Raw genomic sequence first — 576,716 nt, 5'->3', positions numbered from 1 at the left:
ACAATAATAAGTATCCTCAAAGAGAAAATAGTTACAGGTAAGGACGATCTCCAATAAGGAAAGAACAAATCTCGCAATCTCCGGTTTGATCTCATCCCTAGAGATGGTCCATTCAACTGAATCCAACCCCTTGGTGTGGTCAATACTCGTATAGAGACTGACCACATCAAAGGAAACAAGGTACTGCCCTTCTTCAACCTGTAGTGTTTGTAATTTATTAAGGAAGTCCGTTGTATCTTTCACATAAGACCTTGCTGACATCGCATAGTCCCTAAGATATTTGTCAAGAAAGGTGGCTGCAGGTGAGAGAACAGAGTCAATCCCAGAGACTATGGGACGCCCTGGTGAATCAATCAAGCTTTTGTGAATTTTAGGCAGTATGTACAGTAATGGTGTTACTGGCTTTTCTACTAATAGGTATTCATGTAGCTCATGGGTGTCAAACATGCGGCCCGCAATGAATAACTTTGCGGCCCGGCAAAGATGCAGCATCGCAGACTGCTATGTATGAGCCGGGAGAGAGGAGGGGCTGGAGTCCGTAACTAGGGGCGGGGCCCGGTGCAGTCACTGTACTCTTACACCGGGCCCCGCCGCTCACCAAAGTATTTATAAACGTGAATCCTTATCCTGTTATTAAGTTGAACTAACGCTGCGCTCTCCCATGTTCCCCTGTATCCCCATAGCACTTACTTAAGCTTCAATAGCAGGCAGAGCGGACGGCAGCAGTAACGTCACTCACTGACATCGAGCGCCTGCTCCGCCCACTTCATGAATGAAGCAGGCGGAGCAGACGCGCGACGTCAGTGAGTGACGTTACTGGTGCCGTCCGCTCTGCCTGCTATGGAAGCGTGTTCGTAAGTGCTGTGGGGATACAGGGGAACATGGGAGAGCGCAGCGTTAGTTCAACTTAATAACAGGATAAGGATTCACGTTTATAAATACTTCGGTGAGCAGAGGGCCGGTGTATTGGGGGACACTGTTATGAGGGGGATCTGTGGATGACATATAGCAGTGTCATCCACAGATCCCCCCCATAACAGTTCCATCCACAGATCCCCCCCACCTCATAACAATGCCTTCCACAGATAGCCCACCCCATAACAGTTCCATCCACAGATCCCCCACCTCATAACAATGCCATCCACAGATCCCCCATAACAGCACCATCCACAGATCCCCCCACCCCATAACAATGCCATCCACAGATCCCCCCACCCCATAACAATGCCATCCACAGATATCCCACCCCATAGCAGTACCATCCACAGATCCCCATAACAGTGCCATCCACAGATCCCCCATAACAGTGCCATCCACAGATCCCCCATAACAGTGCCATCCACAGATCCCCATAACAGTGCCATCCACAGATCCCCCATAACAGCACCATCCACAGATCCCCCATAACAGCGCCATCCACAGATCCCCCATAACAGTGCCATCCACAGATCCCCCATAACAGTGCCATCCACAGATCCCCCACATGACAGTGCGTCATCCACAGATCCCCCATAATAGTGTCATGCACAGACCACCATTAATTCAAAGCCCACCAAAAGCACAACTTTTGGTTAAAAATATTTTTTTCTTATTTTCCTCCTCAAAAACCTAGGTGCGTCTTATAGTGAAGTTTAATATTTGTATATATATATATATATAGGTCTCACTTGTGTTATTGGGCAACGGGATGTTGGGGGTCAGCAGTCATGAAACAACAATGTTGTTCTATGAAAATGTACGATTTTTTATTTTTTTTTGATGCGGCCCACATAAACTTAAATTTAGTTTTTTTGGCCCATGTTAGCCTTTGAGTTTGACATGCTTGATGTAGCTTATCATCAATTAAATCGGAGGCATAGGCATCATCTATTAGCAATTTCAATCTCCTCTTAATAGCGAATTTGGGGTCTGCATCTAATGGTCGGTATATTTCTCTATCACCCAGTTGTCGTTGTATCTCCGCTATATATTTGTCTGTATCCATTATTACCGTAGCCCCTCCTTTATCGGCTTTTTTTATTGCAATCTCTTTTCTACTGCTTAGCTCTTTCAACGCTCTTTTTTTTCTTCCTGACTCATGTTGTTTTTACTATCATGTCTATTGGTATTAGTTTTAATTTTTTCTATGCCCTTCTTGACTAGGTCTATGTACGTGTTTACTGCATCATTGGTAACAGGAGGTTGGAAGTCACTACGTAAGTGTAAACCCATTTCCTTCAATCTCAACAATTCGGTGTTCACAATACCCTGCTTTTCTGTGGAGGAGATCGCCCTTGGGGTATCTTTAAAGAAAACCTGTAATTTAATGCGTCTAAAAAACTTCTGCAGATCAATCTTGCAATTAAACCACTCTACATCCGAAATGGGACAAAAAGATAACCCTTTTTCTAACAGAGAGATTTCATCGTTAGACAGAACAACAGATGATATATTTATCACTTAACTTTTTTCTTTTTCTAGTTCCATTGTCCTTATTACGCTTGTTGTTGCTTGTGAGTTGTCTGTCCATGTTTGTAATCCAATGGTGGCTTCCTTGAGCGGGTCACCCTCGGCATCTCGCTTCCTCCGCCATGTCTAGTAATCTAACTGTTAATCTATGTAACAATGTTTGACTAACAGAATAATACTAAATGTAAGATATTAAAGATGTAACTTACTTTTGGAAAAGCATGAAGCATGGTTGGTCTTGTTTGCAGCCATGGTGATTAAAGCATGTGGTCAGTTGATTGACAAGAACACATGATGACATTTGTGTTGTCTAAGAATAGGTTAATGGTATGGAAATACCAAAATTCTAGAAATTCAAAGATCTTAAGTTTATGCAAAATACCAAAGGATTGTTTATTTGTGGTCCACAAATGAAGTATTTCAGGTTCATAACTGAAATTTCTTTTATAATTCACATTACAAAATATACATGCGTATGGGTTCTATTACATCATTTTATTAATTTAAGTTAATTGGCTATATGAGCATGTGATGATGTAAGAGTGATGTGAGCAGCTGCTGTGCCATGTGAGTATGTATGAATGCTATTCTAAGACTGAGCATAAAATATGAGTTAGAAATAAACCATAATATATCTAACATTTATACTGGAAATGAGATGAAGGAAATTTGTCTAAATTGTGTTAAGAATAAGGATAATTTTGAGGCCTTATAATAGTAATGCGACACACATATGTTCAAGAAGACATTTGATCTTAGTGTTAAAGGTTCTATAACATTATAAGTTATATTAAGTTAAATATTTGATGATCCAGTATATACACTCACCTAAAGAATTATTAGGAACACCTGTTCTATTTCTCATTAATGCAATTATCTAGTCAACCAATCACATGGCAGTTGCCTCAATGCATTTAGGGGTGTGGTCCTGGTCAAGACAATCTCCTGAACTCCAAACTGAATGTCAGAATGGGAAAGAAAGGTGATTTAAGCAATTTTGAGCGTGGCATGGTTGTTGGTGCCAGACGGGACGGTCTGAGTATTTCACAATCTGCTCAGTTACTGGGATTTTCACGCACAACCATTGCTAGGGTTTACAAAGAATGGTGTGAAAAGGGAAAAACATCCAGTATGCGGCAGTCCTGTGGGCAAAAATGCCTTGTGGATGCTAGAGGTCAGAGGAGAATGGGTCGACTGATTCAAGCTGATAGAAGAGCAACGTTGACTGAAATAACCACTCGTTACAACCGAGGTATGCAGCAAAGCATTTGTGAAGCCACAACACACACAACCTTGAGGCGGATGGGCTACAACAGCAGAAGACCCCACCGGGTACCACTTATCTCCACTACAAATAGGAAAAAGAGACTACAATTTGCACAAGCTCACCAAAATTGGACTGTTGAAGACTGGAAAAATGTTGCCTGGTCTGATGAGTCTCGATTTCTGTTGAGACATTCAAATGGTAGAGTCCGAATTTGGCGTAAACAGAATGAGAACATGTATCCATCATGCCTTGTTACCACTGTGCAGGCTGGTGGTGGTTGTGTAATGGTGTGGGGGATGTTTTCTGGGCACACTTTAGGCCCCTTAGTGCCAATTGGGCATCGTTTAAATGCCACGGGCTACCTGAGCATTGTTTCTGACCATGTCCATCCCTTCATGACCACCATGTACCCATCCTCTGATGGCTACTTCCAGCAGGATAATGCACCATGTCACAAAGCTCGAATCATTTCAAATTGGTTTCTTGAACATGACAATGAGTTCACTGTACTAAAATGGCCCCCACAGTCACCAGATCTCAACCCAATAGAGCATCTTTGGGATGTGGTGGAACGGGAGCTTCGTGCTCTGGATGTGCATCCCTCAAATCTCCATCAACTGCAAGATGCTATCCTATCAATATGGGCCAACATTTCTAAAGAATGCTATCAGCACCTTGTTGAATCAATGCCACGTAGAATTAAGGCAGTTCTGAAGGCAAAAGGGGGTCCAACACCGTATTAGTATGGTGTTCCTAATAATTCTTTAGGTGAGTGTAGAATGATAATGATTCATAGGTACATTTTCAATTTAATGTACAAATCTTTCATGGTAATATTTTTATGGGATTTACTTTCTATAAGATTGTTTGTTTTATTTTGGGTTTGAAAAGGGGTTTTATTTAGAGGTGGATCCACGAATCCCTCGAATCTTGCTGGATTCGAAAGATTCGTGGCCTCGAATACCAAACTCGAACCCACGACCTTCTATATCAGAGGCAAGGCACTTAACCACACAGCTATTAGAGCTGCATAGCTACTGACTGAAAAAATGAGACTTCTACTGTAGACTCTGTTAGCTGTTCTAGCCAGTGTACATCTATACACATGACAGCTGCCCCAACACACCCAGCACTGCTATATCTCTGACAGCTGCCCCAACACACCCAGCTCGATCTCTCTATATGACAGCTGCCCCAGGACACTCAGCTCTGCTATATCTCTATATGACAGCTGCCCGAGCACACTCAGCTCTGCTATATCTCTATATATGATAGCTTCCCCAGCACACCCAGCCCTGCTACCTCTATACACATGACATCATATATAGCGATATAGCAGAGCTGAGTGTGCTGGGGCAGCTGTCATGTGTATAGATGTAGCAGAGCTGGGTGTGCTGGGGCAGCTGTTATGTGTATAAATGTAGCAGTGCTGGGGCAGCTGTCATGTGTATGGATGTACACTAGCTATCAAAGCTATAACAGAGTCTACAGTAGAAGTCTCATATTTTTTTAGGCTATGCAGCTCTTGTAGCTGTGTGGTTAGGTGCTTTGCCTCTAATGCAGAAGGTCGCGGGTTCAATTCCCAGTAGATACTTTTCTGAAATAAATAAGGGGTTGGGTCAGCACAACCTACCTGCAGGTGCACATCACTATGGCGAAATACATATACAAACGGAAAATGCAAATGTGATCGCACACTACATCCAGCACTCTGCCCTCCATGCTGGATGAGACATTGGTTTATATTTTGGCCAAAGCATAGTAAGCCACTCACCGCGTCAAGGCTGTCTCATGAGTGGTCCCTAACTCTTGTTCCTACCTGTTCATGGGCCATGACAGCCACATAAAATCCAGGGAATGCAGGTCAGCATGCAAGCCAAGTACACTTTGCTTGTAACCCCGTCCGGTGCCATTACAGCTTTCATCGGATCCAGGGATGCAAATACCAACATGCATGCTGAACCCACCATATACTTCTCCTGGAGCCAAATGGCTAATGGTAGGTTCTATATAAGCAGACTCAGTTTTATACTGACTTTAAAACCAGCCTCAAGGACAGATTAACTGGTCAGGTGTGCAATGACTCCAAGGAGATCGCCACGCCTCCAATATATACTACAAAGAAAAAAATAAGGGGTTGGGTCAGCACAACCTACCTGCAGGTGCACATCACTATGGCGAAATACATATACAAACGGAAAATGCAAATGTGATCGCACACTACATGCCAAAATATTTGGCCAAAATATAAACCAATGTCTCATCCAGCATGGAGGGCAGAGTGCTGGATGTAGTGTGCGATCACATTTGCATTTTCCGTTTGTATATGTATTTCGCCATAGTGATGTGCACCTGCAGGTAGGTTGTGCTGACCCAACCCCTTATTTTTTTCTTTGTAGTATGTATTGGAGGCGTGGCGATCTCCTTGGAGTCATTGCACACCTGACCAGTTAATCTGTCCTTGAGGCTGGTTTTAAAGTCAGTATAAAACTGAGTCTGCTTATATAGAACCTACCATTAGCCATTTGGCTCCAGGAGAAGTATATGGTGGGTTCAGCATGCATGTTGGTATTTGCATCCCTGGATCCGATGAAAGCTGTAATGGCACCGGACGGGGTTACAAGCAAAGTGTACTTGGCTTGCATGCTGACCTGCATTCCCTGGATTTTATGTGGCTGTCATGGCCCATGAACAGGTAGGAACAAGAGTTAGGGACCACTCATGAGACAGCCTTGACGCGGTGAGTGGCTTACTATGCTTTGGCCAAAATATAAACCAATGTCTCATCCAGCATGGAGGGCAGAGTGCTGGATGTAGTGTGCGATCACATTTGCATTTTCCGTTTGTATATGTATTTCGCCATAGTGATGTGCACCTGCAGGTAGGTTGTGCTGACCCAACCCCTTATTTTTTTCTTTGTAGTATATATTGGAGGCGTGGCGATCTCCTTGGAGTCATTGCACACCTGACCAGTTAATCTGTCCTTGAGGCTGGTTTTAAAGTCAGTATAAAACTGAGTCTGCTTATATAGAACCTACCATTAGCCATTTGGCTCCAGGAGAAGTATATGGTGGGTTCAGCATGCATGTTGGTATTTGCATCCCTGGATCCGATGAAAGCTGTAATGGCACCGGACGGGGTTACAAGCAAAGTGTACTTGGCTTGCATGCTGACCTGCATTCCCTGGATTTTATGTGGCTGTCATGGCCCATGAACAGGTACTGTAAGAACAAGAGTTAGGGACCACTCATGAGACAGCCTTGACGCGGTGAGTGGCTTACTATGCTTTGGCCAAAATATAAACCAATGTCTCATCCAGCATGGAGGGCAGAGTGCTGGATGTAGTGTGCGATCACATTTGCATTTTCCGTTTGTATATGTATTTCGCCATAGTGATGTGCACCTGCAGGTAGGTTGTGCTGACCCAACCCCTTATTTTTTTCTTTGTAGTATATATTGGAGGCGTGGCGATCTCCTTGGAGTCATTGCACACCTGACCAGTTAATCTGTCCTTGAGGCTGGTTTTAAAGTCAGTATAAAACTGAGTCTGCTTATATAGAACCTACCATTAGCCATTTGGCTCCAGGAGAAGTATATGGTGGGTTCAGCATGCATGTTGGTATTTGCATCCCTGGATCCGATGAAAGCTGTAATGGCACCGGACGGGGTTACAAGCAAAGTGTACTTGGCTTGCATGCTGACCTGCATTCCCTGGATTTTATGTGGCTGTCATGGCCCATGAACAGGTAAGAACAAGAGTTAGGGACCACTCATGAGACAGCCTTGACGCGGTGAGTGGCTTACTATGCTTTGGCCAAAATATAAACCAATGTCTCATCCAGCATGGAGGGCAGAGTGCTGGATGTAGTGTGCGATCACATTTGCATTTTCCGTTTGTATATGTATTTCGCCATAGTGATGTGCACCTGCAGGTAGGTTGTGCTGACCCAACCCCTTATTTTTTTCTTTGTAGTATATATTGGAGGCGTGGCGATCTCCTTGGAGTCATTGCACACCTGACCAGTTAATCTGTCCTTGAGGCTGGTTTTAAAGTCAGTATAAAACTGAGTCTGCTTATATAGAACCTACCATTAGCCATTTGGCTCCAGGAGAAGTATATGGTGGGTTCAGCATGCATGTTGGTATTTGCATCCCTGGATCCGATGAAAGCTGTAATGGCACCGGACGGGGTTACAAGCAAAGTGTACTTGGCTTGCATGCTGACCTGCATTCCCTGGATTTTATGTGGCTGTCATGGCCCATGAACAGGTAGGAACAAGAGTTAGGGACCACTCATGAGACAGCCTTGACGCGGTGAGTGGCTTACTATGCTTTGGCCAAAATATAAACCAATGTCTCATCCAGCATGGAGGGCAGAGTGCTGGATGTAGTGTGCGATCACATTTGCATTCTACTTTTCTGAAATACACAAGCACTGACTCCATATATGGACATACAGAGCGGGACACAGGTCGGAAGAGGCTGCATCGCATCGCTGACATAGAGGTAAGTAGAAGTTTTTTTTTTTTTAAATACCGGACTGTTACTGGCACATGGGGGGGGGGGGGGGGGGGGGTTAGCACCTGATACTGGCACATGGGAGGGTTGGCACTTGATACAGGCGCATGGGGGTTTGGGAAGGGGGTGGGAAGGAGAGAGGCACTTGATATTGGCACATTGGGAGGGGGGGAGATGGCACTATGATACTGGCACATTGGAGGGGTGGCACTATGATACTGGCACATTGGGGAGATGGCACTATGATACTGGCACATGGGGGGATTTGGCACTATGATACTGGCACATGTGGGGGCGGGGGGAAGGAGAGAGGCACTTGATACTGGCTGGCACATTGGGAGGGGGGAGATGGCACTATGATACTGGTACATTGGGGGGAGATGGCACTATGATACTGGCACATGGGGGCAAGGAGAGAGGCACTTGATACTGGCACATTGGGGGGGATGGCACTATGATACTGGCACATTGGGGGGGGAGATGGCATTATGATACTGACACATGGGAGGTGGGTGGGAAGGAGAGAGGCACTTAATACTGGCACATTGTGGGGAAATGGCACTATGATACTGGGACATAGGGGGGAGGAGAGAGGCAGTTGATACTGGCACATGGGGGGGGTTTAGCACTTGATACTGGCACATGGGGGGGCATCTATTAGGACACTTACTGGCACATTATTGGGGGGCACTATGGTGGCATCTACTGAGGCCACAAAGAAGGGGTATTTTATATGGGGGGGGCTCTGTGTGGTACTAGTATTATAAGGGGGTTTATCTGTTTCTGCAGTATTGTATTGGGGAGCACAGCGGCACAGTATTGTGGTAGGATGATTTGTCCAGAAGATGCGAGGATGATGGAAAAGTAGTAAACTAAGATTATAATTTTTTTGTCAAACTGCAGAGATGAAAAATGGCTGAAAACTGGAGGTCTGATCTGAAGGTCTGAAAGGAGAAGATGAGGAAAGAACATCTACGTCAAAGAGACATCACTGGATGTAAGAGGTATGTGCGCTGTATTACCCTGTGTTTCCAATTTTTTTTTAATACAAATCCGAATACTTTGTTAAAAAAGTAAGGACTCTTTATTTTTTCATATTAAAAGAATATCGAGTTTGGAACACTTTGTTTCTTACACCGTTCACACAATTCTTATGTACAGGATTCGTAGGATTCGAGATTCGAAAGATTTGAGAGATTCGAGAACCTTTTCGGACAAAGGCCAGGACAAAGGCTCCATTGAGAGAGCTGAAATGCCGCATTGCTTTTGGGTGTAATAAATTCCACCTTATTTTCATCACAAGACCGGAGTGCTGCCCTCTTTTCATCATATATATACAGTGTGTGTGTGTGTGTGTGTATATATATATATATATATATATATATATATATACTCAAATTGAACATTTGTAAGATTTTCAGGATTCTTAGTTTACTTTATGGTAAAGCACTCATGTTTTGTTTATACAGGAGTGATGGTAACAGATGGTCAAGACATACTTACGGTATGTCTCTCAAGAGTTAAAGTCTAAGAATAATTGTCAAATTTAGTTAATTTGAGTCAATAAGTGTTGGTATATGGAAGAAAGTATGCAAATACAAGTGCATAATTAAATATTATGTAGTTATCTATTGTGCAATTGTATGAATCATCTAATCAGGATATGTGAGTATGACATACATGAACTACATGGTGATCATGGAGTTATTGTAATTGTTATTTGGGATATTGTATTCTAGAGAGGTTCCAAATATGGAAGGAGTTCATCCTGAATCAGTGAGCGTAATTGAAAATCATAAATGGTTATTTAAATATAAGGGTCAACTATATTGGAAAGCATTTCAGCTATTGGGATTATGTTAATACATATTTGTTGCTTTTCTAAACAAAGGTTTATATTTACAGTTATATTTTATATATAAGAAGAATACAATAATATTTAATAGAGTAATATATCATATCTCATGAAGACTATTACTTTATTAAAAAAGGCAAAGATTTGGTTTTATTGTAGAAAGAAATATTTTGTGTGGTCAATTAAATTAATCAATATAAATTTTATTTATAAAAATTCCGCAAACATACACAAAGATATATGACTGAAGGAATAAAGATAAAAAAGGCTACACTTACATAAAGGTTTTTGTATTAGGATAATATTTTTAATAATACATAAACATCTATATTATGTTGAAATATAATATGGTAGTAAATAAATGGTATAGTACACTGTGATAATATAAGTTAGCTATAATCACCAACTTTGGTGTAGTAATAGGAAAGAAGAACATATCTTCAATCAAGACTAAAGTCAACAGGAAATGTAATGTTTTCTACGTACTGTGATATTTATGAAGACTGATGTGCACAAAGACGCAGGAAAAGACTTGAAGGTAAACAAATCTGTGTTATATTCTGGGAAAGGTGTGAAGATAAGGGGCACTGGAGAGTGACCCAAGACAAGGGTGAAGTGTATCTGAAGCACACCTATCAATAGACAACTTTCATAGCAAGAAAGTTCTGTCCACACAGAAAGGAGGTCTATGACAGAAGGACTGGCATCCAAAATAGAGAATTGAGCTCAAGAAGAGTGAGTGCTGAAGAGCTTCAGTAAGTGATTTAGAGTTATAATAGTTAGGGTTCAAGAAGTGAGTTATTTTAGCGCCTATGTAAGGCCTAGTGTGTTATTCCATTGGATTGCCATAAACACCTCTGTGAAGTTCAGGAATCTGCTACTTGTGATACTATCGCTAAAAGCTTTGTTAAAGGACTACATTCATTTTACTTGATTGTCAACAATCATGCTAAGAGCGTTAAATTCTTCATATGAGGCTGAATGTACAGTTACTTAAAATTCCTTATAAAGTTCTACTATGTTAAACCTGGTAAGAAAGAAGGGGAATGACAAAGAAGTCACAGCTGTTCACAGATGCTTCTGAAGACCAAGGAATTCCTGGTATGCAAGTTAAAATCTGTGTCCAGGAAAGCTGTGTCACCAAAAATAGTAAAAGGTGATAAATCTTGTACATGAACATCATTGGAAAATATCATATGATTCAATTTAAGGACTGCAAATCATCCACATACAGTTCTATTAATCCAAATATAGACTTTGTGATTCAAATTTAAGATGAATAAGTGAAATTACAGTATCATAGAAACATAGAATGTGTCGGCAGATAAGAACCATTTGGCCCATCTAGTCTGCCCAATATACTGAATACTATAAATAGCCCCTGGCCCTATCTTATATGAAGGATGGCCTTATGCCTATCCCATGCATGCTTAAACTCCTTCACTGTATTTGCAGCTACCACTTCTGCAGGAAGGCTATTCCATGCATCCACTACTCTCTCGCTAAAGTAATACTTCCTGATATTACTTTGAACCTTTGCCCCTCTAATTTAAAACTATGTCCTCTTGTAGCAGTTTTTATTCTTTTAAATATTCTCTACTCTTTTACCTTGTTGATTCCCTTTATGTATTTAAAAGTTTCTATCATATCCCTCTGTCTCGTCTTTCTCCCAAGCTATACATGTTAAGGTCCTTTAACCTTTCCTGGTAAGTTTTTTCCTGCAATCCATGTACTAGTTTAGTAGGTCTTCTCTTAACTCTCTCCAAAGACGAGACCAGAGGAAGATGATGAAGAGAAAAAGATGCCTAATAGATATTAGATTAGTTCCTAAATTTATTTGTTGGGGGTTGTTGGTTGCTGGAGAAGATGAAGGGAAGACATATGGTGCCTTGAGAAGAGGATTCCTGACCTTCAACATTGATACCTCAAGGACTACTAACATTCACTCATGGACAATTAGACTAAGACTTTTCCTAACCTATTTCTGTAAGTAATCAACTCTTATGAAGACTGAAAATAAATTGCATTTTTTCATTTTTTTATATAACTCTTGTTGAATCCTGGTAAGTCCTCCATGTGTTCTTTACTCCAAATAAGCACACACTAGATTTGGAGAGGATTACCAAATCAGGTTGATACATTTTTCATACATAAATATTTTATATTTGGAGACATATTACAAACTCTCACCCTATAATTTTGGTGTTGGGTTTGTTATCTCACGTCCTGGTAGTAATTTGAAAAAGCACTGGGGTGTGTAAGGGGAAGGGCCCTTTTAACCCTCTGTGTTTCCTGTCCATAGAGCGACAAGGGGAGCAACCTCCATTTTGATGGCGTCATGAAGGATTAGTGGAAACCAAATTAACGATAGGAATAATTCCTTTTTCTCCTCAAAGTCAAAATCGGGACCATGGTGACAGACAACGGGAAGAACATGGTGTTGAGGTTGCGTAAAGGAGGGCTGAGCCATGCGCCCTGCATGGCACATGTGTTCAATCTGATTGTAAAGCGGTACCTGAAGTCTTCCGGCCATCTGAAAGACATCCTGAAAATGGCCAGGAAACGTTGCATGCACTTCAGCCACTCGTGCACTGCAAAGCACACCCTCCTTAAGCTGCAGCGGCAGAATGGCATCTCCCAACATATGCTGATATGCGACGTTTCCACCCATTGAAATTCCACCCTCCATATGTAGGACCGATTATATAACAGAGAAAGTCCTTAAACGATTTCTTGATGATACAGGCGGACAGAGGTATTCCCCTGTGTAACTTCGATGTTAGCCAGTGGCAGCTCATGGGTGACACCTGCCGTTTGCTTGGGCCCTTTAAAGAGGCCGCTTTATTTGTCAGTCTCCAGGACTACAGAATGAACAGAGTCATTCCACTGATTTATTTCCTGAAACAGATGCTGCTAAATCTGGCTGGCCAGGGGATGGGAAACGTGGCGACTTAATTTCATGGCCACATGAGCCCTGTGGGGGCTGAACTAGAGGAAGAGGGCGGACATTCGAGCACAAGCAATGTGTAGAGAAATGGGTGGTTTTTCTACACAGGTGACAGGAGAGGAGGAGCTACAGGGCGATGAGGAAGAGAAGGCAGAGGACCCAGACACACCATGGCAGTATGCAGTGGAGATGGAGGCGGGGAGTCCCTCCGAGTCACTTGCGCAAATGGCCCGATGCATGCCACATGCTTGCATAGTAACAGCCGAATTGTTACCATTCGCTAGAGGTATGACTACTGGCTCTCCACTATATTAGACCCTTGCTACCGCTCCAAAATGGGGGCTTTTACACCTGCTGCAAGGGGGAAAAAACTGAACCACTATCGAGACATCGTATGTAATAAGCTGGCCGCTGCCTATGTGCGCCATCGCCCATCCTCACGCAGGCCCTCTGTGCTCACGTTCCACTGCCATGGCTGCTGGGGGGTGGGGAAGCAGGAGCAGTACCAGCTCCATCAACTGCTACTTAAGTCTAGAGTCGCTCATGATCAGTTTTCTTCACCCACCTACTGAAGAAACTACTCACCAGCAGCAGGTAGACATAGAGCAGAACCTGAACCAGCAGGTTGTGGCATACTTGGAGTGCACCCTGCCACCCCACATCGAAGATCCCCTGGACTACTGGGCAGCCAAGCTCGATTTATGGCCGCAACTGGCCGAGTTTGCCCTGGATAAGCTCATCTGCCGGCCAGCAGTGTGGCATCAGAGCAGGTCTTTAGTGCGGCGGGGGCCATAGTTACCCCAAGGAGAAATCGCCTGTCCACCCAAAATGTGGAGAAACTGACCTTTGTGAAGATGAATCAGGCGTGTATCAGCCAGGATTTTCAAACACCAGTGCCTGATGCATCAGACTAGATCATCCATGGTGCCACACCTACACTTTGACAAAAGAGGCCTGTTTCTTCTGGCTACCTTCTTCAGCTACTATTATGATGCTGCTACCCGCCTGATGCCAAGTGCACCTATTGCCAGCCACCATCTTCAGCTGATACTGGTATTGCCCCCAACCTTCCCACTCTGTCACTCTGTGGTCTTTTCATGCTGCTGCTACCTCAACACTATGTCAACAGGCCACTCTGTGGTCTCCTCATGCTGCTGCCACCTCACCACTTTGTGGTCTCCTCGTGCTGCTGCCACCTCAACACTATGTCACTGGGCCACTTTGTGGTCTCCTCATGCTGCTGCCACTTCATCACTCTGTGGTCTCCTCAGGCTGCTGCCACATCACTACTCTGTGGTCTCCTCATGCTGCTGCCACCTCACCACTTTGTGGTCTCCTCATGCTGCTGCCACCTCAACACTATGTCACTGGGCCACTTTGTGGTCTCCTCATGCTGCTGCCACTTCACCACTCTGTGGTCTCCTCAGGCTGCTGCCACATCACTACTCTGTGGTCTCCTCATGCTGCTGCCACCTCAATACTATATCACTGGGCCACTCTGTGGTCTCCTCATGCTGCTGCCACCTCAACACTTTGTCACTGGGCCACTCTGTGGTCTCATTCTGCTGCCACATCACCACTCTGTGGTCTCCTCATTCTGCTGCCACATCACCACTCTGTGGTCTCCTCATGCTGCTGCCACATCACCACTCTGTGGTCTCCTCATGCTGCTGCCACCTCACTACTCTGTGGTCTCCTCATGCTGCTTCCACCTCAACACTATGTCACTGGGCCACTCTGGGGTCTCCTTATGCTGCTGCCGCCACATCACCACTCTATGGTCTCCTCATGCTGCTGCCACCTCAACACTATGTCACTGGGCCACTCTGGGGTCTCCTTATGCTGCTGCCACATCACCACTCTATGGTCTCCTCATGCTGCTGCCACCTCAACGCTATGTCACTGGGCCACTCTGTGGTCTCCTCATGCTGCTGCCACCTCACCACTTTGTGGTCTCTTCATGCTGCTGCCACCTCAACACTATGTCACTGGGCCACTTTGTGGTCTCCTCATGCTGCTGCCACTTCACCACTCTGTGGTCTCCTCATGCTGCTGCCACCTAAATACTCTGTGGTCTCCTCATGCTGCTGCCACCTCAACACTATGTCACTGGGCCACTCTGGGGTCTACTTATGCTCCTGCCACATCACCACTCTATGGTCTCCTCATGCTGCTGCCACCTCACTTCTCTGTGGTCTCTTTATGCTGCTGCCACCTCACTACTCTGTGGTCTCCTCAAGCTGGTGCCACATCATTACTCTGTGGTCTCATGCTGCTGCCACCTCAATACTATGTCACTGCGCCACTCTGGGGTCTCCTCATGCTACTGCCACTTCACCACTCTGTGGTCTCCTCATGCTGCTGCCACCTCAACGCTATGTCACTGGGCCACTCTGGGGTCTACTTATGCTGCTGCCACATCACCACTCTATGGTCTCCTCATGCTGCTGCCACCTCAACACTATGTCACTGGGCCACTCTGGGGTCTCCTTATGCTGCTGCCACCTCAACACTATGTCACTGGGCCACTTTGTGGTCTCCTCATGCTGCTGCCACTTCACCACTCTGTGGTCTCCTCATGCTGCTGCCACATCACTACTCTGTGGTCTCCTCATGGTGCTGCCACCTCAATACTATATCACTGGGCCACTCTGTGGTCTCCTCATGCTGCTGCCACCTCAACACTTTGTCACTGGGCCACTCTGGGGTCTCCTTATGCTGCTGCCACATCACCACTCTATGGTCTCCTCATGCTGCTGCCACATCACTTCTCTGTGGTCTCTTTATGCTGCTGCCATCTCACTACTCTGTGGTCTCCTCATGCTGGTGCCACATCATTACTCTGTGGTCTCATGCTGCTGCCACCTCAATACTATGTCACTGCGCCACTCTGGGGTCTCCTCATGCTACTGCCACTTCACCACTCTGTGGTCTCCTCATGCTGCTGCCCCCTCAACGCTATGTCACTGGGCCACTCTGGGGTCTACTTATGCTGCTGCCACATCACCACTCTGTGGTCTCCTCATGCTGCTGCCACCTCAACACTATGTCACTGGGCCACTCTGGGGTCTCCTTATGCTGCTGCCACCTCAACACTATGTCACTGGGCCACTTTGTGGTCTCCTCATGCTGCTGCCACTTCACCACTCTGTGGTCTCCTCATGCTGCTGCCACATCACTACTCTGTGGTCTCCTCATGCTGCTGCCACCTCAATACTATATCACTGGGCCACTCTGTGGTCTCCTCATGCTGCTGCCACCTCAACACTATGTCACTGGGCCACTCTGGGGTCTCCTTATGCTGCTGCCACCTCAACACTATGTCACTGGGCCACTTTGTGGTCTCCTCATGCTGCTGCCACTTCACCACTCTGTGGTCTCCTCATGCTGCTGCCACATCACTACTCTGGGGTCTCCTCATGCTACTGCCACTTCACCACTCTGTGGTCTCCTCATGCTGCTGCCACCTCAACGCTATGTCACTGGGCCACTCTGGGGTCTACTTATGCTGCTGCCACATCACCACTCTGTGGTCTCCTCATGCTGCTGCCACCTCAACACTATGTCACTGGGCCACTCTGGGGTCTCCTTATGCTGCTGCCACATCACCACTCTATGGTCTCTTCATGCTGCTGCCACCTCACTACTCTGTGGTCTCCTCATGCTGATGATAGCTCACCACTATGTCACTGGGTCATTCTGTGGTCTCCTCATGCTGCTGGCACCTCACCACTCTGTGGTCTTCTCATGCTGCTACCTTAACACTGTCAATGGGCCACTCTGTGGTCCCCTCATGCTGCTGCCACCTCCCCACTCTGTGGTCTCCTCATGCTGCTGCCAACGCAACACTATGTCACTGGGTCATTCTGTTGTCTCCTCATGCTGCTGCCACTTCACCACTCTGTGGTCTCCTCATGCTGCTGCCAACTCAATACTATGTCACTGGGTCACTCTGTGGTCTCCTCATGCTGCTGCCACATCACTACTGTGTGGTTTCCTTAAGCTGTTGTCACCTCACCACTATGTCACTGGACCACTCTGTAGTCTCTTCATGCTGCTGCCACCTCACCACTATGTCATTGGGCCACTCTGTAGACTTCTCATGCTGTTCCCACCCTCCCCACTTCTTGACTGGGCCACTATTTTGCCTTTTTGGCCTGGTTTACATCATCATTTATTTGACCCATCTTCTGATCTGTCAAAAGAAGGAAAAATGAGACGCACAATGGATCCTGTCTATGTAGCAGCTGTAAGGCCTGTATGACATGGTTCCTATTTTGCATCAGAATTGGCTTATGATTTGGTAGCCAAACGCAGGAGTGGGTACAAAACACAGAAGACATGAAAATATTCCATTCACGTGTCATCTCTGTTTTGGATCCACTCCTGTTTTTTTTTGGGCTTAGCCAATGATGGATTACTGACCAAAAGCTGACCGAGTAAAGGTGGATGCTCAACAGACAGGTTCCGTTTTTTGGGGGGTTATTGTTCTGACGGATCAGAGGAAGGGCAAAATAATTAGTGACGTCAACACAAACTTACTGCTGACAACCTCACCACTCTATAAGATAAATGAATGGGCGGCACTGCGCATCAGTCGCGGTCCAGGTGCGCGGTCAAGAGGTAGATACCTGAATATTTGCAGTATAAAGACCAGCACTCCGTAATTCCAATGATGAAAAGAAGTTTTCCTTTTAACATGGGTGACGAATAAAAGGAAAACTTCTTTTCATCATTGGAATTACGGAGTGCTGGTCTTTATACCCTCTCCACTCTGTCAGGGGGGGCTCTACTTGTATAAGTGTTTAATAGAACAGATTCTCTAGACATCTATGTGGAATCAGCTGACAACTGTGTAAAAGGGATGCACTTGAGTTAGTTGGTCAGTTTTGGCCCTGTAACTGCAGTGATTCTAAGAGCATCGCCTGTCTTTTATGTGTCAGGCTGACTCACAGTATTGTTTCATTACCACAGCAGACTCCCTATGCATGTTACTGCAAGGCACAGTGTTCTACACCACTATACAGGCTCTCTGCAGCCAGGAAATAGCTGTTTTTTAACTCAATACGCCACAAATAAATTCGGATCTAATCGAATCTTTTCAGAAAATTCGGCGAACCGACCGAATTGATTTTTTGAGAAATTTGCTCATCTATATTAGTAATTTAAAGACATCTTTATTGGTATAATTGACACCTAACATGATTAAGAATTTACATAAAATGTAGCAGACATCCATCCAGGAGGACACAAGAGTGTGTCACATAACTAAGGGGTAGAATATTAAGACAGTTCAGAACTACATGGAAAATAGAATATGTGTTAAGAATGGTCACAATCAAGATAGCAATGCTCAAACTGAATGGAAAACCAAATGAAACAAGCATAAAGCCACAATGTCAATTGGTAGCAATACCAACCCAGTATGGAACACCCTCAACCCGACGCCGTTTGCCCAGAGTCGTCTTTATTTTAAATAACAATGAGCCAAATCTGGTTGGTGTTGCTAATCCTCCCTCAATATTGTGGACACATTCATACTGAATTACATAATTTTTATTCATTCCAGTCACCTTTCTGTTGAAGTACGGTTATTTAAAGGAAATATATCACCAAAAATGTTTTCTGCGAATGAAAACCAGATAGCAACACATATACCTTTTTCTAATCTGTTTTTATTTTCTGATTGCAGATTTTTCATTCTATTTTCTGAACATGAATATAAGGGCGGCCATTTTACCTGAGCTGTACTTAACAGCATTTACACAGCATTAAGAAATTTGCTTTACGGCAACCCCATTGGCTATAGACACAATGGTCAGGAGGGGACCTCATTGACTTCTATGGGAGAGTAATGATATCACCTCTGTGTATAGATAAGCAGGGAACTACAGTAAAGTGATCTGTACAGACCAAGAAGTGGCGGCTATTAGGTTGGCCAGTGCAAAAACTGCAGGATTTTATGTTTTTTGTTTAAATATAGATATTGGCATGGAAAATTAAAAATAACATCATCAGAAATTCATTAAAAATGTTAAACAATTTAAACAATACGTCATTTTCTGATTACACATTTCCTTTAATGTTTTTCAGCAACAGACAACAGTCTCACAACAGTCCTAATGACAATGGTGTTCAATAGCAGGCAACAATTCCTTTAATATTGGTGCCCAAAGGCCATGAGACTTGTGACAAAAATGGCCACTCCGACGATCAGGGCAATGATCAGGAGCAAACCGTTTGTTTCCCAACATTGCCCAATCTTTCAAATGTAGTAGTCATTCCCCATGTATGGAGATGAATGATCACTACTGCGAATCGTTCATCCCCATATAGATTTATTTGTCAGCAGCACCTCTGTTTATATTGGGTGTTGTGTTATGGGAAAACTATTTTAGGTGCTGCTTGTAAAAGGCAGTCACCCAACGAACAACCTATTGCTTGTTCAGTGGAATCTTTACACGTGAGAACATATGAACTTTGGCCCCTGATAATTGTCCCGATCCTCAGCCTCTGTAAAAGGGGCCTAATACTGAGCGCTTGTGGAGAACAGTTCCTGTGGTCTGTGCATGGCCATCTAAGGGCACTCGCATTTTTACATCTCTCACTCCAGTTTTGTAATGTGGGTGGAAAAGTGCGTGCGGTTAGCTATGTTAATGAGTTCCACTCTAGATTTATCATTGGGAGTTTTTTTTTTTTTTTTAAGTCGCAATCTCACTCCAGAGGGAGGGTAGAGTAGGAAAACTGGAGTAGATTCTCTTATCAAAACTGTTAGGTCTAAGGATAAGACAAATTTAGCAAGTAACATGTGACATTTGATAAATGTGGCATAAAGTACTCCAATGCAGACTCAAGCAAAACTTAATTTAATACATTTTCACCTCATGATAAATTTCAGCACTAGAGAAGTGCAGCAAACCGGACCATAAGACACACCTAGGATATAGAGGAGGAACAGGTTAGACCCCAGCTCCACCAGACCTGAGTTCAGACCCCCAAGCTACATCAGTTACTAAGATCAAACCCCCAAGCTCCATCAGACAAAAAAAAATGCAGAAGAACTGTAGAATGTAGTCTAATCGTCCTGAACTGGAATACCTGTTGAGAGGTGCCAGAAGTTGGTCAACTCCATGTAAACATGTCAATCAGTTCTCAGAAACGATGGTTATTTCACTAAATATTAGTAGTCATTCAAAGTAAAGTGAAATCTCAAATATTTTTTCAGTTTATACATTACACTTTTGAGTTTTTTAATAGCCTGATATTCCCTTTTCTTTACTTTCTGTAAAAAATTAACATAAACTGGATAAATTTATTTTTTGTTTGAAATTGAATTTGTTGTATTTCCAATGCATTTGCATTTAGGGGAATAAAGATTATAATGTTTTTGTGATTTATTAGCTTTTTTAAACTTATGATATTTTTTTAACATTACTGTAAAGGTTAAGAACTTTTATTGAAAAACAATCAGAAATGACAGTGTGAGGAATATGAATTATTGTTTATTGTCAGCCAAGTTCCAACACCAGCCATCAACTTTCAGATTGCAGAGGTAGTGAACTCTACAGGGGAGCCCTGCTTCAAAGCCCAGCCATATGGCAGAGAACTTCTAGCAGGCCACCGTTTACAATTTCTCACCTCCATTCAGCCAGCCAGGAACCCAGCTAATTGAACAGGAAAAACCTCTCTGCAGGGGGTCTAGGCCATTCCCCAGTTCAATGATCATTATCGGACATCATGGAATCGCCCGTCCTTCACAGACATAAACCAGATGCATATTTGTGTCCCTGTGGCCACGATGAACAGGCCCGTGGTCATAGTCATTGGTGGTGGGATGTCAGAGATGGGAGATATCTCCCCACAGAAACCAAATAACGGTACCATGCTTGGACTCTACTGGTAGCCGGAACCCCGGCGGACCCATTGGTCCCAGAACCACCTCTCTGTGACATTCTGCTCTGGAGCCATGAGCCCTAATCGGTTTTGTGGCTCAATTGCTACCAATCAATAAGAGGGGGAGTGGACCCCTCCCAGAGGCCAGGAGGGGAGGGGCCGGCTACAGGTTAAAAGGCTTGTGCCAGCAAGCGGGTGTGTCTTTTTCTGAAGGGAGATCACAATCTGGCCATGTGTTTAGAGGGACCTGCAACCAGCTGACATCACTGCTTCCCATATGACCACAGCTAAGAACTCATCACAACTCAAAGGACTCCTATACCTGGTAAACTGACTTTTGTTCTGCTTAACCCTGTTTGTACCACGCCATCTGTACTTGTAACCTCAGACCAATGTATATATTCTTTGTGTGTATAGTGTTATTTCTAGTGAGCCCTTAAGGCGATTAAATATATAATATAATCTTGTGCTGTCTTGTATCTCGATCATGAATCCCCACGTCCGTGTTTCGGCCTAGTTATACACTACTGTGGGTTCGTTTCTCACCCTATATAATCCTGTTAGCGGACCGGGCTTATATTAAACGAGAAGCTGTAGCAGTATACCCGGGCTGAGAAAGCGCTGTTTCACTGGGGCAGTAAAAAAGTTCTCTCAGCTTGTTGCCTCTCTGTGCTCGCGTTGACAGGAGGTGTCTATGTAAACTGTATCAAGCTGACCTTACCTGCTCCTCCAGGGGGGCGTAATGTCACGCCTTGGTAACCAGTGACCATACCGTATCTCACTGGCTCTACGTAGTTGACGTCCGATGTCAGTCAGGGTACGGTATTCGTCACAGACAGTATAAAACAGCAATTGAGCAATGTATACAGCAACTAACAAGAACTTATTCAATACAGTTATAACTTGCATGGGTAAAATCTGTATACAAACGAATTTCTAAAATAATATTAGTCATAAATTCAGCAAACACCAAACAGGACAAGACACACAGATGGACTGGGAGTGATTGTTGAGGAAGGAAAAGGAGAGAAAGAAAAAAAAAAGAGAGAGAGGGAAGAATGCCTGACACTAGACCAACTCCCCAAGGAGTGTGTAGTGAGTACTATTAAGCTGGGTCATCCACTGATGTCAACCAGTCCTGCAAAAGCTTGAGAGCCCTTGAATACAATCCAGGGTGTCCATATTTTAAGATATTTATCTACCTCCCCCTGGTCCTCAGCTGTCAGTTCCCCCATCTGTCTGATCAACACAAAACTGTCTAACCATTCTTGATAGGTGGGGTGCGAGGAGACTTTCAATAGCTGGGCACAATCAGGCGGGCAGCTTGCAAAAAGAATCTCAGAAGACCCTTTTTCAAGACAGAGATGGAACACAAATATAGATAAAATAGATTCCTCTAGGATCTGATCAAGGAAGAGCTGCACATTCTGTTGTAAAAGACATTTAAAGCCTTCCAAAAGGGTACAATGCAGTTGCATTGCCACCAAATGGGAGACATATTACCACTGCTCCACCACATCGCCAGCAGAGTTCAGAGCAAGAGGGATAGAAAGAATGCAGAAAGGCAGGAGTCTGGTACCATCTCAACACAATCTTGAAATTCTTCTTATGGATAACATGTACCTTATCCCATTGATCCGAAGTAAAAGACTTCCCCAATTTTCTTTCCCAAGCAGCAACATAAGGCAAATCGGGGTTGAAGCATCCCATAGACCAGACTCACCATGTGAATAGGAGAAGAGGACTGCAAGCATGTAGATTCAAATAGGGTAAGTTCCATAGAAAGGGCTGAGATCGGACCTAATGATTAAATAAAACTACACAATCAGGCATACTGAAGCCAAGCACCCCCTCCAGGAAACGACTCAATAGGTAAGACAGCTGAGTAAGGATGTTATCCGCCTAAATGGAAATCTTAAATTCAATCCCACCCACATAAGTACCTTAATAGATTAATTGACTCTGAAGGCTCTGGCTAGGCATTCCATGACCAGTATATACAGGGGGGGGGGAGACAATAGGTATTCCTGCCTGGTTCCATTGTTTATCTCAAAAGGAGAAGATAGGGACCCGTTAACTCCAAGCTGAGCCCTAGGGTTAGTGTCGAGGGCCATAATACGAGCCAACATACAAAATCCCAGGCTAATAGATCTAAGAGTTTCTCCCAGGAAATCCCAGTCTACACGGTCGAAAACCTTTTGGGCATTGATCGAAAGAAGACAGGGTGGCGACTTAGTCCTATCTGTTTGCGCAATCAGAAATAGTGATGGCCAAACATCTGCCGGGACGGTTCGCGAACGCGATCAAATGTTCACGAACCGCAAGTTCACTGCGGTCCCATTTATTTTAATGGCAGATGAACCTGAAAAACCTTCAGCTCATATTTGCAGCCAAGAAATAATTACTAGAAGTGCACAAATAGTCCCACAACATGGACAGTGACATACCAGATGTATTATTCGAATTTGCGATCTCATAGTAACATAGTACATAAGGCCAAAAAAAGACATTTGTCCATCCAGTTCGGCCTGTCATCCTGCAAGTTGATCCAGAGGAAGGCAAAAAAAAAACCTGTGAGGTAGAAGCCAATTTTCCTCACTTTAGGGGAATAAGGGCAATCAGAATAACTCCCTGGATCAACGACCCCTCTCTAGTAGCTATAGCCTGTAATATTATTACATTCCAGAAATACATCCAGGCCCCTCTTGAATTCCTGTATTGTACTCACCATCACCACCTCCTCAGGCAGAGAGTTCCATAGTCTCACTGCTCTTACCGTAAAGAATCCTTTTCTATGTTTGTGTACAAACCTTCTTTCCTCCAGACGCAGAGGATGTCCCCTCGTCACAGTCACAGTCCTGGGGATAAATAGATGATGGGATAGATCTCTGTACTGACCCCTGATATATTTATACATAGTAATTAGATCTCCCCTCGTCTTGTTTCTAATGTGAATAACCCTAATTTTGATCATCTTTCAGGGTACTGTAGTTGCCCCATTCCAGTTATTACTTTAGTTGCCCTCCTCTGGACCCTCTCCAGCTCTGCTATGTCTGCCTTGGTTACTGGAGCCCAGAATTGTACACAGTACTCCATGTGTGGTCTGACTAATGATTTGTAAAGTAGTAGGAATATGTTCTCATCACGGGCATCTATGCCCCTTTTGATGCAACCCATTATCTTATTGGCCTTGGCAGCAGCTGCCTGACACTGTTTTTTGCAGCTTAGTTTGCTGTTTATTAAAATTCCTAGATCCTTTTCCATGTCAGTGTTACCAAGTGTTTTACCATTTAGTATGTACGGGTGACTTGCATTATTCCTTCCCATGTGCATAACTTTACATTTGTCAGTGTTAAACCTCATCTGCCACTTATCTGCCCAAGCCTGCAATCTATCCAGATCCCTCTGTAGTAGTATATTGTCCTCTTCAGTGTTAATTACTTTACACAGTTTAGTGTCATCTGCGAAAATTGATATTTTACTATGCAAGCCTTCTACGAGATCATTAATAAATATATTGAAGAGAATAGGGCCCAATACTGAGGTACTCCACTAGTGACAGTGACCCAATCTGAGTATGTACCGTTAATAACCACCCTCTGTTTTCTATCATTGAGCCAGTTACTTACCCACTTACAGATGTTTTCTCTCAGTCCGAGCATTCTCATTTAATATACTAACCTTTTATGTGGTACAGTGTCAAATGCTTTGGAGAAGTCCAGATACACGACATCCCTCACGAAGCCATGCTGATATGGCGTTATTTGCTTATTTCCGTTAAGATGCTCTAACATAGCATCTCTCAGAAAACCTTCGAACAGTTTACCCACAACAGATGTTAAACTTACCGGCCTATAGTTTCCAGGCTCTGTTTTTGGATCCTTTTTGAATATTGGAACCACATTTGCCATGCGCCAATCCTGTGGGACATTCCCTGTCAGTATAGAATCTGCAAATATCAGAAATAAGGGTCTGGCTATGACATTATTTAATTCCCTTAGGATACGGGGGTGTATGCCATCCGGTCCTGGCGATTTGTCTATTTTATTCTTTTTAAGTCGCTGATGTAATTCTTCCTGGGTCAGACAGGACACTTTTAATGGGGAATTTATTTTTACATTCTGCATGTCATCTGACAGTTATTTTCCTCAGTGAATACATTGGAGAAAAAAATATTTAACAGTTTTGCTCTCTCCTCGTCGCTCTCTGCGACTCCCCCCTCATTACTCTTTAACCGCCTCCGGACCGCCTAACGCAGGATCGCGTTCCGGAGGCGGCAGCCCTGTGCAGAGTCACGCATATACACGTCATCTCGCGAGATTTCGCTCAAAGCCGGCCCGCGCATGCGCATCGCGGGCCGGCAAAAAATAGAGGGGGGTCACGTCATCAGCTTGCCAGCCAATGATCGTGGCTGGCAAGCTGATGATTTTTAAAAAATCAAATCAAAAGCCAGATAACATTATATTTGTAAATATGATGTGTTAAATGGCTTCTCTGCTCCTCTGCTGGTCCTTTTCGTCGGTTGGTTCCAGCAGAGGAGCAGACATCATAGTGAGTAGCACCAAACACTTCACTTAGCCCCAGATCACCCCCCATCACCCGAATTAACCCCTTGATCGCCCCTGTCAATCACCTAGTGAAAGGAAAAAAGTGATCAGTGTAAACTGTCACTTTTTTTTTCCACTGGTATTGACTGATAGGTTTTAAGATAGTTTAGGTCCCTTGGTTAGGTTGTTTAGCGCCCAGCCCACCGCACCGCAGTCACTGATTCGCTGATTAGCGTATCGCTAATCAGCATTTGTACTTTTATAGTATCTGTAAGTAATCAAAACTGATCACAGTCAGATCTATAATTGTATTAGTGTCACCTTAGTTCGCCCTCCACCCAAAACGCAGTGTTTGCCCGATCAGGCCTGATCGGTCGCCCACACGTGCGTTCACCCACGCCCGCCCGCCGCAGTGACAAAAAAAAAAATCTTTTTGGATCACTGCACAATCACTTTACAAGCGCTGCGGCGATAAAAAAAATCAGTTTTGATATTTTTTATCAATCGCAGCGGCCTCCGGTACTTCGCTAGCCTCCTATTTGTAAGACAGGCTTGCTTTTTTTCTTGGGTAGTCTCAGGGAATACCCCTAAATTTAGTAGTCCAAATGTCAAACAGGGGGTATTCTTCTGAAGAGGCCTACAGGATTCTGACCCAGTCGGATGAGGAATGGGAACCCTCATCTGACGAATCTAGCGGGTCAGAATATGAACCTGTAGAAAGCAGTGGCAGTCTGACCCAAAGTTCGGACGAGGAGGTTGAGGTCTCTGATAGCACCAGGCGTACCCGGCCCCGTGTCGCTAGACCACAGGTTGTGCAGGATCCGTTTCAAGGGCAGCAGAGTGGGGCTGGCGCTGTCTGATCACGTGGTGAGGCATACACCAGCAGCGCAGCCCTCCCTGGACCTAGTACCAGCACTGCCGTACAACATGGTGAAGTGGCGAGCACCAGAAGGGCAGTTGAAGCTGGTACGGTGGCACGTGCAGTAGTCACCCCGTCGCAGCCACCGCACAGACAGGCCCGTAGAGCCCCTAGAGTCCCTGAGGTGCTGGCAAACCCTGATTGTCAGTCACCAACTTCAGCCGCACCTGTAGTTCCCCCTTTCACCGCCCAGTCTGGAGTTCGGGTTAAGACAGCTCAGATCGGTTCGGCCCTGGGATTTTTTGAGCTGTTCTTGACTGCGGAGCTCTTGGACTTAGTCGTGGCAGAAACAAATTGGTATACCACTCAATTTATAGCCGCCAACCCGGGAAGCTATTATGCCCAGCCTTTCCGGTGGAAACCAGTCCAAGTTTCCGAAATTAAAATTTTTCTGGGCCTTCTCCTGAACATGGGTCTAACCAAAAAGCATGAATTGCGGTCATATTGGTCCACGAACCCGATTCTTCACATTCCCATGTTCTCTGCTGCTATGTCCAGGGCACGTTTTGAGACCATCCTGCGTTTCCTGCACTTTAGCGACAACAGCACCTCCCGTCCCAGATGCCACCCAGCTTTTGACTGGCTCCACAAAATTCGGCCCCTCATAGACCACTTCAACCAGAAATTTGCAGATTTGTATACCCCTGAGCAAAACATCTGCGTAGACGAGTCCCTTATACATTTTACCGGGCGCCTTGGCTTCAAACAATACATCCCAAGCAAGCGCGCCCGGTATGGGGTCCAATTGTATAAGCTCTGTGAAAGGGCCACAGGCTATACCCACAAATTTCGGATCTATGAGGGAAAAGATCAGACCCTGGAGCCGGTCGGTTGCCCTGACTACCTGGGGAGCAGTGGGAAGACAGTCTGGGACTTGGTGTCACCCTTATTTGGCAAGGGGTACCATCTTTATGTGGACAATTTTTACACAAGTGTGCCCCTCTTCAGGCATTTGTTCCTAGAACAGATTGGCTGCTGTGGCACCGTGCGACCTAGTCGCCGGGGCTTCCCCCAACGGCTCGTTACCACCCGTCTTGCAAGGGGGGAGAGGGCTGCCTTGTGTAACCAAGAACTGCTCACGGTGAAATGGAGAGACAAGCGTGAAGTTTACATGCTCTCCTCCATTCACGCAGACACGACAATACAAATTGAAAGGGCAACCCGTGTCATTGAAAAGCCCCTCTCAGTCCACGACTATAATGCGCTCATGGGAGGGGTGGACTTCAATGACCAGATGTTGGCTCCCTATTTAGTTTCCCGACGCACCAGACGCTGGTATAAGAAGGTGTCTGTATATTTGATTCAATTGGCGATGTACAATAGTTTTGTTCTCTACAGTAAGGCTGGGAGAACGGGATCCTTCCTCAAATTTCAAGAAGAGATCATCGCGAACCATCCAGGAGGTTCCGTGGCCCCAACCACCAGTGTAGTGAGCCGTCTACACGAGCGACATTTCCCCAATGTCGTTCCTGGTACCTCAACCCAACCGTCACCCCGAAAAAGATGTTGTGTCTGTAGCAGGAGTGAAATAAGGTGTGACACCCGCTATTTCTGTCCTGACTGCCCTGACCACCCTGCCCTATGCTTTGGAGAGTGTTTCCGGAAGTACCACACACAGGTACACTTAGCATAGGGATTGCATCTCACAGGACAGGCACACAGGGCTATTAGGGCCCTTACACTCACAGCTACTGCAAACCTCTCCTTTCACCTGGGATAAAGTGCATAATGTACTTCGCCACATCTTTGGGCGATTTGAACTTTGCACATTGTCCCATGGGGAAGGAGAGGTTTGTCCTATAAAGGTAAAAAAAAAAAAATCACCGGTAAGCAAAAAAGTTAACGTTCAGTTCAAAAGTTTATATGTTCTGTTCAAAAGTTATTATAAAGTTAATAAATTTATTGCGTTGCGGCCTGGTTTTTTCTTTTTTGTTTTTTGTTTTTTTTACCTTCCAGGTGGACCAACCGATCGACTAGCTGCAGCACTGATGTGCATTCTGACAGAAGCATTGCGCTGCTGTCAGATTACACAAAAGTCGGTGTATGCGGCGCTGCAAGACGAGATTTCTCCTCTGCAGTAAAAGATACATTTGCCGAGGCATATGAGCTGAGGAGGCGGCGGTGTTCATATACTTTGGCAAACACTTTGTATATAAAACAAAAAAAATCCCGGCAATGATTTATTCATCCACTTCGATTGATGTGAATGGAGAAATCGGGTTTGCCAGGGCATACGAGCTAAGTGGGTATGGATGTTGGGCGGAGCTCCTATGTTTTGGCAGACGCCTTTCCCCTCCTTTTTCAGATTTTTTCATCCACATTGATCGATGCGAATGAAGAAATCTGTACCGTTCATTTTTTCTTTCAGCCCAGAGGCTGAACGAAAAAAAAAAATCTCATTACCCGTATGCTCAATATAAGGAGAACAGCAGAAACTCCTAATGCTGGCCATACATGTAATGATTGCGGAGACCCTCAAATGCCAGGGCAGTACAAACACCCCACAAATGACCCCATTTTGGAAAGAAGACACCCCAAGGTATTCCGTGAGGGGCATATTGAGTCCATGAAAGATTGAAATTTTTGTCCCAAGTTAGCGGAAAGGGAGACTTTGTGAGAAAAAAACAAAAAAAAAAACTATTTCCGCTAACTTGTGGCAAAAAAAAAAAATTTCTATGAACTCGCCATGCCCCTCATTGAATACCTTGGGGTGTCTTCTTTCCAAAATGGGGTCACATGTGGGGTATTTATACTGCCCTGGCATTTTAGGGGCCCTAAAGAGTGAGAAGAAGTCTGGGATCCAAATGTCTAAAAATGCCCCCCGTAAAAGGAATGTGGGCCCCTTTGCACATCTAGGCTGCAAAAAAGTGTCACACATGTGGTATCGCCGTACTCAGGAGAAGTTGGGGAATGTGTTTTTGGGGGTCATTTTACATATACCCATGCTGGGTGAGAGAAATATCTCGGTCAAATGCCAACTTTGTATAAAAAAATGGGTAAAGTTGTCTTTTGCCGAGATATTTATCTCACCCAGCATGGGTATATGTAAAATGACACCCCAAAACACATTGCCCAACTTCTCCTGAGTACGGCAATACCACATGTGTGACACTTTTTTGCAGCCTAGGTGGGCAAAGGGGCCCACATTCCAAAGAGCACCTTTCGGATTTTACCGGCCATTTTTTATAGATTTTGATTTCAAACTACTTACCACACATTAGGGGCCCTAGAATGCCAGGGCAGTATAACTACCCCACAAGTGACCCCATTTTGGAAAGAAGACACCCCAAGGTATTCGCTGATGGGCATGGCGAGTTCCTAGAATTTTTTATTTTTTGTCACAAGTTAGTGGAATATGAGACTTTGTAAGAAAAAAAAAAAAATTTTCATCTTCCGCTAACTTGTGACAAAAAATAAAAAGTTCTATGAACTCACTATGCCCATCAGCGAATACCTTAGGGTGTCTACTTTCCGAAATGGGGTCATTTGTGGGGTGTTTGTACTGTCTGGCCATTGTAGAACCTCAGGAAACATAACAGGTGCTCAGAAAGTCAGAGCTGCTTCAAAAAGCGGAAATTCACATTTTTATACCATAGTTTGTAAAGGCTATAACTTTTACCCAAACCATTTTTTTTTACCCAAACATTTTTTTTATCAAAGACATGTAGAACAATAGATTTAGAGAAAAATTTATATATGGATGTCGTTTTTTTTGCAAAATTTTACAACTGAAAGTGAAAAATGTCATTTTTTTGCAGAAAAATCATTAAATTTCGATTAATAACAAAAAAAGTAAAAATGTCAGCAGCACTGAAATACCACCAAATGAAAGCTCTATTAGTGAGAAGAAAAGGAGGTAAAATTCATTTGGGTGGTAAGTTGCATGACCGAGCAATAAACTGTGAAATTAGTGTAGTGCAGAAGTGTAAAAAGTGGCCTGGTCATTAACCCCTTCACGCAACATCACGTACATGTACGTGGGGGAATGTGGTGCCTCACCGCATTCCCACGTGCATGTACGTGATCGGCTTTCACTGTCAGCGCAGGGAGCGAAGCGCTGAAGCTTCAGTGAAGCCGGCGTGCTGGGGTTGCTAGGCAACCAGAGAAGCCGGCAGGAGCTGTATTGGAGCTCTGACCCGCCCGCGATCGCTGTGATTGGTCCATTACTGCAGAGGGACCAATCACAGCGCATCGGGGCAGGTAAGGGGGGTTAGGGAGGGACTATGTGCTTCTCCTTCTCTGATCGCCCCAATTCCTGTCAGGGAAGCGATCAGAGAAGGAGAAAGTATGAAAATATTCCTGACCTATGACGAGTATACTCGTCATGGAGCACTGCTACTTAGCGCGCCATGATGAGTATACACGTCATGGCATAAACTGTCACCATGTCTGCAGACATGGTGACAGCGCTGAGATCCCGGCTGTCACACACAGCCGGGCACCTTTGGTCAATGCCGAGGGGGGTCCTGTGACCTCCCCATGTCGGCGATCGCTGCAAACCGCAGGTCAATTCAGACCTGCGGTTTCTGATCGCCGCGGTCCCTGACCGCGGGGATCAGAAACTTTAGTATGCCCAAAATAAAGATGTTTCACCCCCCCTGCACCCCTGAATGATGTTATGTGGGCGGGTGGTGCAGGGGGGGTGTCGCAGGTGGTGCGGAGGTGCGGTAAAAGCCGGTAAGGTGCGGGAGGCGGGCGGTGCGGCAGGCGGGATCGCGATCCCCCGCCCGCCTCCCTTTCAATGATCGTTGGTGTCTAGTGGGGATACCAGGGTGCCAGCACATTGCTGGCACCCTGGTATAAACGGCTGACATCTGCGATGCAATGTCAGCCGTTTAACCCTTTCCATACAGCGGTCCGTACGGACCGCTGTATGGAAAAGGTTAACAGCGCAGGGAGCTCCCTCCCTCTCCCATCTGGGGGCTGCTGTGCCTTTGCAGCCCCCCGATGGGAGAGGGAGAGAGCCCCCAGAGAGCCCCCCTCAGCCCTGTACTTACCCTTCCCCGTCTGCGCAGTTCTGACCAGTACTGAGCAGACGGGGAAGGTTCCCATGGCAACAGGACGCCTCTCAGGCGTCCTGCTGTCCATGGTGCTGAACAGATCTATGCTGAAAGGCATAGATCTGTTCAGACAAGTGTAAAATACAGTACAGAACAATATATATTGTTCTGTACTGTATTATACAGACATCAGACCCACTGGATCTTCAAGAACCAAGTGGGTCTTAGGTATCGCCGCGTCCATAACGACCTGATCTATAAAACGGTCATGTTACTTTCCCCGCACGGTGAACGCCATAAAAATAAAAAAATAAAAACTATGAGGAAATTGAAATTTTGCCCACCTTACTTCCCAAAAAAGGTAATAAAAGTGATCAAAAAAGTCGCATGTACGCCAAAAAAGTACCAATCAAACCGTCACCTCATCCCGCAAAAAATGAGCCCTTACATGAGACAATGGCCCAAAAAATAAAAAAACTATGGGTCTCAGACTATGGAGATACTAAAACATGATTTTTTTTTTGTTTCAAAAATATTATTGTGTAAAACCCTGATAAATTATAAAAAGGTAGACATATTAGGTATTGCCATGTCCGTAAGAACCTGATCTATAAAAATACCACATGACCTAACCCCTCAGGTGAACACTGTAAAAAAAATTAAATAAAAACGGTGTCAAAAAAGCTATTTTTTTGTTACCTTACATCACAAAAAGTGTAATAGCAAGCGATCAAAAAGTCATGTGCACCCCAAAATAGTACCAATCTAACCGTCATCTCATCCCGCAAAAATGATACCCAACCTGAGACAATCGCCAAAAAACTGAAAAAACTATGGCTCTCAGACTATGGAGACACTAAAACATGTTTTTTTTTTGTGTCAAAAATGATATTATTGTGTAAAACCTAAATAAATAAAAAAGTATACATATTAGGTATCGTCACGTCCGTAAGAACCTGCTCTATAAAAATAGCACATGATCTAACCTGTCAGATGAACGTTGTAATAATAAAAAATAAAAACAGTGCCAAAACAGCTATTTTTTGGCAAATTTTCCATTTTAATTCATTTTTTCCCATAACAAAGCAAGGGTTAACAGCCAAACAAAACTCAATATTTATTGCCCTGATTCTTTAGTTTATAGAAATGCCCCATATGTGGTCTTAAACTGCTGTATGGCCACACGGCAGGGCGCAGAAGGAAAGGAGCGCCATATGGTTTTTGGAAGGCAGTTTTTGCTGGACTGGTTTTTTGACACCATGTCCCATTTGAAGCCCCCCTGATCCACCCCTAGAGTATAAACTCCAAAAAATGACCCCATTTTGAAAACTACACCCCTCAAGGTATGCAAAACTGATTTTACAAACTTTGTTAACCCTTTAAGTGTTCCACAAGAGTTAATGGCAAATGGAGATGACATTTCTGAATTTCTATTTTTTGTTACTTTGCCTCACAAAAAAGTGTAATATAGAGCAACCAAAAATCATATGTACCCTAAAATAGTACCAACAAAACTGCCACCTTATCCCGTAGTTTCCAAAATGGGGCCACTTTTTTGGAGTTTCTAACCTAGGGGTGCATCAGGGGGGCTTTAAATGGGACATGGTGTCTAAAAACAATCCAGCAAAATCTGCCTTCCAGAAACCATATGGTGTTCCTTTCCTTCTGCGCCCTGCCGTGTGGCCATACAGCAGTTTACGACCACATATGGGGTGTTTCTGTAAACTACAGAATCAGGGCCATAAATAAAGAGTTTTGTTTGGCTGTTAACCCTTGCTTTGTTACTGGAAAAAAAATATTAAAATGGAAAATCTGCCGAAAAAGTGAAATTTTGAAATTTAATCTCTATTTTCCATTTATTCTTGTGGAACACCTAAAGGGTTAACAACGTTTGTAAAATCAGTTTTGAATACCTTGAGGGGTGTGGTTTCTTAGATGGCGTCACTTTTATGGAGTTTCTACTCTAGGGGTGCATCAGGGGGGCTTCAAATGGGACATGGTGTCAAAAAAAACAGTCCAGCAAAACCTGCCTTCCAAAAACCGTATGGCATTCCTTTCCTTCTGCGCCCTGCCGTGTGCCCGTACAGCGGTTTACGACCACATATGGGGTGCTTCTGTAAACTACAGAATCAGGGCCATAAATAATGAGTTTTGTTTGGCTGTTAACCCTTGCTTTGTAACTGGAAAAAAAATGTGAAATTTTGAAATTGTGTCTCTATTTTCCATTAAATCTTGTGCAACACCTAAAGGGTTAACAAAGTTTGTAAAATCAGTTTTGAATACCTTGAGGGGTGTAGTTTCTTAGATGGGGTCACTTTTATGGAGTTTCTACTCTAGGGGTGCATCAGGGGGGCTTCAAATGGGACATGGTGTAAAAAAAACAGTCCAGCAAAATTAGCCCTCCAGAAACCAAGCGGCGCACCTTTCACTCTACGCCCCGCTGTGTGGCCATACAGTAGTTTACGGCCACATATGGGGTGTTTCTGTGAACATCAGAGTCAGGGCAATAAAGATACAGTCTTGTTTGGCTGTTAACCCTTGCTTTGTTAGTGGAAAAAATGGTTTAAAATTGAAAATTAGGCAAAAAAATGAAATTCTCAAATTTCATCTCCATTTGCCAATAACTTTTGTGCAACACCTAAAGGGTTAATGACGTATGTAAAATCAGTTTTGAATACCTTGAGGGGTGTAGTTTCTTAGATGGGGTCACTTTTAGGGAGTTTCTACTCTAGGGGTGCATCAGGGGGCTTCAAATGGGACATGGTGTAAATAAACAAGTCCATAAAAATCAGCCTTCCAAAAACCAAACGGCGCACCTTTCACTCTACGCCCCGCTGTGTGGCCATACAGCAGTTTACGGCAACATATTGGGTGTTTCTGTAAACGGCAGAGTCAGGGCAATAAAGATACAGTCTTGTTTGGCTGTTAACCCTTGCTTTGTTAGTGGAAAAAATGGGTTAAAATGAAAAATTAGACAAAAAAATGAAATTCTCAAATTTCCTCCCCATTTGCCAATAACTCTTGTGCAACACCTAAAGGGTTAACAATGTATGCAAAATCAGTTTTGAATACCTTGAGGGGTGTAGTTTTTTAGATGGGGTCATTTTTGGGTGGTTTCTATTATGTAAGCCTCGCAAAGTGACTTCAGACCTGAACTGGTCCCTAAAAATTGAGTTTTTGTAAATTTCGGAAAAATTTCAAGATTTGCTTCTAAACTTCTAAGCCTTATAACATCCCCAAAAAATAAAATATCATTCCCAAAACAATTCAAGCATGAAGTAGACATATGGGGAATGTAAAGTCATCACAATTTTTTGGGGTATTACTATGTATTACAGAAGTAGAGAAACTGAAACTTTGAAATTTGCAAATTTTTCCAAATTTTTGGTAAATTAGGTATTTTTTTGTGCAAAAAAAAAAATTTTTTTGACTTCATTTTACCAGTGTCATGAAGTACAATATGTGACGAAAAAACAATCTCAGAATGGCCTGGATAAGTCAAAGCGTTTTAAAGTTATTAGCACTTAAAGTGACACTGGTCAGATTTCCAAAAAATGGCCTGGTCCTTAAGGTGAAAATGAGCCCGGTCCTGAAGGGGTTAAGGGTGTTTAAGCTAGGGGGGCTGAAGTGGTTAAAGGGCCGACACCTTCAGATTTATACTTTTTAACATTTAGGGTTAGTTTTACTCTCTTTGGCAATTAATCTCTCGGTCTCTAGTTCGGCCGCTTTTATTTGTTTTTTACATGTTCTATTTTTTTCCTTATAGTTTTTCAGTGCTTCCGTGCTACCCTCCTGCTTTAGTGTTTTTATATGCTTTCTTTTTGTCATTTATTGCTTTCTTTACAGTTCTGTTTATCCACATTGGTTTCTTTTTGTTCCTTAACCTTTTATTCCCATACGGTATGTACCTCTCACAATGAGATTTTAGGATGCTTTTAAAGATATCCCATTTTGTGGCTGTATTTTTATTTGTGAGGACTTTATCCCATTTAGTTAGGCCTATGGCCTCTCTTAGTTGGCTAAATTTAGCTTTTTTGAAGTTTGGAATTTTTGTTCCTCCCTGTAGAAACGCTCTTTTGAATGATAATTGGAAGGTTATTACTTTATGGTCACTATTACTTTATGGTCACTATTTCCCAGGTGTCCCCCAACCTGCACGTCTGTAGTATGGCCGTCCCTCTAGTCGGGTCCTGAACCAGTTGGGAGAGGTAATTGTCTTTTGTTATTGCCAAGAACCTGTTTCCTTTATGAGATATACAAGTTTCAGTTTCCCAGTCTATATCTGGGTAGTTGAAGTCCCCCATAATAACCACCTCATTATGATTTGCCGCCTTGTCTATCTCGTTTAGTAGTAGATTTTCTGTGGACTCTGGTATATTAGGTGGTTTATAGTAAACTCCTATTAGTAATTTATTGTTGTTTTTAGCTCCATGTATCTCTACCCACAGCGACTCCACATGTTCATGTCCCTCACTTATATCTTCACGGAGTGTGGGCTTTATACAGGACTTTACATAAAGGCAGACCCCTCCCCCTCTCCGGTTTTGACGATCCTTTCTAAACAGACTGTAACCTTGTACATTAACTGTCCAGTCATAGCTATCATCCAGCCATGTCTCAGTTATTCCCACTATGTCATAGTCCTCCTCACACATGACTAATTCCAGTTCACCAGTTTTATTAGTCAGGCTTCTGGCATTAGTATACATACATTTGAGAGGTTTATGTATATTTTTTACCCTACACCTTTCCTTCTGAACTGTTCTAGTCCCTCCTTTTATTCCTCCCCCAGTCCCACTACCTTGCCCCCGGTCTCTATCTGCACTATCTTCCCATCCTGTAACGTAATTACCCTCCCCCCCAGTCCCTAGTTTAAACACTCCTCCAACCTTCTAGCCATCTTCTTCCCCAACACAGCTGCCCCTTCCCCATTGAGGTGCAGTCCGTCCCTACGATAGAGCCTGTTGCCGATAGAGAAGTCGGCCCAGTTCTCCAGGAACCCAAACCCCTCCTTCCTACACCAGTTCTTGAGCCACTTGTTAATTTCTCTAATCTCCCGCTGCCTTTCTTGTGTGGCCCGTGCTACAGGTAGTATTTCGGAAAATACTACCTTTGAGGTCCTTGCCCTAAGCTTTTGACCTAAATCCCTGAAATCATTTTTAAGGACTCTCCACCTACCCCTAACTTTGTCATTGGTTCCGATATGGACCATGACTGCTGGATCTTCTCCAGCCCCTCCCAGTAATCTGTCAACCCGATCCGCGATGTGTCGAACTCTAGCGCCAGGAAGACAGCACACTGTTCGGCGATCCCGGTCTTTGTGACAGATTTCCCTATCTGTTCCCCTAATAATTGAGTCTCCCACTACCAGCACCTGTCTGGCCTGCCCTGCTCTCCTGGTCCCCTGCTTACCGGAGCTGACATTCCCCTGACTGGCAGAGGAAGTGTCTGACTGCGGCAGTGCCGTCCCTGGACTGATATCCCCCTCATCTGCCAAACATGCAAACTTGTTGGGGTGTGTCAGATCAGGGCTAGCCTCCCTAGCACTCTTCCCTCTACCCCGCTTTCTAACTGTTACCCAGCTAGCTACCTCACTTTCCTCAGCCTCCTCTCTGTCACCCTCCCCCTCATCTAACCCAAAGAGTGCTTGCTCAGTGAGAAGCAAACTCTTTTGCAAATTGTCAATGCCTCTCAGTGTTGCAACTTGCCCATTTAGAGACTCGATTTGCGATTCCAAACGGGTAATTTGCTCACATCTTGAACAAAGATATACACCCTTGAACGGCTGTTCCAGGACTGCATACATCATGCAAGATGTGCACTGGACTGCGTTGTCAATTGTGCAACACATACTAAATGGGTAGAGTGTAATGGGATGGCTCATCCTCCAAATTGCAAGGAAAAGGGTGCTCCCCCTAAAAAGGTTACCCCAAACCTTTGAGGGAAAACAGATATACAAATGGATAAGAGGGGCACACCTACATCTAATTCACACCGAACACTGGCCAATAATTTAAATTTTTTTATTAAATATAATACAAATATGGTACCTAATTAATCACTCTAAAATACATAAAATATAGATTTAAAATATAATTATGCCAAGGGGTAATGTGTACACAGACTGGATCTCAGTAGTGAATATAATGTCTCTTTCAATAGTACTGAGTCTTAGCCTATAAAATAGAAGGTACAGTCTCTGTATTAGTTTGCGGTTTGTCTGCGATTCTTCCAATATGAGTGATTTCACTATGCTTGATGTAAGAAAGAGATAGATGTAATTGTCCTTTGCGTTTATATTACATATATTTTTCCACAGTTATAGCTTTATCTCACAATTGTGGCTTTGCTAGTACACTGTGATGAAGTATAGCGGGTTACTCACTGTTTGGAATCGGTGGTTTATTCGGATTTTTGCGCTTAACGTGGCGTCCCACGTGTTATCAGCACAGATGATCGTACCTCCGGTCAGCTTTAGAGTGAGTAATGAACCTGCAGAAAAAGAAACAGTCCATTTAGGTATCGGGGTCAATAGAGGATTAGACCCACTTGAAATTTGCCGTAGTTTGATGTCTTTTTGCAGGGCAAGGCAGGACTTTCGTTTCCTTACGAAATATATTCGGATGTTTTTTGCAAATTCAATAGAGATGCGCAGATGATATGCCGCCCTGCAGATAAAGGCGGAGCTATTGTAATTTTAAATGCAGATAAATATAATAAAGAATGTAGGAGGCAACTGTCGGACGTTAATACATATAAGAAATTAAAGTCAGATCCTACAAAGGATTACTATGCAAAATTAATTAATCTATGCAATGAAGGACTGCAACAAAATATTGGACAATTCAGACGTATCAAGAGGAACTGTTCAAAACAAGAAAAATTTGAAGAAGAAGCAATAAATTTAAAGGACCAATTTTTAGAGAAAAAATATCCACTAGAACTATTGGAATCTTCATTAGAAATAGTACGAAAACTTGATCGAAATACCTTCTTTTCAGAGAAATCAGAAGCACCAAAATTTAATACACAAGAAATTGTCAGAATAATATTGCCATTCAACTCACAATACAAAAAGATCAAATACATAATTAATAAACATTGGCATCACATTACCAAAGATAGGACAATAGGACACATATTGCCTAATAAACCCCACATTACCTTCACCAAGGCACCAAATTTGGGTTTATTGGTTGCCCCTACAATTAATAATAAATCTTCTAAAACACCAACTATCCAAAAGTGGATGGGGATGTCAGGCTTTTACAGATGTGGGTCCTGTATGGGATGTAAATTTACTACATTCCCTAAAAAAAACATCGAAGTTAAATCAACTAGTAATAATTATATACATAAAATTAGAGAATTCTTGACGTGCAACACAGAAAGCGTAATATACATTATACAATGCCCGTGTAGAAAGCAATACGTGGGCAGAACTAAAAGAACCTTGAAAAAACGCATAGCTGAGCATATTGCAAATATCAAAAAGGGATATGATAAACATGCCCTGTCACTTCACTTCAAGACATCACATAATCAGGACCCAAGAGGAATGAGTTTTGCAGCCTTGGAAAAAGCAAATGTACATTGGAGAGGAGGGGACCATATAGGCAAAATGTCTAGGATGGAATCCAGAAAGATTTTTGAATTTAATTCCCTCCTCCCACAGGGACTAAACGCAGAAATGGAGGTATTTGGGTTTTTGTAAAAAGAAGACGACTAATAATAAGCCCCGCTTACTATTTCTATAAATTCAAAATGATCGATTGGATCCTATATAGAAACTCACCAAAAATACATTTTGACCTCTTGTAAATGAATTATACCCTGAAAAAGAAAGAAAAATTAAAAATGTGTTGACATATAGTTTTTATCTAGTTTTTAATAATAAAAACATTTTTAAATAAAAATTATTATATTTATATACCCATATTTTTTAAAAGGTCTCCCATATATAAAACTTCTCTAATATATTAGACTGAATAATAAAATTAACGAGCAAATATAAAAACCGCAGAAGCATGTGCATACCTGCCGGTATTCTAAAAAATACATATCAAGACACGATCCAAGCAAACCTGTTTGAGTGGTTGGAACATGCAACATATTAACGCAGTATTAGACATATATGGGTCTGATAAGAACATACACACAAATAAAGAGGTCTATGTGTTTATACTTTGTAGAAATAACCAATTACCAACAAGTAAAATCATAGTTTGTTCAAATAGATCGAAACCAACCACCAACACTATGTTTTAACTAGATGAGTTCAGTTCTCAACTATAAGCTCCCATATATACATATAATCATAATATATGAATACTACCAATTTTTTTCACACATATGGGAGCCTATGGGAATATTTTATAAATATTTTATAAATATTTTATAAACATTTTATGAGTTTTTATTTTAGAAAATTATTTTAGAAAACTGTTTAATCAATTTCTTTAAAATCCTGATATAGTTAAAGAAAACGCATTAAAAACCGCTACAAAATAGAAATGAATAAACAAAAACCGCAACAAAATAAAAATGAATAAACAAATAGTATTTTAATATTTGGATATATAGTTTGATTTTAAGCACATACATTGAAGATATCATCTAACAGCAAAAACTGCATGATTAGACTGCATTTAAAATATAAGTTGTTCAAAAATATAAGATGTTTAAAAATATAAGATGCATATCTCATAATATTTGTTAAAAAGCTGCATATTTAGGCTACTTTCACACTAGCGTTCGGGTGTCCGCTCGTGCGCACCGTTTGAAGGGGCTCACGAGCGCCCCCGAACGCATCCGTCTGGCCCCAATGCATTCTCAGTGGAGGCGGATCCACTGAGAATGCATCCGCCTGCCAGCGTTCAGCCTCCGCTCCGCTCAGTGAGCGGACACCTGAACGCTGCTTGCAGCGTTCGGGTGTCCGCCTGGCCGTGCGGAGGCGAGCGGATCCGTCCAGACTTACAATGTAAGTCAATGGGGACGGATCCGCTTGAAGATGACACTATATGGCTCAATCTTCAAGCGGATCCGTTCCCCATTGACTTTCAATGTAAAGTCTGAACGGATCCGCTCAGACAACTTTCACACTTAGAAAATTTTCTAAGTTTTAATGCAGACGCATCCGTTCTGAACGGATGCGAACGTCTGCATTATCGGAGCGGATCCGTCTGATGAAACATCAGACGGATCCGCTCCGAACGCTAGTGTGAAAGTAGCCTTAAGAATTATTGTTATCATTGTCATTATTCCCAATTATATATATTTATGTTATACCATAGAAGATTTTTAAGCAATTTTATATGTAAAAATGTCACAACTAAGGGGTTAAATGATCGGCCAAGCCAGTTTTTAGCCTTCAGGTGTTTCATTAAATGACGTAATAGCCCCAAATGGATAAATGGATTCTGCCCTATATAAACAGCCAGACAACAGATGAGACTTGACCACTGAGGAAGTTGAGCCTGTCACAAAGTGCATTTAACCATCAATAGTGTGGTTATTTTTTGGCCATATACTACATCAGGGGCAAGCTGAGCCTGTCACCCAAGTGCATTTAACCATCAATAGTGTGGTTATTTTTTGGCTATATCCTACATCAGGGTCAAGCTGTCATCAAGTGCATTTAACCATCAATAGTGTGGTTATTTTTGGCCATATACTACATCAGGGGCAAGTTGAGCCTGTCACCCAGCGCCTAAAAAATAGGCCTCACATTTATATTCATCCAAATCTGTCATTACTGCTTTAGCTGGTCAAGTTATTTAGTGTCCGTCAAAGCACAGTTTTTGTTCTGGGTTGAAATACAATTCCCAATTTTGCAATTCTCAAAATTAGTGGTTTCTGCTGTATCAGGCCTACTTTAAATCTATCCCTAAAAGGGATTATTAGATTCAAGGTGCTGATAGGGTAATTCTCAAGAACTTCACACACACGCTACAGTGCAGATCCAAGTCTAATTCTGTGATTAAACGTATACCTGTCACCCAGCGCCTAAAGAATAGGCCTCACATTTATATTCATCCAAATCTGTCATACTGTTTTAGCTGGTCAAGTTATTTAGTGTCCGTCAAAGCACAGTTTTTGTTCTGGGTTGAAATACAATTCCCAATTTTGCAATTCTCAAAATTAGTGGTTTCTGCTGTATCAGGCCTACTTTAAATCTATCCCTAAAAGGGATTATTAGATTCAAGGTGCTGATAGGGTAATTCTCAAGAACTTCACACACACGTTACAGTGCAGATCCAAGTCTAATTCTGTGATTAAACGTATACCTGTCACCCAGCGCCTAAAAAATAGGCCTCAAATTTATATTCATCCAAATCTGTCATTACTGTTTTAGCTGGTCAAGTTATTTAGTGTCCGTCAAAGCACAGTTTTTGTTCTGGGTTGAAATACAATTCCCAATTTTGCAATTCTCAAAATTAGTGGTTTCTGCTGTATCAGGCCTACTTTAAATCTATCCCTAAAAGGGTATATTAGATTCAAGGTGCTGATAGGTAATTCTCAAGAACTTCACACACACGCTACAGTGCAGATCCAAGTCTAATTCTGTGATTAAACGTATACCTGTCACCCAGCGCCTAAAAAATAGGCCTCACATTTATATTCATCCAAATCTGTCATTAGTGCTTTAGCTGGTCAAGTTATTTAGTGTCCGCCAAAGCACAGTTTTTGTTCTGGGTTGAAATACAATTCCCAATTTTGCAATTCTCAAAATTAGTGGTTTCTGCTGTATCAGGCCTACTTTAAATCTATCCCTAAAAGGGTATATTAGATTCAAGGTGCTGATAGGGTAATTCTCAAGAACTTCACACACACGCTACAGTGCAGATCCAAGTCTAATTCTGTCCATAAACGTATACCTGTCACCCAGCGCCTAAATAATAGGCCTCAAATTTATATTCAGCTAAATCTGTCATTACTGGTGTGCCTGTATTAGTGTAATACAGTACCTAAATAGATAGCCAGATAGTGTTAGGTGTCTGTAAAAAAAAGGCCTGAATTTGAATTCAATACATTGGCCCGAATAATATTTTTCTTATTGTGGTGAACGGTAACAATGAGGAAAACATCTAGTAAGGGACGCAGACATGGTCGTGGTGGTGTTAGTGGACCCTCTGGTGCTGGGAGAGGACGTGGCCGTTCTGCCACAGCCACACGTCCTAGTGTACCAACTACCTCAGGTCCCAGTAGCCGCCAGAATTTACAGCCATATTTGGTGGGGCCCAATGCCGTTCTAAGGATGGTAAGGCCTGAGCAGGTACAGGCATTAGTCAGTTGGGTGGCCGACAGTGGATCCAGCACGTTCACATTATCTCCCACCCAGTCTTCTGCAGAAAGCGCACAGATGGCGCATGAAAACCAAGCCACTCAATCTGTCACATCACCCCCATGCATATCAGGGAAACTGTCTGAGCCTCAAGTTATGCAGCAGTCTCTTATGCTGTTTGAAGACTCTGCTGGCAGGGTTTCCCAAGGACATCCACCTAGCCCTTCCCCAGCGGTGGAAGACATAGAATGCACTAACGCACAACCACTTATGTTTCCTGATGATGAGGACATGGGAATACCACCTCAGCACGTCTCTGATGATGACGAAACACAGGTGCCAACTGCTGCGTCTTTCTGCAGTGTGCAGACTGAACAGGAGGTCAGGGATCAAGACTGGGTGGAAGACGATTCAGGGGACGATGAGGTCCTAGACCCCACATGGAATGAAGGTCGTGCCACTGACTTTCACAGTTCGGAGGAAGAGGCAGTGATGAGACCGAGCCAACAGCGTAGCAAAAGACAAAGAGGGAGCAGTGGACAAAAGCAGAACACCCGCCGCCAAGAGACTCCGCCTGCTACTGACCGCCGCCATCTGAGACCGAGCACCCCAAAGGCAGCTTTAAGGAGTTCCCTGGCATGGCACTTCTTCAAACAATGTGCTGACGACAAGACCCGAGTGGTTTGCACTCTGTGCCATCAGAGCCTGAAGCGAGGCATTAACGTTCTGAACCTTAGCACAACCTGCATGACCAGGCACCTGCATGCAAAGCATGAACTGCAGTGGAGTAAACACCTTAAAAACAAGGAAGTCACTCAGGCTCCCCCTGCTACCTCTTCTGCTGCTGCCGCCTCTGCCTCTTCTGCTGCTGCCGCCGCCTCGGCCTCTTCCTCCGCCTCTGGAGGAACGTTGGCACCTGCCGCCCAGCAAACATGGGATGTACCACCAACACCACCACCACCTGCGTCACCAAGCATCTCAACCATGTCACACGGCAGCGTTCAGCTCTCCATCTCACAAACATTTGAGAGAAAGCGTAAATTCCCACCTAGCCACCCTCGATCCCTGGCCCTGAATGCCAGCATTTCTAAACTACTGGCCTATGAAATGCTGTCATTTAGGCTGGTGAACACAGACAGCTTCAAACAGCTCATGTCAATTGCTGTCCCACAGTATGTTGTTCCCAGCCGGCACTACTTCTCCAAGAGAGCCATGCCTTCCCTGCACAACCAAGTATCCGATAAAATCAAGTGTGCACTGCGCAACGCCATCTGTGGCAAGGTCCACCTAACCACAGATACGTGGACCAGTAAGCACGGCCAGGGACGCTATATCTCCCTAACTGCACACTGGGTAAATGTAGTGGCGGCTGGGCCCCAGGCGGAGAGCTGTTTGGCGCACGTCCTTCCGTTGCCAAGGATCGCAGGGCAACATTCTTTGCCTCCTGTCTCCTCCTCCTCCTACTCAGCTTCCTCCTCCTCTTCTTCCACCTGCTCATCCAGTCAGCCACACACCTTCACCACCAACTTCAGCACAGCCCGGGGTAAACGTCAGCAGGCCGTTCTGAAACTCATATGTTTGGGGGACAGGCCCCACACCGCACAGGAGTTGTGGGGGGGTATAGAACAACAGACCGACAAATGATTGCTGCCGGTGAGTCTCAAGCCCGGCCTGGTGGTGTGCGATAATGGGCGAAATCTCGTTGCAGCTCTGGGACTAGCCGGTTTGACGCACATCCCTTGCCTGGCGCATGTGCTGAATTTGGTGGTGCAGAAGTTCATTCACAACTACCCCGACATGTCAGAGCTGCTGCATAAAGTGCGGGCCGTCTGTTCGCGCTTCCGGCGTTCACATCCTGTCGCTGCTCGCCTGTCTGCGCTACAGCGTAACTTCCGCCTCAGCTCACCGCCTCATATGCGACGTGCCCACCAGGTGGAACTCCACCTTGCACATGCTGGACAGATTGTGCGAGCAGCAGCAGGCCATAGTGGAGTTTCAGCTGCACCACGCACGGGTCAGTCACACTGCGGAACAGCACCACTTCACCACCAATGACTGGGCCTCCATACGAGACCTGTGTGCCCTGTTGCGCTGTTTCGAGTACTCCACCAACATGGCCAGTGGCGATGATGCCGTTATCAGCGTTACAATACCACTTATATGTCTCCTTGAGAAAACACGATGATGGAAGAGGAGGTGGCCCAGGAGGAGGAGGAGGAAAAGGGGTCATTTTTAGCACTTTCAGGCCAGTCTCTTTGAAGTGACTCAGAGGGAGGTTTTTTGCAACAGCAGAGGCCAGGTACAAATGTGGCCAGACAGGGCCCACTACTGGAGGACGAGGATGAGGAGGAGGAGGATGAGGCCTGGCACACATGAGCGACTACATGCTGCAGTGCCTGCGCAACGACAGCAGAGTTGCCCACATTTTAACGTGTGCGGACTACTGGGTTGCCACCCTGCTGGATCCACGGTACAAAGACAATGTGCCCACCTTACTTCATGCACTGGAGCGTGATAGTTAGATGTGGAGTACAAGCGCACGTTGGTAGACGCGCTACTGAGAGCATTCCCAAATGTCACAGGGGAACAAGTGGAAGCCCAAGGGGAAGGCAGAGGAGGAGCAAGAGGTCGCCAACGCAGCTGTGTCACGGCCATCTCCTCTGAGGGCAGGGTTAGCATGGCAGAGATGTGGAAAAGTTTTGTCACCCCGCCACAGCTAACTGCACCACCACCTGATACGGAACGTGTTAGCAGGAGGCAACATTTCAATAACATGGTGGAACAGTACCTGTGCACACCCCTCCACGTACTGACTGATGGTTCGGCCCCATTCAACTTCTGGGTCTCCAAATTGTCCACGTGGCCAGAGCTAGCCTTTTATGCCTTGGAGGTGCTGGCCTGCCCGGCGGCCAGCGTTTTGTCTGAACGTGTATTCAGCACGGCAGGGGGCGTCATTACAGACAAACGCAGCCGCCTGTCTACAGCCAATGTGGACAAGCTGACGTTCATAAAAATGAACCAGGCATGGATCCCACAGGACCTGTCCATCCCTTGTGCAGATTAGACATTAACTACCTCCCCTTAACAATATATTATTGTACTCCAGGGCAGGGGCGTAGCGTGGGGGGGGGGGCGGGGGGGCCGTTGCCCCGGGCGCCACACTGCAGGGGGGCGCTGTCCGCTGCAACAACAAAATCTTAAATGGCTGATGCTGTGTTTTTTTCTTCACACAGCACAGCAGAGCAGAGTGAGTAGGCGGGGCGCAGTACGATCACACTGATAGGCTCCGCCCACCTTCCAGGCAGGAAAGACAGTGCGGAGCCAGGAGCCAGAGCAAGAAGATAGAAGCAGAAGATGGTTGCCGCACTGTTCCTGCTTCAGTACTTGTAGCGGTCAGGTCAGAGAGTCTATCCAGCCTGAAAGCGACCCTGACAGAGTACGTGACACTGCAGTCAGTGTCATTCCCAGTCCCACCGTGAGTGAATTAGGTCAGTCACAGTGTGTATGTTGGCATGGGCTGAGGGGTAATATATGAGTGAACTAGTGAAGTGCCACTGTGCCAGTGCCATGAGAGCCATTCCAAGGCTGCCAAGTAGATGGTATCATGGCAGTCAGGGTGCTGGTGAAGGATGACCAGCCCAGGGACACTGACTGAGAGACAGTATGCCTCTCTGGGATGCCATCTGCAGTTTCTGCCCATATACCAGGCCTACCCTGGTATATGGAGTGGACAGCAGAGATCCAGAGACAGTACTTCACCAGCACCGCCTGACTGCCATGGTCCTGCTTGGACTGGCTCTCATGGCACTTCAGCTTCCTCTTGGTCTTTTATATCCTGCTTTGGAATCAGGTTTTGAGCTGGGTCCCTGTAAGCTTCAGGGCTGCAGCCAGGTCTGCCCTCCTCTCAGTCTCAGGTCCAGACAAGTATCTCTGCAGAGTCCAGACAGTCACTGACCAAGTTTACCTAAGGGTCCATTCACACGTCCGCAACGCGTTTTGCGGATCCACGGATCTGCAAAACATGGACAGCGGCAATGTGCGTTCCGCATTTTGCGGACCGCACATTGCCGGCACTAATAGAATATGCCGGTTCTTGTCCGCAATTGCGGACAAGAATAGGACATGTTCTTAACGGAATTGCGGACCCGGAAGTATGGGTCCGCAATTCCGTATCTGGGCAGCACATTGTGCTGCCTCATAGAAGTTAATGGGTCCGCAATTCCGTTCCCGCAAAATGCGGAACGAAATTGCGGACGTGTGAATGGACCCTAAGGCTACTTTCACACTAGCGGCAGGACGGATCCGACAGGCTGTTCACCCTGTCGGATCTGTCCTGCCGCTATTTCGCCGGACCGCCGCTCCGTCCCCATTGAGCTCCGGCACAGCACGGCGAAAGGCCGCCAGACTGAAAGTACTGCATGTCTGACCTTTTAGTGCCGCGCCGGCGCTCCGCCCCCGTCCCCATTATAGTCAATGGTATCGGAGCGGCGGCACTGCGAAATAGTGGCAGGATGGATCCGACAGGGTGAACAGCCTGTTGGATCCGTCCTGCCACTAGTGTGAAAGTAGCCTTAGACACTGAGCTGAGGCACAATTTTATAAAGTAAACAGTGCCTGGCCTGCTGCACCACTCAGACCAGTCAGTAGAGGGCAGCAGTAGTTGTATTTCTTCAGTTTAACGATTGCTTGCTGCCCAGAGAGGTCATTTTTGTGGGGAAAATGTGTCTCAGCCCAGGCTCAGGAGGAGTCATACTGGACCAGTATTAATAATGGAGGATTATTATTGTGGGGGCCTAGGTGGAATATGCACAGTGAGTAGTACTAGTAATATTCTTTCCCATAGGCCTATTGTGCAGCAGATTCCACAGTAATAATCCTTTGTATTAATCTATTGTTAGTCCTCATTAGGCCCCATGCCCCAGCCAGGCCTCAATGAGAATCTCAGAGGGCAATTTACTTTAATAATACATTAACAACAAAGAGGGGGCAAATACATTAATAATACATTAATAATAAAGACGGGGGCCATTATATTAATAAAAAAAAGAGGGGGCCATTATATTAATAAAAAAAAGAGGGCCTTTATATACAGGGGGAATCATATTATGGGGAATGGGGGACTATCTGTCTGGTTCTAGCCCAGTATTGGGGGGCAGCAGGAGGAGTTGTTGAGACACCAGGAAGGAGAGGATGATAGTAAAGTGAGGAACCTAAAAAAATTCTGTGAAACTCTGCAGAGACGAGAAGCGGCTGAAAGAAGGTATCATGGAGGTCTTATCTCTGAATGAAGACGTTGAGGAAAGTCTACATCACAGGAGAGGTCACTGGATGTAACAGGTATGGGGCGGTATTCTACTGTAATAATAATGTCCATCCACATATCTGTTTTACAGTAGGGTTGGGGGAGCAGATTGAGAATATGGCCCACCCTGCCACATTCTGAACCCAGACTTCAGGTCACACTGTGCGTGGTCTGAATTCTGGGGCCTCACACCCCTCTACTACATTATCTGTACACGGAGAGTTATCACTGTGTTATCTGAGGTGTTACATAGGACTGCAGTTGAATCTACCACATTATCTGTACACGGAGAGTTATCACTGTTATCTGTGGTGTTACATAGGACTGCAAGTGATCTACTACATTATATGTTAAAAGGGGTGTGGCCACGGGGTGGGGGGGGGGCGCAATTTTTGGCTTGCCCCGGGTGCTGGCAACCCACGCTACGCCACTGCTCCAGGGCACTTCCTCATTCAATCCTATTTTTATTTTCATTTTACCATTATATTGCGGGGCAACCCAAAGTTGAATGAACCTCTCCTCTGTCTGGGTGCCGGGGCCTAAAAATATCTGACAGTGGCCTGTTCCAGTGGTGGGTGACATGAAGCCTGATTCTCTGCTATGATATGAAGACATTCTCTGCTGACATGAAGCCTGAATCTCTGTTATGGGACCTCTCTCCTCTGTCTGGGTGCCGGGGCCTAAAAATATCTGACAGTGGCCTGTTCCAGTGGTGGGTGACATGAAGCCTGATTCTCTGCTATGACATGAAGACTGATTCTCTGCTGACATGAAGCCTGAATCTCTGTTATGGGACCTCTCTCATCTGTCTGGGTGCCGGGGCCTAAAAATATCTGACAGTGGCCTGTTCCAGTGGTGGGTGACATGAAGCCTGATTCTCTGCTATGACATGAAGACTGATTCTCTGCTGACATGAAGCCTGAATCTCTGTTATGGGACCTCTCTCCTCTGTCTGGGTGCCGGGGACTAAAAATATCTGACAGTGGCCTGTTCCAGTGGTGGGTGACATGAAGCCTGATTCTCTGCTATGACATGAAGACTGATTCTCTGCTGACATGAAGCCTTAATCTCTGTTATGGGACCTCTCTCCTCTGCCTGGGCCTAAATATGTGACAATGGACTGTTCCAGTGGTGGGTGACGTGAAGCCTGATTCTCTGCTATGACATGAAGACTGATTCTCTGCTGACATGAAGCCTGAATCTCTGTTATGGGACCTCTCTCCTCTGCCTGGGTGCCTGGGCCTAAATATGTGACAATGGACTGTTCCAGTGGTGGGTGACGTGAAGCCTGATTCTCTGCTATGACATGAAGACTGATTCTCTGCTGACATGAAGCCTGAATCTCTGTTATGGGACCTCTCTCCTCTGTCTGGGTGCCGGGGCCTAAAAATATCTGACAGTGGCCTGTTCCAGTGGTGGGTGACATGAAGCCTGATTCTCTGCTATGACATGAAGACTGATTCTCTGCTGACATGAAGCCTGAATATCTGTTATGGGACCTCTCTCCTCTGCCTGGGTGCCTGGGCCTAAATATGTGACAATGGACTGTTCCAGTGGTGGGTGACGTGAAGCCTGATTCTCTGCTATGACATGAAGACTGATTCTCTGCTGACATGAAGCCTGAATCTCTGTTATGGGACCTCTCTCCTCTGTCTGGGTGCCGGGGCCTAAAAATATCTGACAGTGGCCTGTTCCAGTGGTGGGTGACATGAAGCCTGATTCTCTGCTATGACATGAAGACTGATTCTCTGCTGACATGAAGCCTGAATCTCTGTTATGGGACCACTCTCCTCTGTCTGGGTGCCGGGGCCTAAAAATATCTGACAGTGGCCTGTTCCAGTGGTGGGTGACATGAAGCCTGATTCTCTGCTATGACATGAAGACTGATTCTCTGCTGACATGAAGCCTGAATCTCTGTTATGGGACCTCTCTCCTCTGCCTGGGTGCCTGGGCCTAAATATGTGACAATGGACTGTTCCAGTGGTGGGTGACGTGAAGCCTGATTCTCTGCTATGACATGAAGACTGATTCTCTGCTGACATGAAGCCTGAATCTCTGTTATGGGACCTCTCTCCTCTGTCTGGGTGACGGGGCCTAAAAATATCTGACAGTGGCCTGTTCCAGTGGTGGGTGACATGAAGCCTGATTCTCTGCTATGACATGAAGACTGATTCTCTGCTGACATGAAGCCTGAATCTCTGTTATGGGACCTCTCTCCTCTGCCTGGGTGCCTGGGCCTAAATATGTGACAATGGACTGTTCCAGTGGTGGGTGACGTGAAGCCTGATTCTCTGCTATGACATGAAGACTGATTCTCTGCTGACATGAAGCCTGAATCTCTGTTATGGGACCACTCTCCTCTGTCTGGGTGCCGGGGCCTAAAAATATCTGACAGTGGCCTGTTCCAGTGGTGGGTGACATGAAGCCTGATTCTCTGCTATGACATGAAGACTGATTCTCTGCTGACATGAAGCCTGAATCTCTGTTATGGGACCTCTCTCCTCTGCCTGGGTGCCTGGGCCTAAATATGTGACAATGGACTGTTCCAGTGGTGGGTGACGTGAAGCCTGATTCTCTGCTATGACATGAAGACTGATTCTCTGCTGACATGAAGCCTGAATCTCTGTTATGGGACCTCTCTCCTCTGTCTGGGTGCCGGGGCCTAAAAATATCTGACAGTGGCCTGTTCCAGTGGTGGGTGACATGAAGCCTGATTCTCTGCTATGACATGAAGACTGATTCTCTGCTGACATGAAGCCTGAATCTCTGTTATGGGACCTCTCTCCTCTGCCTGGGTGCCTGGGCCTAAATATGTGACAATAGACTGTTCCAGTGGTGGGTGACGTGAAGCCTGATTCTCTGCTATGACATGAAGACTGATTCTCTGCTGACATGAAGCCTAAATCTCTGTTATGGGACCTCTCTCCTCTGTCTGGGTGCCGGGGCCTAAAAATATCTGACAGTGGCCTTTTCCAGTGGTGGGTGACATGAAGCCTGATTCTCTGCTATGACATGAAGACTGATTCTCTGCTGACATGAAGCCTGAATCTCTGTTATGGGACCTCTCTCCTCTGCCTGGGTGCCTGGGCCTAAATATGTGACAATGGACTGTTCCACTGGTGGGTGACGTGAAGCCTGATTCTCTGCTATGACATGAAGACTGATTCTCTGCTGACATGAAGCCTGAATCTCTGTTATGGGACCTCTCTCCTCTGTCTGGGTGCCGGGGCCTAAAAATATCTGACAGTGGCCTGTTCCAGTGGTGGGTGACATGAAGCCTGATTCTCTGCTATGACATGAAGACTGATTCTCTGCTGACATGAAGCCTGAATCTCTGTTATGGGACCTCTCTCCTCTGCCTGGGTGCCTGGGCCTAAATATGTGACAATGGACTGTTCCAGTGGTGGGTGACGTGAAGCCTGATTCTCTGCTATGACATGAAGACTGATTCTCTGCTGACATGAAGCCTGAATCTCTGTTATGGGACCTCTCTCCTCTGTCTGGGTGCCGGGGCCTAAAAATATCTGACAGTGGCCTGTTCCAGTGGTGGGTGACAAGAAGCCTGATTCTCTGCTATGATATGAAGACTGATTCTCTGCTGACATGAAGCCTGAATCTCTGTTATGGGACCTCTCTCCTCTGTCTGGGTGCCGGGGCCTAAAAATATCTGACAGTGGCCTGTTCCAGTGGTGGGTGACATGAAGCCTGATTCTCTGCTATGACATGAAGACTGATTCTCTGCTGACATGAAGCCTGAATCTCTGTTATGGAACCTCTCTCATCTGTCTGGGTGCCGGGGCCTAAAAATATCTGACAGTGGCCTGTTCCAGTGGTGGGTGACATGAAGCCTGATTCTCTGCTATGACATGAAGACTGATTCTCTGCTGACATGAAGCCTGAATCTCTGTTATGGGACCTCTCTCCTCTGTCTGGGTGCCGGGCCTAAAAATATCGGACAGTGGCCTGTTCCAGTGGTGGGTGACATGAAGCCTGATTCTCTGCTATGACATGAAGACTGATTCTCTGCTGACATGAAGCCTGAATCTCTGTTATGGGACCTCTCTCCTCTGCCTGGGTGCCGGGGCCTAAATATGTGACAATGGACTGTTCCAGTGGTGGGTGACGTGAAGCCTGATTCTCTGCTATGACATGAAGACTGATTCTCTGCTGACATGAAGCCTGAATCTCTGTTATGGGACCTCTCTCCTCTGTCTGGGTGCCAGGGCCTAAATATGTGACAATGGACTGTTCCAGTGGTGGGTGACGTGAAGCCTGATTCTCTGCTATGACATGAAGACTGATTCTCTGCTGACATGAAGCCTGAATCTCTGTTATGGGACCTCTCTCCTCTGTCTGGGTGCCGGGGCCTAAAAATATCTGACAGTGGCCTGTTCCAGTGGTGGGTGACATGAAGCCTGATTCTCTGCTATGACATGAAGACTGATTCTCTGCTGACATGAAGCCTGAATCTCTGTTATGGGACCTCTCTCCTCTGTCTGGGTGCCGGGGCCTAAAAATATCTGACAGTGGCCTGTTCCAGTGGTGGGTGACATGAAGCCTGATTCTCTGCTATTACATGAAGACTGATTCTCTGCTGACATGAAGCCTGAATCTCTGTTATGGGACCTCTCTCCTCTGCCTGGGTGCCTGGGCCTAAATATGTGACAATGGACTGTTCCAGTGGTGGGTGACGTGAAGCCTGATTCTCTGCTATGACATGAAGACTGATTCTCTGCTGACATGAAGCCTGAATCTCTGTTATGGGACCTCTCTCCTCTGTCTGGGTGCCAGGGCCTAAATATGTGACAATGGACTGTTCCAGTGGTGGGTGACGTGAAGCCTGATTCTCTGCTATGACATGAAGACTGATTCTCTGCTGACATGAAGCCTGAATCTCTGTTATGGGACCTCTCTCCTCTGTCTGGGTGCCGGGGCCTAAAAATATCTGACAGTGGCCTGTTCCAGTGGTGGGTGACATGAAGCCTGATTCTCTGCTATGACATGAAGACTGATTCTCTGCTGACATGAAGCCTGAATCTCTGTTATGGGACCTCTCTCCTCTGTCTGGGTGCCGGGGCCTAAAAATATCTGACAGTGGCCTGTTCCAGTGGTGGGTGACATGAAGCCTGATTCTCTGCTATTACATGAAGACTGATTCTCTGCTGACATGAAGCCTGAATCTCTGTTATGGGACCTCTCTCCTCTGCCTGGGTGCCTGGGCCTAAATATGTGACAATGGACTGTTCCAGTGGTGGGTGACGTGAAGCCTGATTCTCTGCTATGACATGAAGACTGATTCTCTGCTGACATGAAGCCTGAATCTCTGTTATGGGACCTCTCTCCTCTGTCTGGGTGCCGGGGCCTAAAAATATCTGACAGTGGCCTGTTCCAGTGGTGGGTGACAAGAAGCCTGATTCTCTGCTATGATATGAAGACTGATTCTCTGCTGACATGAAGCCTGAATCTCTGTTATGGGACCTCTCTCCTCTGTCTGGGTGCCGGGGCCTAAAAATATCTGACAGTGGCCTGTTCCAGTGGTGGGTGACATGAAGCCTGATTCTCTGCTATGACATGAAGACTGATTCTCTGCTGACATGAAGCCTGAATCTCTGTTATGGAACCTCTCTCATCTGTCTGGGTGCCGGGGCCTAAAAATATCTGACAGTGGCCTGTTCCAGTGGTGGGTGACATGAAGCCTGATTCTCTGCTATGACATGAAGACTGATTCTCTGCTGACATGAAGCCTGAATCTCTGTTATGGGACCTCTCTCCTCTGTCTGGGTGCCGGGCCTAAAAATATCGGACAGTGGCCTGTTCCAGTGGTGGGTGACATGAAGCCTGATTCTCTGCTATGACATGAAGACTGATTCTCTGCTGACATGAAGCCTGAATCTCTGTTATGGGACCTCTCTCCTCTGCCTGGGTGTCGGGGCCTAAATATGTGACAATGGACTGTTCCAGTGGTGGGTGACGTGAAGCCTGATTCTCTGCTATGACATGAAGACTGATTCTCTGCTGACATGAAGCCTGAATCTCTGTTATGGGACCTCTCTCCTCTGTCTGGGTGCCAGGGCCTAAATATGTGACAATGGACTGTTCCAGTGGTGGGTGACGTGAAGCCTGATTCTCTGCTATGACATGAAGACTGATTCTCTGCTGACATGAAGCCTGAATCTCTGTTATGGGACCTCTCTCCTCTGTCTGGGTGCCGGGGCCTAAAAATATCTGACAGTGGCCTGTTCCAGTGGTGGGTGACATGAAGCCTGATTCTCTGCTATGACATGAAGACTGATTCTCTGCTGACATGAAGCCTGAATCTCTGTTATGGGACCTCTCTCCTCTGTCTGGGTGCCGGGGCCTAAAAATATCTGACAGTGGCCTGTTCCAGTGGTGGGTGACATGAAGCCTGATTCTCTGCTATTACATGAAGACTGATTCTCTGCTGACATGAAGCCTGAATCTCTGTTATGGGACCTCTCTCCTCTGCCTGGGTGCCTGGGCCTAAATATGTGACAATGGACTGTTCCAGTGGTGGGTGACGTGAAGCCTGATTCTCTGCTATGACATGAAGACTGATTCTCTGCTGACATGAAGCCTGAATCTCTGTTATGGGACCTCTCTCCTCTGTCTGGGTGCCGGGGCCTAAATATGTGACAATGGACTGTTCCAGTGGTGGGTGACGTGAAGCCTGATTCTCTGCTATGACATGAAGACTGATTCTCTGCTGACATGAAGCCTTAATCTCTGTTATGGGACCTCTCTCCTCTGTCTGGGTGACGGGGCCTAAAAATATCTGACAGTGGCCTGTTCCAGTGGTGGGTGACATGAAGCCTGATTCTCTGCTATGACATGAAGACTGATTCTCTGCTGACATGAAGCCTGAATCTCTGTTATGGGACCTCTCTCCTCTGTCTGGGTGCCGGGGCCTAAAAATATCTGACAGTGGCCTGTTCCAGTGGTGGGTGACATGAAGCCTGATTCTCTGCTATGACATGAAGACTGATTCTCTGCTGACATGAAGCCTGAATCTCTGTTATGGGACCTCTCTTCTCTGCCTGGGTGCCTGGGCCTAAATATGTGACAATGGACTGTTCCAGTGGTGGGTGACATGAAGCCTGATTCTCTGCTATGACATGAAGACTGATTCTCTGCTGACATGAAGCCTGAATCTCTGTTATGGGACCTCTCTCCTCTGTCTGGGTGCCGGGGCCTAAAAATATCTGACAGTGGCCTGTTCCAGTGGTGGGTGACATGAAGCCTGATTCTCTGCTAGGACATGAAGACTGATTCTCTGCTGACATGAAGCCTGAATCTCTGTTATGGGACCTCTCTCCTCTGCCTGGGTGCCTGGGCCTAAATATGTGACAATGGACTGTTCAAGTGGTGGGTGACGTGAAGCCTGATTCTCTGCTATGACATGAAGACTGGCTCTCTGCTGACATGAAGCCTGAATCTCTGTTATGGGACCTCTCTCCTCTGTCTGGGTGCCGGGGCCTAAAAATATCTGACAGTGGCCTGTTCCAGTGGTGGGTGACATGAAGCCTGATTCTCTGCTATGACATGAAGACTGATTCTCTGCTGACATGAAGCCTGAATCTCTGTTATGGGACCTCTCTCCTCTGTCTGGGTGCCGGGGCCTAAAAATATCTGACAGTGGCCTGTTCCAATGGTGGGTGACATGAAGCCTGATTCTCTGCTATGACATGAAGACTGATTCTCTGCTGACATGAAGCCTGAATCTCTGTTATGGGACCTCTCTTCTCTGCCTGGGTGCCTGGGCCTAAATACGTGACAATGGACTGTTCCAGTGGTGGGTGACGTGAAGCCTGATTCTCTGCTATGACATGAAGACTGATTCTCTGCTGACATGAAGCCTGAATCTCTGTTATGGGACCTCTCTCCTCTGTCTGGGTGCCGAGGCCTAAAAATATCTGACAGTGGCCTGTTCCAGTGGTGGGTGACATGAAGCCTGATTCTCTGCTATGACATGAAGACTGATTCTCTGCTGACATGAAGCCTGAATCTCTGTTATGGGACCTCTCTCCTCTGCCTGGGTGCCTGGGCCTAAATATGTGACAATGGACTGTTCCAGTGGTGGGTGACGTGAAGCCTGATTCTCTGCTATGACATGAAGACTGATTATTTGCTGACATGAAGCCTAAATCTCTTTTATGGGACCTCTCTCCTCTGTCTGGGTGCCGGGGCCTAAAAATATCTGACAGTGGCCTGTTCCAGTGGTGGGTGACATGAAGCCTGATTCTCTGTTATGACATGAAGACTGATTCTCTGCTGACATGAAGCCTGAATCTCTGTTATGGGACCTCTCTCCTCTGTCTGGGTGCCGAGGCCTAAAAATATCTGACAGTGGCCTGTTCCAGTGGTGGGTGACATGAAGCCTGATTCTCTGCTATGACATGAATACTGATTCTCTGCTGACATGAAGCCTGAATCTCTGTTATGGGACCTCTCTCCTCTGCCTGGGTGCCTGGGCCTAAATATGTGACAATGGACTGTTCCAGTGGTGGGTGACGTGAAGCCTGATTCTCTGCTATGACATGAAGACTGATTCTCTGCTGACATGAAGCCTGAATCTCTGTTATGGGACCTCTCTCCTCTGCCTGGGTGCCTGGGCCTAAATATGTGACAATGGACTGTTCAAGTGGTGGGTGACGTGAAGCCTGATTCTCTGCTATGACATGAAGACTGGCTCTCTGCTGACATGAAGCCTGAATCTCTGTTATGGGACCTCTCTCCTCTGTCTGGGTGCCGGGGCCTAAAAATATCTGACAGTGGCCTGTTCCAGTGGTGGGTGACATGAAGCCTGATTCTCTGCTATGACATGAAGACTGATTCTCTGCTGACATGAAGCCTGAATCTCTGTTATGGGACCTCTCTCCTCTGTCTGGGTGCCGGGGCCTAAAAATATCTGACAGTGGCCTGTTCCAATGGTGGGTGACATGAAGCCTGATTCTCTGCTATGACATGAAGACTGATTCTCTGCTGACATGAAGCCTGAATCTCTGTTATGGGACCTCTCTTCTCTGCCTGGGTGCCTGGGCCTAAATACGTGACAATGGACTGTTCCAGTGGTGGGTGACGTGAAGCCTGATTCTCTGCTATGACATGAAGACTGATTCTCTGCTGACATGAAGCCTGAATCTCTGTTATGGGACCTCTCTCCTCTGTCTGGGTGCCGAGGCCTAAAAATATCTGACAGTGGCCTGTTCCAGTGGTGGGTGACATGAAGCCTGATTCTCTGCTATGACATGAAGACTGATTCTCTGCTGACATGAAGCCTGAATCTCTGTTATGGGACCTCTCTCCTCTGCCTGGGTGCCTGGGCCTAAATATGTGACAATGGACTGTTCCAGTGGTGGGTGACGTGAAGCCTGATTCTCTGCTATGACATGAAGACTGATTATTTGCTGACATGAAGCCTAAATCTCTTTTATGGGACCTCTCTCCTCTGTCTGGGTGCCGGGGCCTAAAAATATCTGACAGTGGCCTGTTCCAGTGGTGGGTGACATGAAGCCTGATTCTCTGTTATGACATGAAGACTGATTCTCTGCTGACATGAAGCCTGAATCTCTGTTATGGGACCTCTCTCCTCTGTCTGGGTGCCGAGGCCTAAAAATATCTGACAGTGGCCTGTTCCAGTGGTGGGTGACATGAAGCCTGATTCTCTGCTATGACATGAATACTGATTCTCTGCTGACATGAAGCCTGAATCTCTGTTATGGGACCTCTCTCCTCTGCCTGGGTGCCTGGGCCTAAATATGTGACAATGGACTGTTCCAGTGGTGGGTGACGTGAAGCCTGATTCTCTGCTATGACATGAAGACTGATTCTCTGCTGACATGAAACCTGAATCTCTGTTATGGGACCTCTCTCCTCTGTCTGGGTGCCGGGGCCTAAAAATATCTGACAGTGGCCTGTTCCAGTGGTGGGTGACATGAAGCCTGATTCTCTGCTATGACATGAAGACTGATTCTCTGCTGACATGAAGCCTGAATCTCTGTTATGGGACCTCTCTCCTCTGCCTGGGTGCCTGGGCCTAAATATGTGACAATGGACTGTTCCAGTGGTGGGTGACGTGAAGCCTGATTCTCTGCTATGACATGAAGACTGATTCCCTGCTGACATGAAACCTGAATCTCTGTTATGGGACCTCTCTCCTCTGTCTGGGTGCCGGGGCCTAAAAATATCTGACAGTGGCCTGTTCCAGTGGTGGGTGACATGAAGCCTGATTCTCTGCTATGACATGAAGACTGATTCTCTGCTGACATGAAGCCTGAATCTCTGTTATGGGACCTCTCTCCTCTGCCTGGGTGCCTGGGCCTAAATATGTGACAATGGACTGTTCCAGTGGTGGGTGACGTGAAGCCTGATTCTCTGCTATGACATGAAGACTGATTCTCTGCTGACATGAAGCCTGAATCTCTGTTATGGGACCTCTCTCCTCTGTCTGGGTGCCGGGGCCTAAAAATATCTGACAGTGGCCTGTTCCAGTGGTGGGTGACATGAAGCCTGATTCTCTGCTATGACATGAAGACTGATTCTCTCCTGACATGAAGCCTGAATCTCTGTTATGGGACCTCTCTTCTCTGCCTGGGTGCCTGGGCCTAAATATGTGACAATGGACTGTTCCAGTGGTGGGTGACATGAAGCCTGATTCTCTGCTATGACATGAAGACTGATTCTCTGCTGACATGAAGCCTGAATCTCTGTTATGGGACCTCACTCCTCTGTCTGGGTGCCGGGGCCTAAAAATATCTGACAGTGGCCTGTTCCAGTGGTGGGTGACATGAAGCCTGATTCTCTGCTATGGGATCTATCTCCTCTATCTGGGTATCGGGGCCTAAATAAGTAAAAGTGGCCTTCTCCATCGGTGTGTGACATGAAGCTTGATTCTCTGCTATACGACCTCTCTCCTCTGTCTGGGTGCCGGGGCCTAAATATCTGAAAGTGGCCTGTTCCAGTGGTGGGTGACATGAAGCCTGATTCTCTGCTATGGGACCTCTGTCTGGGTGCCGGGGCCTAAATATCTGAAAGTGGCCTGTTCCAGTGGTGGGTGACATGAAGCCTGATTCTCTGCTATGGGACCTCTCTCCAATTGATATTGGTTAATTTTTATTTATTTTATTTTATTTTAATTCATTTCCCTATCCACATTTGTTTGCAGGGAATTTACCTACATTTTGCTGCCTTTTTCATCCCTCTAGCCCTTTCCTGGGCTATTTTACAGCCTTTTTAGTGCCGCTCAACTCTACTTATAAATGAACGGATATCAGAAAAGACAATTTTTATATTATTTTTATTTACATATTTTTTTATTTAGTAAAAAAATGTTAACCTTTTTTTTTTACACTTTTTTTTATTTATCAGGACCGATTTGAATCTTGAAGATCCAGTGGGCAATACACTGGGCACCGGCTGTGTGCACCCCGCATAAGGGATACGGACCAATTCACTTGAATGGGTCCACAAACCCAGAGATGCGGTGCGGAAGCACCGATCGGAACCCCACGAAAGCACTACTGAGTGCTTCTGTGGTGTTTCTGGCCGTGCCTCCGCACCGCAAAAAAGTAGTGCATGCACTACTTTTTTGCGGTGCGGTCCGTTAGATGCGAATCGCGGACACTATTCAAGTGAATGGGTCCGCGATCCGCATGCGGCTGCCCCATGATCGGTGCCTGTGCATTGCCGACCGCAATTTGTGATCCGCAGCAAGGTTTCTCAAGTAGCTCGGGACCTAACACTAACCTACCTGTGCCATGTGGTCGGCCTCATGCTCCTGTAATTTGCCCACTGGCCCCTGGTATTGCCCACATGGCACAGGTAGGTGAGTGTTAGGTCACGAGCTACTTGAGAAACCTTGGCGCGGTGCTCGGGCTCAGACATGTGGGAAATGAGCGCTTCCATTGTGGAAGCACTATTCGCTCTATATCCAACTGTATTGCGTCCTCAGGACGGCAATAAAGTTTAAGACTGCAGCTGGACATGGAAGCTACGTCTCCCAGCCCCGTTCCTTCGGCTAGGCTTCAGGCCTAGTGCCTGTAGCCTATCAGATGACGGCTCAGTGGGTGCGATGACGTTATCATCATCTGGCCGCCAGAGTCGGGAAGCATACAGCGTAGCACACAGGATAGAAGAGGCCTGCACCTCTTCGCTGAGAGATGCATGGAGATAAGTATTTTAGCTAAGAGGTGGTATTTTTGGTACTGAAACACACAAGGGTGCATTGGCACACATTATGAGGTGACTATAGGGACATTGGCTCTACTGGGGGTACTAAGAGGATTTTTTATTTGTACTGGTACACAGAAAGGGGGCATGTTTGTGCAGGCACACATTATGGGGGCACAATGGTGACATTGGCTCTACTAGGGACACTAAGAGGAGGTATATTTTGTACTGGCACACAGAACAGGGGCATTTTTGTACTGGCACACATTATAAGGGGTCTTTTTTTTACAGACACACATTATAAGGGGGCATCTTTTGCACTGGCACACGTTATAAGAGAATATTTTATGCACTGGCATGCATTATAAGGGGACATTTTCTGTACTTGCGCACATTATGAGGGGGCACTTTTTGTACTGGTGCACATGATAATGGAAATTTTTTGTACTGGCTCACCTTATAAGGGAAAAATGAAAAAAATAAACATCTGTATTTTGCCATTACCAAATTGGGTGCTGCCTCTTTTTCTTCCCTTGAATAGCATTATATGGGGGCATTTATTGTACTGGCACACATTAGGGGGGAATTTCTGTCACACATTATAAGGAGAATTATTACTGCTGGGGGGCATTATAGTGAGCAGGGATGTAGCTAAAGGGTAATGGGCCCTGGTGCAAGAGTTCAGCTTGGGCCCCCTTCCCTCAGTGTTTTGTGGCCAAGGGCAGGGAAACACATAGCCTTCATGCTGCCTGAGGCAAAAATTTAAACCGCACAACCCAATGCAAAATTCTCGATCTAACCCCTTCCCTCCAGCCAGAGGTGTAACTTGACTAGCATGCACTGATGTCTTTTTATGCTCCATAAGGGTCTTTGTGCCCCCTCAGCGACTGTTATCTCTGCACCCCCTATAGCTAAACCCCTGATGGTGAGCTTTATTACTACTGTGGGACTAAGGGGAACATGGGTACTAGTATGGGCACTATTGGGACATTATTACTTCTGGGGCACAGTGGGGACATTATTACTGTTAGGGACACTGTAAGGGCACTATTACTACTACGTGAACGCTGGCAGAGAATTATTACTATTTGTGGGACGTTTGGGGTAACTATTACTGTGGGGGGCACTGCCACAGTATCAGCTTAGCACAATTATTTTTGGGGGACATTATGTTTGCGACACTGTTAGTGTCAGGGCACTATTTCCTTGGCGCGGTTATTTTTTAGGGCACTGTGTGCCAATAATAATTGAAGGGGCACTATTTGTTTGGTACTAGAATCAGGTGGACTGTTTCTGCAATATAGTATTAGAGAGCACAGCAGGCACAGTATTGGAGGTGGCAGGGTGGGATGATCAGAAGGTGGTAGGATGATGGAAAAGTAGGAAACTAAGATGTTGTTTTGCTAAACTTTGCATATACAAGAGATGGCTGAAAGAAATCATCATGGCGGTCTGGTTCAAATGGAGAAGATGAGGAAAGAGAACATCTACATCAGAGGAGACATCACTGGATGTAAAAGGTATGTAGCACTGTATTACCCTATACAGGGAGTGCAGAATTATTAGGCAAGTTGTATTTTTGAGGATTAATTTTATTATTGAACAACAACCATGTTCTCAATGAACCCAAAAAACTCATTAATATCAAAGCTGAATATTTTTGGAAGTAGTTTTTAGTTTGTTTTCAGTTTTAGCTATTTTAGGGGGATATCTGTGTGTGCAGGTGACTATTACTGTGCATAATTATTAGGCAACTTAACAAAAAACAAATATATACCCATTTCAATTATTTATTTTTACCAGTGAAACCAATATAACATCTCAACATTCCTAAATATACATTTCTGACATTCAAAAACAAAACAAAAACAAATCAGTGACCAATATAGCCACCTTTCTTTGCAAGGACACTGTCACGAGGGTATCAAGAGCCACGTCTGACTCCGTTATACCCGGGGTCAGGAGGTCGCAGCGGGTGGCTGCGCGCTTTATATCTAAAGATCACGTTGTTTCTTAGTGATTGTTTTCTGTGTTTGCCTTGCTATCCTTTTTGTCTCAATCAGGGATCCGTAGCTTCTCCTCCTCAGCTGTTTCTTGTCTGCCACTCCCAACCTCCTTATATTCTCCCCTCACTCTTCTCTAGTTGCCAGTTATAGAGCTTCCTGCCAGGACATCTATACTGACCCACTGGAGTTGTGAATCCTGGTTGTCGTTCCAGAGTGCTACCCTCCGGATGCCTGTTGGGCTTCTTGTTGTCTCCTGTTGTCGCCCACCTAGGATGTAATGGATTTCGTGTCTACTTGCTCTACTTGTGCACACGCGAAAGTGTCTCATACACGTCCAGCAGGGTCTTTATTGCCTCTTTTTATCCCCAATAGGCCATGGACACATCTGTCAATGGATTTCATCACTGACTTACCGTTGTCTGCGGGTAAAACAGTTATTTTGGTAGTAGTAGACAGGTTTAGCAAAATGGTACACTTTATTGCGCTACCCGCACTTCCTAATGCTAAAACTCTTGCTCAGGTGTTTATCAGTGAAATCGTGAAGCTTCACGGGGTCCCTTCCGATGTGGTTTCGGATCGGGGAACCCAGTTTATTTCTAAGTTTTGGAAAGCTTTTTGTTCCCGTTTGGGGGTACACTTGTCCTTTTCCTCAGCTTTCCATCCTCAGTCGAATGGACAGACTGAGCGTACCAACCAAAACCTAGAAACATATTTAAGGTGTTTTGTGTCTGAAAACCAAGAGTTGTGGTCATCATATTTACCGTTAGCTGAGTTTGCCATAAATAATCATTATCAGGAGTCCACTGGCAAGTCACCATTCCTTGGTGCATACGGTTTTCATCCCCAATTTTGTACTTTCAAAGAGGGGGGGTCTTCTGGGGTTCCCGAAGATGAAAGGTTTTCTTCATCTCTTTCTTCGGTATGGCAGAAGGTGCAAGTTAACTTGAAAAAGATGAGTGGTAAATATAAATGCATGGCCGATAAGAAACGGTCGCCAGGTCCGGACCTAGGGGTGAATGACTATGTGTGGTTGTCTACTAGGAATATTAAGTTGAAGGTTCCCTCTTGGAAACTGGGCCCTAGGTTCATTGGTCCTTATAAAATAGTAGCCGTCATTAACCCTGTGGCTTTTCGCCTGGAGCTACCTCAGACTTTTAAGATCCATAACGTCTTCCATAAATCGTTACTCAAGAAGTATGTTCCACCTCTAGAACCATCACCGCTGCCACCTCCTCCTGTTATTGTGGATGGTAATCTGGAGTTTCAAATAGCCAGAATTGTTGATTCTCGTCGGGTCCGCCGCTCTCTTCAGTATCTGGTGCATTGGAGGGGTTACGGTCCCGAGGAAAGAATGTGGGTTCCAGCGTCAGAGGTCAACGCCAACAGGTTAATTCAGGCTTTCCATGCCTCTCATCCGGAGAGACCTGGTCCTGAGTGTCCGGAGGCCCCTCGTGAAAGGGGGGGTACTGTCACGAGGGTATCAAGAGCCACGTCTAAGTCCGTTATACCCGGGGTCAGGAGGTCGCAGCGGGTGGCTGCGCGCTTTATATCTAAAGATCACGTTGTTTCTTAGTGATTGTTTTCTGTGTTTGCCTTGCTATCCTTTTTGTCTCAATCAGGGATCCGTAGCTTCTCCTCCTCAGCTGTTTCTTGTCTGCCACTCCCAACCTCCTTATATTCTCCCCTCACTCTTCTCTAGTTGCCAGTTATAGAGCTTCCTGCCTGGACATCTATACTGACCCACTGGAGTTGTGAATCCTGGTTGTCGTTCCAGAGTGCTACCCTCCGGATCCCTGTTGGGCTTCTTGTTGTCTCCTGTTGTCGCCCACCTGGGATTATATGTTGAGTTTGTATTGTCTGTCCTTCCCTTGGTGTTTTCCTTTAGAGCTAGTGATGCGGACTAGTGTTCCCACCGCCCTGTTCACTATCTAGGGCTCAGCTTAGGGAAAGCCAGGGCTTTAGGCACGTGATCGGCGTACGGGTGAGGAACCCGTCTAGGGACGTCAGGGCAGCCAGGTGCCAGCCGCTAGGTGAGTCAGGGGTCACCACCTTCCCTCTCACTTGGGCAGGGCCTTCCTTGTTCCCTCCCTCTGTGTCACGTATGTGATAGTCACGCCGACCGTGATAGACACTCAAAAGCCTGCCATCCATGGATTCTGTCAGTGTTTTGATCTGTTCACCATCAACATTGCGTGCAGCAGCAACCACAGCCTCCCAGACACTGTTCAGAGAGGTGTACTGTTTTCCCTCCTTGTAAATCTCACATTTGATGATGGACCACAGGTTCTCAATGGGGTTCAGATCAGGTGAACAAGGAGGCCATGTCATTAGATTTTCTTCTTTTATACCCTTTCTTGCCAGCCACGCTGTGGAGTACTTGGACGCGTGTGATGGAGCATTGTCCTGCATGAAAATCATGTTTTTCTTGAAGGATGCAGACTTCTTCCTGTACCACTGCTTGAAGAAGGTGTCTTCCAGAAACTGTCAGTAGGACTGGGAGTTGAGCTTAACTCCATCCTCAACCCGAAAAGGCCCCACAAGCTCATCTTTGATGATACCAGCCCAAACCAGTACTCCACCTCCACCTTGCTGGCGTCTGAGTCGGACTGGAGCTCTCTGCCCTTTACCAATCCAGCCACGGGCCCATCCATCTGGCCCATCAAGACTCACTCTCATTTCATCAGTCCATAAAACCTTAGAAAAATCAGTCTTGAGATATTTCTTGGCCCAGTCTTGACGTTTCAGCTTGTGTGTCTTGTTCAGTGGTGGTCGTCTTTCAGCCTTTCTTACCTTGGCCATGTCTCTGAGTATTGCACACCTTGTGCTTTTGGGCACTCCAGTGATGTTGCAGCTCTGAAATATGGCCAAACTGGTGGCAAGTGGCATCTTGGCAGCTGCACGCTTGACTTTTCTCAGTTCATGGGCAGTTATTTTGCGCCTTGGTTTTTCCACACGCTTCTTGCGACCCTGTTGACTATTTTGAATGAAACGCTTGATTGTTCGATGATCACGCTTCAGAAGCTTTGCAATTTTAAGAGTGCTGCATCCCTCTGCAAGATATCTCACTATTTTTGACTTTTCTGAGCCTGTCAAGTCCTTCTTTTGACCCATTTTGCCAAAGGAAAGTAAGTTGCCTAATAATTATGCACACCTGATATAGGGTGTTGATGTCATTAGACCACACCCCTTCTCATTACAGAGATGCACATCACCTAATATGCTTAATTGGTAGTAGGCTTTCGAGCCTATACAGCTTGGAGTAAGACAACATGCATAAAGAGGATGATGTGGTCAAAATACTCATTTGCCTAATAATTCTGCACGCAGTGTATGTTTTGTAGTACTGTATGTAATGTTAGGAGGGAAGGGGTTAGGTTGAGAATTTGGCATAGAAGCAGGTCACCGTTTCAATTTTTGCCTCAGGCAGCTGAAAGGCTAGGTGCACCCCTGTTGATGACTTATCCTAGGGATAAATAAAATGTGCTAATACTGGAGATACCCTTTCTTCTAGCATGTTACTGAAACATGTTGAAACAGTGGACCCCAACCTTTTTGCACTGGGGACCGGTTTCATGCAAGACAAATTTCCTGTGGGGATTATGGGGTAATTACACACATAACATATAAAGACCAAATAATACCGTGCCGCCATGACCATACCCATGTTAGGTCCCAGTCATTAATAATCGCACTTAAGCCCCATCTTAGTGACTTATAGGTGATGTTTCCTCTGACAGGAGTAGATCTATTTAGTTTTTTTCTCACTCCTGCACTGATCACTCTGATGATGTCTCCTGACCACAACTTGTTTCTTCATAATTGAACATGTCTATTTAGTATTAATGCCTCCTTTTATGTCCCTACTTAGTAATCATCCACATTTAGGCCCCAGTAGATATAACGCCCCCCAGTAGTGGTCTCTTTAAACACAGTCACACCTCCAGTAGTGCCTCTTTACATATCGTGCCCCCTAAATGCACCAACCACTCCCCTGTAGTGACCCCAGTGGTGTTCACACAAAAAAAAAATTGCTATCTCCGATGCAGGCCTCTTTCAGCCTGCTGGCCCAACTGCCTGCATCACGGAACAGGCAGTCGCAAATGTCATCGCGACTGCCTGTTTCTGGGTCTCTGGTGGACTGATGACATCATCATAACACCTATGACCCCGTGCCTGAGGTCGCGATGATGTCATCGCAACCATCCTGCACCTTAGTCTGGGAGGCTAAACATCAGGGCACAGGAGCCAATAGTTACTGTCCCCACTGTTCAACTCCGGTGCTCCCCACAGACCAGTACCAGATAACCCACAGCTCAGTTCTGTCAGTGGCTTGGTGGTTGGGGAACTCTGTCTTCTTTGCCTGTTTTCTTCAGTGATTTAATCTAAGGAGCTTCTCAGCTTTTCAAGGACAACAATATAGTAGAGTTATTGAATATTTTCAAACTTCATTTACAGAAAGTTCAGTTGGTTAAAAAAAGGATTATGTTTTACATCTGGAATTGCTTAGAAATAAATGACAGAAATAGCAGTCTGTAAAATTAAATTCTTTTTCTTATATAACTTCTGCAATTTTTCTTATTGCATAATAGACAGAGCGACGTCTTTAAGTAACAATAAAGTAACATTTGGTTACAGACAGATGGGTTTAAATAAAAAGAATAGCAGAGGCAGATGCTGAATTTAGCTTCTGCATCTTGCGACATACTATGCAGAATTATGTGGGAACAGATGTTAAACTGCTTTTTTAAATCACATGAAGAAAACACAACACATTGACTATAATGATCCTGCCAATTGTAAAGCTATTATTTTACTAATACTGCAGTAATAATACAAAAATATTTACTGAAATTTCTTTCTGATAATAAAGCTAAAGGACATAACTCATAATGTTCCATTAATTGTTTAATCCCTTCAGGACCCTGCCATTTTTCACTTTCAGAACCAGGCAATTTTTTGCAAATCTGACACATGCAATTTTATATGGTGATAACCTCAAAAAGCCATTCTGAGATTGTTTTCTCGTCACATATTGTACTTCATGACAGTTGTAAATTTGAGTCAAAATATTTCATTTTTATTTATAAAAAAATACAAAATTTACCCAAAATTTGGAAAAATTTCCAATTTTCTAAATTTCTATTTCTCTGCTTTTAAAACAGATAGTGATACCTCCTAAAATAGTTATTACTTCACATTTCCCATATGTCTACTTTGTAAATGACATTTTCTTTTTGGGACGTTAGAAGGCTTTGTGGGGCTTACATAATAGAAACCACCTGTAAATGTTTAAAAAAATTTTTTTTACGGTGCTCACCTGAGGGGTTAGGTCATGTGATATTTTTATACAGCAGGTTCTTACGGATGCGGCGATACCTAATGTATAATTTATTTATTTATTTAAGTTTTACACAAAAGCAGCATATGTGAAACAAAAAAAAATCATGCTTTAGTGTCTCCATATTCTGAGAGACATAGTTTTTTTTATTTTTTGGGCAATTATCTTAGGTAGGGTCTCAGTTTTTGCAGGATGAGATGACAGTTTGATTAATATGATTTTGCGGTGCGTATGACTTTTTGATCGCTTGGTACTACACTTTTTGTGATGTAAGGTGACAAAAAATGGCTTTTTTTTACCCCGTTTTTATTTTTTTATTTTTACAATGTTCACCTGAAGGGTTAGTTCATGTGATATTTTTATACAGCAGGTCCTTACGGATTCGGCGATACCTATGTATACTTTTTTTTATTTATAGAGAAAAAGAGGTTTTGTCCTGCTTATGGTTGTGGTAATCCAAAGGCTTCTTTATTGAATATTCAGTATAAAATCCAGGTACAGAAAGCAGAGTCTACATGTTTCGGGCACAATGCAATCTTAGCCCTTACTCATGACTGTTTCAAATACACTGTGAGTTACTTTTGTAGAGAGGAGGGGGAGGATCCCTCACCTGAAATAATCAGGCTGAAATTCAACCCCTTCCTTCCACAAATGTGTACATAGGTAAAAACATGCCAAAAGACAATTCATATGGTCCATAAAACAATAGATTGAAGGAAATGGGAAATAAAGGAAGAAAAGAAGAGAAATAAACCGTTGGATAATACTGCAAAATTAGATCCAGTTTCTTATTTAAACCTTGAGGCTGGCGACTTTCAAGTCGGAAAATCCAATATGATTCTCTGTTTAAGAGTTTCCTTTTTCTGTCGCCACCTCTTATTGGTTTTTTAACCTTTTCAATGCCTTGTACTGACAGTAGTAAGAGGGTATATGTTTCGTCAAACTAAAAGTGACAGGTACCACGCCCCCTTTTATACAGATAACCCCGCCCCTTTTATATTGATTGATATTGTTTGATATAAAGTTTATATCGCTTGATATAAAGTTTATATCACTTGATATTATTTTTATATCGCTTGATATTAATTTTATATCGCTTGATATTGCTTGATATTAATTTTATATCGCTTGATATAAATTTTATTTCGCTTGATATTGCTTGATATATATATAGTATTCGTCCATTAAGGTCTTACCACTTCTGACAGCTTCTTACTACAGATGGCAACATCCTCCAAGACATTCTTCTCAGATTACTGTTAGGGCTAAAACAAGAAGTTGAACTTTCTTAGAGAAGCAGGACAGCTTACTACAGATGTTGAAATCTAATGTCCGGCAGTTACAAATTAAAAATAAATAAATTTGCTGTTAAATTTATATTGATTCTTACTACATTTGTATTTGGCCATTAAGGTCTTATCACGTCTTCCAGATTCTTACTACAGATGGCAACATCCTCCAAGACATTCTTCTCAGATTACTGTTAGGGCTAAAACAGGAAGTTGAACTTTCTTAGAGAAGCAGGACAGCTTACTACATATGTTGAAATCTAATGTCCGGCAGTTACAAATTAAAAATAAATAAATTTGCTGTTAAATTTATATTGATTCTTACTACATTTGTATTTGACCATTAACCCCTTAAGGACCGGGCTCATTTTCACCTTAAGGACCAGGCCATTTTTTGGAAATCTGACCAGTGTCACTTTAAGTGCTAATAACTTTAAAACGCTTTGACTTATCCAGGCCATTCTGAGATTGTTTTTTCGTCACATATTGTACTTCATGACACTGGTAAAATGAAGTCAAAAAAATTATTTTTTTTGCACAAAAAAATACCTAATTTACCAAAAATTTGGAAAAATTTGCAAATTTCAAAGTTTCAGTTTCTCTACTTCTGTAATACATAGTAATACCCCAAAAAATTGTGATGACTTTACATTCCCCATATGTCTACTTCATGTGTGAATTGTTTTGGGAATGATATTTTATTTTTTGGGGATGTTATAAGGCTTAGAAGTTTAGAAGCAAATCTTGAAATTTTTCAGAAATTTACAAAAACTAAATTTTTAGGGACCAGTTCAGGTCTGAAGTCGATTTGCGAGGCTTACATAATAGAAACCACCCAAAAATGACCCCATCTAAGAAACTACACCCCTCAAGGTATTCAAAACTGATTTTGCATACATTATTAACCCTTTAGGTGTTGCACAAGAGTTATTGGCAAATGGGGAGGAAATTTGAGAATTTCATTTTTTTGTCTAATTTTTCATTTTAACCCATTTTTTCCACTAACAAAGCAAGGGTTAACAGCCAAACAAGATTGTATCTTTATTGCCCTGACTCTGCCGTTTACAGAAACACCCAATATGTGGCCGTAAACTACTGTACGGCCACACAGCGGGGCGTAGAGGGAAAGGTGCGCCGTATGGTTTTTGGAAGGCTGATTTTTATGGACTGGTTTTTTGACACCATGTCCCATTTGAAGCCCCCTGATGCACCCCTAGAGGAGAAACTCCCTAAAAGTGACCCCATCTAAGAAACTACACCCCTCAAGGTATTCAAAACTGATTTTACAAACGTTGTTAACCCTTTAGGTGTTGCACAAGATTTAATGGAAAATAGAGACACAATTTCAAAATTTCAAATTTTTGGCAGATTTTCCATTTTAATATTTTTTTCCAGTTACAAAGCAAGGGTTAACAGCCAAACAAAACTCATTATTTATGGCCCTGATTCTGTAGTTTACAGAAACACCCCATATGTGGTCGTAAACAGCTGTACAGGCAAACGGCAGGGCGCAGAAGGAAAGGAATGCCATACGGTTTTTGGAAGGCAGATTTTGCTGGACTGGTTTTTTTGACACCATGTCCCATTTGAAGCCCCCCTGATGCACCCCTAGAGTGGAAACTCCAAAAAAGTGACTCCATTTTAGAAACTACGGGATAGGGTGGCAGTTTTGTTGGTACTAGTTTAGGGTACATATGATTTTTGGTTGCTCTATATTACACTTTTTGTGCAGCAAGGTAACAAGAAATAGCTTTTTTGGCACGTTTTTTTTTTTTGTTATTTACAACATTCATCTGACAGGTTAGATCATGGGGTAATTTTATAGAGCAGGTTGTCACGGACGCGGCGATACCTAATATGTATACATTTTTTTTTATTTATGTAAGTTTTATACAATACCTTTATTTTTAAAACCAAAAAAATGTTTTAGTGTCTCCATAGTCTAAGAGCCATAGTTTTTTCAGTTTTTGGGCGATTATCTTGAGTAGGGTCTCATTTTTTGCGGGATGAGATGACGGTTTGATTGGCACTATTTTGGGGTGCATATGACTTTTTGATCGCTTGCTATTACACTTTTTGTGACGTAAGATGGCAAAAAATGGCTTTTTTTACACTGTTTTTATTTTTATTTTTTTACGGTGGTCATCTGAGGGGTTAGGTCATGTGATATTTTTATAGAGCCGGTCGATACGGACGCGGCGATACCTAATATGTATACTTTTTTTTTATTTATGTAAGTTTTACACAATGATTTTATTTTTGAAACAAAAAAAATCATGTTTTAGTGTTTCCATAGTCTAAGAGCCATAGTTTTTTCAGCTTTTGGGCGATTATCTTGAGTAGGGTCTCATTTTTTGCGGGATGAGATGACGGTTTGATTGGTACTATTTTGGCGTACATGCGACTTTTTTGATCACTTTTATTACCTTTTTTGGGAAGTAAGGTGGGCAAAATTTCAATTTTCTCATAGTTTTTATTTTTTTATTTTTATGGCGTTCACCGTGCGGGGAAAGTAACATGACCATTTTATAGATCAGGTCGTTACGGACGCGGCGATACCTAATATGTGTAGTTTATTTAATTTTTTTAATTTTTATTCAGTGATAAATGTTTTTTTTTATCTTAACTTTTTTCACTTTTTTTTTACATTTTTTTGACCCAGACCCGCTTGGTTCTTGAAGATCCAGTGGGTCTGATATCTGTATAATACAGTACAGTACAATATATATTGTTCTGTACTGTATTTTACTTACACTGAACAGATCTATGCTTTCAGCATAGATCTGTTCAGCACCATGGACAGCAGGACGCCTGAGCAGGCGTCCTGTTGCCATGGGAACCCTCCCCGTCTGCTCAGAACTTCGCAGACGGGGAAGGGTAAGCACGGGGCTAAGGGGGGCTAAGGGGGGCTCTCTTCCTCTCCATCGGGGGGCTGCAAAGGCACAGCAGCCCCCCGATGGGAGAGGGAGGGAGCTCCCTGACCGATGACAGATAACTTTTTCCATACAGCGGTCCGTACGGACCGCGGTATGGAAAGGGTTAAACTGCTGACATCTGCACAGATGTCAGCCGTTTATACCAGGGTGCCAGCAATGTGCTGGCACCCTGGTATAACCACTAGAAGCCAACGATCGTTCATGGGGAGGCGGGCGGGGGATCGCGATCCCGCCTGCCGCACCGCCCGCCTCCCGCAACGCCCCCACCGCCTGCGACACCCCCCCCGCACCACCCGCCGGCATCAAATCATGCAGGGGTGCAGGGGGGGGGGTGAAAAATATAGATTATAGGCACTCAAAAGTTTCTGATCCCCGCGGTCAGGGACCGCGGGCATCAGAAACTGCAAAAAGCGCAGCAAACCGCAGGTCTGAATTGACCTGCGGTTTGCTGCGATCGCCGACACGGGGGGGTCACATCACCCCCCCTGGCGTTGTCACAGGATGCCGGCTGAAGGATTTCAGCCGAAATCCCGTTCCGTTTAACCCCTCGGGCGCCGGAATCCCGATTTAAAAGTTAGGACGTACCGGTACGTCCTTGGTCCTTAAGGACTCGGGAAATAGGGCGTACCGGTACGTCCTATGTCCTTAAGGGGTTAAGGGCTTATCACGTCTTCCAGATTCTTACTACAGATGGCAACATCCTCCAGACATTCTTTTCAGATTACTGTTAGGGCTAAAACAGGACGTAGTGGTTTTTTGAAAGCCTCCTGGCAGCTTACTACAAATGGTGAAATCTAATGTCATAATCTAATGTCAGGCAGTTTCCAAATGAATACAAAAAGCACAAGGTTTTTTTTTTATATAAAAGCCAACCATTTTCAAATGAATACAAAAGCACAAGTTTTTTTTTTATATAAAAGCCAACCACTTTGATATGCATATATATCAAATTATACAGTTTGTTAAGTTTCATTTGATAAAAATCTTTTTGGATATGCCCATTTCTAACACTTTGATACATTTTTTAATATAAAATTAAGATTTGGACATAAAAAGGCCTATAATAAACATATAAATTCTTATAAAACATAATCTAACTTTTTGAAAGACCGCAACTACTTAATGTGTAAACACAAGGTTTTGGTATAAAAGCCAACCTCTTTGATATGCAGTTATATCAAATTATACAGCTTGATAAGTTTCATTTTGTTAAAAAATCTTTTTGGCTATGCCCATTTATAACAGTTGATAAGTTTTTTATATAAAATTAAGATTTGGGCATAAAAAGGCCTATAATAAACATATAAATTCTTATAAAACATAATCTAACTATTTGTGAAACAGCAACTAATGAATGTGCTAATAGTTGCAACATTTTGTGGTTTACAACAGGACCCCCAGCCTATATAAACATGACACATTCTGGGCATGGTTAGCACAGAGATACTCAGGCACATACAGGCATAGGTCCCTAAGGCATTAAACACATCAAAAGGTAAGCACCATTTGGCTGTTGTGCTTTTAAATCTTTTACTATTTATTGAATATGAATTATGTTAGCTGTATCTATGTAACTGATGATTTATAGGGGCGTAATGCGTCACTAACTAAATGTCTTTTTCTTTTACAGCCGACAAATGTTGCTATATTTTAACTAACAATATACATTTTGTTTAGATGGATTCTTACCAAAATTTATGGGGAGATGACAGTATACCCGATGCGCAGCTGCTTATCGCGGGCGATGATTTCTATGATTCGTACATTAGCGGTGGTGGGGGACAAATGTTTTCAGACGATTCGCCCCGTATGGCGCTAGCTCATACTGATATTTCAAACGAACCCGATTACAATCCGACGTCTCCTTGCCTGGCCGGTAAGTATAACCATCTTATGCTTTTATTACGTATATAGTTTTAGAGCTCGTTATATTTCATGAACGTTTTATTACAGACACACAAATCCGCGACATTTTAAGAATTGTGAACAGAGACGTTGAGACTGAAAATACAGAACATTCAAACATTGAAGTTACAAGCAAAAACTATTCTGACACGCTAAAGGAGAATGAGCCGTCGCAAGTTATCGATCTCACAACCGCAGGGCGCCCTGAAATGAAACAGACGATAAGGCTAGACAGAACCCGTAAGGCTCGATCGGCTTCTTTGATGTTGGCTGTTTTAAACATTATCGATATTTCTAATACACTTTTTTAAAATGCAGCGATGGAAAGAAAAGTGTATACAATTGAAGACATCGCGACACGCTCCGATGAGGCCCTACAAAAGCGTAGCAAGCGGGGCAAAGAGCGTAAGTCCCAAAACGCAGAAAAATGGCCACGGCCGGTATCTCCAAAGCGGCGTCAAAGAAATCTAGCACAACAGGTAAAGCTGCCTCTACAGCAGCTCAAACAGCAATGTGTATAACTTTTAAGCGTGTATAAACAATGGTGTCTAATCAGACCTTGTAATTTAAAGTTTTTCAGATGCCTGGTAGTGGCGCAAGTGTGAACAGAACTGTTTCATTCCCAGAACCACCAGAGTTGGGCACCAACGCCAGTGACAGTTGGCTGACGGAAAATCCTGCACTGCCGACTATCCGCTGCCCTGATGCCCGTAAGTTAATATTACACCGTGCTCTGTTTTAATTAGGCCCGCTTCAAGTTCTTAACACATACATCTTGCTGCTGGTCTTTAAATTTTTAATAAAAGTCATAATGACATATATCCATCTATCTAACTAGCTATCTATATCTATCCATTTATCTATCTATGTCTCCATACATCCAAATATCCCAACTATCTAAATTCTATAAAATTATCTATCTATCTATCTATCTATCTATCTATGTCTCTAGGCATCCAAATACCCCCACAACTATCTAAATTCGATCAATTTAGCTATTTATCTATCTATATTTCTAGCTACATATCTATGGATCAATTACCTATCTATATTTCGCGGGTGGTGGGGTTGTTTTAATTAGCGAGCTTGAACTTCTTAATACTTATATCTTAATGTTTGTCTTTCAATTTCAGCCAAAAGAAAAGAAAGCAACAAAGCCAGAGTCATTAAAGAGAGACGGCGAGCAACCACAAAACAGCAGCAGGAACAGTTTACACCGATAGCTGGAGTTCTAACAAAGCCTCGGCCGGTTCTACAGAGGGGTGAGCCAACTAGCGTAATAAATGATATTACAGATTTATGCGACATAACAACGGTAACCAATACGCAAGATGTAATACCTTGTAAAAAGCGCATCACGTTTGATACACCAGACACAAGCAGTAACGGACAACAGATAAGCGAACCCCAGGAGCGATACGCGCCTCTTGTCCATTCCTGTTATTGCCGGGGTGGAGAGACGTACGACGCATTGCGGGATATCGCGAAATGTAATGACAAAATGGCACGCGTAGCGTTGCATTTAAAATGTTACGTTAAAGACTCTACGTCTCTAGCGTTTAACAGCCCCAACAAAAATACTGAGGGGCAAATACACGCTACGCGTGACAAATGCATACGACTGATTACGCATCTTGACGCTCTTGAAAAAGAGCTGCTAGGCAGCGAATGACTAGTGATGACTGGTGGAGGTGGATGCCCTTTTAAAAGCTCAAAAACAACTGTAAGTGCTAGGATTCGAAAGTTAAAACAGGCTATAAAAATCTGTTTTTCAGTTAAACGTTCTAAAATAGCTAGAGAAAAAAGGCGTCGCCGGCGTAACAATACGCCGCCGACGCGTCCGAACAAAATAGATAGCAAAAAAAGACAGGAATGTCGTAACAAGACTGTTGCGGCGGCTCGTCTGAATGCTGGACAAACACATCAGCAATCGCAGACAGCGCAAGCGGGGCCCAGCCGTCCAAACAGTTTGCACACTAACAGGCATTCAAATACGCAATCAGCGCGTATTCAGTCCGGTGGCCCACAAAATGGCGACTTGCCCTATAACACGGCTATTACAGACGATCCCCCAGAACCACAAAACGTTAGATCCGTTTATCTAGAACGTGTATATCATCAACAGCGTGATTTAGCGAATTTTAATAGTACCATGTACACGGAACACTTCAGATTCGCTAACCTCGAAGCCATTCGCTCATTTGTTGACGCTCTTGAGGCAATACACGCTGCTATACATACATTGTTAGATAGGATTTTACGGGCCGTCGAACCGGGTGATTTCATACAATTGCGTTTAGACAGCGGCGAAACGTTTGATTCGATTTTTTTCTAATAGGTATTCTAGAGATGGTTTTAGAGTCGAAACATTTTTGGACAATATCGCTAACGCATTACAGAGTAACGCGGAGTGCATAGCTGGAAATACACTTAAACTAGTTGTAATCATTGTCAGGTGTCGCCGTGGTGGGTCCCGAAGACGTTTGGGCGTTGTCGCGTATAGTCGTATTATTGATCGTAAAAAACAACATTTATACGATTTTAATAATTACGATAATAACATCTGTCTGGCCGCTAGTGTTTACGCTATTTTGGAGGGTGCTTCTTTGAGCGACGTCGCCTTGTTAGAGAAAGCTCGACAACTGCATAGAGACTTACAAATACCCAAGGGGCATTTGTTGTCTTTTACGGACATTGCTGAATTTGAAAAAAAATTAAACATCACAATTAAAATTTTGTACCATAATAGGGGGCAGTGGCGTTATTATCACACAGCCCACACAGCTAAAGAAAAGACCGTCTATATATTGCACCATGATAAGCATTATTATGGCCTAAAAAATCTAAAAGCCTTTATCGGTTTCGACTATTTTTGCGACGTTTGTTGCACTGTATACAAACATAAATATCGACACGGTTGTATGCAGTTTTGTAAAGCGTGCCAGAGCCCGAATTGTGTTGAACAGTCTAATAACACACGTTGCCCGATATGTAGGACGTATTGCCGCTCAGAGGCTTGTTTTGAAACACATAGAAACCTGGCACTTAGTGATAAAGCTCTTTGTAAGAAAAAAACTTTTTGCGGATTTTGTTACAAATATATAGACTGCGGCGATGAGCACAAATGTAACGGTTTAAAATGCACCATCTGCGGCGGGCAGGTTGACAAATTTGACGACCATGTTTGTTACATGCAGCCATACAACCCCAAAAAAATGACTGACAAGAATATCTTTTACGATTTTGAATGCATGCAAGAAACAGGCGTGCACATACCCAATTTCATTTACGCAACCACACTATACGCCCCAAACTCCTGGCAATTTAGCGGAAAATCTTGTACGCGGGACTTTGTGCGATTTTTTTGCAGACGGTAAGTTTTCGGGTTACACGTTTATAGCGCACAATGCAGGACGCTACGACGCTTATTTTGTTTTACAGGAGTTGATTAATGAAAAATTTAAAATTGATATTTTAAATCAAGGAGGCCGGTTAATGTGCGTTACCCTGAAGGACTTAAAAATTAGATTCATAGACTCGCTGAATTTCATGCCTATGAAGCTCAGCAAGATGCCCGAGGCTATGGGTTTTTCAGGCGCCAAGGGTCACTTCCCGCTAGGTGTTACGGCGTCGAATACATGATGCCCGGGGAGCAAAAAGAATTCACAGATTGGTACGAGAAACATAAAAATGACACCTTTAATTTTCAGGAGGAGTTAAAAGCTTACTGTAAGCAGGATGTGGAGGTTTTGAGAAGGGCTTGTGAGTGTTACAGGGACACGATTATTGCTATGACGGAACAAAAAGTTCTCCAATACATTAAACGTGAAAAGAAATACAGAACGGTCACTAAATGTATTGATCCGCTCCAACTTATCACATTGGCATCCGTGTGCATGGCTATGTATCGGTTTAAATTTCTACCCAAAAATACCATAGAGATTGTCCCGGCAGATAATTACCACAAGACCCAGAAACGCTTTTCAACACCCGCTATACAGTGGCTCATGTACCTTGAACATGCTGAAGGCATTTCTATACAACACGCGTTAAAGGGAGGTGAAAAAAAGGTCGGTAAATATTTTTTGGACGGGTATGCTTTTGTTAACGGTAAACACACCGCTTTTGAATTTCAGGGCTGTTTTTATCACGGGTGTCCTGTGTGCTATAACGATCAGGACAGCAGCGAACTTACTAAAACGTCCTACGGGCAGCTATACCAATCTTTCCTAGTCAGGAAAAGCCGACTACAGAGACAAGGCTTTACGGTCCGTGTCCTGTGGGAACACGAGTGGCGGGAAATGATTGCAAACGATTCGGGGGTCAAAGACTTTCTGTTTAAAATGAAATTCCCGACTCCTTTGGATCCTCGTGACGCGCTTTACGGCGGGCGCACTAACGCCATTAAATTTTATCACAAGGTGCAGGCCGATAAAACAGTGCATTATTACGATTTCACCAGTCTGTATCCTTTTGTTAAAAAACTAAGACGTACCCTGTAGGACACCCAAAAATAATTTATGATCATCAAAAAATACTTTGGCATTGCCCGAGTTAAAGTGTACCCGCCCAGAGATTTATTTTTTCCGGTCCTGCCTGTAAAGCTAAATAAAAAACTAATGTTTCCTCTATGTTACACATGTGCCTTGAACTGTCTGAAAGACATTTGCACCCACACAGACGATGAGCGTTCCCTAACCGGTACATGGTGCACCATAGAACTAGTTTTAGCTGTTGAAAAAGGTTACAGGATTGCCGAGATCTACGAGATCTGGCATTTTCCGAACACAACAGACGAGCTGTTCGCCCCGTACATCAAATTACATCTCAGAGATAAACAGGAGGCTTCCGGTTATCCCAGTTGGTGTAAAACGGATTCTGAAAAAACGGCTTACATAGCGGCATTTAAAAAAAAAGAAGATGTCTGCTTGCGTTCTGATAAGATAGCTGTAAACCCAGCAAAAAGACAAATTTCAAAACTGTTCCTAAACTCTTTGTGGGGTAAGTTTGGACAGCGTTCTAACTTGTCACGTACCAGCATAGTCACGGACCCTGACGAACTTTTCAAACTAGCTTTTGTGCCGTACTACGACCTCTCCGAGGTTAATTTCATCTATGACGATACGGCATTAGTCAATTGGCGCTATGTAAAAGAGCGCTACACCCACAACAAAAACACAAACATTTTTATAGCCTGTTTTACAACCGCCTATGCCAGACTCGAATTATACAAGCTCCTAGACAGGCTGCAGGAACGTTGCTTTTATCACGACACAGACTCCGTCATATTCGTGAGTAAGGGGGCTGCATGGTCGCCACCCTTGGGTGACTTTCTCGGTGAACTAACTAGTGAAATACCCGACGACGCCCACATTACCGAGTTTGTATCCGCTGGCCCAAAGACTTATGGCTACAAACTTAACAACGGTAAAACCGTATTGAAGGTTAAGGGTATAACACTCAATGTAGCTAACACACGGCTTGTTAATTTTGACAGTTTAAAAGACCTTGTGTTGGATTACTCACACAACACCGACCCCGAGATGCAGAAAACAATAGGTATCGAACAAGACGGCATTTTCAGAAATAGGAAGCGTTTGACCACAGAGACAAGACCGTTACGTAAAACGCAAAAGTGCATCTACACAAAGACAGCTGACGGCTGACTTTACAACGCTGCCTTTTGGCTATTAAACATGCCTGCGCAATTTCAACATCCTTTTTCGTGTATTCTAGCAGGACCCTCAAATTCCGGAAAGTGTTTTTTTGTTAAAAATGTATTAATGCACCAGGATACGTTAATGTCGCACAAACCTGATAATGTCATTTGGTTTTACGCATGTTGGCAGAAATTGTATGATGAACTAACCCGTTTGTTTACAAATATCAGGTTTATCGAGGGGGTCCCACAAAATTTTACAGACGCTGAGCTATTTCCAATGGATAAGGCAAATTTGGCGGTTGTTGATGATCTTATGGAGGCGGCTTGTGAAAATCTTGAAATACAAAACGCATTCACCAAATACGTACACCACAGAAATTTGAGCATTATGTATCTCGTTCAAAACGTTTTTTGTCAGGGTAAGAAAAGCCGAACCATAAATTTAAACACTAAATACATGGTCCTTTTTAAGAACCCTCGTGATAAATTACAGGTTATTACGTTGGCTCGGCAGATGTACCCCGGTAAAACACGTTTCTTTTTAGAAGCTTTTGAAGATGCTACACACAAGCCTTACGGCTATTTACTTGTAGATTTAAGATCTGACAAGCCTGAGGACCTGCGACTCAGAACCGGTCTGTTCCCACCAGCTCTGCCGGTGGCTTATGTGTGCAAACAGAAGCTCTAAATGAGGTATCTCACATCTTTACGGTTATTTTTGTTAGCTGCGCTGGTGCTGTAAGGATGTCGAACAGGATCCGGCGTAATTGGGGTCTTTTAAAAGCATTAGTCAAAACAAATCTGAAGGCCCGAAAATAAATATTACGTAATGCCAGTAATGATTTGATATCGGCTATTGGCGAGATAGCGCTCAACATCCTTAAAGGAAAGATACCTCTTAAAGAGCGCCAAAAAAATATATTGAAAAAATGGCGTCGGGCTATAAAGAAATTAAGCGATAAAAAGTACTCCATTAAAGGAAAGAAGCGCATTGTGAACCAGAGCGGCGGTTTTATAGGAGCTTTGCTCGGTTTTGCAATACCTTTAATCACTAGCCTGATAGCTAATACAGCGGGTGGCTCATAATGCAGTATGCAGAGAAAATGTTCCTGGTTTCCAAAAATGAAATAGACAGGCTTAAAAATTTGTCCGTAGATGCAACAGATATACGCCAAACAGCCATACGGCGATTAGATGATGAGATTAGCGAAATACTACACAGAAATGACCTTTCAGATGATGAAAAAATTAAGAGATACACAGTCGTGTTACAGAGGTACTTAATGCTCAACAAACAGTCCGGTAAAGAAATGCCTGGTATAACCCTGATTACGCAGCCGCAAACCGATCAACAACAATTGTCAAATGCAACCTCAATCAGCACAGATACTAACGAGATACTTGACAGTATTAACAAACGTTATAGAAAAAATGCAGAACTATTGTTAAGTAAACTGTACCGCGCTGGTAATAAGCCATACTGGAACGCTATGGGTGAGTTCATTTACAAGAACAAACTGTAACCGGGTCCAACATTATTGACCTGATTCGAACAGCTACCCAGAGTCATGGGCTGCCTAAGATTAAACCTCACGGTTGGGACTATTTTATGGAAACTATCGCACAGCTGAACACCCCGTCAACTGTTATCGGTAATACAAGAAGAAGAGAACTTTTCGATAATTTGTAAAAGCGGGCGCTGAGTGAGCCCTTTGACGAGGCTCTAAGCCCTTTTACCCCTCCGGTGTTATTAACATCGCCTACTGTGTCGACCCGGGGCTCATTATTACCTAAAAAGAGGCTCCCGCCCTTGTTGCAAGCTGCTTGGTTAACGTTGTAAATTTTCTTACTTTGGCGATTGTATATAAACTTTCTTTGTATTAAACAGCTTATAATGTTTTTATTTGTTTTACATAAATTTTTACTTTGCATGTATATAAAATTTCTTTGTGTGTAATGTCTTATAATGTTTTATTTACGCTACATAAACTGTTTTAAATAAAAATGTAGTCTGTTTTTCTTTTTACAATAAATATAATAGCTTGATTATTTAAAATTGTATAAACAGTTAGGACGTGTTGTTGAGTAGACGGTGTTTAAAACACAGCGGCCGAACCCCCCGAAAGCTCCAGACTGATCGGGGCCGTGAGTTTATAAACAAACCTATGAGGCGTCTTTGTGAAACCTATAAAATACATCATTTTTTAACTACAAACGCTGTTAAAGCTGCGTTGGTCGAGCGTTTTAATAGAACGCTGAAAACTAAAATGTGGCGCTATCTTAGAGAACAAAACACATACAGGTACTTTGACAAGTTACAAGACTTGGTGTATAGTTATAACCACACATACCACAGAACTATAAGGCGTCGCCCCGTCGATGTGACAAAAGAGAACTCTTTAACCGTTTGGAAAAATATCTACGGGCGTTACGATACTATTAAAAAAGTTAAACTGTTATTAAAAATAGGTGACCCCGTCAGAATTGTGCGTTATAAGGTTTTTTTTTACAAAGGGGTATGAACAAACCTATACGGACGAGATAAAATTAAAATTCACGCTGTAAACACTCGGGGCCTCCGACCCCTTTATAAGTTGAAAGACCTGTCCGATGAGCTCATTGAAGGCTCATTCTACCCGGAGGAAGTCCAAAAAGTAACTCTCGACAAGCTACGAGGTTACAGGATAGAAAAAATACTGAAAAAGAAGAAAGTTCGTGGTAAAACGCTGTGTTTTGTAAAGTGGATAGGTTACCCCGACAAGTTTAACTCTTGGGTACCTGAAAAACAGTTGATGCGTCTGTAAACTATGGAGGACGGATTGTTTTTTATCACGCTGCCCTGCAACGCCTCTGCCAAACTTTATCCCGAAAACAGCATCACCGATTACACCACTAAGTTAGTGGCTTTAGTGGAGATTCAGTATCCACATACATGGGAAACCTTTGGCCCCGGAGATGGTGTATTCTACGTAGCACAGCGCTCCGAGTCGATCAGTGAGCTTTTTGTTAAATCGGGTTATTACGCCAATATGCACGATCTCATCAAAGCCATTAATAGCAAACTTGAATCTATAAAAATACCTCCCGATCAACTGCGTCTAAGATACGACGATATTGACAGAACCGTTTATGTACTGAATTCACCAGCCTACAAGTTCATGCCTTGTGTGAAGTTGGGGAATATTTTGGGGCTGACGGGGTATTCGCAAGCTCCGTCGCTCAAGAATGTAGACACCGAGCACATCACTCTCCGCTACAAAGGACCCGGCTTACCTGTTTTAGAACATCATGTTGGCGGTATAAAGGGGCTTGCTCTAGTTTCATCAAAAGAGAAAAAAATTAATTCCGATATTAAAGCTGGTTTTTATACATTATTTGTTTGTACCGATATCGTCCAACATCAACTTGTTGGCGATAGTTACGTACAACTTTTAAGAACTGTCGAGTTAGGCGGTAAAAATGGTGATATAGTCACGCAAAAGTATCACCGGCCTGACTATATACCTGTTTGTAAACATCATTTTGACACGGTCACAATATCGATACTCACGGATCAGGCTAAACCTGTTAAATTCAAATACGGTAAGACTATTGTGCGATTACACTTTAGACCGCGCGCTGTGACGACGCATTAAAATGTTGTCCCAGAGAGTGTACGGTGACCCAGACGCATATACGCATTATTACATAACGCAAGCCGGTCATGGCTTGGACGGGATTCATGGTACTGAATTCATGCATGGTTCTGGACTCGCCGGGTTATTTAGGGGTCTGTTCCGACGTGTCGTTCCCCTATTTAAGAAAGGTGTGGAGCTTGTAAAACCGCACGGGAAAACAGCCGCCCGTAACATTGCTAAAGACGTTGTCACTACGGCTTCGACCGCCTTTATGGATCGTATAAATAGGTCGGCACAGCGCCAGGAGGGCTCTGGTGTCGTACAAATACGTAAAAAAAGCGTAAAAGAAAACGGAAACGCGCTGCCATTGTCTTACCAACTTTTATGAATAAAGTAGCAAAACCTAAGAGACGTCGCCGCCAGAAAACAAGAAGTCGTTCACCGAGTGACATCTTCTAGTCACCCGCTATGGCTTTCGTGCATGACGCCTCCGCTGAGTACGCCAAATCAGAGTTGGATATCTTTCAAATACCGCCTACTCAAACAAGCATTGAAAAATCGCTTTATGTAGAGGTTCAGCCAATCGCAGCAATCATTGACAATGCCCCTTTGGAATTCTACATCACGGGCAGTGGTGAATATTATTACGATCTTAATAACACCTTGTTACACGTCGTTTGCAAAATCGTTAGTCCTGATAACACACCCATACCCGAAGACTCCCGCGTTGCACTTATTAACTACCCTATAGCGAGTCTTTTTAATCAACTGGATATAACGCTCGGCGACACGTTGATTTCAAGAAGCGACAACCTTTATACGTATAGAGCGTATATAGAGTCCCTAATAAATTATAATTCACTAACTTTAGCTTCCCAATTTACAGCCGGTTTATTCTATTAAGACACAGCGGGGCATCATGATGACCGGATTATCGATGGGCGTAATGACGGCTTCAGCAGGAGAGCAAAGTATTCAGCCCGATCTAAGAGTGTTGAATTAATGGGCCCCATTTACGCCGATATATTTAATCAACCGAAGTTAAAACTGAACGGTTTAGACCTAAAGATAAAATTGACCAGAAACAAAGACACTTTCTGCCTTATGTCGGCCGAGGCGGCCCATTTTAAAGTCCAAATACAGCACGCTTCCCTGTTTGTCAAAAGAGTACAAGTATCGCCCGCTGTAAGAATCGGTCACAGTCGCTCTCTGTTAACAGCTAACGCTAAGTACTCGATCGATCGGGCATCGCTTAAAGTGTATAGCGTACCCGCCGGTACTCGCATTTGCAACCACGAGAATCTTTTCCTCGGAAACCTACCAAAACAGTAATACTAGCGTTTGTGGATAACAAATCATTTTCCGGCAGTTACCAAAGAAATCCTTTCACTATAATGTGAATTTTGCAGCCTTATATTTGGATGGTCAACAGATACCAGCAAAACCTTTTCAACCTAACTTCCAAGACGAATCAGCTGTTCAGGAATATATGTCCCTAGTACATATTTCGGGGAAACACAAGGCCGACAACGCTTTATCCGTCGATCGACACGAGTTCTTGAACGGTTACACTTTGTTCGCTTTTGATTTATCGCCGGATCAAGAGCCCGGCGGTCATTTCTCTCTAGTAAAAACTGGCAATCTGAGAGCTAAAATTAGATTTGCCGAGCCGATTGCGAACACAATTAATATGATTGTATATTCAGTTCATGAAAATATTATTGAAATAAATAATCGTCGGGAGGTATTATATGATTTTCAATAAACATGAATAATTATGAAATTGCCTGTGTTATTAAAGCTGATATTAACGCCAGGCGCATATTTAAAGGTGTATTCCCATGTGATTTATTACCTGGGGGTAAAATCATCGACAGGCCCGTGGCCTACATTGTAAATACGGATAATTCGTCTCAGCGGGGGAAGCATTGGATTTTAATTATATTATACCCGAATGATATATCTTATTTTTTTGATAGTTATGGTTTATCCCCCGCAAATGAAATATTTCCTGGCGACTTTATGCAGTTTTTATATAAAAATTCTAAGACTATAAGATATCAAAACAGACAAATACAAGACGCCGTTAGTTCAGTCTGCGGCTATTACTGTATCTATATCTTACAATGTCTCGCTAAAGGAATATCTTTTGAAAATGTTTTAAAAATGTTCACTAACGATTTTAGAAAAAATGACCGTATTGTGCGATCATTTGTAACAAAACGCATGAAACGCTTATGTATACGATGCTGTAATTACAATCAAACGTGTCTGTCCCTACGTGAATGTTGCAAATAAGGAAATGAATAAAGCTTTTTAACCGAATTATATTCGTCATCGTTTTATTTCAATACTATTATATTAAATTAATATCAGGTGCTATAAATTTTAATATCAAACACGATAAATTTTTATATCAAACACGATAAATTTTAATAGCTAACACTATAAATTTTTAATAGCAACCACTATAAATTTTAATAGCACACACTATAAATTTTAATAGCTAGCGCTATAAATTTAATATCAAACACTATAAATTTTAATAGCAGACACTATAAATTTTAATAGCTAGCGCTATAAATGTAATATCAAACACTATACATTTTAATAGCAAACACTATCAATTTAATATCAAACACTATAAATTTTAATAGCAAACACTATAAATTTAATATCAAGCGATATAAACTTAATATCAAGCGATATAAAATTAATATCAAGCGATATAAAAATAATATCAAGCGATATAAACTTTATATCAAACAATATCAATCAATATAAAAGGGGCGGGGTTATCTGTATAAAAGGGGGCGTGGTACCTGTCACTTTTAGTTTGACGAAACATATACCCTCTTACTACTACTACTGACATATAGGAGACATCACCACCATGTACCATGGCAAAATGGAGACTTGCCGCAGATATGTGTCACAGCCAGACAGCTGAGAAGCGCTCATAGGAGCTTTTCAGATCCTCCTCCTTGAATTTCTTTGTTTTGGTTTAGTTTCTCATCTCGTTAGTCTATCTCAGCTGTCATGCAGTCGGACTGATTGCTGCCCTTTAAATTCCTCCCCATAATGCAGTAGTGTGCGGCTGATACAACTTCCTGGAGTGTGTGTGCATGCTGTTCCCAGTTCCCAGTCCTCAGTCCTCAGTCGTCAGTCGTCTGCAAGTTAAGTGCTGTTTATGTATTTATGATTATCTCTTTTCTGGATCCAGGTGACCCTGACTCCCTCCGTGTCAGTGTAGGGAGCCGGTGGTCGTCTCCCCTCACTATTGTAGGGTCTTCAGGTAATAGATAGCCGAGGAACGTGGATATGCGCCCATCCACCTTTGGGGTGTTCGCATAGGCTGAGCAGTGAGGGAGAGCGGCAGGTCTATTGCAGGGGTCTCCCTTTGTTCCTTAGTTGTGGATCCAGAGAGACATTGTTTATATGGTTTTGTCTTGTTTCCTGTACACCATCGTGACATTATCAGCCGCCAAAACCGTCTCAAGCATGGATCCGGTTTCACTTTTGGCTGAACGCTTTCAGGGTCTTGCTTTGGAGGTAGCTGATCTCCGTAAGACTTTTTCTCAGTTTCAAGTGACCGGTTCAGCTTGCGTTCATGGAGTTTGTGCTGAGCCTAAGATCTCGCTCCCGGATACGTTCTCCGGGGGTAGTGAGAATTTTGTGCGTTTTAGAGAGGCTTGCAAACTCCATTTTCGCCTTCTTCCCCATTCTTCTGGTGATGAAGAACAGAGGGTGGGGATCATTATATCGCTGCTCAGGGGTAACGCTCAGTCCTGGGCCTTTTCGCTGCCGGAGGGGGCACGGCACCTCCGTTCAGTGGATGAATTCTTTTTAGCCCTGGGTCAGATATATGATGATCCGGATCGTATTGCTCTGGCTGAGTCTAGACTACGTCTGTTATGCCAGGGTAAACAATCCGCAGAGATATACTGCTCAGAATTTCGGAGATGGGCAGCAGATACGGGTTGGAATGATGCTGCACTCCGAAGTCAATTTTGCTATGGTCTTTCAGAGGGATTGAGAGATGCATTTGCCTTTCATGAGAGACCTACCTCCTTGGATTCTGCTATGTCTCAGGCCGTTCGTATTGACAGGCGTCTTAGAGAGAGAGGAGAGATCTCTCCTTCCTGTCATACTCAGTCCCGGGACAGTGCAGCGGTCTCATTCTGTGCACAGGGGTCTCAGTCGCTGTCAGCCCCTTCTGAGCAGGAGCCCATGCAGCTGGGGTTGATTGCCTCTGACAATAGAAGATTCAGCCCGCAGGGGAGGGTTTGTTTTTGTTGTGGAGGTATAAATCATCTGGCAAATGTTTGTCCCTCTAGGAGATTCAGGCAGTTTTCTGGGAGCAATAAAGAGACAAAAAGGAAAAAATCTTTTAAAAATGTTCCATCTGTTACTATTGGCAGGGTTGAGGCGGAAATTGAAGGTTTCCCGTTTGCTTGTAGTTCCCGTTTTGTCCTGCCTGCTAGGGTGGCGCTAGAGAGCAAGAGCATTTTTTGTGAGATTTTTGTGGATAGTGGAGCAGCTGTCAACCTAATTGATAATCAATTTGCAATAACTCATGGTTTCCAGGTATGCACTTTGGGAAAAGATATTCCTGTTTTTGCTATTGATTCAGCTCCACTTTCTCAGAAATCATTAAAGGGCATAGTTCACAATATCCGTTTAATTGTGAGTGATGCTCATGTTGAGGATGTGTCATGTTTTGTCCTTAGCGGTTTGCCTACTCCTCTAGTGTTGGGGCTACCCTGGCTCACTAAACATAACCCCACCATTGATTGGCAAGCGAGGCAAATAAATGGTTGGAGTAACTTTTGCAGAGAGAATTGCCTCATAACATCTGTTTCTGAGGTTTCTACTAAGACTGTACCACCTTTCCTCTCTGAATTTTTGGATGTCTTCTCTGAGAGTGGAGTTCAGGGTTTGCCTCCGCACAGGGAGTATGATTGCCCTATTAATCTCATCCCAGGCGCCAAGCTGCCTAAATCTCGTTTATACAATCTCTCCCAACCTGAGAGGGTCGCTATGCGTGCTTATATCTCTGAGAGTCTGAGAAAAGGACACATACGACCCTCGAAGTCACCTGTTGCCGCTGGTTTTTTCTTTGTTAAGAAAAAAGATGGTTCTTTAAGACCTTGTCTGGATTTCAGGGAGCTGAACAGTATCACTATTCGTGATCCTTATCCACTTCCTCTGATCCCGGACCTGTTTAACCAGGTTGTTGGGGCTAAAGTATTTTCCAAATTAGACCTAAGAGGGGCATACAACCTGGTTAGGGTCAGAGAAGGAGACGAATGGAAGACGGCTTTTAATACCCCTGAGGGCCATTTTGAGAATTTGGTTATGCCTTTTGGTTTGATGAATGCCCCAGCCGTTTTTCAGCATTTCGTCAACAGCATTTTTTATCATTTAATGGGAAAATTAGTATTAGTGTATTTGGATGACATTTTGATTTTTTCTCCTGATTTCAAGACTCATAAGGAACACTTACGTCAGGTCTTGCTCATCCTGCGGGAGAATAAATTATACGCGAAACTGGAAAAATGTGTGTTTGCGGTTCCAGAGATCCAATTTCTGGGGTTTCTTGTCTCCGCTTCTGGTTTTCGCATGGACCCCGAGAAGGTCCTCGCTGTGCTTGAGTGGGAGCTTCCTGAGAATCAGAAGGCGCTGATGCGTTTTTTGGGCTTTGCTAATTATTACAGGAAATTTATTTTGAATTATTCCTCTGTTGTTAAACCACTCACTGATATGACCAGAAAGGGGGTAGATTTTTCTTCCTGGTCGGTAGAGGCGCGTAAGGCCTTTTCTAATATCAAGGAGAGTTTTGCTTCCGCTCCCATCCTAGTACAACCTGATATTTCGTTACCCTTCATAGTTGAGGTTGATGCTTCTGAGGTAGGGGTGGGTGCGGTCTTGTCTCAGGGTTCCTCTCCTGCCAAATGGCAACCGTGTGCCTTTTTCTCAAAGAAACTCTCCTCCGCAGAGAGAAATTATGATGTGGGAGATAGGGAATTGTTGGCCATCAAGTTGGCTTTTGAGGAATGGCGCCATTGGCTAGAGGGAGCCAGACACCCTATTACCGTGTTTACTGACCATAAAAATCTGGCCTACTTGGAGTCAGCCAAGCGTCTGAACCCGAGACAGGCCAGATGGTCTTTGTTCTTTTCAAGGTTTAATTTTGTTGTTACGTTCCGCCCTGGGGTTAAGAATGTGAAGGCAGATGCCCTGTCACGTTGTTTTCCGGGAGGTGGGAATTTTGAAGACCCGGGTCCCATTTTGGCTGAAGGTGTGGTGGTCTCTGCTCTTTTTCCTGAATTGAAGGCAGAGGTGCAGGCAGCCCAGTCAGAAGCTCCTGATCTTTGTCCTCCTGGGAGGTTGTTTGTGCCTCTCGCTTTGAGACACAAGATTTTTAAAGAACACCACGATACGGTCCTTGCTGGGCACCCGGGGGCAAGAGCCACACTGGATCTCATTGCTCGGAGATTCTGGTGGCCTGCGCTTCGTAAGTCGGTTGAGGGTTTTGTGGCAGCTTGCGAGACTTGCGCTCGTGCCAAGGTCCCTCATTCACGGCCATCAGGTCCTCTCCTTCCTTTGCCCATTCCTTCCCGTCCTTGGACACATCTGTCCATGGACTTCATAACGGAATTGCCTCATTCCTCGGGGAAGTCTGTGATTCTGGTGGTGGTGGACCGTTTTAGCAAAATGGTGCATTTTATCCCTTTTCCTGGTTTGCCCAATGCTAAGACGCTGGCGCAGGCATTTATTGACCACATTGTCAAATTGCATGGGATTCCTTCAGACATAGTCTCTGATAGGGGCACGCAGTTTGTTTCCAGATTCTGGAAGGCTTTCTGTTCTCGCTTGGGGGTTCGGTTGTCATTCTTTCTGCTTTCCATCCGCAGTCGAATGGCCAGACAGAGCGCGTCAATCAGAATCTGGAGACATATCTGCGCTGTTTTGTGGCGGAGAATCAGGAGGATTGGTGTTCTTTTTTGTCCCTTGCTGAGTTTGCTTTAAATAACCGTCGTCAGGAGTCCTCTCATAAGTCACCATTTTTTGGTGCATATGGGTTTCATCCGCAGTTTGGGACTTTCTCGGGAGAGGGATCTTCTGGTTTGCCTGATGAGGACAGATTCTCCTCGTCTTTGTCATCTATTTGGCAAAAGATTCAGGATAATCTAAAGAGCATGAGTGAGAGATATAAGCGTGTGGCGGATAAGAGACGTGTGCCTGGTCCGGACCTGAATGTTGGTGATCTGGTGTGGTTGTCTACCAAGAATATCAAATTGAAGGTTCCCTCCTGGAAGTTGGGTCCTAGGTTTATTGGGCCTTACAAGATCCTGTCTGTCATCAATCCTGTTGCCTACCGTCTTGATCTTCCTCAGACTTGGAAGATCCATAATGTTTTTCATAAGTCCTTATTGAAACCTTATGTTCAACCTATTGTACCCTCGCCTTTGCCTCCTCCTCCGATTATGGTTGATGGAAATCTTGAATTTCAGGTCTCTAGGATTGTGGATTCTCGTCTTGTCCGCGGTTCCCTTCCAGTACCTCGTTCATTGGGAGGGTTATGGTCCTGAGGAGAGGATGTGGGTCCCAGTGACGGACATTAAGGCCTCTCGTCTCATCAGGGCTTTCCATAGGTCCCATCCTGAGAAGGTGGGTTCTGAGTGTCCGGAGTCCACTCCTAGAGGGAGGGGTACTGTCACAGCCAGACAGCTGAGAAGCGCTCATAGGAGCTTTTCAGATCCTCCTCCTTGAATTTCTTTGTTTTGGTTTAGTTTCTCATCTCGTTAGTCTATCTCAGCTGTCATGCAGTCGGACTGATTGCTGCCCTTTAAATTCCTCCCCATAATGCAATAGTGTGCGGCTGATACAACTTCCTGGAGTGTGTGTGCATGCTGTTCCCAGTTCCCAGTTCCCAGTCCTCAGTCCTCAGTCGTCAGTCGTCAGTCGTCTGCAAGTTAAGTGCTGTTTATGTATTTATGATTATCTCTTTTCTGGATCCAGGTGACCCTGACTCCCTCCGTGTCAGTGTAGGGAGCCGGTGGTCGTGTCCCCTCACTATTGTAGGGTCTTCAGGTAATAGATAGCCGAGGAACGTGGATATGCGCCCATCCACCTTTGGGGTGTTCGCATAGGCTGAGCAGTGAGGGAGAGCGGCAGGTCTATTGCAGGGGTCTCCCTTTGTTCCTTAGTTGTGGATCCAGAGAGACATTGTTTATATGGTTTTGTCTTGTTTCCTGTACACCATCCGTGACAATATGTTGCGGTTCTCATGGTGCGGTATGTCTGATATATGTTTTCTGATACGCATTTTTATTGCATTTGTGGTGCATCCCACATATTGTAACTTGAAACTTGTGCATCTTATGCAATAAATCGCATAGGTAGTATTGCAATTTATAAAGGATTTTATTTTGAAAACCTGGCCGTTAATACTGGATTCAAAATTTTGACAGATCTCCATATATTTACAGCAAATGCAAATGGAGTGACCGCATTTATAATTTCCTGTTGTTGACAACCATGTATTTTGTGTTGTTCGGGATTTGTCATTTTTAAAGAGAGATGGGCTCACGGAACTGGCTATGGTGGGTGCCTTTTGGGCTGTGCATTTAATGCCATTGTGTACCATGGATGCCCATATTTTGTCACACGCTAGCACTGGGAAATGCTTTCTGACGATGTTACAAATTTGAGTGTATTCCTTACTATATTGTGTGACAAAAATATTTTTTCTTTCCTGGTTAGATATCTCTCTGATTTTTTGTCTCTTTGTTTCTACAGGTGTGTTCAATAGTATATTCCTATTCATATGTCGAATATCTCTGCTGCATTTCTTCATCTTTTTTTCGGAATATGCTCTATGTGTTAATCTACTTATGATGTTTTGCGCCTCTGTTTCATAGGTCGACTCATCACTGCAATTTCTTCTAGCCCTAATTAGTTCTCCTTTTGGTATATTTCTGATGGTATGCATGGGATGGCATGACTGTGCATGTAATATTGTATTGCCTGATGTTGGTTTTCTGTAGGTGCTGGTGTATATGGAGGCCGTGGCGGAGTCTCCCCTGAGGCGGAGATTCAGGAACTCAATGTTCCTGGCGCTATGTTGAACGGTAAATTGGATACCGTTCACACATGCGTTCAGATAGTCTGCAAAATATGGTATGGTCGCCACATCACCAGACCAGATAAAGATCAGGTCATCGATGTAACGGCCATACCATCTTATGCTATCCGAAAATGGGTTGGTGTCGATGAGGAGGAAGCCCCTCTCCCACCATGCCATAAAAATATTGGCTATGGAGGGAGAGAAATTAGCCCCCATCGACACACCCGATGTCTGCAGGAAAAACTTTCCATCAAACATAAAATAATTCTGCCTCAGGAGGAAGTCCACCACGGCCACCACATACTCCATTAGCACCACAGAAAAATTTCCAAAATTCTCCAAAAACCATACCAGGGAAATATTCACCAGTTTATGAGGAATACTAGGGTAAAGTGCGACTACATCCGCTGTCACCCATGAGTATTCTTGGGACCATTCCAGGCTTTGTACAGCCTGCAAAACCGATTTAGTATCTCTCAAAAAACCGGGGATATTTGGAATCAATGGTTGCAGTAGTGAGTCGACCCACTGGCATAGGCGTTCAGAATACGACCCTATGCCTGAGACAATTTGTCTCAGCGGAGGGGGAAAGATTGATTTATGCACTTTTGGTAGAGCATGTAGGATCGGAATAACTGGGAATGCAACAAAGATATAATCACATTCTTTTTGGTTAAGAACACCTATATTGGATCCATGTAATAACAGGTCTTTCAATTCTTTCTGAAAAGAGGGGAGCGGGTCACCAGGTAAAACATCATAGATCTTGTCATTATGTAACATCTGATGGATAAGGGATCTATAGAGTTCACTATCAAGGATGACCACTGCTCCCCTCTTGTCAGCCTGCTTCACAACAATATCATCTCTATTAATAAGATTACGCAGTGCTTGGGATTCTTTTTTGGATAAATTAATGGTATTTAAATCCTTTTGTTGTGAAACAACAGAATTGTTCAAAGAGACTAAATCTTTTTCAACTAATTCCTGAAATCTATCCAGTGCATGAGATCTGGATTGCACGGGATAGAAATCACGATTAGAAGGATTGAAGTCTGGCGAACAATAAACAGGATTAGACGGTGGGCAAGTGTTTCCCAATTCCAATAGATCATACACATGTAGCATTTCATTAAAGGACATACTGGCTGAATCACATGTATGGTCTGGAATCAAAATTGTATTCATAGCTGGATCAGGATCCACATTGGAGGTGAACACACAAGCTGCAGCATCTCCTCGACTACACACCTGTGAGTCTGTTGATTGGAAATGCTGCTGCAGAGTTAGACTGCGGGCTAGTCTGTTCACGTCCAATATGGTCTTGTACAAATCAAAATGACATGACGGCGCAAAAGTTAAACCTCGACCTAGAACTTTAAGTTCATGGTCTGACAATAAACAGGCTGACAGGTTAATTATTTGTAGGTCCTTTTCCCCTTCCTGAATCTTGCGATGTCGTCGCTCGGCGACTTGCGATGTCGTCGCTCTCCTCTGCGTTTTTTGCCGCCTGTCTGTGTGGATTGGTTCCTAATATAGGGCGATTGTTGGATGTCTCTGTCTGTGTCTGATTGATATCACATTCCGATTCAGGCGAGTCAGCCTCCGTAGAGCTAAATGAGACTCTGCGACGCTGAGCCCTTTTGGATCGCAGGCCTCTTAGTATAGATCTTGGTGTATGTGCTCGCATTTCCGGCCAAGTTTACACTTCTTTGCGACTGTAATCAAGTAAGTCTCTATTGAACTTGGACTGCTTCATTTGCATAAGTGCTTCTTCCGTTGAGGTGAGATCCTCCTTTAGTTTATCATCAAACTTGAGAAAAGCTGGGTTGTTGGTATATTCAAGTAGTGAATCTTGCGTGATTTTAATTTCTTTTCTTAGCTCTTCTAAGGTCTGTTTTTCATTCTGAACAATTAAGTCCATCAATTTTAGGGAGCAACTAGACAAAATAGATTCCCATTCCTTTAAAAATAAATCTGAGTAAATAATAGACGGTTTCTTTTTTAGGCGTAAGCCCCTTGGGATCTTTTTTTTTCTCAATGTATTTTTGTAATGAGGTATAGTCCCACCAGGTGCGAAGCTCTTTTAATAGCAGTTGTTCTAATGTAGACATCAGTGTACTTGATAGCAAACTGTCCTGGATATCCTGCTGTGGCTTTTCAAAAATGGCATTAATTTTCAGGAATCTTTCCTGTTCGTCCTCAATCGGACGTAATGAAGCATGTGCCATGATATCACCAATTGCGCAGGAAAAATATACTGAAGGCCTGGGTAGGGAGTGCACGCTCTCGGGTAATGGTTATTTTAAAGAAAACAGAGATTTTGAGCAGCTCTCACCTGCCAGGGATTCCACTGTTATAGCACGGAACAACTCCTTCACCCGAATCAGGAGAAATACGGAAGTATAGAGAAAAAGAGGTTTTGTCCAGCTTATGGTTGTGGTAATCCAAAGGCTTCTTTATTGAATATTCAGTATAAAATCCAGGTACAGAAAGCAGAGTCTACATGTTTCAGGCACAATGCAATCTTAGCCCTTACTCATGACTGTTTCAAATACACTGTGAGTTACTTTTGTAGAGAGGAGGGGGAGGATCCCTCACCTGAAATAATCAGGCTGAAATTCAACCCCTCCCTTCCACAAATGTGTACATAGGTAAAAATGGTGTGTGGTGGCCGTGGTGTACTTCCTCCTGAGGCGGAATTATTTTATGTTTGATGGAAAGTTTTTCCTGCAGACATCGGGTGTGTCGATGGGGGCTAAGTTCTCTCCCTCCATAGCCAATATTTTTATGGCATGGTGGGAAAGGGGCTTCCTCCTCATCGACACCAACCCATTTTCGGATAGCATAAGATGGTATGGCCGTTACATCGATGACCTGATCTTTATCTGGTCTGGTGATGTGGCGACCATACCATCTTTTGCAGACTATCTGAATGCATGTGTGAACGGTATCCAATTTACCGTTCAACATAGCGCCAGGAACATTGAGTTCCTGGATCTCCGCCTCAGGGGAGACTCCGCCACGGCCTCCATATACACCAGCACCTACAGAAAACCAACATCAGGCAATACAATATTACATGCACAGTCATGCCATCCCATGCATACCATCAGAAATATACCAAAAGGAGAACTAATTAGGGCTAGAAGAAATTGCAGTGATGAGTCGACCTATGAAACAGAGGCGCAAAACATCATAAGTAGATTAACACATAGAGCATATTCCGAAAAAAAGATGAAGAAATGCAGCAGAGATATTCGACATATGAATAGGAATATACTATTGAACACACCTGTAGAAACAAAGAGACAAAAAATCTGAGAGATATCTAACCAGGAAAGAAAAAATATTTTTGTCACACAATATAGTAAGGAATACACTCAAATTTGTAACATCGTCAGAAAGCACTTCCCGGTGCTAGCGTGTGACAAAATATGGGCATCCATGGTACACAATGGCATTAAATGCGCAGCCCGAAAGGCACCCACCATAGCCAGTTCCATGAGCCCATCTCTCTTTAAAAATGCCAAATCCTGAACAACACAAAATACATGGTTGTCAACAACAGAAAATTATAAATGCGGTCACTCCATTTGCATTTACTGTAAATATATGAAGATCTGTCAAAATTTTGAATCCAGTATTAACGGCCAGGTTTTAAAAAAAAAATCCTTTTTAAATTGCAATACTACCTATGCGATTTATTGCATAACATGCACAAGTTGCAAGTTACAATATGTGGGATGCACCACAAATGCAATAAAAACACGCATCAGAAAACATATATCAGACATACCGCACCATGAGAACCGCAACATATCTGCGGCAAGTCTCCATTTGGCCATGGTACATGGTGGTGATGTCTCCTATATGTCAGTACAAGGCATTGTACTTCCCTTCATCGCGTATGGGCCGGAACTCCCCTTCCCGAAACGCGTATGGGCCGGATCGCATACCTGTAATCAAAGCACCTCCACTAGCATGGCCATGCTGTAAATTAAATTGAAGGATTCCAATAACCAAGAACATATCGGAGACTCACTGTGCCCTCCCTGTCGTGCCGGACGAAATCCCGTTTAGAAATCTCGTGAGACTTCGGGTAAGTCAGCTGCAGCTGAACGAAACCAGACGCCGGTAATATCCCGCGTCGCCCGACTCACGCTGGAAACAACCTGTCCACCACGAGGGAGGTAAGAAGCACTGTATTTACAAGTTGCTATACCCACAGTGACTACGGGACTTTGCAACATTATACAGCCAATTGGTGCACAAATATCAACACCTAAGGTTTTATATAGGAGTTTATTCTAAGCAGTCGGCCAGAGACTGTAAGAGGACACTCTCTTCATATCGGAGCTACAACACCAGTACATATCTCTGGTGTACTGTTTATGCAATAGACTTGTGACTAAGATCTCCTGGCTAGGAGAATTAGAGATATCTATTCTAATGAACTTTCTTATGTCACTTTGTTCCATATACCATTAATTGGACTTTACCTATTGTGTAAACCATCCCATCTATCTGCGGTATTTATTCAAGTGTATTTATCCAAGCCTATTGTTTTTAGTATTTTATTGTATTTTATTTTATTGTGTGACTGATTTTAACTATACCACGTGTTCATCTATTGGATTTAATTAAATTTTATGTACTGGATGATACAAATGCAGTGTGCTCGCCCATTATTCTAGTTTATCTACCTTACCTTTTGAGGGTGGGTGTCCCTCACATTTGGGCTAGCAGCACCTGTTCCACATTTCCGCCTTGAGTGAGCCACCATTTTACTGTCGGTTTATTATGTTTTTACCTATGTACACATTTGTGGAAGGGAGGGGTTGAATTTCAGCCTGATTATTTCAGGTGAGGGATCCTCCCCCTCCTCTCTACAAAAGTAACTCACAGTGTATTTGAAACAGTCATGAGTAAGGGCTAAGATTGCATTGTGCCCGAAACATGTAGACTCTGCTTTCTGTACCTGGATTTTATACTGAATATTCAATAAAGAAGCCTTTGGATTACCACAACCATAAGCTGGACAAAACCTCTTTTTCTCTATACTTCCGTATTTCTCCTGATTCGGGTGAAGGAGTTGTTCCGTGCTATAACAGTGGAATCCCTGGCAGGTGAGAGCTGCTCAAAATCTCTGCTTTCTTTAAAATAACTTTTTTTTTATTTAATACATTTTTCACAACAGCATTTTTAAAAAAAAAAAAAAATCATGTTTTACTGTCTCCATATTCTGAGAGCCATAGTTTTTTTTTGCACAATTGTTTTATGTAGGGGCTCAATTTTTGTGGGATGAGGTTACAGTTTGATTGGTAATATTTTGGGGGACCCACGCCTTTTTGATCGCTTGGTGTTGCACTTTTTGCGATGTAAGATGACAAAAAAATTATTGTTTTAGCACCGTTTTTATTTAATATTTTCTACGGTGTTCAGGTGAGGGGGTGGATCATGTGATATTTTTGTATATCCGGTCGTTACGGAGGCGGCAATATCCAATATGTCTGGTTTTCTTTTTTTTCAATTTTATGTGTTTTATTTTGTGAATTTTTTATTTTTTACTTGAAACATTTATTTTTTATTATAAAAAACACACTTTTTTTTTTTACATTTTATTTTTGTCCCACTCTGGGACTTCAACTTCTGGGGTCTCATCCCCTCTGCAATGCATTACAATACAACCTGCATTGTAATGCATTGGCTGTCATCTTTTATGCTGACAGCCTGCCTGTGAGACCCAGCCTAAGGGCTGGTTCTCACAGGCTTCCGTAGATGGCAAGCTCCGATGCATATGGAAGTCATCGGGCTTGCCTTCTCTGCCATCGGGTCCCTGCCACTGCAGCGCGGGGACCAGATGGGGAAGCGGAGGGCCCCCTACTCTCTGCGAACCCTCTGCATGCCGCTGTCAGCTTTGCCTGCGGCATACAAAGGATTAACACGCCGGCATCTGTGTATGCAGCAGGGGCCCAGCTGTCAGCTCCTGCACCTGCCCGATCAGCCTACCGTACATGTATGGTGCTGGTCCTTAAGTCACGTCCACCAGTGCCGTACATGTACGGCGTGGGTCCTTAAAGGGTTAAAGGGAATCTGTCACCACAATTTTGGACTATTATTTGCTTTAATACTGCAGTTAAGGGAAAATATAGCTATGTTTAATTTTCCTACTGCCCCGTTCCTCTGCTGCCAGAATTGAAAGCTGCACTGACATACATTGTAAGGACTGCTGTACATCCGCACTGAAAAAATTTGTAAGGACTGCTGTACATCTGCACTGAAATACATTGTCAGGAATGCTATACATCAGCACCAGGGTCGTACTGGGGTCTCTAGTTGCAGTTTACTGTCTCCAAGTGTTTTTTCTCCTTGACCTTTGGGGCCCACTACGGTATCAGAACCTGGGCCCAGCAGAGAATCCTCTGGTGGGCCAGTCTGGTGCTGATCTGCACTGAAATACATTGTAAGCACTGCTGTACATGCACAATATGCTGGAATAGCACAGTAGTCCAGTAGACACAGTAGACTATGTTTTTAAGTGCATCTTTGAGCACTGACAGCGGTGGAATATGGGCAGTAGGAAAATAAAAAATTATCTGGGCTCCTTATATACAGTACTACTCATGTATTACTGCAGTTAAATGAATCCCATGAAAATTGTAAAAAATGAAAATCATCATATAGTACATGACAACCTCTTTCTAACAAAGCTAGAACCAGCCATGTACATCACATGGATCCAGAGATCTCCCCATTCATTGCTCTGCTAGATTTATTACAAGCCGACAGCTCAAGGGGAGTGTCTTTTCTGCTGCAGCTAAAGTGGTGTGTCTCACCTCTACCTATCACAGCTCAGGAGGCAGTTGGCAGATGAAACTGAGCATGTGCGGCCTTATCAGTGAGAAGGTCAAAGAAATAAGAAAAGAAAAAAACAGCAGGTGGCGCTATACAGATACATTGTGTTGAATAACTCAGTGGCTATGCTACATTTTTTATTACATGCAAATACAAAAGTATTCAGATCCAGGTGCTGGATTGAAAACTGTAGAATATTTTTTGTGGGACAACCTCTTTAATATTTTGTGGCAATGGTTCAGGAGGTTCTACATATCTCTTAAGCAGAGATCTGTGGAAGACATTATGGATCCTTAGAGTCTGAGGTAGCTCCAGACGAAAAGCCACCGGGTTAATGATCTTAATTACCCTATAAGGACCAATAAATCTCGGACCTAATTTCCACGAGGGAACCTTCAACTTGATATTTCTGGTAGACAACCACACCAAGTCATTCACCCCAAGGTCCGGACCTTCAGAGCGCTTCCTATCAGCCGCACGTTTGTATCTACCACCAATTCTCTTCAAACTTTCTTGCACACTCTGCCACACTGAAGAAAGTGAAGACGCAAATCGTTCCTCCTCGGGAATCCCAGACGGCCCCCCCTCACTAAACGTACAAAACTGAGGATGGAAACCATACGCACCAAAAAATGGTGACTTATCGGTGGATTCTTGACGACGATTATTAATGGCAAACTCGGCTAACGGTAAATAAGATGACCATTCCTCCTGATTTTCGGAAACAAAGCATCTCAAATATGTCTCTAGGTTTTGATTGGTACGTTCAGTCTGACCGTTGGACTGTGGATGGAAAGATGAAGAAAACAACAGATGAACCCCTAAACGAGAACGAAAGCTTTCCAAAATTTAGAAACGAATTGGGTACCACGATCCGAAACAATATCGGAAGGGACCCCGTGAAGCTTCACGATGTGGTCAATAAAAACCTGAGCCAGTGTGTTAGCATTAGGCAATGCGGCAAGAGCAATAAAGTGCACCATTTTACTGAATCTGTCAACAACTACAAGAATAACAGTCTTCCCCGCTGATACTGGTAGATCCGTATTGAAATCCATTGACAGGTGTGTCCAAGGCCTGTTGGGGATGGCCAGAGGTAAAAGACGCCCTGCCGGACGAGTATGATCTACCTTAGAACGAGCACAGGTAGCACATGCAGGCACAAAATTCAACACCTCCTGGCGCCATTTAGGCCACCAGAACCGACGAGACACTAACTCAGAGGTTGCCCTACTACCTGGGTGTCCTGCCAGTGTGGAGATATGGTGTTCTTTTAGTATCTCCAGTCGTAAATTTTCTGGCACAAACAGTTTACCCGAGGGGCAGGAGGCTGGGGCGTCCCCCTGAGCTTCCAACACCCTCCCCTCCAAACCTGAGTGTAATGCAGAGACCACCACCCCCTTTTGCAAAATGGGCTCTGGTACCTCAACATCAGTCAGGAGAAGGGTACAAAAGAAACTGAAATCTTTTAGATAGAAGGAAGAAAAAATATAAAAATAAAATATGGTTGCATAAGTGTGGACCTTAAACTAATACTTTGTTGAAGCACCTTTTGATTTTTTTACAGCACTCAGTCTTTTTGGGTATGAGTCTATCAGCATGGCACATTTTGACTTTTCAAGATTTGTCCACTCTTCTTTGCAAAAACACTCCAAATCAATCAGATTGCGAGGGCATCTCCTGTGCACAGCCCTCTTCAGATCACGCCACAGATTTTCAATCGGATTCAGCTCTGGGCTCTGGCTGGGCCATTCCAAAACTTTAATCTTCTTCTGGTGAAGCCATTCCTTTGTTAATTTGGATGTATGCTTTGGGTCGTTGTCATGCTGAAAGATGAAGTTCCTCTTCATGTTCAGCTTTCTAGCAGAAGCCTGAAGGTTTGTGCCAATATTAACTGGTATTTGGAACTGTTCATAATTCCCTCTAGCTTAACTAAGGCCCAATTTCCAGCTAAAGAAAAACTGCTCCAAAGCATGATGCTGCCACCACCATGCTTCACTGTAGGTATGGTGTTCTTTTGGTGATGTGCAGTGTTGTTTTTGCTCCAAACATATCTTTTGGAATTATGGCCAAAAAGTTCAACCTTGGTTTCATCAGACCATAACACCTTTTCCCACATGCTTTTGGGAGACTTCAGATGTGTTTTTGCAAAATGTAGCCTGGCTTGGATCTTTTTCCTCATAAGAAAAGGCTTTTGTCTTGCCACTCTACCCCATAGCTCAGACATATGAAGAATATGGGAGATTGTTGTCACATGTACCACACAGCCCGTACTTGCCAGATATTTCTGCAGCTTCTTTAATGTTGCTGTAGGCCTCTTGGTAGCCTCCCAGTCCAGTTTTCTTCTCGTCTTCATCAATTTTGGAGGGACGTCCAGTTCTTGGTAATGTCACTGTTGTGCCATATTTTCTCCACTTGATGATGACTGTCTTCACTGTGTTCCATGGTATATCTAATGCCTTGGAAATTCTTTTGTACCCTTCTCCTGACTGATACCTTTTAACAATGAGATCCCTCTGATGCTTTGGAAGCTCTCTGTGGACCATGGCTTTTGCTGTGGGATGTGACTAAGAAAGTTTCAGGAAAGACCAACTAGAGCAGCTGAACTTTATTTGGGGTTAGGGTGCATTCACATGACCAGAAGTGTTTTGCGGTCCGCAAATTGCAGATCCGCAAAACACGGATAGCGGCTGTGTGCGTTCTGCAATTTGTGGACCGCACATGGCCAGCGCTGTATAGAGAATGCCTAAGCTTGTCTGCGGTTGCAGACAAGAATAGGACATGCTCTATCTTTTTTGCGGGGCCACGGAACAACGGATGCGGACAGCACACGGTGTGCTGTCTGCATCTTTTGCGGCCCCATTGAAATGAAGGATCCGCACCTATTCTGAAAATTTGCGGAACAGATGCGGATCCATTTATACGGTCGTGTGAATGCACCCTAAATCAGAGGCACTTTAAATGATGGCAGGTGTATGCTGACTCGTATTTAACATGAATAAATGAAATGTGAAGGGGCACTAGCTAGATGGGAATGGATAATCAGACACTTACATAAATATCCACATAAAATAGTTATTTAATACTCTATATAGTAGTACATAAGGCTAAAATGACATAAAACCAGCAATATTAAAATATCTAACATAAAATGGTGTGACTAATTGGAGTAAATCTTGCAGACCCTGGATTCACAGTCACCACATAAACCAAAATACTGCTTGATGGTAGGATAATATCATATATATTGCACAAGTCCGCTATATCCCATGGGTATTATGGTAGATAGAATCCGGATAAATGACAATAAGTAAATAGCAGCAGGATCCTATTGAAGTAAAATCGCAAATCACCACATAACCACAAAATGCTGCTTGATGGTATATTGCACAAGTCCGCTATGTCCCATTGACAGAATCCGGATAAATAACAGTTAGTAGATAGCAGCAAGAGCGTACTGGAGTATTTGGTAGAGGATATACTCCTCTTCAATTACACGGTATCTAATAGTATCAAAGAAAAAAGGAAAGAAGCTCAGAGTACCAGAAGTAACAATTAAATAATTCGTCAGGCACGCCGAAACGCGTGTTGGGGTAGCGCCATCCTGGTTCTCGGGTCCACACTTGGTTCACCTTTGGTAAGCTCTTGATCATAGTCTCCCTCCCATGGCTCTGTGCTGCCGATGTTGAGATTTCTCACTTGGCTTCTATTCATTGCTCTGCTGACTTTATATTATTATTTCTGTATTTTGGTCGGCATACCATGCACTATAGCCATGGTTGGTTCTTTTACTGATCTATACTTACCTTATACCACTTAATATATACTCTGCTATACTGGATTCATGAGTTGGTCATTGTACCTTATATATTTATTTTTCTCATGACCCCAATACTATTTTTACATGTACTGTGTGACCAGTGTGTTCATCCAGGGTGGCGCTTGTTTTCTCCTCCCCTGTTCCCCCTACCCTGTCCTTGGCATCAATTGTATGTGTGTTTTTAATCATGTCTTTGATTTAATAAAATATTTATTTAATTGTTACTTCTGGAGCTTCTTTCCTTTTTTCTTTGATACTGTACTCAGAGCTTGTACCGAGTACTGTGTAGACACTGTTCTCCTTGTGCTTCTGGGATATCCGGGGTCTCTTCTCCTTTTTTTACGGTATCTAATAGGCAGTACTATGATGGTACATTACCGCTCCAGCGCTCCGGTTGTCAGTTGTGGAGGCTCCTTAGTTCGGCTTACCCAGCACGGTGTCCCGCGTGGTTTCTGAGTCAAACGTAGTGTCCCACGTGACTCTGCAGCCGCTTCCTGAAGTAAATCTTCAGTCTCCTGGGTCCTAGATTCCCTCCGTCTCCGCTATCATTAACTTGGAGGTACGAATATCAATGGGAAAGTAGCTTCAAATGTCCATAGATAAATTCATAAGCAAAAATATCTAATGTCCAGCACCAAACGCATTTCAGGGTCTACACCCCTTCATCAGTGGCTATATCATATCATATAGCCACTGATGAAGGGGTGTAGACCCTGAAACGCGTTTGGTACTGGACATTCGTTCCAGCCTGACTGGAGTCAAATAGACACTTCACCTGTATCAACTGATCCCTAGCACTTATGACTGTACTCCTCCAGTTATACTTGAGCTCTCTTTCATGCCTGTCTTCGTGTCTAGGGATATCCTTCTGCCACTTTGCCAATGCTTTGGTCAGCGGAGAGGCCAATTGGGACATGAGTACTGAGTAGAAGGAGGATACTGGTTTACATAGATTTGTGTGTCTAGCAATTTTTTCAATCTCTCCATATTCTATCTTAATCCTACCACTACCAAATTGCTCTGCACAGGCATGTCTTAATTTAAAATATCTAAACAGGCTTTTCCTGGGTAGGCCGAACTCCTCTTTTAACCCAGGAAAGGTTTTAAAAGCTCCTTCGGAGAACAACTGAGTCAAATATTTAATTCTATGTTTTGGCCAAAACTCAAAATCAGGAAGTGAATCTAGTTCTGGTAATTTTACATTCCTCCACAATGGCAACACAGGGGACCATCCCTCTCTACCTCCCCTATTACCCCAAACCCACACATGTTCTTTCCATATTTTTATTATCGCAGTCATGTTAAAGGTGAGGTGTTTAACTGGATATTTTCCCATTCTGTACAGAAAATTTGTCAGAGCCTCATATGATCCAAGGAGTGCCGCTTCCAGCACCACTGCCGGATTGTTAGCATCCGCCTTTACACACCAGCTTGCATACGTCAACTGAACAACACAGTAATATCTATACATGTCCGGTAGAATAGATTATATTTTTATTTTGAACTCATCCTGAGATATTAAAAAATATGTATTTCCCCAGAACAACCCCTTTAATACTTCATCCTTTCTTCTTTCCACAATAATATAGAGATAGCATAATATATGTGTGTGTACCGTATTTTTCGCCCTATAAGACGCACCGGCCCATAAGACGCACCTAGGTTTTTGGGGAGGAAAATAAGAAAAATATATTTTTAACCAAAAGGTGTGCTTTTGGTGGGTTTGGAACTAATGGTGGTCTGTGGGTGGCACTATTACTGGGGATCTGTGAAGGACACTGTTATGGGGGGATCTCTGGATGACGGACACTGTTATGGGGGGATCTGTGGATGATGGACACTGTTATGGGGGGATCTGTGGATGACGGACACTGTTATGGGGGGGATCTGTGGATGACGGACACTGTTATGGGGGGATCTGTTAATGACGGACACTGTTACAGGGGAGATCTGTGGATGACGGACACTGTTACAGGGGAGATCTGTGGATGGCACTGTTACAGGGGAGATCTGTGGATGGCAATGTTACAGGGGAGATCTGTGGATGGCACTGTTACAGGGGGGATCTGTGGATGGCACTGTTACAGGGGGGATCTGTGGATGGCACTGTTATATATGTGCCATCCAAAGACCCCCCCACCCCATAACAGTGCCATCCACAGACCCCCACCCCTTAACTGTGCTATCCACGGATCATAACCCCCCCCCCCCCCCGCCGCGGCCCCCGCCCCCCCCCCCCCCCCAGTATACAAATATAAGATGTCTTATTCAATTAAAATTTACTACATATGCCCCCTCACTCCTAAATTCCTAATAGTACCTTACATCCTATTCCTAATAGGTTCTGCACAATGCCGGCAGGCACTTGCCTGCGCCGCCCGCTTCATTCATAAAGTAGGCGGAGCAGGCACGTGACATCAGGGAGTTACGCTCCCGGCTGCCGGCATTATGCAGAACCTATTAGGAATAGGATGTAAGGTACTATTAGGAATTTAGGAGTGAGGGGGCATATGTAATACATTTTAATTGAATAAGACATTTAATATTACTATACCGGAGTGGCGGGGCAGGGCTATAGTACACTGACTGCACCGCCCCGCCGCTATTCCGGCCCCAAGCTCCACCTCCCAGTCCCATTTTTGGGGGGGAAAAAGTGCGTCTTATGGGGCGAAAAATACGGTATATATATACAGTTGCAAGAAAAAGTATGTGAACCCTTTGGAATGATATGGAATTCTGCACAAATTGGTCATAAAATGTGATCTGATCTTCATCTAAGTCACAACAATAGACAATCACAGTCTGCTTAAACTAATAACACACAAATAATTATATGTTATCATGTTTTTATTGAACACACCATGTAAACATTCAAAGTGTAGGTGGAAAAAGTATGTGAACCCCTAGACTAATGACCTCTCCAAGAGCTAACTGGAGTGAGGTGCCAGCCAACTGGAGTCCAATCAATAAGATGAGATTTGAGGTGTTGGTTACAGCTGCCCTGCCCTATGAAAAGCACACACCAGTTCTGGGTTTGCTTTTCACAAGAAGCATTGCCTGATGTGAATGATGCCTCACACAAAAAAGCTCTCAGAAGACCTACGATTAAGAATTGTTGACTTGCATAAAGTTGGAAAGGGTTATAAAAGTATCTCCAAAAGCCTTGCTGTTCATCAGCCCACGGTAAGACAAATTGTCTATAAATGGAGAAAGTTCAGCACTGCTGCTACTCTCCCTAGGAGGGGCCGTCCTGTAAAGATGACTGCAAGAGCACAGCGCAGACTGCTTAATGAGGTGAAGAAGAATCCTAGAGTGTCAGCTAAAGACTTACAAAAGTCTCTGGCATATGCTAACATCCCTGTTAGCGAATCTACGATACGTAAAACTCTAAACAAGAATGGATTTCATGGAAGGATACCACAGAAGAAGCCTCTGCTGTCCAAAAATAGCATTGCTACACTTTTACAGTTTGCACAAGAGCACCTGGATGTTCCATAGCAGTACTGGCAAAATATTCTGTGGACAGATGAAACCGAAGTTGAGTTGTTTGGAAGAAACAGACATATTATGTGTGGAGAAAAAGAGGCACAGCACACCAACATCAAAACCTAATCCCAACTGTGAATTATGGTGGTGGGGGCATCATGGTTTGGGGCTGCTTTACTGCGTCAGGTCCTGGACGGATTGCTATCATCGAAGGAAAAATGAATTCTCAAGTTTATCAAGACATTTTGCAGGGGAACTTAAGGCCATCTGTCCACCAGCTGAAGCTCAACAGAAGATGGGTGTTGCAACAGTACAAGGACCCAAAGCATAGAAGTAAATCAACAACAGAATGGCTTAAAGAGAAGAAAATACGCCTTCTGGAGTGGCCCAGTCAGAGTCCTGACCTCAACCCGATTGAGATGCTGTGGCATGACCTCAAGAAAGCGATTCACACCAGACATGCCAAGAATATTGCTGAACTGAAACAGTTCTGTAAAGATGAATGGTCAAGAATTACTCCTGACCGTTGTGCACGTCTGATCTGCAACTACAAGAAACGTTTGGTTGAAGTTATTGCTGCCAAAGGAGGTTCAACCAGTTATTAAATCCAAGAGTTCACATACTTTTTCCACCTGCACTGTCAATGTTTACATGGTGTGTTCAATAAAAACATGGTAACATTTAATTCTTTGTGTGTTATTAGTTTAAGCAGACTGTGATTGTCTATTGTTGTGACTTAGATGAAGATCAGATCACATTTTATGACCAATTTGTGCAGAAATCCATATTATTCCAAAGGGTTCACATACTTTTTCTTGCAACTGTATATATATTTATATATATATATATATATATATATATATATATATACACACACACAGTCATACCGTATTTCTTGCCCTATAAGAGTTTTAGCTTGTGGGCGAATATGTAGACGATAGTATAGTCTACATATTCGCCCACAAGCTAAAAGTAGGGATGGATCAGTGTCCCGCGCTATATTACTATATATTCGTTTTTTAGAATATTCGGAATATTAAAAAAATATATATATATATACCAATATAGCGAATATTCAAAAAAAATAATAATATAGAGCAATATAGCTAATATAGTGCTATATTAGTTTTTTAGAATAGTCGTCATTTTTTTCCCCATCTGAACATGAATGATTCCTCCCAGCTTCTTGCTTGTGGGCCAATGAGTCATTGGCCCACAAGCAAGAAGCAGGGAGGAATCATGTTCATATAGAAAAAATAGACGAATAATTGTCATTACGAATATACAGCAGTATATTCTAAATATTCACGATTTCTCGAAGTGCTGATATTCGAGATTAAAATTCGTAATTCGTATTTCGAATATTCGCACTCAAGACTAGCGGTCACATACTCCCCGCGATATGTCACTTTGTTGACTCTAATATGATGCACTTTAACTAAGCAATGCCTACAGTTTCCTTGTACCTGATAATGTTTGGTCAATTATGTCACGTTATTATAATAATATAATAATAATCTATTTATTATTGTATTTATATAGTGCCAACATATTCCACAGCGCTTTACAGTTCAGGGGTTCAGGTAAAGTCAGACATAACATAGCAATAAACAAGTCAATAATTACAAGAGGAATGAGGACCCTGCTCGCAAGAGCTTACAATCGATGAGGAGATAGGGGTGACACAGGAGGTGCTTTTTTTGTACAATGATCGGGCCATTTTAGTAAAATAGGGGAGTAGATATTAAGCTGCATGAGCCAGTCACCAGCGGATATATGAAGTGCTTCTGGGTGCATGGGTGTGGTGGAGAGTTTGAGGATGAGCAGTTTTAATTGAATTCTATATTGTATGGGCGACCAGTTGTCACTACCAGAGCTTTGAGACGTTCTCACAGCTCTGTTTCTCCACCCCTGTGATGATGTCACTACTAGAGCTAGGAGGAGTTCTCACTGCTCTGTTTCTCCGCCCCTGTGATGAGGTTTTTACTTTCTGTTTCCTTCCTCCCAGCTGTTCCTCCTGCGTTTGATTTCCCTGCCTTTAAATCACCCCTCCTCCTTTGTAGTGTGTGGATTATATTTCTCATTTGAGTTGTAGCTCTTGCTTGAGTATCTTCCCTTGTAAGCTATCATTTCACTGGACCTGTGTTCTGCTGCAGCAAGTACTCCGGATATTGCCAGCTGTCTTTGGATCCGTCTTCTCTGCTGCTGCAGCTCCTTCAGCTAAGTGTGCAGACATTGTAGTGTTTCTGTTTATTTTCTGACTGGATCTGAGGCGACCACGGTTCCCTCTATATACTGAGCAGGGCACCGGTGGCCATGCCCCTTCCACTATTGTAGGGGTTACAGTGGTCATCAGTCTTAGGTACGCGGGCATGCCTCGTTCCACCATTTGGATCCGGGCATGTGCTTTAGCAGCATAGGGAGAGCTTTGAGGGTCTGACAGGGGTCACCCTTTATCCTCCCTAGTTTGGGTCCGGTCAGTAGCTCTATTTACTGTGTATGCCCTTGTTGCTCACATACAGCCGTGACATTATAATCCACCAAAACCGTCCTTTTTGACATGGATCCGCTCTCTGGCCTGGTTGACCGCATGCAGGGTCTTTCTTTGGAGGTAGCGGATCTCCGTCAATCTATGACTCAGCTTCAAGCATTGGGCTCTGCTCCGGTCCATGGAGTCTGTTGCGAGCCAAAGGTCTCACTTCCAGAAACGTTCTCCGGGGGCAGTGAGAATTTTGTTCGCTTCAGAGAGGCATGCAAACTCCATTTTTGCTTGTGTCCCCACTCCTCTGATAATGAGGAGCAGAGGGTGAGGATTGTCATCTCCCTGCTCAGGGGTAATGCTCAGACTTGGGCTTTTTCGCTGCCATCAGGGGATCCCTCCCTTCGATCCGTGGAAAGATTTTTTGTGGCCCTGGGGCAGATATATGATGACCCGGATCGTGTTGCTCTGGCCGAATCTAACTTACGTTTTTTATGCCAGAACAAACTGTCTGCGGAGCTTTATTGTTCTGAATTTCGGAGATGGGCAGCTGATTCAGGTTGGAATGATGCTGCACTCCGGAGTCAGTTCTGTCATGGTCTCTCAGAGAGATTGAAAGATGCGTTTGCTTTCCATGAGAGACCAACGTCCTTAGAGTCTGCCATGTCATTGGCGGTACGCCTTGACAGGCGTCTAAGAGAAAGAAACGAGACCTCTCTGTCCAGCCATTGTCAGTCTAGGGGCAGTGGTGCGGACTCATTCAGTGTGCAGGGGCCTCATCCTGTCTCGCTCCCCTCTGAGGAGGAGCCCATGCAGCTAGGTCGACTTGCCCCTGATAAAAGAGGATTTAGTCCTCAGAGTATGGTGTGTTTTTGTTGTGGGGGCATAGGTCATTTGGCAAATGTTTGTCCGTCTAGGAGATTCTTGAACTGTACTAAGAGCGATAATAAGAGAAAAACCTCAAAAGGTAAATCATCAAATTCTGCTTCATCTGCTACTTTGGGCAAAGTTGATATAGGAATTGATGCTTTTCCTCTGACCTGCAGTTCCTGTTTTCTCCTGTCTGCCAGGGTGGCGCTAGAGAGCAAAGTCATTTCTTGTGAGATTTTTGTCGATAGTGGAGCGGCCGTCAATCTTATTGACACTCAATTTGTAGCCATGCATGGTTTTCAGGTTTGCACATTAGAAAAGGATATACCTGTTTTTGCTATTGACTCTGCTCCACTCTCACAGAGATCTCTGAAGGGCATTGTTCACAATATCCGGCTAGCTGTAGGTGACACTCATGTGGAGGATATATCTTGTTTTGTCCTTAACGGATTGCCTTCTCCTCTAGTTTTGGGGTTACCCTGGCTCACTAGACATAGCCCCACTATTGATTGGCAAGGAAGGCAAATAAATGAGTGGAGTGACTTTTGTAGAGAGAATTGTCTCACAGCGACTTTTGCAGAGGTGTCTACTAAAACTGTGCCATCATTTCTCTCTGATTTCTCGGACGTGTTTTCCGAGAGCGGTGTCCAGGAGCTACCTCCTCACCGGGAGTTTGACTGTCCCATTAACATCATTCCCGGCGCCAAGCTGCCAAAAGCACGCCTCTACAATCTCTCACAACGGGAAAGAATCGCAATGCGAACCTATATCTCCGAGAGTCTCGATAAGGGGCATATTCGTCCCTCAAAATCACCTGTTGCCGCGGGTTTTTTTTTTTTGTTAAAAAAAAAGATGGCTCTCTGAGACCTTGCCTAGATTTTAGGGAGCTGAACCGTATCACGATTCGCGATCCCTATCCCCTTCCTCTGATCCCGGACCTCTTCAACCAAATTGTTGGGGCCAAGGTTTTTTCCAAATTGGATTTGAGAGGCGCGTACAACCTGGTCAGGGTCAGAGAGGGGGATGAATGGAAAACAGCCTTTAATACCCCTAACGGGCATTTCGAGAATCTCGTTATGCCTTTCGGCCTGATGAATGCTCCGGCCGTCTTTCAGCATTTTGTTAATAGTATTTTCTACCATTTAATGGGGAAATTTTGTATTGGTGTATCTTGATGATATTTTGATTTTTTCCCCTGATGTTCAGACCCATCAGGATCATCTTTTTCAGGTTCTGCAGATTCTGCGGGAAAATAAATTGTATGCCAAGCTGGAGAAATGTCTTTTTATGGTATCGGAGATTCAATTTCTGGGTTTTCTCCTCTCTGCTTCTGGTTTTCGCATGGATCCGGAGAAGGTCCGTGCTGTACTTGAGTGGGAGCTTCCTGAGAATCAGAAGGCATTGATGCGCTTTCTGGGTTTTGCGAACTATTACAGAAAGTTCATTTTGAATTATTCCTCTGTTGTCAAACCCCTCACTGACATGACAAAAAAGGGGGCGGATTTTTCCTCTTGGTCGGAGGAGGCGCTTGCAGCTTTTTCTAAGATTAAAGAGAGTTTTGCGTCTGCTCCCGTCTTGGTGCATCCCGATGTTTCCTTACCTTTTATTGTTGAGGTGGATGCTTCCGAGATGGGTGTGGGTGCGGTTTTGTCCCAGGGCCCTTCTCCTGCCAAATGGCGACCCTATGCCTTTTTCTCTAAAAAACTCTCCCCGGCAGAGAAAAACTATGATGTGGGAGATAGGGAGTTGTTGGCCATCAAGTTGGCTTTCGAGGAATGGCGCCATTGGTTGGAGGGGGCCAGGCACCCTATCACCGTTTTTACCGACCATAAGAATCTGGCATACTTGGAGTCGGCCAGGCGTATGAATCCGAGACAGGCCAGATGGTCTCTGTTCTTCTCCAGATTCATTTTTGTTGTTACATTCCGCCCTGGGATCAAAAATGTGAAGGCTGATGCTCTCTCTCGCTGTTTTCCGGGAGGAGGAAACTCTGAGGACCCGGGTCCCATTTTGGCGGAGGGGGTAGTTGTTTCTGCTATATATTCTGATTTGGAGGCCGAGGTCCAGGCTGCCCAGACTGAGGCACCTGCCCGTTGTCCTTCTGGGAAGTTGTGCCTCCTGAGCTATGTCACAAACTCTTCAAGGAGCATCATGATACTTGTCACAGTCGTTACCTCTGACTGTGACCTTCCGTCCTTGCTCGTTCAGCGCTCCTCGCTGAGGTTTCCTCAGTTCTGGGTCAGCTCTCCTGGTGTGTGTTGTCTTGTCCTGCTCCTGGTTTGTACTCTCTCTCCCATGCTGCTGACCCATGGGATCTGTGTCTGTCTGCCTGTGTTCTGTGGGTTTCCCTACTTGTTCATTTGCGTCCTCTTTCCCGTCCATTTTGATGTCTTCCTTCCTGTCTTTCTGTTATCTGTTCTGTCAGTTATGTTTTAGTTACTTTGTGTTTATTCTGATGTCTGTGTTCAGCAGAGTGGCATGACAAGGCCATGCAGTTTACTACTGGTGGAGCAAGTCCTTCTCTGCTCATTGCCACTCCTGCTCCCTTGCGTGAACTCCTGCTTGTATCATTAGTTGCTCTGTTTTGTATTTGCCTGTATGTTATGTATGCCTATTTGCCGTCGGTACCTTCTGGTACCTGTTGTCCATTCGCTCCTGCTGTCACTGTCTAGTTCATGCTCGAGAGTGGACCCTGGCAACTTCCTGCGGCTAAGTCTAACCCTACCATCTAGGGCTCTAGTGAAAACCAGGAGTTGCTTAGTTACGCCCCTCTGGAGTATTACTAGACAGTGGCGCAGTGGGGGTTTTCTCCCACTGTGCTGACGGTACATAGAGCTCTTGTTTTGTCTGTGCTGCCTTCCCTGTTTTGTTTGTGCAATAAACTCTTATGTGTCTGTACCTGATTTCCGTTTGTTTATTGCATGACGACGCGGTGGTCTCTCCTGGGACCTCAACTCGTGACAATACTGTTCTTGCTGGTCACCCCGGGAGTAGAGCCACGGTAGATCTCATTGCTCGGAGATTTTGGTGGCGTGCTCTTCGTAAGTTGGTGGAGGGTTTTGTGGCTGCTTGTGAGACGTGCGCTCGCGCTAAGGTCCCTCGTTCACGGCCTTCAGGTTCCCTTCTCCCGTTACCCATACCTTCCCGTCCTTGGACACACCTGTCCATGGACTTTATCACGGATCTTCCTCGTTCCTCAGGGAAGTCGGTGATCCTGGTGGTGGTGGACCGTTTTAGCAAGATGGCTCATTTCGTACCTTTCCCTGGTTTACCCAATGCTAAAACGTTGGCGCAAGCTTTTGTCGACCATATTGTTAAATTGCATGGCATTCCCTCTGATATTGTTTCCGATAGAGGCACGCAGTTTGTGTCCAGGTTCTGGAAGGCTTTCTGTTCTCGTCTGGGGGTTCAGCTGTCCTTCTCTTCTGCTTTTCACCCGCAGTCGAATGGTCAGACTGAGCGCCTCAATCAGAATCTGGAGACATATTTGCGCTGTTTTGTGGCAGAGAACCAGGAGGATTGGTGTTCATTTCTCCCTCTTGCTGAGTTTGCTCTGAACAACCGTCGTCAGGAATCTTATGATAAGTCACCATTCTTTGGTGCATATGGGTTCCATCCGCAGTTTGGGACATTCTCGGGAGGGGCTCTTTCTGGTTTACCTGAGGAGGAGAGATTTTCCTCGTCTTTGTCTACCATTTGGCAAAAGATTCAGAGTAATCTTAGAAAGATGAGTGAGAAGTATAAGCGTGTGGCTGATAAGAGACGTGTGCCTGGTCTGGACCTGAATGTGGGTGATCTGGTGTGGTTGTCTACAAGAAATATTAAACTGAAGGTTCCCTCCTGGAAATTGGGTCCCAAGTTTATTGGGCCTTATAAAATCTTGTCAGTCATCAATCCTGTTGCCTTCCGTCTTGATCTTCCACGGGTTTGGAAGATACATAATGTATTTCACAGATCTCTCTTAAAACCATATGTCCAGCCCACGGTACCCTCCTCTTTGCCTCCTCCTCCGATTTTGGTTGATGGCAATCTGGAGTTTGAGGTTTCCAGAATTGTGGACTCTCGCATTGTCCGCGGTTCTCTTCAGTACCTCGTTCATTGGAAGGGTTATGGTTCTGAGGAGAGGATGTGGGTTCCGGTGTCGGACATTAAAGCCACTCGCCTCATCAGGGCATTTCATAGGGCTCATCCTGAGAAGGTGGGTCCTGGGTGTCTGGAGTCCACCCGTAGAGGGGGGGGTACTGTCACTACCAGAGCTTTGAGACGTTCTCACAGCTCTGTTTCTCCACCCCTGTGATGATGTCACTGCTAGAGCTTGGAGGAGTTCTCACTGCTCTGTTTCTCCGCCCCTGTGATGAGGTTTTTACTTTCTGCTTCCTTCCTCCCAGCTGTTCCTCCTGCGTTTGATTTCCCTGCCTTTAAATCACCCCTCCTCCTTTGTAGTGTGTGGATTATATTTCTCATTTGAGTTGTAGCTCTTGCTTGAGTATCTTTACTTGTAAGCTATCATTTCACTGGACCTGTGTTCTGCTGCAGCAAGTACTCCGGATATTGCCAGCTGTCTTTGGATCCGTCTTCTCTGTGTGCAGACATTGTAGTGTTTCTGTTTATTTTCTGACTGGATCTGAGGCGACCACGGTTCCCTCCATATACTGAGCAGGGCACCGGTGGCCGTGCCCCTTCCACTATTGTAGGGGTTACAATGGTCATCAGTCTTAGGTACGCGGGCATGCCTCGTTCCACAATATGGATCCGGGCATGTGCTTTAGCAGCATAGGGAGAGCTTTGAGGGTCTGACAGGGGTCACCCTTTATCCTCCCTAGTTTGGGTCCGGTCAGTAGCTCTATTTACTGTGTATGCCCTTGTTGCTCACATACAGCCGTGACACCAGTGCAATGACTGGCAGCGGATTATGTAAAGCAATTTTTTATACATAATTACTGCCCAGCAGATCAAGAATGTACTTTAAAAAAAACTAGAGTGGGCTTGTACTAAGTGGCAAATTAGCAGGTCATGCCTAACAATAAAATTTTCAATTGATAGCGGTCAACAAAAACAATATGACCGATGACATTCTTACCAGACAGCAGTTTGACGTCAGCCATCGCTAATGATTGTATATAGAGATGAACGAATCGAAGCTGACGAAGTGGAATTAAATCCGAATTTCAGGAAAAATTTGATTGGCACCGAAGCCGAATTTCCTCGTGCTTCGTGGTAACCAATGGCGTAGGGAACGCCATAGCAACCATAGCAGTGGCTATGGGGCCCGTCCGTGCCGACTTCTGTTGATTTAAAAAAAAATTAAAAAAAATTTACACACAGGCAGCCAGGCCCGAGCCGCGGACCGCCCGCCCACTACACTAGACTAGTGTAGTGGGCGGGGCGCGGGCAGTCCGCGGCTCGGGCCTGGCTGGGGAGGAGTCAGGACTGGAGCAGTGTACACGCAGGGCCGGGCCGACACAGTGGCTGGGGATGCTCCAGCCAGGCCACTGAGTAACTCAGAAGATCTGATGGTATATTCTAACCCCCAGGCGTTCCCATGGTGACGGGGACGCTTGCCTGGGGGTTAGAATATACCATCGGATCTGAGTTTTCACGAGCTCAGTGAGATCGTAAAAACTCAAATCCGATGGTATATTCTAACCCCCAGGCGTTCCCATGGTGACAGGGACCCTTGCCTGGGGGTTAGAATATACAGGGCCACGCCACTCACAGCAATATATTTATAAACTAATCAGTAACTACTTTAACTTTAATCATTGCTCATTGCTGAGCTCTTTACTTGGATTATTTGGATATCTTACTCTGTCTTAGCTCCGGTAATAGCAGGCAGTGCGGGGGGCGGCGCTCACTCACTGACGTCACGCGCCTGCTCCTCCCACTAGGCGGCGCAGGCGTGTGACGTCAGTGAGTGAGCGCCGCCCCCCGCACTGCCTGCTGTTACCGGAGCTAAGACAGAGTAAGATATCCAAATAATCCAAGTAAAGAGCTCAGCAATGAGCAATGATTAAAGTTAAAGTAGTTACTGATTAGTTTATAACTATACTGCTGTGAGCGGCGTGGAGGGGGATCTGTGGATGGCACTGTTTAGGGGGGATCTGTGGATGGCACTGTTTAGGGGGGAGATCTGTGGATGGCACTGTTTAGGGGGGAGATCTGTGGATGGCACTGTTATGGGAGGGGGATCTGTGGATGGCACTGTTTAGGGGAGGGGGGATCTGTGGATGGCACGGCGGGGGGGGGGGGAACCCATATATTTTTTTGCTATGGGGCCCATGCATTTCTAACTACGCCCCTGGTGGTAACGAATCACATTTTTTCCTAAAATGGCTGTTGCACGTGTGAGGACATGGAGAAAGCAACTCTGGGAAGGCAGGATCAACTATAATGCCATGCATGCAGCCATTCAGCAACTAGCCAGCCCTGTGATGTCACAGCCCTATAAATAGCGTCAGCCATCTTAGATTCTGCCATTTACCAGTGTACTTAGTGCAGGGAGAGACGTCTGCAGGCGCTAGAGACAGTGCTAGAAAAAAACGTATTTGCCGCTCAGCTGTGCAGTTATCTGTTCTAAAGCCTTTTGTAGCGTGTATTAGCGGAAAAAGAAAAAATATACACTCACCTAAAGAATTATTAGGAACACCTATTTCTCATTAATGCAATTATCTAGTCAACCAATCACATGGCAGTTTCTTCAATGCATTTAGGGGTGTGGTCCTGGTCAAGACAATCTCCTGAACTCCAAACTGAATGTCAGAATGGGAAAGAAAGGTGATTTAAGCAATTTTGAGTGTGGCATGGTTGTTGGTGCCAGACGGGCCGGTCTGAGTATTTCACAATCTGCTCAGTTACTGGGATTTTCACGCACAACCATTTCTAGGGTTTACAAAGAATGGTGTGAAAAGGGAAAAACATCCAGTATGCGGCAGTCCTGTGGGCAAAAATGCCTTGTGGATGCTAGAGGCCAGAGGAGAATGGGCCGACTGATTCAAGCTGATAGAATAGCAACGTTGACTGAAATAACCACTCGTTAAAACCGAGGTATGCAGCAAAGCATTTGTGAAGCCACAACACGCACAACCTTGAGGCGGATGGGCTACAACAGCAGAAGACCCCACCGGGTACCACTCATCTCCACTACAAATAGGAAAAAGAGGCTACAATTTGCACGAGCTCACCAAAATTGGACTGTTGAAGACTGGAATGTTGCCTGGTCTGATGAGTCTCGATTTCTGTTGAGACATTCAAATGGTAGAGTCCGAATTTGGCGTAGACAGAATGAGAACATGTATCCATCCTCTGATGGCTACTTCCAGCAGGATAATGCACCATGTCACAGAGCTCGAATCATTTCAAATTGGTTTCTTGAACATGACAATGAGTTCACTGTACTAAAATGGCCCCCACAGTCACCAGATCTTAAACCAATAGAGCATCTTTGGGATGTGGTGGAACGGGAGCTTCGTGACCTGGATGTGCATCCCTCAAATCTCCATCAACTGCAAGATGCTATCCTATCAATATGGGCCAACATTTCTAAAGAATGCTATCAGCACCTTGTTGAATCAATGCCACGTAGAATTAAGGCAGTTCTGAAGGCAAAAGGGGGTCCAACACCGTATTAGTATGGTGTTCCTAATAATTCTTTAGGTGAGTGTATTTGCCGCTCAGCAGTGCAGTTATCTGTTCTAAAGCCTTTTGTGACGTGTATTAGCGGAAAAAGAATATATTTACCGCACAGCAGTGCAGTTATCTGTTCTAAAGCCTTTTGTGACGTGTATTAGTGGAAAAAGAAAAAATATATTTTTGCCGCTCAGCAGTGCATTTATTTCTTGTAAAGCCTTTTCTGACTTGTGTTAGCAGAAAAAGAAAAAATATATTTGCCGCTCAGCGGTGCAGTTATTTGTTGTAAAGCCTTTTGTTACGTGTATTAGTGGAAAAAATATATATATATTTGCCGCTCAGTAGTGCAGTTATCTGTTGTGAAGCCTTTTGTGGCGTGTATAAGTTGAAAACAATAAGGGCCTATTTGCAGTTTAGCGGTGCAGTTATATGTTCTAAAGCCCTTTTTGGCGTGTATTACTGGCAAAAAAAAGGATTTGCCGTTGTGTGGTGAAGTGAGAAAATTACAGCCCTTTTTAGCGTGTAATATTGGTAAATAGAAAAGGGCTTATTAGCCGTTGTGTGCTGAAGTGAGGTGTTTTAATTTCCTTTTTATTTATTTATAGGATCTTACAGTATGTCAGAAAGAGAAGTGCCAGGCCCTGCACAGGGGAGTGGCAGAGGCCTAAATGTTTCTGGCGCAGGCAGAGGTCGCAGCAGAGTAAGGGGGCGTGGCAGCAGGGGTCGCAGCGAGAGGCCTAAGCTCCCTTTGTCATCTAGAGGTCGTGTCTTGAATGGTTGACTCGGTCATCCACTTCGTCCCAAGTGACCTCAGACACCCCCAGCCAAGAGTCGGTGGGTTCCTCTGACACGACACTTAGTTGGCATGGCCCAGGAGCAGGCCTTGTGCCCCCACCTTTCCTGAGCCTTCCTCTGTCATTTTCAGTTCCATCACCGCGAGAAGTATTATATGCCATTGGCTCGGCTCCACTTTTTAGCGAGGACAAGCTACTAGAGGGCAGTCAGCAGCTACTGCCCAGCCAAGATCTGGAGGAGAAATCTGCCGCTTCCTCCGCTAGACGGGCAAGTAGTGATGAGGAGAATAGCGTGGGAGCTGGTGTTGCGAGCGGTCAGGCTCCTGACCCAGAGACGGTTGAGGAGGACCGTGAGGCAGCAGCGGAGCCAGCAAGTCGCTAGCGTGGCCGGGAGTCAGCAGCGTGGCAGCAGTGGGAGGTTGGTAGCCAAACGTGCCCAGGGTAGACCACCCACTTTGCCCGGGATGTAGCAATGCAGGGGTTCATGGAGGCAGCGGCGGTAACAGTCAGTCAGTGCATAGTGTTGGGAGTAAAATCGCCTACTCGGCAGTGTGGCAGTTTTTTGCTAAGCCACTGGAGGAGGTGAATGTGGCCAGATGTAGAATCTGTGGGCAGAAGGGGACACGTGGGCAGGGTTCCAATGTTGGCACTACAGCCCTGCATCAACATATGCAGCATCGCCATAAAGTGGCCTGGGAGAACCGTGGCTCCGATGTGGTTGTCCAGCCTGCCGCAGCTACCGGTGCATCTCCCAGTGGCACGCACCCGTTTTCAGGCAGTCAAGGCTCCACCACCTCAGCCGAAGGGAGCTGTCTGTCCTTCCCATCATTTGCTGGTCCTGATGCTCCTCCTCCTACTCCTCATCAGTCATTCTGTCAGCAACTGATCACTGAAGCGATTTCCAAGAGACAACAGTATGCGTGCACTCATCTAACGGCGCAGAAGCTGAATGTGCTCCTGTCCAAGTTGCTGGTGCTTAACCACCTCCGGACCGCCTAACGCAGATTCGCGTTCCGGAGGTGGCAGCGCTGCGCACAGTCACGCATATACGCGTCATCTCGCGAGACGCGAGATTTCGCTCCAAGCCGGCCCGCGCATGCGCATCGCGGGCCGGCAAAAGTTAAAGAACAAGTTCGTCACCAGCCTGCCAGCAACGATCATTGGCTGGCAGGCTGGCGATTTTTAAAAAATCCAATCACAAGCCATATAACAGATCATATTAGTAAATATGATCTGTTATATGGCTTCTCTGCTCCTGTGCTGGTCCTTTTCGTCGGTTGGATCCAGCACAGGAGCAGACTGAACTGTGAGTAGCACCAACACTACACCTTAGCCCCAGATCACCCCCCTGCACCCCAATTAACCCTTTGATCACCCCTTTGATCGCCCCTGTCAATCACCAGTGAAAGGAAAAAAAGTGATCAGTGTAAACTGTCACTTTTTTTTTTTCACTAGTATTGGCTGTTAGGTTTTAGGGATAGTTTAGGCCCCTTGGTTAGGTAGTTAGCGTCAGTTAGCGCCCACCCCACCGCACCGCAGTCACTTTTATTCGCTGAATAGCGTATCGCTAATCAGCATTTGTACTTTTATAGTATCTGTAAGTGATCAAAACTGATCACGGTCAGATCTATAATAGTATTAGTGTCACTTTAGTTCGCCCTCCACCCAAAACGCAGTGTTTGCCCGATCAGGCCTGATCGGTCGCCCACACGTGCGTTCACCCACGCCCGCCCCACCGCAGTGACAAAAAATATATATTTTTTGATCACTGCACATTCATTTTACACGCACTGCGGCGATAAAAAAATCTGTTTTGATATTTTTTATCAACCGCAGCGGCCTCCGGTACTTCGCTAGCCTCCCCTTTGTAAGACAGGCTTGCTTTTTTTCTTGGGTAGTCTCAGGGAATACCCCTAAATTTAGTAGTCCAAAATGTCAAACAGGGGGTATTCTTCTGAAGAGGCCTACAGGATTCTGACCCAGTCGGATGAGGAGTAGGAACCCTCATCTGACGAATCTAGCGGGTCAGAATATGAACCTGTAGAAAGCAGTGGCTCTCTGACCCAAAGTTCGGACGAGGAGGTGGAGGTCCCTGGCAGCACCAGGCGTACCCGGCCCCATGTCGCTAGACCACAGGTTATGCAGGATCCGCTTCAAGAGCAGCAGAGTGGGGCTGTCGCTGCCGGATCACGTGGTGAGGCATACACCAGCAGCGCAGCCCTCCCTGGACCTAGTACCAGCACTGCCGTACAACATGGTGACGTGGCGAGCACCAGAAGGGCAGTTGAAGCTGGTACGGTGGCACGTGCACTAGTTACCCCGTCGCAGCCACCGCAAAGACAGGCCCGTAGAGCCCCTAGAATCCCTGAGGTGCTGGCAAACCCTGATTGGCAGTCACCAACTTCAGCCGCACCTGTAGTTCCCCCTTTCACCGCCCAGTCTGGAGTTCGGGTTGAGACGGCTCAAATCGGTTCGGCCCTGGGATTTTTTGAGCTGTTCTTGACTGCGGAGCTCTTGGACTTAGTCGTGGCAGAGACCAACCAGTATGCCACACAATTTATATCCGCCAACCCGGGAAGCTTTTATGCCCAGCCTTTCCGGTGGAAACCAGTCCAAGTTTCCGAAATTAAAATTTTTTTGGGCCTTCTCCTCAACATGGGCCTGACATAAAAGCATGAATTGCGGTCATATTGGTCAACGCACCCGATTCATCACATGCCCATGTTCTCTGCTGCTATGTCCAGGGCACGATTTGAGGCCATCCTCCGTTTCCTGCATTTTAGCGACAACACCACCTCCCGTCCCAGAGGCCACCCAGCTTTTGACCGGCTCCACAAAATTCGGCCCCTCATAGACCATTTCAACCAGAAATTTGCAGATTTGTATACCCCCGAGCAAAACATCTGCGTAGACGAGTCCCTAATACATTTTACCGGGCGCCTTGGCTTCAAACAGTACATCCCAAGCAAGCGTGCCCGGTATGGGGTCAAATTGTATAAGCTCTGTGAAAGGGCCACAGGCTATACCCACAAATTTTGTGTCTATGAGGGAAAAGATCAGACCCTGGAGCCGGTCGGTTGCCCTGACTACCTGGGGAGCAGTGGGAAGACAGTCTGGGACTTGGTGTCACCCTTATTCGGCAAGGGGTACCATCTTTATGTGGACAATTTTTACACAAGTGTGGCCCTCTTTAGGCATTTGTTTCTAGAACGGATTTGCGCCTGTGGCACCGCGCGAACTAGTCGCGTGGGCTTCCCCCAACGGCTTGTAACCACCCGTCTTGCAAGGGGGGAGAGGGCTGCCTTGTGTAACGAAGAACTGCTCGCGGTGAAATGGAGAGACAAGCGTGACGTTTACATGCTCTCCTCCATTCACGCAGACACGACAATCCAAATTGAGCGAGCAACCCGTGTCATTGAAAAGCCCCTCTGTGTCCACGACTATAATGCGCTCATGGGAGGGGTGGACTTCAATGACTTGTGACAAAAAATAAAAAATTCTAGGAACTCGCCATGCCCCTCACGGAATAGCTTGGGGTGTCTTCTTTCCAAAATGGGGTCACTTGTGGGGTAGTTATACTGCCCTGGCATTCTAGGGGCCCAAATGTGTGGTAAGGAGTTAGAAATCAAATTCTGTAAAAAATGATGAGTGAAATCCGAAAGGTGCTCTTTGGAATATGGGCCCCTTTGCCCACCTAGGCTGCAAAAAAGTGTCACACATCTGGTATCCCCGTACTCAGGAGAAGTTGAGGAATGTGTTTTGGGGTGTCATTTTATATATACCCATGCTGGGTGAGAGAAATATCTTGGCAAAAGACAACTTTTCCCATTTTTTTATACAAAGTTGTCATTTGACCAAGATATTTATCTCACCCAGCATGGGTATATGTAAAAAGACACCCCAAAACACATTCCTCAACTTCTCCTGAGTACGGGGATACCAGATGTGTGACACTTTTTTGCAGCCTAGGTGGGCAAAGGGGCCCATATTCCAAAGAGCACCTTTCGGATTTCACAGGTCATTTTTTACTGAATTTGATTTCAAACTCTTTACCACACATTTGGGCCCCTAGAATGCCAGGGCAGTATAACTACCCCACAAGTGACCCCATTTTGGAAAGAAGAGACCCCAAGGTATTCGCTGATGGGCATAGTGAGTTCATAGAACTTTTTATTTTTTGTCACAAGTTAGTGGAATATGAGACTTTGTAAGAAAAAAAAAAAAAAAAAAAAAATCATCATTTTCCGCTAACTTGTGACAAAAAATAAAAAGTTCTATGAACTCACTATGCCCATCAGCGAATACCTTAGGGTGTGTACTTTCAGAAATGGGGTCATTTGTGGGGTGTTTGTACTGTCTGGGCATTGTAGAACCTCAGGAAACATGACAGGTGCTCAGAAAGTCAGAGCTGCTTCAAAAAGCGGAAATTCACATTTTTGTACCATAGTTTGTAAACGCTATAACTTTTACCCAAACCATTTTTTTTTTTACCCAAACATTTTTTTTTTTATCAAAGACATGTAGAACTATAAATTTAGAGCAAAATTTCTATATGGATGTCGTTTTTTTTGCAAAATTTTACAACTGAAAGTGAAAAATGTTATTTTTTTGCAAAAAAATCGTTAAATTTCGATTAATAACAAAAAAAGTAAAAATGTCAGCAGCAATGAAATACCACCAAATGAAAGCTCTATTAGTGAGAAGAAAAGGAGGTAAAATTCATTTGGGTGGTAAGTTGCATGACCGAGCAATAAACGGTGAAAGTAGTGTAGGTCAGAAGTGTAAAAAGTGGCCTGGTCTTTCAGGGTGTTTAAGCACTGGGGGCTGAGGTGGTTAAAGGGAGTCTGTCACCTCCATATGGCCATATACAGTGCTTACATTGCCCTATAGCACACCTATACATGAATGTAATGGTACCTTTGTCTTTTTCTTTACACTTGCAGAAGCTGGAAAAACAAACTTTGATTGATATGCAAATGAGCACTCGCAAGTGCCCAGGGGCGGCGTTCACTGTGTTGGTGCCCAGGCTGCCCTGCCTTTTTTCATTGTTCCCCCGCCCCAGCCTCTGCATATGCCTGCCCTCCTATTCCCCTGCGTCATCCTAAGGTCCGGCCGAGATCTCCGGCGAACGGCTGGTTTTGCACCATTCTCCGGAGCATGCGCAGTAGTTAAAGCGATGCCGTGCCAACAATGGGCATCGCAGTGTCCATGCGCCGGCCCGGCGAGGCAGTGCACAGTCGCGGGATCTCGGCCGGACCTTAGGATGACGCAAGGGAATAGGAGGGCGGGCTTATGCAGAGGCTGGGGCGGGGGAACAATGAAAAAAGGCAGGGCAGCCTGGGCACCAACACAGTGAACGCCGCCCCTGGGCACTTTCCAGTGCTAATTTGCATATCAATCAAAGTTAGTTTTTCCAGCTTCTGCAAGTGTAAATAAAAAGACAAAAGGTACCATTACATTCATGTATAGGTGTGCTATAGGGCAATGTAAGCACTGTATATGGCCATATGGAGGTGACAGACTCCCTTTCCAAGTGGTGGACTCTGCACCTTTCAGAGAACTGATGGCTTGTGCCAAGCTGAGGTGGAGAGTCCCAAGCCGTCATTTCTTTGCCAAAAAAGCAGTACCAGCCCTGCACACACATGTAGAACAGAAGGTGGGCCAGTCCTTGAGCCTGTCGGTGTCTGCCAAAGTGCACGGCAGCGCCGACGTGTGGAGCTGTAACTACGGTCAGGGACAATACATGTCCTTTACTGCACACTGGGTCAATGAGGTTCCTGCACAGCCACACCAGCAACTTGGCCAGGTGACGCCGCTTCTGCCTCCACGTTGTCACTCTGTTGGTCCAGCGACAATGTCCGCCTCTGCCTCCTCATCCTCAACCGTGTTCTCAGCCTCCACTGCAGGGACAATTCGCAGTGGCCCTCCAGCATACCACATGTGCAGGGCACGGCGGTGTCACGCTGTTCTGCACCTCGTTTGCCTGGGTGAATGGAGTCACACTGGGGAGGAATTGCTCCATGTCCTTTAGCAAGAAATCGAATCCTGGCTTTCTCCACAACAACTGAAAATCAGAACCATGGTGACCGACAACAAGAAGAACATTGTGTTGGCATAGCGTCAAGGAGGGCTGAGCCATGCGCACTGCATGGCACACGTGTTCAATCTGGTTGTCAAGCGGTTCCTGAAGTCTTTCACCCATCTGCAAGACATCCTAAAAATGGCCGGGAAACTTTGCATGCACTTCAGCCACTCGTACACCGCAAAGCACACCCTCCTTGAGCTGCAGCAGCAGAACGGCATCCCCCAACATAAGCTGATATGCAACGTTTCCACCCTCCATATGTTGGACTGACTGTACGAACAGAGAAAGGCCATAAACAATTTCCTGATGATGCAAGCGGACAGGAGTACTCCGCTGTGTAACTTCGATGTCAGCCAGTGGCAGCTCATGCGTGACATCTGCCGTTTGCTCAGGCCCTTTGAGGAGGCCACGTTATTTGTCAGTCACCAAGACTACGGGATGAACAACGTCATTTCACTGCTTCATGTCCTGGAACAGATGCTGGTAAATCTGGCTGGTCAGGTGACTGGAGATGTGGCACCTAGATCTCACAGCCACATGAGCCCTGTGGGGGCTGAACTGGAGGAGGAGGAGGACATTGGAGCACAAGCAATGTTTAGCGAAATGGATAGTTTTTCTACAAAGGTGACAGGAGAGGAGGAGCAGGATCAGCCAGAGGAGCTACAGGGCAATAAGGAAGATGAGCAGAGGACCCACACTGTGGCATTATTCAGTGGAGATGGAGGCAGGGAGTCCCTCCGAGTCACTTGTGCAAATAGCCCGCTGCATGCTCACTTGCTTGGGTAGTGACATCCGAATTGTCACCATTCGGCAGAGGGATGACTTCTGGCTCTCCATCTTGTTGGATCCTCACTAACTGTCCAAAATGCAGGGCTGGCTCTATAATAAGGCAGACCAAGCGCCTGCCTTAGGGTGCAGAGACGGGGGGGAGGAAAAATGAAACTTTTTTTTAAATACCTCATATTTTTCGCCCCTGGGTCTTATAGGGTGAATACTAATGAAGCGCTTCCAGTTTGGGAAGTACCGTTGAAGGATCTGTACTCACCTCTTCCTGATCCTCCGCTCGGCTGTCTGCTGTAAAGGGCTGCGCACCATGTGACCTCACTGTGCGCAGCCTTCACAGCTGACAGCCGAGAACCAGAAAGAAGAGAGAGGGCGCTGGTGGTGAGGAGCGGCGGCGTCCAGGAGAGGGGAGAGGTAAGTAATTTAATTTTATTTTATTTGAGCTGATGGCTGACATGGGGGGGGGGCATGATGACTGACATGGGGGGGGAATAATGACTGACATGGAGGGGCATGATGACTTACATGGGGGGGCATGATGGCTGACATGGTGGGGCATGAGGGCTTACATGGGGGGCATGATGGCTGACATGGGGGGCATGATGGCTGACATGGGGGGGCATGATGGCTGACATGGGGGGCATGATGGCTGACATGGGGGGCATGATGGCTGACATGGGGGGCATGATGGCTGACATGGGGGGCATGATGGCTGACATGGGGGGCATGATGGCTGATATGGGGGGCATGATGGCTGATATGGGGGGCATGATGGCTCACATGGTGGGCTAATGGCTGACATAGGGGGCTGATCTGAGGCATTGGGGGTCTGATCTGAGGTCTGATTAACATTGTGGGTCTGATTGCTGGTCTGAACTGAGGTGCAATGGAAAATATTTTTTTCTTATTATCCTCCTCTAAATCCTAGAGGGCGTCTTAGAGGGCGAAAAATACGGTCCTTAAATCAGCGATTGTCTAAAGCAAAGCGAAGATACTAGGACCACACAGGGCAGAAGCCAGCTGCTGCAGACGGGACCAGGGCCAGGTGAGCTGCGAGGGGGCGGTGGGGGGGGCGCCAAAATGTAGCTTCGCTTGTGTTGAACAAAAAATCCTTGCACCGGCTCTGCCAAAATGGGGTCTTTTTTTACACCCCCTGAGAGGGAGGACAAACTGAACTACTATAGAAACATCCTATGCCCCTTCGCTGTGACTGACAGTTGGCAGTTCGCCAAAGCCAGCCACTTTCGGCAAAGCTGTACCCACTTTCATTTCTGATTTTTCTGATGTATTTTCTGAGAGTGGTTTCCAGGATTTACCCCCACATCTGGAATATGATTGTCCTATCAATCTTATTCCCGGAGCGAAGTTGCCCAAATCTGTCGTGCATAAGGGCTGTCAGTCACAGCGAAGGGGCAGGGAAGGGGGCATGGTTAACGTGACTTGAAGCAAGGAGGCCGCTGCCTCAGTGACTTCAAGCCTGACTAGAGAAGCGCGCCAGCAGGGGATTAAAGATCGTATTCACAGCTTTTGCTTCATCTGCCTGCAGGAAGAAAATGATCGTTACAAACATGCTGCTGGCTACTCTTAGGTACTGCTGCCGGCTTGGGATGTTTGTTCGAGGTGATAAGTTACGTCCGCTCTAATCTGGGGATGACAGTCAAAGAGTTGGTATTATCATTTTGTTGCTTAAAGGGGATGCTCAGTCTTGGGCTTTTTCTCTACCGACCGGATCACAGTCCTTCGGTCGGCAGATGAATTTTTCAGAACTCTAGGTCTTATCTACGATGATCCAGATCAGATATCCCTGGTCCCTAAGTTACGTGGTTTACAGCAGGAAGAGTGTTCTGTGGAGATCTATTGCTCTGAATTCAGGAGATCGGATACGGAGTGGAATGATCCAGCTCTCCGTAGCCAATTCTGTCAGGGATTATTCGAGAGGCTAAAGGACGCATTGGCCTTTAACGAAAATCCTGAGTCATTGGAAGCGGCTATGTCCCTTGCCATACGTATTGATAGACGCCTGAGAGAGAGATCTAAGGTCCATCCCTCTCAGGACGAATCATCATATAACATGGCGGCTCCCTCTGACACTTTTGATGGAGAGACTCCTGAGTTTATATCTGGTGACGAACCTATGCAGTTAGGGGGAGCTACCCCTGGTCCTGCTTGCAAGAGTTTGTCATAAGAAGATAGTATGTTTTTCCTGTGGAAACGGGGGGCATTTTGTTAATATTTGTCCTTACATTCAGCGTCAAGGTGAAAACAAGAAAAAACATTTATTCCCCATCTTACTCTTGGTGGTGTGGATGGGGAGTCAGAGAAATTACTTTTGTCATTTACTGGTAGTACCCAATTTCTCCTGTCTGCCGAGGTAGTTCTAGAGTCCAAAACTGTGGGAATTGAGGTGTTTATAGACAGTGGGGCAGGGGTTAACCTATTTGATTGTCAGTTCGTCCGTATGCATGGGTTAACAAGTGAATTAGAAAAAAAAAAATTGGTGTTTGCAATTGACTGTGCACCACTTACTCAGAATTGTTTGTCACAGATGGTGCAGGACATCCGTTCAAGAGTAGGTTATTTTCATCAGGAATCCATTTCGTGTTTTGTGCAGGAGGGTCTGCCTGCTCCGTTGGTTCTGAGTTTACCTTGGTTAAGCAAACATAATCCTACCATTGACTGGCAAGCTAGACAGATTCTCGATTGGAGTTATTGTTGCATGGACAACTGTCTTAATACATCTCTTTCTGTGTTAACCACTAAAGCTGTACCCACTTTCATTTCTGATTTTTCTGATGTATTTTCTGAGAGTGGTTTCCAGGATTTACCCCCACATCTGGAATATGATTGTCCTATCAATCTTATTCCCGGAGCGAAGTTGCCCAAATCTAGGTTATATAACCTTTCTGAACCCAAAAGAGCGGCCATGCGAGAATATATTGCCAAAATTTTAACAAAGGGGCATACAGTATTAGACCTTCCAAATCCCCACTGGTAGCAGGGTTTTTCTTTGTAAAGAAGAAAGACGAAACTCTTAGGCCATGTCTGGACTTCCAGGAGCTCAATCGGATTATGGTCCGTGATCCGTACCCCCTTCCTTTGATTCCTGACTTGTTTAATCAGATTGTTGGTGCCAAGGTGTTCTCCAAGTTGGAATTAAGGGGAGCATCTAATCTGGTCAGGATCAAGGAAGGGGATGAATGGAAGACGGTGTTTAATACCCCAGAGGGTCATTTTGAGAATCTGGTCATGCCGTTTGGGTTAACTAATGCTCCTGCTGTTTACCAGCATTTTGTTAATGATATCTTTCATCATCTGGTGGGGAGGTTTGTTGTTGTGTATCTGGATGACATACTAATTTTTTCTTCAGACATGGAGACTCATCAGGATCACGTGAGATGTTACAGATTAGGTGTTACAGATCCTAAGAGAGAATAAATTGTATGCTAAGTTGGAGAAGTGTGTATTTGCATTTCAGGAAGTGCAATTCCTGGGTTACTTACTCTCATCTTCAGGTTTTCGTTTGAATCCAGAGAAGGTCCGTGCTGTGTTGGACTGGGATCGACCCGAAAATCTGAAATCGCTTATGCGGTTTGTGGGGTTCACCAACTACTACCGTAAATTCATTTTGAACTACTCGACTGTGGTTAGACCTTTAACGGACATGACTAGGAAAGGTTTGTACGTCTCAGTCTGGTCTGATGAGGCATTGCAAGCTTTTTCAGCGGTGAAGGAATGTTTTGCTTCTGCTCCTATACTGGTGCAACCGGATGTGTCACAGCCATTCATTGTGAAAGTTGACACATCCGAGGTAGGGGTAGAAGTAGTCTTGTCGCAGGGTCCTTCACCTAGTAAATGGCAGCCATGTGCATTTTTCTCTAAGAAACTCTCGGCTGCAGAAAGGAATTATGACGTGGTTAATAGAGAATTGCTGGCCATTAAGTTGGCTTTTAAGGAATGGCGTCATTGGTTGGAAGGAGCAATTCATCCTATTACTGTGCTTACTGATCATAAAATCTGGCTTACCTGGAGTCGGCTAAGTGACTGAACCCAAGGTAGGCCAGATAGTTGTTGTTTTTTACCAGATTTAATTTATTGTCACCTATCACCCTAGGGTTAAGAACGTCAAGGCTGATGCTTTGTCGCGTAGCTTTCCTGGGGGGTAATTCGGAAGACCCTGGTCGGATATTGTCTGAAGGGGTAGTAATATCCGCCCTATATCCTGACCTTGAGGCAAAGGTGTTGAAGGCCCAGGGAGATGCACCGGATTCTTGCCCTCCTGGAAAGTTGTTTGTTCCTTCTAAATTACATCACAAGGTGTTCGAGGAACATCACTGTACAGTTCTCACAGGACATCCTGGGAGCAGATCCACTGTCGATCTCATCTCTCGTAGATTCTGGTGGCCCGGGTTGCATAAGTGTGTTGAGGACTATGTGTCAGCCTGTAGTACTTGTGCACATGCTAAGGTGACACATTCTCGGCCTTTCGGATCTTTACATCCGTTGCCCATCCCGACCTTGGACTCATTTATCCATGGATTTTATCACAGATTTACCGAATTCTTCAGGAAAAACTGTGATTTTGGTGGTTGCTGATCGCTTTAGTAAAATGGCGCACTTTAGAGCATTGCCAGGTCTACCTAATGCTAAAACTCATGCACAAGTGTTTGTTGATAACATTGTGAAATTACATGGTATTCCTTCTGATGTGGTGTCCGATAGGGGGACTCAGTTTGTTTCCAAATTCTGGAAGGCGTCCTGTCTGGGGGTACAATTGTCCTTCTCTTCGGCCTTTCACCCTCAGTCGAACGGACAGACTGAACGAACGAATAAGAATCTGCAGACTTACTTGAGATGTTTTGTCTCAGAGGATCAGGAGGAGTGGTCTTCATTTTTGTCTTTAGCAGAGTTTGCCATAAATAACCGTAGACAGGAGTCCACTGATAAGTTGCCGTTTTTGGGGCATATGGGTTCCAACCGCAATTTGGCACATTTTCTGGTACTGAGACTTCTGGTATACCTGAAGAAAAACGATTTTCCTCTTCTTTGTCATCTATTTGGCGGAAAATTCTAAATAATCTGAAAAAGATGGGCAACAAGTATAAACATATGGCTGACAAGAGACGTATGAATGGTCCGGACCTGAGAGTGGGTAATTCTGTCTGGCTGTCCACAAGAAACATTAAGTTGAAAGTACCTTCTTGGAAGTTGGGTCCAAGGTTTATTGGTCTATATAAGATCACTGCCATTATTAACCCGATAGCCTTTCGTCTTGAACTTTCTCGGGCTTTGAAGATTCATAATGTGTTCCGTAAGTCGTTGTTGAAGAGATATGTCGAACCTGTTGAACCATCCTCCCGCTCCTGTCATGGTGGACAGTAATCTGGAATTTCAGATCGCCAGGATAGTGGATTCCCGAATTCTCTGTATATCCCTCCCGTATCTCGTTCAATGGAAGGGTTGCAGACCAGAGGAGAGGATGTGGGTTCCAGTGGCCGACGTTAATGCTAGTTGGCTGGTGAAAGCCTTTCACAGAGCTCATCCAGATAAAGTCGGACACCCGTCAAGGTCTCTCCTGTGACAGGTGTCCGAAGATCTAAGAGACTAGCTGCACGTGATGTGATCTGACAGCCTCTTTGGTTTCACTTGTTTTCAGTGTTGTTGCTGGTAATGACCACACCTCTTGTCTCAGGTGTAGCTGTCATTCCAACTCCTCTATTTAGTCTGGCTTCACCCATCATGCTAAGCGGTTGTTAGCTTCAGTTTGGTATTGGAAGTGCTGCTGTGTGGTCCTTTTCTGAGTTTCTGCTCGTCCATTTACTTCAGACGTTAAGTGTTACTTCCCTTTTATATTTTGTTGTTTCCCCTCTGTCTTATGTTACTAGGCCTCAGAGAGACGCTGGTTCTTTCATATGGGAAGGAACAGGTCGTCTCTAGCCCAGACACTACTCCAGGGCAATTTAGGGTTTCCAGGGTCTTAGGTTCCAGTGTATGAACATTCCTACCCTCAAGGTCCGTTCATACAGATAGGAGTCAGGGCTAGGATTAGGGTTTCCATAGGGTGTGTCCGTTTTCCTAGCTTTGAGGCCTAGGTCCTTTTCCCTTCCCTCCTGTTGTTGGTGTGGTGTTCCCTCCCACGTGACACCTGCCAGTTGTCATTGAAGATCCGCTGGACTATTAGGCTGCCAAACTGGATTTGTGGCCGCAATTGGCCGAGTTTGCCCTGGGAAAGCTGTCGTACCCGGCTAGTAGTGTGGCATCAGAGTGGGTGTTTAGTGCGGCAGGGACCATAGTTATCGCAAGAAGAACTCGCCTGTCCACCCAAAATGTGAAGAGACTGACCTTTATCAAGATGAATCAGGCGTGGATCAGCCAGGATTTCCACCCACCAATTCCTGATGCATCAGACTAGATCATCCACGGTGCCACTGCAGCGGACCAGACCGCAGGAGCAACAAGTGAGGCTATGGTGGGCCGATGAGGGAAGTAGTTCATTTACTCATAGTTAGCAGAGCCTCCCTGGGCCAGAGTGCAGTGATGGGGAAGATAGCACTAAATCCCCAGGGGCACTCTCTATTGCAGGGAACACCAGCCAGATGGAAGTTTAGGTGCCCTTGTAGGTAATGGGTATGCTTAGGGTGCTTTGGTGGCTGGGCCCCTGTGTTCGTTGTGTCAGCATCATAAGGTGCAAATGTTGAGAGTAGTAGAAAGGATAAGGAGTCAGTTGTAGTAGAAAACAGTTGAACATTTACTGAATCAATCGTATCAGGGCAGTTGTTACAGTTCATCAATACAGCAAAAGCAATAATCCAGATGTTGGTTTCACTGGAATTCCTTAATAACAGGTCTGGCAATTGTCAGTTGAGGAGTTTCCTAATGCTGTTACTTTGCAGGCAAAGAATGGGTAAATTTGTCCACTTTCTAGCACTCAGGTACTGAATATAATGATTTCCTATTTATCTTGAGCAATCCAATAAGGGCGTTCTCCCTCGTGGCAGGCAAACTCTCTGCTACATTATTTCTTGCAGGATGCTCTCCTGAAATATTCAGGTCCAGAAGGCATTTAGTCGAAAACTGATAATTTTGCACACTAATCATCCACTTGTGTCCAGGTACCTTTAAGTTACTCCTCGTCACTGGTGCTTGTGAAGTCCCTTAGCTAGACTCAGCTCTAATCTTCACTAGACTTTCTTTATATTAGTACATAGACTCACTTGTCTATGCTGGGCTGCTGTGACTACTTGGTCTGTCCTCTCCAGGCTTGATCTGGGCCCAGAGGAAAGAAAGGCAGCTACATCTTGGACTGAGCCTGCTCTGCTCCTCCATACACTTCCTTCCTTCTCCTCTGTTTCCTACATTACTCAACTTGAACTAACTTTATTAACAAACCCCTGGCTATATATAATATGTTGTGCCAGCCCCACCTAGAGGCGAATAGATGTAATGACAATGCCAGCCTGATATTAGGAAATACAATACATTAAATATGACCGTTAGCAGCAAAAGTTTAAAGTGCCCACATATAGCACATAGTGGGACACTGCACCACACCAACACTTTGACAAAAGAGACCGGTTTCTTCTGGCTACCTGCCTCAGCTACTATTCTGATGCTGCCACCCGCCTGATGCCAAGTGCTCCTTCTTTCACCCACCATCTTCAGGGGGTATTTGTATTGCCACCCACCTCCACACTATGTCACCTTGCCACTCTGTGGCCTCCTGATGCTGCTGCCACCTCCATACTATGTCACCTTGCCACTCTGTGGTCTGGTCTCCTCATGCTGCTGCCACCTCCACGCTGTCACCTTGCCACTCTGTTGTCTCCTGATGCTGCTGCCACCTCCACAATATGTCACCTTGCCACTCTGTGGCCTCCTGATGCTGCTGCCACCTCCACTATGTCACCTTGCCACTCTGTGGTCTCCTGATGCCGCTGCCACCTCCACACTATGTCACCTTGCCACTCTGTGGCCTCCTGATGCTGCTGACACCTCCACACTATGTCACCTTGCCACTCTGTGGTCTCCTGATGCTGCTGCCACCTCCACACTATGTCACCTTGCCACTCTGTGGTCTCTCCTCATGCTTCTGCCACCTCCACACTATGTCACTTTGCCACTCTGTGGTCTTCTGATGCTGCCACCACCTCCACACTCTGTCATTGTGTCAGTCTGCGGCACCTGATGCTCCCGCCACCTCCAGACTCTGTTATTGGGCCACTCTGTGGTCTCCTCATGCTGCTTCCACCTCCCTACTATGTCATAGAGCACTATTTAGCCTTTTTGGCTTGGCTTACATCATCATTTATTTGACCCTTCTTCTAATCTGTCAGAAGGAAGGTAAAATGAGATGCAGAACAGATCCTCTCTGTGTAGCAGTTGTAAGGCCTGTATGGTCCCATCAGAATTGGCTTATGATTTGGTAGCCAAAAGCAGGAGTGGGTACAAAACACAGAAGACTTGCAACTATTCCGTTCACGCGTCATCTCTGTTCTGGATCCACTCCTGTTTTTTTGGCATTAGCAATACTGATAGATTACTGACCAAATGCTGACAAATGCTGAAGGCGGATGCTCCAAAGACAGGATCCGTTTTTTGGGGGTTATTAGTTCTGACAGATCAGAGGAAGAGCAAAATAATCACTGACGTCAACACAATCTTACTGCTGACACCCTCTCCACTCTGTCGGGGGGGGGGCCTCTACTTTTATAAGTGTTTAATACAACAGGTTCTGTTGACATCTATGTGGAATCAGCTAACGACGGTGTAAAAGGAGTGCGCTTCTTCTTGGCACTAACATCGATCTGTAAGGCTGAGTTCATACTTGAGTTATTTGGTCAGTTTTGGCCCCGTGACTGCCCAAATAAGTGAAGTGTGCAGTGATTCTAAGAGCGACGCCTGTCATCTGCATGTCATATGGGCTCACAGTATTATTACACTACCAAAGCAGACTCCCTATGCGTGTTAGTGCAAGGCACAGTGTTCTACACCACTATAAAGGCTATCTGCATTCAGTAAATAGCAGTTTTTTTAACGAAATTCGCCGCAAATATATTTGGATCGAACCAAATTTTTCCCCAAAAATTCGGCTAACCCGCGAATCGAATTGTTGAAAAATTCGCTCATCTCTAATTGTATATCACTTCTAAATAATTGGTGGCTGAAAAGATCAAAATCTTCCATTTCAGCTTATATTCTTCTTATGGGTATAAGCAGCTTACACATTAGATAGCTATAAGCCAGTTGCTTTTTCCCCATTATTAGGCATGCTTGGTATCACCAAGCTTGCATGTTTATTTCCTTAAAGGGGTTGTCTCACTTCAGCAAATTGCATTTATCATGTAGACACAGTAAATAAAAGCCACTTACTAATGTATTGTGATTGTCCATATTGCCTCCTTTGCTGGCTAGATACATTTTTCCATCACATTATACACTGTTTTCTTCGATGGTTACAACCCCCCTGCAATCCAGCGGCGGTGGCCGTGCTTGCACACTATAGAAAAAAGTGCTGGACTATGCGCACTCCCACGATCCCAGCCACCAGAGAGGCCAGTGCTTTTTCCTATATTGTGAAAGCACGACCACCACAGTTGGATTGCAGGGTGGTCATAACCATGTAAATGAGCAGTGTATAATGTGATGGAAAAATGAATCCATACAGCAAAGGAGGCAATATGGATAATAACAATACATTGGTAAGTGCCTTGTATTGACTTTCTCTACATGATAAATGCCATTTTCTGAAGTGAGACAACTCTTTTAAGGAAAGTGGAATAAACCTGACAGGCACCTTTTAAGTCCTGAGGAATAAGTGATGCCATGGTACAATGCAACATGCCCATTTTTAATTTTCCTGAAGGCAGACTGCTAGGATACCTCCATATGATCATCAGACGAACCCCACAGATCTGTGATACATCAAGAAAATAGTACGTTGTATTAACAAGTGTTGTTGGTGCTCAGTTATTAATCAAGGCCTCATTCCCACCTCAGTAAGTGTGTCAAAAACACCAAAAAATCCAAACTTACTACAAAGCAATAGTTAGCTGTAGTCACAAATCAGCAGTTCAAAATGGATCATAAAACAATGATTATTCATTATTCACTAACTTAATTCATAACTTTTTTCATAAATTTCTTATGATTTCCCATTGAATTTCAGTCATCGACTTCAGTAGACAGAATCTTCTACAAACTTACAAATTATGTTTGAGATATTATTAACCATAAATATCCATCAAAAGTTAAAGGGCTTCTGTCAGCATTTTTAATCATGCTGATTAAAACAATATATTTATTTTCTCTGTCACATTCAGCGTTGCTGAGTTATGTGGACTTTTTATCTTTATTCAAGTTAGGCAGTTGGAGCACTGAGGGGTGGTCTGTAGTGCTGCGAGCCAGTGGTGTAGCTTGGGGGGGCATTGCCCCAGGCGCAAAAGTTAAGGGGGTGCCAGCAGGCCCGCACCACCAATTAGGCAAAGTGAGGCGATCGCCCCAGGCAGCGCGGCCCTGCTCACAGATGGCTATGTTGCGGCTAGGCAGGGGAGTGAGAGGCATCTCCCTTCCCCTTTCCTCTGATAGGCTGCAGGCCGGTGCAGGCGGCGCAATGACGTCATCGTGCCGCCTGAGCCGTACAGCGCAGGACACAGGCCGGAAGAGGCCTGCATCACATCGCTGCCATGGAGCCAAGTATAAGTGTTTATTTTTTTTATATGGTGCAATACTGGCTACTGGCACATGATAGGGGGGCCATCTATGGGGGCACTTGTTACTGGCACACGATTGGGGAGCACTTGTTACTGGCACATGATTGGGGGGCCATCTATGTGGGGCACTTCTCGCTGGCACATGATTGGGGGGCACTTCTTACTGGCACATGATTGGGGGGCCATCTATGGGAGGCACTTCTCACTGGCACATGATTAGGGGGCATCTATGGGGGCACTTCTTACTGGCACATTATTGGGGGCAATTTTTACTGGCACATTATTGGGTGACACTATAGGGGCACTTCTTACTGGCACATTATTGGGGGCATCTACTGAGGCCACAAAGAAGGAGTATTTTATATGGGGGCCTCTGTATAGGGGCATTTTATACTGGGGCCCATTATGGTGGGTACTAGGGAGAAGGGGAGAGAGGAGTACTTTGGGGTCATCTACGGGGGCACTAAGGAGGGTTATTTTATACTTGCAAATTATGGGGGAAACTGAGGGCATCTACTGGGACATTTTATACTGGTACATTATGGGGGCACTAGGAGGAAGGGGGGAGAGGAGCACTATGGGGGAATTTACTGGGGGCACTATATAGGGGTATTTTATACTGGCACATTATGGGGGCACTATGGGGACATTATCTCAACTGGGGGCATTAAAAGGGGGTATTTTAAAGAGAATTATTACTACTGGGGGGCATTTTGGTGGGCTTTATTACTACTGGGTGTCTAGGGGGAACATGATTACTAGTATGGGCATTATGGTAGCATTATTACTTCTGGGGCATAGTGGGGACATGTTGGGGGCACTGTGGTGGCACTATTACTACCATGTGTGCTCTAGCAGAGAATTATTCCTATCGGTGGGACTTTTGGGAGCACTATTACTGTGGGGGCACCCTGGCACAGTCTCAGCTCACAATTATTTTTGGGGGATGTTATGTTTACAATATTAGTGTCAGGGGCACTATTTGCTGGGCACAGGTATTTTAGGGCACAGTGTGCCAATAATTATTAAAGGGCACTATCTGCATAGTACTACTATTATCAGGGGATTTATCTGTTTCTGCAGTATAATATTGGGGAGCACAGCGGCACAGTATTGGGGATGGTAGGATAATTCGTCCAGAAGATGGGAGGATGATTGAAAAGTAGTAAACTAATATTTTTTTTGTCAAACTGCAGAGACGAGAAATGGCTGAAAAATGGTGGTCTGGTCTGAAGGTCTGAAAGGAGAAGATGAGGAAAGAGGAAAGGAACATCTACATCAAAGAAACGTCACTGGATGTAAGAGGTATGTGGCGCTGTATTACCCTGTATGTTCTGTAGTGATGGGAGGGTGGATATAGAATTTGGCCCACACTGTAGCAGCCTGGCCCCAGACTTCAGGTCACACTGTGCGTGTTCTGAAATCTGAGGTGTCACACCCATTATCTGTACACAGAGAGTTATCACCATGTTATCTGTGGTGTTACATAGGACTGCATGTGATATCCACTACATTATCTGTAAAAAGGGGCGTGGTCACAGGTTGGGGGTCGCAATACTTGGCTTGCCCCGGGTGCTGGCAAACCACGCTACGCCACTGCTTCGAGCACTGCTACAGCTATCCCCTAGTGCTCACTAAACTCTCCTTTTATGGAAAGCACTAGATAACACCTCTAAAGCTGCTTTCTGGTGTCTGCACTTTTGTGCACAAACTCGCTGCTGACAACGTTATTCCACCCGAAAGTGGAGGTGTTCACTATTTCATTGACAAAGGAGGAACTCTTTCGTGTGACATGATGTTGCCAAATTTATGCACAACAGCATAGGTGCCAGAAGACAGCACTAGGCATGATATCTAGAGGTCAATCAAAGGGGAGGGGTGTAGTGAGCACTAGCTGTACCTCAACATAGAAGGGGTTTGCTGTGGGTGAGGGAGCCCATCGGGTCCCTGCGCTGCTGTGGCGGGGACCCGATGAGTGAGAAGGCACCCGATGCAGTGCAGAGGTTGCCTTCTATGGGTGCCCTGGAGATCCAGCCTCAGGCTGGGTCTCCTAGGCAATCTGTTAGTGTATTACTCTGTGTAATACACTAACAAGCAATGCCTTACAATACAGATGTATTGTAATGCATTGCAGAGGGGATCATACCCGCAAAAGTTAAAGTCAGAAATAAAAGTAAAAAAAAATAAAAAACTGTTTTTAACCCCTTAAGGACACAGCCTTTTTACACCTTAGGACCAGGCCATTTTTTGCAAATCTGACCAGAGTCACTTTAAGTGCTGATAACTTTAAAACGCTTTGACTTATCCAGGACGTTCTGAGATTGTTTTTTCGTCACATATTGTACTTCATGACACTGGTAAAATGAAGTCAAAAAAATTATTTTTTTTGCACCAAAAAATACCTAATTTAACAAAAATTTTGAAAAATTTGCAAATTTCAAAGTTTCAGTTTCTCTACTTCTGTAATACCCCCAAAAATTGTGATGACTTTACATTCCCCATATGTCTACTTTATGTTTGAATTATTTTGGGAATGATATTTTATTTTTTGGGGATGTTATAAGGCTTAGAAGTTTAGAAGCAAATCTTGAAAATTTTCAGCAATTTACAAAAACAAAATTTTTAGGGACCAGTTCAGGTCTGAAGTCACTTTGCGAGGCTTACATAATAGAAACCACCCAAAAATGACCCCATCTAAGAAACTACACCCCTCAAGGTATTCAAAACTGATTTTACATACGTTGTTAACCCTGTTGCACAAGAGTTATTGGCAAATGGGGATGAAATTTGAGAATTTCATTTTTTTGTCTAATTTTTCATTTTAACCCATTTTTTCCACTAACAAAGCAACGGTTAACAGCCAAACAAGACTGTATCTTTATTGCCCTGACTCTGCCGTTTACAGAAACACCCAATATGTGGCCGTAAACTACTGTACGGCCACACAGCAGGGCGTAGAGTGAAAGGTGCGCCGTTTGGTTTTTGGAGACCCGAACAACCCGGAAACGCAGAAAACCGCAGGTCTGAATTGACCTGCGGTTTTCTGCGATCGCATACATGTGGGGGTCACCGGACCCCCCGGCGCATTTGCCCCAAGTGCCTGCTCAATGATTTGAGCAGGCACGGGGTTCCGATCACCGCCCGCCGCGTGGCGGTGATCGAAAACACACAGGGCGTACATGTACGCCTTGTGTCCTTAAGTACCAGGGCACAAGAGCGTACCTGTACGCCCTATGTCCTTAAGAGGTTAATAAAAAAAATAAAGTTTCAAGTAAAAAAATAAAAAACGCCCCTTTTCCCTTGATTTTATAATAAAAAATAGAAAAAAAGAAAAAACACACATATTAGGTATCGCCGCGTCCGTAACGACCAGCTCTATAAATATATCACATGATCCACCACATCCGATAAACACCATAAAAACCATAAGAACTGTGTAAAAAAAAAGCCATTTTTGTCACCTTACATCACAAAAATTGCAACACCAAGCAATGAAAAAGGCATATGTCCCCCAAAATAATACCAATCAAACTGTCATCTCATCCCCAAAAAAAGAGACCCTACCTAAGACAATCGGTCAAAAAATAAAAAAGCTATGGCTCTCAAACTATGGAGACACTAAAACATCATTTTTTTGTTTCAAAAATGCTATTATTGTGTAAAACTTAAATAAATAAGAAAAAGTATACATATTAGGTATTGCCACGTCCGTAACGATCTGCTCTATAAAAATATCACATGACCCTCCGGTGAATGCTGGAAAAATAAATAAATAAAACCTGTGCCAAAAGTACAAATTTTTTGGTCACCTTGTCCCATAAAGTGTAATAATGAATGATTAATAAATAGGTAACAACCTGCGATATCAAAATAGCACAAAATCTACCCTGTCAGATGAATGTTGCAAAAAATTAAAACGGTGCCAAAACAGCCATTTTTTGGTTACCTTGCCTCAGAAAAAACTTAATATAGAGCAATTAAGAATCAAATATACCCCCAAATAGTACCAATAAGCTGTCACCTTATCCCCTAGTTTCCAAAATGGGGTCACTTTGGGAATTTCTACTGTAAGGGTGCATCAGGGGGGCTTAAAATGGGACATGGCATCTAAAAACCATTTTCCTTTAATTGTTGTGGAACACCTAAAGGGTTAACAAAGTTTGTAAAATCCGTTTTGAGTAGCTTGAGGGGTGTCATTTCTAAAATGGGGTCATTTATAGGTGGTTTCCACTATGAAAGCCCCACAAAGTGACTTCAAACCTGAACTGGTCCTTAAAAAGTGGGTTTCGTAAATTTGGAAAAGTGGTTTCGGTCACCAGAGTTAACCCTATTAAGCTAGCTGACATTAGCGATGTGCTAATGTCAGCTAAACCTAACTAGCCTATTCCTACTTTTATCTATGCCCCCATTACGCCAGAAATCGAACTTTTATTATATGCTAATTAGCCTCTAGGAGCAGGGGGGGCGTTGTTCCTGCTCCTAGAGGCTCCGTTCTCCCACCTTTGTCGCCTCCCTCTAAGTCCTGATTGACAGGGCCAGGCAGCAATCACATCTGTCTTCCAGCCCTGTGCTCTAATGAAATCTCGCGCCGTTCAGCAGGCGGGGTGAGTAAGCTGGCAGCCTGCGAGCGTCTTTCCCTCAACGCGCCTTTGCCGAATGCTGAACGGCGCAAGATTTCACCAGAGCACAGGGCTGGCAGATGGATGCGAGCGCTGCCTGGCCCTGCTCCTAGAGGCTAATTAGCATATTATTAAAGTTAGATTTCTGGCGTAATGGGGGCATAGATAAAAGTAGGAATAGGCTAGTTAGGTTTAGCTGACATTGGCACATCGATAATGTCAGCTAGCTTAATAGGCTTAAAGAGGACCTTTCACCGATTATTACACTGTGAACTAACTATACAGACATGTAGAGCGGCGCCCGGGGATCTCACTGCACTTACTATTATCTCCGGGCGCCGCTCCGTTCTCCTGCTATGCCCTCCGGTATCTCCGCTCACTAAGTTATAGTAGGCGGAGATTTCAGTCACTAAGTTATGGTAGGTGGAGTCTGCCCTTGTTCTGCTCTAGCGCTGGCCAATCGCAGCGCAGAGCTCACAGCCTGGGAGGTTATTTTCTCCCAGGCTGTGAGCTCTGCAATGCGATTGGCCAGCGCTACAGTAGCACAAGGGCAGACTCCGCCTACCATAACTTAGTGACTGAAATCTCCGCCTACTATAACTTAGTGAGCGGAGATACCGGAGGGCATAGCAGGAGAACTGAGCGGCGCCCAGGGATAATAGTAAGTGCAGTGAGATCCCCGGGCGCCGCTCTACATGTCTGTATAGTTAGTTCACAGTGTAATAATAGGTGAAAGGTCCTCTTTAAATCTGGTGACAGAAACCTTTTAAAGGTTTTCTAAGAGATGCTATCTTGGAGTACCTCAATGAAAATAAGCAAATAATGCCATATCAGCATGGCTTCATGAGGGATCGGTCATGTCAAACTAATTTAATCAGTTTCTATTTGGAGGTAAGTTCTAGACTTGACCGCAGCGAATCAATGGATGTCGTATATCTTGACTTCTCCAAAGCATATGATACTGTGCCACATAAAAAGGTTAGTATATAAAATGAGAATGCTTGTACTGGGAGAAAATGTCTGTATGTAGGTAAGTAACTGGCTCAGTGATAGAAAACAAAAAAACTGTCACTAGTGGGGTACTGTAAAGGGGGAATATTAATCACCAATATTTATGCAAATATTGATAATTAATATTCATAAATGGGAGGAGCCGTCTATTGATAACTCCGCCCATTTATACCTTTATATAATAATAACACCTTTGCTATGCTTTACACTAATCACTACGCTAGCTGCAAGCGCCTTACTATCACTATACTACGGCGGCGACTACTAAAAACACCATACACTGCATTATGAACAATAAGGAATATTTATTACACAATACAATTATATCAGTCTAGCAATACGTTATATCTATATATATTCATGGATCAATGGATATGAATATATATACATATAGACGTACACACCGCAGTACAGAAACAGTACTACAATAAACACAATACAAGCCTAACTACACTACACAATCCCAAATTCCACCCCACATACTATCTATACATTACAATAATACATCATACACACAAATATCAGTAACCCACCCCACCTGACTATTCACTGTCCCTACGGGGTACGACGAGGGTTAATGGTGGCCTCACAGGGGTGTAAACCGACCACAAACACAAAGGGTAAACAATGGGGATAATATCAGAACTGTACAGCAATGCAAGGGTAAATACCCTGCAAGTGTACAGTGGGGGGGGGGGGGGGGGGTGGCAGGGTTAGAGCAGGGGTTACCACCAGGGGTTAATCAGGGTAGGGAAAGGGTTACACGGTGGAGCAAGGGTTTGGGGGATCAGGGTGTCCAGTAACATGGCAAGGGTAAGGGGTTACAGGACCAGGGGTGATATGTGAGGGGTAGGTAGGGGCTACACAGGTATACTTAGGCCTTATCCAGGTGGTCATCATGAAGCTGCTCTCTCCCCTGCATCTCTGAATCTAGTCTGGTTGCAAGAGCCCGCACCTCTGGCCGGTTCGGGGTTTTATAGCCCAAAAGCAACCCCCTCCTCCTTCCTCAGGCATGTGACATCATAGTGTGCCTTAGTCCCCCCCTCCTAGTCCCAAAAATGCTGGGAGTAATGGGCATGGCCATGGGGCAGAGGTGTGGAAAAACAGGTTCTCTGATTAGAAGGTCCCCTCACAAACGGTGCCAAAGCGTCTGATTGCTTTGGGCCTGAACAAAAGGGGACTAGATGCTAATCAGCTGTTATCCTACAGGCTATAACAACTCTGTTGATAACAGTTGGAATTGCATATATGCATATATATATCCACAGTTGCTTGGGGGCTCATCTATAAACACATACAAAACCGGGGGTATGAATGGGCAGCAATAAGCCCACATACATACTGTCATGCTGACATAAGTGTATATACATAGACACGTGTGCAAATACATACACACATATCTATATATACACACACCCTCGCATATATCTGGGGCATACAGGGGACATATATAAGGGGGCACATATATATACTAATATAAAGGGGATTATAAGGGGGCACAGCTTCCAGGGACCACATATTTCCCACAGGGGCCACCATGAGCCCCTGGGGATCACCATGGGCATCACCCCATGATGCGGTGGTTAATGTATGCATATATATACCATACATGCCCGCACGTGTTTGCAGGCATGCATGGATATATATGCACACGTCTCAACCGTTCCTCAACAATCCCCCTGTTGTCGGAATATAATACGACAATATAATGGGGGAACGGGTTGAGATATGTTTGCCCCCCTTCAACCCCATCTTTGGTGGAAGTTCAGGAAGAACTGTAGTGCACACTGATCTTTAGGTACTTAGACATCCCCAATCCAGCTTCCTCCGACCTGCCCTTCTGTCTTCTTCTTTAGGATACCACACACCCACAGTCTCTTGGTTAGCTGGTCTTTCTTTAACAGTCTTAGTGTCGGCCACCCCCACTTTGGAGTGACCACACCCCCACAGTCTCTCGGTAATTCTGCCGATCTTCAGGTATCTTCGTCCCCCCCCAATTCTGGAGTGGGTTCACCCTTACAGTCTTTAACTGGCCTTTCTTTAACAGTCTCTTGGTGTCGGCCACCCCCACTTTGGAGTGACCACACCCCCACAGTCTCTCGGTAATTCTGCCGATCTTCAGGTATCTTCGCCCCCCCCAATTCTGGAGCGGGTTCACCCTTACAGTCTTTGTCCCAACTTTCTTCTATCCAACGTCTGTTTCCATCTTGATGGGTGCGGTTCTCCCGTGGACAGATTAATAGGTCTTTACAAGGCAGGTCAAACTCTTAAGCGGTGATGTCATGGTACCTAAATTCTACTGCGGAGAACACCTCCGTCACACTACACCTCCAGCCCTTCCCTTAAGAACCTCACCGTTCCAGGGTTCAAGGTGGCAAATGAATGATGCCTGTCCCTATCGTGACCTAACCTTATCCCCATTCACACAAAATACATGCCACATCCCTCCCAACACCACCAAATTCCATTAAATGTGTGTACCCATAGAGACTAATGCAACCTGGCATATCTCTACACCTCCAAAGACACAGGTAGGTCGCAGACCCCTGTGTCAATGGGAAACTACTATAGGATGCAAATGTGTACAGCCAAATAATAACTCACCACAATGCGTTGGGCGAGTTTCCCTGGGTATAGGCTGTCACACATTTGTACCTAAAGTTTCTATGGGTACACAATCAACCAACATAATCAATCAATAAATACAATGTGCTATGGGGTTTCAGGGTAGTACAAGTTATACGTCCCGAACCCTCATAGGAAACAAAGTGTGTCCATACAATATTTGGCTACAGGAACAATGTTTGAGTTATGTCCTGAGCCTCCTCCTCCGGATAGTTCTGTAAAGTTCTGTCTGGTTCTGGTGTATTTGGTCAGTAAGTCCCTTGACCCTCAGATTACGATGACCAGAACCAGAAGAAGTTTCACTGGGTGAAACAATTGAATAAGTTCTTACACCCGAACGTCTCCCAAGTCTTCCTCCAGAGCCTTAAATAATGCTCCCGCTGGATTGTGGCACAGTCTTCTCTAGAACACCTCTAGGCAGAGGTCGCTTAGTTGCCAAAATCCAGTGGGATCCTCTGGAGCTTCAAAACAGTGTCAGGGGGAATAGCTGGCCTCTTCTGTGGCATCTCCTAGGTTTTTCTTCCGCTCCATATAAAAATCACACCTATGGCAGAAGAAAATACCAGGCGCTCCCAGGGGAGATTCTCCCCTAACAGTGCAATTAATGTGAAAATTCCCAGCCCCAATACCTTTGACCCATGGGTAGAGAAAGGTATTGGGCTGCCCTTTATCTCACAGGACCCCTCGTTATCCCAACACTGGTGTCTGAACACCCTACCTTCAGAGGATTGAGTCCTCTGCTGCACATCCCTCTGCACCAACAGATAAGGATGGCCACCCTACTAGGTTAGGATAACTGGAGTTCTGTGGACAAAGCACCATCTTGTTATTGATGGCCCCGCATCCCTGTCCACTCATGTGTACCCAGGCTGATTTCCCCCTGTGATCCCGTCTTGTGGAGGCCCACAGAACCAATGGCATAGTCATGCCCTGGTTCCCCAGGACCCCACAACACAAGAACACGGTCCACACTCTGCTGCCCAACACTCTGCGTCCAATCCCTATCAGAGCTGTGCTGCCTGACCGGACTAGAATTAAGTGCGCAGCACAACATTACACCAATGTTGTCTGTCCGCCCCAGTCCCCAGCGCAACACAGCCCTACCGAAAACCTGGAGCACAACAGCGCTATCTGTATCGATCTGAGACCCTGGTTGCCCAGAATAATATCACATCATCCTTTGTGTGCTGCATGGAGAAGGTCCTTATGCCTTCTCCCGACCAGCAGGATTTCCCGTGTGATATTATCTGCTCGCAAACCTATACGTTCTCGATCCACAGTATAACACTGTTCCACTCCAAGGGGACACAGAATGAAACAAAGACAGCAGACGGGACTTACAACACTACATAAATCAGCATGGTAGAACACACCCGTAGACAAGGACTACCACCATCAACATCAAGAAGAACTTACAAACAGATAACAAAAACACACAACATGGACATACACAGGAAACAAACGGTGTAACAAATAGTACAGGGGTGTCAAATGTTGCCTAGCCTAGCTTGGCCACTCTGACCCCTCAGCAGCTGGTGATGCTGCCGAGAGGTAACCCCTTTATGGCCAAGCTGACTAGACCCCACTGCACAATTTGTTACCTGGCTGATACTGTTGGACACATTGCAATTACTTGCACAAGGGCAATTCCTTGCAATGTGTCCTTTGTTCCCACACCTGAAACACGTGACTTGGTTTCCTGTCCTGTGTGTTTTGCAGTGTCTCGCTATGTGACCTAGGCCACCACATGCAAAGCATCTGATGTTTGCTCTGCATGGCCCAGGTCCATCTACACTGCAGTCATGCTCCCTTCTCCTGAATTGTACCATCCTCAGGGACGCACTCTTCAACACAGTTCTTTTTCCCAAAGTCAGGGACAAATCTCTGTTAGTCTGGACCGGCTTGACCTGATGATCAGACCGGTCACAGACTACTCTCCCCCCTTGTGGCCCTGCACAGGGCAACATTTTGGGAGATTCCGACCCTGGCTTTACGGAAAAAGAAAGGGCCGGCACCAACTTGGTGATGACATGTTGCATGCCAGTCATTATCTGGGACCTTACAGCAACCTGAGCCTTCAATTTGGCTACCGTCACGTCAGTAGAGGCAGTCCGCTCCTTGAAGGCTTTGACTTCAGTATAAGACTGAGTCAACTTAGCCTCAATTTCCTCCTTCTGCCTCTGCAGCTCTACCAACTGTGACTCTATCCTAGCCACCTGCGCATCTCGGTCAACAGTAGACTGCACATTCTCTGCCAGCTGCGCCTGCAATGTCGAAACCTGGTCCGAATTACTGGCACATGTCGGGTATTTATTTCATATAAGATATGAAATCATAAAAATTATGATTTCATATTTTTATGAAATATGAAAAATTAAAAATTTAAATTTTTATTGGCGGACATATAAACGCCAGTTCTTTTATTGATGAGATCTAAAGTTAATTTGTGCAGATAATGAAACAGGGTGCAATTAATTATATAAAATATAATTTATTACAAATAAATACATGCAGTAAAAATGGCATACAAATGAATACAAGGATAATATCAAAATTGACCACAAAATGATGCTCCGCCGTTTACGCCGGGCTTACTTAATTTAGTACACCAAGTGCAATACAATGTTATTCAAATTATTATCAAATTATTACCGATTATTAAAATATTATAATGTAACAATAACAACAAAACAATAGAAATGAATCTGTGGAAAATTCCTTATGCTCAATCAAGTAATATGGCAGTAAGAGACATCTTATAAATACGCCCGTCGGCCTAACTACGGATAATAAAATCCGATCAGAGATTCCACTCTGATAGCAATATTACAAGAATTCTAATGATGTGCACGTTCATTAAAATTTCCCATAAAATTATTGTTTTAACACTATTGACCCACTAATAATGGGGTCTCAACTATATGCCAATTGGAGCGATTTATAATTACTGCAAATGAAATAAATTATACATTACCCCTGGCTTTGGGATAAAGAGCTTTTAGAATGGACTCAGCTTTCCAAGGTTCAGATATGTCCCGTCCTATGGTATGTTCCTGACGTGTGAAGTGATGAATAAATCTTTGTAAAGAGTTCCGTTGTGAAGAAGTCCTTGTGAAGTTTTTCCTTTTGTGAAGTTTGTGAAGTGTTTGAAGAAGTTTTTGTTCTCCCAAAAACTGGATCAGATATCCCCATCCTTATCTATGCCCATCCCCTCTTGGAATAGGGATTACCAATTAGATAAGGTGGGTGTGACGTATGTTAAACATGGGGATGATGTCACTTAACTGACATTCCTCAGAAACTTCTGCCCATCTACCACTTGATGGCACTGTTGTATCATATAACAATTTTGAATATTTTAAGAATTAACATATATACAGATTGTTTTATTACTACTTAAACTTTGCCCTTTCACAGCTTAAATCAATTAGGAGGGGCTCTTTCTGACACTTTGCTCAGACTGACTGGCGGTATCAGAAGTTTCCCTAATCCCTGAATTTATGGTTTTTCTGGTTTGTGTACCTTAACTGTCTTCAGCTATTGAGTAATGATGTTTGAAATAACATCAGCTCCTCTAAAATAAACCCTATTTAAGAAATTTCCACTTAAACACATTTTATATCCCCTAGAATATACCCTCTCAGTGAGATATAGACATATAAAGATACATTAATAATATTTGGTTATAATACATCAATATTGCATAGTATATATGAATCATTAATAAGTTCAAACGCTAAATAAATGCACACAGGAATATATCTATATGCGAATATATGAATAGATATCTGTTCCACACCAGATGTGTTTTATGGACGTCTCTTATCAGATCATGGTTTAGCCATGAAACACCCATTGTTCCTCAGACAGACAAGTTTAGAGAAACCTGTGTAGATAAATCCATGTCTCTAAACAATAATAAAAGTATAGTCTTCTCTATATATTCACTTTTAACACATTGAACTTGCTATGAACCCATCTTGGTTTTTTTCAGGTTCATGCTGATCACATGTTGTTAAAGGCAATGATCATCCATATTGAATATGGTATCATCAGATACATTGTACACTTATGAAAATGCACAACAAATCCCCCTTCATTCCAAAATATTCCATAAAATGTGAATGTATTTGGAATGCTTAAAAGGGCTTTTCATATATCTTCTTCGATGCGTAGACTTGGCTTATAATGTTCTAACCAGAGCTTGACTAAAGTTCTTCTGGAGAACCTTATCTAACGCATGACTTGGATGGTCAACAAACTCAACCATCCCATAGATCCTGCAAAACAGGATATAAGTTCGATAAAGGTTTGTTTTGATTTTCCATCTCCACGTGAATGTTTAATAGGTTCCTTTTCAATGAACCAATTTCAAGTTCCAATATCTTGATGGAGATGGAATTGGCAACTGTCATACCGGTAGTAATAACAGTGCCCACTACACCAAAGATTATGGCGGCTACGATTGCAAAAACATGAATCGCTTTGGTCTGTAGAAAACTGTTCTCTGGTCAAGGTTTTCCTTGCTTGCTCCAGGATTTGCGTAATCCGTCCTTGGGAATATCCGATGTGCATCTGATACCAGGCTTGGATTTCCGGGGACTGGATTTCGGACACGTTGAATTGCCTTTCGACGAAAACGCGTGGATCCAGGCTGATGTAGACCTTCTGGGATAATATCCTCTTGTTCGTCAAGATGAACCCCGCTGTATCTTGTAGCATGATCCCCGATGAAGGACCTGGCACAGCAATCGGCTCAGCATGGAACTCCTTCCCCAAGATCAGGACGACGTAGATAATGGCAATCATCTTTGATGACATCTTACGCCTATAAAATATTATATGACACATATGAGTATATACATTTTTTTTTACTTTATCCTGCAAGAAAAGAGTTACTAATACCATATACCTCTGATTGGCATAAGTTCTTTTCTTGAACAGAGTAAGTTCTGGTTTCAGAGGTGAGTTAGGAGACATTTTGTTACAGAGGAAACATACATCAGGATGGGTTAGTATGCGTTAAAGATGTAGAATAACAGATAACGTTTTTCCGTTCATACGATACCAATCCTTATTTCCGTCTTTAGCTGGAACCATAAAGTCTTTTCACCTCTTTTCATCCAACTCCTTCAATCTCTCGAAGTCGTGCACTGGGATGACAAACACGTAGCTGATTAATGTGCACCCATTTTTCAATAAATTCATCCCCCTTAGGGATTTTGATCTTGTAGACCACTGGAGATAATTTGTCAGTGATGACATAGGGACCTTTCCAGGAAGGTAGGAATTTTCTCTCCTTCACTTGATCCCGAGCGAAGTTATAGAGATATACCCGATCGGAAATTTGATACTCCTTCTGTGTAGTCTTCAGATCATAGTATGTCTTAGCACTCACTGCGGCTTTCTCTATATTTTTCTGGGCGAACGCAAAAGCATGTTGAAGGTGCTTGCGTAAATTTTCCACATACTGATGCGACGTTGTAGCATTGATCAAGTTATGGTCTGTTGTCCTGTAAAGTAAATGCTGGGGTAACACCATCTTCCTTCCCGTGATCATCTCGAAGGGAGAAAGTTTAGTTGCTGCGCTTGGGGTGGCTCTGATGGCCATAAGCACCAAAGGCAACTTGACATCCCAGTCCTTACCAGATTCATTGACAAACTTTTTCAGGATGTTCACAATGGACTGGTTGTAACGTTCTACTCCACCACTAGAGGCTGGTCGATAAGCTATATGTAGCTTCCTCTTTACCCCCAGGATTTCCCACATCTTTGTCATCACCTCACTGGTGAAGTGACTTCCACGATCGGATTCGATGCGCTGGGGAAGACCAAATCTAGAAAATACATGGTTAATGAGTAGAGATGCACATGCGCTTGAACTGCATGTTTTGCACGGCAAACATTCCACCCATTTGGTGAACAAACAAGTTACGGTTAACATATACTTGTTGCCTCTTGATGAGGTTGTTACTGGTCCAATGAAGTCAATTTGGATGTCTGACCATGGCATGGACATCCCCCTTTTCATCAATGGTGCCCGATGAGTGGGTCCTTGTGGCTGGAATTGAGGGCAGATTAGACATCCCTGACAATATGTTCGCACATCTTGCAGCATATGTGGCCAGTAAGCGTAATCCCGTAGTAACTCGTACGTTATTTTCTCACCTCGGTGACCAGCTGTTGGGGCATCATGTGCATGTTGTAACATCAGACCTCGGTATGCTGCAGGTACTATCCATTGCGTGATACCATTCTTAGAGGTTCTTATCAGCAGTTCATCCTGTAATGAGAATTGGGACTTACCTTTCATCAAAATTCGTAACTCCTCCTTACCCACACAGTCTTCCGTGGTTATGGGATAGTTATGTGGATCCTCAATGTGCTTATAAAAGAGACCAATAATTGGATCCCCCTTTTGGCTTGCAATGAGATCCTCACTAGGGGAATTTTGGCTCCACTGCGCCACATTGGCTTCAGCTCCCTTTTGGGCCTGACTCCTTGTCATAGCATCTACTTGGATAGTTCCCATGAGGTCATCAACGTCAAAGACTTCTCCATCAATGGTTGCTTGCTTGGCAAGGGAATCCGCTAGGTCATTCCCCTCTTTATCCATGCCTGGATATTTTGAATGACCTCTTACCTTCTTCCAATAAATGGTAAGACTGTGGGCGGTAACCATCTCATCAATTTTACAAAACATCTTACCATGCTTCACTGGCTTGTTATTACTTCTCGTCCAGTCTGACCTTTTCCATCCGGGAAAGTACTCCACAAAGCTGTTACGAATATAGTCAGAATCTGTGATGAGTACAAATTCCTTAACATCATATTCGATAGCCATTTGTACGGCTTTGTACACAGCAGTAAGTTCTGCAACTTGGCTGCTTTTGGAACCAATCTTGTATCCAACGGATACATCCAGGAATGTATTATTCCATACGACTCCAATACCTGCAACCAATGTACGTTCGGATCCTTCATCGACATGGAAGGAGCAGCCGTCTACGTACACACATGGTAACGATTTGCAATATTCCTCTTCATAAGATTTATATGGTGATGATGATTGTTCATCCAGGAAATCATTTTCCGTTAACTCACTTTTACGTTCCGTATGGGTACAGTCATGGAGTTCCGCTAATCCTTGAGCAACTGGGTTTTTATTATTTTGTTTGTACCTGATTTCCAATGGCCATCCCATTAAGGACATTGTCCAGGCGGTTATCCTGCTGTTTGACAAATTTCCATCTCTTATACGATCACTCTGCAAGTATTGCAGTGGCTGATGTGCGGTCTCCACAATGATCCTTTCGCCTTGGATGAAACTCCTAAAATATTGCAAAGCCCACACAGTTGACAATAATGCTTTCTCACAATCATTGAATTTTACCTCAACCGGTGACAAGGACTTGCTGGCATAGGCGATGATCTTGTTTCGGTTTTCCTGTTTTTGGAAAAGAACTGCACTTATGCTTTTATCAGTGAAACCTGTTTCCACAAAGAAAGGTTTTCCCCCTTCTGGATAAGCAAGGCATGGAGCCTGGATAAGTTTGGCCTTGAGCTCGGTTACAGCTTGCTCATGACGCTCACTCCATTCCCATTTTACTCCTTTCTTTAGCAACTGTAAAAGAGGTTTTGTAATTTCGGCATAATTATCTATGAACTTACGTGAGTAGTTCATCATGCCCAGGAATGATCTCAACTCCTTGAGATTTGTAGGAGATTTTGTCTTGGTCACTGCTTCCACCTTCTTTTTCTGTGGGTTAATTCCATCCGCAGTGACTTCATGACCTAGGAAATTAACCTTGTTCCGGCACCATTGAGCCTTTTGCAAAGAAAGTTTTACACCTGCTTTCCTCAGCTGGGTTAGTACATGCCTCAACTCCTGAATATGTTCCTCAAAAGTTGTACTTTTTATCAGGATGTCATCCACATAGGATAAGGTACCTCGTTCAGTGGCATCAGGCATTGCCTTATGCATGAACACTGCAAACTCATGGCCTGCATTTATGTACCCGAAGGGCAGTCGGGTCCACGCATACTGTCGTTTGCCAAATGTAAAGGCCAGTTTGTACTGATCCCTTTCATCTACCTTAATCGTCCAATATCCTTGTGCACAGTCAAGGGCAGTGAAGATTTTGGATCCTTGTATTTGTGCCAAACACTGGTCAATGTATGGCACGGGCCATCCGGACATGTAAACACGTTTGTTTAACTGTCTTAGGTCCGAGCAGAGACGAAATTGACCATTAGGTTTGAGGACTCCAAGTATCGGATGATTGAATGAACTGTGTACTGGACGGATGATACCTTTCTCCTCCAAGTTTTTGACGATTTCCGATAGTGACTCGTAAGCCGCCAGCGGAAGTCGGTATTGTTTGACAAAAACAGGGGGTGCATCGGGATCTGTCTGGATTCTTGTAACGTGTAGGTCTGTTTCCCCACAGTCATAAGAATCCTTTGCGAACATCTCCTGGAACTCTGCGAAGAGCTCCTTTAGCCGTTGACGCTTTGACTCATCGGAGCATGCGTCAGCCATGGAGATTTGTTCTTCCACCCGCTCCTGAAATTCTGGGAAAATCTCAGGCTGACTTAACTCGTAAGCTTCTTCAAGCTCACTAGTTAAATCGTTCTGGGTGTAGCATACCTTATCCTTTCCTTGCTGGTACGATTCATACTCTTTTTCATCGATCTCATGGTTGAAAACCAATGATGATTCTTCGATGTGGCATGTACCTTCTTCAGAGCTGAAAGGATAAACAGAGTGGATGTTAAATAACCCCTCAGGGGTTGAGGAAAAATGTTGTTCCACTGTTTGTTCTTCTGTCAGGTATTCATCAGGGATTATTCCAATAACATCATTTTGGAATCCAAATGTGTAGTATTCCGAATCCATAGCCAAACCAATTACGGTGTCCTTTTGTAGGGATATGCTATGGGAAACCATGTTATGAATTACCATATGTAACGGATCCTGATGGATATTGATCAGGGGAGTAGGCTTTACCTTTAGGCCGATTTGCTGTATTCTGTTGGATAAGCAGATCAACGCGTCTGTGTTCTTCAGCTTCTGTCCCTTCTTTATTTTAATGGGTAGAAGAAATGGTTTGCATCCTTCAGGAATTTCAACTTTCTCAGCAACCATGATACTTACGGCATAGGGCATCTGTTGTCCCCATCGTAAGGCTTGTTCTATATCCTGGAATCCCTCTGGGTTTCCCGGCAATCTGGACCATAAGGTGTTATTCACCAGGTCAATCTGTACGGCAAATCGGTGCAGAAGGTCATTACCTATATACATTTGATACCGTGGTTCATTTATCACGATGAAAACGTGCTCCGTAGTTTTATTTCCTATGGAGATAGACAAAACGCATCTTGCAACCACATTATGACTTTGGGAATCTCCATCCAGATCATGAACCCATTGGTCCTGTGGAGAGAAACTTTTAATCATTTTAGGATTGGTGATCTGTTTCAAGAGTCCTAGGCTTATGTAACTTGCTTCGGATTTCAAATCCAACTTGGCAAATTTCACCCGGGCTATATTGTTTACCTGTACGGGAATCAATAAATTGTCATTGACCTTTTTAATCCGTACCATCGATTGAATGTGCCTTTTCAGGTCCGCGACTTCGTGATTACCCCTTTCAAGAGAAATGGTTAATATATCATCATCCAGAGTTACCTTTTTGATTTCGTCCCTCTGGATGGTAATGATGTGAGCGGCACCATTGACATCTTCCTCGGGTTTACCATTCTTCAGGATTGTGACCTCCGGTGTTTGATTGTTCCTGAAATGCACTTCAATAGAGCTAGGTTTCTCTTCAATCACATGACAACTGCGCTGTGCTTGTGTGTTGCAAGAGTATTCATAAGCAATGGGTGCCTTCACCTGAGTCCATACTGCTTCATTAATGAAATCAATTATGGGACTCAATCTTTTTAATAAATCGATTCCTATGATCATCCGATCATATGGAAGATCCACAATCAATGTGGGATGTCTAATTGTTTTCTTGCCAATCTTAAATGTCAACCAGGATGTTCCTTTTACCTGTAAGGCATCTCCACCTACACTTATCAAAGATCCATCAAATGACCTTAATCGTGGCTTCTTTGATGTTAAATTCAAAATCTTTTGGAAATAACTGATAGATAAAATGGTGGCTTGTGATCCAGTGTCTATTAATCCTTTGATTGGTCCGATAAGTTCATTTTGGAGATATATCTCCACAAAGTATCTGCCATCCACCTGGAACAAATCACAGAGAAAGTTAGGATGTTTACCCATCTGCTGTCTGAGAGGTTGACCTCTTTGCAGCTCCGTGACCTCTGCATTCCTGAGTCTCCCAGGAAAGGCTGAAGGAGCAGCATCAGCCCCCGCCTTTGGGACAAGCTGTGTGACACCACAAGTCACAGCTGGCTCACGGCTAGATGCTGGAACGATGGGATTACACACTGGAACAGACATCTGGTCATATGAATTGACATCATTAGACTGCAAGACAAATGACATATTAGACATTTCCCCCCTGGCCCTAATTTCAGGGTCAGAGGTACTGCAAGGAAATATTGAATTATGAATCATATCAGATTCTACCACAATCAACTTAATATCCTTACAGTGGCCTGGGTTCTGACCCGGCCCAATTTGCTTTATGATGTTGAGCTGGGACCTGGAGTTGCCCCTAAAAAAGGCTCAGGCTGTTTTCCTGGAGATACCAATTTTCTCACAATGTCACTCAACTGGGCCACTTGTTCTGCCAGCTGATCAAACCTGTTTGGTCTGGGCACATTTTGGCTTTGCTGGGCACCCTGGTTATCGGTAGGTGACCTACTCCTGGGTGAATTTGAGGATTCCTGCCTATCTTCCCTCTGTTGTCTGGGTCTATTATCCCAGCGCCTGTAACCCTGATAATTCCTATAGGGCCCGTATCCCTGGGGGCCTCTATTGTAATAGGGACGATAGTTAGACCTCCCATTACCTGAATTATTCCCCTCTGATCCATTAGTATTTTGGGGTTTGGTCTGTTTGGGCGGTCCTACCTGTTGTTGCTGGGCTTGTTGAGCAGGTCCTGTAGACTGAGGGAACCTTCGTGGCTGGCTTTCAAATCCCAAGCTAGGGTTTACCTTAGCTTCAGCTACCTTTTGCTCTGGGGATTTTTTAAACCTTCTCTCCTCTATTGCATGGCACTCACTGATATTATACAGCGTGGTGGCAGCCGTCACCAACCAATCCAGGGGGGCATCAATATCCAGATCTCTGGCTAAGTTAAATTTGATCTGGGTTGGCATAGCGTCATAGAATAACTGTTTGAATTCTTCAGATTCCCAATTTGGGGATCTATATGCCAACCCATAGGCATTTTTGAGGACAGAGAGGAATTCACGGGGACTCTGATTGGGTCTACACGTAAGGCTATATATGTCCCGTTTTGCAGCGGTGGTGGTTCGGTACGGTCCGAATTCCAATTTAACCTCATGCAAAACACTTGGCCAATCTTGAATGCCTCTCTCCCCAAATGAGGTAAAGTAATGACGATACTTATCATCAAATGCCCATGGAAGGAATCTGATCCTGTCAGCATCAGAGTATAATTTTAAAGAATCCATAGTGGATTCATACAGTTCCAAGTGATTGGCTATCTGAGAAGAACCTTTCTTGGAAAATTTGGATACTGTAGTATTCAAAAACTTAATTATGCTGGAGGAGCTCTGATCCTTATCTGAATATTGGGAATTTTTATTCCTAGAAACCACCTCAGCATATGTTGGTCGCCTATGATCCTGTGGCAAGGAATAAGTCACATGCTTCCCCACACCACTGTCAAACTCACATGCACTTTCACAACTTTCATGAGACTTATACGGCACAGGTGATTTAACCCTAACATCTCTTCTCAGGGGAACATGTGGAGAGGAAATTCTAGGGGCTTCCATGTTATTGGCACCTAGTAAGGCGGTTGCAGTTTGGAATGCCCGACTTAATTGGGTGAATGCCTCCCGTGTAATCATGCCAACACTTTCAGGTTGCTGAGTATCTTGGATGGGGTCTGCTTTAAGAGCATGTGATGGCATGTCTGGATAGTGGGGAGTAAGACATGGAGGGTCAGGATATCCCACAGCGTTAGATGGATCCCTTTCAGCATTGACTATATTATGGGCTGATCCATCTGTCTGTTTAATTTTGGAATACTGGAGATATAAATCCTCTAAATCACTTTTTGCCTTTTGGTATGCATCATGGCTGTGACTAAGGTTGTACTCTAAGTCTTTGATCTTCGCTTCTGCGGATTGTAGTTCTGATTCTATCTTGGATACATATATTTTTGTACCCATTATAGACTCATACCTAACTTTTGAGAGAGTACTGACTGCCAACAATGCATACAAAACAGGTGGCAATGCACATAATAGGTGTTGGTCCCTTTTGGTATTATCAGTTGCCAAATCCATATATGTCAGGTATCTATTAACCATGCCACCTAACTTCCATATATCTCCACGTTCTTCATAGGCTCTTGCCTGCAGCTCATTAGTCCATTCATCTATATTTTTATCTAACTTCAAACGGGAATAAACATATTTGATAACCTTAGAGATTATCTTATCTGGGTCAGATGGACTATCTGCTAAAGCCTGGCCATTACCTGGGTCGCTGCCTGTTACACTCATGATTTTGATCAATAATCAATAACAACAACAATTTGACTTGCCAATAAGAATTAAGTAATATTTTCACTAATTGCACAAATTGGTTATAGAAATATCTCAATCAATCTCAGCAGTGCCTCCAAAATATGTCGGGTATTTATTTCATATAAGATATGAAATCATAAAAATTATGATTTCATATTTTTATGAAATATGAAAAATTAAAAATTTAAATTTTTATTGGCGGACATATAAACGCCAGTTCTTTTATTGATGAGATCTAAAGTTAATTTGTGCAGATAATGAAACAGGGTGCAATTAATTATATAAAATATAATTTATTACAAATAAATACATGCAGTAAAAATGGCATACAAATGAATACAAGGATAATATCAAAATTGACCACAAAATGATGCTCCGCCGTTTACGCCGGGCTTACTTAATTTAGTACACCAAGTGCAATACAATGTTATTCAAATTATTATCAAATTATTACCGATTATTAAAATATTATAATGTAACAATAACAACAAAACAATAGAAATGAATCTGTGGAAAATTCCTTATGCTCAATCAAGTAATATGGCAGTAAGAGACATCTTATAAATACGCCCGTCGGCCTAACTACGGATAATAAAATCCGATCAGAGATTCCACTCTGATAGCAATATTACAAGAATTCTAATGATGTGCACGTTCATTAAAATTTCCCATAAAATTATTGTTTTAACACTATTGACCCACTAATAATGGGGTCTCAACTATATGCCAATTGGAGCGATTTATAATTACTGCAAATGAAATAAATTATACATTACCCCTGGCTTTGGGATAAAGAGCTTTTAGAATGGACTCAGCTTTCCAAGGTTCAGATATGTCCCGTCCTATGGTATGTTCCTGACGTGTGAAGTGATGCTGATGAATAAATCTTTGTAAAGAGTTCCGTTGTGAAGAAGTCCTTGTGAAGTTTTTCCTTTTGTGAAGTTTGTGAAGTGTTTGAAGAAGTTTTTGTTCTCCCAAAAACTGGATCAGATATCCCCATCCTTATCTATGCCCATCCCCTCTTGGAATAGGGATTACCAATTAGATAAGGTGGGTGTGACGTATGTTAAACATGGGGATGATGTCACTTAACTGACATTCCTCAGAAACTTCTGCCCATCTACCACTTGATGGCACTGTTGTATCATATAACAATTTTGAATATTTTAAGAATTAACATATATACAGATTGTTTTATTACTACTTAAACTTTGCCCTTTCACAGCTTAAATCAATTAGGAGGGGCTCTTTCTGACACTTTGCTCAGACTGACTGGCGGTATCAGAAGTTTCCCTAATCCCTGAATTTATGGTTTTTCTGGTTTGTGTACCTTAACTGTCTTCAGCTATTGAGTAATGATGTTTGAAATAACATCAGCTCCTCTAAAATAAACCCTATTTAAGAAATTTCCACTTAAACACATTTTATATCCCCTAGAATATACCCTCTCAGTGAGATATAGACATATAAAGATACATTAATAATATTTGGTTATAATACATCAATATTGCATAGTATATATGAATCATTAATAAGTTCAAACGCTAAATAAATGCACACAGGAATATATCTATATGCGAATATATGAATAGATATCTGTTCCACACCAGATGTGTTTTATGGACGTCTCTTATCAGATCATGGTTTAGCCATGAAACACCCATTGTTCCTCAGACAGACAAGTTTAGAGAAACCTGTGTAGATAAATCCATGTCTCTAAACAATAATAAAAGTATAGTCTTCTCTATATATTCACTTTTAACACATTGAACTTGCTATGAACCCATCTTGGTTTTTTTCAGGTTCATGCTGATCACATGTTGTTAAAGGCAATGATCATCCATATTGAATATGGTATCATCAGATACATTGTACACTTATGAAAATGCACAACACACAGCACTGGCAGTGAATGGCCGGAGGAATTGTCTCCGTTGACCGAGACACCAGCGCAACTTCCTTTGGCTTACAGATGCTAGCCTCAAACGTATGAACGAGTTTGGCTAGCATCCGAAGCCATTTGGTGGCCTTGTTCAAAACCGTCCGTTTGTTAACACAAAGCTTGTCGTAACTACAAGCCTGTGCTAACAAATCGGACCACAGCATTTCTGCTGACTTGTATGTAGTGGGGAGGGTGGGGTTAAATGTGCTGTGTCTGCTCAAGTGTTGCAGTGTGGGGAAGTCCATACTCACCGTTTGATGAGTGTCCATCTTCTCCTTGGCACCGTATTTCGCAGCTGCTTGGAAGAAGTCCATTTTCCCGGATCGCCTCTTCCCGACCAGCCTGACTTGTACGCCGCTCCCACGAAGATGGATTTCCTCCAGTGATGTGTCTTCTCCCTTGCAATCACTTGAGCGATGCTTGTTGGTGCTGTACTTTTCCGTGTCTTTTAGGCCTTAGCAACGGTGACCGTGTAGAGCAAATACAAAATATTAATTCACAGAACAGATTATAGATTCTCTGCTAAAGATTTTGATCTGCGCCTGGTGCCGTAAGGAAGAGTCACGTTACCTGTCCGAATTATCAGGTCCTAGACGCTCAGCTGACCACGTCTCCCTTGCCTGACAATTCACAGGATGACTGACCTCTAACCCCAAAACCAAACACAGATTTCAAAATCTAAGCAGTGGGCCTGACTCGCCAATGTAAAGGGGGAATATTAATCACCAATATTTATGCAAATATCGATAATTAATATTCATAAATGGGAGGAGCCGTCTATTGATAACTCCGCCCATTTATACCTTTATATAATAATAACACCTTTGCTATGCTTTACACTAATCACTACGCTAGCTGCAAGCGCCTTACTATCACTATACTACGGCGGCGACTACTAAAAACACCATACACTGCATTATGAACAATAAGGAATATTTATTACACAATACAATTATATCAGTCTAGCAATACGTTATATCTATATATATTCATGGATCAATGGATATGAATATATATACATATAGACGTACACACCGCAGTACAGAAACAGTACTACAATAAACACAATACAAGCCTAACTACACTACACAATCCCAAATTCCACCCCACATACTATCTATACATTACAATAATACATCATACACACAAATATCAGTAACCCACCCCACCTGACTATTCACTGTCCCTACGGGGTACGACGAGGGTTAATGGTGGCCTCACAGGGGTGTAAACCGACCACAAACACAAAGGGTAAACAATGGGGATAATATCAGAACTGTACAGCAATGCAAGGGTAAATACCCTGCAAGTGTACAGTGGGGGGGGGGGGGGGGGGGCAGGGTTAGAGCAGGGGTTACCACCAGGGGTTAATCAGGGTAGGGAAAGGGTTACACGGTGGAGCAAGGGTTTGGGGGATCAGGGTGTCCAGTAACATGGCAAGGGTAAGGGGTTACAGGACCAGGGGTGATATGTGAGGGGTAGGTAGGGGCTACACAGGTATACTTAGGCCTTATCCAGGTGGTCATCATGAAGCTGCTCTCTCCCCTGCATCTCTGAATCTAGTCTGGTTGCAAGAGCCCGCACCTCTGGCCGGTTCGGGGTTTTATAGCCCAAAAGCAACCCCCTCCTCCTTCCTCAGGCATGTGACATCATAGTGTGCCTTAGTCCCCCCCTCCTAGTCCCAAAAATGCTGGGAGTAATGGGCATGGCCATGGGGCAGAGGTGTGAAAAAACAGGTTCTCTGATTAGAAGGTCCCCTCACAAACGGTGCCAAAGCGTCTGATTGCTTTGGGCCTGAACAAAAGGGGACTAGATGCTAATCAGCTGTTATCCTACAGGCTATAACAACTCTGTTGATAACAGTTGGAATTGCATATATGCATATATATATCCACAGATGCTTGGGGGCTCATCTATAAACACATACAAAACCGGGGGTATGAATGGGCAGCAATAAGCCCACATACATACTGTCATGCTGACATAAGTGTATATACATAGACACGTGTGCAAATACATACACACATATCTATATATACACACACCCTCGCATATATCTGGGGCATACAGGGGACATATATAAGGGGGCACATATATATACTAATATAAAGGGGATTATAAGGGGGCACAGCTTCCAGGGACCACATATTTCCCACAGGGGCCACCATGAGCCCCTGGGGATCACCATGGGCATCACCCCATGATGCGGTGGTTAATGTATGCATATATACAGGGAGTGCAGAATTATTAGGCAAGTTGTATTTTTGAGGATTCATTTTATTATTGAACAACAACCATGTTCTCAATGAACCCAAAAAACTCATTAATATCAAAGCTGAATATTTTTGGAAGTAGTTTTTAGTTTGTTTTTAGTTTTAGCTATTTTAGGGGGATATCTGTGTGTGCAGGTGACTATTACTGTGCATAATTATTAGGCAACTTAACAAAAAACAAATATATACCCATTTCAATTATTTATTTTTACCAGTGAAACCAATATAACATCTCAACATTCACAAATATACATTTCTGACATTCAAAAACAAAACAAAAACAAATCAGTGACCAATATAGCCACCTTTCTTTGCAAGGACACTCAAAAGCCTGCCATCCATGGATTCTGTCAGTGTTTTGATCTGTTCACCATCAACATTGCGTGCAGCAGCAACCACAGCCTCCCAGACACTGTTCAGAGAGGTGTACTGTTTTCCCTCCTTGTAAATCTCACATTTGATGATGGACCACAGGTTCTCAATGGGGTTCAGATCAGGTGAACAAGGAGGCCATGTCATTAGATTTTCTTCTTTTATACCCTTTCTTGCCAGCCACGCTGTAGAGTACTTGGACGCGTGTGATGGAGCATTGTCCTGCATGAAAATCATGTTTTTCTTGAAGGATGCAGACTTCTTCCTGTACCACTGCTTGAAGAAGGTGTCTTCCAGAAACTGGCAGTAGGACTGGGAGTTGAGCTTGACTCCATCCTCAACCCGAAAAGGCCCCACAAGCTCATCTTTGATGATACCAGCCCAAACCAGTACTCCACCTCCACCTTGCTGGCGTCTGAGTCGGACTAAAGCTCTCTGCCCTTTACCAATCCAGCCACGGGCCCATCCATCTGGCCCATCAAGACTCACTCTCATTTCATCAGTCCATAAAACCTTAGAAAAATCAGTCTTGAGATATTTCTTGGCCCAGTCTTGACGTTTCAGCTTGTGTGTCTTGTTCAGTGGTGGTCGTCTTTCAGCCTTTCTAACCTTGGCCATGTCTCTGAGTATTGCACACCTTGTACTTTTGGGCACTCCAGTGATGTTGCAGCTCTGAAATATGGCCAAACTGGTGGCAAGTGGCATCTTGGCAGCTGCACGCTTGACTTTTCTCAGTTCATGGGCAGTTATTTTGCACCTTGGTTCTTCCACACGCTTCTTGCGACCCTGTTGACTATTTTGAATGAAACGCTTGATTGTTCGATGATCACGCTTCAGAAGCTTTGCAATTTTAAGAGTGCTGCATCCCTCTGCAAGATATCTCACTATTTTAGACTTTTCTGAGCCTGTCAAGTCCTTCTTTTGACCCATTTTGCCAAAGGAAAGGAAGTTGCCTAATAATTATGCACACCTAATATAGGGTGTTGATGTCATTAGACCACACCCCTTCTCATTACAGAGATGCACATCACCTAATATGCTTAATTGGTAGTAGGCTTTCGAGCCTATACAGCTTGGAGTAAGACAACATGCATAAAGAGGATGATGTGGTCAAAATACTCATTTGCCTAATAATTCTGCACGCAGTGTATACCATACATGCCCGCACGTGTTTGCAGGCATGCATGGATATATATGCACACGTCTCAACCGTTCCTCAACAGGTACCACAGGGATCAGTATTGGGCCCTATTCTCTTCAATATATTTATTAATGATCTTGTCGAAGGCTTGCACAGTAAAATAACAATTTTTGCCGATGACACTAAACTGTGTAAAGTAATACGGAAGAGGACAGTATACTGCTGCAGAGGGATCTGGATAGATTGAAGGCTTGGGCAGAGAAGTGGCAGATAACAAATGTAAGGTGATGCACATGGGAAGGAAAAATACATGTCACCAATACATACTAAACGGTAAAACACTGGGTAACACTGACATGGAATAGGGCTGTAGAAACCAGTGTCAGGCAGCTGCTGCCAAGGCCAATAAATAATGGGTTGTATCAAAAGGAGCATAGATGCCTGTGATGAGAACATAGTCCTACCACTTTACAAATCACTAGTCAGACCACACATGAAGTACTGTGTACAGTTCTGGGCTCCTGTGAATAATACTGACATAGAAGAACAGGAGAGGGTTCAGAGAAGGGCAACTAAAGTAATAACTGGAATGGGGCAACTACAGTACCCTGAAAGATGATCAAAATTCGGGTTATTCACTTTACAAAAAAGACAACTGTGGGAGATCTAATAACTATGTATCAATATATCAGGGGTCAGTACAGAGATCTCTCCCATCATCTATTTATCCCCAGGACTGTGACAAGGGGACATCCTCTGCGTCTGGAGGAAAGAAGGTTTGTACACAAACATAGAAGAGGATTCTTTACGGTAAGAGCAGTGAGACTATGGAACTCTCTGCCTGAGGAGGTGGTGATGGTGAGTTCACTAAAAGAGTTCGAGAGGGGCCTGGATGTATTTCTGGAGTGTAATAATATTACAGTGAGAAATAATATTTCAGAGATCCGCTCACCCCTGCTCTTTCAAGGTAGGTGCACCAACCAAAATTTGAGACACCCCTCAAAATTGGAATAAATATAGAAAAGAATATGGATGGGCACTCATATACGGAAATATAGGACAGATTTATTATACATATACTAAAAGTTGTAATAATATAAGACAACAATAAAATGAAATATAGTGAGATATATTGAAAAAAAAGTGGATGCCGTTTGGGCAGAGGTCGCTGATCCAAAAAATCCTCACTAGGGTGTTCCCCAATACAATTGAGAGGGGGGAGGATATATTGTATGGGCAGCCTTCGCCAAAGCGGAGAATGTATCTCCTATATATATAAATTCTAAAAGGAAGGTATATATAACCAATCCACTAAAAACACATTAAACAATATAGTTCAATCCTATGTCCAAATGAAAAACACACATAAGTATTAGATGCCACTGATGTTGTCACGGGGTTCCGAAGGTGCACTCGGGCCCCCATCGCCCGCAGACCTGTTGCTTAGCTTTGGGAATGAGGATCTGTGTTTGACCTCATTCCCAGGGCGGCTTTACTAGCTGGGTGGCTCCCTGCTCCTAAGTCTGCCTTGAGCGCCGAGCTGATCACTCGGTGCTCGACTGGTTGGTCTGTCGGTCATGTGACGCTGGCCACGTCACATGACCCTCACTCCCCACTATAAATACAGGCAGCCTGCTGGCTACAGGTTGCCTGTTAATTTCTAGGTTCCTGGCTATTTGTTGGACTGCTGAATACTTACCTCATCCTGTTCCCTGACCATCCTTTTGCCTGCTGCTCCTGTACTGCGTTTCCGTCCTGGTATTGTGACCTCGGCTCCCACCTGACTACTCTCTTAGGACTCCTCTTGTACTTCTCTGCTCTCCTGGTATTTATGACCCCGACTTCTCCTGACAATTCTCTGCTTGCTCCATTTGTACTTTGCAGCTTTCCTGGTATTGACTCGGTCCGTTCACGTCCTGTTGTTTGTCTGTCTGTCATCCCTGCACTTACTCCAAGTTAGGGATTGCCGTCCAGTTGTCCCCTGTCATTAGGACTCGTGAGGCAAGTAGGCAGGGCCAGGGGTAAGGGTGGAGCGCAGTGGTCACTTCCCTCCCCCCTGTGTGTGTGTGTACGCGACCGTTACAGATGTCCTTAGTAAGTATAATGTGTATCTAATTCTGAATACACAAGTAACGCTTTACCTAAGTAGCTTCTCCTATCCAGTTAATAGTCTTTGTAAAAAGTATCCAGTCTCTATGATATCGACAAGGTGTAGTTGCGATTCATTCAGTTTTGTTTAATGGCTGGAAAATGTTCTTAACATATAACCGGGTGCAGTTCATCAATTTCTCCGTCTTATTGGTTAAGTATATCGCCTCATAAGTTTTTACCCACTGTGTGGGCTTACCTTTGCCTGGTTCTCAAATTCGCTGGGATTGGTAAGTCGACTTTTACTCCGTACTGGAAGCAGGCGTCCCCAGCTTTGAAGATATAGAGGGAGAAAATAGCAGTAGCCCAGAAGAAAGATCTATAGTGGAGTCATTCCGAGACTTGGAAGATCTATTACGTAAAAAATTAAGACAAATCTGGGAAATACGCTCCCTACAATTGTATCTAAATCATAACAAAATCCCCAAAGGTCTACAACTAAGTAAAATACCAGCACAGGACCTAGCAGGAGAAGATTTTTACAAAGAATGGGGGGATCTACTGCATACACAATCCCGAGCTCATCATTAAAAGGAGAACCATGATTTTAGATAATTTGTCTGAGAAAATAATGAAACTAAAAATAAAATTAGAAAAATTCCCAAAAGATCAGATGTACGAAATGTGGCAGGAGAGATTATATAAAAGCCTGGATAAAACAGAACAGGAAATCATAGCTAAAAAAACTATTTATAAATAGGAAAGATGAGAAAAAACACGACAGAGAAGATTACTTAGAAGAAAATCCCCAGTCCAAAAATAATGAACAAAAAGAACCAAGGAGGTATGATATACCAATTCAAAACAGATATGAAACTTTGGCTGACAACTCTTTTTTAGACCACACTCCCCCTCACCACTCACCACGATTAAAACAAAGACAATTTCAGTCAACAGATCACAGAAGGACACCACCCCACACATACAGGACACCATACAATCTGAGACACAGAGCACCACAAGAACAGAGGAACCAAACACACCTAAAGATGGATGTAGGGAGACACGAAAGATGGATAATGAACACACAGGACAATTACAATCTAGAGAACACACGGGAGAACCACCAATACAGGGAAAATCACCAAAAAAGAGGAAGGCACGGAGATCCCAGAGAAAGAGGAGAACACAGGAACCATCACTAAATTTAAACGATAACATTATTAATTTGAGCAAAATAAATCTCACTTCCACACAGATTGCACTTTTGAACAAGGGTCTAAAGTTTGCACCGTCAGCCCCTTTGAATAAATTTGATACCTATATAGGTATCCAGAAGTATATTCGAAAAATCTGTTTAAAAAAGAATTTCATCAAAAATCCACCGACTGTGGAACCACAAATAAAAGACCCTTATATCCATACACAGTTGAGAAACCAATCCAAAAAATTCCCTAGAGCTGAAATTGGTCCCGAAATAGCCACATTCCAAAAAAGTGTGGAAGCAGATTTGGAAAAATTAAAAACAAAAAAAGGATATAGGAACAATCTAACAAATGGGGAAATGAATGCTATAAGGGAATTACAAAAAAATGAAAAAGTAGTTATCCACCCAGCGGATAAAGGGGGGGCTATTCTGATTTGGGGAGAGGATCAATATAATATGGAATGCCTCAGACAACTAAAAGACCAAGCCACATACACCCCCCTGAAAAAAAGATCCTACAGAGACCTTTAGACAGGACCTTTCCCATCTCTGCAAAAGAGGACTACAACAGGGAATTTTAACACAACAGGAATTTAATTTCATTATGAACACACCGGCTAGATTACCCATCTTTTACTGTTTACCAAAGGTCCACAAAAGTATTGTGGACCCACCAGGCCGTCCCATTATTTCGGGCATTGGATCTTTAACAGTGAATTTGACACGGTATATAGATACCTTGCTTCAACCTGAAGTGAGAAAAGCCTGGACGTCCATGACCATTGGATTATGCCCAAACGACATCCATGATCAGGGCATCACAGCTCTGAAGGAACAATTGTCTAGGAATAAACTGTGGAATATGAATCAGATTGATTATGTGTTAGAGGGTGTAAACCATATTCTGCATCATAATTATTTTCTCTTTTCTGACCAATTCTATGTACAGAGGAGGGGAACCGCCATGGGTACCAGGTTTGCCCCCAGTTATGCCAACTTGTTTTTGGCACATTAGGAGGCTACTAACATCGACCCCGAACTGGGGGCGGACCTGGTCCTATGGCGGAGATACATAGATGATATAATATTTATTTGGGGTGGATCAAAAGAGAACCTGGATAGATTCATTAACAAAATTAATGATAATATAAATAATCTGAAATTCACCTCCAATATTGGAAATGAAAGAGTAGAATTCTTGGACATTGAGATCACACGTAGAGAGAATAGATATGTGTGTAACACTTTCCAAAAGCCTACGGCTAAAAATGGATATATCCCTTTCTCAAGTTGCCACTTGCCAAGGTGGCTAACGAATGTCCCTTTCGGACAGTTTCACAGTTTAAAGCGGAACTGCACGGAAGGTGATAAATTTGAGGAGGAGGCCAATATTATGAAAAACCAGTTCAAAGAAAAAGATTACCCAGAATCTATTATAAATGAAGCCCTGGTGAAGGTAATAAACCTAGATAGGAAGACCTTTTTTGAACCATCACAAAAATTAAAACAGGAAGAAGACTTGGGCTTTCGGATTATTTTGCCATATAATATTTATTCAAGCAAGGCAGATTGAATATATTGGTTATATATACCTTCCTTTTAGAATTTATATATATAGGAGATTGTCATGACCATGGTCATGGTCGTGACTCAGGATCCGCATGCAGTTGCCTGCGGTTTGGTTTTATTGTCAACCACATGGTGAGGGCTGCTGGTATGTTGCCTCACGTGTGGTTGCCGCTGGCAACATGATTTGGTACTTGGCAGTATAGCAGCCTGAGCTGTTGCTAGGCAGCTTGCTGTCAAGTGCATGCGGTTACACCTGGTTGGGTGTGTGTGTGTATGTATGCACTTTGTATGTCTGGTGTGCACGAGGTTTATGTAGGTGTGCACTGTGACACTTCCCTTCACTGTGGCTGCCCGTGGCAACGTTTGGTATTGTGTACATGTGGTGGCAGTGTCTCGGCCTTCTGGCTGACTCCCAGGACATGGTTGCCACGCATGTCGTTGCCTGCGGTAACAGCTGCAGTGTGATGTTTATTTGGACACTTCCCCTTTAAGTGGCTTTTTCCCTAGCCTGGTGTAGGAAGGGTTAACTCCCTTCTTAGTTTGTGAACACTGGGTGTGTGTGTGTGTGTGGCCACTTGGGGCTATTTAGCTCCTGCTGGATGCCAGACTCTGAGGGGTACTTCAGCCATGGTTAGCTGAAGTCATCCTCCTGGCTAATACCATCTGTCAGTGAGGGCCACCCTTGTGGTCATAAATTACGTTACATGGTGTTATGAAGGTGTGTGGTCTCATTGTTATTGCAGCTTATGGTCCTGGGTTCCTGTGTGGTGTGTGGTGTGTGCTGACTTCGTTTGTGTTCTGGACAGCAGCACTTGCACATGGGTTCCAGGCTTTGTTGTCTGTGGCAGGTGAGTGTGGTGTTTGTTGCATTTACCTGCCATTGCCATAAGTTGTTTCTGTTCCCCTTGTAGCTTGGCCACTTTAGACTCCTGTTTCTCCGCGTCTAGGAGGAACGGGCTGTCTACCCAGCTCCTAGTTCAGGGATCGACGGAGGGTCAGTAGGGATCCGAGGTTCCTGAGCATGAGCCCTCCTACCTTCAAGGGCGGCTCATGCAGCTAGGAGTCAGGGTCAGATTAGGGAAGCTCTAGGAGGTGACCTGCTCCCTAATTCTGTGGTTCTGGCCAAGTAGCGACCTTGGGTTTTCCCCATCCTCAGCCGTGACAGAGATACATTCTCCGCTTTGGCGAAGGCTGCCCATACAATATATCCTCCCCCTCTCAATTGTATTGGGGAACACCCTAGTGAGGATTTTTTGGATCAGCAACCTCTGCCAAAACGGCATCCACTTTTTTTCAATATATCTCACTATATTTAATTTTATTGTTGTCTTATATTATTACAACTTTTAGTATATGTATAATTAATCTGTCCTATATTTCCGTATATGAGTGCCCATCCATATTCTTTTCTAATAATATTACAGGTTATAGTTATTAGATTTCTGGAGAGGATGTTGATCCAGGGAGTTATTCTGATTGCCTGATTGGAGTCGGGAAGGAACTTTTTTCCCCTTAAGTGAGGAAAATTGGCTTCTACCTCAAAGTTTTTTTTTTGCCTTCCTCTGGATCAACTTGCAGAATAACAAGCTGAACTGGATGGACAGATCTTTTTTCAGCCTTACAAACTATATTACTATGTTACATCAGCAAACAGGCAACTCAGGCCCGCGGGACAGGCAGCATGGAGCACTACTGAGGTATGTAATTTTTTTTTTACTTTTCTAGCTGGCACTACTGATTGCATTGGAGCACTACTGGGGGACGTTATAGTAATGAAGGAGGCACTACTGGGGGCATTGGGAAACTGCTCGGGCATTCGGGCACTGCTGGGGCCAATATACCCATTATACTAATGCAAAGGCCACTACTGGTGGACATTATACTAATGAGGGGGCACTGTTGGGGGTATTATAATGATACAGGGGCACTGCTGGGGTATTATGACGATGCAGGGGGCACTGCTGGGTGACATACTAATGCAAGGGATAGAAAAAAGTTGCAGAGCAGCACAAATAGACCTCTCGACCAAACCGGAATGCACCAGCCGCGATGGGACCACAGATACACAGTAGTCCCAGGAACAGTAGTAGATAGCAAAAAAGTTCACAGTAGCATGTCCGGTGTGACTATTTATTGGGAACCAAGAGTGCACACACAAAGAGTAACTCTTTGTGTGTGCACTCTTGGCTCCCAATAAATAGTCACACCGGACATGCTGCTGTGAACTTTTTTGCTATGCACTAATGCAAGGGGCACTGCTGGGGGCATTATAATAATGTGAGGGGCACTGCTGGGGGCATTATAATAATACAAATGGAACTACTAAGGGCAGTACAGAGGGGGCATTATAATTACAGGGGACTCTGCTTGGGGACTCAGTATTGTAGATGGCAGCAGAATAACGCTGTTGGGGCATCAGAAGGGGGAGGATAATGGAATAGTGAGGAATCTAAATATGTCCATTTGGCAAACTCTACAGAGACGAGATGTGGCTAAAATAATTTGTCATGTCGGTTTGGTCTAAATGGAGAAAATAGAACATTTACAGAGGAGACATCCCTGAATATAACAGGTATTTAGTGCAATATCTAATGTCCAATTCAAATATGCCTTTACCAGTAGTGCTGTGTATGTTCGGGGGGGGGGGGGGGGGGGGTGGATTGAAAACTTGGATGGGGGCGCCATTTAAATTTTCACCTCAAGTAGCAGAAGAGTGGAATCATCGCCGGCCACAGCTTTCAACTGTATCTGTGTCCTAAGGACACAGATACAATTGTGAATAGACAGGGGAGCTCTGACGGAAATAGCAAATTCCTGGCTTGCTGTCCTGATTAGGGCCCGCAGACACACCAAGCCCGCCCCTGTCTATATATGGTGAACATAATCCCAGCAGTCGTTTCTCAATTCAGCAAGATGTATTCTTTATTACAGCATATAAATCAAAGGTTTTCAGGACTTGTTTTAGCCCGTCCAGCCTTTCTCAACTGATATCAAAGAATGACCAGTTGGTATCATTTTATAGGTAAAGTAATGAAGCAGGGGCAGACTGGGATCTTAAAGTGGCCCTGGAAAAAATACTAAAAGTAGCCCCGTCTGGTCCAAAATGATGGAAGGTGGAGCAACACAAGTAGGCGAGGCCAACAATGCCATATTGTGGCACATTATACCACCTCAACAGAGCCAAATACCACAGTCCATCATAAAATACTACTGCCAGCAGCACAAAATACCTCCCCAAAAACTTCCACTGGCTGGTCTTGAGGTGGGCTCAGGTGGCCCCCTGTGCACTGGGGGCAAATTTCCCTGTGAGGTCTATGGCTAATCCGCCCGTGGAATCAAGTCACATGCAAGTGACGTCATCATAAGCTCATTATCCAAACAGAAAATTATACAAAGAAATATACAAAATAAAGTGATACAAAATTAAGTGATACAACATTCATCAAAGTGCCCATGTGGTCTGATATACATAGGAGAAACCATGCAAACCATTAAAGACCATATCAGTAAACATAAATTGACCATACGCAAGAAAAATGTCCTACTACCAATACTTTCCATTTTCACAATCACAAACATACCATTTCACACATTAGACACATTACAACCTAAGGGTCTGAACAGGGACTTTAAGATTATGGGTCTGGATAATTAATAAGGATATATAAACTTTTTTTGTTGCAGATTGCATTGCAGCGCTAATACTCATGGACAGGTTGTTTACTCTCAGGGATCATTGTATCCTTTTAAGTGCCTTTGATTAATGTTGTATCACTTAATTTAGTATCACTTTATTTTGTATTTTTTTTTGTATCATTTCCTATTTGGATAATGAGCTGATGACGCCACTTGCATGTGACTTGATTCTCTTACCTATAAAATGATAGCAGCTGGTCATTCTTTGATATAAGTTGAGAAAGACTGGATGGGCCGAAACGCGTCTTGAAAAATTTGATTTAAATGCTACAATAAAGAATACATCTTGCTGAATTAAGAAACGCCTGCTGGGATTACTTTCACGTTATTCGTGGGGGCCGCCCCATTCAGTGCAATGCGGACTACAGATTGAGTGCTGTTGGATTTCCTATATATGGTGAACAGTCAGGTGGTAGTGATGCTTTGAAGAGTTTTTTTTTTTATACTGGACTTTGGGTATTTAGGAGAGACTGAGAAGTTTTGATGGAATGGTCACTCCCATACTCTGGTCCAGTATGGAGTCCCAGGTGTGGATTGGGCATTGCTTAAAAGCAGACTGTCAGAGTAAGAACACAAGTTACAAAAAATCCTCCCCACTCACTCTGGGTAAAAGGGCACACTATTTTACAGGTAAAAGTATCTTCAACATTTTGCAGATATGAGCCACTGCATGTGAATGGAATTTTGGCCAAACACAAATGCTGCAATCTGTGTCTCTACACTTACAGAGCAGTGGTTTATCTGTGTTGAAGAGACAAATGGTACATCCACATAAGTATTGTGTACACCAGCTAACTGATAACTTGGGGATGGCTTCCACCTAGATCCACCTTAGATGTCCAATATGCAAGAAATACCTTAGACCTTTCTTGCATATTGGTCTCAGTAAGAGAATATGCTTGAGAGCTGAGTTTAAAATGATCATTGTGCATAGTTAAAAAATAATAATTTTGAACTAAACCTGCAAAGTTTGGTGATTTTTACAATTTTATTAAGGCGTTTTCTAAGATTTTTTTTTACTGATTACTAGTGTTGAGCAAACTTGCGATTTTCAAGTTCAGCATTCAGCAGGGGCGTAACTACCATAGTGGCAGACCATGAGACTGCTATGGGGCCCATGGGAAGAGGGGGCCCAGTCTTAGTTGGGATTATCTCTTCTTCTACTGAAGGTGAAGCCTTGGTCAGGACTCTACCCTCTAAAGCAGGCATGTCAAACTCCGGCCCTCCAGCTGTTGTAAAACTACAACTCCCACAATGCCCTGCTGTAGGCTGATACCTGTAGGCTGTCCGGGCATGCTGGGAGTTGTAGTTTTGCAACAGCTGGAGGGCCGGAGTTTGACATGCCTGCTCTAAAGGAACAACTTTTAGCAAATGAGGCAGAGTCATTGAAAAGGGTTTAGGCAGAAACCATTCTATCCTGTGTGGGGGCCTGGTTTGATCCTTGCTATGGGGCCCTTACTCATCTATGTACACCACTGGTGTTCAGGTTATCTAAGAATTCCATAATGGATTCTGTTACCATGGATTATAACGCAATTTTATGATAGCATGCACCACGGAAGCCTATAAGCAGCATTCCGTATTGCATTCCTTCATAATAGAAGTCTAGACTTCTATTATGACAGAATGCAATATGTAATGCCTCTTATAGGCTTCCATGTCGTCATAGAATTCTGTTATGGTCCATGGTAAAGGAATCCATTACAGAATTCTTAGATAACCCAAACCCGAACTTGCAAATTGCAAGTTCGCTCAACACTACTGATTACCTATCCTCTGGATAGGTCATCAGTATCTGATCGGTAGGGGTCCGATACCCGAGACCCCCCACCGACCAGCTGTTTGAGAAGGCAGTGGAGCTACTGTGAGCACCATAACTTTCTCTCTTCATTTTCTAGGCCAATGACATCACATTCATCTATCTCATGGCCTAGAAGCAGCTCAGCCCCATTTAAGTGAAGGTGATCCCTGCATCTATAGTTAAAACTGCTTCAAACAAACTTTAAAGACAGACTAGGCAGACTTTAGATTACATTCATTTGATACAAGTGTACTGGTAAATGTGTAAAAAAACTAGTAGTAAGGGGGAAGGGGCGTGGGAACGGTGCGCCCCGGGTGCCGGCTCTCAGGGGGGTGCCAGAAGAAATGAGCGCTTCCATCAATACAGATGGAAGCGCTCATTGCTGGAGCGCTGGGAGCTGGGTCCTGTCACTCACTGCTCAGCTCCCAGCGCTCCTCTCCTCCTTCAGGATGGTGGCACACAGAATGATGAAGCAGGAGGACCTCAGCCCGGTAATTGGCATAAGCTCCGCCCACACAGTGCTGCAGAGTGATCTGTGCCTGCAGGGAAGAGAGGACTGTGAGCTTTAGGAACGGGACAAGGTGAGTAGTTACTGTGTTTTTTTGTTTTGTTTGTTTAACACAGAGGGGGCACAGAGGAGTTTATTACTATGGAGGGGGCACAGAGGAGTTTATTACTATGGAGGGGGCACAGAGAAGTTCATTACTATGGAAGGGGGCACAGAGGAGTTTATTACCATGGAAGGGGGAAAAGAGGAGTTTATTACCATGGAGGGGGAACAGAGGAGTTTATTACTATGGAGGGGGCATAGAGCCAGAGGGCATTACTACAATGAAGGGGGCACTGTCACGAGGGTATCAAGAGCCACGTCTGACTCCGTTATACCCGGGGTCAGGAAGTCGCAGCGGGTGGCTGCGCGCTCTATATCTAAAGATCACGTTGTTTCTCAGTGATTGTTTTCTGTGTTTGCCTTGCTATCCTTTTTGTCTCTCTCAGGGATCCGTAGCTTCTCCTCCTCAGCTGTTTCTTGTCTGCCACTCCCTACCTCCTTATATTCTCCCCTCACACTTCTCTAGTTGCCAGTTATAGAGCTTCCTGCCTGGACATCTATACTGACCCACTGGAGTGGTTAATCCTGGTTGTCGTTCCTGAGTGCTACCCTCCGGATCCCTGTTGGGCTTATTGTTGTCTCCTGTTGTCACCCACCTGGGAATATATGTTGAGTCTGTGTTGTCTGTCCTCCCCTTGGTGTTTTCCCTTAGAGTCAGTGGTGTGGACTAGTGTTCCCATCGCCCTGTTCACTACCTAGGGCTCAACTCAGGGAAAGCCAGGGCTTTAGGCACGTGATCGGCGTACGGGTGAGGAACCCGTCTAGGGACGTCAGGGCAGCCAGGTGCCAGCCGCCAGGTGAGTCAGGGGTCACCATCTTCCCTCTCACTTGGGCAGGGCCTTCCTCGTTCCCTCCCTCTGTGTCACGTATGTGATAGCCACGCCGACCGTGATATTATAACTGGCCCTTACTTTTTGAGAAAAAAAATAAAAAATAAAAATTTATATAATTTTTTGTTTGTTGTTTTTTTTTTCTCTCTCTACTTAGAATCCAATATGGATCCTATTGATGCCTTGGCAGAACAGCTTCAAAGCCTGTCTTTGGAGGTGGCAGGATTGAAGGCGTCTGTTCTCCAACAACAGCAGCAAATGCAGCAGACCGCACCCCCAGCGGTTGCTATGGGTAACCAGGTTGTCACTGAACCCAAGGTTGCTCTTCCCGACAGATTTTCTGGGGGAAGGGACAAATTTGCGACGTTCCGTGAGGCCTGCAAATTATATTTTAAGTTGCGCCCTTACTCCTCAGGTCATGAAGAACAGCGGGTAGGGATTGTCATTTCCCTGCTTCAGGGGGATCCGCAATCCTGGGCGTTCTCGTTACCCCCTGGTTCTCAGGCTCTTCGGTCAGTGGAGGGATTTTTTGGGGCTTTGGGTCTCATATATGATGACCCTGACCGAGTCGCCCTGGCTGAGTCGAAGTTACGGAGACTCCTACAGGGAGATCGGTCAGCAGAGGAATATTGCTCAGAGTTCCGTAGGTGGGCTACGGATACTCAGTGGAACGACCCGGCTCTCAGGAGTCAGTTCTGCTCTGGGTTATCTGAAAGGGTTAAGGATGCACTGGCGCTGTATGAGACCCCCCTTTCCCTTGATGCTGTTATGTCCCTCTCTATCAGAATAGATAGACGTCTTAGGGAGAGATCGAAAATTCCGGAGCAATTGGTTACCTCTCCCAAGCAACAGTCAGCCTGTACTGACTTAGATGAGCCTATGCAGCTAGGCGGAACTTCTCGTCAGGTCCGCCCTCCCGAGGTTCGCCGTAGGGGGGGGCTTGTTTTTTCTGTGGGGGGAGGGGTCATTTCATTAATGTCTGTCCCTCCTTTCTCAAAAACAAAAGACCGTCGGAAAACTACTAACCCCGGGCTGTGCGGAGGATGTCAGCCGGGGGGTATACGTTTCCTCCATACGAACATCTCAACTTGTGTTACCAGCGGTCATTGTTTTTGGTGTTAAGACGGAGTCTATTTCTGTTTTTCTAGACAGTGGAGCAGGGGTAAACTTGATTGATGCCCATTTTGCCCGCACTATGGGTTTGTCTCTCTGTACGCTGCAGAGACCTATTCCCGTATTCGCTATAGATTCTGCTCCTATGTCTCAGAGAAACCTCACCCACATTGTTCGTAATTTACACCTTCGGGTAGGGGACCACCATAATGAGTGTCTTTTATGTTACGTTCTGGAGGGCCTTCCCTCTCCGGTGGTATTGGGTCTTCCCTGGTTGGTAGCGCACAATCCAGTGGTGGATTGGCAGGCCAGAGAGATATTGGAGTGGAGTGAGCATTGCAGAGAGAATTGCTTAAATAACAATTGCTTAATCGCCTCCATAGCTTCCCTACCTACATTTATTTCGGACTTTGAGGACGTTTTTTCTGAAAAGGGTTGCCATAAACTACCACCTCATCATCCTTATGATTGCCCGGTTAACCTGATTCCCGGGGCAAAATTACCCAAGTCCAGGTTGTATAATCTTTCGGGTCCCGAGAGACAAGCCATGAAAGATTATATCTCCGAGAGTCTGGCTAAGGGACACATCAGACCCTCTTCTTCACCCGTGGCTGCAGGGTTTTTCTTTGTTAAAAAGAAAGATGGGGGCCTGCGTCCTTGCTTAGATTTCCGTGAGTTAAACCAGATAACCATCCGTGACCCATACCCTCTTCCTCTCATTCCTGACCTTTTTAATCAGATTGCGGGTGCTAAGTGGTTCTCCAAACTTGATCTTAGGGGGGCCTACAATCTGATTCGTATCAGAGAAGGGGATGAGTGGAAGACAGCTTTTAACACCCCTGAGGGGCATTATGAAAATCTAGTTATGCCTTTCGGTCTGACCAATGCCCCTGCTGTCTTCCAACATTTCGTTAATGATATTTTTAGTCATCTCATCGGCAGGTTTGTAGTCATATACCTAGATGATATCTTAATTTATTCGGCTTATCTGAAAACACATGAGGTGCATGTCAGGCAAGTACTGCAGGTCCTACGGACGAATAAATTATATGCGAAAATTGAAAAATGTGTCTTCGCTGTTCAGGAATTACAGTTCCTGGGATATCTATTATCTGCTTCAGGTTTCCGCATGGATCCTGGGAAGGTCCAGGCAATTTTAGATTGGGATCTTCCTGAGAACCTTAAAGCCCTACAACGGTTTTTGGGTTTCGCTAATTTCTATAGAAAGTTCATTAAAAATTATTCAGTGATCGTTAAACCCCTTACCGACATGACTAGGAAGGGGACGGATTTTTCCAAATGGTCTGACGCCGCTAAAGATGCATTTTCCTCTCTAAAGGAGAGGTTTACCTCGGCACCTGTTCTAATTCAACCTGATGTCTCCCAGCCTTTTATTGTCGAGGTAGATGCGTCAGAGGTGGGAGTGGGAGCTGTATTGTCTCAGGGTCCGTCTCCTGGCAAATGGCGTCCTTGCGCTTTCTTTTCCAAAAAATTATCTTCTGCGGAGAAGAATTATGATATTGGAAATAGGGAACTGTTGGCGATTAAACTGGCGCTTGAAGAGTGGCGTCACTTCTTAGAGGGAGCAATCCACCCCGTCACGGTGATTACGGATCACAAGAACCTTCTGTACCTAGAATCGGCTAAGCGTCTCACCCCTAGACAAGCTAGGTGGTCGCTATTCTTTACCAGATTTAACTTTGTAATCACCTATCGTCCTGGGGCAAAAAATACCAAGGCAGACGCATTATCTCGTAGTTTCCCTGGAGGGGGTAATGTTTGTGATCCGGTACCTATTTTACAAAAAGGAGTGGTTGTCTCTGCTGTACACTCTGTTCTGGAGGGGAAGGTGTTAGAGGCCCAGGGGGACGCCCCGGCCTCTTGCCCCTCAGAGAAATTGTTTGTACCGTTAAACCTGCGTCTTGAATTATTAAAAGAACATCATAATTCGGCACTTGCTGGACACCCGGGTAGTAAAGCAACCTTGGAGCTTTTATCTCGTCGTTTTTGGTGGCCAAGGTTGCGTCAGGATGTAATGGATTTCGTGTCTACTTGTTCTACTTGTGCACGCGCGAAAGTCTCTCATACACGTCCAGCAGGGTCTTTATTGCCACTTTTCATCCCCAATAGGCCATGGACACATCTGTCAATGGATTTCATCACTGACTTACCGTTGTCGGCGGGTAAAACTGTTATCTTGGTAGTAGTAGACAGGTTTAGCAAAATGGTACACTTTATTGCGCTACCCGCACTTCCTAATGCTAAAACTCTCGCTCAGGTGTTTATCAGTGAAATCGTGAAGCTTCACGGGGTCCCTTCCGATGTGGTTTCGGATCGGGGAACCCAGTTTATTTCTAAGTTTTGGAAAGCTTTTTGTTCCCGTTTGGGGGTTCACTTGTCCTTTTCCTCAGCTTTCCATCCTCAGTCGAATGGACAGACTGAGCGTACCAACCAAAATCTAGAAACATATTTAAGATGTTTTGTGTCTGAAAACCAAGAGTTGTGGTCATCAGATTTACCGTTAGCTGAGTTTGCCATAAATAATCATTATCAGGAGTCCACTGGCAAGTCACCATTCCTTGGTGCATACGGTTTTCATCCCCAATTTTGTACTTTCAAAGAGGGGGGGTCTTCTGGGGTTCCCGAAGAGGAAAGGTTTTCTTCATCTCTTTCATCGGTATGGCAGAAGGTGCAAGTTAACTTGAAAATATAAATGCATGGCCGATAAGAAACGGTCGCCAGGTCCGGACCTAGGAGTGAATAACTATGTGTGGTTGTCTACTAGGAATATTAAGTTGAAGGTTCCTTCTTGGAAACTGGGTCCTAGGTTCATTGGTCCCTATAAAATAGTAGCCGTCATTAACCCTGTGGCTTTTCGCCTGGAGCTACCTCCAGGGATGGACTGGGACAATAAAGTGGCCCTGGACTTCAGCCAGACCGGCCCACTGACCGGCCCACCGGGGGCGGAGCAAATAAAGGGGCGGGGCTCACATACATCCATTCAGCGGAGCAAATAGAGGGGCGGGGCTCACATCCATCCATTCATCAGAGCCGGGGGCGGAGCAAATAGAGGGGCGGGGCTCACATACATCCATTCAGCAGAGCCGGGGGCGGAGCAAATAGAGGGGCGGGGAAACAAGAGAGGCGTGGCTCACATCCATCCATTCAGCAGAGCCGGGGGCGGAGCGGCAGGAGGGGTGGTGGCGGTGCTCACAGCCATCCATTCTGCTAAACGGGGGGCGGAGCAGCAGTAGGGGAGGGGCTCACATTCATTCAGCTGCGCTGGAGGGCGAAGCAGGAGGCGGGGCTCACATCCATCTATTCAGCTGAGCCGGGGGCGGGGCTAACATCTCTCTTCAGTCTATCAGGGCCTCGCTGATAACCGCCCCGCCCCCGTCTGGTAGTGATGCCGCCGCTGAGTGTACTGTGCGTGCAGGGGGGTCGTGCGGCCAGGGCCCCCTGATGGCGGCCCTGGCCGGCCCATAATTCGATCGGCCCACCGGGATTCTCCCGGTACTCCCAATGGCCAGTCCATCGCTGGCTACCTCAGACTTTTAAGATCCATAACGTCTTCCATAAATCGTTACTCTCTTCAGTATCTGGTGCATTGGAGGGGTTACGGTCCCGAGGAAAGAATGTGGGTTCCAGCGTCAGAGGTAAACGCCAACAGGTTAATTCAGACTTTCCATGCCTCTCATCCGGAGAGACCTGGTCCTGAGTGTCCGGAGGCCCCTCGTAAAAGGGGGGGTACTGTCACGAGGGTATCAAGAGCCACGTCTGACTCCGTTATACCCGGGGTCAGGAAGTCGCAGCGGGTGGCTGCGCACTCTATATCTAAAGATCACGTTGTTTCTCAGTGATTGTTTTCTGTGTTTGCCTTGCTATCCTTTTTGTCTCTCTCAGGGATCCGTAGCTTCTCCTCCTCAGCTGTTTCTTGTCTGCCACTCCCTACCTCCTTATATTCTCCCCTCACACTTCTCTAGTTGCCAGTTATAGAGCTTCCTGCCTGGACATCTATACTGACCCACTGGAGTGGTTAATCCTGGTTGTCGTTCCTGAGTGCTACCCTCCGGATCCCTGTTGGGCTTATTGTTGTCTCCTGTTGTCACCCACCTGGGAATATATGTTGAGTCTGTGTTGTCTGTCCTCCCCTTGGTGTTTTCCCTTAGAGTCAGTGGTGCGGACTAGTGTTCCCATCGCCCTGTTCACTACCTAGGGCTCAACTCAGGGAAAGCCAGGGCTTTAGGCACGTGATCGGCGTACGGGTGAGGAACCCGTCTAGGGACGTCAGGGCAGCCAGGTGCCAGCCGCCAGGTGAGTCAGGGGTCACCATCTTCCCTCTCACTTGGGCAGGGCCTTCCTCGTTCCCTCCCTCTGTGTCACGTATGTGATAGCCACGCCGACCGTGATAGGCACAGAGCGAGAGGACATTACTACAATGAAGGGGGCACAGTGAGCATTATTACTGTGGAGGGGGGGCACAGTGGCCATTATTACTGAGGAGGGGGCACAGTGGGAATTTTTACTGTGAAGGGGGCACAGTGGGCATTATTACTGTGAAGGGGCACAATGGGCATTATTACTGTGAAGGTGGCACAATGGGCATTATTACTGTGAAGGGGGCACAATGGAGATTTCTATTATGGAGGGGGCACAGAGGGCATAACTAGCACAGTGGTCATTACTATTAAGGGGGCACTGGGCATTATTACTATAAAGGGGGCACAATAGGGATTATTACTGTGAAGGGGCACAATGGGAATTATTACTGTGAAGGGGGCACAATGGGGATTATTACTGTGAAGGGGGCACAATGGGGATTATTACTGTGAAGGGGGCACAATGGGGATTATTACTGTGAAGGGGCCACAATGGGGATTATTACTGTGAAGGGGCACTGTGAGAAATGGACAACAATTCTCATAACTATGTTTTTATAACTGTCACGTGATCCTATATATTTTCCATTCTGTGATTGTTTGTGCCATTCCGTCTGGGCCTGCAGTTGGAATACGCATTACCCTTGGAGGAAATCAGTTTATCACCTGAATGTTAAAAAACTGTCCCTTTGCAAGTGGTAATGAAGGTGGTTCCTGGAAATGCAGCCACTCAGACAGCCTAGAACCTCACCCCGCAGGGGTCCAGAAGCTTTTCAAATACAGAGGATGAAGAAAATATCTCATAAGCAATAACTCATCTCTGGTACAACTCACAAATTAATAATTGTGATCATTGTATTCCGTGTAATGTGGGCATCGTAGGGGGTCTAAACATGCCATCCCTGACAGCCAGCATTCCCACATAACCAGTATCTCACCTTCTGGGACAACCACACTGGTCATGGTGGTATCAAAATGATCAGCCGGATATAATATACATTATTAAAACATGTTGGGTCCCGAATATCCATTAGTGTGGACGGGAAGTCATGTTTTAATAATATTTAATGTCTGCCAGCTGAGTAAGAGAGGTGGAGCATGCACAGGTAGTGAGGGCCATCCCAGAAGGACACCATAGGAGGTCATACAAACAGCTACAAATATGAGAACAGCAACAATGTTAGCTGTATGGTAACCTTGTAGACAGGGACCATTTATAGAGGAATTTGGCAGGAGAGATATCTTCACCAGTGTACCGCAGTGATCCACTGTCAGGAATCTGTCTAACAATCGCCAGCGTCATTACCATCCTACATCAAATGGTGGGATGAGGTATACCCTATCAAGGGATCCTATCAAATTACTGTGCATGTAATCACACCCTGTGAATGCCATCACACCACTCCGATAAAATCCCACATCACACTGTGACACTGACAATTTTAACAAATTATTTTCTTTTTGTAGTATGTGTTTTCAAATAACTAATAAAGTAAAAAATGTTAACATTGGTTAGGGACCCCTACAGGGATTTAAGGTCTTGATAGACCAATGCTGTATTTACACCATAGGAGGGAGACTCCTCTCAGCTCCACTCTCTGCCGAATGGAGATAAAGATGAACTATTGGGAACATTTCTTTGACACAATTTGGGGATCCGATCAACATTGGGTTGTGCTCCACTTTCCTCCTGTCCCTGGAAACCAGAAGGAACTCTGACTACACAATTCGTTAAGTAAGAACCTTTTTGCTTTTTAGCCTTTTTTTTTATACTGTTTTGTGCACATTTATGTATGTCTTATTTGTTTTAACTTTTTGTAACTAGTTACTGTACCTTTTTAGTACATTAAAGCATATCTTTAATGGTTTTGCCTTGTGTCCTGAACAAGCCCAGTAACCTCCATTTTTTTAAGTGTATGAGTGCGGTTTGCGTTACCATGTACAGTCAGGTCCATAAATATTGGGACATCTACACAATTCTAACATTTTTGGCTCTATACACCACCACAATGGATTTGAAATGAAACAAACAAGATGTGCTTTAACTGCAGACTATCAGCTTTCATTTGAGGGCTTTTTCATCCAAATCAGATGAACAAGGTAGGAATTACAACAGTTTGCATATGTGCCTACCACTTGTTAAGGGACCAAAAGTAATGGGACAATTGGCTTCTTAGTTGTTCCATGGCCAGGTGTGTGGTATTCCCTCATTATCCCAATTACAATGAGCAGATAAAAGGTCCAGAGTTTATTTCACGTGTGCTATTTGCATCTGGAATCTGTTGCTGTCAACTCTCAAGATGAGATCCAAAGAGCTGTCACTATCAGTGAAGCAAGCCATCATTAGGCTAAAAAAACAAACCCATCAGAGAGATAGCAAAAACATTAGACATGGCCAAAACAACTGTTTGGAACATTCTTAAAAAGAAGGAACACACCGGTGAGCTTACCAACACGAAAAGACCCGGAAGACCACGGAAAACAACTGTGGTGGATGACCGAAGAATTCTTTCCCTGGTGAAGAAAACACCCTTCACAACAGTTGGCCAGATCAAGAACACTCTCCAGGAGGTAGGTGTATGTGTGTCAAAGTCAACAATAAAGAGAAGACTTCACCAGAGTGAATACAGAGGGTTCACCACAAGATGTAAACCATTGGTGAGCCTCAAAAACAGGAAGGCCAGATTAGAGTTTGCCAAATGACATCTAAAAAAGCCTTCACAGTTCTGGAACAACATCCTATGGACAGATGAGACAAAGATAAACTTGTACCAGAGTGATGGGAAGACAAGAGTATGGAGAAGGAAAGGAACATGATGCTAAGCATACCACCTCATCAGTGAAGCGTGGTGGTGGTAGTGTCATGGTGTGGGCATGTATGGCTGCCAATGGAACTGGTTCTCTTGTATTTATTGATGATGTAACTGCTGACAAAAGCAGCAGGATGAATTCTGGCAATATTATCTGCTCATATTTAGCCAAATGCTTCAGAACTCATAGGACGACGCTTCACAGTGCAGATGGACAATGACCCAAAGCATACTGCAAAAGCAACCAAAGAGTTTTTTAAGGGAAAGAAGTGGAATGTTATGCAATGGCCAAGTCAATCACCTGACCTGATTCCGATTGAGCATGCATTTCACTTGCTGAAGAAAAAACTGAAGGGAAAATGCCCCAAGAACAAGCAGGAACTGAAGACAGTTGCAATAGAGGCCTGGCAGAGCATCACCAGGGATGAAACCCAGCGTCTGGTGATATCTATGCGTTCCAGACTTAAGGCTGTAATTGACTGCAAAGGATTTGAAACCAAGGATTAAAAAGTGAAAGTTTGATTTATGATTATTATTCTGTCCCATTACTTGTGGTCCCGTAACAAGTGGGAGGCTCATATGCAAACTGTAATTCCTGCACCGTTCACCTGATTTGGATGTAAATACCCTCAAATTAAAGTTGACAGTCTGCAGGTAAAGCACATGTTAGAATTATGTCGATGTCCCAATATTTATGGACCTGGCTGTATTTGCTATACATGTGGCCTGTGCCAAGATGAGCCTGCTTGCGAGTGGGGCTTTCTATGAGTTCTTAATTAATCGGTGTATTGATTAAATGTCATAGATGGTGGCAGCGTGTTGGAATGCATGAGAGGCTGTGTATTTCATTCAAGTATTGGGGGGGGGAGTGCCAGAGAAAGTACCCGCCCCCGGGTGCCAAACACCCTAGGCACGCCACTGGGTACATCACTATCTGCATCTGACAATTGGAAATATTGAGTACAGGAGAAAATAGGGAATTTTTAAAAGGGTATTTATTTTTTTATTTTTTTATAGTTCTTTATTACATTTTTCCAGCCATTACAAAAATTATTCAACAGTCAATTTATTCTTACATTGTATATAGTTCCCCAACCCTTTGCACGTCGCTTGCCCCTTCTCAATGAAGAAAAGGAGGATAAATATATATATATATATATATATATATATATACACACTCACCTAAACACCTGTTCTATTTCTCATTAATGCAATTATCTAGTCAACCAATCACATGGCAGTTGCTTCAATGCATTTAGGGGTGTGGTCCTGGTCAAGACAATCTCCTGAACTCCAAACTGAATGTCAGAATGGGAAAGAAAGGTGATTTAAGCAATTTTCAGCGTGGCATGGTTGTTGGTGCCAGACGGGCCGGTCTGAGTATTTCACAATCTGCTCAGTTACTGGGATTTTTACGCACAACCATTTCTAGGGTTTACAAAGAATAGTGTGAAAAGGGAAAAAAATCCAGTATGCGGCAGTCCTGTGGGCAAAAATGCCTTGTGGATGCTAGAGGTAAGAAGTGAGCAAGTTACATATAAAGGTGTATCAATCATAACAATTAGTGCTTCAACATAATTGGCATTTTAAAAAAATTGATCAGAAAAACATTACAAATATACAAGAACAGATCAAAGTGGATGTAATAAATAAGGTGACAAGTACAATAAGTGCATGAAGTGCATATTACAACAAAATTACAATTCATATCTCTGTAAATACAGTTGCAAGAAAAAGTATGTGAACCCTTTGGAATTATATGGATTTCTGCACAAATTGGTCATAAAATGTGATCTGATCTTCATCTAAGTCACAACAATAGACAATCACAGTCTGTTTAAACTAATAACACACAAAGAATTAAATGTTACCATGTTTTTATTGAACACACCATGTAAACATTCACAGTGCAGGTGGAAAAAGTATGTGAACCTCTAGACTAATGATATCTCCAAGAGCTAATTGGAGTGAGGTGTCAGCCAACTGCACTCCAATCAATGAGATGAGATTGGAGGTGTTGGTTACAGCTACCCTGCCCTATAAAAAACACACACCAGTTCTGGGTTTGCTTTTCACAAGAAGCATTGCCTGATGTGAATGATGCCTCGCACGAAAGAGTTCTCAGAAGACCTACGATTAAGAATTGTTGACTTGCATAAAGCTGGAAAGGGTTATAAAAGTATCTCCAAAAGCCTTGCTGTTCATCGGTCCACGGTAAGACAAATTGTCTATAAATGGAGAAAGTTCCCTAGGAGTGGCCATCCTGTAAAGATGACTGCAAGAGCACAGCGCAGACTGCTCAATGAGGTGAAGAAGAATCCTAGAATGTGTAAGCTAAAGACTTACAAAAGTCTCTGGCATATGCTGACATCCCTGTTAGGCTACTTTCACACTTGCGGCAGAGAGATCCGGCAAGCAGTTCCGTCGCCGGAACTGCCTGCCGGATCAGGCAAAATGTATGCTAACTGATGGCATTAGTAAGACTGATCAGGATCCTGATCAGTCTTAAAAATGCCTGATCAGTCGAAAAAATGCATTGAAATGCCGGATCCGTCTTTCCGGTGTCATCCGGCAAAAACGGATCCGGCATTTATTTTTTCACCTTTTTTTCAGTCTGCGCATGCGCATACCGGAAGGACGGATCCGGCATTCCGGTATTCTGAATGCCGGATCCGGCACTAATACATTCCTATGGGAAAAAATGCCTGATCCGGCATTCAGGCAAGTCTTCAGTTTTTTTAGCCGGAGATAAAACCGTAGCATGCTACGGTTTTCTCTTTTGCCTGATCAGTCAAAAAGACTGAACTGAAGACATACTGATGCAAACTGAACGGATTACTCTCCATTCAGAATGCATGGGGACATACCTGATCAGTTCTTTTCCGGTATAGAGCCCCTGTGACGGAACTCTATGCCGGAAAAGAAAAACGCAAGTGTGAAAGTAGCCTTAGCGAATCTATGATACGTAAAACACTAAACAAGAATGGATTTCATGGGAGGATATCACAGAGGAAGCCACTGCACGTTTACAGTTTGCACAAGAGCACCTGGGTGTTCCACAGCAGTACTGGCAAAATATTCTGTGGACAGATGAAACCAAAGTTGAGTTGTTTGGAAGAAACACACAACACTATGTGTGGAGAAAAAGAGGCACAGCACACCAACATCAAAACCTCATCCCAACTGTGAAGTACGGTGGTGGGGGCATCATGGTTTGGGGCTGCTTGGCTGCGTCAGGGCCTGGACGGATTGCTATCATCGAAGGAAAAATGAATTCCCAAGTTTATCAAGACATTTTGCAGGAGAACTTAAAGGGCTTCTGTCACCCCATTAAACGTTTTTTTTTTTCTTTACTAATAATCCCTACACTGCGATCTCATCATACATAAGCTAATTAATGATTTTCGTTCAGTAGAATTTGTTAAAAATCGATTTTTATAATATGTAAATTACCTTGCTACCAGCAAGTAGGGCGGCTACTTGCTGGTAGCAGCCGCATCCTCCGATGAGATCGCAGTGTAGGGATTTCTAGTAAAGAAAAAAAAAAAAAAACGGTTTAATGGGGTGACAGAAGCCCTTTAAGGCCATCTGTTCACCAGCTGAAGCTCAACAGAAGATGGGTGTTGCAACAGGACAACGACCCAAAGCATAGAAGTAAATTAACAACAGAATGGCTTAAACAGAAGAAAATACGCATTTTGGAGTGGCCCAGTCAGAGTCCTGACCTCAACCCGATTGAGATGCTGTGGCATGACCTCTAGAAAGCGATTCACACCAGACATCCTAAGAACTATGCTAAACTGAAACAGTTCTGTAAAGAGGAATGGTCAAGAATTACTCCTGACCGTTGTGCACGTCTGATCTGCAACTACAGTAACCGTTTGGTTGAAGTTATTGCTGCCAAAGGAGGTTCAACCAGTTATTAAATCCAAGGGTTCACATACTTTTTCCACCTGCACTGTGAATGTTTACATGGTGCGTTCAATAAAAACATGGTAACATTTAATTATTTGTGTGTTATTAGTTTAAGCAGACTGTGATTGTCTATTGTTGTGACTTAGATGAAGATCAGATCACATTTTATTACCAATTTGTGCAGAAATCCATATCATTCCAAAGGGTTCACATACTTTTTATTGCAACTGTACATGATTGTTTACAGCTGCATTATATCCAAACATGATTGCTGCATAAATCATAATAATAAACATGTGCAGGAGGAGGAAATTAGTAGATTGATACCTGGGAAGTGTTAGCACCCACATAGACCATCGCGCTGTACAGCGCGTCCTTGCGATACCACTAGCATCCACGTCACTGCCAGGCGTCCACTTGGAGACGCACGTGCGTCGCAACGTCACATGTTGATGACGTAAGCGGCGCACAATGCAGTGACACTCAGAATCCTTCACCAATTGCCAACAAACGCTGCGCATGCGCATACGGAGTCTCCTATCTGGTGTCTGCCATATTGGAAAAGGTAGCATTGCCCGATCATTATTTTGCTCCATATCCTAATAACAGACTGCCGTAGCCGTCCCACAAGAAGCCACTACGGGTCAATCCCATACATCAGCAGGTTAGAAGAGTCTCCACCTTTTCCAAGAGGGAGGCTCAATTCCAATCGTTACCCCAGCCCTGCAGGCACGTCAGTGTCGGCAGTGCTGCAGGTCCCTAGCCTGCTGGAGTACATGGCTAAGAGGGTTCTCCTCATTTGAATGTATCAGAACGGTACCTAACCATAGGTCGGCAGTGGGCATCATAAGCCCGGGCAGTATCTTAACCACAACACTGGGGAAAGGAAGACAGAAAAAATGACAGAGAAAATGTGGAGGACAATCATGTCCATTGTATGCCATCGGGACATGCGCAAGGCTCACAGAGAATAAACAAAACAATATCATAAAAGGAAGAATTTCCATGTGGGCTCCTCATCCACTGTCCAGGTTCATCAATTTTCCAAGATACCTTCTCCGATTGTGCAAGTGCATCTAGAATAATAAAATAAAATAAATAGTATGTCAGTGATACATATAACCCAAATACTATAAACAAAAGTGATATGGTTTGTTTCACATTTATCTTTGTTATTGATTTTTCTCTTTTTTAGAAAATTATTTTTACCAATGAATCAGTCTACAGTAAGAAAAATACTCGAAGCATAACCAAGACATTAGAGGGAAAACTATCCTCATCACATTCCACCGACATATCTGTAGTCAACATTTAATCTATTAGGATGCAGGCTATTTAAAGTCTGGATCCAAAACATTTCTCTTTTTTTAAGTACAGATATCCGATCCCCACCCCTCCGCGGCATTTGTATATGATCTATGATACAGCATCTAAGATCTTTTTCATTATGCTTTTTCAATCCAAAATGTCTGGGAACTGGAAGGTCTGTGCGTCCCTTTCTGATAGTGAAACGGTGATTATTGAGCCTGGTCTTTAAGTCGGTAAAAGTTTCCCCTACATAAAGAAGTTGGCAGGGGCATGATAAAATGTACACTACAAAGGAGGAGTCACATGTTAGATGGAACTTAATGGGATATATTTGTCCCGTGATCGGGTGTGTAAATGTCATCGACCTACATATCAGGCGACAGTTGACTCAATGTAGGCATGGAAAACATCCAGTGCCCAATGGTGCCAACGTTGTTTGTCTAGTCGTGACTGATTTGGGCCCCACATCGGCTCTCACCAGCTGATCTCTGATGTTTTTGCATCTTCGGTAGACACATAGGGGCAATGCCCCGAATTCAGGTACCGTTGTTCGGCAACACCTCAATATTGCCCAATGTTTCTTCAAAATGTTATTGATTGCACTGCTATGTTCTGAATAGGTGGACACAAATGTAATTCTGTTCTGAGTCTTCCTATTTTTATTCTTATTACCCCGGAGTAGGGAATACCTATCTACCGCTAGGGCTTTCCGTTTTTGCACTGCCAGCAATGTATTAGGGTACCCTCGTTGTTTAAATTTGGTAATCATATCATCTACTGTCCTCTCCAAGGTATCGTTCTCTGCTACAATCCTCCTTGCCCTCAAAAATTGCGAATATGGTAAATGCTTAACCATACTGCGGGGGTGACAGCTCTCATACCTCAACATCATGTTTTTATCAGTTGGTTTTGTATAAAGTTGGGTAGATAAAACCCCATTGGACACTACAACATTAGTGTCCAGAAATTGAACAGCAGTATCCGAATAGGTGACCGTGAACTGTAATTCCCCGTCCACACTATTGAGATACCTGTGGAAGTCTTGCAGTTGTTTTCTGTCCCTGTCCAGATGAGGAAGATGTCGTCTATGTATCTCCACCACCCCAGTATGTACTGGGCATGGTGGGACCCATAGACGACATCCTCCTCAAACTGGCGCATGTAGATATTGGCGTATGTAGGGGCCACATTTGACCCCATCGCCACGCCGCGTTTCTGGACATAGTATGTATCCTGAAAAAGAAAGTAATTGTGTTCCAGTACAATCGTGAGAAACTTGATGATGAAGGAGCAAGCCTCAGGTGTCAATGATGACATATACAACATACTTTGAACTGCAGCGATCCCTTTTGTGTGATCAATAGAAGTATACAGGGATATGACATTAAAGGAGACCAACGTGACTGTCCCCACCTCATTCAAATTGACCTGACTCAATTTAGTTAAAAAATCGGATGTGTCCCTAATGTAGGACTGACCACCAGTAGAAAAGACAGGTAGCACCTTATCAAGAAAGATTGCCACGTGGCCAAACACTGAGTCAGTGTCCGAAACAATGGGGCGTCCTGGTGGGTCCACCATTGTTTTGTGGACCTTTGGCAATACATAAATTACCGGCGTGATGGGATGGGATACAATCAGATATTCTTTAAGTCCCTCATCTATGATACCTGCCCTCAGAGCATCAGACACACATTCATCAATCATTCTTATAATGTAAAACTCAGGATCATGCGATAACAGATTGTACACCTTGGTATCACTTAGTTGCCTTAGGATCTCTCTGATGTATTTAGGAGTGTCCATCACTACAACCGCACCGCCTTTATCGGCGGGTTTACCGTCAAATCAGTATCCCCTTTGAGCTCAATTAATGCATACACTTCAGCTGCAGTGAGGTTGGGATACCTGAAGCTCTCAGACCGTGGGAGAGACTTCAGTTCCCCAATCTCAGTTTTTACAGCCGCGATGTAGGCCTCAATGGCTGGTTCATTAACCACCGGATTAAAGCAGCTTCTGTTGGACAAATTAAACATTTTGCAAGTAAACTCACTAGATCTCTTCATCTGTTCACCACTTGTACCCTGGAACCATACCTTTAACTTAAGGGAACGGAAAAAATTACTTAAATCAGACTCCACATCTTGCCAATTCACTTGTGAATTAGGGCAGAAGGATAGTCCTTTGGACAAGACAGTTACCTGTGCAGGGGTCAATATTTTAGAAGACAAGTTGATAACTGCTATTTCTTCATTTTTTGATGCTGTGTCACAGGAGGATGTTGTCTATGGGTCCCACCATGCCCAGTACATACTGGGGTGGTGGAGATACATAGACGACATCTTCCTCATCTGGACAGGGACAGAAAAACATCTGCAAGACTTCCACAGGTATCTCAATAGTGTGGACGGTGAATTACAGTTCACAATCACCTATTCGGATACTGCTGTTCAATTTCTGGACACTAATGTTGTAGTGCCCAATGGGGTTTTATCTACCCAACTTTATACAAAACCAACTGATAAAAACATGATGTTGAGGTATGAGAGCTGTCACCCCCGCAGTATGGTAAAGCATTTACCATATTTGCAATTTTTGAGGGCAAGGAGGATTGTAGCAGAGAACGATACCTTGGAGAGGACAGTAGATGATATGATTACCAAATTTAAACAACGAGGGTACCCTAATACATTGCTGGCAGTGCAAAAACGGAAAGCCCTAGCGGTAGATAGGGATTCCCTACTCCGGGGTAATAAGAATAAAAATAGGAAGACTCAGAACAGAATTACATTTGTGTCCACCTATTCAGAACATAGCAGTGCAATCAATAACATTTTGAAGAAACATTGGGCAATATTGAGGTGTTGCCGAACAACGGTACCTGAATTCGGGGCATTGCCCCTATGTGCCTACCGAAGATGCAAAAACATCAGAGATCAGCTGGTGAGAGCCGATGTGGGGCCCAAATCAGTCACTAGACAAACAACGTTGGCACCACTGGATGTTTTCCATGCCTACATTGCGTCAACTGTCGCCTGATATGTAGGTCGAGGACATTTACACACCCGATCACGGGACAAATATATCCCATTAAGTTCCATCTAACATGTGACTCCTCCTTTGTAGTGTACATTTTATCATGCCCCTGCCAACTTCTTCATGTAGGGGAAACTTCTATCGACTTAAAGACCAGGCTTAATAATCACCGTTTCACTATCAGAAAGGGACGCACAGACCTTCCAGTTCCCAGACATTTTGGATTGAAAAAGCATAATGAAAAAGATCTTAGATGCTGGATCATAGATCATATACAAATGCCGCGGTGGGGTGGGGATCGGATATCTCTACTTAAAAAAAGAGAAATGTTTTGGATCCAGACTTTAAATAGCCTGAATCCTAATGGATTAAATGTTGACTACAGATATGTCGGTGGAATGTGATGAGGATAGTTTTCCCTCTAATGTCTTGGTTATGCTTCGAGTATTTTTCTTACTGTAGACTGATTCATTGGTAAAAATAATTTTCTAAAAAAGAGCAAAATCAATAACAAAGATAAATGTGAAACAAACCATATCACTTTTGTTTATAGTGTTTGGGTTATATGTATCACTGACATACTATTTATTTTATTTTATTATTCTAGATGCACTTGCACAATCGGAGAAGGTATCTTGGAAAATTGATGAACCTGGACAGTGGATGAGGAGCCCACATGGAAATTCTTCCTTTTATGATATTGTTTTGTTTATTCTCTGTGAGCCTTGCGCATGTCCCGATGGCATACAATGGACATTATTGTCCTCCACATTTTCTCTGTCATTTTTTCTGTCTTCTTTTCCCCAGTGTTGTGGTTGAGATACTGCCCGGGCTTATGATGCCCACTGCCGACCTATGGTTAGGTACCGTTCTTATACATTCAAATGAGGAGAGCCCTCTTAGCCATGTACTCCAGCAGGCTAGGGACCCGCAGCACTGCCGACACTGACGTGCCTGCAGGGCTGGGGTAACGATTGGAATTGAGCCTCCCTCTTGGAAAAGGTGGAGACTCTTCTAACCTGCTGATGTATGGGATTGACCCGTAGTGGCTTTTTGTGGGACGGCTACGGCAGTCTGTTATTAGGATATGGAGCAAAATAATGATCGGGCAATGCTCCCTTTTCCAATATGGCGAACACCAGATAGGAGACGCCGTATGCGCATGCGCATGCGCAGCGTTTGTTGGCAATTGGTGAAGGATTCTGAGTGTCACTGCATTGTGTGCTGCTTACGTCATCAACATGTGACGTTGCGACGCACGTGCGTCTCCAAGTGGACGCCTGGCAGTGACGTGGATGCTAGGGGGACATGCGCAGTGGTATCGCAAGGACACGCTGTACAGCACGATGGTCTATGTGGGTGCTAACACTTCCCAGGTATCAATCTACTAATTTCCTCCTCCCGCACATGTTTATTATTATGATTTATGCAGCAATCATGTTTGGATATAATGCAGCTGTAAACAATCATGTATTTACAGAGATATGAATTGTAATTTTGTTGTAATATGCACTTCATGCACTTATTGTACTTGTCACCTTATTTATTACATCCACTTTGATCTGTTCTTGTATATTTGTAATGTTTTTCTGATAAATTTTTTTAAAGTACCAATTATGTTGAAGCACTAATTGTTATGATTGATACACCTTTATATGTAACTTGCTCACTTCTTACCAATGCTTGAGAAAGGCTCATGCACGAGCCGAAACGTTGTTTTTGCCACCATATGGGTGAATAAACACACACTGTTTTATTGAAGATTTATCTGGAGTGCAGTCCGATTTTCTTGTTCTATATATATATTTGTGGTCCTGGCTACGGCGCAAAGCCTGGTGAGTGGGACTGAACCTAATCTAACTAGGTGGCTAGTGGTGTGCCTTTAGCCACGTGACGAGGGTAGGCCAAATAAAGGGGGCATACCCTACGGGAGATGTATGAAGAAGGGCCGGGAGGGAGGGGCGAGAGAGGACGTGCACCAGGTGAGCTGGGCGGTGGAGCTTAAGAAGCCCCCTACGCCCCTCCCACAAAAGCAGGCTGAGTTCAGCCTGCTGAATTTGTGGTCATGGCTACGCCGCAAAGCCTGGTGCGTGGGACTGAACCTAATCTAACTAGGTGGCTAGTGGTGTGCCTTTAGCCACGTGACGATGTTAGGCCAAATAAAGGGGGCAAAAATACAAGTAGGAATGGTTAGGATACAACTCTTTATTGTGGATGGTAGTATTACAATACAGGGAGTGCAGAATTATTAGGCAAGTTGTATTTTTGAGGATTCATTTTATTATTGAACAACAACCATGTTCTCAATGAACCCAAAAAACTCATTAATATCAAAGCTGAATATTTTTGGAAGTAGTTTTTAGTTTGTTTTTAGTTTTAGCTATTTTAGGGGGATATCTGTGTGTGCAGGTGACTATTACTGTGCATAATTATTAGGCAACTTAACAAAAAACAAATATATACCCATTTCAATTATTTATTTTTACCAGTGAAACCAATATAACATCTCAACATTCACAAATATACATTTCTGACATTCAAAAACAAAACAAAAACAAATCAGTGACCAATATAGCCACCTTTCTTTGCAAGGACACTCAAAAGCCTGCCATCCATGGATTCTGTCAGTGTTTTGATCTGTTCACCATCAACATTGCGTGCAGCAGCAACCACAGCCTCCCAGACACTGTTCAGAGAGGTGTACTGTTTTCCCTCCTTGTAAATCTCACATTTGATGATGGACCACAGGTTCTCAATGGGGTTCAGATCAGGTGAACAAGGAGGCCATGTCATTAGATTTTCTTCTTTTATACCCTTTCTTGCCAGCCACGCTGTGGAGTACTTGGACGCGTGTGATGGAGCATTGTCCTGCATGAAAATCATGTTTTTCTTGAAGGATGCAGACTTCTTCCTGTACCACTGCTTGAAGAAGGTGTCTTCAAGAAACTGGCAGTAGGACTGGGAGTTGAGCTTGACTCCATCTTCAACCCGAAAAGGCCCCACAAGCTCATCTTTGATGATACCAGCCCAAACCAGTACTCCACCTCCACCTTGCTGGCGTCTGAGTCGGACTGGAGCTCTCTGCCCTTTACCAGTCCAGCCACGGGCCCATCCATCTGGCCCATCAAGACTCACTCTCATTTCATCAGTCCATAAAACCTTAGAAAAATCAGTCTTGAGATATTTCTTGGCCCAGTCTTGACGTTTCAGCTTGTGTGTCTTGTTCAGTGGTGGTCGTCTTTCAGCCTTTCTCTCCTTGGCCATGTCTGTGAGTATTGCACACCTTGTGCTTTTGGGCACTCCAGTGATGTTGCAGCTCTGAAATATGGCCAAACTGGTGGCAAGTGGCATCTTGGCAGCTGCACGCTTGACTTTTCTCAGTTCATGGGCAGTTATTTTGCGCCTTGTTTTTCCACACGCTTCTTGCGACCCTGTTGACTATTTTGAATGAAACGCTTGATTGTTCGATGATCACGCTTCAGAAGCTTTGCAATTTTAAGAGTGCTGCATCCCTCTGCAAGATATCTCACTATTTTTGACTTTTCTGAGCCTGTCAAGTCCTTCTTTTGACCCATTTTGCCAAAGGAAAGGAAGTTGCCTAATAATTATGCACACCTAATATAGGGTGTTGATGTCATTAGACCACACCCCTTCTCATTACAGAGATGCACATCACCTAATATGCTTAATTGGTAGTAGGCTTTCGAGCCTATACAGCTTGGAGTAAGACAACATGCATAAAGAGGATGATGTGGTCAAAATACTCATTTGCCTAATAATTCTGCACGCAGTGTACTAAGTCAGAGAAAGCTCTGGCGATTTCGGCTTTTGGATGCGGGATGTATTGCAAGAAACAGGAGGACTTCCATCGACCCATTTTACGTATGATGTGAGCCGGGACCCCATGTTTGGATGCAGCGGAGGCGGCTCCGATCCTGAATAAATGGCCCGAGATGGCCTGGGGGTTGAAACCTAACCCTGATGCGAGGCTGCACATGTGTTTAATGAACTGCGAGGACAAAAGTGGCCGTGACGGGAAAGGAGGGAGAGGGCTGGCAGGAGCCCGGTTGCCCAGGGTGTTTAAAACATACAAAGGAGATGACAGACAAATGCAAAAGGTGCAGTACAATCCTGGGAGAATTTATAGAGTACAACAATATAATGAAGCAAGTGACCTAAACATAAGAGCCTATAAGCTAAAAAACTGCCATATAAGATATATATTTAAAAATTTATCCACTATCCATGAGAGTGCAAATAATATCATCAGGTGTAAAGTGCAAGTGGCAAGCTGCAACATAAGCAGGAAAAAAACAATGGCAACTCTCAGGTGTGAGTCTTGATTAATATATATATATATATATATATATATACACTGCGTGCAGAATTATTAGGCAAATGAGTATTTTGACCACATCATCCTCTTTATGCATGTTGTCTTTCTCCAAGCTGTATAGGCTCGAAAGCCTACTACCAATTAAGCATATTAGGTGATGTGCATCTCTGTAATGAGAAGGGGTGTGGTCTAATGATATCAACACCCTATATTAGGTGTGCATAATTATTAGGCAACTTCCTTTCCTTTGGCAAAATGGGTCAAAAGAAGGACTTGACAGGCTCAGAAAAGTCAAAAATAGTGAGATTTCTTGCAGAGGGATGCAGCACTCTTAAAATTGCAAAGCTTCTGAAGCGTGATCATCGAACAATCAAGCGTTTCATTCAAAATAGTCAACAGGGTCGCAAGAAGCGTGTGGAAAAACCAAGGCGCAAAATAACTGCCCATGAACTGAGAAAAGTCAAGCGTGCAGTTGCCAAGATGCCACTTGCCACCAGTTTGGCCATATTTCAGAGCTGCAACATCACTGGAGTGCCCAAAAGCACAAGGTGTGCAATACTCAGAGACATGGCCAAGGTAAGAAAGGCTCAAAGACGACCACCACTGAACAAGACACACAAGCTGAAACGTCAAGACTGGGCCAAGAAATATCTCAAGACTGATTTTTCTAAGGTTTTATGGACTGATGAAATGAGAGTGAGTCTTGATGGGCCAGATGGATGGGCCCGTGGCTGGATTGGTAAAGGGCAGAGAGCTCCAGTCCGACTCAGACGCCAGCAAGGTGGAGGTGGAGTACTGGTTTGGGCTGGTATCATCAAAGATGAGCTTGTGGGGCCTTTTCGGGTTGAGGATGGAGTCAAGCTCAACTCCCAGTCCTACTGCCAGTTTCTGGAAGACACCTTCTTCAAGCAGTGGTACAGGAAGAAGTCTGCATCCTTCAAGAAAAACATGATTTTCATGCAGGACAATGCTCCATCACACGCGTCCAAGTACTCCACAGCGTGGCTGGCAAGAAAGGGTATAAAAGAAGAAAATCTAATGACATGGCCTCCTTGTTCACCTGATCTGAACCCCATTGAGAACCTGTGGTCCATCATCAAATGTGAGATTTACAAGGAGGGAAAACAGTACACCTCTCTGAACAGTGTCTGGGAGGCTGTGGTTGCTGCTGCACGCAATGTTGATGGTGAACAGATCAAAACACTGACAGAATCCATGCATGGCAGGCTTTTGAGTGTCCTTGCAAAGAAAGGTGGCTATATTGGTCACTGATTTGTTTTTGTTTTGTTTTTGAATGTCAGAAATGTATATTTGTGAATGTTGAGATGTTATATTGGTTTCACTGGTAAAAATAAATAATTGAAATGGGTATATATTTGTTTTTTGTTAAGTTGCCTAATAATTATGCACAGTAATAGTCACCTGCACACACAGATATCCCCCTAAAATAGCTAAAACTAAAAACAAACTAAAAACTACTTCCAAAAATATTCAGCTTTGATATTAATGAGTTTTTTGGGTTCATTGAGAACATGGTTGTTGTTCAATAATAAAATTAATCCTCAAAAATACAACTTGCCTAATAATTCTGCACTCCCTGTATATATATATATATATATATATATATATATATATATATTCAATCAGATGCAGCAGAATACCATAGTAAAGTGCAAGTGCAGTATTCAATCAGATGCAACAGAATCCCATAATAAAGTGCAAGTGCAAGCCACATAGGATGACAGAGAAATATAGTAAATGTTTGTTCAGAAGGCCCAAACCGCAAGGAAATACATCAAACAAGCGGAAACAAACAGAGGTCACATACCGTATCTTAAAAGTAACAAATCCACAGGAAGACTGCACACCCCGACGCGCGTTTCGATTTGAAACCTTCCTTTGAAACCAGATTGCAGAAATTTGACGAAGCCGGGGTTGTGGTGGGTTTTGAGGAGGGAGACAAGAAGGGGGACATTGATGTCGGCTAGTCAGCTTTTTGCCGAGCGCTGGGAGCAGGAGGATTGGGGATGGGCCCGGAAGCAGGTGGAACAGATGTGGAGAGCCTTGCATTTGCTGTAGTTGCAGAAGCTGGTGTTGAAGTTGTTGCACAACTGATTTTTCCCTAGATACACAATGGGGCGACCTAATTTATCCAGGAGCGGACCCGGCTTTTGAGGGGCTGAAGTGCTGGGCTTCTGTTTGGGCTGGGAGGTGACATGCGAGTTTGGGCACCAGTTGGACGCGTGCAGTACTGACTGGCAGTTGGAGCAATATGGGGACCTGAGACCGGCAAAATGTCTGCAGAATAGTTCCATGTCTAAAGATGGCCAGTTGGTGACATGCTGGAACTGGGCGAGGGCTGCGGCTGCCTTCGCCAAGAATGACCGATGGTAGTCGTAATAGGCGAATCCTCCGTATTTGTACCCGAGCTCCGTGACCCTGTATAGGTACGCGTCCAGCTCCTCCCTTCTAGCTGGTTGTGCCGAGCAGATGATGTCCCGATACAGGCTGAACGTGAGCACAAACTCTGGGATGGAGAGTTTTTTGTTCAGGCGAGTGTCTTTGGCCTTCAGAACAACGGACACATCACCGCATGCGATGGTCCTGTTTTCCACCGTGTCATGGGTGGAGATGAGGACCGCCGCCAGATTGACGTCCTTGCCTGCGAGTATGTCCCTGCACAAGTTTTCGGGTACAAAAAAGGAAGGAGCTATCTCGGGGGCCCCGGAAAACCTACCTGGGGAAGACGGCCGGGAAGTGGAAGGACCAGGGGAGGGACTGGTGGGAGCGGAAGGTGAAGCGTCCCTACTTTCGACTGCTTGGAGTCTGGTATTTATGTCGCAGATGGAACTGGACAGGTTGTTGATGGTAGCGTGCAGTTGCATGAGGGACAACTGTATGGTCGACATGGAGACTTGCTCCGTGTACCCTGTGGATGGCTCTGGAAACAGAACGCGGTATAATTCGGCCTTTCGGGCTGTAGCCGAATGGCGGATTCCTCGCTTGTTCAGCTCGGCGATCATCTTGGGGATTGTCCACGTCCGGTAAGATGAACGACTTGCTCGCTCCGATACCGCGAACTCTACGGTCGATAGAGCGTCCTCGAGATCGGAAACGTGAGACATGTTTTGAGCTGAAAAAATGAAGAGGGACATGACGAAAGCTGGCGGGGGAAAAGTGAGATGGGCGCGGTCGGTGCTACCGAAGAATGCTCGTGGCGGGGTGGGGGTGTCTTACGTCTGGGCGGTGACCAGAGGACGCGTGGTCCCCTTGCTAGGCGTGATTTGTCAACTTACCTTAATTCACCGGAGCCGTTTGCGCCGCGATTTAAAGGGACGGAAGATGTAGCGAAGCCGAGTTTGTCACTACTTCACCTAAAAAGAACGGTATATGATGCCACGATTGGCTATGCCGGGAGGCCGAAATAGCGAATCGTGTCCCCTACTTACCTGGAAAAACGGAATAAATTCTAAGGGGCACCCACGGGTTAGCTTAGCACCTGAAAGAACAAGACCGTACATGTTGACTTCATGAACCGTGACTGGGACGTGACCAGATGTTCCTGGGGTATGACCGTGCAGGTGCCAGAAATGAAACGTGTGACTGCTGCAGCGGCAGGCACGGCGTGGGAAATGCGCAAAATGAGCGGAAATTGCAGCATGGAGGGGGTGATGGAACGTGGACCATGAACCATTGACTGATGGAGAGACTAGCAACAAGGGGTCGCTGAGTGAAACGTGTGCCAGGGCGATCCTGGGAGCCGGAGACGTGTGAACAAGGTCAAGGAACGGTCCAAGGATGACTGTTGGGAAACGTGGGGCCTGGGCGTACCAGGCCTGGAGGTTGGTGTGAAAATGTGTGGTGCGGCGCACCAGCGTGAAAAGACATGGGTTGCGTGACCCGAGCAGGAGACAAAGAGAGAGAGATAGGACACAGAAAATAGCAATGACATATGAAAGAGGGAATACAGGCCTTGCCTGTGATGTACGACATACGAAAAAAAAGAGAGAGGAAAGTAATGAGAAGAAGGCAGGGCGTTCCTGCAGAGAGGAGATTCGTGAAGGATGGCCGGATTGGAAACCTGAGCGTATGTATAAAAAAAAATATATATATATTTTTTTATTTTTAAGAGTTATGCGTGCCGGATCAGACGAGCGGTTGGAAGCTGAGAATCAGCGGTGCTGGCCAGACTGGGACGAGGATGTTTGCGGCAGGTACCCGGGACGCGACTACTCTAGCGGAATGATGACGCCGGCCACCCGGCCGGACCGCGTGCTGGTTTTTGAAACGGAGTGAAGTCCCGTCGCAGCCACAGCGGACCCTGGAGCCATAGAGACTTCCCTCCATCACATAAGCATGGCGGCCACCACCCAACCGAAATAAGTGATGGCATCCATGCGGAGACGCTGTGGCAACGCTGGCCCTGGCGTGACTACCAGACTGGCACCGGGGAGGGCAAAGGGCGGCAACCTGCGTGGCACGCAGGCGCAGGGAAGTACGCGACGTGACGCCAAAGTGGGAGGGACGGAGGCTGAACATGAAGGCAGCATTGTCCCTCCCACGATGCCGGTGCACGCATGCGCTGTGTGTCTGTGAGCATTTGACTGGTGGGTTTATTGCCCTGTGCCATGATGAATGTATGTTTAAATCTGAGGATCGAGGACCTCATGAATGTAAGTATTGGCCTGTGTTGCTGCTACTTTAATAATTTATTTTATTTTATTTATTTTTTTTTGTGTCAGTGCCCGGCCGTCGGCTTCCCGATCACTGCCGCGGTCGGGAGCGGCGCTCCGGCCTGGGCGCGTGGCGGCAGGAGGAAGCGGTGGGCGGCAGGGGACCGATGCGAGGCATGGCAGTGAACGGTGATGGGCATGAAGCCCAACGGGACAGTTGTAGGCCCTCCCCGCCGACCTCCAGCCCGCCGTGGTGGTAACGTGATGCGCTCCACGCTAGAGCGCAAGGCGGCAGGCGGAAGACGCGGGAGAGGCCGGAACGGGCAGAGGGGAACAGCGAGGGGCCGGCCGGATCTGGCGTGGTGTGCCGGTAGTGCGGGCGGGCAGTGTGAGCCACCTCGCAAGGGTGAGTGAAGCAACAGCTGCTGTGTGTGGGGCGGACAGTGCAGGAACCCCTTCCCCCCCCCCCCCCGCAGACCTCCGGCTCAGCGTGCAGCAGGACCCTATGCGCTACGGCTGGAGCGCATGGCGGCAGGAGAAGCGACGGGGGGAGGGAGAGTCCGGCGGGTGTGGGGTGACGGCGGCGGGGAAGGAAGGAACGGAGCGACTTACCTATGACGCGGGATCGTCGTATCGTGTGGCAGCTCGGCCGGAACAGGAAGCTGACCGGTGCAACTCCTCCTACCAGAAAAGGCGAGAGAGGACGTGCACCAGGTGAGCTGGGCGGTGGAGCTTAAGAAGCCCCCTACGCCCCTCCCACAAAAGCAGGCTGAGTTCAGCCTGCTGAATATATATATATATATATATATATATATACATATATACACACTCACCTAAAGAATTATTAGGAACACCATACTAATACGGTGTTGGACCCCCTTTTGCCTTCAGAACTGCCTTAATTCTACTTGGCATTGATTCAACAAGGTGCTGATAGCATTCTTTAGAAATGTTGGCCCATATTGATAGGATAGCATCTTGCAGTTGATGGAGATTTGAGGGATGCACATCTAGGGCACGAAGCTCCCGTTCCACCACATCCCAAAGATGCTCTATTGGGTTGAGATCTGGTGACTGTGGGGGCCATTTTAGTACAGTGAACTCATTGTCATGTTCAAGAAACCAATTTGAAATGATTCGAGCTTTGTGACATGGTGCATTATCCTGCTGGAAGTAGCCATCAGAGGATGGATACATGTTCTCATTCTGTTTACGCCAAATTCGGACTCTACCATTTGAATGTCTCAACAGAAATCGAGACTCATCAGACCAGGCAACATTTTTCCAGTCTTCAACAGTCCAATTTTGGTGAGCTCGTGCAAATTGTAGCTTCTTTTTCCTATTTGTAGTGGAGATGAGTGGTACCCGGTGGGGTCTTCTGCTGTTGCAGCCCATCCGCCTCAAGGTTGTGCGTGTTGTGGCTTCACAAATGCTTTGCTGCATACCTCGGTTGTAACGAGTGGTTATTTCAGTCAACATTGCTCTTCTATCAGCTTGAATCAGTCGGCCCATTCTCCTCTGACCTCTAGCATCCACAAGGCATTTTCGCCCACAGGACTGCCGCATACTGGATGTTTTTCCTTTTTCACACCATTCTTTGTAAACCCTAGAAATGGTTGTGCGTGAAAATCCCAGTAACTGAGCAGATTGTGAAATACTCAGACCGGCCCGTCTGGCACCAACAACCATGCCATGCTCAAAATTGCTTAAATCACCTTTCTTTCCCATTCTGACATTCAGTTTGGAGTTCAGGAGATTGTCTTGACCAGGACCACACCCCTAAATGCATTGAAGCAACTGCCATGTGATTGGTTGACTAGATAATTGCATTAATGAGAAACAGAACAGGTGTTCCTAATAATTCTTTAGGTGAGTGTATATCGACCAAAGAAAAACAGCAGCACTATATGGTAAATCCCGGTGCAAAATCCTTAGACCATGGGCAAGACGGTCATCAATGGTAGTAGTTCTCCAAAAAAGAGGCAGCACTCCAGTGTAAAAGGTGAAATGACCCGCTTTATTCCCCTCTGCAACGTTTCAACTGCTCATTGCAGTCTTTATCAAGCATACAAACTGGTGCCAAAATATCCACATTTGTACCCACAATACCTTGTGAGTCAATTAGTGAGTTAATCAGTGACAATTACATAATCAGATATACAAAATGTTAAAAATACATAATCCAGTGTAAGAAAAAAAAGATACAAAACATATAATGTATCAGTGAAGTGTACATCTCGTGAATCCATAGTTGTTGATCTTCCAAAATCACATACATCGCTGTATATTTTTATAAGGTGCCATTAATCAGAGTGATCAGCTGTGCATGTTTAAATAAACGGTCAATCAGACGCATAAATTATACAAAAAGAAACTTACACAGCAGTGTACTTGGATGGCGTCCATCTCAGCGTCCCCCGTCCGTCAGTGCGCATGCCCGGTTACACGGATACCAGTACACACAAGATCACGTGACCCGCCACCTGACCACACGTGATCAGTGACGTCGGTCACGAGGCGTGCACTGGCAACCCGACTCCGCCCCCGGTGTGTGACCAGCCAGAAAGAGGCGTCCGAGCAACCAAGTCACAGGATCACATGAGCGCGTCATATGAGCCGTAGCTCGGCAACCGGAGAGCGTCCCAAAGCCGGCACATCACTACCACCCATGGCGGACAGGCCACCGCTAGATCCGCGTAATCCTACTCAGGAAGTTAATACTAACTGGACAGGATATCAAGCCGCATATTTCAGAAGCAACTAGAGTCATAAGTTCCCTATGGAAACAATGACTCCATATAATATAGTAAAAAAATACAGGTAATAGGAGAGGGTGCGGTTTTTGTGGTTTATGTCACATCAGTGACCATCACCACACACCAGTTATGGCACCTAGGTGTCACGTGCGGTCAGCACCCAGCATCCTCTGATCCAAGGTCCACCCATTTTCCCTCATCATGAGCTAAGTAAGAATCTTCCATACGCAACTTATCCACAATAATTTTATCTGAGTGAATCCAACCCCATTAGCCCAACATGAGATTAAAAACACCGTAGATGGCCGCCATCTTTTTCTACCACTGTGATGATGAACTTGAAAAAATCTATCAGATCCGATAAAATCTGAAAAGAAAAAAGAAAAACATGATAAGTAAAGTATTTGACACCATAAGTATATCAATAAGAGTATCAAATAAAGGAGACAAATCCACAGGAGAGAAGAGAGGATTCCCAAAAATACATATTACATAATATTCCATTTGAAATCGACATTCAGGCCCTGTGGTTTGAGGGTCTGAAGACGATGTATCCAATGCAGTTCCCTTTGTTTAAGGGTCAAGGTGCGGTCCCCACCTCGTCTAGCCTTTGGAACCTGGTCAATAATCATACATTTTAGTTCTCTCTCAGTATGGCCATACTCAACAAAATGTTTTGGAACCGGCAGATCTGTTATTTTACGCCTGATGGAAAAGCGATGATTATTCAATCATGTTTTCATGTCACATGTGGTCTCCCCCACATAGAGGAGACCACATGGACACTGCAGTACAAATATTACAAACGAGCTGTCACATGTCAAAAAATGATGGATATCAAATTGCATTCCAGTACCCGGGTGTGTGAAAGAACTTCCCTTCATCATATAGGGACAATTCACACACGTTAGACACGGGAAGCAGCCTGTTTTTCTTGAACCAAAGAAAGTTTGTACCTTTCTCATAATAGGGACATCCGCCCTTACCAGCTTCTCACGCAAGTTAGTAGGGCGCCTGTATGACAGAAGTGGGGGAGAAGAGAAGGACTCTACCATGGGAAAATTACTCTTTAAGATGGGCCAATGTTTCCTCAAAATACTGGCCACTTCTCTACTCTGTTCTGAGTATGTTGTGACAAATGGAATCTGTCTAGGTTTGAGTTTCCTTTCTTTCGCCTCCAATTCCTGAGGATGTTGTATCTTCCTCAGATGTTTGTAAATATTCCCTCGTGGGTACCCTCTCTGTCTGAACTTGTTGATCATTTGCTCATACCGAACAGGTAAGCGTTCAAAGTCCTGTACAATCCTCTTAACACGTAGTAGTTGGCTACGTGGTAAGGATTCAATGGTGCGTCTGGGATGGCAGCTTTCGTAGCGTAACAAAGTGTTACAGTCAGTCGGCTTGGTGAAAATGTCAGTAGACAATTTGTCACCAACAATAGACACCATCGTGTCCAGAAATTGTACCTGTTTGTCCGAATGTGTGAGTGTGAAAGCAATTTCACTGTCCAAATTATTCAGGAAACCATGAAATTGCTCTAGAGACTCTAGATCACCTTGCCAAATGAGGAAAACGTTGTCTATGTATCGCCACCACCCCAGCACCTTGCTGAAGTGGTGGGACACATAGACAAGTTCCTCTTCAAGAGCCGCCATGAATACATTTGCATACGTGGGCGCCACATTTGACCCCATGGCGGTCCCACGTCATTGCAAGAAAAACTGGTCCCCGAACATAAAATAATTATGTCTCAGGACCAGATTCAGTAGTTCAATGATAAAATCACAACATTCTGTTGAATAATCGCTATATTCCAAACATCTTCTGACCGCATTTACTCCCCGTGCATGATCAATCGAAGTATAAAGACTGGTGACATCAAAAGATGCCACCAGACACTTATCAGGTAATTCCACAGTGGAGATTTTTTGCAAAAAAATCTTCTGTATCCCTGATATAGGATTTAGTATTAGTGGCGTACGTGCGGAGTATGCGGTCTAGGAAGATGGAAATATGTGAACAAACAGAATCAATACCCGACACGATGGATCACCCAGGGGGATTCGTCAGGGACTTGTGTATTTTGGGCAACACATAAATAATTGGCGTACGTGGACATTCTATCAATAGAAAGGAGTACAATCCTTCATCGATAATGCCTTGATCACGTGCCAAATCTACAAACCGGATTCCAAAAAAGTTGGGACACTATACAAATCGTGAATAAAAACTGAATGCAATGATGTGGAGGTGCCAACTTCTAATATTTTATTCAGAATAGAACATAAATCACGGAACAAAAGTTTAAACTGAGAAAATGTACCATTTTAAGGGAAAAATGTGTTGAATCAGAATTTCATGGTGTCAACAAATCCCCAAAAAGTTGGGACAAGGCCATTTTCACCACTGTGTGGCATCTCCCCTTCATCTTACAACACTCAACAGACGTCTGGGGACCGAGGAGACCAGTTTCTCAAGTTTAGAAATAGGAATGCTCTCCCATTCTTGTCTAATACAGGCCTCTAACTGTTCAATCGTCTTGGGCCTTCTTTGTTGCACCTTCCTCTTTATGATGCGCCAAATGTTCTCTATAGGTGAAAGATCTGGACTGCAGACTGGCCATTTCAGTACCCGGATTCTTCTCCTACGCAGCCATGATGTTGTGATTGATGCAGAATGTGGTCTGGCATTATCTTGTTGAAAAATGCATGGTCTTCCCTGAAAGAGATGACGTCTGGATGGGAGCATATGTTGTTCTAGAACCTGAATATATTTTTCTGCATTGATGGTGCCTTTCCAGACATGCAAGCTGCCCATGCCACACGCACTCATGCAACCCCATACCATCAGAGATGCAGGCTTCTGAACTGAGCGTTGATAACAACTTGGGTTGTCCTTGTCCTCTTTGGTCCGGATGACATGGCGTCCCAGATTTCCAAAAAGACCTTCGAATCGTGACTCGTCTGACCACAGAACAGTCTTCCATTTTGCCACACTTCATTTTAAATGATCCCTGGCCCAGTGAAAACACCTGAGCTTGTGGATCTTGCTTAGAAATGGCTTCTTCTTTGCACTGTAGAGTTTCAGCTGGCAACGGCGGATGGCACGGTGGATTGTGTTCACTGACAATGGTTTCTGGAAGTATTCCTGAGCCCATTCTGTGATTTCCTTTACAGTAGCATTCCTGTTTGTGGTGCAGTGTCGTTTAAGGGCCCGGAGATCACGGGCATCCAGTATGGTTTTACGGCCTTGACCCTTACGCACAGAGATTGTTCCAGATTCTCTGAATCTTCGGATGATGTTATGCACAGTTGATGATGATAGATGCAAAGTCTTCGCAATTTTTCGCTGGGTAACACCTTTCTGATATTGCTCCACTATCTTTCTGCGCAACATTGTGGGAATTGGTGATCCTCTACCCATCTTGGCTTCTGAGAGACACTGCCACTCTGAGAAGCTCTTTTTATACCCAATCATGTTGCCAATTGACCTAATTAGTGTTAATTGGTCTTCCAGCTCTTTGTTATGCTCAAATTTACTTTTTCCAGCCTCTTATTGCTACTTGTTCCAACTTTTTGGGGATTTGTTGACACCGTGAAATTTTGAATCAACGTATTTTTCCTTTAAAATTATACATTTACTTGGATTAAACGTTTGATCTGTCATCTACGTTCTATTACAAATAAAATATTTACATTTTCCATCTCCACATCATTGCATTCAGTTTTTATTCACAATTTGTTTAGTGTCCCAACTTTTTTGGAATCCGGTTTGTAGTACATTTTTGATCTTCTTAATGTACTCAAATTTGGGGTCACCAGACAATTCCCTGTATACATTTTGCAATTCGGCGGGAGAAAAAAGAGAAGGGAGAGGCGCTCATAGGGTGGTGGGTAGCAGTTATGTGGTTTGACGAAGTGGTTGAAGTGTGCTCACCTTTTGGTGTTGTGCGAGTTGGAGCACAACGTCCGTGAAGGCAGGTACACGTGGAGAAAAAGGGGGGGGGTTTTTGGATGGTCGGTGCTGCCAATACCCGTTCGGTCCCTTAGGTGGAGTTGCCAAGGACTCCTAGGGACTGTGAAGGAAGAAATTGCTGGTTTGTGTGCGGATGCACACAGTAGGGTATTTGTTTGGCGCACAAAAGACGACCTCAGTCAGCGGACTTTTGATGAAATAGCTGTTTTTATTGTTCAGTAGACTGAACAATAAAAACAGCTATTTCATCAAAAGTCCGCTGACTGAGGTCGTCTTTTGTGCGCCAAACAAATACCCTACTGTGTGCATCCGCACACAAACCAGCAATTTCTTCTGTATACATTTTGGTCACTCAGTTGCCTCCTTATTTCGCCCATATACCAGGATGTGTCCATGACAACAACCGCCTCGCCCTTATCGGCCGGCTTAATGGTAAGGCTGTTGTCATGACACAACTCCTCCAAAGCCCCAATATCTGCAGAAGTCATATTGGGGTGTTGTAATGGTGTATCAAAGACCCTAGATTTAAGTCTGTCGATATCAAATGCCACAGCTTTAGTGAAAGTATCCAAAGTGTGAGAACTGATTTGTGGTATGAAATCACTCCTGGACATCAGATAAAATTGTCCAAGAGTGAGTTCAGACTTTCCTATGTTCGATGAGTGGTCAAGTGGAGGTGGATGCTCAGAGAACCAGATCTGTAACTTGATGTTCCTAAAGAGCCGCTGCATATCCACCTCCAGCTGAAACCTTAGTAGAAGGACAAAATGACAACCCCTTAGATAATAAATCCATTTGTGCATTTGACAAAGAGGCAGAGGATATATTTATCACAGTGGGCTTCTGTACAGAAAACTCTTCCACCCCTACTGGTTGCCCTTCTTGCGAAGTGCCATTTGTTTCAGAGGTCTCTGATTTTTGGGATTTCCTCCACTTATGTTGCCTTCTGCCTCCCCGTCTGGTTCTTTTAATACTGGCCCCTGCCCCAAAAAAGGCGGTAAAGATGAAGAGGTGTCAACTGTAGATGTAGTAGCAATGTTATTTTGTTGTTGTTGTTGCTGGTGTGGTTGGTGATATTGTTTTCTCATCACTGGTCGATAGGAAGATGTCTGTCTTCTCTGTGGTTCGTCTTGCCAAGTATATATTTTTTTTCTTTTAGCATAGTCGTCAGAATCCCGGAGACATTTCCTCCTTTTTGTGACTTCTTGTTCCTTCACAAACTTATCAAGGTACTGAGTACAATTAATGTCATACTGATTCCATTCATCTGTGCTGAGTACTGACAGGAGTGCAGTTTTTGTTTTCAGATGTCTCTCCTTAACTTCCACCAATTCATGTTGCAGATATTCCAAATTAAGTAAAATAATATCAAAAGCGTATTTGTTTGATATTTGTACAAACTTTTGTGCAAACGCAGAGCCACCAGGGAATAAATTTGGTTTTAATTGTGAACGAATCCCCCTGGGAATTCTGTGTTCCTTATAATACTGTCCCAGCCTCCTAAGGTGTAAGTCCATAGATATTTTTTTGGCATCTGCTTCATATTGCTTCTTCAGATCAACAGTGGTGGGAGTTGATAAAAAAATGGGATCACTCACCAAACCCTGTAGAATTCTCTCCTCATCAGCTCTGGTATATGTGAACACATCAGGGGGGTCCATGATTCAATCAACAAGATGACGTCGGTCACGAGGCGTTCACTGGCAACCCGACCCGGTGCGTGACGAGCCAGAAAGAGGCTATAAAAATATATATTTAACTCTCCTCTTCCCCATCTCGAACTCCCTTCTCATATACCATCTCCCCCACCTCCCCTGGAACCATCTCTCTCTCCTCAGGATTCAGTTTTTATTTAGCCTTTTCTGCCATAACCTGGCAAATCTATGTTTTTTCTTGATCCCAACCAAATGAAATTCCTCTCTGGCAAGCGAAACTCTGGTGAGATTCTCCCATTCTTTAACCGTGGGAACAGCACTCCCCTTCCCCAGTGTCCGACAATACACTTACTGGCCTGAAACAGGAGTTTAGTTGCTACCTCTCTATGTTGGGGGCCATCCGCTCCATCCATCACCCCCAAAATGCATTTCTCAAAATGCCTAGGCACTTTAAACCGGTGGTATTCCTCTATTTTTTCAGTAATCTTTACCCAATACTCTTGAATTTTTACGCATGTCCATAATATATGTATATCGTGCACTCCTGTCTCCCCAGCTTTTTGACAAGTAAAAACTTTAGATTTGTAGCACTTCATTAACATCTTGGGAGAGTAGTAAAGACGGTACAATATATTAAATTGAGTTATTCTATGGGAAAAGTTCCTTGAGACCCTATTCTTTGCCTGTATAGCCAATTCCCAAAAATCTTCCCGTTGGGTGTTCAAGACCCCCTGTCATTTATACGTTAGACTGTCAACTGCTCTTCTGTTATTCAATGGCGGTTATAGAGTAGAAGGAGTGGCACTGCACTAATCACAACAAATACCTTTTTATATAGACGAGAGCGTCACCAGGGTATTTGGCGGGGGTGCATGCGGGACACAGCTGCTATCGATGGTGCTCAGCCCAACACGTAACCAGACAGTTACTGTTACAATAAACTTGTGCATAAAAGAGACAAAGGGCGGCATTAACCAGTACTTGCAGAAGTTATTCCTTTATTCCTTTCGGTAGAGAGCAGACAACATACAAGCGTGCACCAGCTGGGTTAGGCGACGGCCGTTTCGCACCTCAGTGCTTCGTCTGGCCCATAATCAGGTGAAAGAATTCACCTGCTTTTAAAAAGACCCAGACTGTGATGTGATTCTCTCTGCGCCGCCCAAGCGTCGCGCTTTACTAGCGCTCACCTGTGAAAGATACATTACATTAAAAAATAACACAGAACCATCATGTTAGACATACAGCATATTACATAATGGGCACGGGCACTCACAAGAAGATCCCCATGTCAATCTTGTCATTCAGACTTAACGCACCCATTACGCCTTCGTGCAAGATCCACTTGCTCTCTCTCCTAAGCAATTCCTTGTGCCTGTCTCCCCCTTGTGGCAGACTGTGTACAACCTCTATTCCTGCGAAACTAAGTGTTAGATGATTTCCTGCATGTTCCTGTCTCACATGTTCGATCAAGCGCAAACAACCTTTACCCGTGGTGAGTGAATTTATGTGTTCTCTAATCCTCTCTTAGAGACACCTTATTGTTTTTCCTATGTAGAACCGGCCGCATTTACACTTTAACAGATACACAACGTATTTACTTTTACAGGTGATTAGGGTATTAACCCTGTTCTGGACCCCTCCAAAAACCAGTGTGTCCCATTGCGGGTAAAGCTTGCAGCAAGAACAATGGCCGCATCTGCGGTTAACTTTAGGGCCCCAGTTTTCTAGCCATGTTATAGGTTTCTTTTCCTGAAATCTACTGCAGACTAATTTGTCCTTTAGAGTATGGCATTCCCTAAAGGCTATAATTGGTGCGACATTTTTAATCCCTGTCAGAGACTCGATCTCTTTCAAGTATGCTCCAATTATTCTTGATAACCTTTTTTATATCAGGGGCCATTGGTCCAAACTTGAAAGAGAGGACAAAGGGACTAGGATTGTGTTTATCTTTTATTTCTTCTGTCTGACCACTCACGGTCAATACGGGATTCTTTGGAAATGTAATCAATGCAGCCTTCCTCATGGCCTCATTGAGTAGCTTAAGTGGATGCCCCCTAGCCAAAAGTCTGTTTTTCAGGTCCAGCGCTTGTCGATTGTAATCCTCCTCATACTTATTAATGCATTTGAGTCAAACAAACTGGCCATAGGGTACGGTTTTTTTAACACTGGGGGCATGATAACTCGAGTAATGCAGGAGTGAGTTGGTGGCCGTGGGCTTGCGGTAACCCTCGGTCACCAACTCACCATGTCTCACAGAAATGTCAACATCCAAAAATTCGAGGTGCAACCCTCCAAACTTATGTGTGAATAACATATTCATGTCATTGGATGTATTTAGATACTGTACAAAGTGCACAAAATCAACCTCTGTGCCTGTCCCCACTATAAGCACATCATCAATATATCTTAAATATGGGTGTATAAAGGAGAGAAAGGGATTAGAGAGTGCATAAATGTATTTGTCCTCAAATTTTGCCAGGTACAAATTTGCAAAAGTGCATGAGACTGGTATGCCCATGGCGGTTCCAAACTCCTGCCTGTACCAATTATCCCCGAATCTAAAGGCATTATTTTTGAGGATGAGCCCCAATGCATCGCAAATGAAATTTGAGAACGCCACACTTTTACCGATGCTGGCCAGAATATCAGTTACCAACTCAATGCCTTTACTTTGGGGGATACGCGTGTACAGGCTTTCAACGTCCAATGACACGAGTTGAAAACCCTCCTGCCACTGTATGGTATTCAGTGTGCACAGGAGGTCCGAGGTGTCCTTAAGGTAAGACTGGGCAAAACTAACCAGGGGTCTAAGCAGCCAGTCTACATAGCGTGACAGAGGTTCGGTCACTGACCCAACCCCAGACACTATAGGCCTGCCAGGGGGCTGGGTCAGTGACTTATGTACCTTGGGTACAAAGTACAACGAGGGTTTCGAAGGGAACAGTGGCAACAGTTTTTCTGCTGTCTTCCGTGACAGAATATTGAGCTCAAAATATTTATGGAGTAATCTCCGTAACAGGCCCTGCACATAATGTGTGGGGTCTGTCTGTAATATCTCATACACTTCTTTATTATGAAGCTGTCGATGAGCCTCTGCCACGTAGTACTGTTTGGTCATCAGGACCACATTACCACCCTTGTCTGCCGGCTTTATGACTATATCGTCATGAGTTTGCAGCCACTTCAAGGCTTTTTCTTCTCCGGTATCTAAATTCTTATTTGCTTTGGGGTACACTAAAGCTTTCACCCCTTCTAGCACTTTTTGTTGGAATATGTCAATCGAACTGCTGGCAGACAAGAGGGGATTAAATGTGGACCTGACGCCCCCCTGAAAATTACCCCCATCAGGTTGCTGGGTGGGAGTATCAAGTGACAACCCAGTCATCCATTGGAGGCACGCTACCTCTGCAGGGTTAAAATTGGCCATGGTACTGAACCCTAGAGGACCTATAAGAGCTGGTACCTCACCCTCCTTATCCTCTTCTGTTGTGGAAGGGGCTCTACTGAATAATTTATTCAATGTTAACTTTCTAACAGCCTTGTATAGATCTATTTCAAAACCGACCGGGTCAAACTGCTCCACCAAGCTGTAGTTGAGCCCCCGGTTGAGGACCCTCATACAGTCAGGTGGTAGCACGGAGCCGGTCAGGTTAATGACTAAATTCTGTGAGAGACTTGAAGGGGTTCGATCTACTATCGTCTCCAAGACACCTGCTTCCTTTTGTATCCCTGTTTCGTGTGTGTTTTTCCCTTTGCTCCTCCCCCTTCTTGTGTGTTTCCCAAAGGGGGCTGGCTAGACTGGTTGCTACCAGTTTCTGCCTGACCCTGAGTCATAGCATCATCAGAGACGCTAGAGTCCGAATCGGTGGTCCAGTAATCACTTCTTTTACGCAATTGTCTGCGTTTCTTCGTGCGGTTTCTTGGGTTTCAGTTGAAGACTCTGTCTCCATCAAAGTCCTGTTTGTCCCGGAGGAATTTATCTCTCTTTCTTTCTTTTATATCACCCTGGATAGTGATTAATCTTGCTTCGAGACGTTTATTAAAGGTGCAATACTGTTTTTCTGTAAGACGAGTTTGTAATTCAACTCTCGCTTATTCCAGCTCTGTTTTTATATTCTGGTATTCTTTTTCATTTCTTTTTAACACTTTCTCCTGTATCTTTAAGGAAAACTCTAGGTGCATTTGTTGCCACTCTTGGATGAAGTCCACATCATCTTGGAATTGCGACACTTCTTTATATAGTCTGAGCCCCCTGGGGACCCGTTTGCTCACTTGGTAGGACTTTAAGGAGCTGACGGTCCTTTTCGGCCAATTGTGACACTTTGGTTTCTAGTGCCTTGGTGCTCATTGTTGCAATGATATCTTTCTGGTTGCACTCAGTGAAGTATGTGTCTGCTCCTTCTCTACCTGCAGATAACCCCGCTCGTTCCTCTTCTGTGGTGACTTCCATGTTTAAGCAGTGCGTGCTCTACTCCGCAGACAAACGAATCTTGAGCAAAGTCCAGCTAATCAATTGCGGTTATAGAGTAGAAGGAGTGGCACTGCACTAATCACAACAAATCCCTTTTTATATAGACGAGAGCGTCACCAGGGTACTTGGCGGGGGTGCATGCGGGACACAGCTGCTATCGATGGTGCTCAGCCCAACATGTAACCAGACAGTTACTGTTACAATAAACTTGTGCATAAAAGAGACAAAGGGCGGCACTCACCAGTACTTGCAGAAGTTATTCCTTTATTCCTTTCGGTAGAGAGCAGACAACATACAAGCGTGCACCAGCTGGGTTAGGCGACGGCCGTTTCGCACCTCAGTGCTTCGTCTGGCCCATAATCAGGTGAAAGAATTCACCTGCTTTTAAAAAGACCCAGACTGTGAAGTGATTCTCTCTGCGCCGCCCAAGCGTCGCGCTTTACTAGCGCTCACCTGTGCGAACTGGAGAGGATCGCGTCACTGTGAAAGATACATTACATTAAAAAATAACACAGAACCATTATGTTAGACATACAGCATATTACATAATGGGCACGGGCACTCACAAGAAGATCCCCATGTCAATCTTGTCATTCAGACTTAACGCACCCATTACGCCTTCACGCAAGATCCACTTGCTCTCTCTCCTAAGCAATTACTTGTGCCTGTCTCCCCCTTGTGGCAGACTGTGTACAACCTCTATTCCTGCGAAACTAAGTGTTAGATGATTTCCTGCATGTTCCTGTCTCACATGTTCGATCAAGCGCAAACAACCTTTACCCGTGGTGAGTGAATTTATGTGTTCTCTAATCCTCTCTTAGAGACACTTTATTGTTTTTCCTATGTAGAACCGGCCGCATTTACACTTTAACAGATACACGACGTATTTACTTTTACAGGTGATTAGGGTATTAACCCTGTTCTGGACCCCTCCAAAAACCAGTGTGTCCCATTGCGGGTTAAGCTTGCAGCAAGAACAATGGCCGCATCTGCGGTTACCTTTAGGGCCCCAGTTTTCTAGCCATGTTATAGGTTTCTTTTCCTGAAATCTACTGCGGACTAAGGTCTGAATGACAAGATTGACATGGGGATCTTCTTGTGAGTGCCCGTGCCCATTATGTAATATGCTGTATGTCTAACATGATGGTTCTGTGTTATTTTTTAATGTAATGTATCTTTCACAGTGACACGATCCTCTCCAGTGCTTGTTTTAGTTGTAAGTAGAAAAACCTCAACTCTATATTTTTCAGTTGATATTTTCCTTTGAGCTCTTCATAGGGGATTATATCTCTCTCTTCCTATACCTGGCCTAGTTTGTATATTCCATGTTTCCACCAGATTTTCTGTTCAATTAACTTTAATTCTATGAGATTAGTGTTATCCCACAGTATAGTGTCGGCATGGAAACCGGTCTCGGACCACAGTTCTTTGGCCACCTTCCAACTTTTAACCATCAACACAAATAAAGGTATCTTATTACATCCCTGTTGGACCAACGTACCCGCTTCTAATATTTGAAAAATCTTACATTTTTTCAATCTTTTATTAATCCCTGCTATTATATTCTTATACCTTTGCGTATTACTCCATGTTATCATATTTTTTATAATCCCAGAAATGAAATAAAGTTCCAACTCTGGTACAGATAATCCACCCTCCTTCTCATGGATACACAATATTTGTGCCTTTATCCTCGGTTTTTTCCCTCGCCATATTAAGTCCGTTAATAAACTGGCTATTATTTTTTAAAAAAACTTTTGGGGATTTTCACCGCTGTATTCCACAAAATATAATTCAAGGCAGGTAATAAACACATCTTCACCAAGGAAATATGACCTGCCATGGAAACATAGTCTTTTCCATACCTCTATTTTCTTCCTGATTTCCTGAATTTTGGGAACCAAGTTCAGTCGGACATAATCGTTGGGGTTTGGGGTAATCTGAATACCCAGATATTTAACAGGTTCATTAATCATCTTAATTTCCAACAGTCCTGGTCTAAAATTGTTCAGAGGATCAATCGGGACACAAGCTGATTTAGACCAGTTTATACTGAGTCCAGCATGTCTACCATATTGTTCAAATACTTGAAAAATCCTAGTGAGTGATCCATGCAAATCCACAAACAACATAATATCATCCGCATATAGAGCACCATACCTAAACCCCACAATTTCTGTATCTTGCCTGATCATATCAGCAAGCGGCTCCATAGCTATAGCAAATAGCAGAGGGGAGAGGGGACATCCCTGTCTAACCCCTCTTCCAATTTGTATGTTTTCCGAATATTCTCCATTTAATACCACCCTTGCGGAAATTTCAGTGTGCAATAACTTTACCCATGAAACAAAGCAGTTGCCAAATCCCATTTTCTTCAATGTGTTGATCAAAAATGGCCATTCTATCGTGTAAAAGGCCTTTGAGGCGTCTATAGTTACTATCATCCGTTCTCCACAGTTTGTAGGTTCAAGCTGGGTACTCAAAAAATATCTCATAATGTTCTCAGTTGTAGTTTTCCCTGACATGAACCCCGTTTGATCCTCATGAACAAGCACCGAGACTACACTCCTAAGTCTAGTTGCTAAAATCTTGGCTAATATTTTATTGTCGGTATTGATTAATGAAATAGGACGGTATGAGTCCATTAAAGCTGGATCCTTGCCAGGTTTTAGAAATAGTATAATTGAGGCTTCTCGCAGGGAATCTGGCAATTTTCCTGTCTGCTTCGACGTCTCCCACATTGTAAGCAATTTCGATATTAGTATTTCTTTATATTGGGCATAAACCTCAAACGGAATACCATCCATTCCTGGGGCCTTGTTCTTTGTTATCCTAGATAACATATCCTTCACTTCTAAAGGGGTTAAACGATCTTCCAGGGACTTACATTGGTCTGTTGTTAACCTAGAAATAGTAATTTCATCCAGAAACTGTTGTATTTGTACCAAGTTTTTATTTATCTTGCTACTATATATATCTGCAAAATATTTTTTAAAAAAGCTATTCTATTTTGGCTGTTTGTTCAGTTATTTTATGTCCCGTTTCATCAACTAGGCAGTAAATATAATATATTTTTTTTTATTTGAGCCGCTACCAAGGCCGCTAACCTTTTTCCTGGTATGTGTGCATGAATATAATTATCCCTTACATAATTTTCTTTTTGACGTTCTGCCAATAAAAACAGTTCATTCTTTAGTTCAGAAGCTTTCTTTATCCACACGGTGTAGTTTTGCTCTGTGGGGTTCTCGATGTACTTTTTTCTTTTAATTTTCCGTCTCTTTTTCCAGATTCATTATTTTCTCTCTCATTCCTTTCTTATATATTGCTGTATATTTTGTAACAATCTCTCTAATAAAGGCCTTGGCAGCCTTCCATACCATATTAACTGCTGCTGAACCATCGTTCATCTCAAAGAACTCTGTTATCTCTCCTGAGATCTTACTGTGTATATCCATCATATTTATCCATCCTATATTTATATTCATCCCTCTTTTTTTTATTTTTTGTGTTTTTATATTTATATTAATTGGATTGTGGTCCGAAATTCCTTGTTGCCCATATTTAACCCCTACAATATCTAGTGAACCTTTCTTATTTGTGAAAACTAAAATTGATCTGTTATAGACTCCTATGAGTCTTTGAAAAATACGAATATTTTCTTAAATTTGGATACATAACCCTACAGATGTCAATCCATCCCATCTCTTCTGTGATATTTTTTTATTTAGATCCCATACAGGGCCCTTGAGTGTTCCCTTTTCTACATCTATCTAACCTTACGTCCATTACATTATTAAAGTCCCCCATAACTAAAAGTGGTTTATCCCCCGCTTTAAGTGCAATATCATAAATTTTTAATAGGACGTCAATTTTAAAGGGTGGCGGTATATACACACTTGCTATTAACCATGCTCTACCTTCCAATATACAATCTAGCAGGACATAACAGCCCTCCCTATCTGTAATTACTTTCACTATTTTTATATCTATATCCCGATGTATTAATATGCTCACTCCTCTCGCACATGATGAATAAACTGAATGGAAAGAGTGCTGCATCCACGGTCTAAAAACCCCAGCCATCGTCTCGCTTGTCAAGTGTGCTTCTTGCAAACAGACTATAGCAGGGAGAAACCTACAGTCAGGTCCATAAATATTGGGACATCGACACAATTCTAACAATTTTGGCTCTATACACCACCACAATGGATTTGAAATGAAACGAACAATATGCGCTTTAACTGCAGACTCTCAGCTTTAATTTGAGGATATTTACATCCAAATCAGGTGAACGGTGTAGGAATTACAAGAGTTTGCACATGTGCCTCCCACTTGTTAACCCCTTAAGGACTTAGGGCATACCGGTACGCGCTATTTCCCGAATCCTTAAGGACTCAGGGCATACCGGTACGTCCTAAGTTTAAATCGCGATTGCGGCGCCGCTGGGGTTAATCCGAACAGGATGCCGGCTGAAATCATTCAGCGGGCATCCTGTCACAACGCCGGGGGGGGGTCATGTGACACCCCCCCCCCTGTATCGGCGATCACCGCAAACCGCAGGTCAATTCAGACCTGCGGTTTGCGTCTTTTACCTGCGGTTGCGGCGGGTGTCGGCGATGCCATCGGGCCCCCATGCGGCTGTAGGGGGGAACCGATGGCAGGGAAGGCAGCGCGATGTCAAAGGAAGGCATCGCGCTGCCTTCCGGTGACGAGCCTGTGAGATCCAGCCCCGTGGATCTCAGAGGCAGGAAGCTGTATGAGTGAGTAATACACACAGTATTACTCATACAGCCAATGCATTCCAATACAGAAGTATTGGAATGCATTGTAAAGGAATATACCCCCCAAAGTTCAAGTCCCAAAGTGGGACAAAAAATAAAGTGAAAAGGAAAGTTGAAAAAATAAAGTTTCCCCCCCCAAAAAATTAAAGATTCAAGTAAAAATAAACAAAAAACGTCATTTCCCCCAAAAAAAGTTTAAAAAAATGGTAAAAAATAGGGGAAAAAAAAGTATACATATTAGGTATCGCTGCGTCCGTATCGACCAGCTCTATAAACATATCACATGACCTAACCCCTCAGATGAACACCGTAAATATATATTTTTTTAACTGTGCTAAATAAAAAAATAATTTGTCACCTTACATCACAAAAAGTACAACAGCAAGCGATCAAATAGGCGTTTGCCCACCAAAATAGTACCAATCTAACCGTCACCTCATCCCGCAAAAAATGAGCCCCTACCTGAGACAATCGCGCAAAAAATAAAAAAACTATGGCTCAGAATATGGAGACACTAAAACATCATTTTTTTTGTTTGAAAAAAGCTGTTATTGTGTAAAACTTACATAAATAAAAAAAAGTATACATATTTGGTATCGCCGCGTTCGTATCGACCGGCTCTAAGAAAATATCACATGACCTAACCTCTCAGATGAACACCGTAAAAAATAAAAAATAAAAACTGTGCTAAATAAACAATTTTTTGTCACCTTACATCACAAAAAGTGTAATAGCAAGCGATCAAAAAGTCATATGCACCCCAAAATAGTGCCAATCAAACCGTCATCTCATCCCGCAAAAAATGACCCTACCTAAGATAATCACCCAAAAACTGAAAAATCTATGGCTCTCAGAATATGGAGACACTAAAGGCCTCATGCACACGACCATTGTGTGCATCTGTGTCCGTTGTTCCGTTTTCCGTGATTTTCTGCGGACCCATTGACTTTCATGGAAAATTCACAGTTTTTCATCCGCGTCCGTGATCCGTGTTTCCTGTCCGTCAAAAAAATATGACCTGTCCTATTTTTTTGACGGACAACGGTTCACGGACCCATTCAAGTCAATGGGTCCGTGAAAAAACACGGATGCACACAAGATTGTCATCCGTGTCCGTAGGCTACATTCACACAGACGGATCCGCAGATCCGTCTGCATAAAAGCTTTTTTAGATCTGAGTTTTCACTTTGTGAAAACTCAGATCCGACAGTATATTCTAACACAGAGGCGTTCCCATAGTGATGGGGACGCTTCAAGTTAGAATATACTAAGAACTGTGTACATGACTGCCCCTGCTGCTGGCAGCACCCGATCTCTTACAGGGGGCTGTGATCCGCACAATTAACCCCTCAGGTGCCGCACCTGAGGGGTTAATTGTGCGTATCATAGCCCCCTGTAAGAGATCAGGTGCTGCCAGGCAGGAGGGGGCAGACCTCCCTCCCTCCCCAGTTTTAAATGCATTGGTGGCCAGTGTGGCCCCCCTCCCTCCCCTGTATTAAATTCATTGGTGGCCAGTGCGGCCCCCCTCCCTCCCCTGTATTACATTCATTGGTGGCCAGTGCGGCCCCCCCTCCCTCCCTCCCCTGTATTACATTCATTGGTGGCCAGTGCGGCCCCCCCTCCCTCCCTCCCCTGTATTACATTCATTGGTGGCCAGTGCAGCCCCCCTCCCTCCCTCCCCTGTATTACATTCATTGGTGGCCAGTGCGGCCCCCCTCCCTCCCTCTCCTGTATTACATTCATTGGTGGCCAGTGCGGCCCCCCCTCTCCCCCCCTCCTAATTAAAATCCCCCCCATGATTGGTGGCAGCGGAGAGTTCCGATTGGAGTCCCAGTTTAATCGCTGGGGCTCCGATCGGTAACCATGGCAACCAGGACGCTACTGCAGTCCTGGCTGCCATGGTTACTTAGCAATTTTAGAAGCATTATACTTACCTGCGCTGTCTGTGACCGGCCGGGCGCTCCTCCTACTGGTAAGTGAAAGGTCTGTGCTATAAGCAATGCGCCGCACAGACCTGTCACTTACCAGTAGGAGGAGCGCCCGGCCGGACACAGACAGCGCAGGTAAGTATAATGCTTCTAAAATTGCTAAGTAACCATGGGAGCCAGGACTGCAGTAGCGTCCTGGTTGCCATGGTTACCGATCGGAGCCCCAGCGATTAAACTGGGACTCCGATCGGAACTCTCCGCTGCCACCAATGATGGGGGGGGGGATTTTAATTAGAAGGGGGGAGAGGGGGGGCCGCACTGGCCACCGATGAATTTAATACAGGGGAGGGAGGGGGGCCGCACTGGCCACCAATGAATGTAATACAGGGGAGGGAGGGAGGGGGGGGCCGCACTGGCCACCAATGAATGTAATACAGGGGAGGGAGGGAGGTCTGCCCCCTCCTGCCTGGCAGCACCTAATCTCTTACAGGGGGCTATGATACGCACAATTAACCCCACAGGTGCGGCACCTGAGGGGTTAATTGTGCGGATCACAGCCCCCTGTAAGAGATCGGGTGCTGCCAGGCAGCAGGGGGCAGTCATGTACACAGTTCTTAGTATATTCTAACTTGAAGCATCCCCATCACTATGGGAACGCCTCTGTGTTAGAATATACTGTCGGATCTGAGTTTTCACAATATAACTCAAATCCGATGGTATATTTTAACATAGAGGCGTTCCCATTGTGATGGGGACGCTTCAAGTTAAAATATACCATCGGATTGGAGAAAACTCCGATCCGATGGTATAATAGGGACTCCTGACTTTACATTGAAAGTCAATGAGGGACGGATCCGTTTGCAATTGCACCATATTGAACACAACCAAAGATGTTAAGCTAGCAAGTGAATAAATATGTGTTTGGATAAATAGAAAACCTACAAAGTCTCACACATATATAGTTAATCAATCTTTATTAGTAAAAGACAACAATAATAAGTAGTACAAATACAACAGTTTCAATTAATGGTAAAAGATGCAGGAGGATAAAGTGACAAATGCACGGAGCCACCAATAGTCCTAGGCTGGTAAGACAGATGGTACATAAGGCTGAATGAGACAAAATCTTGTCTATACTGATGTGATAAATGGTAATAAATACCTATGAATAACCACACAGGAGACAAACAATCTATATATACCACCACATGTCACATAGTATACATGAGTCGCAATATTATTGCAGGGAGGTCAGCAGAGAGGTGTGATCACAGTGGTGACCAATTGCTGACCCGCCTGCAACAAGCAATACAAAAAACCAACTGACAGTGGAGCAGCCTATACTGACCAGGAGAGGATGAGGTGATGGCTCCTAGCCCGATGCGCGTTTCTCCTCGCTTCTTCAGGGGGCATATTGTGTCAACGTCAAACGGATCCGTCCCCCTTGACTTGCATTGTAAGTCAGGACGGATCCGTTTGCCTCCGCACGGCCAGGCGGACACCAAAACGACATTTCCCTTCATGTCCGTGGATCCTCCAAAAATCAAGGAAGACCCATGGAAGAAAAAACGGACACGGATCACGGAACTATGGAACCCGTTTTTGCGGACCGCAAAAAAAAACGGTCGTGTGCATGAGGCCAAAACCTGATTTTTTTTTTGTTTCAAAAATTATATTATTGTGTAAAACTTACAGAAATAAAAAAAAGTATACATATTAGGTATCGCCGCGTCCGTATCGACCGGCTCTATAAAAATATCACATGACCTAACCCCTCAGATTAACACCGTAAAAAATTTAAAATAAAAACTATGCTAAATAAACCTTACATCACAAAAAGTGTAATAGCAAGCGATCAAAAAGTCACACGCACCACAAAATAGTGCCAATAAAACCGTCATCTCATTCCGCAAAAATCATACCCTACCCAAGGTTATCACCCAAAAACTGAAAAACTTATGGCTCTCAGACTATGGAAACACTAAAACATGATTTTTTTTGCTTCAAAAATGAAATCATTGTGTAAAATTTAAATAAATAAAAATAAAGTATACATATTAGGTATCGCCGCGTCCGTAACGACCGGCTCTATAAAAATATCACATGACTTAACCCCTGAACACCGTAAAAAATTTAAAATAAAAACTGTGCTAAATAAACTATTTTTTGTCACCTTACAACACAAAAAGTGTAATAGCAAGCGATCAAAAAGTCACACGCACCCCAAAATAGTGCGAATAAAACCGTCATCTCATCTCGCATACCCTACCCGAGGTAATCGCCCAAAAACTGAAAAAATTATGGCTCTCAGACTATGGAAACACTAAAACAAGATTTTTTTTTGCTTCAAAAATGAAATCATTGTGTAAAACTTACATAAATAAAAAAAAAGTATACATATTAGGTCCGTATCGACCGGCTCTATAAAAATATCACATGACCTAACCCCTCAGATGAATGTTGTAAATAACAAAAAATAAAAACTGTGCCAAAACAGCTATTTCTTGTTATCTTGCCTCACAATAAGTATAATATAGAGCAGGGGTCTGCAACCTTTAAGACATAAAGAGCCACTTGGACCCGTTTCCGAAGGGAAAAAAAAACTGGGAGCCGCAAAACCATTGCGACATTTAAAACAAATATAACACTGCATATATTGTTTCTTACCTTAATGCTATATACAGGATCGTGCAGTCAGCTGTCAATCTGAAGAAAAAAAGGACTTTTTCACTTAACAATGTAAAATATATTTTTGCAAATTAATAGCTAATTAAAATATTTAATTTACCTTTACCAGACCACCCCCAATCATGTGCCAGTAATACCAGACCCCCCCAATCATGTGCCAGTAATACCAGACCCCCCTCCAATCATGTGCCAATAATACCAGACCCCCCAATCATGTGCCAGTAATACCAGACCCCCGTCCAATCATGTGCCAGTAATACCAGACCCCCCTCCAATCATGTGCCAGTAATACCAGACCCCCGTCCAATCATGTGCCAGTAATACCAGACCCCCCTCCAATCATGTGCCAGTAATACCAGACCTCCCAAATCATGTGCCAGTAGTAATACCAGACCCCCCCCAATCATGTGCCAGTAGTAATACCAGACCCCCCAAATCATGTGCCAGTAGTAATACCAGACCCCCCCAATCATGTGCCAGAAGTAATACCAGACTCCCCCCCAATCATGTGCCAGTAATTCCAGGGGCCCCCCCAAATTCCCCAATCATGTGCCAGTATAATACCATTATGTGCCAGACTGCCAGTTAAAAAAAAAAAAAATTAACACTTATACTTACCTCTTTGGAGCGATGCAGGCCTCTTCCGGCCTGTGTCCCGACTCCAGCGCTGTACGGCTCAGGTGGCGCGATGAAGTCATCGCGCCGCCTACGCCGGCCTCTGATAGGCTGCCGGCCTAGTAGTGCCGGCAGCCTATCAGAGGAACAGGAAAGGGACACACCTCCCTGCCCTGCTCATCCGCACAGCCTCCTTTTGTATCGCTGTCCTGAGGACGGCGATGCAAACAGATCACTATGGAGATGAGCGCTTCGCTTTCACAATGGAAGCGCTCATCTCAGTGCCTGCCCAGCCGCTGCCGCACAGTGCCTGCCCCGCCGCCGCACACACACTGCTCATGCCCATGCCAGAGCCGCGGCAAAGGTTCAAAAGAGCCGCATGCGGCTCTAGAGCCGCGGGTTGCTGACCACTGATATAGAGCAACCGAAAATCATATGTACCGTAAACTATTACCAACAATACTGCCACCCTATCCCGTAGTTTCTAAAATGGGAACACTTTTTTGGAGTTTCTACTCTAGGGGTGCATCAGGGGGGCTTCAAATGGGACATGGTGTCAAAAAAAACTGCTGTTTAAGACCACATGTGGGGTGTTTCTGTAAACTACAGAATCAGGGCCATAAATATTGAGTTTTGTTTGGCTGTTAACCCTTGCTTTGTTACTGGAAAAAATGTATTAAAATAGAAAATTTGCCAAAAAATTGAAATTCTGAAATTTCATCTCCATTTGCCAATAACTCTTGTGGAACACCTAAAGGGTTAACGACGTTTGTAAAATCTGTTTTGAATACCTTGAGGGGTGTAGTTTCTTAGATGGGGTCCCCTTTATGGAGTTTCTACTCTAGGGTTGCATCAGGGAGGCTTCAAATGGGACATGGTGTAAAAAAAACAGTCCAGCAAAACCTGCCTTCCAAAAACCGTATGGCATTCCTTTCCTTCTGCGCCCTGCCGTGTGCCCGTACAGCGGTTTAAGACCACATATGGGGTGTTTCTGTAAACTACAGAATCAGGGCCATAAATATTGAGTTTGCTTTGGCTGTTAACCCTTGCTTTGTAACCAGAAAAAATTATTAAAATGGAAAATCTGCCCAAAAAGTGAAATTTTTAAATTGTATCTCTATTTTCCATTAATTCTTATGGAACACCTAAAGGGTAAACGACGTTTGTAAAATCAATTTTGAATACCTTGACGGGTGTAGTTTATTAGATGGGGTCACTTTTATGGAGTTTCTACTCTAGGGGTGCATCAGGGGGCCTTAAATGGGACATGGGTGTCAAAAAAACCAGTCCAGCAAAACCTGCCTTCCAAAAACCGTATGGCATTCCTTTCCTTCTGCGCCCTGCCGTGTGCCCGTACAGCAGTTTACAACCACATATGGGGTGTTTCTGTAAACGACAGAATCAGAGCCATAAATATTGAGTTTGATTTGGCTGCTAACCCTTGCTTTGTAACCGGAAAAAAATTATTAAAATGGAAAATCTGCCAAAAAGGTGAAATTTTGAAATGGTATCTCTATTTTCCATTAATTCTTGTGGAACACCTAAAGGGTTAACAAAGTTTGTAAAATCTGTTTTGAATACCTTGAGGGGTGTAGTTTATAGAATGTGGTCCTTTTTGGGTAGTTTCTATTATGTAAGCCTCGCAAAGTGACGTCAGACCTGAACTGGTCCCTAAAAATAGTTTTTTTGAAAATTTCTGAAAAATTTCAAGATTTGCTTCTAAACTTCTAAGCCTTGTACCATCCCTAAAAAATTTAATATCATTACCAAAATGATCCAAACATGAAGTAGACATATGGGGAATGTAAAGTAATAACTATTTTTGGAGGTATTACTATGTATTATAGAAGTAGAGAAATTGAAACTTGGAAATGTGCAATTTTTTTACCAATTTTTGGTAAATTTGGTATATTTTCATAAATAAAAAAGATTTTTTTTAACTTCATTTTACCAGTGTCATGAAGTACAATATGTGACGAAAAAACAATCTCAGAATGGCCTGGATAAGTCAAAGCGTTTTAAAGTTATCAGCACTTAAAGTGACACTGGTCAGATTTGCAAAAAATGGCCAAGTCCTTAAGGTGAAATAGGGCTGAGTCCTTAAGGGGTTAAGGGACCAAAAGTAATGGGACAATTGGCTTCTCATCTGTTCCATGACCAGAATTGTGTTATTCCCTTATTATACCAATTACAATGAGCAGATAAAAGGTCCAGAGTTCATTTCAAGTTAGCTATTTGCATTTGGAATCTGTTGCTGTCAACTCTCAAGATGAGATCCAAAGAGCTGTCACTATCAGTGAAGCAAGCCATCATTAGGCTGAAAAAACAAAACAAACCCATCAGAGAGATAGCAAAATCATTAGGCGTGGCCAAAACAACTGTTTGAAACATTCTTAAAGAGAAGGAAAGCACTGGTGAGCTCAGCAACACCAAAAGACCCAGAAGACCACAGAAAACAACTGTGGTGAATGACCGAAGAATTCTTTCCCTGGTGAAGAAAACACCCTTCACAACAGTTGGCCAGATCAAGAACACTCTCCAGGAGGTAGGTGTATGTGTGTCAAAGTCAACAATCAAGAGAAGACTTCACCAGAGTGAATACAGAGGGTTCACCACAAGATGTAAACCATTAATGAGCATCAAAAACAGGAAGGACAGAATAGAGTTTGCCAAACGACATCTAAAAAAGCCTTCACAGTTCTGGAACAACATCCTATAGACAGATGAGACCAAGATAAACTTGTACCAGAGTGATGGGAAGAGAAGAGTATGGAGGAAAGGAACTGCTCATGATCCTAGGCATACCACCTCATCAGTGAAGCGTGGTGGTGGTAGTGTCATGGCGTGGGCATGTATGGCTGCCAATGGAACTGGTTCTCTTGTATTTATTGATGATGTGACTGCTGACAAAAGCAGCAGGATGAATTCTGAAGGGTTTCAGGCTATATTATCTGCTCATATTCAGCCAAATGCTTCAGAACTCATTGGACGGCGCTTCACAGTGCAGATGTACAATGACCCAAAGCATACTGCAAAAGCAACCAAATAGTTTTTTAAGGGAAAGAAGTGGAATGTTATGCAATGGCCAAGTCAATCACCTGACCTGAATCCGATTGAGCATGCATTTCACTTGCTGAAGACAAAACTGAAGGGAAAATGCCCCAAGAACAAGCAGGAACTGAAGACAGTTGCAGTAGAGGCCTGGCAGAGCATCACCAGGGATGAAACCCAGCATCTGGTGATGTCTATGCGTTCCAGACTTCAGGCTGTAATTGACTGCAAAGGATTTGCAACCAAGTATTAAAATGTGAAAGTTAGATTTATGATTATTATTCTGTCCTATTACTTTCGGTCCCTTAACAAGTGGGGGGCACATATGCAAGCTGTTGTAATTCCTACACTGTTCACCTGATTTGGATGTAAATACCCTCAAATTAAAGCTGACAGTCTGCAGTTAAAGCACATCTTGTTAGTTTCATTTCAAATCCATCGTGGTAGTGTATAGAGCCAAAAATGTTAGAATTGTGTCGATGTCCCAATATTTATGGACCTGACTGTATGTATTGTATCAAAAACCGCAACTCTCTTTAGGCTATTTAAAGGTGTTAAGATTGAGTCAATAGTTTTCTTAGCTCAAAATAAATTTTATGCAGAAAAACAACCTTGAGTTCACAAAAAAATTAGCAGTTGACTAAGAAAGTACAGAGTTTGTTAAGGATATAGCACGAAAAGATCATAACGTATAACAGCTGTAATGTAGATATTAGGGGTCATTTCTTAAACAGCAAATTGCGGTGCAATGGTCCTTTGCCCCACAATCTGCGATTTTTTTTCTGCTCACGCCAAGTCTAAAAAAGTGGTCATTGCATGGGTGAGGAAGGGGATGGGCCAGCAAGCCTGTCTCATTTACCATTTTCTACACCTTTTGTTTATGTGTTAAGGATCAAGAAAAAAATCTATGTGGATATTACATATGTAAAGAAAGCAAGAAAGGACAAAAATAAAGCATTTAAATCATTATAACAGGAGGGTAGCGAGGAAGCATTGAAAAAAATAGAATATGTAAAAGACAAATGAAAGCAGACAAACTAGAGACCGATAGATTAATTGCCAAAGAGAGTAAAACTAACCCTAAAATGTTCTTTAATTATATAAATGGTAAAAAGTATAAATCTGAAGATGTTGGCCCTTTACAGAGTAATGATGGGGGAGTTGCAGAGAGCGATGACAAAGCAAAGCTTTAATTATTTTTTTCTCCTCTGAGAAAAATAAACTGTCAGATGAAATACAGAATGTAAAAGTAAATTCCCCATTAAAAGTGCCCTCTCTGACCCAGGAAGAAGTACAGCGGTGTCTTAAAACGATTAATTACACCCCCATATCCTAAGACAATTAAGTAATGTCATAGCCAGACCCTTATTTCTGATATTTAAGGACTCTATACTGACAGGGAGTGTTCCACAGAATTGGCGCAACTAGCAAATGTGGTGACAATATTCAAAAAGGGTTCAAAAACAGAGCCCGGAAACTATAGGCCGGTAAGTTTAATATCTGTCATGGGTAAACTGTTTGAAGGTTTTCTAAGAGATGCTATCTTGGATTACCTCAATGAAAAGAAGCAAATGATGCCCTATCAGCATGGCTCTATGAGGGATTGTCTATGTCAAACTAATTTAATCAGTTTCTATGAGGTGGTAAGTTCTAGACTTGACCGCTGCAAATATCTTGACTTCTCTAAAGCATTTGATAGTGCACCACATAAAAGGTTAGTATATAAGCTTGGACTGGGGCAAAATGTCTGTATGTGGGTAACTGGCTCAGTGATAGAAAACAGAGGTTCTATTTTTTTGGGGATCGGAATTGCGGACCCGGAAGTGCAGGTCCGCAATTCTGGATACCGGCAGCACATTGTGCGACCCATAGAAATGAATGGGTCCGCAATTCCGTTCCGCAAAATGCGGAACGGAATTGCGGACGTGTGAATGGAGCTTTATTCTGATTGCCTGTGAGGTAGAAGCCAATTTTCCTCACTTTAGGGGATTAAAAATTCCTTCCCGACTCCAATCAGGCAATCAGAATAACTCCCTGGATCAACGACCCCTCTCTAGTAGCTATAGCCTGTAATATTATTACGCTCCAGAAACACATCCAGGCCCCTCTTGAATTCCTTTATTGTACTCACCATCACCACCTCCTCAGGCAGAGCGTTCCATAGTCTCACTGCTCTTACCGTAAAGAATCATTTTCTATGTTTGTGTACAAACCTTCTTTCCTCCAGACGCAGAGGATGTCCCCTCGTCACAGTTATAGTCCTGGGGATAAATAGATGATGGGATAGATCTCTGTACTGACCCCTGATATATTTATACATAGTAATTAGATCTCCCATCAGTCGTCTTTTTTCTAACGTGAATAACCCTAATTTTGATAATCTTTCAGGGTACTGTAGTTGCCCCATTCCAGTTATTACTTTAGTTGCCCTCCTCTGGACCCTCTCCAGCTCTGCTATGTCTGCCTTGTTTACAGGAGCCCAGAACTGTACACAGTACTCCATGTGTGGTCTGACTAATGATTTGAAAAGTAGTAGGAATATGTTCTCATCACGGGCATCTATGCCCCTTCTGATGCAACCCATTATCTTATTGGCCTTGGCAGCAGCTGCCTAACACTGTTTTTTGCAGCTTAGTTTGCTGTTTATTAAAATTCCTAGATCCTTTTCCATGTCAGTATTACCAAGTGTTTTACCATTTAGTATGTACGGGTGACTTGCATTATTTCTTCCCATGTGCATAACCTTACATTTGTCAGTGTTAAACCTCATCTGCCACTTATCTGCCCAAGCATCCAATCTATCAAGATCCCTCTGTAGTAGTATACTGTCCTCTTCAGTGTTAATTACTTTACACAGTTTAGTGTCATCTGCGAAAATTGATATTTTACTGTGCAAGCCTTCTACAAGATCATTAATAAATATATTGAAGAGAATAGGGCCCAATACTGACCCCTGAGGTACTCCACTAGTCACAGTGACCCAATCTGAGTATGTACCGTTAATAACCACCCTCTGTTTTCTATCATTGAGCCAGTTACTTACCCACTTACAGTCCAAGCATTCTAATTTTATATACTAACCTTTTATGTGGTACAGTGTCAAATGCTTTGGAGAAGTCCAGATACACGACATCCATTGATTCGCCGCTGTCAAGTCTAGAACTTACCTCCTCATAGAAACTGATTAAATTAGTTTGACATGACCGATACTACAAGGAAATTTCCAGGTGGATTGATGCCCAGGGGACCATGTGAGTCCTCATAAAGGCAGCCGGTCGGATACATAGCAATCTGACGCTCTCAGCAATAATAGATGCTAGGAACATCTCGTACTTATGCACCTGGCTGGCAGAAGACAGTGCCCTCCTGCATTCAGCTACATTGCTGTCCTCAGTAGGGTGATAGAGTTGAATGCTGCGGGACGGCAGTATTTTGTGCTGTATTGTGTATTTGGGTATGCTGGGACAGTATTTTAAGCTGCACTATGGTATTTCTGCCCCTCCTACATATGTTGACCCTGCCTTCTGTCAATTTGGACCCACCTACAACATGAGGCCACTTTAGTTTTTTTTTCCAGGGCCACTTTAAGTTCCCAATCTGCCCCTGCCTTTGATTCTATTTGGTCTTTTATAACAATGTAAACTAAGAAATATAAAAATAAATCTTCTCCGTCTGAGAAAGATCAGTCATGATCCCCCTTCTCTTCACTATCCTGAGTCTGGTTGTAAAACAACTAGCTAGTGCAGGAATAAAGAAACCTTGTTAAGCCCTGCTCTCCCTCAGCCATATATGTATATGAATATTTTTTTGCACATTCTGGGATTCTATTGGTTGTGTCGTGGAAATTTTATTAGGATGTGTATTTAATATATTGTGTATTGTCATCATGTCTCTCAGTGTCAGGGTAAACCATTGGAGTGGATATCTTCCCGTGTATGTCCTGTCACAGCTGCTGGGAGCAGAGGTCTCCGTCAGCGAATGGTCCATGTGCTAAGCACTGGGCTGTGGGCCGGGGGAGACTGATGTGTTCAGCAGAGCAGTGTTTTGTTGGCTGATGTATGGACGCCGGCTAGGGCCCCCGCGCAAGACGCGGATTTATTGGTTTGGCGTGGATGCATTTGTTAAGAGAACAATATATGAAAGGAACGTGCGTTTGTTGTCTCTAGTGCGCCTGATCAGCCGCTGGAGATAATGACATTGTCCTGTAAATAAACATGCATGAGGATCATAGTAATTTTATCTGGCATTGATCACTGAGCAAGGCTGGATAAAATTTGCTCCAGTGGTAATGGTAGATTATTGCATACATGTTTTTGTTGGCTAGGGTATTCTAAATAATGGTGTCTTGTCTTCCTATGTCATCACTTCCTGCATCCTTGTTATGGGCCAGCCCCTTTTACACCTTTTGTGAGTAAATAAAAGTGAACAGACTGAGCAGGGCGGGGCAGTTGCTCAGCAAGAATTCAACCTGAAAACACCTTTGGCTGACTGCGGTTGAGATTTTTACCTTTCCTTACATAAAGACATTGGAGAGCGGATTACAACTATTAATATTTCTACAACAGTATGGTGAGCTTGGAAGGATTCAACGGATTTTTTTATCTGCACAGCAGGTAAAAGGAAGAGGATAGTAAACTATAGTTTTGTCTGCTGCGTCAGAGAAAATTTCTTCTTGTTAAAAGAACATTTTTCGCTCTATTTCTGTAAGGATAAGGTAAGAGTTTTTCAGAATAATTATCTTGTATTTTTGTATCTTTCTATGTACAGTTTGATTTTGTTTTGATAAGTTTTGTGCTGGATATCAGTTGAGTGTTCGGTTATGGTATAGCGCAGTGACCAGTCTGATACAGGAATCATTGTGTGAACATTAGTGGCAGTTTAGTGGTGAAATCGTCCTATAGTTGATGATTCTGCTTAACGTTTGTATATCTGTGGCTGTTACACTGAATTGTAGACTTGTTTGGCATAATTAATACGGGTATTACAGTGAAGAAAGGAAGTGCTTGGTACCAGTGTTTTGTTTTCTTGTGCAATGGAAAGTATTTTTAAAGAAGTTGCAAAATTGAAGGACACGGCGGCCATTCTTTAGGCTATGCAGGGATCTACTGATCCATGGCTGCAGGCTCAGAATTGTGTAGCAAACCTGATCGGTACCAAAAAATGGCGCAAAAGGAAAGGCAAGTATGTTCAGATTTTTGCTGCTGGGTGGATAGCGGATAAATATCAGGAGTCTTGTAGGCTGAAGCTGAGTTTGGAAGGAGAAGTGGAAGATTTAAAAGTGGAAATTGTTAAATTGAGAACTCTTGTCCAGCAGGCAGCTGAAGCTAGCGCTAATTATGAATGTACTGTGAGGTGTAATACTGAGCTGCGCAAGGAAAATGAATGTTTATCTGAAAGCCTGACGCATGCACAGGGTGCTGTAAGGGAACTGCCAGAGTTATTGAAACAACCGTTGGAGAGTAATGTGTCTGGGATTAGAGGAAATGTATGGGCTATAAGCATGGATAAGTCTGAGGACTGTGGTTCAGATAGTGGAACCGACTCAGGTATGGAGATGGACAATGTGTCTGACCCTGGAGTTGGAAGTATTAACACAAGGCCAGAAGATTCCTCAGATGAGTCCGTGGTAAGTGGACTCAATACAGATAGTAGTGTGGGATCTAGTCATGCTAGGATGGTTAATGTTTTGCACCAAGTCAAATCACCATGTGCCCAGACAAGGTATTGTGCAGGGAGACAAGCTATTCGTTGTTTTGCATGCAGGGAATACGGGCACATTGCACGATATTGTAACGTTGCTAATGCCAACAGACACAGGTATGTTAACTACCCCAGAACCACACCTAGAAGTGAAGTGGTTTATTCAGCAAGGTGGGCTAATGGTCCCAGACATGGTTCTTTGCAAAGGCATAGAACCCAGGGACAGCCAAGGTCTTTGATCAATGAAGCGGATTTTAAATCACAATATGAACAGTTAAAATGTGAAAATGTGAAGCTCAGAGAGGAAAGAGATCGGTTCTTGGAATTCAGTAGAGTTTCTAATTTTTGTGTGCCAAAGAAGGGTACATTAAGGTCTTTGTAAACCATTTTAACTCTTAAGACCTAATTTAAATAGATTTTTCCCTTCCCCTAGGAAAAAACGGTTTTGGGACCTTGTAATGTTAAATCCTGCTTCTCTGGTAAAATGAATCTAAAGCTGGTTTAGGGCTGGGCAAATTAACATTTCAATGACTGGGTGGGTAGATTTCTCCTGTACGGTTTCAGGTGAACCCTCCAAGACATTGATTTGTTAATTCAGTCCTATACAGTTGTATGTGTTCCAGAGGGTTTTTGTTTTTGTATTTGGGTCTCAGTTTTAAGTTAACATTTACTTGTTACTGAATCTCTTTACTGAATTACTTTTTTAGGTTTTTATTGATGTAATCAATTTTTTTTCAGTTTTTCCTTATTTACCAACCCATTTTTATTTTTAGTCTATTATTATTTTTTTTCCTTTTTCATATTTTGGCGCTTTTCTCTTTTTCTTTCTTTTTCTCTTTCTAGCCCTCTCTCTTCTCTGTAGATTTGGTTAGGAGTACTGGGGGTCTCATGATATTGTGTGGGAACTACTGTCTGAATTCAAGGGTTGCTGCTGAGCGAGAGGTTTTTGATCAGTCACTGCAAAAAGGGCTTCGTGTGCTATTCAGCTTGACTATATAGAATCATATCGGCAAAGGAAAGTGAGTTGATGAGCTTTTTTTAAGGAGACAAGGTGATATATATCACCGGGGCATACCAATAGCTGTGTGAGTAACCCCATTCCCAACAGGAGTACTGTGTGTTTGTTTCCTGTGCACCCCTCGTCCCCACAGAAGGTACTGTGTGTTCTCTGTGCACCCCTTTTTCCACTCCAGGTCAATTGGAAGCCCTATCCTGTGGTCAGGTCACTATTCAGAGCCAAAACCGAGGCTGGTATATCTCATTAGGAGACTCAGAGGGCCGCCGTGTGTCGGCGAGAGCCCTTTTCCTCACACTGATTACTCCTTTTCCTGAGGTCTAACTAGGGTAAACGGAGTCCGTGTGTCGGTGCCAGAAACCCTAGGGCAACTCAGAGGCGAACGAAGGGGAGTAGCAGCCGTCCAGGCGTGTGTCGCGGGACAAGTCCTTGCTTAGGTCGCGGGACACTGTAGGATGGACGCACCTACTTTTAGAAGGCTCGAGCATGGGTTTAGGAAAATTTAGGGAACAGAAGGGTACCACTTCTGACTATAGGACAGCCAAGCAGTACATGAAATCCATCTATGGAGGAGGAGTTGTTAAGCCCCTCAAAGATTGGCCCCAAGGGACTGTAGAGAGAGAGTGGACCATCCCCAAAGAAGGGACCTTTGAGGTCTGGATTGGGAAAAAGTTTGTCCGTGAATTCCCCACTACACTCCAAAGCCATGGTTCCCTGCAGAAAGCAGAACTGTGGCTGCACGAATCCATCGATCTCCAGCAACAGGGCATTCAAAAGTCCCAGACAGTGCGAACTAACACTGTCATGTACTCCCGTCCCGCTAAGACTGCAGAGTCCAAGAGAAGCGCTTTTCTCTTTCTCTTTTCTCTCTCTCATCCCTCCCTCATCTCTCCATCTAACCTTGAGACGATGCACCATGTTTAATCCAGTTTCTCTTCGTCCTGGTTTTAAGGACGATGAAAAGGGGGGAAAGTTGTGCCAAAAACAACGATCTTCAAACTTTCTAACCTCTCAAATGTCAATCAATTTCTAACCTAGTAGGGAATTACGTTGAAAAACATCACGACTGCCTTTTCTTTGATGGTACTTGGGTCAGATTTTTGCAAAGAAGATAAAAATCACGGCCGATCCATGGCCTGAATGTTCCGCTGTAACCCTTTTATTCCATCAGTTATGCCCCCAGGCAGCCCCATGGGTTATCACCCGATGTCCACCAACGGGTTCGGGAGTTCCTCCTGGACCCAGACTCAATAACCAGTGTTCATTCTAGTCAACCAGGTGATTGGGTCGTGCTAAAGAAACATCCGAGGACGGGACTAGAGACGAGATATCTTGGGCCATTCCAGGTGCTGCTGATGACGCCAACCTCTCTGAAGTTCGAGGGACGAGACAACTGGATCCACACCGGTCACTGCAAGAAGCTGCTCAAAGAATGCAGAGTATCACTTTTGTTTATTTGCTACAAGGAGGCATTTGTTGATAGCACATAACAATACATTCCTAGAGGGTAATATCAGCTATAGGTTTAATATTAGCTCTGGCTCCTGCTCCTCGCTTGTCAATCCTGTATGGGTGTCCGGGCAGCTAGGCGGCCCGTAGATGTGGTAAAGGGCATAAGTTTGTGGGATCCTCCAGTTGTGAGGAAGGTATACGGTTATGCCTGGCTAGCAGACACCATTGACAAGGGTCAGGCCCATACTGACAGGAGCAGGGCAGAGGCGGAGCTATGACTAGTGAGGGTCAGAATCCTTTTTAAAGCTTTGGGCGGTCTTGGGGCTCACTGGTTTTCCATTGGATCCGGGCGAAAGGAAATAGGACATGTACTTATGTTTTTTTGTTTCCATTCTTTCTATACGCCAGAGTGAGATGTTCCTGATGTCTAATCGACAGAGTTACCGAAGCCCGAAAAGACAAGACGCCCTGAAGACCAAACCATGGACCAGATGCAGAGGATCCCAAACCAGCCAGCGACCAACTCGAAACGCCACGTCCTAAGTCACCTCCCGAAGAAAAGAAGCTACGTGTCAAGATTGACTTTCTATTTTCCATTATATAATTAGCTCCAGTGGTAATGGTAGATTATTGCATACATGTGTTTGTTGCCTAAGGTATTCTAAATTATGGTGTCTTGTCTTCCTATGTCATCACTTCCTGTATGTCATCACTTCCTGCATCCTTGTTATGGGCCAGCCCCTTTTACACCTTTTGTGAGCAAATAAAAGTGAACAGACTGAGCAGGGCGGGGCAGTTGCTCAGCAAGAATTCAACATGAAAACACCTTTGGCTGACTGCGGTTGAGATTTTTACCTTTCCTTACATAAAGACATTGGAGAGTAGACTACAACTATTAATATTTCTACAACAGTTGTGTATTACAAATATTTGAATGATATTTTATGCTATTCTTAGAATTGTACTGTAGTAACAAATAGCTGCTTCACATTTCTATTGTATTATGGGTCCAGCTGCACTCTCAAGAAATAAAAACATTTAGAGCTGCTGTCATATATTCATAACATATATATATATATATATATATATATATATATATATAGTGTAATTTATCATTCTGAAATACACCTAAATTAGACGTATTTCAGGTGAAGTCCACAATTCACTGCAACTTCACCCGGCTCACTCCAGGTCTAAATAAGGGGGCGTGGGTGGGGAAAGGGATGGGTCCGGAGGCCCGTCTGATTTACCATTTTCTACGTCTGTTTTAGGCGTAGAAAAAGGTTTAAATGTAAGACAGCTTGGAAGCTGTCTTACATTTAGAACTGGCACTGGATTCGCCAAAGTTATGGAGAGGCCTGCCCCTCTTCATAACTTCGGCGGATCCACTGCCGGCTTAGGGCTTTATTAAGACTGGCGTCTAAACCGCTGGTCTTAATAAATGTGCCCAATAATCTTTATAAGTGGCAGATTATAATATGAGTGATTTGCGCAGCCTCCAGGGACCCCCCCTTAACTGCCGAAAGACCTGATGCACAAAGTGATTTCATCGTGCTTTTTGTCATAATCGCTAATCAAAGAAAAACTCACAACAAAATGGCTCTTTTTTAATGGCCCCTGGCCCAAAGACTTGATGTACAATGTGCTTTTATCTCTGTATCATGCTCTCTGGTTAGTGTTGTGCAATATTAGGCACAACACTAATGTGAGCTGTCGGAGCATATCTCTGGGACCGATGCAGCCAAAGCTATTTGCAGTACTCCAAGAACTGTAGTCAACCGACAGGAGTAATTTATACACAGGGGATGGCTGAAAGTGGTGAACCAGGACGATCTCACTTTTTTAGTTGGCTTGTTGGTGCAAGAACACAACTAATGGAACTTTATTAATAGGCCTACTTCATATGGACGAGTTTCAGGGTACTAGGACCCCTTTTTCAAGTCTAAAATGTAACATGAATAATTTACAAATAAAATCATAACTAGTTCCTGGAACATAAAATACAAGATAGAATACTTAAAAGAAAAGATTATAAAATGAGTTAGTTGATGAAATAAGTAAAATATAACCAATAACAAGAGTTCAAATGCCCCTACATGTATAAAATGTAATTAAGATATAAACTTATGAAAATAAATAGAAAAGCGTTTACTCGAGTTACATTTATGGTATCACATACACAAAGTGTATTACCTTTATAATCTATCTCATTGAATGTAAATATGTACTCCAATATATCGGTGTCACAGCTGTGTCACGATTTTGTTGCTGTACGCCGTGATACATTACCCGTGCATGCTGTTGCCAGGGGCAACGTGTTGGTATGTCTCCATGTGTGTGCACTGCCCCTTATATCTTAGTTCCTTCCATGTGTGTTGCTAGAGGGGTTAACTTCCTGGCTCAGTGTGGCCAATTGATGTTTATTTTGCCTGTGGCTGGCAGGATGGAGTCAGTTATCCTCCAGCCTTGGTGTGTGCTGGAGCTTGCTCTTGTCCAGCTTATTCCATCTGTCCAGTTTGAGGGCCACCTTGTTGGACATAGATTGTCATCCCTTATGTATCCTCCATGTTCCCTTCCTTACCAGTGTTGATGTTTGGTGTGGGTTTATGTTCAGGGTGTGGTAGTTTCATGTCTGGTCTTATGGTGTTGTTCCTCCAGCATGTATGCAAGGCGTTTCCCTGTGTGTTGTGCCTCCGGTGAGTGGGCTCTTGGGTTCCTCGGAGGGGGAAGCGTGACACAGCTGTGACAATCGGATGCACAATTCTCTTTCTTTGTGAAAGAATGAATAAACATTGGTGGAATATTATGCAGAGTTATGCAAAACACAGTACGTCCAGGCACACAGTAACAACCCTACAAAGCCATAAATCCCAATGAAAAGATCTTGTCCAGACCGCTTCCAAGCACTGGCGTACTGCCAATATAGGCAGAGCACACACTTGCTATGGGGCCCGTATGTCTGAATAGCTCCGCCTCTTTTCTGAATACTTTCTCCCTTCCTCCTTGCCTCTGCTGCTGCCTGCCAACTGCCTAATCTATAATTTTATTGGTTCCTCCATGGTGTGTGTGGGATACACAGCTGGCCAATAAGTAAGGAAGATGGTTCGCTCTCTGCACTGCTTATTGGCTGATTTTTAAACACCGCCTTCTGATCTCACTCTGGACTCTGCTGCTTCACGTGCCTGCCCTATCTGTCATCATTGCAGAGAATAAGCAGCAGAGCCCTTTGATAGAAAGAAATAGAGGACCCACGTCACATCCAGCAGTGCTCCGCTGCTCTGACCTTCTCCTGACCTCTGTGATCTGTAGCCTGGAATCTGGACTAGAGACAGCGCAGGAAGAAGCCATCAGAAGCACAGGTCCAACTCCTGGAGCCCATCCTTAGCCCGCACAGACGTGGTAGACAGCTATTAATTCTGTAAGTGACTGTTAGTGTAGTCACACACTGTGCTGTAAGTGATATACAGTACAGACCAAAAGTTTGGACACACCTTCTCATTCAAAGAGTTTTCTTTATTTTCATGACTATGAAAATTGTAGATTCACACTGAAGGCATCAAAACTATGAATTAACACATGTGGAATTATGTACATAACAAACAAGTGTGAAACAACTGAAAATATGTCATATTCTAGGTTCTTCAAAGTAGCCACCTTTTGCTTTGATTACTGCTTTGCACACTATTGGCATTCTCTTGATGAGCTTCAAGAGGTAGTCCCCTGAAATGGTTTTCACTTCACAGGTGTGCCCTGTCAGGTTTAATAAGTGGGATTTCTTGCCTTATAAATGGGGTTGGGACCATCAGTTGCGTTGAGGTGAAGTCAGGTGGATACACAGCTGATAGTCCTACTGAATAGACTGTTAAAATTTGTATTATGGCAAGAAAAAAGCAGCTAAGTAAAGAAAAACGAGTGGCCATCATTACTTTAAGAAGTGAAGGTCAGTCAGTCAGCCGAAAAATTGGGAAAACTTTGAAAGTAAGGGCTATTTGACCATGAAGGAGAGTGATGGGGTGCTGCGCCAGATGACCTGGCCTCCACAGTCACCGGACCTGAACCCAATCGAGATGGTTTGGAGTGAGCTGGACCGCAGAGTGAAGGCAAAAGGGCCAACAAGTGCTAAGCATCTCTGGGAACTCCTTCAAGACTGTTGGAAGACCATTTCAGGTGACTACCTCTTGAAGCTCATCAAGAGAATGCCAAGAGTATGCAAAGCAGTAATCAAAGCAAAAGGTGGCTACTTTGAAGAACCTAGAATATGACATATTTTCAGTTGTTTCACACTTGTTTGTTATGAATATAATTCCACATGTGTTAATTCATAGTTTTGATGCCTTCATAGTCATGAAAATAAAGAAAACTCTTTGAATGAGAAGGTGTGTCCAAACTTTTGGTCTGTACTGTATATATGGCATATACATAATATTTAATAACATAGACCCCCCCCCATAGACCCCTTATATGTTCAAGTTCTGAGAGGTTCAGTCCCTGCCCTTTATTGCCCTATTAGTAATATCCTATTTCTAATAGGACACTGAGAGGCAGGGAATGCTACCTAGATGTGCAACAGTGATGGTGCAGGCTCAGGAGTTCAGCCTGTGCCATCAACTGTTTTTGTTAGCTGTAACCTACAACTGACACATAGGTTAAGATGGCAGGGCTGGAGCAAGCACCAATTCTGCCATTTTAACCCTTTAAATGCAGCATGCTGATGTAACAAAGGTTATGCACATAGGGGGGTCATTTATTATACTGAAATACGCCTAAATTAGGAGTATTTCAGGCGCAGAGGGTGGCGCAGCAGTTAGTTGCGCTGCTATCTGCGACTTTTTCCCGCTCACGCCAGGTCTAAACTTGCTGGCGGGGAAGGGGACAGGCATAGAAAATGGTCTAAATGTCAGACAGCTCGGAAGCAGTCTTACATTTAGAACTGGTGCTGGATGCGCCAAAGTTTTGGACAGACAGGCGCTCCTACATAACTTCTGCGGAACCACTGCCAGGACGTCTAAACCGCCGCTCTACATAAATGTGCCCCATAAAATGTATCCATAACATTCTTATTAGGTTAGTGCAATAATTGTACTTTTTAGGCCTCATTCACATTTCCATTTTTCACAAACATGTGCTGTCTGTATTTTCTGCAGACAGCACACCAGGGCTGGTGCAAGGATTTTTGCCGCCCTAGGCAAAGATCCATTTTGCCGCCCCCTCATGTCACTCACTCACTGACAGACACACACACACACACTGACAGACACGCACTCAGACACTCACTGAATGACGTACACAGAAACTCACTGACAGACACACATACACTCACTGACAGACACACATACACTCAGACACTCACTGAATGACGTACACAGAAACTCACTGACAGACACACATACACTCACTGACAGACACACATACACTGCGTGCAGAATTATTAGGCAAATGAGTATTTTGACCACATCATCCTCTTTATGCATGTTGTCTTACTCCAAGCTGTATAGGCTCGAAAGCCTACTACCAATTAAGCATATTAGGTGATGTGCATCTCTGTAATGAGAAGGGGTGTGGTCTAATGACATCAACACCCTATATTAGGTGTGCATAATTATTAGGCAACTTCCTTTCCTTTGGCAAAATGGGTCAAAAGAAGGACTTGACAGGCTCAGAAAAGTCTAAAATAGTGAGATATCTTGCAGAGGGATGCAGCACTCTTAAAATTGCAAAGCTTCTGAAGCGTGATCATCGAACAATCAAGCGTTTCATTCAAAATAGTCAACAGGGTCGCAAGAAGCGTGTGGAAAAACCAAGGCGCAAAATAACTGCCCATGAACTGAGAAAAGTCAAGCGTGCAGCTGCCAAGATGCCACTTGCCACCAGTTTGGCCATATTTCAGAGCTGCAACATCATTGGAGTGCCCAAAAGCACAAGGTGTGCAATACTCAGAGACATGGCCAAGGTAAGAAAGGCTGAAAGACGACCACCACTGAACAAGACACACAAACTGAAACGTCAAGACTGGGCCAAGAAATATCTCAAGACTGATTTATCTAAGGTTTTATGGACTGATGAAATGAGAGTGAGTCTTGATGGGCCAGATGGATGGGCCCGTGGCTGGATTGGTAAAGGGCAGAGAGCTCCAGTCCGACTCAGACGCCAGCAAGGTGGAGGTGGAGTACTGGTTTGGGCTGGTATCATCAAAGATGAGCTTGTGGGGCCTTTTCGGGTTGAGGATGGAGTCAAGCTCAACTCCCAGTCCTACTGCCAGTTTCTGGAAGACACCTTCTTCAAGCAGTGGTACAGGAAGAAGTCTGTATCCTTCAAGAAAAACATGATTTTCATGCAGGACAATGCTCCATCACACGCGTCCAAGTACTCCACAGCGTGGCTGGCAAGAAAGGGTATAAAAGAAGAAAATCTAATGACATGGCCTCCTTGTTCACCTGATCTGAACCCCATTGAGAACCTGTGGTCCATCATCAAATGTGAGATTTACAAGGAGGGAAAACAGTACACCTCTCTGAACAGTGTCTGGGAGGCTGTGGTTGCTGCTGCACGCAATGTTGATGGTGAACAGATCAAAACACTGACAGAATCCATGGATGGCAGGCTTTTGAGTGTCCTTGCAAAGAAAGGTGGCTATATTGGTCACTGATTTGTTTTTGTTTTGTTTTTGAATGTCAGAAATGTATATTTAGGAATGTTGAGATGTTATATTGGTTTCACTGGTAAAAATAAATAATTGAAATGGGTATATATTTGTTTTTTGTTAAGTTGCCTAATAATTATGCACAGTAATAGTCACCTGCACACACAGATATCCCCTTAAAATAGCTAAAACTAAAAACAAACTAAAAACTACTTCCAAAAATATTCAGCTTTGATATTAATGAGTTTTTTGGGTTCATTGAGAACATGGTTGTTGTTCAATAATAAAATTAATCCTCAAAAATACAACTTGCCTAATAATTCTGCACTCCCTGTACACTCAGACACTCACTGAATGACGTACACAGAAACTCACTGACAGACATACTCACTGACAGACACACATACACTCACTGACAGACAGACACACACTCACTCACTGACAGACAGACATACACCTACCCACTGAAACACACACACACACACACACAGAAACTCATTGACAGACACTCACTCACTGGCAGACAAACATACACATATACTCACTGACAAACACACAGACACTTACTTACTGACCGACAGACATCCACACTCACTCACTGACATACACACACAGACACTCAATGACAGACACACATACATTCACTGACAGAAAGACACACATACATACACTCACTCACTGACATAAATACACAGGCAGACACTCACTCAGTCAAACACTTAAACACTCACCTCCCTGGGGTCCAGTGTGGTGCAGCTCCTCAGTCCTCCTGCGCGCCGTTAAGTATGCCGGGGCCGGAATGACGTGATATTCCGGCATCACAGAGGGCGCACGAGGGAGGAGTGGGGAGCTGCTAGAACAGCCTCCCTTGCCGCCCGCCTCCTCTCCTCCGGTAATTTACTGGCAGAGCAAGCACCTGTCATCAGGGTAAGCAGATGCCTGCTCTGCCATATTTAAGAAGGACCTCCACCTCCTGGCCCCCCTGTAACAGCGCTGGGGGTGGCTCAAGAGCCGCTTGCCCAGGGCTGCAGCCCCAGTCAGGGTGAGCTCACCAGGGTTCCCCCAGCAGGCCAGCGCCCTAGGCGAACGCCTAGTTCGCCTATATGGTTGCACCGGCCCTGCAGCACACGTACCCATTGATTTTAATATGTCTCACTGACAAATCCATTGAAGTCTATAGGTCTGTGAAAATCACGAACACAACATGGATGACATCCGTGTTTGGTCCATTTTATACTGATAGGAGACACTCTGGAAATTAATTTTCAGCTGAGCATTGTCTGTGGAATACGGATGACATGCGGAGGGCAAAAAATGAAAACACATGGACTAAACACGGATCCTTCACATACATTTTCACAGATGAAATGTGGATGGTTGTTTTAACGGACACGAAAATGTGAATGAGGCCTTACTGTGGGAAGGGAGGTGGCCCAATTCTGAATTTTGCCCTGGGGCCTAATGATTTCTATGTACGCTCCTGCTGTGTGTGTGTGTATATATTGTGGGGGGTTAGCTATTCTCCGGTCTGTACTGTATGTATATATATTCTCCCTGAGACGCCTCGATCTGTCCATTTTACCCCTATTGTGAATGAGGCCTCTGTTGATGCATTTATTACTGCTGTCAAATTTGACATATCTGCATATAAGTTGAGATGTAGGAATTATGTTTTTAAACATCCTAATCTTTCCAAGATGGAAATTGAGGCACTTGACCAACTAAGACAGGACCCTTCTTTGACAATTAAACCTGCGGACAAGGGTGGCGCAGTGGTCGTCATGGACACCAGCAAATATGTGAGCGAGATTCAATGTCAGCTGGATGACAAGGATGTTTACTCTGTCCTTCAGACTGACCCTAAATTTGGGATAGCCAGACTTATCAGGGAATGTTTGTCTGATGCCATGTTGGCAGGCACCATTGATGATGACTTGTGCACGTTTCTCACTGTAGACCATCCGGTTACGCCAGTCCTGTATTTACTTCCTAAAGTGCACAAGTCGCTTAAGGATCCACCCGGACGCCCTATTGTGTCCGGTTCGGACTCCATCTTTAGTTGCATTGCCATCTTCCTTGATAAAGTCTTGCATGACTTTGCTACAGGGGCTGAGTCGTATATACAGGATACAACTGATTTCCTGTGCAGGTTGGACAAGATTGATTTTGCTGGTGTCCATGAGGTCCGTCTGGCATCTTTTGATGTCACCTCTTTGTCTACCTCGATTGATCACGATATAGGTATAGGTGCCATTGAACGTATGCTGGGTTCCTCATCCTACTCTACGGCTGCTAGACAGTTTATTATTGATCTACTGCAGATTATCTTAAGACACAACTATTTCCATTTTTAGGATACGTTTTTTCAACAAAAAAGGGGCGTGGCGATGGGGTCTAATGTAGCACCCACCTACGCAAATATCTTTATGAGGTGCTTTGAGGAGGATGTCGTCCATGTGTCACACCACCGCAACCATTGGCTGCGGTGGTGGAGATACATTGACGACATCTTCCTCATATGGACGGGTAGTGTTGCCCAACTTGATGAGTTTCATTTGTTCCTTAACAGTGTCAATAAGGACCTTCAATTCACCTTGGTCCATTCTGGTACTGAACTACAGTTCTTAGATACCACAGTCATCTACAATCAGGGCAAGCTGCATACACAGTTATATACCAAGCCCACGGATAAGAACACTCTCCTTTGCTTTAATAGTGGTCACCCACGTAGTATGCTTAAGTATTTGCCTTTTTCCCAGTTCCTTAGGGTCAAACGCATCGTTTCTGAACCAGAACAGGTTGACCTGGCTTTGGACAGCATGGCCAGGAAATTCCAGAAAAGGGGGTATCCTACCCAGCTCCTTGATTCCCACAAACATAACCTAGCCTAGATAGGAGTAGCACTTTGGAGAGGGGGACGTCCGATAGGTCCACTAATCTCTAAATATACGGAGCAAAGTGAGGCAATCAATCGCATCATCAAGCGACATTGGGGGATCCTGGGTGGCTGCCATAGTGAGATGTTAGAATTTAGATCCCCTCCCCTCTTCTCTTTTTGCAGGTCCAGAAATTTGCGTGACCAACTTGTCAGAGCAGATATTGGACCCAGGTCCAAGTCTGTTCAAACTTCCTTAACTACACATGGCAAGGGCAGTTTCCCCTGTCTATGCTGTATTGACTGCAAATATATGGGTAGGGGCAGTACTTTTGTCCATCCTATCACTGGAGTTTCATACCCAATTCGATTTCACCTTACATACAATTCCAATTACGTAATTTATGTTCTGATTTGTCCGTGCAAATTACTATATGTGGGTGAAACGTCGACGGATGTCAAAACGCGGTTGAACAATCACAGATTGTCTATACGCAAAAAAAGAAAGGACCTCCCTGTTGCCAAACATTTTACGGAGTTTCAACACTCCGAAAAAGATCTTAAATGTTGGGCTATTGACCATATACCCATGCCAAGACGTGGGGGCAACAGGGTGTTGATCCTTAGAAAAAGAGAGCTTTTTTGGATCTATACTCTCAATAGTTTGAGACCTAATGGGTTTAATGTGGATTACAATCCGGGGATATATGTTTAGAGGAGTAGTTTGCCCCACAATGTTATTTATGCGATATGTGTCTCTTTTTCGGTGTTACATAGTGCACTATGAACACTATTAAGCCATTCTTTAAGTTTTTCTTTCTCTTTTATTCTCACAGATAAGAATGATGCTGCGGGTTGGAGAAGTGAGACATACCCGATGTGTTCTGTATTTGCCTACATGCCTCCATTCAGTGTACATGATGGCTTTTGCTTTGTTTACACTTTTTCATGCCTGTTATATTATGCTACCTATTGTGTGTCCTATATTGAATGTGTCCCCATTGGGAATTGTTGGCCTTTCTGTGGCATGCCCGCAGCGTTTTTCGCTTTGTGCATTGCTTCATTTGGTCCATCTGTGAGGTGAGTTGTATCTTTCATAGCTGCACTCTCTCCTCTGTCTCTTATGGGTATACAATTAGGTACACGGCACTATTTCCGTTTTGCGCTGTCCTGTCTATTACTAGGCTATGCGCACGCACAATAGTTGGTATTATTTATCTTTTATTCTTTTTCTTTTTCATGATGGTTGATTAAGTGTTTTTTCGTTGTCATCTTGCGCATACTCTCGCTATCATATGTGAGGACATTACACTATATCGCATCGTTGATGCGGTTTAGTATTTGCGCTTTTTTCCATTTGAAAGTTTCTGTACCTCTTTCAAGATGGCCGACAAAGCGCTTCCAGACTTGTGCGCATGTTCCGGCTACGTAATCTGAGGAAGCCACATCATGTTTCTTATGCGACTTGGCGCCTGCGCACTGTATCCATCTGAACACCGGACGTGGCGGTATTCGACATGTGTGGCACGGATAATGACAGCGGGTATGTCATCGCTCCCCCCTCCCTTTGGCAGCATCATTTCTTCTCGTCCCTCCCACCATTTGTGCACCTGGTATTTATTGATTGATTAATATATTTCTATGCTATAATGCACTTTTATGCTATAATGCATTCACTTTACAATGTATTTTGTACACATCAGTGATTTATTTTTGCATATGACACTGTTATACTTACATTCCGATTTTTTATATATGCACTATTGGCACTTTATTGTATATGTTTGTTAATTGACTATATTGTGATGTCATAGGGGTTGGACTATATATACCCCACTTTATATTGTGTTCATTGCTTGAAAAAGGCTCTTGTATGAGCTGAAACGTTGCCATCCACATGGGTGAATAAACACCACTAGCTTTTACTTGGAGTGCTGACCGTTTTTTCATCTCTATCAGACGGGGTAAGCTGCTACATCCCTGGACCTAGCACCCTCCTTGTGTTTTTTCCAGTGCCGCCATTATTTTCTTTTATATATATATATATATATATATATATAAAAAACGTAAATTGTACTTTATATTTTTGCGGGGAGAGAGGGGCTCAATACTGAGTTTTGCTATGGGGCCCCATGATTTCTATGTATGCCCCTGCTTCCAAGTTCTGGATATACAAGTTACAATCCTTTGAACTGTAGGGCACCTACATTTAACTTTGATTTAACAAGCTCTTACCTAAACCCTTTAAGGACCTATGACGTACATGTACGTCATAGGTCCGGTCACTAATCATGGCGCCCGCTCGCACATGCAGTGGTCGCCTTAGCAGCGGAGTTTCTGCTATTTTAAATAGCATAGACCCTTGGCACATGTATGCGATCAGCCATAAGGCTGATCACATACATTTTCCCTTTCAGATGCCGTGGTCAAATGCGGAGGTCCCGCACTTCCGTTCAGGTAACAGCGTTCCCCGGCTGAGATCTGGGAACCTGTTACCTTGCACTAATAGTCTGAAGCCTCAAGCAGGCTTCAGTGCCTATTAGATGACTATACCAATACAGGCCACTAGGTGGCAGCATTGTATTGGTATAGTGCAAATGAAATGTTCAATGATGTCTATATACTATAACACAATAGGCAAACTAATGATTGCCAGTTATTGTCACCCCCCCCCCCCAAAGTTTTTACAAATATAAAAAGATAAAAGTTCAAATCACCCCCCTTTCCTTAAAATAAAAATACTTAAACAATAAAAAAAAATAAACATCATGGGCATCGCCACGTGTGAAAATGTCCATACTATTAAAATATAACAATATTAATGGCATACGGCAAATGGCGTAACGGAAAAAAAAAATTAAACAGCCAATTTGCAATTTTTTGTCACTTCAAATACCCAATAATTTTTTTATAAAAAGTGATCAAAAAGTTGCACACACTTAAAATTGTTATCACTGAAAAGAACAGATCGTCCCGCAAAAAATGAGCCCTCAAACAGCCCCGTAGACATAACTACAAAAAAGTTATAGGGGTCAGAATATGGTAATAAAAAAATAAAAAAATCCTCAAAGGTTTACATTTTTTTTCAGTATTAAACCGCAAGAAAGATTATACAAGTGTAGTATCATTGTAACCGTACTGACCTGGAGAATGAAGATAACCGCAGGGTGTACAGTGTAAAATATATATAAAAACCTTTATCAGAATTGCGTTTTTTCTCAATTCTACCCAATTTTGAAATTTTTTGCTGCTTCCTACTACATGGTATGCAACCACAAATGATGCCATTAGAAAGTACAACTTGTCCCTCAAAAAATAAGCCCTCATAAGGCTATGTGAATGAAAAAATAAAAAAGTTAGGACTATGGGAAGGCGGGAAGTGAAAAACAAAAACACAAAAATGGAAAAGCCCAGGGTCCTTAACCCCTTCAAGACCAAGCTAGTTTTCACCATAAGGACCAAGCCACATTTTGCAAATCTGACATGTTTCACTTTATGTGGTAATAACTCTGGAACGCTTTTACTTATATAAGCGATTCTGAGACTGTTTTCTCGTGACATATTGTACTTCATGTTAGTGGTAAATTTGAGTCAATATGTTTCACCTTTATTTATAAAAAAATTCCCAAATTTACAGAAGATTTGGAAAAATTTGCAATTTTCTAAATTGGAATTTCTCTGGTTCTCTGACAGACAGTGGTAACTTACAAATTAGTTATTACTTTACATTTACCATATGTCTACTTCATGCTTGCATCATTTTGTAAATGTTATTTTATTTTTTTGGGATGTTAGAAGGCTTAGAAATTTAGAAGCAAATTTTTAATTTTTTCAGAACATTTCCAAAACCCATTTTTTAAGGACCAGTTCATGTCTTAAGTCACTTTGTGAGGCTTATATAATAGAAACCACCCAAAAATGACCCCATTTTAGAAATTACACCCCTCAAGGTATTCAAAACTAATTTTACAAACGTTGTTAACCCTTTAAGTGTTCCACCAGAATTAATGGAAAATGGAGGTGAATTTTTAAAATTTCAATTTTTCTGGCAGATTTTTCCATTTAGATCCATTTCTCCTGCAACCCAGCAAGGGTTAACAGCAAAATAAACCTCAATATTTGTTACCCTGATTCTTAAGTTTACAGAAACACCCCATATGTGGTCATAAAGTGCTATATGGGGGCACAGCAAGGCTCAGAATGAGAGGAACACTGTGTGGCTTTTGGAAGGCAGATTTCGCTGGAATAATTTTCAGGCACCATGTCGCATTTGAAGACACCCTGAGGCACCCCAACTGTGAAAAATCCCCAAAAATGACCCCATTAAGGAAACTACACCCCCCCCCAAGGAATTTTTCAAGGGGTTCACAGTGCACTTTGGCCCAATAGCCGTTCTATAGAATTTAGAAAGACTTGGCAGTGAAAATGAAAAATTTCATATTTTACAAGAATATCTCGCTTTAGGCCCAAATTTTTCTTTTTTTTTTTGTAAATTCTTTATTTTCAGAATTTTTCAAACAAGATATTGACAAACAATAGCCTGTTGGCCATAGATTGAAATTACACCAAGCCAATGGCACAAGTACATAAGCATAACAAATAACAAATGCTTAAAGTAACATCATATAGTCATATGTGGTAGAACCTGCTCTGGCAATGATTGCGGACTCCTGTATTACTCCTAGGAGCATAAGAGATTTGCTCCGTGGTAGCCTAGTGGAGTAATTAGGGGAGCTATGGCTGCCTGGAAGATATGCACAATTATACCTTATAGAGGGACAGAGAGAAGAAAAAGGAAATGGGGGTATAATTTAGAGGGAAAAGAAGAGAGGAGGGGAGGAGTGGGGGGGGGGAGAGAAAATAGACAGTGTTCGAGCAGTTTCAGTACACGGTAGGATTATATGCGCGTTGGAGGGCAAAACTTGAAATTAGGTTGTCGACCAAAAGACGCTAACCTACTTCTAACTTGCTATGTGGGGATCAAGGCAATTTGCATCACTGCTCTCGCCCGACAGCCTCCAAGGGAGCCAGGTTTTCAGAAATTTCTCGTGATTTCTGTTAATCCAGCTTGTCATTTCTTCGAAATGGCATATTTGATTTACTTTAGCTATCCATTCCTTCATTGAGGGAGCATTAGGGTCTCTCCAGTGAAGAGGTATGATGGCTTTGGCCGCTGCTATGAGATGAGTTACTAAGTTGTGTTTGGATGGCCTGTAAAGGTCGGATGGAAGTGAGAAGATTACCATTTCAAGAGTAATCTTTAGCCCAACAGGTGAGACTTTGTTGATAGTTTTATTGACGCCTTCCCAGAAAGGGATGATAAGAGGGCATGTCCACCATATATGGGATAGAGATCCTTCTCCTCCACCACATATCCAGCAAGACCGATCAGGGGATAGCCCGCATCTATGCAAGAACTCAGGAGTTCTGTACCATCTAGAAAGGAGCTTGAAGTGGTTTTCCTGCAAGCGCGTGCACGGTGATGAGCCATGCGAAAAAGCTAGGAGTTTTTTAAGTTCCTGATCTGAGAAAACAATGCCAAGCTCCCTCTCCCAGTCTCTGACATAAAAGGGTTTTACCACCTCGCCCTCGGCTCCCACCAAGGCGTAGATTGCTGACATTTTCCTCTGTTTACAAAGTGGGGTTAGAAGAGTCTTTTCAAACTCTGTCATTTGCCTTGTTGAGTTGAGTTTCTCTCTCAGTCCTCCACACACAGCACCTTTGTATGCCTTTGTAAGAAGCTAGGGGAGTTTTTTATTCGTTCTGGAAGCCGGTTTAAGATACACGTTTCCGTGTCTGGGGTTAATTCCCCTAGTCTGGTCTGAGTTAGAAGTGACCATACTTCCTGGTGGATATCTCCATTAATACCCAAGAGGTCTGGGATGAGGTTTCCAGGTAGTAGAAGGGACGGGTCAGGTGCTAACTTTTTGCCTAGTTCCTTCCACGTCTCTCTTATCCCTTTCAATAGGGGGTCATTAACATTACTCTGATTTTGACCAGTGCCCGTCAACCAGAGAAGCCGTTGGAGTGTAGGTCCTACACTATACTGCATAAGCTCGAATACTTCTGGTTGTCTCTGAGGGTCAACTAATTCCAACCATCTATTTAATTGGCTAGCTTGGTAATATCTCGAAATGTCAGGAAGTCCTAAGCCGCCACTCGTTCTACTCCTAACTAACAGGTCATATGCAAGCCTAGGTTTTTTTCCGTTCCACAGGTATTTCAGGAAAAATCTCCTAATCTCCAGAAAGAATGTTTTTGGTAGGTGTATCGGTGCAAGCTGCATGACCTATAGGATTTTAGGGAAAATATACGCTTTGATCACATTCTTTCTGCCTATCCAAGAAAGGTATGGCAGATTGTATTTCAATAGTTGTTGTGTGATATCCTTTTTAACCACTTAAGGACCACAGGTTTATACCCCCCTAGTGACCAGGCCCTTTTTTACAAATCGGCACTCCACAAATTTAGCGGTTTATTGCTCGGTCATGCAACTTACCACCCAAATAATTTTTACCTCCTTTTCTTCTCACTAAAAGAGCTTTCATTTGGTGGTATTTCATTGCTGCTGACATTTTTACTTTTTTTGTTATTAATCGAAATTTACAGATTTTTTTGCAAAAAAATGACATTTTTCACTTTCAGTTGTAAAATTTTGCAAAAAAAACGACATCCATATATAATTTTTTCTCTAAATTTATTGTTCTACATGTCTAAGATAAAAAAAAAATGTTTGGGTAAAAAAAAAAATGGTTTGGGTAAAAGCTATAGCGTTTACAAACTATGGTACAAAAATGTGAATTTCCGCTTTTTAAAGCAGCTCTGACTTTCTGAGCACCTATAATGTTTCCTGAGGTTCTACAATGGCCAGACAGTACAAACACCCAACAAATGATTTCGGAAAGTAGACACCCTAAGGTATTCGCTGATGGGCATAGTGAGTTCATAGAACTTTTTATTTTTTGTCACAAGTTAGCGGAAAATTATGATTTTTTTTTCTTTTTTTTTTTCTTACAAAGTCTCATATTCCACTAACTTGTGACAAAAAATAAAAACTTTCATGAACTCACTATGCCCATCACGAAATACCTTGGGGTGTCTTCTTTCCAAAATGGGGTCACTTGTGGGGTAGTTATACTGCCCTGGCATTTTAGGGGCCCAAATGCATGCGAAGTAGTTTGAAATCAAAATCTGTAAAAAATGGCCGGTGAAATCCTAAAGGTGCTCTTTGGAATGTGGGCTCCTTTGCCCACCTAGGCTGCAAAAAAGTGTCACACATCTGGTATCGCCGTACTCAGGAAAAGTTGGGCAATGTGTTTTGGGGTGTCTTTTTACATATACCCATGCTGGGTGAGAGAAATATCTCGGAAAAAGACAACTTTTCCCATTTTTTTATACAAAGTTGGCATTTGACCAAGATATTAATCTCACCCTGCATGGGTATATGTAAAATGACACCCCAAAACACATTCCCCAACTTCTCTTGAGTACGGCGATACCACATGTGTGACACTTTTTTGCAGCCTAGGTGGGCAAAGGGGCCCACATTCCAAAGAGCACCTTTAGGATTTCACCGGCCATTTTTTACACATTTTGATTTCAAACTACTTTGCACGCATTTGGGCCCCTAAAATGCCAGGGCAGTATAACTACCCCACAAGTGACCCCATTTTGGAAAGAAGACATTCCAAGGTATTCCGTGAGGGGCATGGCGAGTTCCTAGAATTTTTTGTCACAAGTTAGCGGAAAATGATGATTTTTTTTTTGATTTTTTTTTCTTACAAAGTCTCATATTCCACTAACTTGTGACAAAAAATAAAAACTTCCATGAACTCACTATGCCCATCACGAAATACCTTGGGGTGTCTTCTTTCCAAAATGGGGTCACTTGTGGGGTAGTTATACTGCCCTGGCATTTTAGGGGCCTGAATGCGTGAGAAGTAGTTTGAAATCAAAATCTGTAAAAAATGGCCGGTGAAATCCGAAAGGTGCTCTTTGGAATGTGGGCCCCTTTGCCCACCTAGGCTGCAAAAAAGTGTCACGCATGTGGTATTGCCGTACTCAGGAGAAGTTGGGCAATGTGTTTTGGGGTGTCATTTTACATATACCCATGCTGGGTGAGATAAATATCTCGGCAAAAGACAACTTTTCCCATTTTTTTATACAAAGTTGGCATTTGACCGAGATATTTCTCTCACCCAGCATGGGTATATGTAAAATGACACCCCAAAACACATTCCCCAACTTCTCCTGAGTACGGCGATACCAGATGTGTGACACTTTTTTGCAGCCTAGATGTGCAAAGGGGCCCACATTCCTTTTAGGAGGGCATTTTTAGACATTTGGATCCCAGACTTCTTCTCACGCTTTAGGGCCCCTAAAATGCCAGGGCAGTATAAATACCCCACATGTGACCCCATTTTGAAAGGAGACACCCCAAGGTATTCAATGAGGGGCATGGCGAGTTCATCAAAATTTTTTTTTTTGCCACAAGTTAGCGGAAATAGTTTTTTTTTTTTTTTTTCTCACAAAGTCTCCCTTTCCGCTAACTTGGGACAAAAATTTCAATCTTTCATGGACTCAATATGCCCCTCAGCGAATACCTTGGGGTGTCTTCTTTCCGAAATGGGGTCACATGTGGGGTATTTATACTGCCCTGGCATTTTAGGGGCCCTAAAGCGTGAGAAGAAGTCTGGAATATAAAAGTCTAAAAAATTTTACGCATTTGGATTCCGTGAGGGGTATGGTGAGTTCATGTGAGATTTTATTTTTTGACACAAGTTAGTGGAATATGAGACTTTGTAAGAAAAAAATAAAATAAAAAATTTCCGCTAACTTGGGCCAAAAAAATGTCTGAATGGAGCCTTACAGGGGGGGGTGATCAATGACAGGGGGGTGATCACCCCATATAGACTCTCTGATCACTCCCCTGTCATTGATCACCCCCCTGTCATTGATCACCCCCTTGTAAGGCTCCATTCAGATGTTTTTTACGGATCCACGAATACATGGATCGGATCCGCAAAACACATACGGACATCTGAATGGAGCCTTACAGGGGGGTGATCAATGACAGGGGGGTGATCAATGACAGGGGGTTGATCAGGGAGTCTATATGGGGTGATCACCCCCCTGTCATTGATCACCCCCCTGTAATGCTCCATTCAGATGTCCGTATGTGTTTTGCGGATCCGATCCATGTATCAGTGGATCCGTAAAAATCATACGGACGTCTGAATGGAGCCTTACAGGGGGGTGATCAATGACAGGGGGGTGATCAGGGAGTCTATATGGGGTGATCACCCCCATCATTGATCACCCCCCTGTAAGGCTCCATTCAGACGTCCGTATGTGTTTTGCGGATCCGATCCATGTATCGGTGGATCCGTAAAAATCATACGGACGTCTGAATGGAGCCTTACAGGGGGGTGATCAATGACAGGGGGGTGATCAATGACAGGGGGGTGATCAGGGAGTCTATATGGGGTGATCAGGGGTGATCAGGGGTTAATAAGTGACAGGGGGGGTGTAGTGTAGTGGTGTTTGGTGCTACTTATTACTGAGCTACCTGTGTCCTCTGGTGGTCGATCCAAACAAAAGGGACCACCAGAGGACCAGGTAGCAGGTATATTAGACGCTGTTATCGAAACAGCGTCTAATATACCTGTTAGGGGTTAAAAAAATCGCATCTCCAGCCTGCCAGCGAACAATCGCCGCTGGCAGGCTGTAGATCCACTCGCTTATCTTCCGATCCTGTGAACGCGCACGCCTGTGTGCGCGCGTTCACAGGAAATCTCGGCTCACGCGAGATGACGCCAATCGGCGTTAGTGTAGCCTGGGAGCGCCGCAGCAATGACGCCTTTCGGCGTTACGTGTGCGGCAAGAGGTTAAGAGGAATGTAATTACATTCCAAATTTTTCATTTTAACAAGGGGTATCAGGAGAAAATGCACCCCATAATCTGTTACCCATTTTCTCCTGAGTACGTCAACACCCCATATGTGGTTGTAAAGTGCTGTATGAGCACACAGCGGGGCTCAGAATAGGAGAAACACTGTGTGGCTTTTGGAAGGCAGATTTCGCTGGAATAATTTTCAAGTACCATGTCGGATTTGAAGACACCCTGAGGCACCCCAACAGTAAAAAATCCCCAAAAGTGACCCCATTATGGAAAAAACACCCCCCAATGAATTTTTCAAGGGGTGCACTGAGCACTTTGGCCCAATAGCCATTTCAAAGAATTTAGAAATACTTGGCAGTGAAAATGAAAAATTTTATATTTTACAAGAATATCTCGCTTTAGGCCCAAATTTGTCATTTTATCAAGGGGTATCAGGAGAAAATGCACCCCATAATCTGTTACCCATTTTCTCCTAAATACGTCAACACCCCATATGTGGTTGTAAAGTGCTGTATGAGCACACAGCGGGGCTCAGAATGGGAGGAACACCGTGTGGCTTTTGGAAGGCAGATTTCGCTGGAATAATTTTCAAGCACCATGTCGCATTTGAAGACACCCTGAGGCACCCCAACAGTGAAAAAACCCCAAAAGTGACCCAATTATGGAAAATACACCCCCAAGGAATTTTTCAAGGGGTGCACTGAGCACTTTGGCCCAATAGCCGTTTCATAGAATTTAGAAAGACTTGGCAGTGAAAATGAAAAATTTAATATTTTACAAGAATATCTTGCTTTAGGCCCAAATTTTTCATTTTAACAAGGGGTATCAGGAGAAAATGCACCCCATGATCTGTTACCCATTTTCTTCTGAGTACGTCAACACCCCATATGTGTTTGTAAAGTGCTGTATGAGCACACAGCGGGGCTCAGAATGGGAGGAACACCGTGTGGCTTTTTTAACTAAATCCCATACTATCTTCCCACTTATACCCAGAACTTTTCCCTCGTAAATACGAAAGCGCAGTGTATACCTGGATACACTTTCACAGGCCTTATACAACTTCACACCATACCTAGCACTTTTATTGGGCAGGTACTGGCGGAAATGTAATCGGCCTTTGAAGTGGACCAATGATTCATCCACTCAGAGACATTTTTGGGGGGTATATACTTGACCAAATTTGGAATTGTAGTGGTCAACCACTGGCCTAATTTTAAAGAGTCTGTCATAACTGGGGTCGCTTGGGGGTGGGCATTCATTATTATTGCTGAAGTGTAGGAATCTTAGAAGAACTTCGAAACGGGCCCGGGGCATGGCAAGACAGTGAAGAGGGGTGTGATATAAAATATCTTTGTTCCAATACAAACGTATTGTTTTTTTTTTTTATAGTGCCCATGCTTAGGAGAAGTCCCCAAAACCTTTGCATTTCAGTCGTGTTATAAGGGGTCCATTTGCGGGGCCTTGAGAGATAACTGTCTGGATGGGAGGCAATAAATTGCTCTGCATATATATTTGTTTGTTCCACCATCAAGTTAATTAGGTCATCAGTGAAGAATAATTGGAACAAATTATAAAACCTGTTGTATCTACATTGATGCCTGGAGTGGCTGTAAATTCAGGCACCTGGGGCACATATTTATCTGCGGGGATCCATGAAGAGTCACTTGTACGGGGCTGCGACTGAGCACTACCCCTAGGACGCCTACGAGGGGGTTCATCATAAGATGAATCATCTGAGGAATATTAAACTAAAAATGTCACTTCATCTCCACTGTTGGAGTCAGTGTCCTCAAAAAGTACGGTATATGCCTCTTCGGCAGTGAATAGCCGTTTAGTCATTTTAAACTGTAAACTAACATAGATTTTTTTTGTCTTTTTTTTATATATATATTTTTTTAAATAGAACAGCAGACTAAAATACTGTATATCCTTTAGGATAGGATAAAAACTCCCTGAGTCACTTGGAAATTATTGACAGGTGTCACAGGTAGCACAGATGGCTGGCGATGAGCCAGGGGTCTAGTATGGGGCACAGAGTAGTGCCAATATCGTTACTGGGGCAGAAAAGGGGTTAATGTATTATTTCACAGTATTAGGCTACTTTCACACTAGCGTTCGGGGCTCCGCTTGTGAGTTCCGTTTGAAGGCTCTCACAAGCGGCCCCGAACGGATCCGTCCAGCCCTAATGCATTCTGAGTGGATGCGGATCCGCTCAGAATGCATCAGTCTGGCACCGTTTGTCCTCCGCTCCGCTCAGCAGGCGGACACCTGAACGCAGCTTGCAGCGTTCGGGTGTCCGCCTGGCCGTGCGGAGGCAAACGGATCCGTCCAGACTTACAATGTAAGTCAATGGGGACGGATCTGTTTGAAGATGACACAGTATGGCTCAATTTTCAAACGGATCCGTCCCCTATTGACTTTCAATGTAAAGTCAAAACGGATCCGTTTGCATTATCATGAACAAAAAAAAAATTATTATTATTTTTTTTTTTTGTTCATGGTAATGCAAACGGATCCGTTCTGAACGGATGCAAGCGTTTGCATTATAGGTGCGGATCCGTCTGTGCAGATACCAGACGGATCCGCACCTAACGCAGGTGTGAAAGTAGCCTTAGGTGGCACAAATCCACATGGGGCATAAGAGACTTATATTTTACAGAATGGTGCCACTCAAGCACAGGACACGAGTATATACACACAGGAGGATGGCACACCTATTGCCGGTTATTTTATTTTTATGTAACTTGGGAGTGTGTGACAGGTGACTTGACGGACAGACAGGCTAGTGTGACAGGTGTCTTTATTGAACGGACAAGCTGGAGTCACAGGTGTCTTGATGGACGGACAGACTGGACTGACAGGTGTCTTGATGGGCGGACAGGCTGGAGTAATAGGTATCTTTATTGAACGGACAGATTGGACTGACAGGTTTCTTGATGGGCGGACAGGCTGGAGTGACAGGTGTCTTTATTGAACGGACAAACTTTAGTGACAGGTGTCTTGATTGATGGACAGACAGGCTAGTGTGACAGGTGTCTTTATTGAACAGACAAACCTGAGTCACAGGTGTCTTGATGGGCGGACAGGCTGGAGTGACAGGTGTCTTTATTGAACTGACAGACTGGACTGACAGGTGTCTTGATGGACGGACAAACTTTAGTGACAGGTCTCTTGATGGGCGGACAGACTGGAGTGACAGGTGTCTTTATTGAACGGACAAAATGGAGTCACAGGTGTCTTGATTGACGGACAGACTGGAGTCACAGGTGTCTTGATGGATGGACAGGCTGGAGGGACAGGTGTCTTTATTGAACGGACAAACTTTAGTGACAGGTGTCTTGATGGAGGGACAGACTGGAGTAACAGGTGTCTTTATTGAACGGACAAACTGGAGTCACAGATGTCTTGATTGACGGACAGACTGGAGTCACAGGTGTCTTGATGGACGGAAAGGCTGGAGTGACAGGTGTCTTGACGGACGAATAGGCTGGACTGACAGGTGTCTTGATGGACGGACAGGCTGGAGTGACAGGTGTCTTTATTGAATGGACAAACTGGAGTGACAGGTGTCTTGATGGATGGACAGACTGAAGTGACAGGAATTGGGATGATCAGAGAAGGAGAAGCACATAGTCCCTCCCTAACCCCCCCTTACCTGCCCCGATGAGCTGCGATTGGTCCCTCTGCAGTATTGGACCAATCACAGCGATTGCGGGCGGGTCAGAGTTCCGATGCAGTTCCCGCCGGCGTCTCTGGTTGCCTAGCAACCCCAGCATGCCGGCTTCACTGAACCTTCAGCGCTTCGTTCCCTGCGCTGACAGAGAAAGCCGATCACGTACATGCACGTGTGGATGCGGTGAGGTACCACATTCCCCCACGTACATGTACGTGATGTTGCGTGAAGGGGTTAAAGAGGACCTTTTATCAGGTCACAAAATAATTTGTTAATAATTTGGAGAGACTTCCCCCGGTTTCCCGGCACTATGGCCGGATACGAAAGTTACTAATACCCGGGAGACAGACGTAACCCTAGCAAAGTGGCTCGGCTCAGGGGGGAGACCAGAACCCTGGGAATCTAAATCAGAAGGGCCAGCAGTAGGGATGACCGCCACTTCGGTGGAAGAGGGGGAGACAACCCCGCTAAGTGTGATGGTGGGAGACGTGGAGGACTTGCTGCTGGGTCCTGAGCTGGCAGACCTAAATTTTGGTACAACACAGCACCAGGACTCGACTCTGTCTCGAGCCTGGGAAAATGTGGTAATAACTGAGGGTGAGCCGCAACAACCGGGAGCCAAGTCTATGTTCTCCCGTTTCAACTACGGGGGTGAACATATTGAACAGCTGGTGGTGCCCAAGGCGTATCGCAAGCTTGTGTTGGAGTTAGCACACCAACGTGTTCTTGGGGGACACCTGGGCCAGCAGAAAACGCAGGACCGGATTCTACAGCGGTTCTACTGGCCCAGTGTGTTCAGAGAGGTGGAAGAGTATTGCAAGTCTTGCCCAACATGCCAGGTAACCAGCCCCCAGCCACATTTCCGGAGCCCCCTGGTCCCTCTCCAAATTATTGAGGTTCCATTCGAGCGGATCGCTATGGATCTCATAGGCCCAGTACCGAAGTCCACTAGAGGGCACCAACACATCTTGGTCATCCCAGACTATGCCACTCGGTACCCGGAGACAGTGCCACTGCATCATACATCAGCCAAACTCATAGCTAAGGAGTTAATGGAGATGTTTTCCCAAGTGGGTCTGCCTAAAGAGGTTCTGACTGACCAAGGGACCCCTTTTATGTCCAAGGTCATGAGAGAACTCTGTAAGTTGCTCCACATAAAACAGTTGCGGACATCAGTCTATCACCCGCAAATGATGTTAAAAAGAGTGGTGTCTAAGGATGGGAGGGACTGGGATCTTCTTCTGCCCTATCTCATGTTCGCAGCGCGAGAGGTGCCCCAGGCCTCTACTGGGTTCTCGCCCTTCGAACTGCTATACGGAAGACACCCTCGTGGTCTGTTGGACGTGGCCAAAGAGGCGTGGAAACAACAACCCACACAGCACAATAGTGTTGTTGAGTATGTCACCCAGATGCAAGGACGGATGGAAACAGTGTTACCTCTGGTTAGGGAGCATATGGAGGCAGCGCAGCGAACCCAGAGTAGGGTCTATAATCGGTCCCTCTGTCTGAAGCAAGGGAAGCGGCTGCCACAGTGAAAATTGCTGACAGCCTCTCCTCTAAACAGGCTCAGGAAGCCAGGGAGTTCGTTAGTCGGAACACGGATGGACGCACTTCCCTAATCCGACATGACATTATCACTGAGCCTCAAGCAAAAGTCCGGTTAAAACCATACCGGGTACCCGAGGCTCAGCGACAAGCCATCGCGGAGGAAGTGCAGCTAACGCTACAGGTAGGTGTTATCAAGGAGTCAAAAAGTGAATGGGCCAGTCCGATAGTGTTAATACCCAAGCCGGATGGGACATTGCGCTTCTGTAACGACTTCCGTAAACTGAATGAGGTGTCCAAGTTTGACGCATATCCCATGCACCGAGTAGATGAGCTTATTGAGAAGTTAGGCCAAGCCCGGTATTTTTCTGTGTTGGACCTCACCAAAGGGTACTGGCAGGTACCCTTGACGGAGGCTGCCAAGGAAAAAACGGCTTTCATCATGCCATAGGGGCTGTGTCAGTACAAGGTATTACCCTTTGGTTTACATGGCGCTCCCGCCACGTTTCAACTCTAATGGACATTGTACTCCATCCACATCGTCGGTACGCTTCGGCGTACCTGGACGATATCGTTATCCACAGCACCGACTGGGAAAGTCACCTACCTAAAGTACAGGCTGTAGTGGACTCCCTTAGGAAGGCTGGCTTAACCGCTAACCCAAAAAAGTGCGCAATTGGGTTAGAAGAGACCAAGTACCTGGGGTATGTAATTGGGCGCGGAATTATTAAACCTCAATTAGGAATTGGCTACGACCGGTCACTACTCGGCAAGTAAATTCGTTCCTGGGAATGGTGGGATACTATATGAGGTTTGTCCCCCACTTTGCTACAGTCGCTGCACCATTGACAGGCCTTTTGAAGGGACACAAGTCAGTGACGGTTCAATGGAATGAGCAGGCGGAAAAGGCTTTCTCCGCTCTGAAGTCGGCCATGTGTGGGTCTCCGGTGTTGGTTACGCCCGACTTCAAGTGGGAGTTTGTGGTACAGACTGATGCCTCTGTAGTAGGCCTCGGAGCTGTACTCTCAGGACATCAATGGGGAAGAACATCCCGTTGTGTTCCTGAGCCGCAAACTTACCCCAGCCAAGACTAGGTACAGTATAGTGGAGAGAGAGAGTGCCTGGCCATCAAATGGGCACTCGAGTTTCTCTGCTATTATCTGTTGGGGATAAAGTTCCGTCTGGTAACCGACCACTCCCCTCTCAAGTGGATGAGCTAAGCCAAAGAGAGGAAGATGTGTGTTACCGAGGTTCCTGGCCTCGGTGAGGTAAGAGTCAGTAATTTTAAATGTCAGCGGCAGCTAGTGCTGACTGACACTATTGGTTATTTAGTGTGACTGTAAAGCCGATCCGGGCCGGCTCTTACTGGGAGCAGCCAAAGTGCAGGGTGGGTGGCTGTTTCCCACGTTCCAGGCGGGTTTTGGTTTGGGATATAAAAACCCAGCCAGCAGTCGCAGCTGGGTGTTGATTATCCTCCATTTCACAGGGAAGCTGTGGAGGCTCTGTTTTTTGAGATCTGCATGATGTGTACCGTACTAAAGGGCTGAGAGCTGCGTTGCTGGGAAGCAGGCCCTAAAGCCTGTTGGGGACTGCTACTGCCAAAACCGCTGACAAGGTGAATGGTTTTTGTTTTGTGGACTTGCCATGGTGTGAATGAACACCAATACGACGAACTGTCATTTTTGTTTGTGTGAATAAACACTGCACTGGTTAAGTCAAAGACTTTGTTTTAGCCTCTGTACTGCGTCTGCTAATCTGCCTACCAGAGCGAATCCCCACAGTACGTAGTAGGGCCCCTGTGTCCTGTAGTCACATACATGTATAGATTTTTTTTTAAATTCTTTTATTCATGTTACATTTTAGACTTGAAAAAGGGGTCCTAGTCCCCCAAAATGCATTTTCAATATAAAGTACTAAAGTATGGCTATCAACAAAGTTCTATCGCTCCTCTCGTCCCCGGCCTCTCCTGCATCTATCCGTCATTCATACATGTCTAAATGGGAATCGCTCTTGCACCGTTCTATTTCAGTGGATGATTGGAAAATAATTTGGCAGAGAGCTGCGATGACATCAACCTGTGTTACTCACAGAGAGAACACTTACAAAATAATGATGTTCTGGTACCACACTCCACAATTATTGCATAAGTTTAATCCTGATATTTCGGATCGTTGTTGGAGATGAAACACGGAGGAGGGTTCACATATTCATATCTTCTGGGAATGCCAGATTCTAACCCCTTTCTGGATCATGGTACAAGAAGTTCTATACAGCTTGTTTGAAGTGAGGTTCCCCTTAGACCCTTACATATATTTGCTGAATATCCCACACATACCTTTGAAGAAACACCTATTGAAGTTAATGTTATACATTTTGACTGCGGCTAGGCGTTTGCTGGCAAGATTTTGGAAAAGGACAGATTGCCCGTCACGGGCTGAACTCATAAATAGTATATTAGAAGTCAGACGCCTCGAACATATGTCGGCTACATTGCTTGCCTCGGTGGATAAATTTGACCGAGTTTGGAAGCAATGGGACATGGTGTTTGATGTCTCAAACTGACTGAGTCTCCACCTTACCCCACCCATCCTAACCCTAATGTGTCAACTCTTGTCACTCCCCTTTGTGTGTCCGAATCTTTCTTACAGTAAATTTTGTATAACTCTACATAGTTAACGCGAAAATAGATACTTTGTTATTTTAGTAGCCTGTGGGCTCTTATTACAGTACTACTCATTCATGACTATTGTATATGTATTCTCTCAGACTTATTCACTGTAAAGATATATATACATAAAAATGTGATGTATGCTATTTTTCTGCTCAAATGCCCTTAGTTATATCTTTGTACCATGAATAATGTACTCCAAAGTCATGTTTTTTTTTTGTATGTACATGTTTATTCTTGGAAAAATCGTCAATAAAAAGACAATTGATAAAAAAAACAAAAGTTATAACTTCTATTCTAATGGTCGTATTCCTGCACCAAAAAGCTTAAAGGGGTTGGCCACCTTCTGGTTCTGAAAATACTAATATAGTCTTTGTTGAAATTCTGTGGTAAGTGTCATATAATCATCTTACAAACACATAGGTCAACAGTAGCCAGAAAGTGGCCAACCCCTTTAAGAATAACAGTGAGACTTGTCCTGGTTCATAACTTTCAGCCATCCTGTAACGGTCGCGTACACACACACACAGGGGGGAGGGAAGTGACCACTGCGCTCCACCCTTACCCCTGGCCCTGCCTACTTGCCTCGCGAGTCCTAATGACAGGGGACAACTGGACGGCAATCCCTAACTTGGAGTAAGTGCAGGGATGACAGACAGACAAACAACAGGACGTGAACGGACCGAGTCAATACCAGGAAAGCTGCAAAGTACAAATGGAGCAAGCAGAGAATTGTCAGGAGAAGCCGGGGTCATAAATACCAGGAGAGCAGAGAAGTACAAGAGGAGTCCTAAGAGAGTAGTCAGGTGGGAGCCGAGGTCACAATACCAGGACGGATGCGCAGTACAGGAGGATCAGGCAAAAGGATGGTCAAGGAACAGGATCAGGTAAGTATTCAGCAGTCCAACAAATACCAGGAACCTAGAAATTAACAGGCAACCTGTAGCCAGCAGGCTGCCTGTATTTATAGTGGGGAGTGAGGGTCATGTGACGTGGCCAGCGTCACATGACCGACAGACCAACCAGTCGAGCACCGAGTGATCAGCTCGGCGCTCAAGGCAGACTTAGGAGCAGGGAGCCACCCAGCTAGTAAAGCCGCCCTGGGAATGAGGTCAAAAACAGAACCTCATTCCAAAAGCTAAGCAACAGTTCTGCGGGCAATGGGGGACCGAGTGCACCTTCGGAACCCCGTGACAGTACCCCCCCTTTTACGAGGGGCCACCGGACCCAAGACTTCAGGCGATGGCTTTTCAGGGTGTTCTAAATGAAATTTACGAACAAGTCTAGGAGCATGAACCTCCCTGGCAGGTACCCAAGATCTCTCTTCAGGTCCATACCCCTTCCAGTGAATCAGGTACTGCAAGGAATTACGCACCATCCTGACATCCACTATTTTAGACACCACATACTCGACAGCATCATTAACAAGAACTGGCGGAGGCGAGGCTTTTGATGGTACTACCGGTTCAAAATATTTTTTAAGCAGAGATTTATGGAACACATTATGAATGTGGAATGACTCAGGCAGCTCCAACCTAAAAGATACCGGGTTAATCACTTCCGTGATCTTATATGGTCCAATAAAACGAGGAGCAAATTTTTTAGAAGTTACCTTGAGAGATAGATTCTTGGAGGACAACCATACTTTATCCCCAACCTGAAAGTTTACCCCCCTTGAACGTCTCTTATCGGCCTTGAGTTTTTGAGAACATTGAACCTTTTCTAGGTTCGATTGAACCCGGGCCCAAACTGTGCACAGTTCGGAGGAGAGTTTATCAGCTTCAGGGTTAGAGGAGGAGACGGACGACCCAGAATGAAAACGGGGATGAAAACCATGGTTACAAAAGAAAGGGGAGACCCCAGCAGAAGAATTGACACGGTTATTCAGAGCAAATTCAGCCAACGGAAGGAATTTGACCCATAATTGTTGGTCATCAGCAACATACAACCTCAGGAATTGTTCCACAGACTGATTAAGGCGTTCAGTCTGCCCATTACTCTCAGGATGGTAGGCGGAAGAAAAAGACAACTAAATTTTACATCTTTGACAGAAGGCCCTCCAGAATTTGGACACAAACTGCACACCCCTGTCCGAAACAATATTTTCCGGGATACCATGCAATCGAACAATTTCTTTCACAAAAATAGACGCCAGGGTTTTGGCATTCGGGAGTTTAGACAGGGGAATGAAATGGACCATCTTGCTAAACCTATCCACCACTACCCACACTACAGTCTTACCCTCCGCCAGCGGTAGGTCAGTTATAAAGTCCATCGAGATATGGGACCAGGGTCTACTGGGAATGGGTAGGGGTCGTAGGTTACCAGCAGGGCGAGTCCTAGGTGTCTTGGACCTGGCACAAACCTCACAGGCTGACAAGTAGGACTTGACATCCCTAGTTAGAGTGGGCCACCAATAAGATCTAGAAACCAGATCCTTAGTGCCCTCAACACCCGGATGTCCACAAAAGGCAGAATCGTGACACTCACCCAACAGCTGGAGACTAAATTGTACGGGAACAAACAACTTATCTGTTGGGGTGGATACCGGTGCCAGATGTTGTTCCGACCTAATGCGAGCCGAGATATCCTGGGTAAGAGCTGCTAAGAAGATTTTTGCTGGTAGGATGGATTCAGGTGGTACCTCAGTAGGTTGAAAAGCCTGGAAGCTCCGAGATAATGCGTCCGCCTTCACATTTTTACTTCCCGGCCTGAACGTGATGGAAAAATCAAAACGAGTAAAAAACAGAGCCCATCTGGCTTGACGGGGATTCAACCTCTTAGCAGACTCGAGAAACATAAGGTTTTTATGGTCAGTGACAACAGTTACACAATGCCTTGCCCCCTCCAGAAAATGCCTCCACTCCTCAAATGCCCATTTAATGGCCAGCAGCTCCCTATTCCCTATGTCGTAGTTTCTCTCCGTGGGAGAGAATTTCCTGGAGAAGAAGGCACATGGTCTCAGATTAGTGAGGCTGGCAGGACCTTGTGAAAGGACTGCTCCTGCGCCATCCTCGGACGCATCCACCTCCACAATAAAAGGTTTCTCCTGATCAGGCTGGATCAGAATGGGAGCGCTACTGAATGCCTTTTTTAATTTTTCAAATGAAGAAATGGCCTCAGTAGACCAATTCTCCAAATCCGCCCCTTTCTTAGTAAGGTCGGTCAACGGTTTAGCAATTACGGAAAAATTCATAATAAATTTACGATAGTAATTGGCAAAACCTAAGAACCGTTGTAAGGCCTTTAAGGATGAAGGTCTTACCCATTCCTTAATTGCTAGTACCTTACCAGGATCCATCTTGAAGGCGTGAGGAGTCAGAACATGCCCTAGAAACAGAATCTCCTGCACACCAAAGACACATTTCTCTTGTTTAGCGGATAGCTGATTCTCCCTCAACACCTCTAATACTTGTCTAACATGAGACACATGGGATTCGAAGTCAGGAGAGAATATCAAAATGTCGTCAAGATGGACAATAACAAATTTACCTAAGAATTCCCTAAGAATGTCATTCATGAAGTTTTGGAACACAGCTGGGGCATTGCTGAGTCCAAAAGGCATCACCTGATATTCAAAGTGTCCTACCGGAGTATTGAACGCCGTCTTCCATTCGTCTCCCTCCTTGATTCGGATTAGATTGTATGCCCCTTTCAGGTCAATTTTGGAAAACCAGGTTGCCCCCAGGACCTGGTTAAATAAATCCGGAATCAATGGGAGGGAGTATCTATTCTGGACAGTGATTTTATTTAATCTCCGGTAATCGATACATGGCCTAAGACCACCATCTTTTTTCTTAACGAAGAAAACCCCCGCCCCCATAGGAGAGACAGAAGGTCTAATATGCCCTTTACCAAGGCTCTCCTTAATATAATCTTCCATGGCCTTGCGTTCGGGCATAGAAAGATTATAAATTCGTCCTTTAGGAAACTTGGCCCCCTCTACTAGCTCTATGGTACAATCATAAGGTCTATGGGGGGGTAGAACCTCTGGGGTTGGTGATGAGAATACATCAGAATATTCTCTAACAACAGAGGGTAAAGTATCAGACTTTACTGAGACCCCAGCCTGTACCACGGACAGGCACGAGTCACACTTAGGCCCCCATCTCACCAACTCCCCATTGGACCAATCTATAGTGGGGTTATGTAGTCGGAGCCAAGGCAACCCTAGTACCACCTCAGCAGGTAGGTTTTCCAGGACTAGAAGCGAACATCTCTCTGAGTGGCACACACCCACGGTTAGAGAAATCTCCGAGGTACATAAGCTCACCGTACCACCAATAAGAGGAGTAGCATCAATAGCCATGACATGGATAGGAGTTGTTGCTGGTTTGTGTGCGAATGCACACAGTAGGGTATTTGCTTGGCGCACAAAAGGACGACCTCAGTCAGCGGACTTTAGTGAAATAGCTGTTTTTATTGTTCAGTAGACAACGCGTTTCGGAGTTTATAACTCCTTTATCAAGTCTTAATCGGGCGTCAGCAGAGAGACTGGCCAGATGGCTGGAGCGTCTGGTTGTGCTGGAAGCGCCGCTTCCAGCACAACCAGACGCTCCAGCCATCTGGCCAGTCTCTCTGCTGACGCCCGATTAAGACTTGATAAAGGAGTTATAAACTCCGAAACGCGTTGTCTACTGAACAATAAAAACAGCTATTTCACTAAAGTCCGCTGACTGAGGTCGTCCTTTTGTGCGCCAAGCAAATACCCTACTGTGTGCATTCGCACACAAACCAGCAACTTCTTCCTTCGCAGTCCCTAGGAGTCCTGGCAACTCCACCCTAAGGGACCGAACGGGTATTGGCAGCACCGACCCTCCAAAAAATACCAACGCCCCCTTATTTCTCCACGTGTACCTACCTCCACGGAAGGTGTGCTCCAACCAGCACAACACCAAAAGGTGAGCACACTTCGACCATTACGCAAAACAACACAACCGCCACCCACCACCCTATGAGCGCCTCTCCCTTCTCTTTTCTCTCTTGCCAAATTGCTGATGGATAGGAGTTTGTAAGGCAAACATAGGAATACCCAATCTAACAGCATACTCAGAGTCAATAAAGCTAGCCGCTGAGCCAGAATCAATGAAGGCCTTACCCGCCCATTTATCTACTCCCAGAGAAATCGTAATGGGTACCGAAAGCTTACATTTAGAAAATTCAGGGTGTACCTGGTCTTTAGGTTGCCTTGCCTTAGGAGACTTGACAGAGAGGACCTTCTTAGGACACTGGTTGATCCAATGGTCAGAATCTCCACAGTAAAAGCATTCTCCACGTCTGCGGCGAAGATTCCCTCGGGTCATGCCAACCTGCATGGGTTCCTCGGTGGAGACCTCAGCATTGTCTCTGGGATAGGCCTCTGGCTGGACCACCATCTGGGAAGAGAACTGTTGTTCCTGTCGTCTCTCTCTAACCCGTCGGTCAAGTCGGACAACAAGGGTCATCATCTCCTCTAAGGTCTCTGGAAGTTGATAACTGACCAGAAGATCCTTTAATTTATCAGACAGACCTGACCTGAACTGACTCTTCAGGGCTTGTTCGTTCCATCCTGAGGGGACACACCACCTTCTGAATTGGGTGCAATAATCCTCCGCTGGTAAATTGCCCTGAACCAGTGCCTTTAGAGCAGTCTCGGCTACTAGAGCCCTGTCTGGTTCATCATAGAGGGTACCTAGGGCCTGAAAGAACCCCTCCACAGAATATAAACAACTGGCGCCAGCAGGTAAAGAGAACGCCCAGTCCTGGGGATCACCCTGTAATCGGGAAATGATAATGCCCACGCGTTGACTCTCGGGGCCAGAGGACACGGGGCGCAAACGGAAGTAAAGTTTACAACTCTCCTTAAAAGAGAGAAACTTCTTCCGGTCTCTAGAAAAGATTTCTGGGAGCTTAATCTGGGGCTCAAAATCCGGACTGGAGGCCTGAGGAGTGGAAGAGCCTTGCCCTAACTCAAAAGAGCTGAGTTTTTCCCCTAACTCCTGCACCATCTGCGTCAGATTAGAGACATAGTCAGTCAGGGTCACCAGAGGATTCATAATACAGTGGTTATTGGGCCTGTTAATCTGTAACGGTCGCGTACACACACACACAGGGGGAGGGAAGTGACCACTGCGCTCCACCCTTACCCCTGGCCCTGCCTACTTGCCTCGCGAGTCCTAATGACAGGGGACAACTGGACGGCAATCCCTAACTTGGAGTAAGTGCAGGGATGACAGACAGACAAACAACAGGACGTGAACGGACCGAGTCAATACCAGGAAAGCTGCAAAGTACAAATGGAGCAAGCAGAGAATTGTCAGGAGAAGCCGGGGTCATAAATACCAGGAGAGCAGAGAAGTACAAGAGGAGTCCTAAGAGAGTAGTCAGGTGGGAGCCGAGGTCACAATACCAGGACGGATGCGCAGTACAGGAGGATCAGGCAAAAGGATGGTCAAGGAACAGGATCAGGTAAGTATTCAGCAGTCCAACAAATACCAGGAACCTAGAAATTAACAGGCAACCTGTAGCCAGCAGGCTGCCTGTATTTATAGTGGGGAGTGAGGGTCATGTGACGTGGCCAGCGTCACATGACCGACAGACCAACCAGTGGAGCACCGAGTGATCAGCTCGGCGCTCAAGGCAGACTTAGGAGCAAGGAGCCACCCAGCTAGTAAAGCCGCCCTGGGAATGAGGTCAAACACAGAACCTCATTCCAAAAGCTAAGCAACAGTTCTGCGGGCAATGGGGGACCGAGTGCACCTTCGGAACCCCGTGACACATCCCTTGCTTATACCTTACGCCTCCTGTCGGTTGGCTATCATTCTTGAAGGACTTGCACGCCAAACGGTGAGCATCTGTGTTCTTCTGTTTTAGTCACGTATATGTATGTTCTTGCGCTTCCAAAACCTACTAATCACTGTGAAACCGTCCTGGTTCACCACTTTCAGCCATCCCATGTGTATACCTTACTTCAGCTGTCGGTTGGTTACTGTTCTTGGAGGACTGCACCAACCCTCAGGTATGCTCACATTAGCGTTGTGCCTACCATTGCACAATATCTAATGGTGAGCACGATACATTTCCTAGGGGACCTTTACACTTGACTTATTTTCCCTATGTGCGCCTTTATTTGTGTCATACAGCCATTTCAGCTGTACGATCTGTGAGAGTGACTTTAGAGTGGGATCATGTGGTTGAATACTACTGAGTCTTCAAAGATTTTGAAACTAAATATTCTTTTGTAATGTCCTGAAACATTTGAATCATAGCATATTAAAGACGATCTGCTAATAGTGAAGTATATACAGGGTGGGCCATTTATATGGATACACCTTAATAAAATGGGAATGGTTGGTGATATTAACTTCCTGTTTGTGGCACATTAGTATATGTGAGGGGGGAAACTTTTCAAGATGGGTGGTGACCATGGCAGCCATTTTGAAGTCGGACATTTTGAATCCAACTTTTGTTTTTTCAATAGGAAGAGGGTCATGTGACACATCAAACTTATTGGGAATTTCACAAGAAAAACAATGGTGTGCTTGGTTTTAACGTAACTTTATTCTTTCATGAGTTATTTACAAGTTTGTGACCACTTATAAAATGTGTTCAATGTGCTGCCCATTGTGTTGGATTGTCAATGCAACCCTCTTCTCCCACTCTTCACACACTGATAGCAACACCGCAGGAGAAATGCTTGCACAGGCTTCCAGTATCCGTAGTTTCAGGTGCTGCACATCTCGTATCATCTGAAGGCAATCGTCTATGCTGTGAAGATACGAGATGTGCAGCACCTGAAACTACGGATACTGGAAGCCTGTGCTAGCATTTCTCCTGCGGTGTTGCTATCAGTGTGTGAAGAGTGGGAGAAGAGGGTTGCATTGACAATCCAACACAATGGGCAGCACATTGAACACATTATAAGTGGTCAGAAACTTGTAAATAACTCATGAAAGAATAAAGTTACGTTAAAACCAAGCGCACCATTGTTTTTCCTGTGAAATTCCCAATAAGTTTGATGTGTCACATGACCATCTTCCTATTGAAAAAACAAAAGTTGGATTCAAAATGGCTGACTTCAAAATGGCCGCCATGGTCACCACCCATCTTGAAAAGTTTCCCCCCTCACATATACTAATGTGCCACAAACAGGAAGTTAATATCACCAACCATTCCCATTTTATTAAGGTGTATCCATATAAATGGCCCACCCTGTACAATCATATACTGTACAAACTTGCTGCTCGAAAGACACCTAGCGCATCTTTGTTGTCATACAGCAACATCTGGTGGAAACTTGCTGAACTGCATCACGTTGCAATTACATTCAAAGCCATACAGTGTAAGCACTCAATATAATCGAGATTACAAATTTACATTACTTATTAGTTATTGATTCACAATATTTACATAGTTTATCATTAGTGTTGTTTCATTTTCAAACTACTGAACTAAAGTGTTATTTTTATTGTACAAAAAGTATTCAAGAACCTGAAGTGCTGATAAACATTTCAATATTCTTAAGACTGGGACTGGAACAAGTGTCAGTGGGTCCTTCATAGTAGGTTTGGGGCTGAATTAACCCTTTCCTTACACAGCGGTTTTCCTTTTTTTTTTTTTTTCTTCACATAGCCGTATGAGGGATTGTTATTTTGAGTGACAAGTTGTACTTTGTAATGCCACCATTTAATATTGCATAGGATGTAATGGAAAGTGGCAAAAAAAATTCCAAATGAGGTGGAATAAAAAAAATATATACCGCAATTCCGACCCAATTTTACGTTTTTTTTTGTTTGTTTTTTACAGTGTTCGCCATGCAGTAAAACTGCAGTGATACCACAAAAGATAAAAACTGGGGCTCATTTTTTGCGGAACAATCTGTAGTTGTTGATAATACCATTTTGGGATGTGAATGACTTTTTGATAATTTCTTTAATAAATTTTTTGGGGAGATAAATTGCTGAAAAAACAGCCATTCACCGTATGGGATAATTTTTTAAGTATGCCCATGATGTTATTTTTCAAATTTGTTTATTTGGATTTTAGGGAAAGGGGAGTGATTTAAATTTTTATATCTATATCTATATATATATATATATATATATATATATATATATATATACACACACTCACCTAAAGAATTATTAGGAACACCTGTTCTATTTCTCATTAATGCAATTATCTAGTCAACCAATCACATGGCAGTTGCTTCAATGCATTTAGGGGTGTGGTCCTGGTCAAGACAATCTCCTGAACTCCAAACTGAATGTCAGAATGGGAAAGAAAGGTGATTTAAGCAATTTTGAGCGTGGCATGGTTGTTGGTGCCAGACGGGCCGGTCTGAGTATTTCACAATCTGCTCAGTTACTGGGATTTTCACGCACAACCATTTCTAGGGTTTACAAAGAATGGTGTGAAAAGGGAAAAACATCCAGTATGCGGCAGTCCTGTGGGCGAAAATGCCTTGTGGATGCTAGAGGTCAGAGGAGAATGGGCCGACTGATTCAAGCTGATAGAAGAGCAACGTTGACTGAAATAACCACTCGTTACAACCGAGGTATGCAGCAAAGCATTTGTGAAGCCACAACACGCACAACCTTGAGGCGGATGGGCTACAACAGCAGAAGACCCCACCGGGTACCACTCATCTCCACTACAAATAGGAAAAAGAGGCTACAATTTGCACGAGCTCACCGAAATTGGACTGTTGAAGACTGGAAAAATGTTGCCTGGTCTGATGAGTCTCGATTTCTGTTGAGACATTCAAATGGTAGAGTCCGAATTTGAATGAGAACATGTATCCATCATGCCTTGTTACCACTGTGCAGGCTGGTGGTGGTGGTGTAATGGTGTGGGGGATGTTTTCAGGGCACACTTTAGGCCCCTTAGTGCCAATTGTGCATCGTTTAAATGCCACGGGCTACCTGAGCATTGTTTCTGACCATGTCCATCCCTTCATGACCACCATGTACCCATCCTCTGATGGCTACTTCCAGCAGGATAATGCACCATGTCACAAAGCTCGAATCATTTCAAATTGGTTTCTTGAACGACAATGAGTTCACTGTACTAAAATGGCCCCCACAGTCACCAGATCTCAACCCAATAGAGCATCTTTGGGATGTGGTGGAACGGGAGCTTTGTGCCCTGGATGTGCATCCCTCAAATCTCCATCAACTGCAAGATGCTATCCTATCAATATGGGCCAACATTTCTAAAGAATGCTATCAGCACCTTGTTGAATCAATGCCACGTAGAATTAAGGCAGTTCTGAAGGCAAAAGGGGGTCCAACACCGTATTAGTATGGTGTTCCTAATAATTCTTTAGGTGAGTGTATATATATATATATTTTTTTTACATTTTTCAAAACTTTTTTTTACTTTTTGTTAGGTCCCCAATCATTAAATTGCAACTTGGACAGCATAATGGAATTTGCTTTAATACTCTGTACAGAAATGGCTGTATCCCAGTTTAGTGCTGCCACCTGCTCGCCTGAAGTGGGATATACTAATAATGACCCTGGAAGCCTAGTACAGGCTCCAGCTCATTATTAGAACAGGGCGGTTTCCCTGATCTCTTCCGGATGAAAGTATGCCTGACCTGGAAGCGCGCACTTCCAGGTTTTAGCCTTCTCAGATGCCGTGGTCACATGTGACCATGGGTAAATTTGGGATTTTCTTATGTAGGGGCTTATTTTTTGCGGGATGAGGTGACAGTTTTATTGGTACCATTTTGTGGGACATACGCCTTGTTGATCACTTGGAGTTGCACTTTTTGTGATGTAAGGTGACAAAAATGGCTTTTTTTTTATGGTGTTTATCGGACTGGGTGGATCATGTGATATATTTATAGAGCTGACCATCATGGACGCGACAATACCAGATATATCTATTTTATTTATATTTTTCTATTTTTAACATTTTTAATTAATTCCTTACTTTTAATTCCTTATTCTAACACTTAATTTTAACATTTTTTACTTTATACTTTGCGTCCCCCATAAGCGCATACAAGACCTCTGGGGGACATTTAACTTCACTTTTTTTTTCTTTCACTATTGATTTCTCCTGTAACTGGGGCTGACATAGTAGCCCCAGTTACAGGAGAAATACACCCCCCAGAGAGGCTGTACAGCGGTATACTGTGCTGTACAGCCTCAGTGCAGGGCTGATCGAGGTCTGTGAAAGACCCGACAGCTCCTGCACTCTCCCGTCCCCGGCGCATAGCGCTTCCTGCTCTGTATACACAGTGCTTGGTAAGCGCTGTGTATGCAGCGATCTAGAAGGCAGGGACACCTGGGAACTGTGCCTGCCTTCTCTTTGGGTTGCCCTGCTGTCACTGACATCGGGCAACCCGATCTGCAGCTGCACGATTAGCGTGCATCTGCGATCTCTGAATGGACATTCAGAAACGTCTATTCAGAGATAAAGAACCACCTCCTGGACGTTTATAGTCAACGGGCGGACGGGAGGTGGTTAAAGACAAGATATAATTTTTATTTCAAATTTTGTTAGGAATCATGAAGTTAATCAACATTGCAATATATTTTATCAGCTTACTTTGCAGCCAGTGTGATCGAAAATCCCTAAAATCCCTACTGCTGCTGCAACACCATACACAGTCTATATATACTCTGTGTAGAAATATGTGATATCATATGAATATGATCTGCATGTCTGCTCTTAGAAATAAGACTACACTACATTGTATGTCCCTAATCTGCCAATAACATGACTGTTCTCATAACATACCAACTACTTCAGCCATTCTGGCAGCGCACAAGTAAGGCTCTATTCAAATCATATTTAGAGCCTGTCCATAAAAGTAAAGAGGGTCATTTATTGAACTGGTGTAAAGTAGAACTGGCTTAGTTGTCCATCGCAACCAATCAGATTCCTCTTTTTTCATTTTCCAAAGGAGATGAACAAAATAAAATGTGGAATCTGTTTGGATGCAATTGTCACGCCCTGCCCTGTGAGTGATATGAGAAGATCTGTCAGACTTGCTGCACGTGAATCTATCTGACAGATTGCTTTGTTGTGGCTTTAGGCAGGATTTCACCCCCTCACAGGTTCTGCTCATTAGTTAGTTAGTGGTGCTATTTATACCTGCCTCTCACTATAGCCCTTGCGGTTTATAGTTTCTCCTGGAGTTCTCTGCTGGTGTTTGGTGGATCTCCTGCTCCCAGTTCATCTTCAGTTAAGTCCTTCTTCCTTCCCTTCTGTTGTTTGTACTGGCTAGGCCTTAGGTAGACGCTTGTTCCTTCATCTTGTGCAAGGAACCGGTTGTCTTTTCACCTGCTCCCTAGCTGAGGGTTTGTGTCAGTTGCAGCAGGGCTTAGGTTGGAGTGCATGAACACTTCTATCATCGAGATTTGTTCAGGTTGGTAGCAGTCATGGAAAGGCTCAGGGATTGTCAGGAGGTGACCTTTTCCTGTTCCCTAGCTGTGGGGCCTAACCTGCTATTTTGATTAATTTGTTGTGTTTGGTTTGCTTCCCTCACCTACCGTGACAGCAATGGGCAACTAAGCTGGTTCTACTTTACACTAGTTTGATAAAAAAATGTCAATTAAAACAGCAGCATACAGTAAATTGACACATTTCAAGCCTTCATAATACTTTGTATACCGTGCAGTATACCATGTATTATTGTGTACCTTTATATGCAGTAGTGTAGTCTACAACGCTGTATTGTATGAAAGTAGTATACTGGCATGTAACAGCCTGACAGAGGCAAAAACAAGCACACGCATCTTTTTAGTACATGGAGCCCCATGGTATATTTGGTGTCTATGACAGGAGCTTTTCCTGGTGTGTACACCTATTTTAACTAAACTACAGTTATATATATCTCCCTAACACGTGCTGGGACTGTCTATACTTTTTATTTACAATTGGTCAGAAGACCATTAATGTCCCTTGATTGACACGTGTTACTAAATGTAAAACTTAACATTTATTAGTTATTTTTATAAACAATTAGAACATCTTAATTTAAAATTATCAGCTCTGCCTGCCTTATGTATTAAACTGTCGCTCGGGGTCTGATTGTTAGGTGTATCCACTAGGGGGCACTTTCCTCTCTTGGCTATTGCGATCTCTGTTTGATTATCAACTGCATGAAGTTAGTGCACATTGTTGCTTTCACAGTGCACTAGTCCCTAGCGATTTTGTCCCCTCCTGTGGATTCACTCTTGTGGCTATATCAACCAGACCTAATTTGGCTAAGCATCCGCTGCTTAAAACCACCCTAATAACACTATCTGCTCAGTCAGTTTAGGTCAGGTCTGTCTGATAATTTAAAGGATCTTCTGGTCAGTTATCAACTTTCAGAGACCTTAGAGGAGATGATGACCCTTGTTGTCCGACTTGACCGACGGGTTAGAGAGAGACGACAGGAACAACAGTTCTCTTCCCGGATGGTGGTCCAGCCAGAGGCCTATCCCACAGACAATGCTGAGGTCTCCACCGAGGAACCCATGCAGGTTGGCATGACCCGAGGGAATCTTTGCCGCAGACGTGGAGAATGCTTTTACTGTGGAGATCCTGACCATTGGATCAACCAGTGTCCCAAGAAGGTCCTCTCTGTCAAGGCTCCTAAGGCAAGGCAACCTAAAGACCAGGTACACCCTGAATTTTCTAAATGTAAGCTTTTGGTACCCATTACGATTTTTCTGGGAGTAGATAAATGGCCGGGTAAGGCCTTTATTGATTCTGGCTCAGCGGCTAGCTTTATTGACTCTGAGTATGCTGTAAGATTGGGTATTCCTATGTTTGCCTTACCAACTCCTATCCATGTCATGGCTATTGATGCTACTCCTCTTATTGGTGGTACGGTGAGCTCATGTACCTCTGAGATTTCTCTAACCATGGGTGTGTGCCACTCAGAGAGATGTTCCCTTTTAGTCCTGGAGAACCTACCAGCTGAGGTGGTACTAGGCTTGCCTTGGCTCCGACTACATAACCCCACTATAGATTGGTCCAGTGGGGAGTTGGTGAGATGGGGGCCTAAGTGTGACTCGTGCTTGACCGTGGTACAGGCTGGGGTCTCAGTAAAGTCTGATACCTTACCCACTGTTGTTAGGGAATATTCTGATGTATTCTCGTCACCAACCCTGGAGGATCTACCCCCCCATAGACCTTATGATTGTACAATAGAGCTAGTAGAGGGGGCCAAGTTTCCTAAGGGGCGAATTTATAATCTTTCTAAGCCCGAACGCAAGGCCATGGAAGATTATATTAAGGAGAGCCTTGGTAACGGGCATATTAGACCTTCTGTCTCTCCTATGGGGGCGGGGTTTTTCTTAGTTAAGAAAAAAGATGGCGGTCTTAGGCCATGTATCGATTACCGGAGATTAAATAAAATCACTGTCCAGAATAGATACTCCCTCCCATTGATTCCGGATTTATTTAACCAGGTTCTGGGGGCAACCTGGTTTTCCAAAATTGACCTGAAAGGGGCATACAATCTAATCCGAATCAAGGAGGGAGACGAATGGAAGACGGCGTTCAATACTCCGGTAGGACACTCTGAATATCAGGTGATGCCTTTTGGACTCAGCAATGGCCCAGCTGTGTTCCAAAACTTCATGAATGACATTCTTAGGGACGTTCTGACGACATTTTGATATTCTCTCCTGACTTCGAATCCCATGTGTCTCATGTTAATCAAGTATTAGAAGTGTTGAGTGAGAATCAGCTATCCGCTAAGCAAGAGAAATGTGTCTTTGGTGTACAGGAGATTCCGTTTCTAGGGCATGTTCTGACTCCTCACGCCTTCAAGATGGATCCTGGTAAGGTACTAACAATTAAGGAATGGGTAAGATCTTCATCCTTAAAGGCCTTACAACGGTTCCTAGGTTTCGCCAATTACTATCGTAAATTTATTATGAATTTTTCCGTAATTGCTAAACCGTTGACCGACCTTACTAAGAAAGGGGCGGATTTGGAGAATTGGTCTACTGAGGACATTTCTTCATTTGAAAAATTAAAAAAGGCATTCAGTAGCGCTCCCATTCTGATCCAGCCTGATCAGGAGAAACCTTTTATTGTGGAGGTGGATGCGTCCGAGGACGGCGCAGGAGCAGTCCTTTCACAAGGTCCTGCTACCCTCACTAACCTGAGACCATGTGCCTTCTTCTTCAGGAAATTCTCTCCCACGGAGAGAAACTACGACATAGGGAATAGGGAGCTGCTAGCCATTAAATGGGCATTTGAGGAGTGGAGGCATTTTCTGGAGGGGGCAAGGCATTGTGTAACTGTTGTCACTGACCATAAAAACCTTACGTTTCTCGAGTCTGCTAAGAGGTTGAATCCCCGTCAAGCCAGATGGGCTCTGTTTTTTACTTGTTTTGATTTTTCCATTACGTTCAGGCCGGGAAGTAAAAATGTGAAGGCGGACGCATTATCTCGGAGCTTCCATGCTTTTCAACCTACTGAGGTACCACCTGAATCCATCCTACCAGCAAAAATCTTCATAGCAGCTCTTACCCAGGATATCTCGGCTCGCATTAGGTCTGAACAACATCTGGCACTGGTATCCACCCCAACAGATAAGTTGTTTGTTCCCGTACAATTTCGTCTCCAGCTGTTGGGTGAGTGTCACGATTCTGCCTTTTGTGGACATCCGGGTGTTGAGGGCACTAAGGATGTGGTTTCTAGATCTTATTGGTGGCCCACTCTAACTAGGGATGTCAAGTCCTACGTGTCAGCCTGTGAGGTTTGTGCCAGGTCCAAGACACCTAGGACTCGCCCTGCTGGTAAACTACGACCCCTACCCATTCCCAGTAGACCCTGGTCCCATATCTCGATGGACTTTATAACTGACCTACCGCCGGCGGAGGGTAAGACTGTAGTTTGGGTAGTGGTCGATAGGTTTAGCAAGATGGTCCATTTCATTCCCCTGTCTAAACTCCCGAATGCCAAAACTCTGGCATCTATTTTTGTGAAAGAAATTGTTCGATTGCATGGTATCCCGGAAAATATTGTTTCTGACAGGGGTGTGCAGTTTGTGTCCAAATTCTGGAGGGCCTTCTGTCAAAAATGTAAAATTTCATTGTCTTTTTCCTCTGCCTACCACCCTGAGAGTAATGGGCAGACTGAACGCCTTAATCAGTCTGTGGAACAATTCTTGAGGTTGTATGTTGCTGATGACCAGCAATTATGGGTGAAATTTCTTCCATTGGCTGAATTTGCTTTGAATAACTGTGTCAATTCTTCTGCTGGGGTTTCACCTTTCTTTTGTAACCATGGTTTCCATCCCCGTTTTCATTCTGGGTCATCCGTCTCCTCCTCTAACCCTGAGGCGGATAGGCTCTCCTCTGAACTGTGCACAGTTTGGGCCCGGGTTCAATCGAACTTAGAAAAGGCTCAAAGTTCTCAGAAACTCAAGGCCGATAGGAGACGTTCAAGGGGGGTGAATTTTCAGGTTGGGGATAAGGTATGGTTGTCCTCCAAGAATCTCTCTCTTAAGGTAGATTCTAAAAATTTAGCTCCTCGTTTTATTGGACCATATAAGATCACGGAGGTGATTAACCCGGTATCATTTAGGTTGGAGCTGCCCGAGTCATTCCACATTCATAATGTGTTCCATAAATCTCTACTTTAATATTTTGAACCGGTAGTACCATCGAAAGCCTCAACTCCGCCGGTTCTTGTTAATGATGCTGTCGAATATGAGGTGTCTAAAATAGTGGATGTCAGGAAGGTGCGTAATTCATTGCAGTACCTGATTCACTGGAAGGGGTATGGACCTGAAGAGAGATCTTGGGTACCTGCCAGGGAGGATCATGCTCCTAGACTTGTTAGAAAATTTCATTTAGAACACCCTGAAAGGCCATCACCTGAAGTCTCGGGTGGCCCCTCGTAAAAGGGGGGTACTGTAACGGGGTTCCGAAGGTGCACTCGGTCCCCCATTAACCTGCTGCTTAGCTTCGGGATCGAGGATCTGTGTTTGACCTCGTTCCCAGGGCGGCTTTACTAGCTGGGTGGCTCCCTGCTCCTAAGTCTGTCTTGAGCACCGAGCTGATCACTCGGTGCTCGACTGGTTGGTCTGTTGGTCATGTGACACTGGCCACATCACATGACCCTCACTCCCCACTATAAATACAGGCAGCCTGCTGGCCACAGGTTGCCTGTTAATTTAGGTTCCACCTGTGGTTTTGTGTTTCCTGGCGTACTTACCTCCTGCTGAATTCCTGACGATCCTCTGCCTGCTCCTTGTGTACTTTGCTGCTCTCCTGGTGTTCTGACCCCGGCCTTCTCCTGACGATCCTCTGCTGACTCCTTTGGTACTACACGACTCTCCTGGTATTTATGACCCCGGCTTCTCCTGACAATTCTCTGCTTGCTCCATTTGTACTTTGTAGTTTTCCTGGTATTGACTCGGTCCGTTCACATTCTGTTGTTTGTCTGTCTGTCTTCCCTGCACTTAGTCCAAGCTAGGGATTGCTGTCCAGTTGTCCCCTGTCATTAGGACTCGCGAGGCAAGTAGGCAGGACCAGGGGTAAGGGTGGAGCGCAGTGGTCACTTCCCTCCCCCCTGTGTGTGTGTGTACGCGACCGTTACAATACGACAAATATTTTACTAAATATTCGTGAAATATCACAAATTTGAATATGACCCCTGCCGCTCATCACTAGTTGCTAGCAGTGGGTATGTGGGGCCATTCAATGAATATTTGGTTTGGAACACCAGGCCATTGCCAGACTCAACTTGAATACTGTGGCAGAGCAGACACTTGCTATGAGAATGTGATATAGCTTTAATTATTTTATTAGTCATATAGAGTACATTGTTACTATGGGGGCACAAAGAGAGAATTACTTTTCAGGGCACTATTACCTTGTGGTGGGAACAAAGGAGGATTACTATGAAGGGTAGTAAAGTGCTACTTATTATCGGGTTAGGGTACAAAGGATGGCAATATTACTGTGGGGCATAAATGGGCATTATTCATTTGTGTGGAACTCAAAGGAGTAATTATTTTTGCGTGGGGCCCCCAAGGTTGGGAATTTTAACTGTGGCACACAGGAGGCATTACTATTATGTGGTTGGCAACATAGGGGAAATATTACTGTCTGGGGCACAATTACTGACTATGGGGCACTGAGAATGGTATTGGGGGTAGCAGGCTTGTATGCAGAGACAAGTTTTGTCTGAAAGAGGTCTTTATGATCAGTGTCAGACTGTGGTGCCCAGGGCCCACAAGTGCACCAGTCGAACTGATTCAGCTACATGGAAATATTATCTGTTAAATGAAATATTAATTTTAGCACACGTCCACACAACACAGTGTGCAAAACAGTGTTCTGCATGGCCTCTAGTTGAGAACTCATCATGTCAGTGGCCAGTAAAGCTTATGTGCAGAGAAGAACCTCCACTGATCATACCCTTTGAGGTATTTTAAGGGTTAAAACAACATGGATTTGTCAGATTGGTGCAAACTGCACCCCAAAATCCAAAGCAAGTTAAAATATAATAAATGTGAATTCTAGTAACAGGAGTCCTCTGGCTACTAAGTACACTTCAATAAGGCCACCTGACCGCTGAAGCATTTGGAGAATTCAACGACAGAGCAAGTGGCTATTCTCTCCATACGTGAGTAAAGCATTTATGGCATATCCTGTGGGTATGCCATAAATACCTAAATGGGAGTACCCCTTTAAAAGGATTCTAATTGATTTTTGTCTCCAAAATTGTAAATACACATGCTGACAATTTGATTAGAATTTCAGCATGGATTCCTCACCAAAATCCTTTCAAATCCACTAATATTGTACATCCAGTGAAAAAGAATAAGTGTGTAAGGGTATTTTCACACTAGCATTTTTGCTGGATCCGGCATGGTTTAGCAAAAACGCTTCCATTACTGATAATACAACCATCTGCATCCGTTGTGAATGGATCCGGTTGTATTATGTTTAACATAGCCAAAATGGATCCGTCATGAACTCCATTGAAAATCAATGGGGGACGGATCAGTTTTCTATTGTGTCAGAGAAAACGGATCCGTCCCCATTGACACAGCATGCGGTTTGCTCTCCAGTATGAGAACGGAACGGAATGCATTTTGGAGCATTCCGTTCTGTTCAGTTACGTTTTGTCCCTATTGACAAAACGGAAGCTTTTTTTTCCGGTATTGAGACCCTATGACGGATTTTTAAAATGTATGCAGACACTGAAACATTCAAAGTGACTATGCTACTACATAGGTACATAACAACAAACATTACAACATGAAAACAATCATTACCTTTTATAAGTAAGAGTATGTAGTAAAATACGAGTGAATGTTCGAGCATCTGCATGTTCATCAACAATGGTATAGAAAATGGCGAGCGACCGAAATCTATTCTCTATTCATATGGACATGTATTTAAACAGATGCAATTAAAGTAGACACTTCTTTTCGCACGCCCACAAAGACGATACCACTCCTATATTATGATGTCTTGACAAGCAGGTAACGACTTATTATGTGCTGAAATGTCATCCCGATGGACGATAATTTTTTAGCAAGTTTAAATATCTGGTGCCAGGATAATTGAGCAATTTCTTGATCGATAGCAGCTATTACACACTACAAATATCAGTATTTTGCAAATTATATAACAATTTTTCTTCCAATTATTAGTTCGTGTAATACACCCTTAAGACTAGAGAGGGAATGGAAGCTCATGCTAAGTGTCAGAGCTGAGAGTGAAGCCAGCCCTGGATTAGGTAGCAGCCAGGGCAAGGAAAGTGTAAGACCAGAAAAAGCCCCAAATGCATGACAGATGTAAAAAAGGAGATGTAGAGAGATGTTCTATAGAGGAAAGCTGTCTGAACGTACCATATGACATATTTGGCTTCTCTTGGATGGCGTGTTCAACCCTCTCACGTTAAAGGAACATAGTTTTATAGAGGCCATAATAAAGGTGATATACAGAGAAGGCATCATACAGGTCCTCCCTTGATTTCTTTGGAGAGGTAGCTCAATCGTCAATTCTTGCACATAGAGTAGTGAGTTGGAGGGAATAGACAAGGAAAGGGAATGTGTAAGCTATTGAAAAGTGGATCTTAGGACATGATGGCCTTCTAGATGGGTGAGGCCCGGGATATGGCTAACTTTCCTCCACCAAGGGAGGGGGGGGGGGGGGGAGAGCAGAAAAAGTGCAAATCCCTTCAGTAACAAAAAGAAGACTGAAGATGGAGAATGAAAATGTTGCAAAGGGATCCGCTTTGCAGATCGAAAGCCAAAAAGAAAAAAAAAAGTGTAAAAAAACAACGATAAGTGCAACTTAGAACCCTTCGTTCTAAGTTGCACTTATCATTGTTTTTTTACACTTTTTTTTTTCTTTTTGGCTTTCGATCTGCAAAGCGGATCCCTTTGCAACATTTTCATTCTCTATCTTCAGTCTTCTTTTTGTTATTGAAGGGATTTTGGCTTTCGATCTGGTAAGTCCCTGGTGAATATTCTTTATGGGACCTTCCTTGGCGGATTTACCGAGAGTGAGGCCCTCAGCGAGGTAGCTGCTCCAGCAACAGCTAGGCTCTGGGCCTTGTATAGATAGCAGAGAGCTTACTAGTATCTCAGTCTGCGTTAGCTTGAAGATGGTTCGGGGACATCTTTCTGTGCTTCCTCTTGTGTCTCCGCGTGCGTCCGGGTGACCACGGCTGTATGATTGGGAGCTCCGGTAAGGATGCCAATTCCCTTGCAGGGTTCCAATCTTCAATCTGTAAGTCCTTGATATCCAGGGCTGTATAAACTCTGAAGAGGTCTCCATGATCCCTGACAACCAGCTTCCGATATATCTGGGAGATTTATAAGGAGGCCAAAGGAATGCAACCAATGGTATGTCAGTTTCCTCTCCTTGAGATCCTCTGGCAGCATTCTTAACAAACGCAGTTTCTCCCGAGTTTCTGGGAGGACAAGTCCTGATAGATGGACACAGGAGATTCAGCAAATGTGAGGCGCAGCGCCAACCGAGCTGCATTCAGGATCCTCTCTTTCACCTGAAAGTTTGCTATCCAGCACACAATATCTCTGGGTAGCTCATTAAGCTTAGGTGTGGCGCGCAGTGCCCGATGCGCTCTGTCCATGGTAAAGTCAACTGTGTCATCAGTTTTCTATTGTGTCAGAGAAAACGGATCCGTCCCCATTGACACAGCATGCGGTTTGCTCTCCAGTATGAGAACGGAACGGAATGCATTTTGGAGCATTCCGTTCTGTTCAGTTACGTTTTGTCCCTATTGACAAAACGGAAGCTTTTTTTTCCGGTATTGAGACCCTATGACGGATTTTTAAAATGTATGCAGACACTGAAACATTCAAAGTGACTATGCTACTACATAGGTACATAACAACAAACATTACAACATGAAAACAATCATTACCTTTTATAAGTAAGAGTATGTAGTAAAATACGAGTGAATGTTCGAGCATCTGCATGTTCATCAACAATGGTATAGAAAATGGCGAGCGACCGAAATCTATTCTCTATTCATATGGACATGTATTTAAACAGATGCAATTAAAGTAGACACTTCTTTTCGCACGCCCACAAAGACGATACCACTCCTATATTATGATGTCTTGACAAGCAGGTAACGACTTATTATGTGCTGAAATGTCATCCCGATGGACGATAATTTTTTAGCAAGTTTAAATATCTGGTGCCAGGATAATTGAGCAATTTCTTGATCGATAGCAGCTATTACACACTACAAATATCAGTATTTTGCAAATTATATAACAATTTTTCTTCCAATTATTAGTTCGTGTAATACACCCTTAAGACTAGAGAGGGAATGGAAGCTCATGCTAAGTGTCAGAGCTGAGAGTGAAGCCAGCCCTGGATTAGGTAGCAGCCAGGGCAAGGAAAGTGTAAGACCAGAAAAAGCCCCAAATGCATGACAGATGTAAAAAAGGAGATGTAGAGAGATGTTCTATAGAGGAAAGCTGTCTGAACGTACCATATGACATATTTGGCTTCTCTTGGATGGCGTGTTCAACCCTCTCACGTTAAAGGAACATAGTTTTATAGAGGCCATAATAAAGGTGATATACAGAGAAGGCATCATACAGGTCCTCCCTTGATTTCTTTGGAGAGGTAGCTCAATCGTCAATTCTTGCACATAGAGTAGTGAGTTGGAGGGAATAGACAAGGAAAGGGAATGTGTAAGCTATTGAAAAGTGGATCTTAGGACATGATGGCCTTCTAGATGGGTGAGGCCCGGGATATGGCTAACTTTCCTCCACCAAGGGAGGGGGGGGGGGGGGAGAGCAGAAAAAGTGCAAATCCCTTCAGTAACAAAAAGAAGACTGAAGATGGAGAATGAAAATGTTGCAAAGGGATCCGCTTTGCAGATCGAAAGCCAAAAAGAAAAAAAAAAGTGTAAAAAAACAACGATAAGTGCAACTTAGAACCCTTCGTTCTAAGTTGCACTTATCATTGTTTTTTTACACTTTTTTTTTTCTTTTTGGCTTTCGATCTGCAAAGCGGATCCCTTTGCAACATTTTCATTCTCTATCTTCAGTCTTCTTTTTGTTATTGAAGGGATTTTGGCTTTCGATCTGGTAAGTCCCTGGTGAATATTCTTTATGGGACCTTCCTTGGCGGATTTACCGAGAGTGAGGCCCTCAGCGAGGTAGCTGCTCCAGCAACAGCTAGGCTCTGGGCCTTGTATAGATAGCAGAGAGCTTACTAGTATCTCAGTCTGCGTTAGCTTGAAGATGGTTCGGGGACATCTTTCTGTGCTTCCTCTTGTGTCTCCGCGTGCGTCCGGGTGACCACGGCTGTATGATTGGGAGCTCCGGTAAGGATGCCAATTCCCTTGCAGGGTTCCAATCTTCAATCTGTAAGTCCTTGATATCCAGGGCTGTATAAACTCTGAAGAGGTCTCCATGATCCCTGACAACCAGCTTCCGATATATCTGGGAGATTTATAAGGAGGCCAAAGGAATGCAACCAATGGTATGTCAGTTTCCTCTCCTTGAGATCCTCTGGCAGCATTCTTAACAAACGCAGTTTCTCCCGAGTTTCTGGGAGGACAAGTCCTGATAGATGGACACAGGAGATTCAGCAAATGTGAGGCGCAGCGCCAACCGAGCTGCATTCAGGATCCTCTCTTTCACCTGAAAGTTTGCTATCCAGCACACAATATCTCTGGGTAGCTCATTAAGCTTAGGTGTGGCGCGCAGTGCCCGATGCGCTCTGTCCATGGTAAAGTCAACTGTGTCATCAGCCCCCAGCAATGATGAGGTAAAAAAGTCCGTCAGGGCGGCCATGATGGAATCCGCCAGAATGGATTCGGGAAATCACTTCAGACGGAGATTATTTCATTGTCCCCTGTTGTCTTGATCCTCTATCATATTGTAGAGGGTGTTAATATGAGCTTGAGCATTGTCCAAGTTCCGGATCACCGTCTAATCTAACTCAATCAGCGCCGACTGGTTTGACTCCAAGGCCTCAACTTGTTCCCCAAGCTGGAGCAGATCTTTCTGCATGTCTTTAAGCTCTTGAACCAAAGGGTCCATAGCTTCAGTTAGCAGCTCTCTCATAAATGATCTGTAGACAGGTCTCTCGTCAGTGTTTCTGGTATCTGCCGAGTCGCTCTCCCTTTCTTCCTCGGACTCATCTGCTTGTCTTCTCGCTTGGCTTGGTGTCTCACCAGGCGCCATCTTGCTTTCTTGGCGCGTCGGTGTCGGCTCCGCTTCCCTCATAAATTTCTCAATAGATATGGCCTTGCGGTTTGCCCGGCGGTCGTTTTGCGGCGAACTTTGCTCGTTCGCTATTCGCCGAACATGCGAACATATGGCGATATTCGAACGCGCCATATTTTTTTGCATAGTGCCGAACTTTGACCCATGACACATCCATCAGGTGGGACAGGACAGCCAATTGAGACGTTTCAGCACATGGACACGCCCCCAACCCTATAACAGAACCCGATCTGGCAGCCATTTTACATTATGTGTTTAGCCAGTGTAGGGAGAGGTTGCATTTTGGAGCAGGGACAGTTAGGGACACCAAACGCTAGCTAATAGGGCCACAAAAGTCCTTTTAAGGACTGGTATAGGTGTGCTATTGATAGGTGTGATATAGAGGGTTGTAATAGAAAGTATATTATAAGTATAACATAGAAATAATATTATAGTGTATTTGTATTGCGCAGCAGTTGTGTGCGGTTCTGCTGCAATACCACAGCTAGATAGAGGGACAAACGCTATTGGGGTAACTAATTGCAACGGGTGTGATATACCTCTTACTGCTTGAGGGCTGCAATATTCCTTCTTCCACAAAATCCTGATTGAGGGGTGCTATACACCTGTTTCCACCAAATACTGATTGAGGGGTGCTATATACCTGTTTCTGTCAAATACTGATTGAAGGGTGCCATATACCTTCTTCCACAAAATACTGATTGATGGGTGCTATTGCTATATACCTTCTTCCACCAAATACTGATTGAGGGATGCGATACACCTGCTTCCACAAAATACTGATTGAGGGGTGCCATATACCTGCTTCCACCAAATACTGATTGAGGGGTGCTATATACCTGTTTCTGCCAAATACTGATTGAGGGGTGCCATATACCCTCTTCCACAAAATACTGATTGAGGGGTGCTATTGCTATATACCTTCTTCTACCAAATACTGATTGAGGGCTGCGATACACTTGCTTCCACAAAATACTGATTGAGGGGTGCCATATACCTGTTTCTGCCAAATACTGATTGAGGGGTGCCATATACCTTCTTCCACAAAATCCTGATTGAGGGGTGCTATATACCTGTTTCCGGCAAATACTGATTGAGGGCTGCGATACACCTGCTTCTACAAAATACTGATTAAGGGGTGCCATATAACTGTTTCCGCCAAATACTGATTGAGGGGTGCTATATACCTGTTTCCGGCAAATACTGATTGAGGCCTGCGATACACCTTCTTCCACAAAATACTGATTGAGGGGTGCCATATAACTGTTTCCACTAAATACTGATTGAGGAGTGCTATTGCTATATACCTTCTTCCACCAAATACTGATTGAGGGGTGCTATACACCTGCTTCCACAAAATACTGACTGAGGGGTGCCATATACCTGTTTCTGCCAAGTACTGATTGAGGGGTGCCATATACATTCTTCCACTAAATACTGATTGAGGGGTGCGATTGCTATATACCTTCTTCCACCAAATACTGATTGAGGGCTGCAATACACCTGCTTCCACAAAATACTGATTGAGGGGTGTCATATACCTGTTTCCGCCAAATACTGATTGAGGCTTACCATATACCTTCTTCCACAAAATACTGATTGAGGGGTGCTATTGCTATATACCTTCTTGCAAGAAGAGCAGGCTTTAAACTTTTCGGGGATCCCTAGTGTTGTCCAGCCTCAGGGAATGCCTAGACCGACAGGTGTCCAACTAAATCGGGTTAACTGCCAATGTGGATGCTCTGAGAAGCGAGGAAAACCTTGACTACTGGGTGTGCAGGCTTGACCTGTGGCCAGAGCTGGCACAATTTTCCATAGAACTCTTGGCTTGCCCCTCGAGTGTCCTGTCCAAAAGGACGTTCAGTGCAGCAGGGGGGATCGTGACCTATAAGCGCACTCGCCTAGCACACAACAGTGTGGACTACCTAACATTTTTAAAAATGAATGAGGCATGGATCTCGGAGGAATTCAACACCTGTGATGACCATGTGTAATTGAATTTCCTCATGCCAGCCCACACATATCCGCCACCACACAGAAAAAAAAAAAGTCCTTGCCTTATGTATATACAGCAGCATAAAAGGCCTTTTTTGTCGGGTGAATGCCAAATTTTTAGGTTACATATTTATCCTGTGACCGCCTAATGTACCACCAGCCACAGAATCCAAAGTTCTTTGCTGTCAGGTGAATACCTATTGCCTAATTTTTGGGGTCTGTACTTGCCAACAGTTACATATTTATTCTGTGACCGCCTAATGTACCTCCAGCCACAGAATCCAAAGTTCTTTGCTGTCAGGTGAATGCCTATTGCCTAATTTTTGGGGCCTGTACTGGCCGACAGTTACATTTTTTTATCTCTAGCCACATAATCACACCCTTGTCTCACTCCTCTGCCTCTCATTATGTTGGCGTATGAACCGCATTCACCATAAGGACCTTCTAATGTCACAGGGTCATGTGACTGTGCCCCCCACCCCGTACTGTGCCCCTCACCCCGTACTGTGCCCACTTATACCCTGCATTGTGCCCTCTTACCACACCCTGTGCAGCGCCCCTAGTCATTCCCTGACTGTGCCCTCTTATAACCTTTTATCCGGTCGCGGTATGGCAGTGTTATCCGGTCACTGTACAGAGGTGTTATCTGGTCAAAGTATGGCGGTGGTATCCAATAACTGGATGGCCATAACTGTATCCATTTCCCTGCCCACGCCATCCTTTTTTTAGACCTGGCATGAGCGGGAAAAATATGCAGATTGCGGTGCTAAGGACCTTTGCGCCACAATCTGTGTCAGAAATACGCCTAACTAAGGCTACTTTCACACTGGCGTTTTGGTTTATGTTTGTGAGATCCATTCAGGGATCTCACAAGCGGTCCAAATCGGATCAGTTTTGCCCTTAATGCATTCTGAATGGATAAGGATCCGCTCAGAATGCATCAGTTTGCCTCCGTTAATTCTCCATTACGCTCTGGAGGCAGACATCAAAACGCTGCTTGCAGCGTTTTGGTGTCCGTCTGACGAAACTGAGCCAAACGAATCCGTCCTGAAACACAATGTAAGTCAATGGGGACGGATCCGTTTTCACTGACACAATATGGCACAATAGAAAACAGATCCGTCCCCCATTGACTTTCAATGGTGTTTAAGACGGATCCGTTTTGGCTATGTTAAAGATAATACAAACGGATCCGTTCTGAATGGCTGCATGCGGTTGTATTATCTGAACAGATGCGTTTGTGCAAATCCATGAAAGTAGCCATAGCCATCTAATTGTATTATTATTCGGGGGTAGGAATAATATCTTTATATTATATAGATTCTAGTGTATTATACTGTGCACTGTATTTCCCAGTAGAAAATGATCCTTGGGAAGCGCAGTCCTCATCCCTGACCACCAGGACCAGGTAGCGCTTTGTCAGTACATGGTGGCCTTCCCTCTCCGCCACGCTGATCCGCTATGTACTGGTGCTTATTCTGACACTAGGGCTGGGTTCACATCCTATTTTTGCCATCTATTTAATGCATACCAAAAATGTATGCGTTAACAGATGCCTCAGACTGATGCCGTACAGTGACGTCCATTCACCATACAGTTTGATGGTAGAAAAAAAAATAACGTTAACATATGCATTTTTTTATGGACTCTGCAGGATACAAAAAAGTGGAGTGCTGCACATTTGTATACATCAAACCGATAGGAAATATATTTTTTCTAGGCTCCAGCAGGGCACATTTTTGATAGTCTCCCTTTAAGACGCATAAAAATTGCTCCTGATTAAAATACATATTTTTTGTGGCAATTTTTGCCAATTATCCCCCTCTGGTATATCACTGTCCATGTTGTGGGACTATTTGTGTACTTCTAGTAAGTGTTTGCTGGCTGCAAATATGACCTGAAGGTTTTTCAGGTTCGCCTGCCATTAAAGTGAATGGGGCCCGAACATTTGATCGCGAACACGCGTTTGCAAATTGTCCCGATCGATGTTCGTCTATCACTATTTCTCAAGGCTCCCGAGGTTGGAGCTCAGTGTTTGAGGACCAGGTGTGTCCTTTGCCTTATCTCTTCTGGTCTTGCCCATTTCCAAGCTGTAATAGATAGCTTAAGATACCTGCTTTTCAGTGATCCACAGCGGAGCTTACTCACATGCGTGCATCCAGCTCCGCTGCTAGACTCCGCCCCCACCGTTCCTGGCAGTTTAATCCCTTAGATGCTGCTGTCCATAGAGACCACTATTTCTAAGGGGTTTACAGAGGGAGGGAGCTCCCACTCTCCCTCATCAGGCACCTGTGTGATGCGATCGCAGGGTCCTAATGGTTGCTATGGCAGCCAGAGGCCTACAAAGGACTCTGGGCCTGCTATGTACAGAAGCCTGCCTGACTCTGCCAGCGGCAATGTCTTCTCAGGTCAAGTGTCAGTGTAAAACTAACAGTAGAAAACACTGCAATAGATGACTATCCAAGTGGAACTTAAAAAAAAAAAAAAGTCCAAAATAAATAAATGAAAAGTCTTTTTTCCCATATTCAATCATAAAATAATAAGCTATACATATTTGGTATCGCACGTCCGTAAAAATCTTACTTAGGCTACTTTCACACTAGCGTTCGGAGCGGATCCGTCTGATGTTTCATCAGACGGATCCGCTCCGATAATGCAGACGTTCGCATCCGTTCAGAACGGATGCGTCTGCATTAAAACTTAGAAAATTTTCTAAGTGTGAAAGTTGTCTGAGCGGATCCGTTCAGACTTTACATTGAAAGTCAATGGGGAACGGATCCGCTTGAAGATTGAGCCATATGGTGTCATCTTCAAGCGGATCCGTCCCCATTGACTTCCATTATAAGTCTGCAAGCAGCGTTCAGGTGCCCGCTCACTGAGCGGAGCGGAGGCTGAACGCTGGCAGGCGGATGCATTCTCAGTGGATCCGCCTCCACTGAGAATGCATTGGGGCCAGACGGATGCGTTCGGGGCCGCTCGTGAGCCCCTTCAAACGGTGCGCACGAGCGGACACCCGAACGCTAGTGTGAAAGTAGCCTTATCCTGCGCGTTGAAGCATAAAAAATAAATTAAAACACCGGAAATAACAATGATAGAATCAAAAAGTCATATATAGTCATATACGTCTTAGATATGGTGATGGGAAAAAAATACTGACAGAATTATTGTTTTTTCCCACTTCACCTCTCAAAAAATAAAATAATAAGCAATGAAAAAGTGCAGTTTATGACCACATTTGTGATATTTCCTTACTCAGCAGAACGTGCATAATAAATTATGTGATGCTTTTTCTCCTTTTAAACCTTGCAAAGCCAAAACTTTGGGTTTAAGGAAATGTACTATTGTAAGAAATTATTATATATAAATATATACAATACCAGTGGCGGATCCAGAGCCTGGTCTCGGGAGGGGCACTTCCATATTAATTTCTGTCCGCCGCCAAAAGACTACACAGTGTTGAGGTATACTGTATATTGTGTGGCACAGTGTATACTATATATGTATAACAAACATATTTTACATTAAAACTTACAATTACTTGGCTTGGCCCTTGGGGGTCTCGGATGCCACTTCAACACTTTGGCTGAGGGGCTCGGCGGAGCTGATGTGTTTTATCCTAATGAGAAAGATTTCATAATAAGGATTTGGAGAAGGGGCAGAGGGATAGCAGAGCAGAGAGAGGCTGGTGCTGCTACAAGGGGGGTCATACCATTGGGGAGTAATAAAGCCCACCATAATGCCCCCCCAATAGTAATAATTCTCTTTATACAGGGAGTGCAGAATTATTAGGCAAGTTGTATTTTTGAGGATTAATTTTATTATTGAACAACAACCATGTTCTCAATGAACCCAAAAAACTCATTAATATCAAAGCTGAATATTTTTGGAAGTAGTTTTTAGTTTGTTTTTAGTTTTAGCTATTTTAGGGGGATATCTGTGTGTGCAGGTGACTATTACTGTGCATAATTATTAGGCAACTTAACAAAAAACAAATATATACCCATTTCAATTATTTCTTTTTACCAGTGAAACCAATATAACATCTCAACATTCACAAATATACATTTCTGACATTCAAAAACAAAACAAAAACAAATCAGTGACCAATATAGCCACCTTTCTTTGCAAGGACACTGAAAAGCCTGCCATCCATGGATTCTGTCAGTGTTTTGATCTGTTCACCATCAACATTGCGTGCAGCAGCAACCACAGCCTCCCAGACACTGTTCAGAGAGGTGTACTGTTTTCCCTCCTTGTAAATCTCACATTTGATGATGGACCACAGGTTCTCAATGGAGTTCAGATCAGGTGAACAAGGAGGCCATGTCATTAGATTTTCTTCTTTTATACCCTTTCTTGCCAGCCACGCTGTGGAGTACTTGGACGCGTGTGATGGAGCATTGTCCTGCATGAAAATCATGTTTTTCTTGAAGGATGCAGACTTCTTCCTGTACCACTGCTTGAAGAAGGTGTCTTCCAGAAACTGGCAGTAGGACTGGGAGTTGAGCTTGACTCCATCCTCAACCCGAAAAGGCCCCACAAGCTCATCTTTGATGATACCAGCCCAAACCAGTACTCCACCTCCACCTTGCTGGCGTCTGAGTCGGACTGGAGCTCTCTGCCCTTTACCAATCCAGCCACGGGCCCATCCATCTGGCCCATCAAGACTCACTCTCATTTCATCAGTCCATAAAACCTTAGAAAAATCAGTCTTGAGTTGCCTAATAATTATGCACACCTAATATAGGGTGTTGATGTCATTAGACCACACTCCTTCTCATTACAGAGATGCACATCACCTAATATGCTTAATTGGTAGTAGGCTTTCGAGCCTATACAGCTTGGAGTAAGACAACATGCATAAAGAGGATGATGTGGTCAAAATACTCATTTGCCTAATAATTCTGCACGCAGTGTAATGTGACAGTGCAAAAAATACCCCCTTGTAATGCCCCAGTTGAGCTAATGTCCCCATAGTGCCCCCATAATGTGCCAGTATAAAATACCCCTTTATAGTGCCCCTAGTAAATGCCCCCATAGTGCTCCTCTCCCCCCTTCCTCCTAGTGCCCCCCATAATGTACCAGTATAAAGTGCCCAAGTAGATGCCCTCGGTGTCCACCATAATTTGCAAGTATAAAATACCCCTTCTTAGTGCCCCCCGTAGATGACCCCATAGTACTCCTCTCCCCCCTTTCCCCATAGTACCCACCATAATGTGCCCCAGTATAAAATGCCACTGTACAGAGCCCCCCATATAAAATACCCCTTCTTTGTGGCCTCAGTAGATGCCCCTATAGTGCCCACCAATAATGTGCCAGTAACAAGAGCACCCCCATCACATGCCAGTAACAAGAGGCCGCCCTAATGTGCCAGTAACAAGAGGCCCCCCCTTATGTGCCAGTAACAAGAGGCCCCCCCTAATGTGCCCGTAACAAGAGGCCCCCCCTAATGTGCCCGTAACAAGAGGCCCCCCCTAATGTGCCAGTAACAAGAGGCCCCCTAATGTGCCAGTAACAATAGCCCCCCTAATGTGCCAGTAACAAGAGCCCCCCCTAATGTGCCAGTAACAAGAGGCCCTTACCTAATCTGCCAGTAAAACTCTTGTACATATAAAAATAAAAACAACACTTATACTTACCTCCATCTCTGCGATGCGGGCCTCTTCCGGCCTGTGTCCCGCACTGTATGGCTCAGGCGGCGCGATGACTTCGGCCTCTGATAGGCTGCAGGCACTAGGCCGGCAGCCTATCAGAGGAAGCGGAACGGACACTCCTCTCCCTCCCCTGCCAGTTCGCATTTGCAGCACAGTCATCTGTATCGCTGTCCTGAGGACGGTGATACAAATGAATATGGAGATGAGCGCTTCCTCATTGGAAGCGCTCATCTCCCTGTGCCCTGCAGCCACCGCCCCCACTTCTGAGCAGCTCGGGGGGGGGGGGGCAATCGCCCCCTTCCCCCCCCCCCCCCCCCCTAGATCCGCCAGTGTACAATACGCAAATAAATATTACATAAAGAGAGACTTATATACACATAAAATTAATTACAATTACTTCACCAATCCAAGACAAACTTATACAACAGACAACTCTTTAAACCTTACAGTACATATTTACCACACATGGCCTTTTTAGGTCTGTCCACCAGTCTCCTCTTCTGTCCCCTTCCAAGTTTCTCCCAGACTCCTCCAGATTCCCCCAGCTTCCCCAAAGCATGGATCTTTTATTCCTTGAAAGCTCTTAACCCCCATCCATGCCCCTTCCCCATATCGGTTATCTCAAAGTCTGTGTGCTTGCCCAGAAACTGAATCTTGAACAACCAGTTATTTTAGCATTTTATGACACTTCTCCATTATTGACATGTTTTGGGTCCCTTTTGTTCTCTGCCAATCAGCATATGTAAGAGATACAGGATCCTACAAGGCCTTTATTGGTGAGAATCAGAGTAACGGCTCGTTCACACGAACTTATTTTGCGTTCCGTATACGGGCCGTTTTCTGCGTTCCGCATACGGTCCGTATACGGAACCATTTATTTAAATGGGTCTGCAAAAGATGCGGACAGCACTCTGTCCCGTGGCCCCGCAAAAATTATGAGTCCTGTCCTATTCTTGTCACGGATGTAGTAGGGGAGAACACCAAAAGACAAGAAGGAAGGGGAAAGACACTAGGCCTCACCGCTAGGGAAGGAAAAGGGTCACCACCTATAAAACCCTGCTCCTGGCCCTAACTCCTATCCGTATGGGCACCTCTAGATGGTTGAGATACACATACACAGGAACCTAGAAAACCCTGGTGACCCTTGGATGCCCTAAAGATAATGACAGGGCAGAGACCACCCGTTCCTTCCCTGGTGAAGGAACTAGCGTCTCACTGAGGCCTAGTAAACAACCGTGGGGGGGGGGGAATACAAAACACAAGTGGAACACTTAACTTCTGAGGATGATGGATGAACAGGACTCCAACAAGAACCACACTCCAGCTCTTCCAAAACCAAATGAAGCTATCCCAAGCAAGGAGTGATGGGTAAAGTCAGACTAAATAGGGCGAGGTAAAGGTCACATGATCCACACCTGAACAGGAGGTGTGGACATACCAGCAACACACAGACAAAGTGAAACCAAAAGAGGCTGTCAGATCACTAATGCGTAGATAATCTTTCAGACCTTCTGAGACCTGTCACAGATGTGACAATTTCTGTCCATTTTGCAGACAAGAATAGGCATTTCTATAATGGACCTCTTGTTCCGTTCTGCAAATTGTAGAAGGCACACGGGCGGCATACGTTTTTTGCAGATCCGTAATTTGCGGACTGCAAAAAACGGCACGGTCGTGTGAACAAGCCCTAAGACAAAAGAAGCTAGATACATACTCATGCGTAAAGTCACCTACCCGCCTCTGATTCACACAAATAAATCCCTCATAATCTATAATGCAACATAATGCATATATTATTTCCAAAACCTATATTTCTTACACTATTAGAAAAAATAGAATTTTTAATTTTAATAGTCCAATGTTAATAAATGCTATGAAACACCTGTGGGGTCAAAACTATCAGTACACCCCTAGCTGAATTCCTTTGGGTGTAGTTTCATAAATAGTGATATTTATTGGGATTTCCACCGAACTGGTACATGAAGAGTAAGTTCAACATGGCACCTAAACCCATTCAAGCATAATCTTGGTTTTAAAAGCTAAATGGTGCTCCTTCCCTTCTGAGCCCTGGTGTGTGCCCAAACAACATGCTAAGGCCATGTATTGTGTATTGCTGTACTCGGGAGAAATGGGAAACAACTTTTGGGGTGCTTAGTCTTCTGTTAGCCCTTGTAAAAATGAAATATTTGGAGCTAAAACTGCATAATATTAAAGTAAAAACTGGGCACTAACTGACAATGGAAAAAGGTTAAGAGCAATTCATTTATTTAAAGAGGACCTTTCACCAGAATAAAACATCTAAACTAACTATACAGACATGTGGAGCGGCGCCCAGGGATCCCCCTGCACTTACTGTTATACCTGGGCGCCGCCCCGTTCTCCCGTTATAGCCTCCGGTATCTTCATAGTTAGGCTCCACCCAGGGGAACCTGTCGGCGTCTCTTTCTCCTATGCTGTAGCGCTGGCCAATCGCAGCGCTCAGCTCATAGCCTGAGAGGTTTTTTTTTCTCTCTCAGGCTATGAGCTGAGCGCTGCGATTGGCCAGCGCTACAGCATAGGAGAAAGAGACGCCGTCAGGTTCCCCTGGGTGGAGCCTAACTATGAAGATACCGGAGGCTATACCGGGCGAACAGAGCGGCGCCCGGGGATAACAGTAAGTGCTGGGAGATCCCTGGGCGCCGCTCTACATGTCTGTATATTTAGTTTAGATGTTATATTCTGGTGAAAGGTCCTCTTTAACACTGAACAAATAGGTAAATATAAATAAAACAGGGTACAATATATAGCAGCAGTCCGCAAAAAAAATCAGCATTTAATACTCCCAAAAATCGATAAATTCGATAAATCTATAGATTTTGAATAAAATCGATTACTACTTGAGGCAGTTCGAAAGTCTGTGCAAAGTATGTGATTTACCAGAAGATAAACAGGAACCAAAGGCTAATTGTATCAGAAACATGTAACTGGGTACATTCAGAATATTCGGGAATATTCAGAATATTCGAATCCTTTCGAAAGTACTTTAACCACCTCTGGACCGCCGAACGCAGCGACGCGTCCTGGAGGTGGTTGATTCATTCCGCCTGGACGCGCCGGCGCGTCCTCTCGCAAGACGCGAGATTTCCTGTGAACGCGCGCACACAGGTGCGCGCGTTCACAGGATCGGAAGGTAAGCGAGTGGATCTCCAGCCTGCCAGCGGCGATCGTTCGCTGGCAGGCTGGAGATGTGATTTTTTTAACCCATAACAGGTATATTAGACGCTGTTTTGATAACAGCGTCTAATATACCTGCTACCTGGTCCTCTGGTGGTCCCTTTTGTTTGGATTGACCACCAGAGGACACAGATAGCTCAGCAATATGTAGCACCAAGCACCACACTACACTACACCCCCCCTGTCACTTATTAACCCCTTATTAGCCCCTGATCACCCCATATAGACTCCCTGATCACCCCCCTGTCATTGATTACCCCCTTGTCATTGATCACCCCCCTGTAAAGCTCCATTCAGACGTCCGCATGATTTTTACGGATCCACTGATAGATGGATCGGATCCGCAAAACGCATACGGACGTCTGAATGGAGCCTTACAGGGGCGTGATCAATGACTGTGGTGATCACCCCATATAGACTCCCTGATCACCCCCCTGTCATTGATTACCCCCCTGTCATTGATCACCCCCCTGTAAAGCTCCATTCAGACGTCCGCATGATTTTTACGGATCCACTGATAGATGGATCGGATCCGCAAAACGCATACGGACGTCTGAATGGAGCCTTACAGGGGCGTGATCAATGACTGTGGTGATCACCCCATATAAACTCCCTGATCACCCCCCTGTCATTGATTACCCCCCTGTCATTGATCACCCCCCTGTAAAGCTCCATTCAGACGTCCGCATGATTTTTACGGATCCACTGATAGATGGATCGGATCCGCAAAACGCATACGGACGTCTGAATGGAGCCTTACAGGGGCGTGATCAATGACTGTGGTGATCACCCCATATAGACTCCCTGATCACCCCCCTGTCATTGATTACCCCCCTGTCATTGATCACCCCCCTGTAAAGCTCCATTCAGACGTCCGCATGATTTTTACGGATCCACTGATAGATGGATCGGATCCGCAAAACGCATACGGACGTCTGAATGGAGCCTTACAGGGGCGTGATCAATGACTGTGGTGATCACCCCATATAAACTCCCTGATCACCCCCCTGTCATTGATTACCCCCCTGTAAAGCTCCATTCCGACGTCCGCATGATTTTTACGGATCCACTGATAGATGGATCGGATCCGCAATGCGCATACGGACGTCTGAATGGAGCCTTACAGGGGGTGATCAATGACTGTGGTGATCACCCCATATAGACTCCCTGATCACCCCCCTGTCATTGACTACACCCCTGTCATTGATCACCCCCCTGTAAAGCTCCATTCAGACGTCCGCATGATTTTTACGGATCCACTGATAGATGGATCGGATCCGCAAAACGCATACGGACGTCTGAATGGAGCCTTACAGGGGCGTGATCAATGACTGTGGTGATCACCCCATATAGACTCCCTGATCACCCCCCTGTCATTGATTACCCCCCTGTCATTGATCACCCCCCTGTAAAGCTCCATTCAGACGTCCGCATGATTTTTACGGATCCACTGATAGATGGATCGGATCCGCAAAACGCATACGGACGTCTGAATGGAGCCTTACAGGGGCGTGATCAATGACTGTGGTGATCACCCCATATAGACTCCCTGATCACCCCCCATCATTGATTACCCCCCTGTCATTGATCACACCCCTGTAAAGCTCCATTCAGACGTCCGCATGATTTTTACGGATCCACTGATAGATGGATCGGATCCGCAAAACGCATACGGACGTCTGAATGGAGCCTTACAGGGGCGTGATCAATGACTGTGGTGATCACCCCATATAGACTCCCTGATCACCCCCCTGTCATTGATTACCCCCCTGTCATTGATCACCCCCCTGTAAAGCTCCATTCAGACGTCCGCATGATTTTTATGGATCCACTAATAGATGGATCGGATCCGCAAAACACATACAGGCGTCTGAATGGAGCCTTACAGGGGGGGGTGATCACCCCATATAGACTCCCTGATCACCCCCCTGTCATTGATCACCCCCCTGTCATTGATCACCCCCCTGTCATTGATCACCCCCCTGTAAGGCTGCATTCAGATGTCCGTATGATTTTTATGGATCCACGGATACATGGATCGGATCCGCAAAACACATACGGACATCTGAATGGAGCCTTATAGGGGGGTGATCAATGACAGGGGGTGATCACCCCATATAGACTCCCTGATCACCCCCCTGTCATTGATCACCCCCCTGTAAGGCTCCATTCAGACATTTTTTTGGCCCAAGTTAGCGGAAATTATTTTTTTTTTTCTTACAAAGTCTCATATTCCACTAACTTGTGTAAAAAAATAAAATCTCACATGAACTCACCATACCCCTCACGGAATCCAAATGTGTAAAAAAATTTTGACATTTATATTCCAGACTTCTTCTCACGCTTTAGGGCCCCTAGAATGCCAGGGCAGTATAAATACCCCACATGTGACCCCATTTCAGAAAAAAGACACCCCCAGGTATTCCGTGAGGGGCATATTGAGTCCATGAAAGATTGAAATTTTTGTCCCAAGTTAGCGGAAAGGGAGACTTTGTGAGAAAAAATAAATAAAATCAATTTCCGCTAACTTGTGCCAAAAAAAATTTCTATGAACTCGCCATGCCCCTCATTGAATACCTTGGGGTGTCTTCTTTCCAAAATGGGGTCACATGTGTCATTTTACATATACCCATGCTGGGTGAGATAAATATCTTGGTCAAATGCCAACTTTGTATAAAAAAATGGGAAAAGTTGTCTTTTGCCGAGATATTTCTCTCACCCAGCATGAGTATATGTAAAAAGACACCCCAAAACACATTGCCCAACTTCTCCTGAATACGGCGATACCACATGTGTGACACTTTTTTGCAGCCTAGGTGGGCAAAGGGGCCCACATTCCAAAGAGCACCTTTAGGATTTCACAGGTCATTTACCTACTTACCACATATTAGGGCCCCTGGAAAATGCCAGGGCAGTATAACTACCCCACAAGTGACCCCATTTTGGAAAGAAGACACCCCAAGGTATTCCGTGAGGGGCATGGTGAGTTCCTAGAATTTTATATTTTTTGTCACAAGTTAGTGGAAAATGCTGATTTTTTTTTTATTTTTTTTTTCTTACAAAGTCTCATATTCCACTAACTTGTGACAAAAAATAAAAACTTCCATGAACTCACTATGCCCATCAGCGAATACCTTAGGGTGTCTTCTTTCCAAAATGGGGTCACTTGTGGGGTAGTTATACTGCCCTGGCATTCTAGGGGCCCAAATGTGTGGTAAGGAGTTTGAAATCAAATTCTGTAAAAAATGGCCGGTGAAATCCGAAAGGTGCTCTTTGCAATGTGGGCCCCTTTGCCCACCTAGGCTGCAAAAAAGTGTCACACATGTGGTATCTCCGTACTCAGGAGAAGTTGGGGAATGTGTTTTGGGGTGTCATTTTACATATACCCATGCTGGGTGAGAGAAATATCTTGGCAAAAGACAACTTTTCCCATTTTTTTATACAAAGTTGGCATTTGACCAAGATATTTATCTCACCCAGCATGGGTATATGTAAAATGACACCCCAAAACACATTCCCCAACTTCTCCTGAGTACGGAGATACCACATGTGTGACACTTTTTTACAGCCTAGGTGGGCAAAGGGGCCCACATTCCAAAGAGCACCTTTCGGATTTCACCGGCCATTTTTTACAGAATTTGATTTCAAACTCCTCACCACACATTTGGGCCCCTAGAATGCCAGGGCAGTATAACTACCCCACAAGTGACCCCATTTTGGAAAGAAGACACCCAAAGGTATTCGCTGATGGGCATAGTGAGTTCATAGAACTTTTTATTTTTTGTCACAAGAGTGGAATATGAGACTTTGTAAGAAAAAAAAAAAAAATCATCATTTTCCGCTAACTTGTGACAAAAAATAAAAAGTTCTATGAACTCACTATGCCCATCAGCGAATACCTTAGGGTGTCTACTTTCCGAAATGGGGTCATTTGTGGGGTGTTTGTACTGTCTTGCCATTATAGAACCTCAGGAAACATGACAGGTGCTCAGAAAGTCAGAGCTGCTTCAAAAAGCGGAAATTCACATTTTTGTACCATAGTTTGTAAACGCTATAACTTTTACCCAAACCATTTTTTTTTTACCCAAACATTTTTTTTTATCAAAGACATGTGGAACAATAAATTTAGAGCAAAATTTATATATGGATGTTGTTTTTTTTGCAAAATTTTACAACTGAAAGTGAAAAATGTCATTTTTTTGCTAAAAAATCGTTAAATTTCGATTAATAACAAAAAAAGTAAAAATGTCAGCAGCAATGAAATACCACCAAATGAAAGCTCTATTAGTGAGAAGAAAAGGAAGTAAAATTCATTTGGGTGGTAAGTTGCATGACCGAGCAATAAACGGTGAAAGTAGGGTAGGTCAGAAGTGTAAAAAGTGGCCTGGTCTTTAAGGGTGTTTAAGCTATAGGGGCTGAGGTGGTTAAATAATATCTTCAACGTTCAAGAATACTTGCATGAGGAAATAGGTTGGTATGGTTAAAAAAAGGTCTCACGTTAGCGGCGTCCCGCTACTCCAAACATACAAATGGCCTCCTAGTTCCCAAATACTATAAATTCCTTTTGCTGGTTTCCTTCTCATAAAATATCGACAATACTCTTGAATAATATAGCATGCGATATATGTTGTTTTCGTGAGAGATATATAACACACTTAAGTGTATTTGTTTAACTCACGATTTGGCGTCCTCGCTACTTCTTTTTCCCACGCTTAGCTAGCACCGCACTTTGACCTTGGTTCGTTTTCTGGTGCCGGTTCACTTAAGACCGAAGCTTTCTTGCACGTAGGTAGGTCTATTTTACGGAAGTAGGGAAGCTCCTTTCCAATGGCTTTTAAAAAATCGCAAAGAGTTTTTAATGAATGAAACCAGCAATGCTTGAAGAATGGGTCTTCTTAATCTTTCATGGGGATGTACCAAACGCGTTTCGGGACTACGGTCCCAATGGTAATAGGTTCTGTGAAATACCTATGGGAAACTTTTTTGTTTGGTATGACTATCTGTCTTAGGGTTTATGCAAACGACCGTTGGATGTTTGGTGGTCTGCAAACTAGGGATCCGCAAAACACAGATACCAGCCGGGTGCATTCCATACTCTTGCGTGCATCTCCTTAAAATCATACATTTCCAAATCTTGAAAATTCCTAATTTTTCCAAATTTATGTAATCTTTTGTTAGACAAAAACACAAAACTCAGCAACCCAAGTTTCCACTAGCTTGGATATTAGTACTTTGGTACATAGAATATTCAAATAATTTCAAAATTAATTGAACCTTTGAAATAATTCTTTTAACTGTAACTAGTTAATCTATTTTACAACAGTGGATTTCAAAAATACATTGTAAGATTACTGCTATAATAGCTAAGTTAAATATTTTGCTACTTTTTCAGTTAACCAATAAAAGAAATAACTTCAAAGGGGTGTTTCAGCAAAAGACCTTTATAACACACTGGTCAATGAAGGAGAAGATGGTTAGCTGTTTCCTTATCACACTGAATTCATTTTATGGAATACTAATGCAGAATTGCTGACAATCTCCTCTCGCTTTGTTCTGGCTTCAGAGAAACAATGGGTCACACAGGACCCCATTCTCTTAATTGCTGGAGTTCCTTGCAGTCAGATCTTTAATAGCCAAACATTTTAGAATATACCCCAAAAAATTCACATTAATACCTATCTGACTACAAACCTTCAACAGATGTACCTGTACAGTTGCCCCATACAGTGCTTTAGCTTCACATACCAAAAAAAGCCAAACGTAGATGTCTGCCAGAGTGACACAAAATGTGGGAGTCTAGGCACCATTAGGCTTGTTTCACATATGCGTGAAACAGATCTGGCACGCCGTTCCAGCAGGGAACAGCCTGCCAGATCCATCTCTGCTGGGCGCAATTGTGAAGGCCATGGGCGTCCGCAGAAATTTTTCCAGGGGGGGGGGGGGCATAATTTTATTGACATCCATGCTTTGCTTGTTTCTGAGAATGTAATGAAGGGGAGGGGCATATTCATTATCACAAAGTATAATAACGCATGAGCTGTGCAGTGGCGGATCCAGAGCCTGGTCTCGGGAGGGGCACTTCCAGATTATTTTCTGTCCGCCGCCACAAAACAATGGTGCTCATAGAACAGACTGCACAGTGTAGCGGTATACTGTATATTGTGTGGCACAGTGTAGGCTATATGTGTATAACATAAACGTATTTCACATGAAAACTTACAATTACTTGGCTTGGCCCTTGGGGATCTCGGACACCACTTCAACACTTGGCTGTGGGGCTCGGCGGAGCTGATGTTGTGTTTTATCCTTATGAGAAAGATTTCATAATAAGGATTTGGAGAAGGGGCAGAGGAATAGCAGGGAGAGGATGGTGCTGCTACTAGGGGGTCATACCATGTGGGAGTAATAAAGCCTACCATAATGCCCCCCAGTAGTAATAATTCTCCTTATAATGTGACAGTGCAAAAAATAACCCTATATAGTGCCCCCAGTAAATGCCTCCATAGTGCTCCTCTCCCCCCTTCCTCCTAGTGCACCTCATAATGTACCAGTATAAAATACCCCAGTAGATGCCCTCAGTGTCCCCCATAATTTGCAAGTATAAAATACCCCTTCTTAGTGCCCCCCGTAGATGACCCCATAGTACTCCTCTCCCCCCTTCCTCATAGTACACACCATAATGTGTCCCAGTATAAAATTCTACTGTACAGAGCCCCCATATAAAACACCCCTTCTTTGTGACCTCAGTAGATGCCCCTATAGTGCCCCCAATAATGTGCCACTAATAACAGCCCCCCATCATGTGCCAGTAATAACAGCCCCCCCATCATGTGCCAGTAATAACAGACCCCCCATCATGTGCCAGTAATAACAGACCCCCCATCATGTGCCAGTAATGACAGCCCCCCCCCTTGTGCAAGTAATGACAGCCCCCATTATGTGCCAGTAATGACAGCCCCCCATTATGTGCCAGTAATGACAGCCCCCCATTATGTGCCAGTAATGACAGCCCCCCCATTATGTGCCAGTAATGACAGCCCCCCATTATGTGCCAGTAATGACAGCCCCCCATTATGCGCCAGTAGCCAGAGCCCCCCATTATGTGCCAGTAGCCAGAGCCCCGCATTATGTGCCAGTAGCCAGAGACCCCCATTATGTGCCAGTAGCCAGAGACCCCCATTATGTGCCAGTAGCCAGAGACCCCCATTATGTGCCAGTAGCCAGAGACCCCCATTATGTGCCAGTAGCCAGAGACCACCATCATGTGCCAGTAGCCACCAGTATTGTACACCAAAAAAAAATAAACACTTATACTTACCTCCTTGGCAGCAATGCGATGCAGACCTCTTCCGGCCTGTGTCCCGCGCTGTACGGCTCAGGCAGCGCGATGACGTCATCACGCCGCCTGCGCCGGCCTCTGATAGGCTGCCGGCCTAGTGCCTGCAGCCTATCAGAGGAAGGGAAAGGGACACGCCTCTCCCTCCCCTGCCTCAGCACAGTCATCTGTATCACTGTCCTGAGGACGGCGATACAGATGACTATGGAGATTCATCTCCTTGTGCCCCGTCGCCGCCCCCCCCCCCCCCCTTCTGAGAAGCTCGGTGGGGGGGGGGGGGGCAATTGCCCCGTTGCCCCCCCCCCTGGATCCACCAGTGCTGCAGAGCAGAGGCAGAACTCAGTTCACAGATTTCCAGGGCCGCAGGGGGGGGGGGGGCACTTGCCCCCCCCCCCCCTTGCGGACACCCATGATCCTCTTGTTTAGATACTGACTTCCGGAAGTCTAGGTACTGACTTCAGAGATGTTTCACCTCTGGAGGGTATATATTTATCTTGAAGGACTGCTGTAATGATCTTCATTTCATATCAAATAAGGTCTCTATTATCTTATCCAGCTCTGAACCCACAAGTCTACTTGACTCATACTCTAACCCACAGAGGTTTACCTAGAAGCATTGTCACCAGTCTAAGCCAGAGAGCAACTTACCTATAGTAATCTAGGCAATAGATTTGTCAGCTCCTCTGTTAGGAGCTAGTATCACAGTAAGTGTATCATAGCTGAAACTCTAGACCTGAAGGATACATCCTTAGGACTTAGGGGACATTATAAGCAGTCGCAGCAACCTGAGGGTAAGGTTCTCTAAGAGCACTCTCAGCTTGGAGGAGCAACCCACAGACAGGCTTCAAACTCATAGTTCCGTCCTAGCAGGTACAATCTGGCAATAGCTTTATTAAAGGGGTTATCTGAGGCAAAAAAATGTCCCCCATATGCCCGGGCCCCTCACACTGAATATACTTGCCTGGCTCCCTGTTCCCTGGGCTGCTCCTGGTCCCCGCGCCGCCACTGCAGCTTCTGTCTGTGCGTGAAAAAAAAAACATCCAGTGTCGGGAAGGGGGGGCAGCCAATGGCAGGCAGGGATGGGGGGAAGCCTCCCTAGCGTCACCAGCGGGGAACCAAGCAACTATATTCAGTGTTAGGGCCCGGGCATATGGGGGAAATTTTTCAGTCTCGGATAACCCCTTTAAGTTTAGGAGGAGGACCCCACTAAGTTATACTTCACAGAATTTAACTTTTTTGGCAGATTTTCAATTTTAACGCAAAAACAAATGCAATCGCACTCTGCAACCAGCACTCTGCCCTGCCTCTATGCTGGATGTTGAATGGGGCATTGGTGTACATTTTGGCCAAAGCGTAATAAGCCACTCACCACGTCAAGGTCGCCTCCATGAGTGGTCCCTAACACTAGTTCCTACCTGTTATGGGCCATGACAGCCACACAAAGTCCAGGGAGCGTAGGTGCAGCATGCACGCCAAGCACACTCTGCTTTTAACCCCATCCGGTGCCATTACAGCTTTCATCGGATCCAGGGATGCAAGTACCAACATGCATGCTGAGCCCACTATATGCTTCTCCTGGAGCCAAATGGCTACTGGTAAGTGCTATATAAGCAGACTCAGTTTTATACTGACTTTAAAACAAGCCTCCAGGGCAGATTTTCAATTTTAATCCATTTTTTTCTTTAACACATCAAGGGTTAACAGCCAAATAAAACTCAATATTTATTACCCTGATTCTGTGGTTTACAGAAACACCCCACATGTGGTCATAAACTGATGTAAGAGCACACGGCAGGGCGCAGAAGGAAAGGAACGCCATATGGTTTTTGGAAGGCAGATTTTGCTGGACTGGTTTTTAGATGGCATGTCCCATTTTAAGCCCCCCTGATGCACCCTTACAGTAGAAACTCGTAAAAAATTACCCTATTTTGGAAACTAGGGTAAAAGGTACCAGTTTTATTGGTACTATTTTGGGGTACATATGATTTTTAATTGCTCTATATTACGCTTTTTGTGAGGCAAGGTAACCAAAAAATGGCTGTTTTGGCACCATTTTTATTTTTTATAACATTCATCTGACAGGGTAGATCATGTGCTATTTTTATAGAGCAGGTTGTTACGGATGCAATGATATAAAATATGTCTACTTTCTTTGTTTGTTTCAGTTTTACATAATAAAGCATTTTTTTTTAAAGTATGTTTTTGTGTCTCTATTTTCTGAAAGCCATATTTTTTTATTTTTCTGCCGATCGTCTTGTGCAGGGGCTCGTTTTTTGCAGGAAGAGTTGCCATTTTTATTGGTACCATTTTTGGGTACATATGATTATTACACTTTATGGGGCAAGGTGACCAAAAAATTTGTAATTTTGGCACAGTTTTTATTTATTTATTTATTTTTCCAGCGTTCACCTGAGGGGTTAGGTCATGTGATATTTTCATACAGCAGATAGTTACGGATGTGACAATACCTAATATGTATTCTTTTTCTTATTTATTAATAATAGCATTTTTTAAACCAAAAAAATGATGATTTAGTGTAGCCATAGTCAGAGTCATAGCTTTTTTATTTTTGCGGGATGAGGTGACGGTTTGATTGGTACTATTTTGGGGGGCTTATGCCTTTTTGATCGCTTGGTGTTGCAATTTTTGTGATGTAAGGTGACAAAAAATGGCTTTTTTTTGGCACTGTTTTTTTATTTTTATTTTTTTACAGTGTTCACCTGAGGGGTTATGTCATGTGGTATTTTTAAAGAGCAAGTTGATACGGATGCGGTAATACCCAATATGTCTACTTTTTTTTATATACACTGCTCAAAAAAATAAAGGGAACACTTAAACAACACAATGTAACTCCAAGTCAATCACACTTCTGTGAAATCAAACTGTCCACTTAGGAAGCAACACTGAGTGACAATCAATTTCACATGCTGTTGTGCAAATGGGATAGACAATAGGTGGAAATTATAGGCAATTAGCAAGACACCCCCAATAAAGGAGTGGTTCTGCAGGTGGTGACCACAGGCCACTTCTCAGTTCCTATGCTTCCTGGCTGATGTTTTGGTCACTTTTGAATGCTCCCGGTGCTTTCACTCTAGTGGTAGCATGAGACGGAGTCTACAACCCACACAAGTGGCTCAGGTACTGCAGCTTATCCAGGATGGCACATCAATGCGAGCTGTGGCAAGAAGGTTTGCTGTGTCTGTCAGCGTAGTGTCCAGAGCATGGAGGCGCTACCAGGAGACAGGCCAGTACATCAGGAGACGTGGAGGAGGCCGTAGGAGGGCAACAACCCAGCAGCAGGACCGCTACCTCCGCCTTTGTGCAAGGAGGAACAGGAGGAGCACTGCCAGAGCCCTGCAAAATGACCTCCAGCAGACCACAAATGTGCATGTGTCTGCTCAAACGGTCAGAAACAGACTCCCTGAGGGTGATATGAGGGCCCGACGTCCACAGGTGGGGGTTGTGCTTACAGCCCAACACCGTGCAGAACGTTTGGCATTTGCCAGAGAACACCAAGATTGGCAAATTCGCCACTGGCGCCCTGTGCTCTTCACAGATGAAAGCAGGTTCACACTGAGCACATGTGACAGAGTCTGGAGACGCCGTGGAGAACGTTCTGCTGCCTGCAACATCCTCCAGCATGACCGGTTTGGTATTGGGTCAGTAATGGTGTGGGGTGGCATTTCTTTGGAGGGCCGCACAGCCCTCCATGTGCTCGCCAGAGGTAGCCTGACTGCCATTAGGTTCCGAGATGAGATCCTCAGACCCCTTGTGAGACCATATGCTGGTGCGGTTGGCCCTGGGTTCCTCCTAATGCAAGACAATGCTAGACCTCATGTGGCTGGAGTGTGTCAGCAGTTCCTGCAAGGCGAAGGCATTGATGCTATGGACAGGTCCGCCCGTTCCCCAGACCTGAATCCAATTGAGCACATCTGGGACATCATGTCTTGCTCTATCCACCAATGTCACGTTGCACCACAGACTGTCCAGGAGTTGGCAGATGCTTTAGTCCAGGTCTGGGAGGAGATCCCTCAGGAGACCATCCGCCACCTCATCAGGAGCATGCACAGGCGTTGTAGGGAGGTCATACAGGCACGTGGAGGCCACACACACTACTGAGCCTCATTTTGACTTGTTTTAAGGACATTACATCAAAGTTGGATCAGCCTGTAGTGTGTTTTTCCACTTTAATTTTGAGTGTGACTCCAAATCCAGACCTCCATGGGTTTTGAGCAGTGTATTTCACTTTAGCACAACAATAGCAGTTTTGAAGCAAAAAATAAATAAATCATATTTTAGTGTCTCCATTGTCTGAGAGTGATAGCTTTTTTATTTTTTGACCGATTGTCTTAGGTAGGATCTTATTTTTTGCAGGATGAGGTGACGGTTTTATTGGTATCATTTTGTGGGACATACGCCTTTTTGATCGCTTGGTGTTGTACTTTTTGTGATGTAATTTGACAAAAATTGCTCTTTTTACACTTTTTTTTTTTTGGTGTTTATTGGACGGGGTGGATCATGTGATACATTTATAGAGCCGGTTGTTACGGACGCGGCGATACCTAATATGTGTGTTTTTCTTTTTTTTTCAATTTTTTATTATAAAATCAGGGGAAAAGGGGCATTTTTCTTTTTTCACTTAAAACTTTATTTATTTTTATTAAAAACACTGGCTCTTGGGCAGAACTTTGTCATTTATTAACTCTACACTGCGTGCAGAATTATTAGGCAAATGAGTATTTTGACCACATCATCCTCTTTATGCATGTTGTCTTACTCCAAGCTGTATAGGCTCAAAAGCCTACTACCAATTAAGCATATTAGGTGATGTGCAACTCTGTAATGAGAAGGGGTGTGGTCTAATGACATCAACACCCTATATTAGGTGTGCATAATTATTAGGCAACTTCCTTTCCTTTGGCAAAATGGGTCAAAAGAAGGACTTGACAGGCTCAGAAAAGTCAAAAATAGTGAGATATCTTGCAGAGGGATGCAGCACTCTTAAAATTGCAAAGCTTCTGAAGCGTGATCATCGAACAATCAAGCGTTTCATTCAAAATAGTCAACAGGGTCGCAAGAAGCGTGTGGAAAAACCAAGGCGCAAAATAACTGCCCATGAACTGAGAAAAGTCAAGCGTGCAGCTGCCAAGATGCCACTTGCCACCAGTTTGGCCATATTTCAGAGCTGCAACATCACTGGAGTGCCCAAAAGCACAAGGTGTGCAATACTCACAGACATGGCCAAGGTAAGAAAGGCTGAAAGACGACCACCACTGAACAAGACACACAAGCTGAAACGTCAAGACTGGGCCAAGAAATATCTCAAGACTGATTTTTCTAAGGTTTTATGGACTGATGAAATGAGAGTGAGTCTTGATGGGCCAGATGGATGGGCCCGTGGCTGGATTGGTAAAGGGCAGAGAGCTCCAGTCCGACTCAGACGCCAGCAAGGTGGAGGTGGAGTACTGGTTTGGGCTGGTATCATCAAAGATGAGCTTGTGGGGCCTTTTCGGGTTGAGGATGGAGTCAAGCTCAACTCCCAGTCCTACTGCCAGTTTCTGGAAGACACCTTCTTCAAGCAGTGGTGCAGGAAGAAGTCTGCATCCTTCAAGAAAAACATGATTTTCATGCAGGACAATGCTCCATCACACACGTCCAAGTACTCCACAGCGTGGCTGGCAAGAAAGGGTATAAAAGAAGAAAATCTAATGACATGGCCTCCTTGTTCACCTGATCTGAACCCCATTGAGAACCTGTGGTCCATCATCAAATGTGAGATTTACAAGGAGGGAAAACAGTACACCTCTCTGAACAGTGTCTGGGAGGCTGTGGTTGCTGCTGCACGCAATGTTGATGGTGAACAGATCAAAACACTGACAGAATCCATGGATGGCAGGCTTTTGAGTGTCCTTGCAAAGAAAGGTGGCTATATTGGTCACTGATTTGTTTTTGTTTTGTTTTTGAATGTCAGAAATGTATATTTGTGAATGTTGAGATGTTATATTGGATTCACTGGTAAAAATAAATAATTGAAATGGGTATATATTTGTTTTTTGTTAAGTTGCCTAATAATTATGCACAGTAATAGTCACCTGCACACACAGATATCCCCCTAAAATAGCTAAAACTAAAAACAAACTAAAAACTACTTCCAAAAATATTCAGCTTTGATATTAATGAGTTTTTTGGGTTCATTGAGAACATGGTTGTTGTTCAATAATAAAATTAATCCTCAAAAATACAACTTGCCTAATAATTCTGCACTCCCTGTATGTTATATGCAGAATTGTTTTTCGTCTATGTATACGTACGTGTCTCAAATAGGCGGATATATACTACTGGGATTGGACAAACCAATGCTGGATATGCATATAATCCCACCCTGTTACTTAATATACACAGTAGAAAATCAGTCATCGACCCGGTGTTAGTATATTTTTGACAGGGGGTGACACTGTAAGAGTACTTGTCTTTGGGATACTTCTCTTATTCTTTTCCCCCACTTCTCTCTATGCGGTGTACCCCCGCTGGACAAGTTTGAAATATGCCTCCTAAATATAATAGGCGATCTGGGGGTATGGGATCCCCTAGGGCGGGTGATGGTAACAGCCCACAGGCTAGAATGGACAAATATTTGAAATCGCCCCCACCCAAACAGAGGGGGGGGGGGGGAAATACCTGAGCCGGTGGAAGCACAGGCAGAACCACTGGTACAGTTAGAACAGTGTACGAGATTTGATATGATCGAGAATAAGTTGGCGGACATATTGTCGGTTGTGCAGACCACCAACCAATCAGTCTTAGACATCTCCACCACCGTGCAGACACTGCAGACTGAGTTTACCCTCATTAGAGATGATATGAATAAAATTAGGGCTGCTATCTCATTTGTAGAAACTGGGCGATCAAAGGTCCAAACAGAACAGCGACAGATGACTACAAAAATAGACGAACTAGACAAAGAAAACAAACGGATTCATGTGAGATTAACAGATATGGAGGATAGAGCACGCCGTAACAACCTTAGAATAGTGGGTTTTCCAGAGGGGGTAGAGGGGGGGAACCCCGTGGCGTTTATGCAAAAATTGCTGATCGACGTGTTGGGACCCTGTGGGGATACCCCTGCACTCTGTGTGGAGAGAGCGCATAGAATGCCTGCAAAACTCTCCGGAGCCTTGGCGGGGGATGGTTTCTTTTTGAGTTTATGTTATGTATGACAGAGAATTGATATCAACCTAGGGTAATCCTGGATATAGATGTTTTTGTATGTATGTACGTTGGTTAGTACTGAAGCGATATACCGCTCAAATGTACCTGTCATACGTGCCTATTCTCTGTGATTAGATATTTGTTTTATACTGTTTTCTATGCAAGATAAATAATAAAAAGAATAAAAATGAAAAAAAAAAAAAAAAAAAAAAAAAAAAAAAAAAACACTGGTTTTTACTTACTTCCAGTCCCCTGTAGCTGAACGGGCGGGCGCAGCTCCTGCACCCCGATCAGTGGGCCGTAATAGTACGGCGCTGGGCGGCAAGTCACGTCCCGCTGCGCCGTACTATTACGGCGCTGTTCGGGAAGGGGTTAATTATTCCCATTGTTGATTTTTGGCCCTGGAGAGTTAGATTGAGGCTCCTAATGCCTCATTCACACGTCAGTGTTTTGGTCACTGATTTCCATCAATGATTGTGAGCCAAAACCAGGACTGGAGCCTTCACAGACATAAGGTATGAGGGAAAGATCTGTACCTGTTCTGGGTTTAGAGCCGCACCTGGTTTTGGCTTAAAATCACTGATAGAAATCACTGACCAAAATAGTGACATGTGAATGAGGCATAAGGCATCATATTATCATTATGCTCTTTATGTAGAGCAGCAAAGTCCTTTGATCTTGTGCAGGACTTTTGGAGTGCAGCATTACCATCTAAACTGTACATTTATTAGCCCAGTTTTTTTTGCGAACTGTATGCGGAACCAGTGTCGGCCTGGGGTAAAAAAAATTTGAGGGCCCACCGTAAGGATACATTCAAATATGACCTGCTCACACAGCAGCACTATGCTGCCAGATGACTGAATATGGGGGTCCCTGCAGCAACTTTGGGAAGGTAGGTCCTTGGGAAAAAAGGATACTGGCAAGTCATCTCAGCTCTGATCATGTCTATAATAATAAACTGGGGAGTTTCTTCAATCTATCAAGTTTTTTTTATATGAACATAGGCTCGTGGAGGTGCTGTACATGCAGGGCCGCTGATAGGCCAGTACAGCTGGCCCAGTTGTACCGGGCCCGGCTGGCAGGGGGGCCCGGGCTGCCGACTCCCGACTCGTAGGGTTGCCACCCGTCCGGGATTCACCCGGACAGTCCGGGTTTGTAATCCTGTGCCCGGGTACAAGCCTTTCTTAGACCCGGGCACAGGATTATTCATTCAAACTGCAGTGTGGTCCGACCGAGACTCCGATCGCATATTTAAGCTGTCACTCCGGGTGATCAGCTGAGCGCAGCGCTCCCGAGCCTCCCCTCCTCCCTCCTCCCTCCTCCAGTCTACACACTACAGTACAGTGATGCCAGGCAGCGCTGTGTTCACTCACTGTTCAGGCTCCTCCCCTCGCTCCTCCCCTGCCTCCTAGTCCCTCCCTCCCTCTCTCTGATAAGGAAGTGATGACATCAGAGAGAGAGGCAGAGGGAGCTCCGTGGGAGAAATCATTCTTCTTCTCCTCTCCAGTCCAGCTCCAGCAGCCTGCCCATGTAGTGCCCACTGTGCCCTGCCTGCAGACAACCTGACCAAGACAGTCCTGACTCCTGAGTCCTGACACCTGTCCTAGTCTGTCACTCACTTCTAAAAAGGTAGAAATATAAAACATTTGAATTGTGTAATTGTATGTAACAGTGTGGGCTTCTGTCACCCCACTAAACTCTTTTTTTTTGCCTTCTTATAATCCCTATACTGCGATATATGAATACATAATGTAGCGGTCTTCAGTCGGCACAGGCGCACTGAGAGGAGGACGCTCGCTCGGCCGCTCCTTCCTCAGTGCGCCTGCGCCGGGTGTAGATGTGACGTCATTGGTGTAGGCGCACTGAGGAAGGAGCGGCCGAGCGAGCGTCCTCCTCTCAGTGCGCCTGTGCCGACTGAAGACCGCTACGGCGCAGGCGCAATAACTTGATAGCAGACAGGGCCAGCCAGAGGACGATCGCGTTCGCTGGCCCTGTCAATCAACATGAGGAGGGGGCGTCATTATGATAGGAGGATGCGGATGCTACCAGCAAGTAACCGCCCTGCCTGCTGGTAGAGAGGTAATTTACATATTATAAAAATCTGTTTTATTCATTATCTACTGAACCAAAATGACTAATAACATTATGTATTCATATATCGCAGTATAGGGATTATAAGAAGCCGAAAAAAAAAAAAAAAAAGAGTTTAGTGGGGTGACAGAAGCCCTTTAAACAGGTTTCTGAATCTGTCAATCATCAGAAAAAACTTTATGTTATGTAGCTGACTGACATTAGCGATGTGCTGATGTCAGCAGTACATAACTCCCTGCCTGCCGCTGCCGCCGTTCTCTTAAAATAAAGACTTATCATATGCTAATGAGCCTCTAGGTGCTATGAGGGCGTTCCTGCAGCACCTAGAGGCTCCGTCTATTCACCCTTTGGCAGTGGCACGCCCATGTCCAGTTGATTGACGTCCGAGTTCTCCTCTTCGTCCCGTAAATCCCGCGCCTGCGCCGAATACTAAACGGGACGGCGCAGGCGTGGGATCAGGGGCGTAACGATCGCGGTGCGACAGCGACCAAGGGTGGAGACGGGACATGGTTGGAGGCGGGACATGGGCGTGGCTGGAGGCGGGGCCTGGAAGGGGCCCTCCCTCCCTTCTGTTCAGGTTTGGCTTGAAGAAAAGGTGGCAACCCTACTCCCGAGCCATTTTAATTTTTTTGCTGTCAGTGGGCTGGCTCCAGTAACAGCAGGCAGTGTGGGGGCGGCGCTCACTCACTGACGTCACACGCCTGCTCCTCCCACTAGGCGGCGCAGGCGCGTGACGTCAGTGAGTGAGCGCTGCCGCCCGCACTTGTTACTGGAGGGTGGAGGGAGGAGGCAGGAGCTGAATGTAAGGTAGTATTTTAGTAAAGAGATGAGCGCTGTGCCTGTGCTAAAATTAAAGTTACTGTCTGCAGCCTGCACGGCTGCACCGATTTATTAATGTATACTACTGTGAGTGGCGGGGGGGGGATCTATATGGATGACGTCATGACGGCACTGTTATAGGGAGGGCGGGGGATCCGTGGATGGCACTGTTATGGGGGGGGGGTCTGTCATGTGGATGACACTTATGGGGGGGGCCGGGGGGTCTGTGGATGACACTTATGGGGGGGATCTGTGGATGGCACCATTATGGAGGGGGATCTGTGGATGACACTGTTATGGGGGGGATCTGTGGATGACACTGTTATGGGGGGATCTGTGGATGACACTGTTATGGGGGGATCTGTGGATGACTGTTATGGGGGGGATCTGTGGATGGCACTGTTATGGAGGGTATCTGTGAATGGCACTGTTATGGAGGGGTATCTGTGGATGACACATAGCATAAGATGCTATATACGGTATGTGTCATCCACAGATCCCCCTCCATAACAGTGCCATCCGCAGATCCCCCCATAACAGTGCCATCCACAGATCCCCTCCATAACAGTGCCATCCACAGATCCCCTCCATAACAGTGCCATCCACAGATCCCCTCCATAACAGTGCCATCCACAGATCCCCTCCATAACAGTGCCATCCACAGATCCCCTCCATAACAGTGCCATCCACAGATCCCCTCCATAACAGTGCCATCCACAGATCCCCTCCATAACAGTGCCATCCACAGATCCCCTCCATAACAGTGCCATCCACAGATCCCCTCCATAACAGTGCCATCCACAGATCCCCTCCATAACAGTGCCATCCACAGATCCCCTCCATAACAGTGCCATCCACAGATCCCCTCCATAAAAGTGCCATTCACAGATCCCCTCCATAACAGTGCCATTCACAGATCCCCTCCATAACAGTGCCATTCACAGATCCCCTCCATAACAGCGCCATTCACAGACGACCCCCCAGCGCCATAAATATCACTTGTAGACAAATCTGCATGTTGTTTCAAGGCGGCGTCTGGGGAGGGGCCAAGGGCGGGGCCAGGGGTGTGGCTGAAGGAGGGATCAGGGGGTGGAGCTGAAGGGGGCCCCGTCATGTATGCTGTACGGGGCCCCATGATTTCTATCAGCGGCCCTGTGTACATGGAATATGCATATGTAGTGTAGTAAGTCTACTGTGTTATGTGCCACTTGTGCATGAGGTGGGAGACTCTAGGGGTGCACCTTGCTCAGGGGACCACAGAGGGATTCACCTGTACACTTGTGGGCCAGTCCGCGCTGTGCGGAACCATTCATTTCAATGGGTCGGCAAAATAATCAGAAGTTACTCTGTGTGCATTCTGTTTCTGTATGTCCGTTCCGCAGAAAACAGAACATGTCCTATTATTGTCCACATTACGAACAAGCATAGGACTGTTCTATTAGGAGCAAGCTATTCTGTTCCGCAAAATATGGTATGCACACAGATCCGTGTTTTGTGGACCGCAAAATACATACAGTCGTGTGCATGAGCCCTTAAAGTGACCTTTCAGCCTTTAGCAAGTGAGAACTCAGTGAGTGATCACAGCAATCCTGTCTATCTCCTCATATTGTCATGGATGATGTTGCAGATAGCTGGAACTTACGAATAAACGTCCGACTGGCTTGATCCCAAACTAAGGAGCATATAGGTGAGCCCTATAAAACCCTAAGAGCTCTCCCTGATTGCTAAGCACATGCAAGGGTCTCAATGGTAGACGATTGCATGCCCACGTACGTAAGGCTGTGTGACACCTGAAAACCCTATAATAGTGAGGGGACACGACCACCGGCTCCCTGCACTTAATACGGACGGAGTCAGGGTCACCTAGATCAAGCCAGCAAGGAAACACAATACATGAAAAGACTTATCTAAGTAAACAGCAGCAGCAGCCTCCAGCAGTGAACACTTCATCCAGGAAATAGTATAAACCGCAAAGTGAGGCAGTATGGGAGGGAATATAAAGGGAGATGATTAGTCTAAATAGGTGACACCTGGGAGAAGGAAAGGAGATGACAAAGTGAAACCAAAACAAAGAACATCATGCAAGAGGTAGAGAAGGACGTCTGCCAGACCTTCTCACAGAACTGGCGGTGACACATATAGACACAGCAACACTTACAGAGCAAGAACAGTCTGCAACACATGGTTAGGAGAGCGGTGCCTATAGTTTCAGGGTCTCCGTTTTTTACCTCTTTTTGAATATTGGCACCACATTTGCTAAAATGCTAATCCTGTGAAACACTCCCTGTTAATAGAGTCCTTAAATATCTGAAATAAGGGTCTGTCTATGACATTGCTTAATTATTTTAAGATACAGGGGTGTGTGCCATCTGGTTCCGGCAATTTGTCTATTTTAATCTTTTTAAGACGCCACTGCACTTTTTCCTGGGTCAGACAGGCTACTTTTAATGGAAAATTTACTTTTAAACTCTGCATTTCATCTGACTGTTTATTTTCCTCAGTGAATATAGTGTAGAAAAATATTTAATAGCTTTGCTTTCTCTTCATCGTTCTCTGCAACTGCCCCCTCTTCACTCTGTAAAGGGCCGGCATCTTCAGATTTATACTTTTTACCATTTATATAATTGAAGAAGATTTTAGGGTTAGTTTTACTATCTTTGGCAATAATTCTCTCTGTCTCCAGTTTAGCTGCCTTTATTTGTCTTTTACATATTCAATTTTTTTTCCTTATAGTTTTTCAATGCTTCCTCGCTACCCTCCTGTTTTATTGATTTAAATGCTTTCTTTTTGTCATTTATTGCTTTCTTTACAATTCTATTTACCACATTGTTTTTATTGTTCCTTACCCATTTATTCCAATAACGTACCAATTAGAGTTTAGGATTAGTCACTATTTCCCAGGTGTCCCCCAACCTGCACATCTGTTGTTCTGTCAGGTCTATTGGTTAATACTAAGTCCAGTATGACTGTCCCTCTAGTCGGATCCTGAACCAGTTGGGAAAGGTAATGGTCTTTGGTTATTGCCAAGAACCTGTTTCAGCTTTCAGTTTCCCAGTCTATATTTGGGTAGTTGAAGTCCCCTATCATAACAACCTCATTATGATTATTTCCCTTAGTAGTAGATTTTCGGTGGTATATTTGTATATTGTTTTTGCCTCCATATATTTCTACCCACAGTGACTCCACATGTTCAAGTCCCTCACTTATATCTTCCTGGCGTGTGGGTTTTATATAAAGGCAAACCCCTCCCCATCTCCGGTTTTGGCAATACTTTCTAAACAGACTGTAACCCTGTACATAAACCGCCCAGTCATAGCTATCATCCAGCCATGTCTCAGTTATTGCCACTATGTCATAGTCCTCCTCACACATCACTAATTCCAGTTCACCAGTTTTATTAGTCAGACTTCTGGCATCAGTGTACATACAATTCAGAGGCCTTTGTATATTTTTTACCCGGTCTCTATCTGCACTATCTTCCCATCCTTTAATGAAATTACCCAGTCCCTAGTTTAAACACTTGATTGTAGATAAAGAATAAACAGGCGGCACTCACCACTGGAATCATTAATCTTCTTTATTCATCAATATAGGTAGAGATAAAAACAGGGCTGGGGCCGGACTTGCTTTTCCCAGAGCGCTAAGTAGCGACGGCCGTTTCGCGCAACTGCTCTTCTTCCAGCTACTGGTATCATGGCGCTGATGGCATGATGCCAGTAGCCGGAAGAAGCACAGTTGCGCGAAACGGCCGTCGCTACTTAGCACTCTGGGAGAAGCAAGTCCGGCCCAGCCCTGTTTTTATCTCTACCTATATTGATGAATAAAGAAGACTGATGATTCCAGTGGTGAGTGCCGCCTGTTTATTCTTTATCTACAATCAGATGTTGAAGCTGAACCCTCTTCAGGGCAGTGCACCACGTACACTGTATTGTACAAGGTATCGAAAGACGCAGTTTTAGTGTAGAAAGTACCGAGCGGTGCCGCCTGCGGGTTTTCTGTCTCTACGTGTTTGATATATGACCTAGTTTAAACACTCCTCCAACCTTCTAGCCATTTTCTCCCAAAAAGAGCTGCCCCTTTCCCATTGAGGAGCAGCCCATCCCTACGATTAAGACCGTAGCCGACAGAGATAGGCAAAGTTTGCTTTTCCAAGTGCCCAAGGCAAAGTAAAAACCGCCCAGCTGGGCACTTGGGAGCCGTTTTTCAGCAGAATAAAAGGGCTTTTCCTGGACATGAAATAAAAACAGAGTACACACAGGGATGTCTGGAATGTGTTTGCAATATTCTTCATATTGGTGAAAATGACCTAACCTTTTAAGGGATGTTGTGTGTCTCAGATAACACATGCTGGGCACAACATATTGGGCATGGAAATGCCATATTTGTTGAAAGATTGCAATTTTTATTTTGCATGGTCCGCTGCTCATTGATTTCTGCAAAATACCAGTGGCATCAAAATGCTCACTCCTCCCGTCATAAATAACATGAGAGTTGTAATTTCTAAAATTGGGGTTACTTCTCAGGGGGTTCCGTTTATTATTTTATCCGAAAGCCTCTATAGGTATCAGCACAAGATGCGTAAATCACCACATGTCCAAACGGACATGGTGCTCTTTTACTCCTGAGCCCTCTCATATATTCAGGAAAAAGATTAGGGTCACATGTAGGGTGTTTCTAAAACCAGGAAGCACAGCATAAATGCTCATTCAGACGGCCGTATGAATGAGTCAGCAGTCCGCATCTGTTTCGCAATTTTGCGGAATGGGTGCAAACCCATTCTTTTCAATGGAGCTGCAAAGATGCGAACAGCACAAAGTGTGCTGTCCGTATAAGTGGTTCCGTTCCGCGGCTCCGCAGAAAAGATAGAACATGCCCTATTCTTGTCTGCAATCGTGGACAAGAATAGGCATTTTCTATTATGGTTGCAACCATGTGCGGTCCGCAAATTGCGGATCCTCAAAGCACTACGGCCGTCTGAATGGACCCTAACAAGAAGAGGACTAACCTTTCACACTAACACACGATGGGCACAACATATTGGGCACTGAAATGGCATATCTGGGGAAAAATTGCAATTTTTACTTTGCACCATCTGCTGGGCATTCATTTTTAAAAAACACTTGTGGGGTCAAAATGCTGATTACACACCTTAAAGGGGTTATCCAATGATTGTAGTAAAAAATTAAAATCGGACATCACATAGTACATGACAGCAGTGATGTCCAGATTGCCGTGTTCGCCCACGAACACATGCGGGCTGTCATCTTAACTCACAAGTCCAGCGATGCACAGGTATGTCCTTACCTGTGCCGCGAGCCAGTCTGAAATCAAATGCGGTCACCGGGAGCAGGCAGTTCCGAGAACAGCCCGATGAAGGCCCCCGGCGGCTGTTCTCGGAACTGCCTGCTCCCGGTGACCGCATTTGTTTCAGACCGGCTCGCGGCGCAGGCACAGGTAAGGGCTTACCTGTGCCTCGCCTGACTTGTAGGTTAAGATGGCAGCCTGCATGTGTTTGCGGGCGAACACGACAAACTGGCCATCACTGCATGACCGTCTCTTTTTTAACAAAGCTAGAACCAGCCCTGTACCTCACATGGATCCAGAGATCTCCCCATTCATTGCTCTGTGATTTATATCAAGCCGACAGCTCGAGGGGAGTGTCTTTCATGCTGCAGCTAAGGGGGCGTGTCCATGATCTCCCTATCACAACTCAGGAGGCAGCTGAGGGATGAAACTGAGCATGTGCGGCCTTCTCAGTGAGCTGGACAAAGAAATGAGAAAAAGAATAAACAGCAGGTGGCACTATACAGATAAAGTTGTCTCCACAGTGGGGTCACTTCTCGGGGGTTCCATTTATTATTTCACCCCAGATCCTCTACAGTAGTCAGCACAAGATATGTACATCACATCAGACCCCAAATGTACATAGTGCTCTTTTACTCCTGAGCCCTGTTGTATGTCCAGGCAAAAGATTACTGCCACATGTAGGGTGCTTATAAAACCAGGAAGTGCATATACATTAACTTAAATTCTGTGAGGGGGTGCGTTTTCCATAATAGGGTCACTTCTTGGATTTTTTTTAGTTTTTAAATTCACCTCTGCAGTTGTCGGCAAGTGCTGTATAAATCACCAAACTAGGCTTCAGATGCACATGGTGCTCTTTCTCTTCTGTACCCTGCAGTGTGCCCAGACAGCAGTTTGTGACCACATAGGGGTGTTGCCATGCAAATGTGAAATGTTTATTAAAACTTCATTTTGCGGAACAGCAAAAGGGTTAAGAGAGTTTCTAAGTTCAGTTTTGAAAAATGTTAAGGGTGGATTATAAATAAAGGTAAAACATATTGGGCCAGATTTATCATTACTCTGACAGCTCACTCCACTTTCACATATGGCTAAAGTCAGTTTTTGTTAGGACGAGTGCCCTGTGGTCAGGCTGCTACTCATTATTTAGTATCAGGGTTGATCGGCTAGATAGCCATAGGGATTGAACAGGGACCCTACATAGCTGTGCATTACTGCCATCTTTTTTGTCTATTTGGACATCATCCTTGGATGGGTATATCACGAACACAGCTTTTGGTGAAGGATCTGGTGACCGTCCCTTGGTACCGGTAGGACTTGCTGGTTACTAGTGCCGCCGTGCACTTTACTTTTTGTATGTTTTTCATTTGGGATACTAAATTATTGTACCAATTGGGGGTCCACTACCCTCTATCCCAATGTTTGTCTTTGCACACTATATTTAGGACCTTTTTATATTTTATCTGCATTATTAATAAATGTTGTTTTAGGATTACCCTTTTCTGAATAATGTTTTGACTTCAGGTAATCTAGAGCGCAGACATTTATCAGTTCTGACCTCTCACTTAGTAATTAAGTTTAGGTCGTGTTTTTTTCACCATTGTCGATCTGTCCGCAATTTTTTTTTACTTTTTTAAATAAACTTTTTATCAGTTTACTATGCGATGGGTCAGTTAGAAAAGGGAACACAAAGATGGCATCACAGGACCCTTTAAATAGAATTGGCACCCGTAAAATGGAGTGAAGTAATGCACGCGGCCGTGTTTTTCCTGCGAACAATGGTTTGTCTAAAGACACAGAGGTCTGAATGCACATATATGAAGGAGCGCTGTGCAATGTTTTATATGGCAGCCAGGACAAACCTACGGCTGTCTTCATGGGAAAGGGGCAGCATTCACCTTTCCTTGGCCTCTGGCATAAGCTGTAAATGGTACAGTATACCCGGCACACCTGCACTGGTGCGCCCTATATAGCAGCACAGGCCCCTGCCCTACACACACAGTACTTCAGCTATAGTGGAAGTGAGTGAGGACGGTAATGGCGCCGTGTGGAAGATAGAGGGAGTCAGCAGCAGGCCTGTGTACACAGCACAGAGGCTGGGACAGGAAGAGGTAGTGCTGTGGTAGCTTCCCTGTGCGTCTGGCTCCCGGGGTGCTAGTGATCTGGAGGGGCACAGCATGGCCACAAAGGTAAGCAGGGCTTTTATAGGGGGCGGCTGGCTGTACACGGCGGGAGCAGTGTAGTGGAGAGACGGTCAGGGTAGCACAATGACAGAAACTGGGGGGGTCAGTGACACAAAGCGGCCAGTGCCTGATGTCAACAGCCAGGGGCGGGGGGCTTACCCGGCACTCTTAATATTGAAAGTGGAAGTGTAGAGGGGGCAGAGGAAAGTTACATGGGGGGATGGGGTCACTGAAGTGACATTTGATCTAAACTGGGAGAGCGGGGCAGGAAGATGGGTGAGGAGGGCACTCCTGGATCAGCCATGTCCACCACATATGTGGGTGCCCTGTATGGTCACCGGGCCCGGGTCACACATGAGCCTGGGAGTGGCCAGGGCAAAGGGCTGCAAGTGTCACAGGGAAGATCTCATACTCGGGACTGCTCATACCCAGGACCGGCTTCCCTTCACTGACAGTCCTTCCCCACATGTTGCTGCTGAGCTGTCCCATTAGCGTCATTTTACTTGAAGTGTTTGTGGTACAGAAAAACTTGTCCAATATTTTTATTCTTTTTAGTGTGAAGCTGCGCTTTATTGCAGTTTTTGTGGAAGTTTTTGAGTCAAAACGAGAAGGGAATGAGAAATGTAAAGGAAGGACTTCTCTTTTCTGCCGAATCCACTGCCGCAAACTTTCTGTAAAAAGTGTGGAAAATGCAGCAGACACATTATTATTATAGCGCCAATCATTCCGCTACCACAGACCATAATTTATGGAATAGTTAGATTACCCAAACCTTGTAGGCCGAACTTGAAAGACAAGTTGGCTCATCCCTCGTGGCCAGAGGTCCGGTCTTAGGCAGGACAGTCCGGCTTTCTGACCCCCTGTCCACCGTCCGGCGCAGGGCCTGGACGGACGCAGGGATGTTCCTTTTAACAGCTTACGCTCAGAAAGCAGCACTGGGCCGTCTGAGCATGAGATGCAGGAAGAAAGTCGCCCTCCCTCCAGCCGCCGCAGCTGACTTTAAGTTCTGCATTAAAAGCTGTGGGGCGCATGTCGGTGCGGAACGGAGGCACAGAGTGCCACGGAGACACTATGTAGTGCTTCCGTGGGGTTTCTCTCTGTGCCTCCGCACCACAAAAAAAATAGAACGTTCTATTTTTTGCGGTGCGGACAGATCACAGACACAATTTAGTTATAAAGTGATATTCAAGGGCTTATGTAGTGGAAACTATCCATAAATGGGTAACTACACCCCTCAAATTATTCAAAACTGATGTTACAAACTTTGTTAAGGCCTCTTTCACACTGGCGTGTGCGCCCCGTTGCCGTATTGCGGACCGCATTTGCGGATCTGCAATACACGGGTGCCGTTCCGTGGGCATTCCGCATCACGGATGCGGACCCATTCACTTGAATGGGTCCGCAAATCCAGAGATGCGGAATGGTACGGAACCACGGAGTGCTTCCTTGGGGTTTCGTCCCCTACTTCCGTTCCGCAAAAAGATAGAACATGTCCTATCTTTTTGCGGAACGGCCGGATCGCGGACCCATTCAAATGAATGGGTCCGCGATCCGCTGCGGCTGCCCCACGGACTGTGCTTGTGTATTGCGGCCCGCAATATGACAACGGGGCGCACACGCTGGTGTGAAAGAGGCCTTATTTTTGAGGTGTTCCACAAGATTTAATGGGAAATTAAGGTAAAATTTAATTTTAATTTTCTTCCATTTTTCCTATAACATAGCAAGGGTTAAAAGGAAAATAAACCTCATTATTTATCACTCTGATTCTTCAGTTTACAAACATCCCAAAAAATGTGCTAAAAAACAGTCGTATGAGCGCATGGCAGGGTTCAAAAGTGAACTAGCGCCATAGGGCTTTTGGAGGACAGATTTTGCAGGATTGAGAGCTACAGTCAGGTCCATAAATATTGGGACATCGACACAATTCTAACATTTTTGGCTCTATACACCACCACAATGGATTTTAAATGAAACGAACAAAATGTGCTTTAACTGCAGACTGTCAGCTTTAATTTGAGGGTATTTACATCCAAATCATGTGAACGGTGTAGGAATTACAATAGTTTGCATATGTGCCTCCCACTTGTTAAGGGGCCAAAAGTAATGGGACAGAATAATAATCATAAATCAAACTTTCACTTTTTAATACTTGGTTGCAAATCCTTTGCAGTCAATTAGGCTAGGTCTACACGACGACATTTGTCGCGCGACATTTTGTTGCACCAATGTCGCGTGACAATTTTTATAATGGAAGTCTATGGTATCGCACTGCAACATGCGACATGCTGCGACTGCGACGCAACAGTCGCAGAAAATCCATTCGAGATGGATTTTTCTGCGACTGTCGCAGTCGCAGCATGTTGCATGTTGCAGTGCGACACAATAGACTGCCATTATAAAAATTGTCGCGCGACATTGGTGCAACCAAATGTTGCAGTGTAGTTGTGCCCTATCTGTAGCGCGACAAATGTCGTCGTGTAGACCTAGCCTAACAGCCTGAAATCTGGAATGCATAGACATCACCAGACGCTGGATTTTATCCCTGGTGATGCTCTGCCAGGCCTCTACTGCAACTGTCTTCAGTTCCTGCTTGTTCTTGGGGCATTTTCCCTTCAGTTTTGTCTTCAGCAAGTGAAATGCATGCTCAATCGGATTCAGGTCAGGTGATTGACTTGGCCATTGCATAACATTCCACTTCTTTCCCTTAAAAAACTCTTTGGTTGCTTTTGCAGTATGCTTTGGGTTATTGCCCATCTGCACTGTGAAGCGCCGTTGTCATGCCCCACTCTGACGATGTGTGGAGGTCGGCCAGGATAGCAGCACGTGTTTAGTATTTGTTTTGGTGCCGTGCTGGATCCGCCTCTCATCAGGTGCACTGGGTGGAGTCATTAGTTTAAATGGCCTCCAGCTAAGTGCTCTGAGCGGATTATACTGATCATTTGGGTCTGGGAAGTTTGGAGGAAAGGTTGGCTGTCAGTTCCTGCTCTCAGAAGATAAGTGTAATTTCTAGTTTGGTTGTTTGTGTCATCTATCCCATCCAGGTTCTGTGCGAGCAGGCTGCTCCTATCTCCCCACTTCACCATCTCAGGGAGTTCAGGGTTTTGTCAGTCCAGGCTGGAGGACACAGCACACCTACCTTCAAGGTCTGCCTGTGGGCTGAGCAGTGCAGGGAAAGAGGTTAGGGATTTACTAGGAGGTGACCCTTCCCCTGTCTCTCGTCCAGAGCCTGATTGGTGTGGTATCTTTTATACTGAGTGCACGTCCGCTGTGACAGCCGTCCAATGAGTTCTGAAGCATTTGGCTGAATATGAGCAGATAATATTGCCTGAAACACTTCAGAATTCATCCTGCTGCTTTTGTCAGCAGTCACATCATCAATAAATACAAGAGAACCAGTTCCATTGGCAGCCATACATGCCCACGCCATGACACTACCACCACCATGCTTCACTGATGAGGTGGTATGCTTAGGATCATGAGCAGTTCCTTTCCTTCTCCATACTCTTCTCTTCCCATCACTCTGGTACAAGTTGATCTTGGTCTCATCTGTCCAGAGGATGTTGTTCCAGAACTGTGAAGGCTTTTTTAGATGTTGTTTGGCAAACTCTAACTCTAATCTGTCCTTCCTGTTTTTGAGGCTCATTAATGGTTTACATCTTGTGGTGAACCCTCTGTATTCACTCTGGTGAAGTCTTCTCTTGATTGTTGACTTTGACACACATACACCTACCTCCTGGAGAGTGTTCTTGATCTGGCCAACTCTTGTGAAGGGTGTTTTTTTCACCAGGAAAATAATTCTTCGGTCATCCACCACAGTTGTTTTCCGTGGTCTTTTGGGTCTTTTGGTGTTGCTGAGCTCACCGGTCCGTTCCTTCTTTTTAAGAATGTTCCAAACAGTTGTTTTGGCCACACCTAATGTTTTTGCTATCTCTCTGATGGGTTTGTTTTGTTTTTTCAGCCTAATGATGGCTTGCTTCGCTGATAGTGACATCTCTTTGGATCTCATCTTGAGAGTTGACAGCAAAAGATTCCAAATGCAAATAGCATACATGAAATTAACTCTGGACCTTTTTATCTGCTCATTGTAATTGGGATAATGAGGGAATAACACACACCTGGCCATGGAAGAGCTGAGATGCCAAATGTCCCATTACTTTTGGTTCCTTAACAAGTGGGCACACATATGCAAAGTGTTATAATTCCTACACCGTTCACCTGATTTGGATGTAAATACCCTCAAATTAAAGCTGACGGTCTGCAGTTAAAGCACATCTTGTTCGTTTCATTTCAAATCCATTGTGGTGGTGTATAGAGCCAAAAATTTTACAATTGTGTTGATGTCCCAATATTTATGGACCTGACTGTATGTCGCATATGAAGACACCCTGAGGTGGCCCTAGAGTGGAAACCCCCAAAAAGTGACCCCTCAAGGAGTATTTCATGGTGTGTACTGAGCACTTTGATCCATCAGGCATTTCACAGAATAAGGCCTCATGCACACGACCGTTCTGTTTTTTGCTGTCCGGATCCGATTTAAAAATGCCTATTCTTGTCCGTAAAATGGACTAGAATAGGACATGCTATATTTTTTTTTGCGGGCCCTCGGAATGGAGCAACGGATGCGGACAGCACACTGAGTGCTGTCCGCATCTTTTGCGGCCCCATTGAAGTGAATGGGTCCGCACCCGAGCCGCAAAAACTGCGGCTCGGATGCGGATCCGAAAAACGGTCGTGTGCATGAGGCCTTAGGAAACACTTGGCTGTGAAAATGAAAAATTACCTTCCCCCCCCAGAAAAAGTTGCTTTACACACACATTTTTCACTTTCACAAGGGGTAACAGGACAAAATGCACCCTACATTTTGTTACCCATTTCCCCCTGCATAAGGCTGAGTTCACACGGGCGAGTATTCCGCGCGGGTGGTGAACGCATTGCACCCGCACTGAATCTGGACCCATTCATTTCTATGGGGCTGTGCACACGAGCTGTGATTTTCACGCATCACTTATGCGTTGCGTGAAAATCGTAGCATGCTCTGTATTGTGCGTTTTCCACGCAACGCAGGCCCCATAGAAGTGAATGGGGCTGCGTGAAAATCGCAAGCATTCGCAAGCCAGTGCGGATGCGGTGCGATTTTTCACGCACGGTTGCTAGGAGACTATCGGGATGGAGACCCGATCATTATTATTTTCCCTTATAACATGGTTATAAGGGAAAATAATAGCATTCTGAATACAGAATGCATATTAAAATAGTGCTGGAGGGGTTAAAAAATAAATAAAAAATAATTTAACTCACCTTAATCCACTTGCTCGCGCAGCTCGGCATGGTAAAAGATCATGTGATGACCGGAGTGACGTCACTACAGGTCCTTTTCGTGCACACAGCTAAGGGCTCTTTCACACTTGCGTTGTTCTTTTCCGGCATAGAGTTCCGTCGTCGGGGCTCTATGCTGGAAAAATCCTGATCAGGATTATCCCAATGCATTCTGAATGGAGAGAAATCCGTTCAGGATGCATCAGGATGTCTTCAGTTCAGGACCGGAGCGTTTTTGGCCGGAGAAAATACCGCAGCATGCTGCGCTTTTTGCTCCGGCCAAAAATCATGAACACTTGCCGCAAGGCCGGATCCGGAATTAATGCCCATTGAAAGGCATTAATCCGGATCCGGCCTTAAGCTAAACGTCGTTTCGGCGCATTACCGGATCAGACGTTTAGCTTTTTCTGAATGGTTACCATGGCTGCCAGGACGCTAAAGTCCTGTTTGCCATGGTAAAGTGTAGTGGGGAGCGGGGGAGCAGTATACTTACCGTCCGTGCGGCTCCCGGGGCGCTTCAGAGTGACGTCAGGGCGCCCCACGCGCATGGGTGACGTGATCGCATGGATCACGTCATCCATGTGCATGGGGCGCTCTGACGTCATTCTGGAGCGCCCCGGGAGCCGCACGGACGGTAAGTATACTGCTCCCCCGCTCCCCACTACTACTATGGCAACCAGGACTTTAATAGCGTCCTGGCTGCCATAGTAACACTGAACGCATTTTGAAGACGGATCAGTCTTCAAATGCTTTCAGTTCACTTGCGGTGTTACGGATCCAGCGGGCACTTCCGGCAAATGGAGTACACGACTGATCCGGACAACGCAAGTGTGAAAGAGCCCTAAGATGAAGTCAGAAGAGATGCCGGGCTGCGCGAGCAAGTGGATTAAGGTGAGTTAAATTATTATTATAATTTTTTTAACCCCTCCAGCGCTATTTTAATATGCATTCTGTATTCAGAATGCTATTATTTTCCCTTACAACCATGTTATAAGGGAAAATATTACAATCTACAGAACACCGATCCCAAGCCCGAACTTCTGTGAAGAAGTTCGGGTTTGGGTACCAAACATGCGCGATTTTTCTCACGCGAGTGCAAAACGCATTACAATGTTTTGCACTCGCGCAGAAAAATCGTGCATGTTCCCGCAACGCACCCGCAACGCCCGTGTGGACTCAGCCTAAGGCAACACCCCACATGTGCTTGTAGCCTGCTGTATGGGCTAATGGCAGGGCTCTAGAGGCAAAGTGAAAAATATGGTTTTTGCAGGCTTGACAGGTGTCTCACAGAAGGCAGAAACACTTGTTAAAGGATTTTAAAGCACACATTTGTGAAAGTGAAAAATTTCTAGCAGACCCCAATTTTTCACTTTCACAAGGGGTTAAAGGAGAAAATGCACCCCATTATATGTTCCCCATTTTCTCCCCATTCAGGAAACACCCCATATGTGCTTGTAACCTGCTGTATGGGCGCACAGCAGGCAAACAGCAAAATATGGATTTTGGAAGCAGCCCTGAATAAACAAACATGGATTTTAGGTGACATGTCGTATGTTAATAATTCCTGAGGTCCCCAGAAATTAGAAACCCCAAGAAGTGACGCCATTTTGGAAAGAGCACCCCTGTACGAACATTTTAAGTGGTGGAAAGGGCACTTTTGACGTAACAGGTGTTTCACAGAAATGAATATGTAGTGGTTTGTGAAAAGTGGATCTGTAAGCTATGCGGACTATATCAGAGATATAAGGTGGTAAAACTATAGGGTACATCAAGGATGAAATTAAATTAATACTCCATGGTAGATTCTGAAACACTCCTGCATGCACAGGCAAGGTTTTTCAGGGCAGGTTTCACAGTGGTAAATTGTGTCTTTCCTTATCCCCCTTTTGGAACACACCCTGCATCTTTTTTGGGTCCTTCCCTTCCTCGCTGTTTGGGGGACTTGACCTGGAAAATGTTGCCCTGGTTAGGGTTGTAGCGGGTATCGAATTATCAATACCCAATCTATACTTTTGTACCTGTATCGATTCAATACCAGGATTTGACATTTACCGATACTAGGCTGCGCTACTGCGCAGCCTAGTATCAGAGAACATGGTGCACGCTGCTCTCAGTGCGCTCCATGTTCTCCTCAGCAGCACAGGAAAGAGAGTCTCTTCCACCCCCCTGTGCCGCTGCTGCCAATAAGAAGAGAGAGGGGCGGAGAAGGGAAGGGACTGTGGCGGGTGCCGGCTATGTGATTCTGCCGCCGGCACCCGCCTCCTGAGGGGTTAACTGCCGCAGATCGCAGCGCCCTGTCAGAGGTCGGGTGCTGGCACCCGCCTCCTGTATTTTGTATGAAAAGGTTACTTATCTTCATTGGTGGCGCAGTGCGCCCCCCCCTTCCCCCAGTACTAAAAACATTGGTGGCGGAGTGCGCCCCCCAGTATTATAATCATTGGTGGCAGTGGCCACAGGGTCCCCTCCCCTCGTCCTCATTGGTGGTGCAGTGGCAGCTTCTGATCGGAGCCCCAGCAGTGTAATCCTGGGGCTCCGATCGGTTACCATGGCAGCCAGGACGCTCCTGAAGCCCTGGCTGCTATGGTAACCTCCCTGCTGCCATGTGCACAAAGTCCAGGGCAGCAGGGAGAGTGTGAAGTCCTATTCACCCTAATAGAGATCTATTAGGGTGAACAGGACAAGGAATCCCAGGTTCTAGCCCCTAAGGCCTCTTTCACGCGGGCGAGGTGAACTCATTGCACCCGCACTGTATCCGGATCTATTCATTTCTATGGGGCTGTGCAGATGAGCGGTGATTTTCACGCATCACTTGTGCGTTGCGTGAAAATCGCAGCATGCTCTATATTGTGCGTTTTTCACGTTGGCCCCATAGAAAGGAATTGGGCTGTGTGAAAATCGCAATCATCCGCAAGCAAGTGCGGACGCGGTGCGATTTTCACACATGGTTGCTAGGAGATGATCGGGATGGGGACCCGATCATTATTATTTACCCTTATAACATGGTTATAAGGGAAAATAATAGCACTCTTAATACAGAATGCTAAGTAAATTAGGGATGGAGGGGTTAAAAAAATATATATTAAACTCTCCTTATCCACTTGTTCGCGCTGCCTGGCTTTTCTTCTTTCATGACCTGGGAGGAAAGGGACCTTTGGTGACGTCACTGCGCTCATCACATGGTCCATCACATGATCCATCACCATGCCGTGCAGAGCAGCCATTATACCCTGGTCACAGAGCGATTTTGCTCAGGGACCAGGTGTAAACAGCGCCGTAAGCTGTACGGCGCTGGGATTTCTGACCCACTTTCCAGCGCCGTAAATGCGCTGGTATCCTATGGGTTAAAAACTCCTTGAATCCATACACATGAAAACACTGCTATGACAAACAAGCAGGCATCTCATAGACATGTCAGAAGATGTCATTGATCATGTCTGGTTCCTAAAGCTGCCCATACATAATTAGATCTATGATGGCCAAAGCAGCCAATTTTGGAAACCATCTAAGGCTTTTTTCACACTTGCGTTGTTGTTTTCCGGCATTGAGAATCGGCAGACGATCTCAGTCCTGGAAAAAAACTTTTCCGTTTAGACCTCATGCCTTCTGAATAGAAAGAGATCCACTCAGGATGCAGCAGGATGTCTTCCGTTCTGGCATCATTCCGTTTTGTGACCAGACACAAAACCGCTGCAAGCTGCAGTTTTGTGTCCGGTCATATAAACGTATCAGACACTGAAAACAACGTAATGGCTCATGCACATGATCGTATGCCCTCCGAGATAAACGGTCCGTGAGCGGGCCATATAACGTGCGCACGGGAGCGCACAGCATCATAGGTTAGTATGATGCTGTGCACATTGGGCCGCCCACGGGGCTATTGTCCCACACTCATAAGATCATATTAGTGCAGGACAATAGACAGCGAGCAGCCCGATGTGCACAGCATCATAGTAACCTATGATGCTGTGTGCTCCCGTGCGCACAATGTATGCCGCTCACGGACCGTATGTCTCGGAGGGCATACGGACGTGTGCATGAGCCCTAAGTCAGTGGTGACGGATCCACGTTTTTAGGATCTGTTTTTTTTTTTTTTTTTTTCGTTTTGATTTCACACAACCCCAACCTAATAGAACGGATGCATCCTGATGTGCAAAATCAAAGCAGATCCATTTAAAGGGGTTGTCTCACTTCAGTAAGTGGCATTTATTATGTAGAGAAAGTTAATACAAGGCACTTACTAATGTATTGTTACTATCCATATTGCTTCCTTTGCGGGCTAGTCACATTTTTCCATCATATTATACACCTCTCGTCTCCATGTTTATGACCACCCTGCAATCCAGCATCGGTGGCTGTGCTTGCACACTATAGAAAAAAGCACTGGCGCCTCTGGTGGCCAGGGCCACAGGAGTGCACATAGGCCAGCACTTTTTCCTATAGTGCGCAAGCACGGCCACCGATACTGGATTGAAAGGTGGTCATAACCATGGAAACGAGAAGAGTATATATAATGTGATGGAAAAATCCGTCTCGCCAGAAAAGGAGGCAATATGGACAATAACAATACATTAGTAAGTGGCTTGTACTAACTTTCTCTACATAATAAATGCTATTTGCTGAAGTGAGACAACCCCTTTAATTCCAGTATTGAGATCCTCTCGGATCTCAATACCTGATTTAACGGCGCAAGTGTGAAAGTCTAATTTGTATAAGCGTCCCAACTCTCACATGATGCCTGATATTGGGGGAGATAAGGATCAGGCATGTTGGATTTGAACTAACCAATCCTTCTGATCAAGAGAGAAGCCCTTGCCAGATGTGTTTGGCAGTGGCTTTCTCACGTCTTCCTTTAAAGGGGTTATGCTGGAAGAGATAAAGATGACCTATCCTCAGGATAAGGCCTCTTTCACACGGGCGTGTGTGCCCCGTGGTCGTGCTGCGGGCCGCAATGCTCGAGCACAGTCCGTGGGGCAGCGGATCGCGGTCCCATTCACTTGAATGGGTCCGCGATCCGGCCGTTCCGCAAAAAGATAGGACATGTTCTATCTTTTTGTGGAACGGAAGTACGGGACGAAACCCAATGGAAGCACTCCGTAGTGGTTCCATTCCGTGCTTCCGTTCCGTACCATTCCGCATCTCCGGATTTGGGGACCCATTGAAGTGAATGGGTCTGCATCAATGATGCGGAATGCCCACGGAATGGCACCCGTGTATTGCTGATCCGCAAATGCGGTCCGCAATACGGCAACCGGGCGCACACTCCCGTGTGAAAGAGGCCTTAAGGGTATTTTCACACTAGCGGCAGGACGGATCCGACAGGCTGTTCACCCTGTCGGATCCGTCCTTCCGCTATTTCACCGGACTGCCGCTCCGTCCCCATTGACTATTCGCCCGGTGTAGGCTCCTGTGTCTGCAGCTCCCTCTTTTGTACGGGGCAGAGTTTTTGTATTAGGGTTGTCCCTTGCTGCAGCGCTGGCCAATCGTAGCGCACAGCTCATAGCCTGGGACTCCCTTACAACACACAGTATTAATGTCCCATTAAGTGACCCACTACACAGTGCAGCCTCCTCGTACTTCCACACATAGTTATGCACCCTTAGATTGCCCTCCCCACACACAGTGATGCCACCCGCATAGTTATGGCCACTTTAGTTGCCCACCTCACAGTTATGCCCCCTTCAGATATATCCCCATTATAGTTATGCCGTCTTTAGCGGTTTCTCACACACCGTTTTGCTCTGAGGACGCAGATACATTTGAAGGCATGACATGCAGGGGTCCAGACAGCTGACAACCACATCCCGGATTTGGACCACGGTCTGCCAGTTGAGTACTCCTAGTATAGATGGCATAAACTTAGACTTTCTAGACTTGCACCAGATTTATCATTTGTACTGAACCACATTTTTTTTCTAACTGTATATATTAGTTGGCTTACTTTGAGACACAATTTTATGGAAGAATTGTAGTGCAATTTTGAAGAATTTTGGCGCAAAATTTAGCATTTTTGTCCACACTCCTTTTCCTGCTAAGCCCCACACGCTACTCCAGCGAGTTGGAAAAAAATTAAGATCTAATTGTGCCATATTGCGGTAATTTGCAGATACGGGGGAAGATTTTGTAATATATAACCAATTTCTCCGCTGACAACACTAAGCGAAGTGATTTTGCCCTCCATCGAGCAAGGACTCCAGGGAGACTCATGATGTCACTGCTACTTCCAGGACACTTAAGGGTTTCCCTGTGAGTAAAAAAGTTAGCGCTCATGCACACAAACTTATTTTCTTTCCGTGTCCATTCCGTTTTTCTTGCGGACTGTATGCGGAACCATTTATTTCAACGGTTCCGCAAAAAAAAACTGAAGTGTGCATTCCGTTTCCGTATGTCTATTCCGCCCAAAAAAATAGAACATGTCCTATTATTGTCCGCATTACAGACAAGGATAGGACTTTTCTATTAGGGGCCAGCTGTTCCGTTCCGCAAAATACGGAATGCACACGGACGTCATCCGTATTTTTTGCGGATCTGTTTTGTTGCTGACCGCAAAACGCATACGGTCGTGTGCAGGAGCCCTTAGGCTACATTCACACGACCGTATGTGTTTTGCGGTCAGCAGAACACTGATCTGCCAAAAATATGGATTACGTCCTTTTGGCATCCATATTGCATTTGTTTTTGTTTTTTTGCAGATCCATTGTAACAATGCCTATCCTTGTCCGCAAAACTGACAAGAATTGGACATGCTCTATATTTTTTGCGGGGCTACGGAACAGACATACGGATGCGGACAGCACAAGGTGTGCTGTCTGCATTTTTTTGCTGACCCATTGAAATGAATGGTTCCTCATCCAAAAAAACCAGAACAGAAACAGAAACAAAATCCGTTCATGTGCATGTAGCCTTAGGCCTCATGCACACGAACGTTGTTTTGGTCCGCATCCGAGCCGTAGTATTTGCAGCTTGGATGCGGACCCATTCACTTCAATGGAGCCGCAAAAGATGCGGACAGCAATCAGTGTGCTGTCCGCATCTGTTCCGTGGTCCGCAAAAAATATATAACCTGTCCTATTCTTGTCCGTTTTGCGAAGAAGAATAGGCAGTTATATTAATGGCTGTCCGTGCCGTTCTGCAAATTGTGTAACGCACACGGACGCCATCCGTGTATTGCGGATCCGCAATTTGTGGACCGCAAAACACACAACGGTTGTGTGCATGAGGCCCTAAACTGAGATTTTTACAACGTCTCTTGCATCACTGAAATTACGTGCAAAACTGCAATTTAACAATGAATTGCAGGCGACTCTAGAGGACCATTTACGTGGGTTGATTCTTGGCCAGATGATCGCTAACAAGCGTTCACATGAGTGCTCCTTACTAATTACTTGATGGTGTCGATTATCTGGCAGTATCACGCAGTCACTAAAATTGTCGTTTGCCGGCAGTAGAGTGCGCTATGTAAACGGAATCTGCTGCTGGCAAAATTTTTGTCAGTATGGGGACGAGCAAGGATATTATCGATCTCTCCTCCCCATACTGTGGAGGAGATCGCTGCATGTAATAGCAGCTGTCTCCTCCACTGAGGAGCAGGCGATTGCTGGGAAGGAGCACTTACCTCCTGACAATCACTTCTGTATCGATCACTTGTCTCCATGCAGCAGAGGTGATTACTGCATGTATATAAAGTCCTCATCTCCTCTGGCCTTCAGGCGGTTATTGGGAATTTTAGTTCATTCCTGATAATTGCCTAATATATTGGTCCATGTAAAAGGACCTTAAAGGGGTTGTGCAGCGCTAGTATATTGCTGACTTGTCCTTAGGATGGGTCAATCATATCAGATTGGCGGGGGTCCAGCTCCCGACACCCCATCCAATGAGCTGTTTGAAGATGCTGCGGCGCTCATGGGAGTGCCGTGGCCTTGTCACTATTAAACTGCTTGTCCCATTCAAGTGAGTAGTAACAGTGACAAGGTCACAGCACTCGGATTAGCACTGCTACATCTTCAAACTGCTCGTTGGGTGGGGTGTCAACAGTCAGACCCCCTCCAATCTGATATCGATCCTCAGGATAGGTTGTCAATATACTACTGCTGCACAACCCCTTTAAAGATGCCTCACACTGCCGTGTGTGGTCCCTGACGGCGGGAGTCGGACACTTTGCATCCTGCTTTGCAACAGCTGTTTCAATGAAGCTCTGGCAGCAGAATTACACTGTGTAGTAGACTTAGCTGATTACTGCAGAACTCCTCCCATTGGTTTCAATGGGAGTAGCGCTACATTGACCAGCTCCCTTCACTGCAAAGTGAGACTACAGCTGTTCTGTGGGTGTGGGGTGTCTGAACCCCACTGTTCAGATATTAATGGCCTATCCTGAGGATAAACCATCACTATAAAAACCATTTTAAGGGGTTCCCTTTAACACATACATTATGGCAATTTTAACTTTTTATTTTATTTTCTGAAACATATATAATAAGTCTATGGAAAAAGTGACACTGTTGCTTGGGAAATATTTCATGAAGAATTCTGCTGATGCATTTTCTTTTATTTCTGGTAATTCGCTTTTGCAGCTATAGTATTTTTTTTCTTGTCTATTAATAGTACTACTATGCCTAGACTGGAAACTGAAGGGTGTAGTTTTACATTTTGCTGTTGTGTGTGGAAATTGAGTCATTACAGTAAATTGTTCACAGAAATGTTAATGCAAATTGACGCTGTAAAACTACACTTGTGGCCCCGGCAGCAGGATCCTCGTGTGGCTCACCACTAATTGCCTAGCGGACCCTATACTTGACGGGCCACACTTATACATGGGATTTGAAACAAACGGCACGTACAGCTACTGGTTGATGGTTATAGATTCGGCATGGTAATTAGCGATGAGCTGCATGTGGATCTTGCTGTCAGTGTATGGGCAGCCTTAATTAAGGGTCAGGCTACAGCTACATGGCGACATGTCCGATGACTCTTGTAATTATAGTCAGTCGGGTCACAATGTAACAGTCGCAAAAAATGCATCCAAGTTGGATTTGTTTGTGACTGTCGCAGTTGCAGCATATCACATGCCATACTATGACACCATTGCAAATTTTTTTACAATGATAGTCACAGCGTTTCTGCGACAAGAAGTCGCGCCACGTGTCGCCACATGCAAAAGGGGTTGACCCATCTCAGACATTAATGGCATATCACTAGGATATGCCATCATGTCAGATGGGTGCAGGTACCAGCTCTAGGACCCACTCCTATCTCAGGAACAAGGCCCCCAAAGGGATGGAGCGTGAGCACACTGTGGATGCATGGCATGTTCTCCATCCACTGCTATGGGAGTTGTGAAAATACACTTGGCTGCTTTTAGACGTCATATAGGGGTGAATGAAGAGCACACCATGCAGGCACAGCCACCTCTCCATCCACTGCTATGGGACTGCCAGAAATAGCTGAGCCAGCGCTCCCATAGTGGTGAATGAAGGGTGGCCGCGCTTGTACAGGGCGCTCTCCTTCATTTCAGGGTCCAGACCTATCCTAGTGCTATGCCAACAGTGTCTGAGATGGGAATACCCTTTTAAGGTTTAAGATGTCTTTGGTTAGACATGCTTACGTTAACACTTCAGTTATCTCATTAATCACATTTGAGTTAAAGGGTGTTTCGGTTAGTACAAGCTATCCTACTGCTGGGATCCCTACCGATCACGAGAGTGCCTTGTATCCCCTGCAGTTTCCTGAAATTACCGTAGCTGCCAGTCACACAGAAACTGGTGTAGGTCATAGCTCAAGTCTGCGCCAGCCCTTGCCAAGAAAGACTCCAAATGCCACCTAATGAACAAAAAGGCCGGTGGCATTAAATGCTTGTGTGTCCTGCATTTTATATTTCCCATAGACCTTCAGCCAACATCTTGAGCTGGAATTATTACTGCAATACACACCACTATAGCTAAGCACCCTAATAGCTCAGTGTGTTATTAGGTTGATTCCCAAGCAAAAGGTCACTGGTTCGAATCGAGGAGCAGCCATGAAGAAGATTCCCCAAGAAAAGAGAAATGGCATCATCCAAGTCATCGATAGCGGTATCTCTGCCAAGAAAATTGCCAGACTGAATCATGTGAGTGCTATGACAGTTGGAAACAAACTAAATGAAGTCCATTTGTCTACTCCAAAGCCAAGACTGGAGGTCCGGGCATAATATCAGAATCAACAAGTTGGCTCATCACAAGGTCTATCAGTTCTAGCACGACAAACAGCAGTGGAGGTGGCTCGTATGCTTCGTAATAGTGAGATCACAGACATCCATGCAAGCACTAACCAATGCGCATTACACAAGTCTGGAATGGTGGGCTGAAAAAAGGTGAAGAAGCCTCAACTTCAATATCATCATAAGAAGTGTTGGCTCGAGTTTGCAAAATAGTACGAACAGTGGACAGTAGAAAATTGGAAACGGGTGATTTGGAGTGAGGAGATTAAAGTCAATAGACTGGGCTCTGATGGGTGAAAATGGGTCTGGAAGAATCAAGGGAGAAGGAGACTAACGGATCGATAAATTTGAAGGAACTGTCAAGTTCGGTGGAGGAAGCCTGATGATATGGGGTTGTTTCACAACCAAAGGCGTTGGATACTTGACCAGGATTGATGGTGGTCTCAATGCAGAGCTTTACTGTATGTATCCTACAGAACGAGTTAGGCCTTATGCACACGGCCATTGTGCGCCCATTCCGTGCATTGGGGACCACAATTGTGGTCCCCAATGCACGGGCAACATCCTTGCAGCGGGCCGTACCCATTCAACTTGAATGGGTCTGTGATCTGTGCGCACCGCGAAAAAATATGACCTGTCCTATTTATTTGCGGTGCGGAACAATGGAAAGAAACACAGCGGAAGCACTCCGTAGTGCTTCCAGTGTTCCGTTCGGTGACTCCGTTCCTCATCTCATTCAAGTGCCGCAAAATGCCCACACCCGCCCAACGGCCATGTGCATGAGGCCTTACTTCGTACACTCTAGTACTATGGGTATGAAAAGGACGACATGGTGTTCCAGCAGGACAACGACCCGAAGCATACGTCGAGATTGGAAAATTTCTGTATTTGTACCCCAGTGAGTCAACCAGTATGCACCAACATTGGAAACGTGTAGAAGAGACCTGGGAACAGATTTCGGTCCATAAAAGCTAAAATCTGATCGCGAGCATGCCCAGAATGATTCAGGCAGTGTTGAAAGCCAGAGGTGAATTTACCAAATACTAACAAAATAATAAAAATTTATTTTTAGAATTTTAGGAGCAAAAAAGTAATAATGCAGTTACATGACAATAATCTCCATAAATAATCATATGATAAATAGTTGTAAGTCCAATTTATATATGAGATAGCCAAGCTGATTGTCCATAAATTGATGGTAGTCTCACGTTCTGAGCTTTAATGGATGGTGAGATATGGAGCCTGAAAGTCAAAAGTTCAAAACGGTGTTACCTCTTTACTTGTCAGTGTATATAGTATTTCCAATGTATTTGCATTTATTTATTCATTTGCACACTACTTTGTCCTGCTGTTCTGGTGCCACTGGATGACAATTGAACCCTTGCTACAGTTGAGGGGCCTAGAAGTGGCACTCTGTCTAATCGGCATAGTGTCAAGGCACGTGTCTGATAGAGAGGTATAGCCCAAAGTGGGCACCACCTTTAATTTTTATTTGGATATTGCTAAACTTTACACACCATAGAAAGTGAAGGGCTTTATTGTTCTACAGCTGAGTTACATATATACACAGTTCACTGTTATGACAACATACATTTAAAAGAGAAACGCACTATGGTATTAATCTACTTGGTCCACCTGTCTGCGGATAAACATTAGATAATAACAAATAGGATTCAGACTGGCATGTGACCTCTTGAGATGTTAAGGCCCCTTTATGCAGGCCATCCATAAGGGCAATTATGGGGAAGGAGTGTCCCTACGAACAATCATTCCTGATTGCCCTGTGTAAAGGCCGAAATGTTCTTCTATCATCTGAAGGCATTGTTGATATGGACACCAAAATAATTGTTTCTGTGCAGCAAATTATTCTGTGTAAACAGAGATCTGCTGCCCATCAACAGTGAATCTGTATGAGGACAAGTTAGCGCAGTGACTATAATTTCTCCACGTACAGCAGAGGTGATTGCTGCATTCGTTACTGCCATTCTTTGTATTCAAGACTGCAGCGCTGACGTCAAGGTATATATGGCATGTGACCAGCACTAGATTGCTAAGGCCATTGATAGGCTGCAGCGACCATGTGCTGTTCACCTTAAAGGGGTTGTCCAAGCCATATATATTGATGACTTATCCTCAGGATAGGTCATCAATATCTGATCGGCAGGGGTCTGACCCCCAGCACCCCTGCCGATCAGTTGTTAGAAGAGTAGGCGGCGCTCCATGGAAGCACTTCGACTCAGAAGTGAAGTGTAATACAAGTACTTATTCCGTTCAAGTGAATGGAGCAAGTACTTACTACACTATGACGCCGCTTCTACAGACAAGATGACGTGTAGTGTAATCAGATATTGATGGTCCATCCTAAGGATAAGTCCTCAATATATACAGTCTTGTGAAAAAATTAGGACACCCTTTGAAAGCATGTGGTTTTTTGTAACATTTTTAATAAATGGTTATTTCATCTCCGTTTCAACAATACAGAGAGATTAAAGTAATCCGACTAAACAAAGAAAACTGAAGAAAAGTCTTTTCAAGATCTTCTGTAAATGTCATTCTACAAAAATGCCTATTCTAACTGAGGAAAAAGATAGGACACCCTTGCCCCTAATAGCGAGTGTTACCTCCTTTGGCTGAAATAACTGCAGTGAGACGGTTCTTGTAGCCATCTACCAGTCTTCGACATCGGTCTGAGGAAATTTTACCCCACTCCTCAATGCAGAACTTTTTCAGCTGTGAGATGTTTGAGGGGTTTCTTGCACGTACAGCCCTTTTCAAGTCACCCCACAGCATCTCAATGGGATTCAAATCTGGACTTTGACTTGGCCATTCCAGGACTCTCCATTTCTTCTTTTTCAGCCAATCTTTGGTTGATTTACTAGTATGTTTTGGGTCATTGTCATGTTGCATGGTCCAGTTCCGCTTCAGCTTTAATTTTCTAACTGATGGTCTCACATGTTCTTCAAGCACCTTCTGATACACAGTAGAATTCATCGTGGATTCTATGATGGTGAGCTGACCAGGTCCTGCTGCAGCAAAGCAGCCCCAAACCATGACACTTCCACCTCCATGCTTCACAGTTGGTATGAGGTTCTTTTCTTGGAATGCTGTGTTTGGTTTACGCCAAACATGTCCTCTGCTGTTGTGTCCAAATAATTCAATTTTGGACTCATCTGTCCAAAGAACATTATTCCAGAAGTCCTGGTCTTTGTCAACTTTATCGCTGGCAAATGTCAGTCTGGCCTCGATGTTTCTCTTGGAAAGCAAAGGTTTCCTCCTTGCACACCTCCCATGCAAGTTAAACTTGTACAGTCTCTTTCTGATTGTAGAGGCATGTACTTCTACATCAACAGTAGCCAGAGCCTGCTGTAGTTCTCGAGATGACACTTTAGGGTTTTTGGATACCTCTTTTAGCATCTTGCGGTCTGCTCTTGGGGTGAACTTGCTGGGGCGACCAGTCCTGGGCATGTTGGCAGTTGTTTTGAAAGCCCTCCACTTGTAGACTATCTTCCGGACAGTGGAATGGCTGATTTCAAAATCTTTTGAGATCTTTTTAAATCCCTTCCCAGACTCATAGGCTGCTACAATCTTTTTTCTGAAGTCCTCTGACAGCTCTTTTGCTCTCACCATGGTGCTCACTCTCACTTCAACAGTCAGGAGCACACCAAACTAAATGTCTGAGGTTTAAATAGGGCAAGCCTCATTCAACATGCAGAGTAACGATCTACTAATTATGTGCACCTGGTGTGATATACCTGTGTGAGATCTGAGCCAATTTAAGAGGGAATACATGTGAGGGTGTCCTATCTTTTTCCTCAGTTAGAATAGGCATTTTTGTAGAATGACATTTACAGAAGATCTTGAAAAGACTTTTCTTCAGTTTTCTTTGTTTAGTTGGATTACTTTAATCTCTCTGTATTGTTGAAACGGAGATGAAATAACCATTTATTAAAAATGTTACAAAAAACCACATGCTTTCAAAGGGTGTCCTAATTTTTTCACATGACTGTATGGCTGGCCAACACCTTTAACGTCAAGGACATTTGACTGCTAGTTGCTCCAAGCGCCATTTCTTCTGTTAGGAACAGTCAAGCACTGCCCCTGCCATACAGACGGCACTTGGTGGTTTTGACATGTATATTGAAAATGGAGGAGTGTAGACACAGATTTTATAAAGAGATCATACTAAGTTAAATCAGGCAGCACATAGGCTTTAGTAGTGGAAAACCATTCATAGGCTGATGGTTGAAAAAGACTGTTCACTGGCAGTACTGACCACAGCTCAGCATACTTGACTATACTGACTTTTGGTATGTCAGCAGGCGAGGCACACATATGGTTGTAGTCAGATTTATGACACAGATCATTGGAAATAGACCATACAAAATAAAGTTTTGGAAATTTCTCTGTCCCAATTTTAGAAGAGCATTGGTGTTTTATAAAAATACAACAATCCCCAGTATTTGAGTAGTCCTTATGTTTCAAGGTCTCTTACAACTTTGTTTCTCATAGTGGGGACAATGAAGTCATCTTCAAGTCTCCTTGGTGCTTTAGCTTTATTAAGCATCTCAAGTATTTTTAGGTATATGAGTAAGCGTAGTTTGTAGTATGGATTAATTGAATAACCACAAATTACACTCCTGAACATTGAAGTTGCAACACTAAGGCCCCTTGCAGACGAGCGTGTCCGGATTATATGTCCAAATGCATTGCGGATGCGTTCAGTGAAAACTGCATGATTTTGCAAACTAAGCCATTAAGTTTTGTTTTTGATTGCATTCAGTTTTTATCGCGCGGGTGCAATGCGTTTTGCGCGTGATAAAAAAACTGAATGTATACAAACAACATCTCTTAGCAACCATCCGTGAAAATCACATCTCATCCGGACTTGCTTGCGGATGCGATGCGATTTTCACGCAGGCCCCATTCACTTCTAAGGGGCCAGTGTTGCGTGAAAATCGCAGAATATAGAAAAAGCTGTGATTTTTCACACAACGCAAAAGTGATGCGTGAAAACCACCGCTCATGTACACAGACCCATTTTAATGAATGGGTCCGGATTCCGTGCGGGCGCGAAGCGTTCGCATCACGCATTGCACCCGCGTGGAATTCTCGATCGTGTGAAAGGGGCCTAAGGAGGAAAAGTCGAGGAATTATGGAAATCAAAGGATTGATAGACATTGTTAATGATCTGCAAATGATAAATAAATCAGAAACAAAATATTCCAAACCTCTCAATCTGTCCTCTAGTATTTATTTTTGGCTTAAAGGCTTCTGTCACCCCATTAAATTGTTTTTTGTTTTTTTCTTTCTTTAATAATATTCCCTACACTGCGATCTCAGCATACATAAGCTAATTAATGATTTTGGTTCAGTAGAATTTGCTAAAAATCGATTTTTATAATATGTAAATTACCTTGCTACCAGCAAGTAGGGCGGCTACTTGCTGGTAGCAGCCGCATCCTCCGATCGTAATGACGCCCCCTCGGCTTGTTGATTGACAGGGCCAGCGGATGGGATCTTTCTCTGCTGGCCCTGCCTGTTACCATTCAAAATCTGGCGCCTGCGCCGCGGCCGTACGTATCTTCAATCTGCGCAGGCGCACTAAGAGGCGGCCGCTCGCTCCTCAATGCGCCTGCGCCGGGTGTAGATGTGACGTCATCGGCGCAGGCGCATTGAGGATGGAGCGGCCGAGTGAGTGGCCGCCTCTCAGTGCGCCTGCGCAGATTGAAGATACGTACAGCCGCGGCGCAGGCGCCAGATTTTGAATGGTAACAGGCAGGGCCAGCAGAGAAAGATCCCATCCGCTGGCCCTGTCAATCAACAAGCCGAGGGGGCGTCATTACGATCGGAGGATGCGGCTGCTACCAGCAAGTAGCCGCCCTACTTGCTGGTAGCAAGGTAATTTACATATTATAAAAATCGGTTTAATGGGGTGACAGAAGCCCTTTAAACCTGCCCTTTTCTAGAAGATATCTGCCTACTTCCTGGTATGCTCCAGCGCCCTGTCAAGCATTGTAGAAAAATTTTTAAAACCCAAATGCACCAAATTGCCCCAGTTTGCGTTACTTTTTTAGAGAGCTATTTGGCGCAGACGCATTAGTAAATCTGGGCTTTCGCGTGAAATCGGAGGCACAGTAGAGGCCCCCTTTGACGAAAGGAGGCTTGCCAATAGAGAAATATGCATTTTTCTTTTAGAAGATATATTGAAAGGTTTCTTCTCTTCACCTCTAGTATTCATTTATGCAAAGTTGATTATTGGAGGTACATATTAACTGCACACGTAACTGTTGTAGTTCTGCAAGTGGAAGAATACAAGTAACCTAGCCTCCTAATTTTTCTCTTGCAACATAAAGTTCCACCCTTTTGTAGATAATTAATAGAGGAGAACAGTTTGCTAACAGATCTAAGTGCTGGTTTAGATTCAGCTTTAGTTGGCTATATTTAAAAAAAAAATTTGGGTGGATATTACATTGCATTTATTTTCTTAGTGTGTTTTTTTTTTTTTTTTAAAGAATGGTACAAACCTGTGCACAGCAACAGTTTATAAATAATGATGGTAGGGGAGGATGGAGCAGATGACTCCGGTGACCTGACCTGCCGCAGGGGATATGTTGAAGACTGGTGGATCCAGACCACCAAAGAAGTAGCAGAAGGGTCAGTGGAGCAGCACCTGCCCGAGGTAGCGGAGCAGCAGCGAGTACGGGTTGCAAATATATGAAACGTATGAATATACCCCAGGAGTGCCACATAATGTTACCTGAAACAACTGATGTCAGAAAGTAGATATCTGTGTATCTGTACAATGTGTATGATGGAAGTCAATGTGGATTGGCAATGTACTAGTGGGGGGCAAACATGGCTTTTGTAATGGGATGAAGAATGCAGCAGATAGGTAAAACAAGGGAGCAGTTTAATAGAAATTCAGTTAATGGCACAAGGGCCACTTCTAAACAGTAGGTGGGAGGATCCGTCATGAATCTGCAAAAATGGATCAGTTACAATAATACAACCGCATGCATCCGTCATGAACGGATCAGTTTGTATTATCTGTAACATAGCCAAGACGGATCCGTCATGAACTCCATTGAAAGTCAATGGGGGACGGATCCGATTTCTATTGTGCCAAATTGTGTCAGAGAAAACTGATCCGTCCCCATTGACTTACATTGTGTGCCAGGACGGATCCGTTTGGCTCCGTTTCGCTAGCAGCGTTGTGGTGTCCGCTTCCAGAGCGGAATGGTGACTGAACAGAGGCAAACTGATGCATTCTGAGCGGATCCTTTTCCATTCAGAATGCAAACTGATCCGTTTTGGACTGCATGTGAGAGCCCTGAACGGATCTCAAAAACGGAAAGCCAAAACGGGCGAGTATTCCGCGCGGATGCGATGCGTGAGTTGAACGCATTGCACCCACACTGAATCATGACCCATTCATTTCTATGGGGCTGTGCACACGAGCGGTGATTTTCACGCATCACTTGTGCGTTGCGTGAAAATCGCAGCATGCTCCTCTTTGTGCGTTTTTCACGTAACGCAGGCCCCATAGAAATGAATGGGGTTGCGTGAAAATCGCAAGCATCCGCAAGCAAGTGCGGATGCGGTGTGATTTTAAGCACGGTTGCTAGGAGACGATCGGGATGGAGACCCCGATCATTATTATTTTCCCTTTATAACATGGTTATAAGGAAAAATAATAGCATTCTGAATACAGAATGCATAGTAAAATAGGGCTGGAGGGGTTAAAAAAATATAAATAAATAAACTCACCTTAGTCCACTTGATCACGCAGCCTGGCTTCTCTCCTGTCTTCTTCTTTGCTGATTGCAGGAAAAGGACCTGTGGTGACGTCACTCCGGTCATCACATGGTCCATCACATGATCTTTTACCATGGTGATGGATCATGTGATGACCGGAGTGACGTCACCACAGGTCCTTTTCCTGCAATCAGCAAAGAAGGAGACAGAAGAGAAGCTGGGCTGCGCGATCAAGTGGACTAAGGTGAGTTAAAAAAAAATTTTTTTTAACCCCTCCAGCCCTATTTTACTATGCATTCTGTATTCAGAATGCTATTATTTTCCCTTATAACCATGTTATAAGGGAAAATAATACAATCTACAGAACACCGATCCCAAGCCCGAACTTCTGTGAAGAAGTTCGGGTTTGGGTACCAAACATGCACGATTTTTCTCACGTGAGTGCAAAACGCATTACAATGTTTTGCACTCGCGCGGAAAAATCGTGCATGTTCCCGCAACGCACCCGCACCTTTTCCTGCAACGCCCGTGTGAAAGAGGCCTTAGGCTCTTTGGAACATGCTCTTCCTATTTCTAAGCACAGTTGGTATAGCGAGAGGGCCCAATATGAAAAGGAAAATGTAACTAAACCCCTATGTTTAAATGAGTGCTTGGGTAAACAAAACACTGGGTGCTTCCTAGAAGCACAGCATGTGTAAAGCTGCCGTTTGTATATGGAATATGCATGTACCGTACAAACCATGAGAAACCATCACAGAAGTGATGTATAAAGACACAGATTCACAGGGCAGTAGCAAGAAGCCTTTTGGATTAGTCTTCAGCCTCGTGTGATGTCTTTTACAGGAGACAACGATTATGATATCATAACTAGTTTCCCCAGAACTTATTTAGCAGTGTTGGGCCTCATGCACACGAGTGTTGCCGAATCTGGGAGCTGCGGTGCGAAACGGAAGCACGGATCGGAAGCACTACGGAGTGCTTCCGTGGTGTTTCTGTTCGTGCCTCCACACCGCAAAAAAATAGAACATGTTCTATTTTTTACAGTGCGGACGGATTACTGACCCATTCAAGTTGAATGGGTCTCTATCGATCCCAGCCGCCGCACTGATGTTGCTGTGTGCATGAGGCATAAGGAGTCTATGGTCTGTTCTGCCGATGGGCTCTTTTAGACGGTCGTAACATGCGCTGATCAACGATAAAACAAATCAAGGTTCACTCTGCCCAATGGAAACTGCATGGGGAACAAGCGATCATTTCTACGATTATTCACTTTAATGGGTCTGCAATCCGGAAGGTGCAGTGCCAAACGAAGGCACAGAAGCGCTATGGAGTGCTTCCGTGGGGTTTCTCTCCGTGCCTCCGCACCTCAAAAAAATAGAACTTGTTCTGTTTTATTTTGCGGTGCGGACGGATCACGGACCCATTCAAGTTGAGCAGTTTTTGCGGCTTGGATGCAGACCCATTCACTTCAATGGGGCCGCAAAAGATGCAGACAGCTTCCCGTGTGCTGTCCGCATCCGTTGCTCCGTTCCGTGGCCCCGCAAAAAAAAAATAACATGTCCTATTCTTGTCCGTTTTGCGGACAAGAATAGGCATTTCTACAATGGGCCGCCCGTTCCGTAAATTGCGGAAGGCACATGGCGGCTTCCGTTTTTTGCGAATCTGTGGTTTGCGGACCGCAAAAAAATGGCACAGTAGTGTGCATATAGCCTTAATGTGACCTATAAACTGTACAACTCAATTGAAAAACAAACTGAAATCTTTTATGTAGCGAGAAGAAAAAAATATAAAAATAAAATATGGTTGCATAAGTGTGCACACCCTTAAACTATTACTTTTGTTAAAGCACCTTTTGATTTTATTACAGCACTCAGTCTTTTTGGTTATGAGTCTATCAGCATGGCACATTTTGACTTGGCAAGATTTGTCCACTCTTCTTTGCAAAAACACTCCAAATCTGTCAGATTGCGAGGGCATCTCCTGTGCACAGCCCTCTTCAGATTACCCCACAGATTTTCAATTGGATTTAGGTTTGGGCTCTGGCTGGGCCATTCCAAAACTTTAATCTTCTTCTGGTGAAGCCATTCCTTTGTTGATTTGGATGTATGCTTTGGGTCGTTGTCATGCTGAAAGATGAAATTCCTCTTCATGTTCAACTTTCTAGCAGAAGCCTGAAGGTTTTGTGTAAATATTGACTGGTATTGGGAACTGTTCATAATTCCCTCTAGCTTAACTAAAGCCCCAGTTCCAGCTGAAGAAAAACAGCCCCAAAGCATGATGCTGCCACCACCATGTTTCACTGTGGGTATGGTGTTCTGTTGCTGATGTGCAGTGTTGTTTTTGCGCCAAACATATCTTTTGGAATTATGGCCAAAAAGTTCAACCTTGTTTTCATCAGCCCATAACACCTTTTCCCACATGCTTTTGGGAGACTTCAGATGTGTTTTTGCAAAATGTAGCCTGGCTTGGATGTTTTTCTTCGTAAGAAAAGGCTTTCGTCTTGCCACTCTACCCCATAGCCCAGACATATGAAGAATATGGGAGATTGTTGTCACACGTAGCACACAGCCAGTACTTGCCAGATATTCCTGCAGCTACTTTAATGTTGCTGTAGCCTCCCAGACCAGTTTTTCAATTTTGGAGGGACGTCCAGTTCTTGGTAATGACACTGTTGTGCCATATTTTCTCCACTTGATGATGACTGTCTTCACTGTGTTCCATGGTAAATCTAATGCCTTGGAAATTCTTTTGTACCCTTCTCCTGACTGATACCTTTTAACAATGAGATCCCTCTGATGTTTTGGAAGCTCTCTGTGGACCATGGCTTTTTCTGTGGGATGCGACTAAGAAGATTTCAGGAAAGACCAACTAGAGCAGCTGAACTTTATTTGGGGTTAACCAGAGGCACTTTAAATGATGGCAGGTGTATGCTGACTCCTATTTAACCACTTCAGCCCCCAGTGCTTAAACACCCTGAAAGACCAGGCCACTTTTTACACTTCTGACCTACACTACTTTCACCGTTTATTGCTCGGTCATGCAACTTACCACCCAAATGAATTTTACCTCCTTTTCTTCTCACTAATAGAGCTTTCATTTGGTGGTATTTCATTGCTGCTGACATTTTTACTTTTTTTGTTATTAATCGAAATTTAACGATTTTTTTGCAAAAAAATGACTTTTCACTTTCAGTTGTAAAATTTTGCAAAAAAAACGACATCCATATAGAAATTTTGCTCTAAATTTATAGTTCTACATGTCTTTGATAAAAAAAAAATGTTTGGGTAAAAAAAAAATGGTTTGGGTAAAAGTTATAGCGTTTACAAACTATGGTACAAAAATGTGAATTTCCGCTTTTTGAAGCAGCTCTGACTTTCTGAGCACCTGTCATGTTTCCTGAGGTTCTACAATGCCCAGACAGTACAAACACCCCACAAATGACCCCATTTCTGAAAGTACACACCCTAAGGTATTCGCTGATGGGCATAGTGAGTTCATAGAACTTTTTATTTTTTGTCACAAGTTAGCGGAAAATTATGATTTTTTTTTTTTTTTCTTACAAAGTCTCATATTCCACTAACTTGTGACAAAAAATAAAAAGTTCTATGAACTCACTATGCCCATCAGCGAATACCTTGGGGTCTCTTCTTTCCAAAATGGGGTCACTTGTGGGGTAGTTATACTGCCCTGGCATTCTAGGGGCCCAAATGTGTGGTAAGGAGTTTGAAATCAAATTCTGTAAAAAATGACCTGTGAAATCCGAAAGGTGCTCTTTGGAATATGGGCCCCTTTGCCCACCTAGGCTGCAAAAAAGTGTCACACATCTGGTATCTCCGTACTCAGGAGAAGGTGGGGAATGTGTTTTGGGGTGTCATTTTATATATACCCATGCTGGGTGAGAGAAATATCTTGGCAAAAGACAACTTTTCCCCATTTTTTTATACAAAGTTGGCATTTGACCAAGATATTTATCTCACCCAGCATGGGTATATGTAAAAAGACACCCCAAAACACATTCCTCAACTTCTCCTGAGTACGGGGATACCAGATGTGTGACACTTTTTTGCAGCCTAGGTGGGCAAAGGGGCCCATATTCCAAAGAGCACCTTTCGGATTTCACTCCTCATTTTTTCCTGAATTTGATTTCAAACTCCTTACCACACATTTGGGCCCCTAGAATACCAGGGCAGTATAACTACCCCACAAGTGACCCCATTTTGGAAAGAAGAGACCCCAAGGTATTCGCTGATGGGCATAGTGAGTTCATGGAAGTTTTTATTTTTTGTCACAAGTTAGTGGAATATGAGACTTTGTATGAAAAAAAAAAAAAAAAAAAAATCAGCAAAGTCTCATATTCCACTAACTTGTGACAAAAAATAAAAACTTCCATGAACTCACTATGCCCATCAGCGAATACCTTGGGGTCTCTTCTTTCCAAAATGGGGTCACTTGTGGGGTAGTTATACTGCCCTGGCATTCTAGGGGCCCAAATGTGTGGTAAGTAGGTAAATGACCTGTGAAATCCGAAAGGTGCTCTTTGGAATGTGGGCCCCTTTGCCCACCTAGGCTGCAAAAAAGTGTCACACATCTGGTATCTCTGTATTCAGGAGAAGTTGAGGAATGTGTTTTGGGGTGTCTTTTTACATATACCCATGCTGGGTGAGATAAATATCTTGGTCAAATGCCAACTTTGTATAAAAAAATGGGAAAAGTTGTCTTTTGCCAAGATATTTCTCTCACCCAGCATGGGTATATGTAAAATGACACCCCAAAACACATTCCCCAACTTCTCCCGATTACGGAGATACCAGATGTGTGACACTTTTTTGCAGCCTAGGTGGGCAAAGGGGCCCATATTCAAAAGAGCACCTTTCGGATTTCACAGGTCATTTTTTACAGAATTTGATTTCAAACTCCTTACCACACATTTGGGCCCCTAGAATGCCAGGGCAGTATAACTACCCCACAAGTGACCCCATTTTGGAAAGAAGAGACCCCAAGGTATTCGCTGATGGGCATAGTGAGTTCATGGAACTTTTTATTTTTTGTCACAAGTTAGTGGAATATGAGACTTTGTATGAAAAAAAAAAATAAAAAAAAAAATAAGCATTTTCCACTAACTTGTGACAAAAAATAAAAAATTCTAGGAACTCGCCATGCCCCTCACGGAATACCTTGGGGTGTCTTCTTTCCAAAATGGGGTCACTTGTGGGGTAGTTATACTGCCCTGGCATTTTCCAGGGGCCCTAATGTGTGGTAAGTAGGTAAATGACCTGTGAAATCCTAAAGGTGCTCTTTGGAATATGGGCCCCTTTGCCCACCTAGGCTGCAAAAAAGTGTCACACATGTGGTATCGCCGTATTCAGGAGAAGTTGGGGAATGTGTTTTGGGGTGTCATTTTACATATACCCATGCTGGGTGAGAGAAATATCTTGGCAAAAGACAACTTTTCCCATTTTTTTATACAAAGTTGGCATTTGACCAAGATATTTCTCTCACCCAGCATGGGTATATGTAAAATGACACCCCAAAACACATTCCCCAACTTCTCCTGAGTACGGCGATACCAGATGTGTGACACTTTTTTGCAGCCTAGATGCGCAAAGGTGCCCAAATTCCTTTTAGGAGGGCATTTTTAGACATTTGGATACCAGACTTCTTCTCACGCTTTGGGGCCCCTAGAATGCCAGGGCAGTATAAATACCCCACATGTGACCCCATTTTGGAAAGAAGACACCCCAAGGTATTCAATGAGGGGCATGGCGAGTTCATAGAAATTTTTTTTTTTTGGCACAAGTTAGCGGAAATTGATATTTTTAATTTTTTTCTCACAAAGTCTCCCGTTCCGCTAACTTGGGACAAAAATTTCAATCTTTCATGGACTCAATATGCCCCTCACGGAATACCTGGGGGTGTCTTCTTTCCGAAATGGGGTCACATGTGGGGTATTTATACTGCCCTGGCATTCTAGGGGCCCTAAAGCGTGAGAAGAAGTCTGGAATATAAATGTCTAAAAAATTTTACGCATTTGGATTCCGTGAGGGGTATGGTGAGTTCATGTGAGATTTTATTTTTTGACACAAGTTAGTGGAATATGAGACTTTGTAAGAAAAAAAAAAAAAAATTCTGCTAACTTGGGCCAAAAAAATATCTGAATGGAGCCTTACAGAGGGGTGATCAATGACAGGGGGGTTGATCAATGACAGGGGGGTTGATCAATGACAGGGGGGTTGATCAATGACAGGGGGGTTGATCAATGACAGGGGGGTTGATCAGGGAGTCTATATCGGGTGATCACCACAGTCATTGATCACGCCCCTGTAAGGCTTCATTCAGACGTCCGGATGCGTTTTGCGGATCCGATCCATCTATCAGTGCATCCGTAAAAATCATGCGGACATCTGAATGGAGCTTTACAGGGGGGTAATCAATGACAGGGGGGTAATCAATGACAGGGGGGTGATCAGGGAGTCTATATGGGGTGATCACCACAGTCATTGATCACGCCCCTGTAAGACTTCATTCAGACGTCCGGATGCGTTTTGCGGATCCGATCCATCTATCAGTGCATCCGTAAAAATCATGCGGACATCTGAATGGAGCTTTACAGGGGGGTAATCAATGACAGGGGGGTGATCAGGGAGTCTATATGGGGTGATCACCACAGTCATTGATCACTCCCCTGTAAGGCTTCATTCAGACGTCCGGATGCGTTTTGCGGATCCGATCCATCTATCAGTGCATCCGTAAAAATCATGCGGACATCTGAATGGAGCTTTACAGGGGGGTAATCAATGACGGGGGGGGGGGGTGATCAGGGAGTCTATATGGGGTGATCACCACAGTCATTGATCATGCCCCTGTAAGGCTTCATTCAGACGTCCGGATGCATTTTGCGGATCGGATCCATCTATCAGTGCATCCGTAAAAATCATGCGGACATCTGAATGGAGCTTTACAGGGGGGTGATCAATGACAGGGGGGTGATCAGGGAGTCTATATGGGGTGATCACCACAGTCATTGATCATGCCCCTGTAAGGCTTCATTCAGACGTCCGGATGCGTTTTGCGGATCGGATCCATCTATCAGTGCATCCGTAAAAATCATGCGGACATCTGAATGGAGCTTTACAGGGGGGTGATCAGGGAGTCTATATGGGGTGATCACCACAGTCATTGATCACTCCCCTGTAAGGCTTCATTCAGACGTCCGGATGCGTTTTGCGGATCCGATCTATCTATCAGTGGATCCGTAAAAATCATGCGGACATCTGAATGGAGCTTTACAGGGGGGTAATCAATGACAGGGGGGTGATCAATGACAGGGGGGTGATCAGGGGTGATCAGGGGCTAATAAGGGGTTAATAAGTGACGGGGGGGGGGGGGGGGTGTAGTGTAGTGTAGTGGTGCTTGGTGGGACTTTACTGAGCTACCTGTGTCCTCTGGTGGTCGATCCAAACAAATGGGACCACCAGAGGACCAGGTAGCAGGTATATTAGACGCTGTTATCAAAACAGCGTCTAATATACCTGTTAGGGGTTAAAAAAAACACATCTCCAGCCTGCCAGCGAACGATCGCCGCTGGCAGGCTGGAGATCAACTCTCTTACCTTCCGTTCCTGTGAGCGCGCGCGCCTGTGTGCGCGCGTTCACAGGAAATCTCGGCCATCGCGAGATGACGCATATATGCGTGACTCTGCGCAGGGCTGCCACCTCCGGAACGCGATCCTGCGTTAGGCGGTCCGGAGGTGGTTAAAGAGAACCTTTCACTAGTTTAAAAACTAACTATATCAGTGGGCAGAGCGGCCCCCAGGGGTCCCCCTGCACTTACTAGTATGTCTGGGCGCCGCTCCGTTCGCCCGGTATAGGCTCCGGTGTCTGCAGCTCCCTCTGTTGTACTGGGCAGAGTTTTTGTATTAGGGTTGCGAACGGAGCGGCGCCCAGACATACTAGTAAGTGCAGGGGGACCCCTGGGCGCCGCTCTGCCCACTGATATAGTTAGTTTTTAAACTAGTGAAAGGTTCTCTTTAACATGATTTTGAATGTGATTGCTTAATTCTGAACACAGCTACATTCCCAGTTATGAGGGTGCGCACACTTATGCAACCATATTATTTTAGTGTTTTTTTTGTTCCCTCCACCTAAAAGATTTCAGTTTGTTTTTTAATTGAGTGGTACAGTTTATAGGTCACATTAAAAGGTGGAAAAAGTTCTGAAATGATTTATCTTTGTCTCATCTTTTTTCACATCACAGAAACCTGACATTAACAGGGGTGTGTAGACTTTTTATATCCACTGTAGTTACTTAATTGGGTGAGCCTGCTGAGCTATTTTTTTCCAACGTTTTGGGATAGATTTCTGGATGAAGGGGAAAATAAGATAGCTGACTGAATTCTCCAGCTGAGGAATTGGAAATGTGACATTAATTGTTCTTGCCGGAGCTTGCATCTGTGACCTGTTTATTACATTACAGGCTTCTAAAATTCATGAAATGTCCTATCGCATCCAAGTAGAATCACAAGCAGGAAATCACAGTCTACTGAGTACATGGGGAAAATATCCCCTTGTAATATTACTGTTGGGCCTCATGCACACGGTTGTTGTACGGCTGTTCCGTGCACATCCGTGCGGTGGCCGGATCGAGACCCATTCAACTTGAATGGGTCAAAGATCTGTCCGCACCGTAAAAAATAGAACATCTAGTTCTATTTTTTTTTTTGCGGTACGGAGGCACAGACAGAAACACCACGGAAGCACTCAGTCGTGCTTCTGTTCCGCACCGACTCTCCCAGATTGCGGACCCATTTAAGTGAATGGGTGTCATCCATGATGCGGGGTGCACGCGGCCGGTGCCCGTGTATTGCGGACCCGCTGTATGCGGGCCACAATACAGCCACGGCCATGTGCATGAGGCCTTAAGAAGAAAAGGCAGTCTTGTTCAGTTAGTTACAGTTGATCTGGCTCTGATGTCTAATAAAATACTCTTGATTTACATATTCATGGATTTAGCCTCTTAAAAGGGGTTTTCCCCACTGAGAACATTTATTGCTGGGTTCTGACTGCTGAGATCCCAGCGATCACAAGAATGGAGGTCCCTTATGTGAATGGATCGGTACTGTGCATGTGGGACCATTGCTGTATTTGCTTCAGTAAAACTGCTGGAGATAGAGCCAGCATTAAAAGATTTTTGGTGCATGATAAAGGGAATCTGTCAGCTCCGAAACCAAAGTAAGGGGTGTATAGTGTAAGTGATGCAGAGTTCAGTTATCAGAGGTCGCACAATTTTTTTTCCCGGAAGAGTAAAAATACTCCTCTGACCATTTTTGAGGAGTATTTTTACCCGAGGAGGAGTATAAAAGTTGCAGTAATTCAAATACATAATACATAGGCCTGCACTCGCTCACATCTGTGTTGGAGGCTGCGTTTGGAGCCTCTGTTGCAGATTCTTTTATAAGACAGGACAAAAAAGCCTTATATGCAGCTCCTTTTTTTTTTTTTGTCTGGTAAAAAGACAGATCCCATCACAGTCAGTGGAGTCTGTTCAGCTTCTTCCCTGTCTGTTAGGCCGGGTTCACATCACATTTTTGTCATACATTTGGTTTACAGAAAAAAAAAATACGTGTGTGTGTGTATATATATATATATATATATATATATATATATATATGTAAAAAGACGCCTCAGACAGGTGGCATCAGTCACCATAGATTTCCATTGTAAAAAAAAAAAACGTAACGGTATACGTTAGCTACGTTATTTTGCAGGATGGAAAAACATGGTACACTATGCTTTCCCATCCTGCAGTTCTGCAAAAAATATCTATACCGTACTTTGTTTTGTTTTTTACAGTGGAATTCCATGGTGACTGATGCCACAGTATGGCATCTGTTAATGTATACGGTTTTTGTGCATGTTGAAGTTACGACAAAGACCCACCCTTACGTGCCCGATCCAGCACTTCTGTTATTTTCATTGTTCTCATGTAACTGAGCAGAACATAAATAAATAGCGGTGGTGTGAGGGGAGTATTTATGTGGGGGACCATTACTGATCTAAATAACAGCAGACAATTCTAGCCAAATGATAAAGTCCAGTCCAATATGGCGGATCTTCCCTGTACTTGGCACTCCACACTGCACTATACACATCAGTGTGATGTATGTGGTTAAGGTCATGATCCGTGAGGAGAATGGAGCGGTTTATGGATGCTGTTAGGTTTACAGAATGTTGTTGGAGGGAATGTGTTACTTAGGTCCATTATAGGGTTATTACTAGAATATGAAAGGAGCCAGGATTAAATCAAACCTTATTATTGATATGGGGCTGATCTTTTCAGGACCAGTGCTTCAATTGCTTCTCTTCCAACTAATTTGAATGGTACAAACAGTTTCTGAGCAAACTTGGATGGTTCTGTCCCTGTCTGCGGTCGGTGGAAGGAGACACGGGTACCTGGTAACTTGGGCGCCATCGGCTGCTCTGCTTGCTTCCAGGATCTTATCTTAGAGTGGGGTGGCATTATCTTCCTTTTTCAGGTCACAGCATGTTTTGCTGAGCACCAAGCTGGGCCATGGTTACCAGGGTCCTTTCGCATCGCAACCGGCACTCCTTGCTGCAGCCACCCCCGGGAGCCCACCCCTCCTCCTTCCAGCTCCTGCCAGCTTCTTCTACTGTGGGGCCTGTATCTTTCCAGCGCCCGCCCAAAATAGCCAATAACAAAGCTCCTTGCTGTGAGAAGCTTTTGGTATTGGTTATTTTAAGCGCACGCTGCCCGTGCCGTTCACAGCGCTCACTGCTCTAATGAATGTGAGGGAAAAGTCTAAGGCGTATTGGTACGCCTTAGACTTTTTACACTTGTACAGACGTTATTGCGACCTCTGCCAGTTATATAATTTTTATCTTCATACTTGCATGTTGACACTCTGTCCCGAGAAACAAGCAGTAAAATTCATGAGAGGACTCCTGAGCTCCCAATGGATTGTACTGCTGCTTTTTCAGAGCACAGGATCAGAATGCAAGTGAGTATGAAGATAAAAATTACATAATCTGACTCAGCACCACTTACCCTATACGCTTACTCTAGGTTCCGGGGTGTCTTGGAGCTGACAGATTCCCTTTAACGGTGCCAGCGGCCATTAAGGTACCGTCCGGCAATGCCAGATCCAGAGAGCTCCGCCAGAACAGCCTACCGGATCTCTTACTGCATATGGGAAACTAGCCTAAAAGAGTTAACTTTGCTGACCTTGATGGGAGGAAATAGTGCATTTGTTTCTTATCTCCTGTTTTCCTGAGACATCAGATACAGGAAGGACTCTGCAGCGCTTGTTCTCCTGATCTTGTGTATTTCTAGGGAACAGCCATTAAAAATAGCCCCAGTCAAGCATGGGTTTGGCAGTACTTTGCTAGGAAGAGACACTTTCGTAATTTTCCTGCACTTAGGATACACCCATGTAATGTTTAGTCTTAAAGCAGTAGAAGGGTTTGTCTACATTCATTTGCAGTTGTTTTTTGCTTTTGTATCCTCAAAGCACATACTTTCTGAATTGTACATGGTGAGTACCATTAGTATGATTTCTCTTTACACGTCTGCCTCATTTTTAGAATGATCAATTTTGATATGTTATTATATGTTTTGAAATGTAATATTATTTGATGTTTTATTACTTTTATTAAAGGGGTTTTCCGGGATTTTGATACTTTTGATCCTCAGTATAGGTCATCAGTATCTGATCGTGGGGGTCTGCCACCTGGGACCCCCGCTGGTCAGCGGTTTGAGAAAATACTGGTGCCACTTCAATGAGCTGAGCGCATTACCAAGCACACCTGCTATACAATGTACGGCACTGTGAAAAGACTGCAACACTCGCAGGAGCACCAGTACCTTCTCACACAGCTGATCGGTGGGGCTCCGGGGTGTCGGGATAGGTCATCGGTATCAAAATGCCAGAAAAGCACTTTAATAATCTTGTGACTGGTGGCAGAAACGCTTCGGGTTTGGCCCAGATGTCATCCTTTGCATTCAAAGAGTAAAATCCGCATGTCAATGTCACTGACTTTGCTGCTACTGTAAATGCGGTGGATTTTAGTATGTCATTTCGCTCCACATCGCGTAGCCTTAAGCAGAAACCATGTTTGTAGTAGATAGATAAACATACTGTGAAATCTAAGTAGACTAAAATCCCATGCAGCAAAGTTTAGACTTTTACAGATTTAAAGGGACATTTGTGGATGTAAAGGGACATAAATATATAGCCAGAAACGTGCAGAAATTATGTTGCTATATTTTTTTTTTCTCTGATTAAAACAAAATAGGTATTGGCTGCTCTGGAGCAGTAGTTATCATTATTTAGTAAGGTTTTATTTGGCTTTTCATTTTTTAGTTTGTGGTTTGTTTCCTTGATGATTTTGAAGAACATATGCACAAATACTGTAAATGTGGAGGCAATCAACTTCCGTCTGACAATAAGTTCTGAGTGGTACAGGGACAAACGCTGGCTCCTATATTAAAGTTACAGATCTTAGGACAGCCATAGGTCGGACATACACAGGAGATATCTGTTTGGCTGAATGCCCTCGATCCACCCTATACTTGTGCTCCTCAGCTTGTCTAAGCTTGCATGTGTTGTCAATGGGAAGACGGGAAAAAGCTGTTGTCTCCCCAAGAATAAGAGGGTCTGGCAGTTGAAATTGCACTGCCCAAACCTTATCCGCCATCACATTTGCCGTCGGGTGAAAGGTACACTACTCAGCAGCGTGCTAGTACCCCTCAGTTGGTGGGGATCTGAAACTGAACTTCGGACATATCTCTATTGCATATCAGAAGTGAAATGATAGCAGCCTCTTAAAGGGAACCTGTCATCTGGATTTTGGGTATAGAGCTGAGGACATGGGTTGCTAGATGGCCGCTAGCACATCCGCAATACTCAGTCCCCATAGCTCTGTGTGATTTTATTGTGTAAAAAAGACTATTTGATACATATGCAAATTAACCTGAGATGAGTCAGAGCTTGAAAATATGACTCTTCTCTGGTCACACAAGTAAGATATGACTCTTATGTTAATTTGCATATGTATCAAATCGGTTTTTTTACACAATAAAAGCACACAGAGCTATGGGGACTGGGTATTGCGGATGTGCTAGCGGCCATCTAGCAACCCATGTCCTCAGCTCTATACCCAAAATACCGGTGACAGGTTCCCTTTAACAGCTGTCCAGTCTGGAGGTCAGAAATGATAGGCAAGTCAGCACCTACCTGCATTTTTTTATTTACCTCTGTCTTTAGTGATGATGGGTCTCTCTTGCTTAACCCCACCTGCTTTAGGAAAAGTGACTAGAAGAAAGGCTGCAAATACAACATGCACCATAATTTGTGACTTCTTTACACTACAAATCTGGTGCAAATGAATTAAAGGGGTTGTCCGACATATTTCAAATTCTCAGACAAGCAATCCAATAACCTAAAGTAAAAAATTATGTTATATTCACACCTCCCTGGTCGTGTTATCCTGCTGGCGTTTTGTTACAAGCTGCAGCTGATATGTACCGGCATACTGCACCTGACCGTCTCAGCCAACTGCTGTTCTCTGCGGTCTAGTGCTAAGGACAGTGATTGGCTGCTGTGGTCACATGCCATACCCCCCATGTCACTGTGCAGAGAACGGTGCTGGAGAAAATAGAACTGGGGGTCTTGCCTGAGATCTGGGCCAGCCCTTTAATAAATTCCCTCACTAAGTGGATTTACATAAATTTCCACTCATGTCCATGCATAACTGCTACTGTGGATCTATGTGTCCCCTATACAGTCCCATAATCAGGCTGAACCCATAGCACAAGACTTTTGAGTAAGGTTCCACAATAGCAATGTCCTCCTATTAAAGAATGAATGTGTGCTTTCCTGATATACTGAATTTACATGGGCGGAAGCGTTCTGATAGTATAATGCAGGGTTTAGATAACCCATTGGTTCCTGTAGCTAATGCTTCAGTCTGTTAGTTGTCAAGCAGCGTGTAGCCTGCCGGTTATATGATAGCACGTTATATATTGTTCATACTTGCACTAGCAGATCAGATAGACTGACACCCCGCTGCACGTTTCCTTCCTTCTTTCAGTTATATATACACTGTAAAAGTGCACTAGTATCACAGCAGCCATGCATAGGACATATGAAGGGTGTTTCTGTGGCAGATTCTGCATTAAAAAAAATTGCAGCACGTCTTATGTCGTACCCTTACTGGTCAGTATTAAACCGAAATAGCGTGCAAGATACATCCGCTATATGGTTGTGTTCTGTCTTAGTGGCCTTCTCCCACAAGCTGGAAACGACTGTGTGTGTGTACACGTGCTGTTAAAGTAAAACCTCAAAATGCTGACGGAAAAACAGGGGGTTTGAAAACAAGTAACATTGTGCAACGCTGCACGTGATGTCGGCTCGCTGTCCTCGTCTGCAGTAATGCTTTCCAGAATGAGAGGAACATGTCTGCCTGGGAACAGATCAAGCTTTCTCCTTGGACTACTGTGAAATCCCATAAGGGTTAACTTCTACATTATAAATATTCTTTTACTCTTTGCTTTGCCACATTATATACAGTATATGTATGTGTTTTTTTTTTTTTTTTTTTTTTAAATACAACCGTTGTAGAATGAACATTCACCTATTATGTACTGGTCCCTTTCCCGTTTGTTTGTTCTGGTTACCTGTTTGATATTTACCCAGTTGTAAACCGTAAGGAATATGTTCATTTATAAAGAGAATTTTTTTTGTCATCTTTGAATACAGACTTCCTTTAAGGGGTCTTCTCGTCAGAGAAAATCTTTTTTAGTGTTCATGCACGCAGCTGTTGGATGTTTTGTGGTCCGCAAATTGCGTATTTGCAAAAAACAGATTATGGCCATGTGCATTCTGCATTATGCGGAGCGGAACAGCTGGCCCCTAATAGTCCTATCCTTATCCATAATGCTGAAAATAATGGGAGATGTTCTATTTTTTGGAGGAATGACTATACGGACATGGAATACATGGAGTGATTTTTTAATTTTTTTTTTATTTTTTTTTGCAGCCCCATTAAACTGAATAGTTCTGCTGCAAAAAAAAAACAGAACGAACACGGACAAAAAATAAGTTCATGTACATAAGCCTTTAGAATGTGGTCTTGCAATCAGCTGATTGCCACTCCTGGTGCACCAGCAAAGAGCGGATTTTAATGGGGAAAGCTGCAAGCAACCAAGCATTTCCCTCAGGCCTCTTGCACACGAACGTGCCGTGTTTTGTGGTCCACAAAGAATAGTACATGATCTATAATTTTTGCTGGGCCACGCTGTCCGCATTTTTTGCGGCCCCATTTAAGTGAACAGAGCTTAGTCACGCCCAGGCCTGTTGATACTAGTCGTGACGTCACTAGGCCAGCGGTAAACAGTAAAAAGGCCGCGGCGCTCCTGGAGCGCCGCTGCCTTCTCAAACAGCTGAAATGCGGGGGTCCTGGGTGTCGGACCCCTGCCAATCAGATGCTGATGATCTATCCAAAGGATAGATCATCAGTTTAAACAAACTGCAGAACCTCTTTAAATATGGTATCAGTCATGTGACACTCTTCTTATCATATAATCCCTGTCATTCAGTAAGCAACATACATGTGCTTGCTCAGCACACATCCATGTGATAATTAAATAGAACTGGTGATGGAATCATGATTTTTATTGTGATTATTACAGTAACTACATAATTGTGTCTATAGGTGATTTGTAAAATGGCCAATTGTCTGTAGTCGCTGTTGTAAAATGTGTTAAAAAAAACAGACAGATCTGTTTCTATACAGACAATGACATATGTTATGAGATGCTGCTGCAGTTTGTAATATGGTATATACTGAGTATTTTCTGCTCCTCAGTACATTACTATTCACCTTTTAGATACCTGGACAGTAAACCGAAAACTGGGTAACATGACAGCTCACATGACTGAAGCCATGTTTAATCCTAGCCCGCTCTTCTATGGATACATTTTACAGGACTAAGGCCCCATTCACACATGCGGAACAAAATTGCGGACCCATTCATTTCTATGGGGCCGCACGATGTGTGGCCCGGCTCCGGAAATGCGGACCCGCACTTCCGGGTCCGCATTTCCGTTCCCGAAAAAAAATAGAACATGTCCTATTCTTGTCCGCAATCGCAGACAAGAATGGGCATATTCTATTAGTGCCGGCGATGTGCGGTCCGCAAAATGCGGAACGCACATTGCAGGTGTCAGTGTTTTGCAGGTCCGTGGATCTGCAAAACATGCTACAGACGTGTGAATGGACCCTAAAATGGGTTGTACCATTTTTTCTTTTCTTTAGGGAGAGACTTCTTTATGGACATAATAGAGGTCTGCAAGAAAAAGATGTATATTAAAAACTGTTCAACATCCTATTTTCTGAACAAATAAGTGCAATCATTAAAACCAGAATACCTCTTTAATAAATGTTTTAATAGTGATAATGTTATCTGCTGTGGCCTGCTTATTATAATACACAATTAGCTAATGACAACACTGTAGTAATACAAGGTTCTAGAGATGAGGGCTACATGTATAGACAAGAAAATAAATTAGAGGGAAGGGAGTCTTTGCCTAATGCGTGAGTCTGTGCCTCCTGATCAGAGTACAGTACCTGGGGACAGCCTTGTGTTTTCTAGATACCCAGATGGCTTAGTTGTTAAGATACATCATTAATGTTTATGCTGATGTGTCTTCTTTAATAGATTTAACATTAATCGCATAAATGTACATACGTTACAACATCATTGCTGATATCACCTGCCTCTGGAGAAAGCTGCAATATAGCAATCTAAAATAATATGGATTATGTACTTTATCCCATTCACTGCCAAGAATGCAAACCTGAAATGCTTGTTCTTGGCTGATGTAGCTGTTACTTCATCCATTGAAACTGACTGACTTGCTGACTCAAAATTGTGATTAGATGAGTAACTGATGATCACACTGCTCTGGTGCCACGCGATATATCGTAAAGAATCAAAAACTAAATATAGCGAGTTAAAGGGGTTTTTTAAGACTTATATACTGATTACCTATTCTCTGGATAGATCATCAGTATCTGATCAGTGGGGGTTTGCCACTCAAGACCCTAGCAAATCAGCTGTTTGAGAAGGCACTGGTGCTCCTGTGAGTTCTACGACCACCTCTGTGCTCACCAAGCACTGCACCATACATTGTATGGCCATTCACTTCAATAGGGATTAGCTGCGCATACGTCTGTGATGGCTAACCTCCGGCACTCTAGCTGTGGTAAAACTACGACTCCCAAGATTTACACTTGCGTGGCTGTTCTCAAAACTCCATAGAAATGAATAGAGCATGCTGGGAGTCGGTTTCACCACAGCTGGAGTGCAGAAGATTAGCCATCACTGGCCTAGGTCATGTGACCGATTAAACGTGACCTCACATGGCCTAGGTAAAGCTGTGTGAGAAGGCCTTAGGCTCGTTTCACACAGGCGTTGCGGGAACATGCGCGATTTTTCTTAATACAGACTGCATAGTACAATACGGCTGGAGGGGTTAAAATAAATAAATAAACTCGCCTTAATCCACTTGTTCGCGCAGCCCGGCTTCTCTTCTGTCTTATTTCTTCAGGACCTGGGTAAAGGACCTGTGGTGATGTCACTGTGCTCATCACATGGTCCATCACCATGGTGATGGATCATGTGATGGGCGCAGTGACGTCACCACAGGTCCTTTACCTCACAGATGAAGGCAGAAGAGAAGCCGATTGGATTAAGGTGAGTTTATTTTTTTAACCCCTCCAGCCCTATTGTGTACTATGCATTCAGAATGCTATTATTTTCCCTTTTAACCATATTATAAGGGAAAATAATAATGATCGGGTCCCCATCCCGATCGTCTTCTACCAACCGTGCGTGAAAAAAAATCGCACTGCATCCGCACTTGCTTGCGGATGCTTGCGATTTTCACGCAGCCCCATTCACTTCTATGGGGCCTGCGTTGCATGAAAAACGCACAATATAGAACATGTTGCGATTTTCACGCAATGCACAAGTGATGCTTGAAAATCACCGCTCATGTGCACAGCCCCATAGAAATGAATAGGTCCGGATTCAGTGCGGGTGCAATGCGTTCACCTCACACATTGCACCCCGGCGGAAAACTCGCCCGTGTGAAAGGGGTCTTAGGGCTAGTGCCTAATCAAGCAGCTGATCGGCGGGGGTTCTTGGGGATGACTTATCCAGAGGATAGGTCATTCGTAAAAAAATCTTGGAAAACCCCCGACTTGAGCAGAACATGTGCTGAGCGTACGTTTGCCCCACATCACAGCCCTGTTGCATTCTTCTCTGCAGTTTTGCAGCCGTAGTCTTTTGTGCCCAGTAATTGTCCCACACTTCCCCCTCAGTAGTAATAATGGGCGCTGGATCCTTTTTTTTCATGTACAAAAAAAAATATAAGGATCTAGCACCATTGACTTACAATGGTTTTAGTGCCGGATCAGTCTTGTTCATGTTGGAGATAATACAACGGGATCCGTTTTGAACGGATGCAGACAGTTATATTGACCGAATGCGTTTTTTGCTGATCCCTTGATAGATCCAGCAAAAACGCAGATGTGGAAGTAGCCTAATTCAGGTTTTGAGATTTGTCGGATCTAAAAACCTGAATTAAAAACAGATATGAACGCAGGGGCAGACGATCAGGTCATTTATCAGGAACAAGCATTCATATGAACAGTCATTTCCCAATAATTGGCCTCTATAATTGTGCCAGTGATCAGTGGACAAACAAATGCTGTTTTGTCAGCTAATCTGTTTTTGCTATACAAAAGAAATCATTGTCGGCAGCACATCGACTCTGTAGGGATCTGCTGCTGACAATCCATGAAACTGAGGGATTAACGATCGTAGTAACGTAACATGTAAATGCAGTTAAAGGGGTTTTCTGAGATTTTAATACTGATGACCTATCCTCTGAATCACCCGGGACCCCGCTAATCAGCTGTTTGAGAAGGTTCTAGCTGAGGATCGATCGATTATCGGTTTTACCGATATTATCGGCCGATATTCAGGATTTTGACAGTTATCGGTATCGGCATCTATTTTGCCGATATTCCGATAACGTATTGGGAACAAGGATCGCGCTGCTGTCAGCGCTCTCTGTGTTCCCTCAGCAGCACAGGGGAAAGGGAAGCAGTGTCTCCCTCCCCCTGTGATGCTGCTGCCGCCAAATGAAAAGACAGATGGGAAGAGGAGGGGAGGGGCTTTGGCCACTGCGCCACCAATGATGTTAACTTACTCATTCATTCAAATCAGACCTTCCTACGTTATTGTCTTCCCTTTTTTATTTGTTATTATGTGATATGCACTTTCTCATACGACTGTACTACTTCAGATGCATTCGTGTTCTCGTGCCTATGAAGGCAAACAAAGATTGTACGTCCTACTGCTGTAAAACCAATAAAAACAATTTTAAAACAAAAACAAATTGAACAGGAGGCGGGAGCTGGCTGCAGAATCACATAGCCAGCTCCCGACCTCTATGAGCGGTAGCTGCGATCCGCGGTAGTTAACCCCTTAGGTGCCGCGGATCGCAGCTAGCTACCGCTCATAGAGGTCGGGAGCCGGCTATGTGATTCTGCAGCCAGCTCCCGCCTCCTGTATATGAATAAATGAGAGATTTATGTTCATTGGTGGCGCAGTGTGCCCCCCCCCCCCCCCCAAGCCCCCCAGTATTAATCATTGGTGGCGCAGTGCGCCGCCCATCTCCACCCCAGTATTAAAAACATTGGTGGCGCAGTGTGCCCCCCCACCCAAGCCCCCCCAGTTGTAATCATTGGTGGCAGTGGCCACAGGGTCCCCTGTCCCCTCCTCCTCCGATCGGAGCCCCAGCAGTGTAAGCCTGGGGCTCCGATCAGTTACCATGGCAGCCAGAACGCTATTGAAGCCCTGGCTGCCATGTTCAGCTCCCTGCTGCTGTGTGCACAGAGCTCTATCAGGGTGAATAGGACAAGGGTTCTAGTCCCGAAGGGGGCTAAAAGTTAGTAAAAAAAAAAACCACCAAAATATTAAGTATAAATAAAAAAGAAAGATTTACAAAAAAAATATAAATAATATTCATTTTCAGCAGATTTGTGTAGGATTTTTTTTTTTCAAAAATGACATTTCACAGAATATCGGTATAAATTATCGGCTATCGGCCTGAAAGTTCACAATTTATCGGTATCGGCCCTAAAAAATCTATATCGGTCGATCCCTAGTTCTAGCGCTCCTGTGAGCGCAGCGGCCTTCTCTCTGCTTTTCCGAGGGCAGTGAGCTAGTAAAGATAGCAGCAGGAAGATCGAACATGATACAGTACAATGAGAGTAAATGTATTCAGCTCTACCTATAATGATTATCAATTGTACTTATCTGAAAAAACAGCTCATGTTATACCAGTTCTTCCAGTTGAATAAATTCTGTTCTTTCCCTTAAATTCGTGACCTGATTGACTTGAAGGGGTTCTTTGATATTTTTGAACTAATGATCTATCCTCTGGATAGGTCATCACTAGCTTATCTGTGGGCCCTGACACCCGGGATCCTCGCCGATCAGCTGTTTGAGAAGGCAATAGTGCTCACAGTAGCGCCATGGCCTTCTCACAGCTTTCCTTAGGCCATATGATGGTCACATGGCCTAGACACAGCTCAGCCCCATTGAAGTGAATACAAGCACAGACGCTATACAATGTAAGGCACTGTGGTTGGTGAGCAGAGAGCCGATGTGCAACTGCAAGCGCTGGTGCCATCTCAAACAGCTGATCGGTGGGGGTCCTGGGTGTCAGACCCCCACCGATCAGTTCAAAAATCTCAGAAAACCCTTTTAATTGACACTTGTACTGAAAATGTAGTAACCCAATTGTCCAATTGCATTTTCACAATAGAAGTCAACAAACCTTTGAAGATGAAATTCCTCCATAACAAACTGCATCCCTAAAATTGTCCTACTGATAAAAGAACCAGTTCTAAAGGGTTCTACAACTGTGCAATCCCATAACCCCCTCCAGAACTACACACTACTAAACGTAAAAAAATACATCCTTACGGCTCATTAAGACAGCCGTATAAACGAGGCCGCATCCATTCCGCAATTTTGCAGAACGGGTGTGTGGACCCATTCATTTCAATAGGGTCGAAAAAAATAATGCGGACAGCACACATATATACTGTATACAGTGGTCCCTCAAGATATATCGGCCTCAGGATACAATATTTTCAACATAAAGTGGACTTTACTGACCCCCGCCGATCAGATGCTGATGATCTATCCAGAGGATAGATCATCAGTTTAAACAAACTGCAGAACCCCTTTAAATCTTCATTTTCTCTCATCTTGAAAAACATTTTGGGGCTTTGGAACCGATTACTCAACTTACAATGGTTTCAACATACAATGGTCGTCCTGGAAACAATTAATATTGTAACTTTTGGGACATTTTACATATACAGTGGTCCCTCATGTTTGTGCAAATACTAACAGAATTCATGTGCTGCCACAATAGTAAATGGGGACCATTGCTCAGTGATGGAATAAGAAGAGTTGTCTTTTATGCAGTGTGTAAGCCTGTGGGGTGGGGGGTAGCGTACGGTTACGGACACTCGGAGGCACACATGGCATAAAGTTCACATCACTTTTATTAGGATCCAGTTTCATGAGGTTTAAATCCGCACATGCTTTCTTTAGTGGAACCCAGTATTTCAGTAACAAATCACAAAAACAAAAACCTTCCCATCTGGGACTAACTACTAACAAAGAGTTTCTCACCTAGGCTACAGCTGTTAGGCTGACGTTCCCATGGCATGTGGTTTTCTCAGTAGTCCTAGCACCATGTGCTCTCCTTGCAGGCCTCTCCTAAGCAGGGCAGTCTTTTAATATTGATTGGACCCTGGGCAAGAATTTACTTGGGCCCCCTGGATCCCGCCTTCCCACACCTTAAAAAAAAAGCGAAAATCTTATACTCGCCTGTTTCCTTTCACTGGCGCTCACTAGCTGCTGGTACGGCGAGGGATGGTGCAACGCAGACGCGCACACCTCACCGTGTCCTGGCACAGGCGGGCGTGATGACATCATCACGCCTGCCTGCGCTGGGATTTCACTACCAAATAGACCTCAGGCCTGTAGCCTATAACAAGTCTTGTCGCCATCTGCAAATTTTAAGGCGCATTGGCGACCATTTTGGTCGCCATCTGGAGCGCTGTATTGCATCAGTGACATGAATACTCTCCACATATATTGATATTACATCAGTGACAGCCCCGCTCTCCACATATAAGTGATATTTTACATCAGTGACATCACCGCTCTCCACATATAGGCGATATATTACATCAGTGACATCACCGCTCTCCACATATATGTGATGAGCGGTGATGTCACTGATGTAATATATTACTTACCGGTATATGTGGACAGCAGTGATGTCGCTGATGTAATATATTACTTATAAGTAATATATTACATCTGTGACATCACCGCTCTCCACATATAAGAGGCATATTACATCAGTGACGTCATCCCTTGGCGCTGGGGTGAGCAGCCAGGGCCGGCCTTAGGTGTTCAGGCGCCCTGTGCGAGCTAACCTTGTGGTAGTGTTACCTGCAGTCCTATGTAAAACCACAGATAACACTAGTGCTAAATAATGTAGTAGTGTTACCTGCAGTCCTATGTAAAACCACAGATAACACTAGTGTAGATCATGTGGAAGTGTTACCTTCGTCCTTAGTGTGCCTCCCTGTGTCTATCGCACGGACTCCATGCTGGCGCTGCCTCCTCTTCCATCTTCTTCCTCTTGCCCCGCACAGAACGTTCTGAAGCAGCTGCGTCAAGACATAGGAACACTGTGGGCATGGTGATACACACAGGGAGAGACACACACACACACACAGGGACGGACAGACACACACAACATCAGCAGCAAGGAGTTAAAGTCCAACCCTTAATGGCCCCCAAAATCCCTGGGGGGGGGGGGGTTGATGTAGTAGCAGGAAAGCACACACTGTCCCCTGTCCCCCCCCCGGCTACCAAATACCTGTAAGTTCTGTTAGTTGCTTGGCTGGCTCAGGCTGTGTCTGTTGTGGCTGCTGGCTGGGGCTCCACCTCCTTCATCTCTCTGCCTGTGCGGCAGCTGCGTTTGCTCCAGCAGCCACTGGTCTGCTCTGTTAAAGAGACAGGCAGGCCAGGGAGCGGAGCGCAGAGTGGCCGCGGGCCCCGCCCCCTCCTCACTCAGTCTTTTTCTAAAGTCCGGACCGTGACTTTGTGATGTTACATGGGCGGCGGCAACAAAATATAGGGGGCCCAAGTAAAATCCAAGTAAAAGGCTGCTTTGGCCCCCCAGGAGCAACTGGGCCTTTTGCCCTGCGGTAAAGACGGCCCTGCTCCTAAGTGAGCTACAGAACCCTTTATATATCAACCTAACAAGGTTAACTGCCTTCAGGTGTTTCAGGGCACACCAACAAGCTGGCCTGGAAGGGAGGGAACGGTTGCTCCCACTACCAACCTTAGCAACCGTTCCGCATAATCCAGTCCCCAGGTATTTTCAGAAAAAAATCCTGCCTAAACTACTAAGTTTGTTCAGGCAACAGCACTTCCTGGATTACACTTACTTCACCCAGGTGAGAAATCTGGGTGAAACATACCTCCCTTCCACCAGTATTCCACCTGCATGACCACATATCCCCCCCGCCTCTTCTCCAGACCGCAGGGCTGGGTACCTGTGCCCCACATGCAGTGCACCCTTGACAACGCATCTGCATTTGTCTGTAGTTTCCCTGGCCCATGTTCTAACACAAACCTTAAAATTTTGCAGAGACAGGACCCACCTAGTGACTCTAGCGTTTCTCTCCCCGTTTTGTTTCATCCATGTTAGGGGGGCATGGTCCGAGAGCAACTTAAACTTCCTCCCTAACAAATAATATTTAAGGGATTTCAGTGCCCATTTTACCGCTAAACATTCCCTTTCAACTATTGCATAGTTTTTCTCTGCTGGGGTCAGTTTCCTACTTAAATACATAATGGGGTGCTCTTCCCCATTTACCTCTTGGGACAGCACTGCCCCTAATCCTGAGTCCGAAGCATCTGTCTGAACCAGGAACTCTTGTAAAGTCCGAGGTCACCAGTACTGGCTGTTGACAGAGGCTAGCCTTTAATGTCTGGAACGACATTTCGGCTTAGGGCGACCGCTTTATCATTATGGACTTTCCACCCTTAGTTAGGTCTGTTAGGGGGGGCTGCAATGGACGCAACATTTTTCACAAACCTCTGGCAGTACCTGGCGATGCCCAAGAATGCCCTGACCTGTTTTTTTGTCAGAGGTCGGGGCCATTTCTGAATGGCTTCCACCTTATTCAATTGGGGCTTAATCAGTCCCCAGCCAATAATGTATCCCAGGTAACTGGCTTCCTCTAATCCCAAGGCACATTTCTCACGGTTCATGGTTAGCCCTATGTCTCTTATAGAATCCAGAACTTTTTGTACTTTTTTTTTTTTTTAAAGTGACTCTGCCAATCTGCACTATAAATGACCATATTGTCCAGATATGCAGCCGCGTATCCTTGATGTGGTCGCAGGATTCTATCCATCAATCTCTGTAAAGTAGCTGGAGCCCCGTGTAAACCAAACGGCATTACCACATACTGAAATAAACTCTCTGGGGTTAGGAATGCTGTTTTCTCTTTTGCTGGAGTTAAAGGGATCTGCCTATAACCTTTGGTAAGGTCTAAGGTTGTAATAAATCTAGCCCTTTATAGACTTTCAATTAGTTACTCAACCCTAGGCATGGGATATGCATCGAATTTTGAAATCTCGTTAAGTTTCCTAAAGTCATTACAAAACCTCCCAGGTTTCATTGGGTTTTGGGATTAAGACAATAGGACTCTCCCACTCACTCCTAGACTCTTCTATTGCTCCCAACTCCAACATTCTCTTTACTTCTGACACAGCCAATCTTTCTGGGTTCAGTGATAATCTGATGGCTAATCAGATGGGTTCATCTGGAGGATCAGAAAATTTCTCCCGATTGAGTTGCAAAAACTCTTTTGCCTCTGGTTGTTGTTTCCCTGACAAGGTCTTGCCCATTTTCACAGGGTGAATGGGGTGGGATTCCTTCTCCTCCCTTTTTTTTTTTTGGAACTTCAGCCATTCGGGACTCCCTATCTTTCCAGGGTTTAAGAAGGTTGACATAATACACCTGGAAAGGCTTTCTTTTCCCTGGCTGATGTATCTTATAGTTAATGTTATTTATTTTTTCCACAATTTCATATGGACCTTGCCATTTGGCGAGAAACCTACTTTCCACAGTGGGAACTAATACTAGGACCCTATTCCCAGGGTTTAAACTCCTGATCCTTGCAGAGCGATTATACACCCTACTTTAGGAGGCTTGGGCCTTCTGTAAATGCTCTTCCACTAAGGGCATTATAGTCTCAATACGTTCTTGCATATGGGTTATATGTCTGATAACACTTTTGAAAGGGGTAGTCTCAGTTTCCCATGTTTCTTTGGCTATGTCAAGAAGTCCCCGAGAGTGTCGGCCATAAACTAATTCAAATGGGGAAAACCCTGTGGAGGCTTGGGGTACCTCCCGAATTGCGAACATGAGGTAGGGTAATAGGCAACCCCAATCTTGGCCATCCCTCTCTTCCGCTTTCTTCAACATCTGTTTAGCTTCTTGTTAAGGCTACTTTCACACTGCAGTTTCTGGGTCCGCCTGTGATCAGTTTCAAGGCTCTCACAAGCGGCCCCAAACGGATCAGTTTAGCCCCAATGCATTCTGAATGGATAAGGATCCGTTCAGAATGCATCAGTTTGGCTCCGTTCCGCCTCCATTCCGCTCTGGAGACGGACACCAAAACGCTGCTTGCAGCGTTTTGGTGTCCGCCTGGCGATGCGGAGCCAAACGGATCCGTCCTGACTTACAATGTAAGTCAATTGGGACGGATCCGTTTACATTGACACATTATTGGTGCAATTGTAAACTGATCTGTCCCCCATTGACTGTCAATGTAAGTCAGGACGGATCCGTGTGACTTATACTTTTTTTTTACTGCGTTATGCAGACTGATCTGTACTGAACAGATACCAACGTTTGCATTATAGGTGCGGATCCGTCTGTGCAGATACCAGACTGATCCGCACCTAAACGCAGGTGTGAAAATAGCCTAAATCTTTCGACGAAGCCATCAGTCTGCGGCTGATACACCGAAGTGCGTAATTGAGTAATTTTGACTAGGCTGCACAGATCCTTCATAACCCCAGACATAAAGGGAGTTCCCTCATCGGTAAGGATAACTCTGGCAATGGCTTTAGAGGCAGTGTTCCTTAGGGGTACAGCTTCAGGATAGCGAGTGGCATAGTCAACAACGACTAAAATATATTGATGTCCCCTAGTGGATTTTATTACCGGCCTCACGAGATCCATAGCAACTCTCTCAAACGGAATTTCAATAATCGGTAGCGGTACCAGGGGACTCTGGAAATGAGACACTGGTGTACTCAATTGGCACACGGGCAGGAGTCACAATAATATTTTACTTCTTGATAGAGCCCAGCCAAAAAAAACCAAAAAACTGAATTCTCTCCTGGGTTTTTTCCGTCCCCAAATGCCCCGCCATAGTATGACTGTGAGCTCTGTCTAAGACTATGCGTCGGTAGGGTCAAGGCACCAAGAGCTGCTCAACAACCTCTCAGTTTTCTGGGTAACTCTGTAAAAGATTTTTATTCATGGAAAAATTGGGAAATTGTCGATCAGCCTCTGGTTCCTGAAGTACCCCATTGATGACCTTAACATCTTCTTGGGCATGTACAAGGGTGGGATTCCTTAATTGTGCACTGCCAAAATCTTCACTAGATATTCTTAAGTCGGACAATATTGGACCAGAGGAGGAGGCTTCCTCTTTCCCTGTCAGTACCTGTAAAGGAAAGCTATTCTCCTCAGACCCCTCTGGCAACATTTAAGGCCCAACAATTCACTTAACCTCCAACAATTCCTCTACGGAAGACTGCTCTGCAGTTCTAAGGGGTTGGCCCCTCCCTCCATAACTGCCAGAAGTAGGGAAAGTTACGTCCGAGTATAGCATTATGCATGAGATTTTTATACCACACCTACATTATGGTCAATACAGCCAGAGGTAGTTTCGAAAGTCACCTGGGCCACGGGATATGCCTTAATATCCCTGTGGAGACACAGCACACTCAGGAATTCTCCCTGGACATGGTCTCTGGTTACGTAAGAGGCCAAAGTCACGAGACTTCCTAAATCTAGCAATGCAGTTGCGGGTTCATTATTGAACAGTACGCTGCAGAACTGGGGTTCAATTTCTACCTCCAGGGAAGCCACACAGACCGGTTCAGCAAACAAGGACATCCGCCGGCCGGTCTTGCACTCCACTGGTTTGGAAGTGTGGGGACAAGTAGCGATCACATGCCCCACTTCCCGGCACCTCCAACATCGTGGAGGTCCTTGTTTCGGAGAGGCATATCGGGGCATGCTTGGGGAAAATCGCTGGGGACTCTCCAGTGCCATTTTTTTCCTGTTTCCCCAGTTGGGGACTGTCTTCTAGCCGCGGTAGATTTGGCACGGTCACTCCTGGAAGGAGCACAGGGGAAGGCGTTGTCCCGAAGATAATCTCCGTGGTGAGATACCTGTCAGCCAGGTTCACCAGGTCATTAGGGCTGCCTGCCCCACCCAGCGCTGTAATGTCCTAGGTAACGCAGTCGTAAATTGATCCATTACGACCCGTTCAGTTATTTGGGCCGCCGTGCTAGTCTCTGGTTCCAGCAACTTTTTCGTGAGGTGAACCAGGTCAAACATTTGGGACCGAGGCCTGGTTACATCAAAGCGCCAGGTATGCACGCGCCGGGCCCGGACAGCAGGGGTTACTCATAGACGTGCCAGGATTTCCACTCGTAGCTTAGTATAGTACGCCTTCTGGGGCTCCCCTGATAGGAAAGGTGCCAAGACATGGACCTAATCGGCCACTGGAAGATAGCGGGCTTTACCCACGACATCCAGTGGAGCAGAAGTCACAAGTTCTTGCAGAGAACAAACAGAAACATATATATTTTTTTGTGTGTGTGCTGTTGCCCTTAGCAACCATATGCCTGCATCCTCACCCAATTGTAAGTCTTCCGGGTGGGGGGGGGGGGGGGGGGGGGGGTAGTGTATGGTTACGGACACTCACGGAGGCACAGATGGCATAAAGTTCACGTCACTTTTATTAGGATCCAGTTTCATGAGGTTCAAATCAACACATGCTTTTCTTTAGTGAAACCCAGTATTTCAGTAACCAATCACAAAAACAAAAACCTTCCCATCTGGGACTAACTACTAACATAAAGGCCTCATGCACACGACCGTTGTTGTGTTCCGTTCCGCAAAATGGGGTTCCGTTGTTCCGTGATCCGTTTTTGTTTCCGTGTGTCTCCCTTTATTTTTGGAGGATCACCAGACATGAAGGAAAGTAAAAAAAATAAAATCTAAGACAGGTTTGCCATGCAAATTATAGGAAAAAAACGGACGCGGATGACAATCTTGTGTGCCTCCGCGTTTTTTCATGGTCTCATTGACTTGAATGGGTCCGCGAACCGTTTTTCGTGAAAAAAATAGTACAGGTTATATTTTTTTGACGGACTGGAACCACGGATCACGGAGGACAAACGGTGCATTAGCCGAGTTTTCAACGGACCTATTGAAAATCAATCGGTCCGCAGAAAATCACGAAAAACGGAACAACAGACACGGAATAAAACAACGGTCGTGTGCATTAAGGCTAAAGAGTTTCTCACCTAGGCTACAGCTGTTAGGCTGACGTTCCCATGACATGTGGTTTTCTCACTGGTCCTCAGTAGTCCTAGCACCATGTGCTCTCCTTGCAGGCCTCTCCTAAGTGAGCTACAGAACCCTTTTATATATCAACCTAACAAGGTTAACTGCCTTCAGGTGTTTCAGGGCACACGAACAAGCTGGCCTGGAAGGGAGGGAATGGTTGCTCTCACTACCACCCTTAGCAACCGTTCCACATAATCCTGTCCCCAGGTATTTTCAGAAAAAATCCTGCCTAAACAACTAAGGCTACTTTCACACTGGCGTTTCTATGTCCGCCTGTGAGATCCATTTCAAGGCTCTCACAAGCGGCCCAAAACGGATCAGTTCAGCCCCAATGCATTCTGAATGGATAAGGATCCGTTCAGAATGCATCAGTTTGCCTCCGTTCAGCCTCCATTCCGCTCTGGAGGCGGACACCAAAATGCTGCTTGCAGCGTTTTGATGTCCGTCTGAGGAAACTGAGCCAAACGGATCCGTTCTGACTTACAATGTAAGGCCTCATGCACATGACCGTATTTTTTCACGGTCTGCAAAACAGGGTTCCGTTGGTCCGTGATCCGTGACCGTTTTTTCGTCCGTGGGTCTTCCTTGATTTTTGGAGGATCCACGGACACGAAAAAACAGTCGTTTTGGTGTCCGCCTGGCCGTGTGAAACCAAACGGATCCGTCCAGAATTACAATGCAAGTCAATGGGGACGGATCCGTTTGACTTTGACACAATATTGGTGCAATTTCAAACGGATCCGTCCCCCATTGACTTTCAATGTAAAGTCAGGAGTTAATATACCATAGGATCGGAGTTTTCTCCAATCCGATGGTATATTTTAACTTGAAGCGTCCCCATCACCATGGGAACGCCTCTATGTTAGACTATACTATCGGAGATGAGGTTACATCGTGAAACTCATATCCGACAGTATATTGTAACACAGAGGCGTTCCCGTAGTGATGGGGACGCTTCTAGTTAGAATATACTACAAACTGTGTACATGACTGCCCCCTGCTGCCTGGCAGCACCCGATCTCTTACAGGGGGCTGTGATCAGCACAATTAACCCTTCAGGTGCCGCACCTGAAGGGGTTAATTGTGCGTATCATAGCCCCCTGTAAGAGATCAGGGGCTGCCAGGCAGCAGGGGGCAGACCCTTCACCCTCCCCAGTTTGAATATCATTGGTGGCCAGTGTGCGGCCTCCCCTCCCCCGCCCCCCCCCCCTCTATTGAAATATCATTGGTGGCCAGTGTGCGGCCCCCCTCTATTGTATTAATATCATTGGTAGCCAGTGTGCGGCCTCCCATCCCCCGCCCCCCCCCCCTCCGTCGGCCCCCCTCTATTGGTAAGTGACAGATCAATGCGCCGCACAGACCTGTCACTTACCAGTAGGAGGAGCTCCCGGCCGGAGACAGAGATCGCAGCAGCCAGCAGGTAAGTATGATGCTTCTAATATTGTAATGTTGCTAAGTAACCATGGCAACCAGGCCAGCAGTAGCATCCTGGTTGCCATGGTTACCGATCGGAGCCCCAGAGCGATTAAACTGGGACTCCGATCGGAATCTCCGCTGCCACCAATGATCAGGGAAGGGGGGGGGGGGGGGAGGGGGGAGGCCGCACACTGGCCACCAATGAAATTACAATAGAGGGGGGCCGACGGAGGGGTGGGGCGGGGGAGGGGAGGCCGCACACTGGCCACCAATGATATTAATACAATAGAGGGGGGGGGGGGGCCGCACACTGGCCACCAATGATATTCAAACTGGGGAGGGAGGGGGGTCTGCCCCCTGCTGCCTGGCAGCCCCTGATCTCTTATAAGGGGCTATGATATGCACAATTAACCCCTTCAGGTGCAGCACCTGAGGGGTTAATTGTGCGGATCACAGCCCCCTGTAAGAGATCGGGTGCTGCCAGGCAGCAGGGGGCAGTCATGTACACAGTTCTCAGTATATTCTAACTAGAAGCGTCCCCATCACTATGGGAACGCCTCTGTGTTAGAATATACTGTCGGATTTGAGTTTTCACGAAGTGAAAACTCATCTCTGAAAAAGCTTTTATGCAGACGGATCTTGGGATCCGTCTGTATAAAAAGTAACCTACGGACGCGGATGCCAATCTTGTGTGCATCCGTGTTCTTTCACGGACCTATTGACTTGAATGGGTCCGTGAACCGTTGTCCGTCAAAAAAATAGGACAGGTCATATTTTTTTGACGGACAGGAAACACGGATCACTGATGCGGCTGCAAAACGGTGCATTTTCCGATTTTTCCACGGACCTATTGAAAGTCAATGGGTCCGCGAAAAAAAAAACGGAAAACGGCACAACGGCCACGGATGCACACAACGGTCGTGTGCATGAGGCCTAAGTCAATGTGGACGGATCCGTTTTTACTGACACAATATGGTGCAATTGAAAACGGATCCGCCTCCCATTGACTTTCAATGTAAGTTAAAACGAATCCGTTTGCATTATCATGAACAAAATAAAATAACATTTTTATTTATTTTTTTGTTCATGGTAATGCAAACGGATCCGTTCTGAACGGATACAAGCGTTTGCATTAGAGGTGCGGATACGTCTGTGCAGATACCAGACTGATCCGCACCTAAACGCAGGTGTGAAAGTAGCCTAAGTTTGTTCAGGCCACAGCACTTCCTGGATTACACTTCACCCAGGTGAGAAATCTGGGTGAAATATACCTTCCTTTCACCAGTATTCCACCTGTATGACCACAAGTGGTAGTTCAGTTACATATATCTGATGTGGAACATTATGCACTATTGGCATTAATTCAAATCTGGACTTCAGAATAAAATGCAAACCTAAGGCCTCATGCACACGACCGTTGTTGTGTTCCGTTCCGCAAAATGGGATTCCGTTGTTCCGTGATCAGTTTCCGTGTGTCTTCCTTTATTTTTGGAAGATCGCCAGACATGAAGGAAAGTAAAAAAAAATCTAAGAAAGGTTTGCCATGTAAATGATAGGAAAAAAATGGACGCGGATGACAATCTTGTGTGCCTCCGTGTTTTTTAGCGGTCCCATTAACTTGAATGGGTCCGCAAACCGTTTTCCGCGAAAATAATAGGACAGCTTATATTTTTTTGACGGACTGGAACCACGGATGCGGATGACAAACGGTGCATTAGCCGAGTTTTCACCGGACCCATTGAAAGTCAATGGGTCCGCAGAAAATCACGAAAAATGGCACAACGGACACGGGATAAAACGGTCGTGTGCATGAGGCCTAAAGTGCAGCTTTGTGACCTTCCCAAAACCCAGGCTGTCTTGTTCTCCTCAGAAGGAATAATTGAATTTCTCTAAATGCTCGTTCTGCCGTGTTTGGCTCTGCGAAGTACAGATGTAGATAGGACGTTTCATGAGGTTTTCTGATTTACTGTGCAATGTGGTGAAATGAAGAACCGAGAGACACAGATGAGCAGATATGAGTCAGCAGGGCTTTTAGTTGAACTGAAATTACAAATAAATACCGGCAATGAATAATATTTTTGTGTTTCTGTTACATTTTTAGGCTAAAGTTTTGTACGATTTTGTCGCTGAGCCTGGAAATAATGAGCTAACCGTGAAAGAAGGGGAAATTCTCACAATAACCAATAAGGTGGGTCATAAAAGAGAAATATTCCTTTGAAGGTTGTTGTTTCTGCTGTTATCACTGCATTGCTCTGATCACTGTCCAGTGAGGGAGGCATTATGTGGTCACACTGCTGCATAAACTGCATGTGATGGGGACATCCCGGAAAGCATTGCCTCACACCCACGCAATGGAAAAACTGAAATTTCCTCCTGAAAGTTTTCGGTAGTGAATCTCTTGTATTTCCTGATAATTTGTATTTGCCAGAAATTCACTTTGTAAATACCTTCCGTTATTTCTTGTCCTAATTGTGGGCCAAAGCTTTTATAGTATAGAGCTGTGCTTACAATTGTCATTTCCGAGTTGACTCCAGGGTTAGGCCTCTTTTCACACGACCGTTTTTTTTTTTTTTTCGTTTTGCGGGCCGTTTTTTGCGTTCCGTATACGGAACCATTCATTTCAATGGTTCCGCAAAAAAAACGGAATGTACTCTGTATGCATTCCGTTTCCATATTTCCGTTTTTCCGTTCCGTTGAAAGATAGAACATGTCCTATATTTGCCCGCAAATCACGTTCCGTGGCTCCATCAAAGTCAATGGGTCCGCAAAAAAATGGAATGCATACGGAAATGCATCCGTATGTCTTCCGTATCCGTTCCGTTTTTTGCGGAACAATCTATTGAAAATGTTATGCCCAGCCCAATTTTTTCTATGAAATTACTGTATATGCCATAGTATACGGAAAAACGGAACGGAAACACAACGGAAACAAAAAACGGAACAACGGATCCGTTTAAAACGGACCCCAAAACACTGAAAAAGCCATACGGTCGTGTGAACGAGGCCTTATACTGTAGTCGCTTCTAGTAGTTGTCAGCATTTGGCAACTTGTTTAGATTTTTTATGCTGAAATGTTTTTTCACTGTTTGGGGGCGAGCAGTGTCATTGCAGCTCCTTCGTCCCATTCTCTTGAACCACAAATACATCTTCTATTAACCCCTTGAGTCATAAACTGTTCATTTTTTTTGCTTGTCTTTAAAGAGCGACAAGTTGTTTACTTTTTTGTTCACCTAGCCGTATCAGGGCCTTTTGTTTTTGTTTTTTGCAAGACAAGTTGTATTTTTAATGGCACCATTTGTTTTTCTATACCATGTATTGAAAAATAATTTTTGGGGTGAAAGGGAAAAAAATGCCATTCTACTGGTATGGGTTTTGTTGTTACAGTGTTCACTGCCATGTTGCCTTTATTGTACGGGTCAGTATGATCACAGCGATACCAAATACAGCATATACTTTTTTCTTTAGCTGTGATTTATTGCTACCATTATAGGGTAGATACAACTTTTTGATAAAAAATTTTTACATTATTTCTGGGGTGCGTTGCCCAAGTTCTGACATTTTTGAAAGTGTTGATACCAATTATGTTTATCTCTATATTATGTTGTATTTTTATATGTAAGGGTACTTTCACACTAGCGTTTTTCTTTTCCGGCATAGAGTTCCGTCCTAGGGGCTCTATACCGGAAAAGAACTGATTCGTTTTATCCTAATGCATTCTGAATGGAGAGCAATCCGTTCAGGATGTCTTCAGTTCAGTCTTTCTGCCTTTTCAGGACAGAGATAATACCGCAGCATGCTGCGGTTTTATCTCTGTCCAAAATTCCGGAACACATGCTGGATCCGGCATTTTTGCCCATTGAAATGCATTAATCCCGAGTGTTCTGGCAAAACGGATCCGGCATTGCGATCTGCGCATGCTCAGACCTCACAAAATGTAAAAAAATAAAAAATAAATACCGGATCCGTTTTTCCAGATGACACCGGAGAGACGGATCCGGCATTTCAATGCATTTGTCAGACGGAAACTGCCTGCCAGAATCATCTGCCGCAAGTGTGAAAGTACCCTAAAACTGGGAAAGGGTGATTAGAATTTTTAATACTTTTACTTTTTGTACACTGCTCAAAAAAATAAAGGGAACACTTAAACAGCACAATGTGACTCCAAGTCAATCGCACTTCTGTGAAATCAAACTGTCTACTTAGGAAGCAACACTGAGTGACAATCAATTTCACATGCTGTTGTGCAAATGGGATAGACAACAGGTGGAAATTATAGGCAATTAGCAAGACACCCCCAATAAAGGAGTGGTTCTGCAGGTGGTAACCACAGACCACTTCTCAGTTCCTATGCTTCTTGGCTGATGTTTTGGTCACTTTTGAATGCCTGGCGGTGCTTTCACTCTAGTGGTAGCATGAGATGGAGTCTACAACCCACACAAGTGGCTCAGGTAGTGCAGCTTATCCAGGATGGCACATCAATGCGAGCTGTGGCAAGAAGGTTTGCTGTGTCTGTCAGCGTAGTGTCCAGAGCATGGAGGCGCTACTAGGAGACAGGCCAGTACATCAGGAGACGTGGAGGAGGCCGTAGGAGGGCGTAGGAGGGCAACAACCCAGCAGCAGGACCGCTACCTCCGCCTTTGTGCAAGGAGGAACAGGAGGAGCACTGCCAGAGCCCTGCAAAATGACCTCCAGCAGGCCACAAATGTGCATGTGTCTGCTCAAACGGTCAGAAACAGACTCCATGAGGGTGATATGAGGGCCCGACGTCCACAGGTGGGGGTTGTTCTTACAGCCCAACACCGTGCAGGACGTTTGGCATTTGCCAGAGAACACCAAGATTGGCAAATTCGCCACTGGCGCCCTGTGCTCTTCACAGATGAAAGCAGGTTCACACTGAGCACATGTGACTGAGTCTGGAGACGCCGTGGAGAACGTTCTGCTGCCTGCAACATCCTCCAGCATGACCGGTTTGGCATTGGGTCAGTAATGGTGTGGGGTGGCATTTCTTTGGAGGGCCGCACAGCACTCCATGTGCTCGCCAGAGGTAGCCTGACTGCCATTAGGTACCGAGATGAGATCCTCAGACCCCTTGTGAGACCATATGCTGGTGCGGTTGGCCCTGGGTTCCTCCTAATGCAAGACAATGCTAGACCTCATATGGCTGAAGTGTGTCAACCGTTCCTGCAAGACGAAGGCATTGATGCTATGGACTGGCCCGCCCATTCCCCAGACCTGAATCCAATTGAGCACATCTGGGACATCAACGTCACGTTGCACCACAGACTGTCTAGGAGTTGGCAGATGCTTTAGTCCAGGTCTGGGAGGAGATCCCTCAGGAGACCGTCCGCCACCTCATCAGGAGCATGCACAGGCGTTGTAGGGAGGTCATACAGGCACGTGGAGACCACACACACTACTGAGCCTAATTTTGACTTGTTTTAACCCCTTAAGGACACATGACGTATCGGTACGGCATGTTTCCCGAGTCCTTAAGGACACATGACGTACCGGTACGTCATGTGTTGTTCCGATCACTGCCGCCCGGCCAGCTGTGATCGGAACAAGGTGCCTGCTCAAATCATTGAGCAGGCACCTCGGCTAAATGCGCGGGGGGGTCCCGTGACCCCCCCATGTCCGCGATCGCAACAAACCGCAGGTCAATTCAGACCTGCGGTTTGTTGCGCTTTTTGCAGTTTCTGATCGCTGCGGTCCCTGACCGCGGCGATCAGAAACTTTAGTGTGCCGAAAATATATTTTTATCACCCCCCCCTGCACCTCTGAATGATTTTAGCCCGGTGGGAGGTGCAGGGGGGGTGTTGCGGGCGGTGCGGGAGGTTGGCGGTGCGGCAGGCGGGATCGCGATCCCCCGCCCGCCTCCCATTGAATAATCGTTGGTGTAGAGTGGGTATACCAGGGTGCCAGCACATTGCTGGCACCCTGGTATAAACGACTGACATCGGTGATGCGATGTCAGCCGTTTAACCCTTTCCATACAGCGGTCCGTACGGACCGCTGTATGGAAAAAGTTAACAGTAAGAGGGAGCTCCCTCCCTCTCCGATCGGGGGGCTGCTGTGCCTTTGCAGCCCCCCGATGGGAGAGGGAGAGAGCTCCCAGACAGCCCCCAGACAGCCCCCTGCCAGCCCCGTCCTCACCCTTCCCCGTCTGCGCAGTTCTGAGCAGACGGGGAAGGTTCCCATGGCAACAGGACACCTCTCAGGCGTCCTGCTGTCCATGGTGCTGAACAGATCTGTGCTGAAAGCATAGATCTGTTCAGTGTAAGTAAAATACAGTACAGAACAATATATATTGTACTGTACTGTATTATACAGACATCAGACCCACTGGATCTTCAAGAACCAAGTGGGTCTGGGTAAAAAAAAAAAGTGAAAAAAGTGAAAAAAATGTAAAAATCAAAAAACACATTTATCACTGATTAAAAATTAAAAAAATAACATTCCCTACACATGTTTGGTATCGCCGCGTCCGTAACGACCTGATCTATAAAACGGTCATGTTACTTTACCCGAACGGTGAACGCCATAAAAATAAAAAATAAAAAACTATGATAAAATTGAAATTTTGCTCACCTTACTTCCCAAAAAAAGGTAATAAAAGTGATCAAAAAAGTCGCATGTACGCCAAAATTGTAACAATCAAATCGTCATCTCATCCCGCAAAAAATGAGACCCTACTTAAGATAATCACCCAAAAACTGAAAAAACTATGGCTCTTAGACTATGGAGACACTAAAACATAATTTTTTTTGTTTCAAAAATGAAATCATTGTGTAAAACTTACATAAATAAAAAAAAAGTATACATATTAGGTATTGCCGCGTCCGTATCGACCGACTCTATAAAAATATCACATGACCTAACCCCTCAGGTGACCACCGTAAAAAAAAAAAAAAAAAACTGTGTAAAAAAAGCAATTTTTTGTCATCTTACGTCACAAAAAGTGTAATAGCAAGCGATCAAAAAGTCATATGCACCCCAAAATAGTGCCAATCAAACCGTCATCTCCTCCCGCAAAAAATGAGACCCTACTTAAGATAATCGCCCAAAAACTGAAAAAACTATGACTCTTAGACTATGGAGACACTAAAACTTTTTTTTGTTTAAAAAATGAAATCATTGGGTAAAACTTACATAAATTAAAAAAATGTAATACATATTAGGTATCGCCGCGTCCGTGACAACCTGCTCTATGAAATTACCACATGATCTAACCTGTCAGATGAATGTTGTAAATAACAAAAAAAAAAAACGGTGCCAAAAAAGCTAATTCTTGTTACCTTGCCGCACAAAAAGTGTAATATAGAGCAACCAAAAATCATATGTACCCTAAACTAGTACCAACAATACTGCCACGCTATCCCGTAGTTTCTAAAATGGGGTCACTTTTCTGGAGTTTCTACTCTAGGGGTGCATCAGGGGGGCTTCAAATGGGACATGGTGTCAAAAAAACAGTCCAGCAAAACCTGCCTTCGAAAAACCGTATGGCCTTCCTTTCCTTCTGCGCCCTGCCGTGTGCCCGTACAGCGGTTTACGACCACATATGGGGTGTTTCTGTAAACTACAGAATCAGGGCCATAAATAATGAGTTTTGTTTGGCTGTTAACCCTTGCTTTGTAACTGGAAAAAAAATATTAAAATGGAAAATCTGCCAAAAATGTGAAATTTTGAAATTGTGTCTCTATTTTCCATTAAATCTTGTGCAACACCTAAAGGGTTAACAAAGTTTGTAAAATCAGTTTTGAATACCTTGAGGGGTGTAGTTTCTTAGATGGGGTCACTTTTATGGAGTTTCTACTCTAGGGGTGCATCAGGGGGGCTTCAAATGGGACATGGTGTCAAAAAAACAGTCGGCGCACCTTTCACTCTACGCCCCGCTGTGTGGCCGTACAGTAGTTTACAGCCACATATGGGGTGTTTCTGTGAACAGCAGAGTCAGGGCAATAAAGATACAGTTTTGTTTGGCTGTTAACCCTTGCTTTGTTAGTGAAAAAAATGGGTTAAAATGGAAAATTAGGCAAAAAAATGAAATTCTCAAATTTCATCTCCATTTGCCAATAACTCTTGTGCAACACCTAAAGGGTTAACGATGTATGTAAAATCAGTTTTGAATACCTTGAGGGGTGTAGTTTCTTAGATGGGGTCATTTTTGGGTGGTTTCTATTATGTAAGCCTCGCAAAGTGACTTCAAACCTGAACTGGTCCCTAAAAATTGAGTTTTTGTAAATTTCGGAAAAATTTCAAGATTTGCTTCTAAACTTCTAAGCCTTATAACATCCCCAAAAAATAAAATATCATTCCCAAAACAATTCAAGCATGAAGTAGACATATGGGGAATGTAAAGTCATCACAATTTTTTGGGGTATTACTATGTATTACAGAAGTAGAGAAACTGAAACTTTGAAATTTGCAAATTTTTCCAAATTTTTGGTAAATTAGGTATTTTTTTGTGCAAAAAAAATAATTTTTTTGACTTCATTTTACCAGTGTCATGAAGTACAATATGTGACGAAAAAACAATCTCAGAATGGCCTTGATAAGTCAAAGCGTTTTAAAGTTATTAGCACTTAAAGTGACACTGGTCAGATTTCCAAAAAATGGCCTGGTCCTTAAGGTGAAAATGAGCCCGGTCCTTAAGGGGTTAAGGACATTACATCAAAGTTGGATTAGCCTGTAGTGTGTTTTTCCACTTTAATTTTGAGTGTGACTCCAAATCCAGACCTCCATGGGTTGAAAAATTTGATTTCCATTTTTTTTTATTTTTGTGTGATTTTGTGGTCAGCACATTCAACTATGTAAAGAACAAAGTATTTCAGAAGAATATTTAATTAACTCAGATCTAGGATGTGTTATTTTTGTGTTCCCTTTATTTTTTTGAGCAGTGTATATATTTGAAATTGGACATGCGATTCTTTGATCACGTATACCATAGACTGCAATAGTTGTCTGTTGGGATTGTGCAGACCTCCTGTTAAAGGGATTGTCCAGCCTAGGAGCTGACCAACTCAATTCTCTGAGTCTGTGCCCAGTTGAAAACTATTAAAACTCCCTTGTCCACAGTTCTGCCATTCCCACTCCATGCTCTCTTTCCCAGACCCTTCTGGTCTCTTTTGGCCTCAGCAGTCACACAAGCTAGAGTTGAAGAAAATTTAGACTAGCACATCCAAAGTCACAAGTGCACATCCATAAAGCTAACGTGCAGCAAACAAAAATCGTATGGCAGGACACTGTTATAAATGCAAACAATAGAACTGGGGATTAGGGATTATTTTGGATTACAGTGGTACTATGCCTATTATACATGAAAATGGAAGCTCTTTGCGCATATTATTGATCGAGCTGCTACTGGCATGCCTTTATATGACCATTTGAGCCAGCTCCAACTTCCGTCTCCTGACATGTGGTTTACATTGATTCCCAGATTGTGCAGGTATTTATATGCTTTCCTTGCAGGATGGCTGGGACAGTATATTCTCTATGGACTGGAGGTAGAACTACTCTGTACATATCCTGTAGGCCTCTTGCAAACTTTTTTATTCCCATTTACATTCCATATTTTTTTTGCGTTCCATATACGTACTGTATACAGAACTATTCATTTCAATGGATCTGCAAAAAAAAACTGAAGATACTCCTTATGCCTTCTGTTTCCGTATTTCCGTTTTTTCCGTTCCATTCAAAGATAGAACATGTCCTATTATTGTCCGCATAACGGACAAGGGTAGTTCTGTTCTATCAGGGGCCAGCTGTTCAGTTCCGCAAAAACGGAATGCACGCAGACGTCATCCGTATTTTTTGCGGATCCGTTTTTTGCGGACTGCAAAATACTGAAAAAGCCATACGGTCATGTGCAAGAGGCCTTATAGTGGGAGCAGACTTGCCAATCCATCCTTTAAAGATGCATGTAAACCTATACACGCTCTTATAGTTTAGACATGTGACTAAATTTTTGCAGATGTACAGCAGACTTGTCATGTCAGGTGATTTCTGCTGCCCTCTCTGACAGCAGCGTACGGTAAGGGGATAGAAGCTGAGTTCTGTGTTTATATGCTCAGTAAATCCTAACAGCACTCTAAAAGTACCTGCACATGGGTGTAGGTTAATGTGCAGAAAGTCTGTGGTTTTCTGTGCGGATTTCTGTGCGTCTCTGCACCAGGGAAGGAACCAGGGAATCTCCTCCTTGCTCCCCGACGTCACAAAGCTAGAGCGCCATAATCTTGCGATGCATGAGCTAGCGCATGCGCAGTATCGGCATAGTGTTCCTTCCCTGTGCTGGCATCAGCCTCAAGGAACGAACTGTGCATGCGCTAGCTCCCGCATTGCGAGATTACGGCGCTCTAGCTTCGTGACGTCGGGGAGCAAGGAGGAGATTCGGAGGATGCGGGGCGGTGCTGGGCTCCTTCACAGTGGGCGTGGCTGGGCTCAGAGTCAGACGTTGGACTCCTCTCTCAAGCATAGATGAGTCCGGTCTCCTCCAAGGTTCATATGTATCTATAAAATTGTTTTTTGACACAATACGAGCACAGAGAGCTATGGGGACTGGATATTGCGGATGTGCTAGTGGCGATCTAGCAGCCCATGTCCTCAGCTCTATACCCAAATCCAGGTGACAGGTTCCCTTTAAAAAAAAAATAATTGTTTTAGGTGGCAGATCATGCCGGGTAATCACGATCTGCTGCCGGCAAACAATGTTTCAGTATGGGGAAGAGCGATGGCATAACGATCGCTCCTCCCTATACTGAGGAGGAGATTGCTGCATGTAATTGCAGTGGTCTTCTCTTCTAGTGAGCAGACGATTGCCAGGAAGGAACGCTTTCCTCCCGACAATCACCTGTTAAAAAAGCACTCCCGACAATCACCTGTTAAAAAAGCACTTTTATTATATGCTAATGAGCCTCTAGGTGCTATGTGGGCGTAAAATCAGCACCTAGAGGCTCCGTCCACTCACGCTTTATCCTGCCCAGGTCCAGTGTTCTGCCCGCCCAGCTCCTCTTGATTGATGCCACTGTTCCGTGCATCGTTGGCGAAATCCCGCACCTGCGCCATTCACTTCTGTCTTCGGCGCAGTGAGTGAATGATGCGATCCTGGTGCCGGATTCCTCACTGCGCCTGCGCCGACTACGTCACAGTGAGGAAGCCGGCATCAGGAGAGTGGCCTTCACTCACTGCACCGAAGACAAAAGTGAACGGTGCAGGCGCAGGATTTCGCCAACGATGCAGGGAACAGTGGCATCAATCAAGAGGAGCTGGGCGGGCAGAACACTGGACCTGGGCGGGATAAAGCGTAAGTGGACGGAGCCTCTAGGTGCTGATGTTACGCCCACATATTACCTAGAGGCTCATTAGCATATAATAAAAGTGCTTTTTTAACAAAAACGGCTGCAGGGACTAATGTTAGAAACATACTGTTATGTAGTGCTGACATTAGCGCATCGCTAATGTCAGTCAGCTACATAACAGTATTTCTGGTGGTAGAAACCCTTTAAGTGCCGATCCAGGTTTTGGCAGCACCTGGCTGTCCTTAAAGGGAGTCTGTCACCTCCATATGGCCATATACAGTGCTTACATGGCTCTGTAACAAACCTATACAGGATTGTAACGGTACCTTTGTTCTTTTCTTTAGACTTGCACCAGTAGGAAAAACAAAGTGTAATTCATATGCAAATGAGCACTTGCAAGTGCCCAGGGGCGGCGTTCAGTGTGTAGGTGCCCAGGCTGCCCTGCCTTCTTTTCACTTTACTCCTCCCCAGTCTCTGCCTTTGCCCGCCCTCCAAGTCTCTTGCCTCATCGATAGGGCAAAGGAAGAGGCTGGGGAGGAGTAAAGTGAAAAGAAGGCAGAGCAGCCTGGGCACCTACACACTGAACGCCGCCCCTGGGCACTTCCGAGTGCTCATTTGCATATGAATTAAACTTCGTTTTTCCTACTGGTGAAAGTCTAAAGAAAAGAACAAAAGGTACCGTTACAATCCTGTATAGGTGTGCTACAGAGCCATGTAAGCACTGTATATGGCCATATGGAGGTGACAGACTCCCTTTTAAATAGGCAGCTGGGATCAGAAGCCAGGTCTCTGTGTTGGGATCTGGGAGCCTTGTGTCTGGATGAAGGCTTGCTCCTTGTTTGGCGTGAAAACAGGTTGGTGCTGCTATGGTCAAGGACTCTGAGGCAAAATTGCCGCATGGTGTGAATTACCACCAACACCGCAAGGTGACTTTGTTTTGTCACTTGCCTAAAGTGTGAATAAAACACTGAACTGTTTGATCCAAAGAACTTGTTGTTTCCTCTACACTGCGTCCGCTAATCCTGTCTACCAGAGCGAAATCCCACAATATTTATGTAATATCGTTCACCTTGCTGGTACTTCATTACACTTCAGTTTTTCCACATCCAAATCTGCACAGAAAAATGTGCGTAATCTGCAATGTTTGCAGGCATCTAAGAGACCGTGTGAGTCATGATTCCTCAAACCGCAAACTATGACAGTCTTTTCTGTACACAAAATAAAGGGTGTATTACGTCTGCCGAATTTTCGGCAGATGATTGCTAACAAGCTTTCTAGTTGTCTAATACTGCCGCTGATTGCCCGATCAACGAGCTTGTTCATCGGGCAATCCAAATCTTTTGACCGCTTAAAGGGAACCTGTCACCTGGATTTTGGGTATAGAGCTGAGGACATGGGCTGCTAGATCGCCGCCAGCACATCCGCAACATCCATTCCCAATAGCTCTCTGTGCTTTTATTGTGTCAAAAAAACAATTTTATATATATGTAAATGAGGCTACTAACGTTTCCGGAGCCCAGCCACACCCACTGTGAAGGAGCCCAGCACCGCTTGCATACTCCGAATCTCCTCCTTGCTCCCCGACGTCACAAAGCTAGAGCGCCATAATCTCGGGATGCATGAGCTAGCGCATGTGCAGTGTCGGCATAGTGTTCCTTCCCTGTGCTGGCATCAGCCTCAGGGAACGAACTGTGCATGCGCTAGCTCCCGCATTGCGAGATTACGGCGCTCTAGCTTCGTGACGTCGGGGAGCAAGGAGGAGATTCGGAGGATGCGGGGCGGTGCTGGGCTCCTTCACAGTGGGCGTGGCTGGGCTCAGAGTCAGACGTTGGACTCCTCTCTCAAGCATAGATGAGTCCGGTCTCCTCCAAGGTTCATATGCATCTATAAAATTGTTTTTTGACACTATACGAGCACAGAGAGCTATGGGGACTGGATATTGCGGATGTGCTAGTGGCGATCTAGCAGCCCATGTCCTCAGCTCTATACCCAAATCCAGGTGACAGGTTCCCTTTAAAAAAAAAAAATCATTGTTTTAGGTGGCAGATCATGCCGGGTAATCACGATCTGCTGCCGGCAAACAATGTTTCAGTATGGGGAAGAGCGATGGCATAACGATCGCTCCTCCCTATACTGAGGAGGAGATTGCTGCATGTAATTGCAGTGGTCTTCTCTTCTAGTGAGCAGACGATTGCCAGGAAGGAACGCTTTCCTCCCGACAATCACCTGTTAAATCGGGCTGTCTAATACAGCCTTAATACAGGGAAATCACCTGTCATTTGATGTGTAGCTCTAGGATAAATTATCACTTTATGTTCATGGGGGTATCTGACCTCTGGGACCTCCACTGATCCTGAGAATGAAGGGGCTGTAGTGGTGATTCACCTGAATGGAGTGGGGCCCTGCTGTGCAGGGAAAGACTCTGAAACACCGTTTCAATTCAGTTGATCACATTTTCAGGGAAGGACTGGGAACTTAAAATGGCTCTCCGATAAAACAGAAAAGTGGCCTCATGTTGTTGGTGGGTCCAAAATGACAGAAGGCAGGACAACAGAAGTAGGCAGGGTCAGCAGAACCGTGGTGCTTAACAATATACTGCCCCAGCAGAACCAAATACTACAGTGCAGAACGAAATTCTGCCTCTGCAAAACCAAATACCACAGTGCAACACACATTGAGGCCCACGCATCGAGAGCAAGGTAATGCAGTTGAATTCAGGAGGGCACCTGCAGCCACTGGTCAGGTGCATAAGTGTCGGTTGCCCCTACATTAATTAATTCTGAGAGAATTAGATTTTTATTTACCTGGCTGGTGGCCATAAGAAAGGCTTAGGTGGCCTTCTGGGCATCGGCCCACTGGGAAATTTCCCTGTAGAGTCTGTGGCCAGTCCGCCCATGCACAGCTTTCATGCGGGCATCAAAAGGCTTGTGTTTTGGCAGCATCTCCCTTCAGACAAATGCCAACTACTTTAACGATCATTTATTCTCATACAGTATAATGAGTGGTACATTTAAATGTACTAAAGAAAGGTAGTAGACATGCTATATATTTGACTGACTTTTATTTACTGAGATAATCTGCCCATGTAATAGGACGTTAGGTTTTCGGGGACCTTACTAACCCCACTCAGCGGTGACATGGTGTAGGACTTTAACCCTTTCACTACCGGAGGTTTTTTCGTTTTTGCATTAAAATTTTTCTTCCCTATCTTCCTTGAGCCATAACTTTTTTTAAATTTCTGTTAACATAGCTGTATGCGGGCTTATTTTCCGCGGGACAAGTTGTACTTTTTAATGTCACCATCATTTATTATGGCATAAAATGTAGTGGGAAGCGGTAAAAAGATTCCAAGACTTCCGGTTCCGGTGCCAACATGGCAAGTCGCGCTGAGTAAGCTCCGCAAAAGCCCGCACTTAGCAAGCCTGATTCCCTGCTTTACCGGACTTGACGGAGCTCAAGATCTGGGTTTACCTCACGCAGAGACCTTCCGGTTTCATATGGACCGGTTTCTAGTTACAATGGGAGCAGGAACAAACAGAAAGGCTTACTGAAGGTCACCAGATCGCAGTCTGTGGCACGAAGCATGGCGGATCACGCCCCCACGCGGCTCTCACAGAGACGCCGCCGACACAATCAGAAGAAGAGCCTGGAATAGAGTCGGATCAACCTGAGGATTTTGCGGTAAATTACAAGCAACTGGCTCTGGAAGTTACGGCACGTATCCTCCCGAATTTACAGGAGTCCCTCTCTACTACGGTCTCGGCCTCCCTGTCGCAGATTCATCAGGACCTGGCAGAACATGGCCGTCGTCTAACTGAAACAGAGGGGAGGATTACCTCAATAGAAGAGGAACAGAACCACTACCGCTCCGAATACTCCAGACTCCAACAAGAGAACAAAAGAATCTTGCTGAAATTGGATGACCTGGAGAATAGTTTGCGAAGGAACAACTTGAGGTTAGTGGGTATAGCCGAGACAATACCCCTGCACGAGCTGGTAAAGCTATGTGAGCAAGAACTCCTTCAGGCACTGAATCTACCTGCCCACTGCAAAGTGGAGAGGGCTCACAGAATCGGTCAATCACCGTTACCGGTAGGGAGACCAGATCGAGAATCAGCAGCGCAGGCGGCTCTTAATCAAAGGCCGAGGCAGGTGATAGTACGCTACCTCGATTATTCAGAAAAGGCGGCCATACTCAGAGCCTACAAGAATAATAAGAAACCCCTGATGTTAAGGGGCTCCAGAACTCTCCTTATTCGAAGATTTCTCAGCAGAGGTCACCAGACGAAGGCGGGAGTTTTCTTCACTTTGTTCGGATCTTTACAACGTTCAAGGGAAATTCGCCCTACTTTACCCCGCGACCCTACGAGTCCACAATGCGGAGGGATCCATTGCTACCTACCAAAATCCTCAAGAAGCTAGAAGCGCCTTGCATCACATACTTCGCACATAGGGAGATCGTTCTTCGCATGACAACAACAGAAGACATGCATTCCCGTGATGTAAAGGTCAGTGCATGACTGGAACAGGTTATGCCCCATATGACTCTATCATAGTCAGTAGTTCGGGGAGTACCGGATTATGCGTCTGAAAGTATTTGTTCGGACTTGGTCAGGGCTCACTCCGGGACTGAATCGTTCGGGACACGACTTGATACTCGGCATATCCGAAATGTTCGCCACGATCATAGTATCCGATCCGGACTTGGCTGTTAATTTGTTCAGTTACAGTTAATGAGGCCTCCAGTGCATACTTTTTGCATCTACCTTTTCACAGGGCTATTTGTGGAATAATGCTTCAGTTTATTGCCTCAGCAGGATAATGATTTGCGCTATAACGCTGTGTTGGGAAGAAGTGAGGTCCGAGTTTTGCAATATATGGTTTGTTACTAAGGGGGTGGGGGGACGACGACATTGTTTATTGGGAAAATGTTTTATGTTCTTTCATCTCAGATACCGGCGTCAATGCTTAATATGTGGGACCAGATCGTTATGGAAAATATCTACTTTAGGTTACAACAATGACCAAAATTGTCACGTGGAATGTGAAGGGATTAAAGTCACCACACAAGAGAATCATGGTCCTAAGGCATTTGAAATGACTACGCACAGACGTTGCTTTGCTCCAGGAGACTCATTTGTCAAGATCTGATTTTCACCGAATGCAGAGTCTGTGGGTAGGTCAAGTCATTGGTTCGCCGGCAGATGGGTCCAAGGGGGGGGGGGGGGGGTTGCTGCTTTTGATACATAGACGTTTACAGTGTGAAATCATAGATAGCAAGGAAGATAACGAGGGCAGACTTCTTCATGCCCTTCTTCAATTATCAAATGAGACCTTAAGCATTTATAACGTCTATGGACCAAATGAGAGCAACACTATTTCTAAACCTAGAAATAGAGATTTTATATTGGGTAAAGTTGCGGCTGATCTGCATATGTATGATGATTGGAGGTCCACCCATCCAGAAGATAGGCTCTTCTTGACATGCTAAATAAAAAATGTAACCTGAAGATTAATATGGACCCAGAGATCTTACTATTTCATGTTGGGCGGTCAGAGATGTCTTCAAAAATTCTGCCAGCTTTTCATGTGTTAATTTTGGCCTCCAAGAGGTGTCTACTGAATCATTGGCTGCAATCAAAAGTTCCAGCTATAGCAGAAGTAGTGCAACAAACTACCAATTGTCTGATACTTGAACGAATAGAGGCAGAACAAACCAAAACAAAACTAAGAGAGCCTTTCTTTAAAAAATGGAGGCAGTATATGGAAGCTCTTCTGTCAGAGCAGGAAATATTAACACATATAACTCCGTTTGTCCATACAGAATGGTATTTGAAATTAGAGATCACAGATTCTTGGTATCAACTTCACAAAAAAATTCCACTCTACACAACATGGTCATGCAGGACACAACACCACTCTGTATAATGGCGGGAGACATGAATACGGTTATATCCTTCTCGGAGGATAGCCGAAGTGATGCAAAACATCAACCTAAACCTAGAAATAGAGATTTTATATTGGGTAAAGTTGCGGCTGATCTGCATATGTATGATGTTTGGAGGTCCACCCATCCAGAAGATAGGGAATTCACCCATTTATCCCAGCCTCACAACTCTTGGTCACGCATTGACTACTTTTTGGTCACTGAATCTCTCCTACAGCGCACAATTTCAACGGAAATAGAGGATCTAATCATCTCGGATCACTCTCTGGTGATCATGGAAATTACAGATTCAGTGCCGAGGGGAAGCGATTTTCTTTGGAGATTTCCTTCAGATTTAGTATCCAATGAAAATTTTGTAGAAATGTTGAATCACTGGTGGTTAGAGTACTGGGAGGAAAACTCTCGCACGAGTGATTCCCAGTTGGTTTGGAGAGCAGGTAAAGCAGTATTAAGAGGCAGGATACTGGCATATATTGCCAGCTGGAAGAAAAAGGTAAATGGGAAGTTACGAGAACTTAGAGGTACTTAGGAAATCCTACACACAACATTTATTAAGCCCCTCTGCATCTACCAAAACAAGCTGGATGGAGGCTAAAGAGGCTTACGATAGAGAGGAATTAGAGGGGAAAAGGAAAGAAGCGAAATACTATAAATATAGAAACAAAACGGGAATACTCTTGGCCTCCCTAGCGAAAGGTTTAAAACCCCCTACTCAAATAGTAGCATTGAGGGATAATGAAGGTTCTTTGCATACAAGGCCCAAACAGATGGTTGATATCTTTTAAAAAGTTCTTTTCGGATCTCTATACATCCACTGTGAACCCTGAAGTTCAGTGAAAAACATGGCTGGACAGTTTGACCCTGCCGGCGGTCTCTCAGGAGGAGTTAGAGACTTTAAATAAACCGATCACGGTAGAGGAGGTTCAAAGGATCATTTAGAACTCTAGCAACGGGAGGGCACCGGGACCAGACGGTTTTACTAATGAGTTTTATAAAGCATTGAACCCTCGGATTGCTCCGGTTCTTACATCCCTGTACAATCGAATCTTGCAAGGACAGGAGATACCTCAAGGTATGAATACGGCATACATAAAAGTTCTACCGAAAGAAGGCAAGGACTGTACCCTACCTTCATCCTATCGCCCAATATCCCTGATCAATAATGACCTAAAATATATCTCCAAGATTTTGGCAGATAGGTTAGCCACTTTTCTACCTCGGCTTATCTCCCCACATCAAGTGGGTTTTATTCAGGGTAGGTCAGCGGTGTATAATATCCGTAAGGTCTTGGCGATACTTGATGACATCAAGATTAATCCGTATCTTCATCCATCTCCAGCTTTGCTCGCCATTGACTCGGAAAAAGCATTTGACAATGTGAGCTGGAGATGGCTGAACGAGGTGCTGGATGTGATGGGATTTGAAGGTCCTTTTAGAGAATACATCAAGAATCTATATAGCTCCCCACTAGCTAGGATTTCAATTCCGGGATTCCTGTCAGAACATTTTGTGTTGCAAAAGGGAACTAGACAAGGGTGTCCACTTTCGCCCTTGCTATTTAATATTGCCCTAGAACCACTGTCTAGAGCGATTATCCAGGATCACTCTATTAGGGGAATTTATATTAAGTCCCAGACTCTTAAACACGCACTTTTTGCGGATGATCTCTTATTATTTCTATCGCATCCTCAAGCTGATATCCCCGTACTCTTCAACTTGCTAGAGCAATTCGGCCAACTGTCTGGTTTTAAAGTTAACAGATCCAAATGTGATTACTAAATCTGTCCCCTTCACCTAGTCTAAAGCCCAGCATGCTTCAGGATCTACCAGTCGAGATGGCAAGCACTTGTATTAAATACCTAGGTATAAAAATAGGTAAGACGCCAGATACATTATACACTTTAAACTACCCCCCTTTATTTAAAAAAATCACTGCGGAACTCAATTCTTGCCCATCTCGTTGCTTGGTAGATGCTCGTTGATAAAGATGATGAGTTTTAGCAAACTCTTGTATCCTATTCAGACACTGCCTATTCTCCTGAAGCATAAGGACATTCAGAATCTACAAAAGATTTTTAGATAGTTTATTTGGAGATCGAAGAGGAGTAGAATAGCCTTAAAGACTCTGACTAGACAAAAAGATAGGGGAGGGGTGGGATTTCCTGACCTCAGAAAGTACAACCTTGCTAGTTTACTGAGGCATAGTCTAGACTGGGTGCATAATACGTCACACTACTCAGTTTTGCAGATAGAGAAGGAAATGGCCAGACCCTGGTGCTTAAACGCGCTTCTGCATACCAAGTATGCGCAAATGCCTTCCAATATAAAATATAGCATTTTATTCAGGGACACAATAGCCGCTTGGAAGGCAGTGAGAAAGATGTTTGATCTTCCCTTCCTGGTTTCCAAACGTATGTCTCTTTGGGACCACCTGGAATTTAAGGCCCTATCCATAAATGCCCAATTTGCCCACTGGAGGGCTAGGGGGATTAGTAGTGTAGAACACGTGTGGAACCGAGAGGGAGGTAAATATTACTCTTTTCAAGAATTGAGGTTCAAGTACCAACTGCCGACATCCCACTTTTTGGCATACCAACAATTGATATCATTCTTGTCTTCCAGAATTAGAGAGTTGGCACGTGAATTTTCATCCAACACTTTTGATTCTTTCCTGCTCTCCAAAGAACCAAAAAAAGACCTGGCAACCATATATGGTCACCTAAGGGATCTTGACACTAAATTGGGTGATAACTCGCTTTTTAAGTCATGGCTCAAGTTTTTCCATAATCTGATTTTACTGGACCAACTTCTGGATGGGTGGATCCTTATAAGAAAGGTGGTGGGTAGTGAGGTATGGCGGGAGAATTATTTTAAAATTATACATAGAGCAATATATGGATTTCACCTGCCGAAATCAACAAACCAGATGCCGACAGACAAAGTGACACACTGTCCGAAATGCAAAATGCCGGACACTGACGTCACTCATGGGCTGTGGGAATGCGCTGTGGTACACACCTTTTGGAAGGCTCTTCTTGACATGCTAAATAAAAAATGTAACCTGAAGATTAATATGGACCCAGAGATCTTACTATTTCATGTTGGGCAGTCAGAGATGTCTTCAAAAATTCCGCCAGCTTTTCATGTGTTAATTTTGGCCTCCAAGAGGTGTCTACTGAATCATTGGCTGCAATCAAAAGTTCCAACTATAGCCAAAGTAGTGCAACAAACTACCAATTGTCTGATACTTGAACGAATAGAGGCAGAACAAACCAAAACGAAACTAAGAGAGCCTTTCTTTAAAAAATGGAGGCAGTATATGGAAGCTCTTCTGTCAGAGCAGGAAATATTAACACATATAACTCCGTTTGTCCATACAGAATGGTATTTGAGATCACAGATTCTTGGTATCAACTTCACAAAAAACTTCCATCGCCTTTGGTAGGGATGGGATGATAGATATGGACAGAGAGGGTTAGATGAAAGGTGGTTCCTGGATCCCTAGCTTTCAAATCCATACTCTGGGGATCAGCTAAGCATATAATAAATGAGTTCGCAACTAGAACGTGTCTGAGATGAGGGTTGGTTAGGGTGGGGGGAGGGGGGAAAAAGTTAAGGGAATTAGGAAAAAAAGAAAATCCTGGTCATGTATAACTCTGTACTTATATTGATATGAAATGACATAACGAAACAAGATTGTAAACATTGTGTGTACTAAGATATGTCTTTCCTGTCTGGTGATTATACATGTACTTTTCAATAAAGAGAAGTTTAAAAAAAAAAAGATTCCGAATGGGGTGGAATTGGAAAAAAACCTCACAATTTCTCCACCGTTTTACGGGTTTTGTTCCCACAGCGTTTTGTTTGCGGCAAAACTGACCCATGCTCTTCATCCTCTGGGTCAGCACAATTATGACGATGCCCAATATGTATAGGTAAAAATAATCTGCCATTTTGACCCTTTTTTCCGTTGCGCCATTCACCGTATTGGAAAAAAAAAATTCTATATTTTAATAGTATGGGCGTTTTTGGTCGCGGTGATACCCATGATTTTTATATTTATTGTTATTTAGTTTTTTTTTTTTTTTTAATTAGACGGAAAAGGGGGTGATTTAAACTTTTTTTATACTTTAATTTTTTTTTATTGCTTGTGATGATTTTGAACTCCTATATGAGCCTATAAATTGTTTTTTAATTTTGTACCATCAGGGATTTTTAAAATGGGTTTTGGTTTGAAAATTTGCTCATTTCTTATCCTGGCCAAAATAATAATTGCAGCATAAACACTATCAGGCTAGTCAGCGAGGCTCATAGTGTTCAGCGCAACTACCGATGCCTCCATTGGCCGCAGGGGGCGTCGGTAGGAAGCTCGGAAGTGCAAGCTTCTGGGTTTTTGCGCACTTAGATGCCGTGATCTCACTTAATCACGGCATCTAAAGCCTTTTAATTACCGTGATCGGCATTATTGCCGGTCACGGTAATTAGGCGCAGGTCTCTGCTGTTTGAAACAGCAAAGTCTTGCAGGCCATGAAGGCCCGCTACATGTGCGAGTGGGCGCCATGTTCCTACATTGCTCAGTACCATACATGTACGGTGCTGGTAGCAAAAGGGGTTAAAAAGATGTTGTCCAGCATTTTTATTTTATTTATTTATTTTTTTACTTTTTTTTTCTCAGATGGGACAATATATATATTGTGGGGATGTGCTCGTGGTAGGCTACGGTAGCGGCGGCAGTATTGAGGCAATCACAGACAGTCTTTGTGGTACACCGTGACTTTATTTACACCAAAAGGCATAACAGGCAATGTGCAGACCACACAGGTGCATATCCACATAGTGCATAAAACAAAAGTCCTTCCATAGAAAATAAACAGCAGGTTTGAGTCACCTTGTTTTGGATAGACCACAGCAGTTCTGCAGGCTTGTAAGCTACCTGCCTTTGTCTCCCTCAGGCCAGAGCCCCTTCGGCTCGTAGCACCACAGGTCCCAGGACTATCCTTCAATGTGTGCTGCGCCCAGACTCTCCTTCATCAGCACTGACTGTGGAAATCTCCAGCACAGCAAGACACATCCCACCCCCATCATCAGCAGGCTGGGTTCTTTAAAGGCCCAGCTCCACCAAAAACCTGGGCTGGCCGTGGGGAACAGGCACCCCCCCAGCTCTTTACCTGTTCCCAGTAAAAACCGGCCCGGACACGCTGTGCAAGCCTGAGGGGGTGAACACATGCACAGCAGTGTACCCGGGACAGGGCATCTGCGTTCCCCTGTAAGCGGCCGGCCCTGTGCTCAACAGTGAACTTAAAGTTCTGGAGGGACAAGAACCACCTGGTAACCCGAGCGCTCCCCTCCTTAGCTCGACTCATCCACTGGAGAGGGGAGTGGTCGGTCACCAGACGGAACCTTCTCCCCAGAAGGTAATATCTGAGAGACTCGAGTGCCCACTTGATGGCGAGGCACTCTCTCTCCACAATGCTATACCGGGTTTCTGCTGGGGTAAGCTTGCGGCTTAGAAAAACCACGGGGTGCTCTTCCCCGTTGAGCTCCTGGGAAAGCACAGCCCCTAGTCCTACTCCCGAGGCATCTGTTTGAACTACAAACTCCCGCTTGAAGTCGGGCGTCACCAGAACCGGGGACTCGCATAGGGCCGACTTCAAACGGGAGAACGCCTCCTCCTCCTGCTCCCCCCAGCGAACCATCACCGACTTTCTACCCTTCAAGAGGCCGGTTAACGGGGCTGCCAAGGTGGCAAAATGAAGAATGAACCTCATGTAGTACCCAATCAGGCCCAAAAATGACCGTACTTGCTTGGACGTACGAGCCCTGGGCCAATTCCGGATTGCTTCAACTTTATTCACTTGGGGCCTAATGACTCCGCGTCCAATCACATACCCCAAATAGCGAGCTTCTTCTAGTCCCACCGAGCATTTTTTTGGGTTGGCAGTCAACCCCGCTTTCCTTAAAGAATCTATCACTGCCTGAAGTTTTGACAAATGACTCTCCCAGTCCGGGCTAAACACGACTATATCATCCAGATACGCGGAGGTATACTGGTGATGGGGCTTGAGGACGACATCCATCAGACGCTGGAACGTAGCCGGAGCGCCATGCAACCCAAAAGGCAACACCCTATACTAAAAAAGCCCCTCCGGGGTGACAAAGGCCGTCTTCTCCTTTGCCGCCTCCGTCAGAGGTACCTGCCAGTAGCCCTTCGTGAGATCAAGGATCGAAAAATACCGGGCTTTTCCCAGCCGCTCTATCAACTCGTCCACCCGAGGCATGGGATAGGCGTCAAATTTTGATACCTCATTTAATTTCCTAAAAACATTACAGAACCGTAATGAACCATCCGGTTTGGGAATAAGGACAATCGGGCTAGCCCACTCGCTCTTTGACTCTTCTATGACCCCTAGACGTAGCATCGATCTTACCTCCTGCACAATGGCCTGTCACCGAGCCTCCGGTACTCGGTATGGTCTTAGGCGGACTTTCACCCGGGGCTCGGTGACAATGTCATGCTCGATCAAGGTGGTACGTCCAGGAAGGTCAGAGAATACGTCCCTATTCCGACTAACGAATTCTCTCACCTCTTGTGCCTGGTCGACAGTCCGTCCCCTATCGTCACCCCAGCGGCGTTCTCCGGAACACCTGGTGACCCCGGGTCACTCCCTGCCGTCCAGACAGAGGGCGGGCTGTCTCCAAACAAATTCTCTCTGTCTCTCCAAGGTTTTAGTAGATTCACATGATATACCTGTTCGGGCTTCCGCCGCCCTGGCTGGTATATCCTGTAATCAACTGGGCCCACTTTCTCCTTAACTTCATAGGGTCCTTACCACCGGGCCAGGAATTTACTCTCGACCGTGGGCACGAGTACAAGAACTCGGTCACCCGGGTGAAATGTCCTTACCCGGGCGAATCGGTTATATACCCGACTCTGGGCCAGTTGTGCCGCTTCCATGTGCTCACGGACGATCGGCAACACGACCCCTATTCGGTCCTGCATTTTTCCTATGTGCTCTATCACACTTTTATGAGGCGTAGGCTGTTGCTCCCATGCCTCCTTAGCGATATCCAGTAGTCCACGGGGATGTCGCCCATATAACAACTCAAAGGGCGAGAACCCCGTGGATGCCTGGGGCACTTCCCGTACCGCAAGCAAAACATAGGGCAACAGTAAGTCCCAATCTCTCCCATCCTTAGCCACGACTCTTTTTAGCATGGACTTCAGGGTCTTATTAAACCGTTCTACTAACCCATCGGTTTGGGGATGGTAGACGGACGTGTGCAGGTGTTTAATATTTAATAGCTTACACAATTCCTTTGTTATTTTGGACATAAAGGGTGTCCCCTGGTCCGTCAGAATCTCCTTTGGTATCCCCACCCGGGCGAACATACTCATAAGCTCTTTAGCTATTACCTTGGCCGACGTATGGCGCAATGGGACCGCCTCCGGATAGCGAGTGGCATAGTCTAACACTACCAGTATGTGTTGGTGACCTCGGGCTGACTTAACAATGGGGCCTACCAGATCCATGGCGATCCTTTCGAAGGGCACCTCTATAATGGGCATAGGTACCAGTGGACTGCGATACTGAGGTTGGGGGCTAGTCACCTGACACACTGGACAGGACTGACAGAACCTCCGGACTTCCTCATAAATCCCAGGCCAATAGAACCGTTGTAGAATTCGCTCCAGCGATTTCTTAACCCCCAGATGACCACCCAACACATGCGCATGCGCTAAATCCAAGACCATTCGCCGGTAAGGCTGGGGCACCACCAGTTGTTCCACCACCTCCTGCCTCACCTTGTCTACCCTATATAACAGGTCCTGGTTATAGGCCAGGTGAGGAAATACGGTATCGGCGCCGGGACGCTGAGCAACGCCATTAATCACCGACACACCTTCTCTAGCCCGCAATAACGTCGAATCCTGGAGCTGTGCGGTCCCGAAGGTTTCTCGGGGTACCCCCAGATCCAGGATAGACGAACTTTCTTCTGTCTCACCCGCCAATACTTCTAGGGGAAACCGGTCAGGGTTACACTCTACCTCCCCTACGGTGACCCCTACAGCTGGGGCCCCTGCCTCGGGGTCCTCGGGCTCGGGACCCGGACATTTTTCTTCCCCACAGGTAGGCAACCTGTCCCTCCACAAAGTCCAGAACAGGGGAAAGTCCCTCCCCAATATTGCGGCATAAGGGAGCCGTCTCCCCACTCCGGCGACATGTGGTACCTCCTTCCCACACACCGCCAGGGTAACCTTAGTGGTGGGATACTCCCGGCGATCCCCATGTATACAGACAATGGTAAGGGTTTGCTTATCTGGGAGTTTTTCCGTTACCAGCGATTCATGGACCAGAGTTACCAGGCTCCCAGAGTCCAGCAGGGCCTGCACGGAGTGTCCATTAACAACGACATCACACACCGGAGGGGTGTCCGCAGCTAGCAGAGGGTCAGCTATATACACCGGTTGGGCATAAAAAGAGGACCGGCGAGCGAACCCGCAGTCCATGGGTTCGGATGCCCTAGGGCAGTTGGCTGCCACATGTCCCCAGTCCTGACAATGCCAACATCTGATCCTCGCAGCCTCCCTCCTCCCCAGGGTATTCCTCCCACGGACTGGAGATCCACTCCCCTCCTTATGAGGTGGGATCCATTTTTCAGGATCCCGGGTCGGCAACGGGGGCTGACGTGACTTCGGTAGTACCGCTGAGTCCCGCACCAAATCCTGAGTGGCCATATACCTCTCTTTTTAGCCTCTCATAGTCCTTGACCTCATCGCGGCTGAGGTCAAAATAGGCCTTTTGTGCGTCCCCCACCAGAAAAGGCGCCACCACCTCGGCCCACTGCTCCAATGGCAGCCTCTCTTGCTCCGCGGTTCTTTCGAACACCATCAGGAACGCCTCTATATCATCTTCCGGACCCATTTTCCTCAGGGCGGATCGGACTTTATCCCTGGCGGTAGACACAGTCGGGGTTGTTGCGGTTGAAACTCCTTGCAGGGATGTTCGCACCGACTCTTGCATGGCTACCAGCTGCTGCATTAGGAGATTGTTTGTTTGCTGCTGTGCACACATAGCCTCCTCATGTCTTTTTTGCTGTAGCTCATTATTTTCCCTCTGAGACTGCAATGCCTGTTGCTGCTGTACATTACTCTGAATCAGGTGCTTAATGGCCTCCTCCATCTTGTCAGGAACCATAAAACTTGCAGGCCTGATATATGACATGCAGTCCAACTTTTGCTTCAGGCCTGCCTCACTGCAGGAATGCGCGCATCCTCCACCAATTCTGGGGATGTGCTCGTGGTAGGCTACGGTAGCGGCGGCAGTATTGAGGCAATCACAGACAGTCTTTGTGGTACACCGTGACTTTATTTACACCAAAAGGCATAACAGGCAATGTGCAGACCACACAGGTGCATATCCACATAGTGCATAAAACAAAAGTCCTTCCATAGAAAATAAACAGCAGGTTTGAGTCACCTTGTTTTGGATAGACCCCAGCAGTTCTGCAGGCTTGTAAGCTACCTGCCTTTGTCTCCCTCAGGCCAGAGCCCCTTCGGCTCGTAGCACCACAGGTCCCAGGACTATCCTTCAATGTCTGCTGCGCCCAGACTCTCCTTCATCAGCACTGACTGTGGAAATCTCCAGCACAGCAAGACACATCCCACCCCCATCATCAGCAGGCTGGGTTCTTTAAAGGCCCAGCTCCACCAAAAACCTGGGCTGGCCGTGGGGAACAGGCACCCCCCCCCCCCCCAGCTCTTTACCTGTTCCCAGTAAAAACCGGCCACCCCTTTAGATGAAATATTAGTTATGTTTCCTTGTTTTTACTGTGCTAATAATTACCCCACTCCTCTAGATAGTGTGTCGGGTAACTCAGGAATTCACAGCTTATTTCCTTTTATGTTAGCTTCTATGTTAAAGGGGTATTCCCATCTTGACATTTATGACATATCCACAGGATGCAAATATCCAGTAGATTCAAGTCCCACCTCTGGGACCCGCACTTAACTTGAGATGGGCCCCCAGATTGCAGCCACCGTGAATGGAGAGGTGGCTTTGCATGCACAGTTCACTCCATTCACTTCTTAGGGGGTTCTGACTTTTTGTTGTAAGTCATTCATATTTTTTCTTATGAAATAGATTATAAAGTAAAGGGAACTGTTTATATGCTTTGTATTAAAGCTTTTGATAACTACAGAATTATTCTAAAGTGTGGCAGCCTAACCATAAATCATCTGGCCAGGGCAAAGTTCCCTATGTGTTGGTATGGGTGTAAAGAATTGAAATGGTTTATATTTGAATTCACTTTTTTCACCCTGGTTCAGCTGATGATTTGCTCCCTTCCCTATATTGATAATTTAAATGTGAACTCCGCTGCATTTTCTCCAGAGGCTATGCGGTCAACTGTGTGGCCTCCAGAGAAAACTGAGATGAAGTGATATCCCTGCTTCAATTTTATTCACAGGGATCGCAGTGATGAGACACCAGATGATAAGAAATTGGCTTATCCTATCCTGTTACTGTCATCTATCCACCTTTACAGCCTCTTTTGACCCTTGGGAAGTAAGGGGGAGTACAGGAACTTGTCTTCATGTTATCACCCCCTTTACCAGATAGGGATTATACACGTATCAGCCATAATATTAAAACACCTACCTAATATTCTGTAGCCACATCCTCCCAGGTGCCACCAAATTAGCTGTCATGCATGTATCAGACTTCTTTTTTAGCACATCTAACAGAAATTGAGATCTGGCGAATTTGGAGACCGTGTCCACACCTTGAACTCATGTTCCTCCAGCCATTGCTGAACAACTTTTGCAGTGTGTGTCAGTAAGCATCTGTCTTGAAAGAGGCCATTGACACTGGGGCATAAGTTGCCATGGAGGGTGTACTTGATCTGTAACAGTATGATATCTAGGAACATGTCAACAGTAACATTCCCATGAACTCCAAGACCCAGCAGAACATTGCCCAGAGTATCACACTGCCCCAGTCTGCCTTCTTAACAAAGTGCATTCAGATGACATCTCTCACATGATGGGCCACCTCCTTCCATTGCTCCATGACCCAGTTTTGATGCTCATGTTATGGGCACTCTGACAGTCTGAGGCTAAGCAGCCCTATGTGTGACAAGCTGCAATACACCGGGCAGGTTCCATGTCATCTGGGTCTGGCAGCGAATCTACGGTTGGAGCACCCCGCTCGACTTTTTTAGGAAGGAGACAAAGACCCCAACCAAGAAGAACACCAGACGAGCAGGACTTCATTATCGGCGGCATCGATGCACCGAGGACAACGCGCTCTCAGGTACAAGTGATACCTTTTAGTGTTGAATATTTCTTCAAAGAATTTGAGTCCATTGCAACTTCAAGTACTTGAGAAGGGCCGGTCCTTTTGTCCGACTAGCCCACTGGACAGCTTTGAACTTGATATGGACTGTCGGCGCTTTTTTCGGAACATTCAACTTAAAGCACACTTTGCCAGCTCTGATAAGACGAGTCAAGAGAGGGTCAGTATGGATGATACTTGTCTCACCTTGAAAGACTTTGGCCTAAGATTATAAAGTAGCTTTCAGTCACCTAAAAGTTATCATCCTGTTGAAACATTTGTTTTCTTGGTCCAGCGCGATATTTCGCAAGCATTGCAGGACTTGAGACATTGTGGGTTTAGCTTAACTCACAATCTCTCATGTACTGAAAGACAAGCTATAGAGGATTTGATGCAGGATAGTACTCTAATTCTTAAACCTGACGATAAAGGGGGTGCCCTTGTCCTGATGGACAAGGAATATTATATAATTGAGATTCTGGGACAATTGGCTAATACTGAAATATATCGGCCATTAAAGGGTGACCCGGTGTTTGCTATTAAGAGTAAGCTTTGTACCTTGGTGGATGCATTTGTATCTGATAAGACTATTGATTCCAAATTGGGGGAATATTTGATTAACCATCATCCTGGCACGCCAGTGTTTTTTACACTTCCCAAAGTACACAAATCTCTCACCCAACCTGCTGGTCGCCCAATTGTGGCCCTGACTGATTCCATCTTATCCCCTCCAGCGATTTTTCTTGAAAAGGTCCTGACTCCTGTGACCAAAAAAATGCCATCTTTCTTGCTGGACACCAATCAATTTTTAAGTGAGATCATGAATTTGACGTTACAGGATGATGACTTACTGGTTACTTTTGACGTGTGCTCCCTATACATCTCCATTATCCACTCCAAGGGCATACGGGCTGTAGAGTGGTTGTTGTCTTTTTCCTCTCAAACAGAGCATGAGAAAAATTTCTTATTGTGTTTACTTGAGATCATTCTGAATGAAAATTATTTTTTATTCCAGGATACGTACTATCAGCAGTGCTGTGGGACCGCGATGGGTTTGAATGCCGCACCGCCATACGCATATTCTTATGTCATGGTTCGAGGATAGACATATCTACAATAATGAATTATTCAAGTTTCACTGTATTTTTTGGCGAAGATTTGTCGATGACGTATTTTGCGTGTGGCGGGGCGACATTCGAACCCTCCGGGATTTTGCAGATTATTTGAATTCAGTCTGGCATGAACTTCAATTTACGTTGCACTATGATAATCATGGGATCAATTTTTTGGATACCTTGGTAATCAAAGGCGAGGATGGAGCAGTGGAGACTGACTTATATATCAAAAGTACTGATAGGAATTCTCTCCTCCATTACTCTAGCAACCATCCCCCCACAGTTAAAAAAAAAAAAAAGCACTGCCCCATTCCCAGTTCCAGAGGGTTCGCAGAATCGTCTCTGGTGCCGGGAACAAGTAAAATAGTCTGAATGAAATGTCAGATTTAAGAATCGTGGTTATCCCACCTCACTGCTGAATAGAGAGAGGAATAAAGCTATTTCTTCGGGACAAAAAGAAAAAATGTCACGTATACCATTTGTCACAAAATATCACCCATGGGTAAACAAGTGCAGATTCATCCTCAATCGACATTGGAGCATTTTATCCAGGGCATACCCCTCTGTGGAGGAGTTCCAGAGTCCTCCTTTAATCTGTTACAAACGCAATAAAAATATACGCGACATGGTGGTATGGGCTGATGTGGGTAGCAGTCAGATTGAGAAGCGACAGCGTACTCTGTCCACACCAAGAAAGGGCACATTTCCCTGCTTGGGGTGTATACACTGCTCGAGCGTTATCAGAGGAGAATAGTTTTTACATCCCCATACAAGAAAGCAATTCCCTATTAAGGGATTCTTTACATGTAACAGCAATTACGTGGTGTATTTACTGAAATGCCCGTGTGGGCATGGGTATAGGAGAGACATCTATGCGGATGAAGGATCGCTTCTCAAAGCACAAGTCCACTATACGTAAAAAGAATCTGCTGTTACCAATTCCCTACCACTTTGATCGCTGTAGTCACAATGTCTCACAATTGCGTCTCAAGATTATCGAACACGTACCGCAACCTCGCAGAGGCGGTGACCGGATCAAAATGCAAAAAAAAACATGAAGCCCTTTGGATTCACAAATTCTAGACACTTGAACCCAGGGGATTGAACCGGGAGTATGATCTCAACAGTTTCCTATAATCTCCAAGCTCCATTGTTACTTTTAATATTTGCGTAATTGTCAGTTAACTTATTTGTTTTTTCTTTTCTTTTCTTTATTTCAGAAAACGTGATGAACCCCCAACGGCATCATCTCATCTTGAACTCGTCCTCACTTTTGGAGAACTTCTTATATGCCACATTATTCTTGTATTTGTTGATGCTGCTGCAGTTGGGTTGTTCCTTCACGTTTCTCAGTTTTTTTGTTTAGTTCACCAAGGATACCTGATGTCCCTTCTGCTTTGGCGGTCTATTTAAATCCTGTATGCTACTTTTGTATGCCATTAATTGTTTGAGAAAGGCTCATGCTGTGAGCCGAAACACGTCACAGAACCCTATATCGTATGTGACCAATAAAAGCATTGAATTTGCAGAAGATACAGTGAGTGCCGGTCTTTTCCTACAATATACGTTGAGATTGCCATCTCGGACACGTGCACCACGCTCCTTGAACGGAGTGCCGGCTGATCACTGCCCGATAAGCTGCAATACACTGTGTGTTCTGACACCTTTCCATCATGGCCAACATTAACTTTTTCAGCAGTCTGTGCTACAGTAGATCCTCCATGGGGTTGGACTAGATGGGCTAGCCTTTGTTCCCCATATTCATAAGTGAGCCTTCGGTGCACAGGATCAGTAAGGCTTACTGATTGTCCTTCCTTGTGCTACTGTGGAGCATAGGGGAGAAAACAAAAATTTAATTAATGCATGTAAATAGGGCTGAAATGATTACTAGATTTTTTGCATCAAGGATTTGTTTGTGTCATGTGACCACGGAGCGGGAGTGAAGCACTTACTATTACTCACTGCTTCGTGGTCACTCGCCGGCCCGCACGCTGCACTGGATCCTGACACATTGTCAGGACATAGTGCAAGCATACGTGCACTATGACCTGATGCTGTGTGACGTCAGGATGACAGTGCAGCGCACAGAGGAGTTGTGGAGTGGTGCCCCTATAGGAGAGTTAAGTATTAAAGGGCTGCTGGAGATTAGGAGCGGAGAAGATGGCACTGTGGGAGCTGAGGGCACGCTGGCATCGGAGGGGATGATGGCACAGAGGACTCATGGCATTGGGGGTGATGGCACAAAGGACTGATGACACAGGGGGGGGAGCTGATGGCACTGGGGACTGATGGCACATATAGCTGATGGCATGGCGGGGTGATGGCACTGGGGGACTGATGGCACATACAGCTGATGGCACAGAGGATTGATGGCATGGGGGCAGTGATGGCACATAGAGCTGATGGCACAGAATTGATGGCATGGGGGGTGATGGCACTGGGGGACTGGCACATAGGACTGATGGCACAGAGTATTGATGGCATGGGGGTGATGGCACTGGGGGACTGATGGCATATAGAGCTGATGGCAAAGAGGTTTGATGGCATGGGGGTGATGGCGCTGGGGGACTGATGGCACAGAGGACTGGCATGGGGGAGCTGATGGCACAGAGGAGCTGATGGCACAGAGGATTGATGGCATTGGGGGAGCTGATGGCACAGAGGAGCTGATGGCATGGGGGAGCTGATGGCACAGAGGATTGATGGCATGGGGGGGTGATGGCACTGAGGGGAGCTAGTGGCACAGAGGACTGATGGCAAGGGGGGAGCTGATGGCACAGAAGATTGATGGCATGGGGGAGCTGGTGGCACAGGATTGATGGCATGGGGGGTGATGGCACTGGGGGGGAGCTGATGGCACAGAGGACTGATGGCATGGGGGGATCTGATGGCACATAGAGCTGATGGCACTGGGGGCAGCTGATGGCACTGAGGGGGGGGGCTGATGGCACAGAGGACTGATGGCACTGGGGGGGAGTTTGAGCTGATGGCATGGGGGATCTAATGGCACAGAGGTCTGATGGCACTGGGGGGAGCTGATGGCACAGAGGATTGATGGCATGGGGTCTAGTTTTTTTTTTCATATTAGAGTACTCTATTAATCGTTGGATTAATCGATAGATTACTTGATTACTAAAATAATTGATAGCTGCAGCCCTACATGTAAAGATGTAAGATACAATATAGCTTGAGGTAGGACTTTTAGGCCATGTAGCAGATATCCCTATAGATGGCACGTCCCAGCTGGCCATGGCTAAAATTCTATATTTGATGAGGAAACTCATTGCTAAATATTGGTTGCAAGCCACATCTCAAACTATAGCAGAATTGCTTAATGTTGCTAATAATATGATTTTGATGGAATAGAAAGTATATATATATATTGTAGGGGATCGTCTCTTTTCAGGGGGTCACACTCACAGATATCTTCGCAGACACTATTATAATGTCGAAACTCTTGCTTTATTTCAGACACTTTAGCAAAGCACAGGTTAAGAAGTCGTAGCTTCAACTTATCACATGTGACATCCACACAAAATAACAAACCCTTGCCCGGCTAGGCTCTAACTAAACACATAAGCGTATCCCTGACTCACCTAGAGAGCCCTGTTCACACATGGAACACAAATGCGGCTTTCCTCAGCCATTCAGTCTAGCAACCTCCAGGCTGTGACACTTAATACCTTTTGGGGGGTTGTGGCCCAGTAGTCCTCCAGACTCTGGCCTCGTGATCCTTGTTTCACAGGCGTCACCGCGTCCCCCAAAGTTCAGGCTATCGCCTAGCCTCGTGGCCCCTCAGCCCACCCAGCTGAGACCACTCACACCGAGCTTTACCAGGACTCTGCTTCACAAGACACTCCAGAATGAGACACACCCAAGATCCAGTAGCAGGATTAAATAGGATCCCTGGATATGAGTATGCCCTAAGTCCCGGACTGGAGCATGGGGAACAGGCACCCACCCAACACATTGCCTGTTCCAAGTAAAAGCCTGCCCTGAAATAGCTGAACCAGCTACACTATCTATATTCTGTCCCCCAACTACTTTAGTGGACACCTGGACTAGGGCTTTTACTCCACCAAGGCTCAGCCGCTCCATCCTCAATGCGCCTGGGCCGATGACGTCACATCTACACTTGGCGCAGGCGCATTGAGGAAGGACCGGCCGAGCGAGCGGCCGCCTCTCAGTGCGCCTGCGCCGACTGAAGACGGGGACGGCGCAGGCGCCAGATTTTGAATGCAAACAGGGCCAGCAGAGAAAGATCCCGTCCTCTGGCCCTGTCAATCAACATGCGGAGGGGGTGTCTTTAGGATAGGAGGATGCGGCTGCTACCAGTAAATAGCCGCCCTACTTGCTGGTAGCAAGGTAATTTGCATATTTTAAAAGTATGTTTTTAACATAATCTGCTGAACCAAAATGATTATTACAGTATGTATGCATAAATCGCAGTATAGGGATTATAAGTAACCAAAAAAAAAAAAAAAACAGTTTAGTGGGGTGACAGAAGCCCTTTAACCTACTTAAAACTTAACTTTTATATTGATTATTTTCTAAAATAAGTCCCACAAGATTATTGTAGATGACTGCAATTGATTTATCTGGCATATGAGCAGATATTTTTAAAGGTACAAGGCACCACTTTCAACATATAATAATTCTGTTTGAAAAAAAGAGAAACCTGAATTATTATCACCACTCACGGTTTGATGTATACTTCGTTTAGGCTATTGTAGAGGTTTTTGGGTCCCAAGCAGGTGGGCGTGTTCACTGAAGAGTAATCCTCTTTGGATCCATGGATCTTGTTAGCATCTTTGTCCGCTGTAAATATGGTCCAAAAGAGGTTTATTTGCATTCCTGCCCTTCTTTATAAATGTAGGACAGGGTGTTGGGAGATATATCCCTGATGCGGATGCCTATATGCGGAAGAATCACCCCCAAAGGAGCGACCCCACTTATCGATGGCTGACCCTGATAATCTCACCCTACATTGGTGTCTCCCAACGCCTACATAGCCAGATATTCCATATTATTCCCGACGCGTTTCCTCTGTCAAGATATGCTGTCAGATTCATCAGGGGATGAAAAAAGATGTAGATGCGGCTCAATAGCCGTTAGCTGAATCCCTATGTACTGATGCTCCAACTGTTTAGATGCAGTCCAGAGTAATGTCTGTAGCTGTCTCCCGAATATACCCAATAAGATTAAGCTAATTTGATGCACATGGATCACTTACATTTCCACGGCGTGCGTTCCACCTTGTCAGGAGCGGATCTAAATGCTTATCAGTCAGCGCATGCGCCGGAACATGCTGGTATCCACTGTGGAACGCAATGATGTAAGAATCATGCGTCCGAATAAGCGCCAACAGGAAGTGCGGCGCGTGCGCCGGATGTGTCGATATCCATTGTGGAACGCATTGACGTCACAATCGTGCGTCTGAGAGAGCGCCACAGGAACTTATTCAGGATGGAATGCATATTAGTACGCATGCGTTTGGCGATCATGTCCACAGTATAGATAAGAACATATTCGCTGATTGTGTGTATAATATAAATTTATATATATATTTAGTTTCCTTGTGCTTACACCCAGAGTAAAATTTACTCTGCCATTATGATGTTAATGCAAGTGAGACAAGAATGTAAAATATTATGTCTCCTTGCATCTCAAAATTACTGGTATATAGTCTATAGATGTTTTGGAATAGCACACTAAATATATATTTTTTCCACAATATAGAAAGCACACATTACATCCGTAAGTAATGCCAGGGTCAATTATATAAAACTTGGGTATATTGTATTTGGGCTTGGATTAGTAGGGACCAGGTGAAAAAAGAAGAACAGGGCTATTATATAAAAAATTCATGATATGCCCTTTCATAAATGGTGATTTCCACCTACTTACTGATACATAATTATGTGACCTTTCACGGTCTGATACACTTATTTTCTGACTAGTCCATATATTTCCTATATACAGTTGCAAGAAAAAGTATGTGACCCCTTTGGAATGATATGGATTTCTGCACAAATTGGTCATAAAATGTGATCTGATCTTCATCTAAGTCACAACAATAGACAATCACAGTCTGCTTAAACTAATAACACACAAAGAATTAAATGTTACCATGTTTTTATTGAACACACCATGTAAACATTCACAGTGCAGGTGGAAAAAGTATGTGAACCCCTAGAATAATGACATCTCCAAGAGCTAATTGGAGTCCAATCAATGAGATGAGATTGGAGGGGTTGGTTACAGCTGCCCTGCCCTTATGAAAACACACACACCAGTTCTGGGTTTGCTTTTCACAAGAAGCATTGCCTGATGTGAATGATGCCTCTCACAAAAGAGCTCTCAGAAGACCTACGATTAAGAATTGTTGACTTGCATAAAGCTGCAAAGGGTTATAAAAGTATCTCCAAAAGCCTTGCTGTTCATCAGTCCACGATTATACAAATTGTCTATAATGGAGAAAGTTCAGCACTGCTGCTACTCTCCCTAGGAGTGGCGTCCTGTAAAGATGACAGCGCAGACTGCTCAATGAGGTGAAGAAGAATCCTAGAGTGTCAGATAAAGACTTACAAAAGTCTCTGGCATATGCTAACATCCCTGTTAGCGAATCTACGATACATAAAACACTAAGCAAGAATGGATTTCACGGGAGGATACCACAGAGGATGCCACTGCTGTCCAAAAAAAACATTGCTGCACGTTTACAGTTTGCACAAGAGCACCTAGATGTTCCACAGCAGTACTGGCAAAATATACTGTGGACAGATGAAACCAAAGTTTAGTTGTTTGGAAGAAACACACAACACTATTTGTGGAGAAAGAGGCACAGCCTATCAACATCAAAACCTCATCCTAACTGTGAAGTATGGTGGTAAGGGATCATGGTTTGGGGTTGCTTTGCTGCGTCAGGGCCTGGACGGATTGCTATCATCGAAGAAAAAATGAATTCCCAAGTTTATCAAGACATTTTGCAGGAGAACTTAAGGCCACCTGTCCACCAGCTGAAGCTCAACAGAAGATGGGTGTTGCAACAGGACAACGACCCAAAGCATAAAAGTAAATCAACAACAGAATGGCTTAAACAGAAGAAAATACGCCTTCTGGAGTGGCCCAGTCAGAGTCCTGACCTCAACCTGATTGAGATGCTGTGGCATTAACTCAAGAAAGCGATTCACACCAGACATCCCAAGAATATTGCTGAACTGAAACAGTTCTGTAAAGAGGAATGGTCAAGAATTACTCCTGACCGTTGTGCACATCTGATCAGCAACTACAGGAAATGTTTGGTTGAAGTTATTGCTGCCAAAGGAGGTTCAACCAGTTATTAAATCCAAGGGTTCACATACTTTTTCCACCTGCACTGTGAATGTTTACATAGTGTGTTCAATAATAACATGGTAACATTTAATTCTTTGTGTGTTATTAGTTTAAAGAGGACCTTTCACCTATTCTTACTCTATGAACTAAGTATACAGCCATGTGGAGCGGCGCCCGGGGATCTCACTGCACTTACTATTATCCCCAGGCGCCGCTCCGTTCTCCTGCTATGCCCTCCGGTATCTCCGTTCCCTAAGTTATTGTAGGCGGAGTCTGCCCTAGCGCTGGCCAATCGCATTGCAGAGCTCACAGCCTGGGAGAAAATAACCTCACAGGCTGTGAGCTCTGCGCTGCGATTGGCCAGCGCTAGGGCAGACTCCGCCTACCATAACTTAGGGACTGGTATCTCCGCCTACTATAACTTAGGGAACGGAGATACCGGAGGGCATAGCGGCAGAACGGAGCGGCGCCTGGGGATAATAGTAAGTGCAGTGAGATCCCCGGGCGCCGCTCCACATGGCTGTATACTTAGTTCATAGGGTAAGAATAGGTGAAAGGTCCTCTTTAAGCAGACTGTGATTGTCTATTGTTGTGACTTAGATGAAGATCAGATCACATTTTATGACCAATTTGTGCAGAAATCCATATCATTCCAAAGGGTTCACATACTTTTTCTTGCAACTGTATTGTCAATTGGTCAGGAGTAATAAGATACAACAGGATTTATATGAAACATCCGAAAGACAATACCTCATTGAGGCCTAATGGGCTCACCGTTTTTTAGTCTGTGAGTCCACTCTGCCTCTTTTTGTAATATTTTCCTATTTAAATCGCCTCCTCTTGGTGACGGGCGTACAACTTCAATTACACAGAACCTTAATGATTTTGCATTTCCTTCATGGAAGTTCTGTATATGTCTAGAAATAGTAGTGTTTCTTTTGTGTCTGATATCTCCTAAATGATCCCCAATCCTTCTCCTAAATTCCCTTTTAGTCTTGCCCACATACTGAAGATTGCATGTACATGTACACAGATACACGACTCCTCTGATGGTATATGTTTTATTAGTCGTGTTGCTGGTAAAGGTTTTGGTTTGACCTATACGTGGACAGGCTATACAGGATCCGCATCTGAAGGTGCCAAGAGGTTTTCTGTCTAGCCAAGTTCCAGGTTTCTTGATAGGTGTATAGTGGCTATGGACAAATCTGTCCCCCAGAGACCTACCTCTTCTATATGTTATAGCCGGATATGAGGGAAGGATATCCTGAACATCAGGATCCATGCGCAACATTTCCCAATATTTTTGTAAGATATCTCTGACCTCTCTGCTACAATTATCAAAGGTTCCCACTATTCGAAAGATTGGATCCAGTTCTGGTTTCCTCTCTTTTTTGGGGGACAGTAAATCTGTCCTTTCCGCATTTAAGGCTGATCTGAAGGCTTTTTGCAATGGGCGGTCCGGATATCTCTGGCTTGATTATAAAAATATTTTTTGGTGGTACAGTTTCTGCGGATTCGGAGGTACTGGCCCTTCGGAATGCCGCATTTAAGATTAGCAGGGTGATGACTTTCCCATCTTAGTAAATTATTGGTTGCTGTAGGTTTTCTAAAGGTCTTAGTATTAATAATGCCATTGTTCAGAGTGATATACAGATCTAAAAAGCCAGACCTTGGTCATTTATCTCCTATCTGATTGTTATTTAGATCAGCCAAAAAGTCAGAGAATAGTTTTCTGGAGCCGCTCCAGAATATTAGTATATCATCGATGTAGCGGCCCCAGAAAACTACTGTATTTTTCGCCCTATAAGACGCACTGGCCCATAAGACGCACCTAGGTTTTTGGGGAGGAAAATAAGAAAAAAAATATTTTGAACCAAAAGGTGTGCTGTGTGTTTGGTGGGTTTGGAACTAATGGTGGTCTGTGGATGGCACTATTACAGGGGATCTGTGGATGACGGACACTGTTATGGGGGGATCTGTGGATGACGGACACTGTTATGGGGGGATCTGTGGATGACGGACACTGTTATGGGGGGGGATCTGTGGATGACGGACACTGTTATGGGGGGGATCTGTGGATGACAGACACTGTTATGGGGGGGGATCTGTGGATGACGGACACTGTTATGGGGGATCTGTGGATGGCGGACACTGTTACGGGGGGGGAACTGTGGATGGCACTGTTACAGGGGGAGATCTGTGGATGGCACTGTTACAGGGGGTATCTGTGGATGGCACTGTTACAGGGGGATCTGTGGGTGGCACTGTTATATATGTGCCATCCACAGACCCCCCCCAGCCCATAACTGTGCCATCCACAGATGTCATCCACAGTCCCCCCCCCCCGCCGCTCCGGTATACAAATAGAAGATGTCTTCAATTAATAGTTATTAAACATGCCCCCTCACTCCTAATAGTACCTTACATCCTAACCGCTTCAGTACAATGCCGGCAGGCAGGCCGGGCCACTGACGTCACTTGTCTGCGCCGCCTGCTTCATCCATAAAGTAGGCGGCGCAGGCGCGTGACATCAGGGAGTTACGCTGCCGCCCGCCCGGCCTGCCTGCCTGCATTGTACTGAACGGGTTAGGATGTAAGGTACTATTAGGAGTGAGGGGGCATGTTTAATAACTATTAATTGAATAAGACATCTTATATTAGTATATCGGCGGGGCGGGGCTATAGTACACTGATTGCACCGCCCCGCCGCTATTGCCGGCCCCCAGCTCCTCCTCCCAGTCCCTCCCCGAGTCCCCGCTCGATCGTACATCGCAGCTTGCGATGTAAAACTGCCAGCATTCGCCCCATAAGACGCAGGGGCATTTTCCCCCCATTCTGGGGGGAGAAAAAGTGCGTCTTATGGAGCGAAAAATACGGTACTCTCGACATCCAAACGCTCTCCTCAGTGAATACCACTGTGTCTTCCCACCAGCCCAGGAACAAATTAGCATAAGTGGGGGCACATGCGCTCCCCATTGCTGTGCCCTGAGCTGGTGGAAGAATTTAGAGTCAAAGAGGAAGTAATTATGCCTCAAGACAAAATCCATAAGCTTCAGAACAAATCGATTGTGAGCTGTGAATTGAATTCCCCTGCTTTTCAGGAAGTTGTTCACCGCACATAAAGCCAAGTCATGGGGGATATTACTGTAGAGCGCCTCTACATCTATAGAGGCAAGTAGGATACCCTCTTCAAAATGTAAACCATCAATTTTAGTTAGTAAATTAGAGGTGTCTCTAATGTATGATGGAAGTGCCGTAACAAATGTTCTCAAGATCTTATCAATATACACACCTACATTCTATGTTATGGAATTAATCCCTGCCACTATTGGGCGGCCCTTTAGTGGGGTAAACCCCTTGTGGATTTTAGGCATAGTGTAGAATGTTGCAATCTTTGGATGGGGCCTTAACATAAATCTAATTTCATCACTGGATATTAGTTTATCATCAAAGGCTTCCATAAGTAAGACCTCTAGGTCACTATAGAAGTTAGGTGTAGGGTCCATCCTGAGTATATTATAAAAAAATTTATCATTGAGGATGGCACTACACATTTTGTTTGTAGTCATGGTGATCCATGACCACTAAATTTCCTCCTTTGAAGGTTTTAGTATCATATCATGATCCGCCTCTATCTTTATCATGGCCTCTATTTCACTTTTTTCCAAGTTTGATTTCTTTCTGCCCTTTATTTGTTTTTGTTCCAAACTTTCCAATTCCTTAGTGACTATATTTAGAAAGAGATCTATAGTGTTTGTTTCCATTTGAGGCGGTGACTTGATACTTTTGGGTTTTAAATTTAGTAAAGGGAACCTCCACAATTTTCCTTTCTCCCTCTGAGAGGAGGTCTGCCATTGTTCTAACCAAGGGAAGTTCATCCAAAGGAATACCTAATTTGATACTTTCCTCTAGGTCATTATGCCTAAAAAACTTATGCCATTTTAGCTTGCGGCAAAAAAGATGGACATCTTTGATCCAGAGGAAGGAGCTGTATTTTGTAGTTGGTATAAAAGATGTTCCCTTGGCAAGAATTGCAATCTCTGCCTCTGAGAAGATCTTTTGTGTTGAATTTATGATCTGCCCTTTCTGGTTAGGATCTACTTTTCTTGTCTGGGGCGGTCCCTCAAATGGTATGGGATTCCCCCCGATTCTAAAAAACTCGAGGGTAAGCCAGATGATCCAGAGGAGCTTTGTCCCTCTGGATATGTGGTTTTACCTACAACACACGTATTCTATTACCTCTGTGAATTGTTATTCATCATACAATGAACGATAAACTTTTGAGATGGCTCCTTTTACAGACCCTGATGCCACCACAACATCAAGCGTCTGATTAGTAATGTACTGTAGTGAGGTGAGTTTAGATTGCGCATCCAATGCGTGCCTCAGCTGCAAATATTTATAGAAGTGTGTGGAGGGTAGGCCAAACTCAGAACACAGCTGCTGAAACTGCTTTAGAATTCCCTGGGAGTATAACTGGCCAATATTCCAAATCCCTTTCCTTCCCTATTGCATGAACCCCTTTAATTGAGATAATTCAGGTAAACAAGGATTATTCCAGATGGGAGAAATATTCAACAGTACTGAGAGAGATACCCAAGATCTCTCTAGCTTTAAGCCACACCTTCCTCAAAAGCTCCAAAATTGGAGCACATTTAAACTTAGGGACTACATCCCCCTCCAGGACTGCTAATGGCGAATAACAACCAGCTGCCCATGCAATTAACCTACCTCCTCTCCCCACTCCCCCTGCCATATTCCATCCCTTAAAGTGTTGCAGCTGAGCTGAAAGAAAATATAATAAGGGGTTTTGTAAGTCCAAACCACCCGCATCCTTAACCCTCTGCAAAGTTTCATATTTAATACTACTTCTCTTATCCTTCCACAACCGGAACCAAAATATTTGCTGTATTTAGAAAAAAATATGTGCAGGGATCCATACTGGAGATTTATGAAGCATATATACCTAAGAGTTGCGGCATCAGCACCATTTTAATCAGTTTACCCCTACCCACTAGGGATATGGTCAATTTATGCCATAAAGCAGCCTTGGTTCTAAATTTGATTAGTAAAGGCAATAAATTATCAGGTATGAAATTATGTGGATTTATGGAGATGTCTACTCCTAGATATTTGAATGAGGATACTACCCTGAGTTTAGTATGAGCAAGACAGAGACTCTCCGGGACAATGGGAGTATCACCAGTTAATAAGCAAACCAGACTGCCTGCCAAATTCCGAGATGAGTGAGATAATAGGGTCAATGGAGGAGACCAGGTCACCTACATATAGCAGCATATCCTCCTAATACAGCGACAAAAGCTCCTCCAAATCCCCCCTTCTAAGGCCCCGGAAAACTGGTGTAGCTCTAAGAAGGCAAGCCAACGGTTCTATCGCTATAGCGAATAAAAGAGGAGACAGTGGACAGCCCTGCCTTGTCCCCCTTTCTAGTGCCAGCGCCGGAGAAATCCCTCCATTTACTCTAATCCTAGCTCTAGGTTTGTTATACCACAACTGTACCCATCTTATGAAACCTGGGCTGAATCCCATTTTAGACAATACTGCCCAAAGGTAATCCCACTCGATGCTATCAAAAGCCTTGGCAGCATCGAGTGAGACCACAGCCGTACAGCTCCCACTACCTCCCCCTCTATCCAACTGGAGATTCAGAAACAGGTGTCTAAGATTTAGGGATGTGGATTTTCCAGCCATGAAGCCAGATTGGTCTTCATGGATAATAGTACTGATAACATGTAATAATCTATTGGCTAGAACCTTGGCCAATACTTTTACATCGGCCGTTTACAGTGAAATAGGAAGATAAGAGTCCACCTGTGTAGGATCCTTGCCTGGTTTTGGAAGCACTACCACAATCGCCTCTCTCATCGAACTAGATAAAATACCTGCCCGATATGAGTCCATAAAAACATTATGCAGGTGCGGAAGAAGAAGCTCCTGGTGTTTCTTGTAAAATTCCACCGGCAAGCCATCCCCCCCAGGTGCCTTTTCATTAGGAAAAGATCTCAACGCCAGCTCAAGTTCCTCCAGCCGGATGTCGCCATCTAGCATCTCCCTATCCTCCATAGATAAAATGGACAAGGAAATATCCATTAGATACCTCTCTCTATCTATTGGACCAACTGTAAATTTAGACCGATAGACATCCTTGAAGTGAGCATGGAATACCCCCAAAATATCTATATCCTCGGTAATGAGGTTCCCATGTTTATCCCTAATGGAGGCTACACAAGAGGGACCAGATTGTGCTTTAATAACCGTGGCTAATAAATGACCAGCACTCTCACCTTCCATAAAGTACCTCTGAGTCCTAAAAAAACTTTTATTCCCTGCTGTTTCTATTAGATGTTCCTTCAACAGCCCTTGAGCCTCCTTCCAATTAGCTGCATTTTCCTGCGTTGGATTTAATATATATTTAGATTCAGTAGCCAAAACTCTATTAGACAACTCTATAGAGAGAGCCCTACTTTTTGTCTTGTGGATGCTAATGCTCTTAATATAAACACCTCTTATATAAGCCTTCATTGTATCCCATATTATTGGTATAGTGGCAGTTCCAATATTGGTGTTAAAAAATTCTCCCAGTGCATTAGGAATGGTACCGCCAGTATCCACTAGCTGAAGCCTGAATGGATTCAAACGCCAAATAGGAAACTTGGGGCAAAATGCAAGACTAACTTTAATTGCGCCAGGATGGGAGAGTGGTCAGACACACTCCGAGGAAGGTAAAAGATCTCGTGGACAAATTCCAATAAGGACAGGGAACCAAGCACCAGGTCAATTCTAGAATATTTTCTGTCTTCCCGATGCTTGGACCTCCATAAATCACACATATCCACCTCTGATAGCAATCTAGCCAATGCTGAGGGTGAGGGGCCTAGTACATTAGCATTTGGAGTAAACCTGTCCAAAGACTTGTCCATGTGCATATTAAAGTCTCCCACCATTAGTACAGGGACACCTGGAAACTTGGCTTTAAACATTAGTATTTTTGTCATAACTTCACTGGAGTACGGTGGGGGAATGTATACTGCCACCAGAATCAACCTAAAATGAAAAATAGAACAGTCTACACATATAAATCTTCCATTCTTGTCAATGCACGTGTCTCTAGCTTCAAAAGTAACAAATCTATATATTAGAATACTAACACCACGCGCATAAGTAGAATGAAATTCCTGCGCCATCTATGCTTTGTGTATCAGATGAGTTTTGTCCGTTGTAAGATGCGTTTCAGATAGGCAAAGAATTGCCGGCTGATATGTTTGCAGAGCATGGAAGTTCGCATGACGTTTCGTAGTCTGGCCCATTCCCCTCACATTCCAGGCAATGATCCTAAGGGTACCCATCATCAAACCAAATCCAGAAAAGTAGGCGCCTGCTGCCGCTCACCACCTTAGGACCACCATAGCATAATAAAAAGCATACATTCTGTCTGAACTTCACCCCATACCTGCCCCTCCCCCCCACATAAACTAAAACATAAGTTAGACATATCTCTCAACTGCGAGGGAACTGGGGTACAAAAAATACCCGAACCTGTATAATAAAAGCAGATCACTAGTATGAACAATGTAACTATCTCAGTAGAACTACTTGGCTATAAGCCCGGCCTCCCTAAATATTTTAACCCGCTACAGTGCAGGACAACCCCACATCATTCAAAATAAGAATGGAGGGGGAGCCCCCAGACAAGAGGACCCCCCCCCCCACCTCCCTTCCCACTGCATATAACAAACTGAACTTAGCAACAGTATATATTCTAAAGGAAGACTATACAGCTCCATAGTCCTCACTGAATTAGACATCCACTCTGTCTGGCAGGATAGATCATTGAGTAGGGAAGTTGTAAAACTCTCAACCTTTTCTTGACGTCTAGGAAGCGTGCTCTCCTCTTTTGGACTTCTGCAGAGAAGTCAGAGAACAGAGAGATACGATTTCTATTTATAGTAAGATCCACACAGTCTTTTGCTCCTCTTAAGATGGCATCTCTAAAATGAAAGATTTTAACCAGAATAGGCCTCGGCGGCGCCAGTGGTGGTGGGTGGAATGGTACACGATGAGCCCGCTCAATAGCAAAAAGCGGAGATAGCTTATTTCTCCCAATTTTGTCAGCAAGCCATTTCTCAAAGAACGACACAGCATCCTCTCCTTCTGTACGTTCAGGCACCCCAATAATTCGGATATTATTGAGTCTAGAGTTGTTGTGATAACAATTTTTTGATTCGATTTCGATACCATAAAAAAGTATTGCGATCCTCGATACCACGCGAAAAAAGTAAAACACCAAAAAAAGACACGTGCATTCTGCATTTTAAAAAATGTCTAATCACGCAGTTTTTGTTTTTTTTTATGTTCCGGCATTCACCGCATAGATTTTTTTTTTTTAATATTTTAATAGTTTGGACTTTTCAGATGTGGCGATATGTGATGTGCGTTATTTATTGTTTATATATTTTATATGTAAAATTGGGAAAGGGGGCGATTTTATACTTGGGGTGTTTTATTATTATTATTTTTAACAGTTTATTTGATAACTATTTCCCTCCTTAGGGGCTAGTACCTGGGATCTTTTGATCCCTTGTCCTATTCACCCTAATAGATCTCTATTAGGGTGAATAGGACTTTACACTCTCCCTGCTGCCCTGTGCATAGTGCACACAGCAGCAGGGAGCCGACTATGGCAGCCAGGGCTTCAGGAGCGTCCTGGCTGCCATGATAACCGATCGGAGCCCCAGGATTACACTGCTGGGGCTCCAATTAGAAGCTGCCACCAATGAGGGGGGGGGGGGGGGGGGGGGGACCCTGTGGCCACTGACACCAATGATTTTAATACTGGTGGGGTTGAGGGGGGAGGGCGCACTGCACCACCAATGATAATTAACCTTCAATACAGGAAGCGGGTACTGGCAGCAGATCAGCAGCAGTTAACCTCTTAGGTGCCACACCTGAGGGGTTTACTGCCGCTGATCGCAGCTCCCTGTCAGATCCGTCCCGTTTCCGTTATGCAGGAGAGGACTCCCCTCTAAAGGCATTGCGTTATGCATTCCGTCATAGAATTGCGTTATGGTCCGTGGTAACGGAATCCATAACGCAATTCACCTTTTACCCAGGGCTGTGGAGTCGGTAGATAAATGCTCCAATTCCGACTCCTCAGTTTTTGGTACTTCTGACTCAGACTTCCCGACTCCTCTGTATTTAGTATGCAAATGTATTTTATACATTCCTTGAAGGAAAGAAAGGCAACATACAGCTGTTCCACCAAGTTCTTCTAAGCTCTTATAGCAGAGAGAGGTAGTTGGGCAGAAGCTGCTGCCTTCTCCTTTGTGTGCTGATCTTCTGCTGAAGATAGGGCAGTGGGAGGATCCAGGAAGGGGCAGTGGAAGGGGCATTTATTTTAAAACATGATTTCCCTAGTAGAATCCCATAGTCATGTTTAAAGTTTAAGCTAACAATCTAAGTTTACAAGTTTTTATAGCCTTAGCTGAATGACAGCAGTTTTTCAAATGGTTTACAGCTTCAGTCTTGAACTATTGACTATCCATTCCCTTCACTTATATAAGTGTCTCTAGTCCTGCAAAAAACATATTCTGTCACCCCCCAAAAGTCATTTTTCATTTTTGGGCTAATTAAAATCCTTATAGTGCGATTATTCAATATATAGTGCTCTTACCTTTTTCTGTGGCTTAGTTTCTTTAAAAACCGCACTTTTATAATATGTTAATTACCTCGCTACCAGCAAGTAGGGCAGTTACTAGTAGCCGCCGCATCCTCCTTTCAAAAAAACGCCCCCCTCCTCCTGTTGATTGACAGGGCCAGCGAGCGCTCTCCTCCTCCGGCTGGCCCTGTCTGCAATTCAAATCCCGCGCCTGCGCCTTACGCGTCTTCATTCGGCACAGGCGCTCTAAGAGAAGGACGCTCGCTTCCTCAGCACTTCCTCAGTGCGCCTGCGCCGATGACGTCTTCTCTTTCGGGTTTAGAGGTGACGTCATCGGCGCAGGCGCACTGAGGAGGGGGCGTTTTTTTGAAAGGAGGATGCGGCGGGTACCAGCAAGTAACCGCCCTACTTGCTGGTAGTGAGGTAATTAACATATTATAAAAGTGCGGTTTTTAAAGAAGCCACAGAAAAAGGTAAGAGCACTATATATTGAATAATCGCACTATAAGGATTTTAATTAGCGTAAAAATGAAAAATGACTTTTGGGGGGTGACAGAAGCACTTTAATCAGTTATCAGTGAGAGGCTAGGTTAACCATGGGCATTGCGTTCCCTGTAACAGCGGAACACAACACAATGGAAAGTATTGCCGCTCCTTAACTGTGCGTTGCGTGCCAGGAGTTTAACTGTGTGTTGCCTAAGGAGCTTGATGATCGCGCAGGCTGCAGGCTGCGCGAGATTTCTGGTGGCCGACAGGAAGAAGAACGGGGCATTTCTTGAAGGTAGAAGATGACGTGGCGAGGGGGCAGAACCGTTTGCCGGGGGTGTGGGAGGTTATTTCAGGATCAGGAGGCGTTCTTGGGCTTCAAATTAAGGCGGGCTGGGCACTGCAGGGGGGGGGCGTCACTGGGCTCCAGAGAGGGGAAAAAACGCCCCTCCGGGCACCTTGGAGCTTCATTAGCAAATCAGAAAAAGATCTTTTTTATCAAAATGACAAAACGAAATAAAGTAAGATGACCACTGCAGGAAATAAGGTACTTTATTGAACATGGCAATGTTGAAAGCTTAAAATGCTAAAAGTAGGTGACAGATTCCCTTTAATTATAACTTTTTGTGAATTGGGACATTTAAACTTGCTTTATTTTAATTTTTTTATTCCAATGTAAATTTAGTAGGAGTCGGAGTCGGTTCATTTTTGCCAACAATGAGTCCCAAAATTGCCTCCGACTCATCGACTCCGACTCCACAGCCCGGTTTTTACCAACAAACGAAGTGTGAACGAATTTCAAAATAAAAAAATTCACTCATTTCTAATTGTAATTTTTCTTGAAATGGGAAATTGCTGTCAGTGTTGTTCTCATGATGCAAGGATTTTGAGAAAGCCGTCTTAAGAAGGAATGGTGCATTGCAGAAACCTCTAACTTGTGTAATTGGAGTTTCCTGTTATAGGCTACTGAGCAGGAATACGTTGTAATTTGTATTTTGTATTACTATTCTTGTAGCAGATATAAATTGTATATGGGCAGCACATTGGATCACTGGTTATCAATGCTATCTTGCGGCATCAGGATCCTAGGTTCAGATCCAAGGAAAACACTTGCATTGAGTTTGCATGCGTTTCTGCTTAAGTTCTAAAAAGACTTTGCTCTGCTTTTTGAAGACTTAAAGCCTCATGCACACAACCGTTTTTTTTTTGCGGTCCGCAAAAACTGGGTCCGTGGGTCCGTGATCCATGTCCGTTTTTTTTCTTCCGTGGGTCTTCCTTGATTTTTGGAGGATCCACGGACATGAAGGAAAAAGTCGTTTTGGTGTCCGCCTGGCCGTGCGGAGCCAAACGTATCCGTCCTGACTTACAATGCAAGTCAATGGGGACGGATCCGTTTGACGTTGACACAATATGGTGCAATTGCAAACGGATCCGTCCCCCATTGACTTTCAATGTAAAGTCAGGAGTCCCTATTAATATACCATCGGATCAGAGTTTTCTCCAATCCGATGGTATATTTTAACTTGAAGCGTCACCATTACCATGGGAACGCCTGTATGTTAGAATATACCATCGGATTTAAGTTAGATTGTCGAAACTCAGATCCGACAGTATATTCTAACACAGAGGCGTTCCCATAGTGATGGGGATGCTTCAAGTTAGAATATACAATACTAAGAACTGTGTACATGACTGCCCCCTGCTGCCTGGCAGCACCCGATCTCTTACAGGGGGCTGTGATCAGCACAATTAATTGTGCTGATCACAGCCCCCTGTAAGAGATCAGGTGCTGCCAGGCAGGAGGGGGCAGACCCCCCTCCCCTTTATTTAACTCATTGGTGGCCAGTGCGGCCCCCCTCCCTCCCCTGTATTAAATTCATTGGTGGCCAGTGCGGCCTCCCCTCTCCCCCCTACCTAATTAAAACCACCCCCCCCATCATTGGTGGCCAGTGCGGCCTCCCCTCTCCCCCCTACCTAATTAAAACCACCCCCCCATCATTGGTGGCCAGTGCGGCCTCCCCCCCCCTAATTAAAATCACCCCCCCATCATTGGTGGCCAGTGCGGCCTCCCCTCTCCCCCCCCCTAATTAAAATCACCCCCCCATCATTGGTGGCCAGTGCGGCCTCCCCTCCCCCCCTAATTAAAATCACCCCCCCATCATTGGTGGCCAGTGCGTTCTCCCCTCTCCCCCCCCCTAATTAAAATCACCCCCCCATCATTGGTGGCCAGTGCGGCCTCCCCTCTCCCCCCCCCCTAATTAAAATCACCCCCCCATCATTGGTGGCCAGTGCGGCCTCCCCTCTCCCCCCCCCCCCCTAATTAAAATCACCTTCCCCCATCATTGGTGGCAGCGGAGAGTTCCGATCGGAGTCCCAGTTTAATCGCTGGGACTCCGATCGGTTACCACGGCAGCCAAGACGCTACTGCAGTCCTGGCTGCCATGGTTACTTGGCAATAGAAGCATTATACTTACCTGCGATGTCTGTGACCGGCCGGGCGCTCCTCCTACTGGTAAGTGACAGGTCTGTGCGGCGCATTGCTTATAGCACAGACCTGTCACTTACCAGTAGGAGGAGCGCCCGGCCGGTCACAGACATCGCAGGTAAGTATAATGCTTCTATTGCTAAGTAACCATGGCAGCCAGGACTGCAGTAGCGTCTTGGCTGCCATGGTAACCGATCGGAGTCCCAGCGATTAAACTGGGACTCCGATCGGAACTCTCCGCTGCCACCAATGATGGGGGAAGGCGATTTTAATTAGGGTGGGGGGAGAGGGGAGGCCGCACTGGCCACCAATGATGGGGGGGGGGTGATTTTAATTAGGGGGGGGAGGGGAGGCCGCACTGGCCACCAATGATGGGGGAAGGTGATTTTAATTAGGAAAGGGGGGGAGAGGGGAGGCCGCACTGGCCACCAATGAATTTAAAACTGGGGAGGGAGGGGGTCTGCCCCCTCCTGCCTGGCAGCACCTGATCTCTTACAGGGGGCTATGATACGCACAATTAACCCCTCAGGTGCGGCACCTGAGGGGTTAATTGTGCGGATCACAGCCCCCTGTAAGAGATCGGGTGCTGCCAGGCAGCAGGGGGCAGTCATGTACACAGTTCGTAGTATATTCTAACTTGAAGCGTCCCCATCACTATGGGAACGCCTCTGAGTTTGAATATACTGTCGGATCTGAGTTTTCACAAAGTGAAAACTCAGCTCTGAAAAAGCTTTTATGCAGACTGATCTGCGGATCCGTCTGTGTGAAAGTAGCCTACGGCCACGGATCACGGACGCGGATGTCAATCTTGTGTGCATCCGTGTTTTTTCACGGACCCATTGACTTGAATGGGTCCGTGAACCGTTGTCCGTCAAAAAAATATGACAGGTCATATTTTTTTGACGGACAGGAAACACGGATAACGGACGCGGATGAACAACGGTGCATTTTCCGAGTTTTCAACGGATCCATTGAAAGTCAATGGGTCCGCAGAAAATCACGGAAAGCGGAACAACCGACACGGATGCACACAACGGTCGTGTGCATGAGGCCTAAACTGTATACAGACAGGGACATAATGCCACCAAATTATACAACCATACTATGCCTATATATTACCTCCATACAGTATCCAAATAATACTAACTTCTTGTGCCTGGTGGTGTAGGTCAGTGAATGGGTTAAAGGAAGAAATCATTATAAGGGTATTCAATTTGCAGCAAATTATTACCTATCCACAGGATAGGTGATAACTATTTCATCGGACGGGTCCTACTGCTGGGACCCCCACGATCATAGAAATGGGGATCCCATACCCTTAGGGGCTCCTGAAATGAACAGAGCAAGAGGTCTAGCATGCACACTGCCATCCTATTCATCTCTATGGGAGTTTCAGAAAAAGCTAAGGGCTGTATTTGACTGTCTCTAGAAATCCTATCGAGATGAATGGAACGTCAGTGCACATACCCGACCTACTGCTCTGTTCATAGGAGGTAACTTGTCGTAACCAGATTACCCCTTTCAACCCTGCCCTTACTAAACCATGTCCACCCGTCAACATTTGCATTACAAAAATAGAAAAGATCAGCAGGAAATTGACCCCTGTATTCTCTCAAATAATTTTCCATTTGTTGCATTTTATGCAAAAAAATACAAACGTTTTAAGTTGCAATATTATGCACAAGTCCATTTACACTCATTGAATTGTGCCATCATTTCGTTTAAGGCTACTTTCACACTGGCGTTTCACCGATTCGTTTGAAACTGATCCGTCTATAATGCGGATCCGTTTGTCACGTTCAGCGGATCCGTTTTGTATTGAGTAGCATCTCAGTGTCCCCCCACTTCATGTATTCAGATTCCAGGGTTGTCATTATCTTTGAAGCATTTAAATGCTCTATTGCTAATCTGTTGGGGGCCGTCTTGTTGAAATTCCAAGTCGGTCCGGTTTCAGCTCTGATCACGGACCACACCTTTCGGACTCTTTTACACGACTACATGCACTAAAAGATGTATAGTGTTCGTTAGCGCGCCATATGTCCAGGTTCGCTATTGATCATGCGTACGGGAGTACATGGCATTATGATGCTGACCATGTTGTGCCGCACACTGGGCTATTGTCCCGCACTCATATGATCTATTAGTGCTAGACAATAGCCCCGCGGGCAGCTCGACTTGCACAGAATCATTGTACACTATGATGCTGTGTACTCCCGTGCACACGATCAATGCCACTACGGGACATATGGCCTGCTCACGGACCGTATGTCTCTAAAGGCATACAGTCGTGTGCAAGAGGCCTTAAAGGGGTTTTCTAATCTCAGACAATGGAGCACATCGCTAGGATATGCCCCCCTTGTCTTATAGGTGCAGTTCCCACCTCTGGGACCCTCACATATATCGAGAACTGAGCCCCGAAAGTGGAGGAGGGCGCATGCGCAGCCACCCTACATTCATTTCTATGGGAGAGGCGGGGATTAGCGCCTGGTGGTGGACGGACCCTGGGAAATCTGGGGTCCCCCAGCCACAGCGCTCCCCGCTCCGTTCTCTATATAGGTGCGGGTCCCTAGCGATATGCCCCCATTGTCTAATAAGGTATAACCCCTTTAACAGCAGTATGTCCCTTGCGTGTCCCTTGTGGTAATCACACTAGTTATGTCAGAGCGTCATCGGGAAATCATTAATCAAACTGTAAAATTGCAATTTGTTAATGAATTTGATGATGCTGATGGACCGTGACTCCCACAAGGGCTCATATGAAAGGGCACAAGATTGAACAATGAACAAGCATTTGCTTGTTCATGTGCCAATCATAGGGTATACAATCAATAAAGAGCCAAAAGATAGCTGATTATTGATGGTCATGTTCATGGTTCAGCCACCTTTTGGCACTAATGCTGTTTTGAAAACAAAAATAACAAGGGCGTTATAATAAACGCACAGTAGTGAGACTAGGGTAGTTTTAATTTCACCGCAGCTGGAGTGCCCAAGGTTACTGTTACCCTGGTGGTAGTTGCTGCTGGTAGTTCTGTAGGAAAAAAAAAAAAAGGAAAGTAAAGAATTGTCCTTTTAAATGCAACATCCATGTTCTATGCTATGGCTACCTTATACCATAGGGGGCTGGCCAAAACAGGGGAGCCAAACGCTCCGCTGTCTCAGACAGTGTCTTTAAATAAATTCTTTTTGCAGTCCTTAAAAAAAAAAAAAGTACCTTCTTGGAGTCATTGTGCGTCGCAGGAACCCCAGGGCCACTGTATAGATGTATGTAGGCCCTGAGGTTGCTCCGGAGCCACTTGGGGCTGTTGAAAAAAACATAAAAATAAGGGTCCATTCACACATCTGTAAGTGTTTTGCAGATCCGCAAAACACGGATACCGGCAATGTGCATTCCGCAATTTGCGGACCGCACATCGCCGGCACTATAATAGAAAATGCCTAATCTTGTCTGCAATTGCGGACAAGAATAGAACATGTTCTGTTTTTTTGCGGAAACGGAAGCACGGATGCGGAAGTGTGGATTCGCAAATGCGGATGCGGACAGCACATTCTAGCCCTATTGAAAATGAATGGGTCTGCACCCGTTCCGCAAAATTGCGGAACGGATGCGGACCCATTTTGCGGACGTGTGAATGGGGCCTTAGCATGATATAAGGTAAAGAACAATATGAATGTAGAAAAATACATATTGCTGTACTTACCACATTTCTTCTGAGCCGCCGCATTTAGATCCCCCCCCTTCCCCAGTCCTCAAAAAGGTCAGAACATATGTCCCTCCAGAGTCGCTGGCTCTGATGATGATCAGTGTGGTGGCGGTCGGAGTGGTCAGGGGTGTGATATATCGCATCCTCTGTGAATGTGGTTTAGAATACGTTGGCAAGACCATACGGGAATTCCAGAGGAGGATTGGTGAGCACATGGGGGATGTCACACACAAGAGAGACACCCCGGTGTCTAAACATGTGCACACCGACCACAACGGTAAAGCTCGGTTAAAATTCATGGCCATTGACCTTGTGAAACCCCCACCGAGAGGAGGGAACTGGGACAGGAACCTCCTCCAACGTGAAGCACGCTGGATCTTTAACCTAAAAACGTCAGCGCCAGGTGGCATGAACGAAAGAATAAACTACACTTGTTTTCTCTGAAATATTGTATTCATGTCTACTGCAATGCCTCGTTTGTTCATCTAATACCGTGGGTCTACACGCATAAGTGCCCTAATATCTCCATACTAAAAATTGCGCATGCGCCCTCAGTGACGCATGGTCTCCACATCCGATTTTGGGTCGACATTTGTATAACCTTAAGTGCGCATTGTTTGACTGTATATCATGCTGTGGCTGCGCCTTTACTGCGCATCCATATGCATTTATGCAACCTCAATTGCGCACCGTATGATTGAATGCTGTGCTCTGACTGCACGCCGTTTGTATCACTGATGCGCATCATTGTCTGCGCATCGCCTTGTTTAATGTTGCCTATTCAGCATTTATTTTAACAATGTCTGCATCACATTCAACCTGTTACCTCTAAATGCCATTAGCCGATTCACGGCAATATATTCTTATCGTTTTTATGGAGATGCATACACTTTGCATCCCACGTGATCACCGGCCCATCTTCATAGGCCGTGAGACCTATGGTTCTGCCCATCCCCTGCCGCTAGTACCGCCCATCCCACGTGGTGTCGCCGGCGTGTGACGTCACTTGCTGCGTCCGTGTCTGATCTCAGGCGCAATGCCTCTGCCCAGGTTATCCACCTGATGCGCGGGACTCGTGACCGGGAGATTCGCGGCGCTCCTATTTGGCGTCGCATCCTGATGACGTCAGTGAGGAGGAGGTGTGGCGGAGGAGAGGCGCAAATATTTAAAGACCACTACCTAGGTATACTACGCGGCTGGTTTAGATCGTTGTTTCCCCCAACCAGAGGGGACTCACTTGATAGTGGATCATTGTATCCCCCTGACCGTCCAGCGTAGGACTACACCTCCTGTGCAAGACCGCATCCCACCACCCTGGGATAGTGGATACAAGCCTTTGCTGCTTGTTTTCTTCCCAGTGTTTATTTAGCCTCAGGCCATATACCTGTGGTTATCCATCCGTCATCTTCCTGCATTTACTCCCCTGAAGAGTCACGGACAGAAACGTGCCACGTCGGGAGGTCATTGGAAGCACCATAATTTTTTGCACTGGCAAACTGTTTTGTAGTTTTAGGGATAAGGTCCAAGATAGGGGCAGGCATCCGGACGGGGTCGCCCTTTCCAGGGCGAGTGCTCTGTGTAGATAGGCAGAAGTAAAATAGCCCCCTCCACCTTTGATTAGGTTATATAGGACCAGTCCTATTGTTCCATCTACACGGCTACACTGCAGATCCACAATTTCCCGTACTGCATACATCCAGTGTCTCCTGCACCTATCATCTCGGACCTATCCCAATATCTACAAGGGTCTGGTAAGACTGCTCACGTCTGTCATAGACGGAGCAGATTTATTGTGTCTACCAGCCATCAGGGTACCATTATGTTGGCCCGTTTATGTACACTCACCTAAAGAATTATTAGGAACACCTGTTCTATTTCTCATTAATGTAATTATCTAGTCAACCAATCACATGGCAGTTGCTTCAATGCATTTAGGGGTGTGGTCATGGTCAAGACAATCTCCTGAACTCCAAACTGAATGTCAGAATGGGAAAGAGAGGTGATTTAAGCAATTTTCAGCGTGGCATGGTTGTTGGTGCCAGACAGGCCGGTCTGAGTATTTCACAATCTGCTCAGTTACTGGGATTTTCATGCACAACCATTTCTAGGGTTTACAAAGAATGGTGTGAAAAGGGAAAAACATCCAGTATGTGGCAGTCCTGTGGGCAAAAATGCATTGTGGATGCTAGAGGTCAGAGGAGAATGGGCCGACTGATTCAAGCTGATAGAAGAGCAACGTTGACTGAAATAACCACTCGTTACAACCGAGGTATGCAGCAAAGCATTTGTGAAGCCACAACACGCACAACCTTGAGGCGGATAGGCTACAACAGCAGAAGACCCCACCGGGTACCACTCCTCTCCACTACAAATAGGAAAAAGGGGCTACAATTTACACGAGCTCACCAAAATTGGACTGTTGAAGACTGGAAAAATGTTGCCTGGTCTGAGTCTCGATTTCTGTTGAGACATTCAAATGGTAGAGTCCGAATTTGGCGTAAACAGAATGAGAACATGTATCCATCCTCTGATGGCTACTTCCAGCAGGATAATGCACCATGTCACAAAGCTCGAATCATTTCAAATTGGTTTCTTGAACATGACAATGAGTTCACTGTACTAAAATGGCCCCCACAGTCACCAGATCTCAACCCAATAGAACATCTTTGGGATGTGGTGGAACGGGAGCTTCGTGCCCTGGATGTGCATCCCTCAAATCTCCATCAACTGCAAGATGCTATCCTATCAATATGGGCCAACATTTCTAAAGAATGCTATCAGCACCTTGTTGAATCAATGCCACGTAGAATTAAGGCAGTTCTGAAGGCAAAAGGGGGTCCAACACTGTATTAGTATGGTGTTCCTAATAATTCTTTAGGTGAGTGTATGTATGTCTGTATTTTGTAGTGAGTCTTATTATTCTGTCCATTCTAGACCTTATTAATAGTTATATTTTAAAATAATCACACTTCCCGTCCCCCCTCCGTAGGGGCCCATCTTCTGCTCATTTACTTTGGAGTGCTAACATAGCCTGAATAGACTTAGAGCTCTGATCCATTTCTGCAGTCGGAGTGGTCCCATAAAGATGGACGCGCCTCCACCAGTTGGATGAGGAGCTCGTTATCAATGGTAGGGACCTCAAGCTCCTCATATTCTCTGGTGGAGCCTCTGGAACCCTGAAAGAAAAAGAAATACAAAATTCACTAAAAGTCCAAATACAAAATGCAAATTACAACTACTTAATCAAGACTTACACGTCTATGACCGCCACGCACATTCCCGCGAACTCTGGAGGCTACTGGGGGATCCTCGCTGGCGGCTCTAGGTGCAGGTTGCTAAAACAAAAACTAAAAACGTTTTAACCATAATGTATTTAAAAAAATATATGTATGTGTATATATATATATGTGTGTGTATATATATATATATATATATATATATATATATAGATAGATAGATATAGATGAATTTAATTATGCACTTGCATGGTTTTTATGTAATGTACTGTATATTATATTTTATTCCTTGAATGCACTTTGTCACTTTATTGTGTAGTGTCCATATTTGATATTATATGGAAATGATATGTTTTTTATATATGACTTTTTCACTGATCATCAATTATGTAATGTCACTGATCACTTTGATACACCTTTTATAAGTTTGCTGTTCACTTTGTACCAATGCTTGAGAAAGGCTCATGTATGAGCCGAAACGTCGCTCCGTGCCACTTTATGGGTGAATAAAGTTTCTTCACTGACAATTTTGAAAGTCTACAGGAGTGAAGTCCAATTTGTCTTTCTATACTAGTGGGTAAGCACGTATTCCCATACTTGGGCTCTGCACCCGTTTCCCCCTTTTTTGGATGGTGCTGCTGGTGATTTTTTCATATGTGTGTGTGTGTGTGTATGTATGTATGTATGTGTGTATGTGTGTGTATATATATATATATATATATATATATATATATATATATATATATATATATATTCGGGTCCATAAATATTGGGACATCAACACAATTCTAAGATTTGTGGCTCTATACACCACCACAATGGATTTAAAAAGAAACAAACAGCTTTAATTTGAGGGTATTTACATCCAATTCAGGTGAACGGTGTAGGAATTACAACAGTTTGCATATGTGCCTCCCACTTGTTAAGGGACCAAAAGTAATGGGACAATTGGCTTCTCAGCTGTTCCATGGCCAGGTGTGTGGAGAAGAAAAGGAACTGCTCATGATCCTAAGCATACCACCTCATCAGTGAAGCATAGTCGTGGTAGTGTCATGGCGTGGGCATGTATGGCTGCCAATGGAACTGGTTCTCCTGTATTTATTGATGATGTGACTGCTGACAAAAGCAGCAGGATGAATTCTGAAGTGTTTCGGGCAAGATTATCTGCTCATAATCAGCCAAATGCTTCAGAACTCATTGGACGGCGCTTCACAGTGCAGATGGACAATGACCCAAAGCATACTGCAAAAGCAACCAAAGAGTTTTTTTAAGGGAAAGAAGTGGAATGTTATGCAATGGCCAAGTCAATCACCTGACCTGAATCCGATTGAGGATGCATTTCACTTCCTGAAGACAAAACTGAAGGGAAAATGCCCTAAGAACAAGCAGGAACTGAAGACCGTTGCAGTAGAGGCCTGGCATAGCATCACCAGGGATGAAACCCAGCGTCTGGTAATGTCTATGCTTTCCAGACTTCAGGCTGTAATTGACTGCAAAGGATTTGCAACCAAGTATTAAAAAGTGAAAGTTAGATTTATGATTATTATTCTGTCCCATTACTTTTGGACCCTTAACAAGTGGGAGGCACATATGCAAACTGTTGTAATTCCTACATCGTTCACCTGATTTGGATGTAAATACCCTCAAATTAAAGCTGACAGTCTGCAGTTAAAGCACATCTACTTCGTTTAATTTCAAATCCATTGTGGAGGTGTATAGAGCCAAAAATCTTACAATTGTGTCGATGTCCCAATATTTATGGACCTGACTGTGTATATGTATGTGTGTGTGTGTATATATACTTCTTGACAGCCCCGGTCCGGGCTTGGTCCACCTCCCCTAGACGATGGTGGTGAGCGGGCCTCGGCAGGTGAGCCGGCCACAGCTGGAGTGCTGGCCGATGATAATGATGATGAAGAAGCCTATAATAAGAGCACATACTGATTAATGCAACAAATCAAACAGTACAAACTCCAAGCGTTGATTTTATACTTACCGGCCTCTGAATACGACGGCGCCTTCTGGGTGGGTGTCTCCAATCAATAGTTTGTGGGGAAGACATCTGTACGCAACATAATACCAGACAAAATGCAGATAACGTTAAAAGAACTTGTTTAGAGCACGGTTTCCAGAGATATTACCCAATTTTTTTTTACAATACTTACTTTATAAAATATAAATTGGTGCTTGCCCACCACAAAACTTTCTATTAAAACTTTAATTTTTTGGCGAACCTAATAAAAAAATAATAATAGTCCCCCCCCAGTGCCATAATTCCCCCCCCAGTTCCATAATTCCCCCCCCCCCCCCAGTGCCAGCAGCCCCCACAAAGCCAGCCCCCCAATGCCAACAGCCCCCCCCCCCCAGTGATAGATAGATAGAAAAAAAATAAAGACAGACAACAGACAAAACTTCCAATACTTACCAGTGTTCAGCAAGTCGATGATCCAAGATGGCCGACGATGATGGGAGGGAAAGAAAATTACTGGGCATGCGCAGGGACGTGAAAGTTTTGAAACGGATCAGTCTCAAAGCGGAGCCAGTACAAACGGATCCATTTGGCTCCGCATCGTCGGGCGTTCGCCTAAACGCAGCAAGCGGAACAGTGACCGAACGCAGTCCAGCTGATGCATTCTGAGCTGATCCTTATCCATTCAGAATGTATTAGGGCTGAACTGATCCGTTTGGGGCCGCTTGTGAGAGCCCTGAAACGGATCTCACAAGCGGACCCAGAAACGCCAGTGTGAAAGTAGCCTAACTTTTTGTCCTGCTCCCTCTAATTCACAAATCATAATCTATTCTGTAATACATAGTACTGGGTAATAGGATGTCATGTGTTTTACTTATGACATAATTTCTTGGCAAAAAATATTATCTCAGCTGTCGTATTACTAAAAAGTCCAGAGTCCAGTCACTTTATTACTTATTCATTAGTGAATGAGGTTTCCCTGCTGCTTAAAGAGGAAGCTGTACATTGTCTCAGACTAGATGACTCAATGCTAAAGAGCTAATTTCTTATATTTATAGAATTCTTATCAATGTAGGAAGACATGTGATGCGTGACTGAGGCAGTGATGCAGCCTAAAATTGTGTTTTCTAATAGAATGTCAGTGATCGGTGATAATGCCGATAGGAGACATTTAACCGACGGAATCAAATGCGACCACGGCATCTGAGAGGTAAAAAACCCAGGAGCGCCTTTCCCTTGCTGAGATCGGGGAAGGTGTCCCTTAGCCTGCGCAAGGCTTCTAGACCTATTAATGGTATATTCCAATGCAGGCCTGCAGGTGACAGTATTGGATTGGAATATACTAATTTTTGTATTCCGTAAAGGATAAAATTCCATTACTGAATAAAAATGGCCTAAATTTATTTTTTTTAAACAAAAATTTTAAAACATCCCCCTTTCTCCATATTGAAATAAATATAAAGAAGAAAAAAATTAACATCATGGGCATTGCTGCATCCAAAAATGTCCATGTTATTAAAATATTAAAATATTTATCCCATACAGCAAACTTCAGATTGCTTCTCAAAAAAATTAGCCACTACACAGCTCCATAGACGTAACTATAAAAAAGTTATGGCAATTTTTTCAGTATTAAATCATAAGAAAACCTATGTAAAAGTGGTATCGTTGTAATCATACTTACCCAGAGAATGAAGGTAACAGGCTAGTTTTAGTGTATAAGAAACGCCATGTTTTTTTTTTTTTGCCAATTCCATCCCATTTGGGTTTATTTTCAGCTTTCCATTGTATGCAATGTTAAATGCTGCCACTAGAAAGTACAACTTGTCCCGCAAAAAACAATCCCTCATATGGCGATGTGAACGAAAAAATAAAGTGGCTCCAGGCAGGGAGTAAGAAATCAAAAATGCAAAAACAAAAAAATCACCATGTCTGGAAGAGGTTAATCATATTAATCGGATTCACTCAATGACTGCTTTACTAAATCATTTTAGACACATTTTCTTCTCTATGGCCCCCACCCTTGGATATTCACTAGACCCTAACTTCTGAAGATACCGTACATCTGTAGTGCTTTGATTATTTTCCTCTGTTTTCCTGACTGGTCCCCACCATTATTTCCTAGCTTTCTCCCTGTCCTTACCGGTTTGCTGGACAAATCATGCTTGGACCATTTTATTTTTTTATAGATTGCCGTGTCTATACTACATATATTGTAATCGTTTTATCATTTTTCTTGTATTCAGCAATACTGATTTTTCTTGTGAAAATAGAGGCATGCTAAGATCCAGCACCTTGAGCCTGGGCCTGATGTTTCATAATTCAGACTCCTCTATAGAGTCATGCATGTACTAATTGTGTATGTAATTTTCATGTAAGTCTGAGGTTTGTACCTGAATTTCTCACCATTTCTCTTGCAGGATGTTGGTGGAGGATGGATAGAAGTAAAGAATAACCAAGGTGAAAGAGGGCTTGTACCAACAGATTATGTTGAGGTAAGTGATATGTTAAAGAGCATCTGTCAGCAGATTTGTACTCCTGAAACTAAATGGCTGACCTGTTACATTTGCACTTGACAGCTGAAGACATCTGTGTTGGTGTTGGTCCCATGTTCATATGTGCCTACATTGCTGAGAAAAATGAAGATTAAATAGGCGTTGCCATTACACTCTCACCACAGCCACACCCTCATCACCTTGACAGGGCCAGGCAGTGAAAAGATCATCATGTCAATCAAAGTGTAGAGGTGTGGCAGTTGCAGAGAGAGCAGAGCCTCTAGGTGTAATGACAACGCCTTCGTTGCTCCTAGAGGCTCAATTGCCCCTGCGTCTTATGGGGCAAATACTAATGAGCGCTTCCATTATGGAAGCCCTAATTTGTACCGGAGGACCAGGAAGCGATGAAAGCTCTGTACTCTGCGTTTCTTGGTCCTCTTCTGTCGGCTGTGCAGTGGCTGCACACAGTTTGAGGGCGCTCTGTGACCTCACGCTGTGCTCGCCGGTTCACAGCACAGCCAACAGCAGGAGGAAGCAGATCGCGGGCAGTGAGGAGCGGCGGCGTCCAGGAGCAGGAGAGGTGGTTTATTTATTTTATTATACATGAGGCGCTGGGGGCCAAAATGATAGGCAATAGGGGGCTACAGAGGGCTCCTATGAGGCAATGGGGGCAATGTGAGAGGCAATGGGGGGCTACAGAGGTCTCATATGAGGCCATGGGGGCAATATGAGAGGCAATGTTGGGCTACAGAGGGCTCAAATGATGCCATGGGGCAGTATGAGGGGCTACAGAGGGCTCCTATGAGGCAATGGGGGCAATGTGAGAGGCAATGGGGGGCTACAGAGGGCTCATATGAGGCCATGGGGGCAATATGAGAGGCAATGTTGGGCTACAGAGGGCTAAAATGAGGCCATGGGGCAATATGAGAGGCAATAGGGGGCTACAGAGGGCTCATATGAGGCAATGGGGTCTGCTAAGGGCCAAAATGAGAGGCTATGGGGGCTACAGAGGGCTGATATGGGCAATGGGGCTAATATAAGAGGCAGTGGGGGCTGATATGAGGTCTGATTGGGGGTCATTCACATTGGGGTCTGATCTGAGGTCTTGTTGGGGTCTTATTAACCTATTCAGTCGTTGTTTCCTGTCCTTGGGTATGCGTGGAAGCTTCTCCTGGAGTGCCAGGAACATCTTTATCGCCCAGCTTTAGTCTCAGCAGCAGAACGCCCCACAATGTGGGAGGGCTGGAGCAGAGAATGAGTACCCCGGGGACGCATGGCCTCCCTTAGACACGGACGCCGCTAAGAAGCCTGTGGATCCCTCTGTCTTAGCCCTCAGCTCGGTAAGCCTCCTCCCTTGAGAGGGTACTTGTGTGTAGCTTTCACTGGGTGTTTTAGTATTTTACTCTACAAAAATACACCCCTGGTGTAGGGTGTCATTTTCTCTATCCCTGCCTGTCCCTATTAAAGTTTTACCTTGATCCTTTTAGGGCAGAGAGACCATGATGCCTAAACTAGCAAGTGGAGACCCATGCCGCAAAAAATGTGCCATAATGCCGCAAGTCGTTCTCCTCAAAGTCCAAAAAACCTTTGTGTCCTAAATGCACTGAAAAGGTGGTTACAGAGGAGTCGCCCTCCTTCCTTGAAACCATGAGAGCCATGATAAAGGAAGAAGTCAATGCAGCGGTGAACCTCAAAGATTATGTCACAATCCCCTGGCCCATCCACCTCTCATAGGTCTCCTGCTTCTAATACAGCATTTGACCTAGATGAAGGGGAATTACTATCTGATTCAAACTCCTCCTCTGATGATAATGGTGCTGGGAAACCTTTGTTTCTTCCGGAAGAAACAGAAGGACTTCTAAAAACTATAAGCGCCACTATGAATATAGAAGAGGTCAAGGAAACCCATTCCATCCAGGACCAAATGTTTCAGGGGCTGGGTGAAAGAAAGGAGAGATCCTTTCGCATCCATAACCATATTAAAGCCCTAATATCCAGGGAATGGAGAGACCCAGAAAAGAGATCGGCTGTAACTAATTCCTTCAAAAGAAAATACCCCTTTTTAGAGTCTGACTCTAATCTGTGGGATAAGACACCGAAGGTAGATGCCCCAGTGGCACGTATTTAAAAAAAAACTTCCCTCCCATTTGACGACACGGGTCTCCTTAGAGATCCCATAGATAAGAAATGCAAAAATTTGCTAAAGAAATTATGGGAGACAAATACTGCCATGTTACGTCCCAGCATAGCATCTACTTGTACAGTCAGATCATTATCTGTCTGGCTAGACCAATTAGATCACCTGGCAGCACATACCCCTAGAGAGGAGTGTGAGGAATATGGATTAATATTTACTGTCAGCCATGTCCTCACACCCCCATTTGCTGACAGATAGCAGAGGTAGTGAACTCCACAGGAGGGCCCTGCTTCAAAGCCCCAGGCCTGATTGTCATCTGATGCACCTCTTGGCATGTTCAGTGTACATGCAAAATTAGTTTCCAGCCATCTGAGTGTCAGATGGCAAGGAAGAAAGCCCAGGGGGTCCAGGCTTCAAGGAGAATGTCACACCTCACCTCCACCTGTTTGGAGCCAACTGAATCCTGCAGGAAAACCCCCAACAGGGGGTATCCGCCCTTTGCCCAGGATCAATGAAACCTCCCAGACATGTTGGCACCTACCTTTCATAAGGAATTATGAACCGCCTGGCCATCGCAGGCGCAAACCGGATACATATTTGTGTCCCGGTGGCCACGAGGTACATTCCCATGGTCTTTGTTTAATGGGACGAGGTCAGGGTAGGGGGATATCCATATCTCCCTATAGAAACCACATAACGGTACCAGGTTTGGGCTCTACTTGTAGCCGGAACCCAGGCAGGTCCATTGGTCCCAGAACCATCTCCCTATGACCCTCTGGTCTGGAGCTATGAACCCTAAAGGGTTTTGTGGGTCATTTGCTGCCAGCCCAGAAGAGGGGGAGTGGACCCCTCCCTGAGGCCGGGAGGTGAGGGGCTGGCTACAGGTTAAAAGTCTGGTGCCAGCAAGTAGGCGCGTCTTTCTCTGAAGAGGGGTCACATCCTACAAATGTGTTTAGAGGGACCCAGGAAATAGCTGAGATCACGGCCCTTCATGTGGACTCCAGCAAAGAACATCTCCCAACCAAAAGGAACTTTAGTCTTACCCGGTAACTGACTTTTACACTGCTTAACCCTGTTGTAACCATATAACCTGTAATCTGTAACCTCAGACCACTGTATATATTGTCTGTGTATATTGTGTTAAATCTAGTGTGCCCATACGGCGATTAAATCTATAATTTAATCTTGTGCTATCTTGTATCTCGATCACGAATCCCCACGTCCGTGTTTTGGCCTAGTTATAAGCTACCGCGGGTTGGTTTCTGACCCTATATAATCCTGTTAGCGGACCGGGCTTATATCAAACGAGAAGCTGGTAGCAGATACCCAGGCTGAGGAGTCGCTGTCTCACTGCGGCAGTGAAAAGGCTCTCTCAGCTTGTTGCCTCTCTGTGCCCACGTGGACAGGAGGTGTGTGTAAGCTATACCAACCTGACCTTACGTGCTCCACTGGAGGGCGTAACTTCACGTTTTTGGTAGACCCGTGACCATACCACGTCTCGTGAGCTCGACATAGTTGACGTCAAGCGGGCACGAGGTGTGGTATTCATCACAAGGAGATCTTAGCCTCCTTACCTACATTAAAGAAAGCATCTACCTTCCTGGCGGACGCATCGGCTGATTTAGTCAGATTCTCTGCTAGGTCTGCTGCATTAATGCAACCAGAAGAGCGATCTGGCTTCGTACGTAGTCTGGGATGCAAGTTCTAAAAACCGCCTATGTTCAATACCATGTGAGGGAGACAGATTATTTGGCTTGACCCTGGATGACATACTTGATAGAGCCTCTGATAAGACAAAAGGTTTTCCAATGGAAAACCGTTACTTCCATCATAGACAGTCCTTTCAAAACCAGAAAAGATCAGAGTTGGACCAGAAGAAAAAAGAGGGGTCAAGAAGGTGGCAACCATCCAGGGGCAGAGGAAGAGGATTCCTTTTTAACCCTGAAAATTCCTCCAATTCCAAGCAATGATGCCATATACCAGGTGTGGGGCAGACTACAACATTTTTCTCCCATCTGGGAAAGTATCCGAGCCTCCCCATGAGTGGTAAATTCTTTGAAGCAAGGCCTAAGACTGGAATTTCTGTCCCATCCCCCAGACCGTTTTTTTATAAACAAAAAATTGCCTCACAAGGAAAAGCAAACTTGTCTGGAGTCAGAGATATTATCTCTAGTACACAAGAAGGTAATTCAGCCGGTTCCAGAAAATCAACAAGGCAAAGGTTATTATTCTCTAGTATTCCTTATAAAAAACAAAATGGATCCTTCTGTTTAATAATACATTTAAATTCCTTAAACAGATCCATCATCTACAAAGGGTTCAAGATGGAGTCAATAAAGTATACAAAAATGTTCTCTCACAAGACTGCTTCATGCCTACTATAAACCTTCAAGACCCATATTATCACGTCCCAATATACTACTACCATCAAAAATTTCTGAGAATCGCAGTTTTCATAAAGGATCAATTATGCCATTTTCAGTTCTCAGCCCCGAGGGTATTCCCAAAAATTATGTTGGAGGTAACGAAATATCTTCACTTACAAGGAATCCAAATCATCCCATATTTGGACGATTTCCTGATAGCCTCTCCATCACAGGAAATCCTACAGTCCCACCTTTTCCAAGTCCAAAAATGTTTCTCCACCTTGGGTTGAGTGATAAATTTAAAAAAATCTGACTTGGTTCCAGACCAGAGGAAGCTTTTCCTAGGAGTTCTCCTGGACTCTCATTGTCTAATGTCTTTTCTTCACCTAGAAAAACAGAATTGTCTTCTTCAGAAACTTTCTCCGTTCTGCAGCCAGAGAATCTCCCCCATAAGAAACATCATGACCATCCTAGGTCTCCTGACGGCTACAGTCCCATCAGTCAGATGGGCCCAAAGCCACACAAGGATCCTTTAAGTGTTCCTTCTATCCTCCTGGGACGGCACCAACTCTATGCTAGAGAAACTAATCTTCATTCCCATGGCCATAAAAAGGTCTTTGTGGTGGAGAATTTAAAAAAATCTGCAGACGGGGGTATATTGGCGTCAAGAAACACAAATGATAGTGACCATGGATGCCAGCAGTTTAGGGTGGGGTGGTCACTCAGAAGGGAGAATAGTTCAGGTAACATGGGGGGAAGATATGGAAAATGCATCATCCAACCTAAAAGAACTGACAGCCATTTAGTATGTCATTGTCTCCCTTCATACTCCCTCATCTCCAAAAGATATAAAGGTATTCTCAGACAATACCACGGCAGTCGCCTACTTAAACAAGCAAGGAGGAACCAGAAGCTATCCCTTAGCAGCTGTGGCAAGAGACATCTTCCTTTGGACGGAGAAAAACCTCACATCACTATCAGCAGTACATGTCAGAGGAGAGGACAATACAATAGCCGATTTCCTCAGTCGCCAAACATTAAAAGGAGAATGGTCTCTGAATCATCAAATCTTTCAAAAGATCTGCAAAAAATGGGGAGTTCCAGACTTAGACCTTTTTGCCACAAAAAGCAACAGACAGACCATGAAGTTTTGCTCCCTGTCCAGACTGGATCAGCCATTATGGGTGGATGTACTTTCCCAACCATGGCCCAAATCCCTTCTTTATGCCTTTCCTCCCTTCAGTTTGATCCCAAAAGCACTGATGAAGGTAGAGGAGGAAGGGGCCAGGGTAATATTCATTGCTCCCTTCTGGCCAAGAACATCGTGGTTTCCCCTCCTACTCAAACTGCAGGAATATTCTGGACTCTCACGTCAACACCAGACCTTCTCCACCAAGGGCCGATACATCATCCAAAAATATACCAGCTAAATTTGATGGCCTGGAGACTGAACGACTCGCCTTGAAAAAGAAAGGCTTATCAGACGCCGTAATCTCCACATTAATGTTAAGTCGAAAGCCCATAACATCAAAGATCTACCTAAGGACCTGGAATGCTTTCCTATCCTTCTCTGGTAATGTGGTTTCCCCAGAAATTCCACAGATTCTACTTATTTTTTTTTTTTTTTTCACAAGAAGGCCTGGATAAAGGCCTACGTCCTGCAACACTTAAGGTACGGGTATCAGCCTTAAGTGCATTTCTGGACATTAGGCTAGCAGATTCTCCGTTAATTAAAAGTTTTTTGAAAGGTGCTATGAGAAGTACACCCATCTCCCGTTCCATTGTTCCACCCTGGGATTTCAACCTGGTTCTTTCAGTCCTGATGGAACCTCAGTTTGAACCTGTTGAAGAAATTTTTCCTAAACTTCTCACATTAAAAACGTTTTTTCTAGTCGCAATAACAACTGCTAGAAGAGTGGGGGAGATACAAGCTTTCTCCTGCAAACCTCCATATCTGGTAGTTCTATACGATCGCATAGTCCTCAGGCACTGCCTTTCCTTTCTTTCAAAAGTCATTTCCAGATTCCATTGCGAACAAGAGGTCTCATTACTTTCCTTCTGCCCATCTCCATCCTTGGAAAAGGAAGAGAAGTACCATAATCTGGACGTGAGAAGAAGCGTTTTATCCTACCTTAATACTACCAGTACCTTCAGGTGTTCTGATCAACTCTTCCTCCAGTACCAGGGTCCTAACAAAGGACGAGCAGCCAGCAAATCCTCCATATCAAGATGGATAAGAAATTTTATTAGCTCAGCCTATATTCAAAAGGATCTTGTTCCTCCAGCTGGTATAAGAGCTCACTCGACTAGAGCGATGTCATCTTCCTGGGCGGAGTCTGCATCCGTCTCATTGGACCAAATTTGCAGGGCGGCTACATGGGCTAACCCTATGACTTTCTTCAATCATTACAAATTAGACATCCATTAAAACCAGGAATTGTCTTTTGGTCGCAGAGTTCTTTCAGCTGCGGTCCCCCCCTAGAATAACTACTCTGTCAATCCTCCTGTAAGTGCCGTTGTGGAGGCGCCGGGGAAAATAGAAAATTACTCTTACCGGTAATTGGGTTTTCCAATAGCCTCCACAACGGCACTGGGATTTCCCACCCTTTTTATTTTCTTATTGTTATATGATGATGTAATTGATTTTTTTGAGCAGTGTGTGTGTGTGTGTGTGTGTGTATATATATATATATATATATATATATATATATATATATATATATATATAAATGAGAAAAATCAGACTGCACTCCAAACGGTTCTTCAGTAAAACAGTAAATTGTTTTTATTCACCCATGTGGTGGCAAAAAGCGACGTTTCGGCTCAACATGAGCCTTTCTCAAGCATTGATAAGAAGTGCAAAACGTGCCAATAAAACCGATACATCAACATAACTGATACTTAATAAAAAAACTGTGTAAAAAGTATACAAGCATACATAAAAAAATTCATCCTCATGATCATTAGTAAAGTGACTAGTGCTACAAATAAATCAAGTACATAATATAGCTGAATATCATATATTATTACATAAAATACATACACATTCTCAGCTGTTCCTTGTGTATACATGATTAGTAATATAACATTAATTGTGAACATGTGTACAGGGAATATACTGATGAATTGATACCTGGGGGAGTGATGGTGCCCACATATACTGTCACGCTGTTCAGCGCGTCTCCAGGATGTTACCGTGCATGACCCGATCGCATATGCATCATCAGCCGGCGTCCGAGCGGTGTCGCACATGTCCAGTAACGTCACACGTGAGTGACGTGACAGGCGCACATTGCAGTCACTCGCCACGTCACATCCACCGATGATAGAAGAAGGAGGCGCATGCGCACTGTCATTATTTGAGATGGCAACCGCCATATTAGAAGAGGGAATATAACCAGTATATGTATAAACACTATAATAGAAGCTGACATCCTGCGCCGTTCTACATCGTGTCACGATGGGTAAATCCCACTACCAGCTATGCAAAAGGAGGTCCCCACTTTTCTAAGATGGGAAACCCTCCTCTAATTGTTACCCAGATGCTGCAAGCACGTTAGTGCCATCCGCACCGTGGGTCACATTCTTACTGCAATACGTGACCTAGAGGGTTCTCCTCAGTTACATGTAACAGAACGGTAATTGTCATAGGGTCAAAAGTCAGCAATATGAACCTAGTCATTATCTTTTTTTATAAAAACATCCTTCATTATATGCAATCGGGACAGCGGCACCAACCCCCAGAGAACAAACTCGACATTTATACAATAAAAGGAAGAAATTCATTGTGGGCTCCTCATCCACCATCCAGGCTCATCAGTTTTCCGTCATATCTTCCCCCAAAATTCAAGTGTACCTAAAATAATACAAGAATGTTAGTGATACAAGTAACAGTAAAGGAACCTAATACCATTGTTTTACTTATTTTGTTATTTTTATTAATACTTTTTCCAATATCCATTTTTTATCATATATTTTTTATTATCAATGAACTTGTCCCCAACAGGAGGGAATACTTTACATACCACTAGCAGCAATATAAAGGGCAAACGTGCCTCCTCACATACCACCTCCATACCTATAATCAATATTTAATCCATTAGGATGTAGACTGTTAAGAGTTTGAATCCAAAATGATTCTCTCTTTTTAAGTAAAGCTATACGATCACCACCCCTCCGTGGCATTTGAATCTGGTCTATGATCCAGCATCTTAGATCTTTTTCATTGTGCTTTTTAAGTGAAAAATGCCTTGGTACTGGAAGATCTGTACGTCCCTTTCTGATAGTGAATCTATGATTATTAAGCCTGGTCTTAAGGTCCGTAAAAGTTTCACCTACATATAGTAACTGACAGGGACAGGAGAGAACGTACACTACAAAAGTAGAGTCACATGATAGATGGAACTTAATGGGGTATGTTATTCCCGTATTGGGATGTGTAAATATCTTGGATCTGCAGATGAACTGACAGTTGACACAATGAAGGCACGGGAAACAACCAGTGCCTGATGGTGCCAGCGTGGTTTGTCTAGTGACGACTTTGGGTCCAACATCAGCTTTCACTAGCTGGTCTCTGATGTTTTTACATCTCCGATAAGCGCAAAGGGGAGGTGTCCTAAATTCAGGCACCACCTTTTTACAACCACTTTAATATGGGCCAATGTCTCCTCAGAATCGTATTAATATCATTACTGTATTCGGAGTAGGTAGATGCAAATGTAACCCTATTTTCTGTCTTCCTTTTTTTTATTATTAACCTGTAATAGGGAATCTCTGTCTAAAGCTAATGCTTTTTCCTTCTGTGCCACCAGTAGTGCACTGGGGTACCCTCGTCGTTTGAATTTAGAGATCATCTCATCAACAGTTTTGTCTAAGGTATCACTATCTGTGACTATCCTTGCCCTCAAGAACTGCGAGTACGGTAAATGTTTCACCATACTGCGAGGGTGACAACTCTCATACCTCAGCGTCATGTTTCTATCAGTTGGTTTTATGTAAAGTTGCGTAATTATCCATTTAACAGTGACCTCCACATTGCCCATCCATTTAACAGTGACCTCCACATTGCCCTTCCCTTTAACAGTGAACTCCACAGCGGCCGTCCGTTTAATATTGGCCCCTGCTCCCCATGCATGTAGCAGTGTAGTTGTGGCGTCATACGTCATATGACTGAATATTTAAGGACCTGCGAACTGTTAAAACCTGTGATCGGTTGTTATGGCAACCTGGAGTAGGACCTGTGAGCTTCTATTGGCTAATAAGGGACATGTGACCGTGTAAATGGCAGTTCGGATTTAAGTGAAAGGGTTGCTGGCTTCTATTGGCTAATACAGGTAATTTCTTTTTAAATATCTCAGGAACGGTAAGTCCTAGAGAGCTGAGACCCGGTCTAAAACCTTTTCCGGACACCTGGTGTACCTGTGTGTCTGCTGAGCTGTGTATCTAATCCTATCCTGTGTGATACTGTCTGCTGAGCTGAGTATCTAATCCTATCCTGTGTGATACTACCTGCTGAGCTGTGTATCTAATCCTATCCTGTGTGATACTGTCTGCTGAGCTGTGTATCTAATCCTATCCTGTGTGATACTGTCTGCTGAGCTGTGTATCTAATCCTATCCTGTGTGATACTGTCTGCTGGGCTGTGTATCTAATCCTTGCTGAGCTGTGTATCTAATCTTATGTTGTGTGATACTGTCTGCTGAACTGTGTATCTAATCCTATCCTGTGTGATACTGTCTGCTGAGCTGTGTATCCAATCCTATCCTGTGTGATACTCTAATCTCAGCATCTGCGCCGTGCGCTTCTGTATTCGGCACAGGCGCTGTGACTGTCGGACCGCTCCCTGCGCCGGCATCTTCACTGCGGTCCGACAGTTACTGCGCCTGCGCTGAAAACAGAAGCGCACGGCGCAGGTGCTGGAATTCGAGATTGAGCGAGGTTGGCTGTCAATCAAGAGGAGCGGGGTGGGCTGGAGGGACGCGGTGGGCGGCATAAATAGTGAGTAGACGGAGCCTCTAGGTGCTGAAAAGACGCCCCTATAGCACCTAGAGGATCATTTGCATATCAATAAAAGTATGTTTTTAAGCTTAACGGCAGCAGACAAAGGTGATACAAGAGCACTGTTAGGTAGAGCAGACACTAGCAGATCGCTAGTGTCAGTCAGTGAAAAATCTCAAAATCTGGTGGTAGAAACCCTTTAATTAGAGCATCACACATTACACTGAGCAATGCTCTGCTATGGGCATCTTTCCTAGGCCTATCAAGAGAACAATACAGGGAGTGCAGAATTATTAGGCAAATGAGTATTTTGACCACATCATCCTCTTTATGCATGTTGTCTTACTCCAAGCTGTATAGGCTCGAAAGCCTACTACCAATTAAGCATATTAGGTGATGTGCATCTCTGTAATGAGAAGGGGTGTGGTCTAATGACATCAACACCCTATATCAGGTGTGCATAATTATTAGGCAACTTCCTTTCCTTTGGCAAAATGGGTCAAAAGAAAGACTTGACAGGCTCAGAAAAGTCAAAAATAGTGAGATATCTTGCAGAGGGATGCAGCACTCTTAAAATTGCAAAGCTTCTGAAGCGTGATCATCGAACAATCAAGCGTTTCATTCAAAATAGTCAACATGGTCGCAAGAAGCGTGTGGAAAAACCAAGGCGCAAAATAACTGCCCATGAACTGAGAAAAGTCAAGCGTGCAGCTGCCAAGATGCCACTTGCCACCAGTTTGGCCATATTTCAGAGCTGCAACATCACTGGAGTGCCCAAAAGCACAAGGTGTGCAATACTCACAGACATGGCCAAGGTAAGAAAGGCTGAAAGACGACCACCACTGAACAAGACACACAAGCTGAAACGTCAAGACTGGGCCAAGAAATATCTCAAGACTGATTTTTCTAAGGTTTTATGGACTGATGAAATGAGAGTGAGTCTTGATGGGCCAGATGGATGGGCCCGTGGCTGGATTGGTAAAGGGCAGAGAGCTCCAGTCCGACTCAGACGCCAGCAAGGTGGAGGTAGAGTACTGGTTTGGGCTGGTATCATCAAAGATGAGCTTGTGGGGCCTTTTCGGGTTGAGGATGGAGTCAAGCTCAACTCCCAGTCGTACTGCCAGTTTCTGGAAGACACCTTCTTCAAGCAGTGGTACAGGAAGAAGTCTGCATCCTGCAAGAAAAACATGATTTTCATGCAGGACAATGCTCCATCACACGCGTCCAAGTACTCCACAGCGTGGCTGGCAAGAAAGGGTATAAAAGAAGAAAATCTAATGACATGGCCTCCTTGTTCACCTGATCTGAACCCCATTGAGAACCTATGGTCCATCATCAAATGTGAGATTTACAAGGAGGGAAAACAGTACACCTCTCTGAACAGTGTCTGGGAGGCTGTGGTTGCTGCTGCACGCAATGTTGATGGTGAACAGATCAAAACACTGACAGAATCCATGGATGGCAGGCTTTTGAGTGTCCTTGCAAAGAAAGGTGGCTATATTGGTCACTGATTTGTTTTTGTTTTGTTTTTGAATGTCAGAAATGTATATTTGTGAATGTTGAGATGTTATATTGGTTTCACTGGTAAAAATAAATAATTGAAATGGGTATATATTTGTTTTTTGTTAAGTTGCCTAATAATTATGCACAGTAATAGTCACCTGCACACACAGATATCCCCCTAAAATAGCTAAAACTAAAAACAAACTAAAAACTACTTCCAAAAATATTCAGCTTTGATATTAATGAGTTTTTTGGGTTCATTGAGAACATGGTTGTTGTTCAATAATAAAATTAATCCTCAAAAATACAACTTGCCTAATAATTCTGCACTCCCTGTAGAGCTGTAATACAGATTCTGCAGTCTATCATACTAACAAATCTCGTTTTCCCTCACAGCAGCAGTAAACTAACTATTGTTTACCTGTCGATATAGGAGGTTTTTTTTTCTCTTTGTGCTGACTGTAACAGTAGGACTAGATTTTATATTTAATCTTTAATAACATAGTACTTCCGAAATGAAAAATAAAGTGCTCTCCAATAAAATGAACTCTGCTTTAAAGGGAGTCTGTCACCTAATTTTCACCAATATAACTAAGAGCACTGCCCCACAGAAGATTGCAGACACATTCCAGACATCTCTGTGTACTTGTGTCTGTATTCTATATCCAGGAAAAGCACTTTTATTCTGCTAAAAAACAGCTCCCAAGTGACCAGCTGAAAGTAAAAACAGCTTTCACTCCTGACTTGATTTATAAGGGCTGGTGCCGTTTAAAAGGTTGGAATGCCAGCTTTCAAACAAGATCAGGCCCATATTTCTAGCTGGTACCAATCCTGAGATATGAGCAGCTAAAGCAGCCCTCCTATCTTCAGTCTGGTTTGCTTTGGGCACTTGGAGCAGCAGAGCCGGGCACTTAGGAGCTGTTTTCCAGCAGAATAAAAGGCACACAGTGCACACAGGTATGTCTGGGATGTGTATGCAGTCTTCTGCAGTACAGTGCTCTTAGATTGTGAAAAAGAGGTGATAGACTCCCTTTAAATGTAAATAATTAATATATCTATATACAGTATGTGTCTAATTCTGTATACATTCCTCATCATTGAAATTGCAACACCAAGAAGGACAAGCCATAATGTTATACAAATCACAGAAGTGGCAAGTGTTGCTAAGATCTGCAAATGATTAAATTTCCAAACACCTAGCTCCAATCTGTGGCATGTGGGAGGTGCATAAGAGCCAGATTGAAAGCATAGTTTTTTTTAGCCTCCAAATATCAAGTCATGTGGGATGATTGTACAATGCCTCCCAGTGGCGTAACTACCAGGGAAGCAGCTGCTTCGGGGCCTGGGCTGCCAAGGGGGCCCGGCGCCCCGGCAGCGTGTGTGACAGTTTTTTTTTTCAAGTTAGTTAAATATCGATTCTTGTCTTAATGTTCAGGGCCCCTTCACAGCAGCAGCGGCTTCAGCCCTTCAGCCGCTGCTGCTGTGAAGGGGCCCTGAACATTAAGACAAGAATCGATATTTAACTAACTTGAAAAAAAAACTGTCACACACGCTGCCGGGGCGCCGGGCCCCCTTGGCAGCCCAGGCCCCGAAGCAGCTGCTTCCCTGGTAGTTACGCCACTGGGAGGCATTGTACAATCATCTCACATGACTTGATATTTGAGGCTAAAAAAACCTATGCTGCTGCTGTAATTCTGTATACATTCCTCATCATTGAAATTGCAACACCAAGAAGGACAAGCCATAATGTTAGCAACACTTGCCACTTCCGTGATTTGTATAAGATCTGCAAATGATTAAATTTCCAAACACCTAGCTCCAATCTGTGGCATGTGGGAGGTGCATAAGAGCCAGATTGAAAGCATAGGTTTTTTTAGCCTCAAATATCAAGTCATGTGGGATGATTGTACAATGCCTCCCAGTGGCGTAACTACCAGGGAAGCAGCTGCTTCGGGGCCTGGGCTGCCAAGGGGGCCCGGCGCCCCGGCAGCGTGTGTGACAGTTTTTTTTTCAAGTTAGTTAAATATCGATTCTTGTTTTAATGTTCAGGGCCCCTTCACAGCAGCAGCGGCTGACCAGGCCCCCTCGCTAATGTGATCTAATCTTACTGTCTCCTAAAGTCTCCTGATGTGTCTGGGATTCGAACCCACAACCTCCAATGTATCAGAGGCAAAGCATTTACCCAAACAGCCATAAAGGCTGCATTACAACTGATTGAAAAAATATGAGACTTCTACTGTTATAGCTGGCTAAGTGTACATCTATACACATGACAGCTGCCCCAACACACCCAGCACTGCTATATCTCTATATGACAGCTGTGCCAGCACACTCAGCTCTGCTATATCTCTATATATGAGAAGCTGTCATGTGTATAGATGTACACTTAGCCAGCTATAACAGTAGAAGTCTCATATTTTTTCAGTTAGCAGCAAGGCAGCTTTTATGGTCTTGTAGTTAAGGGTGGGTCGTGGGTTCGAATCCCAGCAGAAACTTTTCTGAAATACAAGCACTGACTCCATATATGGACATACAGGGCGGGACACAGGAAGAGGCTGCATCGCATCGCTGACATGGAGGTAAGTAGAAGTGTTTATTTATTTTTTTAATACCCGACTGTTACTGCCATGGGGGGAGCGGGAGGCACTTGATACTGGCACATGGGGGGAGGGGGGTTGGCATCTGATACTGGCACCTGGGGGGGAGGGGGGGTTGGCACCTGATACTGGCACATGGGGGGGGGAGAGGCACCTGATACTGGCACATAGGGGGGGAAGGGGCACCTGGTACTGGCACATGGGGGGGAGGGAGAGAGGCACTTGATACTGGCACTTTTTTTGTGGGGGGGGGAGATGGCACTATGATACTGGGACATGGGGGGGAAGAGAGAGGCACTTGATACTGGCACATGGGGGGGGGGGTGACACTATGATACTGGCACATGGGGGGTGGGAAGGAGAGAGGCAGTTGATACTGGCACATTGGGGGGGGAGATGGCACTATGATACTGGGACATGGGGGGAGGAGAGAGGCACTTGATACTGGCATGTGGGGGGGGGGGGTTTGGCACTTGATACTGGCACATGGGTGGGTTTGGCACTATGATACTGGCACATGGGGGGGAGAGGCACTTGATACTGCCACTTGTTTTGGGGGGGAGATGGCACTATGATACTAGGACATGGGGGGGAAGAGAGAGGCACTTGATACTGGCACATAGGGGGGTTTGGCACTATGATACTGGCACATGGGGGGTGGGAAGGAGAGAGGCACTTGATACTGGCACATTGGGGGGGGGGGGATGGCACTATGATACTGGGACATGTGGGGGGGAGGAGAGAGGCACTTGATACTGGCACATGATGGGGGGGCATCTATGGGGACACTTACTGGCACATTATTGGGGGGCATTATGGGGGACACTAGGCCGGCAGACTATCAGAGGCCGAACACTGAGGGGCATCTACTGGGGCACTATATATGGGGCATTTTATACTGGTACATTATGGGGGGCACTAGCAGGAAGGGGGGAGAGGAGCACTATGGGGGAATTTACTGGGGGCACTATATAGGGGTATTTTATACTGGGACATTATGGGGGCACTATGGGGACATTAGCTCAACTGGGGGCATTACAAGGGGGTATTTTTGCACTGTCACATTATAAGGAGGATTATTACTACTGGGGGGGGGGGGGGCATTATAGTGGGCTTTATTACTCCCCCATGGTATGACCCCCTAGTAGCAGCACCAGCCTCTCCCTGCTCTGCTATCCCTCTGCCCCTTCTCCAAATCCTTATTATGAAATCTTTCTCATTAGGATAAAACACAACATCAGCTCCGCCGAGCCCCCGGCCAAGTGTTGAAGTGGTGTCCGAGATCCCCAAGGGTCAAGTAACTGTAAGTTTTCATATGAAATATGTTTATGTTATACACATATAGCATCCACTGTGCCACACAATATACAGTATACCGCTACACTGTGCCAAAGGAGTGGGGTTTACACAGGAGGAGGGAGGTGCGAAGCGCGCTGGAGGGGCCCTTACAAATATTTGCTGTGGGGCCCAGTCACTTCTAGTTACGCCCCTGATGCCTCCTCTTCGACATGCCAGTTATTGTCACTTGTCACAAATTGAGAGGAACAGAATCCTTCAACTGAGATACCTTGGTTTATCACTTTGGCAGATCACTACACTTCTAGGCTGAGATGTCTGTGCTGTTCAATGTTGGATGTCCTTGTGGTTGGGAGAACAATGAGGCGAACCTCTGCATGGACGGATTGTCTGTTTAGAAGAATGGTGATTTGTTCTGAAAGTGGATGTGGCATTCCAAGCCTAGGGCGGCAAGCCATGTCTACACAAATCCTCAGAAGGCGTTGCACGACATAGAGCTACAAGCCAGACGTCCAGCTACAGTTGTTCCATTGGCCTCATGCCACTGCAATCAAATTGCTACTACAGGGATTATGATGTGGGTTGGCACAATGTACGGTAATCGACCCCTCTTGTCTTTATTTCAGGTACACTAACAGCTGAGGGTTACATTGGCATGCTTGTTAAACCAGGGGTACAGCCATTTCTCCAAATGGTTCCAGGGGCCTTTTTTTTCCAACAGGACAACAACAGACTGCATGTTGCTTGTGCTTCTGAAGCAGCCTCCATGGCCCAAATGTGCTACCATGGCTTGTGGCATCTCCGGGCTTGTCTCCTAGTAAGCATATCTTGGACGTCATTGGTTACAATTGCAAATGGCCCTGCCAGTACCAGTTCTTGATGATTTGCGTGCCCAAGTTAGTAACCTCGTTGATAGCATGCCAAGGCATGTACCGTAAGTGCATGGATTCTGTGATTCGTGCTCACACTTAATACTGAAGAAATCGAGATGTTTTGAATATTTTGTTTCCATTTTTTTAATCCTTTGTATATCCAGATTTCCGGAATTCCATGACTTTTCCTTCTGTGTTGCAGTTTCAATGTTGAGGAGAGTGGATAGATAGATAGATGGAAAAATAATTTATATTTAAATATAATCTATCACATTATACACTACTCTTTATTGGGGGTTATGATCACCCTTCAATCCAGCAGCTTGCCTGCGTGATAAATGCCATTTGCTGAAATAAAACAACCCCTTGAAGCCTTATCTTTATATTAAATTGGTTGTTATGGCTGGAGCTAGATATGTATAAATTATGTTTTTATGATAGTTTAGTAATTTCATGTAGATATTGTCCATTACAATTTGTTGACTTTGTTTTTAAAATTATTGTTACTCCTTTGTTTTTTAGTTGATGTCACATGGTGCTCCTTCCAGTAATTCAGCTGCAGATTTGGCCTTTTTTGATTCCCTTTCTGGTGGTTCTGCTCAGAATGCTGCAACCAATAATGGTGAACCGGTACGTTTGTAGCGAGAACCTTTTCATCGAAACTTATTGTCTATAGGTCATTTCTAAGCTCCAAGATGCTCACACTTCAGTATCTTCTTACTAATATAAAATACTGAGTTGGGCACACCTCATTGGGAAGGATTCATCCAGTGTATTGCTGTAGATATGTTATTGGATACTGGGAAAAATTGTATACAAGGGGTTAATCACACCTTATTAGGAAAGTCTCATATAATGTATTGGTATGAATAATAAATTATTTTATTGTGCACATAAAACCATTGAAACCATGTGGCAATTATTAAAAATAAAATTACATGTGTAACAGAATACAGGGAATATCAGAAATATTAGATAATAGGGACCGTGGTAAAATAGAACCGTGGTGTGATTAGGTCCCTATAATGGATATTTCCGATATTCTTCAAACCGCATGTATTTATTTGGCCATATAGCAACTTGATTGAATATTCAGGAAGATGTATCTTTTTTGGGGGGGCGCAGATACATCTTCCTGAATATTCAATCAAGTTGCTATATGGCCAAATAAATACATGCGGTTTGAAGAAAATCGGAAATATCCATTATAGGGACCTAATCACACCACGGTTCTATTTTACCACGGTCCCTATTATCTAATATTTCTGATATTCCCTGTATTCTGTTACACATGTAATTTTATTTTTATTAATTGCCACATGGTTTCAATGGTTTTATGTGCACAATAAAATAATTTATTATTCATACCAATACATTATATGAGACTTTCCTAATAAGGTGCGATTAACCCCTTGTATACAATTTTTCCCAGTATCCAATAACATATCTACAGCAATACACTGGATGAATCCTTCCCAATGAGGTGTGCCCAACCATTCTGAATTTTATGTTCACTCTTTACTCTATAGACTGGGTGTGTCTATATTAGTTGGTGGCACCCACTCCATATATAACAATTAGATGAGCCATCACAAAAAAAACTTATCTTCTTACTAATGTTTTGTTATATCACCTTATGTAGTTTTACTTATACTCCATTTGATATGTGCATACAAGTAGTATAAATAGGGTGTTTTTTGTTTCCCTTATGAAACAAATATTAAGTTGAATACAGCCCTATCAACATTTTAATACATTTACGGGGCCCTAGTTACCATATGTTATGCAGGTGCTCTCTACATGGCTATCAACCACTTACTAACCAGGCCTCAAAAAACCTTAACCCCTTTGCTACCAGTGCCATACATGTACAAAGCTGAAGCAATGGGCAAACATGTCCCCCTCTCGCGTGTGCAGCAGGCGCAATGGCCAGCGGGTCTCCGCTGTTTTAAACAGCAGAGACCCGCGGCAAATGACCACGACCGCCAATAATGCACAAAGCTGTAAAAAATACCTGTTTAAATATATAAGGAATTAAAAAAATATAAAAGTTGAAATCAATAGTTCCAGACTCTATTTTTAACAGTCATATCTCCTGTTTAGCTTGGACTAATGCTGTCATGTTAGTCTTGTATGAAAGCCTGGAATGTCCGCTTTCAAACAAGACTAGTTGCATGCTTCTAGCTGCTGCCATTCACAGGTTAAGTACTTTTCCCACAGCCGAAGCTGAGCTTGGGCAAAACAGTTAGGTGGATGAAGTCCTCGTTCATCGGGTGATCCTGTCATTCATCACTGATCATAGTTTCTGGGCAGAAGATCGTGTGGTCTAAACAGCAATCTGCTGCTCAGAAACTATGAATCGTCATCATAGAGTGAAGGAAATCTCTGTATGTAAATGCAGCAGTCTCCTTTACTGAACAAGCAGTCAACTGTCTGGAACAAACGCTTCCTTCTTGACAATCCGCTGCAGAATCGTCCCGTCTAAATCCACCATTAATCCGCACACTCGGTCGAGACTTATGCATATGTGTATTAGGGAGTCAGGAGAGATGGCTGTTTGGCCAACAGCTATCTTATGTGTAAGGGCTGTATTACACCAGCAGATTATCTGACAAATTTCTGTCCAATCAGACCAATAGTTGGTGTGTGTAACAAAAGATCTGTGTGTGTAAATGGTCATCTGACCAATGATTGGTCAGAAAATCTGTCGGATAATCTGTTAGTGTAATACATCCCTAAGGCCAGCATTGGTTTGTTGTGTTGTACCAGTTTACTTTGGAGAAAATTGAATACACGTATACTTGAATGTCGGTGCTTCAAATTAGTTTCTGTACAGTTTACAGTTGCTTTTGTCAGGTATAGCTGCAATATTACTGGAATATGTGTGGGATTTTAGACTAAGTGAATAAAACTTAACAAGGGTTTTATTTAAAATGTAGAAATGCAATATACTGTGCTAGTAAATCAGAAGTTAGAGCAACAACCAAAGTTTGACGATTGATTGGTTTTCAAATATTGGCAGTTTCTGATTGTCTTTGTCCTGGTTCCCAGAAAATAACAGACCACTCATTTTATCAGCATGTTTAATCAATAAGAAAGTGCCATTTGTGTTATAAACTAATTGAAAAGTGACAACCAACCCCACTTTTTTCATTTGTTGCTTCTCGTACACCAAACAAGTTTCACTTGACCTCAATGTACCCTAACCTGTTATACAAAAACAATTTTCTTACTGTAAGAATATTCAAACTCTGTATCTCTTTATTAGACTGTTTACTTTGTCTTGGATTTCATATTAATGTGTAATTATGCATAACTCATATTTTAGCATTTTTACGTGCTTTCTAATAAAACTTTCATTTACTATAAAGGGGTTTTCGGATTTGCATCAACACTCTCTAAATAATTATTAAAGAAGCACTCCCACAAAAAAAATTATACTCTGACCTGTTAGAAAGGTACATGATGTAAACTGTGGTGAAGGTAATCTTTCTTTCCAGTGACTGCATTTGTGAGTTATAACCTCGCTTTTGATCCTTAGCTGTGTCATGTGACCAGCACTCTGCCTCTCCAGCTGACACAGGACAGGAAGTCAGTTACTCCTCTATGCATTCCTATGAGACTGACATTGAGGCTCTCATAGGAATACATAGAGAAACTAGCTTCCTGTCCACACATAAGATGCTGTGTTATTTGGAAAGTCAGAGTGCTGATCACATTAGAAGAGAGGTTATAACTCACAAATACAGTCACTGGTAAGAAAATTACTCCCACTACAGTTAACATCATGTACCTTTCTAACAGGTCAGAGAATAAAAAATGTTGTGGGAGTGTTACTTTAACCGCTTGCCGCCACGCTAACGCCGAAAGGCGTCATTTCTGCGGCGCTCCCAGGTCACACTAACGCCAATAGGCGTCATCTCGCGTGAGCCGAGATTTCCTGTGAACGCGCGCACACAGACGCGCGCGCTCACAGGAACGGAAGGTAAGAGAGTTGATCTCCAGCCTGCCAGCGGCGATCGTTCGCTGGCAGGCTGGAGATGTGTTTTTTTTAACCCCTAACAGGTATATTAGACGCTGTTTTGATAACAGCGTCTAATATACCTGCTACCTGGTCCTCTGGTGGTCCCCTTTGTTTGGATCGACCACCAGAGGACACAGGTAGCTCAGTAAAGTAGCACCAAGCACCACTACACTACACTACACCCCCCCCCCGTCACTTATTAACCCCTTATTAGCCCCTGATCACCCCATATAGACTCCCTGATCACCCCCCTGTCATTGATTACCCCCCTGTCATTGATTACCCCCCTGTAAAGCTCCATTCAGACGTCCGCATGATTTTTACGGATCCACTGATAGATGGATCGGATCCGCAAAACGCATCCGGACGTCTGAATGAAGCCTTACAGGGGCGTGATCAATGACTGTGGTGATCACCCCATATAGACTCTCTGATCACCCCCCTGTCATTGATTACCCCCCTGTAAAGCTCCATTCAGACGTCCGCATGATTTTTACGGATCCACTGATAGATGGATCGGATCCGCAAAACGCATCCGGACGTCTGAATGAAGCCTTACAGGGGCATGATCAATGACTGTGGTGATCACCCCATATAGACTCCCTGATCACCCCCCTGTAAAGCTCCATTCAGATGTCCGCATGATTTTTACGGATGCACTGATAGATGGATCGGATCCGCAAAACGCATCCGGATGTCTGAATGAAGCCTTACAGGGGCATGATCAATGACTGTGGTGATCACCCCATATAGACTCCCTGATCACCCCCCTGTAAAGCTCCATTCAGATGTCCGCATGATTTTTACAGATGCACTGATAGATGGATCGGATCCGCAAAACGCATCCGGACGTCTGAATGAAGCCTTACAGGGGCATGATCAATGACTGTGGTGATCACCCCATATAGACTCCCTGATCACCCCCCTGTAAAGCTCCATTCAGATGTCCGCATGATTTTTACGGATGCACTGATAGATGGATCGGATCCGCAAAACGCATCCGGACGTCTGAATGAAGCCTTACAGGGGCATGATCAATGACTGTGGTGATCACCCCATATAGACTCCCTGATCACCCCCCTGTAAAGCTCCATTCAGATGTCCGCATGATTTTTACGGATGCACTGATAGATGGATCGGATCCGCAAAACGCATCCGGACGTCTGAATGAAGCCTTACAGGGGCGTGATCAATGACTGTGGGGATCACCCCATATAGACTCCCTGATCACCCCCCTGTCATTGATTACCCCCCTGTCATTGATTACCCCCCTGTAAAGCTCCATTCAGACGTCCGCATGATTTTTACGGATCCACTGATAGATGGATCGGATCCGCAAAACGCATCCGGACGTCTGAATGAAGCCTTACAGGGGCATGATCAATGACTGTGGTGATCACCCCATATAGACTCCCTGATCACCCCCCTGTCATTGATTACCCCCCTGTAAAGCTCCATTCAGATGTCCGCATGATTTTTACGGATGCACTGATAGATCGGATCCGCAAAACGCATACGGACGTCTGAATGAAGCCTTACACGGGCGTGATCAATGACTGTGGTTATCACCCCATATAGACTCCCTGATCACCCCCCTGTCATTGATCACCACCCCTGTCATTGATCAACCCCCCTGTCATTGATCACCCCCCTGTCATTGATCACCCCTCTGTAAGGCTCCATTCAGACATTTTTTTGGCCCAAGTTAGCGGAATTATTATTTTTTTTTTCTTACAAAGTCTCATATTCCACTAACTTGTGTCAAAAAATAAAATCTCACATGAACTCACCATACCCCTCACGGAAACCAAATGCGTAAAATTTTTTAGACATTTATATTCCAGACTTCTTCTCACGCTTTAGGGCCCCTAGAATGCCAGGGCAGTATAAATACCCCACATGTGACCCCATTTCGGAAAGAAGACACCCCCAGGTATTCCGTGAGGGGCATATTGAGTCCATGAAAAATTGAAATTTTTGTCCCAAGTTAGCGGAACGGGAGACTTTGTGAGGAAAAAATTAAAAATATCAATTTCCGCTAACTTGTGCCAAAAAAAAAAAATTTTTATGAACTCGCCATGCCCCTCATTGAATACCTTGGGGTGTCTTCTTTCCAAAATGGGGTCACATGTGGGGTATTTATACTGCCCTGGCATTCTAGGGGCCCCAAAGCGTGAGAAGAAGTCTGGTATCCAAATGTCTAAAAATGCCCTCCTAAAAGGAATTTGGGCACCTTTGCGCATCTAGGCTGCAAAAAAGTGTCACACATCTGGTATCGCCGTACTTAGGAGAAGTTGGGCAATGTGTTTTGGGGTGTCATTTTACATATACCCATGCTGGGTGAGAGAAATATCTTGGTCAAATGCCAACTTTGTATAAAAAAATGGGAAAAGTTGTCTTTTGCCAAGATATTTCTCTCACCCAGCAAGGGTATATGTAAAATGACACCCCAAAACACATTCCCCAACTTCTCCTGAATACGGCGATACCACATGTGTGACACTTTTTTGCAGCCTAGGTGGGCAAAGGGGCCCATATTCCAAAGAGCACCTTTAGGATTTCACAGGTCATTTACCTACTTACCACACATTAGGGCCCCTGGAAAATGCCAGGGCAGTATAACTACCCCACAAGTGACCCCATTTTGGAAAGAAGACACCCCAAGGTATTCCGTGAGGGGCATGGCGAGTTCCTAGAATTTTTTATTTTTTGTCACAAGTTAGTGGAAAATGCTGATTTTTTTTTTTTTTTTTTCATACAAAGTCTCATATTCCACTAACTTGTGACAAAAAATAAAAACTTCCATGAACTCACTATGCCCATCAGCGAATACCTTGGGGTCTCTTCTTTCCAAAATGGGGTCACTTGTGGGGTAGTTATACTGCCCTGGCATTCTAGGGGCCCGAATGTGTGGTAAGGAGTTTGAAATCAAATTCTGTAAAAAATGACCTGTGAAATCCGAAAGGTGCTCTTTGGAATATGGGCCCCTTTGCCCACCTAGGCTGCAAAAAAGTGTCACACATCTGGTATCCCCGTACTCAGGAGAAGGTGGGGAATGTGTTTTGGGGTGTCATTTTACATATACCCCTGCTGGGTGAGAGAAATATCTTGGCAAAAGACAACTTTTCCCATTTTTTTATACAAAGTTGGCATTTGACCAAGATATTTATCTCACCCAGCATGGGTATATGTAAAAAGACACCCCAAAACACATTCCTCAACTTCTCCTGAGTACGGCGATACCAGATGTGTGACACTTTTTTGCAGCCTAGGTGGGCAAAGGGGCCCATATTCCAAAGAGCACCTTTCGGATTTCACAGGTCATTTTTTACAGAATTTGATTTCAAACTCCTTACCACACATTCGGGCCCCTAGAATGCCAGGGCAGTATAACTACCCCACAAGTGACCCCATTTTGGAAAGAAGAGACCCCAAGGTATTAGCTGATGGGCATAGTGAGTTCATGGAAGTTTTTATTTTTTGTCACAAGTTAGTGGAATATGAGACTTTGTATGAAAAAAAAAAAATAAAATAAAAAAAAAATCATCATTTTCCACTAACTTGTGACAAAAAATAAAAAATTCTAGGAACTTGCCATGCCCCTCACGGAATACCTTGGGGTGTCTTCTTTCCAAAATGGGGTCACTTGTGGGGTAGTTATACTGCCCTGGCATTCTAGGGGCCCGAATGTGTGGTAAGGAGTTTGAAATCAAATTCTGTAAAAAATGACCTGTGAAATCCGAAAGGTGCTCTTTGGAATATGGGCCCCTTTGCCCACCTAGGCTGCAAAAAAGTGTCACACATCTGGTATTGCCGTACTCAGGAGAAGGTGGGGAATGTGTTTTGGGGTGTCATTTTACATATACCCATGCTGGGTGAGATAAATATCTTGGTCAAATGCCAACTTTGTATAAAAAAATGGGAAAAGTTGTCTTTTGCCAAGATATTTCTCTCACCCAGCATGGGTATATGTAAAATGACACCCCAAAACACATTCCCCACCTTCTCCTGAGTACGGCAATACCAGATGTGTGACACTTTTTTGCAGCCTAGGTGGGCAAAGGGGCCCATATTCCAAAGAGCACCTTTCGGATTTCACAGGTCATTTTTTACAGAATTTGATTTCAAACTCCTTACCACACATTCGGGCCCCTAGAATGCCAGGGCAGTATAACTACCCCACAAGTGACCCCATTTTGGAAAGAAGACACCCCAAGGTATTCCGTGAGGGGCATGGCAAGTTCCTAGAATTTTTTATTTTTTGTCACAAGTTAGTGGAAAATGATGATTTTTTTTTGATTTTTTTTTTTTTTTTCATTCAAAGTCTCATATTCCACTAACTTGTGACAAAAAATAAAAACTTCCATGAACTCACTATGCCCATCAGCTAATACCTTGGGGTCTCTTCTTTCCAAAATGGGGTCACTTGTGGGGTAGTTATACTGCCCTGGCATTCTAGGGGCCCGAATGTGTGGTAAGGAGTTTGAAATCAAATTCTGTAAAAAATGACCTGTGAAATCCGAAAGGTGCTCTTTGGAATATGGGCCCCTTTGCCCACCTAGGCTGCAAAAAAGTGTCACACATCTGGTATCGCCGTACTCAGGAGAAGTTGAGGAATGTGTTTTGGGGTGTCTTTTTACATATACCCATGCTGGGTGAGATAAATATCTTGGTCAAATGCCAACTTTGTATAAAAAAATGGGAAAAGTTGTCTTTTGCCAAGATATTTCTCTCACCCAGCAGGGGTATATGTAAAATGACACCCCAAAACACATTCCCCACCTTCTCCTGAGTACGGGGATACCAGATGTGTGACACTTTTTTGCAGCCTAGGTGGGCAAAGGGGCCCATATTCCAAAGAGCACCTTTCGGATTTCACAGGTCATTTTTTACAGAATTTGATTTCAAACTCCTTACCACACATTTGGGCCCCTAGAATGCCAGGGCAGTATAACTACCCCACAAGTGACCCCATTTTGGAAAGAAGAGACCCCAAGGTATTTCGTGATGGGCATAGTGAGTTCATAGAAGTTTTTATTTTTTGTCACAAGTTAGTGGAATATGAGACTTTGTAAGAAAAAAAAAAAAAAAATCATCATTTTCCGCTAACTTGTGACAAAAAATCAAAAGTTCTATGAACTCACTATGCCCATCAGCGAATACCTTAGGATGTCTATTTTCCGAAATGGGGTCATTTGTGGGGTGTTTGTACTGTCTGGCCATTGTAGAACCTCAGGAAACATGACAGGTGCTCAGAAAGTCAGAGCTGCTTCAAAAAGCGGAAATTCACATTTTTGTACTATAGTTTGTAAATGCTATAACTTTTACCCAAACCATTTTTTTTTTTTACCCAAACATTTTTTTTTTTATCAAAGACATGTAGAACTATAAATTTAGAGCAAAATTTCTATATGGATCTCGTTTTTTTTGCAAAATTTTACAACTGAAAGTGAAAAATGTCATTTTTTTGCAAAAAAAATCGTTAAATTTCGATTAATAACAAAAAAAGTAAAAATGTCAACAGCAATGAAATACCACCAAATGAAAGCTCTATTAGTGAGAAGAAAAGGAGGTAAAATTCATTTGGGTGGTAAGTTGCATGACCGAGCAATAAACGGTGAAAGTAGTGTAGTGCCGATTTGTAAAAAAGGGCCTGGTCTTTAGGGGGGTATAAACCTGTGGTCCTTAAGTGGTTAATGAAGGTAGCTGTCATTTTATGATGTGTTTGTTTATATTTATTACACCTATCTTCTGTTGTAGGATGTTGTCACATCACCATGTCCATGCAGCTCTTACTTATTTCCTGTGATTTTATACCCATTGGCATTTCAAATCAGCAACAGGGGCAGTGATAGGGGAGTGTCTATGTAATTAGCGGGGTGGGCGGGAGCTATAAACGGGGTATTATTAGGGACTATATGGGAACTGTGGCAGAACCAGAGTAATTAATTTAACTGGTGAAAATGGGTCAGGAGAGTCCACATTTAAAAAGAAAAGCTTGAGTAAGATGTACAAGAGATGAGCATCTATATGAGCATACCTAGTGAAAAATATTAGGAGTCTTGGAAAACCAATTTAAAGTGACAACCCATATGGCTGTACTTCATGTTATCCCTTGATGAAAATGGGTGCTGCAAAAAATGACTAAACCCATACAGAAGATGAGGTTAGCATCACACTAAAATGAATAACAAATGCCCCACACCCAAAAGCTAAATCTATGCATTCAAGAAATGTTTGTGCATTAGGCAACTAGAGTAAATAATAAACATATGAAAAACATGAAAATAGATAAAAAATAAAATAAAATGTAAGCAGTACAAAATTAAAAACTCTTAAAAGCTGTTTGGAACTAATTAGGCCTTTTGTTAGAATGTTTGTCTTTTTTTCCCCTTGCCTCCATGTATTGGTTAGATAAAAATGGGTTGTGTTTTAAAATAATATACATGAACATGAAGGTTTATAGTAATATGTTGAAAGCTGATAAGTAATAACATGATTTAGACCCTACATTCCTATTACAATAAGATGCAGATAGGTAAATAAAATAACATAGTATTCCCCCAAAACATTACCTAGGTCTCTCACCCAGTTAAGCCAGTACTCTGCTTTGCACTGATGAGGGGTAATCACCCTGAAACAGCTGTCTGCAGACGAGATGCTGGCTTAATTATTATTTAAGTCATGTCTCAAGGCCTGTTCAAAAGGTCAAACATTGATTTATAGGATAGCTACCTTACATGTGGTGGCATTAGTGGCAGAGCTTGTTAAGATACATTTGCATTCCTTTTTCCCAGAATTCCAGAGGAATGTTGCCTGGCCTATAAGGCTTCTCACGCCGCTTAGGTGCGCTCCATAAGGAGAAATAGTTGCCTACTACACTCAGAGCTGGTGCAAGGATTTTTGCCACCCTAGGCCAAAGCTAATTTTGCCGCCCATTGACTCCGCCCATTGACCACACCCCTTTCCCGCCCCTTTTTCAGCCACCTATTGCATGCAACATTTAACTATGGTCGTGTACCCTGTGCCAGTCTATGGTCGCGTACCCTGTGCCAGTCTGACTATGGTCATGTGTATATATAATATCCAGCCATTGTCTGCCACCTAGTACCATCCCAGTGATGCCAATCACTCTGCACTGTTCAGCAGGTTGGCACACCAAACACGAGCAGTGCCACTTATTCACTGCCAGGCGCCATTCAGCCACTGTCTGAAATGCTGTGCCACCAGGGCAACATAAAACAGTATGCTGCCTTGTGCCCTCTGCCAGTCTGGCACTGTCCTGCACCCTGTACCATTCATAGCCCTTTAGACAGTATGTGCCACCTATTAGGCTCCATGTGCCACTGCTGGGCACCCTGTGCCAGTCAGAATCTATGGCCCCTAGTCAAGCGGCAGGTGTGCCCTGACCCCTGTACACAAGTGTGTGCCACCCTGCTGCCAGTCACTGTCCTGCAGCCTCTGACACCCTAGTGCAGGTTGTCAGAGTGCGGTTGCTAGGGGTGCTCACCAGGTTCTGCTCCTCGCTGTGCTCCAGGTCCACATTGCCTTGGCTCTTGCCAAGATCATGTGTCTTTGGCGCGTGATCCCGCGAGACCCACCTCTGGAGGTCACTGGTCTCGCGGGATTGCGCGCCCGAAGTCAGGGCCGCTGCAAGGATTTTTGTCAACAGAAGCAAATGTACATTTTGCGCCCCCCCCCCCCCCATCATTTCACATTTCTGCCCCTCATGATTCATGTCCATTTCTTGCCCCCCCCATGTGCTAATTTCATAGTGCCATCCTCTCCCCCTGCCCCCTAATGTGCCAGTATCAAGTGCCTCTCTCCTCCCCCCTCCATGTGCCAGTATCATAGCACCAAAATGAGATTTAAATACACAAGGGTCTCGTAGCTGTGTCTCAGCTGCGACAGCTGCGTGCCGCTCTCTCTGCCCGAAGTGAACTCATCGGAGCGCATCGGCCGGCAAGTACAGGAAGAGAAGGAGGTCAGATGGATGACAAGTAGGGGGCGGGGCGCAGGCGGCGGCCGGCGCCCCCAGGCAGAGTATGTTCTACGCGGTTGCCTACTCTGCTTATGGGTGGCGCCAGCCCTGACTACACTCCTTTTATTGAAGCCAAAAATGTAATTAACTGATAAATTCCAGTCTAAGTAAAATAAACCTAACTAAATACATATTAAAGGCACTCTGTGAAAGAAGTGTATGTGAAGAGAAAAACTTTTCATATAAATAATATTAAATGAAAAAAAGAATTATCAAGTCATTATTTTCCATTTCAATAGATTTTTAATTAGAGAAAAGAACTTACAATGACAAAAGAAGAAAAAACAAATAAATGTCTCAAGTACAAAAATGACATACACACAATACCATGTTTTTCACTCCCTAAGATGCATTGGACCATAAGATGCGCCTAGGATTTAGACAAAGAAAAGAGAAAAATATTTTTCATCAGTCCTCAGATCAAACTGCCAATCTTCATCAGACACCCAATCCTCATCAGACTGCCAATCTTCATTAGACCTTAGATCAGACCAGGGCTGTGGAGTCTGAGTCTGAGGCAATTTTGGGTACCTGGAGTCTGAGTCGGCAAAAAATGAACCGACTCCGACTCCTACTAAATTTAAATTGGAATAAAAATTAAAAAAAAGTAAGTTTAAATGTCCCAATTCACAAAAAGTTATGATTAATTACCGTATTTTTCGCCCTATAAGACGCACCTGCCCATAAGACGCACCTAGGTTTTTGAGGAGGAAAATAAGAAAAAAAATATTTTGAACCAAAAGGTGTGCTTTTGGTGGGTTTTGAACTAATGGTGGTCTGTGGATGGCACTGTTATGGGGGCATCTGTGGATGGCACTGTTATGGGGGCATCTGTGGATGGCACTGTTATGGGGGCATCTGTGGATGGCACTGTTATGGGGGCATCTGTGGATGGCACTGTTATGTGGGATCATTGTGGGGGCATCTGTGGATGACACATATATAGCATCTTATCCGATTTGTCATCCACAGATCCCCCACTAACTTTTTGGCAGTCAAGAGGCCGGGCGGGCGGCGCTCGCAGCGTAGCTCACTACGCCACCCGCCTGCTTCATTCATAAAGTGGGCGGAGCAGGCGCGTGACGTAGTGAGCTACGCTACGAGCGCCCGCACACCCGGCCTCCTGACTGCCAAGAAGTTAGTAGTAAGTAGTACAACGCTAGATTTAAGATGATTGGAATACTTTAACAATACCCACAAGTTAGATATGATTACCGTATACTACAGTGAGCGGGGCCCGGTGTAGTAGAATACAGTGACTGCGCGGGCCCTGCTGCCATTACAGAAACAGATGCCGGCCCCCAGCCCCTCCTCCCTCTCAGCCTATTCACCGGACGGTTGCAGCATTCGCCCCATAAGACGCACTGCTATTTTTCCCCCCGTCTTATAGGGCGAAAAATACTGTACTTCTCTACTGTAAGAAAAAAGGCCAATGCATGCAGTGCGTCACGTTACCGCAAAACGAACACGTTAAGTGACCGTGAAGAAGCATGCTTTTCATATGCTTCACTATATGGCACGCAACACACAGTTAAGGAGCGGCAATACTTATACTTTCCATTGTGTTGTGTTCCGCTGTTACAGGGAACGCAACGCCCATGGTTAACATAGCCTCTCACTGATAACTGATTAAGTAAATATGTTTTTTGCAGGACTGGAGACACTTGTATAAGTGAAGGGAATGGATAGTCAATAGTTCAAGACTGAAGCTGTAAACCATTTGAAAGACTGATGTCATTCAGCTAAGGCTTTAAAAACTTGTAAACTCAGATTGGTAGCTTAAACTTTAAACACGACTATGGGATTCTACTAGGAAAATCATGTTTTAAAATAAATGCCCCTTCCTGGATCCTCCCACTGCCCTATCATCAGCAGATCAGCACACAAAGGAGAAGGCAGCAGCTTCCTAGCCAGTAGTTCTGTGGTAATGACATGTATGTTGCCTTTCTTTCCTTCAAGGAATGTATAAAATACATTTGCATATTAAATACAGAGGAGTCGGAGTCGGGGTGTCGGAAGTACCAAAAACGGAGGAGTCTGAGTCGGAGCATTTATCTACCGACTCCACAGCCCTGGATCAGACCCACAATCTTCATTATATCTTGGATCAGACCCCCAATCTTCATCGGACCTTAGATCAGACCCCCAATCTTCATCGGACCTTAGATCAGACCCCCAATCTTCATCGGACCTTAGATCAGACCCCCAATCTTCATCGGACCTTAGATCAGACCCCCAATCTTCATCGGACTTTAGATCAGACCCCCAATCTTCATCGGACCTTAGATCAGACCCCCAATCTTCATCGGACCTTAGATCAGACCACCATTCCTGATCAGACCTCAGATCACACCCCCATCAGACTTCAGATCAAACCTCTGTTCCTCATTAGCTCTCAGATCATACCTCCATTTATTATTAGACCTCAGATCCGGCCCCCCCGGCTCCAGATTTCTATTGATTATTACACCTCAGACCCCCACCATTTCTCATCAGACCTCAGATCAGACACCTATCAGACATAAGATAAATAAATTAACGTATCTCTCCAGCTCCAGGACATGAGTGGCTTTTCATGCACTCATTGCTCCCTAGTGTTCTCTGGGTGCCTCACTGCACTATGACCTGACATCACACAGCGCCAGGTCATACTGCGGGTACTATGTTCTGACACTGTACGCATTCAGGACAATGAAGCGCCAGGGAGCGATGAGTACAGTCAGCATGAGGAGCACTGTATTTACCACTCCCTGTCATACTGTATAGTAGTGAGCACTTTCATAATGGAAGCGCTCACTAGTATTCTCCCAGTCAGACGCACTACCATTTCTCGCGCGTATCATTGGGGGATACAGGAGACCATGGGTATAGCTGCTGCCACTAGGAGGCGACACTAAGCAGAAAAGTGTTAGCTCCTCCTCTCAGCTATACCCCTCCTGCATACACTGAGCTAATCAGTTTTAGCTTAGTGTCTGTAGGAGGCAGACCTACCTGCTTTGCAGGGCAACTGCTACCATTTTCTTTTCTTATTTTACTTCCCCTTTAGGTATGGGAAACAGAGACGCATCACCTCTCTGTTTTCATGGGGAGGAAGGCCTATGTCTGTTCCCCTCACTGCCCGACCTCCCCCCAAGAAGGCAAAGTGGACCAGGGCAGCCCAGCTCTCCTGCATCCCGCCAGCCATGGGGTCACCTGAATTTCTGCAGTCCTCACTACCACCTCGGTTCTATTGGCTGAGGAGTTGATCCTGCTGGTACCCCGAAGAGGATGAAGATGGGGTGAGTATGGTGAACACAGCACCAGATACTATATCTACTATCGTATTTCTCCTCTTTCACAGGTGGGGTGTTGAAAGAGACTGTACCTACTAGTGCCCTATACTCCTCGTCTGGTGGAATACGGGTGACACCACTGGATACTGCGGCTACTTCCGCATTATCACTTTCATTTTTGTGTGCTGGTTTTGAGCACCAGCATGGCAGCCTCTGTCCTCCCAGAGGGTTACCCCGCAACACTTGTGTGATTAATATATCCCCATCACCGGTGGGCCTCCACCTTACTCTGTTGATCATAGTACTTGACATCTTCAATATATAGTCCGTCAGCCCTAAAACAGAATATTGTGGTTACTATCAAACGAGTCGAGTGTTGCACTGACTCTGAGTACTCTATCCACTACTCCTCCTTATCAGGTTAAGGCCTCCCCCTCAGGTAGCGTATCTACCTTGGCACTGGCTTCGGTGGCTGCTGCTGTATAGCCCCATTCCCAGGTGGAGTGTTTATGCTAGCACTACTTAACTTGGCTAATACGGTATGGTACCATGGATCCTACTGTATTGCCTCCCCCTCGGGTGGGGTATTGTGCTACCTCTAGATACTGTGGCTTCTATTGTATGGCTCCTCTCTCAGGTGCAGTTTTGCACTAGCCCTAGTTATTGTGGATGCTATTGATCCCCCGATGACACAGTTTCTTCCTCTCAGACTTCTCCCCAGTGGCCTATAGCCTTTCAATTTATACCTCTGACTGGTTCCCTTTTTGTTTTTTTTCATCTCCCTTTGCCATCCTTTATCTCTTATTGATGAGTGATCATATTCCATAATTTTTATTCTCTTCTCATGCTGGATCTTTTCCAAAGGGGTGGCTACTCTCTGTTTTTCTCTTGCAAATTGGTCCCCAGACGCCGCCTCATCTACCTGGGAGATCGCTACAGGACTGGTCTTCCACCATCTGCCCAGTGATTCCTTCCAGATTACTAAGTTTTTTTCCTGTGTTGAAAAATCCTATCCTGATACTTACACATTTGGTAAGGCCTTGTCTGGGACCCCTTGTTACTCGTTTGCCGGGTCTCATTCATACCCCGATTCTATTCTACAGACCCATTTCCGTGAGTTGACCTCCCTCAATTTTATGTGGGGCCTATTGTTATGCAAGACATCTTGGCTTTACAGTCCGAGCTTCCACACCAGTTTTGTGATCCTCGATATCCAGAGGAACCTTCCGGACATAGTCTTCAGTCGCCAGACGCGCTTATCTATCTTGTGGATATTTTGTGCTGCTATCCACATGTTCTGAAGTCTCTCGAGCCCTGGGGCTTCCTTTAACTGTACTTCCTCTTTCAACCCGGTCTAAGCCACTGCATGTTCTTCGCTCTCTGGCTGGCCTTTTGGGTTTTTGCTCTTCCTGTTCTATTCAGGGGTTCCTGTGCATCCTTTCTCCGCATTTTAAAGCGGGATCTTATGGCCAGCCTTAGCTTTGTTCTGGATTCTGTTCCCTCCCCATGGTACTGCTTTAGAACGTCCCATGGTCTCCTGGGTCCCCCAATGATACGTGCAATAAAATGAAATTTTTGTGCTTACCTTTTAAAATCCTTTTCTCTCTTAGTTCATTGCTGGCTCTTCCTTATTGGTCCCACCTGTTCGTGGTTCAGACCCATCTCCAGTTCTCTTCTTACTAGTGTTTTCTGTTGGTTTCTCCTGGCTGCTCCTACTGCTTTTGTACAAATTGATTAGCTCAGTTTATGCAGGAGGGGTATAGATGAGAGGAGGAGCTAACACATTTTTGCTTAGTGTCGCCTCCTAGTGGCAGCAGCTATATCCATGGTCTCCTATGTCCCCCAATGAACTTAGCAAGGAAAGGATTTTACAGGTAAGCACAAAAAATCCTATTTTTCCCCCCACTTTTGAGCGTGGGAAAAAAGTGTGTTTTATAGAGCAAAAAGTACAGTATGGTGAAATGTATAGTTTGGTATACGATGTACCCAAATTATCAAAAGAAATTTAAGATGCATATCGGTCAGTACAAGTTTCTGACAAAGTAGTTGGGGAAGTTTGTAGGCAGTTCTATAGTATATGAAAAGGGCATATGTATAGAACAACTGAGTATAGAACAGGACTGGAAAATCTTATTTAACTTGCGGTTATATGGGATATAGTACCATCTAAGATCTGTTTTGATGACTGATTCCTGATGAGTTATACATTTAAAGAACATCTGTCAGCATGATCAAATGTATTAAACAAGGCATACAGCAAAATATCAGTTTTATTTATGTATGTATTTTTTGTCTGTTTTATATGAATAAAGAAAAAAAAAAAAAAGCATACAGCCTGTAGGGTTGATTATGCTGACTAAAACGGTATCTTTCTTTTGTATGTATGTTGAATAGCCACAGAGATGGCTGCATTTTAATGATATGCAAATGAGCAAGTTTGAGCACCTGGGAACTGGCCAGAGCTCTTGAAGCACTGCTTTTAAAATGCCCCTGTTCTCTTTATACTCGTCTTCCCCTTTGTGCACAGAGTACGGTGGCATTACAGAAGCAGTGCTCCAAGGGCCTGCAGATGTTCAACATACAGGCGTGGGTTTCCTCCGGGTACTCCGGTTTCCTCCCACACTCCAAAGACCTACTGATAGGGACCTTAGATTGTGAGCCCCATTGGGGACAGTTGGATGATAATGTCTGTAAAGCGCTGCGGATTATAGCAGCGCTATATAAAATGCATAAAATAATAATAATAATACAGACAAAAGAAAGGTATAATTTTAATCACAACAAGAAAGAAAAGCTCAAGCCAGCTTTCCAGGCGATAGCCTCAGTGCACGAGACACGCTGCAGTTACTTGGATAATCCAATGTACAAAAATGTCCAGCACAAGAGTAAAATCTTCAAGCTTTATTTCATAGTGAATTAAAAATACATCTCCACAGATATCATATTCATGCCAACGCGTTTTGATTAAAAAATAAATCTCAGCCATGGCTGTCATGGCTAAGAGCTCTTTTTTTTTTTACTATGACATAAAGCTTGAAGATTTTACTCTTGTACTGTACATTTTTCTACATAATTTTAATCACATGATCAACCTACAAGGCAGTATGCCTGGCTTAATAGGGTTCAAAGTCTAGTTGCCAATCAGCTAGAGATTCTTCTAATCTTAGTTTGGCGTTCCTCATCCCATTTCCGCATATATACATTATGTGGAATTATAGACTTGTGGACTTTACATCTAGAGAATTATAAAAAGATAATGGAGATTCCTTTTCTTCTAGAAAAAAACAAAAACGCTTGTTCATATGTAAGGGTACTTTCACACTTGCGTTAAACTTTTCCGGTATTAAGTTCCGTACTAGCTGATCAATACCAGAAAAAAATGATCAATTTTATCCTAATGCATTCTGAATGGAGAGCAATCCGTTCAGTATGCATCAGGATGTCTTCAGTTCAGTCACTGTACGTTTTTTGGACGGAGAAAATACCGCAGCATCTTGCGCTATTTTCTCAGTCCAAAATTCCGGAACACTTGCTAAAATGCCGGATCCGGCATTAATTTCCATTGAAATGCATTAATTCCGGATCCGGCCCCAATTGTTCCGGAAAAACGGATCTGGTTTTGCGGTCTGCGCATGAGCAGACCTTTAAAAATGTGAAAAAGATAAATACCGGATCCGTTTTTACGGATGACAACTGGAGAAACGGAACCGGTATTGCTATGCATTTGTGAGACTGATCCGGATCCGTCTACAAATGGTATCCGTTTGCATACAGATTGCCGGATTCCGGCGACGGAACTGCCTGCAGGAATTCAACAACGCAAGTGTGAAAGTACCCTAAGGCTATATTTCCAACTGAGCCAGATTAGTCTGAAAAGTAATGTCCGTAAACTCTGCTCATGGCGCTGCTATTATGTACTTATCATTACAGGCAAAGTTAGTTTTAGATAACTGCGCAGTACGTCAAGGTTGTAGCTTTATTTGATGAATATGATAACAAAAATATGTACCTTTCAAGTGTTGTAAAAGAGTTGGAAGTTTTTTTGTTTTTTTTTTCTTTGAAGTGACCTACCCATAAATATTGGGACGTCGACACAATTCTAACATTTGTGGCTCTATACACCACCACAATGGATTTGAAATGAAACAAACAAGATGTGCTTTAACTGCAGACTGTCAGCTTTAATTTGAGGGTATTTACATCCAAATCAGGTAAACGGTGTAGGAATTACAACAGTTTGCATATGTACCTCCCACTTGTTAAGGAACCAAAAGTAATGGGACAATTGGCTTATCAGATGTTCCATGGCCAGGTGTGTGTTATTCCCTCATTATCCCAATTACAATGAACAGATAAAAGGTCCAGAGTTCATTTCAAGTGTGCTATTTGTATTTGGAATCTGTTGCTGTCAACTATCAAGATAAGATCCAAAGAGCTGTCACTATCAGTGTAGCAAGCCATCATTAGGCTTAAAAAACAAAACAAACCCATCAGAGAGATAGCAAAAACATTAGGCGTGGCCAAAACAACTGTTTGGAACATTCTTAAAAAGAAGGAACGCACCGGTGAGCTCAGCAACACCAAAAGACCCGGAAGACCACGGAAAACAACTGTGGTGGATGATCGAAGAATTATTTTGGTGAGGAAAACACCCTTCACAACAGTTGGCCAGATCAAGAACACTCTCCAGGAGGTAGGTGTATGTGTGTCAAAGTGAACAATCAAGAGAAGATTTCGCCAGAGTGAATACAGAGGGTTCACCACAAGATGTAAACCATTGGTGAGCCTCAAAAACAGGAAGGCCAGATTAGAGTTTGCCAAACGACATCTAAAAATGCCTTCACAGTTCTGGAACAACATCCTATGGACAGATGAGACCAAGATCAACTTGTACAAGGGTGATGGGAAGAGAAGAGTATGGAAAAGGAAAGGAACTGCTCATAATCCTAAGCATGCCACCTCATCAGTGAAGCATGGTGGTGGTAGTGTCATGGCGTGGACATGTATGGCTGCCAATGGAACTGGTTATTTTGTATTTATTGATGACGTGACTGCTGACAAAAGCAGCAGGATGAATTCTGAAGTGCTTCGAGCAATATTATCTGCTCATATTCAGCCAAATGCTTCAGAACTCATTGGACGGTGCTTCACAGTGCAGATGGACAATGACCCAAAGCATACTGCAAAAGCAACCAAAGAGTTTTTTAAGGAAAAAAAGTGGAATGTTATGCAATGGCCAAGTCAATCACCTGACCTGAATCCGATTGAGCATGCATTTCACTTGCTGAAGACAAAACTGAAGGGAAAATGCCCCAAGAACAAGCGGGAACTGAAGACAGTTGCAGTAGAGGCCTGGCAGAGCATCACCAGGGATGAAACCCAGCGTCTGGTGATGTCTATGCGTTCCAGACTTCAGGCTGTAATTGACTGCACAGGATTTGCAACCAAGTATTAAAAAGTGAAAGTTTGATTTATGATTATTATTCTGTCCCATTACTTTTGATTCCTTAACAAATGGGAGGTACATATGAAAACTGTTGTAATTCCTACACCGTTCACCTGATTTGGATGTAAATACCCTCAAATTAAAGCTGACAGTCTGCAGTTAAAGCACATCTTGTTTGTTTCATTTCGAATCCATTGTGGTGGTGTATAGAGTCAAAAATGTTAGAATTGTGTTGATGTCCCAATATTTATGGACCTGACTGTAGATTATTGGATTTCTTTTTTAAAGTCACCTTTATGCTTTGAACATTGAAAAGCCATGTGCAGGAGGATGTACTGAGGCACATAAGGGCTCTGTACTGGAGAGCTAGGCACTCACAGGGGAAGGGTGGGGGATCTGTTATGCTGGCCATAGACTTCTATTATGACGGAATGCCTCTAAAGGCATTCCGTTATGCATTCCATCCTTGAATTGCGTTATGGTCCGTGGTAACAGAATCCAAAACGCAATTCAGCATATACTCAAACTTCAAAAACTGAAGTTCGCTCATCCCTAACCATTTTTGCACCCACTTTTGAAAACTGTCAAAAAAGACGCAAATAATCTGAAAAAGTTGAAAAACCCTATTTTTGTGGCTTTTTGAAGCTAGAATTCTGGAGTGCAAAGCATGATAAATTCCCCTGCTATGTATCACGATTATAGTTCTCTGTACTATTACCTTCAAGTAATGCTTCTTGTGAGAATACCTCCATAAGGCCTCCTGCACACGACCGTTGTGTGCACCCGTGGCCGTTGTGCCGTTTTCCGTTTTTTTTCGCGGACCCATTGACTTTCAATGGGTCCGTGGAAAAATCGGAAAATGCACAGTTTTGCAGCCGCATCCGTGATCCGTGTTTCCTGGCCGTGAAAAAAATAAGACCTGTCCTATTTTTTTCACGGCCAACGGTTCACGGATCCATTCAAGTCAATGGGTCCGTGAAAGAACACGGATGCACACAAGATTGGCATCCGTGTCCGTGATCCGTGGCCGTAGGTTAGTTTTTATACAGACGGATCCGAAGATCCGTCTGCATAAAAGCTTTTTCATAGCTGAGTTTTCACGAACCGACAGTATATTCTAACACAGAGGCGTTCCCATGGTGATGGGGACGCTTCAGGTTAGAATATACTAACAGAACTGTGTACATGACTGCTCCCTGCTGCCTGGAAGGTGCTGCCAGGCAGCAGGGGGCAGCCCCCCCCCCCTGTAGTTAACACATTGGTGGCCAGTGTGGCCGGCCCCCCCCTCCCTCCCCTGTAGTTAACTCATTGGTGGCCAGTGGGCCCCCCCTCCCCTGTAGTTAACTCATTGGTGGCCAGTGCGGCCGGCCCCCCTCCCTCCCCTGTAGTTAACTCGTTGGTGGCCAGTGGGCCCCCCCTCCCTCCCCTGTAGTTAACTCGTTGGTGGCCAGTGGGCCCCCCCCCCTCCCTCCCCTGTAGTTAACTCGTTGGTGGCCAGTGGGCCTTCTCCCCTCCCTCCCCCTCCTAATTAAAATCTCCCCCCTATCATTGGTGGCAGCGGAGTGTACCGATCGGAGTCCCAGTTTAATCGCTGGGGCTCCGATCGGTAACCATGGCAACCAGGACGCTACTGCAGTCCCGGTTGCCATGGTTACTTAGCAATTTGTAGAACTATTATACTTACCTGCGAGCTGCGATCTCTGCGTCCGGTCATGACCTGTCACTTACCAGTAGGAGGAGCTCCCGGCCGGACCTGTCACTTACCAGTAGGAGGAGCTCCCGGCCGGACGCAGAGATCGCAGCTCGCAGGTAAGTATAATGGTTCTACAAATTGCTAAGTAACCATGGCAACCGGGACTGCAGTAGCGTCCTGGTTGCCATGGTTACTGATCGGAGCCCCAGCGATTAAACTGGGACTCCGATCGGTACACTCCGCTGCCACCAATGATAGGGGGGAGATTTTAATTAGGAGGGGGAGGGAGGGGAGAAGGCCCACTGGCCACCAACGAGTTAACTACAGGGGAGGGAGGGGGGGGGGCCCACTGGCCACCAACGAGTTAACTACAGGGGAGGGAGGGGGGGGGCCCACTGGCCACCAACGAGTTAACTACAGGGGAGGGAGGGGGGCCGGCCGCACTGGCCACCAATGAGTTAACTACAGGGGGGGGGCCCAGTGGCCACCAATGAGTTAACTACAGGGGAGGGGGGGGCCGGCCGCACTGGCCACCAATGAGTTAACTACAGGGGAACGCCTCTGTGTTAGAATATACTGTCGGATTTGAGTTTCACGATGTAACTCAAATCCGACAGTATATTCTAACATAGAGGCGTTCCCATGGTGATGGGGACGCTTCAAGTTAAAATATACCATCGGATTGGAGAAAACTCAGATCCGATGGTATATTAACTTCTGACTTTACATTGAAAGTCAATGTGGGACGGATCCATTTGAAATTGCACCATATTGTGTCAACGTCAAACGGATCCGTCCCCATTGACTTGCATTGTAATTCAGGACGGATCCGTTTGGCTCCGCACGGCCAGGCGGACACCAAAACGACTTTTTTTTCATGTCTGTGGAGCCTCCAAAAATCAAGGAAGACCCACGGACGAAAAAACGGTCACGGATCACGGAAAAACGGAACCCCGTTTTGCGGACAGCAAAAAAATACGGTCGTGTGCATGAGGCCTAATACTGCATAATAATATGGATAAAATTGGAGTCATACGACAGTACAGTATAGTTGCATACAATGTACATATAGGCTTTGTAATACGACTATAATTCAATTCATAGCTCTAAATGATATGCTCAACCAGAAATGCATTGAGTTTTTAAATTGTAAATTCATGTGATTATAGAGGATTTTTATATATTTTATCATAACATTATCATGCAGGCTACAAATGACCCCTGGTCAAGCTGGAATCCACCTAAGCCTTCTGCGACCAACAATGCAAGTGATCCTTGGGGTACAAGCCAAAATTCCACATCGGACAACTGGGATTCTGCATTTGGTCACCCGCAGGCATACCAGGGTCCAGGTGAGATAAACATAATATTCATGTGGATTTGTATTTTTAAAGGGCTTGCCCAATGATAGAAAAGTTTCCCCGCTGGTCTCTGCTTCCCAGTCCAGTCTCGTCGCGCAAGAAATGCCTGCTCTGCCAATAGGGTGTCTGCTGTGACCAGTGACTGGCTGAGCATGCATTTCTAGTGTCTTAATACAGGACCAGGAAGCGGAGACCCACTAAGCATTGAATTAATGAGATGAGTAATGCCTCTCTTATTTTTTTTTTTAACCCATTCTGCCAATTTTCCTAAAATGTTTGATCTGGACATACTCCTTAATATACAGTCAACTAATAGAAAATTGCTTATAAATATCCATTATAAACTTTGTGATACGCTCTCTTCCCTATTCCAACATTACTGACCTTCTCCATTTCTTCCAAAAAAATCTATATTTCTATTTTAGCTGATGAGTCCTGATAATTATAAGTGGCCACTGATTGCTGTAGGACAAAATATGTAAATAGGGGGCAGGGAGAACCAGGTCCTCATGAATATCAAGACTCATCAGCTTGTGATGTGTATTGAACAGCTCCAGCGCTGAAGTTGGTCAGTACAAGATTTTATCAAAACTGATGGGTGTCACATCTGTGACAGGTCTGAGAAGGTCTGAAAGATTATCTACGCATTAGTGATCTGACAGCCTCTTTTGGTTTCACTTTGTCTGTGTGTTGCTGGTATGTCCACACCTCTTATTCAGGTGTGGATCATGTGACCTTTACCCATCCCTATTTAGTCTGACTTTACCCATCACTCCTTGCTTGGGATAGCTTCATTTGGTTTTGGAAGAGCTGGAGTGTGGTTCTTGTTGGAGTCCTGTTCATCCATCATCCTCAGAAGTTAAGTGTTCCACTTATTGTGTTTTGTATTCTCCCCCCCCCCCCGGTTGTTTACTAGGCCTCAGTGAGACGCTAGTTCCTTCACCAGGGAAGGAACGTGTGGTCTCTGCCCTGTCATTATCTTTAGGGCATCCAAGGGTCACCAGGGTTTTCTAGGTTCCTGTGTATGGGTATCTCTACCATCGAGAGGTGCCCATACGGATAGGAGTTAGGAGCAGGGTTTTATAGGTGGTGACCCTTTTCCTTCCCTCGCGGTGAGGCCTAGTGTCTTTCCCCTTCCTTCTTGTCTTTTGGTGTTCTCCCCTACTACATCCGTGACGTTGGGTCAGTTCAAGAAGGGACAAGGGATCTGTCACTTGCTTATGATGCCCCAGGGGGCCACCCAAGTCCTACTCTCTGCTGCTGACCGGGTACATAATGAGCTCTCAACAGTAATTAATGCTGTGAGAATCAGGAACCCATGTGCCCAGCCAGCGACCGCACATGCCCTCCTCAATATAACTGCTGTGGTCGGCAGTTCATCTCCTAATCCCCCTGCTCCAAAGACAACTGGAGAAGGAGGACAGAAGATAGTAGCTATTGATGGCCACCACAGAGGGCCAGCTTTTGGGACAGTAGATTGTGCCACACTGTGTTATTTGATTCTATAGGAATGGTATTTTGCACTATGGTATGGTTGACCCCGCCTACTCGTGTTGCCCTGCCTTCTGTTATTTTGGACCTGCCTACAAAATGGGGCCACTATTATTATTTTTTTTCCAGGGCCACTTTAACCACCTCCCGACCGCCTAACGCAGGATTGCGTCCTGCGGGCGGCCGGGTTATTCCTCCTGGACGCATCGGCGCGTCCTCTCGGGAGACGCGAGATTTCGATCATAGCCGGCCCGCACATGCGCAGTGCGGGTCGGGAAAAGGCGCAGGAGAAGTTCGTCACCAGCCTGCCAGCCAATGATCAGCGCTGGCAGGTTGGTGACTTTTATAATGTGTTAAATGGCTTCTGTGCTCTCTGCTGGTTCCTTTTCGTCGGTTGGTCCCAGCAGAGAGCACACATCACTGTGAGTACAACTACTACACATTTAGCCCCAGATCACCCCCCCTATCACCCCAATTAACCCCTTGATCACCCCTGTCAATCACTAGTGAAAGGGAAAAAAGTGATCAGTGTAAACTGTCACTTTTTTTCCCTACCAGTATTGACTGTTAGGTTTTAGGTTAGTTTAGGCCCCTTGGTTAGGTAGTTAGCGATCGTTTAGCGCCCAGCCCACCGCACCGCAGTCACTGATTCGCGTATCGCTAATCAGCATTGGTACTTTTATAGTATCTGTAAGTGATCAGAACTGATCACAGTCAGATCTATGATAGTATTAGTGTCACCTTAGCTCGCCCTCCACCCAAAACGCAGTGTTTGCCCGATCAGGCCTGATGGGTCGCCCACACGTGCGTTCACCCACGCCCGCCCCGCCGCAGTGACAAAATTATATATTTTTTTTTATCACTGCACAATCACTTCACAAACGCTGCGGCGATAAAAAAAAATCTGTTTTGATATTTTTTATCAATCGCAGCGGCTTCCTGTACTTCGCTAGCCTCCCATTTGTAAGACAGGCTTGCTTTTTTTTCTTGGGTAGTCGCAGGGTATACCCCCTAAATTTAGTTGACCAAATGGCAAGTAAGGGGTATTCTTCTGAAGAGGCCTACAGGCTTCTGATCCAGTCGGATGAGGAATGGGAACCCTCATCTGACGAATCCAGCGGGTCAGAATACGAGCCTGTAGAAAGCAGTGGCAGTCTGACCCAAAGTTCGGACGATGAGGTTGAGGTCCCTGATACCACCAGGCGTACCTGGCCTCGTGTTGCTAGACCACAGGTTGCGCAGGATCCGCTTCAAGGGCAGCAGAGTGGGGCTGGCGCTGTCGGATTACGTGGTGAGGCATACACCAGCAGCGCAGCCCATCCTGGACCTCGTACCAGCACTGCCGTAGAACATGGTGAAGTGGCGAGCACCAGAAGGGCAGTTGAAGCTGGTACGGAGGCACGTGGATTAGTTCCCCCGTCGCAGCCACCGCACAGACAGGCCCGTAGAGCCCCTAGAGTCCCTGAGGTGCTGGCAAACCCTGATTGGCAGCCCCCAACTTCAGCCGCACCAGTAGTTCCCCCTTTCACCGCCCAGTCTGGAGTTCGGGTTGAGACAACTCAGATCGGATCGGCACTGGGGTTTTTTGAGCTGTTCTTAACTGCGGAGCTCTTGAACTTAGTCGTGGCAGATACAAACCGGTATGGCACTCAATTTATAGCCGCCAACCCGGGAAGCTTTTATGCCCAGTCTTTCCGGTGGAAACCCGTCCAAGTTTCCGAATTTAAAACTTTTCTGGGCCTTCTCCTCAACATGGGCCTGACAAAAAAGCATGAATTGCGGTCATATTGGTCCACGAACCCAATTCATCACATGTCCATGTTCTCTGCTGCCATGTCCTGGACACGATTTGAGACCATCCTGCGTTTCCTGCACTTTAGTGATAACAGCACCTCTCGTCCCAGAGGCCATCCAGCTTTTGACCGACTCCACAAAATTCAGCCCCTCATAGACCACCTTAACACCAAATTTGCAGATTTGTATACCCCTGAGCAAAACATCTGCATAGACGAGTCCCTGATACATTTTACCGGGCGCCTTGGCTTCAAACAATACATCCCAAGCAAGCGCGCCCGGTATGGGGTCAAATTGTATAAGCTCTGTGAAAGGGCCACAGGCTATACGCACAAATTTCGTGTCTATGAGGGTAAAGATCAGGCCCTGGAGCCGGTCGGTTGCCCTGACTACCTGGGGAGCAGTGGGAAGACAGTCTGGGACTTGGTGTCACCCTTATTTGGCAAGGGGTAACATCTTTATGTGGACAATTTCTACACAAGTGTGCCCCTCTTCAGGCATTTGTTTCTAGAACAGATTGGCTGCTGTGGCACCGCGCGACCTAGTCGCCGGGGCTTTCCCCAACGGCTCGTTACCACCCGTCTTGCAAGGGGGGAGAGGGCTGCCTTGTGTAACGAAGAACTGCTCGCGGTGAAATGGAGAGACAAGCGTGACGTTTACATGCTCTCCTCCATTCACGCAGACACGACAATCGAAATTGAACAAGCAACTGGAGTCATTGAAAAGCCCCTCTGTGTCCACAACTATAATTCGCTCATGGGAGGGATGGACTTCAATGACCAGATGTTGGCTCCTTATTTACTCTCCCGCAGGACCAGACGCTGGTATAAGAAGGTGTCTGTATACCTAATTCAATTGGCTATGTACAATAGTTTTGTTCTCTACAGTAAGGCTGGGAGAACAAGATCCTTCCTCAAATTTCAGGAAGAGATCATCGAGAACCTCCTGTATCCAGGAGGTTCCGTGGCCCCAACCACCAGTGTAGTGAGTTGTCTACACGAGCGACATTTCCCCAATGTCGTTGCTGGTACCTCAAACCAAGCGCCACCACGAAAAAAATGTTGTGTCTGTAGCAGGAGTGGAATAAGGCGTGACACCCGGTATTTCTGTCCTGACTGTCCTGACCACCCTGCCCTATGCTTAGGGGAGTGTTTACGGAAGTACCACACACAGGTACACTATTAGTATAGGGATTGCGTGACACAGGACAGGCACACAGGGGTCTTAGGGCCCTTTCACTCACAGCTGCTGCAAACCTCTCCTTTCACCTGGGACAAAGTGCATAATGTACTTCGCCACATATCTGGGCGATTTGCGCTTTGCACATTGTCCCATGGGGAAGGAGAGGTTTGTCCTATAAAGGTAAAAAAAATAAAAATAAAATAAAATCACAGGTAAGCAAAAAAGTTAATGTTCCAAAAGTTCAATAAAGTTTATAAAAGTTAATGTTCTGTTTCAAATGTTATATAAAGTTAATGTTAATAAATTTATTGCGTTGCTTTGCTTTTTTTTTTTTTTTTTTTTTTTTTTTACCTTCTAGGTGGACCAACCGATGAACCAGCTGCAGCACTGATGTGCATTCTGACAGAAGCATTGCGCTGCTGTCAGATTACACAAAAGTCGGTGTATATGGCGCTGCAAGAGGAGATTTCTCCTCTGCAGTAAAAAAAGATACGTTTGCCGAGGCTTATGAGCTGAGGGGCGGTGTTCATATGCTTTGGCCAAAAATTTTATTAAAAAAAATAAAATTCCGGCAATGATTTATTCATCCACATCGATTGAAATGCATTTTTTACGCTTTTGGATTCCAAATTACTTCTCACGCTAAAATGCCAGGGCAGTATAAATACCCCACAAGTGACCCCATTTTGGAAAGAAGACACCCCAATGTATTTCGTAATGGGCATAGTGAGTTCATGCAAGTTTTTATTTTTTGTCACAAGTTAGTGGAATATGAGACTTTGTAAGAAAAAAATAAAAAAATAAAATAAATAATTTTCCGCTAACTTGTGACAAAAAATAAAAAGTTCTATGAACTCACTATGCCCATCAGCGAATACCTTAGGGTGTCTACTTTCCGAAATGGGGTCATTTGTGGGGTGTTTCTACTGTCTGGGCATTGTAGAACATCAAGAAACATGACAGGTGCTCAGAAAGTCAGAGCTGCTTCAAAATGCGGAAATTCACATTTTTGTACCATAGTTTGTAAACGCTATAACTTTTGCGCAAACCAATAAATATACACTTATTACATTTTTTTTATCAAAGACATGTAGAGCAATAAATTTAGAGAAAAATTTATATAGAAATGTAGTTTTATTTGAAAAATTTTACAACTGAAAGTGAAAAATGTCTTTTTTTTGCAAAAATTTCGGTCAATTTCGATTAATAACAAAAAAAGTAAAAATGTCAGCAGCAATGAAATACCACCAAATGAAAGCTCTATTAGTGAGAAGAAAAGGAGGTAAAATTCATTTGGGTGGTAAGTTGTATGACCGAGCAATAAACCGTGAAAGTAGTGTAGTGCAGAATTGTAAAAAGTGGTCTGGTCATTAATGGGGTTTAAGCTAGGGGAGCTGAGGTGGTTAAGTTTCCAGTCTGCCCCTGTGCTGCCCTTACATAGGCAGCAGAAAAAACTGTGACAGATTCCCTTTAAAGAAGTGGTCTTTTGGAAGGGTTTCACTGTTTTAATCGTCTAGTAAAAAAAAAAAAGGAACAGGAAAATGTACAAAAGAGTGCCTTGCAGGGTGGTTGTATTTAGGGTATACTAGAGTAAATATTAAATGGTATTTGTACATTAAAGGCTATGGGGCCATTTATTGAGACCAGCATTGTAGACCCTGGTCTTAATAAACGACTATAATTGGTGGTGGATCTGCCGACATTATGGTGTATCCAGCGGAAACACAAAAGGGGTTGGTCAGCACATCCCAAAGCGCAGGTGCACGCTGCTATGACTGAAAACACAAAACAACACAACATATAAAGCTCTCTGCGAACCAAGTACAAAAACATATTGTAATGCTAATGCTATGCTAATAAAGTAGAGATGTTGTACAAAATTATTTGAGCCCGTCTGCCGCACGTCAAGGCGATCTCTGTAAGGCTCCATTCACACGTCCGTGGTGTGTTGCGGACCCGCAAATTGCGGATCCGCATCACACCCGCCCGGCACCCCTATAGAAATGCCTATTCTTGTCCGCAGCTGCGGACAAGAATAGGACATGTTCTATCTTTTGCGGAGCTGCAGACCCGAAGATCGGGGCCGCGCTCCGCAAATGCGGATGCGGACCACACACTGTGTGCTGTCCGCATCCATTCCGTCCCCATAGAAAATGAATGGGTCCGCACCCGTTCCGCAAAATTGCGGAATGGATGTGGACCAATTTGCGGACCTGTGAATGGAGCCTTAGACGGGAACCTAACACTAAGTTCTATCTGTTAAGTGCCATGACAGCGACCATGAAATTCAGGGGGTGTAGGTTTCACATGCATGCTGGGTCCCCTTTGGTTTTTATCATTTTTGGTGCCAAAATGGCCTCCATTGAATACAGGGGATGCAAGTACCAACATGCATGCCGATTCCACTACTCCCTCCATACCTCTCCTGGTGTCAGGGGCTTCCAGTGAGTGGGGAGGAGCAGGCTAAGATTTATACTCATGCTAATTAAAATCAGCCTATGAGGCAGACAGGCTGGTCAGGAGTGCTGGACCAACTGGAGTCAGCCACACCTCCAGTGCAAAATACAAGGGAAACACAAAAGGGGTTGGTCAGCACATCCCAATGCGCAGGTGCACGCTGCTACGACTGAAGCCCCTGGCACCAGGAGATGTATGGAGTGAGTAGTGGACTCGGCATGCATGTTGGTACTTGCATCCCCTGTATTCAATGGAGGCCATTTTGGCACCAAAAAAGATAAAAACCAAAGGGGACCCAGTATGCATGTGGAACCTACACCCTCTGAATTTCATGGTCGCTATCATGGCACTTAACAGGTAGAACTTAGTGTTAGGTTCCCGTCTTACAGAGACTTTTGTGGCCCCATTGAAGTGAATAGGTCCGCACCCGATCCGCAGAAACTGCGGCTTGGATGCGGACCAGAACAACGGTCGTGTGCATGAGGCCTAACAGGTTATTGTCTTCTCACTAGTGCCAGAGGGGAATTTATCAAGCCTTACATGCCAGAATTCTGGCTTCCAAAAAACTCTCTCCAGTTTTGAAAAGGGTCTGGGAAAGTGGGTGTGATTAGTTATGTTAATTAGTTTATGTTAATTATATTTATTACTACTAAACTTAGTGTAGTTCAGTCCTATTGAAGTGACTAGGCTTAAAGGGAACCTGTCACATTAAATGCAGGTCACATGTTATAGAGCAGCAGAAAGCTGAGGAGATTGATACATAGTTTTATAGGAAAAGATGCAGTATAACTTGTATATTTAAAGGGAACCTAACACATTAAACTTGATGTTTTAGCTGCAGGCAGCACGTTGTAGAGCAGGAGGAGCTGAGCAGATTAATATATAGTTTTATGGGAAAGATTCAGTATAACTTGTATTTCATTCATTCAAATTCCTGCTCATTCAGAGGTTTGAAGCTAAGTAGGCAGTCCTATCAGAGATTGACAGCAAATTTCGAGTTACACTGAATACTGTCCCACAAAACTATGCATCAGTCTGCTCAGCTCCTCCTGCTCTATAACATGCTGTTTACAGATGACTGCATATTAAAGGTGAAAGGTTCCCTTCAAGCTGCATAACTGCTGTACAAGAGGATAGATATTTAATATTTAATTCTCAGAAAACTCCTGTAATGAATATGCATTACTATAAATGTGAGTGTCAGATTAACATACTTTATACGTTTTACTATAGGTTATACTATGTTCATATAACTGGTCCCTTAGCTTTCATTATTTACTCCCAAGGGATCTAATCTACCTGTAGCCATGTAATTTAATAGTGAAAGCGTATTGGAAAATTGAATAACTTGTCCTTATACCAAAAGTAGCGTTTATTTGCTTAAACTAGAATAATATTAGTCATGTGTAAAAAAAATTTACTATTATTATTTTATTACTTTGCATAACAGTTATGACTTGTTTGTTGTTGTCTGTTCTATATGCTTTTGAGATCTTCTATATTTTTTTTATTTTTTTTATTAGGAGCTGTAGATGATGATGAGTGGGATGATGACTGGGATGACCCAAAATCTTCTCCCCCTGGTTACCTTGGCTACAAAGATTCAGAAACCTCAGATGCAGGAGCAGGTCAAAGGGGAGCAGGGAAGCAAAGCTCCATTAAGATACCGCTTAACAAGTAAAACATTTTACAAAATACAGTTAAATGCTGCAGTATATTGTCTGGCAGAGAAACCTAACAGACCCCATTAGTGGGTTGAATGGGATCCGTCGGGCCAGTTCATGTCCAATATACATCAGATCTGGCGATTCAGTTTTTCCAGTTCCTATACGGAAACAGAAAAGCTGAATTTAGCTGCAGGTCTGAACCCAGCCTTAGGCTACTTTCACACTAGCGTTTTTGCTGGATCCGGCAGGGTTCAGCAAAAACGCTTCTGTTACTGATAATACAACCGCCTGCATCCGTTATGATCGGATCCGGTTGTATTATCTTTAACATAGCCAAGACGGGTCCGTCATAAACTCCATTGAAAGTCAATGGGGATGGAGCCGTTTTCTATTGTCTATTGTGTTTTGCTCCGCATCCCAGGACGGAAAGCAAACCTCACCATGCTGCGGTTTGCCCTCTGGTATGAGAACAGAATGGAATGCATTTTGGAACATTCCTTTCTGTTCAGTTACGTTTTGTCCCCGTTGACAATGAATGGGGACAAAATTGAAGCGTTTTTTTCCCCCGGTATTGAGCCCCTATGACTGATCTCAATACCGGGAAATATTAACGCTAGTGTGAAAGTAGCCTTACCCAGACTGTACACTTTATGTTCATATATTGATTGGAAAGTGAATTCATTTAAAGTTATTATATGCAATAAAACCTTTTGATTTTTAATTCTACTTGGGAATCTTGACATGTTGAACCATCTGCTCTATGTGTGGGCACCGTGAAAGAGCAAGACAACCTGAGAAGAATCATATATAGTTTTATAGGAAAAGATTCAGTTAACTAATATATTGATTCAAATCTCATGTTTTCATTATCACTTTTGCTTCCGAACTCTAGAATCACAATCAAATATATCTGTATGTTTCTGAGTTTTTCATGATTTCTTTTAACCATAACCATAACCTACTTCTAGCGTTTGTTTCCCCTGTTTCTGTAAATTCTGTAAAAAAATAATACTTACACTTTGGTTTTGTCTGCTTTTGTTAGATTTCCTGGTTTTGGAAAGTCTGGAATTGAACAGTATCTGTTATCCAAACAGACAGCAAAGCCCAAAGAAAAACTATCAATTATTGTAAGTTTTCAGTTGTTGTGCTACTGAAGGTTTGGCTCGCTGGAAGCATAGACATACAGTAAAAGGCTCCATTCACACGTCCGGAATTCTGTTCCGCATTTTGTGGAACGGAATTACAGACCCATTCATTTCTATGGGGCCGTACGGTGTGCTGCTTGGATCCGGAAATGCGGACCCACACTTCCGGGTCCGCATTTCCGTTCCCGAAAAAAATAGAACATGTCCTATTCTTATCCACAGTTTTGGACAAGATTAGGCATATTCTATTATTGTGCCGGCGATGCGCGATCCGCAAAATGCGGAACGCACATTGCTGGTGTCCGTGTTTTGTGGATCCGCTTAACGCACACGGATGTGTGAATGGACCCTAAGGTTGCCTCTACACCAGGCATCCTAGTAGACGTGAAAATTCTGAAAATGCCACTTGGCACTTAATAATTATGGGCACCTTGTAATTTTGCATCAAAGTATAAGTTATATACATTTCTAGAAGTCAGAACCTGCTAAAAAACAATGAAGCCGTTTTCACATGTTTCCGTTTTTGCGGATCCGCAAAAAACGGATGACATACGGAAACATTTTCAGGAACAACGGATCCGCAAAAAACGGACCGAAAATCGGGATGTAGAAAAATACTGACGTGTGAATGTAGCCTAAATTTGCAGTCACTTATTTCCTCACTTCTTTAGTAGAACTTAAAAATAACCCTCCACCAAGGTGACAGTCAAGGGATCCTTTTACTCCGATTGTTGATCAGGAGTGAACATTAATTTCCCTGTTTAAACATTACATTGATCACCCACAAATTAGAAAACGTATGGGAGGCAGAGTGTGAAATGAAAGGTAATCCAGCAGTAGGTTGCACTTTTTAGTTTCATTTTGGCACTGAAAGCACGTTCAGGGCTTAAAAATGAATCTTAAACTGCCACTTTGCCTTTTATTTATCCATTTCTCATTTGCATTTGGCACATCTGTAGCATATGACAGTTGAAAAGGAAAAACAAACGCATATTGCATTTTCATTTTCATTTTGACGCTTATGCAGTTCAGGAAGAAATAGTGAAGCCAAAGTGAAGCTTGACTTTTCTTTTCCCATTAATTAGTTTAGATTTTATCATGAAGTGCCAGTATGGTAATGAAAATGAAATGACAAAAAGCTTTTTTAATTTCATTTTTGTCTCAAATTACTCATGGTGAAAAATGTAATTGCAAACTAAGTGATTTCATTTTATTTTCAATTTTGTCATGACATTTTCACACATGTAGAAAAATAAATTTCACAAAGGTATTTGCATTTTCATGTTATTTTTGGCTGGATTTGCCTCCCATAGTAGATGCATGTATACTAATTAGGGTGGATAAAAATCAATGATTTTTTTTATTTAAATTGGATATTTTTTATATAAAATGCTTTTTGAGGAAAGTATATTACCATCCAAAGGTTATTCCATCATGAAATAAAGATTAGTTTTTTAATTATGTAGAATAAGGCTGTATATGTTTAATTGTTTGGGTAAATAAATTCCATGAATCCATTCACAATGGGAGGGAAGAAATGCAAATGAGCTCTCCACAATCTTTGCCTCTAATGCCACCAGATGTAAGGCAGCTATCCTATAAGTCAATATTCAGCTCTTAAAATAAGCCTTGAGACATGACTTGGATATTAAATAAGCCAGCACCTCATCTGCAGACAGCTGTTTCGGGGTGATTGCCCCTCATCAGTGCAGAGCAGAGAGTACTGGCTTAACTGGGAAGGAGGCCTGTGTCCAAAACAGCTGTCTGCAGATGAGGTGCTGGCTTATTTAATATCCAAGTCATGTCTCAAGGCTTATTTTAAGAGCTGAATATTGACTTATAGGATAGCTGCCTTACATCTGGTGGCATTAGAGGCAAAGCTTGTTAAGAGCTAATTTGCATTTCTTCCCTTCCGGAATTCCAGAGGAGCATGTATGGCCTATAAGTCTCTAAGGAGAGTTAGTTTCCCCCTTTGTCCATTCACAATGTCATGCTCTTCCAGAGGTTTTTGTAAGATTATTGGGCAGTTTCTCTGCCTACAAGATATTATCACAGATGTTTGGTTTACTTTTGCAGTTCTCAAAACTGAATTTGACTTAGCAGAGATCACATGCCTCTTCTTCACAGCAAAAATGTTATAACATGAACAGAGTTGAGAAAAAGACCTTAATCCTAACTTCTACAAACCTATGAATACAGAATCAACCTAATCAAACTAATATGAAAAGTTGTTATTCCAAAAATCTTCATCTACTTGCATATTATAAGTTTTACCAGCAAGAATTAGTCTTTATGTAGAAAACTATGATTTAAATCAAGCCTTACTGACTAGTGATTTAAATCGTGATTTTAATCAGTTTGATTTAAATCAAATCCACCCTGATACTAATGATAATTGCTGCATATAAATGCAGAGAACTAGCGTGGATCGAAGTGCTGTTATTACAAGGCCCGCAAGGCCCTTTTCGGTAGGCCACAAATTATCCAAACAAGCTTTCATGAGAACAGTTGTTCCAGATTATTGGCCCGTGTAAACATGAAAGCGATCAGACAACAAACGAGCAAACACTTGTTTTTGGGTGTTTTTTTGTGTTTTGTTTGGCAGATCGCTTCTTTAAAGTGGGCCTAAAAGTCATTGTTGTCAGCAGGACATCTTGTGTAAGCTCATGTGTTAATAATCATTCCTGTAAAAGGCACCTCAGGCTGTGATCTTTCTTCCTAATGTCTCTTACAGCTCCTTCCTTTCCACCTCTTCCTTTACTTACATACACCCTCTTTTTCATGCTACTCCCCAACTACGAATGAGTTCTACACCCCAAATACTCCAGCTAAAACATTGAGCCTGGTATCTGTTACAGCTAAGATTCTGGTCTTCAGTATAATGACAATCTATGGTTCATATATTCTAACCCAAGGGCAGAATATAGAATATTTGACACAGTCCTGACCTCAGTATCTGAGGAAAGGGATTTAGGAGTAATTATTTCAGAAGACTTAAAGGTGGGAAGACAATGTAATAGAGCAGCACGAAATGCCAGCAGAATGCTTGGATGTATAGGGAGAGGTATAAGCAGTAGAAAGAGTGAAGTGCTTATGCCGCTGTACAGAACACTGGTGAGACCTCACTTGGAGTATTGTGCGCAGTACTGGAGGCCATATCTCCAGAAGGATATAGATACTCTAGAGAGAGTTCAGAGAAGAGCTACTAAACTAGTACATGGATTGCAGGATAAAACTTACCAGGAAAGGTTAAAGGACCTTAATATGTATAGCTTGGAAGAAAGAAGAGACAGAGGGGATATGATAGAAACTTTTAAATACATAAAGGGAATCAACTCGGTAAAGGAAGAGAGCATATTTAAAAGAAGAAAAACTACCACAAGAGGACACAGTTTTAAATTAGAGGGGCAAAGGTTTAAAAGTAATATAAGGAAGTATTACTTTACTGAGAGAGTAGTGGATGCATGGAATAGCCTTCCTGCAGAAGTGGTAGCTGCAAATACAGTGAAGGGGTTTAAGCATGCATGGGATAGGCATAAGGCCATCCTTCATATAAAATAGGGCCAGGGGCTATCCATAGTATTCAGTATATTGGGCAGACTAGATGGGCCAAATGGTTCTTATCTGCCGACACATTCTATGTTTCTATGTTTCTATGCAGCAAGAATTTGAAATATTCCATATGTTTATGGCAATTAAAGGGGCGCTCCTTTATTTTATTGGTAATGATCGTAATGATTCTGTTTACCAGGACATTTAAAACTGAGGGGGACAGAGTGCCTCTTTAGAAATGGAAACATAACATGACTAAACTGAGTTCTCGCTTTCCAGATTGGAGATTATGGGCCAATGTGGGTCTACCCAACTGCAACGTTTGATTGTGTTGTAGCTGATCCACGTAAGGGAACCAAAATGTATGGTCTGAAGAGTTACATTGAATATCAGCTAACACCAACAGTAAGTGAGCGGCGTCTCATAATGTTAGAAATGGAAATTCTCGCCTGATTATTATTCTGCTATTGTAATGCCAACCAAAGTATGTGGTATCTTTCCCAGGCAGTGAGAGATGAGTGCTTTTCTGAAAGTGTTGTGATATCGGCCAAATTGCCTGTGTGAAAGTAGCCAGCTTAAAGGAAACCTGTCACTAGTTCTGTGTTGTTCTACAACAACTCAGATTAAAATGCTGGATCACTTACGGTATGTGTTTTTGACCCACTCCTTTTCTTAAATTTCCTGATGAGAAACTCCAGCTAGAGTCATGATATTCATCAGCTGCTCCCGCCCTCCTGCAGATGATTGACAGCTCTGTTCCTATACTTTGTAGGAGCTCGTGAATACGAAGACTCCCAAACTCGTGTACTGAGCGGACTTCAGCGCTCATCTCTTGCTGGAGCTGCTCAGTAGGGATTTTAAGAGAACGATTGGGTCAAAGCAAGTGATTTAACTTTAAATCAGGGTCAGTTTATGCTACATGAAATAAGGCCTCATTAGCCACGTGACACATTGCCTTTAACCACAGCCATCAGTCTCAAAGCTTCTCTCCTCACTGTCAACGGGGCTTTGATTTTAGTAGTTCTGCTTTCTTTTATTTATAGCTCTTTCTTTATCTCTTTTAGAGCACAAACCGGGCAGTAAACCACAGATATAAGCACTTTGATTGGCTATATGAGCGTCTCTTGGTCAAATTTGGTTTAGCTATTCCCATTCCTTCTCTTCCAGACAAACAAGTCACAGGTAACATATTAAGGATTCCACTAAGTTTGATATAAGGGTACAAGTATGGCAGGTTTTGTAGCAAACTACAAATTATATGCATCTGAATGGCGTTGTATATGCAACACATGTATACAAACCCGGTTTCGTTTTATGGGATAGTCACAGAAATTTCTGCAACAAATCTTCCACATGTGAACATACGATGTTATGAATATTCACTAACGTTTCATGATAAGTCTAGGGCTGTATGGTTGTGTGACAGCAAGTTGTATTTATTAGTCAACTGACCGAAAAATGTGTGTGATTCGCCTGCCACTTGCTGTCACTCAACTATTTGCGAATTTGGATTTGTGAAAGAAAGGCAGAAAGAATAATCTCGGACATATCGGAAGTGAATCGCAGTGGCATGCAACCTGAAACTTATGAATAGTGTTGAGCGAAATTGTGTTTTACGTTCGGTGTCTAAAGTTCGGGTTCGGGTTATCGAAGAATCGCGTAATGGATTCTGAATTTCGTTATGGTTCGTGGTAGCGGAATCCATAACGCGATTCTTCGATAACCCGAACTTTAGTTGCCGAACTTAAAACACAAGTTCGCTCAACACTACTTATGAACACAACTCCAGCAGCCTTGAATTTTTTTCAACTGAAGTGCATATGTCACAATGCTATCACATTACAATCTTTACTTGCAGTCTTCATGGTATGCAGCCCAAGTTGCCTTATAGCCCTAGCCCAAGTCCTTTAGGCAATATGTACAGCAGTGTTCGCCATCTAGTGACTCAGGAACTTTATGTGGCTTTACAGCTGTTGGCAGCTACAAATTCTATTGTGCATGGAGACTAAAGGCGGATTTAGACGAGTGGATAATCATCTAGGCAAATAACGGCACGATTGTTATTAGCGATTTAACACTAATGACAGACAAGCATATCTAAGCCAGGAGAATTGTGTACAAAATCGTTTGTATTCAGTTGTTTACTAATCAGTGATCATTAACTGTATTCAGACAGGCACAGGAATATAATTGGTATGCCTGCTTTGACATCATTCACATCGCTGAAAGATCACACAATGCACCTACATTTACATTACAAGATTATCATCCAACACGAATCGCTATAGCTCGAATTGTAACGCTTATCTACTCGTCTCAATCCGCCATAAGGCTACACCTAGACGTTATGTGGTACTACAAGATTGATTTAACTATTAAATGGTTACTGCAGTCCACAGGACTTAATGGGGCACATTTACTAAGCTCACCTTTTTTTTTGGAGTAAAAAAAAAAAACTGACGTATTGGCAAAGTCTGTCTACAATTTGTGCCTAATTTGTTATCCCTTAATAAATCTGGTTTTCTCTGTTTTGGTTTAAGTCTGATATCCAGTGGTCATTTTCTCGTAAGACAGATTCAAATTCACTAAAACTAGTCTTATTAGTATGCGAATGAAAATGTGGCGCACTTGAGCTGAATTTTGTCGCACCTCTCCATGAAAGTAGGCAAATTGTGGCGCAACTCACCACTCAAAACAGAGATAGAAAAGTACGCCAGCCCTGGAGTGGCGGAGAAACTAGGCCTCCTGCACACGAACGTGTGCGCCCTGTGGCCGTATTGCAGACCGTATTTGTGGATCTGCAATACACGGGTGCCGTTCCGTGGGCATTCTGCATCACGGATGCGGACCCATTCACTTAAATGGGTCCCCAAATCCGGAGATGCGGGACGGAAGCACGGAACCCTACGGAGTGCTTCCGTGGGGTTTCGTCCCGTACTTCCGTTCCGCAAAAAGGTAGAACATGTCCTATCTTTTTGCGGATCGTGGACCCATTAAAATGAATGGGTCCGCGATCCGCTGCGGCTGCCCCACGGTTGGGGTTCGTGCATTGCGGCCCGCAGCACGGCCACGGGGCGCACACGTTCGTGTGCAAGAGGCCTTAGACTTTTTTTATGACAAAATAGGGTGCATCTACATAAATAGGACAGAAATTAGGCACAAAAGTTAGAAAACTTCAGAATTTGTCTTAAAACGCAAAATAGGCGCAAATGTCTCCAAAACGGGTGCAAAAACAGTTGGTAATTGAGACTTAAAAAATAAGACCGTCGTAATCAGGCTTTTTACCCATGAGAACACTTTAGTAAATGTGCCTCAATTTGTTCCTTTGGACAATCGCTGTAGCTCGATAGTTGAAGTTGGAAAATGTTTGCTACAGAACCCTGTTTGTAGCCTAAGCCTAAGAAAACCATAGATGTTATAGCTTTATGGAAGTATGGCACAAAGTCAGGTGCATATGGCCTTTAGCTAGAACCATATACCTGACTGTTGACTCCTGGGTCAAAATCATATAACAGGCACTTTTAGTTTTGACTCTGCATCAATACAGTAGGTTTGCTACCTGGCATTTTCCACACTTAAATTTCTCTGTCCATGTTTGTGTAGAGCATCTACAATAAAAGACAAAAACAAACCAGTCACGTTGACAGTAAGCCCAGTTGCAAATACAGCAGTAACTAAAGATGATCCACAATCAGCACATAGGTTAGCCAAAGTGAGCTCAGGCTGCCTACAAGTGAATAAACACAGAAGTAGAGCAGAATAAAAACCAGGGTCTGTTTAGGCTACTTTCACACTAGCGTTCGGAGCGGATCCGTCTGATGTCTGCATTATAACTTTGAAAATTTTCTAAGTCTGAAAGTAGCCTGAGCAGATCCGTTCAGACTTTACATTGAAAGTCAATGGGGGACGGATCCGCTTGAAGATTGAGCCATATGGTGTCATCTTCAAGCGGATCCGTCCCCATTGATATCCATTGTAAGTCTGGACGGATCCGCTCGCCTCCGCACGGCCAGGCGGACACCCGAACGCTGCAAGCAGCGTTCAGGTGTCCGCTCACTGAGCAGAGCGGAGGCTGAGCGCTGGCAGGCGGATGCATTCTCAGTGGATCCGCCTCCATTGAGAATGCATAAGGGCTGGACGGCTGCGTTCAGGACCGCTCGTGAGCCCCTTCAAACGGAGCTCACGAGCGGACACCTGAACGCAGGTGTGAAAGTAGCCTAATACTGTATTTAGAATAGGTGCAGAGCTCCAGATGGGACATTTCTTCCATTATAGTCAACTGGGCCACCTTCATTAGCCAATGGTGAATCAGTGGAATTGCAGTAGAGGCTCAGCAAAACTGAGCGACTTTGCTGTATTGAGGAGGATTCAGGGGAAGCCCTAAGAAAATAAGACCACAAATTTTAAAAACAAAATTTGCTCCCAGCAAATATGTTGTGTGGATTTGGGTCCAAATGGTTTAGGCTACTTTCACACTAGCGTTCGTGGCTCCGCTTGTGAGTTCCGTTTGAAGGGTCTCACAAGCGGCCCCGAACGCATCCGTCTGGCCCTAATGCATTCTGAGTGGATGCGGATTCGCTCAGAATGCATCAGTCTGGCAGCGTTCAGCCTCCGCTCCGCTCAGCAAGCGGACACCTGAACGCTGCTTGCAGCGTTCGGGTGTCCGCCTGGCCATGCGGAGGCAAGCGGATCCGTCCAGACTTACAATGTAAGTCAATGGGGACGGATCCGTTTGAAGTTGACACAGTATGGCTCAATTTTCAAACGGATCGGTCCCCCATTGACTTTCAATGTAAAGTCTGGATGGATCCTTCTGAAGCTACTTTCACACTTAGAATTTTTTCTACAATATAATGCAGACTGATCCGTTCTGAACGGATCCCAAGTCTGCATTATATGAGCGGATTCGTCTGGGCAGACATCAGACGGACCTGCTCTGAATGGTAGTGTGAAAGTAGCCTAAATTTGATCTGATTCCCACCAGATTTGTAAGTATGTTAAAGGTGAGTTGGAACATCTCCAACATAATGGAGACCTATCTAGGTAGTTGCCATGATTGGTCACTGTAGTTTAGCTCCCATTTTAAGGGAATGGGATCTTAGCTGCAGTAACCCAGCACAAACACTAGAGCTGTGCTTCCTGTTCTATTCAAAGTACTGGTTAAATTGCTAGAGGCTGCAGGGAACAGCTGATCAGTGGGGGTGCAGCATATCGGACCCTCACCAATCAGATATTAATGACCTATCCTGAAGACAGATCATCAATATCAGGAGCTTAGAAAATCCCTTTAAGTACTATTGCCATCTTTTACCATCTTCATGGTAATTTAAATGAAGATTCCTGTAATCTGACACGTCTTGACCCCAGAGTATTCCTACAAACTCGTGATGAGGAAATATTTGATTTGTCTTGCCAGACCTGGATAAATGCTGGAAGGAAAGAACCAGCAGAGCAAAGTCATTAAGATTATAGCAAGCTTCTTGGGTGTCTGTCTTTTTTATTTTATTTTTTAACATAAATATTTTCTAGCCACGTTTCAGAATGATAAGGAGAGCACAGTTTAAGGGCCTTCAAGTAGCTTTGTTTCAGATGTTTATAGGAAAGAAGATCTAGGAAAGTGAACTCTGTATGTTGTGGATTTACAAGAATGTCAAAGCAGTTCTTGCCTTTTGAATATACAGTCCTCAACATTGAAATTGCACACCAAATAGGACAAGCCATTAGGTTATGCAAACTGAAGAAATAGCAGGTGTCACTCTGCAGATGATAACATTTTCAAGCGCCTCGTTCCAATCTGGGGCATGTGGGTCATAAAAGCCAGATTGAAAGCAAAGTCTTTTAGCCACGATTGGATAAATCGTGTTGGATGATTGTGCAATGCCTCTTGCTTGTTAACATGCCAGTTATCGCCACAAACTGAGAGGTAGAGAATGCTTGGAATGAGAGACCTTAGCTTATCACTCCAACAGATCACTGAGCACCCAGGACAAGATGTCAGCACTGTTCAACGTGGCATGCCCTAATGATTAGGAGAACAACGGCGAACTGGAATAACCGCAAGGGATGCACAGAGGCGAATCTCTCGACGGACAGATCATCTGATTAAAAGAATGGCACATAGTGATCCTTTCTGCACTGCAAGTGAACTTGGATGTCACATCCCAAGCCTAGGGCATCAGATAGTGTGGTATGACAGTGGGCTACAAGCCAGGTACAGGTGTTCCATTCATTTCACACCATGGCTATCATAGTGTACGACAAGACATCAATGGGGGCTGGAATGAGGTTCTATTCTGTTCACCGATGAGCCACACCTTTGTCTTGGATGCGATGATAGCCAGAGATTGGTGTCATGACCATGTGGGTAATGCCATGAAGAGGCTTTTACAAGGGAACGTGACACCAGCCCTACTCCCTGGATTAAAGTGTTTTGTGGCATAATGTACAGTACCCGGACCCCTCTAGTCTTCATTTCAGATACACTAACAGCTGGGTGTTACATTGAACGCCATCTCTTCAACATATTTGTCAGTCCTGTGATTTTCTTAAAGGGGTTATCCCATGAAAATTGTAAAAAATGAAAATCGGACATCATATAGCCCATGACAATACATTTCTAATAAACTTAGAACCAGCCCTGTACCTCACATGGATCCAGAGATCTCCCCATTCATTGCTCTGCTAAATTTATATCAAGCTGGCAGCTCAGGGGGTGTGTCTTTTCTGCTGCAGCTAAGGGGGCGTGTCTCGGCTCGCTCTCCCTATCACAACTCAGGAGGCAGCTGAAGGATGAAACTGAGCATGTGCGGCCTTCTCAGTGAGCTGGACTAAGAAATAATAAATTAAGTGACACTATAAGGTCTCTTTAACACGAGCGTGACGGATTGGCTCCGGATGCGTTCAGAGAAACTCGCACTATTTTGCAAGCAAATTCAGTCAGTATTTTCTGCTATTGCGTTCAGTTTTTTTCCGCACGGGTGCAATGCGTTTTGATGCGTTTTTCACGCGCATTATAAAAAACTGAAGGTTTACAAACAACATCTCTTGGCAACCATCAGTGAAAAACGCATTGCATCCGCACTTGCTTCCGGATACTATGCGTTTTTCACTGGAGCCCCATTCACGCCTATGGGGCCAGGGCTGCGTGAAAAACGCAGAATATAGAACATGCTGCGTTTTTCACGCAACGCAGAACTGATGCGTGAAGAAAAAAATGCTCATGTACACAGACCCATTGAAATGAATGGGTCAGGATTCACTGCGGGTGCTATGCGTTCACGTCACGCATTGCACCCGCGCGGAAAACTCGCTTGTGTTAAAGGGGCCTAAAGATACGTTTTACTGAATAACTCAGTAGCTATACACATTTTTTAATTACATGCAATTACAAAAGTATTGAGATCCAGGTGCTGGTTTGAAGACTGTAGAATATTTTTCGTGGGACATCCCCTTTAACAGATTTATCACACGCCGGTCTTGATCTCCCTGCACTGGCACAGGCTTCAGCTATAACTTACAACAGTAAGTGTTGAGGAGTGTAATGGTAGAGGAGTCATGAAACTTCTGTGGAAATAAGAGGGAAAGCCAACAATAGGTGATATCCCTGATTGTCATAATTGGACAGGGAGAAAAAGTAAAATTAATACCAAATACATGAAATGACATGTTTTAATAGAGACTTGAGTGAGAATGTTACAGGTATTGCCAAGAAAGGGTTTAGCTCACTTCATTTTCATCCAAAGCAAAGGAGTTAGTGGTATACTCACAGTTGCTTCATTCACAAGCACGTAAAGTTTGGGCTTACACCATGTATCAACCAGGTGGGATATTTGTATAACCTGATAATAAGTCTTTGCTGGAAGCTGTGCCCCTCCTAATTTCAGGGAGATCCCAGGTATAAAGAGCTATTCTAGGTTTATTCCTTTTCCAGAGATATGTGTATCTGACAGATGTTAAAAAAAAGAGGAGTGGGGAATAGGGATCAGAAGGGACAAAGTAAGTAAAACATTTTTGTCAAGATTATTATCTTAAGAAGGTTCATTCTCCCAAGATGATGCTTTTAAATATTGGAGAGTAGTGTTGAGTAGTTATACTCCTATAATTTAACCCCTTAGGGACCCATGACGTATCGGTACGGCATGGTTCCCGAGTCCTTAAGGACCCATGACGTACCGGTACCTCATGTGTTGTTCCGATCACCGCCGCCCGGCGGGCGGTGATCGGAACAAGGTGCCTGCTCAAATCATTGAGCAGGCACCTCGGCTAAATGCGCGGGGGGGTCCCGTGACAATTCAGACCTGCGGTTTGCGGCTTTTACCTGGTGCGGCGGCGGCGGTGCCATCGGGTCCCCATGGGGCTGTGGGGGGGGACCCGATGGCACGGAAGGCCGCGCGATGCCTTCCTGAAGCATCTGCGCTGCCTTCCGGTGACGAGCCTGTGAGATTCAGCCCCCTGGATCTCACAGGCCGGAAGCTGTATGAGTAATACACACAGTATTACTCATACAGCCAATGCATTCCAATACAGAAGTATTGGAATGCATTGTAAAGGATTAGACCCCCAAAAGTTCAAGTCCCAAAGTGGGACAAAAAATAAAGTGAAAAAAAAAGTTGAAAAAATAAAGTTTTCCCCCAAAAAATGTAAACTTTCAAGTAAAAATAAACAAAAACGTAATTTTCCCCAAATAAAGTTAACAAAAATTGGTAAAAAATAGGGGGGGGGGGGGGGAGTATACATATTAGGTATCGCCGCGTCCGTATCGACCGGCTCTATAAACATATCACATGACCTAACCCCTCAGATGAACACCGTAAAAAATAAAAACTGTGCTAAATAAACCATTTTTTTGTCACCTTGCATCACAAAAAGTACAACAGCAAGCGATCAAAAAGGCGTTTGCTCACCAAAATAGTACAGTACCAATCTAACCGTCACCTCATCCTGCAAAAAATGAGCCCCTACCTGAGACAATCACCCAAAAAATAAAAAAACTATGGCTCAGAATATGGAGACACTAAAACATACAGTACAGACCAAAAGTTTGGACACACCTTCTCATTCAAAGAGTTTTCTTTATTTTCATGACTATGAAGGCATCAAAACTATGAATTAACACATGTGGAATTATATACATAACAAACAAGTGTGAAACAACTGAAAATATGTCATATTATAGGTTCTTCAAAGTAGCCACCTTTTGCTTTGATTACTGCTTTGCACACTCTTGGCATTCTCTTGATGAGCTTCAAGAGGTAGTCCCCTGAAATGGTCTTCCAACAGTCTTGAAGGAGTTCCCAGAGATGCTTAGCACTTGTTGGCCCTTTTGCCTTCACTCTGCGGTCCAGCTCACCCCAAACCATCTTGATTAGGTTCAGGTCCAGGGACTGTGGAGGCCAGGTCATCTGGCGCAGCACCCCATCACTCTCCTTCATGGTCAAATAGCCCTTACTTTCAAAGTTTTCCCAATTTTTCGGCTGACTGACTGACCTTCATTTCTTAAAGTAATGATGGCCACTCGTTTTTCTTTACTTAGATGCTTTTTTCTTGCCATAATACAAATTCTAACAGTCTATTCAGTAGGACTATCAGCTGTGTATCCACCTGACTTCTCCTCAACGCAACTGTTTTGATGCCTTCAGTGTGAATCTACAATTTTCATAGTCATGAAAATAAAGAAAACTCTTTGAATGAGAAGGTGTGTCCAAACTTTTGGTCTGTACTGTAATTTTTTTGTTTTAAAAAAGCTGTTATTGTGTAAAACTTACATAAATAAATAAAAAGTATACATATTTGATATCGCCGCCTTCGTATCGACGGGCTCTATAAAAATATCACATGACCTAACCCCTCAGATATACGCCGTAAAAAATAAAAACTGTGCTAAATAAACCATTTTTTGTCACCTTACATCACAAAAAGTGTAATAGCAAGCGATCAAAAAGTCACACGTACCCCAAAATAGTGCCAATAAAACAGTCATCTCATCCCGCAAAAATCATACCCTACCCAAGGAAATCGCCCAAAAACTGAAAAAATTGTGGCTCTCAGACTATGGAAACACTAAAACATGATTTTCTTTTTGCTTCAAAAATGAAATAATTGTGTAAAACTTACATAAATAAAAAAAAAAGTATACATATTAGGTATCGCCGCATCCGTGACAACCTGGTCTATAAAAATATCACATGATCTAATCTGTCAGATGAATGTTGTAAATAACAAAAAATAAAAACGGTGCCAAAACAGCTATTTCTTGTTACCTTGCCTCACAAAAAGTGTAATATAGAGCAACCAAAAATCATATGTACCCTAAACTAGTACCAACAATACTGGCACCCTATCCCGTAGTTTCTAAAATGGGGCCACTTTTTTGGAATTTCTACTCTAGGGGTGCATCAGGGGGGCTTCAAATGGGACATGGTGTCAAAAAAACCAGTCCAGCAAAATCTGCCTTCCAAAAACCGTATGGCATTCCTTTCCTTCTGCGCCCTGCCGTGTGCCCATACAGTAGTTTACGACCACATATGGGGTGTTTCTGTAAACTACAGAATCAGGGCCATAAATATTGAGTTTTGTTTGGCTGTTAACCCTTGCTTTGTGAAAGTAAAAAAAATATATAAAAAGGAAAATCTGCCAAAAAAGTGAAATTTTTAAATTGTTTCTCTATTTTCCATTAATTCTTGTGGAACACCTAAAGGTGGCGCGCGCGTTCACAGGAACCGGAGGTAAACTAGCTGATCTGCAGCCTGCCAGCGGCGATCGTTCGCTGGCAGGCTGTAGATGCGATTTTTTTTAACCCCTAAAATGTATATTAGACGCTGTTTTGATAACAGCGTCTAATATACCTGCTACCTGGTCCTCTGGTGGTCCCTTTTGCTTGGATCAACCACCAGAGGATACAGGCAGCTCTGTAATAAGTAGTGTGACACCCACCCGCCAATCCCGTCGTACTATGCCACAGTTGCCATACAGGTCTCCACTAGAGACTTCTGGAGGCGAATCCACTGTGAGCACAGAAGACGTTTAAGATTGGTTGGTGTGCCCATACATGATACAATCACGATTGTATGTACAATCGGTAAAAATAAAATTACTGATTTCACGCTGGAAATCAAATTAATTTGCTGCCACCACTCTTCGGATTGAATCGGGGCGAAGAGACCCCGGCTAGCTAATCCTAAAGGGTCGAAACGGTTATTTGCAACCTAGCTAGTACATTAACAATTTATAAAAATAAAACAATTTGGTAGTATGTCTTCTGAGGACAGAGTTCTTAGCATAGATCAGTTCATCAAGTAACAAGGGCAAAACTGGAATGATGAAATCATTAGTTTTTATTCTAAAACTATACACAAAAATATATATATTAAAGCTGACAGATAAATCTACCTGCCAGTTGGACAGATTGGTTTGGATAGAAATAGGTAAGAGGTGGAAGGGAATAGAATGTCTGTAAGTTCAGAATTACCGTGGTAAAGTCCAGTAAAATGCAAAGTCTTTGTAGAATAATCCAAGATGGTGGGGTGTGCCCGTGTCCAGCGGGCGGTCGTGATGTAAGTCGACGTCAGATGGTAGAAGAAGGACGCAGGACCTGAGTGTGTCACTGTTTTTACCCACTCTGAAGGGAGTGGTTATGACACGTTCAGGTCCAGCCTTGTGTAATTGGAACAGGGGCAGTCCTTTGCCCCATAGGGAGAAAATCTGGCAGAATCTTTGCTTTGCCCATTTCTCCATATCCCGTAAGTCCAATCAAGAAATAGAGTTGATATTGATAATCAGTACAATTTTACGCATCATCTGATAACAAATACGACTAAAAGATAATACAGGGTGCCTGAGAACCTTTATATCTCAGAGCGGGAATATCTGATTTGCCCGCAGGTTTCCTAGAAGGTGGGTTAGAAGAACCAAAACCATCTCTTTCCATAACCCATGAAATATTAGGAAAATATGGGAAAAATATGAAGCTTATGGATTGAAGGGGACTTTCAGGTCATCTTCCTTCCTGTACCAACCAGCTGTGTGATAAAGATCTGTCCTTTTCTTCTGAAGCTCGCTGCCCAGGCTAAAGGTGTGAGACCCCTGCTGGTATTGGAGACACTATGGCTGCAGAAAGACCAGGTTTATGAGGTTCTGTCATAAGAGAACTAGATTGATGGCTACTCAACTTGGCCTGGGCAGGAAAGGTTTGTCACAAGGTGGTGATAATGGCACCTCTGCTCTGTGAATTACTCCTTTAGACAAAAGAGAAGATTCTTAGTGAAGGCTCTTTTGTCTTTGTGATTGCGAACTAAGATAGGATAGGGGGCTATCCATAGTATTCAGTATATTGTGCAGACTAGATGGGCCAAATGGTTCTTATCTGCCAACACATTCTATGTTTCTATATTTCTATGTTGATATGGCGCATTTGCAATTTCCTAGTATCGCAAAGCGTCACACCTCCCCCCCTTTGGAAGATTGGGGAAGGAGTGGTCAGCAAGACTGGGACTGAAGCAATCCCAACTCCCTATTTGAGCTCGTTACAGCGGGAAAGTCCGTCCGCATTCTGATGGCGACTTCCCGGTTTGTGCTGAATCGTGAAATCGTACTGTTGGAGCGCTAAGCTCCAGCGGAGAAGTTTTCCGTTGGTACCAGAAGTACGTTTCAGCCAGCTGAGAGGGTTGTGATCTGTGATGACCATGAAGGATCGTCCATATAGGTACGATTGTAGTTTCTGTAGGGCCCATACGATCGCTAGGCACTCTTTCTCAGTGGTGCAGTATGCGGTTTCCCGCGGAAGTAGTTTTCGGCTCAGGTAGAGGACAGGGTGCTCATTCCCGGTTGTGTCCACCTGACTAAGGACGGCTCCCAGACCGTGGTCTGAGGCGTCAGTTTGTACTAGGAACTGACGGGAGAAGTCGGGAGCTTGAAGGACAGGAGCGCTAGCTAGCGCTTCCTTCAGGGCCCGAAATGCCTGTTCTAGTTCCGAGTTACATGTGACCGTGTTGGGTTGTTTTTTGCCCGTTGCATCGGTCAGTGGTTTAGCCAGAGTACTATAGGATGGAACAAACTTCCTATAATACCCTGCCGTTCCCAGAAATGCCTGTATTTGTTTTTTGGTGTTAGGCCGTGGCCATGCTACAATGGCATCGACCTTCCCTATCTGAGGTTTCAGGGTCTGGCTGCCTACTCTGTGTCCAAGGTACTGAACCTCTGTCATGGCAATCTGACATTTGTTGGGCTTAACGGTCAGATTGGCAGCGGACAGTCTTCCCAATACCTGTGACAGATGGTCAAGGTGATCGTCCCAGGTTGGACTATATATGGCTATATCGTCCAGATATGCTAGGGCATAACCTTGCATTCCTTCCAACAGTTCATTCATGGCCCGCTGAAAGGTGGCGGGCGCATTCTTCATCCCAAAGGGCATACGAGTAAACTCATAGAGGCCAAAAGGGGTGATGAATGCGGATTTCGCTCTCGCCTCTGGCGCAAGCGGAATCTGCCAGTATCCACGGCTCAAGTCCATGATTGTTAGATAGCTGGCGGACGCCAGCTGATCCAGCAATTCATCAATTGGAGGCATGGGATACGCATCGGTTATGGTGATGTCATTCAGTTTCCGATAGTCGACACAGAACCGGGTTGTCTTGTCCTTTTTGGGGACTAAAACAACCGGGGCGGCCCATGGACTAGAGGATTTCTGGATGACCATTAACTGTAGCATCTCATCAATCTCTCGTTTGATCTCAGCCTGCACTTCGGGTGAGGTGCGATAGGGGCCCTGCCGTAAGGGCTTGTGGGTCCCTGTGTCAACTCGGTGAGCTGCTAGGTTGGTTTGGCCAGGGATGCCTGAGAATGTGGCGCCGTGCGCACTCAGGAGAGTGGTGAGCTGAAGCTTCTGTGGGTACGAGAGGTGGGGGTTGATGTTCCAATCATCTGCCACGTCTCGTAGCTCTGCTAGCAAGTCTATCAGTGGATCTGGCTCTTCGGGTTTTAGCTGGCTACACACTGCTAATACATACTGCTCTCTTTCCTCGTGCGCTTTTAACATGTTCACGTGGAACAGTTTCTGTCGCTTACCCCCGAGACTCACTAGGTAAGTGACTGGGTTCACCTGTTTCAGAATGGTGTATGGGCCGTCCCAGGCAGCCTGCAATTTGTTCTGCCTGACAGTAGGGCGTATACCTTCTGACCTGCTTGGTATGACCGCTCTCTGGCATGCTGATCATACCAAGCCTTCTGTTTGGCCTGTGCCTTTGCAAGGTTTTCCGTCACTATGGTCATGAGGGACTCCATCTTGTCCCGAAATTTTAGGACATATTCAACCACAGAGACTTCTGAGGGGTCACCTTTTCCCTCCCAGGTCTCCCGAATCAGTTTTAAGGGCCCTCGGACGTCTCGTCCATATAGGAGTTCAAAGGGTGAGAACCCAGTGGACTCCTGTGGCACTTCTGTAAGCGAACAGCAAATGAGGCAGGTGCCGCTCCCAGTCCTTCCCCTGCGATTCCACGAACGTGGCCAGCATTTGCTTTAACGTTCCGTTGAAACGTTCGCAAAGGCCGTTGGTTTGCGGGTGATACGCACTGGAAGTGGTGTGCTTGATTTGCATCCTCTCACAGAGGGCTTCCATTAGCTCCGACATGAAGCAAGAGCCCTGATCAGAGATCATCTCGGCGGGGAAACCTACACGCGAGAAAATCCCGATCAAGGCGTCCGCCCCCGTGGCCGACCTAAGGGAAGACAGTGCTACCGCCTCTGGATAACGGGTGGCATAGTCCACGACCGTTAAGATGTAGCGCTTGCCAGAACTGCTAGGAATGGGAAGGGGACCAATTATATCCACTGCCACTCTTTGGAAGGGCTCTGTGATCACGGGCAGTGGCTGCAAAGGAGCTTTGCGGGGTCCTCCAGCCTTCTTAACCCTCTGGCAAGTGGTACACGATCGGCAGTACTTAGTTATGTCCGTTCCCATAGTGGGCCAGTAAAAATGGTTCTGAACACGTTTGTGGGTCTTTCTGATACCCAAATGTCCTGCAAGTGGAATGTCGTGGGCTGCTTTGAGCACCTGTGCCCGAAATTCCCTAGGGACTACCATCTGTCTCGTGTTCTCACCTGCGCCACCTTTTGTAGGCTGCACAGCTTCACAGTACAGTCGGTTGTTCCCCCAATAGATTTTATATGGAGTGCCCTCACCTGGAGGCTGGCCGGCTCGGGCCCTAAGGGCCTCCAGACTAGGGTCACCCTTCAAGGCCTGCACGAATGCAGCGCCACCGGTCTCCTCCAGCTGACCAGTGACGTATGAAGTCAGCTGTGGAGAGTTACCTTCAATGCTGGGGTCAGAGGTGGGTGGAGGGACGGCTGGTTCTGTCCCCGCAGCCCCATCTGAGCCCAGATTACTGGCGACACTGGAAGCGTCTACCAGCACAGTGACACAATCATCATCATCACATGAAAAGGTCGTTCTTGCATTGTCATCCGCCTGAGGGTCAGAATCGCCCGAGGGGGCCCCTTCGGTCGGTTCTGAGTTCAGGCGGCTGGCCATGGAACGTGTAATGGCCAGAACAGGTACAGCATCATTTATATCACCATTGCTAACACTAACACACGCATTCAGATCAACAATGACAGGTGCAGAAGTAGGCAAATGACATTCGGTTGCTTGTACATTTAAATCTGATACCTCCCTAGGTGCGTTAGGGACAGTAGAAATAGCAGGCAAAGTGTCCCCGTCTCCCTGTTTCCCCAAAGGGCTGTACAGTACCTGGTTTTGGTCAGGGAGTCCTGCTTGGGCCTCCTGCGCGCTTGCAGGGTATTCGTAATGGGAAACAAGGGTGCCCAAATCAGTGCCAAGCACTGTGGCAACGGGAATATCATCCAGGACCCCAACAACCCGCTTTTGCCTTCCCATTCCCCAATCAATGGTGACTTGGGCTTGGGCCACATGAGTGCGAGTGCCCCCAACTCTGGTCAGAGCGAGGTACTTTCCTGGAAGGATATCCTTCTCTGTAACAAGATGTGAACGGACCAAGGTGACATCTGCATCGGTATCACGGAATCCGATGACAGTCTGGCCGTTCACAGTGACAGGCTGGTGATTCTGGGATCCGCGGTGCACCTCGGGTCCTCCGAACAGCAATACAGCAGACGAGGTAGGTGTGGAAGCGTTGGCCCCCTTAGGGCTTGGCGTCGTCGTGGTGCTAGGAGGTTGGGCCGGCTTCCCTGCGTAACAGGTTTGCTTGGTGTGACCGGGCCTGCGACACAGCTCACACCAGGGCCTGGTTGTCTCACGGTTCACAGGGCCAGCGGGCCTGCCTTCTCTCCAGTTCTGGGACATGGCTCTGTCCTGGTTGGGTACTGGAGTTTTGCGGCTGTCAGGTACCAGGGGTTTGCAGATGTCTGATACCACCGGCCTGCGGATGTCCGTCATCACAGGTTTGCGAATGTCCGGTACCCGGGTTGCGACAAACATGTCTGCCAGCTCAGCAGCTTCTTTCACAGACTGGGGCTTGCGCTCCAGCACAAACTGTCTCACATCTGTAGAGCATATCGCAAGGAGTTGTTCATGGATCATCAAATCCTCAAGGTGAGCATAAGTCTTTTCTTTAAGAATTCTAGTCCATTGGCGGAATGTGGTGCATAAGCGGCTAGCCACATCCGCGTAGAGTTTCACCCCTGAAGGATTTGAACCCCGAAATAACAGTGCACTGTTAAAAACCAGAGGATATCGAGGATTCAAACAAGACGCTCTATATTAACCTGCCTGCAAGCAGCTGAAAGTCATCACTGGGGAATACTAAGCCGCTGACACAGCAAAGACCGGGACGCCGGCCTAAAGTCGGAAGCGACAATTACCCAGAAAAAAACAGCTGAATAAAAAGGCCAGGTAAGCCCACAAGTGTGGGTTATGGTTACAAACTTACATTTATAACGAAACAACAATATAGCGTTCATATGTGAATATTGCAATCGGGACTTTGTGTGGAATAACTTCTTTGAGGATCCTCTTAAATAGAATTCTTGAGAAAAATACAAATATAAATGCATGCAGAAAATTCTTATGAAAAACTCCTATAACAACCTTGGAATGCATGGATTGCAGAAACTGTAGATATACAGAGATAGGAATATAGTGCCTGCATAGGAAATCACTGTATGCGCTTTTCTGCATGTAGAGTCTCTCAGTGCGTTTTTCTTGCATATGAATATAACCGGAGTTTGATGCAACCTCCTGGAATTCAAACAGTCCTTCTAAATATTTTGTGACTTGTATACATATGGACTGTAGTGACCTAGAGTGCGTTTTATTTGCAAGACAACACCCTGTTGTTAGGATCTGCAGTTAAGCATCTATTGTGTGTCATTGCAGACCCATCCACTATTGAGAACATCCAGGATATTTTGTCTGCAATAAGTTGATTCGAATATTACAAAACTACTACCATTGTTTAATTTATTTTATGTATTTTATTGTATTTTATCATATTTTATCAAACGTAGTTAAAATAAATTGTTTCAACTCCGTGGGGCTCCGCATGTTTTGAGTGTGCCAATCCTACATTGACACATCCGCGTAAGAGTCTGTGGATCCTTTCTGGATGGCACGGAACTTTCTCCGGTAAACCTCAGGGGTTAACTGGAACTTAGTGATTATGGCATCCTTGATAGTCTGATAATCGCAATCTTGGTCTGTGGGTAGTTCCGCAAAAGCATCCAGCGCTTTACCAGTCAGCTGAGGCGTCAGGTGTAGAGCCCACTGATCCTCAGGGATGCAGAACTGGCGGCACGCTCTCTCAAACGAGCGTAAATATAAATCAATGTCCCCGTTTTTCTCCATAACTGGAAACCTTGCTTTGGGGACCACGGGTAGAGGAATGCCTCCTGCAGCAGGAGTGTTAGGAGAGGAAGACCGCTCAGCCTGTCTCACTTGGGACAGTTCTAGTGCACGCTGGTGTTGCAGCGCTTCTCTCTGAAGCTGGAACTGCTGCTGTCGCTCCTCTCTTTCGAGCTGCATCTCCAGGTATAAATGCAAATCCGCGCCAGTCAGGCCCGGTAACAACTGCTGGCTCATAGGGCCCAAGGCAGTGAAGTTCAGTCCAGAGCTGCTTGTTCCTTGCTGAGGGTTAGCAGGATCTGTGGACATGCTGTTATCCAGGGTACCTGCATCACCCGGAGCTGAAGTAGCAACATCAGCACTCCCATAGCTGGCGATGCTGGGTGACGTTGAACGAAGGGGCAGCGAAGCCTCCCGCGTGGGATTGGAATCCTCCATCGCTTGGCCGTCTCTCTCCGTCAAAGCTTTGATCAGCTGTGATCGATTTTTGTGTAGAATGGCAATGCCTTGCGACTCACACACGGCTTGTAAGTCGGCGACAGACCAACTTTGGTCATTTCGAACTGAATCAGACATTCAGAAAAGAAGAGAAAAAGAATAGGATATAGCAAAGAAAAGGTGGGGAAAATGTAAACCAATCTATTCCTATCAATGTGTACAGTTTTGCGCCCGGAACTCAAGTTCCGCAGGACAGGATACTAAATAACCGCTGTCCTATTGTTATGATTGCTCAAAAAGCTGCACTTGTCAGTTCTTTGTGCTCTGATCTCCCAAAAGCTGACTTCTGCCTGGTTTTGGGTTCTGCTATCCCACTAGCTGCCAACAATGTGACACCCACCCGCCAATCCCGTCGTACTGTGCCACAGTTGCCATACAGGTCTCCACTAGAGACTTCTGGAGGCGAATCCACTGTGAGCACAGAAGACGTTTAAGATTGGTTGGTGTGCCCATACATGATACAATCACGATTGTATGTACAATCGGTAAAAATAAAATTACTGATTTCACGCTGGAAATCAAATTAATTTGCTGCCACCACTCTTCGTATTGAATCGGGGCGAAGAGACCCCGGCTAGCTAATCCTAAAGGGACGAAACGGTTATTTGCAACCTAGCTAGTACATTAACAATTTATAAAAATAAAACAATTTGGTAGTATGTCTTCTGAGGACAGAGTTCTTAGCATAGATCAGTTCATCAAGTAACAAGGGCAAAACTGGAATGATGAAATCATTAGTTTTTATTTTAAAACTATACACAAAAATATATATATTAAAGCTGACAGATAAATCTACCTGCCAGTTGGACAGATTGGTTTGGATAGAAATAGGTAAGAGGTGGAAGGGAATAGAATGTCTGTAAGTTCAGAATTACCGTGGTAAAGTCCAGTAAAATGCAAAGTCTTTGTAGAATAATCCAAGATGGTGGGGTGTGCCCGTGTCCAGCGGGCGGTCGTGATGTAAGTCGACGTCAGATGGTAGAAGAAGGACGCAGGACCTGAGTGTGTCACTGTTTTTACCCACTCTGAAGCGGGGAGTGGTTATGACACGTTCAGGTCCAGCCTTGTGTAATTGGAACAGGGGCAGTCCTTTGCCCCATAGGGAGAAAATCTGGCAGAATCTTTGCTTTGCCCATTTCTCCATATCCCGTAAGTCCAATCAAGAAATAGAGTTGATATTGATAATCAGTACAATTTTACGCATCATCTGATAACAAATACGACTAAAAGATAATACAGGGTGCCTGAGAACCTTTATATCTCAGAGCGGGAATATCTGATTTGCCCGCAGGTTGCCTAGAAGGTGGGTTAGAAGAACCAAAACCATCTCTAAAAAGATGGTTCCTTTCACATTTCCATAACCCATGAAATATTAGGAAAATATGGGAAAAATATGAAGCTTATGGATTGAAGGGGACTTTCAGGTCATCTTCCTTCCTGTACCAACCAGCTGTGTGATAAGGATCTGTCCTTTTCTTCTGAAGCTCGCTGCCCAGGCTAAAGGTGTGAGACCCCTGCTGGTATTGGAGACACTATGGCTGCAGAAAGACCAGGTTTATGAGGTTCTGTCATAAGAGAACTAGATTGATGGCTACTCAACTTGGCCTGGGCAGGAAAGGTTTGTCACAAGGTGGTGATAATGGCACCTCTGCTCTGTGAATTACTCCTTTAGACAAAAGAGAAGATTCTTAGTGAAGGCTCTTTTGTCTTCGTGATTGCGAACTAAGATAGGATAGGGGGCTATCCATAGTATTCAGTATATTGTGCAGACTAGATGGGCCAAATGGTTCTTATCTGCCAACACAGTCTATGTTTCTATATTTCTATGTTGATATGGCGCATTTGCGATTTCCTAGTATCGCAAAGTGTCACAAGTAGCACCAAACACCACTACACTACACCCCCCCCTGTCACTTATTAACCCCTTATTAACCCCTGATCACCCCATATTAGACTCCCTGATCACCCCCCTGTCATTGATCACCCCCCTGTCATTGATCACCCCCCTGTAAGGCTCCATTCAGACGTCCGTATGTGTTTTGTGGATCCGATCCATGGATCCGCAAAACACATACGGACGTCTGAATGGAGCCTTACAGGGAAGTGATCAATGACATATAGTCCATATAGACTCCCTGATCACCCCCCTGTAAGGCTGGCTCCATTCAGAGGTCCGTATGTGTTTTGCGGATCCATGGATCGGATCCGCAAAACACATACGGATGTCTGAATGGAGCCTTACAGGGGGGTGATCACCCCATATAGACTCCCTGATCACCCCCCTTGTCACGGAACCATGAACCAGACGTACAACAAGAGATAAGTGAAAATAAGAAGGCTTTATTGAAAATAAAGCTGTAAAGCAAAAGTCCAAACGAATGGTGAAACCGAAGCAGAGTCTTTGCGAGGCCAGAGATCAGGAACCAGAAGGGTAGTCAGACGAAGCCAGGATCAGGAACCAGCAGGGTAGTCAGACAAAGCCAGGATCAGGAACCAGCAGGGTAGTCAGACGAAGCCAGGATCAGGAACCAGAAGCAGCAGCAGTCTTAGAAGCATGTGAACACAGGAGGACCAAGCAAGGAACTGAAGCCACAGACCTCCTATATATATGAGCTAGGCATCCAGCTCCTCCCAGTGGGAAGGAGGAGCCGCAGGGTGGAAGGCTACAAGAAACCCAGAAACCAAGATGGCCGCCAGCACATGTCAAACGAAGGAGAACAGCAAGAAGGTAAGACCATGACAGTACCTCCCCCTCAAGGGCCCCTCCTCCACGGAGCAAAAAACGGTTTCTGAGGGAAGCGTGCGTGGAAGGCTCGGAGCAAGGCAGGAGCATGGACATCTGCGGAGGAAACCCAGGAACGCTCCTCTGGACCATAACCACGCCAATGGACCAAAAACTGCACCCGACCGCGGACCAGGCGTGAGTCCAGGATATTGCTCACCTCATACTCCTCATGATTGCCCACTCGGACCGGACGAGGCCGAGGAACCGAGGAAGTGAAACGATTACACACCAGTGGCTTCAACAGGGAGACATGAAACACGTTGGAGATCCGCATGCCAGGAGGAAGCGCAAGGGCATAGGCTACCGGGTTTACCCTGCGAAGCACTCGGAAGGGACCAACAAAGCGAGGCGCCAGCTTGGGAGTGGGCACTCGAAGGTTGAGGTTGCGGGTGGACAACCATACACGGTCTCCGACCTGGTAGGAAGGAGCAGGCGCTCGTCTGCGATCAGCCTGGAGTCTCTGGCGCTGCGCAGAGGCCTCAAGGGACTTCTGGATCTGTACCCAAGAAGCACGTAGGACGGAAAGGTGATCCTCCACAGCCGGAATATCCTGGGGAGAGAATACCTCCGGTAACACGGCAGGTTGGAACCCATAATTGGCCATGAAGGGAGACGTCCCAGAGGAAGAGTTCACCGCTGTGTTCCTGGCAAACTCAGCCCAAGGCAGAAGGTCAACCCAATTGTCTTGGTGATCGGAGACATAGCAACGAAGGAATTGCTCCAAGGCCTGATTGGATCGTTCTGCAGCCCCATTGGACTGAGGGTGGTAGGCCGAGGAGAAGGAGAGATGAATCCCCAACTGGGAGCAAAAGGCGCGCCAGAACCTGGACACAAACTGACTCCCCCGATCCGACACAATCTCCTTGGGCAAACCGTGCAACCGGAAGACCTCCCTGGCAAAAATCGTGGCCAACTCTTGTGCAGAGGGTAACTTCTTGAGAGGAACACAGTGGCACATTTTGGAAAACCGATCCACAATCATGAGAATGACCGTATGACCTCGGGATGCAGGGAGGTCCACAATGAAATCCATCCCCAGGTGTGACCATGGGCGCTCCCCGGTGGCTATGGGTTGCAGAAGGCCCAACGGAAGGTGCCGAGGGGACTTACTCTGGGCACAAATGGAGCATGCCGCTACATATGCGGCGATGTCGGAACGTAGGGAAGGCCACCAGAACAGACGTGAAACAGCCCAGGACAGCTGATTCTTTCCAGGATGCCCCGCGGTCTTGGAGTTATGGTAGGTTCGCAACAACCGAGTGCGCAACTCCTCAGGCACAAAACATCTGCCGTTGGGTCTCCCAGAGGGAGCACCAGATTGAGCCGCCAAAATCTGCTCACCCAGGGGAGAGGTCAGGCTGGTGCGAATGGCGGCCAGGATCTGATTCGGAGGTATGACCGAAGTCGGAATCGACTCCTCCCTGGACAGCTCGGAGTACTGCCGTGATAGGGCATCCGCCCTGATGTTCTTGGAACCGGGTAGGTAGGAGACCACGTAATTAAAACGTGACAAGAACAGAGCCCATCTGGCCTGACGTGGTGTCAATCTCTTGGCCTCAGAAAGGTAGGTCAGATTCTTATGGTCCGTCAGGATGAGAACCGGAACCACCGAACCCTCGAGCAAGTGCCTCCATTCTTTAAGGGCCTGCACGATGGCCAATAACTCCCTGTCACCAATCTGATAGTTGCACTCCGCGGAAGACAGTTTCCGGGAGTAAAACCCACAAGGAAGCAGAGGACCCTCTGGTGTTCTACGCTGAGACAGAAGGGCGCCTACTCCCGTCTCAGACGCGTCCACCTCGAGGACAAAGGGCAACCCAGGGTTGGGATGCGACAGAATCGGAGCCGACACAAAAGCGGACTTTAGGGCCTCAAAAGCTCGGATGGCCTCGAGCGGCCAGACCTGGGAATTACTGCCCTTCTTGGTCAGATCCGTGAGAGGCTTGGCCAGCATGGAAAAGTCCCTGATGAACTTCCGATAATAATTGGCGAAGCCCAAAAAGCGCTGCAGGGAACGAAGACCACTGGGCTGGGGCCACTGTAAGACAGCCGAAACCTTCTCAGGATCCATGGAGAACCCCTCAGCGGAAATGATGTAACCTAAGAAGGTTACCTGGGATCGGTGAAATTCGCATTTCTCAAGCTTACCGAACAGCTTGTTCTCTCGTAACCGTTGCAACACTCGTCTGACATCCAGAATGTGGGCCTCCATGGATTCAGAATATACCAAGATGTCATCCAAATAGACCACCACACACTGCTGCAACAGGTCACGGAAAACATCGTTGATGAATTCCTGAAAGACTGCGGGCGCATTGCACAACCCAAAGGGCATAACCAAGGATTCATAATGACCACTCCTGGTGTTAAACGCGGTCTTCCACTCATCGCCCGCCTTGATCCTTAACAGGTTATATGCCGCCCTCAGGTCGAGTTTGGTAAAGACCGTGGCCCCTTTAAGGCGATCGAACAGCTCGGAAATCAAGGGTATCGGGTAAGCGTTCTTGATCGTGATGCGATTGAGACCCCTGTAATCGATGCAAGGCCTCAACTCACCGCCCTTCTTTTTCACAAAGAAAAATCCAGCCCCTGCCGGGGACGAGGATTTGCGAATGTGTCCGCATGAAAGCGCCTCCCTCACGTACTCCTCCATGGCCTCATTCTCCGCTACCGACAGTGGATAGACTTTGCCACGAGGAGGAACGGCACCAGGTTGTAACTCTATGGCACAATCGTATGGGCGGTGCGGAGGTAGGGCAACCGCGCGCACCTTATCGAATACATCCCGGTACTCCTCGTATTCAGGAGGCAACAGAGAGTCCGAGGAAGTACACAGCAACTTGACAGACCCATGGATGCAACTAGCCCCACACTGCGGTGACCACGAGAGGATCTCGGCCGATCTCCAATCGAAAGTCGGATTATGCTTCTGGAGCCAGGGGTACCCCAAGACCACCGAGTAGTGTGGAGACGAAATAACCTGGAGGCAGACCGACTCTCTGTGAACGGCACCAATGGCTATCCCCACTGGAAGGGTCTCATGAGTCACGTGTGACGACAGAAGGGGTCTGCCGTCTATCGCCTCAAGAGCCAGTGGGGAACCTCGAGCCTGCAGAGGAATGGAATTGGCGGCAGCGAACACACTATCAATGAACAAACCACCAGCACCAGAGTCCACCAACGCCTGGGTCTTCACCGAGCCCCCGACCCAGGAGAGGACAACAGTGATCAGTGGTTTGTCAACACGGGAAACCGGGGACGAGGAGACTCCACCCAAGATCTGCCCCCAACAGGATCTCAGGTACGAGCGTTTCCCGGACGGTTCGGACATGCCAACCGAAAATGCCCACCGAGACCACAGTACATGCATCGACCCTCGCGTCTCCGGAGTACCCTCTCCCCCTCGGACAGGCGAGCAAACCCCAGCTGCATGGGTTCACCCCCAGACAAGTCCTTCCCAGGAGGCGTGGGAGGAGAGGGAGGCACGGGTGGGACAGCAAACGTAGGCGCCAATCTGTTAGAAGACCTCCGCAGGCTCTCCTTAAAGGAAGGTCTCTCCCTGAGTCTGGTGTCAATCAAAATCAGGAAAGAAATAAGAGACTCGAGCTCCACTGGTAGGTCCTTAGCTGCAACCTCATCCTTCAAGGCATCCGAGAGACCATGAGAGAAAGCAGCGACCAGAGCCTCATTATTCCAGCCCACCTCTGCTGCCAGGGTACGAAACTCAATGGCGTATTCAGCTACGGATCGTGAACCCTGTCTAATGGACATAAGGAGCTTCGCGGCAGAGGCAGCACGAGCCGGCACATCGAATACCTTCCGAAGAGAAGCAACAAAACCGGAAAACTCGGCAACCACCGGATTGTTGTTCTTCCATAAAGGGCTGGCCCAGGCCAAGGCCTTGTCCGAGAGCAGCGAGATCAAGAAGCCCACCTTTGATCTCTCAGTAGGAAAGGCATGTGGCAGCAACTCGAAATAAATGCCCACCTGGTTAAGGAAACCTCGGCACTGAGTTGGCTCTCCCCCAAAGCGCTGTGGAAGAGGGGCAGAACCGGTCATACCCCGAAACACCGCAGGCGCAACAACAGGTGTCGGGGTAGACTCTGGCGCAACAACCGGAGCGGTAGTAGGAGCGACAACCGACCCATCGGCAACGGGAGCGAAATGAGCCGTGCGTTCAAGCAGGGTTTGCAACGCCACAGCGAACCGACCCAACAGGTGATCCTGCTGATCAAGTCTGGCAACCAGCATGGGTAGCGAGGATGGCCCTGTACCGTCAGAACTCATGGCTTGGTCCTAATGTCACGGAACCATGAACCAGACGTACAACAAGAGATAAGTGAAAATAAGAAGGCTTTATTGAAAATAAAGCTGTAAAGCAAAAGTCCAAACGAATGGTGAAACCGAAGCAGAGTCTTTGCGAGGCCAGAGATCAGGAACCAGAAGGGTAGTCAGACGAAGCCAGGATCAGGAACCAGCAGGGTAGTCAGACGAAGCCAGGATCAGGAACCAGCAGGGTAGTCAGACGAAGCCAGGATCAGGAACCAGAAGCAGCAGCAGTCTTAGAAGCATGTGAACACAGGAGGACCAAGCAAGGAACTGAAGCCACAGATCTCCTATATATATGAGCTAGGCATCCAGCTCCTCCCAGTGGGAAGGAGGAGCCGCAGGGTGGAAGGCTACAAGAAACCCAGAAACCAAGATGGCCGCCAGCACATGTCAAACGAAGGAAAACAGCAAGAAGGTAAGACCATGACACCCCTGTCATTGATCACCCCCTTGTAAGGCTGGCTCCATTCAGAGGTCCGTATGTGTTTTGCGGATCCACGGATCCATGGATCGGATCCGCAAAACACATACGGACGTCTGAATGGAGCCTTACAGGGGGGTGATCAATGACAGGGGGGTGATCACCCCATATAGACTCCCTGATCACCCCCCTGTCATTGATCACCCCCCTGTAAAGCTCCATTCAGACGTCCGTATGTGTTTTGCGGATCCGATCCGTGGATCCGCAAAACACATACGGACCTCTGAATGGAGCCTGACAGGGGGGTGATCAATGACAGGGTGGTGATCACCCCATATAGACTCCCTGATCACCCCCCTGTCATTGATCACCCCCCTGTAAGGCTCCAGTCAGACATTTTTTTGGCACAAGTTAGCGGAAATTGATTTTTTTATTTTATTTTTTATTTATTTTTTTCTTACAAAGTCTCATATTCCACTAACTTGTGACAAAAAATAAAATCTCACATGTACTCACCATACCCTCACGGAATCCAAATGCGTAAAAATTTTTAGACATTTATATTCCAGACTTCTTCTCACACTTTAGGGCCCCTAAAATGCCAGGGCAGTATAAATACCCCACATGTGACCCCATTTTGGAAAGAAGACACCCCAAGGTATTTTGTGAGGGGCATGGCTAATTCATATAAAATTTTATTTTTTGTCACAAGTTAGCGGAAAGGGAGACTTTGTGAGAAAAAACAAAAAATAATCAATTTCCGCTAACTTGTGCAAAAAAAAAAATAACTTCTATGAACTCGCCATGCCCCTCACGGAATACCTTGGGGTGTCTTCTTTCCAAAATGGGGTCACATGTGGGGTATTTATACTGCCCTGGCATTTTAGGGGCCCTAAAACATGAGAAGAAGTCTGGAATCCAAATGCCCTCCTAAAAGATACTCATTGGAATTTGGGCCCCTTTGCGCACCTAGGCGGCAAAAAAGCGTCACACATGTGGTATCGCTGTACTCAGGAGAAGTAGGGCAATGTGTTTTGGGGTGTCTTTTTACCTATACCCATGCTGGGTGAGAGAAATTTCTCTCTATAATGACAACTTTGTATAAAAAAATGGGAAAAGTTGACTTTTAGAGAGATACTTCTCACCCAGCATGGGTATATGTAAAAATACACCCCAAAACACATTGCCCTACTTCTCCTGAGTACGACGATACCACATGTGTGACACTTTTTCGCAGCCTAGGTGGGCAAAGGGGCCCAAATTCCAATGAGTACTTTTAGGATTTTACAGGGCATTTTTTGCACATTTGGATTCCAGACTTCTTCTCACGCATTAGGGCCCCTAAAATGCCAGGGCAGTATAACTACCCCACAAGTGACCCCATTTTGGAAAGAAGACACCCCAAGGTATTTCGTGATGGGCATAGTGAGTTCATGGAAGTTTTTATTTTTTGTCACAAGTTAGTGGAATATGAGACTTTGTAAGGAAAAAATAAATTTAAAGAAAATCATCATTTTCCGCTAACTTGTGACAAAAAATAAAAACTTCCATGAACTCACTATGCCCATCAGTGAATACCTTAGGGTGTCTACTTTCCGAAATGGGGTCATTTGTGGGGTGTTTGTACTGTCTGGCCATTGTAGAACCTCAGGAAACATGACAGGTGCTCAGAAAGTCAGAGCTGCTTCAAAATGCAGAAATTCACATTTTTGTACCATAGTTTGTAAACACTATAACTTTTACCCAAACCATTTTTTTTTTTTACCCAAACATTTTTTTTTATCAAAGACATGTAGAACAATAAATTTAGAAAAAAAATGATATAGAAATGTAGTTTTAAAAAAAAAAAATTACAACTGAAAGTGAAAAATGTCATTTTTTTGCAAAAATTTCGGTAAATTTCAATTAATAACAAAAAAAGTTAAAATATCAGCAGCAATGAAATACCACCAAATGAAAGCTCTATTAGTGAGAAGAAAAGGAGGTAAAATTCATTTGGGTGGTAAGTTGTATGACCGAGCAATAAACCGTGAAAGTAGTGTAGTGCAGAATTGTAAAAAGTGGTCTGGTCATTAAGGGTGTTTAAGCTAGGGGAGCTGAGGTGGTTAAAGACCCTTTTACCTGGACCAACACAGCAGGCATTTATGGGGAATGAACCGTTTATCCCCGATAATTGCTTGCTTGTCATAGCAGATGCTTGCTGCATTTACATGCAGCAGTCATCTCCGCTATATAGGGACTAGTGATCGTTACTGTACTCACTCATGCCCATTTTTAGAATGCAAAACTGCTGCCCAGAAATCATGATTTAGGTCCTTTTATTTTTTTTACTCGTTTTATTGAACGAATTATCAGAAAAGTTCAGAGTACATCAGTATACATGGAAGTCGATAAGACATTCATGAACATAAACAGTACCATATACATACTATTATCAATAAAGGTGAGATGATAATTCACATTTGTAATACATGTACAAATCAAACGTATTTGACATATCACATGTGAGTGGTGGACATATATCCAAATTATCCTAACACTGCGTTGAGATTAGCATAAAATCTAGGAGCTGAGTACATAGTTTGCATTGACGAATACCAATTTACCAACACTTTACCAAATTTCTGGGGGCAACCTCGGTTTTTGAATACAATGTTCTCATAGGATACAACTTTATTCACTAATACTTTCCATTGATTGAGAGAAGGGCTTCTCTCACCCATCCAACGGATCACAATTGCTTTCCTTGCGAGAAACAGTGTCTCTCTCAGGAAGATTCTAATATAATGAGGATATACCTCTTCATCAGCTATACCAAACAGACACATTTGTGGAGTTAGTGGTACCGGGAGGTGTATAAGTACAGAAGGAAAGCTTGTAATGTCAGACCAGAAGGTTTGTACGTGTGGACAATCCCATATAAGATGCCAAAAAGCTGCCCCCTCTGAGTCACACCTATGACACCTAGGCACCTAGTGTGATAGCCTGCCCATTTTTTGTAACCGGACGGGAGAGAGATAGCTTTGGTGGATAATACACTGCTCAAAAAAATAAAGGGAACACTTAAACAACACAATGTAACTCCAAGTCAATCACACTTCTGTGAAATCAAACTGTCCACTTAGGAAGCAACACTGAGTGACAATCAATTTCACATGCTGTTGTGCAAATGGGATAGACAACAGGTGGAAATTATAGGCAATTAGCAAGACACCCCCAATAAAGGAGTGGTTCTGCAGGTGGTGACCACAGACCACTTCGCAGTTCCTATGCTTCCTGGCTGATGTTTTGGTCACTTTTGAATGCTGGCGGTGCTTTCACTCTAGTGGTAGCATGAGACGGAGTCTACAACCCACACAAGTGGCTCAGGTAGTGCAGCTTATCCAGGATGGCACATCAATGCGAGCTGTGGCAAGAAGGTTTGCTATGTCTGTCAGCGTAGTGTCCAGAGCATGGAGGCGCTACCAGGAGACAGGCTAGTACATCAGGAGACGTGGTGCAGGACGTTTGGCATTTGCCAGAGAACACCAAGATTGGCAAATTCGCCACTGGCGCCCTGTGCTCTTCACAGATGAAAGCAGGTTCACACTGAGCACATGTGACAGACGTGACAGAGTCTGGAGACGCCGTGGAGAACGTTCTGCTGCCTGCAACATCCTCCAGCATGACCGGTTTGGCATTGGGTCAGTAATGGTGTCGGGTGGCATTTCTTTGGAGGGCCGCACAGCCCTCCATGTGCTCGCCAGAGGTAGCCTGACTGCCATTAGGTACCGAGATGAGATCCTCAGACCCCTTGTGAGACCATATGCTGGTGCGGTTGGCTCTGGGTTCCTCCTAATGCAAGACAATGCTAGACCTCATGTGGCTGGAGTGTGTCAGCAGTTCCTGCAAGACGAAGGCATTGATGCTATGGACTGGCCCGCCCGTTCCCCAGACCTGAATCCAATTGAGCACATCTAGGACATCATGTCTCGCTCTATCCACCAACGTCACGTTGCACCACAGACTGTCCAGGAGTTGGCAGATGCTTTAGTCCAGGTCTGGGAGGAGATCCCTCAGGAGACCATCCGCCACCTCATCAGGAGCATGCACAGGCGTTGTAGGGAGGTCATACAGGCACATGGAGGCCACACACACTACTGAACCTCATTTTGACTTGTTTTAAGGACATTACATCAAAGTTGGATCAGCCTGTAGTGTGTTTTTCCACTTTAATTTTGAGTGTGACTCCAAATCCAGACCTCCATGGGTTGAAAAATTTGATTTCCATTTTTTTATTTTTGTGTGATTTTGTTGTCAGCACATTCAACTATGTAAAGAACAAAGTATTTCAGAAGAATATTTAATTAACTCAGATCTAGGATGTGTTATTTTTGTGTTTCCTTTATTTTTTTGAGCAGTGTACATAGTTGTATACATTTGTTGTTAATGGACGGGGAAACCAGTACAGGAGATTCCAATAAGTCACTAATTTCCTCATCTGTAAGATCCGGTATCAGAGTTTTCCATTTGGAGATTACTAAGAGGGGAGCTTTGTGCATCTTGGTGCTCAGTAAGTGAGTGTAAAGAGCGGAGATAAATCCACTGGGGCCTTGGGAGCGCATAACACCGATCAGTGGGTAGCCGGAAATTGCTATTGGAGTACCTCTAAAGTGTGCATCCATAGTATGTCGCAGTTGTAAATATTTATAAAATGTAGTTCTAGGTAGGTCATGGCAGACTTTCAGTTGTTCAAAGGTATTAAACACATTATTAGTAAATGGGTCACCCAGAACGGTAATTCCACGATCCTTCCAAAATTGCCTATCGGTTCCAGCTTGAAGAGAGGGAACATAGGGTTTTCCCATAAGGGTAAATTGGGGACCATTCCTTCATAAGAATGTAGCCGCTTACTAGTGTCCCATACCTGGATGGCTAATTTATGTATGGGCAGCAGTGCTCGGTGGTTGTTCCAGCACTGGCCACAAAGAGGAAAAGTTCGAAAACGCAGCAAGCTGTCTTTCTGCCCTATCCAGTCCGTCACCAGGGGAGGCCCATGATCTCAGCTGTCTTAACTGTCCCGCTAGGTAATACAAATGTAGGTCAGGGAGGGACATGCCTCCGTTCTCCCTAGGGCGACACAGTACATCTATGGAGAGCTTAGGTCTGTTATTGCCCCAGATAAATGGAGACATTAGCGACTTACAACGTTGGAAGATTTTTTGGGGAACAATAAAGGGTGCATGCTCTAACACGTATAGCCATTTGGGCAATATAATAACTTAATCAGATTTATTCATCCTGGCACGGACAGTGGGAGACCACCCCAGACCCTAAATTTGTCTGCACTATAGTTCAGTAGGGGTTGTATATTAAGGCTATGAAAAGAGGCCGCATCTTTAGTGATATGAATCCCTAGGTACTTAAATTCAGAGACTATAGGTAACTCAGTATTTAGAGAGGATGAGGGTAAGAAGTACAGCGGAAATAGAACAGATTTAGACCAATTTATCCTTAAACCAGAAAATTGACTAAATGTCTCAATAATAGCAGTAGCTCGGGGCAACGTAGATTCTACATCTGACATAAAAAGTACCATGTCATCCGCGTATAGTCCCACCCTATCCTCCTGATCACCTATAGGTATTCCCTTGAATTGTGCATCGGACCTAATGCGGATGGCTAAAGGTTCGATCGCCAAGGCGAATAGCAGTAGCGACAGCGGGCACCCTTGCCTAGTCCCACGGCCCAGGTCAAAGTTTGCAGAGCACATACCATTTACCAGAATACCAGCCGTAGGCCGCTTATACAATATTGATATCCCTCTAATAAATGCGGGTCCAATCCCAAAGCATTCAAAGGTGGCTAGTAGGTATGGCCATTCCACTGAGTCAAAGGCCTTGGCAGTGTCCAGAGACGCCAAGGCCCATCGTCTCCCCCATTGAAGGCCTATTTGAGTAACTACCTGCACTCTACGGATATTATCCGTTGTGGACCTACCAGGCAAGAATCCAGACTGATCCGGATGAATAAGGTTTAGAATAACCCTGTTCAATCGCTGTGCTAAAATCATTTTTTTATAGTCCAAATTTAATAACGATATGGGGCTGTATGATCCACAATCAACTGGATCCTTGCCTGGTTTAAGGAGTATCACAATGGTAGCCTCATACAGTGAAGGCGGCAGGAGACCCTTCGAGAAGGAGTCATGATACATTTGTAGTAGAGGAGGAGCTAATTGGTCGATGTACCTAGAGTACACTTCTAGGGGTAGCCCATCTGGGCCAGGGGATTTCCCATTCGCCAAGGACTTAATGGCCTCAAATATTTCCTGATCTGATATAGGACCCTCCAGAGATTGAGCCATCTCATGAGAGTTTGGGGTATTCTAGTTCTTGCAAGGAGGTAGTGACCGTCTCTGTCGTGTAGTTTACTCGAGCCTCATACAGGTCCTGATAAAATTCCCAGAAACGGTAAGCTATGGCCTCCGGTTCCGTTACCACAATACCCTCCTCGTCTCGTATACGTAATATAGCAGGGGAGGCCTGATTCTGGTGAACAATATGCGCAAACAACTTGCTAGACTGGTTGCAGAGTTCAAAATAAGATTGCTTGGTAAAAAACATTTTGTGGTGGGCTTTTTCATGTAACAAAGTAAGGTATCGTCTACCTGTTTGTAACCATTTGTCTCTATTCTGAGTCGTCGGGTCCGTGACATACAATCTCTCCAATCTAGCACATTCTGCAGCCAAATCCTTTTCCTGCTTAGCCGAGTTACGTTTGATAAATGAGATGGAAGATCTCAAGCACCCTCTCAAGTACGCCTTTAGCGTCTCCCACACTAGTGACTTATCATTTATAAGCGGCATGGTCGGACAAAAACACAGACAGCTGGTCCGGGATACGATCCGAAAGCGGGAACAGTGTACGCTCATGGAACGCCCTAGACCCCTAACACTAGCCAGCAAGGTCAATAAGATAGGATTATGGTCCGACACACCTCTAGCTCCATACATCACTTGATAAGGGAGTGAGCACACAGTGGAGTCACCAAATACATAGTCAATGCGGGATAAGGAGTTATGATTAGCTGACTGACATGAGTAGGCCCGTTCATCAGGGTGCTTAAGGCGCCATAGATCCACCCACCCCACCTCCGTCATCAATTTGGACAATGATAATTCTGGCTGAGCACTCCCTCGTGGCTGCTTATCACCATGAAACCTATCCAGCAGAGGATGTAGGGTCATATTAAGGTCTCCCATACAAATAATCCTTGCTGAAGGAAATGAAGCAGCGAAACATATCGCTTGATGAATATTTTGGAGGGAGGAGGGGGGAGGGATATAAATCCCCAATATAACATATATTATGCAATTAATATATGCTGCCACAAAAATGTACCTTCCTGCATTGTCTATCTATCTGTAGTTTCTCCACCTCCCATCTCAGGAACTTGTGCACTATTAGGGAGACTCCCCTAGCCAGGTTAGAGTAACATGAATGTCAAGACCATTGAACCCAGGGCTTACATAGCCTCCTAGTTTTGTCAGGGAGTAGGTGAGTCTCCTGTAGACACAAAATGTGAGGGTTAAATTGACCAACCACTGAAAACACCCTGGTGCGCTTCCTGACACTCCCAAGGCCCCTAACATTCCAAGACATTAACCGTATATCTGCCATTGTAACCTCTTAAAACAGACGTGCCGCTCCTTACTCTCTAGTACATGTGTCCACCCCCAGTTATACATCTTCAAATACCTCACGTGATATGATAGTACATAGGTAAGTATGCAATGGTAATTGAAAACTATAAAAATCCAAACAGTTAACATTGGTTCATTAAGAGTCATCCATCAGACAGATCTAGCACCAGGTATCCCAACTATTACGTATATGCAGCAGGATACAAGGTGATAGATCCAGTGTGGCAAAGCGGTATACGGGGTGTGCTATTAGTTGACTTAACGCTTCGCACTAAAACGGACTTAGGAAGTACGAAAATAACTTGTACCCCAACTTCACACTATGTGAGCACACCTATATAAAAGGAAGAACTCTCCCTACTATAGAGGTGATCATAGCTCTGCCCCCCATGGCGATTTATATCACAAAATAAACTTGGTATAAGTGCTGCTTTGCACCAGCCAGCACAATCAACAACATTGTGTACTATCTCAATACTGAAAAGCAAGGGCTGAGCAATGAACATTGAATATCAAATATTAGGAGGACAGAGCATAAGAAGTACCAAGATATAAGGCAAACAAGGCATTCACTTGACAGAGCATATCTTCAAAAGGGTCTGAGATCAACGGTGAGATCCTTGACAGAGAGCGACATCAAGGATTTGTGACGAGTGTTCATCTCGGGGATCTCGCTGGACGCGGCTTGCCATTGGCCATTGAGTATGGAAGATTTAAATCCCGGAGACGTCTCTTCACCACTGTGAACGTCGCCCTGCGTTTCTGGAGTTTTGCTGAGAAATCCGGGAAGAGCATGATGTTTGCATTCTCGAAGCGAAGCTGTTGCTTGTTACGAGCCAGTTGTAGTATGGGGTCTCGATCTGCAGACGTCAGTAGTCGCGCCAATAACGGCCGCGGAGGTGCTCCAGGAGGCAATGGTTTGGCCCGTACTCGGTGTGCCCTTTCAATAATAAAAGCAGAGGAAAAAGTGGTGTCAGGAAAAGTGGCTCGCAGCCATGTAGACACAAATTCACACGGATTACTTCCCTCTGCACGCTCAGGAAGTCCCACTATACGTAGGTTGTTGCGACGTGTGCGATTTTCGTAGTCGTCACACTTTTTCTGCTAATAATCCACTTTCTTTTCCAAATCAGCCATACGAGCCGGCAATGGGTTCAGATGGTCTTCCACCTCCTTAATACGTTCCCGCATGTTTTGTATGTCATGCCTCAGGAGACCAATGTCTATCTTATCCACCTCCATCTTCCCAGAGAGAGAGGAGCGACAGGTAGCTATAGCCTGGAGCAATTGATCGGCCACCTGCTTGAGGGAGGGTTCGGTTTCTGACGCAGGGTCCTCTCTGCGAGCAGGAAAGGCACTCCGGGAGGTTGGGGCCTGCGCCATCTTGGAAATCAGAATGGGCAAACTCTTTAAGTTTTTCAGCGGCCGACAGCGCCTTGTTCCGTGCCATCCCGGTTCTGCGGGTGCGTCCCGACCTTCTCTCCATGGATATTATGATTGCGGTTGGTATGTTCAGGATAATAGCGAAGTTAGGTCAATGATGACGGAGCTCAGCTAGACACGTCCGTCCATCTTGGTCTCAGGCCATCCCCCCCCCCCCCCCCCGATTTAGATCCTTTCACTCAATGATTTACACAGTATTGGGAGCGAGCATTCCTAGGAACATTGACTTTGTAAAGAGGCCTTAAAGAGGTATTCCTATCACAGACAATGGGGGCATATTGCTAGGATATGCCCCCATTGTCTGATAGGTGGTGGGACAATGGGGGCATCCCAGAGGTGGGACCCGCACCTACAAGGAGAACGGAGAGGGGAGAGCTGTGGCTGGAGGACCCCGGATTTCCTGGGGTCTGTCCACCACCAAGCGCTGCTCTCATAGAAGTGAATGGGAGCTCACCGCGAACGCGCGGACCCTACTCCCATTCTTTCCTATGGGGCAGACTGAAATAGATCTTTAAAATGGGGTCCACCATACCAAATGGACTTAATCGGAAACACGATTTGATGCTACATTATTGATTTTTTGATCCATAAGCCATGTGTGTTCTTTTGTTTTTATTCACCATGCCTTTCAGCATGTGTTGTCAATTTCATTTTAGGAGGAGCTTGTAGTTAGTGTGTCCACCTGTTTCTAGGTGGAGGCGCTATATATTCAACCTCCTCCTCAGTATGTGTATGTCATGAGGAAGGATCGCTATTGTCCTTGATCCAAAACATGTTGACTGGAGTGTAACTGGCTTTTAATCTGCACTGAAAAATAAAGGTAACATTTTAATCGAGCTGGACTTCTTTTTCTCCTTTACTTAAGTTACGCTGTGGTTCCCAGCATGGTCCGTGCTCGGTGCAACAGGGTTTGAGCACGCCTGCCTTTTTCTTTTTGCAGACGGAAATAGCCGAGCCAGAGCTCGACTATTTTTCGGCTGCCCATAGAAATAATTGGAGGGTGGCTACGCATGTGCAGTGCGCCCTTCGTTAATTTCCTCGCTCTGTTCTCATTGTAGGTGCGAGTACCAGAGGTGGGACCCGCACATATCAGACAATGGGGGCATATCCTAGCGATATGCCCCCATTGTCTGTGATGGGAATACCCCTTTTACTAGCATTAATCTTGAAGTTAGTGTTCCAAAGACTTTTAGAAGGGCAGAGGGGTGTTAGCAGATTAGTAATAATTATATGGTCAGTCACAACAGTGACATATCTCCTTAGAAAGCTTCCATTGTAATTTAAGAATAAAAAGCAGAGGAGAGAGGGGAAACCCCGGACTGTTCCATTCCGAATTTGAAAAGGTTGAGACAAGGAGCCATTGACCCACATCCTAGCACTAGTAGAAGAGTAGAGAGAGAGAAACTTGCTGATTAAATCCAGCCAGAAAACTAAATTAATAAAAGATTAGAGGACATATCCAGTCCATCCGGTTGACCGCCTTCTCAGTTTATGGTAAGACCAGAGGGATGTTTTTCAACTGGCTGAACTGGATAAAGTGTAAAATCTGAGTGGTATTATGCTTCCTCTCTCAACCCATCAGCACTTGTTTCAGTCTGTTGGCCATGAATTTGGCAAATGGTTCAACATCTACATCCAGCAGTGATATAGGACAGTAATGGTTCGGAGTTAAATATTTGCCTTCTTAAAAAGGGTTGTCCAAGCTTTTACTATTGATGACCTATCCTCAGGGATAGGTCATCAATATCAGATCGGCGAGGTCCGACCCCTGACACCACCGCCGATCATCTGTATGAGGAGATGGCGCGTGCGATGCACACATGGCTTCTCCCTTCTCTCTTCCTGTCTGCTGCTGGTGTCTATGGCAAAGACGATAAACAGCAGGGATGAACAGGAAGAGAGAAGGGAGGCGGGACACATGAGCACTGCACGCGCCATCTCCTCATATACAACTGATTGGTGAGGGTGTCAGATGTCAGACCCCCGCCGATCTGATACTGATGACCTATCCTGAGGATAGGTCATTAATATTAAAGGCTCGGACAACCCTTTTAAGTATGAATGTGATTTGCAACAAATGTTTAGTTTTGGTATATCTCAGGTTCGTAAAAAGAATCTTCTTTATGACCATTTAAATCACTAAAACAGGAGGGTAGTGAGAAAGCACTGAAGAACTATAAGGGAAAAAAATGGAATATGTAAAAAACTAATAAAAGCGGCCAAACTAGAGACCGAGAGATTAATTGCCAAAAAGAGCAAAACTAACCCTAAAATGTTCTTCAATTATATAAATTGTAAAAAGTATAAATCTGAAGGTGTTGGCCCTTTCTAGAGTGATGAGGGGGGAGTTGCAGAGAGTGATAGGGAGAAAGTAAAGCTATTAAAGTATTTTTTTTATCCACTGTATTCACTCAAGAAAATAAACTGTCAGATGAAATGCAGAATGTAAAAGTAAAATCTCCATTAAAAGTGCCCTGTCTGACCCAGGAAGAAGTACAGCGGCGTCTTAAAAATATTAAAATAGACAAATCGCCAGGACCAGATGGCATACACCCCCGTATCTTAAGAGAAGTAAGTAATGTCATAGCCAGACCCTTATTTCTAATATTTAAAGACTCTATACTGTCAGGGAGTGTCCCACAGGATTGGCGCATAGCAAATGTGGTGCCAATATTCCAAAACGGTCCAAAAACAGAGCCTGAAAACTATAGGCCGGTAAGTTTAACATTAGTCGTGGGTAAACTGAAGGTTTTCTAAGAGATGCTATCTTGGAGCACCTCAATGAAAATAAGCAAATAACGCCATATCAGCATGGCTTCATGAGGGATCAGTCATGTAAAACTAATTTATAAAGTTTCTCTGAGGAGGTAAGTTCTAGACTTGACAGTGGCGAATCAATGGATATCGTACAGGGAGTGCAGAATTATTAGGCAAATGAGTATTTTGACCACATCATCCTCTTTATGCATGTTGTCTTACTCCAAGCTGTATAGGCTCGAAAGCCTACTACCAATTAAGCATATTAGGTGATGTGCATCTCTGTAATGAGAAGGGGTGTGGTCTAATGACATCAACACCCTATATCAGGTGTGCATAATTATTAGGCAACTTCCTTTCCTTTGGCAAAATGGGTCAAAAGAAGGACTTGACAGGCTCAGAAAAGTCAAAAATAGTGAGATATCTTGCAGAGGGATGCAGCACTCTTAAAATTGCAAAGCTTCTGAAGCGTGATCATCGAACAATCAAGCGTTTCATTCAAAATAGTCAACAGGGTCGCAAGAAGCGTGTGGAAAAACCAAGGCGCAAAATAACTGCCCATGAACTGAGAAAAGTCAAGCGTGCAGCTGCCAAGATGCCACTTGCCACCAGTTTGGCCATATTTCAGAGCTGCAACATCACTGGAGTGCCCAAAAGCACAAGGTGTGCAATACTCACAGACATGGCCAAGGTAAGAAAGGCTGAAAGACGACCACCACTGAACAGGACACACAAGCTGAAACGTCAAGACTGGGCCAAGAAATATCTCAAGACTGATTTTTCTAAGGTTTTATGGACTGATGAAATGAGAGTGAGTCTTGATGGGCCAGATGGATGGGCCCGTGGCTGGATTGGTAAAGGGCAGAGAGCTCCAGTCGGACTCAGACGCCAGCAAGGTGGAGGTGGAGTACTGGTTTGGTCTGGTATCATCAAAGATGAGCTTGTGGGGCCTTTTCGGGTTGAGGATGGAGTCGAGCTCAACTCCCAGTCCTACTGCCAGTTTCTGGAAGACACCTTCTTCAAGCAGTGGTACAGGAAGAAGTCTGCATCCTTCAAGAAAAACATGATTTACATGCAGGACAATGCTCCATCACACGCGTCCAAGTACTCCACAGCGTGGCTGGCAAGAAAGGGTATAAAAGAAGAAAATCTAATGACATGGCCTCCTTGTTCACCTGATCTGAACCCCATTGAGAACCTGTGGTCCATCATCAAATGTGAGATTTACAAGGAGGGAAAACAGTACACCTCTCTGAACAGTGTCTGGGAGGCTGTGGTTGCTGCTGCACGCAATGTTGATGGTGAACAGATCAAAACACTGACAGAATCCATGGATGGCAGGCTTTTGAGTGTCCTTGCAAAGAAAGGTGGCTATATTGGTCACTGATTTGTTTTTGTTTTGTTTTTGAATGTCAGAAATGTATATTTGTGAATGTTGAGATGTTATATTGGTTTCACTGGTAAAAATATATAATTGAAATGGGTATATATTTGTTTTTTGTTAAGTTGCCTAATAATTATGCACAGTAATAGTCACCTGCACACACAGATATCCCCCTAAAATAGCTACAACTAAAAACAAACTAAAAACTACTTCCAAAAATATTCAGCTTTGATATTAATGAGTTTTTTGGGTTCATTGAGAACATGGTTGTTGTTCAATAATAAAATTAATCCTCAAAAATACAACTTGCCTAATAATTCTGCACTCCCTGTATATCTGGACTTCTCCAAAGCATTTGACACTGTACCGCTTAAAAGGTTAGTATATAAAATGAGAATGCTTGGACTGGGAGAAAATGTCTGTATGTGGGTAGTTATTAAACAGAGGGTAGTTATTAACGGTACACACTCAGATTGGGTCACTGTCACTAGTGGAGTACCTTAGGGGTCAGTATTGGGCCCTATTCTCTTCAATATATTAAAGATCTTATAGAAGGCTTGCACAGTAAAATATAAATTTTTGCACATGACACTAAACTGTGTAAAGTAATTGACACGGTACTGCTACAGATGGATCTGGATAGATTGGAGGCTTGGGCAGAGAAGTGGCAGATGAGGTTTAACACTGACAAATGTAACGTTATGCACATGAGTAGGAATAATGCAAGTCAGGCCTCATGCACACGACCGTTGTTGTGTTCCGTGTCCGTTGTTCCGTTTTCCGTGATTTTCTGCGGACCCATTGACTTTCAATGGGTCAGTTGAAAACTCGGATAATGCACCGTTTGTCATCCGCGTCCGTGATCCGTGTTTCCAGTCCTCAAAAAAATAGGACCTGTCCTATTTTTTTCACGGACAACGGTTCGCGGACCCATTCAAGTCAATGGGTCCGTGAAAAAACACGGAGGCACACAAGATTGTCGTCCGCGTCCGTTTTTTTCCTATCATTTGCAAGGCAAGGCAAACTTGACTTGAATCAAGGAAGACACACGGAAACGGATCACGGAACAACGGAACAGCTTTTTGCGGACCGCAAAAAAATACTGTTGTGTGCATGAGGCCTCACCCGTACATACTAAATGGTAAAACACTGGGTAACGCTGACATGAAAAAGGACCTAGGAATTTTAGTGAACAGCAAACTAAGCTGTGAAAACCAGTGTCAGGCAGCTGCTGCCAAGGCCAATAAGATAATGGTTTGCATCAAAAGGGGCATAGATGCCCGTGATGAGAACATAGTCCTACCACTTTACAAATCACTAGTCAGACCACACATGGAGTACTGTGTACAGTTCTGGGCTCCTGTGAACAAGGCAGACTTAGCACAGCTGGAGAGAGTTCAGAGGAGGGCAACTAAAGTAATAACTGGAATGAGGGAACTACAGTACCCTGAAAGATTATCAAAATTAGGGTTATTCACTTTAGAAAAAAGACGACTGAGGGGAGATTTAATTAAAATGTATAAATTTATCAGGGGTTAGTACAGAGATCTCTCCCATCATCTATTTATCCCCAGGACTGTGACTGTGACGAGGGGACATCCTCTGTGCCTGGAGGAAAGAACGTTTGTACACAAACAAACATACAGTGTCTTGCAAAAGTATTCACCCCCTTGACTTTTTTCGTATTTTGGTGCCTCACAACCTGGAATTAACATGGATTGTATGAGGATTTGCATCAATTAATAGGACAAAATAACAAAAAAAAGTCAACGTGCATAACTATCCCCCCCCCCCCCTAAAGTCAATACTTTGTAGAGCCACCTTTTGCTGCAATCACAGCTCAAAGTTGCTTTGGATAAGTCTCTATGAGCTTTCACATCTTACTACTGGGATTTTTTGCCCATTCCTCCTTGCAAAACTGCTCCAGCTCCTTCAAGTTGGATGGTTTACGCTTGTGGACAGCAATCTAAGTCTGACCACAGATTTTCTATTGGATTGAGATCTGAGCTTTGACTACGTCATTCCAACACTCAAGTGTTGCTTTAGCAGTGTGTTTGGGGTCATTGTCCTGCTGGAAGGTGAACCTAACCTCAAATCACGCACAGAGTGGTACAGGTTTTGCTCAAGAATATCCCTGTATTTAGCAACGTCCATTTTTCCCTCAACTCTGACCAGTTTCCCAGTCCCGGCTGCTGAAAAACATCCCCACAGCATGATGCTGCCACCACCATGTTTCACTGTGGGGAGGGTGTTCTTTGGGTTATGTGATGTGTTGGGTTTGCGCCAGACATGGCGTTTTCTTTGATAGCCGAAAAGTAAAATTTTTGTCTCATCAGACCAGAGCACCTTCCTCCATACATTTTGGGAGTCTCCCACATGCTCACAACGTGCCTTATTGTTTTTAGCTGAAGGTAATGGCTTTCTTTTGGCCACGTTGCCATAAAGCCCAACTCTATGGAGCGTACGGCTTATTGTCGTCCTATGTACAGATACTCCAGTCTCTGCTGTGGAACTCTGCATTTCCTCCAGGGTTACCTTAGGTCTCTTGGATTAATGCCCTCCTTGTCCGGTCTGTGAGTTTTGGTGGGCGGCCGTCTCTTGGCAGGTTTGCTGTTGTGCCATGTTCTTTCCATTTGGTTATGATAGATTTGATGGGGCTTCTGGGCTCATGAAACATTTGGATATTTTTTTAAAACCTAACCCTCACTTATACTTCTCAACAACATTGTCCCTTACTTGTTTGGAGAGTTCCTTGGTCTTCATGGCAGTGTTTGGTTAGTAAAGTACAAGAGTGAGGCGGCTCTCTATTGTCAAGAGGATGGAATATGGTGCTCAATCCAAACAGAGCGTACCCAACGCTTGTAGTGGGGGAATGAGAGTAAAAATAGAGGGATGGCACTCAAAACAATTAGGGTGTATGGAAAAGTATATTTTAATATGGGATGGCTAGATGAGCTATAAAATAATGGTATATAATCAAATAAGATGAAAATATTGGATATAAAAGGATATAGTATAGTATCAATATAAAAAAGACAGTAATAGTATCAATATAAAAAGGACATAATAATAGTATCAATATAAAAAAGGCATATATATATATGAGGATGGTAAAATGATATAATAAATGTCGATTAAGTAAAATCCTGCTGGAAAAAAGTCCGATCTTATGTTGTAATGTCCGATAATAGAAATATGTATCCTGGTATAATATAATGTCAATTATGTAAAATCCTGCTGGAAAAAAGAATCCTGCTAAAAAGAAAAAAACTTTGACCACTCCCATAACCACTAATTGGATCCAATTAGGCTCATATATATTCTCAAAAAGAAATGGGCTATTCATTCCCACTGAAGAAGGAGCAGTACGCCCTGAAACGCGTATGGGGCACTGAGTAAGCCTATTCTGATTGTTGCTAGCTAGTTAGAAGGATCCTACAACTACAGATTAGCTCCGGAGCTATCTATCTTCTTCCCCCCTGAGAAGCTGCAGCGTTTTTTCCCGCCACTAGCCTCCACGTGGCAAGCCGAAACAGCATTGAGCGGGAGATCCTAGGAACGCAGGTGACGTCACCGGAAGTGACGATAACAGCAGCAACCAACGGCCTGAGAATACAGCGAGCGGGGACGGCACACGTGGACGACGACGCCCAGGCAGGAGCCGCTGACCAGCTCACCAACAGCCGCCAGGAGGGTAATGTACCTGCTTACTAAGCAGCTTTTACGATATTGGACCTGTGAATAACCACTAAAAACAAAATTGGATGTGATTATTGCCACTTACCCCATAACTGTGGGTTCCAAAATCACACTCCTTATAGAAAGTCATCAACCTTTCAGCCCATATCAGGATACTCCATTTCCTCACCGGATAACATGTTATGAGACTGGACTTTTTTTCCCAACAGGCTCACAAGACTGTCTTTCTTCCTTCTTTTTAGCAGGATGCTTTTTTCCAGCAGGATTTTACATAATTGACATTATTATACCAGGATACATATTTCTATTATCGGACATTACAACATAAGATCGGACTTTTCTCCAACAGGCTTATTAGACTGTCTCTTTTTTCCAGCAGGATTTTACTTAATCGACATTTATTATATCATTTTACCATCCTCATATATATATATGCCTTTTTTATATTGATACTATTATTATGTCCTTTTTATATTGATACTATTACTATGTCTTTTTTATATTGATACTATACTATATCCTTTTATATCCAATATTTTAATCTTATTTGATTATATACCATTATTTTATAGCTCATCTAGCCATCCCATATTAAAATATACTTTTCCATACACCCTAATTGTTTTGAGTGCCATCCCTCTAGTGTTTGGTTAGTGATGCCTCTTGCTTAGGTGTTGCAGCCTTTGGGGCCTTTCAAAAAAGGTGTGTATAAGTAATTACAGATCATGTGACACTTAGATTGCACACAGGTGGACATCATTTCACTAATTATGTGACTTCTGAAGGTAATTGGTTGCACCAGAGCTTTTTATGGGCTTCCTAACAAAGGGGGTGAATACATACGCACATGCCAATTTTCTGTTTTTTATTTCTAAATAATAGTTTTATTTATATATTTCTCCCATTTTACTTCATCAACTTAGACTATTGTGTTCTGATCCATCACATAAAATTCAGATTAACAAAGCATTGAACTTAAGGCTGTAATGTAACAAAATACAAAAAAAGTCAAGGGGGTGAATACATTTGCAAGGCACTGTAGAAGAGGATTATTTACGGTAAGAGCAGTGAGACTATGGAACTCTCTGCCTGAGGAGGTGGTGATGGAGAGTTCACTAAAAGAGTTCAGGAGGGCCCTGGATGTATTTCTGGAGTTTAATAATATTACAGGCTATAGCTACTAGAGAGGGGTCGTTGATCCAGGGAGTTATTCTGATTGCCTGATTGGAGTCGGGAAGGAATTTTTTATTCCCCTAAAGTGGGGAAAATTGGCTTCTACCTCACAGGTTTTTTTTTTTTTGCCTTCCTCTGGATCAACTTGCAGGATGACAGGCCGAACTGGATGGACAAATGTCTTTTTTCGGCATTCTATACTATGTTTCCTGGCCTACTGGTTGCCAGCATTATTGAAGTTTGGGCTACTTGTCTACTTTGCTTTTCAATTGTCACCCTACATTTGTGTGATGCGTGTCCTTGAAATGTCTAGAGCTATATTGTATGTTCTAGGACAGAACTGTGTATTTGTATAGGAAGTATCTCTGAAAATGTATCTAGCTTTCTGCTTGAAGGTAGCACCTGGTTGGATCAGGAGTAAGACTTTTCAGCAATGTCATCTTCTAGAGCAGTGATGCCTAATCCGGCCCACGAAGCTGTGTCATGCGGCCCCTGCAGTGACCGGAGGCCTTAGGCTGGGTTCACACGGGCGAGATTTCCGCGCGGGTGCAATGCGTGAGGTGAACGCATTGCACCCGCACTAAATCAGGACCCATTCACTTCTATGGGGCTGTGCACATGAGCGGTGATTTTCACGCATCACTTGTGCATTGCGTGAAAATCGCAGCATGCTCTATATTGTGTGTTTATCACGCAGGCCCCATAGAAGTGAATGGGGCTGCGTGAAAATCACAAGCATCCGCAAGCAAGTGCGGATGCGGTGCGATTTTCACGCATGATTGCTAAGATGACAGTCTATTCACTGTATTATTTTCCCTTATAACATGGTTATAAGGGAAAATAATAGCATTCTTTAATACAGAATGCTTAGTAGAAGGTCAATTGAGGGTTAAAAAAATAATAATTAACTCACCTCCTCCTCTTGATTGCCTAGTTGCCGATCTTTTCTTACTTCTTTAATCATGAGCTGCCGGCTAAAGGACCTGTGGTGACGTCACATCACATGGTCCAATCACATGGTCCATCACTGTGGTGATGGACCATGTGATGACACAGTGATGGACCATGTGATGAGCTCAGTGATGTCACCACAGGTCCTTTGACAGGTCCTGAAGAAAGAACAGGAGACCGGCAGCTACCCGATCAATTGGAGGAGGTGCGTTAATTTTTATTTTATTTTATAACCCTCAATTGACCTTCTACTAAGCATTCTGTATTAAAGAATGCTATTATTTTCCCTTATAACCATGTTATAAGGGAAAATAATTACATCTACACAACACCGAACCCAAACCTGAACTTCAGTGAAGTTCGGGTCTGGGTACCACTTTCAGTTTTTTATCACACGCGTGCAAAACGCATTGCACCCGCGCGATAAAAACGGGACGCAATCGCAGTCAAAACTGACTGCAATTGGGTAACTACTCGCGCGGGTTTGCCGCAATGCACCCGGGATGCATCCTGAGCCAAAACGTGATGCCCGTGTGAACCCAGCCTTAGACTTTTCCCTGCTTTTTTATCAGCGCAGGGTGTGCTGTGAATGGCACAGGCTCCCTGTGCCTGCAATAACCAATAGCAACGCTCCGCACAGCAAGGAGCTTTGCTATTGGTTAGATTGGGCGGGCGCCGGATCGATACAGCGCCCTGCAGTAGGGGAATGCTCACACGTGCCCCTCACAGTTATAATGGCCAGATATGTGCCCTCTTCACAGTAGTAATGCTCACACGTGCCCCTCACAGTAATTATGGCCAGATATGTGCCATCTTCACAGCAGTAATGCTCACACGTGCCCCTCACATTAATAATGGCCAGATATGTGCCCTCTTCACAGCAGTAATGCTCACACGTGCCCCTCACAGTTATAATGGCCAGATATGTGCCCTCTTCACAGTAGTAATGCTCACACGTGCCCCCTCACAGTAATAATGGCCAGATATGTGCCATCTTCACAGAAGTAATGTTCACACGTGCCCCCTCACAGTAATAATGGCCAGATATGTGCCCTCTTCACAGCAGTAATGCTCACACGTGCCCCTCACAGTAATAATGGCCAGATATGTGTCCTCTTCACAGCAGTAATGCTCACACGTGCCCCCTCACAGTAATAATGGCCAGATACACTATGTGCCCTCTTCACAGTAGTAATGCTCACACGTGCCCCCTCACAGTAATAATGGCCAGATATGTGCCCTCTTCACAGCAGTAATGCTGACTTGTGCCCCTCACAGTAATAATGGCCAGATATGTGCCCTCTTCACAGCAGTAATGCTCACACGTGCCCCCTCACAGTAATAATGGCCAGATATGTGCCCTCTTCACAGCAGTAATGCTCACTTGTGCCCCTCACAGTAATAATGGCCAGATATGTGCCCTCTTCACAGCAGTAATGCTCACACGTGCCCCTCACAGTAATAATGGCCAGATATGTGCCCTCTTCACAGCAGTAATGCTCACACGTGCCCCCTCACAGTAATAATGGCCAGATATGTGCCCTCTTCACAGCAGTAATGCTCACACGTGCCCCCTCACAGTAATAATGGCCAGATATGTGCCCTCTTCACAGCAGTAATGCTCACACGTGCCCCCTCACAGTAATAATGGCCAGATATGTGCCCTCTTCACAGCAGTAATGCTCACTTGTGCCCCTCACAGTAATAATGGCCAGATATGTGCCCTCTTCACAGCAGTAATGCTCACACGTGCCCCCTCACAGTAATAATGGCCAGATATGTGCCCTCTTCACAGCAGTAATGCTCACTTGTGCCCCTCACAGTAATAATGGCCAGATATGTGCCATGTTCACAGAAGTAATGCTCACACGTGCCCCCTCACAGTAATAATGGCCAGATATGTGCCCTCTTCACAGTAGTAATGCTCACACGTGCCCCCTCACAGTAATAATGGCCAGATATGTGCCCTCTTCACAGCAGTAATGCTCACACGTGCCCCCTCACAGTAATAATGGCCAGATATGTGCCTTCTTCACAGCAGTAAAGCTCACACGTGCCCCCTCACAGTAATAATGGCCAGATATGTGCCCTCTTCACAGTAGTAATGCTCACACGTGCCCCTCACAGTAATAATGGCCAGATATGTGCCCTCTTCACAGCAGTAATGCTCACACGTGCCCCCTCACAGTAATAATGGCCAGATATGTGCCCTCTTCACAGCAGTAATGCTCACTTGTGCCCCTCACAGTAATAATGGCCAGATATGTGCCATGTTCACAGAAGTAATGCTCACACGTGCCCCCTCACAGTAATAATGGCCAGATATGTGCCCTCTTCACAGTAGTAATGCTCACACGTGCCCCCTCACAGTAATAATGGCCAGATATGTGCCCTCTTCACAGCAGTAATGCTCACACGTGCCCCCTCACAGTAATAATGGCCAGATATGTGCCTTCTTCACAGCAGTAAAGCTCACACGTGCCCCCTCACAGTAATAATGGCCAGATATGTGCCCTCTTCACAGCAGAAATGCTCACACGTGCCCCTCACAGTAATAATGGCTAGATATGTGCCCTCTTCACAGCAGTAATGCTCACACGTGCCCCCTCACAGTAATAATGGCCAGATATGTGCCCTCTTCACAGCAGTAATGCTCACACGTGCCCCCTCACAGTAATAATGGCCAGATATGTGCCCTCTTCACAGCAGTAATGCTCACACGTGCCCCCTCACAGTAATAATGGCCAGATATGTGCCCTCTTCACAGTAGTAATGCTCACACGTGCCCCCTCACAGTAATAATGGCCAGATATGTGCCATCTTCACAGAAGTAATGCTCACACGTGCCCCCTCACAGTAATAATGGCCAGATATATGCCCTCTTCACAGCAGTAATGCTCACACGTGCCCCTCACAGTGTTTGCATTTCTTTCTAGCAAAGTTACCTGGTTCTAGCCCTCGAAATATATACCAAGTCTAGTGCGACCCTCAGACGATAAATGGTTGGGCACCACTGTTCTAGAGTAACTGCATTGTCATTTTGCTGACATTCCCAGACTTTCCAGTGCTCTTGTATTGCTTGTCTTTTGGCTTACAGATCTAAGTTGTTACTTTTGCCGTTTATTTCTGTTACAGAAACTTTTTTTTTAACAATGGTTTACATACGTTGCAGGCACTATCACAATACAAAAGGAAATCCCTTTCCTGGATGTTTCACACTATAGTTGATAACTCATCATTTTTGGATGTATGCTTTTTTTCTTTTGTCCCTTGGAATGATTATCTTAGGAAACAGACAGGGGCCTTTAATTCAACACCATTTTTTTGTTTGATGAAAATTTAAGCCACTTTCTCATATACTTTGCAAGTCAGTTTCTTGCTCTGCTTGCAGTAATTGAATGGAAACCTCCAAATATTACTTCTGAAGAAAAAAATGGGAGGACCGATTTTAGATTTTCATCCTGTAAAGGTTCATAACAACAAATAAAGGTCTTGAAAACAGTGAGGAATACCAATAGGAATACTGAGAAGTTCAGGGGTCTATTGAGCTTCTACACTAGCTGATTAGTTCAGTTAGTGTATTTATTAAAGGGGTTTTTCCACAACAAATGCTCTACGTTCTTCAAGCCAGCACATGGATCTGAATACGTGTGTAATTGCATGTAATTAAAAATTTAGTTTTGCCTGGATTTATTCAGTGTAATGTATCTGTATAGCGCCAACTGCTGGTTTTTTCCCCTTATTTCTCTGTCTACTTCCCTGAAGTTGTTGCACATGCTCAGTTCCATCTTCCAACTGCCACCGCCTTCTCTTCAGTGAGAAGCTGTGACAATTATAGGGAGAGCGCTGCAGCAGAAAGGACATACCCCCTAAACTGCCATCTTGAAATAATCTAGCAGAGCAGTTGGAGCAATTAATGGGGCCAGTTCAGGATCCATGTGAGTCGCAGGGCTAGTTCTCGCCTTGTTAGAAAGAGATTGTCATTTAATATATCATGGTGGATTTTCATTTCTAGCATTTATTATGGCATAACCCCTTTAACTGTCATCATTAAAAGGAAATCTGTCACCAGCGACCTCCCTATCCTGCTATTTGCATAGACACATAGCTGTGGTTCATCTGATTAAAGTGCTGTTTTTCTTTTGCTGATCTGAGGCTCTGAGTTGATCCTTTTTTCTAATATGCAGAATAGGTGTTTGGTGCAACACTGATTAGGTGTTTGGTGCAACACTGTTTCTCTCTTTGCACACAAGCTCCGCTCCTGTCTGTGGCCAACCTGTCCCTCACTTTGATTGACAGGGCAAGTCAGTGGCAAAGCAGCTAAATAGAGGCTGGCCACAGAAAGGAGCAGAGCTTCGGTGCAACAAGGGCAATGGTGACACCCTCATTAAACTAAAGGTTTAATTTGCATATTTGGAAAAAGTATCAGAACTCGGGAACAGAGCCTTGGATCAACAAAAGAAAAACTGCGTTTTACAGGGCATCTGTCACCAGATTTGAAACTGGGTGACATGTGGCTTGGCAGCTGAAGGCATCTGTGTTTGTCCTATGTTCATATGTGCCCGCAATGCTGAGAAAAATGAAGATTAAATTTATGCAAGTGAGCCTCTAGGAGCAATGGGGGCTTTGTCTTTTACACCTAGTAGCTCTGCTCTCTCTGCAACTGCTGCGTCCTCTCCACCTTGATTGAGTTTAGGAGAAGTCTGAGCCAGACAAGGTAACATTTTCACTGCCTGACCCTGTCAGTCAAAGTGGAGAGGGAGCAGCAGAAAGAGTGGAGCCTCTAGGTGTAACGGTAACAACGCTCCCGTTGCTCCTAGAGGCTCATTTGCATATATTAAAATATGATTTTTCCCAGCAATGCAGGAACATATGAACATGGGACCAACTCAGCTGCCAAGTGCACATGTAACAGGTCGGCCAGTGTCACAGGTACAAATCTGCTGACAGATGTCTTTTAATTGGGTGAACCACAGACAGGTGTCTATCTAAACAGTTGGATAGGGAGGTCCCTGTCTATACACTCCCTTTAAACTGCAGTTATAAATGACATTGGGGTCTTAGGCCATAGTATGAATTGTTACCTCGTTTGGTACCACTGCTCCTAGAATTCACCAGTTGACAGGTCATGCTGGGAATGTTATGAGTAATAGAGTGAACCACAGGTTGCATAAAACTAGCATAATTTAATAGCAGAGCTTGTGTTTTCTACATTATGTCAGGCTCCGGAGAATGTTTTTCATTTCGTGTCTAAGCCAGATGACTCAGAAAGACCAGACCGGAAAAGAACTTAAGTCACAAGATATTTTGCTGTAGCAAGAGAGCAAGTACAGCTACGGCAAACACTAAAAGCCAATGGTATTTAATATAAAGCTAATGTAGAACCCTGCCATTTTTTACCTTAAAGGTGTTCTGCACTTTGTTTTAACTGATGATCTATCCTCTGGATAGATCTTCAGCATCTGATCGGCGGGGGTCACATTTTGTTCCCCATTTCCCCCCGAATACAGCAACACCCCATATGTGCTCAAAAATGATGTATGGGCGCACAGCAGGGCTCTAGAATCAAACGACAAAATATGGATTTTGCTGACCTGAATTGGCAGACATTGATTTTAGGTGCCATGTCGCATTAAAAAAAATTCCTGAGGTCCCCAGAAATTAAAAACCCCAAGAAATGACCCCATTTTGGAAAGAGCAGCCCCATCTGAACGTTTTAAGGGGTGGAAAGGGCACTTTTGACTTGATAGGGGTTTTACAGAAATGAATATGTAGTGGTTGGTGAAAAGTGGATCTGTAAGTTATGTGGACTAAGGCCTCATGCACACGACCGTTGTTTTATTCTGTGTCCGTTGTTCCGTTTTTCGTGATTTTCTGAGATTGTTTTCTCGTCACATATTGTACTTCATGACAGTGGTAAATTTGAGTCAAAATCTTTCATTTTTAGTTATAAAAAAAAAATACCAAATTTCCAAATTTCAACTTCTCTACTTTTAAAATTGATAGTAATACCTCCAAAAATAGTTATTACTTTACATTCCCCATATGTCGACTTCATGTTTGGATCATTTTGAAAATTACATTTTATTTGTTTGGGACGTTAGAAGGCTTAGAAGTTTAGAAGCAAAATTTCCAAAACCCAATTTTTTAATGACAAGTTCAGTTATGAAGTCACTTTGTGGGGCTTACATATTAGAAACCACCCATAAATTACCCTATTTTAGAAACTACACCCCTCAAGCTATTCAAAACTGATTTTACAAACTGTGTAAACCCTTTAGGTGTCCCACGAGAAATAAAGGAAAATGGGAATTAAATTTCAAAATTTCACTTTTTTTTTAGCAGATTTTAAATTTTAATCTATTTTTTCTGTGACATATCAAGGGTTAACAGCCAAACAAAACTTAAAATCCTATTATACCCCATATGTGCTCAAAAACTGATGTATGGGCGCACAGCAGGCTTTAGAGTGGAAGGAGCACCATATGGCTTTTGAAGAGTTGATTTAGCTGGAATGGTAATTGGGAGCTATGTCGCATATGAAGACACCCTGAGGTGCCCATACAGTGGAAACCCGCTAAAAGTGACCCCATTCTGGAAACTACACCCCTCAAGGAATCGTTCAAGGTGTGTAGTGAGCACTGACCTCAAAGGTGTTTCCTAGAATTAGGAAACACTTGGCAGTAAAAAGGAAAAATTTCAATTTTTTCTAGAAAAAGTTGCTTTACACCCACATTTTTCACTTTCACAAAGGGTAACGGGACAAAGTGCACCCCACATTTTGTTCCCCATTTCCCCCCGAATACAGCAACACCCCATATGTGCTCAAAAATGATGTATGGGCGCATAGCAGGGCTCTAGAATCAAACAGCAAAATATGGATTTTGCTGACCTGAATTGGCAGACATTGATTTTAGGTGCCATGTCGCATAAAAAAAAAAATCCTGAGGTCCCCAGAAATTAAAAACCCCAAGAAGTGACCCCATTTTTGGAAGAGCAGCCCCGTCTGAACGTTTTAAGGGGTGGAAAGGGCACTTTTGACTTGATAGGGGTTTCACAGAAATGAATATGTAGTGGTTGGTGAAAAGTGGATCTGTAAGTTATGCAGACTAAGGCCTCATGCACACGACCGTTGTTTTATTCCGTGTCCGTTATTCTGTTTTTCGTGATTTTCTGCGGACCCATTGACTTTCAATGGATCCGTTGAAAACTCGGCTAATGCACTGTTTGTCATCCGCGTCTGTGATCCGTGGTTCCAGTCCGTCCAAAAAATATAACCTGTCCTATTTTTTTCACGGAAAACGGTTCGCGGACCCATTCAAGTCAATGGGACCGTGAAAAAACGCGGAGGCACACAAGATTGTCGTCCGCGTGTCAGCGTCCGTTTTTTTCCTATCATTTGCATGGCAAACTTGACTTAGACTTTTTTTTACTTTCCTTCATGTCTGGTGATCCTCCAAAAATAAAGGAAGACACACGGAAACAAAAACGGATCACGGAACAACGGAACCCCATTTTGCGGAACGGAACACAACAACGGTCGTGTGCATGAGGCCTAAATCGGAGATATAAGGTGGTAAAACTACAGGGTACATCATGGATGAAATTAAATTAATACTCAATGGATTTGTGGTAGATTTTAAAACACTCCCGCATGCAGAGGCCAGGTTTTTCAGGGCAGGTTTCGCAGTGGTAAATGGTGTCTTTCTTTATCCCCCTTTTGGAACACACCCTGCATCTTTTTTGGGTCCTTCCCTTCCTTGCTTTCTAGGGGACTTGACCTGGAAAATGTTGCCCTGGTACAACATGGGCACCATGACTTCCTGAAGTACTGGGACCCTCCTCGGCCTGGCTTTGAACAATTAGAGCCTTGAAAACCACCTCTCGGAACTGAAGGAAAGTTCCTGTGTGGCCTGCAGATTGAAATAGCATGTACGCATTGCACATTGCCATCTGTACAATGTGTACGGCCAGCTTTTTGTTCCACACTTTCGTTTTTCGTGTGGCACTGCAGGGCTTCAGAAGTTGATCTGAAAGATCCACCCCTCCCTGTTGTAGTCCAAGATACAAACTGGTTTGGGCGTAGTGGTTGTGGTACCTTGTACAGGAGCAGGGGAGCTGGTCTTAATGTGAATGGTGGTCAGTACAAGGACGTCCCTCTTGTCCTTGTACTTAACCACCAGCATTTTCTCATGGAGGAGAGCCCAATTTAACCCATTCTCAGCGGTTGCCCTACCAGGGATCTAGGGAGGCCTCTCTGATTTTTGTGCACTGTGCCGCAAGCCACAGTACCTCTGGCAGTTAGGGACATAATTAGGGGTATGTTGGTATAATAGTTATCCACATAGAGGTGGTAACACTTATCCAGCAGTGGGTGCAGTAAGTGCCACACGATCTTCCCACTAACTCCTAGGATGGGGGGCATTCTGTGGGTTCTATCCGGGAATCTTTCCCTTTGTAAATGCGGAAATTTTGGGTGTACCCGGAGCTACTCTCACAAAGTTTGTAAATCTTTATGCCATACCTTGCCCATTTACTAGGCAGGTACTGGCGGAATCTAATAGGGACTCATCTACACAGACATTTTTATCTGGGTTGTACAACTCAGCAAACTTGGTGTTAAAGTACAGACGGTCAAATGTTGGTCCAACCTAGAGGTCTAGCATATGCCGATGTAGGGTTCTGATCAATAAATTGTTGGGCGTATAAATTGGTTTGGGCCACCATTAAATTTACAAAATCTTCAGAGAAGAAAATTTTGAAAAAGTCAAGTTCAGTGAAGCCCACACAGTCTATCTGTATTCCAGGGCTGCCCTCAAAATCCTGAATTTGAGGCTGATAATCGTCAGGGGTTGGGGTCCATATGGGCTCACTTTGGGGGGCTGCCTCAGCTATTGTTCTGGGGCGCCTTCTAGAGGGTCCCTCATCAGCGGATGATAATGATGAGGGGGTAGAGGAAAGTGGCATCCTCGTCTCCCTCACTGGCAGACTCAGTATCGGAGGCAAGCATGGCGTATGCCTCTTCAGCTGAGTATACTCGTTTGGATGGACGGGCCATTTTTATTTTATTGGGGTCTGACGTGTGAAATGTGTAAACCTTTATTTAGTGTGAGCGGTGTGTATGTTGTGTTTTTACACGTGAAGGGGCTTGTAATACATTAAAAATATAGAGAAAAGGAGTAGAGAAAAAAGTTTTTAAAAAAATTGCAGGATGCATGCAAAAATCTACACTAACCCTACCTAACTAAAATTTTATTCTATATACATGTATATGGAGATTTTTATTTATATATATATATATATTGTAAGAAGGTACGAGGAATCATCGTGGATGATAGGTACGTGTTACCAAGGTTCCTGGCCTCGGTGGAGTAAGAAATGGTTTTTATGTGTCGGCAGCAGTTGCTGTTTGACACCTTAATACTTAGTATGGCTGTATAGCTGATCCGGGACGGCTCTTACTGGGAGTAGTCAAAGTACTGGGTGGGTGACTACTACCCATGTTCCAGGCCGGGTTTTGCCAGGCCTAAAAATCAGCCAGCACTGCCAGGTGAGAAGGATTACCTCAGTCTGACGGTGGAGCTCAGGAGGTGTGTGTGCTGGAATCTGAGGCTTGTGCCATGCTGGAGGGCTGAGACCCGTCTGCAAGGGAAACCGGCCCCCTAAAAGCCTGCTATGGACTGCTGGAGGCAGGACTACCAACAAGGTAATTTCTGCTATGTGAACTTTCCATTGTGTGTGAACACCAAGACTGCAAAGTGACGTTTTGTTTTTGCTTTATGTGTGAATAAACACGGAAGTTTGAGAACTGGTAATTTGCCTCTCTACTGCGTCCGCACACCCTGTCTACCACCCCACTTTATATATATTAAAAAATCTGCACAGTAAGGTGCAGCACGCACACACACAGATATTATGTGCGTGCAAAAATCTACACTAACACTACCTAAAATTGATTTCTATTTAACACTAAATGTATTTTTTACAGAAAAATAAATAAATTTGTACAAAAGCGACCAGTGAAAAAAATGGTACTTATTGGTGCTCAGGGCTGCAGAACGCATGCAAGCTGACGTTTGATGCATTCCTGCAGACACAGCAGTATAAAAATGTAATATATAATAAAATATATATATATATATATATATATATATATATATATATAACTATTACTTCAAAAAAAAGCGCAGATGAAAAAATAAATATCTGTACCCAAAAAATGAGCCCAAGGGCTGAACAGTGGATTACGGACTGATCAGCGCTTGCCGTTCACAGCTCGCACACAGAAAAAGTGGTAAAGAAAAAAAAAAAAGATAAGTGACAAAAAAGGTCACAATTTGTGCGCCGTAGGCAAAATCGGATTGGGGGGGATAGGGACAGGGATTGGGGCTTGGAAAAGGGGGGGTGGATTAGGCGTTTGAAACTTATGCTGCAAAAAAATAAATAAAAAATAATTGCAGCAGATGTTCCAGATCTTCTTTTCACAGGTACCAGTAAGCAGTGGTGGTGCACCACAAGTCCCAGCAAGCCAACAAGCAGCACAGAACCTCTCTGCACACAGTCACCAGCTAGAATGGCGGCATGCAGACAGGTTCAGCCCTTTCCTGTGCTGCTATAGCGCTGCCATTGGCTGGAGCGTTGTTCCAGCCGATCGCCGCGCTGGCAGGGGACGCCAAACACTGGCACTGACTAGTTAAGCACCAGTCACTCCGACCCGCCTCACAGCTTCCTTCTGCTTCCGTTGATGCGATGTGCCGGTCTTCATTGACCGGCCAATCGCAGCGCTTGGAGCTACGGGGGGCGGAAAGACACCATGCTGCCCTTACCCGGCATGGATGCCTGCCGGTAAGAGCAGCCATGGTGCCCTGATTCCCCCGCGATCCTGCCCCTGCACCCGGCGGGGGTCCTTTAGAGGTTACATAGCCAGATACACCGTAGCACTTCTTATAGTTACCAGTTTAACGGCTGCACCTTGAAGTAAAAAAAAATATTTGCTTTTGCAGAACATTTACTTTGATATTAGGTTATGTCCACGTGCAAGTTCTCTGCGGATTGTCTGCAGCAGATCGGGATAAAAATGACTGAAATAGGCTGGTTTTCGTGGTGACATTTCTGCCAGGATCAGAGTGGTCCTCCACTGCTTTCAAACTTTGCATTGACTGAGGATTTGATTTTATGAAACTGAGCTTGGGTAAGGGTCTATTCACACGTCCGTGTGTGTTTTGTGGATCTGCAAAAGACGGACATCGGCGATGTGCGTTCCGCATTTTGCGGACCGCACATCGCAGGCACTTAATAGAAAATGCCTAATCTTGTCCACAATTGCGGACAAGAATAGGACATATTTTATTTCGGGAACGGAATTGCGGACCCGCAATTCCGGATCCAGTCAGCACATCGTGCGGACCCATAGAAATGAATGAGTCCGCAATTCCGTTCCGCAAAATGCGGAACAGAATTGCGGACGTGTGAATGGACCCTTAAAGTGTGGAATACTAAGAATATAGATAGATATATTTCTATAGATTTACTATATGGTAAGCGATTTGTGTTTTCAGATTTTATTTGTGCATGAGATTTCATATAAGTATGAATGAACATAAACCCATGTACAAAGTATGCTTATTTTATGTGTATTAGGTCGTTTTGAAGAAGAATTTATTAAGATGCGCATGGAGAGGTTACAAGGTTGGATGTCTCGAATGTGCCGACATCCTGTTGTATCGGAGAGTGATGTTTTCCAGCAGTTCCTCGCTTTCCGAGATGAGAAGGTGTGTTGACACTGCAGTAATATGTTAATACGTTGTTTATATGTTTGGTTTTCTTTTTTTTTTTGGGCATTTCTTTGCTTGCTATGACGTGTTGTTCCCAACAGGTGAGTGTGTAGATTTCGGGTTATAATCTGTTCAGCTGTATAAACAGATCAAGGTAATGAATGAACTGAATGGGATATTTTATTGCTCACTGATTCTAATATGAGCATTAAAATTCTTTAGCTCTGAATTGATTAAAAAGAAAGCAGCCATGTTCACAAATTCATGTTTTGTATCTTGGTAAAATTTTTGTTTTTAGAAAAACCTTTAGCAAATTGTTGAATGCATTTTAAAAAATGGCATCCACACGTTTAAAAGAGTTTTTAAAGCTGTTCTCCAAGAACCCATAGTCAGGGGGCCAGGCAAGGTGCAAAAGTGAAAAAAAAGTCGTTAGTTCTCCAAGTCGAGCGCTGAACTCCCCTATGAAGCCATTAATTGGTCAGCACGGTTTACTTCCAGAAATATTGGACTTTTACCCATTGAAATTGTGGAAAACTCAACCACTATGAAAACCAAAATAGCAATATTAGCAGTTCCAGGAATTTTAAGGAATCGTTTCTATGAGAACAGGATACGAAAGCAAAATATGTGCAATGTAATGGAAGAATGGAGTGCCCACAGCAAAACTTACAGGGGAGATTTATCAAACCTGGTGTAAAGGAAAACTGGCTTATTTGCCCAGAGATCATCAAGAAGATTAAATGTAGATTCAGATTAGTTGCCATTGGCAACTAAGCCAGTTTTCCTTTAAACCAGTTTTGATAAATCTCCCCCACAATGTTTTTTATGGTTTTCTGGTGCAGTAGTGTTGCAATGTGAAAATTATTTTACTATTGTATATAAAATCAAGCAGAAAAAAACTCTGAGTAAAAGGAACAACATTGTGTCAGGGAATGTAGGGGAATATTATTTTAAATAAAATGAGAAATTTAAAATATTGTTTTTCTTAGTGTTTCCATGTAAGATACTGTATGTGTTCATTTGAAATGCACTATTTATTGCAAAATGATACTTTTTTTGGGGGCTATTCTTATTTATATATTTTCAATTTTGAAGGAATGGAAGATTGGGAAAAGGAAAGCAGAGAAGGATGAACTAGTTGGCAGTATGATTTTTTCCACAATTGAACCAGAAGCACCTGACTTGGACATAATAGAAGTGTAATGTTTTTGTTCTTATTTAAAAAAGTCTGTTTTATGGAATAAAAAGGGTATAAACCTAAGTAAATACTAAACTGGTAGTTGTAAATCAGAAATCTGTCACAGGGGCCAACTACCTAAAATATAACTTTTAATCAAAAAATAGCTAATAAATCACACATATATTTCCCTCACATAGGGACTGATGGACAAAACAGAAGACACACACAGACAGAAAGAGCCAATATAAGGACCAGGTCAGGAGGGCCAGATGTAATAGTATGACAGGGCCAGACACACATGGGTCACTAGGTATATCCCTGTGATGTCCCTGTGCTTCTCTTAGCCCGGAGATGCACCCTGATGGTGGGAACACTCCGTCCCCGTGCCTAACCTATATGTCCTTAAATCGCCCTTATCTCAAAAAAGACCCATATAGATGTCCGGACCCGGACAGCCAGATCTCCGCTGGTCCCCTTTATAGTTAATGGGGCCACACAGCATCCATGTAGCTTTCGGCAATGCTGGATCCAGAGAGTCCCTGTCGGAACAGCCTGACGAATCTTCTAAACACTAGTGTGAAACTAGCCTAATAAGGTTTATTTTCTTGGTATTATGTTGCCATAACATAACTCCTTTAAATGGATTTTCCGTGACTATCCTCTAGATAAGTCATCAGTATCTGATCGGTGGGGGTCCGACACCCAGACGGTGGCACTCGCCTTCTCACAGCTTTTCCTAGGCCAAGTGACAACACGGTCATTGGTCACGTGGCCTAGGCGCAGCTCAGCCCCAAAGAAGTGAATAGGGCTGAGCGCGATACCAAGCACAGCTCTAATCTACTATCCTAATAAGGGATGGCATCTACGATTGTAAACTGCCAGGACTGGTGTAAGTCACATCAGCCTACCCCAGCAAATTCTCTGCAGTGGCTAGTTTTCTGACATTCTGATCACTGCCCAAACATATAGTCAAAACATGTATAATTTGAAATATTTGATAAGTTTGTATTCAATTAACATCCCTTGTGTTATTTCTTAAAGGAGCTGCCTGTTTATAAATACTTTCCGCGATTGTCAGACTGCCGAAGGTAGCTGAGTACAAGCGCTTGGCTATCTCCATCAGTTTCAGAGAGATGAATGGTGCAGCAGCATGACTGCCTCTCCATTCAAACAGGGAACACTGTTTCCTCATTCTTGTGATCGACGGGGTCCTAGCGGTCGAACTCCTCAATCAGACATCTCCTGTCCTGGGACAACGACTTTAAACTAAATAAAAAACTTAAAATGCTTAAAGGGGTATTCCGGTTGGTACAAGTTATTCCCTATCCACAGGATAAGGGATAACCTTAAGATCTGTGGGGGTCCTACCACTGGGACCCCACTAATCACGAGAAAAGGGGCCCCGTCCCCCCTGCAGCTCCCCTGAAATGACCAGAGCAGCTGGTCACACATGCGTGCGACCGCTCTATTAATTTCTATGGGAATTTCGGAGATAGCTGAGCGCTGTACTCTGTTATCTCCAGTACTCCCATACCAATCGGGACACCCCTTTAAAGGTCATCACTTTAATAAGCCTCAAGATAGCTATGGAAGCAGACAGCTTAGTCTACTACGTAGTGGACTGAACTCATCACAGCACTGCTGCTCCCATTGAAGTCAATAGGAGCATTGCTTCAGTGACAATTCAGTCCACTACAAAGTTGGCGGAGCTGTCTGCTTCTGGAGCTATTGCAGAGCTAACAGTTGATCAGCAGGAAGGTTGGGTGTCGGACCCCCATTTAATAGCTACTGATGGCCTATCCTGAGAATGGGCCATCACTTAAAGGGGTTTTCTGGGATTTTTTCTGATCGGTGGGGGTTCAACACCCGGGACCCCCGCCGATCACTATTTGAGAAGGCATTGGTATAACGGCTGTGGTTGGTATCGTGCGCAGCCCCATTCACTTCATCCGGGACCCCTACCACTCAGATACTGATGACCTATTCTGAGGGTAGGTCATAAGTATCAAAATCCTAAAAAAAAAATTTAAAGTCTAATAATGAGTCAGTATGTTCTAGATGATAGGAAGGGGACAATCGTTTGTCACTGGACATAAAATTACACAAAATACCAGGATTTCCTGTTTGTTGAGTTTGCATTTGGCATAACTAACAGGTTATAAATCATAACTGTTTACTATAAGGGTGTCTTTCTGCACAACCTCTTCTAGGTCATCACTATTATAGAATGCTAGTTCTTAAATCAGCTATGCAGTAAGCAGTGTATAAGACACTAAAATACGAATGTGGATTCCAAAGAAAGCTTATTTTCTGCTTTCTGCATCTGACAGCTGGAGGAAGACTAAAATGACACACTGTTCCCCTCACGCGTCTTTTCCCCATACTAATTAGCACTGCCTGTTGTGGTGTATTAGTCGTAATAAAACTTTTTTTTTTTCTTTTCTTATATATTTTTTTTTTATTTGCACTTGGTGAATGGAAAATTGTGTCTTGTGGTTAAAAAGCCTTTTTTTAGTTTAACTTTAACATTTTCATTTTTATTATTTAATAATAATAAAAAGTTGTGTATAATTGTGCTTTTGTTTCTACAGGGAACAGAAGTGTGAAGCAGTCAGCAGGTTCACTAGAGCAATGGATGATGGGGTGAAGGATTTACTTAATGTAGGCCAGGAGCACTGGAAGCGATGCACAGGACGTAGGTTCATCACACAATAGAATTTAAACCATGACTAAAAAGACTAAGGCCTCTTTCACACGGGCGTTGCGGGAAAATGTGCGGGTGCATTGCGGGAACACCCGCGATTTTTCCACGCGAGTGCAAAACATTGTAATGCGTTTTGCACTCGCGTGCGAAAAATCGCGCATGTTTGGTACCCAAACCCGAACTTCTTCACAGAAGTTCGGGCTTGGGATCAGTGTTCTGTAGATTGTATTATTTTCCCTTATAACATGGTTATAAGGGAAAATAATAGCATTCTGAATACAGAATGCATAGTAAAACAGCGCTGGAAGGGTTAAAAAATAAATAAAATTAATACTTTAACTCGCCTTAGTCCACTTGATCGCGTAGCCCGGCATCTCCTTCTGTCTCCTTTGTTGAACAGGACCTGTGGTGAGCATTAATTACAGGAACAGGACCTTTGATGACGTCACTCTGGTCATCACATGATCCATCACCATGGTAAAAGATCATGTGACGTACCATGTGATGACCGGAGTGACGTCATCAAAGGTCCTGTTCCTGTAATTAATGCTCACCTCAGGTCCTATTCAACAAAGGAGACAGAAGGAGATGCCGGGCTACGCGATCAAGTGGACTAAGGTGAGTTAAATATATATTTATTTATTTTTAACCCCTCCAGCGCTGTTTTACTATGCATTCTGTATTCAGAATGCTATTATTTTCCCTTATAACCATGTTATAAGGGAAAATAATAATGATCTGGTCTCCATCCCAATCGTCTCCTAGCACCCGTGCGTGAAAATCGCACCGCATCCGCACTTGCTTGCGGATGCTTGCGATTTTCACGCAACCCCATTCACTTCTATGGGGCCTGCGTTGCGTGAAAAATGCAGAATATAGAGCAGGGGTACTCAACTGGCGGACCGTGGTCCAAATACGGACCGCGGCCGCCAGTTGTCCGGACCCCGGCCATCCTTCAGAGCGCTGCTCCTCTCCTGCACACTGTGCCATGCAGGAGGAGGAGCTTACCGGCGCACTTCCACCTGTCCCACAGCGCAGTGAGACAGGGCTTCCTCCACATGTAGCGCTCCTCCTCCTGCACACTCTGGCAGCTCTGCTCCATACAGCGGCGGGGCACAGGAGCTGATAGTTCTCAGCAGCGCAGGAGGAGTCTCTCCCTCCCCCCTGTGCTGCTGCTGTCCCCACCGCTGCCAATAAGAAGAGGCAGGAGGAGGAGGGGAGGGGCTGTGGCCACTGTGCCACCAATGAAGAAAACTGACCTGTATTACAAATACAGGAGGCGGGTGCTGGAATCAAATAGCCGGCACCCGACCTCTGTGACAGGGAGCTGCGATCAGCTGCAGTTGAGTTAACCCTTCAGGTGCGGTACCTGAGGGGTTAATTGTAGCTGATCGCAGCCCCCTGTCACAAACGTCGGGTGCCGGCTATTTGATTCCGGCACCCGCCTCCTGTATTTGTATAAGAAACATTGGTGGCGCAGTGCGCCCCCCCCCCCCCCCCCCCCTAGTATAAGAAACATTGGTGGCGCAGTGCGCCCCCCCCCCCCTTCCCCATTATAATAAACATTGGTGGCTCAGTGGGAAGTGCCAATGAGGGTTAAAAATAATAAAAGAAAATTAACTCACCTCCTCCAGTTCATCGCGTAACTGCCGGTCTCCAGTTCTTACTTCTTTCTTCAGGACCTGTGGTGACGTCACTGAGCTCATCACATGGCCCATTACCATGGTGATGGATCATGTGATGAGCTCAGTGATGTCACCACAGGTCCTGAAGAAAGAAGTAAGAACTGGAGACCGGCAGTTACGCGATCAACTGGAGGAGGTGAGTAAATTATTTTTTAACCCTCATTGGCACTGCCCACTGCACCACCAATGTTTATTATATTGGGGGGGGGTGCACTGCGCCACCAATGTTTATTATACTGGGGTGATGGGGGGGGGGGCGCACTGCGCCACCAATGTTTATTATTTTGAGGGGGGGCGCACTGCGCCACCAATGTTTATTATATTGGGGGGCACACTGCGCCACCAATGTTTATTATACTGGGGTAATGGGGGGGCACACTGCGCCACCAATGTTTATTATACTGGGGTGATGGGGGGGCACACTGCGCCACCAATGTTTATTATTTTGAGGGGGGCGCACTGCGCCACCAATGTTTATTATATTGGGGGGCACACTGCGCCACCAATGTTTATTATATTGGGGGGCACACTGCGCCACCAATGTTTATTATACTGGGGTAATGGGGGGGCACACTGCGCCACCAATGTTTCTTATACTGGGGTGATGGGGGGGCACACTGCGCCACCAATGTTTATTATTTTGAGGGGGGCGCACTGCGCCACCAATGTTTATTATATTGGGGGGCACACTGCACCACCAATGTTTATTATATTGAGGGGGGGCGCACTGCGCCACCAATGTTTATTATACTGGGGTGATGGGGGGGCACACTGCACCACCAATGTTTATTATACTGGGGTGATGGGGGGGCGCACTGCGCCACCAATGTTTATTATATTGAGGGGGGGGCGCACTGTGCCACCAATGTTTATTGTGATGGGGGGGTGCACTGCGCCACCAATGTTTATTATTTTGAGGGGGGGGCGCACTGCGCCACCAATGTTTATTATATTGAGGGGGCCGCCAGACGAAAAAGTCGGACATGTAGTACTTTTAATCTGGCGGCCTCTCACCGTGCTGCGCCGTAACTCTGCCCCCATCCCCATTATAGTCGATGGGCACAGAGCAGCGGCACGGCGAAGTAGTGGCAAGATGGATCTGACAGGGTGAGCAGCCTGTCGGATCCGTCCTGCTGCAAGTGTGAAAGTACCCTTACTAATGAGCGCTTCCATCATGGAACGCCCATTAGTACAGCCTTTACCTCCACCGCTACTTGTGCTAGTAAAAAAAAATATATATTACGGCAGTGTTTCCCAACCAGTGTGCCTCCAGCTGTTGCAAAACTACAACTCCCAGAATGCCTGGACAGCCTTTGGCTGTGCGGGCATGCTGGGAGTTGTAGTTTTGCAACAGCTGGAGGCACACTGGTTGGGAAACACTGTATTACGGTACCTCCACCTCCATTTGCTCACGCTGTGGAGAACACTCCCTGCTGACTAGAAGCTCAGGACAGGACCTACAAGACGCCATCACGTTAGAGCACCGGTCCTGAGCTTGCAGTCAGCAGCGAATGTTCACCGCAGCCAGGTGAATGCAAATTTTTTTATTTTTTTTGCAAAAGCAGAGAAGGGGGGCAATACTCTTACTGGGGGCACTAATGGGGACATTAATCTTACTGGGGCACTAATGTGGCCATTACTAATTCTGGGACTTACCCGGGGCGCTCCACTATAACGTCAGAGCGCCCCACGCGCATGTATCACATGATCGCATGGCATCTTTACTGTTGGCGTTCAGCTCGGACCTTCACCTGACTGCAGACCCTGGTATGTGGACCTTTAATAAAACTAGTTGAGTACCCCTGATATAGAGCATGCGTGAAAATCACCTCTCATGTGAACAGCCCCATAGAAATGAATGGATCGGTATTCAGTGCGGGTGCAATGTGTTCACCTCACGCATTGCATCCGCGCGGAATACTCGCCCGTGTGAAAGTGGCCTTATACCTATCCACAGTATAAAGAATAGGTGTCTAATCAGTCGGGGTCCAACTGGAACCAGGGGTGGATTAAGGCTACTTTCACACTAGCGTTCGGGGCTCCACTTGTGAGCTCCGTTTGAAGGGTCTCACAAGCGGCCCCGAACGCATCCGTACTGCCCCAATGCATTCTGAGTGGATGCGGATCCGCTCAGAATGCATCAGTCTGGCAGCGTTCAGCCTCCGCTCCGCTCAGCAAGCGGACACCCGAACGCTGCTTGCAGCGTTCGGGTGTCCGCCTGGCCGTGCGGAGGCAAACGGATCCGTCCAGACTTACAATGTAAGTCAATGGGGACGGATCCGTTTGAAGTTGACACAGTATGGCTCAATTTTCAAACGGATCCGCCCCCCATTGACTTTCATTGTAAAGTCTGGACGGATCCGTCTGAACTACTTTCACACTTAGAATTTTTTTTAAACTATAATGCAGACGGATCCGTTCTGAACGGATCCAAACTTCTGCATTATAGGAGCGGATCAGTCTGTGCAGACATCAGACGGACCCGCTCTGAACGCAAGTGTGAAAGTAGCCTAAGTGGTCTGAAGTTCCTGAACTGTTCCTCAAGTTTGGGTTTACTGCACAGTATACTGTACCCCCAAGCCGTACTGCTAAAGACATATTTACATTAACATTACATTCAGTGCTATCACACATACAGGAGAATACAGCACCACATACCTATTACATCCATTGCTGTCTCCTCTGATTTAGACATTGTCTTTCCTCATCTTCTCCATTGGAAGAAGACCACCATGATGACTTCTTTCAGCTACATTTAGTTTTCCACACAATACATTGTTAGGACTGCACTCCTTATCTGCAGTACTACAAATGTATTACTGTAAATAATAGTTCAAAATTGGGGTGAGAGTTTCCTTCTAAAGGCTATGTACTCGTTCAGGGGCAATTATTTTTTTATGATTGCATTTTACTCATTTTGGGCTTAAAATCATTTATTTAATTGTTCTTTATTACCAATATTCAGCAGCTTTGTCATATAGGGTAACTTCTGCCTAGCTGTGAGAATCATACTTTTATTTTCACTTTGTGCCGTCATCTAATAACCCTTATCTCTAAATTACTAATAGCTCAAAATACTTATTTAAGTCACATTCTTATCAGTAAGATAAGAACTGAGCTATAATGAGTGTTTATAGTGTCAGAGATAATGAGCTATCAGCTGAGTTGCTTGACGAAACATAGAGCATGCCACTAGAGAATCTCAAGACTGTACAGAGGAAGGGGTTTAACATTTTTAATAACCAATTGAGAAAAAAAATTTAGTTCAAAATGAATGAGTATGATGTAATAATTAAAAAAAACACCCCCAAAGGTGTCCATAGCCTTTAATGGTTTAACATGATTTAACCCCCTAAGGAAGAAGCCTATTTTGGCCTTAAGGTGCAGCCCCGTTTCTCAAATCTGACATACACTGCGTGCAGAATTATTAGGCAAATGAGTATTTTGACCACATCATCCTCTTTATGCATGTTGTCTTACTCCAAGCTGTATAGGCTCGAAAGCCTACTACCAATTAAGCATATTAGGTGATGTGCATCTCTGTAATGAGAAGGGGTGTGGTCTAATGACATCAACACCCTATATTAGGTGTGCATAATTATTAGGCAACTTCCTTTCCTTTGGCAAAATGGGTCAAAAGAAGGACTTGACAGGCTCAGAAAAGTCAAAAATAGTGAGATATCTTGCAGAGGGATGCAGCACTCTTAAAATTGCAAAGCTTCTGAAGCGTGATCATCGAACAATCAAGCGTTTCATTCAAAATAGTCAACAGGGTCGCAAGAAGCGTGTGGAAAAACCAAGGCGCAAAATAACTGCCCATGAACTGAGAAAAGTCAAGCGTGCAGCTGCCAAGATGCCACTTGCCACCAGTTTGGCCATATTTCAGAGCTGCAACATCACTGGAGTGCCCAAAAGCACAAGGTGTGCAATACTCAGAGACATGGCCAAGGTAAGAAAGGCTAAAAGACGACCACCACTGAACAAGACACACAAGCTGAAACGTCAAGACTGGGCCAAGAAATATCTCAAGACTGATTTTTCTAAGGTTTTATGGACTGATGAAATGAGAGTGAGTCTTGATGGGCCAGATGGATGGGCCCGTGGCTGGATTGGTAAAGGGCAGAGAGCTCCAGTCGGACTCAGACGCCAGCAAGGTGGAGATGGAGTACTGGTTTGGGCTGGTATCATCAAAGATGAGCTTGTGGGGCCTTTTCGGGTTGAGGATGGAGTCAAGCTCAACTCCCAGTCCTACTGCCAGTTTCTGGAAGACACCTTCTTCAAGCAGTGGTACAGGAAGAAGTCTGCATCCTTCAAGAAAAACATGATTTTCATGCAGGACAATGCTCCATCACACACGTCCAAGTACTCCACAGCGTGGCTGGCAAGAAAGGGTATAAAAGAAGAAAATCTAATGACATGGCCTCCTTGTTCACCTGATCTGAACCCCATTGAGAACCTGTGGTCCATCATCAAATGTGAGATTTACAAGGAGGGAAAACAGTACACCTCTCTGAACAGTGTCTGGGAGGCTGTGGTTGCTGCTGCATGCAATGTTGATGGTGAACAGATCAAAACACTGACAGAATCCATGGATGGCAGGCTTTTGAGTGTCCTTGCAAAGAAAGGTGGCTATATTGGTCACTGATTTGTTTTTGTTTTGTTTTTGAATGTCAGAAATGTATATTTGTGAATGTTGAGATGTTATATTGGTTTCACTGGTAAAAATAAATAATTGAAATGGGTATATATTTGTTTTTTGTTAAGTTGCCTAATAATTATGCACAGTAATAGTCACCTGCACACACAGATATCCCCCTAAAATAGCTAAAACTAAAAACAAACTAAAAACTACTTCCAAAAATATTCAGCTTTGATATTAATGAGTTTTTTGGGTTCATTGAGAACATGGTTGTTGTTCAATAACAAAATTAATCCTCAAAAATACAACTTGCCTAATAATTCTGCACTCCCTGTATGTCACTTTATGTAGTAGTAATCCATAAAGCTGAAAGTTTGGCACCCCACACCTCATTAGGTATAATTATACTGTATAATGACTAGAGATGAGCAAATTTCGTTTGGTGGTAAAAGGTTAATTGCGTTATGGATTCTATTACCACGGACCATAACGCAATTCTATGACGGAATGCCTTTAGAGGTATTCCGTTATTTATTCCGTCTTAATATAAGTCTATCGGCTGCAAAATGGATCCGTCCCATTTCCGTTATGCAGGAGAGGACTCCCCTCTAAAGGCATTCTGTTATGCATTCCGTCATAAAATTGCGTTATGGTCCGTGGTAACGGAATCCATAACGCAGTTCACCTTTTACCATCAAACAAAGTGTTAACGAATTTCAAAATATGAAATTCGCTCAACTCTATTAATGACCTCAGAACTTACTGGCAAAGTCCTATAAACATTTACAATCCCCTGCTGAGTGCTCAGTGGTAGTCATGGTTGACAGCAAAAATCCACAGAAAAAAGAAGCTCATCCTGTAGTCACTGCTCCCTGTTCTTCTTGGGGCCTGTGCTACACTGTACGCCGTCAGAACTGTGCAGCCCAGTGCCTGGAGAAGAGCAGGGAGTGGGGAGGACTGCCAGTGCTAGAAGCGCTACATTCACCGCCCCCTGTGCTTTCTGCATACTAGTGAGCGTACTAATTTGTTTCTAAGGTGCACTGCCATGGAATAATATTTCTTATGAAGTGGAAAATACTATAATCTGTTACACAATTTGTCTTTGGTTTGGAAATACTCCAAATATGGTCATAAACTGCAGTTTGGGGATATAACAGTGTTTGTAAGGGAAGGAGCAGCATCTGGATTTTGTAACATGCAATTTAGTGAAGTGGATTTTAACCCCTTAAGGACACAGCCTTATTTCACCTTAAGGACCAGGCCATTTTTTGCAAATCTGACCAGTGTCACTTTAAGTGGTGATAACTTTAAAACGCTTTGACTTATCCAGGCCATTCTGAGATTGTTTTTTCGTCACATATTGTACTTCATGACACTGGTAAAATGAAGTCAAAAAAATTATTTATTTTTTGCATAAAAAAATACCTAATTTACCAAAAATTTGGAAAAATTAGCAAATTTCAAAGTTTCTGTTTCTCTACTTCTGTAATACATAGTAATACCCCCAAAAATTGTGATGACTTACCATTCCCCATATGTCTACTTCATGTTTGAATTATTTTGGGAATGATATTTTATTTTTTGGGGATGTTACAAGGCTTAGAAGTTTAGAAGCAAATCTTGAAATTTTTCAGAAATTTACAAAAACCCAATTTTTAGGGACCACTACAGCTCTGAAGTCACTTTGCGAGGCTTACATAATAGAAACCACCCAAAAATGACCCCATTCTATAAACTACACCCCTCAAGGTATTCAAAACTGATTTGACAAACTTCGTTAACCCTTTAGGTGTTGCACAAAAGTTATTGGCAAATGGGGATAAAATTTGACAATTTCATTTTTTTGCCTAATTTTCCATTTTAACCCATTTTTTACACTAACAAAGCAAGGGTTAACAGCCAAACAAGACTGTATCTTTATTGCCCTGACTCTGCCGTTTACAGAAACACCCAATATGTGGTTGTAAACTACTGTACGGCCACACAGCGGGGCATAGAGTGAAAGGTGCGCCGTTTGGTTTTTGGAAGGCAGATTTTGCTGGACTGTTTTTTTTGACACCATGTCCCATTTGAAGCCCCCTGATGCACCCCTAGAGTAGAAACTCCATAAAAGTGTCCCCATCTAAGAAACTACACCCCTCAAGGTATTCAAAACTGATTTTACAAACGTCGTTAACCCTTTAGGTGTTGCACAAGATTTAATGGAAAATAGAGATACAATTTCAAAATTTCACTTTTTTGGCAGATTTTCCATTTTAATATTTTTTTTCCAGTTACAAAGTAAGGGTTAACAGCCAAACAAAACTCATTATTTATGGCCCTGATTATGTAGTTTACAGAAACACCCCATATGTGATCGTAAAATGCTGTACGGTCACACGGCAGGGTGCATAAGGAAAAGAATGCCATACGGTTTTTGGAAGGCAGGTTTTGCTGGACTGTTTTTTTTGAAACCATGTCCCATTTGAAGCCCCCCTGATGCACCCCTAGAGTAGAAACTCCAGAAAAGTGACCCCATTTTAGAAACTACAGGATAGGGTGGCAGTTTTGTTGGTACTAGTTTAGGGTACATATGATTTTTGGTTGCTCTATATTACACTTTTTGTGCGGCAAGGTAACAAGAAATAGCTTTTTTGGCACCGTTTTTTTTTTTTGTTATTTACAACATTCATCTGACAGGTTAGATCATGTGGTAATTTCATAGAGCAGGTTGTCACGGACGCAGCGATACCTAATATGTATACAATTTTTTTAATTTATGTAAGTTTTACCCAATGATTTCATTTTTAAAACAAAAAAAAACTTTTAGTGTCTCCATAGTCTAAGAGCCATAGTTTTTTCACTTTTTGGGCGATTATCTTAAGTAGGGTCTCATTTTTTGCGGGATGAGATGATGGTTTGATTTGCACTATTTTGGGGTGCATATGACTTTTTGATCGCTTGCTATTACACTTTTTGTGACGTAAGATGACAAAAAATGGCTTTTTTTACACCGTTTTTATTTTTATTTTTTTACGGTGGTCACCTGAGGGGTTAGGTCATGTGATATTTTTATAGAGTCGGTCGATACGGACGCGGCGATACATAATATGTATACTTTTTTTAATTTATGTAAGTTTTACACAATGATTTCATTTTTGAAACAAAAAAAATGATGTTTTAGTGTTTCCATATTCTAAGAGCCATAGTTTTTTCAGTTTTTGGGCGATTATCTTAAGTAGGGTCTAATTTTTTGCGGGATGAGATGACGGTTTGATTGTTACAATTTTGGCGTACATGCGACTTTTTGATCACTTTTATTACCTTTTTTTGGGAAGTAAGGTGGGCAAAATTTCAATTTCATCATAGTTTTTTTATTTTTATGGCGTTCACCGTTCGGGTAAAGTAACATGACCGTTTTATAGATCAGGTCGTTACGGACGCGGCGATACCAAACATGTGTAGGGAATTTTATTTTTTTCATTTTTAATCAGTGATAAATGTGTTTTTTGATTTTTTCACTTTTTTTCACTTTTTTTACTTTTTTTTTTACCCAGACCCACTTGGTTTTTGAAGATCCAGTGGGTCTGATGTCTGTATAATACAGTACAGTACTCTATATAGGGTACTGCACTGTATTTTACTTACACTGAACAGATCTATGCCTTCAGCACAGATCTGTTCAGCACCATGGACAGCAGGACGCCTGAGAAGGCGTCCTGTTGCCATGGGAACCTTCCCCGTCTGCCACAACTTCACGGACGGGGAAGGTTCCCATGGCAACAGCAGCCCCCCCCCCCTGATCGGAGAGGGAGGGAGCTCCCTGAGCTGTTAACCTTTTCCATACAGCGATCCCGCCTGCCGCACCCGCAACCCCTCCCTGCACCTCCCACCGGGCTAAAATCATTCAGAGGTGCAGGGGGGGTAATAAATATATATTTTAGCCACACTAAAGCTTCTGATCGCCGCGGTCAGGGACCGCGGGGATCAAAAACTGCAGAAATCGCAACAAACCGCAGGTCTGAATTGATTTGAGCAGGAACCTTGTTCCGATCACAGCCGGGCGGCAGTGATCGGAACAACACATGACGTACCGGTACGTCATGTGTCCTTAAGGACTCGGGAAACATGCCGTACCGTCATGTGTCCTTAAGGGGTTAAGAGCCATAACTTTTAAAAAAATTTGTTGACATAGCTGTGTGAGGGCCTGTTTTTTGTGGAACAAACTGTCATTTTTTTGTTTTACTATTTTGAAGTACATATAACTTTTTGGATTTGGTTGATTGGATTGGCTCACCCTCTATTAGCATAGAATGGGTGCTCCCCCTAAAAAAGATATCCCCAATCTTTTAAAATGGTTTGATTGTTAAAATGGATGGATGAGAGGGGCACACCGACAACTAGAATCACAATGCAGACCAGCCAGTATGTGAATAAGCTATTTATTAGCAACTCAATAAAATAAAATAAAATGAGGATCCTCAAAAATCAATCATTTGAAACATACACTTTATAAAACATATAAAACCAAGGTGGTAGTATCGTAAGATACAACAATGACACTGATGGATAATAATGTTAGCTGATTGTAGCAGGTTTTTCTAGGAAACGATTCAGGTACGCAGGTCTATTGCGCAATGTCTCTCTTGTTACTAAAAGTTCAGGCTAAGCCGATATTTGCAAGTACATGTAGAGTCTTTGTGGTGTTAAATCTTCACAGCATATAACAAAGAATCTGCTGTTAAACTGTACTGTATATGGACACACTACTCACAGTTTCGGTGTAATGAGGCGGCCGATCACTTGTGCTTGGCGTGGCGTCCCACGTGGTACAGCACCGATGGTCTGATTTTGGATCCGCTTATTTGTACTGATGAGTAGATCTCCAGGACAATGCAAACAATAGGTATAGGCGCCGGGGTCAAGTGTTTGTCAAGACCCAATAAGTTATTCGGCGTTGCTGTGTGTCTTTTATCCAAACACAAGAAATCCTATGTTTTCTTCCTGTGCGCTGTGTGGAAGCGCTTCTGAAGATTCAAAGACGGTGCGCAGATAGCCTGCGGTTTCTTTCTTTCCTCGAGACTGTGTACACTGTACACAGTACACAGAAGCGCTGTACACAGTCTCGAGGAAAGAAAGAAACCGCAGGCTATCTGCGCACCGTCTTTGAATCTTCAGAAGCGCTTCCACACAGCGCACAGGAAGAAAACATAGGATTTCTTGTGTTTGGATAAAAGACACACAGCAACGCCGAATAACTTATTGGGTCTTGACAAACACTTGACCCCGGCGCCTATACCTATTGTTTGCATTGTCCTGGAGATCTACTCATCAGTACAAATAAGCGGATCCAAAATCAGACCATCGGTGCTGTACCACGTGGGACGCCACGCCAAGCACAAGTGATCGGCCGCCTCATTACACCGAAACTGTGAGTAGTGTGTCCATATACAGTACAGTTTAACAGCAGATTCTTTGTTATATGCTGTGAAGATTTAACACCACAAAGACTCTACATGTACTTGCAAATATCGGCTTAGCCTGAACTTTTAGTAACAAGAGAGACATTGCGCAATAGACCTGCGTACCTGAATCGTTTCCTAGAAAAACCTGCTACAATCAGCTAACATTATTATCCATCAGTGTCATTGTTGTATCTTACGATACTACCACCTTGGTTTTATATGTTTTATAAAGTGTATGTTTCAAATGATTGATTTTTGAGGATCCTCATTTTATTTTATTTTATTGAGTTGCTAATAAATAGCTTATTCACATACTGGCTGGTCTGCATTGTGATTCTAGTTGTCGGTGTGCCCCTCTCATCCATCCATTTTAACATATAACTTTTTGATTGCTTTTTTATCTTACTTGCAAGGTGAGGTGGGCAAAAATATCAATCCTGTCAATCCTGTTTTTTGTTTTTAGTTTTTATGTGGTTCATCATGCGATATATATGATGTGATATCTTTATTTTGTAAGTTGATACGACTATGCAGATACCGTATTTTTCTAGTTTTGCATCCTAAAATCAAATTTTTATTAAACACTTTATATTTTGCATTGCCATCTACTAACATCCAGAACATTTTTATTTTTCCTCCAATTGTGTGAGTTATTTCATTTTTGGGGGGGAGGTGAGGTGGGCAAAAATCGCAATTCTGTGTTTTTTTTATTTTTTATTTTGTTATAGGAAAGGATTACATAAAACTAAACTCGCGTCTCTAAAAGATATGGTTCGGGTATTCCTGGCAGTAAAGCTTGGCATTCAGTTCTTGTAGTCAATTTTCCTGGGAGCTGTCATTCAGCAACGCTCCACAGTCACAGACTACACCCTCCCACCCACCCCTACACACATATCTGGGTTGGTTTTAAAAAATTTCCCTGGGAAAACACAACCTGTATTTCCTTAGTCCAGTCAGATGGTTAACTGATAATGTTAGCAGATATGTCTTGCCCTCCAGCCAATCCATAACCCAGCAGGAGGCCATCAACTGGCCAATACGCTACAATTTAAAAATTAACTCTTTGAAACACCGAGCATGAATATAACAGTCGCTGTGCTGTTCTATATTGTAATCCGTCCAGTAGTTTTGTAGAAAAACGACTTTTATAATTATGCAAATTAACCCTGAAGGTGCCCAGAGGGGCGTTATGTTCCTCTTTGTGTGCCCAGTACCTACTGTGCCCAGTACCTACTGAGGGCTGCGCCAGTGCGATTTGCTGGAGACTGAGGGAAGAGCGAGCATCGGACGTCACTGGGCTTGGCGCCTGCCCAGTGACGACGATGACGCTCCTGCCCTCAGTCTCCAGCAAATCGCACTGGCGCAGCCCTCAGTGGGTACTGCGTCTGCGCGAAACTTCGCTCGGCCATCAGGGAGGGGGAGGAGAGGGATGAGACGCTGTGGGCGGTTAGGGATTCTGGAAGAAGGCGTTTTGGGCACTGTAAGAGGGGCGTTACTGGGCAAACAAAGGGGAACATAATGCCCCTCTGGGCACCTTCAGGGTTAATTTGCATAATTATAAAAGTCGTTTTTCTGCAAAACTACTGGACGGATTACAATATAGAACAGCACAGCCGATTCAAGGTAAGCTGTGGAGCATGACTGGTTTAAAATCTGAATTTGTGTTATGAGAGGTGACAGAATCCCTTTAAAGGCAGTCTCTCAGCAGTTGGTTGGGGAGAGCAGCACAGGAGTACTGAAAATATGAGCTGTAGTGGTCTCTTGGTTGCATGCAACAACTGTAGCTCAGAGGAGAGGACCTTTCACCGATTATGACAATGTGAACTAAGTATACAGACATGGAGAGCGGCTCCCGGGGATCTCACTGCACTTACTATTATCCCTGGGCGCCGCTCCTTTCTTCCGCTATGCCCTCCGGTATCTTCGGTCACAAAGTTATGGTAGACGGAGTCTGCCCTTGTTCTGCTGTAGCGCTGGCCAATCGCATTGCAGAGCTCACAGCCTGGGAGAAAAGAACCTCCCAGGCTGTGAGCTCTGCACTGCGATTGGCCAGCGCTACAGCAGAACAAGGGCTGACTCCGCCTACCATAACTTAGTGACTGAAATCTCCGCCTACTATAACTTACTGAGTGAAGATACCGGAGGGCATAGCGGGAGAACGGAGCGGCGCCCAGGGATAATAGTAAGTGCAGTGAGATCCCCGGGCGCCGCTCTCCATGTCTGTATACTTAGTTCACATTGTCATAATCGGTGAAAGGTCCTCTTTAAGCTCCGCCTCATGGGCACTTTCTGGAGCAGACCCTAGCAGAAGAAAACCTCACATTTCCACTACTCCTGATGAGAAAATCTCCACAAAAGGTATTTTTGTACTGCTGTTTCCAGCCCCTACATAGTGCTGAAAGAAATTTAGCATGGTCAGAAGTGCTGACGGGCTCCCTTTATATAAGTGTGCATACAAATAATGTCACAAACTTTATTTAGTTATCCACAAGTAATCAATAAAAACGGACACCAGAAAAATAGAAATGGTACCACTGCTGTAAATATCTCTTATAAGACATACAGAAAGAGCGGGTCAAGAAAGGAAATGCATACATCAGTGAACATACAGCTAAAACCCTAATTCCATCCAAACTGACGTCATATGCATATATTACCATATCAAATAAATAAAAATGTGTAAAATGATATATGCCAGTGCATATAAAGTGCCAACTGCATTTGAGGAATAAACAGTTAATACTGTGACATACAGATATCTGTAAGGATGAATAAAACCCAAAATGCAAGTTGATCATATAAAATAGTAGCCTATTCATTTTAAATGAATGAGTGAGTAATTAGATTTCTTTCTTTCTTTTTTTTTTTTTAAGCTTGATTTTCATTGAATGCGAATTTATTTGTTACTGGGTTTTTTTTCATAGCATTACCCAAGGAGTATCAGAAGATTGGAAAAGCACTACAGAATTTGTCACAAGTCTTTAGCTCTAGCGGCTACCAAGGTATTTCCGAGCATAAAGATTAGTTTTAGATTGTTTTGTTTTTGTTTATATTTCATTATTTTTAAAGGACATCTGTCACCAGATTTGTACCTATGAAACTGGGTGACCTGTTGGATGTGCGCTTGGCAGCTGAAGGCGGTGTTGGCCCCATGTTCATATGTGCCCCGATTGCTGAGGAAAAATATGTTTTAATATATGCAAATGAGCCTCTAGGAGCAACAGGGGCTTATCCGTATCTTATTCCTCTGCACTTTGATTAACAGGGTCAGGCAGTGTAAATGTCAGCACGATTGGTCTTGTCAATCAAAATGGAGAGGGTGCAACAGTTACAGAGAGAGCAGAGCCTCTAGGACTAACGGCATTGCCCCCATTGCTCCTAGAGGCTCATTTGCGTATATTAAAACATCACTTTTCTCAGCAACACGGGCACATATGAACATGGGGCCAACACAGATGCCTTCTGCTACCAAGCGCTCTTTCAAAAAGCCAACTTCATAGGTACAAATCTGCTGACCTTTTAAAGGGTTTCTGTCACCAGAAATACCTAAATTAAACTGGCTGACATTAGCAATGTGCTAATGTCAGCTGAACCTAACTAGCCTATTCCTAGTTTTATCCATGCCCCCTGTACTCCATATATGTAACTTTTATAATGTGCAAATTAGCCTCTAGGAGCAGGGGGGCATTGCTCCTGCTCCTAGAGACTCCGTTCTCCCACCTCTGTAACCTCCCTCCAAGTCTTGATTGACGGGGCCAGGCAGCATTCGCATCCTCCTGCCGGCCCTGAGTGCATGGTAAATCTCACGCCTGCACCATGCCGTTTAATGTTCGGCGCAGCCATAGTGAAGGAAGGACGCTCACTGGCTGTCGACTTCCTTACTGCACCTCCTCTGAATACTGAAAGGATGCGAACGGGGAAAAAATAGTCATCATGTACAATATTTATATATAAAAAAATTACCATTGTGTAGATAAATGGTTATTTTGTGTTCATCTATCCATGATGTCTACTGGTTGTTGTTTTTTGTTTGTTCTTCAAACTATTTCTGTCGACCTTTTCTGCTCCATAGGGGAAACTGACTTAAACAGCGCTATCACAGAAGCTGGGAAAACATATGAAGCAATAGCTAACTTGGTGGAAGAGCAGGTAAAATAACATATGACTACATATGATGGGCATGCATGTAGATGTATACATAACATCTCTAATGAAAAAAATGCATGTTTTTAAATAGTTTTTGTTAAATAAAACTTAATAAACAAAACTTATATATAGTTGGTATCCAGTTAAGCAAAGTAATCCATGCATTTAAGGCCTCATGCACACGACCGTTGTTCTGGTCCGCATCCGAGCCGCAGTATTTGCGGCTCGGGTGCGGACCCATTCACTCAATGGGGCCATAAAAGATGCAGACAGCACTCTGTGTGCTGTCCGCATCCGTTGCTCCGTTACGTAGCCCCGCAAAAAAAATATAACATGTCCTATTCTTGTCCATTTTGCGGACAAGAATAGGCATTTCTACAATGGGCCACCTGTTCCGTTCCGCAAATTGCGGAAGGCACAAAGGCGGCTTCCATGTTTTGCGGACCGCAAAAAACTGAACGGTCGTGTGCATGAGGCCTAAGTCATATCAAGATTAAAATAAAGAGAAACTAATACATATTAGGCAAGATGTTATGGCTGATCAAATGTGACATGACAATCACTCAAGAATTTTTCTTCTATCCTTTATATACTGATGACCTATCCTCTGGTCAATAGTATCTGGTCAGTGGGGGTCCAACACCCAAGACCCTGTGATGCTCCAGTTAGTGCCTGGGCCTTCTCACAGCTTACCCTAGGCCAGTGATGTTATGTTCATATGTCACATGACCTAGGCAAAGCTCAGTCCTATTCAAGTGAATAAGGCTCAACTGTGATATTTTGTAATCCGCAAATTTACAGAACAGAATGTGGACCCATTCATTTCAATGGCCCCGCAAAAAATGCGGACAGCACTCATCTGTTGTTCCATTCAGTTAAAAAAAAAAATAGAGCTTGTCCTACTATTGGCTGCAAAATGGTCCAATTGTAGTCAATGGGTCGCAAAAATGCAGATGATGTCATCCACATGTCATCTGCAATTGCTGATCCGTTTCCAGGAAATAGAAAAAAAAAATTTTTAGTACCATAGCAACATATATTCCTCCTCCCTTTTTTTTTTGTTGCGGAAAAACGGAATGGATGCGATTGTACAATTGGTAAAAACTAAGGATTTTTGCGGAAACATAGATCCGCAAAAAAGGGAACGGAAATCTGGAAAAGAACAATACTGACGTGTGAATGGACTCTTAAGGGAAGCAATATTGTTATACATTATACATGGTTATGGGTTAATATCTAATAACACTGGAGGTCTATGATGCTTTAGGGGTTAATGGCTAACCTTTTATTGTGATTATATTTGTTGAAGTGAAACTAAACCTAAAAAACATAAAGGGGCAGAAGGATTTCTTTGATCCATTTGCACCTTCGGCTTTCACCGACTCTACTCAGCTGTCTGATTGTGGGGATTGCAGATCCATAGAAAGTAGGTTTAGATATAATTTTTGAAAAATAGGAATAGATCCAGAAGTCTTAGAATGCTTGGATTTTTATTTATATATTTATTTTTTTAACATAACAAGAAGACTTCGCTCCTGTGCCCCATAGTTGAATGTCCGGATCCCTCCAGCATACCCCCTCAACCTGCGGTGCTATCCCTTGGGGTATGTGTGCCGCAGGTTGGGAATATTCCCTATGCTGCAGATTTCTCATTGAAAACAATAAAGATAAAAGAGAGACAGGAGGCAGCGCCTCATGTGTGGTGTTGTACAGTAAATTGATAGGAGATATGTAGAAACTCTTACCAGATTGTGTTGTGAAGAAGTCACAACACCATTAGAAGCTTGTGCCGATTTGCCCGATCGGCATGCGGGGTGCCTGCGCTGCTGCCTAGGTTCCAGCCCGTGCTTGTGAAAGCATTCGTCGGGTAGAGGTATCCGTGCAGAAGGAAAAAATAACTGAACCTTTTCGATGGCGCTGTCAGCAGGAATCAGATAACAGGTAGGCATTGATAAATACAATACTTTTTATTTTCAGTCTACCTGTTTCAGGGGCGGAGAGCCCCCTTCATCAGGACAATATACAGCATCTTGTATATTGTCCTGATGAAGGGGGCTCTCCGCCCCTGAAACGCGTAGACTGAAAATAAAAAGTATTGTATTTATCAATACCTACCTGTTATCTGATTCCTGCTGACAGCGCCATCGAAAAGGTTCAGTTATTTTTTCATTGAAAACAATGGGAGGCGGATTACGCACAAAAAATCCACATGGGAAAGATGCTGTGTGAACGTACCCGTATGCTACATGTGTTTATTTTTTCCCAGCCAAAAAAGGATCTTCATTACCTGATGGAAACCAATCATGAGTACAAGGGATTTTTAAGCTGTTTTCCAGAGATGATCTCTGCTCACAAGGTACTTTGATAATTTTTATTACATATTTTAATTTTAGATAGCAAATGGTTTTGTCAGCCATTGATCCAATGAGAACTGATTCATTACAAAATATATCACCAGCGTGGAAGCGCTCATTAGTATTTGCTTTTTAAGATGCACTGACATTTTTGCTACCACTTTTGGCAGAAAAATAAAGCAATAAAGACAGTACATAGAATATTTGTATATATAGTAGGCTTTTAATATAGTATGTGAGAAAAAATTTGATGGTAGTGTCCCTTTAAATAACAAAAATCACTCTATAATCTTGTCTAGTATATAGGGAATGGGGACATCTTACTAATATGCTGCCATTAGCAGTTCTGCATGGTTTATTCACACCATAAAGGCACTCTATGGTTAGCCATTTCTTATGCCTTGACTGGACCGCCTATCATGTCGCATGATCCTGTACATCGTCTTATTATCTTTTGGGAGACACCTATGTCATTTCCCATTAAAAAATTACTTGCTGGTTGAATAAAAGTAACAAAGGCAAAATTTGCCAGGGGTATGAATAATTATGGGCAGCACTGTATGTGCATGGGGTGGGTACTGTCAGATAATGTCCTGGGGCTGAATGTGATAGGCTGCCCTAAAAAAAAGATGTGTTTTTTGGGACACACTTAAAGGGTTTCTACCACCACATTTTGACCTAATTAGCTGTCAGACACTAGCGATCTGCTAGTGTCTGCTCTACCTAACCATGCTATTGTAATTCCTTTCTCTGCAGCGGTTACCCTAAAAAACGTATTGGTATGCAAATGAGCCTCTAGGTGCTATGGGGGCGTCTTTTCAGCACCTAGAGGCTCCGTCCACTCCATTTCCGCCGCCCAGCGCGCTCCAGCCCGCCCCTCTACTCTAGATTGACAGCCTACTTCTCTCCATCTCGGCCGAATTCTCGCGCCTGCACCGTGTGCTTCTGTATTCGGCGCAGTGACTGTCTCCCTGCGCCGGCATCTTCACTGCGCCTGCACCGATTACGGCACAGGGAGCAGTCCAACAGTCACTGCGCCTGCGCCGAATACAGAAGCACACGGCGCAGGCGCGAGTAGTCTGTCAATCTAGAGGAGAGGGGCGGGCTGGAGCGCGCTGGGCGGCAGAAATGGTGAGTGGACGGAGCCTCTAGGTGCTGAAAAGATGCCCCCATAGCACCTAGAGGCTCATTTGCATACCAATAAAACTACGTTTTTTAGGGTAACCGCTGCAGAGATAGGAATTACAATAGCATGGTTAGGTAGAGCAGACACTAGCAGATCGCTAGTGTCTGACAGCTAATTAGGTCAAAATGTGGTGTCGTGTTAGTGCTGTATCCTCTTCAAAGTTTATGTGCAGCAGTTTTTATTTTTACACCACTCACTCCAGTTTTGAAAAGTCGGTGGGAAAGTAGACAGTTTAGCCCGTCTAGCTGAGCCAGATTAAATCTCAATTTGTCAACTACACAGACATTGTCACAGTCTTACTTCAGTAAATGGGTGATGTAGAAAGTAGAGTGACATCTTGACAGAAGTGTTAGATTTAAAGATGCATCAGATTTTTCAAAATGTTTATAAATTTGGTGCAAATTGTAGCGATGCAGACTCCTGCAAAACTGACTTTAAATATTCCCCTCATGATAAATTTCCGATTAAATATTTTTTAAATTAATTGTCCATGATGTGCTCCAATCTCCGGCACGTCCACATATGATAGGTCTATGTGACACAACCCATCCATCAGCAATTCTCATGGAAACTAGTTTCCTAGATGCTTTGTTAGTATGCTTTCATCTGTGCTTGAATTCAGGATCTATGTTATACATAGAAAAGAACATACTACCAAGCGAAACGTTGTCGCATGATCCTTACTAGGTGTGGTGTATGTTAAATGAGTCTGCTACGAAGAATCGGGCAACACAGTGTACCCCAGCTTAAAGCTTAGTATACATTAAAGGGGTTGTCTCACTTCAGTAAATGGCATGCATCATGTAGAGAAAGTTAATACCAGGCCCATACTAATGTATTGTGATTGTCCTTATTGTCTCCTTTGCAGGCTTGATTCACTTTTTATCGCATTATACGCTGATCACTGTTTCCATAGTTATGACCACCTGAAATCCAGCAGCAGTGGCCATGCTTACACACTATAGGAAAAAGCGCTGGCCTATGCACACTCCGGCGGTCTCGGCCACCAGAGACGCTTTTTTTCTGCATAGTACAAGCACGTCCACCAATGCTGGACTGCAGGGTAGTTGTAACCCCTGGATACGAACAGTGTGTAATGTGATGGAAAAAATGAATCAAACCAACAACGGAAGCAATATGGACCATTACAATACATTAGGAAGTGGCTTGTATAAACTTTGTCTACATGATAACTGCCACTTGCTGAAGTGAGACAACCTCTTTAAGGATTATACTATTATTGCACATATATGCTTGTACTTTCAAACATTGTACTATATTTTAACATTGCAGGCAGCCATTGATAAAGTGAAGGAAAGTGATAAATTGGTGGCTACCAGTAAAATTACACAGCAGGACAAGTTAAACATGGTGAAGAGAGTGAGCACAATGTCATTTGCACTTCAAGGTAACCTATGTCTACAGCATAGACAAGAGGTCTACTGTGTCGATGAATCTTCCATTTATTAGCTTCCTGTTCTGCTTTTCCCTACAGCTGAAATGAACCATTTTCACTCCAATCGAATTTATGATTATAACAGCGTCATTCGTATTTACCTGGAGCAGCAGATAGAGTTTTATGAAACAGTAAGATTTGCATTTTATTGTCCTTGTACATAATCAAAGGCTAATGTTCTTTCACAGTCAAAGAGAGTGCCAGCTTTACATTGTAAATTTCTGAGAATTTGGCGGTACTTCATTATTCTCTGTCCTCAAGTCATACAGTAAGTTGTCGTTCACAATGTGCCCACTAAGCTTGGTTTAGCTGATGCCGTTAGAATATGTCCTTTCAGTACCAAACTGATATTCAGTTGTGATGTTACTTTTAGGTTCTCTGGTATGAAAATCAAGGTACAACATGTTGAAAGTGATTAAACTAGTGGAGAGTAGTTGTCCTTAAGTATTAATAATAATCTTTATTACATAGTGCCAACATATTCCACAGCACTTTAGGGATCAGATGGGACATGCACTAAACCAGAGTAGCAAACTAAAAGTTTACAGAGTTGCAAACTAAAAGTTTACGACTGGAGGCCCTGCTCACAAGAGCTTACAATCTAGGAGGAAATAAGGGTTGCTCCAAAAGTAAAAAAGTGTAGTATATATAGTGCTACCTGAGCCAAACAACGAGCCAGTATCTGTGTACAGTGCTGCCCATAATTATTTAACTAGTTACTTTTATTCAACCAGCAAGTAATTTTTTGACGGGAAATGACATAGTTGTCTCCCAAAAGATGATAAGACGATGTACAAGAGGCATTATTGTGGGGGAAAAAAACATTTCTCAGCTTTTATTTACATTTTAGCAAAAAAATACAAGATGTTCGGCACTGTGGAAAATCTCAGAGGACGTGGTCGGAAACCAAAAGTGACACCTGTGCTGGCCAGGAGGATAGTTAGAGAGGTGAAAAAGAATCCAAGGATCACCACCAAGGCCATCCTGGTGAATCTGGGCTCTGCTGGTGGCAATGTCTCAAGGCAGACAATCCAACGGACACTGCACACTGCTGGGTTCCACGGATGCAGACCAAGGAGGATGCCACTTCTCCAGATATGGCACACAAAAGCTCGCTTCTCCTTGCAAAAGCTCATATGGACAAAGAAGAAGACTTCTGGTCTTCTGTGTTATGGTCAGATGAAACAAAAATTGAATTGTTTGGTCACAATGATGTTTCCTTCATTTGGCGTAAAAAAGGAGAAGCCTTCAACCCAAAGAACACCATCCCCACTGTCAAACATGGTGGTGGGAACCTTATTCTTTGGGGGTGCTTTTCAGCCAATGGACCAGGGAACCTAATCACAGTAAACGGCACCATGAGAAAAGAGCAATACATGAGGATTCTTAACGACAACATCAGGCAGTCTGCAGAGAAACTTGGCATTGGGCATCAGTGGACATTTCAGCATGACAATGACCCAAAACACACAGCAACAGTAGTGAAGAAATGGTTAGCAGACAACAGCATTAACGTTTTGGAGTGGCCCAGCCAGAGTCCAGACTTGAATCCAATTGAGAATCTGTGGAGGGAGCTAAAGATCAGGGTGATGGCAAGAAGACCCTCCAACCTGAAAGATTTGGAGCTCATTCCTAAAGATGAATGGGCAAAGATACCTGTGGAGACATGCAAAAAGCTGGTCTGCAATTATAGGAAGCGTTTGATTGCTGTAGCCAATAAAGGCTTTTCTATTGATTATTGAGAAGGGTATGAATAATTTTGGACTGGACACCTTTTGCTCAAATGTAAATAAAAGCTGAGAAATGTTTTTTCCCCCACAATAATGCCTCTTGTACATCGTCTTATTATCTTTTGGGAGACACCTATGTCATTTCCCATCAAAAAATTACTTGCTGGTTGAATAAAAGTAACAAAGGCAAAATTTGCCAGGGGTATGAATAATTATGGGCAGCACTGTATGTGCATGGGGTGGGTACTGTCAGATAATGTCCTGGGGCTGAATGTGATAGGCTGCCCTAAAAAAAAAGATGTGTTTTTTGGGACACACTTAAAGGGTTTCTACCACCACATTTTGACCTAATTAGCTGTCAGACACTAGCGATCTGCTAGTGTCTGCTGTACCTAACCATGCTATTGTAATTCCTTTCTCTTCAGCGGTTACCCTAAAAAACGTATTGGTATGCAAATGAGCCTCTAGGTGCTATGGGGGCGTCTTTTCAGCACCTAGAGGCTCCGTCCACTCCATTTCCGCCGCCCAGCGTGCTCCAGCCCGCCCCTCTACTCTAGATTGACAGCCTACTTCTCTCCATCTCGGCCGAATTCTCGCGCCTGCACCGTGTGCTTCTGTATTCGGCGCAGTGACTGTCTCCCTGCGCCGGCATCTTCACTGCGCCTGCACCGATTACGGCACAGGGAGCAGTCCAACAGTCACTGCGCCTGCGCCGAATACAGAAGCACACGGCGCAGGCGCGAGTAGTCTGTCAATCTAGAGGAGAGGGGCGGGCTGGAGCGCGCTGGGCGGCAGAAATGGTGAGTGGACGGAGCCTCTAGGTGCTGAAAAGATGCCCCCATAGCACCTAGAGGCTCATTTGCATACCAATAAAACTACGTTTTTTAGGGTAACCGCTGCAGAGAAAGGAATTACAATAGCATGGTTAGGTAGAGCAGACACTAGCAGATCGCTAGTGTCTGACAGCTAATTAGGTCAAAATGTGGTGTCGTGTTAGTGCTGTATCCTCTTCAAAGTTTATGTGCAGCAGTTTTTATTTTTTACACCACTCACTCCAGTTTTGAAAGTCGGTGGGAAAGTAGACAGTTTAGCCCGTCTAGCTGAGCCAGATTAAATCTCAATTTGTCAACTACACAGACATTGTCACAGTCTTACTTCAGTAAATGGGTGATGTAGAAAGTAGAGTGACATCTTGACAGAAGTGTTAGATTTAAAGATGCATCAGATTTTTCAAAATGTTTATAAATTTGGTGCAAATTGTAGCGACGCAGACTCCTGCAAAACTGACTTTAAATATTCCCCTCATGATAAATTTCCGATTAAATATTTTTTTTTATTAATTGTCAGAAAATTATAATCTAATGTCATGTTTAATTCCATCATAGAGTCATCAATTTGCAGATGTTTTGCATTCTAGCTCTCTGATTTTGAAAGAGATTCTGGGAACATTTCATACCTTCTCCAAAGGGTGTTACTGGTTTGTAGGGCATTTTCCCTTGACCTTGTTGTGAAGTTCATCCTGCAAGTGCTCAGTCTGACATCTGTGCTGACTTGTATGGGTATTGCATCACATCAAGAAAATACAATTCTTTACACAGCCACAAAATGAAATCAATACATGTTAGCACTGTAAACATGAAGTAATTACATTATTTTTTTTGTTCCCAGATCGCTGAGAAGCTAAAACAAGCACTCGCCCGTTTTCCTGTTATGTAAATAATCAGACACCCAGATTTGAAGGATAATTGAAAGTGCCTTTCTATGTATTAATGGTGAACGACGCAAAATAGCCCTTTGGACGCTGGCCACAAAAGGATGTACTGGCAACTTACTTTGCAAATATAGACGATGTATGTACATTAACTGAAGTGGTCAAGTTGAAGTCAGTTATATTTTTCAGAAAAGAGCTTTTCCCAGTGCACTTACATATAACAGCATATTAAATGCATGTTTAGTTAATATCACGACATTGTACATAACATCACGGCCTTTTGCTTCTCAACCTGCAAGAGGACAGGGCTCCTTTATGAGGAATAGTCACCAGATAACTTCTTGCCAATGACTGCCACAGCTGCCTGTTTGATTGGACCCGTAATTTTCTTTCTGAACTTTCTGAAATTCAAGAAATTGAAATGCATTCTATTCGCTAACACTAAGTGCAATTGAATTGAAAAATGTCTATATGCACAGCAAATGATTTCTATTGTCCTGTATACAGTGTGCAATCTACATGTGATACACACCAGTGTCTTTGCCCAGCCTTGTTACAACTGCATTTTTCTTATGTTTAATTAAACTTGGCTGTGCAACTCAGGTAAAAAAAAAAACAATGAAGAAAAAAGTTTCTTTTTTTATGAATAAACAAGGGAAACTTATTATTATACCAACGAATGGTAAAAATTATTTTATAGCATAAAATTAATCTTTACAGCTCAGTAAGACAGCAAGATATTGGACGGTCATATAGTACATACAATTTTACTGGGCATAGATTTGAGGTTCCCACCCATCCAAAAGATAGACTTTAATCAAAGTGTACATTTTGCTGGCTGCTTCGAAAATCATTTACAAAAATTCACATTAAAATATCCACAGATGGAGCAGAGAAAGTTAAAGCGCATTTATACGTGCCGACTGAGCAGACAATTATCATTATTATTGTCAGGAATGTTTGCTTCTTGAGAATTGCCTGCTCATAGGTGGAGGAAAGAGCTGCATTTACTGTACATGCAACAATAACCTCCACTGTATTGGGACGAGTGATGGCTACTACAATCGCTCTTCATCATACAGATTCATTATTTCTGGGTAACAGATCACAGCACAATCTGCTGGTCAGAAATGAGAGTTTAGGTGTCCGCATAGAAGATTTCACCCAATGAACAAGCATTTTGCTCCTTCCTCGGGTTGATTGAGGCACCTTTACACGAGCCAGCTATCGCGAACGAATGTTTGTACTAAAACTCATTTCCAATAATCGTCCTAAGAATTGGGCAGTGTAAGCCAGGCGTTAAACTTCAGGTTATAGGTTCACTGAAATGGTCAATTTGTGGCAATCAGTCTTGTTTGAATAATATTTAAAGGGTTTCTGTCACCCCACAAAGCTCTTTTTTTTTTTTTTGGATAGTTACGGTAGATTCCTCATAGCGCGATATAGGAGAATATAATAGTCTTACTTACTTTCATGCGGCCGATTCTTTATAAAACGAAGTTTTATAATATGTAAATGAGGGCTCTACCAGCAAGTAGGGCGTCTACTTGCTGGTAGCCGCAGCAGAAAACCGCCCCCTCGCCGTGTTGATTGACAGGGCCAGCCGTGATCTCCTCCTCCGGCCGGCCCTGTCAGTATTTCAAAAATCGCGCGCCTCTGGTCATTCGGCGCAGGCGCTCTGAGATAAGGAGGCTCGTCTCCTCAGCACTCCCTCAGTGCGCCTGCGCCGATGACGTCTTCTCTTTCGGTGATGTCATCGGCGCAGGCGCACTGAGGGAGTGCTGAGGAGACGAGCCTCCTCATCTCAGAGCGCCTGCGCCGAATGACCAGAGGCGCGCGATTTTTGAATTACTGACAGGGCCGGCCGGAGGAGGAGATCACGGCTGGCCCTGTCAATCAACACGGCGAGGGGGCGGTTTTCTGCTGCGGCTAACAGCAAGTAGACGCCCTACTTGCTGGTAGAGCCCTCATTTACATATTATAAAACTTTGTTTTATAAAGAATGAAAGTAAGTAAGACTATTATATTCTCCTATATCGCGCTATGAGGAATCTAACTATCCAAAAAAAAAAAAAAATGAGTTTTGTGGAGTGACAGAAACCCTTTAACTCACATACACAATGGATATGAAAAAGATAAATATAGGAGATATTCAATGCAATTTTTTACTATACATGTTCAGACCTGACATTTTGCTTGTATGGAATGGGATTAGGTAGAAAGTGAATATTAGAATGTGATATATCATAATAAGGGGGCATGACCTAGGCCGGGGACGGGACCAGACGTATGTTGGCAAAGATCCAAGCGCAGAAACTCCATCCGCTGCCCTAGCGCCATTGTGCCGGCCTCTCTCCTCAATATTCAGTGTCCTCAGCCCAAGAGGATCACCCAGAGGGGCTCCGATTTGTGTTTGCGGCCTACTCACCGACCAGCGCACCGGCCTTTCTTGATCCACGAGGCCGACCGGAAGTGCAGGCGGAGTGTGGACAAACAGGCAAAGGCGGCAAGGGCTAGAGAATAACCTGCAATCACTGCAGGACATTAAAAGTACCCTCCAACTCCTCTCTTCCCCTCCTGCCTCCCAACATTTATGCCCAAGCTGTGTGAACTGCCTGTTGACACTGTACTGTAAGGGGCACAGCCCTGACATCTCCCCACCAGCAATCATCCGCAGTGTGTGGAATGCGTACATGTGCTCCCGCTATGCCGCGCTCCAACAGTGACATGTGACAACCAAAATCCTGTCCGCAAAACTATTAACAGAGATTTTCAGCA

General features: G+C 44.4%; 1 protein-coding gene across 3 annotated transcripts; it reads left to right on the top strand.

The window, feature by feature from the left end:
* The first annotated feature begins 320,357 nt into the window (after window positions 1-320,357).
* On the top strand, window positions 320,358-574,606 carry SNX9 (sorting nexin 9). 3 transcript variants are annotated; one of them, XM_040429364.1, is made up of 18 exons: window positions 320,358-320,496; window positions 376,126-376,212; window positions 435,022-435,096; window positions 452,387-452,494; window positions 475,548-475,692; window positions 484,149-484,302; window positions 485,335-485,419; window positions 489,269-489,394; window positions 490,054-490,171; window positions 545,570-545,700; window positions 546,799-546,902; window positions 549,475-549,578; window positions 564,280-564,357; window positions 565,428-565,504; window positions 567,768-567,857; window positions 570,335-570,449; window positions 570,537-570,628; window positions 573,896-574,606. In XM_040429364.1, the coding sequence occupies exons 1-18, from the start codon at window positions 320,485-320,487 to the stop codon at window positions 573,941-573,943; spliced, it is 1,749 nt and encodes a 582-aa protein (XP_040285298.1). In that variant the 5' UTR covers window positions 320,358-320,484; the 3' UTR covers window positions 573,944-574,606. The 3 variants fall into 3 exon arrangements, with proteins under 3 accessions (XP_040285298.1, XP_040285297.1, XP_040285299.1); XM_040429363.1 differs by lacking the exon at window positions 320,358-320,496 and adding an exon at window positions 355,185-355,298; XM_040429365.1 differs by lacking the exons at window positions 320,358-320,496; window positions 452,387-452,494 and adding an exon at window positions 355,185-355,298.
* The last annotated feature ends 2,110 nt before the right edge of the window (window positions 574,607-576,716 follow it).

This window comes from Bufo bufo, chromosome 4 (assembly GCF_905171765.1).
Source record: "Bufo bufo chromosome 4, aBufBuf1.1, whole genome shotgun sequence".
Classification (NCBI taxonomy): domain Eukaryota; kingdom Metazoa; phylum Chordata; class Amphibia; order Anura; family Bufonidae; genus Bufo; species Bufo bufo.
The sequence above is the reverse complement of the archived record's forward strand: the minus strand, read 5'-3'. Positions and strand labels throughout refer to the sequence as shown.

Coding starts and splice junctions, on each gene's coding strand:
- SNX9 (XM_040429363.1), top strand. CDS start 355,200: ATGTTTAGTCTTAAAGCAGTAGAAGGGTTTGTCTACATTCATTTGCAG. Junction 355,299..376,125: donor TACTTTCTGAATTGTACATG/GTGAGTACCATT, acceptor TTACATTTTTAG/GCTAAAGTTTTGTACGATTT. Junction 545,701..546,798: donor TCGCTTTCCGAGATGAGAAG/GTGTGTTGACAC, acceptor TCAATTTTGAAG/GAATGGAAGATTGGGAAAAG.